Raw genomic sequence first — 420,400 nt, 5'->3', positions numbered from 1 at the left:
GAGGCGACTGGTTCGAGGCTTCCCCGCCCTCTGAAGCCTCCGGCGGCCTCAGTTTCCCTGTCCTTGGTGCTGAGGACGCAGGGGCCCAGAGGCTCCCGGCCGGCGGGACCGCATCCCGCCACGGGGCCGCCACCGCCACGCGGAACCCTGACCAAAGGTGAATGACATGCGACCGCTGGCTCTGTGGGCGCGCCCCACCCGCCCCCGCGCAGGAGGCAGCCCCGTGACCGTGACTAACACACCTTTGCCCACCGAGGGGGACGACCGCCCGGCTCCCATTGGCCACACAGTCCGGTGTCCCTCACTCCTCTTTGACCCCGCCTTCCCGATCCTTTCTGGAAGTGGGTTACAGATTAGTATAAAAATCACAGATCCTATTTTATGGGACATGAGCTGGGACAAGAGGTTTCCCGGACTGCTTAGGAAATTAAGCGCCTGGATTACAGAAAATGGCTTCTGTGCGGGATTTCCGTCTGCCCACAGCAAAAATCTCTTTTTTAGACAGTGTGTACTTGGCTGAACTTGCTCCGGGGGGGGGGGGGGGAAATGGGCTTATTGGACAAAAGCGTTATAATGAAAGGGGGCTTTCGACAAGACAGCTGTTGGGGGGAGGGGGAGGCCTTACTGGAGTAGCGCAGGCTTTAGGAGGAAGGCAGGGTGGGAGTGCCATTGGATGTTTGAAGAGCTAAAAAGTCAAGGTCTCCAGTCATGCCATTTAGATAAGGTAGTCAAGGCCTTTGTCTAAAAATAACCCTGGTAAGGAGGTGGAGCCACGTCCATGGGCTGCCCAGGTGACAGATCTTTTGTCCCACTATCCCCTGGCAGCCACCTAGTCATCTCAGGAATGCCAGAAACCTGGCGAGGAGAAAAGGTGCTAGAAGGAAGAGTTGGGTCTCTGGCCTTTGAAATAACTCTGGCATCCGCTGGTTTGGGCTGTTAGAACCCACAGACGCCTTTATGGGATGGCAGTTCCCTGCGGGAGGAAAAGGGTGCTTTATTAAAGGTGTTGGAGAAGTTTTATATATTATCGTTTCCATTTATAGATGTGAAGACTGAGTCCTGCAGAGACTGCCTGCCGCAGCTGAGGTCCCATGGCTCAGATGAGAGACAAGGACAGGCATCCTGGCTCCTTTGTGTGAAGGGATGGCTTCCCAGAGGACAGAACACTTCCCTCCCCAGCAACCAAACTAAGTCCTGAATGTAGCTCTAATTAGCTCATCCTTGGCTTGGCCACTCAGAGCCCACCCTTAGTGCTCTAGCAAGGCCACCAGGCAGAGACTGAAGAAGCTTGGCAGGTCATGATGCTAACATAAGTTTTACATAAAAAAGGACCAATTCTGCCATAGAAGTAGGGAAGCCTCGCCAGGGGCTGTTTGAGCAAGGCTTAGAAAGGTTGAGAAGGCATTTACTGCGCAGTCCACTTTCCAGAGTGATCTGTGAGAATGTGTAATGAAAATGGGGCCCGGCATGCGGTAGGTGCTTAGGAAAAGTACAGGACCTATCACTGTCCACAGGGAGAACCCCAGAGTGGTAAATACGCCCATGACCCTTGAGCTGGCAACCCCAGTCCCAAGACCTTCTCCCAAGAAGTCATCAAAGCAAAAAGCCCCATGCGTCATACTGAGCACTGCCTCGCCGTCTGTGGCTGGAGAAAGCTGGAATGTTCGTCTAGCACCCAGACCAGGCTATAAAAGATGCTGGGTCCCATGTTGGTGTGTCAGACAAGAGTTAAACATGACCAGCTTGAAGGCAGTAGGAAGGGTTCATTTTCCACATATTTATCGAGTAACTTCAATGTGTCAATCATTGGCAGCTCCAGACAGCGAGGAGAACAGCTCTGCCTGGCTCTGATTCCAATCCAGAGTAGCAACACTGCCCACCCCACTGCCACCCGGTCCCTCTCCCCTCATCCCTGTTTGTTTATTGTGTATTGTCCTTCTGCTCACCCCATGGAAATTCCAGGAGAGCTGGGGCTCGAATATCGCTCTCTACCCGGTGACCAGCAGGCCCTGATGTCTGTGGACACTCAGATGCTTGCCGACTGCACCCAAGTCCTAGCTCAGCACTTACTGACCATATGTCTTTGGACTGAGCCTCAGTTTCTTCAGCTGTAAAATGGGGATGACAGGCAAACCTCCAAAATATCATAGGTCCAATGCCAGACCACCACAATAAGGCAAAGATCACCATAAAGTCAGGCAAATAAATGTTTCGGTTTCCCAGTGCAGAGAAAGTTATGTTTCCACGACACCATAGTTCATTAAGTGCACAATAGCAGGTCTTAAAAAAGAAACAAGGGGCGCCTGGGTGGCCCAGTTGGTTAAGCATCTGCCTTCAGCTCAGGGCATGATCCCAGGGTCCTGGGATCAAGCCCCAAATCAGGCTCCTTGCTTGGCGAGGAGCCTGCTTCTCTCTCTCCCTCTGCTGCTGCTCTGCCTGCTTGTGCTCTCTCTTTCTGTAAAATAAATCTTTAAAAAAAAAAACACACAGGTTTTATATATAGATATATATATCTTAATTTAAAAATACTTTATTGCAGGATAGCTGGTAGAGCATGCAATTCATGATCTTGGAATTAGTTCCAGCCCCACATGGGGTATAGAGATTACCTAAAAATTTAAAAAAAAATTCTTTAGAAAAAAAATACTTTATTGGGGCACCTGGGTGGCTCAGTCGGTTAAGCCTCTGCCTTCAGTGTGGGTCATGATCCCAGGGTCTTGGGATGGAGCCCCACATTGGGCTCCCTGCTCAACGGGGAGCCTGCTTCTCCCTCTCTCTCTGCAGTAACTTCTGTTATTTTCTTTCTCTCTGTCAAACAAGTAAAATCTTTTTAAAAATGCTGTATTGCTAATAAATGCTAAACATCACCTGGGCTTTCAATGAGTTGTCATCATAGATCACCATAACAAGTACAATAGTTATTAAAAAAAAAAGTTTGAGCTATTGCAAGAATTACTAAATGTGCCCCAGAGACAAGAAGGGAGCAAATGCTGTTGGAAAAAATGTCTCCAACGGACTTGCTCGGCGCAGGGTCGCCACAAAGCTTCCACCTGCTACACAACGCAGTCTCTGCAAAGCGCAGTGAAGTGGGGCACGGGAAAAGGAAGGGTGCTGTGTGACCCCCCGAGGCACAGAGGTGCTGTGAGCGCTGAAGGAGAGGGTGCGCGGGGAGCCCACAGCAAGCCGGAGGGCCCACGTGATTATTCCGTGGCCCAGCGTCTCCGCCTGCGGCCAGCGTTCCATAGTGTATAATGTACACACTTGTCCACTCAGCCCAGGAAGACAATGCCGTGTCCGCACATGATTTGTTTGTGGATGGAAGGTACATTCTCTGATCAAAATGTCCACATTTGGGCGCTAGTGGCCAGGGTTTAAAGGGCGAGTGCTGGGGCTGGGGAGAGGGGGTTCCAATTACAAAGACTTCCTTCTGGGACTTAAGAAAATACTTTCCAAAAGCACTAGTTGATGCTGAATTCTGAGAGCAGACACAGAGGGTGTGGGGGATGGGCCTTAGGAGCAATGGGTGGGGGGGAGGGCAGGGGGAGTAGGGGATTAGGGGTTGGGAGGTCTCTGTCCAGTCCTGCCATTCCTGCTGACTCATTCCTGGTCTTTCTGGTCTGGCCTGAGGGACGAGGTAGGTGACCCTTCAGGGCCACTGGGCAGACCAGGGTCCCATGGGCCACAGCCCTGCCACCAACTCCAACGACAAAGCCTATTCAAAGGAAGGCTTACTGAGTCTGTCTTCCCGAGATGGAAGAGACCAACCCAGGTCTTCCTGAAATACAGGGGAGACTTTCATCCAAAGCACCTTCAGTCCAGAAATCTCCAGGAGGCTTGGTGCAGCGGGGGGTTCCTAGAGGCCTAGAGGAGTAGAGTCTGGGCTGGGCTGGGCTTGCCCCCACCACAGGCTGCACCCAAGACCAGGCTCCCTACTTCATTTCGGAGCCTTCAAATATTGATGTGAGGGCTCAGAGCCAACAGGCTGAAATCCTACACGCTCGCGATTGGGTTTCAGCACCCCCCCAGGACTGTAACGAGGAGCTGGGCGAACTAGAGCCTGAGCAGGCCTAGCAGCTTCCTGGAGGCCGCTGAGCCCAAGTGTGGTCTTACTTCGTGGCCTCCTACCATGTCCCGAGCCTCAGCGAATTCAGGCCACAGGCAGGGTGTAGAGCCCAGCAGGTTTAAAGAAGCAGGTGACTTGAATGCCTATGCGTCTGGTGGATGGGACAGGCCCTCCCGCCATCCCTCATTTTGCAGGGATCCTGAGGATAGCGTCAAGGGTAGAAACCTGTCTTTGGATCTTGTACCTCTACCGATGGTGTGGCCTTGGATAAGTCACCTGCCTCTCTAAACCAGATGAAGATAACTGTTCCTACCCTGCAGCATTGCTGTGGCCAGTCTCTGACGTGAGCTGAGAAAGGGCGGGCCAGAGTCAGGGCCCCACAAAGGGTAGCTGTGCCTTTCTACGGATTGCCCCCTGGATTCCCAGAGGCTGGAAGACAGGAACCATGACCTGTTGTCAGGAAGGGCACACTTGCAAGCCATGCATCCCAGGTGCCACCGGGAGAGCAAAGCCTACAGGGACTCTGGCAATGTGGGGCCTCCCAGAGGTCTAAGAGGGTAGGGGCGGGAGGGCCTTTTCTTTTCTTTCTTTCTTTTTTTTTTTTTTTTTTAAAGATTTTACTTATTTATTTGACAGAGAGAGAGAGTGGCATCACAAGTAGGCAGAGCATCAGGCAGAGAGAGAGGGGGAAGCAGGCTCCCTGCTGAGCAGAGAGCCCAATGTGGGACTCGATCCCAGGACCCTGAGATCATGACTTGAGCCGAAGGCAGAGGCTTAACCCACTAAGCCACTCAGGCGCCCTGGGAGGGCCTTTTCTAATGAGGGAGCAGAAGGCCCGGGAGTTGGGGGGGAAGACCTCAAGTGACATCCTGCAACCTTCCCGCCCCCCACTCCTGGGTGGGACACCTGTGAGATTCTTCCAGGAATCTCCTAACTATCTTAATGTTAACACCTTGCTAGAGGGGGAGGAAAAAGCCTTAACTTGACAATGGCAAGGGTATCTTGGACGTGCTTTTTAGCAAACGAAAGTTTTAAAACCTCCCTTTTCCTTACATTCCCCCAACCCCACCGCGTACAATCGGCCACTTCTCACAACCCTGGGGCAGCAGCTCTTTCTACCCACGGGTCCTGTTCTCGTGCTTTAATAAGCCACCATTTTGCAACAAAAACATCTCAAGAATTCTTTCTTGGCCGTCGACTTCAAACCCTAACGTCATCTTCCCTATATCATTTTCCATTTTTTTGAGGAAAAAGGCCTTTTTCCACTTTCAAAAAACAAAGAAATACTTCAATATGATTATTAAAACCGGGTCGTATTTTAAATACTCATACGAACAAATTGGTTTTTTTATCACACATGCGAAAGGTCCCAGACAAGTTAATTTTACTGTACACAAGCTGAGAGCGGGAAGGGGTACAGTATGAAGGATAGCTTTCAAGCCTGATCACGTTATCTCTGTGACAATCTGATTGTCCTTACATAGAGATTACAACCAAAATCTACGTCCGTGGCCCAGCTGCGTTCCCGGTGGTAGACCCCGGGGCAGAGGCCATCCATCTACTGGAAGTGATCCCCAGGGCCCCCCAAAGGGCATCCTGTCTCCCCCGGATCTGTGTTTTAAAGCACAGCTTTCAAACTCCCTTTCTAAATTGGGTGAACACTTGTCCTGTGGTTCCGGCCTTACATGCATTATTTGTGGAACACAATAAGTGGATTTCTAAAAAAGATTTTATTTATTTACCTGAGAGATAGAGAGGGAGTGTGAAGAACGCAAGGAGAGGGCCAAGCAGACTCCACGCTGAGCACAGGCCCTGACACGGGGCTGGATCCCACCACCCAAGATCACGGCCTGAGCCAAAATCCAGAGTGGGACGCCAAACCGCCTGAGTCCCCCAGGAGCCCCCCAATAAATGCATTTTTAAAAGATCCTGGATGTGCGGAAAGCCATACCGAGGGGATGAGACTTCCCAGTTAGAAGTCCCCAAGCCGTGAGCCAGGCGCTGCAGCCCGAGTGGCCTCAGTCAGGCCGGGCTCCGCAGCCTGGACTTGGGCCAGATGGCCTTGGCGCAGAGCTCCTTACTGTGGGAAACAACCAGCAGGGAACCAGAGACGCCCTGTGCAGATGGGTGAGCTGAGATCCAAGGGCACAGGCAGGAGGCCATGGGCACCGCGGGGCCAAGCCCACTTCCTCTCTCCCAGCCCAGGGTCTGGCTTCTGCCGGCTGGGAGGGTCTCTCCTCTTAGGGATACTTGCCATCCCTAGCCTGGACGGCGCTAGCCCTGTCCCCACGCCCTTTTACTAACTGACTTGGAACGCTCCGACCCCTGGGTGCGGGAAGAAGCTACTCAGAGGTCGACGGAACCCCGCTGGCGACCCTCCCCGAGATCCTGGCGGGTCCCAGAGCCTCCGGGACGCCCTGTAACGGCGCAGAGCGAGAGCAGGACGGCGAGCGCGGAGGGCGACCTTGGAAGATCTTCTGGGGCCGGGGAGGCTGCGGCTGGACCCTCCTACCAGCCCCGCTGTCTGGGCCGAATTCCAGGCCCAGCTGCTGTCCTTGGGGTGAGGAATCCGGCCCGACGGGATTCCTGCGGCACTTCCCTCTCGGGGAGCGAGGGTGCTGGGCCCCCGGCAGGTGCGGGGGCCGGAGGCGGAGGGGGCGGGGCCTGCGCGGAGACGTGCCCCTCCCCCCGCGCCCCAGGCGAACCTCTGCCGCCCCGCCCCCCCCAAGTCCCCCAGCCCCGCCGGGACCCGCCCGAGTCGCACCCCGAGTTCAGCCCGCCCACCGCCGTCCCCCTCGCTCCGACTGGCTTCACGAAGCTGCCGGTGCCGCGACAGCGACAGCGACAGGGACAGGGACACGGCACGGCCCGGGGCCGCGGCGCCAGCGTGTGACCCCGCGAAGGGTCCGGCCCCGGAGCCGGTTCTAATCCGGGCGGCGACCAAGGCCGGGGGCCCGCGCAGCCCTCCGCCGAGCCGCGCGCGCCCTGGGGGCTCGGGCCTGGGACCCCCGCCCTCTCCCGGCCCCCCCACCACTGCCGGGCGCGCGCGGGTCAGGTGCTCGGGACGGTTCCCTGAAAGGTGCGGAGCCCCGCGCGCCACGGGGCCCGAGTTCCCATCCCGGGTCCACCCGAGTCGCAGTCTGGCGCCTCTGTTCCTTGCCTGTGAAATGGGGGCAACGGGGAGCCCTGCCTCCTAGGGCTGTTAAAAGGATGAAATGAGGGAATCGTTAAAAGAGCAGAGGACAGAACCTGGCTCGTGGCCAGGGCGTGAACCTGGAAAGAACACGGTGTTCACTTCTACCTGCCTGACCCCGGCAACCCCGGCCTCTGGGCTCTTGAACCCTGGCCTACACCCTCTTTTATTATTTTATTTTTTTAAGGTTTTTTATTTATTTGACAGAGACACGGAGGGAACACAAGCAGGGGGAGTGGAAGAGGGAGAAGCAGGCTCCCCACTGAGCAGGGAGCCGGGTGCCCAGCTCAATCTCAGGACCCTGGGATCATGACCTGAGCCGAAGGCAGATGCTCAACCGACTGAGCCACCCAGGGTGCCCCCCCCCTTTAAAACATGTCTTTAAAACTGAAGCGAAGTTAAGCACAGTCATGTGAGTTTCAGGTGTCCAACATAGTGATTCAACAGTTCTGCACCCTGAGCGGCGGTCACCACGGGCCGTGTAGTCACCATCTGTCACCATGCAATGTTGTTGCAATATCATTGACTATTCGCTGTGCTGTACTTTTCCTCCCCGTGACTTATTTGTTTTATAACTGGAAGTCTGCCTTCTGTTCTGTTCTTACACAGGTGCCAGCCTCCAGGCCCTGCCCTCGCACCACCAGAGACGCATCCAGAAATTTGCTCTGGAGCAGCCCGCTTTGGGTCCACCAGCTCCAGCTTTGCGCCCAGAGCTCTCCACGAGGACCCTCCCTGGCCACAATTTTCGGACCCTTTTCAACCCTCCCTTCATGGCCTTACCACGATCTGCCCTCCAGCCAGCCTCACGCTGGATTCCATCCCTCAGGACACACACTCCGATCTTTTTTTTTTTTTTTAAAGATTTTATTTATTCATTTGGCAGAGAGAGAGATCACAAGTAGGCAGAGAGGCAGGCAGAGAGAGGAGGAAGCAGGCTCCCTGCGGAGCAGAGAGCCGGATGCGGGCTGGGCTTGATCCCAGGACCCTGAGATCATGACCTGAGCCGAAGGCAGCGGCTTAATCCACTGAGCCACCCAGGCGCCCCACACTCCGATCTTTTGACAGAGACAGTACTCAGTGTTCCGTAGCGTTAAATAAATTCACAATGGGGCAGCCTGCGTGGCTCAGTGGGTTAAGTGTCCTTTTTCAGCTCAGGTCATGACCCCAGGGTCTTGGGTTCGAGCCCCACCTGCTTCTCCATCTCCCTCTGCTGGAGGCTCCCCCTGCGTGTGCTCTCTCTCTCTGTGTCTGTCAAATAAATAAATAAATAAAATCTTTAAAAAAAAAGAAAAGAGGGGTACCTGGGTGTCTCAGTGGGTTAAAGCCTCTGCTTTCGGCTCAGGTCGTGATCCCAGGGTCCTGGGATCAAGCCCTGCATCGGGCTCTCTGCTCAGCAGGAGGCCTGCTTCTCTTCCTCTCTCTCTCTCTGCCTGCCTCTCTGCCTACTTGTGATCTCTGTCTGTCAAATAAATAAGTAAAATCTTAAAAAGAAAAGAAAAAGAAATAAACACTGATACAGAATACACCATCCTGGTCTCTTCCTCTAGAACCTTCTGCTAGGGCACCTGGATGGCTCAGTGGGTTAAAGCCTCTGCCTTTGGCTCGGGTCATGAACCTAGGCTCCTGGGACTGAGCTCTGCATCGGGCTCTCAACTCAGCGTGGGGCCCTCTGAGCCCTTTGCTCACACCTCTCAGGATCGGTGGGGGGGGGTTGCTTCTGTTCTTCTTCCTTGGTCCCTCCCACCTTTGCTTCCTCCAGGAGACCTTAAGCCCCAACCTACCAGACAGAGATCACTGTGGCCACTGGGGGGTTGCTGAATGTCTTCCCAATCTCTCAGAGTCTATGGCTTTGGGATAATTTTGTGTCCTGCCCTTTTTTTCCCCCCTTAAAATTGTATTGCTGCCTCAGGAACAATAGATAGATCCATGGATGGACAGAGGAATGGGCAGACGGATAGAGATACGACACGACCCCTGCGGTAGACCGTTAGTTACTGCGTCTAGGTGAAGAGTGTGTTGAGTTCACCGAACAAGTCTTTCACATTTTCTGTAGGTTTGACATTTTTCATAACGAAGTGAGAACCGGTAAGGGCACTCCCGGATATAGGTCCGTACCTGATAGAAATGACTGCTTATGTCCAGCAACAGGCGTGTGTGGACGATGCCCACCATCGATGCCACAGCACCGCTCATAATAGCCCCGAATAGCCCCACGTGAATGCCCAGCAGGGGTAGAATATATAAACAAATCGTGGTATATTCCCGCAGCTGAGGACCACAGTGATGAAGAGCACAGGCCAGGGGGCGCCTGGGTGGCTCAGTGGGTTAAGCGTCTGCCTTTGGCTCAGGTCGTGATCTCAAGGTCCTGGGATCGAGCCCCGCATCGGGCTCCCTGCTCCGCGGGGAGTCTGCCTCTCCCTCTGCCGCCGACCCCGCTCTTGTGCTCTCTCTCAAATAAATAAGCTCTTTAAAAAAAGAAAAAGAAAAAAAGAGCACATGCCACACCGTGAAGGAATCTCATGGACATGACGGCGAGCACAGATAGACAAAAGCGGACCCACGGGTCCCATTTATATGAAGTTCTAGAGCAGCAGACGCAGTCCATGGAGTTAGAAGTCAGGGGAATGGTCTCCTTTTAGGCAGTGTTGCTTGAGAAGGGGCACCTGGAGCCTTTGGGAGCCTTCCGAGGGCTGGAAATGTCCTGTATCTTGAGCTGAGTGCTGGTTACACAGGTGTGTGTATCATGTCCAAAATGATGGAGTTGTATATTAGAACCTGTGGACTTAGGGCACCTGGGTGTCTCAGTGCCTCTGTCTTTGGTTCGGGTCATTATTCCAGGGTCCTGGGATCGAGTCCCGTGTCGGGCTCCCCGCTCAGAGAGGAGTCTGCGTCTCCCTCTCCCTCTGCACCTCTCCCTGCGTGTGCTCACTCTCTCTTTGGCTCTTTCTCTCTCAAATAAGTAACTAAAATCTTAAAAACAAACAAAGCAACGTGTGGACTTTGTGTAAATTGTTCTTCAACTGCAGCATCTGTCAGGAGCATTTTCCCAAGTCCTTAGAGGAAAATAATTCGGGCAGCCTGGCTGGCTCAGTCTGCAGAGCGCGCGACTCTAGATCTCGAGGTCGTGAGTTCGAGCCACACATCGGATGTAGAGAGTACTTACCAAACAAAAAGAAGAAGAAGAAGAAGAAGAAGAAGGAAAATAATTTATTGGGAGGCTCTCGAGGAAAGCCCTTCCCCGATCCCCCTGGGAAGGGGAGGAAACCTGCTTTGGAAAGAAAGAGAAGCTTCCAGGAACAGGCTGGTCTAGGAGCCACTGAGGCCACCACTGATGACACCAGGGACGGAGTCACTGTGGGATCCTGCAGCCACAGCTGCCAGAAAGATCTCCCGGGGAAGCAATGGTGGTGGTAGCGGTTTTGCCAGCTGTGACCCTTGGCCAGTGATCTCTGGGGGGGTCTTCCCACGCCTCACCCCCTCAGGCACAGGGTCAGGCGATTCCAGCATGTCCTGATTTCCAAACAGCCTGGGTCAGGCGGACGGCCCGCCCGTGGCTCTCCCGGCTCCTGCAGAGGAAGCCCCCCCATGCCCGCCTTCCGTGTCTCTCTGCAGGCCTCTGGCTTGAGACAGGACCTGGTAAGAACAATGTTCAAGGAAGGGGTTGGGGTCTCTCGATTTTGAACCGAAAAAAAGGGTCCTAAGCCAGTTTTGCGGGTCTGTGGGGTTTGTGGCTTTTTAAAGACTTAATTTATTTATTTGACAGACAGAGATCACAAGTAGGCAGAGAGACAGGCAGAGAGAGAGGAGGAAGCAGGCTCCCTGCTGAGCAGAGAGCCCGATGTGGGGCTCGATCCCACCTGGGATCATGACCTGAGCCGAAGGCAGAGGCTTTAACCCACTGAGCCACCCAGGCACCCCAGGTTTGTGGCTTTTTAAAGATTTTTTTTGTTTGAGAGAGAGCGAGCACAAGCAGGGGGAGGGGCAGTGTGGGAAGAAGGAAGCAGGCTCCCCACTGAGCAGAGAGCCTGGCACGGGGCTCAATCCCAGGACCCTGAGGTCATGACCTGAGCCAAGGGCAGACGCTTAACTGCCTGAGCCACTCAGGCACCCCAGGTTGTGGTTTTGAGACGAGTCTTAGTCTCATCTTCCTCTGGGTCCTTATTTAGAACACAGAGTGGTGAGGTCTGCCTCACAGCCTTGCCGGGAGAAATCAAGATAACGCGTGGAAAATCCAAGCCCGCCCTGTGCCTACACTTAGGGGACAGCTGACAGTTGTTGTAACGGTCATCCTCCCCACTTGGCAGGTGAGAAAGGTGAGCTCAAGGTGCTGGCGGCGTTTGCCGTGGATGACCCAGCCGGGCGGTGGCAGGGCGTGGGTCCAAACGCAGGAGGGAGAGGGCCCCGCAGCTCACCCAGCTCTCGCTGAGCCTCAGGCCCTGAAACAAGCCTGCTGTGGCCCCGGTCCCGAGGACAGGGCAGCAGGATGAAGAGAGGGGGGCCGCCAACGTGTCTTCACTTTCCTGAGGCTGCCACGTGGAACAGTGAGTGGCCGTGGCCCAGGCCTGTCGCCTTGTCTCACCGGGGACCCTGCCAGTCTGGGCACATTACAAGGCAGGAGCCAAAGCCTATTGTTGACAGAAACTCCGAGAAGGGCAGGGCCCAAAACCAAGTTCCACAACACCTCCTCCAGGAAGCCTTCCCTGCTGTGCTGGCCAGCCTTCCAGGAGGCCTCCCCCGGGTCCCCTCCTCTGTGTTCCCCAACTGAAGTGCGTCTCCCTGTCAGACTATGGACCCCCCCACACACACACACAAGGGTGGGCAGCGGGGATTCCCTGGTGGCCAGTGTGTGCCCGGTATAGATCATGGCGCAGAGTGGGTGCTCAGCAAACAGCCATGGAATGAATGAGTGAGGAAATGAGCGAATGCGTGGAGGCCCCGACCGCACTGGGAGGCGAGGGGGCGCAGCTTCAGAACGGGGGAGCACTGGGCTCAAGCCTTCCTTGGGCAGCTAGGCCGGCCGGTGGGGGCAGGGCTGCCCCCAGGGTCCCTTGTCTCCAGCTGGGCACCCCGCAACCTCCCCTCCACCCCATCTCTGCCTCGTTCGTTCTCGCCGTGGCCCGTTAACGCTCGGGCCTCCAGCTTTGGTCCCTGTCAGAACATGCCTTCCCTCCTTGCCCGCAGGGAAAGCGGTCTGGCTCGAGGAGACATTTAGGGCTGTGCCTGCTCTGCGCCTGCCCAGCACACACCCTGGCTGGACCAGTGGGACCCCCTGGAAGCAGCGGGGTCTGTCCCGCCAGGTGGGCTGGAGATGCCAGCCTGGGGACAGTGCGTTCCTTCCTGGCTGGTCCACCCCCCTCCCCTGGCACGAAGGCTGTGACGGAGGCAGCTGCCTGCACCCATGGGTCCCTTGGCCACCAGCCCGCCCCATCTCAGACCTTGGGCCATGTCCCCGGACCCAACGTGGAGCAAGAGTTCTGCTTCCCCCTCCGGGCCCTTCCTCCGCTGGGAGTCCTGGGATAGGATGAAGGCTCCTGGGGCTCAGGTCAGGCACAGCCGTTTTGCCTAGTGTGGCTTCCTGGGCTCCCCAAGTCACTGCGGGGGAGGAGAGGGTGGCCCAGGGTGGCCTAAGGCTCTGGCTTTTTGGGATGACCTGAACCCTGCCCAGCTGACCAAAGGGGACGAGAACCTGGAGCGCATTTGGGTTTCTTTCTCCAGGGAGGAAGCCCCTTCCCCATCAGCCTGTGGCTTGCCCGGGCCTTCCTGGGCTGACACTGTCAGGCCCCAAGGACTCCATGGGGCTAGAGGAATCAGAACTGAGCCGAGAGGAGATCGGGGGGCAGTGGGGCCTCCGGGAGGCTTCAGGAGCTGACGTCTGCCAGAGGTCCTGGGGCTCAGAAGTTGCCGCTCAGGTGAAGGTGGGACCAAGCGAGGGTCCAGACGGAGGGAACAGCAAAGACTTCCTAACCCAGGTGAGCCATAACCCACCAGACCTTCCCAGGGGTCCCTAGGAACTAGCCCAGTGTGGCAGAGTCCTGGGGACTGACTCTGTGACGTTGGTGACACTGTCCTGCTCAGGGCCTCGGGCTCCTCCTCCCTCCCAGGAACAGCAGTGAGGATCCCAGCCTGCCAACCCCCGGTGCTCCCAAAGATGCAAAAGACACACTCGCCGCCTTCCCCTGGCGCTGTCCAGGGCAAGGATGGACTCATGTCCCTCTCTGCGGGGAGGAAGGGCAGACAGGTGGCGGTCCCGTCCTGGCCAGGGTCTTTCTTATTGCTGGCTCCCTGCCGGCAGCTCCGGGGGCTGGAGGGAGTTGAACATGAACCTCTTTGGTGAGAGCCTCCAGCGGTCAGACGGCAGCAACCTCCTGGGCCTGGCTGCCAGGCTATTAATTTATTAATTTATATTTTTGGAAATCATAAGCAAGTCAAAGTAACTATCACTGAAGCCTCTGTACAGAGGTGCTCCAGCAGAACTGCCCCAGTTTTCAGATGAAACAGTGTTGCACTTTAAGACGAACTAACTTGCAGGATCCTCTCCAAAGACAAAAAAATATATATGTATATTTACATATTGCTTCCATCTGCCTTTTCGGGGGCTAAAAGCATATGTAGCAAAGCTGTGTTTTATTTATTGATTTTTTAAGATTTTATTGATTTGACACAGAGAGAGAGATCACAAGTAGACAGAGAGGCAGGCAGAGAGAGAGGAGGAAGCAGGTTCCCCGCGGAGCAGAGAGCACGATGCGGGGCTCGATCCCAGGACCCTGAGATCATGACCTGAGCCGAAGGCAGAGGCTTAACCCACTGGGCCACCCAGGCGCCCCACAAAGCTCTACTTTAGAAATGAACCGTGCAGGGCACAGTATCATGGTCAAGTACCTGTGTTTGTTTTTATTTTGTCCTTCGGCCAGACTGTCGAGAAGGTCTTGGGTGTGGGCGACCTCCAGCCGCACCTGAGAACGGGACTCGTCCCTGTCTCGGGTCCAGGGCAAAGGACCAAAGGTGACAGTTCTGGGATGAGCAGGGCGGGTCTCTCGGAGGCGGTGGCTGTGATCCGATGGTGATGGGTGTTCGAGATCCAGTGGGTGAAGTCCAGACAGGAGGCATGTCATCCGATGGCTTGTCCCTGTGTCCCCCGCCCCTGGCCTCCCTTGCCTCCGCTCTGCAGCTTCCATGGGTGCGGCCGCGAGCAGCCTTCTTGCTCCCCCTGCGTTCTTCTCTCCTGCTTCGACCTGTTGTGCATTGGTTCCGTCCTCCCCCGGCCTGGCTCTCCTGGGGCGGAGGTTGCTAAGAAGAGGCCTGAGCGGCACCTGCCTGTGCTGGAATCCAGGCAGGATGCCTGCCACCGCCCACAGGGGGGCTCAGGCTGTCCCTGCTGCCCGGGGTTCCGTCCCCCTCTCTGTCCCTCTGGCTTCTGGACTGGGATGACTGAGTCACTGCTGGGGCGGGAGGACGATTGGGGAGCCCGGTTGGGGGGGGCTCACTGGGCGAAGCCAGAGGAATAGCACGGCCTCTGGAATTAGATCCCAGAAACTGAAAGTGACCCATGGTGGCTGACCACCCTCCGTGGGCCACACCGGTGCCCAGACAGCCTTTTGCTGTTTCATCTACTCCTCAGTGCGGTGGGCACGTACCATTGTTTCCATTTCACAGAACAGGGAGCCAAGGCGGCCCAGTTAGGAAGTGGTGTGGACTGAGCTTCCCCTGAGGGTGCCTGACCCTTCCTCCTAACCCAGTGAGTCCCCGTCTCCCTCCCATCCTCACCCAAGGGCCTCAGGGCCACCTGGGCCCCTCCAGCCCCTTTAAACCTTCTGGACTGGCCACTCTAAACTTCTCGGCATCCTTCCAGGGTACATCCTGTCCTTCCTTGTCTCCAGGACTCCTACGGTCTGCTGCCTTCCGCCCCCTGGGCTTATAAACTCCTATTCATACCAGTGTCTCTGGACCCTTCTTCGTCTCTCCTCCTCTCCCCCTCCACACTGGACCCTGCCTGCCTCGACTCCCCAGCAGCCATGGCACCTCCTGGGCACTCCCTTAGGACTTCTCACTTCCTCCCATCCAGGCCCGTGTCCCGCTTCCTGCCAATCTATGTACCTGCCACTCGTGGCTCCGGGAGAGGCAGTCCCGGGACCCCGTGCCTTTTGAGTGCCCTGGGGGAGAAGGTCGGCAAGGGAGCAGACACATCCAGAAAGGCCCCTGTGGAGGGAGGGGAGGCATGGGGACGGAGGAGCGCGCTCCGGGAGCGGAGGAGGCCCAGCGTGGCGGACAGAGGCATTGGCCAGAGGAAGAAAGAACTGGAAACCTTGATGTTCATCCACCATGTCCCAGTGGAGACTGGTTCCAGGGGCCCAGCGGTTTGACGCTGGAATGGAAAAGGCTGTGATGGAAGGCTGTTGGAGCAGGTGTTAACCGGAGAGGGTAAAGGTCAGAGGCCTGGAGGAAGCCCGCAAGGGCACAGATGGCATTCAGCCCTGGCGACACGGGGACGGGGCCCAGGCAGGGGCTCACGGCTCCTGTCACTCCTGAACAACTCTGTGGTCAGTGCTAGGGTAAGCCCTGCTGGGCAGGTGAGACCAGAGAGGAACCGCAGGGGAGGGCAGCAGGACCCACAGCCCTGGGCCCCCAGGGACTGGGGCTGAGAGCTTCCCGGAGCAGCTCTGGGCCACTTGGAGGCTGCTCAGGCCTTCCGTCCGTCACTCCCCCTTCCTACCCCAAGAAAAATGTGGTTTCACTGGCAGGAGGAGGAAATAAATGTCTTTGTGTTTGGTCTGTGGGAGTGTGACCTTCTCCAACCTGCCAGGGGCTGGGGCAGAGATTAACAGGCACTTCCCATCAGCGTCTGCCTCCCCGCCCACCCCCACCGGGAGGTGTAAGAAATCACAACACCCAGCCAGTGGGGCTGGGCGGTTATCGGGTGCAGGAGTGTTCTCGCTCCCCGGACTTGTCACTCTAGCTTCCAAAGTGTGTCCCCGCCTCCGGTCGTGGCGTGAGGTCATTGTCGAGAAGGAGTCAGCATCTCACCAGGCTGGAAGAAACCTTGGACTTTTTCCTGGCGGTCTCCGGGCCTCCTCTGGCTCGACTCACTCCGCTAAAGGCCAGTCCACGAGGCACCTTATTTACACACTTCTCAAGCCCCGGAGTCTGTTTGACTAATGGGGTTAGGTCACCGTGCTTATCTGCGTGATAACCTTCGGACAAAGTTCTCCTGGCCCCATATAACTGCATGGAAAGGAGGGTAAAAGGCAGTGATTGCCATTTGTCATCCACGCAACTTTCCAGAATTAACCTGGGAAGGTGGTTCCTTGCAAGACGGGCTGGCCCCAGTGACCCTTGGCTCTGGAACTCTTGCTAGTGCTCTCGAGGCTCCAAAAGCACCCAGGACCTTGGAGCTGGGGATGGTCCTGCGACTTGCCACGACCTGTGTGGCCTCAGGCAGGCTGATTCATTCATTGAAACAAAATTTCTGAGCATTTGCTCACCTCTCCTTCAGCAAGGTGCCCCCACCCCCCCCAGTAGGGTACCTCCCCGTGTTTATCCCCTACAGGCTGTTTCCGGCTAGTGTTGGCGTGGTTCCCAGGACTCACAGGAAAGTGTGTCAGCTGTCATCTGGAGTGACCTTGGTTCTGCCCAATGTCTTGGTCTCCCAGAACCAGGACATTCTCTCCCAGGTCCCATCAGTGTCTTTGCCATCATTTAAAGGCGGTCCTTCCAAAGCTCCAGGGCCCGCTCTGGCCACAATCTCCTGTCCTCCCACTTGCTTGTCCGTTCTCTGACCACAGGTGCATCTCCAGGCCTCGGGTGACGGTACTGTCCCCGGCTAGGGGCCCACTCAGGCTGTGGACTCTTCTTCTCTTAACTGGAACACTGTCCGGGACTCTTCATTCAAGCCCTCTCCTGCCCCCTGCCCCAGCCCTCCATCCTGCCGTCTTCTACCCGACCCCCCCCACACCTGGGTGAGAGTCTCACACCGGGGCTGCGAAGTGCCGTGCCCCTGTGCCTTGGCTCCAGGGGTGTCTAGAACACAGTCCAGTACCTAGAAGGTAATTGGTAAAGGTTTCCGTAATGAATTATGCTGCGTTTGAAGAGTTGGTTTGCTTTTCCTTTCTCGACTTTGGATCTCCTTCTTGCTCCTGAAGCTCTGGGGGACCTGGCCTCCTGTTTACAGACAAAACAGAAACTTTCATTGCTCCAACTGCCCACCCCCCCCCCACGGCTCTGCCTCTTTCCTCTTGTCACCAAGGAAGACCGACCCAGACTAAGGCCAGCCCGCCTCCCCCAGACTCTATTCAGAGTCCCCCACCTTCCCTATTGGGAACTCATCCCCTGTGGAAGTTTCTCATCTCACCATGCTTGTCCCTCATTAGCCACACAAACGCCCGCCTTAAGGCCACCTCCCCTCCCAGCTGCTTCCGCTCTCCCCACCGGCCTGGCTCCTCCTGGAAGCCCCTGCTGCCCTCTTCCAGGTCCTGGTCGGGGGGAGGGGCTGGGTGCTCTGTCTGGCCCCCTCCCCTAGGTCACCTCTCCTGCTCCCAGGGCTTTAATTACACCTCTTGCCTCCCCCGCCCCCCGCACTAATACAGACCAGGTATTCAACGAGGATTAAAGAAATGCAGCCTTGCTAGAGGTCACTTGGGATCGCGCCGTTCAGGGTCTCAGACTGGCTAGCCACGTGCACTCGCCCTGCCGGCCTTCTGGTGTGTGAGCGGCCCCACGGTGGAGCAGACTCAGTTGGGGGGGGAAGAGTACCCCCAAAAGAGGGAAGTCTTGATCGATTGAACTTAGTAGAAAAACACACATCCGACACGAGAAACCGGGATCTGGGCACAGACAGTCTTTCAAAGACCACGACCCAAGTCATCACAGGAGGCTGCAGGCGGTCCTCGGTGCCCCAGATCGGAAGCTTTGCAACAATTTCCATGAACACAAATCTGATGCCCTGGGAGGTGCAGTAACGGGGCGGGGGGAGGGGGGCGGCCCTGGCGGGAGGCCCCCTTCCCAACCCTGCCCGTCCACACACCCTGCCCCTTCCGAAGCACTCAAAATCGCTTTTCCTCCGGGCCTCCCCACTAGTGAACGCAAGCAATGCCCACGCTCTTGACCTCGGGGAGGGAGACTCTGGAGACTGCGTCACCCTCGCAGGCCAGGGCCTTGCTTACTGGAACCCTGGGGTGACCAAAGTGCCTCTGGGCTTGGAAGCAAGCGTGACTGGGTGCACGCCAGCGTCAGAGCGGGCACTCGAGGGACGGAATCACACAGGGCTCCGGCAGCATGCTGCAAGCTAGCTGCCACCGGGTTGTGGGCGGGAATGAAGCCGGCGGAGGCGGCAGTTTCAAGGGGGGACATCAGCGCTCTCCGTCCTAAGCTGCGTCACCCACCCTACCTGCCTCGGGCATCCACGCGGACTTCAGGGTGCTGCGGAGAGGCGATTGGGGGGTGGCTGGCAGCTCGCCCAGGGCCCCTCAGATGCAGAGGGCTGGGCAAACTCCTGCCCCTTGAAGCCAGGCCCATGTCTCCCCTCAGTCGGGTTTTGCTACAGTAACTAGGAGGACAGAGGACCCACGCCAGCCCGATAGGCCGATTTTGTCCATTCAGAGAGGTCAGAAACCCAGCCCTTGGGAGTTGCGCAGTGTGGGGTCGGAGGGCCGGGGGCTTGGAGAGGAGCCTCCCCAGGAGACAAGGACTGCTTTCCCGTGTTTTCAACAAAAGGAGCGGCAGCGGAAGCAAATGGGAGGCCGGGCACAGGCTACGGCTAAGTTCGGCTAATTCGCAGATGCTGGAAAGCTTGCGAACCTTCGATTTTACAAATCCTACTTGAAATGGAAGCCTTGTGCTGAAAGGCACCCCTTTGATCCTTTCTTCTCAGATACAGCGAACACTGGCCAGATTGTTTCAATTTCCGAATTTATTAAAATGATTAACCTCAATACTGCAAGTGCATGTACAAAATATTTGTAAAAAATGTTTTTAATGAAACGTTAAAGAACTTACCTCAAATGCTGAAAAAGTCCTTTTTTTTTTTTCATTCTTTCAGTACAAGGAATACATTGTATCTCAAAGGTATTACAACTCAGCAAAACAATTTAAAACAGTAATTTGAAAAATGATTGAAAATCGAACACTTTACATGTATTTTTATGATCACCTCCTAATTCTTACAATGCCAAAATCTTTACGAATCATTGCGCAAGCTCAAGCTCGAAGTTGTATGGAACGCAGCCTCTTCCAAGTGGTCGCCGTGTCACCGTGTGTGGCTCTCGCCATCCCACACGGGGAAGTTCCACGGGGGAGCCCAAGCAGCTCCGAGGCCCCCACCTGGAAAAACGGAAATCAGGTTTCCCTGAAAGGTCTGTGCACCCCGCCCCCCGGGGCACCGCTGCTGGGGCCCATGGGGAAGGTCAGCCTCGAAAAGCCGAGGCCACAATCAAGTTAAACAAACGTAAATAAGTTACTAAAATTAAGCTTCAAAACGGAGAAATGTGGGAAATGTGGTATTTTGTGACTTTTTCCTTTAGGGGGCAATTCCTGAAATGGCTGTCGTTGGTATTCCGGGAGACAGGCTGAGACTTAAGTCTCTGAACCTCTTTGACACGCTCCACACTAAGGCAGGAGTGAAAGGGGTGGCCCACGGCTTTCTGGTACTTTCCAGACACAGAGTCTAAGCTCGACCTTCCTCAGTGGCTGGAGTCTCACGCTTCTACCCCGAGGGACAACGTGAGGACCGGATGTGGTTCACAACCGCTCTGAGGGCCTCGGGACAGAACCCCAGGGGCACTGTTCTGCTTCGCAGGGGGGGACGGAGCACACGCAGAGCAGGGGCGGTGGGGGGGAGTGCAGCAGGGAAGCGGGTCTGCACCTGCCCTCCACGCTACTACCTGAGGGGTGACCTGCATGGGACAGACGGGAATGAGGCGACGTTAAGACCACACGAGTAACTCTTTAAAGAACATGAGGAGAAACAAAAACTCTATATTGCAAACACTTTTATGAATATTATTAATTTCTACACGGAACCCCTATTGGCAATCGTTTTATGGGACTCAGTTTAAAGGGTGTTCCCCAGAACCTGGCAACTAGCAGGAATCACCTAGAAGTAAGAGTAAGCATTGAGGTTTTCTCCACTGGACTTTTCGTTATGGGCAGATTCCTTTTAATATCTTAAGACATGGGCTACTTTTCTACAGACACTACACGAATCCCCTAAATCGGTCTTACTCAGGAACACTGTATATCTGAAAGTACACGTACACATTTCCCAGAAATAAGGAGACCCACTGGCGTCAAACACCTGCTACAGCTTTATATTCCCAAATTCTTTGTCCAATGATTTGTAAAATAACCCAGAGAAATGAAAGGTTGGTATTGAACATAAAGTAGTAATCAAAAATCTGCTCATTAAGTTACTTAAAATTAATTTCTCTTCTCAAAGTGCTTAAAAAAAAAACAAATTAAATCTGACTCCTCTTTTCGTTTAACTGATAATATAGTCAAAAAATCTTTGATATTTTCATACATAAACTAACAGAAGCCGAGAACTCCCACTGATGCAGTGCTTAAAACTATATATTTTATACTCTCCTATTTTATTGGCATGAATATTTCTAAACTTAAAAACCTTCCTGGTAAGTTCTTTTAATTTCTTATGACAAAAATTTCTCACAACACACAAATATTTACAACATATACATTGTTCTCAGTTCTTTACATTGAATTTCAAAGACAAACATCTTTATAGGTTACCACAGAACAAAAGCTGTGACTCATGTCTTTATTTCATAAACTATTATAAGTTAAAGTGAATAGAGTTTTTAATATTCCTTGTAGCATTTTACAAGTGCAACAGAAACCTTGAAGACCAAACGAAGAGAGCTGTAGTTCATCAGGTCAATGTCGCCTGTTGTCCTCACATTGTTCACAGCAAAGTTTTGAAAAAATAAGCACCAATCATTCTTGCAAAGAACAATTTTATCTAAAAGGATCGAAAAGTGTTAAATACAAGGTCTTTAATTTACATGACAAGCAATAAATACAGACTCGGAACTCGTCCCCCACACTGCCACTCTCCTACAGAAAATGTACTGGCGAGTAAGCGGTCACGCGTGTCACTGTACTTTTTTTTTTTTTTTAAAGAAACCAATTCGACTCCTGACCGATGGCTTGCTCTTTTGAGCAAGGCCCCGCACAGTACACCTGGGCCAGCGAACAGTGTGAAACTGACAAACTCCGAGGGGGTGGGGGGAGAACATCTAGCAGATAAATCAAAAAGCCGAAGATCATTGCTGGTGATATTAGCATATACTAGAAAACCTTAATATGCTGCTACTATGATTTGTTTTAAATTATTGTTTAGTCATATATTAAAGAGCCAGTTGATGCTCTTGGTTAAAAAAAAAAGAAGAAGAAAAAAAAGAAGAGGGAAAAAAAAAGGAAAAAGAAAATTGTGTAACCACATTATTGTTTTCAACGTCCCGTATGGAAAGTCGCTATCACTGTACAATTTCGCTTGAGCCTTTATTTTACAACTGGGCTTTCCCTCTACCTCAGAATTGCACGTAGGAAGGCTATTTAAAAAGTACAATAAAAATTTGCACAAATCAGACTTAGGGAGGGTCAGCGGGCTGTACACTTTCTACAGTATGACGCTGCTACGTGGAGAGAGGAGGGAAGCGCGGCCGCTAGAACGGTCTCGGGTGAGGGATCACTGGCGGGAAGTTGTTTTTATTTCTTTAAAGTAGGTCTCCCAGGCCAAACCGAGGCCGCGAGCTCACGCGTTGAGCCGCAAAGACTGGTCTTCTCTCCTCCGCGAGGAGATGTCAATGTCGATGGAGTCCTTGCCCACGATCAGCCGCAGGCGCTTGGCCGGAGGGAGGGGAATGAAGTCATCCTCGAAGTCCTCCTCGTAGTCCTCGTCCTCCTCGTCGCCGTCCGAGGAGGAGGGCTCGTCTGTGCTCTCCTCCCCGTACCGGCCGTAGTCGTCCACTTCCATGCGGGACTCCAGCAGCGAGAGAGGGTCGCCGCAGCACACCCCGTTCTCGTGAAGGCCCTCGGGGTGCGGCCCCCGACCCTCCTCGTCGCGCTTCAGCTGGATCTTCAGTTTCGTGGCGCTGCTGCCCGACCCTGAGTTAAACCCGTTGTTGAGCTTGGCTACATACAGGTTGTTATCGTTCTCGTGGTCTTTGCTTAGCTTGATGCTTATTTTTGAGGAATTCATGCCGTCGCTCTCCGGGTCGCTGGTCTTGCTGCTGCTGTCGTGGCGCCTCCGAAGAGTCAATTTGGGGATCCCAGAGTTATTCTCCAGGATCAGCTGTGCGTCATACCTGGTGATTCGCCTCTTCTTTTTACTTTTTGCAGTTCTGAAGCCGTCCTTCGTCTTGAAGCTGTCGGACGTGACGACTGGCCCGCCGCCGGGTGAAGGCGCCCAGTCCGGGTAGGCCCCGGGCGCAGGTTCCGGGGTGCCGCGCTCGGCCGGCTCGCAGGGGGCCCCCAGCACCTCGGGCGCCACGCCGGCTTCTCCGGGGGAGTCCGGCCCGTCGGCAGGCTCCTCGGCTTTCGCCAACGGTTTCCCGAGTTTCCCTTGCCGTGATTTCTTCTTCGACAGGCCGCTGTCACTCCTCGGACACTTGGCTTCCCCGCTGGGCGCCGCCCCAGGGGTCAGGTCCCCGTCCTGTGCCCGGGCAGCCGGCTGCTCGCCGCCACCGCCGTCCGGGCCTGCTGCTGGCGAGCCGCTCTTATAGCCGTCCGACGGGCTGGGATCCAGCGGGAGGTCAGAGGGCTCCTTCGGGGTCGTCCTCGTCCGTGCAGACCGCCTGGTGGTGTAGGCGCAGGGGGCGCCATGCCCCAGCGGCGGGGCACCTCGCCCGGAGCCCGCCCGGTGCTCCCGCGCCGCGTGTCTAGTTAAGCACCCACCGGCCGCCGCGGCCGGAGCCGGTCCTTCGGGCTCCTTCTCTTTCTTAATGGGTAAGTTTTTATACAGAACTACTTTGGGCTCTTTGAGTACTAAGTTTCCCATCTCGAGTTTTCTTGAAGCGTTCTTTTGCTCCAGCCGTTTGCAATGATTTCTTAATTTTATCTTTGAAAGTAAAGGCTTTGCAGGCTTTTTCAGTTTCTTTGGTTCCCTGGAATTGTTTCCATGAGTTAGCTTAGATGAGGTAGAGTCGGAAGAAGCTGGAATTCTTGACATAGACTGCCTTGTTAACGTTCTGTTCTTGCTGTTCTTTTTCACACCGACGGAAGATTTTCGGTTAGGAGCTGCAAGTTAAGAAGAAGAAAAAGGATGAAAACCAGCCCGGGGAACACAGGTGCACTCAACACGACGCCCAAACCTGCGGGCTACGAGAGGGTCGGATCACAGCAGCGCGTGAGGGGACCCCGCTGGTCTCGGCCGACACACGGGCAACCCCAGCCGCCTTCCTGTAATTTCCCAACCGCTGCCTCCGGTTTACGGAGCACCTCGGTGTCTCCCGCAGCGAGGACCTGCGCTCCACCCGAAGCTCGTCCATAACCCACTGTGATACTTGTCCGAAGTAAGTATTTCTTTTCCTGGGCTATTTCCTTGAGTCTTTGTAAACTTGAGGAAAAATCAGATTTTCTTTCACAAATTCTCAACATCATTTAAGATAGGTTTCTAAGACCCGTGACTCATCGACTCCAAGGAAGGATATTACTTGACCGGTGATACAGAACAGAAATACGTCATCACTGAGCTCTAACAGACACTCTACCACAGTGGTTTCAAACAAGCAAGACAGACCCTAAGAATTATACACCGTTAATCCCACAACGAGCCGCACCTCACAAAGTTCTTGCTCCAACCCCGTGAGGGCCACAGCAGACTTCCAGGGGCGGCAGAACGTTCTTGGCCGCGTCCCTCCAGGGACCGCCTGCTGCCAACCACCGAACTGAGGCGGGAAGAAGCCTGCGACTAGAATTACACTCTTGGGACAAAGGGGGATCCAACTTCCTCTGAACAAGCACACGGAAAGGCTGCGAGGACCCTACTGGGAATCCCCAACCCGAGGACCCCGATCGGATTTGCAAAATGCTTATAGGTGACTCAAGTTTAAGCTGCTTCCGCAGTGAGCTTGACCTTACCAGGGACTTTCTGCTGTCTTTTTCTCTCCGTTGACAGTATGGACCTGTGTGCACAGCATTTTACAGGAGTCCATTTCTCATTTCCTTATGGTCCCCGCCGGCCCCCACCCGAAACCCCTTCCTCATCAAGCTACTCCTTTGGGTCATCCACTAAGGAAGCTGAGATGACGGAAGTAAGAATCCCCACTTCTCACCAGAAAACAGGGAGAGAAAAAGTGGCTATGGGTAAACCAAACACACTGCCCAGCAGAGACTTGTCGCCGTGGACTTGGCCAAACGTTGCCAGGGCGACGGCTGTTCCCTCTGCATGGCTCAGCAAGTAAGTGACCACTAGTTAGCTTCTACTGAGAGAGAGAACAAGAATGCGCTACAAGCACTCCCAACATATCAAACCACCGAGAGAAGGCTCTGGACTCAAGGGGGTCTTGTAAGAGGCTCTGGGGTACCCAAACCAGCACAGCTCCCAGGAGCGAGCGCCCGGACTGGACCCAGAAGGCGCTTCTCCGTATGGGCTCCCCACCCCAAGGCAGCCACTCATTCTTAAAACAGCCGGAGTTGTGGTTTGGGCGCCATTCGACCGGAGAACCGATGTTGCATGAACCAGAATCCTACAAACTTGCCGGAAATGATTTTTGAAAACACGAGCCTATACAGGGCCTTCTTTTGTTACGGGATTTCTTTATGCTCACGAGGCTTCCTCCGAGGTCCACTGGACAGGTGCTTGCTGGCGTAGGTGCAGGCCGGCGTCCGGCGTCCGGCACTTGGCCTTCTCAACCGTGGCTGTGAAGTCCCCCGGCTCAGCCCAGACTCCTCGAGGACCACTCCAGGACCAAACTTGGTGGCTGCCGGCCTCCCTGTTCCTTTTGCCGCCCGTTCCCGCGCCGCACCCACCACCCCTTCAGCACACACACACCCCATGTGCTGGACCGCAAGCCCGCTGCAACCTGGATCCAGCTCATCCCTCTAATGAGACAGCCTTTGGCAACCCTGGAAAACCTCATCACGCCATCCGGCGGCCACTCTCCAGCCCTGCCTTCCTCTTCCTTTCTCTGCAGAATGGGACACTACTCACCGGTTTTCTTCCTGAAAACTCCCATCCCACTGGCTGCCCACAGGGGCATACTCTCGCGTGCCCTGCCCTCTGCCCCCCGCAACTGCGCTCCTCAGGCCTCTGCTGTCCTAGACCCTCTGGAAACCACATGCCTTCTCTGTGTGACAGGCACCCACCCCCGCCCCCTGCACGGCTCTTACCACTGGTGCACTGGTACTTTCCCTAGCCTCCCTCCTAGATTACAGATCGGGAACGCCAAACACCCGCCGGCATCTAGACGGTCCCGAGGATGGACCCCTTATCACAGTCAACATACCCCCGAACTGAACTCAGCGTCAAGCTTCATGGCTGCTCTCCCTCTAAATTCTCCATCCTGCTCAGGAGCACCACCATCCACACAGACAGCTGCCCAAGCGGGCGGCGGGAGGTCACCCCGCCCTCCTGCTTTCCCTAACTGCCTTCCCCAGTCAGCCACCATGTCCCGTGGAGCCCCCTCCTGCGGTGTCCCTGCGGCCATCTACTTCTCTCGCCTCATAGTCCCCCGCCTGAACCGCCGCGACTCCCTCCCCTACTTTTTCTCATCTCTCCCATTGCTTCCCAGCAGCCTGTTCTCTACCCTGTGGCCGGAGTGACTTTCCTAGTACGTGTCACTGCCGGGCTTTAAGACTTTCAGTAACCGAATGCACTCAGAATCAATCCAAAAATGCCAACAATGGTCATATCCCTCCTTCCTACCCCCTACTCCAGCCATGATCTACTTTCCTTATTCGGGTCCTACACTCATCCCCGTGTCTCCATTTATGAATTCCCTCCGCCCTGAAGACACTTTACTTGGCCAGTCCCCTCCCCCCTTTAAGACTTCAATTAAGAAATGCTTCGCTCGGGGAGACCTTCAGGACTTTCTACAAATGACCCTTTCTGTTTTCAGAGCACCTGAGATCCTCCTTAGTCCGGCTCCTTTCTTATCCCATTAGGTGAGTCTCATTTTCTGGTGATTCTGCATTCGCCCTTGCTTCCAAAGGACTCCCTGCCAGCCGACCGCGGGACCCACCGACAAGGCGCTCGTGTTTGTGTTCTACACCACACAGAACGGACTGCGCCAGATGCTGTGGATTTGTTGATACGGAGATCTCACGCGTGTTCGTGTACTGGTCAGTCTAGCCTTTCGTTTTAAAAAGTTTCTCAACAAAACCCAGCAGAGGTATGATCATCAAGTCCAAGGTCAGAAGAGACCCAGAGAAGCTGGGCAAGGCCGACGTGAGCAATGTGACGAAGATGGGAGCCCCGTGGGCGCCAAGGGCTCCTCCTCCCGGACGGGTCTACGCCGCCCTGGTTCGGGAGGACAGGGATGGTAGGCTAGAGGAGGACAGCATCAATGCTGCCGAGTGGGAGTCGGTCCAGGGACTGACGACTCTGACTCGGGGGAGATCGGGCACCCCTGCGGCTGCTCTGGCCTTGGCGCAGCCACACCACGGGGCGACTCTGCGGCCTGGCGGCGGGGACAGATCCCCAGTGCACAAACCTAAGACAGTCATTCTAGGTGCGGAGACACGTTCTTAGCAATTATTATATGCCGATGCTGTGCGAAATGGCCCAATCAGTATGATCTCAATCCTAACACGCCTTCTTCGTAGTGCTAAGTCCACGGGGCAACCGAGCGCGTCCGGCTGAGCGTGCCTCAGATGGCCCACCTGCCGGGGGAGAGCCGGCATCTGGACAGAGTGGCGTGTGTGACTCAAGAGCTACCGTACTAAGTATGCCGCAGAGTTACAGTGGCGGTCCCTGCTCCTGGGGACAGGACCCGCACGGCACGGCCCTCACTGCCACCTCACGGTGCCCTCCAAATCACAAGGCAGCCCCGTGTGCGCATCGAGAATGACAGCCAGACACGAGCAGCGAAATGACATCAAAGCTCCCCGCGCGCCCGGACTGGCTTCGGTACTGGCAAGGCCCCAGAAATGCACACTGTCCCCGTGAACCAAGGGAACACGAGGGCCGGCCACAGCCTGCCATCTTCAGAACTTGAAGATCCAGAAAACCCTGAGCGAGACTGTAGAGCTCAGTTCGAGTCTATCAGGCACAACAAGCATCTTCCATCAGACACGACCAGCGGAGACCGGCAGGAGCAGCCTGCAAGTGGCTGTCGGAAAGGACCGAGCAGTAGCCTACCGGCTCAGCATCAAGGAGGGTTCAGATCGGCAGTGAGGTCTGTGGCAGCTGACAGTGAGCAGCGGGTGGCCCAGTCCACTATCTCTAGGACGGGCGCTCCGGAGTTAAGACCAACTCCTTCCACCGGCCGTGTCTTCCAGGCCTCACAGCAACCCGTGGCCCTGGCACGACTCAGCCGGTTCGCGGCACTACGGGGGGGGCCTAGCCGTCGAGCCACGAGAGGCCTGAGACAGCACGCTCTTCTAACAATGGCCTTAAAATTCAGGCTTGTGGACTGAATTTGTGAAAATGGATTTCTCGTCATCTCCTCTTTCCAGACGCTAAAGCCAACAGTCTACGTGTGGCTCTCGAGACACCTTTCAAAAAAGAGATCTGTGCAGAAGAAAGAATTTTTCTCCCGACTAGGCAGAGGTGTCTCTCTAAAAAAGAACACACAAGCTGTTCACCGCCTCCTCTGGGAGACGCTCGGGCGGCCCTGGCTTTGCTCCCAGCTGCGATCTCAAAAAGTCTTTCTTTCGAACAGGTAGGAGGTTACGGTCGAGACGCAGACACCAAAAGCAATCCCTTCTGAAAGAAAACCCGTGGGGACCTGACGGGACACTGCCGTGACGGTGGCCCAGTGGAGGGCGGGCTGCGAGGGCTGCTGCGAAGTCTCTCGCTCCCCCGGAGTGCGGGACCGCGGACCGCGCCCGTCAACTCCCAGCGCCCGGCCCTCCACGTCGGCTCCGTCCACCCTCCCAGTCCCGACAACCGTAATCCTGCAGAAAGGTGATCTGAACCTTCAGCCCCCCCCTCCATCGGCAATCACTAGGGAGCGCTGCATCGCCCTTCGGTGAGGCTGAGACCCCGGGTCAGAGGGACCCCGGCTCACTCTGTGCTTGCGCCCTGGCGCTCGCAGCCTGCTGGGCTTGACGACCTGGGTGCTTGCCGCGCCCTGAGGGATGGGCCTGAGTCTCAGACATTTCCGCAGCTCTTCAGCAACTAGGAGGCTTCTGAGGATTTGGCTTACTAAGAAATACTCCCCAGACGGCCACACTTTCAGAGGCTGCCTACGTTAGGCTCTTTTCGACTCCGTGGTGACCCGAGTTCAGTATGTATACAGTAGGAATAGAGCTAATGCCCCCCGTGTCACAGAGCCGTCCGGCGTGCGCAGCGTGGTGGCCGTGTCCGCGCTCTGTAGTGTTTCATGCATATATTTCTAAACCGGGCTTCACAAGTCTCCAGTTTCGCCAAGGAACCAGACTCCGAAAACAAACGTTGCTTATGTTCCATTTATTGTGAGAACCAACAGTCAACAGCGAATGGCAGGCTAACTGCGCTTTCTGCTCACTCGGGGCATGGACACTGGGCTAGGAACACGGTACCGCTCTTCCGCTACGGGGTGACACCTGGCCCCTGACCTCCAGCGGCAGGTGGACGCAGGAACTCACGGCATGACATTCCCCATCGCGGGAGAGGCCTCCCCTTCTGGCCAGGGTTTTCTGCAGGGGAGGGGTGCACCGCGCTGGGCTGCAAACAGCTGAAGGTGGGGGAGGCCCTCAAGCAGCGCGACTTCCAGAGGCGTCAAGGCGCTACCAAGGACCTATGGCCCCCTGGCGTGGCAAAACAGGTGTCCCTAGAGATCACTGAGTCAAAACTCTGAAACTTTATTCCTGTCGGAAACAAGTCAGACTAGCGAGCCTACAGCTTTAGTGGCAATGAGAGGAAACTGGTGTTACCCAGAGGAAACCGGCAGCCATGAGCATGGTCCCAGGACTTCAAAGTTCCACCAACAGGACGCTCTTCCCTTTGCCCGGCTACGCTGGCTCCACTTTCTTTCCTCTTTATGCTCCGTTCTCTCTGTTTCCAGTTTCCATTCGGTCTTGCCCCCACGCACAACCGGTATCTTAATGCTGGCTTCTTCGTGGCACCTCTCTTGCTGCTTTCCGTGGTGGCTAAGGCACCACGTGCGAGTACCAGCGACCTTCCGAACGTTCCGCTATCGCAACTCTGGCCTGGGAGCTGGTGGTCTGGTGGACGGGCTCAGTTCAGTTGGAAAAGGGCAAGCAAGCGACAAAAAGGTGGAAGCCTTGAGGCCAGAGCTAGGAGCCGCCCAGGCTGGCATCGCGCGTGCTAAGGGACTGGCTCGGCGCGGGGACACGGATGTGCCTCCACACCTCTACCCAGTCCTCCGTCTTCCTGCAGGACCTACCACCATCGCCACAGTCAAACTAACACCTTGAAAATGTTTCTCTCAAACACAGGACGACCCTGGAACACATGATGAAGAATGGAGTATCCAGTTACCAGGAATTCAAGAAAAGCAGACAGTTCAGTCTAGAGGACAGGACTGAATCTGGAGGCGGGAGACAGACGCTTTTGTGCTCGGACCGTTTCTAGAACCTTGCGGTGCTGCTGAAGCATGTGAGTCCCAGAGCTTCTCTCAATATTTAAAAGATCGAAACTACTGAAGTGAAGCATACTTTAGAAAGACAACTGTGTGAAAATACTTTAAAAAATAGTAATAAAAAAAGAAGATAGATGCTCATCAATCTCCCTTACTTACTTGCATTGTTTTTTTCCTGAGTGGTGTCTGCATCAGTGTTAGAGCTGACAGACTGACTGTCTGAGTTTTTGCTGCTGTCACCTAACTTTTTAAGCCTATTTAAGCGTTTATCTGTCTCTCTGAGTCCGTATTTGCTATTGATAACAGGAGCAGGTGCCGGCAGTCCCACTCTGGATTTAAAAGCACCGGTTCCCCGTCTGAAAGAGAAAACAGCACAGGTTAAACAGTGTTCCCACTCTAAGGTCACGTGCTGAGGGCTCACGGCCACATCAGGTCAACAGATGTGGCGCGCTGATGAGGCCTCAATAACCACTGGAAATCTGCCAAGTCTAGGACTCGCCAAAGAATTAAAAATGTACAGAAAACTAATGCAAAAAACCCTCTAGATTTTAAACAACAAATTATTGTGACTATTATCAACTGATTATTCACTGCCCATGAGAAACTCCTAGACCCTGAAGTCCAGGTGTAGATGGAAATAACTAATCCTTCCATTTCAAAGCTGGTGAGTCCAATCAGGTCTACATTGTGGCTGAATTAACCCACCTGTTAATTGTATTTCAGCTCTGCTCTACGCAATTTACCTCTACAACACTGCATATTAAGAATTAATGAATTAAAAAGAAACCAGAGAATTTCCACAAATTAATTCATTACTTAGAGCTCGATGTTACATACAAATATTAACTAAAAAATCTATGCAAGATGGCTACACTGTATCAGTGAAAATCTGACTTCCAGAACAATAAAAACTGTTTAATTTCTTTCAAGTTATTAAGATAAACATGAACGACCATAATTAACACAATGTTACTTAATAAAGGGCATTAAAAGACTTGCTTTTATCACAGGACAAGAATCGTTTGTAGCTTACTCTAATAATTTCTATTTTTTAAAATAATTTCTATTTTTATATAAATTCTTCCGAAGTGAAAGTGCTCAGGAAAGGCTCTCGTCGACCTTACTGAACCTCGCTTTGCAGACATTAACTTTATTCAGTGAGTACTGGTGATTTTCTACTCAGCTCAACTTGAGAGTGTAACTTAGGTTAAAAAAAAGGTGTTACATATTACAATTAAAAAAATGAAAAAATCCCTTTGGTCAAAATTGCCTTCACTGACTTGCTTCTGTCTTCAGCTAGTCAACGAAAAGCTGTACAATAGCCTTTGAACACATAGTAAGGCTGAGGGCGCCCTCCAGTCTGGGGGCAGGACTGGCCTCCGCAGGGGCCCACACAGTTCCCTCTTTTCAGGATGTGGTTGAAGACACAGTGACTTCCCCAAGTGACCACAGTGCTCCAGTTTCAGCGAAGGGACAACAAAACTTTCGATTCCCCTTCCTACAATCTGACCTCTTAGAGCTTAGGGGCCACACACCTAAACCCATCACCAAAACCATTTCTGGTAAGTAGGGTGAGCATTCTTGCTTTCTATACTTTTCCAGAACAGATCTGGTATTCCACTTTTACCACCATTTCTGCAAAAAAATCACAACAAACTGGGAGCCTGAGTAGCTCAGCTGGCTAAGCATTTGCTTTCTGCCCAGGTCATGATCTCAGGGTCCTAGGATGGGAGTCCCGCATGGGGTGGGGGGGGGGGCGGGGGGGGGGGGTCCCTGCTCAGCGGGGAGCCTGCTTCCCCCTTGGCCTCTGCCCCTCCCCTGCTTGCATGTGCGCTTCTCTCTCAAATAAAGAAAATCTTAAAAAAAAAAAAATCACAACAAACTTATTGTGTGGCTGCCTCAGTTCTGGTCTTGGCAAGTGTGTTAGAAGTCATGGGGGGGGCGCACCTGGGTGGCTCAGTGGGTTAAAGCCTCTGCCTTTGCCTCAGGTCATGATCCCAGGGTTCTGGGATAGAGTCCAATCGGGCTCTCCGCTCAGCAGGGAGCCTGCTTCCTCCTCTCTCTCTCTGCCTGACTCTCTGCCTACTTGTGATCTCTGCCTGTCAAATAAATAAATAAAATCTTTAAAAAAAAAAAAAAAGTCACAGTAAAACGTCCAAGTAATCGTTACCCAGACGGGCAAGCAGTTCCCACTCCACACGAAAACATGTGCAGACAGAGAATGCAGAAATGTCAAAGGCAATTTTATCTGACAGGGCTCAAGAGAGTAATATAGTATTTTGAGATATTCCAGGTCTTTCCCCCTTAACCTACAACATTTCTGGTTCATTTCTTGAAAAATTGGCCACACTTAAATTACGCTTAAATACAAATAATCATGGTGGAATTATTTTTTCTGGAACTTAGAGGGTGTTTTGGTTTTAGGTAAAACTCTACTATTCCTCCGCTTCTCTACTCCCTGCTTTTCTCTTTCTAACGTATGCAAGGGAGGCGCGCTCCAGCTTGCGCAAGGAGCACAACAATCCCAGATCTAAGCCAGGAAGCACCAGAGGCCCGTCAGCCGCCTGCACGCCCTGAGCCCCGGGTACCAGCGTTAACCGCCTGCCCGGGTACCATCCCCTGCTCCTCTGCCACGGACCACGCACCCGTCTATGCTGGTAGTTCTTTTTAAGCAAACAAAACCAAAAACACAACCAAAACGTATGGTAACACTCAGCAATCAGCTTTATCGTCATGCGATGGACGAACACATCTAAACTGAACACAGGTTTTGGAAACTGTATTTTTTACCCTGCATGAACAAACACGCCATGATGCAGTCAATCATTCCACATTGGTGGTCAGTGAAACTTGCAGGGGTTTGTTTTTGTCCGCCACCGTGAACACTGCCCTTGCAAACCGACTCCTGACTAGCGAGGGCTTTTTCCACAGGAGAGACTGTTCCATGGGGGACTGACCCCCGGCAGAAGCACACTTACTCTGAACGACGCTGTCACACGACGCACGGCCCTACTAACAGGTGAGTGCCCGCTTCTCCATACCCTCACCACCGCTACAGACTGTCTCTCTCACATTTTGCCAATCGGACAGTGATAACGAACACCTGATTACTGTCCTAACTGCCTCGTTTATGGCCATGGTTTTCTGTGCGGTATCCTCCTTACCCTTCTCTTCCAGAGTCTGTCTTTTGAGCTTCTAGGACTTTCTGTTGTTCGGATTATTAACTTTGCCATCTGCGTACTGTTTTCCCTTTGGTTCATCAGTCGTCTTTGATTTTACTTTTGACATTTCAAACATTTTTGTATTCACTGTTTTTTATCTTCCTTCTTTCAAAACATCTCTACTACGCCTTTTTCTAACAATTTTGCATTGTATTTTTAAATTTTCATCTTTAACCCATCTTGAACTCAGCTTGGTCTTCTTCCGGATGCAGAGCGAATGATACTAACATCATTCATTAGACAAATCCTCATCTCCCCGTGTGGGCTATCAGATCTCACACACATTCGCCTCTCTTTCAGGCCTCTCTGTTCGTGTCCTTTTATCCGTTTGTTCACTTCTGGGCCAAAGGCATCCAGTGTTGATCACAACAGGTTCCTGGCTACTTCTGATACCAATGCAAATCTCCTCTAACTCTACTTTAATAAGAGTAAGAAAGTAACTTTACTTTCTTGGCTATCATCATATTTCCACATAAACTTAAAAATAATCTAATCCTTCATATTTTTTGGTACCTCATTAGAGTTTATTTCTCACATTTTCTGCAGTAAAACCCACAGCACTTACCCAGGAGCCCATCAGATCCCAAAAGCGATCGTCAGGATGGTGGCAGCCACAAAGGAGCTTCAAACGCTCCTGGACGCACCCTGGACGCTCACCGATGGTCTCAGAGCCTTTGTAAGCCTCGGCTCGCCCGCCTCTCCCATCCTGCAGCCCCTGGCAGAGCGCATGTGTGCATGTCCCTGTCACTGCTGCCCTCACAGCGGGCATCGCACTAGGTCTGTCCACCTGGCACGTACCAGACCTTACCCAAGTCAACTGCTCAGTTAACCGCTGACCAGTAACTGGGTGAGTCCGACTCGTCTCTCTTGGGTGTTCCTAAGACTTTCAAGAATATTTACGATCAATTTAAATCGATGTGCTCAAACAGTGTGAAAAGAGCCTTGGCTACTGCCGGGAGTGAGCCTTTCCACCACAAACAGATCTGCTCGTGTGTCTACTTACTCCTCACACTAACCCTGTGGGGAGCTGGGCTCACCCCCACCTGGCCAGTGAGAAACCGAGGCTCACAGCGCCCAGAAGTGCCTGAGGAGCAGGACACACGCGATTCCAGGAAAAGAGCAGCTTCAGGCCGGGTTCGGAATCCCGAGTACGCGGTTACGTTTCTCCGAGCCGCCTCCAAAAGCTGATTCGGCACACCGTTTGCTGTGTTCGTTCATTCGGTGACCGAATATTTATCAAGAACCCACTAGTTAGTGCCAGGCACTGTTCCGGAGGCTGGGGATACAGCAGCAAGCGAAAAGGCTGAGAAATCTCTGCCTCCAGAGAGCTTCCATTCCAGGGGGCAAATGACCAGAAGCCACAGAGTAATCTGACAGCTAACATCTGAGAACTGACTGTGCTGTTCTGTGACCTTCGCGGGAAGTAACAAACTTAACCCTCACAGTGACCCCGCGAGCTCGCTTCTAGTGTTATCCCCACTTTACAGATGGGGTAAGTGAGGCACAGAAAGCACCTAAGCTGCTCAAGCTCTCGCAGCTGACGAAGTGCGGCCACAGTGTCTCAGCTCCGGCAGTCGGCACTCGGCTCAGGCACATCGGTGAGGCATTACTCAAGTATAATTAAACCACTTCGTGGACTAGAGCTCTTTTTGTGAGCTGCTCTAAGATTTAACCAACATTCAAACCACTTTTTATGTAGAAAATAAATTTTTTACACCCATTCCCCCCGCCCCCCCAAAAAAGGGAGGGGGCAAAAACTCAGCGGCACCACGAACAGGTTTTCTGCCATTCCTTGTGGCAAGGACTACGGTGACGGGAGAGAAATGGCTGGGACAGCACCAGGACTCCAGGTTTCTGCTCTCTTGGGACACAGGGCGATACTTCAAGCTACCTGGAAGGAGGGGAAGTGAGGCCTCTGGGGCATTCCCTCTCTCCGCAGGCTGGCTGGCTGCCGGCTGGGTGTTTCTAGAGGGAGGAGCAGCAAAAGCAGTATGAAGTGGACAGGACGAGGGCTCTGAAGTTTGGCTGCCCGGGGTTCAGACACTCCCGTTTTTGTCCTTGCCATGTGGACCTGTCACTGGTACTCTCTCTCAGGATGGCCGTGAAGGCCGAACGAGTCAGGGTTCGTAAAGCGCCTAGCACAGCACAAGGTAAGAAAAACGGACCCACGAAATCCAGGTTTGCTCTGCTGAGTGGCCTGTGCCAACATGGACTGCCTCGTGACAGAGTACTTCCCGCAGCACTAAGCCGGACAAGCCCGTGAGGCCACCTCTGGGAGCTCTTCTATGCAGAAGCCGGTGCAACGAGTGAGTGGGAACCAGCAGTCCCACCACGTCCGATCTGGGGGATTTCTACACGCACTCCAGAATCCTGATGGGTCGCAAGAGATTCCTTATTAAAGAAGAGACAGAACTCGGGAATTACGAAAAGCATGGGCATCATGCTTTTGGTGAGCACAGCAGAACGTGAACACAGGCCGAATCGCTATGCCGCACACCTGAAACTGACGTGCTGTGGTGTGTCAACTACACTCGGATAAAAAAATTAAAACCAACCAACCATAAAAATTCCAGAAGCCACAGTTTGGTAATACCCAAGACAACTTCAGGCTTTTTAACCAAATTATCAGTGGTGGATGTCACGTGCCATTTTTTGGGCAACCCCACTCTGCACTCTGTGTGTGTGTGTGTGTGTGTGTGTGTGTGTGTGTTATTTCCCATTCTCTCCTTAGGCACACTGGCACCCTGAGCTCCTCAGCAGCAGCAGCAGCAGAAGAAGAACATTTCACAGGCCGAAGTGCCAACTCCCTGAGGAGCTCTGCATCTTCGGCTGCTCACGCGCGCTGTGCCAGGTGCAAGGCTACGGAACACAGACGACCGCCCTGCGTGGAGGAAGTGACATCAGCCGTGCCCACCACCGCCTTACTTGATACGCTACCTTTCGCAAGTGTAACACTCGCAGAACTCATTATTTTCTCCAAAAAACCCGTCTCCGTAATAACAAGAAATCTCTTCTCCAGGCTCAATGTCTCTCAGGGCCTTCACACACGCCGTATCTCGACCGGTTGACACAAACTGAAATACAAAGGGCTCATTAAGAAACTCACACGTGAGGCAGGAACAAAACACAGGAAATAAAGAAAGGTCTCCGCTTACCTTGCAGTTAGGTCTGCAATCTGAAAAATGTCCAAAAGATAAAGTCAATTAACTGTAGATAAGATCTGAAACACGAACAATTACAGAAATCTGAAATAAGCTTTCCACATAATTTTACAACTTTCGACAGAAGTTTACGTCTCAAGCTCAACCACATCATTATTTATTTACTAAGCTGGTGGGGGAAGATAGAGATGACCCATCGCCCACCTCCTCTGCAGGGAGACGAGGTTTTAGGCGGTCTGACGCGGCCACTCCAAGTCTTAGCAGTCTGCCCGCCACTCGCGCCCGCCCGACAAGCGCAGCTTACCATGGTTTATAAAGGCGGCGGGGCCAAGCCAGAGCTGAGCACAGTTTTTCCTCGTGGAATACATGACACTGAAGTCGTTCTCTCCGTGTCTAAGTAGCATGTTCTCCTCAATTTCTGAAAGTTCGGCAATACAACCCACCAGTAATTCTATTTTGTCATTTCGTTTCCTATTTAAAATATGTCATGTTAAAAATTACTAGTAATTATAAATAACAAGGCTTCTTGTTAATAAAATAAGCCTGTCCAATCAACAGCAGGAATTGAGAATGCCTAGTTGTGTGTCTATCAGCGGAGCCCCTGGGACCTCCACCGGGCTCCGCCCTCGCCCACCCCGGCAGCCCCCTCCCGCCTTGCCCCCCGGCTGCCTGCGCAGCTGCCTGGTTGCTCTGGGAGCCCGGGAGGCACTGCAGGCCGGAAGCCAGGCCAGCCCCCTGTCTGCGTCCCCTGCAGCACGCACTGTCGTGTTCTGTAGGCGGGAAGGACTCCAAGGCCCGCGGCCCTGAACACAACCTGCTGACAGCGGATGAGGGAGACAGAGACCAGCAGGAGGAAAGGCCTTGGGGACCCAGCTCTGGGATGCCACCCTCCAGAGCAGCACCATCCAAGAGAAACGTGATGGAAGCTGAACACGGAATCCTCCGCGTTCTAGCAGCCACATTAAGAAAGGAAAGACCAGGGCGCCTGGGTGGCTCAGTGGGTTAAGTCTCTGCCTTCGGCTCAGGTCATGATCCCAGGGTCCTGGGACTGAATCCCACATGGGGCTCTCTGCTCAGTAGGGAGCCTGCTTCTCCAACACCACCACCCCCATCTGTCTTTCTGCCTGCTTGTGATCTCTCTGTCAAATAAATAGTCTTAAAAAAAAAGAAGAAAAGAAAGACCAGGTGGAATTACTTTTAGTTGTGTATTTTAACCCAATATACCCCAATCCTATTCCAGCAGGTCATCAATGGAAGAAGTATTAATGAGAACTACAGTTTATTAATGTACCGTCTGGCACAGAGAGCACACGGACAGCTCACACTGAGCCACAAGTGGCTGGTGCCCACCGCACTGAACAGCGCGGTTCTAGAAGACAAGACCTCAAAGCTCGACATCCGCCGACAACACAGGGAGCCTGCGGAGCAGGGGACCGGGCTCCATATGCTCCCACGTCCGCTCACGTGCACACGCCTATCCCAGAGGCCTGGGCGCGCTGCTCTCTGGCCATCCTATTCTCAGGTACCCGGCTCTAACGTTTTTGATATAAAAAACACTGAGGGGATTGACGGCAGCTTATGAGAGGGGCCACACGTTCCTTCTCCTGGGAGAGTACTTAAGAACAGGCATCAGAGGAAACACGTAATCCCATATTCTCTCTTTTCTGAATGGCTTTCCTCCCTACTGGGCTCAACTTCACCACCCGACTTGCACGGGCACAAATGTCTATGTGGATATTTAGGCAGGCAATGCAGTAGAACATTCCCACCCGTGAAACTCCTAGGATCATTAAGACTTCACACCCCACCTTACTCTAGGCCAGCAGGAGATGGACTCTTGAAGCCAGGGGCTCCAGCCCTGGTGCCCACAGGCTTTCAGTAGTCTCGTCGCCAAGCCGCGCTCAGGCTCAGTAAAAGGAAGACAAGCCGTACGGTGGCTTAGGGACAGGGTCTGGTTCAACTGAGATTTCTAATTTTGCTGTCCTGACCCAGGTCACTGGGCCAAGGCATTGGCACTACCCTGACTTCTCTCCGGTGAGCTCTGGCTTCACTCCTCCCCACAAGCTTCTCGGCACTCTGCAGTTACTGCCGAGAGCCCTCTCACTGAAATGGCGCTATGGGCTTATACTAGTGTAATAGTTACCACTCTTTAGTTGCAACTATTTTGGCTCCATTTTGTTCGGACGAGTATCTATTACAAGGCAGTATTTCAAATCCACTGTCAGTTGCAAACATTCGCAAGTAAATAAACACCTAAAACAGAAAAAAGAGGTATTAACTCTGTATCAAATTGTTTGTCCTATTAGACTTGCTCAGTTATAAAAGCAAACCATCACCAAGAATGTAAAACATTTAAGACAATTAAGTAACAAACTCTGTTGTTTCAGCGTTCACTAAAATTTAAGCTTTCGTTTCCTCTTATCCAAACAGAAAAACAGTATTAATCTTATCAATAAACCTACATGTTCCTTGAATAATTTCTCCTGCATTTTGTTCTTGTTGAGAAAATAATGCCGTGCCCATTCGCCTGAAGTCAAACATTTGAAGGCTTTCTCCAAGTGTTCATCTTTCTTAAAACGTTCAATGACTTCCTTTAGTTCCTCTTGCCTTCCCTTAATAGGCCGAAATCTGAACAAAATCAAAACATTCACTTTAGTTATCTGTCATCATCCCTGGGACACTGCTGTGAGCTCCTAAGAGATAATGACCTAAAAACGCCAGACTTGAAAAAGACAGTCATCAATAATCCTGATTATTATTGGAACTAGAACTTCTCTTTCTTCAGCTGTATGTCAGTATTTTTATTTACTGCTACATTTAACTGAGAAATGACGAGAGGACTCAGATGAAAGCTGTCTGATTCAGGCTCACGCTAGCCACCTACTCTGGATGGTACAAAGAATCTAGAACAAAACGTGTCTACCTGAGAGAATGACAAGATTTTTTTTAAAACATGCAGAACCAAACCAGAAGAGTGCAAGGCAATGAGCTTCAGAGGAATGAAGCAAACAACGTCAGGCCATAAGCAACATTCTCCACGTGCACAGTTAGAAAAATCCCAAACCAACTAGTATCCCAGAAGGTCCCGAAACACATCTTAATGGTCTAACACCCACGTGAAATCAATCTTTGATAAATGCATTCAGACAGCGAAGGAGAATTTTGCAAAAAGCACAACTCCAGCGGGGATACTGCCGAACTGGTGATCTCAAAGGGAAAAACCGCTGGGGTAGACTCCTGAAGGGCTTCTACGTAAAACCAGCCATGCCTTCAGAATACTGCACCATCGTGGCCCAAGAAAGACTCTGTAAAGCTCCGTATTCTAAAGCTGTGTTCTCTCAGCAATACGTGTACTTGCATCTTAATTTCAAAATTTCTTCTCATGTCAATTTCCTTTGGTTTATTTTCCCGAATAAAGTTCTTTTGTTTTGTTTTTGGAATGTCCAACAATAGAACAGGAGCTGGACCGCAATTCAAATAAACTGTGAAGAAGAAACCATTAGTGGTGGAGAAGACAACGTATCTGAACTACACGACTTACTCCAACCATTAAAACTGCGCGTCTCGTGAACCCTGCGCGCACGAACGCGGAAGGAAGACTCCGGCACGGGGAACCCAAGCAGAACTTCTTTCCAGGTAAGCCCACACGGGTCCTCCTCACATGTCAGCGAGATTTCAAGCCACAGCACCTCACCAAGCATTCTTTACTAGGAGCTGCGTACACAGCTGGTGTGGAAAAAAATATGAGAGAAGACACGATCGCTGCTCTTGAATGGAAAAACCCTCTGGGACTGAGAGACACACACGTGCACCCAGCCGCTAAGCAGGGCACGGCTCCGCTACTGCAAGGGAACAGGGTACAAACCACCCCCGACAGCGCTTCCAAGCGTGGCGACTGTAACTGAGGGTAAGGTCTGTTTGGGAAGGGGTTCTGGCGCTGAGTGACGTGAGCGGCGAGGAAAGAAGCGGCAGGCAGAGTGAGGGGAAGTCGAAGCAGAAGATCTTAACGCGGGTGGATTCAAAGAGTTGGACGGGGCTGAGGGATTCTGCTTGGCCAGCAACACTGAGGGAAAGTGCTAGAACAAGGAAGAGGGTAGACGTGAGCCCCTGAGTGGGGGGAGTGCTGTTTACCGGACGGGACCCCTAGAGGACCTCCACTCTAGAAATGCAAGCTGACCTCCGCCGGGAACCAACAAGCCACAGCTCAGGTGTCAGCGAGCCTCCCACAGCCGGTGAGCAGAACTATGAGAGAGACTCCAGGCGCATCCCAGAGAGATCATACGACCAAGGGGACAATGCCCTATATTATTTTCCATTTCAATCAGCACACCAGCCCTCACAGGCAAGCGAGTGCAAGTCCTTTAAACAATTCAGAAGGTCTCTAACTAGGCTGTCGGGACAGGGTTTCGGGGAACCACTGCTAAAACGATCTACAAAATCCCCTGCAGAGTTATGGGAACATCCACACTTCCACACCGACAGAATATTAAACCACTCACTCGCAGCCACCACAAGAGATCTCGTCCAGATTGGCTTTCTTAGAAAACCGGAACCCTCCTCGCCCCAGCGCTGCACTGGGAAGCTCCCTGCAGAGAAAGGACACACAAAACGCCCTGGCAGCTGTCGGCTCCACACAGCTCCTCGAGCACGACAAACTATGAAATGGCGGGAAAGAGAGGACCCACGTTTTGAGAAGGAGGCAGAAAAGCAAGCGTTCACTAAGAGCGGATGGGAGCAGTCACCTGCGATGTCGGCGGCAGGGAGCTGAGCCGTCTTCCTGCGTTTCACGCTTTAAACTGACCCGACGATGAGAGACGCCTTAGAAAGCAAGCCCAAGTCAGGGCTAAATCCACCTAAAGAACCATCAGAAGTAAGCTACAGACCTGAAACGGAGAAACGGAGGCTGGCTCCTCCCGATAGGCTTTCTGTGCGCTCCCCGCTGCGGGACACCCGCCCTTCCTCTCTGAAAACGCCTGCCAGCTCTCCTTGGTTCTGCTTCCTCTTTGTCCACGATGCCAAGTAACTCACACGCTGAAACTGACCCGAGACTACCGGCCGTCGGTCCGGGGGCAATCTGTCTTGGGTCTCCCGCGCCCACTTCGTTTCTGCGTTCCCGACTTCTACTGCTTCCAGCACAAACAAAACCCCCACACCTGTCCCCTGCTGCTAGATGAGGACCTGGCAAGGACTTCCATTTCACTTTAGATGGAATTTCCTGTCCAAACCCACTGTCTCAGCTGGCTGCCACAGGCGTGAAAGGACAGTGGGGCAGAGGAGGAAGAGACGGTTCTGGGTGCAGACAGAAGGGGACGGAACAGGTTTTCGATGACCCTATGGGGTACATCAAAACCACCTGGCTCACGGCTCAAGTCAAAGCTCATTACAACAGATACTGCGGGGAGATAAATTACTGAATGACATAATTGTTACAACTAATAGGGCCAGAGCAAAAGGCACTGAAAACCCTAGAAAAAAGTGAACTATTTTTTCTGTGACTGAGGAGAAAAATACCCTTTGTCCTCTCCCTAACCCCAATCGTTCTAAACCTACCACGCAAACTGTACAAAACTACCCTCACACCACGGTTCTTAGAGCTGGAAGAATATTTAGGTAATGTGAAACAGAGCTCTTGTTCCATCAATGAGGAAAACAAGGCCTAGTGAGGGCTGTTAGTGGAGGGACTGTTACTCCCAAGGCCTTGTGCCGAGTCCCACTCTCTGACGCAGACTCTGAGGGCCTCTGCTGTTTCATGATCAGAGGAGGATTTGACCTGCGTTCGCCACTGAGCACAGCAGAGCCCAGCCAGAGACTGGGGGTGGACTCAAACCTCTGCTTTTGAATTCGGTATCTGAGGAGCTGGCAAATGGCAGGGCAGGGCAGACGAGAGACAGGTCTTGGCGTTTCCAAACCAGTATGTCCCTCTTCCCTCTCTTAATACACACTTTACAACCTCAGATGAACCCTTTTCCTCTCCCCACACGTCTGATCAATGGCTGGTATAAGAAATACAAAAATATGTCATTGAAATCATTTATTATTAAAAAGGGCAGAAAGAAACATGAATTCACACTCCCACACACCTGTTCCCCACTCTCTCCAGAGACTGACTTCCCAGGTTTTCTTGCTATTTGGTTTTCCTGTTTCCAAACCCAAGGGACCACTGTGGCAATGCAGGGAAGCGGCAGGTGTGTGTTAGCTGTGCTACTGTGCCCTTCCATTAGCATGTACACCCAAGAGCGTACTGGAGGGAGGGGGAAGAGGAGGGGGACAGAAAAAAGGGGGCAAGGGAAGGAGGGAGGAAGAGAGAGAAAATGCTCAAATATTTAAGGTATAAAATAAGAAGACCGTGAGGCAACACTGCGAACACATTTCCCCCTCTGAAGAACACTCGACTGCACACGGACAGTTGGCAGACGCTGAGGAATCATGCTAGAACCACAGCTCCTCATTCCTTCTGGACCTGAAAGGAAACGACCACCAGAGACATACCTGGCTGAGTCCTGTAATCAGTGCTCAGCTAGTCCCAGGGGGTGACTCCTGATCTTTTGATGAATGCTTTCTCTTAAAATTACCCTGTTGTGGAGTACAAGTGGTTTTTAAATGCAGCTACTACTAACATCAGACTACTTTCAACGGTTTGCAAAATGCTCTAAAAATCGTGTTTATGCTGACCCCTCCAACTAACACAAAGGAACACGTCACGGACTGACACAGGTTAGCTGGTATCTTCTTACTGTTCGCAATGCGCTCTACCTACCTCACAGGGTTGTTGTGAGGAAAACTGTCAGATTTTGAAAAATGCCTTGAGCTCCTCGAAGGAAAGGCGCTATATAAATGCAAAAACAAACAACAATGATAAAAACTATTTGTATAAGTTGTATTATAACTTCTAAACAGACTTACAATAGTTGTCGTCCCACAAGTCCTTACCACACTGTGACACCCAGGAGCTCTGGGAAGCCGTGGGCAGACTCAGCACAGTAACAAAGGCCGAGATGCCCAAATTCTCCTTCCCACACGACATCCTCTCCCCTTCGATCACATGAAGTTAGAATGCCTAAAAATGTTTTCTAATCAAGCACTTGATTTTAAAGTCACATTTAAAGTGATTTATAAATTCTCACCCCACAATAGATATTAAAATCAAATACATAAACAAAATCAGATGGTCACAGCAGTCAAAGGGTAAGACAAGCCCAAGTATAAATTGGGTTAGAAAAACAGAGGAAAGTTCCAAAATTCCTGGGAAGATTCTCCCCATTTCCTCATTGTGTTGTTTCCTGCCCAGCGTGCCCCACTCCCCAGAAATGGAAACCTCCAGGTCATACCACCTACGACAAGGGCTATTAGGAAGGTGTCTACCCCTGCTGTAAACTATCACCTCTCCATGGGTCTTTTTTTTTTTTTTTAAGATTTATTAATTTGTCAGAGAGAGAGAGACTGACACAGAGCATAAGCAGAGGAGCCTGATGTGGGGACTTGATCCCAGGACCCCGGGATTGGGACCTGAGCCAAAGGCAGATGCTTAACCAACTGAGCCACTCAGGTGTCCCTCTCCATGCGCTTTTTAAAAAATTAGAGACAATTAAAAAAAAAAAAAAAATCAGAGGCATGACTAGCAACTCTGCTCTCTGGTTAAAAGGAAGAATTTCATATTCATAATTAACAGAAGTCAACTAAATCTAAATATTTCCTAATAAATTGAAATTACCACTTTGTTTACACCATTTCTAGATAATCATGGTATAACCATGACTTACTTGTCCATAAATGTAGGGATCTATCAAGATTAAAACATAAACATTCATAAGAGAGCCAGCTAGGGAATTATTTTTTTTAAAGATTTTATTTATTTATTTGACAGACAGAGAGAGATCACAAGTAGGCAGAGAGGCCGGCGGAGAGAGAGAGAGAAGCAGGGGGAGAGGGAGAGAGTCTCAAGCTGACTCCTGGCTGAGTGAGGAGACCGAAGTGGGGCTCAATCCCACGACTCTGAGATCACACCCTGAGCTGAAACCAAGAGCTGGACACTCAACTCACTATGCCACCCGGGTGCCCCAGATCGCATGTTTTTACATGAGCCTAGGAAATTCCCGATAAGGAACTTTTTATCCACTGATGACATCACGACAAACCTCAGTAGGTCAGATGGCCTAGAACCTTGCTATTCCAAGCACAGGCGGAAGCTTGTTACAAGTGGAGCGTCTCAGGCCCCAGCCCACAGCTCCTGAATCAGAAACTGCGCCTTCACAAGACTCCCCAAGTGACTCACGTGTAAACTAAGTGTGGGAAGCAGTCGTCAAGGAGGACTTTTATTTAAAAGTCGGAGTCATCTCCTACCGCAGAAGCTCGTCGTTGGAACAAAGGGCTGGGGAGAGGGAACTGAATGCGCAGGAATTCTTTCCTAAACCACTGAGAATGATTTAATTTTGATGCAATGCTTTCTAAGACAGCTTACGTTTCCGTGTTCCAGTATACAAGGCATGATGAATGTCATGTTCATTCTTTCTTCCCGTTCTTGACGACTCTGGGCCCAAATTATGGGCCTTTGCAGTAATACCCAGAGTATCTCTCAGACTGTTATGTGAAACGAGTCACGTTTCTGAAATATTATCAGGACCTTCTAGGAGAATGGGCGCTGGCCCCACTGGGAAAGAAGGGAAATGGACTCAAAACAATCCAAATCAGATTCTAACTGGATCTAGGGCATCCAGTCCTGTTGACTTTCTAGACAACAGCCATCCACCTGCCTACTTAGAAAATCTAGGTCTCTGCCCCTCTGATGGCCAGGGCTGTTCTAGTAAGTCCTCAAATCCATGGCAACTCGTCACTTCATTTTAGCAAGGAAAGGAAAGATCTATGATGACAGGAAATCACAAGAAAATACCAAAGGACTGGGGCCTCTGGGTGCCTCAGTCGGTTAAGCATCTGCCTTCAGCTCAGGTCATGATCCTGGGGTTGAGCCCCACGTCAGGCTCTCTGCTCAGCAGAGAGTCTGCCTCTCCCTCTCCCCCATTCACTCCCTCTCTCTCTCAAATAAAATCTTAAGGAAAAAAAAAGAAAATACCAAAGGCTCATTTTTATCTGAATTACTTCTTTCTCGATTTAGAATATAATTGATAAATGAATCTTATGGTCTCTTGTTTTAAATTCTAGCAAGGGACAGAATTAAAACAGGAAAAATGGCACAAGATTTCCTCTAATCACCTTTACACACCAGTTCCTCCCTCACCCCACTAATAGCGACTAGTCACCTGGTGACCAGGTCCCTCCAGGGCTGTCACTGGCCCTTGAGCTACAAAAATCAGCGCAAGCGCTAGCGCAAGCGTAAGGAGGATGGGAGGGGTCAAGGCCTAGAACTGCCTTGACATTCTCAGTCCCTGCTGTTAACACTCTTCCACCAGCCTTGAAAACCCTTTGCCAACTCAAGTCAAGAGGTAAAGGAAAGTCGTGAAGTTCAAACTTACTGTCTGGTGGCAATTATGAAATTTTCTAATGGTCTTTTCTGGGGGAAAGACGATGTTTAAGAGAATGTAACAGATTTCACAAGCAATGTAATATTACCTCGTACAGAGGGCGTTTGTACAGAGTGCTACTGAGCACTTGCGCATCTCTCATCCTCATGCTGCACAGAAGCATGTCTTTAAAAATAGTCACTCCTACGGTGATTAGCTGAACCTCAAAGATTAAGCATGATGGCAAAATTTTCTACATACGGTTGCAATTACTTAAAAGAAGAAAAGTCTATGATAAAATCATGGGAAAAAACCCCCTGATGTAACCTACTTTGAGCAGAAAAAAATCACATACATTTTCAAGGTTTCAGAAGATTTTTCTTTCAGCTGAGATAATTATCATGAACATGTAAAACAGAACATGAGATGCTCCTCCAGCTTTGTATTTTAATAGAAACAGCCTGAGATAAAATAAGAACTCGGAATTCAAACTGACAAGACCCTTAGAAGCTTTTTTGTTGCTTTTCTTGGCTCACACATAGAAAATCGCCTTTAATGTCATTTTAAATTCTGACTAGAAGTAAAATTAGCATCTCTTTTCTTAAATTCAACATCATCACCTGCCCCACGTCAGGATAAAGACTCACAATTACCTAGTATTCATTTTGTGTGTCTGAAAACCTAAATAAGGGTCAAGAACCAAACTGGTGGCCAGGTCGTCGTTCTCACAGAGCTCCTTGGCAGACATCCCTGAAGACGGTACATACCGGCTCTGCCCTTCAAAGCCCGAATTACCATTACCTGTGAAGAGGAAAGAAAGAAAAGTTAACTCAAGTTGACGACGACTTCTATTTACCCGTAAAACCTCTAGCTTCACTGCCCTCTCAAGCTAGTAATTAAGAACTGAAAGCTCTTGTTTCAATTTGTTTAAGTAAGAACTGAGTACCTTTTGCATAAACAGGGAACCAAATACGGTAAATTACAGAGTCCTGGGGCTAGATGACAGGATCAGGTTTCCCAAGAACAGGGTCTGACCAGGTGAAGAATCTTGGGCTCACAGGCTACGTCGGCCCTTCCCGGAAGACAGGAACAGGGATGAGCGGATGCTCGTCACCACAGCAAGACAGCGTCAAGGGCCAGTGCGGCTGCGGGGAGGGGCGAGGACCCAGGAAGAGCACAGGGCGGGCTCCGCAGCAAGTGCCAGCAGGGTGGCTCTCCAGGAGCAAAAGGAGTCCGGAGGACATTCCTTCACCTTCCCGCTTCGGGGCAGGTAGAGGAGAACGATCCCCGCTTGGCCGACGGCGGAGGCCCACCGGTTAGGAAGCGCGCCTGCGACTTAAGGAGTTAAGTGGCCGGAGCGGGGGAAACAGTACAGAGATGCAGGCCGTTTTCCGCCCTATTTGAAACAGACTTTGAACGGACGGATACCAGCAGGGAAGTGCCCGAGATACCTAACGGAGCTAACTGGGTCTGGTGGCGGAAGAAACACAGCGCCGACAGGGAACGGGAAGGCCACCCTTGTCTGGGTGAAGTTTCATCCGTGCTGACTGGCGTTGGCTCCGTAGGTCAGGGACAGTCTTTTCGGCCACATAGTCATGCCCGCAGCGTGACTTTAAACCTCTCACAAGCAAGGCATGGAAGAATGAAGGACCCAGTGAGAGGAAACCTTTTCTACACTCTCTCAAAAATCCAAATTCAACACTAAACATACAGAAGCCCCTATGGAAAGGCAGGTGTATATTTTGGAATCAAACCACTTGCACGTAGGTATGTAAAAGGTATCCAAGTTGTTGCATTTTCTACTTTACTGAAATGTAACTCACATACCATAGGATTCACCCATTTAAAGCACACAGTTTAATGGTTTTTAATGTATTCACAGAACTGCGAACAATCAATTCCACATGTTCGTTATTCCCAAAACAAACCCCATACCCATGAGCAGCAGTCACTTGACTTTCCCTTCCCTCAGCCACGGCAACCACTGATCTACTCTGTCTCTACAGATTTGCCTGCTCTGCAAATTGCCTATCGATGAAATCATCCAATATGAGGTCTTCTGTGATTGGCTTCTTTCAATCAGCATAATGTTTTCAGGGTTCATCCGTGTGGTACCACACAGCAGTACTTCGCTCCTTATTATAGGCCAAATAATATTCCATTGTGTGGACAGATTGTCTTTTGTTAGTTCATTCATCAGCTGATGGACACTGGGCTGTTTCCACTTTCGGGCTGTTATGAATAATGTTTCTATGAACCTTCACGTAAAAGTCTCTGTGTAGACCTCTATTTTCCATTCTCTTAGGCACACACCCAGGAGTGAAAGTGCTAGGTCATATGGTAACCCTGTGTTTAACCTTCTGAGAAACTGCCAGACTTTTCCAAAGTGGCTGCACCATTTTACATTCCACCAGCCGTGTATGACGGTTCCTAAATTCTCCACATCATCACCAACATCCGTTACTATCTGTCCTTTTAGTGTGACACATTCTGGCGGCTGTGAAGTGGTATCTTGTGGTTTTGATTTGCATTTCTCGGATGACTAATGATTTCAAGCATCTTTTCAGTACTGGCCATTTGTGTATCTTTGGAGAAATATCTATGCAGATTCCCTTGCTCATTCTGAATTGGAGTTTGTCTTTTCCTGCTGACTTGTAAGAGTTCTTTGTATATTCTAAATGCCAGTCCTTTATCAGATACATGATATGAAAAGAAAATTTCTTTCCCTCCCATCCTGTGAGTTGTCTTTTCATGGTCTTGAGCTTATCCCTTAGAGCACAAAAGTCTGTAACGTTAATGCATTTCCATTTATCTTTATTTTTCCTTTTGTTCCCTGTGCTTTTAGTGTCCTAAGAAACCCCTGCCTAGTCCAAAGTCATGAAAATATGTGCTTATGTTCTCTAGGAATTTTATACTTGGGTCTTCGATCCATTTGGATTAATTTCTCACACACAGTGTGAATTCGGGTCCAGCTTCATCATTTTGCATGTAGACACCCAGTTTTTCAGCATCATTTATTGAAAGACTATTCTTTCTTCAATTAATTTTCTTGGTATGCTTGTTGAAAATCAATGGATTGCTAACGTGAGGGTTTATTTCCAGATTCTGGATTCTACTCCATGGATATATGTCTAGCCCCATACCAATACGACACTGCAGTTCTGCAGGAAGTTCTGAAAATGAGAAGCACAGGTGTGTTCTTTTTCAAGAAGTTCTGGCTACTCTGGGTTCCCGAACTTCCACGAAGATTTCAGGATTGGCTTGCCGATTTCTCGCAAAGGAGCCAACCGAGATTTTGGCAGGGACTGTGTTCAATCCGTAGATCACTTGGGGAGTACTGCCATCGTAACAATATCAAGTTCTCTAATCAATGAACATGGGATGTCTTTCCATTTAGTTAGGTCTTTATAAACTTCTCTCAACAATGACTAGTAGTTTTCAGAATATAAATTTTATACTTTTATAAAAGTATATGTCTGCATCCTGATCTATCCTGCTAAACTCATTTATCAGTTCCAATAGTTTTTAAGTGGATTCCTTAGAATTTTTTATACACACAATCATGTCATCTGCAAACAGATTATTTTACTTCTTCCTTTCCAATCTGGATGCCTTTTAATTTTCTTGCCTAAGTGCTGTGGTTAGAACCTCTAGCACAATGCTGAGCAGAAGTGGCGAGAACAGATATTCTTGTCTTAGCCCCGATCTTAAGGGAAAAGCATTTAATCCTTCACCATTAAACAGGACATCAGCTGTGGGGTTTTGTAGACATTCTTTATCGGGTTGAATTATTCTATCCCTGGTTTGTCGAGTGTTTTTACCCTGGAAGGGTGTGGCTGAATTCTGTCAAATGCTTTTTCTGTATCTACTGGAATGATCATACGGTTTTTGTCCTTCACATTACTGATATGGTCGTATTACATTAATTTTCAGATATTAAGTCAACTTTGCATTCCTGGGATAATTCCCACTCGCTGTGCTATAGAATGCTTCCCACTTCTTGCTGGATTTGGTTTGTTACTATTTTAGTGAGGATTTTGTATCCACATTTATTAGAGATCAGTCGGTCTGCAGTTTTCCTGGTATTTTCTCTTGTGATATCTTTGGTCTTGGCGGCAGAATAATAGTGATCTCATTGAATGAGGAAGTGCTCCCTTCCCTTCTATATTTCGGAACAGTGTGTGAAGAACTGGGGTTAATTCTTCTTTAAATATCTGCCAGTATTCACCAACAGAGCCATCCAGGCCTGCAATTTTCTTAGTAGTGTTTTTTACAAATTATGGATTCAACCTCTTTACTTGCTACAGGTTTATTCAGATTTTGTATTTCTTCTTCAATCAGTTTGGTAGTTTGTTACTTTCTATGTTCATTTCCTCTGAGTCATCTCCTGTGTTGGTATCCAGGTGTTCAGAATACCGAGTTGTGACCTTTTTTATTCCTGTGAGTTGGTGGTAATGCCACCACGGTCTTTCTCCAGTCTTCTCTTTTTCTTGGTTAGTCTTGGGTAAGGGTTTGCTAATTTTGGTGATCCTCTTCTCTTTTCAAAGACTCAACTTTTAGCTTTGCTGATTTTCTGCTATTTCCCTACTTTGTAAATTTCTACTCTATTATAATCTCCTTCCTCCTGCTTGCTTTGGGTTTAGTTTTCTCTGCTTTTTCTGCTGTTTTAAGTAAGAAGTTAGGTGACCGACGAAGAGTTATCTTTCTTCTTTTTTAATACAGGTGTTCACAACTACAAATACCCCTCTAGACACTGCCTTAGCTGCATCCTGTAAGTTTTAGTATGTTGTATCCTCATTTTCAATCATCTTGAAGTACTTTCTCACTTCTCTTAGGATTTCCTCTTTAATTCATTGTTTATTTAGGAGTGTGTTGTTTAACTTCTCAAACTGTGGTGATTTTCTCAAATTTCTGCTATTCATTTCTAACTTTACTCCACTGTAATCAGAGAACATACACTGTATGATTCCAACCCTCCAACATTTATTGAGGCTTGTTGCACGGCCCAACCTGTGGCCGACTCTGAAGAACGTCCCATGTGCACCGAAGAAGGACGTGTGTCCTGCTGTCCCCGGGTGGTGCGTGATACAGCTGTCTGCCGGGAAGAACTAGTTTAGGGACTGTTTCCGTCTTCCTTCCCCGCTGGCCGTCGGCCTGGCTGTTCAACTCACTGCTGACAGCTGAAGTCAGACTCCTGCTGAATTCTCTACTTCTCCCTCAGTTCTGGCTGCGGCTGCGTCATGTACCTTGCGGCCCCGCTGTCCGGTGAAGTCGCTGTAGTTACTGAGGACGGCGCGGCTCCGTTTTTCTTCACTCTAGGCTCTCGCTTTGTACCACTCTGTGCAGTCACGTTCAGCGTGACGCTGTCCATTTCCACACTCGCTGGGGTTTCCCAGTCTGTCCTCAGAACCGGCCTGCACTTGGCAGAGTGTAGCGTATGTAACGATCGTTTTCTGTGTCGTTATGTGCCTCCAACAATGAAACTAATGAGGCCAACAGCCATTTGAAAAAGCAAAACAAAGAAAAGTAACCAAACAAAAGCTGCCTCATCGACTGACCAGAGGCAGTACCACGAGCTAGGGCCACGACATCTCTCACTTTCTCCAGGTTCCCGTCACGTGCTCCAGGGTGAGCAGGTGTCCACGAGGAGAATCTATCCAGTTTTGGGCTCTCCCTCTAACTCCTATCCCAAGCGGGGCTCTCTGCCTCGTTTTCACAGCAGCAGTGACCTGCGCTGCTACGGAAGCACTGGGGGCAGCCCGGGCCCAGTGCAGCGCGTGAGCGTCTGGACGGCAGGGAGGGCACCATCAGAACGGGTGCAATGTGTCCGAAACTGCTCCAGGTCCCAGGCAAACCCAGCGCGCCTCCGGGCAGGCCAGCGGCAACGCAAACTAGGCTCTCCTAGAGGGCGGCTAACGTAACCTCGGGAGAAGCCGGCACAGAGAAAGCTGTCCTCCTTAGCATGGCTGTACCCCCTCGGATACCTTCATCCAGCTGCCTACTGAGATGCACACTTATGCTGGGGCACTTTCCTGCTCTCAGAACTCTCGGCAGTAAGCCAGGAGGGAGCGAGGTACGTAAGTCGCTCGTCATCACCAGCGCTCCCACGTCAGGATAAACGACTGTTCACCCCATATAAATGGAAGCAACGGCGACAGTTTGGGACGGTGCCCTGAAGTCCACCTGCCCTGCACAGAGGACTTGATAACATACTGCTACGCTTTCAAAGAAAGACATACTTACCCTTACATCAGATGTAAAAAACACAGTTAGAGCTTGCAGGAAACCCACTGGCAGCACTTGAGTATTTTTTACAGAACCGACTGAGCACTCAGGTATACACTCTACAGAACGTAACTTGGGTCATGGATCTAGGAGCGTAACTACAGCGATCATATTAAGCGCTACACGAGAGGTGCGCACATCAGACGCTAGTAAGAACAGTTTTAACTTTGAAAGGGTAAAAACACGCCACTTTAACTGTGCGAACACGAACAAGGGTTCGGGAAAGTCAGAATACGCGTTGCAAGCTGCAAGGAATGGCTGCCCAGACGACCGCGGAAAGAAGGACAGCTGTGCTGTGTACATACATCTGCTTGACCTCCTCTCAACCGCGTGTCTGCCGGCCTTCGTGGCCTCCTTGCCCGCGTGCTGCAATTTTGCCGGACTCTGCTGATGGTCATTAGACAACTTGCCTCCACTCCTCCTGCCATTCACCACCATGTTCTTGGATTCTCCCAACCACTTCATGCCCACAGACCGCCTGACCCAGGTGCATTGAGTCGCTCTCTTCGGATAGCTCAGAGAATAATTCCAACGTTCTCTCCTGACAGAGACAAAAGATGGAAAACAGAACCAGGAGGTAAATACACAGATGACCACACTACCCGGACCCTCGAGAAAGCGACGAGGCATGACGGCTTCGGTGCCGGGAGCCGCCGAGGAGCAGCAGCCAACCCTGCCCGCCCGTGGCCTTGAGGGTGGGGGGTGCTCCGCTGGGGCTGCGAGGAGGGAAGGACGGGAGCAGCCAGTCTCAGCCACCGCGGGCGCCCCACCGGGCACGGCGAGTCCACGCGGACGTGATCCAAGGCGTGCCACGGGACCGCTCGCGTCTCCGAGAACAAGCGCCCCCTCGAGTTCATCGAGGAACGGGTGGGGACACACATCCGTGCCAAGAGGAAGAGAGAGGAGCCCTCAGACGCGGGGGCAGCCACGAGGAAGGCGGCAGCCAAGGGCTGAACTGCACACCTCTCTGCGTAGAATAAAGCCTTTTTTTCGGGGGGAGGTAATTTAGTAACTAAAGTTTCCACTCTTTAAAGACCACTTGGCGCCCCAAGCCGTCCACTGCCGGGCTGAGGACTGCAGCACCCTGACTCCGCGGGCGGGAAGCTCACTGCCCTGCACATCGCCTGCGCTGTGCTCGGAGACCAGTGAACGGTAAACGCTCCGAGTACTCCCCTCTCAGCCACCAGGAAGGTTCGTTTTGCACCTTGTTATGCTGGGACTTAGGTACAGCTCAGCAATCTGCCCTTTGGTAATACGCTTTGGTAAGAGTATATTAACTGTGCGAGAACTACAGAAAGTTCTCTCTTCTGTTCTGAGAGCTTAAGAAAAAGTATCTAAGTTCAGTTTTGTCCACAACAGCTTTGTCTTTTGTTGTTAATTTGAAGCTGACCATCAAGGTGTTTCAGGGACTGATACTCAAATAGCAAAGCACTGCCCGTCATGAAATGTCTGCCTTTACAACAGCAACAGAAATTGAGAAACGATATTTGCTAAAATAGAGGTATCCTTCACCATCTGAATTTTAATTAGCTCAAATTGGGAACTGAATGATTTCGATAGTGAGGGATGCTTGTAACTTATAAGGACCGTTGGAAGTAAGGGTGTAACAGATTACATTTTGTTGGTTAATGGAATGAGAACAGGGATGTCCATGGCATGGCCTCATTATGGAATTACGTTTTATTGTAAATCAGACTAAAAGAGCTCCAGGATAAGAAAGCGCAAACACACAGAACTTCAGAGCTAAAAGGGCTTTAAGATCCCAGTACAACTCCTTCGATTTGCAGGCAGAACGGACACCGCAGAGGTGGAGAGGTCCCACGTCCCGGCCACACCATCCGCCGCGGCAGAATGAGGAGAGCCCAGCACTGCTGCCTGAGGGTCTCTTCCTACCCCAAAGGCCAATTTCCCTTATTTTTTTCAAACACAAAAAACACAAATGATACATTATCTTGAAGTGCTTCTAGAAATGTACACCTGGTCATACCTTTAATGACACCAAACAAAAATACAAAATATTCATTTTTTTAAAATCTTCATTTATTTTAGAAAGCATGTGCACGTGTACAAGTGGGGGGAGGGATGGGGAGGGGATCCAAAGCAGACTCCCTGCTGAGCACAGGGCTCAACTCGGGGCTCATTCCCATGACCCTGAGCTCATGACCTGAGCTGAAACCAAGAACAGAAACTTAACCGACTGAGCCACACAGGCCCCCGGAACTCATTTCTGCATTGTTTTAAACTGTAAAACACTAAAGTTAAAACCTGACCTCTTCAGTCCTCTTCTTTCTCAAGACGCCTCTCTCTTAAAGGCAGCAAGCAACCCCCCCCCCACACACACACCAGGCATAGACACGGCAGGAATGGCAGCCGCTGTGGACAACAACCTCCCCACGACCTGCCCCTTCCACCTGCTGCTTCACCCCGCAGTTCCACACCTTCAGAGGAAAAGAACAAGAAGGAGAAGGTAAAGCGCTTTCGGTCCTGGAAGAAGACCATCTCAGGAACGCCCTCCTAGGACACAGAGTTTATGGGGCATGACGGAAGAGCGTGTTTTCAGGACTCAGGAGTCCTAGCACCCTTCAGCGGTGAGACATAAAATGGAACCACGTGGGAGAGAAAGGAGCAATGTGGCTTCAGAGAGAATTACGAGAGAAAAGAAAGAGCAAGTCATCATCTCTCCTCGGAGAATCTTGAATCCCAACCACGATCCTCACTCAGAGATCAAAAGCAGAAAACCGGGACGAAACCCAGCAGCTTGTCCTTAAGGCAGCGCCGCTCGCGGTCCTGATGTGAGCTCCCGCGGGAGAGCTGCTGGTCTCTGTTGCTCACTCGTTCACTCCATCATCTGTCAGGGTAAAGGGCTGATGCCAAAATTTTAAGCTGAGGAAATTATACCTATTGACCTATTTTTTTCCCCGAGAATTAGGAAAAGTTTGCCAATTGCAGCACACTTCAGCCCAGTTCATGCAACAGAGCCTGAGATCCACTCTAATTTACACACAGTGTCAACTAAACTGAGGATTAACGATCTACCCAAACTGGAGCAAATTCATTACCTTTCGTGGCATCTGTACTGCAGTCAACTGATACTGTTTTGTTGGAACTTAAATTCTAAGGTGTCAGCCCGTCAATCAGAGAAGGCGGCTGAATGTCACTGGAGGAGCGCGCCGTGTTCATCTTAGGGGAGGCTCCCACACCCTCCGCTTGCTCAGTGACAGCGGCTGTCATTAAGGCAAAAAACTTGACTTACGTTCACAAATGAATTTTCCTGTAAAACCAGTTCTAGTGAACTATCGGAAATCTGGGAGCGGCTCATACATTTCTAGCTCAAGGGGCACCCAGGTGGCTCAGTCGGTTAAGTGTCTGCCTTCGGCTCAGGTCATGATCGCAGAGCCCTGGGATCAAGCCCCTTCTTGGGTTCAGTGGGGAGGCTGCTTCTATCTCTCTCTGCCCCTCTTCCTGCTTGTGTTCTCTCAAATAAATAAAATCTTAAAAAACAATTTCGAGCTCAAAATGAACATATATCCTACTAACTGGGCACCGATCGCTCTGCCCGCCCGAGTGCGGCAGCTGCTGGTCGGCATGGCTCTCCGGAAAGCGCGCACACCAAAAAGGACGCGTCCGCACTGAAGTTGGAGACAGAGTTTCAAATGCTGCCACAGCCCATGCTGGAACAGATCGCAGCGAAGCAGAAACTGAGGACACTTGGTGGCTAGCAAGACCGAAAGGCTTCCCGATGCCCATGGAGGTCCCGCTCCCGACAGAAGCCAGGGCGCAGTCTCTTTGGCCGGGACCAGACGGCTTGCAGAGAAACACCACCATGGTCTTGACTTGGCTGACAGTGTCTGAGCTAAGCGGCCACTAACTATGTTTATGAGCAAAAATTACCTGGAATTTATCCCAAAATTGGCAGAAAAAAATTTCAAGAAAGGAGTACTGGCCACTCTTTAAATGGCATCAACTACAAATCTCTCTCTGTTCTGATTTCCCAGTACAACTGACCCTTAACAACATGGGTTTGAACTCTGTGGGTTCACTTCTTTATGAAATTTTTTTAAATAAACACAGTACAGCACTATATGTGTATTTTCTCTTCCTTATGATTTTTTTTTAAAAAGATTTTATTTATTTATTTGACACATCGCAAGCAGACAGAGAGGCAGGACCCTGGGATCATGACCTGAGCTGAAGGCAGATGTTTAACCAACTGAGCCACCCAGGTGTCCCTATAAGGATCTTTCTTAAGAAAAAAAGTTTTCTCAAATAAAATAAAATCTTAAAAAAAAAAAAAAGCGTTTTTTAAAAGAATCGTTTTCTACCAGAGTGGTAAGACCATCTACGTGTAACAGGGTGGAGATCCTGAGGGCGCCGCCAAGGCTCTGCTCCCTTTCCTTCAGAGCGGCCACAAGAATGATGCAAGCGGGCTCTGAGGACACCCGGCCGCGCCAGCGCCCTGGGACAGGCTGCGCCAGTCCCCTGAGGCTCCCCCACTCTGAAGTCAGCAGGAAAGGAGGATTCACCTCACGTGGGGAAGGAAGCACCTACTTCAGATTCTACTTTCAAATATAAATTTTAAAAAGGCAGGCAATTTGTGATAACACAAAACGTACTTGAAAACCACTAAACTGGGGCGCCTGGTGGTTCAGTTGTTGAGCGTCTGCCTTCAGCTCAGGTCATGCTCCCAGAGTCCTGGGATCGAGCCCCGAATCGGGCTGCCTGCTGGGCGGGAAGCCTGCTTCTCCCTCTCTCACTCCCCTTGTGTGTTCCCTCTCTTGCTGTTGTTGTGTCTCCCTCTGTCAAATAAAATCTTAAAAGAAAAGAAAACCTCTAAACTAAGAGTTGCACTTAAAGAAAGTATTTAAATAGGAAACTTCTGGGGGCACCTGGCTGGCTCAATCAGTGGAGCATGAGTTCGAACCCCACATCAGGTGCAGAGATTACGTAAAAATAAAAAAATCTTTAAAAAAGAGGAAACTTTTTCTATAATAATAGCACTAAGGTAGGAGATGCGCGTGCGCACCCCCCTCCCATTCCAAATCAGCAACAGCATTCCTTGTCTTTGGGGGAACAGGATTAATTCAAAAATTCCCACCCCTAAAATTTACTCTTTGTAAATTAGGGGAAAAAAACCACCAAAGAAAAACCTGCTGACACTTTCTCAAAGGAAAGCACAGAGTTGTTTCAGAGAAACTGTGCTTGGTTCCTGTCAAGTGCCTGCACGTCTCCAGCAGTGACAGATCCTCGACAAATGTCAACGAACTTCTCTCCTTTCACCGCCCCTTTGTGACACATGGGGGATTAGAAACTGTTCAGTTACCTTCGACTTAACTGCTCATGCCCAATTCGAAAACTCTGGTTCCAGTCCTTTCCTAGTTGTAGCTTTTGGACATTTCTTGCTGAATGTCTTAAACACAAACCAGGCTTTTAAAACTGTATCCAAAAAATGAAAACATGGATTCTGAAAGAATCAAGAATTTTAATAATTCCTGTGATATAACCAAGAATTCTCTAACGGCTTACATCTTGAACTTGTCTCAGTTTATCTTAGAGAGGTTATCCAGTGGCAAAGAAATAAGTCCCAAGGGGTTGAGAAGGTAACACACACTGTTCACTAAAGCAGGCTTTAGCTTGCTGGAGGACTTGGAAAAACTTTACTGAGAAAAAGCAGAGCAAACACTTTGCAAGTGATTCGGCTACAATATGCTGAGAAAATGATTCGAAACACCAAATGGTTAACAGTATTATCTCTAAAGAATGAAATCATGAGTAATTTTTTTTACAAGGTTCAACTTTCCAAAATGAACCTGTATTACTTTTATAAGAAAAATTTAAAAGAAAAATAAAACAGCACAAAAATCCTTCCACATCATTCTTATGTATATCAGTTAAAGCTAATTTCTACAAACCTTAAATACAGTAATTCAAACATCAGGGAAGTCACATGTCACTGAAATAGGTCCCCACATCTCCGATGCTCGTGGATGGATGCTGATGCTCAAGGGCCGCGGTCCCAGACCCCCCGGAGCGTTGTATTTAAACGCAAGGAAGGCGAACACGAAGAGCATATCATGAAAGCCAGCACTACCCAAAGAGGAGACAAAAGACAAACACAGACGCCGCAAAGGAGCAGAAACACCCACACTGGTCCAGCAGTGAGCGCGCAGGCTAGGGTCGGTGCCAACGGTGTCCCACCGGCCAAGTGAAAATCTAGTTTCCATTCTAGGCTCACACTCCTGGCCTACATGCGATAGTGCAAACAGAAGTATTTGGAAATTGTTACAAACTACCATTAACAGAACTTACCTTGCCGGTGCCTAGAAGGAGCCTGCAGGACGCAGCCCCGGCCCCCCCACCCCCGGCTCCCGGCCTGCGAGTGTGCCAGGCGTGTTCCCTCCAGGGCCTTTGTGCTGGGATGCCGGCAAGCTGCCCTCGCGCGCGCCCCCCAACCCCAGTCCCTCATCCTGCAGACTGCCTTGTACGCTCTTTCACGGCACTTATCACAACTGGACTTCTTCGTGCGATTACGTGGTAACGTTTGGCTTCCACACTGCTGCGAGTGCTGGCTAAGGCACACTTCCGCATCCCTGGAACCCAGCACGAGGCCCAACACAGCGCAGGTCCATTCGTATCACATCCCCCTTCGGGTCGCAAACCGAGCCGCTACATGTACGCGCAACTGGTGACTAGCTCTTTCTCGTAAATCCGAAGTTACAAATGGCTCTACAATAACGTATCAGGGAATTACAAATCAGTCTTTACCAATGGTCATTCCAAACTCATCTGTAGTCAACACATATCCAAGGCTCCATGGGACCCTCAAACAGGAATTCACGCTATCAGGCCAAGACGAGCAGCCCGTGAAGCTACCAGAAACACCTGTGGTCAACATCCCGCGTCACAACACAGTAGGGCTGTGACGCCCTCCGACAAGGCAGCTCCGCGCTCACCATCTGTCAGAGACGACCATGAGTCCACGGTCACACCTACGACCTGACACCCAGCTCCTACAATTACTGTCAGAAAGAAGTGTTACTCAAGAAGTTAGACGACTATATTTCTGCTTTCTTTTCCAGCTTTGATAGAGTCAAACTCAGCAAGCGCTTTGCTTCCGCCAGTCCGACAGCCTCCCCAGGCGGCCGCAGGTGGTAAGGCCCCACCCGACCCGACCCCACACAAGCGGCCATCTGGCTCAGAGCAGCTTCCCCCAGCGCGGAGGAACGTTTGGCGGGATAAAAATCCAAGCTGACAGGACGGCGAGAGCCCGCGCCGCTAGTCATGCTGGGCTGGGTGTGCTCACGGCTCCCCAGGAGAACGCAGTCGCTGAACATCGGTCCTCAAGGATATCAGGTGCTAATCTGGAACCTGCGACTATCAGCTTGTAAGGAAAAGGGTCTTTGGGGCGGTGATTTAAATTACGGATTTTGAGACGACGCAGGTTATCTGAGTGGGCTCTAAATGCTATCACAAGCGGCCTTACGAGAGCCGCAGAGGGAGCTTTGACACCACTACCCCAGAGGAGAGGGAGGACTGCAGTGACACCGCAAAAGACCGCCGCAGCAGAGGCTGGCAGAGGCAAGGAACGGATTCTCTCCTATGGCCTCCAGGGGGAGCCCTACCACACCTTGACTTTAGCCAAGCGCAACAGGCGGTGACCCCGGAGCCTGCCCAACCGAGAATCCATCTCTGCCGTGTGAGGCCGCCGACTTCACGGTAGCTTGTGAGAGCAGCCACAGGCAACTAATACAGAGACCATGACAGAGTACACCAAAGTGAAAATGCTCTACAGTCCCCAGACCCCCCCAAACACATTAAACTCCAACATAGCACAGGAAAAACTCTTAAACACCTCTGAAAAGTTGTTTTAAATATACTTTTTAAAAACATTTTTCCCCTTCACCCGCACGTGTGAACCACAGCCACAGAGAGAGCTATATGGATTCTGAGGGAAAAGCCAGCACCTCAATCACCCATTTACCTGCTTTAACCCCACATAACCAAGACCTTCTGTAGAAGTGTTATGACTGTATGTTTTCATATTAACGTAAAAATTTTACAGTAGCAATGAAAACTAAAACTCTCAGCTAGGATTTTTCACTTAGCACAACATCTGAAACAGCAAAACGTGCACTACGGGTTAAGTCCACGATCAGACAGTACAACACACAGGCCTGCTCATCCACAACGGGGCATGTAATCGACTCCCCCCTCCAAATGCCTCAGGACAGAAACTTCTGATTCACCGAATTCCTTATTTATCCAGTAATATCCAATTTTCATCCAATACGTCTCACGACGAAGGATTTGATATACGAAAGATTTGTTTTCAATTGTCTTGGTAGGCATTTCCAAACTAAAGTTTCTAGCTGATGTGGTTTTGGGGACAAATTCTGCAAAAACAAAACAAAACAACCTGCTTCCCATCTCACCACATCGGATCCACGCGCTCAGCTAGTAGCGCCAGTAAACAAAGTCAAGCACGCTTCTTTTGTTACTCCTCCCCCAGACCCACACAGCATTTCACTTTTCTTTTTATTTATTTATTTATTTATTTATTTATTTATTTGATAGACAGAGATTGTAACTAGTCAGAGAGGCAGGCAGGGAGAGAGAGGAGGAAGCAGGCTCCCCGCTGAGCAGAGAGCCCGATGCGGGGCTCGATCCCAGGACCCTGGGATCGTGACCTGAGCCGAAGGCAGAGGCTTTAACCCACTGAGCCACCCAGGCACCCCAGCATTTCACTTTTCTATAAACAGACGCCACCTAGTGTCCAAAGTCTGTAAGGACAGCCTACAGTTCCTCAGAAGCCGCTAGGTAAGCAGAACAAAGAAGAATCCATTCTTACTGGGCAAAGACTCGGTGAGGAGAAGTTTCCAAAAGGTTAATTCTTGGGCTGGTCTTAGAGGCCAAGACTAAGTGTGGCAGGAGGCAGAGCACACGGGGTTCAGCATGGGGCTCGGGACGGAGTCCACGCACCTACAGGCTCCACTCCGACCGCATTCATTACTCTCTAGCACTGCAGCCAGGGGCAAGTCACTTAACCTCACAAATGCCTCCCAAGTAAAACGAAAATACCGCCTACCTCCTCGTTTGGCACACGGATCAAACGGGCATAAAGAGCTCATAAAGATCTCCAACTGGCCCCTTTTCAAGCGATGAAGGTAGAAACAGAAGGTCAGATAGGCTGACACATTGTTCACAAAACTTAAATCAAGTAGAAACTTCCCCTCCATTCCTCATCCTACCACAACTCCCCCAAGAAAACCACATCACCATTTCCACCAAAGAGTTTCGAGAGAATAACAAGACTGAGGTGCCAATTTATGAGACCCGAGACCAGCTGTGCTTTTCTGACTGCTCCTGACGAGCAGGAATGTGGCTTCGGGCAACAACGTAGAATTAAAAATCCTCCCAAACTACACCTCACATACCGACATCCAGGGAGATTACAGATTTTGTTACAGTGGAAGTTAGCCCACTGTGTTTCTGGCAAAACCTATTTTTTCTTAGTGCAACTTCACTTTTTTTTCATTTTAAGGCATCCCCGCACTCCGCGTCAAGCTCGCACTCACAACCCTGGGATCAAGAGTCTCCCGCTCCACCGCCTGCACCGGCTGGGCGCCCCACTGTAACTCCACTTATAAGACAACAACACATAATGGTTCCTCCATTCTTTACCATTTAATTCTCAAATCCTGTAACGTACGTACTTTTTTCTCTCGATTATCCAGACGGAAGGAGGCAGAATGTGTTCACTTGTACTCTCGAAAGAATCCTACTGGTGAAAAAGCTTGCGGCTGGAGGTGGCGAGCAGCTCAAATGCAACAGTAGCAGCTCGGAGGGCTGAGGAGGGAGGAAAGCTGGGGAGAGCTCTGGTGTTTCAAAGAGAAGCTGGCAAGACTTGGTAACAAATTAGACACAGGTGGTGAGGGACAGAAAGGAATTTAATTCAGATGGGCCAGAAGCCTCCAGCTGGGCAGACTACAACGCTGCCACAAACTGAGCGACGGAAAGAACAGGTTTGCCGGAAAGATGAGAGAGAGCCAATGTGCTGAATTTGGGGGGGGGGTTCCACAACCCTGGCGTAGACCTCAGAGCTCAGGAAAAAGTGGGGGCCGTGAAGAGAGCAGCACCAACAGAAGAACTTTACAGTTTACCAAGCGCTTCCACGTCATCTCAGTTCAGAGAATCACAGAACAGGCAGAGCAAAGAGCCTTAAATTAAAAAAACAAAAAACAAACAAACGAACAAAAAAAACAGGCTCAGGAATCCCTGGCCTGCCCAAAGTAATTCACTCCTCCTGACAAGATAACAGGCTACCAAGACACGAACCCAAAGGGAAAAAATGGGCTTTCTCACAGGCAGTTAGCGGAAGGAAAGGGGAGAGGGAAGAGAGAAGGAACCACATCGGGCAAGAGGCAGGCATGCGGAGAGAGAGGCGGAGGTCCTGCGGACAGGTAAGTGCTGTGAAGTCCAACACGCAGCTAAGGAAACATCTGCTCAAGGCGGGAGTGGAGAACTGGGTACGGCAGGGGCAGCCTGGCAGTCCCGGAAACGACAGAGAAAAGCTCTGAGCTCCGGGTCCCAGGCAGCATCTTCACGCTATGGCTCTCGCCGGCATCCCAAACTGCACCAACACCTGTACGTGCACCCTGCCATTTACCCCCGTCACAGCCCCTTAATCATACACTGCCCATTCGACTACGTCTTAACATGAAACAAAAACACGGAGTTCTCTCACGTGTACAGTAACATACACGGTATCACCCCCATTTTACAAACGAGAGCAAGCCTTAGAGAATTAGAAACAAATTAAGCCGAGGCTGAGTGGAGAGCCTGTACACTCCTGACACTCTGAAGAAAGCCACACAAACAAAATTTTAAACATACTTTGATCCATCTATGAAGAGTAAGGCCCTAGAACAAAAGTTGCTTGGTTCCTAATTTCTTGGATCTCAGAGGAGAGCACGGGAAAAGAAACAACCCAATAGGTATGAAACGGCAAATTCTGCTAAGAACTTTAAAGGAAACAAATAGAATGTTAGAGAGAACCAGACGGGAACAGACTTTACACTGGATGACCAGGGAAAAGAAATAAAAGCACAAATATAGAAAAAAAACCTCGCCCCTCTCTTTTTTGGAGGGGGAGGTGTCAAAAACACTCCTGGTATCTATATCAAACAAGTATTTTCTGAGGCAAGTGGCTTTGTCTAAATCCTCTTGGACCCTGAGTGAGGTCTGTTTTTGTTTCTCTTTTGAAGGAGACAAGAGGTTTCCATATGGCCTCTCTAGCCCCAGACTCCACTGGTTCACTGGCTAAAGGATCAGTCCCCCCTTTACTCCTCAGTGGGGGGAACTCATCTTCTAACAGCAGGTTGGTTTTCTTGCTAAGAACATACATCCCTCCACGTCATGCAACACAGGCATTTCCTTGAAAATAAAAATACTCCCTAGAGAGCGTTACACTGTATCAGCCACTGCAACCTTGTTCCACAGATCAGACAGATGAAATGAATCATTCTGCTGACCTAGAATGCAACATTCATCAAGAACCTACCCCGAGCCCCCGGGCACTGTTCGTGGTGCTGGAATATTGTTGCGTCCACAGAACGCTAGAGGGCGCCGGTGAGCTTCAGCTTTTAGGAAAACCGGGCATGGCTACTAGAGTGGGAGACCTCGCGTGTCTGCAGCGAAGCCTGTGAAGACCGGCTTTCTGAAGAAGAGGGCAGAAGGAAGCAGAGTAGAAAGCAGGATGACTCTTCAGGGAAGGGACCTTCTGCCTGAGACCTGAGAGGCAATGCCCGAGCCGTCGGAGATCTGCCCGGCAGGAGTTCTGATAAAGATGCTCAAGTTGAAAACACAGGTGTTTGTTTCACCCTGACACACCCTTGAGGGTCCATCTGCGTGGCAACCCTTCGAGGTTGGGGAGACAGGCGCGATCACGACACGTGAGATGGCTACGGCTCAGGAATAAAGTTGCTTTCCTGAAGTCAAACTGCTATTCAGCGGTAAGGCCGGGTCTAAAACCCAGTGTTCAAACTCAAGTCTGGGGTTTACTCCAACACCTGAGCCACTTGATACATGCATCACCCATAAATAAAAAAGCTTCTCACCAGGGAATGCTCCCTACGTCTATCTACTTCTTCCTTAGCGCCCCTTATTAACACAGAAAACAGAGACACCTAGTAGAGGAGCAAGTGGTGAACAGGAGCCATCCAGGAGGAGCCCTCAAGCTTTGGGGCCATGAATATACTCTGTCCTCTCGATTCTAAAACCCAACTGACTGTAAGCTACAGCAGCAACTCAGAAAAAGGGAAAAAGACTACATAAGATACGTAGATGAATCATGTATACCAATTAGAGGAATGTCAAAATATTAAAATAGTTCTTAAAAGTAAGAAAACAGGGCAGCGATTAAGTGTAAATGATAAAATAAAATTCAGAATTGGAAGTGATCTCAGCGATTAAAGTTCAGTTGTAGAAGCTGAGGCTTGGCCCCATGTCTTATATAAATAATAACAGCGGACTGAAACCCAGCTATTGATTCTTACTCCAATGGTCCTTCATCAAACTCCAGAATTATAGGTTAAGTAGTCATAATTGCATATAACCCTGTGCGGTTTAAGTTTGTCTCACACAGACATCAGACAGCCCCAGATCTGGCTGCCAGAGGTGGGAGCCAGAGGCAGTGAGTGACTGAACTGGTCCTTGGAACCCTTTGGCGTGATGGATGCACAAAAAAGTAATTTTGAGCATCGATGGCTATGGAAATCAGTGACTTCTTTTCTTCTTTTGTGAGGATATTTTAGAATGCAAATGGTTCCTCGTTCCATCACCAGCTCTATAAAGATAATACATCCACTCTAACTGTCTCCAATCGGGGTGTCAAAAGAAAAAGCTTTTTATTTTGTTTTGTTTTTTAAACCTAACATTAGACATTAATATGGCTTTACAAAAATAAGATTATGGGTCTTTCCTGTACAGATGGATTCTTACCATAGCATTCCTTTAAAATAGTAAAATCCTATAATGCAAATAAATTAAGATATGCAAGACTAAATTTTAGGAATACATCTGTTGAATCAAAATATGTTTGTAAATGACAGATGCTTTCTTTTATTTGAGTAGGACAAAAAGAAACTCAGATCACATTAATAAATTCTGGGGTAGATACCAGTCAGGCATGTCCTTTCCTCTCAGCCAACACTTCTAGGAAATGACAAATTACGGAGGAGAGAAGGGTCTACAGTAATAACTAAAGTAAAAACAGATTTGTAGAGATTGGGGGTGGGGGATGATGTAGACTTGGTAGAAAGAATTTAAAGAAAGCTGTTAACTTTTCCCTCATTATAAATCCTTTAGACAAAGACCTAGGGTACTTGTTCCCTACTGTTCGCTAGGACCCCTTCCTCGTATAGCATGTTCAATGGAACTCAGCCATTAAAACTTCAGGGCTTAACTCATATTTCAAACTTAAGAGCTCCAAACAGAAAGTAGTTTTATGAGTTCAAAGTTGGCAGTCTATCCAAGAAATTACTTTTCAAATCACTGTGTTCTAATGCTTAGGACACCCTAATGATTACAATTTAAAGTGCATTAGCTAGTTTTAATTTTATTTTGTAATAATTTGAGCTTGTGCTTCTTATAGCAATTAGACCCATTTCCTACACCAAGACATGTCAGTTAAATAAGTTTTTGCCCCTCAAATAAAGAGTAACTAAAAATCAGACTGAAAAAACTCAGTTACATCCTATACAGAAAACATCTTTCTACTGCATACGGCTGTATCTGAGCTAGAACTTCGCCATCTACTTAGGGTGTCTGTGTAACCAGTACTGCGTCACGGTAGAGCAAGGACATAGGATCCCGGTGTGGAAAACTCAACAATTACAGTGTTGTAGGGCTAACATATAACAAAGTCCTGCCAACTCCTCCTCCACGGAGAAGAATTCCGGTGAGCGGAGAAAAAGGAAAGCTAATATATGGTAGGCAAGAGTATAAAACAATGGAAACCACATGGTTTATCGGAAAGGATTTGCTCTCCCAAGCCATGGGAAGGACATTCCTGGAGACAAGGAGCTGTTCAGCCGGCACACATGTCTTTGCAACACAACTGGGCCACATACTCATGTCCTACGTAGAGAAAAGTCAGAATCGATCCCAGATTTATATGACCCAAGGGAAAAGTGATACATCAACATCTCCACCCACAAAACTCTATGCTCAAACACACAAACAACCTGTGACCACTTCCTTCACATCACAGTCTGCTAGAAACCCCAAACTTCCACCCCCACCCCCCCAGTATGCCCACCGGTATCTGGTTCAAGGACAGAAAGCAGTTCAGTATGTGTCTGATGAGACAGATGAACATACCAGCAAGAGAGCACTTGGAAATGACTTTGAAAGAGTCTGATTTCAAAGTTCACGGTACAAAATCGAGCCCTCCTCTCTGGAAGACGAAGTATCCATAATATTCCTTTCACTCTCAAACTCAGTTGCTTTGTGAATACCAACAATGTTTTAAAATAACATCAGAAAGGACATATTTCAAAAAACTAAATACAAGCTTTGAAGCTCTATAACCTGGAGATTAACACTTCCACCAAATGCCTACTATGCGCCTACTCGGCACCTGCGCAAGGCAGAGGAAGTAACAACCCAACCGTTAGTTCACAAGAAGGCTGAAGGGACAGGCAAATCACCAAATAAAATGCCAAGTAACCACTGTTCAGGGAACGCAGAGGAAGTGTGGTCCTCCAGAGTGGGCCAGTCTGTGCAGAGAACTTTCTCACTGGACCTTTCTGACGGATGGGGGGGGGGGGGGGGGTGGGCAGGGGGCAGAGCCGGGCTAGGAATGTGGACCAAACGGCGCCAGGCATGGGAAGCTCGGGAAGCTCGTTGCGTTACAGCCTGGGAAAGGGAGAGTAGAACGTATTAAAGAGTACGAACTGGAAAATGGGCCGGGAGTTTCCCCACATGCTGGGATTAAAGCGTTTGTGGACTTTACTCTGCGAATATAGGGAGCTCCGACCGGGGACGGGGCCACACCTGTGTTTCAAGCTGCCGGACGTTCGGCTACAAAGTAAACTTGGACCCACAGCAAGTCACTCTTCAGGCTCGTGTGATTTCAATATACACAAGTTACCCGCGATTATTTCAGACAAAAATGATTCCCCCCGCCCTTCCCGAAATACTTATGCTTTTACAACTAATCACCAGAAGTTACAGCCGTGTTCTCCGTGTCAAAAACGACAGGAAAGAGCTCCAGCTGGCAAGGGCTTCCTCTGACGGTCCTACAGCCGGCTTCCGACCACGTCTAAGCATACTTTGAGAAAGTTTCAAGTAGCTGAGGTGTGGAACGGTCCTGATGCAAAGTCACAATCACGACCGGCCAATTCATCTGCCCGCTACTCTACGTAAGACCTCCCCGCGAGACCGAGTTCCACTTTTCTAAAAATCCTCTGTAAGGAACACAGGTCCACCTCCTTAGTAATCCTACTTTCGCACTCGCGGGATCGGAAGCGACAGCTCCTGAACGGGGTCAAAGGAGCCGGGCGAGAGAAAGAGCCGACTCCTCCGGTCCAGCGCGCTTCTACACCACTCTCGCAGGCTGGATCCCGCGGTCGCCACGAAAACACGGTCCCCACGCCCCGCAGGTGGGAGCGACGCCGACCCCCATCACCTCTGGGCGTGCAGACGGACGACCGCCACCCTGCGAGGACGGCCGGGGACCGCGGAGACCCGGGGCGAGGGAGGCGAGCCGCGGCCCGAGGCCGGCGCCGCTGTCAGGGGAGGGACGGGGAGGGTCGGGGACGGGCCCCGGAGGAGACCTGGAACGAGGCTCGAGCCCAAACAAAAACAAGCCGAAGCGGAGCGCGGCAGAGGTAGCAGATTGGGCGAGCCCGATCACGGCTGCCCATTGGAGAAGAGGGAAAACAGAGTCCCCCAATCGCAAGCGGCGGGGCTGCTCCCCTCGTGCGGCCGCGGGCCGCCCCGGCGCTTCCCGGCCCCGCGCTGCCCGGTGGCCGCTACCGCTCCCTTCCGGCGGCGGCGCCCACTGCAAGGCCCGCGCCCCCGCCCGGCGCCGCCGCCGCCCGCCGCCGCCGCGCCGCGCCCCTCCCCCGGCCGCCGCCCCCCACCCCCCCGCGCCCCGGCCCCGGCCCCCGCCCGGCCCGGCGCCCCTGCTCCCGCCGGCCCGCCCCCAGGCCGGCACCGCCGCCGCCGCCGCCGCCGCCCGGCGCCCCCGCACGCCCGCGCCGCGCCCGCCCCCCGCTCACCGCCGGGCGCCGCCCGCTGCTCCTCGGGGCGCAACGCGGCCCCGCGGCCCGGCCGCTGCGCTGGGGGGTCCGCGCTGCCGGGCGGCACTTCCCCGGCCCCCCAAAAAATTAATCACCAAAAAATAATTCCCGAGAAAAATGGAGAGTAAAATCCAAGATGGCGGCGCCGGCCGCAGCACCGCCCGCTCCATCCGCTGTCGGGAAATAAGTCCCAGCCGCGGCCGGAGCCCCCCGCCCCCACCGCGCCGCGCCCCCGCGTCCCCGCGCCCGGCCTCACCTCGCCTCTCGCGCGGCCGCGGCGTCCCCAAGGCCGCCTTCGCCGGGGGTCCGCGTCCTGCGTCCTGGCGCCGCGCGCGCCGCCTCCGGTGTCCGAGCGCCCTCACCTCATAGCCCCGGAGCCTCGCCTCCCGCGCCGCAGACGCGTCGCCGCCCCCGGTGAGCCGTCCGGACGCCGCCCGGGAACGGTGGAAGGACACGAAAAGGAGTGCCCTCGGCCGGGCGGAGGGACACCAGCCGACTCGCGCCACCCCTGCCGCCTCTGTTGCTTTTACGGGACGCGCGGAAGGGGGGGGGCGGGGGAGGCGGAGAAACACGGTAAAGAAACGAGTTCCTCGCTGGGTGCTCGCGGCGGCGGAGGGACAAAAAGCGAATTTAAGGAGCGCCGAGAAGAGCCGTGAGGGGCCGTCGCCTGGCGTCGGCCGCGGCGGAGGGATCCGTGCTGAGGTTCGGCAGGGATCCCTCCGCCCCTCGCTGCCCTTTAAATCGCGGCTGGAGGCGGCGTCGCCGCGCGCCCCTCGGGCGCCTCCCCGGCTCCGGTGGGCTCCTGGCGCAGCTGCACCCGCGGGGGACGGCTCCCGACCCTGGACTAGGGGCAGCGCCGGGGGGCGCGCGGGCCCCTGGGCCGCTGCGTGTGCCGGCGGCCCCGAGGGGAGACGGCTCCCACGGAGGCGAGCGTCTTTGTTGTGGGAGTGGGTGTCGTCGGGCGCGGATCCACCCTTACCGTGCGGGCCGCCCGCCCGGGGCGTGGAGGGAGGGGGCAGGGAGCGCGCACTCACCGGGCCCCTGGCTTCCCGGTGTCAGCCGGCCGTCCCCTGAGCACCTACTGTGTGCCCGCCGGGCTCTCCGAGAAGCAGGGCTACTTCCGCTTCCCTCCCTCGTTGGGCAGTGCCCGCGCCGGAGCGGCAGCCGCACCCCCGTCCCGGACCCGGGGCAGGTGCGGAAGATGCCCAGGGTCTGTCTGGCTGTGGGAAGAGGGCGAAGCGTGCGAAGCGCCGCCCTTTGGGTCCTGCAGCCGGATAATAATGGCTACAAAGTAACAGGGATGAGAGCAGCATGTAGACAGTCTTTATTGGACGGTGGGCGCCGTTCTCAGCTCTCATCGACTCTTCACAACCACCCCCGGGAGGTGGGGGCCGTTGTGGTTCTTCCTCGCACGTAGGGAAACTGAGACAGGTTAGGTGACCCCGAGGACAGCGAGTCAGGACTTGAGCCAGAGCCCTCATCCAGTTCCCCGGGTGAGAAATGAAGACCAGCGGAGCCGGCAGAGGCACCGAGCTGGTGCCTGGAGGTGTCCCTTTGGGCAGTGGAGACAGGAAGGGGGGGTTGCAGTATGTTAGGGAAAAGGGGTGGTTAGGAAATGTGGAACCAGTAAGTGCAAAGTGCGGTGGGAAGGGGAGAGGAGGATCGGGGAGGGGGGAGCCTGGAAAAGGCTCCTGCGGGCTAGGGGGCCTCGTGGATAGATGGATTCCAGGAAGATCCCTGTTCTGCCTTGGTTTCTCCTTATCCCCAGGGCCTGGCACAGAGTAGGCACACCATAAAGGATGATTCAGGGGAGATGGGGAGATTGTGGGTGATCACAAGGACTGTGGTCCAACTAACCCCAACACACGTGCTTACCTCATTTGCCCTCCTTGACCTTGGGTAGGAGACATGGTGCTTATTCCTTTCATATATGGGGAAACTGAGGCACAGTGATTTGCCAAGAGCGTGTGTGTGTAACAGGCAGACGAGGGGGGGCGGTGTTTAGATCTTCCAAACCAAAGCTCCTCCCACTGTGGGCACCTGCTTTCCCCACTTCCCCCTCTGGAAGCCAATTGGGGTCGGAGGGGGAGAGTGTGGGCAGAGTCTCACCACCCCCAGATAAAGCAGACCCAGGCACACAGGCTGGGTCTGGATCCGAACTCGCCTTGCCCTGTCCCTCTTGCAGACACAACTAGCAAATGATTGCTTCGGTTTTGTTAGTTTCTGATTTATCACTAAACGTTCTTTCCCAGATTTTTATAGCGCTTGGCTCCAAATACTCCAATTACATCCCAGAAACACTGAAATTGCCTTTGCCACCCCCTCCCCCGCTGGATGTCCACAGGAGACATGCAGTGGGAAATGCAAAGGAAAATGAGGGAAACCCATCTGCTTGCAAAGGGCAGCCTCAGCTTTGTGTGGGTCTTGAAGCCCGGGCCTCAAGACCAGCCATGCCTGAGCAGCCCTGCACAGCCCCGAGCGCCAGTGTCCTCCCCATTCCAAGCTTTCCAGAGTTCACCCTGACACAGATCCCTGGGACTGACACCCTAGTCCCCACTCCGGTAAAGCCCCCAGGCTCCCCAGATCCGGGCACACTCCACTTATTCATGGCTCCAGGTCAGGCCAGGTGTTCTGGGCAGTGACTTTCAAGGGAGCAGGCCAGGCCTACAGCCCAGCAGGGAAGAGAGTAGATCCCAGCACAGCATCCTCTCAGGCTCCCCAGTTCCGGATCTGCCTCTCCCCTAGCTCCCTGCATTGCTGGCTACTCAGGGTGGGCCTGAGCTCTTGGCACAGCTGAGTCGGGGCTCAGGACGTTGATAAAGCCCGGATTAAGGTGGCTAGGGCTAAGCTGGGCAGAGGGCACAGCCCAGAGCCATCCTCCTGGGGGAGACTGGAAATTTGACTTCCCCACTGTGAGCATGGCTAGCTGGAGGCCTCCTGCTGCCAACTGGCAGGGGAGGGGTGGATGGAGGACAGGAAGTCCTGTGGCCAGGCACCTGCCCAGCCCCCATGTGACAGGAGCCATTGGCATTTACACTGTGAAGCCTCTGGATGCCCCAAAGTGGAAGTGCTAAGCCACAGAGGCAGTGGGGCCCCCACCAGGCCTGGACAGATGGAAAGATATTAAAGAGGCTAAAGAAAGACTAAGTTGGCGGAAGGGGCCTGGCCAGCCTGGAGCCGTCCTGGGAGCCGCGCCCTTGCCAGGGCACTGGCCGAGGCTACCCAGCCTGTTCCGGTCCTCCCAACAGGACCCAGGGGCACGCCACAGAGACCTAGCCTGGTCCCACTGACCCGCGTCACTCTCTAATTTCCCTTCTTCAAATGCCGGGTTCACCCAGGGACTGGCTGGAAGGGATTTGCTTGATGGAATCTCGTTCCCACAGAGAGGGCCCGCAGGTCACCCTGACCCCAGAATTCTGGGCTGGGTGGTGGTGGCTTCTTGTAAATTGCTATCTTGACTTGTGGACTCCGCCCATGTGTCTCACTGGCCCCCGCCCCTGCCCAGAAGACAGGTCTGTTCCAATGAGAGCAGGTGTCCAGGACTACTGGGAGAAGGGCAGAGGGCAAACCCAGGACCATGCCAGTGACCTGTCTGAGCCAGCTGCCTGAGCACCACGAGGCTCCCTGCACCATCCTTGCCTTCCCTGCCCTCACACTGTTCCCCTCTCCTTTGATAGATGAGGACACCCAGCCTCTGGAAGCTCAGGTGATCTGCCCAAGGCCACAGAGTCAACAGCAGCAAAAACTTTATGGCTGCTTCCAACAGGGGCACCGGTCTGCCCCGGGTTTGAATCCCAGGTCCAGAACCTCCCAGCCATGTGATCTGGGGCCAGTGACGGGGCCTGTCTACACACCACCGCTTCCACTGTGAAACGTGGCAGTCCTCGGATCTGCCCAGAACTCATTCGTGTCTTTCTAGCCGTTCATCTAGTTGACACCCAAATTCTGATCTCCAGCCTGCCCCCTCCTCTGAACTCTGACTCCACCCCTTAGGTACTTCACAGGCATCTCATAGATGGCGTGGCTAAAACTGAGCGCACACACATGCACGCATGCGCGCATGCACACTCACGCCTCTCAGATCTTCTCCCATTGCTAGTTTTCATTCTCCATCACCAGCCTTTGTGGCTTTCTCTCCGTAGCACCCATCTTACTTATTCATCCTGTCTGCTGGCCGTCTGTCCCTTCCAGGCTATACGCACCTTGAGGGCAGGAGACTTTGTCTGCCTTGTTCACGCTGGGCTGCATCTCCAGCATCCAGAATGGTGCCTCGGGTTGCTGACCTGCCAGGCTCAAAACACGAAGGGCTAACTTTTAGCAGTTGACCTGGTCCCCAGCACCGCCAAAAAGAAGCCCAACTCTGGTGACCTCTGTCCTTACACATGCTTAGGAGTGAACACAGAAAGGACCGATGGCAGCTGAAAAACGGGTTTCCTCAAGGGCAGCTTAATCATATTATTTTTTTTTTAAAGATTTTATTTATTTATTTGACAGAGAGAAATCACAAGCAGGCAGAGAGGCAAGCAGAGAGAGCGAGAGGGAAGCAGGCTTCCTGCCGAGCAGAGAGCCCGATGCGGGACTCGATCCCAGGACCCCGAGACCACGACCCGAGCCGAAGGCAGCGGCCCAAACCACCGAGCCACCCAGGCGCCCTAATCATATTATTTTTTTGTTAATAATTTCAAATTTATAGGAAGTTTCCACGTATAATGCAAAGAAGTATCCTTCCTGAGCGATCTGCCTGTAGATCGCCACCCGGATGCTCCATGACTCGAGAGCACATCAGGGTGTATTCCCTTCCAACTGATATCCTGCTAGGAAACCAGACCCCGGGGATCAAAGTCAAGAAATCACATCCAGGGGAGCCTGGGTGGCTCAGTGTTTAAGTGTCTGCCTCCAGCTCAAGTCATGATCCCAAGGTCCTGGGATCGAGCCCCACATCAGGCTCTCTGCTCAGCGGGGGAGCTTGCTTCTCCTTCTCCAGCTCCCCCATGGCTTGTGTTCCCTTTCTCATCATCTGTGTCATAAATGAATTTTTTTAAAAATCTTCAAAAAAAATCACATCCATAGGTGGTTTTCATTTGATCTGGGGATCCCATTCAGATCTTCCCAGTGGCAATAATAACGTCCTTTATAGCAAGGGAACCCATCCAGACTCTGAGTTTTCTTGGTTGTTAAGTCTTTTCAACTTCCTTCTGGAACATTCCTCCCTCTTTCTTGACTTGCATACCCTGGGCACTCCTGAAGGTTACAGACCAGTCATTTGTAGTAGGTCCTTCCATCGCAGTTTTTCGGATGTTTCTTTTTTTATTTGATTTTTTTTTTAATTTATAGTTTTTTGGATGTTTCTTATGGTTCCATTAAGGTCAGGGGTCATTGAGAGGAATGTCGCGGGAGCGAGGCTGAGATCTCATCGCATCCTATTGGGTTGGCCTCATAACTGATGATGTTCACTTGGGTCACCTGACGAAGGGATGTCTGCCAAGTCTCTCCGCTGGAGAGTCACTAGTTTTCCTTTTGGACTCTGTGGGAAGTGTGTAAGGGGATGCAAACACCACACTCCTCATCAAACTTGCAATGTGTTTATATATCTATGTCAGTATGACTCATGGGTTCTGATTTTTTTCAGTAGGTTATAATCTGATCCTCTCTCCCTTTCCTTCCTCTCCCTTTCTTCGAGATTTTTGGGGCAGCTTCACTTATAGTAGCCCAAAACTGATCACAACGCAAATGCCAACCAGCAAACGAATAGGTAGGCAAAGTGGGGTCCCTCCCCGCCCTGAAATCCTGCAGAAATAAGGGCAAATGAGTTGCAACACGGACGAATTTCAAAAGCATTAATGTTGAGGGAAGAGATGCCAGAAACCATAAAGTACAGACCGATTTCAAATATTTGGTGTCCTAGGGCGCCTGGGTGGCTCAATGGGTTGAGCCGCTCCCTTCGGCTCAGGTCATGGTCTCGGGTTCCTGGGATTGAGCCCCGCATTGGGCTCTCTGCTCAGCAGGGAGCCTGCTTCCCTTCCTCTCTCTCTGCCTGCCTCTCTGCCTACTTGTGATCTCTTTCTGTCAAATAAATAAATAAAATATTTAAAAAAATATGTAGTGTCCTAGAACAGAAAAAAACAAACCTATAGGGATAGAAATCTGGAGTCATTTGCCTCCGGGCAGGTGGGAGAAACTTCCGGTGCAACGGCAACATTCTGTATCAGGGGGTGGTTACCTGGGGATGTGGGCTTGGGGAGGCTCTTGGGCCGGATGTCTGAGTTCTGTTCCAATTACTGCATGTGAATTATACACTCAAAAGAGGAGGGAGGGGACACCAAGGTGGCTCACACCTGTCTACAGGTCCCTTAAGCCTCTGCCTTCCGCTCAGGTCGTGATTCCAGGATCCTAGAATCGAGGCCCCGCATGGGTCTCTCTGCTCAGCGGGGAGCCTGCTTCTCCCTTTCCCTCTACTGCTCCCCCTGCTTATGCTCTCTCTTTCTCTCTCAAATAAATAAATAAAATCTTAAAAAAAAAAAAAAGACAGGAGGGGGGAAATCTCAAGGGAAAAAGAGAATTTTACCCGGCGACTGTAGAATGCCTCTCCGGTGTTTATGTGACTTGTCTCTCGACTGAGTACATTTTGCAAAATAGCTTTTTTTTTTGCATGTTTCCCAGACACTGCTCCTGGGAATGACCCAGGTTCAACGGGAGGCTCACAGTCCAAAGCGCAGGGGAGGGAGAGGAAGATTCTCGCTCCTCCCTTCCTCGTGCTGTCAGCGCGGTCTGCGGCTGAGTGAGGGGAAAGGGAAGGAAAAAGTGCTCCCGCCTCTGATGGACAGTGATGCAAGCTTCTCCCAGCAGATGAGCCTCCCCGCGCCCCCACCCCCCCACCCCGCAAGCCTTTGGGGCCCCTCCCAGCTGCCTGTCTGGACTGGAATCCTGCAGCCAATTTTCAGTTGACCTTGGTTGTCTCTGGCCAGGAGATCTCGTGTGATGAGGGTTTGCCCTATCTCATTACCCTTAATTCCCTTGTCATACCTCACCCATACACTGTGGGCTATTGGCTTGTTCCCTGGTAAATTCCTAGGAGTGGTGTTTCCTGAGTCAAAAGTAGAGATGGCCCAGGAGAGAAGGCAAAATAGGGCCAAGGCTCTGGCAATTGGTGCGAAGGCTCCAGCTTCAGAGTTGGGGGGCTTAGGGGTCAGTTCCAGAAGGCTTAGGGTTGGAGAGGGAGCTAGCTCACCAACAGGGAAAGGAGGGGTTTTGACTATCTCTCCATGAGATCATTGTTTTAAATTTTTCTTTTTCCTTTAAGTAATCTCGACACCCAACGTGGGGCTCGAACTCACAACCCTGAGATCAAGAGTCGCACGTTCTCTCCACTGAGGCAGCCAGGCACCCCCGTAAGATCATTCTTGCTCTTTAATCAAAGAGTCAAAGAAACGGGGCAGCACCCCCCTTCCCTTGAGCCCACCAAAATGATGAGCAACAAAGAATCAGAAACTTTCTTTGTCCCCTCCATCCACAAGCACCAAATCTCCTCCCCAGCCCTCAGGCGTTGCCCACTGCCCTGCCCAGGCCCTGGCGGGGACCCTCAGGAGACTAGACCCTCGGCAGCTGCGGCCCAGACTAGAGCTCAGTTTGGGGCTGCAAGGTGCCTCTGAGCCAGCTGGGGGAGGGAGGGAGAACTTGCTGGAGAGATGGAGGCGGGGCCGACATACCGGGCAGGTGGGCTGGGGGGGATGGGTTCCCAGGGTGTGGGAGCAGCTCGCAGTGGCTCACAGGTCCCTCCCACACCCCCAGTACCACAGGTGGCCACAGCCACTGGCCCGTCCCAGCCCCTGGCATCCTGCAGCTGAGCTCTGAAGGCAGAACTGGTTGTACAGGATCTCGTTCCAGCCGGATCCCCGACGCAGACTCTGCGTAGGGTAGATCTCTGCACCACGGGCTTTGACCCGAGCAGAGGAGCATGCTTCCATCTGGACAGGGCTCAGCTCAGAGGGAGTGGACGGTCTCCTCGTTTGTAGTTGTTTCCTGTGGCTTCAAACAACAGAAGATGATTCTGTCACAGGTCTGGAGGCCCCAAGTCGCAAAGCAAGGTGTTGACAGGGGGCTCCCTCCGGAAGCTTCGGGGAGGGTGCCTCCCAGCCTCTTCCGGCTGCTGGGGGCCCCGGGCGCTCCCGGGCTCGCCGCGACGTCCCCCCGGACTCTGCCTCTGTCTTCACCTGGCCCGTCCTCTGTGAGGCACTCTGTGTCAAATCCCCCTTACCTTTCTCTTATGACACCTGTCGCTGGATTCCGGGCCCACCAGGAGAATCCAGAATGGTCTTGTCTGGAGAGCAGTAACTTAAAATTCCAAATTAAGTCACATTTGCAGGTTCTGAGGATAAGGACATGGACATACCTTTTGTTGGTGGGGAGGGGACACCCCATTCATCGGACTCCAGCACTGTTCATTTTGATGCCCACATTGTCCCGGATTCACACTGGCCTCTGTCCCCTTTTATATGCCTCCGTGGTTCTCTGGCCCTCAGCCCCAGGAACAGTTGCTTCTCCAAGGAGCTCTTGTTCCTGTCTGGGCAGCCAAGCTTTGGGTTCCAGGCATTTCCCAGGGCCATTGTCGTGCTGCTGCTCTCTGGCCTCTCAGTGGACCAAGCCAGAGAATGTGTATGTCTGTGAGTCTCCATGCACACACATACATAACATGCAAACATTTGTGTGTGTGTGTGTGTAAAATATATATATATATTTATGCACACATTTATACCTATTTATTTTTTAAAATACTTTATTTATTTATTTTAGGGAGAGAGAGTGTGTGTGCATGAGCGAGGGGGAGGGACAGAGAGGGAGGGAGAGGGAGAGAGAATCGTGAGCAGACTCCAGGCTGAGCTAGGAGCCCAACCTGGGGCTCGATCTCATGACCCTGAGATCATGACCTGAGCTTGAAATCAAGAGTCGCACGCTTAACCAACTGAGTCACCCAGGTGCCTCTACACTTATATTTCTTTTTTTTTTTAAGATTTTATTTATTTGAGAGAGAGAGAGCGCACGCGAGAGCGAGCATGGGTGGGGGAGGAGCAGAGGGAGAGGGAGAAGCAGACTCCCTGATGAGCAGGGAGCGTGTCATGGGGCTCCATCCCAGGACCCCTGAGCCAAAACAGACGCTTAACCGACTGAGCCACCTGGGCGCCTGTCTACATGTCTATTTCTACATCTAGGTGTATAGGGGGCATCTGGGGGGTGCATTTGGTGAAGTGTCCAACTCTTTTTTTTTTAAGATTTATTTATTTATTTATTTGACAGAGAGAGAGAGATCACAAGCAGGCAGAGAGGCAGGCAGAGAGAGAGGGAAAAGCAGGCTTCCTGCTGAGCAGAGAGCCCGATGCGGGTCTCGATCCCAGGACCCTGAGATCATGACCTGAGCTGAAAGCAGCGGCTTAACCCACTGAGCCACCCTGGCGTCCCAAGCGTCCAACTCTTGATCTCAGATCTTGATCTGAGGGTTGTGAGTTCAAACCCTGTGTTGGGCTACACTTAAAAAAATAACCATCAAAATAAGAAAATAAGTAAGTAAACAAATAAATACACAAAAACACCAATTTCAGCCTAATTGCAATACAGCATTCCGGCTTCATTTTCCTATTCTCCCTTCACCAACACTTAAAACCCATGACTAAGATCTTTGTTTGAGCTGTTACAATACCACAGACCGGGTGGCTTACACAACAGACATTTCTTTCTCCGGATTCCAGAGGCTGGGAAGCCCAAATCAAGGTCCCCGCAGATTGCGTGTCTGGTGAGGACCTCCTTCCTAGTTCACCGACGTCCTGTCCTGTCCTCTTCTTGCTGTGACCTCTCATGGCAGAAGGGGCGAGGGAGCTCTCTGCTCTCTCCTTTGTGAGGACACTGATTCCATTCATGAGGGTTCCTCCCCTGTGTCCTAATCACCTCCCCAAAGCCCTGCCCCCCAATACCGACACACTGGAGATTAGGTTTCTGTACATGAATTTGGTGGGGGGAGACACGAACATTTGGTCTATGGGGCTACCATTACTGACTCTGATTGCCCCAGGCTTGGCCAGTGGAATCCCCTTCAAGCTGGCCCCTGTCCCCTTGGACATGTTCCTGTCATTCTTAGAATACTTCCTTACTTTGTGAAGTCACAAGAAATCCTAGAATCAACTTGTACTTTCCCCGCCCCAGCTCTGAACCAGTCATTTCGCTAAGAAGGGTCGCTTCCTGTTAGTGGAGAGTAGATTTGAAAGCAGGATTCTGATGCCAACCAGAGATTTGAAAGCAGGATACTGATGCCAAGCGAGCGCGTCTCCACCCTCGGATCATGGCTCCTCGGCTGTCCTAGCAGACGCGGCCGACACGTGTGCCATCGAGGCAGCTCACACACCTACACACAAGTATCTCGAATACAACTGTTGCTGTCTCTATGTCATCCGTCAGTCAAAAACAAGGAGTTCGGTTCTATGTTCTTAACTCCCTTCCCCACCAGGGAGAGACCCGACTCCCACTAACCTCGACAGAGGTTCTTATTTGCTCAAGTCTAAAATACACAGAAGGTTGGGGATGTAATTTGCATTTCTCTGATGACTAAGGATGTTGAGCGTTTTTTTTTTGTTTGTTTGTTTTGTTTTGTTTTTTGGACGAGCTCATTGTCCATTGTGTATCTTTCTTTGGCAAAGCCTCTGTTCAGATCTTTGGCCAACTTTTTTAATTGGACTTTTTGTCTTGTTATGGGTGAGTTATAAACATTCTTTATTTGGATACAGGATGATATGTGTTTTATATATATATGTATGTGTATGTATATATATAACCAATATATACCACTTTCTAATATTCTAATATTAGAATAAATATTCTAATAAATTTGACAAGTTAGATAAGATGGGCATATTTCTTGAAAGACAAAAAAAAAATACCATGAATAACCAAAGAAGAAATATAAAAATCTAAATAGCCCTATACCTATATCTATCAAAGTAATCGAATTCATTATGAAAAAATTACTCTCTCTCTCATTCTCATTTTCTCACACGCAAGTGCACGCACACACACACACACACACACACACACACACACACACACAGAGTCCAGGCCCAGATGTCTTCACTGGTCAATTCTAGTTTTATTTAAGGAAGAAATAATGTAAGTCTTACAGAACCTCCTTCAGAAAAAGAAGAGAAAGAAACCCTTTCCAACTCATTCTACAAAGCTAGCTCGAGTCCAGGACCATAGCTGGAAAAGACATTTCAAGAAAATAAAGTCGCAAAACAACATCCCTCACGACACACATGCAGATATATTTTTTTTTTCAAATTAGAAAATGACTTTATTGCGATATAAGACCAAAGAGTTCTTTAGAGAACATAGACAGGAAAATGTGTGACATACTTGGGGGGGGGGGGTCCTTCAGTGGAAATAGCCCTGCCATCACTGACGTTTGGAGCCAGACGCCAGGAATTCCACTGCCGTGGTCCCCCTCCCCCAGCCCAGTGATGGTGGGGAACGGAGGTGAGGACACAGTGTGGATGAGCGTGGGGAAAGCGTCCTGGCTTCAAACCCATCGCCCTCCAGTCACTCCAGTAGGTAAGAGACATGCCTGTGCATTCACTCGCTCATTCCACAAATGTTTATGGACTGTCTCCTTTCTGCCAGAAACCCATGCTAAGTGCTAGGGATAAAAGAAAAAAGGTGCCTAATTCTTGCTATCATGGTGCTTCCAGGCTCCCAGAGCCAAAGCAAACTGACCCATCTGGAGAAGGGACAAGGCAGGGCGCTGCTGAGGAGGGTGGGGTTGCCGAGGCTGACCTGTTTCAGAAGCAGCCACAGCCCTATATGGGGCTCCCAGGACCTCGGGGAGCACAGCGGCCAGGCCCTCCCTGGCCAGTCCTGGCTGTTCGCCCTGCAGGGCTGGCCTACTCCTTCTTCAAGAAGTGGTTCTCCTTCCCTTTCCCAGAGTCCAGAGCTGGTGCTGAAGAAACACCTGGTCAACAGAGCCCTGCAGGGACCAGGGAAAGGAGGCTCCAGGCAGAAGGCAGGAGGCAGGTGTTAGGAAGAGGGACTGGCTTCCTTCCCCTCGGTTCTGGGTGCCAGAGTGCTCAGCAGACAAGAAGGGCTGCAGGGAGGCGGGGCAAGCTCATCTCATGGCCTGGAGGGAGAGCTCCTCCATGCAAGGATTCTTACTAATAATATATTAGCAAAATAAACCCAGCAATACGTATGAAAGATAAAAGTACGGAATGATAAAGTAGGGTTTAGTCCATGAATGCAAAGCTAACTTAGTACTGACAAAAATCAATATAATTCACTGTATTTACATACTGAAACAGACACCAATTAACTAAAATTAAAGGGAAAACCCATGTGACATTTTAATAGACATATTTAATAAGCATTTTACAGATTTCAGTACTTTGATGATTTAAAAGGAGAAGGAGGGGAAAGAAAACTGTCAGCCAATTAGGATTAGAAGAGAACTTGTTCAATCTTAAAAAGGCCGTCCTCAAAAAACCCACAGCTGACATCACGCTTCATGGTTAAAAAGCATTAGGTTCTCTCTCTAGATCAGAAGCAAAGCTGTCCCAACTAGTAGACAGCATGATTGTTTACACAGAATATCACATAACAACAACGCATTAGTAGAACTGATATATGAATTTAGGGAAGTCACAGAATTCCAGGTCGATGTAAAAAAAATCAAGCATATTTCTCTAAACTGACTACAAATTGGAAAAAGAAAACTTAAAAAAATTCATTTACAATAACATTAAATACTTTGGGCTAAGTTTAACAAATGGTACACTAGACCTGTATATTGGAAATTTCCAATATACAGTAAGAGAAATTAAAGAGAGTCTAAGGAAATGGAGAGAGATATCATATCATAATGGAGGAGAAGCAACAGCTCTGTTTAGGAAATGGGCGACAGATCTGAACAGACACCTCACCAAAGCAGATATATAGATGGCAAATCAGCATTTGGAAATCTGGTTAACATAATGTGTCTTTTGGGAACTGCACACTGAAACAACAATGAGTGACTGCTACCCACCTCTTAGAATGGCTAAAATCCAAAAAGTTGACAATAGTAAATGTTGACGAGGATGTGGAGCAACAGGAACTCTGAGTCATTGCTGGCGGGAGTAAAGAGTGATACTGCCACTTTGCTAGATGCTGGGCAGTTTCTTACAAAATCAAACATCGGGGGCACCTGGGTGGCTCCGTGGGTTAAGCCTCTGCCTCGGCTCAGATCATGATCTCAGGGTCCTGGGATCGAGCCCCGCATCGGGCTCTCTGCTCAGGGGGGAGCCTGCTTCCCCCACTCTCTCTGCCTGCCTCTCTGTCTACCTGTGATCTCTCTCTCTGTCAAATAAACAAATAAAATGTTTAAAAAAATCCCAAAACCAAACATCATTTTACCATACAATCCAGCAGTCACATGCCTTGGTATTTACCGGATTGAGTTGAAAACTTATGTCCACACAAAAACCTGCACAGGAATGCAGCTTTATTCAATCTCCAAAATCAGAAACAACCAAGCTGTCATGCAACAGGTGTTAAGGAGGAAGAGACTGTGGTAGGTCCATAGAATGGAGTGTCACTTAGCGATCAAAAGAAATGAGCTATTAGGTTACAAAAGTCAAGGGAGACCCTTAAGTGCATACTGCTAGTGAAAGAAACCAATGGGAAAAGGCCACATACTGTGTGATTTCAACTGTAAGACATTCTAGGAAAGATTAAACTGTAAACAGTAATAAGATTCGTTGTTTCCAGGGATTTGGGGGAGCGGGGAAGGAGGGAGGGGCCACAAGAGAACTCTGAGAGCATGCAACCGTTCTGTGTATCGCTGCGACTGTGGATACAGAGAATGTACAATACCAAGAGTGCAGCTTTCCAAAGGTCACTTGCTGCTTTCCAACGGTGCACGGGAGAAGAATGAGCCACAAACGAGTCAGCTTCAAGAGGGAGCAAGGGTCTGCAGTTGAGAAGACTGCTGCCCAGACCCACTCCGCAGTCCTGTATTTATTAGATACAGATAACAATCAACAAAGGAGTGGAGGGAGGTTATAGTTAAGGAAGATAAGTCTGATCAAGCAGTATAGGATTTGTGGTTGAGTAAACACATTTAAAGGAATCATCTAATTAGCTACAGGTGATCTCTGGAGGAGGGGAGATAACAGAAAAAAAGCAGCAGGCCACGATCCACCCTGAGCAGGCGGGCGTTCCCAGCTGCTGGCTTCAGGGACGTTTATCATCCTCTTGCCCAGAGGCCTGTTGCTGGTACGTGTTCAAGCCTGTTTGGTCAGTACATTGTTCTGAGGGACGGTTACACAAGGGGGAACCTTTATGTAAAGTATATGGTTCACTTAATGATAATGTATCAATGTTGATTGATTGAATGCAAAAAATGTGCTACACTAACACAGGATGTTAGTGACAGGGGACACACTGGAGTGGTGTGGGATGGGGTGTATACCGGAACTTTCGGTTCTATCGCTCAATTTTTCCGTAGATCTAAAGCCATTCTAAAAGAAATAAATTCGACTGGGCACCAGGGTGGCTTAGTTTGTTAAGCTTCTGATTCTTGGTTTCAGCTCAAGTCATGATCTCAGGGTTGTAGGATGGAGCCCAAAGTCAGTCTCCACACTCAGCGGGGAGTCTGCTTGCGATTCTCTCTCTCCCTCTGCCCCTCCCCCTTAAATAAAGAAATAAATAAATCTCTAGGAAGGAAGGAAGAGAAGGAAAGAAAGAAAGAAAAAGAAAGAGAGAGAGAAAGAAAGAGAAAGAGTCGATTAATTTAAAAAACCAACTGAACAAAGGATTTGAGTTTACAGATCAGAAATGTCATTTGTACCCAGCTGGTCTCCTGAATAAGGGTCACGTAAGCTCTGCAGTCCTCAGCTGGCTCCCTCATGCTGTGCTCCAGGGCACACAGAGCTAGCTGGTCTACCAAGAGAAGAGAGCAGTTCTGCAAGGAAAGGAAGAGAGCCAAGACTGGGGAAGGGGGGTGTCCCAGACAGAGCTTGAAGAACAGCCTCTTTTGTTGCTTTGTCTGTCTGGTTTCCTGTTCCCAACTCTGGGGCAGGATAGCAGCCCTTTCCACCTGTGGGTTCCCTATGACATCCCCGGAATGGGACGGTATGGTATCTACCTCAAAGAATGACAGTGAGATTGGGGGCATTCGTGCAGGGGCTCAGTGAATGTCAGCTCTCACTCAACTGTCAATGTCTCACCTTCAAGTTCTTCTAATGAAGTCCCGCCTCGGGCCCTACCTGTTTTGATTTTTTTTTTAATTTATTTCTTTTTAAAGATTTTATTTATTTATTTCACAGAGATCACAAACAGGGGTCTGGGTCAGGCTGAAATGGGTTCAGCTGGGGTCTCGGCAAGCTCGAGGACGGGCTCTCAATCTTGACTCTCTTGACATCTGAGGCCAAACGATTCTGTGTCATGGAGGCTGTTCTGCATACTGTCGGACGGTAAGCAGTATCCTAGCCACACCAGGCCCAGTCAGGAAAACAATGTCTCCAGACATGGACCAAAAAATGCCCTCTGGGGACAAGGTCACTCCCAGTGAAGAGCCACTGGTTTAGAGAGTGGTTGCTTTGAGTTACGAGCTAATTTGGGGGCAGAGTAATTCCTGGTGGCAGGAAGACCTGGGCGGGGCCATGGGAGTGGGTGACGCCAAGGGAGGCAGGAAGAGGCCCCAAGAGATAAAGGGGTCAAAGTATCAGGAAGTTGCCCAGCTCTGGCAAGAAGGTGGCTTAAGATAACCTGAAAGCTCGTCTGCTCACAAACACCCAGAAATGCTGAATAAAACATATTCAAAATCATTTCTGATGTACCACTGAGGTTTTTTAATTGATCGATCGATTTTATCTGGTTTGGTTTTGGTATATGCTTCCATGAGATTTCACGGAAATCTTTGCGTCGTTGCGTAGATCTCGGCAAACACCACCACCACAGTGAGGACTGGAACAGCCCCATCACCCCCAAAGGCCTTATTGACCTTTGTAGTCAATCCGTCCCCTAAACTCTGGCAGTCCCTGCTCTGTCCCCGTCCTTCTCTAGAACGTCCTGTACATGGAGTTCTTCAGTAAGTAACGTCTTGAGACTGGCTTGTCTCACTGAGCATCGTGCTTTTGAGAGGTTTTCATGATGTCAGTGTACCAAGAGTGGGTTCTTTTAGGCTGTAAACTAGTATTCCAGTGTGTGGCTGTTTCTCTGTTTGCCTGTCTGCTCTCCTGTCAAGGACATTTGGGTTGTTTCCGGTTTTTCATGACCACGAATAACGCTGCTATAAACATTCATGGACAGATTTTGGTATGAACGGAATTTTTTGTTCCCCTCGGGTAAGCAACCAGAAATGGCATTGCCGGGCCCAACAGTGTATGTTTTATTTTATAAGAAACTGCCCAACCACTTTCCAGAAGCCGCACCATGTGGTACCCCAGCCAAGGGTGAGGCCTAGCTCCTCACCTCCTTGTTCACACTTGGTTTGGTCATTTTTTTTTAAATTTTAGCCATTCTACTGGGTCTGGAATGCAGTGTCATTTGGGTTTCTTTTGTGTTTCTCTAGGGACTAATGGGGGTGAGCATTTTTTTTTTAAGGCTTATTCGCCATGCTTGTATCTCCTTTGATGAAGTGTCTGCACAAACATTTTACCGATTTTTAGATTGGGTTCTTTGTGAGGCACCTGACTGGGTCAGTCGTCCGAACATGGGAGTCGACCTTGGGATCATGAGTCTGAGCCCCATATTGGGGGTAGAGATTATGTAAATAAATAAATAAATAAATAAATATTAAAAAATAAATCGGATTACTTGTTTTCTTATTTTTTATTTATTTAAGTTTTTTTTTTTAAGAGAGGGAGGAGGGGAGGGGTGGAGAAGAGGGAGAGAGAGAGAGAGAATCTTGATCAGGCTCCACATTCCGCAAGGAGCCTGATCTCACCACCCTGAGATGACCTGAGTCAAAATCAAGAATCGGATGTTTAACCAATTGAGCTACCCAGGCACCCCTCTTATTGCTTAATTTTGAGAGTTCTTTATAATATACCATGAATATAAGTCCTTTTTGGATAGGTGATTTGTAAATATTTTTCTGGTCTATGTCTTTTTCTTTTTTAAGACTATTTATTTCAGTGAGAGAGAGAGTGAGAAGGGAGAGGGGCAGAAGAAGAGGGAGAGAGAAACTCCAGCAGACTCTCCGTTGAGCACAGAGCTGAGGTGGGGCTCAAATTCACCACTCTGAGATCAGACCTGAGCTGAAACCAAGACTCAGAAGTTTAACCAACTGTACCACCCAGGTGCCCCCAATCTGTGTCTTATATCTCATTCTCTTGTTTTTTTGTTTTTTTGTTTTGTTTTTTGTTTTTTTTAAAGTAAGCTCTGTGCGCAACATGAGGCTTGAACTCAAGACTCTGCAATCAAGAATGCACATGAGGTGGGGCGCCTGGGTGGCTCAGTGGGTTAAAGCCTCTGCCTTCAGCTCAGGTCATGATCTCAGGGTCCTGGGATCGGGCCCCGCATCAGGCTCCCTGCTCAGTGGGTAGCCTGCTTCCTCCTCTCTCTCTGCCTGCCTCTCTACCTACTTGTGATCTCCATCTGTCAAATAAATAAATAAATAATCTTAAAAAAAAAAAAAAAGAAGGCACGTGAGGGAAATGCTCAGGACAGGGAAAGAAACACTCAAAAGGATCAGCGGGAACAATCAGAATAGCTTAAATAGGGCCAGGACTAAATTTCCTGCTCCCACTAGCCAGAGGGGGAAAACCTACAGAGCTTTGGATAGGTAAAGTACTCAAAAACTTGCAGCCTGTGTAGTGGGGAAAATTAGCCCTAGACTAAACACTGCTCTGATCTTGCTGCAAAAAACAAGACTAGGCAGAATCAAGCTCTGTCTGAGGATCATAACTGTGTCCCAGAACCAAGTTCAAGAATATTTATGTGAACACAAGATAGCACAAAACAAAGTAACATTATTTTTAAAACTAGTGCAAATGGTGTATGGCATCCAAAAGAAAGTTGCCAGGTATGCAAAGAAGCAAGAAACTATGAGCCATAATGAGAAGAAAATTCAATTAATTGGACTGAACCAGAAATAACACGGAGGATAGAATGAGTACAGAATGACATTAAAGTAGTTATTATAACTGTGTCCCATATGCTGGAAACTAAAGCAAAGATTACGAATGTTTAGTAGAGACATGGAAAATATTTGTTAAAATACCCATAAACTTGCAGATATTAAAACTACAATGGCTGAGACAAAACATACATTAGACAGGATTCACAGCAGATTAGGCAGAAGCAAAGATTAAGGAACTAACATGTCAAAGGAAGTCCTTCAGGCAGAAGGAAAATGATACCTTGGGGAAACCAGAGTGGAATGAAGAGCTTTGGAAATGGTAACCAAGCATAAGATGTTTTCTTATTATTTAGCTCTCATTAGGAGGTGACTAACTGTTTATACAAAAATATTAACAATCTGTAGTGGGATTTACATCGAAGTAAACTGTATGGTAACAACATCAAAAGACTATGAGGGAAGAAATGGAAGCACAGTATTGTAAGTTTCTTACAATATGCATGAAGTAATGTATAGTACTTGAAGGTAGAACTGTGATAAGTTAAAGATGTATACTACAAAGCAACCACTAAAATACAAAACCAAAAAGTTTTAGCTAATAAGCCAACAGAGGAGATAAAAGATAAACTGGAATTCTAAAAAATACCCAACTAGTACAATAGAAGGCAGAACAAGTATAAAAGGGGAACAAAAAAGAGATGGGATGAATAAAACACAAATAACAAGATGACAGATTTAAGCCTAACCATAGCCATAATCACATTATACTTAAATTGTCAAAATTCCCCAATTAAAAGGCAGAGATAGTTAAATTGTATTTTTAAAAATACCCTCCGATATACCACCTCCAAGAAATCAACTTTTTTTAAAAAAGATTTTATGTATTTGTTTGACAGGCAGAGATCACAAGTAGGCAGAGAGGCAGGCAGAGAGAGAGGAGGAAGCAGGCTCCCCGCTGAGCAGAGAGCCCGATGTGGGGCTTGATCCCAGGACCCTGAGATCATGACCTGAGCCGAAGGCAGAGGCTTTAACCCACTGAGCCACCCAGGCGTCTCAAGAAATCAACTTTAAATATAAAGGCACAACTAAGTTAAAGGCAAAAAGAGAGAGAGAGATAGGGAGGGAGAGAGGGAAAGATATATCAGGTTAACACTGGTAAAAAGAAATCTGTGGAGGTTATGTAAGTATCAAAGTGGGGTTTTGAGGTGCCTGGGTGGCTCAGTCAGTTAAGCATCTGACTTTGGCTCAGGTCATGATCTTAGGGTCCTGGGATAGAGCCCCTGTGGGGTTCTGTGCTTGGCGGAGGGTCTGCTTGTCCCTCTCCCGCTCCCCCTACTCATTCTCTCTCTCTATCCCTTCAAATAAATAAAATCTTTTTTAATAAATAGGTTTTAGGGTAAAGAATATTACTAGATATCAATAATTTTATTTCACTGTGAAAAGTAGGTCAGTTCATTGAGGGGACACAACAATCCTAAATGTTTATGCATCTAATAACAAAACTTCAAAATACATGAAGCAAGAAGTGAAAGAAATATAAGAAGGAATGCACAAGGGGTGCCTGGGTGGCTCAGTGGGTTAAAGCCTCTGCCTTCGGCTCTGGTCATGATCTCAGGGTCCTGGGATAGAGCACCGCATTGGGCTCTCTGCTCAGCGGGGAGCCTGCTTCCTCTTCTCTCTGCTTGCCTCTCTGCCTACTTGTGATCTCTGTCTGTCAAATAAATAAATAAAATCTTTTAAAAAAAAAGGAATGCACAAATCCACAATTTTAGCTGGAGATTTAATACCTCATTCACAGTAGTTGATAGAACATGTCAATGGAAAGTCAATATTATCACACAGCTTGACTCTATTGACATTTATAGAACACAGCATCCAATAACAGCAGAATATGTTCTTTTCAAGCTCACATGCTAGACCATCTTCTGAGCCATAAAACAAGTCTCAATAAATTAAAAAAGATTCAATTTATACAAAGTATGCTCTCTGATTTCAATGGAATTGAATTAGAAATGAATAACAGAAATAGCTTTAGAAATTCTCCAAATATTTGGAAACTAAACAACACATGTATACATAATAAAAGGATCAAAAACTCAGAATGGAAATTAGAAACTGTTTTTAACTCAATGAAAATGAAGCACAACATACCAAACTGTGTACTTGAAGAAGTATCTAAGAGGAGATAAAAAGCACTAAACATGTATATTAAGAAAAGAAGAAAGGTCTCAGAGACGTCAGCTTCCACTTTAAGAAACCAGTAAAAGAAGATTAAATTAAACCCAAAGTAAGCAAAAGAGAGGAAACAATGAAGATAAAACTGGAAATCAATGAAATAGAGGGCAGAAGCAATAGAGAAAAATGAACTAATCCAAAAGTGGTTTTATGATATCAATCAGATTTATAAATCTCTAGCTATATGGATCAAAAATAAAGGAGAGAAACAAATTACCAGTCTCGGGCATGAAAGTGGTAACTCAGTATAGGATTCATATATATATTAAAAGAGTAATGAGCAAGAATTACAAACAACATCCTAAAAATTCAACAACTAGACAAAGCAGACAAATTCCTTGAATGACAAGTTACTAAAACTCATTGAAGAAAAAATAGACAACCCAAGTAGCCATATAGCTATTAGATAAATTTAATTTGCACTTAAAATTCTTCCTGCAAATTAAATTCTGGGCCCAGATGCCTTCACTAGTGAATTTTAACAAATATTTAGGGAGATAAAAAAACACCACTTTTATGCAAAATCTTCCAGAAAATTGAAGGGGTGAAAATATTTCTTAACTCATTCTTTGAGGCCAGAATTATTCTGATCCTGAGACAAAGACATCACAGGGAAAAACAAACAAATGATGAAAAACGCTGCAGACCACTATCTTCATGAACAGCAGCAAATCGAATCCAGTGAAATGTTGAAAAGAAAACACATCACGACCAAGTTGTGTTATTGTAGGAAAGTAAGATTGGTTTAACAGTAAGAACTATAAGAAAATCAATGTAATTCAGGGGCATCTGAGTGGCTCAGTTGTTAAGCATCTGACTTCTGCTCAGGTCATGATCCCAGAGATCTGGGACTGAGTTCCACATCAGGCTCCTTGCTCAGCAGGAAGCCTGCCTCTCCCTCTCCCACTACCCCCTGCTTATATTAGCTCTCTTGCTGTCTTTCTCTGTCAAATAAATAAATAAAATCTTTTTAAAAAGAAAATTAATGCAATTCACCATATTAACAAACCAAATAAGAAAAGCTATATAAAATCCAACATCCATGGGCACCTTGGGGGCTCAGTTGGTTGAGCGTCTGCCTTGGGCTCAGGTCATGATCCCAGGGTCCTGGGATTGAGCCCCAAGTTGGGCTCCATCCTCAGCAGGTAGTCTGTTTCTCCCTCTCCCTCTGCCCCTGCTCATGTTCTCTCTCTCTCTCAAATGAGCAAATAAAATCTTTTAAAAAATCCAACATCCATCCATCTTTTTCTTTTTAAAGATTTCAAATATTTGACAGACAGATCACAAGTAGGCAGAGAGGCAGGCAGAGAAAGGAAGGGAGCTTGTTTGGAGGTTCTAGCAGGGGAGCGCAGCTACTCGTATACCCTTGACCGAAGAACGGTCCTCTCCTCTATCGGGGAAGGTCGTCCTCTTCGACCGAGCGCGCAGCTTCGGGAGGGACGCACATGGAGTGGTGAGGGAGGAAGGGGACACCCGCCTAGCCAGCCAGATCAGCCGAATCAACCCTGGCGATCAATGGGGTGACAGACGTCGCAGCCAGATCGCCCTCACATCCCAGAGAAAGGAAGGGAAGCAGGCTCCCCACTGAGCAGAGAGCCTGACACAGGGCTTGATCCCAGGACCCTGGGATCATGCCCTGAGCTGAAGGCAGAGGCCTTAACACACTGAGCCACCCAGGCACCCTTCCATCCATCTTGATAAAAACAGTAAGAAAACTATGAATACAAGGAAACTTTCTCAACCTGATAAGGACATCTATGAAAATCCTACAGCTAACATTATATGTAATATACTGATCCAAAATTGTCCTGGAGTTACAGGCCAGTGTAATCAGCAAGAAAAAGGAATTAATGACATCAGATTGGAGAGGAGGCAGTAAAACTATCTTTATTCACAGATGACATAATTGTCCATGTTAAGAATCCAATGAGATCTACAAAAAAGCTATTAATAAAAGTGTGTAGTAAGATTGCAAGATACAAAAACTGATTGTGTTTTTACCTACTAGTAACAAATAATGCTAGATATAATAGCTTCAAAAATAAAACACTTAGGGAAAAAGAGACAAAAGATGTGTAAGACTCATATATCAAAAATTACAAAATATTATTGAGAGAAACAAAAGAATACCTAAATAAGTAGAGACACATATCTGGTTAGTGGAAATTTTAATATTGCTCAGATGTCAATTTTCCCTTATTGATCTATAGGTTCAACACGATTTCAATCAAAATCTTAGTAGACTATTTTGTAAAAAATTGACAAGCTGATTCTAAAATTTGCACGGTAATTCAAAGGCCTAGAATGGCCAAAATAGCTTTCATAAAGAACAAAAAAGTTGGAGGACTAACATTGCCTGATTTCAAGACTTAATATAAAACCTCAGTAACAAAATAGCGTGAACATGAAGACAGACAAATAAAGCCATAGAACAGAATAGAGATTTCAAAAGTCCGTAAATACATGTACAATTCATTTTGACAAACGTATAAAAGCAAATCAGTGAGGAAAGGATAGTCTTTTCAATGAACGGAGTTGAAACAGTTGCATGTGTGCCTCCAAGAGCAAATTTCAATCCATACTTCTCAACATATACAAAAATTATCTCAAAATAGATCAGAGACCTACATGTAAAACAGCAAGCTTCTAGAAAAAAATAGGAGAAAATCTTTGTGACCTTGGGTTAGGCAGAACTTTCTTAGATATAACACCAAAAACATGATCCATTAATTTATAAATTTGACTTCACTGGGGCATCTGGGTTGCTCAGTTGGTTGAGCACCCAACTCTTGATCTCAGCTCAAGTCATGAGCTGAGGTGGTGGGATTGAGGCCCAAGTGGAGCTCTGCACTCAGGGCAGAGTCTGCTTGAGATTCTCTCTCCCTCTCCCTCTGCCCCTACCCCGTTTGCACTCTATCTCTCTCTAAAATAAAAAAAAAGAGGGGCGCCTGGGTGGCTCAGTGGTTTAAAGCCTCTGCCTTTGGTTCAGGTCATGACCCCAGGGTCCTGGGATCGAGCCCCGCATCAGGCTCTCTGCTCAGTGGGGAGCCTGCTCCCTCCTCTCTCTCTGCCTGCCTCTCTGCCTAGTGGTGATCTCTGTCTGTCAAATAAATAAATAAAATCTTTTAAAAAATAAATTAAATTAAATTTAAAAAAGAAAATATTTAAATAAATAAATAAATAAATTTGACTTCACCAAAATAAAAAAATCTGTGCTACTCAAAAGACATCATTAGAAGGATGAAAACATAAGCTATATACTGGGGGGAAATCTTTGCAAATCATATCTCATAAAGGACTTGCATTTAGAGTTTATGTGTGAAAATATATATATATATATATATATATATATATATATATATATATGTCTTGAAACTCAGCAATTAGAAAATAAGCCAATTAAAAATAGTCAAAAGATTTGAATAGATAATTCACCAAAGAAGATACATGCATAACAGATGAGCACAGAAAGTATGCTTAAAGCATTAGACTTTCGATAAATGCAAATTAAAACCACAATGAGATACCTCTCATACCTATTAAAATGGCTAAAAGTAAAAAGACTGAAAGTATCAAATGTTGGCGAGGACTTGGAATGACTAGAATGCTCATACACTGATGGTGAGAATTTAAAATGGTACAAACATGGGTGCCTGGGTGGCTCAGGTCATGATCCCGCTCAGGTCTTGATCCCAGGGATCAAGCCCCTCATGCAGCTCCCTGATCAGCGGGGAGCCTGCTTCTTCCTCTCCCTCTGCCCTTCCCCCTGCTTGTGCTCTCTTTCTCTCTCTCTCTCTCCCTCAAATAAATAAATGATCTCTTAAAAAAATAAAATGGTACAGACACGCTAGAAAATAGTTTGCCAGTTTACTAAAAGGTTCAAGACAGGGGCATCTGGGTGGCTCTGTTGGTTAAGCATCTGTCTTCGGCTCAGGTCATGATCTTAGGGTCCTGGGTTTGAGCCTTGAGTTGGGCTCCCTCCTCAACAGGGGGTCTGCTTCTCCCTCTCCCTCTGTCCTTCTCCACCAGCCTCCACTCGTGCTCATGCTTTCTCTCTTCCTCTCCCTCTCGCTCATTCTCTCAAATGAATAGATCTTTAAAAACAAGTTGACATCAACCATAGGATCCAGCCATTGTAATCCTAGTTATTTACCTTAGAGAAACAAAAGCAAATGCCCATACAAAGACATGTGCACAAACATTGATAGAGCTCCAGCTGGGAAAAACACAATACCTACCAATAGAGGAAGGAACAAAGAAATTGTGGTATATTCATACGATGTAATACTACTCATAAATAAAAAGGAATGAAGCGTTAACACGCTTGATATGCTAGTGAAAGAAGCCACACAAAAAGAAAACACATACTGTACTGTTCCAATTATATAAAGCTTTGTAAAATCTGAATTAATCAATAATTGCAGAAGGTAATTGAGCAGAAAAATGGACAACATGAAGGAACAGATCAGGAATTCCAACAGAGGATGGAAACCAAAAGAAGGCACTAAATAGAAACATATTAACATTTTTTAAAGTCTCAGTTATGAAGATATCCTTCAACGGGTTCATCAGAAGACTTGATATGGCCAAGGGATCAATCAGTAAACCTCAATTATGACCAAGGAATTGCCGAAACTGAAATACAAAATGAAAGAGTAGGGAAAAAAAAAACTGAATGGAGTATCAAAAAGCTGTGGGATAATAACAAAATTTTAAAATAATGTTATTGGAGTCCCAAAAGAAGGAAGAATGGAGTAGAACAAATATTTAAAGAATGTCTCTAAGAATTTTACAAAAGCAACGGAAGTTCACAAACTCCAGATTCAAGGATCTCAGAGAACCCTAAGCTCAACAACCCCCCCCTCACACACACCCTAGATGCATCATAGTCAAACCACTGACAAGCCAGTAGAAGAGAAAAGGATGAACAGAGCTATGGGGGAAGTACATTACTTACAGAAGACCATAGATAAGACTTACAGCCAAGTTCCCATCAGAAAACACGCAAACTGAAAATAGAGTGACAGCTTTTAAACACTGAAAGAAAAATCTGTCAATCCAGAATTCTTTGTACAGGGAGAATATCTTTTAAAAATGAGGGTGAAGGGATGCCTGGGTGGCTCAGTCAGTGAAGCATCTGCCTTTTGCTCAGATCATGAATTTGGGGTCCTGAGATCAAGTCCCACGTGTCCCATGTTGAGCTCCTTGCTCAGTGGGGAGCCTTATTCTCCCTCTGCCTGTCACTCCCCCCGCTTCTGCTCTCTCTCTCTCTGACAAATAAATAAAATACAATCTTTAAAAAAATTTTTTTTAAATGAGGATGAAGTAAAGACTTCTAAAGAAAAACCTAAAATCTGAGAAAATGAATTGCTTGCAGACCTATGCTGCAAAAACTGTAAAGGAAGTTCTTTAGGAAGAAACCTGATATAAGGAATATGGTACCAAACAGAAACTTTGGCCAACACACAAAAATGAACTGTGGAAAAGGTTACATTGAAGGTAAATAGTAAAAGACTCAAACATTTCTCCTGATCGCTCTAAAACATAACCATCTAAAGCAAAAATAATAACAATGTATATAATTTTTCGAAGATTTAATTATTTACTTTAGAGAGCAAGAGAGACCTAGGGAGTGGGGGGAGGGGTAGAGGGGGAAGAAGAGGGAGAGAATCCCTAGCTGACTCCTTGCTGAACGTGGAACCCGACGCCGGGCTGAGATCATGGCTTGAGCCAAAACCAAGAGCCAGACACTTAACCAACTGAGCCCCCCAGATGCCCCAACAATGTGTAGTTTATAGAATATGTAAAAGTAAGCTGTGTGACAAAAATTTAGCACAAAGGATGAAATGCAGTAACCGGAAGTTTATTGAAAATTGTGATGTTAGGGCGCCTGGGTGGCATCTGCCTTCAGCTCGGGTCATGATCTCCAGGTTCTGGGATCGAGCCCTGCATTGGGCTCCCTGCTCAGGATGAGTCTGCTTCTCTCTCTCTCCCTCTCTCACAAATGAATATATAAAATCTAAAAAAGAAAATTGTGATGTCATAACAGTTTGTCCAATACCCATCCACCACCATAGGTTCTGTTCTAGATTTCTCCCTTCTCCAGCTATGAGAAACATGTCTCTTTAAATCCTTAATTTCTTTACTTAATCAATTTCTTTCAATGTAACCAACTCTGCCACTGACGTTTCCAGATTCCAACACCCCCATCAACACACTCAGACTCTGACGACTTAGGCCAGGATGCACATAGCCACTTGGAAACTCTTCTCAACATCCCTGGGTTCTCGAAATCTGCACTAGTTGTCCCACCTTCGTGAACATTCTCTTCACTGTACTTGGGGTCCAACCCCTTGCACCTGGCCACTACTGTGTGGGTGTCCTCTTTATCCAGCTAAGGCTCTAACACTCTGTGCCAAGGTACCTCCTATGCGGACACTGTCCTCCCTCAGGCTCTGAAACCCCGGGCTGAGCTGTCACGCACGTGGACACCTCTTGGACTCTGGGTCAGTTTCTGACACCCCACATCAGGCCATACCCACTCATGAATGCCTTCTTGAAATAAGAGTGCTGTGCTGAGTCATATTGAAGCTTGAAGCAAAAGAACAACTCAGTAATACTGATTCTTTGTTTAATATTTCTGTTATTTTGTTCATTCTGGATTTTTTTGCATTAATTTTGCCTTTTTAAAGTAATACATTAAAATGTGACTTGTCTTAATTAATGCATTTTTGAACACCCTTTTAACATTTTCAGCCAAGGTGAGTTCCTCCTTCTCCTTACCCTAGCCCTGGCCCTGCCTCTTCACCTCGCTCTAGGAGATCAAACTCTGTCTCCACCTACAAGAATGCCTTCCATTTTCTGCCCTCCCTAATGGCTTATGGGCTGAATTGTTCAGAATGGGAAGAGAAAAAAAAAGAGAAACTGGAAGAGACTCCTAACATCCAAGTACTTAGCACAATTTCAGGGCTCCCATTTGTATTCTTGGACCAGACCCCGCAAATGTTTGGGGCAAAGGGAATCAGTGGACATTCTTAAATTAATAGATGTTTCTTTCTTCTTGAAGAACTCCAGACTCAGCTCAAGTACTAATGTTTATCTCTTCTCTGAGGGAGATATTTACAATCCTTTAACCATTTTTTGGGATAATATTTAAATATATTTTCTTTCAAAAAAGCAACACTTGACCTCCTTACTTTTCTGCATGCTCTGCTAACCATCCTTGTCCCTTGACTTCTCTTATGTAAGAATTCAGTGCATCTTTTTCCAGAACTTTCCCCATTCTTTCATATACTTGTGTGTATTTGTTTATTTAGAAATAACATAACACAAAAGCAGTAGGGAGGATGGACCGAGGTAGCCTCCACGGTCCCAGCCTCCTGGTGTTCATAACCTTGTGTAAGCCCCTCCCCTTGAGTGTGGGAAGGACCTGCGACTTGCTTCTCGTAACCAGTAGAATGCAGCAAAGGTGACAGAATGTCTGTGATTACGGGTAAGTGATTATACTACATACGATGTCACACAAAAGGGTACAGTAGGAAGCTCTAGGAGCTAACACCTGAAGCAATGACGGAGTAGTAAAGAGGGAACCAGTCACCTTGGAGCTCTGAAACCTGACTGGATACTTACGACACTCAGAGGAATGTTTAATGAAGGGAGAAGCCACTATTCTTTGGTAAGAGAGAAGTGTGCACTAACCATCTACTATTCCCTGTTCCTCAATCTTGCCACAGCTGTGGGGGTAGGGAGCCCATGTTGCTGGAGTGACTGGTTTGTGCCAGGGTGGGCGGTAGGGTCCTCGTTCATCAAATATTTTGGGGTTGTTTATTTTGCTGGGTTGGTCTGGCAGTGTTTCTGTGGGGCCACTGCAGATGCTTGTCTTGGTTTCAGATCCCTCTGCGGCAGCAGCAGAAATTCACTGGCGGGATATATGGGGAGATTTAAAGAGACAAAAAGAGACAATTTTTTCCCCCAGACATTTAAGGAAATCTTTGTCAGGTCACTGGCTGACTACAGATTAAATGGAACAGACACTTCCTTGGCCATGCACAACAAAGAACATACACATTGCAAGAACAGTTTGGCAAAGTCACAAATGGACAGTTGCAACCCTCAACAAGAAAAACCAGCAATCCCTGAGGAATGGGAGCATCAGATTGACAGAGTGACTTCATTATGAAATTTATAACATCCGGTTCTCAACTAAGATGACAAGACATACAAATAAAATGGAAGGAATGGCCCATTCACAGGAAAACAAACAAATTTGACAGGATACATTCTTGAGGATGCCTAGATATTGGCATTGCTGGTCAAGAACATGAAATCAATTCTTAAATATGCTCGATGAGCTAAAGGGAACCAGGGACAAAGAACTTCAAGAAATCAGGAAAATGATGCTTGAAGAAAATGAGAATATCAGCTAAAAGACAGAGACACAAAAAGGAGTTAAATAAAAAATCTGGAGCTGAAAAGTATAACTGAAATGAAAAAATCCAGTAGAGAGTTTCAACATCAGATTTGAGCAGGCAGAAGAAAGGATCAGTAAACTTAAAGATAAGGTGATTGAAATTATACAATCTGAAGGACAGAAAGAAAAAAGAATAAATAAAAATGAGCAGAACATAAGGGACCTGTAAGACACTACCAAGCATATTGACAAATGCATTATAGGAGTCTGAGGAGAAGAGAGAGAGAGGGGAAGGGGAAGAAAAGTATTTGAAGATACAAAGGCCGAAAACTTCCCCAATCAGGAAAACAAACAAACAAACAAACTAAATCATGAATATACATATCCAAGAAGCTCAACAGATCTCAAGCAAGACGAACTCAAAGAGATCCACACTGAGACACATTATAGTGAAATTGCCAAAATCCAAAGACAGAGGGAATTTTGAAAGTAGCAAGAGTGCAGTAATTTATCACATACAAGGAATCCTCAAAAGATAACTACCTGATTTTTTCCATGGAGGCCAGAAGGCAGTGGGGTGAGATATGTGAAGTCCTGGGGAAAAAAATACTCAACCAAGGATTCTATATCCAGCAAAACTGTCCTCCAAGAGTGAAGGCAAAATTAAGATATTTCCAGATAAACAAAATCTGACAGAGTTTATTACCAGTAGACCTTCCCTACAAGATATGCTAAAGGGAGTCCTTCAGGTTTAATTGAAAGGACACCAGACTGTAACTTAAAGCCATAAAGAACATTGGTAAATGTGACCACATAAGTAAATATAGAGGCCAGTATTATTGTAGTTCTCATTCATAACCAATCTTCTTTTCATATATGATTTAAAAGATGAGTGCATAACACAATAATTATAAATCTATGTTAATGGACAGTAAATATGTAATCTGTGGCAAAAACAACATAAAGGGGGAATGTACAGGGATTTACAGAGGTGGAACGTTGATATACTAGTGAAACAAAGTTGGTATTACTCAAACCAGGTTGCTACGAGGCTGAGAGGTTAATTGTAATGCCCAAAGTAACCACTAAGAAAATAACTAAAAAATATTGAGGAAAGATCGGGGGCACACCTGGGTGGCTTACTCTTGATTTACTCTTACTCTTGATTTCAGCAAAGGTCATGATCTCAGAGTTGTGAGATCAAGCCCCATGCTGGATTCTGCACTGGGCATGGAACCTGCTTAGGATTCTCTCTTTCCCTTTCTCTCTGCCCCTCCCCTCTCCCCTGCTTGTGTGTGCGCTCTCTCTCTCAAAAATAAAAGTAAAGAAAGGGAAAGAAAAGGAAAGAAGAAGGAAATCAAAATAGATTTCTACCAAAAAAAATCAACTATAATCAAATGCAAAAAGAGGCAGTAATGGAGGAAATTGATGATCAGAAAAATACAAAACAGAAAACAAATCACTAAATGGCACAGTAAATCCTTCCTTATCAGTAATTACTTTAAATGTAAAGGCTTAAATTCTCAATTAAAAGACAGAGATGGGAAGACTGGGCATAAAAACATGATCTGGCTATATGCTATCTATGAGAGATTCACTTCAGGGGCACCTGGGTGGCTCAGTGGGTTAAAGCCTCTGCCTTCAGCTCAGGTCATGATCTCAGGGTCCTAGGATTGAGTCCCTCATCAGGCTCTCCGCTCAGTGGGGAGCCTGCTTCCTCCTCTCTCTCTGCCTGCCTCTCTGCCTACTTGTGATCTTTGTCTATCAAATAAATAAATAAATCTTAATATATATATATATATATGAGATTCACTTCAAATGCAAAGACACAGAGAAGTCAAAGTAAAAGGATGGAAAAAGATATTCAACACAGGGGCACCTGGGTGGCTCAGTGGGTTAAGCGTCTACCTTCAGCTCAGGTTATGATCGCAGGGTCTTGGGATCAAGCCATGCATTGTCCCTCTCCCACTCCTCCTGCTTGTGTTCCTTCTTTTGCTGTGCTCTCTCTGTCAAATACATAAATAAAATTGTTTAAAAAAAGATATTCAACACAAATAGTAACCAAAAGAGAGCTGACTACATTATTTTCAGACAAAACAGATTTTAGGCCAAAAAGGTTACAAGAGATAATAAGGACATTATATATTGAACATATTGATAAAAGATACAATCCAGCAAGAAAATATAACAGTTGTAAATCTAAACCTACCTAACAAAGGCAACCTAAAATATGTATGAAGCAAGGACTTACAGAATTGGAAGGAGAAAGAGACACTTCTACCATAACAGTTGGAGATATTAATACCTCAACTTTTCTTTTTCTTTTTTTTTTTTTTTAGATTTTACCCATATTTTTTTTTTTTTGGACAGAGACAGAGCGAGAATGGGAACAAAGCAGGGGGAGCAGCAGAGGGAGAAGGAGAAGCAGGCTTCCCACTGAGCAGGGAACGCCATGCAGAACCCGATCCCAGGACCCTGGGATTATGACCTGAGTCGAAGCCAGATGCCTAACAACTGAGCCACCCAGGCACCCCAATACCTCACTTTCAGTAAGGGATAGAACTATGAAACAGAAGACCAATAAGAAAATAGAGCACTTGGGGGGCCTGGTTGGCTCAGTTGGAAGAATGCATGATTCCTTTTTTTTTTTTTTTTTAAGATTTTTTTTTTTTTAGAATGTATGATTCTTGATCTTGGGGTTGTGAGTTCAAGCCCCGTGTTGGGTGTAGAGATTACTTACATAAATAGAACTTTTTAATGTTTTAATTGATTTTTTAAAGGTTTATATATTTATTCATGAGAGACAGAGAGAGAGAGAGAGGCAGAGGCAGAGGGAGAGGGAGAAGCAGGTTCCCCGATGAGCAGGGAGCCTGATACAGGACTTGATTCTAGGACCCTGGTATCATGACCTGAGCTGAAGGCAGACGCTTAACTGACTAAGTCGCCCAGGCACCCATAAATAAAATTTTTTTAAAAGAGAACAAAAATAGAAGACTTAAACAGTATTGTAAATTGGTTGGAACTAGCAGAGATATACAGAACACTGCCTAAAAACGGGTGAATACATGTTCTTCTCAAGTACACATGGAACATTCTCCAGGACAGATCACATGTTAGGCCACAAAACAAGTCTTAAGAAGTCATAAGAGGGGCGCCTGGGTGGCTCAGTGGGTTAAGCCGCTGCCTTCAGCTCAGGTCATTATCTCAGGGTCCTGGGATCGAGTCCCACATTGGGCTCTCTGCTCAACGGAGAGCCTGCTTCCCTTCCTCTCTCTCTGCCTGCCTCTCTTGTGATTTCTCTCTGTCAAATAAATAAATAAAATCTTTAAAAAAAAAAGAAGTCATAAGAGACTGAAATGATACAAAGTATCTTCTCTGATCACAAGGGAATGAAACTAAAATTCAACGAGGAAGGAAAACTGGAAAGTTCATAAATATGCGGAATTCAAGCAACACACTCTTCTTTTTTTCTTTTTCAAATTTTTATTTAAATTCTCTTTAGGTAACATACAGTATAATACTGATTTCTGGAGTAGAATTTAGTGACTTATCACTTGCATGTAACACCCAGGGCTCATCACAACAGGTGCCCTCCTTAACACCCATCACCCATCTAGCCCATTCCCTACCCACCTCCTCCCATCAACCCTCAGGGTTTTGTTTGTTCTTTTTAAGATTTTATTTATTTATTTATTTATTTACTTGACAGGGATAGAGAATGAGAGAACACAAACAGGGGGAGGGCAGAGAGAGAGGGGGAAGCAGGCTTCCCACTGAGTAGGGAGCCCGATGAGGGCTCGATCCCAGGACCCTGAGACCATGACCTGAGCTGAAGGCAGATGCTTAACCAACTGAGCCACCAGGCGCCCCAAACCCTCACTTTGTTCTTTATCATCAAGAGTCTCTTATAGTTTGCTTCCCCTTCTCTCTTGTTCCCCTCCCATATGTTCATCTGTTTTGTTTCTTAAATTCCACATACGAGTGAAATCATATGGTATTTTTCTTTCTCTGGCTGACTTATTTTGCTTAGCATAATACACGCTAGTTGTACCCATGTTGCTGTAAATGGTAAGATATCATTCTTTTGATGGCTGCGTAGTATTCCACTGTATACATACATCATGTCTTCTTTATCCATTCATCAGCTGATGGACACTCAGGCTCTTCCTGTACTCTGGCTGTTGTTGATAATGCCGCTATAAACTTGAGGTACATAGACCCCTTCAAATCTGTAATCTTATATCCTTTGGGTAAAAACCCGGCAGTGCGGTTGCTGGGTTGTAGGGTAGCTCTATTTTCAACTTTTTTTTTTTAAGATTTTATTTATTTATTTGACAGACAGAGATCACAAGCAGGCAGAGAGGCAGGCAGAGAGAGAGAGGGAGGGAAGCAGGCTCCCTGCTGAGCAGAAAGCTTGATGTGGGGCTCGATCCCAGGACCCTGGGATCATGACCTGAGCCGAAGGCAGAGGCTTTAACCCACTGAGCCACCCAGGCTCCCCTATTTTCAACGTTTTGAGGAACCTCCATGCTGCTTTCCAGAGTGGCTGCACCAGCTTGCCTTCCCACCAGCACTGTAGGAGGGTTCCCCTTTCTCCGCATCCTCGCCAGCATCTGTTTCCTGAGTTGAAAATTTTATCCATTCTGACAGGTGTGAGGTGATATCTCATGGTGGTTTCAATCTGTATTTCTCTGATGATAAGTGATGTCGAGCATCTTTTCATGTGTCTCTTAGCCATCTGGATGTTTCCTTTGGAAAAATAACTATTCATGTCTTCTGGCCATTTGTTAACTGGATTATGTGTTTTTTGGGTGTTGAGTTTGATAAGTTCTTTTTTTAAAAGATTTTATTTGTTTATTTATTTGACCAAGCAGGAAGGAGAGACCACAAGCAGGAGGAACAGGAGAGGGAGAAGCAGACTCCCCTTTGAACAAGGAGCCTGAGGGAGGGCTCGATCCCAGGACCCTGGGACCATGACCTGAGCCAAAGGCAGCTGTTTAACCAGCTGAACCACCCAGGTGCCCCTGATAAGTTCTTTGTAGACTTTGGACACTAACCCTTTATCAGATATGTCATTTACAAATATCCTCCCCATTCTATAGGCTGCCTTTTAATTTTGTTGATTCTTTCCTTTACGGTGCAGAGAAGTTTCTTCTTTATCTTAATGAGGTCCCAGTATTTCATGAAACAACACACTCTCAAACAACCAAAGAAGCAATCACAAGCGAGATCGGATGACGCCCTGGGATGGATGAAGATGAAGACAGAGCTCACCAAAACCGACAGGATGCACAGAAAGGAGAACTCGGGGCATCTGGAGCTGCGGATGTCTGTATTAAAAAGGAAGAAAGATCTCAAATCAATAACCTAACCATATACCTTAAAGAACTAGAAAAAGAAGCGCAAACCAAGCCCAAAGCCAGGAGAAGGAAGGAGAACAGGAAGGGCTAGAGTGGAGGCAACCATGATAGAGGAGAAAAAAAATCGAGAAAATCAATGACACCAAAAGTGGGTTCTTTGAAAAGCTCTACAGAATTCACCAGCCTTTGGCTAGATCAACTAAGGCAAAGGCAGAAAGAAAGGAAGAAAGAAAGAACACTCAAATGACTAAACTCAGTAAGGGAAGGGCAAATAGGTTCTCCTTACAATTCCGCTGTACCTGGAACAGCCATCGTTCATAGAGACAGAGTCTGGTAGAGATTCCGGGCTGGGGGAGGGGAGCGGAGCCTTGTTGCTTAATGGGTACAGAGTTTCTGTTTGGGATGATGAAAAAGTTCTGGAAACAGATAGTGGTGATGGTTACACAACCCTGTGAATGTACTTGATGCCCCTGAACTTGTACACTTTTAAATGGCTTAAAAAGCAAATTTTATGTTACATAAAAGATTTGCATTAGGTAAAGTAAAGGACTTTATGTCTGTCTTGCTTGGAGACTCCCTTGTGGGCTTTGAAGAAGCAGCCTGCCAAGTTGCTAGGTCTGGAGACTGGCAAGGAGCGGAGTCCTGCCAGCGCCATGTGGGCGTATAAACAGCTCCTTCCCCAGATGAGCTCCAGATGAGAACACAGCTCGGGCCAACTCCTTGATTCAATCTCTGTGAGCCCGTGAAGCACAAGACGCAGCAAAGCCATGCCCGATTCCTGACTCACAAAAAACTGGGAAACTCCTAGATTTGTGGAGAAATAGGTAACTGGAAAATGCAAGTAGTATGGTAACTGTACTATCAATAACTGCTCAAAAATATGTCTAGGGAAACTATGGATTCTGTCACAGATGGTTCTAGCGCTTTCTTCTACACTGCTTTCCACGTTTTGCGGTACTCCTGGAGACTACTGAGAGCGTTTGCAATTTTTGTGCTTACAAGGAAGGCAGTCAACGATGTTCCAATCTGGGCCTCCTCTGTGCTTCTGTAGGGCAGGAACAGAGGCCTGTGATTACATCTGTGTTTTAATGCCCCATATCATTTGCCCTACAGAGGGTCTGTGCCGTGCTCTGTGCTGTGCTCTGAAGCAGAGCCCAGGGTCCTCCGTGCCTCCTTCAAGTCTTGTTTAGGCCTCACCATCCCAGTCTGAATGTCCCACCAGCCTGCAACTCCTTGAGAGCAAGAAACTCATCCTTTGAGTTGTTGTGCCCCAGAGCTCAGGCCAGGACCTGGCACATGGCATGGAAACCCACCAAGATGTGGGCATCCTTTCTTCTCTGTCTGCACTCTCTTCTTCTTCTTCTTCTTTTTTAAGATTTTATTTATTTATTTGAGAGAGAGAGTAAGAGAGAGCATGAGAGGGGAGAAAGTCAGAGGGAGAAGCAGACTCCCCGTGGAGCTGGGAGCCCGATGCGGGAGTCGATCCCAGGACTCTGGGATCATGACCTGAGCTGAAGGCAGTCGCCTAACCAACTGAGCCACCCAGGCACCCTCTGCACTCTCTTCTTAACATCTGGGCTGCACCTTCAGTCCTCTAGGGACAGCCTCCTGGCCACGGTGGACAGACAACAGGTGACCCTGGGATGGGACAATGCAGCTTAAACGGGCCACTGCTGATGCCAAGATTACAACCAGAGCCCCCTGGGGAAAGCAGACCCTACGACTTACAAAGGCAGGGGCTCTGCCCAAAGGAGGAGGGAGCTACGCAGAGAGGAGAGCCAGCACAGCTCCCAGGAGCCCGGGCTCTTCTTCCATCTCTGTGACAAACAGTCTCCCTTTGGGAAGGCCCAAGGTTTCTGTTCCTTGCTATTCGAGGTGGCCTGAGACAAAGAGCTGCTCAGAGCTTACGGGATAAAATGGACTTGTTCTCTGGGGCTCTCCAGATGCTCCACTGGGCGTCCCCCAAAGGTTCGGGAGAAAGGCCAAGGGGAGCACGGGGTCTTCCTCTTTCATGCCCTTCCATTTCCAGGGCCCCAGGATCTCCCCATCTTGGTGTTCCCTCGTGCTTCTTCTCTGCTTCCCAGATTCCTTTCTACCGGCTTCCCTGGAGCAGGGCCCTAACACCGGGTGGTTCCACAGTCGGCAAGGTGGGGCCAAGCCCTGGTCGTGTACCCTGCTCATGGGACCCGGTAAGCTTGCACACTGAGAATACCAAACTGGCCAACAGGCCGTGGCAGCCCCAACGGGGGACACCTAGTGCTCTAGTCAGTTCGGCAGAGCGAATGTGTGACCCGGAGTCAGATGGACCCGACACAGCGCCTGGCTCAGCCCTTACCTTTGGCCTTGGGCAAGTCATCTAACCTTCTGCCCTCAGTTTTCCCATCTGGAAATGGACACAATAATGATTCCTCCTGTGCTGGGAGGCAGTAAAGCACTCACTGTTTAGTGCTCTAGGATATTTGTTCTTGAACTAATCCTTCTTGCGGGGGTGGCTGAATGGCTCAGTTGATCCGACGTCTGGCTCTTGATTTCAGCTTGGGTCACAATCTCAGGGTCATGAAGTCAAGCCCCACCTGGGCTCCGTGCTGGGCCCAGAAATGGACCCTCAACTCCATGGTCAACTAACCTTCGACAAAGCAGGAAAGAATATCTAATGGAAAAAAGACAGTCTCTTCAACAAATGGTGCTGGGGTAATTGGACAACCACATGCAGAAAAATGAAACCGGACTATTTTCTTACACCACACACACAAATAGACTCAAAATGGATGAAGGACCTAAATGTGAGACAGGAATCCATCCAAGTCCTAGAGGAGAAGACAGGCAGCAACCCTTTCGACCTTGGACGCAGCAACTTTTTGCTGGACACGTCTTCAAAGGCAAGGGAAACAAAGGCAAAAATGAACTATCGGGATTTCATCATGATAAAAAGTGGGTTTTTTAAAAGATTTTATTTATTTATTTGACAGAGAAAGACACAGCAAGAGCGGGGACACCAGCAGGGGGAGGAGGAGAGGGAGAAGCAGGCTCCCCTCTGAGCAGGGAGCCCAGTGCTGGGCTCAATCCCAAGACCCTGGGATCATGACCTGAACCGAAGGCAGATGCTTCACTGACTGAGCCACCCAGGCACCCCAAGATAAAAAGTTTTTGCACAGCAAATGAAACAGTCAAGAAAACCAAAAGACAGCCTACAGAATGGGAGAAGACATTTTGCAAGTGTCTTATCAAATAAAGGGCTAGTATCCAAAATCTACAAAGAACTTATCAAACGCAACACCCAAAGAACAAATAATCCAATCAAGAAATGGGCAGAGGACATGAACAGACATTTCTCCAAAGAAGACATCCAGATGGCCGACAGACACATGAAAAAGTGCTCCACATCATTCGGCATCAGGGAAATACAAATCAAAACCACAATGAGATACCACCTCACACCAGTCAGAATGGCTAAAATGAACGAGTCAGGGAATGACAGATGCTGGCGAGGATGCGGAGAAAGGGGAACCCTCCTACACTGTTGGTGGGAATGCAAGCTGGTGCGGCCACTCTGGAGAACATTTTCTCAGAAAGTTGAAAATAGAGCTACCCCACGACCCAGTAATCACACTACTGGGTATTTACCCCAAAGATACAAATGGAATGATCCAAAGGGGCACGTGCATCCCAGTGTTTATAGCAGCGATGGCCACTATGGTCTAACTATGGAAAGAGCCCAGATGTCCATCGACAGATGAATGGTTAAGGAAGGTGTCGTACGTATATGCAATGGAATATTACTCAGCCATCAGAAAATGAAATCTTGCTATTTGCAACGACGTGGATGGAACTAGAGGGTGTTAGGCTAAGCGAAATAAGTCAGAGAAAGACAATTACATGATTTCAGTCATATGTGGAATTTAAGAAACAAAACAGAGGAGCATAGGGGAAGGGAGGGAAAAAGAAAACAAGATGAGATTAGAGGAACAAACCATAGAGACTCTCAATAACAGGAAACAAACTGAGGGTTGCTGGAGGGAAGGGAGTGAGGGAATGGGGTACTGGGGGCTGGGCATGAAGGAGGCACGTGATGTCATGAGCATGGAGTGTTACGTGCAACTGATGAATCACTGACCTCCACCTCTGAAACTAATAACATGCTATATGTTAATCAATAGAATTTAAATAAAAATTTCTCTGTCTCCCTCTACCTCTCCTTCCCCACCATCACCCCCCACCCCTGTTCATGTGTGTGCTCTCTTTAAAAAAAAAAAAATCCTTCTTGGGCATGAAGAGCACTTACCATGATGAGCACTGAGAAACGTACCAAGGTATTAAATCACTAGATTGTACACCCGAAACTAATACAACACTGTACGTTAACTATACTGAAATTTGAAAATATCCTTCCTGGTTCCCTGAAAATATTCTATTCACCACCACCTGCTGTCCTGTCCCCCGACCCCATCCCCACACGGAGCAAAACCTCTCCAGATTGTTGCCCAAGGTCACTGCCCTCTTGCTCACCTGCCTTCCTTCTTCATCCTCCACGTGGACTTCCGGAAGGATCTCTCTGTGGGGGGGCCTTCTGGGCCCAGAGACTCGTATCCCACATCCTACTGACACCTAATGGACATCTCAGCCTTAACATCTCCCCAGTCTCTGGATTCCCTGCCCAAAGCCCCGCAACCCGCCAGCAGGAGGCAGCAGAGCCCAGTGGCAGAAGCAGGGAACTGGGGCGTGGTCCTAGGATGTGACTCTGGGCTCTGCCCCTACCTCTGGATGACGTCGGGCAGGTTCATTAATTCTCCAGCCTCAGTTTCCCCTCTGTGGGCTGGGGGTGATGATGATAATGGTATTTCGGCCTCATAGGGTTGTCACAGTGAATTCATGCGCAACATGCTGAGAAGAGGGGCACCTGCTTCCCACCTCCTGGAAATGACATCACGACCGTCCCAGTTCTTCAAGCCCCAGCCGGAGAGGCCCTCCTGGCTCCTGGTGTGTGTGGGGAGGGGGAGGGGGCGGTGTGGAGAGAAACAGTGGAAGTCCCGTTGACTGCGATTCCAAAACATGGCCCCATCTTCACGTGCGTGTTTTCCCCGGAGCACTCCCCAGTCCAAGTCGCGTCACCGTCACTGCCGCCTGGGACAATGGAGCAGCCCCCCCACCCCCACCGAACCAGTCCTTCTGTGCAACCCCCAGCCTGCCTCCCTGACGCCACCAGAGCCATCATGGACTTGAGAGATTTAAGTGGCAACTCAACCTCTCCCTCCCTTTCTCTTCTTTCAACTTGTCATCACGGATTTTCTAGACGCGCCCAGAGAGGGAGTAGGTAGTGGACCCTGCCGCGCCCTCCAGCCGCATCTGATGGCAGTGGCTGGCTGTCTTGTGGCATCTTCCCCCCATCACCTTCCTCTCATGCTGAGGTGAATCCTAGGGTGCCTGGCGGGATCCGCATGAGACTCTGGATCTCGAGTCGTGAGTTCAAGCCCCACGTTCGCTAGGCATGGAGCCTACTTAAAAAAAAAAAAAAAGGTGACTCCCAGACAGCACACCGCTTCACCTGTAGAGACTTCAGTGCAACAAAATAATGTCTAAGCCCCAAATCAGATGACATGCTTCTGCAGAGCACCCTCCTGGGCCTCCGCCTGCAGTCAGAAGCCACCGGGGGACCTAGTGGGGGGTGGGGATCATGAGCGTGGACAGGGGTGGCTCGCTCCGCACAGCCCAGCCGGTTGCTCCTGGCAGGGACCGAGGGGGTGCGCGTGGCCGGGTGCTGCGCTCCACCCCAACTCCGGCCGTCCTTCTGCTGGAGCGCCGGTGACAGAATTCCACGGAGAACAGTCGTCCCACGGGAAGAGAACCCAGTCTGGGAGCACGCAGGGGCGAGTCTTTAGTGTGGGTTTGCAGGGATTCCAGGAGAGCTGAGCTGGAGGGATGCCCTGGGGTGGGAGAGCCGGGGTGCCTGGCGCAGCCGGCCGAGCAGCCGGGGTGAGGGAGGGAGGCTTGGCCACCAGGGGGAGCCCTTGGACTTCCCTGGCTTGGGGACCCCGGGCTGTCCCCAGAGGAAATAGGCCCGGCTCCGTTCCTTGGGTGTCCCAGCTGCCTGTGTCCCTAGATCTTGTCCTGCCATTTGCGGGAAGGGTGGTCTTGGGCAAGCCCCTTGGCCTACCCACACCTTGGTCTCACTCACTGGAGGGAAGAGAGACCCTTTGGAGGCCGAGCCCCGAATCTGGCCTTCCATTCAGACTCTCAAACAGGGAGCCTGCTGCTCCGGGCACTGAGCCAGCCAAGCCCCTTGCCCTGGCAGGAAAACGCTGGGAAGAAGCGCTCTGAGCCCCCTCCGCCAGGCAGCCTTCCCTGACCTTCCCAGGAGGGTCAGGTGCCTCCTCTGTGTACACACCACCTCTTGCCTCCTTCCTCACATCCCACCGGCCCATGTGAGCTCCTGTGGGTTAGGCGGGTGGATTCCTCTCTGAATCCCTGACTGTTTAGCACACCGCTCTGCACGTATCCGACAAGCTCACGCTGGACAGGTCTTCCGAGCAGGCCAGGAATGGCTGCCTGCTCACCGCAGTCTCGGGGCCTCCAAGGCAGGGGAGTCGTTGGGGGCTCAAACCTGTGGCCCCCCTAGATTTGGACATCCCCAGTCTCCAGCACCTGAGATCTCTCTAGAGCCTGGCTCTTTCCCTTGCGCTCTGCTTGGCCAGGACCCACTAATGAATGGGGTTTGTCTCGGTCTGGAATGCCAGGCAGAGCAGCTTGGCCCTTCTCTTAGGAGGAAGGATTAGCAGGGAATGGTGCGCTCATGTCTGTGTTTTGAAGGGCCCCTGGCTTCCAGGGGGAGGATGGCTGGGTTGGGGCTGGCCATTGGCGGCGGGGCCCCAGGCAGCCCCAGCAGCTGCGGCAGGGGCCTGTTCCTAAGAACACGGGGAAGGGGTGCCCAGCCGGCTCCGTGGGGGAGCAGGCGACCCCTGGTCTCAGGGTTGTGAGTTTGAGTCCCATGCTGGATGCGGAGATTACTTCAAAATCTCTAAAAAAAAATTCCAAAGGCCCAACACATTCCAGGGGCCAGTGCTGAGCTTGGCCTTGGACGCCATGAGTTGAGGCACCTGTGGCCCGCACGGGGAGCCACGACGACTAGATGATTGGGAACATGAGCCCCCAAGGAGGGAGGGATGGACACTGCGACCAGTGCTCAGGGGATGAAAGGGCAGGAAGTCCCAGGCTGGGGCAGGGGAGACAGGCAGGCCCTGACATCCCAAGTCTCCAATCCTTGTGAGTAGGGTGTCGGGCAGAGGCCCCCGGTCGCAAGCTGAAGACGAAAGTCATCCCCATGGGTTGCCCCTCATCCTACCTGCCCGGAAGGGAACAAAGCACCCAGTTTGTGGGGACAGCCTCCAAGCTCTGGGTCCCGTGTGAGACTCAATCAGCCAGGGCGTGAAACCCACCTTTGTAGGCAGGTAGGTCCCAGCCCGGGCTGCCAGGTGGCAGCTGGTGGAAGAAAGGGCACCCTCCGAAGCCCCGTTCCTCACGCTGCCGTGCAAAGCTGCTGTCGGGGGACAGTGGTTCAGGCTGGCGGCCGCCCAGGCCAGGAGCTGGAACAGGCACTTTCAAGCTATGGGGAGGTTCTGATGCCCTGCTCCCCGCTCTGTTTCTCCGTCCTCGGCTCTTCCGGGATTTCTAGGTGATTCTAGGTCTCCCCATTCCACAGATGAAGAAGCGGAGTTCCAGAACATGCCACACTCGCTCCAAGTCACCCTTGGTCTGGGAACGCAGCTTTACCGGCTGCCCATCAGCTCTCCAGCCTCAGGCAGGTAAGCGGAGCCAAGGCCACACCCCACCTGGGCAGGTTAGTCGGCAAAGAGGCAGGACTCCAGAAGGGGTTTAACCCCGATTCTGGCCCTCAGTGGGTACGTGCGTCTCCCCCTCCTGTGCCTCGGTGCCCCCACCTTTAGGATGGGGACCAAGTGCTTCTGTGCTGGGGTCAAGGAGGTTAGGTTAGTGCGTTAAGCACGAGGACAGCAGCTGGCACGGGACAGGCACTCTGTGTCAGCTCTGAGGGCTGGAACCTGGGAACCCAGGGACGTCGGGAGAGAGGGCCCTGGGTGCACTCAGGCCTGGGGCTCCCCTGCCTTCTGGGGTGACGCGGGGCAAGGTGCTAGTAGGGACGGTCCCACCACACCGGCTGACCGGGTTTCCACGAGGTGGGTTCACTGAGAATTCAGTCCAAGCAGGTCCAGGCTGAGCCGGCCATAATGGGCAGCTCACTGGGTTAGCGTGTGGGACTCAGCTCTCTTGTGCCCAAATCCGGCTCCAAGCTTGCACCAGCGAACAGTTCAGAAAAGGGACATCTGTGAGAAGGCCCTGTCTCCAGCGGGTGCCAGAGATACCCAGGGCCTGGGGTGCCCCTCCCCCCACCCACTGAGCACAGGCACGTTCGGAATTAACAGTGAGGCCCCAGGAAGGGTGCAGACACAGCAGACCCCAGACCCCGGCGTTACCGTAAGTGCTGATGAACATGAACCCCATCACACACGTCCCAGGAAGGCCCCCCGGACGCGATGGCAGACGGGACACGGCCTACACAAACGGGGGGACACGGGTCTGAATGGAAGGTGGTCATTGCTTTAATTCAGGTCAGGATCCACACGGGGGGTGGGGGGGCCGCCAGCCCCGCCCACGGTGCGATCGCTGCCCGTTGCATGGACATGATTGTTTACAAAAATAAATACGAAAAAGCAGCCGCTCTCAAGTGATCGTGGACTTAATCCGACAGCGAGGAAATGTGTGGAGACGTCCGGCCTACCTCCTAATTGCACCAAAAGGATCTGGAAGCACTTGGTTTGGTCTCAGAGGCAACACGGCAGGAGGGGCGGGCTGGGCGGCCCCGTCCGCTCACATTTCCGAGTCCGCGTACATCCCGTTGATGAGATAGTCCACCTGCGTGTACTCCTTCTTCCTGTAGCTCTCGTAGGCCTGCAGGGCGAGCAGAACCACGACGACGATGAAGAGGGCCACCCCGAGGAAGAGCGCCGCCAGCAGGAAACCCTTGTTCACCAGAGACGGGCTGAGGGGCCTGGTGGTGACCACCACGTACTGGCCTTGGGTGCTGAGCGGGCACAAGTCTGTGGCCGACACCTTCGTGCTCCCGGGAGCCCCGGGCGTCGGGGCGGAGGACGTCGTGCCAGGAGGGGTTTCAGGCGGCACTTGCTCGGGTGTCTGGGCTGTGCCTGGCCCCGCGGCCCCGTGCGTTGATGGAGCAGGGCTCGGCTGGGTCGTGGGGGACGTGGCCTCCCCCTTGGAGGTCGGGCTGGCGGGGGGCACGGGTGCTGGCGTTGTGCTGGTGGCCGGCTCCTGGGCATGGGCCGTGGTGGCGGTCGCTGCCGTGGTGGCCGCAGGAGTCACCGATGGGCGGGTGGGCTCTTGGGCTGTGCTGGAGAGGGTGGGTGTGGGCCCACTTGCCGTGCTGGCCGCGGGCCAGGCTGTCGATGCCTGGACGGCGGGGGCTTGTGTGGACACGTTAAGCACTTGGGGACCCGAGGTGGCCGTGGGACTGGCTGTGGAGTTGCCGGGGGTACGCTGGGAAGGGCTGTGTGTGCCCATCGGGGCGTGGGCAGTCATGAGAGTCCCAGTGGCAGGCCGAGCGCTGGTGGCCGGTGTCGTCAGAGCTGCTGTCCCTGGCAGTGGGCTGCCACTTGGCACCTGCGTGTGGGGGACACGGACGGCGGTGGAGGATGGGGTCTGTTGTGATGTCGCCGGGGCAGGGGGCTGGGGTGCCCCGGAGGCTCCTTGTTCAAGGGAACCTTCCGTCCCCGCGTCTGTCCTGAGTGTTCTCCCTGCTGTGACTGCAGGAGAGCTGGCGTTGGCCACCGGGGTCCCTGTGGCCAACGGGACAGGAGAAGGTGTCACTGCGGTCACTATTTCGGATATTCCATTAAGGACTCCGGTAACTGTCATCACAGATACACTTTTCTTGACCGAATTATCTGTCTGGTTGAGGACTAAGTGCCCTTAAAGTCAGAAAAGGGAGAAAAAGATACCGTCACTTTCCATCCTGTGCAGGGAGATGGCTCAGAGTGTCTTAGTTTGTGGCCTGTCAGTCTGGCCCGGGTGGCCTTTTGGCCTCAGCCCAGTGAGAACGAAAGAGGTGAACTGGGAACATGTTTCCCTCCTATCCTCCCCGTGAGCACACGGAGCCTGCTGCCCCGCAGAGGGCCACTCGGCACTTTGACGCAAGAGCTCCCTCGTCCTCGGAACCCGAGCCCGTGGAAGGCTCAAGAGCCTCACTCTTGGGTCCAATTCCCAAAACATCAATCAGAGGGAAAGTCTCACCTGAGAGGTGTGTCTCACCACTAAGAAAACCCATCACACACATGCGCTTTAGAAACCACATACATCATTGCCCAGTCACACCGTAAAACAATTCTTGGCTTTCTGGAAGGATCTGTGGCAGGAATTCCCGGAGATGATCAGTGTCTGGCACAGAGCAGGAGTGCATTGAGATATCTGATGTAGGAGCAGACGAGTTCCCCAGTGAAGATCGGTTTTATAGGAGAGATTGTGCAGGGCCAAGCAAGTGACCCTGGCAGGACTCAGAGCTCAGAGGCCCAGTCCCCCAGGAGCTTTCTCCCCAAGCTGGCCCTTGGCGGCTCTAGGGCTCGTGACTCGCTGGACTAGGCCTGCGCACGTCCCTCGGGCTCAGGGTGCTTCGGGATGACTGTGGGCCTGACCAGCAGTCACAGGGTTTTCTCACTTACGTGCATCCCGGGATGGCACTTGGCTCTCGGATAAGGACAAGGAGGAAATCCAAACGAGCAAGAGGGCTGTCCACATCTTGTGGGTGAGCTCAGAGCCAGGCTGGACGGTCCCTGGGGCTCCCAGCTGGCCGCTCCTCAGGCTGCTGGTGACTCCCTGCTGCTTGGCTGAAGGATCTGGTCAAGAAAGGTGTCTGGTCAGTAATGCACAGCCTCACCTGGGCCATGGGCATGGCGGGGTGCCTGCTGTGGAGGCTTCTAGAAGTTCCAGGCTGCAAAGAGAGCTGAGTATTTTGACCAGGGCCTGGCACCCAGAATAGTGTGATACCTCTCACCCACGGCGATCTAGTGACCTGCCCCACGCCTTCATTTGATGGGTTTAGAGGACTCCTCGACCCACTTTGATTCTGCATCTCAACCTTTCTAAGCGCCCACTTTCCCACCCAGAGTTCCTAGTGTGAAAGAGCAGGAGAGAAAGGGCCAAGACCTGACCATGCTCACAAGGCCAAGGCCTTTCGATAACCAAGATCGGCCAAGGTCACATATCAGGCCCCGGGTATTTGTGTACACCCCACGATAGCTCCAGCTAGCCCCCATTCATCTACGTGTGCACCATGTGTCATACATTCACCCAACCATTATCCACCCAGCTCTCCATCAGTGCACGCATCCAACATCCATCCACCATCCACCCACCCAACATCCATCCATCCATCCATCCATCCATCATCCATCCATCCATCCATCCACCCACTCAACATCCATCCACCCACCCAACATCCATCCACCATCCACCATCCACCCACCCAACATCCATCCATCCATCCATCCATCCACCCACCCAACATCCATCCATCCATCATCCATCCATCCATCCATCCACCCAACATCCATCCACCCACCCAACATCCATCCATCCATCCACCCAACATCCATCCATCCATCATCCATCCATCCATCCATCCACCCACCCAACATCCATCCACCCACCCAACATCCATCCACCATCAGCAATCCACCCACCCAACATCCATCCATCCATCCATCATCCATCCATCCATCCATCCACCCACCCAACATCCATCCAATATTCCCCGAGTGCCTGCTCTGTGCCGGGCAGCGCATGTAGAACAAAAAGACGAAAGCCACACAACTCTGTCCTCTAGGCAGCAGGCCATCCAGTAGGAAACACAGAAAAGAGGTCACTGCAAGCTTCTGCAAGCATAGAGGAGAGGCGTGACTCAGTGCCTGGAGCAGGCAGGGGATGGTGCACGGGAAGGCCTTGACATGTCAGTCGGAAGCTGGTCCTCTGTGTGGAGGCCCCAGAGGTGAGTGGGGCAGACAGGGTGCTGTGCGGCCTAGAGGAGGCACTGAATTCTGGTGGGTGGAGAGGCGTGGCCAGGGAGGGCTTCCTGGGAAGGCGACAGGTGGGCCATGTTCCGAAGGATGGATGGGATCCGCCCGGCGGGGAAGGTGTGGGGGAGGTGGGTGGGAGACGCAGCAGGTGACGGCCCTGGGGCCCGAGGCTGGGGAACAGTGTGCTGAGACCTGGGATCAGACCAGAGACTGGCGGGCCACCACTGGGCAGCCGGCGTTTGCGGGGGTGCTGAGGCCGGTGTGTCACCAGCACGGGAAGATGCTTGGGCAGGAGGGACCGATGAGGGGCAGGTGTGACAGGAGCCCAGCGAGGAGGTGTCAGGGGCAGCAACACAGGCAGAAGGGGACAAGTCCACAGGAGGCTGAAGGACTAGACCAGGGGGTGCCACTGCAAGAGACAGAGGTAGTAGCGAGGACCTGGTCACTAGCTGTTTGCGGAAACTTCCAGAAATGCCACAACGGCTGAGCCTCACCAAGAGGAGGACTGGGCCCAGCCAGACCTGGCTTCCCGAGCACACAGGGGTCTCCCCACCCTCACCCTGGGGCCCTCCAGTGTGCTGGTCGGCTGGTGTCCCTCACTGTAGGGGTGCACTGGGGGAGCAGAGGGGCCCACTGGCCTCAAGAGTCCCATCGCTTCACGCCCTCCTGGTCCTGGGTGGCCCCTAATCCTGTCCTGAGACCCACGTGGCTGCCTGCAAGGCCCAGGCCCTCTCCAGACAATGATGCAGTCACAAGCGGTCATGCTTGGTCCCATGACTAAACACCTGATTTGAAAACAGGCCTGCTGGGAGCGGAGGGCAGGCAATGACCCAGGGGCTCCCGAGGGCACCTGCCTGAAGACACTCAAGGCCTTTGGTCTTCCCAGTGGCCCTCACCAGGAAGCTCGTGCGTTGCACAGGACATCATTCAAGGCAGCGCTCGAGTCACACTAAGTGAAAACGTCCTGATCGGCAGCTCAGCCGGCATGAAGGCTACCCGCTACCCTCCGTGGCCCCGTACCTAGGCGGCCCCTGGTGATTGGGCCAGGCTCACCGTCTTTCCACAAGCACTGAGTCATGAATGAATCACCTTCATGCACCCCATCCTGGCCCTGATCCATATGCCACCACACAGCTCCCAGAAAGATCCCTGGAACCCACAAGGGTGATCCTGCCTCCACGGCTTAGACCCCACACAATCCCAGGATAACCCCAAAACTCATTAACACGGCCAAGGTGGCCTTCAAAATCTGGCCCGGCTACCTCGGCCCCACGGGCCCAGCCCCACGGGGCACGTGGAATTCCTGCAGTTTCCAGCCCTGCACCAGGCTTAGCCACCAGTGTGCCCCAACAAGCCCGTCTGGCCCTGCTAAGAGCTCCGCCAAGCAGCCCCTGCATAGCAGAGAGGGACGTGTAGACAGTGGCCACCCAGTGGCTTTCCGGCTCCTGTGATCAGAGGGGACGGTGGGAAAGTAGCCCCACGGCAGGAAAGCCCCTCGAGCACAAACTCTTCCGGAAAGCTGGCGCATTCCTTGGTGCTTCCCAGCCCTTTGCAAGAGTCCCCAGCTTTATTCTAGTTTCCAGTTGCGCCTTCCATCCAAAACTGTCTGCAAGGGCTCCTGGGAGCTTAGAGGTCTAGAGGACTCAGCCAGAAGCTACCAGTTCTGCGTCTTTTCTTTTCTTCTTTTTTTCTTCTTCTAGATTTTGTTTATTTATTTGACAGAGGGATAGAGCCAGAGAGGACAAGCAGGGGGAGGGGTGGAGGAAGAGGGAGAAGCAGTTCTCTCTGCTGAGCAGAGATCCCAGGACCCCGGGATCATGACCCGAGCCGAAAGCAGACGCCAAACCGACTGAGCCGCCCAGGCGCCCCCGCATCTGTTTTCTAGAGTGCAAAAGACATTCTCTGTTCTGACAGAAACAAGCGGGGGCAGGGTGGGGAGAGAAGACACAGACCAATGCCATAGGCCAAAGAACTGAAACTGAAAGGATTCGGGAACAAAGAACCCACACTCCCCACGAACTGAGGCAACGCAGCTGGTGCTCGGTGAATAAATGTATTTAAATGGCTCTTTCTTTGGCCACTCACGTCTACTGAATGGATTTAAAACGCTAGCACTGCCGGGCCCAACGTGCTCCCTGCACGGATCTGGGCTCTGCCGGGGGGTGGGGACGATGACGTGACCGGGGCTTCCTGCATGCACCCCGGGCATCAGTGCCTTCTGCTGCCCCCCTCGCTACAAATCTCCAGGCCAGAGTCAGCAAACTTTTTCTGTAAAGAGCTAGACAGCAAATGTTTTAGGTTTTATGGGCCATGCCGTCTCTGTCTCAGCTACACTTGTGAACGATGGGTGTGGCTGTGTCCCAATAAAACTTTATTTACAAAAACAGACAGGAGGCGGGACTCTGCCCATGGGCCATAGTTTGCCAACCTGCTCTAGCCCTGGAAGGAACTCCAGAGCTCCAGAGCGGATAACCGGGCTTAGGGAGAGAGGAACTGAGTCACTGTGCCAAGTGGATTTCCTCCTTTTCTTTCAGCTCCTCATGTGGAACAGACACGGACTGGACTGTCTTGCTGGTGGTCTGGGGACAGACTCTGGCCTCTCTCCTCCAGGAATGGCTGCTGCTAGATGGCTCCTCACCTCCAACCCCCAGCATCAGTGAGGGGCAAGCCTTGCGAGATCTCAACACCAGGCCCAGAGGAAACCTCCTGCAGTTTGGGAGTCTGTGTCAGCAGAACAGCAGAGGGCCACAGGGGACCACGTGCTCCCAGCCCCTCCTCTCTGTCCCTGCTCCTAGCCCCGCCCTCCTGGTCTACCTGGGAAGGGAAAACCACTGTCCGTGAAATGCCACAGAACAGGCCACTCTGGCCTCTGCTGTCTTGTCCTTTTCCCCCACTTTGCAGTGAAGCCCTCGCGGGGCCCTCTCAATAGTGAGCAGGTGGCCCTCTGCCTGCAGGGCCGTGGACACTCACCAGACGCAGCTGCTCAGGGCAAGCTCCCACGCTGGGCCCTCGTCCTCCCTGGAGCGTGGCGGGCTTGGCACCATGCGCTTGCGGGCGAGGTCTGGCTTTGCAGGAGGTGAGAGCAGCTTCGAGGAGCACTTGCAGGCCACGGCATGCTTTGTGGCCCACGTGGGACATGGGCAGATGCCCCGCTCTGGGAACAGACGCATCTATGGTTCAAAAAAGAGTAAATACTTCTTAGGTAAAGCAGAGTGGGGGGAAAGCCCGGGGAGGAAGGAGTCGCTGGCAGAACAGCCTTAAATAGACCATTGTGCTGGGAAACGGACAATGTCTGTTCGAACTTTCAATGTTGGGACGCCTGGGTGGCTCGGTGGGTTAAAGCCTCTGCCTTCGGCTCAGGTCATGATCTCGGGGTCCTGGGATGGAGCCCCACATCGGGCTCCCTTCTCAGGGGAGAGCCTGCTCCCCCCTCCCCGCCTGCCTCTCTGCCTGCTTGTGATCTCTCTCTGTCAAATAAATAAATAAAATCTTAAAAACAAACAAACACACAAAAAAAGAACTTTTAATGCCAAGACTTCGCAATGGAGCGCTTTCTACTGCTGGAATTTCCTCCAGGGACGCAAGTGGATGGATGTCTAAATATGGAGGTCTAAAAAGATGTTCATCATGGCGTTATTTATAACAGCAAAACAACTGCAGTGGTTACAGAAGATATGGCCCCACCACATATCAAATACTATGGCAGTTGTTCAAAAAATATACAACTTCCGGCTGCCGGGTGGCTTGGTCAGTGGAGCGTGTGGCTCTCGGTCTCAGGTTGTGAGTTCGAGCCCTGCACCAGGTGCAGAGATTGCTTCAAAATAAAGTCTTAAAAAATATATAGCTTTCTCTTTATTGACATGGGCCATATGTACCAATAGATGAAAAAAAGCAGGTCACACAACAGTATATATACCAGGATTCTCTTTTTATTTAAGTAGACTTTTGTTGGGGCGCTGGCTGGCTTAGTCAGTTAAGTGTCTGCCTTTGGTTCAGGTCACGATCCCGGGGTCCTGGGATCGAGCCCCATGTCGGGCTCCCTGCTCAGCAGAGAGCCTGCTTCTCCCTCTCCCACTCCCCATGCTTGTGTTCCCTCTCTCGTTGTCCCTCTCGCTGTCAATTAAATAAAGAAAATCTTTTTTTTTTTAAGATTTCATTTTATTTTTAAAAAGATTTTATTTATTTATTTGTCAGAGAGAGAGAGAGAGAGAGAGAGTGCACAGGCCGACAGACTGGCAGAGGGAGAAGCAGGCTCCCTGCTGAGCAGGGAGCCCGATGCGGGACTCGATCCCAGGATGCTGGGATCATGACCTGAGCCGAAGGCAGCTGCTCAACTAATTGAGCCACCCAGGCATCCCAATAAAGAAAATCTTTAAAAAAAAAAATAGACATTTGTTAAGGGATCTGGAGAGATTTACACCAGAGCGTTAATGATAGTTATGCCTGGGGAACGAAATTACTGGTGACTTTCATTTTCCACCATAGATATATAGATATATATATATATACACACACATACATACACACACACACAAATATATATATATATTTTTTTTTTCTTGCACAAGCATTTTGGAAAACATTTCGACCCATGAAGGAAAACGATGTCTGATTTTCTCCAGGTATTTTGAGCTGCGGGGGCAGAAAGGCACAGAGTTACCCTGCGAGATATAGTTTCACATGTGGATTTTAATGATTTAGAGAAACTCCATAATTTACGTATCAGGAACTTTATTCTTCTAGGAACCAGCCACAACTTCAGAGGAACCAGGAGGACAGTGGCAATGCAAAGACAGTAACCAGCACAAATGATTCTCTCCCTGCCGACTATTTAATGAAACTTGGGAGATTAAGAAATAGCTCCTCACCTCCTTAGGAGGTGGGACGTGTGAGGACCCCCATGGGCTCACTCTCTAGTACAAACACCCACAGGTGCACACACAGACACACACACACGCACATGTGCAATTGCACACACAGTTACAAACACGTGTGAGTGCACAGACAGAGCCCGTTTCTAAGACCATGTCTTAGAAACTCCACAAGTTTCTCCGGAAACTTCTACTGGACACCGTCGCCGCTTATGCACTCCCAGCCCCTGGCGCTGGTGGTCCCTCCCACAGAGATGGGAATTGGCCGCCCAGAGAGTCCAGAACAGGCCCTCGTTGGGCCATGACTTCATCTGTCTGGAAGGTTCCGCCTCCACTTTCCAAACGCACATTCTAAATGTCAAGACTCAAGTGTGAGGACGTGTGCTGATCTTTGTAAGCTGACTCGCAATGGACAAGCCATGAGCAAGATTTGAAATGATACTCTGTCCTGCAAAGGCTTCCCCGAGCTTTCAGCGAGGGGCCGGCCAGTCATTCTCGTTATTAGTGTGCAGGGAGACTAGGTAGCTCGAGGCCTCAGACTATAATAGATGGAAAGAAAAGAGACCCCCGGCACAAGAAGGGAATCAACAAGAAAGAAAGAAGTCATTATTAAATGGAAGACCCGCAGGTGGAGAGACAGGGGTTAGGCTGCTGCAGGGATCCCCTCTTTTTCAGCGGTCAGCTCCCCCACAAGTTCCGCTGGGACGGAGCACCCCCTGAGCCAGGTGACCCTCCATCAGAAAGGCACCCCTGGACTGTGGCCCTAGGTGTCAACTTCCTGATCCTTTTCTGGTCCATGATCTCGTGATACCTTCCAATACCCCTTGTCTCTGAATTATTATGTTCCCAACCTTGGCTTGATTTTTTTTTTTTTTTAAGATTTTCTTTATTTATTTGAGAGAGAGAGAGAGCGCACGCGTGCATGAGCAGGGAGAGCTGCAGAGACAGATGGAGAAGCAGGCTTCCCACTGAGCAGGGAGCCCAACATGGGGCTTGATCCCAGGACCCTGAGATCACTACTCAAGCGGAAAGCTCAACCAACTGAGCCACCCAGTTGCCCCTTGGCTTGATTTTTACAAAAACTCTTTTAGGAACCTGTTACATGCCGAATGCTATGTGCTGATTACATGGCTGCAGACTCCGAATGGCTGGCTTCCTTCTCCTGGCCTAGACTGGTTCCCTGGATCTTATACACGTAACCCTTAGGCTTGGTAAGGGATTATAGGTGTCACCCCCACATTCCATCAGTCCAGTAAGATCTAAATCAGCAGCAGCATGGCCTGGGCCCCTACTCCAAGCTGGACAAGGTTTGTACAGCAAGGAGCAGGAAGTGCAGAAAACAAACACAGGGCAAACCCTAGATACCTAATCCCAGCATGTCACCTGGCTGAACTTTGGCAGCAGGACCCAAGGAACACAGGTGTGTGGTTTTGCATAAATAGACATTGCCCTGTGGTCTAAAGGATGTGTCTTCGTGGCAGATGGGAACTGAAGTGGATATCATCCTAATTACCCTGCTTGCTTCTGTAAATTTAAGTTCTGTAAGTTTCTGCACCTTTTGGTATCACGGCTAAATGCTCATCAAAGGCTAGTTTTTGCTGGCACTGTGGGCAAATCTGGCGTTCCCTTGTCCATGAAGCAAGTCCTGCCGATAGGTGGAAAATTCGTATTTTAGATACTTTCCTCACCGATTTCGGGGAAATTTTTAAAGATGCTTCCTCCAGGCGGTAAAAATAACTGCATGTTGGGATAGGCAGATTTCTAAGCATGATGTTTATGTCTTATGGCAAACCATGTAGATGCTGATTCCGCCTCTCAGCCCGATCGATCGTGAGCTGCACACAGTAAGCAGCCACCGGGCTCCCACGGGGGAGGGAGGCAGGCGAATGGAAAGGCACAACCCCTCCCAGGTGGAGAGCCTGGGGAAGGCCTGGGTCACCTAAAAAGCCAATTCCTTCTTGGAGGGCAGCACTCTGGGGCCCAGCCTTGCCCCGGGAAAACCTTTCAGTTCCGCGCGCATTTGGGAGTGTCCCGACTGTCCCACCCTCCGCTCCCAAACTCCAAGGAGCCGGGCCTCTCCCCCGGTTTGGGATACCCCCTGCAGCCCTCCTCCTCCCTCCGGCCTCGGCCTCTGGGTCCCCCATCGGTGCCCCACCTGACTCCCTCCGTTCCTTCCTCCCTCCTGGCCTCCTCGTCTTGCACCTGTGCCCCCACGGATCTTTGCCAGGTCGCCCTCTGCCTCTTGTGCCCCCATTCAAGCCTCCTCCTGCCCCCACCTCCCTCCTTCGCTCGCAAGCCGGTTCAGGGAGCCGTGACAACAGCTCCCCGGACGGCGGCGCGGGCCCCTTACCCGGGCGCGGCAGGCCTGCGGCGGCCGGGCGGCCGTCGGACGGCGGGGAAGTACCCGCGGCCCGGCGTGGAGACGTGGCCGGCAGCGGAGCACAGCACCGGAGCCAAGACTGCTCAAGGCAGCCGCCCCAGCTCGGGCCCCGCCCGGACCGCCCCGGAACTGACGTCACTGGAGGCAGGCCCCTAGTGGGCGGGGCAGCTCCGCCCGGAGCAGGGAGGGGCCCGCGGTGCCAGGAGTCGCCGAAAGGGAGCCGGAAGCGAGGGGCGTGGCCGTCCTCAGGCTCCGCCCTCCGCGGGGCGGCTCGGACGCCGTCGAGCTCGTGGCCGGAAGCGGCCCGGAACTGCCGTTTCGGACGGGCGGGCGCGGAAGTGGTGGTGCTCGGTGTCCGCCGCAGCCTGTGGCAGCTCGGACGTACCCCGACAGCGCGCAGGGGCCCGAGCCCTGGGGGTGGCCCACAGTGCCGCCCTCCTCCCTCCCACTGGGCCCAGCCCCTAGGGGGTCCAGTCGGTAAGGAATCGTGGGGGTGGTGGCCCCGCGCGGGGTTCCGTGTCTGCCCTGCAGGTTCAGTGCGACCGCTCTGTAGGGGCTTTGTGCCTCTTGCACAGGGGCAGAAGCGGAGACTCAGTGTCCAGTAACTGGGAGGCGCTGGGTGACAACGGGGCCGCGTGGAGCGCAAGGGAACGTGTGCGGGACTTGACCTGGAAGTAGGCTTTGCGAATGACTAGTCGTGTGACCGAACCCCGCTCTGTGTAAAGCTCCCTCGGGACCCCAAGTCCGAAGGAAGCCTGTCTGCGGAGGATGGTCTCCTGGGAATAATCCAAAGGCTTATTCCTTTTCGCCGTGTAGCCTGTCCTGGGGCCCCGGGCTGAGAAACGAAGCCAGACGGTGTGCGAAGAGGAGGTCACCTCCCTGCTCTGAGCTCTGGGAGCGCCTGAAAGGCAGTTGAGAGCTGCCATCCCCCGTTGGACCTCCTCGTTTCAAGTTGTGTAGAACCACACTGCGCACGCGAGTCTGCCGGGACCCAGGCCGGCTGGGAGGGTTTGCGAAGACAAGATCCTTTTGCTTTGGGTTTGCTCTGATTTCCCCAACTCGCTCCGATCCAACAAGGGCAGCATCTGGGCAGAAAATATACCCAGTGGCCAGTTGTAGTTCTGTGCCTGACTTCCTCAAAAATCACCTTCTGTGGCTGTTTTCCTCTTCCGGAAAATCAAGACAGTTTTTACTGCTTGAGGCCGAAATTAAAAAGATAAAGACACGCGCCTCCTAAGACCTCCTAGTCTAGGGAACGGTCTGTTGGCCCTCTGTCTGCTCTTGTAAGTAAAGTTTTATTGGGACACGGTTACACCTTTTATACATTGTCTAGGCTTTGGCACTGCAAGGACAGGGTTGAATAATTGCAGTAAAAACTGTGTGACTCACGACACCTGAAATGCTTACTGTCTGGTCCTTTACAGAAAATATTTGCAAGCCCCCAGCCTAAGGGGTTACTAGAAAATGGTTTTCAGAGGACAGTGGTACTGTCGCCACGGTGGTCCAGAGTACAGGGAAATTCATTCTCTTGTAGAGGACTCTTGCACCTTTCCAGTGGATTGGGGGTTACCTGGAACTTTGCATCGAGCATAGCTCTGGGAACTGCGTAGCTGCTTCTGCAGAGCGTTATGAAGAGTAGAGCAGGGCTCTGCGCTGCTGTTGATGGCAGTGGATTACGTGAAGTGAAGGCTTTTGTCTCTGGGTACAGATTATCTCAGGTGCTTTCTATGCAAAAGAGCTAATAATAAACTCAGAATTAGGTTATTATTTGAATATACTCCATGCTCTGGAGTAACCCTGCCTGGCTTCAAGTTCCAGCTCCACTTTTTAGCTGAGTGATAGTGAGCGAGTTTTATCATCAAACTGTGCCTCAGTTTTATCATTATTCATGGTAGTTCTGTTCCGCCAGTTCTCCATGAAGACCGACTTAGTGAACCCTCATTCTGAACCCTCATTCCTAGGAGAAAAAACGTGGGCAAAAATTTCCCTTCGTGCTCAGCCCTTCATTGTCATTATTAACAACAGAAGCTTCCTTTTTACTCCATAAACAGAAAATTAAGGACATAAAAATTATGAGAATTTGTAGGGAAAAGATCGATAATGATGACGATAGAAATATAATTATGTTTGCATTATTGGGCTGCTGTTTCTGACCTGTCACTTATAGTGTTAAGAAATATAAAGTTTGGGGGCATCTGTGTGGCTCAGTGGGTTAAGCCTCTGCCTTCAACTCAGGTCATGATCTCAGGGTCCTGGGATCAAGCCCCACATGGGGCTCTCTGCTCGGCCGGGAGCTTGCTTCTCCCTCTCTCTCTGCCTGCCTCTCTGCCTTCTTGTAATCTCTCTCTCTCTGTGTCAAATAAATAAATAAAATCTTTTAAAAATATATTAAGTTTGGCAATCTCCTAGCTAATTACCCAAAGGAAGTGAAAACATATGCACCCACAAACACCTGCATGAAAATGTCTACAGCAGCTTTATTCCATTGCCAAAAGCTGGAAACACTCAAATGACAATCAGTGGGCGAGAGGATGTAACATTTCAGTACATCTATATAATGGACTACTACTCAGCCGTAGAAAGCAGAATTACTGATAGCAGTCACCAACACTGAAGAATCTCAAAAGCATTATGCTAAGAGAAACCAACCAGACAAAAGAAACTATTGTTGAGGAAGGTCATTGAGAGGACGTGACCTCCGGCTGAACTGTGAGCTGGAGCCGGGCACTCAGAGGCTACTCAGCTTCTCCCCTGTCCTTGGAATGTGGGTTCTGCTTGCCTTTCCCTCTCCCAGAGGCTGCTGCAAGGATATAGGCTTGAGATAGTGACGTGATGTTGAGAACACCTGCACGTTGTATGGTCCTGAACCTGGTTAAGGTCTCTCTCTCTCTCAACTTCCAAGATTCGACAGCTGTTCTAAGGATTCACTCACATTGTGACCACTCCAGACAAGCCTCATACGTAAGTTCCCTTCACTTATTAAAACTGCCACCTACCAACCCAGAGTGGCCTTTCTCTTTCTTTGGTCTCTTCCTCCCCTCTGTATTTTGGGGCCAATTTCAGATTATACATGGGAAGCTCCCAAAGAAGTTACAAACCAACATCTACATACAGTGATTCCACGTATATGACATTCTTGAAAATACAAGTATAGAGACAGGAATCGGTAGTCACCAGGGGATGGGAGGGGGGACAGGAATTGGCTTTGACTTGCCAAATAAAGCATAGGCTGCCAGCTAGATTTGCTAAATCTGGCAACCCTAGATTGACCAGGAAGGAGCCTAAGAGAATTTGGGGGGATGACGGCGGTATTCTGTGTCTTGATTGTGGTGACAGTGGCGGGACTGAATACATTTCTTACAAGTCATGAAAATGTGAATTTTACTGAATGTAAACTATGCCTCAATACATTTAACTGAAAAACAAATGCTCTCTGCTGTAAAGAAAGGCGAATATTAAAGGATAGTTACATGAACGTGTGTGTGTGTATAAGGAGAACTAAACACTTACAATGGATGCATTTTGTTGCATATAAATTACCCCAATAAGTTTGTTTTTTAAACAGTTACCCTAGGGATAAAAAGAGTGTCACTTCATGGGTGCCTGGGTAGCTCGGTTGGTGAAACATCTGCCTTCAGCTCAGGTCATGATATTAGGGTCCTGGGAATGAGCCCTGCTTGGACTCCCTGCTCAGTGGGGAGCCTGCTTCTCTCTCTCCCTCTGCCCTTCCCCCCTGCTTGTGTGCTCTTTCTCTCAAATACCCATAATCTTAAAAAAAAAAAAAAAGTGTCACTTCAAAAAAATTTTTTTAAAGATTTTATGTATTTATTTGACAGAGAAAGAGAGAGACAGCGAGAGAGGGAACACAGGCAGGGTGAGTGGGAGAGGGAGACGTAGTTTTCCCACTGAGCAGGGAGCCTGATGTGGGGCTTGATCCCAGACCCTGGGATCATGACCTGAGCCAAAGACAGACACTTAACCTACTGAGCCACCCAGCTCCCCCATAAGGTTTTTTTCTTTTTTAAGACAAGCTTTCATTATTTACATGAGATATAATTAACTACCTCTAATGTCTAAAAGAGTCAACTTAAAAGTCAATTAAAAGGGGCGCCTGGGTGGCTCAGTGGGTTAAGCCTCTGCCTTCGGCTCGGGTCATGATCTTGGGGTCCTGGGATGGAGCCCCACATCGGGCTCTCTGCTCAGTGGGGAGCCTGCTTCCCTTCCTCTCTCTCTGCCTATTTGTGATCTCTGTCAGATAAATAAGTAAAATCTTTAAAAAAAAAAAAAGTCAATTAAAAGTTGTAAGAACAAAAGAAAAATTTGTAAGAACAAGTCAATCATGTGTCTGGATGCAAAATAAATACACGTCAGTAGGTTTCTTGTATACCAACAGTAACAAGCTAAAATATTTTAATTAATTAATTAAAATTAATTAAAATTAATTAATTAATTAAAAGTAGGCTCCACACCCAACGGTGGGGCTTGAACTCACGACCCCAAAATTAAGAGTCATTTGCTTTACCCACTGAGCCAGCCAGGCGCCGTTAAAAAAATTTTAACATCAGTGACTCTGATAATAAAATTATAAAATACCTAGGGATACATTAGTAGAAACGTTCAGGACTTACATAGGCTTTCTGATTTCCTTTATACAGAGAACTTAAAAAGAAACTTGAATAAATGAAGAGGTACATCATGTTTCTGGACTGAAAAATGAAATCTCATAAGATGTCAATATTCCCAAGTTAATCCGCAGGTTTAATGCAATTTTTTAAACAGATTATTTATTTATTTGCCAGAGAGAGAGAGAGACAGAGGTCACAAGTAGGCAGAGAGGCAGGCAGAGGGAGAGGGGGAAGCAGGCTCCCTGCCGAGCAGAGAGCCCGATGTGGGGCTTGATCCCAGGACCCTGAGACCATGACCTGAGCCGAAGGAAGAGGCTTAACCCACTGAGCCGCCCAGGTTTAAGACAATCCTTAAAAAAAACAAAAACAAACAAACCCAAAAAATCCTCATTTTGTTTTCTTTTGGAACTTGAGAAAATAATCCTAACGTCTGGGCAGCCTGCTGGCTCAGTCAGTAGAGCACGTGGCTCTAGATGTCAGGGTCGTGAGTTCAAGCCCCGTGTTGGACGTAGAGGCTACCTAAAAAGGCCCCCTGCCTTGAAAAATGCACATGAAGGTGTTTCTCTTCCTCAGCATCAGGGAAGATGAGCCACTCTCTACCGCTCCTGGGCACTGCCTTCCACCAACCTCCCCATCCCACCTCTGATGGCATCAGGCCACTGTCATCCCCCATCCTTCCTTTGATATCATCAAGGGGGCCTCCATGGTTTGTGCGCTCTGACTCAGAGTCCTATGTGAATTATTGCTTGGGTCCATTTCTTACTTGAAGCACAATGTCAGGACCCTGTCCTCATTCATGTGCAGAGGCTCCCCGCTCTTGAGCCATCCTTCCAGCTATCCGACCTCATTCCTCCCACTGTACCTGCCCGTGAGCCTCACCCTACCTGTGGCTTGTTCCCCTCTCTGCTTTCTCGCCCTTTGCCCTGCCGTCCTCCAGCTGGGATTCTGCGATCCAACAAGCAAGTCACTCTAATGCAACAACTTCAACTTCTGTGTTCTTCAGCATACCCTTATGGCAACACCATGTCCCTGGATGCATCCAGCGGTCTGCCTCTTTCCTGCCTACACCTGGGTGCTGAAGAAGATCCGTGGTGCCCGGCCTTGGCAGGGGCCTCTGGGCTGCCAGAAACCCCACACTTTCCTGGGACGCCCTTTGCTTCTACTTCCTTCCACCCTCTTCAAAGCCCCATACTCACTCTCTCTGCCTGCACACGGGCAGGCCTGGCCCACAGCCACCCTTTCCTTCTCCCTTCCTATTAAGATGGAAGAGGAGTTCTCTCCTGTGGAAGCTGATCTCCTCACCTGATCTCCAGCGTTTTCTGTAGAACTCAGGACCGCCAACCAACAGTTCCCCTTCCGTCTAATGCACCTGTCCCTCTCTACCGGTGTCTTCCCATTAACGCTCCAACACGTGGGTTCTCATCTAACTTCCCGAGTTGGATATTTATTCCATTAATGCTCCACCTTTTTTCCCAAGATATGTGTATGAGACTAAAAATGCCCACTCTGTGCGGCTTTCACTGTACCCCACAGTTTCGGGACATAGTATTCTTATTATTTTTTTCATTCAAAGTATTTCTCAATTCCTGTCTGAATTATTGCTTGGATCCATTTGTTACGTGAATGTGTGTTTCTTCATTTCTCAGCAAATAGGGATTTTCCGACTTTTTGTTTCGTTTTGGTTTCTAGATGAATTGTGCTGCGGTTAGAGAGAATGTGCTGTAGTATTTCATCCCTCGAGATTTCCTGGAACTGCTTTATGGGCCAGGATATGGTCACTTTGGTTTGCACAAATGTTCTGAGTGTGCCTGAAAAAAATGTGTGATCTTCAGTGCTCTATACCCATAAATCGAGCTGTTCGCTATTTATGTTTTCCAAATCTCCTCTATCCTTACCGATTTTTTGTCTACTTGTTCTGTCAATTAGTGAGAGAGAAGGGTTAAACTGTCCTGTGAATTACAGCTTTTCCATTTCTCCTTGGTGTTCTATCCATTTTTGCTTTACATACTAAAAGACTACGTTATTAGGTGCATATCGGTTTATTTTTTTTAAGTTTGTATTTATTTATTTATTTGAGAGAGAGAGAGTGAAAGCATGAGGAGGAGAAGGGGCAGAAGGGGAGGGAGGAAGACTGTACAGGTGACTCCATACCAAGCCAGAACCCGGTGCAGGGCTCAAACCGGTGACAGTGAGATCGTGACCCAGGAAAGGAGCCTGCTCTAAGTCAGACTTGCGGGCAGCCACACTGAGATCTCTAGCAACAATGCAGGAAGGTAGACATCGCTCTCGTAACAACCAGCCCGGTATGGCCAGGATTTTATTAACCACTGCCCATCTCCGTAATTTTTGTCCCTGCTTTCACTGAAGGCCAAGCACGGGAAGCCAAGTATGCTCCCCTCTCCAGTCACATAGGACGCCCCACTTCTAGGCAGTCCGCCTACAACTTCCCAGGCCAGCAGCCTCCAATCAGGACACACCTGGAGCCTTCCCTTCCCTGCAATCGAACTTTCCCGCCCTTCGGCCAGCCTGAGTTTCTGCTAACCACTAGCGACGGTGGTTGACTTCTTTGCTGTAGCAAGCTTGACTCAGTAGCCTCGGCTTGTTTCGTTTGGACGGTCTTCGTTTATTTCCATGCTTACCGTGCATCTCTTTCCCTATAGCAGAAGTGACCCTCTTTGGGGGCTGGAGAGTGTTCCTGTCCACCACACGGGCCCCTCAGTTTGTAGCTGGGAAAAGACAGCGTCCTGCCCAGCACAGCTCTGCGGAGGGCCTGGCTTGCTGAGTGCTTTGCAGCCAGGCCCCTCGAACAAAGGCGCCCTTGTTGTCCACTACGTGTGGGCTTTCTGCTGCCCAAGAGGCACGTTTGCAGTTAGGCTCCCTGGAAGTCAGACTCGGAGATGCCTGGGTTCGAGTGCAAGAGGTTTTTTACGCCGGTTTTCGGGATGGACACCCATAGGGAAATGCAGGATGCAGAAATAGACAAAAGAGGCCTCTGGACTGAGATGGGGCCAGAGCACAGCCTCAGGTCATCCTACAGGGCTCTCTGCAGGGGGATGAGGGGCCTGAGCCTTTATGCCCCACATCAGCCAGTCATTGAATGCAGCTGCCCCAGGAAGGGGCCATGACCTTGGGACAGGCAGCTTCCATTGTCCAAGATCAAGTTCAGAAGAGGGACTCCACTGAGAGCAACTGGCCGCCCGCACTCCAAGCTGCCAGGGAACGAGTGCGTCAGTCCCAGGGCAGGAAGGGTGTGTGTGGGGGTGTCTGTCAGGATGCACTGCAGAACCCTAAAGCCTGCCCTATCAGAAGCCAGAGGAACCTGCACATTTGCACTGGCGAAGAAATCAATGGCAGTCGGCTCGTGGACTTCAGGGGCTCCAGAGAGTGAGGCCAAGCCAAACAAGGGGGCTCCCACAGAGTCAGAGCTCACAGAAGAGCCAGGGAGAGTCTAACGGGAGCCTCACAGTGGGCGCACATAGGCCATGGACAGTTTCCCCAAACCAAAAAGACATCACTTCCAACGTTAACAATTCAAAAGAGGAAATAGAAAAAACAATAGTCACAGGTGAGAACCTTCTGAAAGATCAGATGGAAAAGCCGAGAACAGAAAGCAAAACTATAGTGAAAATGGAAACTGACACGAAAGAGAGCAGAGATCTGCAAGTCGGATCTGGAAGGCCCCTGCCGTGAAGGATGGAACTTCCAGAAGGGAAAGGGGGTTAGAAATGGGGTAGGGATGGCAGCGCGGGCCCCGCCAGCCTGCAAGAACTACGAAGAGTATGGGGAGGTGCTCGGGACATAGTATCAGAAACGAGAATGAGTATCATAGTATGAGAAAAAAAACCAACAAGATAAAAGCTGCATAGAAAATGCAATTACTCTTTTGTATCTCATGAATTCCATGTGACTGTATTTCCAGTTGAAAAATGTAAAGAACAAAATAAAAGACGCAGTTAAAAGAAGAATGAAAGGGCGCCTGGGTGGCTCAGTGGGTTAAGCCGCTGCCTTCGGCTCAGGTCATGATCTCAGGGTCCTGGGATCGAGCCCCGCATCGGGCTCTCTGCTCAGCGGGGAGCCTGCTTCCCTCTCTCTCTCTCTGCCAACTTGTGATCTCTGTCTGTCAAATAATTAAATAAGATCTTAAAAAAAAAAGAAGAAGAATGAAAAAATATGTATAAATGTCGGGGAAAAGTAGTTAAATCATCCTCTTTCTCTCTCTCTCTCTCTCTCTCTCTCTCTTTTTAGCCGAAATGATTAAACAGCTAGAAAGCCCAAGAAAATCAACATCAAAAAAAAAAAAAAGAAAAGAAAAGATGCAGCTTGCCCTTGATCTTGGTTTCTAAATACCATTCTTTTCTTTTTTTTTTTTCTTTTAAGTAGGCTCCACACGCAGCATGGAGCCCAACACAGAGTCTGAACTCATGACCCTGACTGAGATCAAGACCAGAACTGAGATCAAGAGTGAGATGCTTAAAAAAAAAAAAAAAAAAGAGTGAGATGCTTAACCCATTGAGCCACCCAGGTGCCCCTAAAGACCACTCTTTGTAAAAGGAACAAGGTTCCCTGGAGAACTGGTGAAGTGATTGACTCTAGGGCTGGGCAGAGAATCCGCCAGACAATCCGGAAGGACCTCTAAAGTCAACAAGTAGGGAAATGCTGAAAAGAATACAAATAATTATACAGCGCCCCTAATGGAGGGTGTTTGTCAAAGGAGCGCAGGAGCCCACTGAAGGGGTTTCCAGTGACTGCAGCTGAAGAAATTTGAGCAAGAAAACAAGTAAAATAGTATTGAACTAAGCCCTGAGTATAAAATAAATACCCACGAGTGATATATGTAAATGGTTGGTAGGTACATAGGAGCGGGCCATGGGGGTGCGGAGAGTTCAGTGTCCCATGCAGAAGAATTCTTTTTTTTTTTTAAATTATTATTAAAATAATATTTATTTATTTATTTATTTATTTATTTGACAGAGATCACAAGTAGGCAGAGAGGCAGGCGGTGGGGGTGAACAGGTTCCCCGCTGAGCAGAGAGCCTGATGTCGGGCTCGATCCCAGGACCCTGAGATCATGACCTGAGCCGAAGGCAGCGGCTTAACCCACCGAGCCACGCAGGCGCCCCCCAGAATTCTAAATAACTTGTACAGATGGCCCACCGATGGGGAAGGTGGAGAACCTCGTCCTACCTTTTCTGTGGGCTGCCCCGAGGGACTTCCTTCCAAAAAGCACAGTGTGGAAACGGGGAGTGAGTAACTTTGCCGTGGGGAAATCTCACACACACCTCAGCCAAGCTGTCAAGGTCAGCATGAAGAGTGGTGAGCCCGTCCTGTTGCCGTTCCCTTCGTGTGACGTGATGAACCTCTGTGGCCTTCCTCCCCCAGCCCCTAAAGCCTGTCCAATCATGGGGAGAAAGACTCTGAAGGAGAGACGGTCTACGTACAGACTCGTGACCAGTGCTCCTGGGAACCGTCCAGGTGAGCCACAGCAAGGACAGTCCGAGAGACTGTTCCAGCCCAGATAAGCCTACGAAGACAGGGTTAGTTGTGAGGTGACATCCCACGGGGGCTCCTGGAACAGAAAAGGAACAGTAGGTAGAACTACGGAAATCTGGGGGCGCCTGGGTGGCTCAGTCGGTTAGGTACCTGACTTTTTTTTTTTTTTAAGATTTTATTTATTTGTCAGAGAGAGAAAGAGCGCAAGTAGGGGGAGCGGCAGGCAGAGGGAGAAGCAGGCTCCTCAATGAGCAAGGAGCCCAATGCAGGACTTGATCCCGGGTACTTGGGATCATGACCTGAGCCAAAGGCAGATGCTTAGGAAGTAATACACAGGCATATTGGAAAAGAAGGGGTAAAACTCTCTTTCTCGGGGCGCCTGGATGGCTCAGTGGGTTAAACCATTGCCTTCGGCTCAGGTCATGGTCTCGGCGTCGGCGTCCTGGGATCGAGCCCCGAATCGGGCTCTCTGCTCGGTGGGGGGCCTGCTTCCCCCCCCTTCTCTCTGCCTGCCTTTCTGCCTACTTGTGATCTCGCTCTCTGTCAAATAAAAAAATAAAATCTTAAAAAAAAAACCTCTCTTTCTCTCTTTGGTAGCTAATATGATTAAACAGATAGAAATCCCAAGGTAGAAAATTTTTAAATAATTAAAATACAGGGGTGCCTGGTAGTTCAGCTTGTTAAACATCGGACTCTTGATTTTGACCCAGGTCACGATCTCAGAGTCGTGAGATCGAGCCCCCTGTCGGGCTCCATGCTGGGCGTGGAGTCTGCTTGGGATTCTTTCTCTCTCCCCCACTCTCTCTGCCCCTTCCCACCCATCAGGTGGGAAGTAAATGAGTAAATAAATTAAAAATTAAAGTAAAAAGCAATATGAAACAGGACAGACTTAGTACTCAGATCTTGGTTTCTAAATACTGTTCTCTCATCCAAAGAGCCAGGGCTCCTGGGAGAACCGATGATTTTAGCTCTGGGGCAGGGAAAATTGAAGATGGTCTCGGAATGTTTATGGAGCCAGACATTAGGGAAGCACGGGGGACGGGTCACGTTCGTTACAGGGACAGGAGCCAAGTACAGAGCTCCCATGACCAGCACTGCAACAGCTGGGCTCACAAAATAAAGAAGGGCAGTACGCGATTCACCCGATACCCGTGGGTCCACACTCATCTACACAACTGAGGAAAACGAAGAAACCCACAAGGCTGTCCTACAGTGTCTCAGGCTCACGTGGCTTCCTCCCCCACACACAGCGGACATTACCACTACTGCGTACATTTATTTTGTTTTAACCAAATGTTTCCCACTTTTGTTGCCTCCCTTTCCCCTAAGAACGTGTTCAAGCAGCGTCTCTTCTGAGGGTGTGTGGGCAAACTCTCCTCGTTCTGTCTGAAAGCGGTTTTCCTTGGCCCCGAGCTCTAGGACGGTTGTGCTGGGTCTGGGATGCGCCGTGCAGGTGTTTCCGCTCTGAGGTCCTCCCCCGCGGCTGCCCCCCACCCCGCTGCCGGGCTGGCGGGCACTGGCTGGAGTGCATTCTGCCTTCCCTCTGGCCACCTTTGGGAGCTCTTTCTTCTGTCCTACAGTCTCGCTGTTGGGCAGGCGGCAGATGACCCACTGCTTGTCCTGCTTCTGCGTGTTCCTGCCCCGCCCCCCTGGGCAGCTTCCTCCAGGAGGGCCACCAGCCGGACACCTCGCCACGACAGGCTTCCCCGGCACTTGAGGGTGGATTTCCAGGGAGTGCTGCTGGTACCACACCTCGGTGACCTCTGGGCTGGATCTCCGCCCGGGAATCATCTTTGCTGGGCCCTTGGTCTCAGTCCTTGTATCTGCTGCTCCTGTGTTCTTTGGAACCTCTTGCCCCCCCATCCCCCTCACTCCCTTCCCTGTTATTTTGTTCTTTAGCGTAACTTTCCTTGTTCAATGACTCTGTAATTTCTGTCTCTTGACTGGGCCGGAATGTATCCCTATGTGTTTAGGTGTGGATTTCTTTTTTTCTTTTCCTTTCTTTTTTAAAAGAAATCCTGTTTGCTGGGCACCTGGGTGGCTCAGTCAGTTAAGCATCCGCCTTCGGTTCAGGTCATGATCCTGGGGTCCCGGGATCGAGCCCTGCATCAGGCTCCCTGCTCAGCGGGGAGTCTGCTTCCCCATCTGCTTCTCTCCCCGCTCATGCTCTCTCATTCCCTCTCACATAACCCAATCATAAATAAATAAAATCTTAAACATGCAGGAAACAATTTCTTAAATTGTTAAATCCCAGGGGCCCTGGAATCGAGCCCCACCTCAGGCTCTTTGCACAGTGGGAAACCTGCGTCTCCCTCTGCTTGCTGCTCCCCCTGCACGTGCTCTCTCTCTCTCTGGCAAATAAATAAATAAAACCTGAAAAAATAAAATAAAATTCCTGCTTGGGATTCCCTGGGTTTTCTGAGTCTGAGGACTTCGGGTCCGTGATCACTCCTTTAAACTTCTCCAAACTCTGAACCATTAGCCCAATGAGTAGAGCCTCTGCCCCTCTGTGGCTTTCCCTTCTTCAGGCTGGTGCTCTGCGAGGTCTTCTTGCCTGTCCCCCCAGCCCCGTGTCCCTTCCTCTCCTTTACACAAATCTTTGCTGAGCTATAATTCACATACCACACAGGTCACCTATTTCAAGCAAAGAATACGATAGTTTTTCGTACGTTCACAGGGTTGTGCAACCATCCCTTCAACTGACGCTAGAACATTTCATCACCCTGAGAAGAAACCCCACGGCCATCAGCAGCCGCTCTCCATCCTCCCATGCCCCGGCTCTCGGCAACTTTTAACCTGCTTTGTGTCTGCGGATTTGCCTCTCCCGGCTGCTTCAAATACACGGAATCATGCAACATGTGGTCTTTTGTGCCTGGCTTCTTTCCTTCAGCATAACGGTTTCGAGATTCCTCCCTGTTTCATTGCCAAATAATATCCCCTTGTATCAATAAATCGCATTCTGGATTTATTGATACAGTATTGATACTTAATCAATATTGTATCATTTGTGTTGCTTCTGCTTTGGGGCTATCAGGAATAACCCCGCTGCAAAATTTCATGTGCACGTTTTCATGTGGATTTTTCCCTTCATTTCTCTTGAGTAGATGCCTGGGAACGTGGTGGTGCTGGGCATAACCTTTGGAGGATCTTCCAGAGTGTTTTCTGGTAGAAACAGCATAGAACACCCCATTGCACGTTCCCACCAGAAACGTGGATCTAACTTCCTTTTTACCTGTTTGTCTCTCTGACGTCACTCCGGGCAATCTCTCCCATCTGTCTCCACAACACTCACTGCTCCTGTTACATCCTTAACCTGGCCACTCGGTTCCCAGCTGCAATGACCATTTTTATTTCTGGAATTCCTCTTTAGTCCTCTTCTGTAATTCCTCTGAAAATGTGATGGTTTCTTGCTTCTTTGTCACACTTTCAATATCCTGTTTTATTTCCTTTTTTAAAAGATTTTATTTACTTATTGAGAGACAGGAGCACACAAGCAGGGGGAGGGGCAGAGGGAGAGAGAGACTCTGAAGCAGTCTCCCCACTCAGCACAGAGCCCTGCGTGGGGCTTGATCTCACGACCCTGAGATCATGACCTGAGCTAAAATCAAGAGTTGGATGCTTAACTGACTGAGCCACCCAGGCGCCCCCTATTTTATTTTTTCAAACATTCGAAGAAACTTTTTTTTTTTTTAATGGTTCGCGACCAAACTTCCTCTGGAACTTGAGGGTCTGTGGCCCTCACGGCTCTGGACCACAGTTTGCTCTTCTTGCTGGCGCTTGCTCATGGTGGCTCATTTCCCAACGAGCTCCGGGCGCTCCTTTGCTTCATTGGCGGGAAGCCTCTGTGGACTTGGTCTGAAGCGCATTTGCTCCCGAGTTTCCTTTGCTTTGCCAGGCTCTGTGGAGCAATACCAATGGGGACCGCTTTAGATCACACCCTCGACTTCACACGTGATGTGGCTTCTCGCTCCAAGCCCCAGTGAGAACAGTGTCATGCTGAGACATTCTCAGGGAGATTTCTCTCTTCCCTCTTTTCCTGCTCGACTCAGAGCCAAGGTGAACGTACTCTCTCTCACCCCCAAAGCTGCAGTCCTCCATGACTGTTTGCATCTAATGAAGAAATTCAAATATACATAAACATACAAAGAATAATACTATGATTCCAGTGAACTAATGACACAGCCAACTTTGAAGCCCGTCTGCCCTCAGTATGGTTAGGTTGTTTTTTTTTTTCAAGATTTTATTTATTTATTTGACCGACAGAGATCACAAGTAGGCAGAGAGGCAGGCAGAGAGAGGAAGAATCAGGCTCCCTGCTGAGCAGAGAGCCCAATGTGGGGCTTGATCCCAGGACCCTGGGATCATGACCTGAGCAGAAGGCAGAGGCTTAACCCACTGAGCCACCCAGATGCCCCTCTCAGCATGGTTTTGAAGCAAATTCTAGACACTAGGCTCTTCCATCTGAATACTTGGGTATGAGTCTCCAAACAATGACAGCTCTTTAAAAAATAGAGCTGCGACCTCTGTATTCACACACCAAAAATTTGGAATAATAATTCCCTAATATCATCAATATTTACATTCCTGCTATAATCAGGGTCAACTTGCCCATTGTCTCAAAAATACGAATATGGCTTTCTTTTTACGTCTGGCCTGGAAGATGTCCCCTACTGTCCTGCCAACTCCCCCATGCCTTAAAAAAGTTTTTAAAAACTACTATCATTTCAGTATTTTTACATGTTCTGTATCAAGAGGTGTCCTCTGGATATCTAGCCTGTCATTCTGCCAGAAACAGAAGCTTCTGACCACAATTTTGCAGTAAAAATGTCATCTCGGGGGCACCGGACTGGCTCAGTCGGATGAGCCTGTGACTCGAGCTGGAGCCCCGTGTTGGGTGTAGAGATCATGTAAAAACAGAACCTTTTAAAAAAATGTCTTCTCTGAGGCCCCGGGGTGGCTTGGTTGGTTGGGCAGCAGACTTCGGCTCGGGTCGTGATCCTGGGATCCCAGGATCAAGTCCTGCATTGGGCTCCTTGCTCAGCGGGGAGTCTGCTTCTCCCTCTGACCCACCCCCTGTGTTCTCGCTCTCTCTCTCTCAAATACAGTAATAAAAATCTTAAAAAAAAAATAAACTCATCTCTACATGTATGCTTAGAAAAAAAAAGACTGGAAGGAAATAAAGAACAACGCTAACAGTACTGAGAGCTCTGTCCGAAGACTCTGTATGACTTTTGTTATCCTCTTTATCCTTTCCCATCTGGAATGAGCTTGAATGAATTCTATGATCAGAATACAGAATAAATCCCATTAACCTAATGAAAACCATAGGACTGCGTCCGAAACTGGGCTCCTCTCTCTCTGACTTTTAGCCTCATGGACACTAGCCTTACTGTAATGATCATAGGGCTGCCCCAGGCCATTTGCACATTCCTCAGTGTATTGGGGCTGCAAAGGGATTGGGGGGGGATCCCGAATGCATCCCTCCCCCTCCTGCCCATTGTCTTGCCCTTGGCTGAGGGTCCTGAGCCAGCAGGGAGGGGGCAGGGCAGGCTGATAGTGGAGCCGTCTAGAGTTTTTCCTAGGAGATCTGGCAAACGTGCCCGGGGGGGCAGACATGACGAAGGACAACCCTCCAAGTGTCGGTGGGCAGCTGCTCACCTTGATTGAGGGGATCTGGAAGGATATTAGCCTCCCTGGCCCTGTAGAGGTCACTTGGACAGCCTTTAGTGAAAGTTTGTGTGGGACTTGGGGGGTGCTGCCCCCAGCCCCATAAATCCCCTCTTCTGGGATCCTTGGCTGAGGCCGGCTGGGCTCCAGAGGGGGTGCTCAGCCTCTCTGAGCCTGTTGTCTTATCACAGGATGGAGATACCAGAGTCCACCTTGGGGGGGGGTGATATGGAGGCTCAGTGGCTGTTACGGGTCTCCAGATGTATCAGTCCCCGGCGTGGGCCGAGGAACAAGGTGCCCTGCTTGTGAAGGTCATGGGCAGACCAGGGAGACTTGGAGTGGTTCTGCCCCGAAGGGCACCTACTCAGGTGTTAGGAGACTCCATCCAGCCTGAGCGCCCAGGACCCCTCCTCCCGGCACATGCTGGACCTGGTCCTTGTTGCTGACCTCTCCCAGGGGCCCTCTGAACCCAAGGGGTAACATCTTATGTGTGCTAACTGGTTATTATTATTATTTTTTTCCTCCTCTGCTCGCTCTCTGTCTCTCTCTCTCTCTTTTTTTTCCTGGAGCATTCTTTCTGCCACACCCCTTTAGTAACTAATGGGAACCTTAGGCTTCAGGCAAGATTTTTCCAGATCTGGCTATCTGGTGATCTCAGTCCCCAACACGGCCCAGCCAGCGGCTACGATTACCCCCATGAACACGGACTAGAAAACTGAGGACCCCAGGGAGGGGGGTTCAGCAGCCTGCCCCAGCGGGCATTCCAGCAGCGTCCACCGATCAGCGAGCCCGCCTTCTTCCCTCGGATCAGGACAGCTTCTGGTGCGCGGCGGCTTCTTCGGTGGGGGGCGGGCCGTCTTCGCAAGAGCAGTTTCGCTGCTTCCCCCAGCGCGGGGAAGAGCCGGGCCGGGCAGGAGGCTGCTGCCCCCTCCTGGCCGCATGGCTGACTGCAGGCCGGGGGACCCGGAGCGCCCAGAGCCCGGGGATGCTTCCGTCAGCCCTCCCAGGTCCAAGCTGCTTCTGGCCAGAAACGACGCAGAGCCTTGTGGAGAGAAGAAATAACGGAGTCTGCAGTCCCATCCCTTGGTCACTGAAGAACCTCAGTCAAGTCACCCACCTTGGCCCTGGCCTCAGTTTTCCCCTCTGCAAAATGGGCATAAATAAGTGAGACCTTCCTTGAAAGGCTGTTAGGAGGCTGTTAGGAGCTCCGCGGGGCTCCTGGAGAGCTCACCCTGCAGCGTCTGGCACAGGGAGATCAGCGAGAAAGCCTGAGGTCCGCATCCTCCTCGCAAGGAGAAAACAGGACCGTACAAAGTCTGCAGCGCTTTGTTGACTGAAAGCCAGGGGCTGCCGATCAAAGGTGCCCGGTGCCCTTGTCCACTGCCCGCTGTGATCTTTGGTCAGAGAATCACAGGAAAACAGGAAGGACATGTGATCCTGGCCCGGGAGGGGACACTGGCAGGAGGCACGTCCCCCATGGCCAGGTACCCCCAAGCATCAGGCTCTCAGCTTCGCCTCCTGCACCCGATAAGGGCTGAGGGCCAAGGCCCAGGGAGGCGCAATCAAGCCCAGGGTCTCCCTCACCAGCTTCGTGAGGGTTCCGCGTCCTGGCCACCCCGATGCTCCAGCAATGCTAGGCCCGGCTCTCCTGCTGACCTGCTGAGGCCACTCCCACCAGAGCCTAGGGGCTGCTGTTCTGAGACCTCAGCAGGGGGTGGAGGGGACTTTCTGGGACTAGCAGGGACACAAGACCCCCTGGGTGTGCCCTCAGCCCCGAGACTCACGCCCTCCTCCACATGGTCCAGGCAAAGCCTCCTGCGCTGAGTGCCTTCCATGACTTCCCTGTCGCAGCTCCCAGGGTGTCCATATCCCAGGATTCTACTGGGAGGGAGTGTGTCCTGCAGGAAGGGAGGGCCTGAGCCCCTGACTGGGCTCCTGGAGCGCCCCGAAGGGACAATGCACAGTCTTCCAGCAATGCAAAGCCCTTATCAGGGGGATCCTCTGTCTGGGTCCCTGCCCCTACAGCCTGCCTACCTACAGATCCCCTTCCCCTCCGCACCCCAGAAATCAGCTGCGCCTGCCCCAGACCTGAGAGTCAGCATTCCAAGCACACACCCTGTCTCCTACCAGGGGCACCCCGCCTCTCCAGGGCTGCCTGTCCCAGCTGACCCTCGGTGACGGCAAAGATCACCCGGTTCACCCTCAGTGATGGCTGGTGGGGGCCTCTCCCCCCCGCGGAGTTTCTGCAGAACCTACTTTCTCTTTGCCCCTCCCCTGTCCCTGTCTGAGCCTGTTGGCCTCACCCAGTGACTATCACACTGGCAAAAGGACAGCCACTAGACCCAGAGAGCCAGGGCCTGGGAGGACTGTGACCAGCCTGGAGAATCTGTGTCTTGCTGGCAGGGAGGGGATGGGTGCCAGCAGGGGCAGATGCTCCAGACCTGGGACCGGGCAGAAGCCGGAGTCCTGGGGCACTGGGGAGCCATAGAGGGTTGATGTGCAGGGAGGCCACGGTCAGATGGGCCTTTCAGGACCATCAGGCTGGTGATGCTGATGGCCAGACGGTGGTGGGGAGAGCCTGGGAGCTGTAGCTAGCAGTGGAGATGGAGAAAAGTTGCAGGGTGGGGGGCCAGGCCTGCAGCGGGGGAGGGCGTGGGCAGGAGGGGCTGGGACTGGGAGAGGGGGGCCACTGAAGGGGCGTTGGGGGGGACTCAAGGAAGCACAGGAGGGAGGCCTGGGGTGGAGGAAGTCGCAGAATCTAGAAGCAAGAGACAGTAGGACTGGCCTTTGGGGTTGGCGATGGGAAGAGCACGGCAAGGACAGGACTGAGTCTTGCTACCAATAACTCCCTCGAATCCAGACGATTCTATGCGGCACTGCCTTCCTGATGTTAGGAAGGACAGAACTGGCGTCCCGGAAGACAGAATATTCCGTGTTCCATAGTCTCATTTATAGCTTTTTTTTTTTTTTGGGGGGTGACCACCCAGAATTTTACTACCCAGATTCTAAATTTGCTAAGGTTTTGTTGCCGCATTTGCCAAAAATATAAATATTGAGGACATATGGTGTTTCTCCACTGAATAGTTTGGAAGAGGTCTCCTAGGAAAATTCTCCTACAAACACAGTTTGTCACAACTAAAAAAATGTTTATGGGGTGCCTGGGTGGCTCGGTTGGTCATGCGTCCCACTCTTGGTTCCGCTCACATTGGGCTGCTGGCTCAGCGGGGCGTCTGCTTCTCCCTCGGCCCCTCCCCCTGCTCGTGCACCCTCTCTCGCTCGCTCGCTCTGTCTCTCTCTCAATTAAGTAAATAAAATCTCTAAAAGATGCTCATAATTTTTAATATCATCAAAATTATTTCTTTAAGCAGGATACATCAGCCGGGATATCTCTTTTGTCTCTTTTTATTTAGGAAAATCCCTCTATTAAAAAAAAAAAAATCCAACATCGATGTGTTCAAGAGGGATTTTCAACTTTTAGGTGGCAGGCACAGTGAAGGACCTGCTTTGTGCTTTTGCCCCGGGTCCCCATGGTCTTGCTCTGTGCCTGGTGAATTAAAGGTCAAGGCAGCTGTACCTGCCTGGCCAGCCACAGAACTGGGCAAAGTCATATGTCCAGGAGTCAGACGGCATCTGAGAAATAGCCAAGGTGTCCACAAAGACCCCAAGAGGGAAAGAATCGACATTTTTGAATCCCCAAACCTACAGGCGCCCAGCTGGGTCACAGGGGATGCCTGTCCATCCCTCGCTTCCCCCCTCCCCCAACTCCTGCCCCAGCCCTTTCCCTCCCCCATGTTCCTCCCTCCCCTGCTTCAGCCTTGAGAAGGAGACCAGAGGCCAGCTGGCCCTCTCACGCTGGGACTCCCCTGCCCCCAGCCCAGTCCAGCTGGAGGAAGGGAGAAGAAATGACTTTGAATAAACTTTAGTTTTGATCGTTAAGCCACCGCTGGAATTGCAGCTGCTAACCAATGCTGTTTTGGGGACCAGAAATGACCCAAGGACCTTACTGCACCTGAGAGTGCCAGAGAGGTGCGGCAGCTGCCTCAGTTTGCACCGAGGTGCCCGGGTCCAGGTGCTTTCTGCCCCCACCAGGGAGTCCTCAGTGTCCAACTAAGTGTGCGCGGCACGCCTGGCGCTGGGGAAAAGCCAGGTGTACGTGAGCTGCTGCGTGTTTCCAAGTGGCTCCTCAAGGTCACAGACACCCACCCATCTGCTGAGTCCAGGGTGCGAGTCTCCATCCCCAGGCTGCTCATCTGGGCAGCAGCCAGACTTGGCCCTGGCCCTCCACTCACTTTCTCCCCGGCTTCTGGGAGCCCCTCTGTCCTGGTCCCCACACCTCTGAGCTTGGAGGCCCCCATGAGCCACCTGGGACCTTTTTCGGCTTGGATGCTTCTCCAGGATCCTGGCCTTAACCCTGATGATTCCCGCGTTGCTATGCCCACCCAGCCCCCCTCCCTGAATCCCAGACCCTTCCATTCTGCTCCTCCTCTGGGAAGTCAATAGCTAGTTCTCAGCAGGACACCACACCCAGAGCCTCGGGTCTCTTGCCTTTCATTCAGCGACACCATCTCAATGAATGGCCGCCAGGCTTCCAGGGGCTCGGGCCAAATGCTTCGACAGCATCCTTGATCCTCTCAGCCTTGATATTGCTCTTCATGTCCTCTCTCCCCCCAGAGAGACCCGGGATCCAACAAGTTCTCACCGTCTCCGATGCTGCCATCCTAGTCCCCACCACCTTGAACTCGGACCCCTGCAGGGGCCCCTCCACTGGCCTGCCTGGGTGCTCTCCAGTCCCTGCTGCCTACTTCCCACACAGTAACGGAGAGATTCCCTAACATGGAAATCAGATCCTATGCTCCCTCTGCTCCTGGCCCTCCGGGGAGCCCCCTCAGAGGGGTGAAGGCTTCCAAGACCCTGCAGAGCTAGCCCACTCCTCTCTGACCTTGGCTCTCCCTGCTTGGCTCCTCTGGCCCCTCACTGTGCCTCTGGGCCTTTGCACCAGCCTTCCCTGCTGGCTGCAAGGCTCACTCCCTCCCTCTCCCAATCCACAGATGTTGCCAACGGATGTTGCCTTTGGTATCCCTTGAGCCTCTTAACGTTGCTTTATTTTTCCAGAACAGGCATTACCATATGACCCCCCAGAGCACGGGTGGGAAACGTGTTTTTAAGCGAGCAGACAGCAAGCAGCTTAGGCTTTGCAGGCATCTCTTTTGCAACTCCTTGACCTTACCCTGATGGTCTGAAGACAGTTCGGCGATGGTACCCTGGACAAACCCTTACCTTTCTGACCTCAGTTTCCTTCCCTGTAAAATGGGTTTGAGAAAATTAGGATCCACACTACTGGCCTGTGTCTGCTGTAGCAAACCATAGGCTGGAGGTCTTAAAACAGCAGAAATGTATTCTCTCGCACCCTGGAGGCCAGAAGTCCGAGACGCAGGTGTTAGCAGGTGGCGTTCCCTTCTGAGGCTCTAGGGGAGGAGGTTCCCGCCTCTTCTGCTTTCTGGGGGCTCCAGGTGCTCCTGGGCTCGTGGCCGCATCCTCCCACCTCTGCCTCTGTGGTCACACAGGGTGCTCCTTCTCTTTCTCCCCTTCTTCTGTCTCAAGTCACCCTCTGTCTTTCTGGTATAAGGACAACTGTCACTGGGCTTAGGGTCCGCCCAGATAATCCAGAATGATCTCCTCATTTTGTGATCCTTAACTTAATGATACCCGCGAAGACCTTTTGTGCAAGTAAGCTAACGTGCCCAGGTTCCTGGGACTAGGGTGTGGATATGTCTTTTTGGGGGTTGGGGGGGCCACCATTCAACCCACTACAGGTATCTTTAAAGTGCCTTAAAAGGAAAACAGCTTCTTAATCTGCAGTGAAAAGAAAACGACGGGGACCAGAACCCGGTGGCCTCGGTCCAGAACCCGGTGGCCTCGGTCAAGAACACGGTCCCCGAGGACGCAGCTCACACGGCTGCCGAGCCATCAGGAGGGCTGGAGCTCAGGGCTGCAGAAGGTCAGGGCTGGCGACAACTATCCGAGGGAGCAGGCGAGGTGGGGAGGGGAGACTGAGTGGGTGGCCGGCACGTCCACTGTCCTGCCCTGTCTGGGGCCCGTGTTAATCACAGTCCACATTTAGGCTGGGTTTTAAAGCCTAAATAGCATTTTTTCTGTGTCTCCTCTTACTAGAGGTTCACGCCAGCACCGACAGAGAAGACGTCGATCAGACAGCGCCAGTCCCATCGTATGAATGCGACACACAGAGGCTCAGAGAGGTGAAGTTCAGCTGTTTCCATGCCACCATGCCCGCTGCCGCCTAAGCCTTCCACTGTCCACCCCCACTCAGCAGCGGCCAGCATCCCTCGCCTGCCCCGGCGCAGGTGGCTGGGAATCAGCAGTGCAGGGGAGAGGCTGGCGGGGCTCAGTGACATTCCCACCGCACGGCTCTACCGAGCAGCCCTCAGGAGGATGATTGTGGCTGGGAAAGCCTGGGAACACTGGGACCCCAGGCACACCTCTGGTCACAGTGGCCAGGCCCGCCGGTCAGGAGGGCGCTCGTGCCCAGAATAACTCTCCCCAGAGTCAGCATGTTCCAGCTTGGGAGGGAAACCAAAAAGGCACTTTCCCCCAAGTGTCCCGGGGCTGAGATGTCATCCTCTGATGGGCCCTAAATGGACCCCAGTTGAGCCCCTGTCCCCGGAAACGATCAGATCCAACAGGTGCCAAGCCCGTTACCTCACTGGGACGGAACTTGGATCCGAGGGACGAACGGAGAGCCAACGCTTCCACACGGGAGGCCTGAGGAAAGGTCGGCGGGGTGGCGAGCTGTGACGGGCCGTCTTCGGGGGAAGTGGGAGCTTAGCACGTTCTCCGGTTGCTTCTTACATGAGTGAGGAGTCTAAAAATTACTGCCCTCGTGACGATGGAATCCTACAGAATCACACAGGGATTCATTCTCCTGTGTTCTCTGCAAATGACTTTTCTAAAGTTCTGATAGGAGTCAGGCAACCTAGGATCTTGCTCTGATGTTTTGAGACCCGGGGCTCGGTCCTTCCCTTCTTGGGAGGGGGGCGGTCTCTGCTGGCTCCTCACCTTCCGCATCTCAGGGTCGCACAGGAAACCGTGGGGCGCGCCCGCAGCCCCGGCCCTGCCATCCCCTCCCCAGCACGGCGTCTTCTGTGTTGACTGAATTCTCTCATTTGGAGAGTCAAGCTTTCCATCTCCCTCTTTGAGAACCAAGAATCTCAATGTCTGTCTGTGTGTCCTTTTACTCTGGTTCATTTTCCTTTTAATCATTCTTTAACTGGGTACTCTATTCCCCTCGATTCCTTCTCAGACCTAGAACCGTGATTCGAACTTTGGACCGGCTGCTGTTGGAGGCGACTCTTAGCAGAGGCCCGGGGCTCTTCCCCGGCGCCTTTAGTGAATCTCATTAGCTTTTCCTAATGCACGCCGAACCCAGTTCCCTTTCGCCATTCGGGAGCCCCCTGCCCCCCAACCCTGTCCGCCCAAGCCACTATCTCTCCTGGCTGCTGCCATGCGACCCATATGCCGACCCGTCTCCCTTTCCCCCTCTTCTCTCCTGTCCTGTCCCCACTCAGCAGCCAGTGCTCCTTCTATGAACATAAGTCAGAGCTTTTCATTTCATTCTGTCATTCAACAAACATTTATTGAGCACCTACTGTCTCCCGGTCTAGACTCGGGATACACAGGGAACAAAACAAATGAAAATCTCTGTTCTCTAGAGATTCTATTCTAGTGAAGGGCAGAAAAGTGAGTCAACAGTATGTCAGATGTTGGTAAGAGCCAGGAGAAAAGTAAAACAAAACAAAACAAAAAGGAGCAGGAAGTATCTGCCAGGCTGGGTGAGGGAGGGGGTGTGGTTTACTATTTTCAAAAGAGAGTCAGGGGAGGCCTGGATGAGGTGACGAAGATATAAGGGAATAAATCAGGTGGAAAACTGGGGTGAAAGCACCAGCAGTGAGAAGAGCAGGTGCAAAGGCCCTGAGGTGGGGGTGTGTCTGGTATGTTTGAGGACCAGTAAGGGGATGTCCGTGGCTGGAGCAGGGTGAGGAAGAGGAAGGACAGTGCATTAGGAAGGTGGAGCCGTAAAGGGACAGATATGGCCGGATCAGGCCCTTAGGTGCCATAAGGCCTTCGGCTCTCTTCTGAGATGGGAGCCATAGTAGATTCTTGAGCAGAAGAGGGAACGTGATCTGTCTTGTTTCAACAGGCTCACTCTGGAGGCTGGGAGAGGAGGATAAGGGGGGTCATGGCAGGAAGTGGGAGACCCATCAGGGTGGAGAGGTGTTGGTAGTGGAGAGGCTACAAGCACCAGGAGTCTGCATCTGGCCCCAGGAGAGGCAGCAGGACGGGCTCCTGGACCCATGCGTGGGGCCTGTGTGAGGAACAGCAAGGAAACAGGTTTTGCTACTTAAACCCCTATAATGGTTTCCTGTTGCTCTTGTGATAAGTTCTGGGCAGGTTTTCCAGGCCCGTCCGCTTCTCCTACAGCAGCACTGCCCCCTTCCCACCCTGACCTGCAGCTTCTGCGGCCTTGGCCTTTGGGCTTCCTCCCGCGAGGCCAGCATCCAGGCGGGTCCCTGCCCAGGGCCGTCACCCTTGATGCTGTCTCTGCTCCAACTGCCCTCCGCACGGCGTGCCACGTCCCAAGTTGCGGCCTGCATGTCCCCCCCTCCATAAGTCACAATGTCCCAAGACTTCCAGCCTAACACCATCTGTTTTTCATGGCCTCTCTTGTCGTCTGTTCATGGTGTTTTTGTTTTTCTGTCTTAAATTTATCTATCTCTTGTATTTTATTTTATTTTATTATTTTTGTCTCCCTCTCTAGAACAGAAGCCCCAGGAGGACAGAGACTTCCGCCCGACTCTAGCTTTGTAAAGCTGTCCCCAGTACACGAAGAGTCAAGTGGGCGTCAAGTGCATATCCCGGAGTATGGGGTTGCTCGTGGGAGTTACAGATGGCTCTCTGGCACCTGCGAGGCAGGCATGGCTATACCTATTTTGTAAGGGAGGAAAGACTACCCCAGAGGTTACATCTGCCCAAGGGCACACCCGGTTCTAGGAAGCAGCAGCGGCAGGGTTTGACCTTGGGCCCACCGGTTCCACAGCCAGCGCTTTGCCCCCTCCCAGGCCCTCCTGTGTCCTGAGGGTTCAGAGCAGAGCTGCCTCTTCGGTTGGGCATAGAGCCGGGAGGAAGGGGGGCGCTGGGTTCCATGCTTGCTTGATGCGCCAGAGGTGCATGCTCCAGGGGCTCTCTGCCTCAGCCGGTCTAGAAGCACGTTTGGAAGAACAGCGTGTCTACTGCTCAGGGCTCATGTACTGCAACTAGCCCAGGAGGTATATATTTAGTTAGAAAAATTAACCTCAAGCTCACCCCCACTCTCAGCCTGGCAGCTCCCGTCTCTGTTCATCATCCGCTTCGGTCCCTGCCCCTGACCGACTCGCGGTCACCCTCCTATGCCCTCCTGGGCGCCCTCACCGGTGAGAGCAGGTGTCTTGGGGCCGCCCCGAGCGACCGGACCCTGCCAGGGTGGCTGCGGTCGCGGGAAAGCGCACACACCTGGCTCCGGGCTCCTGGCTTCCCACCGAGGAATTGCGCCGCGGTGTGCCGCCCCCTTCCCACGCCCCGCCCCCTGTGCCTCAGTTTCCCCGCCCGCAAAGGCCGGGTCCTTGCCGCTCTACAGGTGACACACCTGCTTCCGGGACTCGATCGGCCCCGGAGCCCCCCTCCCCCGCGGGCCGTCAAGCCAGCGCCGACCCCGCGCCCCCGCCTCCCCGGGGAGCCCCCCAGGGGAGGCGGGGGCTCGGGGAGGGCCGCGGGCCGGCTCCGGGGGGCGCCCGCGGGAGGGCGCGGCGGCGCGGGGGGCGGAGACGCGGCGCGGCTTCCGCTCCCGCGCCTCCTCCCTCCTCCCCCGCCGTCCTGGTCCGCGGCGCCCGAGGAGGGGAGGCGGCAGGCGCCGGGAGCCGCGCGAGGAGCCGCCGCCGCCGCCGCCGCGCCATGGAGCCCGAGTGAGCGCGCGCGGGCCCGCCCGGCCCCGGACAACATGGAGGCGGCGCCGCCGCGGCTGCTGCTGCTCGCGCTCTGCTGCAGCCTGGCCCCCGCCGCGGGTAGGTGGGCGCCGGCCGCGGGGACAATGGCCCGGCGGCCAAGTGCGCGGCGCGCGGAAGCGACTTTGCAAGTTGGGGGCGAGTTGGGGCGCGCGCCGCGGGTGCCCGCCGCCGTCCCGGGGTGGGGGGGTGACCGCGCGCGGGCCCTTTGTCTCGCCCGCCCGGGCCCCTCCCGGGAAGGCCGGGCCCCGTCCCGCGTCCCGGGCCGGCGAGGAGAGCGCGCGGGCGGCGCCGACCCCGCCAGGTGCGGCGCGGGCGGGTCCTCACCTGCCCGCGGCCCGGGGCGCGCTTCGGAGTGCGGCCGCGTGTGGCCGGCCGGGAGAGGCCGCGCCGCGACCGTGGGGACCCCGGGCCGCGGGCCGGCGCAGAGCGGGGACTTTCGGCCCAGAGACAGGCCTCGCCGCCCTGCGTCGGGGACTCCTCCTCGAGCCCGTTTCCGATGGCCGCGCGGCCGGCCTGCCAGCCCCGAGAACCGATTGAAGTTGCGGAGAAAGTTCTCAGATCGGGCGCCGGCGGCCTGGCCTGTTGCGCGGCCCCCTGCCAGCTGCGAGGCTGTCGGCTTCCCAGCGGACCGACACCTGCCAGGTGCCGGCCGGACCCGTCTGGCCGCCGGGCCCCCCGCCCCCACCCAGCACCCCGCAGTGGCACCGGGCCGGTGTCCACGCCAGGGGGGGCCTCGTGGGGCCGCCGCGCGGGGTGACGTGGTCGCAGAGCGCGGCGTGGTCGAGAGGCGCGCTGGTGCCCTCCCCTGCGCACGCCCTGCGGGAGATCGAGGGCTGGGGACCTTTCTCTCCAACTTTTGGTGTGTCCCGAGGGGTGGAGTTGAGGTCGGGAGGACTCAGGAAACCTAAGCGCGCTGTGAAACGCTACACATGTTCTTTTAATTTGGAGATTGCCATGTGGTTTTGAAGCAGATCTCTTGCTACCTAAATCATTCTCTTGGGACGTGAGTGTTTTGTTTTTCTGGAGTGTGGCTGGCCAAACCGGACAGGGCCACAGAGCCCTGGGCTCCCCCATCTGCTGTTCTGCTGCTGGGAGCAGAATTTTGGAGGTGGTGCTGGTGGTGACGGTGGTGGGTGGTTCAGGTCCCTTTGTCTGGGCCTCTTTAAGGCAAACAGCTGTCTCTCTGAACATTTCCAGTGTGGGACATTGCCGGGAGGTGTCCTGGCCAGGCGCTGTGGTCACATTCCCAGTGCTGCGGCCTCTTCATTGAATTTGAGGGGGGGGCATCGAGGGGATAGTTTCCCCAAGTCCCTTTGCCTCCCAGTCCAAGCCTCCAGAATGCTGGCGGGTTCACCCCAAATTTATCTCCCTGGGGAGCGTGTTTACATCTCTCGGCCATGTCTGATACTAGCAAAACAAGGTGACGACCAAACAGTGTCTGGGTAGTTCAGGCCAATGCTGCTGCTTTTCTTTCCGGAAATGCCTGGATCACGGAGGCAAAAGGTTTTTTTTTTTTTTTTTTTTGGAAGATGTTTGTTTTAAAGGTGGGGTTTCTCCGCGGGCTGTGTTGCTTTTCACTTCGCTGCTGTTTTGGATTTCCTGTACCTTTTGGGGTGACGTTGCTGGAGCCGAATGCCTGTCGTTTCATGGTTCGAGGCCCTAAGGAGAAGGAATCCCATCTGTGGAGTTCAGTCGTGTAGGAGGCAAAAATAGAGCTGATTATTTTAACATTAGGAAGCATGTCAACGGCACGGGCCAATGTGGCAACCCAGTCCTAAAATGGAAGGAGAAGGAGGATTCCTTCTGCACAACTGCTTCGACTGTGCTTGCTGGTGCCCCTGATTTCTGTGTCAGATTTACGCCTTGGTCCGGAGTGGAGCCAGTAAGCTGGTAGCTAATTATTTTTCCTGATTGCTTCCTGTTGCAATTTAAAGCTGTGAGCCCACGGAAATGCCTTTGTTTTAGTGGTCCCGGTGCTGGGAATGGCCTTTCCCAGCTCCTCAGGCACAGGCCTCTCCCATCTCCCTGGCCCCACAGCACTTGCTACGGGACCACCTGTCCAGGACCACCCCCCACCCTGGCCCCCCTACCGGGGGCGGTTCCTGCAGATGCCCCCCTGGAAGGGCCCAGCAGGTGGGTGCTGAGGTCATGACTGAATGCTGTGTGGAGTCCACTGAGAGGTCCCCCCCCCACCGTTTTTCAAAGCAGGGCCCACGTGCTTTTAACCCTCCCTGTTCAAATCCAAGAATTTACCCCGTCAGCCCCTATGATCCCACATTTGCTGTGGAGATCCTGTCGCATTTGGAACCCATTTAATTTCAGCCGCACTGTATCACCGCTCAGGCATTTAGCAGAATTTGCACACTGCTGTGGGGGGAGGGGCGGGGGGTGCGGTCAGGTGAGGAGGACTCAGCATGGCTGCTTGCCCCCACGGCCTGGGCTGAGGATGGCGATCCTGGGGTCAGCCCAGCCTGAGTTTCCCTACTCGGGAGCTATTTGACTTTGGCTGACTTACTTAGCCGTTCCGTGCCCAGTGCGTTGAGGTCCAAAAGTGCTTTTTACACAATCTGGATTTTTCTTCTGCACACGACCTTGGATATCTAGTCCAGTGTCCTGACTCACTGATTGCTGCAACCCTGGTGGGGGCTCCTGAGGTCATGAGCAGCGGGGACAGAGCCCGAGTACCAGGGGCTGACGTCAGTCGGGGTGCTTGCCGCGTGGAGGAGCTCCGCCGACCCAGCCCACCTTGTGGGCTTCAGTTTTTCTCTTCTGCGAAATGGGTCAATAGTAGTTCCTACCACTCACTCAGTGAGTTAACGCCTGCCTGGCACTCCGTCAGCTCTTGTCCTTGCTGCTGTGACTCTTTGGCCCCCGATGCCATATGAGGCGCGGGGACAGGATGGCGGTGGCGGACAAGGCTGTCAGGGCGTTCTGTGTCGATGCGAAGACAGGCACACAAAAGCCGCTCGTGCAGCTGTGGGAGCAGTAGGTCCCGGGGTCTCTCCCTCACAGTCCCAGAGTCCTGGCCTGAACGACCGGGTGGTCTCCGCCACTGAAAGAGGCCAGATCGCCTTGCAGAGTCATGATGGGTTCCAGAAGGCAATGGAAGCTTCTGGAAGGATTCAGCCAGGACTAGGAAACAGGATAGGAAATGTAGACTGGAGTCGTCAGGCCCGTCCTAGGTGAAAGGTGTTGAACTGACTTTTTTAAATTGAGGTGAAAATCACATAATATAAAATGAACCTTTCGAAAGGATACAGTTTGCCGGCCTTGAGGGCTTTCACCGTACTGTGTCGCCACCCACTCAATCTAGTGACAGACATTTCTGTCTCCCCCAAATAAAACCCCACACCCACTGAACAAGAGCTTCCCGTTCCCCTGCCAGCAGCCCGCTTTCTGGCTCAGCGGGGTTCGCTGTTCCGGACATTTCTATATGTGCGGTCACATGAGACGTAGACTGCTGGTGTCTGGTGACTTCCGTCACCGAGCCTCTGTGTTTTCGAGGTTCGTCCACGCTGCAGTACATGTCCCCGCTCCACTGTGTGCTGAGCAGTACTCGTCGTCTGGTCAGAGTGCCTTTCGCTGATGCGCTCACCCTGTCGGTGGCTCGGCCTCGGCTGGGGCCCGCTCCGCAGGCACGAGCTGCGGGCCCTGCTGTCCGAGTGGGGTTTGCAAGGGTGGAACTGTTGGAAGCTGGGCCGGGAGCGAACAGATCTCTCCTTAGATCTGCATCTTGGTTCGGAGACTTGAGAGCTGGTGGCCGAGGCTGGGGACAAGCCGAGGGCCGGTGCTGGCCTCCAGGAGGAAGGATGCTGGGAGGTGGGCTTCGCTCCGTGTTCAGTATTGCCACAGCCCCGAGACACTGCGCAGTTGTGGCCGTTTCTTGGACCGTCGCTTAAGACGCGCTCAGTGCAGGGAGGCTCTGATGGGAGCGAGGGGCTGCGTCCCTGGCTTGCCGACACATTCAGGCCCGCTGGGGGCTGTCCTGGGGACAGCGTGGGTCCCAGCGCTGACCTGTTGAGGCAGCTGCCCATCTGGCCAGGAGCCGACCCCCCGGGTCCCACCTGCGGCTCCGATCTGGTCTCTGCTTTCTCGGGGGAGCGGTTTGCTAGCCCCTGGCCTCAGGTTTGTCATCCACAAAAGTGGGGTGTGGGGTCTCGCTTGTGGGGTTCAGTGGGAGGGACACCCAAGGGGTCCTGCCCTAGGTGTCCAGGTTGTCTTTTCAGCGTGCTGGAGGGCACAGTCAGGGTCAAGTTGGAGAATGTCTTCCCCAGTGGGGGGCCAGGAGTGCTGAGACCTCTTGGTCCCTGAGGGGTGCCTGGTAGCCCTGAACCTGTCTAGAGCTCCAACCGGGAACAGACCTGGCTGCTGACCCTTCCCTGGTGAGGAAGGGTGTCCCGCTCCCCGAAGACACGCGGCGGCCTCGTGCACATCCGTTCCGCCCCTCCCGAGCCCTGAGCGGCCCTGGCTCCTGTGTGGCTCCCAGGCCAGCCTTGCCCACCTGGCTGGGGCCGGTTAGCCCTCTACGGGCCCCACCCTTGGCCTGCCAGGGGAGTGCCCCCCCACAGTGGCTGTGTGTGCTGGAACCTCAGATTCAGCTGGAGTTCATGCCCAGAGTCATGTCCACTGTGTCCTTCTTGCTTGGGGTCTCTCTTGTGGTGGAGCCCCCGCCCCGGGGGGGAGGTTATCGTGGTGATACACATCTGAGCCCTGTTGCCGGGGTGGGGCGTCCTGCACTCTCTGGGTATTTTCTTATTTGCTTTATTGGTTGGTGTTTACTTCAGTGCTTTCAGTTTGCCTCGTTGCAGTTTTCTAGTGCTTAAAGGCAAGCAAGATGCGCTCAGGGAGGAAAGTCGTTTTTAGCCTTTTTGGGGTCTCATGCGCCCCCTGAGAATCTGGGAAGGCTCCTCCTCCGCTGGAAGGAGCCAGTGCGAGCGGCGCACGCACGCTGGGCCCTGACGGCCTCCCCGTGGGGTCCGGGATGCACTTCTCTTCCACGAACCTCAGTTTCCTTCTTTGTTTGTTTGTTTGTTTAAAGATTTAATTTATTTGACACAGAGAATGAGAGGAAGCACTAGAAGAGGGAATGGCCGGCAGAGGGGAGGGACAGAGGGAGAAGCAGACTCCCCGCTGAGCAGGGGGCCCCCCCGCAGGCTGGATCCCAGGACCCCGGGATCATACCCTGAGCCGAAGGGAGACGCTTAGCTGACTGAGCCACCCAGGCGTCCCTATTTCCACAATTTTTTTTATTGCCTGAAACAGAAACTGTGTCCCTGAGCCGTCATGCCCCCGTCGTCGCTCTCTGCAGCTCCGGCTCACCCCTGTCCTGCTTTCCCGTGGCTGTGAATCTGCCCGTTCTCCCTGCCTCCTCTTCGTGGAGTCGTCCGGCGTTTGTCCTTCGGTGGCCGGCTGATCTCATCTAGCCCAGTGTTTCCGGTTCATCCGAGCCGTAGCGTGTGGCAGAACTCCATTCCCTCTTGTGGCCGAATCCTGTCTCCCGTATGGACAGCGCACGTTTCGTTCGCTTATGCACCTGCTGGTGGACCCGGGGCTCTTACCCCTCTGGCTGCTGCTGAGAACCTGGGTGTGCGAGCATCTCTCTGGGTCCCTGCTGCCTTCACTTTGGAGCACGTGCCTGGGAGTGGGACTGCTGGACCACATGGTGGTTCTGTGTGGGATTTTTTTTTTTGAGGATCCATCAGTCTGTGCTGTTCAGCGGCTGCCCTGTGTAAGTGGCCAGCAGCCGGGGAGTTCCAGTCTCTCCACATCCTGCTCAATGCTTCTTTGCTTTGCCTTTTTTTTTTTTTTTTTTTTTATGTACTTGTTGGCCATTTGCTTCTACGAATAGGTAGAAATACTTAAATGCTTGAATGTTTAAGTGCTCTTACAATCATGGCATGTGGCAGTGAACCCCTTGTTCACTCACATCTGTGCGTTTGTGCACGGGCATATCTGTAGGATATGTTCCTTGTCCCAGAGTGTATCCACTTGGAAGCTGGGAACGATACTGACCAGTTCCTCCCGAGAGGCCACAGCGGTTCAAAGCCTGCTGGGCATCTGTGAAGGTACGTGCTTTCCCGTGCCCTTGCTGCAGCTGGCAATGACCAGATTCCATTTTTCTTAAATCAGTTTGTTTAAAAACTACGACACATTTTGATTGGCACATCCCTCGTGACTGGCTTCTTGACCATTTAAGTATTTGTTTGTTTGTTTTTTTTTAAAGATTTATTTATTTATTTATTTGACAGACAGAGATCACAAGTAGGCAGAGAGGCAGGCAGAGAGAGAGGAGGAAACAGGCTCCCCGCGGAGCAGAGAGCCTGATGTGGGGCTCAATCCCAGGACTCCGGATCATGACCTGAGCCGCAGGCAGAGGCTCTAACCCACTGAGCCACCCAGGCGCCCCTCATTTAAGCATTTGTATGCATTTTTCTGTCAATTGCCTACTGTTGTCCCGAGCCCGTTTCTCTGTCGAGTTGACTATCTTTTCCTTATAGATTTGTAGGAGCTGTTTCTTTGGCACGGACAGGGACTCTGAGAAATGTGTTCCACATTCTTCTTCTGATCTGAAGTTGGTCTTTCACCCTTATTTCTGGTAGTTTATTATCATAAAGGCATGAAAAAGTCTCATGTAATCAAAACCACATCTGTTCCCTTGCGGTTTCTGGGTTTTCTGCTTTATTTCTTCCCCGCCAGATTATAAACATCTCTTCCTTTATTTTCTTCCAGGGCTGTTAGTGTTTTGTGCTCTATATTCAGACATTATTTTCACTGATTTAGGGGAGGTCTACGGTGTGAGGTAGGGATCTGATCTGTCCCTGATGTGTGTCTCCCCCCGCCGCCCCGCCCCGTCAAGAGATAAGGAATTGTCCCAGCACCTTGACGGAAAGGCCCATCCTAACCCCCATTCATGTAAACCACCACTCACTATTTCGTGCGCAGTGTTCACGGATGGCGTGGCTCCATGTCCTGGCGCCTTCCGTTTTGCTCCGTGGACCTGTGGGCGTCTGTCTTCACCAGGATGCGGTTTGAACCTCGGTAGCATCGTGGTGAATTTTGAGACCGAGTGTGTCACTCCCCCTTTGTTGTCTTCAAAAAATTGCGTCGACTGTTCTTGAACCTTTATTCTTTCGTGATAAACTTCTCAGTGAGCGGATCAGGTTCCATCCTTTGATCTCCTGATCCGGAGACCGTAAATGGCCACATTCAACAGGTGTCAGAGGGCCAGACTTCAGACGTGCTCTCCGGCAAGCAAGCTGGCCTCTGGCTCTGGACGTAAATTCATCTTCCGCCACAAAGGAGCCAGTCTTTGTATTTTTGCCTTCTCTTGCGTGGAGTGGTTTAGAGGTGACTGGTGGGCTGGATCGCCCACCTGCGCCCAGCGTTTGCTGGGGTGACGAGCTCTGCTGCAACTAATTCCAGCGTAAGCCCGAAGGCGAATATAATTACCGCGTAAATTACCGCTCCCCTCCCTGAGTTCATTCCAGAACAAAATGTGACTGACTTTAATTTCTTACCTGGCTTGCACCCCCTTATTAGCCCAGTGGGGAGGTGGTACCCGCCTAGAGTAGAAGTCTTAGTGAATTGCTCAACCGGGCATTAAAGGCCGCCCGAGCGCTTGGCCCTGGCCAGAACATGTCAGCCGGGGGCCTGGGTGCCTTCCAGCCCGTCCGCGCGTAGCAGCTGCCACCCCGGAGCGGGCCCTGGGAGGAGCTGGCCTTCTCCACGGTGGGAGCATGGGGGTGGCCGGACTGCAAGATGGTTTCAGAGCAAGCTGTGTTCGCAAGCTGCTTTTTGGGGGGAAGGCCATTTCTCTGAACTTTCTCCAGAACATCAGTTCCAGAAAGAGCCTGATGGAGCGTGCACTGTCTACCCTCCTCCTCCAGATTCCTCTTCACTGAGGCTGGAGCACAGGGCCGACCCTGACCCGTTCTGCCTCTGCCCTGCGATGCAGGCCTGGGCTCTGTTCCCTCCTGCGCGTTGGACAGCCCGGGTGCTGCTTTCCTTCCCACCCCTTCCCCCACTTCTCCGGCTCCGGGGCCTCACCTGTCAGTTCTCACCCTTGCAGTGGGAGACTCCAGCAGCTGGTCTTCTAGAACCGGCCCCCCACGCCCGCCCGTTTACCTTTCACTCTGGCCAGATGACATTTTCCCAAAACTCGTTTCATCATGTCCTTCCCCTTCACAGAAAATGACAGCAGTTTCCCAGCATCTGAAGTGGGAACTTTTGAGCCTGGCATTCCGTGCGGCCCCCGGGCTGGCTTTAGCCCTCTCCTGTGCTCCCTGGGCTGAGCACTTCTCCAGACAGGTCCGTCTCCTCTAGAGTCTAGAACCTTCCATGGCCCACCCAGGCTGAGAGGGCCTTGGGGACGGAGGCTGCCTTCATGCTTGTCCTCCCGCCTGCTGTCTGGCGTGGGGGAGATGCTCGGTGGCTGTCCCGAGGCTTCCCAAGGCCTCATCTGTCCAGGGAGCAGATCTTACACATGCTTAGATCCACAGAGTGGTAAACTCCCACCCGCATCGTGGCATCCAGTGGGGCGTGTTCCCCGGATTATAGAACACCAGTCCGACACGGCAGAAGCCTTGTGAGGCTGAGTGGGGCTGAGTGTGGGACCTGCTCTCTGCCACCAGAAACCTGTGTTCCTTTTTTTCCCCCAAATTTTATTTATTTGACAGAGATCACAAGCAGGCAGAGAGGCAGGCAGAGAGAGGAGGAAGCAGGCTCCCCACTGAGCAGAGAGCCCGATGCTGGGCTTGATCCCAGGACCCTGAGATCATGACCTGAGCCGAAGGCAGAGGCTTAACCCCCCTGAACCCCCCAGGCACCCCAGAAACCCGTATCCCTGAGGCACAGCTTCTGAAAGGACCCACTACAAATTAGCTGTTTTACTTCAAGAAACCTCGTGTGTCCTGGACACACTTAATCATGGAGTCCCATGTCCATGAACTACTACCCACTGTGGGGGTGTCGTGCTGGCTGTCCCCGTGTCATCTGTGTTTGCCCAGAGTTCTCCTGTCCCATGGGCGGGTTAAGTATTGGCTCACGAGGGCCGCAGGGCTGGTTCCCCAGCCCTGCCAGGGAGCTGCCCCGGCACCAGGGACCTGTGTGGGCACCACCGGCCCGATAGGAGTGTGGCCTGGTCGTCTTGGTGCCGGCTGTGGCCCCAGCCTTGCCTTTCCCCATACAGCAGGTGACCACCTGGCTTTGCCTCTGTTGAGCAGAACAGCCCCAAAGCGTGTCACCCTTTGCCCGGGCCCCCAACCTGCTGGGCTGGGCACAGAGCACCCCGTCCCTGGGGAGGATGCAGGGTGAACCCCCCTGCAGCTCGGGGAGGTCCCTGCCTTTGTTGCCCCCAGGTGGCCGCAGCAGAGGGAGCGGAAGGGCCCCCGGAGGCTCTGGTCACTTTCCTATAATCCCCACCTTCTTCTGGGGAGCGTGTGGGGACCCCTTAAAGCGAAAGAGCAGTTTTCGTCCGCTGGGCTACCATTTCTAGTCTCGAAAACATTTTCCCTTTGTTTGGAAAGATTGTCTTCCTTCAGGGAAAGGGCCCTTGTTAAGTATTAACCTTTTCTGCTTGTTGATTTGGCCACGCACGCGGCCCGTGCAGCCGGTCGGAGCTCCGCAAGGTCCTCCCCGAGCTCGGGCACCAGAAACAGCCTCGGGTTCCCTTTGCCCTCACAGAGGGTCTTCGTTCAGCTTTTTCTGTACCAGAAGCGCCTCTGTGGTCCCTTGGGCCGCAGACCGGGGCCGGGAGTAAGCGATTTGGTGGGTGAAGTGGAAACATTCCAGGATCCAGGCAGGTCTGGCCACGAGGTGGGCGCTGGGCCCCAGCAGTCCCCTTGCTCTGCTCTACCTGGGAGGATCCAGAAGGACCTGCTCCGAAACGCCCCCTTCCCCACCACCGTAAAGCATCCCTCCAGCTGGGCTCCTGCATCCCTGCAGGGCCCGGTTCTTGAGATGTCTCCACGGAGCAAGGACTTGCTGGGGCCCCAGCCCCATCGGGATGGAACGGGACCAGAGGCGGGGCTCCCATCACGCAGGCCCAGGGATCCTGTTAGGGTCCTGCCTGACCGTGGGCCTGCGAGACAGAGTGCCCAGGGTCTCTGGGCCTGGCGTCCCTGATCTGTCACCACAGTAAGGGAGGACGGTCTCTCCCAGATGGCTGGGATCTGGGCACGGGAGAGGTTCGGGGTTTTCCTGGCTGCGCTAAGTCGTGTCAGCAGAGCAGGACGCAGAAGCAGATGGGAAGGCAGAGTTAGGAACGCGCTCCCGTCCCCGGCCCGCGAGGTCCTCATTTTAACATTTGGTTAAAGTGCCCCCCTTCTGCTCTTTGCGGGTGTGAAGAACACAGGTGGGCCTCGTTTCTTCTTGCCTGCCTGCAGTCCCAAAGGCCAGCTGGGTCACCAGTGAGTACTCGGGAAGGGCACCCCACTGTCGCACACGAGGCATGGTGGGCGTTCGCGTCCAGCAGCTGCACTCAGGGGCTGGCCCCCCAGCGGAGTCTTGGGTACCCCTGGACTGAGGACATGCTGCACCCCAGCCTCCTTCCCTGCCACTTCCCCTGGGTTCACTGTGAGCAGCTGAGCGGGCTGCCAGAGGGATCCCAGCAGGGAGCACGGGGGGGGGGGGCCCTGGGGAGCCTGGAACCCCAGGCGGTGCAGGCCTCCGCCACCTGTTCCGGCCCGGCCCACGTTCCTGGCTCTGCTCTCAGCTCTGTGGCCTTGGGCAAGTGAGTCGGCTCCTCTGGGCCTCAGTTTCCTCACGTGTCAGGGGGCTAGTAATCGTCGCCCGAGGATGCAGCGAGGCTACAGAGTGCTTAACACGGGGCTGGCTGCCGGTGAGTGCTCAATAATTATTAGCTATTAGGGTTATTATTACAGTCATAATTGTTGTTCTCCGGGGAGAGGGCCTTCGGGGGATTCGGGAGTCAGGTTCAACCCCAGCTGAGTGGTGGCTGGGCTGGAACCAGCTGAGCTCAGACTCAGGGGAAGGGGGGGCGCTGGGCCGCGTGAACGGCCGCGTCGAGCCTGGTCCCTCTGCACTGAATTTGCCTCCTCGTCTTGGTGCGGCCCGGCGGGCGTGGGCTGTGGACCGGGCCTGGGAGAGCCGGTTGGTGCGTGTTGGTCGGGGATGGGGATGCTTCCTGGGATCTTTGCTCTGTCCGAGGCGTGGCTGGGGGTGCTTTGGGCTTCATGCCTTCATCTGGGTTTGCTGGCATTGATTTTTAGGGTGTTGCCAGCATGTCCCCTGCCTGTCCCACCTCGGAGGAAGTTGTTCGGGACCCCGCTTTCTTTGCCCTGTTGTCTGTGTTCGTCCTGGGCTGGGGCAGGGTGTCCTCCGCAGCGGCTCGGCCACCTGGCTGGCCCGCAGTTGTCCCTGGTCCTCGTGTCTTGGTCAGCGTTCCCGCCCCATCCGTTCCCCGCTGAAGGCAGAGGAGGGAGCCCGGGCACCACGTCTTCACCCTCGGGCGAGCTCTCTGCTCTACCCGACTTCCCCGCCCTGGGATGTGGATGGTCAGTGCCTTGGCTCCGGGTGGCTGACAGGGGCCCTGTGCCAGGAGGCACTCCGTAATTGGTGAGAAAGGCTGCTTCCAGCCCGTCTGCCAGACCGGGTCTCCCACTACCTCAGCCCGCAGGAGGGGCGCAGGCCCCGCGGCGCTGAGCTCCTGCCCCTAGCTCTGCACCTGCCCTCTGGCCCAGAGCCCAGATGGGACCTGCCCGTCCCCTCTGCAGCCGGGGCTGGCTTTCCTGACTTCCTGTTGCCTCTAGCCCGAGAGTAATCTAAGCCCCTAGCAGGTGCTCCTGTGTGCCTGACCCACAAATAGGCCCCTGGAACAGGATGAACACAGGCAGGCCGCGGCCCTTTCCTTATGGCCAGCCCAGGCCGGGCCAGGGACGGGACTAGAACGCTCCGACCCTCGGCCAGCGGGGACTGCCCTGGAGGAGAGGCCGTGAGGGGAGGGCACCCCCCCACCCTGTGCCGTCTGGACCCCGGCTTCCTCGGCATGGCTCACGCCCTCTCGGGAGAGCACGGTGGCCTCTCTCCCTGCGGTGTTTCTCGTCTGCTGCCTGGCGGGCCAGTTTCCACGGCTGCGACCTTCACAGTAGCCCTGGAGGCAGGGAGGCTGGCCACGTCTCCGTGGTCCCCGGAGAGGCTCAGGGTGCTGACCTGGGTTTGGAGAGTGAGCCCGTGGGGTGGGGGCAGGAGCTCCCTTCCCCGACCCCGGCACTCCCCACTCCGTGTGCAACAGGAGTGTTGGGCCCTGTCATGAGTGAGACGTGGCGCTCCACGCTTAGGGCCCCCGGGTCCCCGTGAGGGGTCCTCATGGAGTGTGGATTCCCACTCCCGGGTTGCTGTGTGGTTCTAACCACACACTCTGCGTGTCCCCACCCCCTTCCTACAGATGGGAACGGTGACTCAGGAGAACGCGGACCCTGTACAGGGTTGTGCCGGGACGAGGGGTGGTGGGTGAGGGCTGGGGTAGGCGCCGCAGGATGAGCCGAGGGGCTGCTGCTCCCCCCGTCTGACCTGGGTCCCCCCTCTAAAACCACAGTCTTCTGGGACCTGCTCTCTCTGCCTGAGGAGGAGCTGTGTGGAGCCCCAGGCTGCAGGGGCCCCTCTCTCTTCTGTTTCCTCTTCTCCTTGGGGACGCCGGGCTTGTCCTGGAAACCAGGACCCGGATATGCGGTCAGGTGGTGGGAGGCCACTGTCCCTCGGGACAGAGGCTGAGGGACGGGGCCTCCTCCTTGGAGTGTGGCAGGGTCACTGCCATGCCTTGGGGGTCCCCATGAGGGACCTTGTCTGTCCTGTCTCTCTGACCCTTCTGCAGAGAGATCTCGGGGTCATTTTATCACCCCATTAGGCAGAACGAATGAACTTCAAGTGCTTCGGCAAGAACCTGCGCTCTTTGCTCTCCCATGTTGCTCACTAGTGGAGGGTGACTTTGGGCAGGATACCCGGTCCCGTCATGCCTCTGTCCCCCGGTCCGCATCCCGGTCCCGTTGTGCCTCAGTCCCCTGGTCCGCATCCCGGTCCCGTTGTGCCTCAGTCCCCCGGTCCGCATCCCCGCGCCCACACACCGACAGAGCTCGGCTTCTCCACGTTCTCATGAAACTCCAGACCTGACCCCTGGCTTGTTCCCAGGGTAATCAGAGCTGGCGCCCAGTGCTGATTCTATAGGCAGCCTCCAGCCCTGCGTTCGGGACCCAGGAGATCCCGCCCTTCAAGGCATGTTAGTGCTCAGAGAGGCTGTAGCGGGGACCAAGAGGCGAGAGGTTGAAGCAGACCACGGGGAGGATGGTTTGTCTGTCCACCTTGCCCTGCCTGGAACAGAGGTGTCGCGAGCCTGAGGTCTTCCGTTTGGCTCCTGGCCACAGCCTTGAGGCCTCCGCGCTCAGCGGGCTGCTTTTTTCAGGAACAGCAGATCATTTGAAAGCAGAGCCTCCCAGTTTTGCCCCATAAAAAAGATTTTGTAGAGTGATGGTAAATTTTGGCACGCCTTTATTATTATTATTATTTTTTTTGCACCACTTAAAGAAAATAAAAGCTGGTACAAAGGTATGTTTGTTTCTGAAATGCGTTTCCTCTCCCAGATGTTCTTTTCTGCCAATTCCAAAACGCGTTCTGAGCTCAGTTATTTCCTCTCTGCCGAGAACAATGAGATCTCTGTGACCACACGGGGAAAGCGCCGTCTTCCTCGCCAGCGGGGCTGGGGGGAGGGCCACAGAAGTCCCACCTTCTCTCTTCAGTGGAAATGACCCGTCGGTGCCAGCCCGGAGAGAGACCCCCGCTGACCGTTGCGGATTTGGCAGCCGGCTTGCTTGCCCGTGGTGGGAGCTTGCACGGGGTTGGGGAGGCGCTCAGAGGCACGGGGCGCTCTGCACCTTTTTTTCTGAATCTTGAATTTGCTGTGTGGCCTTGGGCTAAATTCTTGGATGTGCACTGCCTTCGTGCTCCCTGGGATGTGGGATTGTCTGGGATCCCTGGAGCTGATCTGGCCCCTTCTTTCTTGCATCTGATATTGGTCCCTGGCCAAAGGGCAGGTAGCCAGGACCCAGCGCACGGGCCGAGCTGGCTGGAAAGCCAGGTGGAGCTGGGTGGGCGTTACCAGGGTCAGCAGAGCCTCAGGCCTTCCCCGGCTGGTGGACCTGTCCCCTTTTCCACTTGAGACGAAGGGTGCGTGTGCTCCTTGGGAGCAGTGAACCGCACACTCTGCCCGCGCTCGCCCATAATCCACACGCGCGTGCACCCACGTGCAGTATCCTTAGAACCTTCTTGGGTGGTTTCCACCGACTGTGAAGAGACCCATTAACAGCTCGACTCAAGATGGTTTTGATACTGGTCTCCATCAAGAACGTTCTCTACAGGGCGTGCATTTCATGTGATCTTTTTGGCCGATGCCTCCCGCCTTAGAATACCCACAACGCAGCTCTAGTCCCCACACGTTTATGGGGTTCCGAGCAGGTTGTAAGGGGTGTCTAGTGGCCTCGTTCAATCCCTGCAGGCGCTCTGGGGACCACACGAATAGACCAAGGTTAGAGCCTGCAAATTGGCCAGCTAAGGCCCCACTGCCTACCCCTTCGTTGCCATTTGAATCATAAAAGTGTTTTCTTTGATCTAAGAAGGAAATAGGCTGCTGAGCCCCCAGTACATTTCAACAAGCGACTTTCATTATGGGGGGGTGGAAAGGGAACTGAGGCCAGAGGGTGCTCCTGGGTGGCCCCACCTTCTGTGGGAGCCCGAGCGGCCCTGTGGTGCCTGCTTGCATGGGGCAGGATGCCAGGTGGAAGCTACTGCCCCCAACCCCTTTGCTGGACTGGGCCAGCGGGTCAGGCCCCCAGGGCCCCCGAGTCAGTCTCTGCCATGGCCTTGGGCCACTTCCGGGAGCAGGGAGCCGTTGAACCGAAATGGTATGTAATCAGAATGCTATATTTTGTCGAAAATAAGAATGTTAGTAACGGGCTGGTTTCTGGCAAGTCAAACTGGGACTCTGAAATACATATTTTTCCCTGCTCTGCCCTAAACCTTCTAATTAGTGAAAAACGCACATTTGCAAACATAAATCAAATGTCATCTTTCCCACCAACTTGTCCTAGGTATCCCCGAGTTGGTAGCATTCCACAGGGGCTAAATTAGGGCTTGCAGAGTGCCTGTGCGCGTGTGCGAGAGAGCAGGGGGGTGGGAGGGAGACACCGGGCAGCCTGCGGGAGAGCCCTGGCCGCCCGCTTCCTTCCCTCGAAGGTGCGCGGGCCTGCGCTCCGGCCCGTCACCTGTCGGCACCTGCACGGTCGCTGCAGCAAAATGGATAATCCGCCCAATTAGAACATGGTTGGTAGTGGAAGTGGCTTCCGGGAGAAGCACTTTCCCTCCCAGGGAAATCTCTGCGGTGCTTGTAACCAGACCCTGACAGCCACCGCCAGTGGCCTCTGTTCATGGGCTCCTTTTCGGGAAGGGCGACTCGTCTCTGGGAACCGGCCCTGCTGTGGGCCGTGTCCTCCCTCACGGGCACTGGGACCAGCTCTGGGGGCCCTGTGCACTTCTGGGGCTGGGTTCAAGGACGTGGCCTTGGGGTCCCAGGCAGGTGGGGTCATTTCGGGTTCCGTGCTATGTTGGCAGGTAGGATGCTTTCTTGCCCGTGTGGACCGGTGTCGTGGAGCTCGTTGGGTCACTTGTGTCTGGGGTGGTTTGTTGTAGATGATTCCCCAGTAGCCAGATGCAGAAAGCCTCTTTGATAGGACTGACATCCTCTGGTCGGAAGACCATGTGTCCCCAGAAAGTCCCCAGCCTTGGACACCATTCTTCCTGTTCACGCAAAGGGGAGGAGGTCGCTGAGGGGTGGGAAGCGAGTGTGCCGAGCTGGTCGTGGCCGGCACTCTGGGGTCTGTGGTGCCTCTGGCCAGTCTCTCCTGATGGCTCCTGTTCAGTTTTGCTTTGTGTTTTCTGTTTCACTTCACCTTCAGGCCAGTATTTTTCAAAATGTGTCCCCTCGGTCAAAACTACATGGTGCTCGGGGCGCCTGGGTGACTCAGTGGGTTAAATAAAGCCTCTGCCTTTGGCTCAGGTCATGATCTCAGGGTCCTGGGATCGAGCCCCACATCGGGCTCTTTGCTCCGCGGGGAGCCTGCTTCCTCCTCTCTCTCTGCCTGCCTCTCTGCCTATTTGTGATTTCTCTCTGTCAAATAAATAAAATATTAAAAAAAAAAAAACTACATGGTGCTCTTTCATCAGATACACTCGGGAAATCCTGGGTGTAGGACGTGAAACAGGTTTCCTCACTGCGGGACTTCTCAGAGCCTTTAAAATGGCAATTTCATGCTAGACTATGTTCCCCTCTCCCTAGGCTCACTTTACAGGTTGGTGGTTACCAGTGTGTGAGCTGGGCTGTGCCCAGACTGACATGGGACGTCACCTGCACTGTTCTTTCCTGTCACCTGCTTTGGTGTGGTTCTTCACACTCGTCGTCTCTGGGCAGTGGTCTCACTCTGCCGACTGTTCGGAGTGGCCTAGCTTCATGTCTGAGTCCAAGGTCAGAAGAAGCTCCTACCCACTCCTGTCAAGAGACTGGGTGAGACTCGTCAACTTTGAGATTCCGCGAGGTGGTTTGTTGGTTGCTTCTGGGATTTGTCCCCTCAAATAGACTCGGGTGAGATGGGGGGATGGTGGGAGGCAGTGGATGAAAGAGCCAGATTAGGATCGGGGGTTCCAACCCTCAGCCCCCCCCCCCCCCCCCCCGCCATTGCCTGCTCTGTGACCTCCGTGAGCTGCTGGAGAGATTCATCATCTCCAAAAAAATAAAATAAAATAAAATAAAAATAAAACTGCTCCTCCGTCAGGCCGGGTCAGGAGGTGTTTTGAGATTGAGTTGGGATAAGGTGGAGGGTGATGCGCTATAGGCCCACGGCAGATGCCAGTTCCTTCCTCTCCCTGCCCATCCCTCTGGGGTCCGCTGACCTGTGTGGGACTTGGGCTGGGGGCTTGGTGCTGGGGTCTGGCTTCAGTTGAGAAGTGGTTTCTGGGACTTGCATGGTGGGAGGCTTGCTGACCATCTGACGGTCATCCTTGGACATGTCCTGGGTTAGGGGTGAGCCTATGCTGGGTGGGAATTAGGGCCACACAGTCACCCCTGGAAGGGGCCCATGTCACTCGGGCCAGGGTTGGGAACCTCACAGTGGACCCTGGCGGTAGTGGGCTACCCAGACTGATACTCAGGGGTCCCTCTGGCAGGTCTCGATGGGTCCGTGCCAGGTCCTGGGCCTTTGCTTGTCTCCCAGGACTTTGCGGAGTACCCGAGCCCAGGCTCTTCCTCAGCACGGGGCCGGAGTGTCCTCATGCCTGCCCCAGGGCACAGCTCCCCCACAAGTAGGGGGACAGTGGGGACCCCCCACCAGCCCTTTTCCCTGTTTAATGAAAAGCCTAATTAAGGGCTTTCCTCTAAGCTTCTTTGTGCTCTGAGGTGTCTGAAACTTCATTTTCTTTGTATCTTTTGCAACTGATTTCTTCTTTCCTGCTCCACCCCCTAAACCTGCCCCTGTCGTTTCCTGTCTGTCTGCGTCCCTGACCTTTGCAATGTGGTCCCTGCTCTGGAAACTTGCCTGGGCCTCAGAGTTAATTACCCTGTGTGTGTGTGTGTGTTTGTGTGTATGTGTGTCTGTGCGCACGCGCGTGCACGCTAGGGGTAGGAAGCCTAGCGTGGCAGTTGGGGACAGCAGAAATGGGGTGACCAAGCCAGAGGAAGCGGGTGGCTCTGAGCGGCGCTGTGAGCCCAGGCTGGCAAGCCTGTGGACGGAGGAGCAGTGGGCAGACACTGGGAGCCCGGCAGGTGCGAGGCAAGCCTGAGGGCCTGGCACCGGCCTCTGTGACTGGCTGGGACACGGGAGGTGCGACGGGAGGTGGCGGCCTCGCTTCTGTGTCCAGCAATGCGCATAGACCTCAGCAGAGACATTCGCCAATGAATGTCCACAGTTTGGCGTCATAGTCCAGGTCAAGAGTAGACCTTCTGGTGTTCCGGAAGATTCCTCGAGCTTCTTTCTAACTGTTCCCTGCCCACCTCGTCCCGGGAGGCACCACTCAAGTTTTGTCTGTTCTGAACTCCCCACACTTGGGGTTGTAATGGAAGCTCTTGCTTTTTATCCCAAGCGGCCTTGGTGTGGGCGTGGGTAGAGAAGCAGTCCTTTGTAATGGCTTATCGTCTTATGCCAGCCTTGGCTGTATCTGCTTTGGATCTGAAGCAAAAATGTATTTGTAATTTTTGTGCAACCGTCAGCATACCTGATCGATGGCTGGGTGGCTATGGGGACAGCGCCTGGAACAGGAAGGGCAGAAGGAGGGCGCTCTGCCAGAAGACCCACGTGCCAGGCCCAGCCTTGGAGGGGTGCCCCCCCCCCGCAGGCAGCTGGACCCTGTTGTGCCCTGGGCCCGTGGGTGGCAGCGGCCATCCCTGCCCCGAGGAGACGACGCCAGCTGGGCGGTCTCATGGAGGACCCCGCTTTCACCCGGGCCGGGTGTGGGACCAGGGAGGGCCCGGTCTCCTTGGTCTTCTCTGGGGGGAGTGGGGGCCTGCGGGAACCCTGGGGGCTGGGACCAGGTTGAGGGTGTGAGAGGCATTTGGGCAGATCCTCGGGGACTGGGTCCGGGATGGACAGCTGAGGGGGGGAGGCTCTGGGGGCTGTGACAGGGCAGGTGCGGGGAGAGCGGGGAGCAGCATCTTCCCCGGACTTTGGGGAGAGGTTCTCGAGGTTTCCGCTCTGGCTTGGCCCATTCAGGCCGACCACTTGGACTTTCCTGAGCTTTCCATAAAAGGCAGAACATCTGTTCAGTTAAAGGAAACCCAACATATATTATTGTTGTAAATGTCAAGTCGCGCCTTTGGAGCGTTGTGGGACTGCAGGACGTGTTGTGGGGGGGAGCCTCTCTTCGTTGAGTGGGAAGCCCCAGATGGAAGATGAGACCGTTGCTGGGATGGCAGTCACCGCGGCCTCTGGCCCCAGTGACAGGGCGCCCCCCTTGCTCCGGGCATCGGGGTACAGAGGCCCGCATTGGGGACGTTCCCGACTTTGAGAAACTGCCCACATAAAGGGTTGTCTGGGCGTTTAATATGACCGTAGTCTGGAAGCTGCCGTGAGAAGCTGCCCTGGGGTTTTGCGGAGATCGGTGCTCACAGTCAAGCCACAGACATTTTCCAGCCATTTTAACATCCCTGCGTTCAGCGCTAAGCAGTCAAGGTTAGGCTCCTTGTACTTGGCGACGAGTTCACTCACACTTTTGGGAACCGCACCGATTTCTCCTTGATCCCCCTCATTTTAGACAGATCAGCGCCTTTCCTGCATTTCCTCTCAAAGGGGAAATAGAACTTTCCCGCCCGGGGGGGAGGGGGGCAAGAGGCTTCCACAGCTCCTTCAACGAGCCCCCGCGCCAGCCCAAGTGCCGTTGAGGTCTGCTTTATCAGAGCCGTTAAGGGAATTCTGCAGTTTCTCTCTGTTGGATTCCTGTGACTTTTTTTTAAAAATGATAGTTTGAACGAGGATTCCATCTAAGTACTAATGTACAAGACTGTTTGGAAAAATGATACAGTTTTATAGAAGGACCCTAAGCAAGATTTAAATCCATGTGCACGGATAGGAACACCCTATCCTGGAGAGGCAACTTTCTCCCACGTTGGTCTGTGGATTCAGCACGACTCCACGGTGTCCTGCCTTCCTCCGGGCCCAGATGCTGGCCCCTGGCTCGTGAGGAAACCGGGTGGTGACGGGGTGCGGCGTGGGGGTGCTGGTAGTGACGTGGCCTGGGGCGCCGGGCCGCCGAGAAGCAAGGAGGGGTGCGGTGAGGACACCGGCTTGCCGTGTGAGCGGAAACGCTGTGGCAAGAGTGTCGTCTCGGTCCCTCTCGGTGGGACACGCTGGTCGGGCGATGGCTCTTTCCACCTGCGTGTGCGTGTCCAAGGGACGACCACGGACGCTCTACGGGTGACTTGGGGGCTCTGATAAAACGTGGTGAGTGGCCCGCCCAGACACGGGCTGTGTGCGGATGATGGGGCTGGCCCGTGCTTGTGTTCCCTAGCTCTGTCTCCCGACAGCCCCGGAGACGGTGACTTCCCAGGGACAGTGAGCACAGCTGTGGCCAGGTCCGGGCTTCCAAAACTCACTTTCCCCGGAGACGAGCCAGAACTCGTCAGAGGAGAGGCCGGTGCCAGGCCTGCGGGAGGGAAAGGGGCACCTGTGTCAGGAGCGTGTAATTGGGCCAGAAAGTAAAGAAATCCTTGGGGGGCCGTGGGGAGGTGCTAAGAGGAACCAGGGCCAACGTGCAGGGAGTCTCGCTGTCGGCGCGCAGGGAGGAATGGACATCAGAGCTAACGGGAACGTCGTAACCCGTTTAATGAGCTAGTGAGTCTACACTGGCTCAAATACACGGATATGGAGCACACTGCGACACGCTTTAATGAGAGCTCAACGTTTAAACAGACCCCGAATGCGGGCTCTACCGGGAGTCCCAAGTCGTTCTCTTCAGTAGGTGGTAACGTTCTGTAATGTTACTGCACCATCCGTTTTGGTTTATGTTGTGTTAAAACACACAGCACATAAAATTTAGCGTCTTCACCGCGTACAAGCGTCCGGCCCCGTGGCATGGAGTACGGTCACACAGTCGTGCAAGCGTCCCCTCCACCCGCCTCCCACGGCGACATCGATGTGCTCCCAAAGCCAGGCCTTCGCTCTGAGACAGCAGTGCGGTAAGCATCCTTGTGGGTCTTTCTTCCCACCGGCTGCGTGGTGACTTTTCTTGCCTTTTCATACTGAGAAGCCTGTAAGATTTCATGAAACCTCCCAGCAGAGCCCGTGCAACTCAGGGAGCCCGTTGTAAAAGCGTGTAGCGGGCCTCAGCGGCCCGAGACAGCCAGGACGTGCTGCGGAGGAATCCGGAGGGGCTGGCTCTGCCCCGTGTGGGGCGCGTGGGTCTGGTTCAGGGCTGGACAGGAAGATGAGAGCAGAGCAGAGGGAAGGCGGGAGTGGACCCAGGTGTAGCTGGAGCTGTGGCACGAGCAGGGGAGTCTTGCTGGAGCTCCTGCCGCTGGGGATGGGGTGTGCAGGCGGGTCGTGTCCGTATCCAGTTCGAGAAACTACTAGAAGGCCCCCAGAGCTGTCAGGCAAGTTGCCTGTGAGCCGTCGTGAGTAAAATTACCTTGAGTGCAAGGATGGATCTTGGTCTTGAGCCTGGGCACGCTCGGCATTCACAGTCTTATTCATCCTTCAAGGCTCTGGTCTCACTTCCTCCAGGAAGCCCACCAGGACCAGCCGGAGGTTCGCTGTCCTTCAGGCTCCGGGTACTTCCCGTCTGGCACTCACCTGCCATTTCTTCTTGCTCAAGTTAACTATGTGCGGAGCACGTGTCCTGTCCAACTGACACAGGCTCCTTGAATGTGGCCCCACGTAGTTTTCCCTCCCTCGAGGGCTGGTGTGGGACGAAAGCCCCCCGCCCCCGCCACAGCTGGTGCCCAGGCCTCGCTGCTCCGGTGAGCGATACAGTGCTCGCCGGGTATCAGGCAGGCAAGGACTAAAACTGTTGCCTCTTTGGTGGAGTCACAGAGGATTGGGTTACCTTGAGCGGGCTGTGTTCGGTGTAGCCATGTGAACGGTGTAAAATACAGCCATTGGAATGACAGCCAGACATCTGCTATGAATTCTATATATAAATACTGGATATGCTTACATGGGGTAGTGTGCGGTGGCCGGCGCTGGGTTTTCAGACTCCTGATCCTACTGCGGTGGGGACTGGGAATTGGTCACAGGTCCTGGTCCCCAAGGGAGGAGGGAGAAGGAGCCGGCCTTTGTCCGGCGCTGCTCCGCAGAGGGGGGCTGGGAACATCCGATCGCCTGCAAGCAGGTGGGAGGGCCTGCTCCCAGTCCCCCACCAGGGAGGTGCAGAGAACCCACAGGACTCGTGGGTCGTGGCAAGAAGGGGTTGTGGACATCCAGGGTCACAGAAAGGGTCATCGGCGGCTGGTTAAACCGAGGGAGAATTTCGCAGGGGGATTCAGGCTGCTCGGGGCCCGGAGGTGCCTTTTAAGCGTGGATCTTGTTTCCTGCCTCTGAAGTTTTGCCTCCAGTCTCATGGCGAGAGGCCAGGCCCCCGAGTCCGCATCCACGCACATTCCTGTGAAGCAGGGCCGGCCCGGGACTGGACGGAGGATGTATTACCGGCCCCGGCCACTGTCCACTGAACATTTCAGATGTGCCGCTTCTGGGCCGGACCTTTGGGTGAATCGCCCGGGTCACGCCCCACAGTCTCTGAAGTGGAGGTACCACGATCGCCCTCATTTCAGACCAGATGTTGCCATCCGAGAGGCAGGTCTGGGCGGTCGCCCCAGGCTGGCTCCGGGGGTGTGAGTGTGGACGCGGTCTGTTGGCCCTTCTCTTTTGGGTCCTGAAAAATATATTGGCGCAGATAACGTCGTAGCAACATAAACGGAATTCAGCGAACACAGGACAAGTCTGTCCACCCAGAGACCCGGCAAGGTCGCCTTCCCCGGCGTCCCGTTCAGTCCTCGTGCCCGCCCAGCGCGTTGGCATTAACTGTGCGAGTACAGATCGCGGCTTGAAGTCAGGCTGGTGGGTGCGTCGTGACCCAACACGTGATCGTGCCCTTCTCCGATGTCCCTGCAGCCACTTTCCTACGCTTCTGTGGGTGTGATTTTATGCTGAGAGGACAGTCTGGTTACCCCCGCCTTTGGAGATATTTTGTTCGTTTTTGGTTCTAAAAAGGGGAGCAGCCGGTACCGCAGTCAGGACTGTCCTCCTCCCTCTGGCTCCGGGGGGTGATTCCTGCGAGGGTGCCCCGCGGGGGGAGGGTTTAGGTGTTTTCGTGGTCCTTGATACCAGTTGCTACTGTGTTTTCCGACAGGGTTTTCCTGGCGTCTGCGGCCTCCCGGTGACAGTGTGTTCTTTCCCGGTGACCCGTGCGGGTGTCGGAGCTAGGAGGTGGCCTCGCCCGGTGGCTCCTGCTCTCGTCCATCCTCCCCCCACTCTTCCCTCTCGCGTTGCGCTCTTTCTTCCCGTGATTCCTTCTCACTGCCCAGAAGCTCAGGTTCTGAGTCAACAAATCGTCCCCAGGCAGAGTGACCTGGGGTAGGTCAGGTTCCCTTTCCCGGAGCTGTAGTTACCTCATCCCAGGGAGCTGAGAGGGTCTTGGGCATATGGGCGCACAGGGAAGGAGCACATAGGACCGGCATCTGTTCCTCCCACATGCTTCACCCCAGGACCTTTGCACTGGCCATTCCCTCTGCTGGTGACGCTTTCCCTTCCACCTTTCCTTCACCCCTTCATGTCTTTGCCCCACTGTCACTTTCTTAGGGCAACTGTCCTGACCATCTTACGTGAAGAGACAGCCCCCCCCCCCCCCCCCCCCACTCAGACCCCTTACCCTGCTCTGTTTTCCCAAACCACCCATTGAAGTCTCAGGGGACTAACTTGGCCTATCTACTGTATTTATTGCTTATTGTCTGTTTCCCTGTTGTGATGGTGGACATGGAGGTGGGTTCCGCATATTGCCGATGGTGCGTCACGGCCCTCTGCCCCCACTCTCCTGGCCGGCTCTGTCCCAGTCTCCGTGCAGGGCACCATCCGGCTCTGTCCCAGTCTCCGTGCAGGGCACCATTCTCCTGACTGCTGTCTTGAGAGCTTCCTCTCCCTTCTGCTCTGCTCTCTTCTGCTCCGTCCGGCCCTGTTCCCACCATCATCCGCGTGGCAGGCTGGCTCCTGGCCATCCTGCCCTGGGTCTCTCCACCGGTGGGAGAGGAACGGCCCCCAGGATGCCGTGTCTCCCAGTGGGAGGGCCACGTTGGCCCGCGTTCCCCAGGCCCTGCGCCGACCACCAGGAGGGTGGGTGCTCCCTGTGTCAGCTGGGGAAACCCGCCTTGCTGTGAGTTCCCGTGGGGACAGGGGTGAGGCGGGTGCCTCTGGGGACTCGGGAGTGGAGTGTGCCATGCTTTCTAAACATCCCAGAAGCAGGAGCGGCTCCTTCTGGAAAAGGCCTGCCGGGTGGGGCCACGCCCACCGGGCTGCACGGAACCTCGTCCGCCGCCCACCCACCCACCCCTGGCTCTCCAGGGTGGCTCCCCTCCCCGAGAGCCTCACTTTGGGAAAAGCACAAGAAATTGAACACCCCCCCTTCTGTGGCCTTTGAAGGGTGCACCTGAACTGCCCAGAGTATAAACCGTGATGAAAATGTGGTCTTTCCAGTTTGGGGAGAAAGTACAGAGCAGAGCTAGGATTTCTTGTGCCTGGGGCAGCTTCTAGGAGCTCCCTTCCTCCCCCCGCCTTCTCCCCAGCCTAGGCTCCTCTCCTGCGGGGCAGGGTGTTTTGGGTTTCTGGCCACTTGCTGCCCACCCCCGGGGTACCTCTTCCGTCGTGCTTCCCCTGCGGCTGCTCCAGCCGATGGGAGGCTGCTTGTCTGTGGGGCCGGCCCCCTGATGATGCTCACACCTGGTGCGTCTCCCCTGCAGCCCCTCCCCTGTAGTCCCCTACTAGTGCTTGAATACCTGTGGCCACGGGGAGCTTGCTCCCTCCTGGGACAGATGCTAACTTCCAGAAGTTAGCAGCTACCCCCGGCCTCTGCTTGCTTTAGCAACGGGTCGTCGGGCTGGAGCTGGGTCCTCCCTGGTAGGAGGACGTCATGAGGTCTTGGTGGCCGCACTGTGTGTGCACCCGTGTGGGGTCTGTGTCTGGGGAGAGGATCCGTTTATCAGAGAGCCTTGTGGCCCTCAGAAGGTAGAGAATCACAGTGTGGAATTTCAGCTCCGCCTATCCGGTCATGCCTTGCTTGGGTGAGTGGGGACGAGCCAGGGGACTTGGCCGTGGGAACCTCAGGGGTCTGGGCGCCGTAAACCTCACTGGCAGAACGGGATGGCTGGTGATCCTTGCTCTGGGTGACCGGGAACAGCACGACAGTGATGAATGGGAATGTGCTCCAGGCCTGCCCCGTCACCCTGGGTGTGCTGTGGGGTGTCTCTGTTGGTGGTGGCTTTGCCTGCCTGCGTCGCTGTGTCGTCCAGACCCCACCCACCCTGTTTGCAGTGAAGGCCTACCTGCCTCTGGTCCTGGTGGGCTCTTCCTCTGAAGGTTCTGGACCCTCCCCAGTCTGGGCATCCTCTCCCTTCCCCCACTGTGCTCTAGAGCTGGCCGGCTCCCGCGTCGCAGATGGCGCCCGGCCTCTGGCCAGGCCGTCGGCGGTGGGCGTCCCTCTTCACTCCCTGGGGCCTCTAGCTGGGGGTGGGGACCGACACCCTTCTGGACAGTCCCCCTCTTCCTTCCCACCTCTCCCAGGGCAGAGGTAACGGACCTCCTTAAAGCTGGGGTGCGGGAGGCGGGTGGGGCGCCGGGACCGGATGTGCAGGGCCCCTGCTGTGTGCCGGCCCCGGGCAGGGCCAGGAGCGCTGTAAGCCGGGCAGGTGGACCCGCAGCGTGCTGGGAGTGAGTCCGGTAAGAAGCTGGGAAAACAGGAAAAGTCCCATTTCTTAACGATTAAAAACTTTTTAGTGAAGTCAGTATACACAGAAAAGTGACGTATGTTTGCAGACCAAACGCACCCATGCGCCCAGCGCACAAGTGGTCCGGTGCGCGGAGGCCGCGAGTGTGCTGTTGAACTTGGCTGTGCGGGCACCCCTCCGGGTCTCCTCTTCCCCGTCCGCAGAGTGGGCGCGACGCCCTCCACAGCCCACGCCCTTCACGGGGTCCCCAGGACGCTTGCAGGGGAGCCTGCACGGCTCTGCGTGGCACGGGTGATCTGCAGGGACCTGGCGGCCTGTGATGATGAAGGTTCTTTCCTCTCTGTCTGTGTCTGCTTGGGGCAGGGAGGTCCGGGACAGACACCCTTTGTGGCCATCTCCTCGCAGGAGGTCGGGATGCCCGGCTCACATGGAGCTGCGCCGCCCCGTCGGATCTTTACAAGCGTCCCTCCCTGCCTTGTGACGCCGTGATGCCGGGCGCTGGCGGCAGTGGTGGGGCCCCAAGGGGGTCCTGACCTCCAGCCCTCCTCGTGTCCCCCATGTCCTCAGGGGCGTGGCCCGGGTTGGAGCCCGGCGCTGGCCGTGGCAGCCTCTCAGCCCTGCTGTGGCATAGGGTGCTGTTGAAGGGGTATGGGCTGAGGGGTGGCACCCCGGAGAGGGAAACTGAGGACAGTGCCAGGAAGGGTCCTGGGCTGGGACAACGGGTCTGGGAACGGTAAGGGAATCCCGAGGCCCGGCCAGGACTGTGCCCCCACGTCCCCTTCTCTTGCATCAGGCTACTGTGACTTCTCTGTAGCCCCTAGAGGTGCCAGGTGGCCTGGCCGTGGCATCCTGGTGTGAGCGGCAGGCGTGGCAGGAAGAGTCCCCTGGGACTGCCTGCCTGCGCCCAGGGGAGCGGGAGGAAGGAGCAGAGGGGCCGGGTGCGGGTGCGGGGGCCAGGAGCTCTCGGGGCTTGTGGCCCCCTGTGCCGGGGCATGGGACCCCCGACTCAGATCCGGTCCTCACCGATCGCTTCCCCCCTGCCCCCGCAGCCTCGCCTCTCCTGCTGTTCGCCAACCGCCGGGACGTGCGGCTGGTGGACGCCGGCGGAGTCAAGCTGGAGTCCACCATCGTGGTCAGTGGCCTGGAGGACGCGGCCGCCGTGGACTTCCAGTTCTCCAAGGGAGCCGTGTACTGGACGGATGTGAGCGAGGAGGCCATCAAGCAGACCTACCTGAACCAGACGGGGGTCGCCGTGCAGAACGTGGTCATCTCCGGCCTGGTGTCACCCGACGGCCTGGCCTGCGACTGGGTCGGCAAGAAGCTGTACTGGACGGACTCGGAGACCAACCGCATCGAGGTGGCCGACCTCAACGGTACGTCACGGAAGGTCCTATTCTGGCAGGACCTCGACCAGCCACGGGCCATCGCCTTGGATCCCGCTCATGGGTAAGCCCAGCTCCTTCCTCCTTGGCGGGGGGGCCCGGGGGACCCTAGTTTCCCTCTTGAATTGACTTGAGCCCAAGCAGCTTTTTCAGGGCAAACCTGGCCATCTTAAAAGGAGTTTGCCTTTTGGAACCTGGTGTTGGGAACCATTTCCCCCTGAAAGGCCATGCTTCGGTTTCTGTTTGAAACCTGCTGCGTCCAAGGCTCCCGATATGCATCACGAGGTCTCTGCTGTGTGTGTGATGGCGTCCGAGGCGGTGCAGATCCTCCCGCAGGCTGAATCTCTGCCTTCCACACCTTTCTAACGGCATTCGCTGAAAACGGTATAAAAGGTGAAGGTCCTTGTCCAGAAGTGGAACTGGCCGGGCGGATTGTCTCTCTGGCCTCTTCCGGAAGCCCTCTGCTCTCCTCTGCTCCCCCGTCTAGCTGAGCTCACCGTGACCCATGAAGGCTCAGGGCCCAGCCCTGAGTTCCAGGAGGGACGGTGGGAGCGGCAATGAAGCTAGGAACATCCTGGGGTTTGAAGGCTGGGAGGGACAGATCATGGGGAGGTGGCCGAGTGGCACAGCCCAGCCCGGCCGGGCCCATTCTAGACTTTTCCGAGTAGGAGCAGTTTGCCCTGTCACCCCTCTGCCCTCGGTCCCCTCCTCCCACAGCCTGGGAGTGACACAGCCTTACCTGGGTGGCAGGTGTCTGGCTGCCTGGTGGCGGCAGCCGACCCACGGCTGTGTGTGTCTGGTTTTCTGCTGGTTCGGTGGTCGGAGGTGGGTCGCTCCCTGACATCTTGAACAGGAACACAGTAGGACCCCCGGGTTCTGCTCCCAATGCTGCCTGCTTGCCCTGGTCCTGGCGGTGCCTTCTCTTCCTGGTCAGCCCGCCCCAGGTGGCTGGAACAGGGGCCAGGAGGTGGAGGCCTGTCTCGCCGAGGCTGGTGTTTGGATGGCTGGGGAACAGGGTGCAGGGGTGCTGTGGTGGGCGAGCACCCTGCCTGACCGTGTGCTAACTTAGCAAACGCACCCCCCGGCTCTCGTGCCCTCCGTGAACACACCACATGAGGTCAGGGATGGTCTGGGGTTTATCGCCCGGGAGTCAGACCAGACAGGCCTGGTGTGTCTACCCCAGCGGAGCCCCTCAGCCCCAGCCTCCTGGGGGCCAAACGTGACATTGACTTCCCTGTGGCCCCTCTTGCCCCCCCTTCCAAGCAGGCTGAGCTGCCAGGGGCCAGGCTGACCCAGGACTCCTGGAATCCAACCAGCCTTTAGGAGGTGGTGGCTGGCATGGGCTGAGTCTCCCCGGCTAAGAGGGGACATTGTCAGTGATGGGCGAGGCTAAGGGGTGCCGCCTCGAGGCCCTTGCAATGCACTGGAGGGAGAAGACCATAAGCAGACAGTATGTCCCAGAGGGATGTGTGCCATGGAGGAGAATAACATGGGGCCTGAAGACAAAGAGGGTGAGGCAAGGGGCTTCCTGTCTTAGGTTAGGAGACTAGGAACATCTGTGGGTGATATTTGAGCAGAGACCTGAAGCAGATGAGAGTGAGAGCCATGTGGCCATCCGGGGGATGAATATTCTAGGCAGCGTTAAGGGACCAGTGCAAAGGCCCTGGGGTAGAAGGAGGCTTGGCCTGTTGGTGGGGCTGTAGTGAAGTGAAGGGGAAATGGAGGACACAGAGCAGGGGAAAGGGTAGGTCGTGTTTAGAGTGGAAGAGTTGCTGGGGGGTCCCTCTGGCCGTTGGAGTGAGGGTGGACTTTGGGGTGGGAGCGGGGGGTCGTATGCAGTTATCACCAGGATCTGGTGATAGAAGGTGGGGGCGTGGATCAGGAAGCTAGTGGGCTGTGGGTGAGAAGTGGCCAGATTCGGGATCAGAACCACACAGGTTTGCTGGTTCTTTGCATGTGGGTTAGAGACAAAGGCAAGAAGCAAGGGCCGCACACCGCTGTTCTGTGCCTCAGTGTCCCCATCTGTTCAGGGTGGGACCATGTCCCAGGTCATGCAGAAAACGCCAAGAACAGTTAGCGGCTTCAGTGAGTCTTAGTCCTTGAAACACTAAAGATGCCGCTCGCTCACCACCCCAAATACAGTCTCCATGTCCGTGCCCATGTGTCTTCTTTCTTCCTTGTGACCTTTCTTCCTCATGACCTCTCCCTTGTGACCAAACATTGGTTGGTTGGGAGGGGCTTGTGCTCCGCGGGGAGGCTCTGGGTTCCTGGTTGGGAAGGTGCTCGGGGCTTGGTGGGAGGTGCTTGGCGCTTGGTGGGGAGCGGTCTTCTCCATGTTCATGTCCAGGCTGGCCTTGCTTGTACCATCACTGGGAGTCAGTCATTCTCTAGCTCGGGCTTTTCTTACTAAATGTTTGAAATCCTTTCTGATCTTGCCTCTGAATTCTTTCCAATACCCCCAGCCCCTGGGGCAAAGTTGACTGGTGTTGATGCCCTGGGAAGGACTTCCGAACTGGCCTTCCCCCAACACTTCCCCTATGGTGAAGCTTTGAGATGCCTGTTCCGTCCTCTTGGGCCCAGGTAGCAAAGTAAGCATCCAGACAGGGTTAAGGGAAGCCATCACCCTCCTTAGGGTCAAGGGCCCCCCGGGGTGGCAGAGCCAGCCCTGGGGAGGGCCCTCTGGCCCCAAGTACCTGGAACCTAGTACCGGGAGCCGGAGAGACACCAGCCCAGCGCTTTGAGGGGAGGCCCAGGCCGGCATTAGCCAGCGAGGGGCTGCAGTCGCTCCCGGACTCAAGTTAAAGCCAGGCTGAAACCCAACCCCTTCTTTAAAATGCAGAATGGTCCTTCCCTAAAATAACACACAGCCACGACCCACGACCGCCCGAAGACCAGGCAGCCGTGCTTTCCTTCGGAAGTGGATTCCACCTCCCCCAGGGAACCGGGCTGGGCCTGCGGCAGCCTCAGGACTTAACAAAAGCACATCCACGCCAGCGAGTCTCTGGGAACGGAGTGGCTCCCAAAGTCCCCATTTAAGGAAACCAGCGGGCCTCTGTTAGGAAAGCCCGGGGAAGGAATTTGAATTATGCTCCTTGCACAGGTCCAAAGCCTTCACATTTTCCGGCCTTTCTTGCCGGCCGCAGGACAGCTAGGGAGGTTACGAGCGATGGCTCTGAGATCGATTCTCCTGATACCTTCTCGGTGGATGGCGGGAGGGCTGGCTCCTTCCAGGCTGCTGGGGGGCGGGACAGGCACTGGGAAGGAGGGTGTCTGCAGCAGGTGGGCGGGAGCCTTTGCTGAGCAGGCCGACAGCACCTGCCCGCCCGGCGCTACTGGGAAAAGCACGCCAATGCTCTGGGCCTCCTGGCCCAGGGGACAGTCCCCCGACGGCCAGGCCCTGGCCTCACTCAGAGAGCCATGCGGTGCTTCCGGAGCCGCTGGCACGTGCCTGGGGCAGGTCCGCCTTCCGGAGCCTCAGTTTTCCCATCTGTCCAGTGGGGAGAGCGATTCCTGCTCCCCTGTGTCAGCCAAGTGCTCACTAGCTGCAGAGGAGAGAGTGCAAGAGAGGCCCCTGGGAGAGGAGTTCTGTGTGCGGGCGCTTTCTCCTCCTGTCTGTCCCCACTTGGGTTGGAGAGCAGGGGAGCTCGGTGACAGGAACCTCGCGGCCACGTGGGCAGGAGGCTGCCTTTGGCGTGGCTCAGGGACCTGTCACAGCTCCTCCAGCAGATCGTCCTGGCATCGGCTCAGAATGACACCCCCGCTAGGAAGGCTGTATGGCCTCACCCGTGGGGTGGCCCTGCAGCACCCACCCCTCCCATGGCCGCAGGGGGCCCACTGGACGAGCACCCCTGAGAGGCAGGGTGGGGCTTGTTGTCCCCATGCCCCTGGTCCACATCAGCAGCTCAGAATTTGCTGAGAGGGGAAGAGATCCCACCTGGGAAGAAGCGGAGCCCAGAGCGGTGGGGGACTTGCCAAGTTGGAAGAAGCAGCTCGAAGCAAAGAGAGGGTCTGTGGGCCCGGAACTAGGATGCCAGAGAAGGGACAGTGCACGGTCTCCCCCCGCTGGATTTGCACTACCCGCGGGCCTCCCACGGTGGCGCAGGTGGGGCGGGGGTCCAGGCAGACTCCCGGTGGCCCGGCATCCCTGAGGCCAAGGGTTATGGGATTTGCTGATTAGCCATGACCCACCCATGCCCACCCACGCTGGGAGGAGGGCAGTTGAGGGGAGACTGCACCATGGGGAAAGACCACTCGTGGCAGTAGGGCTTCTCCAAGGGAACCTGGACGCTGTCCTCCTTGTCAGCAGGGAGACACGGGCGGACCACCCGCGTGTCCCATGGCACGTCCATGTCCGACCGGAACCCAAGGGGCCCGTGTCCTCCAGGCAGGTGTCATTCCTCTGAGCTGCCCCCAGGAACCCCAGCCCGGCTTCAAGGAGCACGCTGGGTTTTCGCCTCCCCGGAGAGCTAGATGTGTTCTCTGGGTGCCGGTGGGGTTTGAACCTGTCACCCCAGATGCCTGGTGTCACCGCACATCGTGTCCACTTCCTTGGTGGGCTATCACATCAGGAAGCCTTTGGTGGGGGGGGTGGCTTCTCGTGGGTGTGAGGGGCCTGCCCCTTCCTGGAGGCTGGAGGGTGTGGAAGGGCAGTGATGAATCACCCACAAACCCCTCCGGGCAGAACTGCAGTCACGCCCACCTTGTGGGTTTTTTTTAATAGACTATTTTTGTTGCTGTTAAACAGAACCCCCGGGCAGCCCCTCATCTTTTTCTAGTCTCTGTAGTTCTGCTTTTTCCAGAATGTCCTGTGGTTGGAGTCACACCGTATATAACCCTTCCAGACTGGCTCTTTCTCTTAGTAATAAACATCTAAGATTCCTCCCTGGCTTAATGGTTCATTTTTTTAATGTGCCAAACACTATTCCACCCTACATATTTTTAATGGGCTTTAGCAGTTCATTTGCAGCATTTTCGTAGTAGCAAAAAAAATCAGAAAGAACTCAAACGTCGGACGTGGCGTCACGTAACTAATTTACGATATCCTATCGCCATTAAGAGAACAAGGAGGTTTTCTATTAGTAGAAAGAGAGGGTACTCAGAGGGGATCGCCGAGGACAAGTTGGAATAGCATATTTTGGTTTGCCAACTTGGTTTAAGAATTAATATGTTCCTGGGGCGCCTGGGTGGCTCAGTGGGTTGAAGCCTCTGCCTTCGGCTCAGGTCACGATCCCAGGGTCCTGGGATTGAGCCCCGCATCGCGCTCTCTGCTCAGCAGGGAGCCTGCTTCCTCCTTTCTCTCTGCCTGCCTCTCTGCCTAGTTGTGATTTCTCTCTGTCAAATAAATAAAATATTAAAAAAAAAAAGAATTAATATGTTCCTGACTACTTAGGACACAAATTGGAAGAGAGACTAGTCCAGCTCCTAAGCACTTGTTACCTCTAGTGGGCGAGATTCAGGGACGAATTCTCAGTCTCCGTCTTACACGTTTGCACTCGTGTAGACAAAAGACAGACACAAAGAAGCCCCGGACTAGCCTTCCCTGCTCGTGCTCTGCCCCCTCGTTAGGTACATGTACTGGACAGACTGGGGCGAGACACCTCGAATCGAGCGGGCAGGCATGGACGGCAGTACCCGGAAAATCATCGTGGACTCTGACATCTACTGGCCCAACGGGCTGACCATCGACTTGGAGGAGCAGAAGCTGTACTGGGCCGACGCCAAGCTCAGCTTCATCCACCGTGCCAATCTGGATGGCTCGTTCCGGTAAGCGCCCACCCGCGCGGGGGTCCCTACCTTTCCCTGTGCTCCCCAGCCCCCCGCCAAGGTCCAGGCTGGGTGTTGGCAGGTGACCCTTCTTAACTCAGACCCGGGGCCTCGTATCTGAAACCCTGGGGGCCCGAGGAGTTCTAGACTCCTCAGAACTTGACACAGTGGTCGAGTGCACCCAGGGCGTCAGACTCCACCCCGAGCGAGGTCTGGGGGGGCACCTGCCATCCGCCATGTGACTGTGTCCGTGGCAAAACACAGAATAGTCATTCTGAGCGGGGTTGGAAGAGGAGAAATTGCCCCGCATCCACACACGGATTTTGCCCCAAATGAGTCACAGAAGTCTTGCCATTTTCAAAGTTGTTTTGGGTTTCAGAGCGGTGGAGAAGGGATTGTGGACCTAAAGCCCAGGGGTCCGACAGGGATGTAAAGAGTAGACCGTATCCCCTTCCTCCCGTCACCAAGTACGCATCCTGAGGGCAGGAGTAGGGCTGGTCTTGGGGTTCACTGCATTCTGCAGTCTTGCCAGAGGGCCTCACACCCAATACTTGCTCCGTAAATTAAGTTAAATGAGTGAGCTATGAAGGTTTATCACTTGTTAGGTAATTGCTCGTAGAGCTTTCTGGTCAGCTTAGCTTAACAGCCCCCTACATCGTCATGCTGTAACCACAGGGACATCCCTTCTGTGCACAGGGCTTTGTTTATTTTCATTTATTGAATCTGTGCCGGGTCTTGGGGAATCCTCCTGGGAGGACAGACCCTGCTCCTGCCCGGTGGAGCTCCTGAACCAGGCAGGGAGTTAGTGGGTGCCGGTGTCGTGGGCTGCAGTCGTGTGGCATGGGGAGGACTCGGCTGGGTCTCTGCACACACAGGCAGATGACGAGGCTGACAGATCTGAGGGGGTTCGCAGGTTTGCCACGTTTTATCCAGGCCTGCGTACTAGTTTATCTGTTGCTGTGTAACAAAACACCCCCAAGCTGGGCCACCTAAATCAGCAAACAGGGTTGTTTTTTTTCTTGTGGGGAAAGGGTGTCAGGAATTAGGAGTGCTTTAGCTGACTTAGCTCAGAGTGTGCCCTGTGGTTATAGTCAAGCTCCTGGCCGGGGCTGCGGTCATCTGAAGGCTTGACCGAGGCGGAGAACCACTCTGATGGCCGTTGGCAGGAGGCCTCAGTTCCTCCTTGACCTCCTCTGACCATGCCCAGCTGGTTTGAAACATTCTATCCCATTGTCTCTGTGAGCACAGACTGGCCTGGGCCTGCGTGGAGACTTGGAAAGTGTGGCAGCCTGGGGAGATGTGGTCCTTGGGAAGCGGAGTGATCCTGGCCGTTGTGAAGGGAGTGTTGGAGGCTGGAAAGTCTGCAGTCTGGGGGTGCCTGGTGGAGGGATCGTGGCAGGACAGCAAGGATGGTGGTGGCACTGAAGACATGATGATGGCGGTGGTGGTGATGGCGGTGATGGTGATGGTGACGATGGTGGTGATGATGGTGATGATGATGATGGTGTTGATGGTGATGATGATGGTGATGGTGGTGATGATGATGATGGTGATGATGATGATGATGATGATGGTGATGATGATGATGATGATGATGATGGTGTTGGTGATGATGATGATGATGGTGATGATGATGGTGATGGCGGTGATGGTGATGATGACGCTGATGGGATGGCGGTGATGATGGTGTTGATGATGATGATGATGGTGTTGATGATGATGATGATGGTGATGATGATGATGGTGATGATGGTGATGATGATGGTGATGATGATGATGATGGTGTTGATGATGATGATGATGGTGATGATGGTGATGATGATTGTGATGATGGTGATGATGGTGTTGGTGATGATGATGGTGATGGTGACTGTGGTGACACGAATGGTGATGGTGACGATCGTGATGGTGATGGTGACTATGGCGATGATGACAGTGGTGATGGTGATGATGGTGGTGGTGACGATGATGGTGACGATGGTGATGATGGTGATGGTGGTGACGGTGATGATTCTGGTGACATTGATGGTGACGGTGACAGTGGTGATGGTGGTGGTGACGATGATGGTGACAATGGTGGTGATGATGGTGGTGACGTTGATGGTGACGATGGTGATGATGGTGATGGTGGTGACGGTGATGATGGTGACATTGATGGTGACGGTGACAGTGGTGGTGGTGACGGTGACAGTGATGATGGTGATGGTGGTGGTGACGATGGTGACGAAGGTGATGGTGGTGACAACGATGGTGACGTGATGGTGACAGCAATAGTGGGGCGGGCTGGAGGGGAAATGCGGGGTACCAGCTGAGTGGGCTCGGGGTTCTCCTGAGGATGATGGGAGGGTTGGGAAGTAGATGGAGGCTGTGGGTGAATAACATTCTAAGCCTGCTGCGTAGCACGGGATTATTCCCTTAACAAAATGGTTAATTCTGATGCTCGCTTCGGCAGCACGTATACAAAATGGTTAATTCTGTGTTACGGGCGTTTGCCTCAATAGTTTATTTTAAACAGTAACATCAAGGGGACGCCTGGGTGGTTCAGTCAGTTAAGTGTCTGCCTTTGGCTCAGGTCATGGAGTCCTGGAGTCCCGGAATCGAGTCCCACATGGGGCTCCCTGCTCAGCGGGGAGCCGGCTTCCTCCTCTTCCTGCTGCTCCTCCTGCTTGTGTTCTCTCTCTGACAAATACATAAAAATCTTAAAAGGTGGGCGCCTGGGTCGCTCAGTTGGTTGGGTCGCTGCCTTCGGCTCGGGTCATGATCCTGGAGTCCTGGGATCGAGTCCCACATTGGGCTCCCGGCTCCATGGGGAGTCTGCTTCTCCCTCTCACCTTCTCCCCTCTTGTGCTCTCTCTCACTGTCTCTCTCTCAAATAAATAAAATCTTGAAAAGAAAGGTCTTAAAAGGTGATGTCAAGAAGACAAAAAAGGGGGCAGCATTGGGTCAGATCGGGGAAGAGCAGGGAATGTGGCTTTAAGTTGTTTAGTAACACCTTGTACGTGTTGCTGTCTCCACGGTGCGGTGCAGGGGGGCTGGGGATGTGCTGGGGACCAGCCCCCTGCAGCCCTTCCCCCCACCAAGGAGCCTGGAGGCAGGGAAGGTCATTAAACCGGATAATCACCCACGCGGCCAGGCGTCAAATTCTGAATCATTACCAGCATCCATCATCTCGTTAAAAACTAGTTCTCGTTCGCTGAACATTATAAGTACATAGAAGAGAGCCGCTTTCCCTTGCATTGTTATCAAATTCAGTGTGGCCTGATCCTGTAAATTAGGGGCCTTACAGCAACGAGCAGGCACATTTGGTCCAATTTGTAAGCTGTCGAAACATCAGCTCGTTGCCCAGTCAGCTGTGGCTTCCCCGCCTTTGCCATTTTTCTTCCTCCTTTTTTCCCTGGGGAGCACTTTGCCCCCAGCCACTGTTCTAGAAACAGGTCGGGAGGCGAGGCCGTGTCTCTGGGAGGGACGACAGGGGGCTGGCAGCGTCTGGGAAGTGCCCCACATGCACCGGGATGGGTTCCCAGGATGCCTGCCCCACTCTTGTCCTACGGCCCTGTGTGATGCGAGCGGGTCCACAGGGACCAGGGAGGGTGTTTCGAAGCTGGGAGTGTGCAGGGCTGTGGGGAGTCTGCTGATGGCTCCTCGCCCTGCCCGCACGCCCCTGCAGGCAGAAGGTCGTGGAGGGCAGCCTGACGCACCCCTTTGCCCTGACGCTCTCCGGGGACACTCTGTACTGGACGGACTGGCAGACCCGCTCCATCCACGCCTGTAACAAGAGGACGGGAGAGAAGAGGAAGGAGATCCTTAGCGCTCTCTACTCGCCCATGGACATTCAAGTGCTCAGCCCGGAGCGGCAGCCTTACTGTAAGTGCGGGATAGGCTGGGGGTGGCTGGCGGCTTGCCTCGGCTGAAGAGTGCAGGGCCAGGCTGGGGGGCAGCGGCGGGTGGGAACCCCCACTGCAGCTGTCCTCTCTGTGCAGGTGGCCAAGGGACTCCCAAGGAAGGTTGCTTTTTTCCAGAAGTTACATAGTCAGCGATGAATGATCTGCTGTAAATTGAGGCTCTCAGCCCGGGGTCCCCAGAGGGTGGTGGCTGGGGTCCTTGTTGGTGACGAGTGGGCTCAGGGCTCCGGTGACAGGCAGCCAGCAGGGTCCTTGGGGACCAGGGTGCTGTACAAGTTTCTCGCTTTGAACTTAACAGTGCAGGGCCCAACGGGGGCAACCATGTCAGTGCCGAAGGCAAGGTGGGGTTCTCGGCAGTTGTGTTTTGGTGAGAACATCTTGGTCCTTACATGCATCCACGCTTGGGGCAGCCCACACCTGGAAGGCAGCATGAGGGAGAGGAGAGACACCACCTCAGAAATCTCCAGTTGACGGGGGTGGTTCATAGGCTGCATTTTGGGGTACTGCCCCCCAGCCTGCCCCGGGCAGAGTGAAATGCCGGCAGTGTTCAGGTCGGCTGGTGTTGGATGTGGACGGGCTTGGGAGAGTGCAAAGGGTTGTCGGCAGCACCAGCAGCGTCCAGGCCTGGCCACCAAGTGCTTGTGCCAATCCCGTGGGGTCCAAGCACGTCACCGAGATTAGACCGGCCTCCGGTCCAGGAGCCTCCAGTCCGTACTGCACTGGCAGGTCCCGAGATCCTGTTGGGGAAGGCTGAGGGTGGCTCATGGAGGAGGTGTTGTCTGAGGGCCTAAGGAAGAGTGGGTTTCTGACTGTGGGGGCGGGAGGGGCAGGCAGGATGCCCCACCAGGACTGGTGTGTGGGCCGGGAGTGGGGTCAAGGGCCCCATGGCTCGAGCCCTCCCTCACTCTGCCCTGTCTTCCCCAGTCCACACGCGGTGTGCAGAGGACAACGGCGGCTGCTCCCACCTGTGCCTGCTGTCCCCGAGGGAGCCTTTCTACACGTGCGCCTGCCCCACGGGTGTGCAGCTCCACGACAATGGCAAGACGTGCAAGGCAGGTGAGACGGGGCGCCGGATGGGGGCTGGCCTGGTGGGGGGCGGGGGGCATCGGGGGTGGCCACCGGGGCAGCGCCCCATCCTGCCCGCAGCGAGGGTTTCACGCGTTCTGGGCTCCCATCCGCCAGGACGGGGGTCTGATCTGGGTTCTGCCCGGCGGGCCTGTCACCGGGCTCGGGGACTCCGGTTCTGGTCCGTCGGGTGAGCTTGCAGGGGGCCGCCTGCACGCCGTGACGGTGGCCCAGATGCTCGCCATTGTGAACTGCCACACAGAAACCGTGGGGACGAGAAGAATGACGTCGTGGGGGAGGACCCCGTGAGCTGGGAGACGCCCTGCGATCCGGCGCCCGACACTGTAGTTTCGTCTGCATTGATATGGGATTTATGACTCGTTTTTATTCTTGCATCCCATCTCGATGGGGTCTTCACGCCCCATAGCCCGCCCCCTGGAAACTGGGGCTGCAGGCACGTGCTCGATGGGAGAAAGCTTCGGGCAGCCGCCGGCCCGCCCCATGCACCGGGTTTTCCTTTGCTTCACGTGTTCGTCCGCCTCTTTGTTCCCCTCCCGAGGTCTCAGCCCTGGCTCTTCGAGGACGCTCGTACGATTCTGTTTTCATGAGGCGTCACCCCCTCGTCTGGGGCGCTGTCTGCGGCTCTCTGTTGCCGGGTGCCGCTTCCGAGCGTGCTCGTCTGGAAAGGACTGCGGCTAGGACGCAGCCGTCACTGGGGATGTCCCGGGCCCAGGGCAGCGGGCTGGCCCCGGAGGGGGCCCCGCACTGGCCGGCGAGGGCTAGTGAGAGGCGTCAGGGAGCGGCCACCCCTGGGCCAGCCACCGTTTGTGGGAAGGGAAGGAAAGGGAGGCCAGAGCTTCCCTGGGGACCTGGGGGCAGCAGGGGAGGGAGTGTTACCAGAACTTGAGCACAGGTTTATTTATTTACTTATTTTAACCTTTTTTTTTTTTTTTAAAGATTTTATTTATTTGACAGACAGAAATTGTAAGTAGGCAGAGAGGCAGGTAGAGAGAAAGAGGGGGAAGCAGGCTCCTCGCTGAGCAGAGAGCCCGATGTGGGGCTCGATCCCAGGACCCTGGGATCATGACCTGAGCTGAAGGCAGAGGCTTTAACCCACTGAGCCACCCAGGCGCCCCTATTTTAACCTTTTTAAAAAAAGATATTATTTATTGATTTGAGAGAGAGCACGCGAGCGTGCACAGGCCGTGGTGAGGGAGAAGCGGGCTGCCCACTGAGCGAGGAGCCCGCTGCGGGCTCCATCCTGGCATCCTGGGATCACGACCCCAGCGGAAGGCAGCCGCCCAGTGGATGGAGCCTTCCAGGGGCCCCGTGAGCGCGGGTCTAAAACAGAATGTTCGGGGGCACTGGTGGCTCAGTGGGCGGAGCCCCCAGCTCTTGGTTTCGGCTCAGGTCAGGATCTCAGGGTGGTGGGATCGAGCCCCGCGTCGGGCTCTGCGCTCACTGTGGTATCTACTTGAGATATTCTCTTTCTCTGTCTCGCCTCCCCGCCAGTTGTGCTCTCCCTCTCAGTCTCTCTCTCTCTCACATAAATAGATGTTAAAAAAAACAACAAACCAAAAACCAAAAAGTTCATCCTGGCAAACCTGAAAAATGTGAAGTCTACCGAGTTCCACGGATCCACGGGGAATGACCCCGGTCTGGTTAGGGGCTGGGCAGGGGCTGGGCGTGGAGAGTAAAGCAGTCAGTGACACTGGCCTGTGGCTGCCCTCCCGCTGCAGCCCTTCTTAAAGCAACTGTGCAGGAGCGGGTGGGGCTGACAGGAAGCCGCCAGCACATGAGTGAATGAAGCCCATTCAGACTGGGTCAGGGTGAGAACCCCACAAAGGAGGGACTCCGATGGGGGTGGGGGGGCGCCAGGATGAAACGTCAGAGAAGGGCCTTCCCAGGAGACACCGCTCCGGCTGAGACTGGAGGATTAACAGGGAGGAAGGGCAAGGACTGGTGAGAAGGAACAGCATGTGTGGCGGCCCTGAGGCAAGAGTCAGGCGGTGTCAGGATCAACCTCACAGGGGTCCAGTCTGCACCGTCACTCAGGGCCCCGAGTTCACAAGAGCCCTGTGCTTGGTCTAAGGCTCTGTTGTTGCTGACTTGCTGACTTGAAATGCTTAATCACTTGTGGATGGGGGCCCCACCGTTTTGCTTGGTGGTGGCCTTGCAAATTTTGCAGCCAGCCCTGCTTTGTGTGTAGGAGAAACCCAAGGGCAGTCTGGAGGCCATCTTCATATTTTCGTGGGTCTTTTTTTTCCGCTGCTTTCCACATGTGTCTGTGCATTTTACTGGACATTATTTGTAATTACAGGAGGTTATATGCTTCCAAAACACGAGTTTTAGTGTCTGAAAGTTGTTTGTCCACTGAACTGTCTTTCCCCTGTTGGGCATTTCTGTTTCATCTGTGTCTTTGCTATTTCCCAGTCGGGCTGCCTTGGGAGAGCCGGCCTGGGGCCTGGCCTCCAGGCTGGAGGGAGCAGAACCTGGTGTCTGTCGCTGCCGTCTGTGGGTGAGCCCTGCCGAGCCGGGGTGCTGGCTGGGGAGGCGAGGTCAGCTCTGGGAGGAGGGCAGGTGTGGCGAACGCAGGCGCGGCTGCCGTCTCTGCCAGCTTGGGGTGTCTGGAGCCAGGGTGCACGTGACATTTGGGGAAAGAGTGAGGGGTGGGCACAACTTCCCCCGCCCCCCCGGCAAGCTAGGTCACACAGAAGTGCCCGCCTTATTGGGGAGCTTGCCCGGGACTGCCTTTGGTTGCCGGGGGTGGACGGTGTCTGGGTCCTGGTCACTCCATGCCTCTCTTCCTCATCGGTGCGATGGGGGTCACGGGCCACGCCGTCCCCGGGGAGGCGGGGGAAGGACACGGCATATTGACGGGACTCAGAAGCGCTGTGCTGGGCGCCAGGTGTGATCGGACCAGAGCGTGGGTGTGATCGGGGCAGAGCCTGGTAGCCCCTTCTGCTGTTCACACCCTTGGCGTCCATCTGTCTGCACGTTGGTCCAGAGGAAGCAGGGCGGGTCTGAGGCCTAAGTTTGCCTCCCCCACCCCGCCACCGTCTTAGGGTCCGCCCACCCCCTGGAGGAGGGCCGATTTCTTTGCCAGGCAGAGGAGCAGGGACGATCTGACTCCCTGTTGGGGCCTCTGCTCTCTGGGCTCCACTGCCTACGGTCCCTTTGGAGGACATTCGGTTCCTCCCGCAAACATCCGCGGAGGGGGGTCATCCAGAGGGCGGAGGAGGGGAGATGCCCTGGGGTAAGAGGGCTTCCTGGAGGCGGCTGCCCAGGGGGGAAGGGGCTGGAAGCTATGGCGAAGAGGACCTGGTGGATTAGCAGCCCAGCCTGTCGCTGTGGGAAGCTGCTGGCAGGGGGCCGGTCCGCAAACTCCTGGCTTGCAGAGTCCCCTGGCACTCAGAAGCCCAGGGCCACTGTCCCTGGTCTTGTGAGAGCTGTCTCCGCCTCCCAGCTGGAAAGGGCACTTTCATAAGTCACTCAGTTGGAGAGCGCCAAGCGTGAGGAAGAAAGCAGTCCTTGTTGGCTCGGGTGGGTGTGGGCGTGGGCCCGGGAGTCAGTCACATGGCGCGGCTCGGGGGACCCAGGGGCTGAGGTTGTGTTCTGCTTTTGCTCCAGGTGTCCTGTGTGTGCACCTGGTTTTCCCAATTACATGGGACGGGCTAAAAACAGCAGCAGTCTGCAGGGAGCAGGAAGCTTCCAGAGGACACAGAAGGGATGGGCTGGGGCTCTTGCTCTGTGTGCAAGGGTGACCGCCGGGTTCCATGTTTCTCTAAGAGTGGTTCCCACCCCGCGTGCTTCCTGCTCATTGACTGACTGGTTCTGGGGCCTGCGTGGAGGCTTCTGTGGCTTCCTTCCCCAGAGCCACTAGAAGCTGGGGTGCGAAAGGACAGAGTTTCCTAGAAGTTTTGGGTTGAGTTGAGAAGAAATCCAGGAGCTTCTGAGAACATTGCAAGGGTTTGCCACCAAGGTGGCTTTCTGGAAATTTGGGGTGGAAATGTGGGGGTGTTTGTGCTTGTTTCTTAATCCAGAGGGATCAGGGCGTGAGCGAGGAATGGGTTCTCCTTCAGGGGCTTTCCTTCTGTTTGGGCGACAGTCACCGTCAGAGACGGCCGCGAGTGGGGGCCTAGGTATTGGGATTTTACAGCACGTGACAACTCCGCCTGTAGATGGGGTTTAGAGTGCGGATCTCCTGCCCTCCAGGTTTTATCCTGGCCTCCGAATGTCACATTGAAGGAAAATGTTTGACGAAGACACTGTGGGTGTTTTCCTTTCCTCTCCTGGCCCTCCAGGCCGCCCCGCGTGCATGGGCGTGCGTAGTTGTGCCTGTCGGCGGGTGTAAATTACACGCGGAGTGTGGATTTTGACCGCTGACGTTGGGCAGGCTGTTGTGAAAGTGGCCTGGAGAGCGTAGCTAGCAACACAAGGGTAAGACGGAGGAAGCAGATACTGAGTCCTGCTGATTGCCCATGCTGAGCGGAGCTCAGAGGCCCCAGCGTGCGGGAACCCGGTGCAGGGCCCCTCGCTGGCCGGAACTGAGCAGAACGTGTGGACGCTGCCGGCAATGGGGAGGGGCTTCCTGGCAGCCACGGGGAGGATGGGATGCAGGGTCGGCCCAGGAGGACCTTCCCTGGGCCACGGAACGGGTGTGTTCTGGGCCTGTAGGGGTGAATCCTGATGCCCCACGCTGAGGGCCAGGAGGTCCTGGTCTAGAGGAAAGACATTTGGAAGAGAGAAATGGAGGGTCCCAACTTCCACTGTTCTGAAAGGGGAGGCGTCAGAGGCAACCTACGTGGCATCGAACGTGGCTTTGATTCATACCTGAGTCCGCTGGAGAGTTTTGGGGGTGGTAAGGAAATTCAGTCTCAGGGAGACCCAGAATTTAGAGCAATTTCCAGTCAGGTGATGGCTTTGTATGTCTAGTTACTGTTTTATGATAGCGGCACTCACATCCTGGCTGTGTGATCTTGGGAAAAAAACCCAGCCTCTCTGTGCTTCCAGTCGCTTCACCTGTAAAAAGTACCTGATTCTCGGGAGGACGGCCTGGCTGCCCAGCAAATAGGAGCCGTGCTTCTGTTTGAACTTGAACTTGGAGCCAGCCAGGCAGTCTGATTTGGTGTCAGAAGAGTTCTTCCCCGAATGCTTGAAATCAGAAGCAGCTGATGAGGCTGGGTGGTGGCAAGAGGAGGTTTGAGGGGGCGTAGGCGGGGTGGGGAGCCCTCCTCACACAGCCGGTGGGAAGCGGGCAGTGAGGTGTGTGTCCTGACTGCACTGGGCACGTGGCTCCTTTCCAGGCCAGTATCGGGCCCGGCGGGACTGGGGTCTGAGGCAGGGGTCTGGATGTGTCAGAATCACTCGGAGCCTGACGTCACATCCAGGTTGCCCAGCCCCAGCAAATCAGAGCATCCAGGACAAGAGGCAGGCGTGGAAGGCAGAGGGCTGAGTCTGCCCTTGACGCCTGCCCAAGGCAGGCTGATGTGTTGCAGTTGGGGGAACCCTCCGCACGACGGTTTGCATCTCAGGACCCGAAGCCGTGGCCTCAGGCATGACTTGTGGGTTCCTGGGGCTTTCACCCTGGGCCTCTGACCATTTATGCTGTGGAGTTAAATCGGAAGAAATTTTCATGATATGCACGGGCCCTATTTTTGCCTGCTTTTGAGCAGATGAAAGCCTGCCCTGTGCAGGGAGTTGGTGCCTTCCCCCAAGGAAGGGGCTGCAGTGGCCGTGATGCTCAGACCCCAGTGACCGGGGGATGTGACAGCCCAGGGCCGGCACACTGCCTGGTAGAAGCAAGGACCGCACCGGCGCAGAGTGTGGCCTTCTCACCTGTGAGACGCACGAGCAGGCAGACTTCCTTCCCCGCGGCTGGGGAGTCCGATGAGAGGCTGCTTCCAGTGCCTGGGTGGGGGCCACACAGACAGGACCGCAGATCTGGACTCCCTTGCTTTGAATCAGCAGTGTCTTGTGTCCTCTGACCCTGTGGGCGGGGGACAGCCACTTGCCGCAGGGTGCAGTGTCCATGGTCCGCCAGACCCTCCTGCTGTGGCCCCCGGGGGTCCCGTAGGCTCTGAAACTGGGAAGGATGGCAGAGCACGTGACCCCCTCCTGGGCCCCAGCTCTGGGGGTCGGCAGGGGGGGGGGGGCACTTGGTGAGACCCTGGGAGCCTGAGTGACTCTTGTCCCCAGAGCCAGTGGGGGAGGGTGCCTGGGCCAGGCTGCCATCCCACGCACCATGTGACCTCCAGCGCGGGCCTCCCCAGCCCTCCCCCAGCCCTCCCCAGCAGCCTGGCCAGTGGAGGCGCCCAGCTGGCTTTGGTTTTCCCCATGTTTTTCCAATTATGTGGGATGGGCTAAGAACAGCAGTAGCGGGGCCTTATTTGGGAGTTCCCACCGTCACCGTCACCCGAGCGAGCCCGCGGCTCCCCTCGCTCCAGCAGCGGCTCCTTGTGGAACGAGCCCCTGTTGTGACTTTCGTTCCTGCGCGGTTCCTCCCCGCGGGGGCTTCTGGGCGGTGTGTGCCCTGCTCGGGGCTGGATGACCTGGGCAGGTGACTGGCTGGGGCTGTGTCCAGGGCACTTGGCTTCACTGCCCCGGGGGGAGGGGACGGGGCAGGCTGCCATCCCGTTTTGTGCCCTCCACTGTGGCCTTCCCCGCAGAGGCCGTGGCTGCGTGTTGGGGCGGGTGGGAGGCTCGAGCTTCGCGATTTACGGGTCCGCCCGCCGCACCTCGCCAAGAAGTAGTTTTAACAGATGTTCGCGGGGACAGGAAACAAAAGGACGAGGGGATGTGGGAGCCGAGGTCGGGGGCAGGGGGTGGGGGAACAGAGACGTCCCTTTCGGGTCTGACGGGCAGACTGACAACTGGGCCGATGTCTCAAAGCCCCTCGCGTCCATCCGTCTCTCTGGGTGGATTAGCCGAGGCTCGGGGCCGAGGAATAAGGGGCGCGTTTGTTCCCAGTCTGGCTGTCTTGTCACTTATCAGGGAAGTAGGTCAAAGGGAAAAGAAAGGAGGCCCTTGTGGCCGGGGCCGCTGCCGCCCCGGCCGTGACTGGCGTTGACTCTGCAAACAGAAGGCAGCTGCTGTTCTCAGCCACGGACCGTGAGTCTTTAACAGCAAGGAAATCAGATTGCACAGTCCCAGGAAAAGTGTCACAAGTCCAGGCACTAACTTTTTTTTTGTTTTCTTCGGGAAACGGAGGTGTAACTTGCAGACAGTAAAACGCAGAGTCTAAGTGTCTGCTGTGATTCGCTTTGACAGTCATGTACGTCTGCCTCGCTCCCACCCCCGTCCGGATGCAGAACGCTTCCAGCTCCCAGAACGTTCCCGGGGGCCCGCTGCAGGCTTCCCCCCCCCCCCCCCGCACCGCCAGGGCAGCCCCGGCCTGACTTCCGTCACCGTGGATTAGCTTGGCTGTTCTGCAGCGCCCCAGAAACGGAAGGGCACGGCGTGTGCTCCTTTGTGTCTGAGCCCGAAGACTCCCTTCTAAATCTAATAAAAGAGGAGAGGGGAGCATGCCCTATTCTTAGAAAGAGAAAACTGTAATCCTGGGGCAGGTCCCCAGGGCGTGCTCAGTGCCACTGGGAGGGGGACCTGTGCTGGGGCTGTGGCCTTGGGCTCAGAGGCTCACTGACTGTCACAGGACCTCCCAGCCTCCCTGGGGAGCCTTAGCCACTCCTGATTCTTACCTGTGAGGAGACAGAGGTCAAGTTGCTCACCGCAGGTGGCTCAGTGAGGACATAGGGCTGGGGGCTGCAGTTGGGTGTGACCTTCGGGCTGGGTGGGGAGCGGTCCCTGAGGGGCACGGGGAAGGGCAGGTGGCAGAGGACCATGGCTGGCCCCTGGCTCTGGGAGAACAAGGGAGTCACCAGGCTGGCCCTGACCTTGCTTTCCCGGCTGCCCCAGGCCTCAAGGCAGAGGAGTGACTCCCCCATTTTCTTGCTGTGCAGATGGAGGCCCGGACTCCGGGCCGAGGCGATAGTCTCCCATGGGCTCATAGGAGGCCCCGGGGGGTGGGTGGCGCAGACAGACAGCTGCTAGGGCCCCTGGTTTCCAATGGAGCCAGTGCCTGGCCCAGCCACTTCCCCTGTGGTCACTCGGCACGGCCTTCTGGGCCAGGGCGCCGGGCTGTGGTCTCAGCGCCTGTCCAACAGCTTACCCCAGGGGGCCGTGGGGAAATTTAATCAATTGCTGAAAAACAAAAATAAGTTGGCTGCCGACCAGCTGTGAAGCTGTTTATGGCCTCAGAGACGGTAGCGTGGAGGCCTGGCTACGCTGGGACCTGGCTCTGCCCGTGCAAAGTCCGGGGCGGGAGGGGGGTTGGGGCCAACGGGGGGCGCGAGGCTCCACATCCAGAGTCCGGCATGAGGAAAAGAAGTCGGTAGAAGGACCGAATGGGGTGGTGTGAGCCTCTGGGTGGGGGCCTCTCCTCTCCTGGAGATGCAGTTGGTTCAGTGGGGACAGTCGTGAGGTCTGCTCTGCCTGCCGGAAAGGCCAGGCCCCGATGCTGGGTGCCGGGGTCGGGGGAACGCGGGGCTTGGGGCCGCCGCCGCCTCTTTCCTCTGTTGATTTGGTCAGTGCACATCCTGGAACATGTGGTTTTGCTCATCGTGAAAAATCCTTTCCCATGTTGGGGAGCAGAGGGCATGAACCGTAAGATCTTTCAGGTTTCCCTGCCCGGACGACCCGGCAGGGGGCTCTCCTCCTCCTGGGCTACAGGGGAGGGACGGCAGCTCCTTCTGCCCCCGAACCTCCTCCTGGTTCTTCCCTCCCACTTGGCTCAGGCCAAATAGCTCAGCCCTGTGTGGCCACTCCATTCCCGCCAGTCGTCTGGTCAGACAGCCTCGTTGTCCCCAGAGCCCAGCCCCTCCCCCCATCGCCGGAACCACGAGGCCTCTCCGCATCAGCCCGGGCACCGTGTTTTAAAGTCTTGATGTTTTCTGGTTGAAAAGTAACATTCGTGATCACCCTCGAAAGGACGACACCCCACAAAATAACAGTAAATAAAATCCACCAGCGATGTGGCCGCCCAGAGGTGACCACGCTCTCCTGTCCCCTCTGCTTGCGTTCAGATCTGGGTTGGCACGACTCCTTCATCGCGCGGGGGCCCTGCTGCGCCTGACCTCCACCGCCTGCCAGGCGTTTCCGCCCCCAGCCCTGCCCCAGAGCCCGGTGCCCTCGCGGGCCCTTTTCGCTGTTCTCGGGTTGTGGTACGGACGGTGCCGCAGGCCCTTTTCTGCGGGTTTGGGTTTTGCTGTGATCGCGGGGCCTCCGTGACCCTCCCCAGCCAGGAATCCGCCTGTGTGTCCAGCGGCTGCTTCGGGCTGAGCTTGCAGAGGGGAAACTGGCGGGTCACGGGGTCCCCGAGCCACACTGCCATCCAGGAAGCGCGGGCCGGGCACAGTCCTCCCGGAGGCGGGGGCCTTGCTGCAGCCGCGCTGAGCGGCCAGCCTTCTCCCCTCTGGAATCTTCTTCAGGTCACCCGTCTCTCCCGGTTGTTGCCGAGGTCTGGGTGTTTTTTTTTTTCTTGACTTAGATGCCTTTCAGTGAACTTAAATGAGGCATAGCCTTTGCCTTGTATGGCTGTTTTAGGTTTCGGGAAAATCAAGCAGGGGCTCCCGAGCGTTCCTGTGACTCTGCTTGCCCTCCTGACACGGCTTCCGCTGTGATTAGGACGGGCCGTCTCCTGTTGTGAAAGGCACACGGGAGGGCCGGGGACCCACAGCCTTGCTCGCCCACTTGGCTCACCACCTGCTTTTGTGTGACTGTTTTTGCAGGGTTGAAAAGAGACTCACAAGAAGAATGTTCTGTGACATGGGAAAAGGATAGGGAATTCGAATTTTGGTGTCCCTACATGAAGCCTGGCCCACAGAGGCGGGTCCCTTAGAGCACACGTGTGCAGACCCCGCCGGAGACCAGAAGGAAGACTGGGAATGGGCCAAAGATAGCCGCTGGGGACATCTGCGTGTGTTTCCTGCCAGGCTTTTGTTCGGGGAGGCTCTTGTTTGTCTTGTGGCTGGGCCCCTGCTGCACGGAGAGCGTGCTCTTTGCACGAGGCTGCCCCGTAGACGGCGACGGGCTCCGCGCTGTCCCAGCGTCCAGTGTGCACGGCGCACGTGGGCCAGCCTCATTCCCGTCCATCCCGGCTGCAGCAGTGACCCTGTGCGCTCTGGAGGTCCCCCTGGCCCTTGGACCAGCCTGTCCTTCCACAGAACCTTTCCTCTCACCTCTGCTCCCCACTGCTTGTGGGGTGCATCGTGTCCCCGAAAAAGACATGTTGAGGCCCCGGAACCTGTGAATGGGCCCTAACTTGGAAACAGGGTCTCTGCCGGTATAACCGGGTTAAGATAAGGTCCTGGAGTCGGGTGGGCCCTGAGTCCAATGACTAGTGACCTTTATAAGAAGGAAATGGAGACCCAGAGACGCAGGAGAGGAGGCTGTATGAAGACAGGCAGGGGTTGGAGTGGTGAAACCACAGGCCAAGAAACATCTGGGGCTTGCTGGCAACCACCAGAAGCTGAAAGAGCCAAGGACATCTCCGGAGCCTTCAGGGGGAGCGTGGGCCTGCCAGCACCTGGGGCTTTTACTTCTGGCCTCCAGAACCGTGGAGTCCATTTCCGCCATTACGAGGCCCTCCCCAACCCCCATTTGCTCTGATGTGTTCCGGCAACTTTCTCCTGCATCTCGCCTGCTCTCTGAACCCACGGGACGGTGCGATGGAGGCCAGCTTGGTCCGGAGGGACGTGGGCAGGCAGGGAGGGTGTTGAACTTGCCATGCCTGTGACATTGGGCCATCCCTCAGGTCTGCTCTTGTGTTCTGAGAACGCCCGCTGCCAGGAAGGCTGTGCCCTGGCCTGGCCTGTGGTCCATGCCCCGCGCTTGGCCCCAGGACAGGGGCGCTGCCCTTCTTTCCTGTGCTGGTGTGTGCAGGGAGGAGAGGGAGAGGTCAGGAGTCCGCCCGAAGGAGGCTCCAGGGACGGCTGCCCAGCCGGCGAGGGGAAGGTTTCACTTTCCTTGGCAGTCCTGTGGGGCAGGCTGTTTGTTTGAACAACCCCAAAGAAAGCCATTTGGCCCAACTGCTAGTTTCTAACCAATTTACTTCCCTGGTGTTTAAACAAACCCCTACCCAGAATCCGCGTCTGGTCCCAGGGAAGGGGGTGGCCTCCCCTCTCCTGGCCCGGCCCAGTGCCTGACACCCGCCCAGGGGGCCCGAGGCCAGGGCTGCCGCTTAGACCTGGCTGCAGACAGCCCTGGAGGTCCCCGGGGAGCGGGAGCCTCGGCGGAGCCCAGGCAGGGGGTTCTCTCCCTGCAGCTGCCCCCCCGCGGCCCGGTCCTGGACAGAGAGCTCCTGCCCACTGTGCATCAGGCGGCAGCTGGGCTGGGGCTCTCACCCGCGGTCCCCGTCTTCCAGGCCAAGCTCAAATAAAACTTCAAAGGCTCTGCGGCTGAAGGGGTGTCAGACAGCCCCCCCGGAGTCAATTATCACCTACAGATTTATCCCAGCATCTAATTACTGCCTTAGTCACAGAGACTTAGAGACGCTGATAATGGGGTTCCCTGGCCGTGGGGTGTGCTGGAGGCTTTGTATTGACCTGGATAATGGAGGGCGGGGGTCCCTGATGGCTCTGTGCCCCTCGGGGATGCTCCGTCGGAGTCTAGTACACGGTCACAGCCGCACAAATCTGAGGTTCTTGGAGCCGGAGGCCAGGATCCCCCCCGTCTCAGCGGGTCCCTTTACAGGCCCACCTGTAACCCCAAGTCTCCTTCCCAGCACCCGTTCGTGGACTCTCTTCCTCCCCAAGGGGCTCTGCCCTGTGTGTGTGGGACCCCAGGAGCACCGGCGGGGCCGGGGGCATCCTGTGCCTGTCCACCCCCGCCCCCAGCTACTGGTCTAAAGTATGCCACAGAGAGACCTGGTCGGGGGCCGAGCCAGTCGCCCGGCGGCGCGCCAGCCCCAGGCCTCCTGCGTGTGCCATCTGGCGGGAGCCGAGTGTTTGCGGGACCTTTTTTCTCCACTTGCTCCTGTGGGCCCTTGCGTGGGGAGCTTGACCTCTCTGTGCCTTGAGTTCCTCATCAGTAAAGTGGGGCGTAGTCGTACCTCTGGGATGGCGTGAGGCTCACACTATTTTAGGTGATTATGTCTGGAGGAGCCCAGGAACAGGGATGGGGAAACAGGTGCTAGACGTGTTTTGTGGGGCACCCGGGGGGCTCGGTCATTCAGGCGTCCGACTCTTGATTTTGGCTCAGGTCATGATCTCAGGGTCGTGAGACTGAGCCCCACGTCAGGCCCTGTGCTTAGCAAGCAGTCTGCTTGGAATTCCCTCTCCCTCTCCCTCTGCCCCTCCCTCCCGCTTGTGCTCTTTCTCTCTCAAATTAAAAAAAAAAAAAAAAATCTTAAAAAAAAATGTGTCTTAGGGCAGAGCATTGGTTCCCCTCGGGGACCGGTGTTTTCTCTGGGGAGGAAGTACTGCTTGAGGTCCAGTTTGACACACTCCCTTCTGCTTTGCACGGTGAGCTGCCCCGGCCTCCGCTCGGGAGCCTGACATCTTCGGATGGGTCTGTAGACGCCCCCCTGGGACGGGGCTCTTCCCGGCCGTGCCCTGGAGGGGCAGCCCCCGTCCCTCCATCATGGGAGATGAAGCCAGAGCCTTTCCCGGAGTTTGGCTTTATGGTTCCCTTGATTTCAGAGCCAGACAGAAACTCACACACCAGCAGGTTGGGCTGATTCTTCACTCTAAATGGGGAGACTAGAGCCTGGAGAGGGTTGGAGACCTGTCCAGAGTCACACAGAGGCTTCTGCCCTGCGTTCTCCCTGCTTGTCTAAGGATGTGAGCACCTGCCCTGGGTGTGGCCCCGGGGTCTGCAGAGAGCCGAGGGGGCATGTGCACAGACGCATCCCAGTGAAACGTTAAGTGTGGTGCCCATGCAGAGAGAGAGAGAGAGAGAGAGAGAGTGTGTGTGTGTGTGTGTGTGTGTGTGTGTGGCCAGCCCATCTGCTGGGGTAAGGGTGGTAGGAAGGCTTCCTGGAGGAGGAGGGAGAGGTGTGGGACCTGGGCCTTGAAGGACAGGTGGGATGTCAACCGAACATTTTGGGAATGGAGCCCCGAGGAAGACAATTTGTTAAAATTCAGAGTTCCCCTCCTCTCCTTCCAATGCACACCATATCAGGGCCAAATCTGAATTTGGGTCTTGGAGTTTCCAAAGCAGTCAGGACTTGGGGTGCCTTCTGGGCCCTGCCTGCCTCAGTTTCCCAGCCCTGGGCTCAGAAAACTATTGCTGTAGTGTGTCGCCCTCTGGTGGAGGAACTGGGTGATGAGCACCTCGCAGCGGGACAGTGAGGATCCACGTCCCACCCTTACCTGAAATGCAGGGCAGGGGACCCCAGGTGGACTCTGCAAGGCACCGGGCTCCGAGGGCTCTGCCGCTGTGGCAAGAAGTTGGCACCAGGCGCTGGAGGGAGTCTGCTGTCTGAAGGCTGTGACTTGACCAGGCAGCGGCTGTGGAGCTGGGCCTGGGGGTCCGAGGTTGACGGATGTGCCTGGCTGGTTCTGTCCCTGTCCCCACCCTGTGTTGCTACATAACGTGAGGCCGGTCCTTCCCTATTCTGGGCCTTTCATCAGACAGGGCAGGTGGACCCAAAGTTCCAGAAGGGGTCTCTGGGCCTAAACTTGGTTCTACGGGTCCTTGAGACCAGAAGGGGCCAGAATGAATGAGGGGACAAGGACCCAGCTCTGGGGAAGGACACACAGCCTCCAGGGGCGTCCCGGTCAGGGTTGGGGGGTGCCGTGAGGCTCCCTGTGCTGTTAGCCCTGGAAGTTCCTACAAATCCCAGCAGGGAGGGTCCAGGGCGGAGTCGAGATGTTAACCCTGCTGGGACAGCAGAGGGAGCCCTGGGCACCCCCCCCCGCCCCCCGCCACTCGCCCTTGTCAGTGAGAGAGTCACGTGGGAAGGAATCGGACCGGACCGTGCAGTGACCCGTGCTGTTAGGTGGCATGAAGCTTCCTTGGAGGGGTGAGCGGGGCCCGGGGGGGCGCCTCATGGAGAAGCGGCATCTGAGCTGAGCCGTGAAGGGGGAGCACAAGGAAGGTGCGGCCCAGTGGGGGCTTTGAGAGGTGTGGCTGCCGGTGGCGGTCTGGAGCCCGGTGCTTCAGTGGGACCCTCATCTGGAACTGGTTTGTGGCCGGGAGAGGAGCTTGCAGGGGCGAAGGGACAGAGTGTGAATGAAGCAGCTCTTCCGTGGTGGTGGAGGTCAGGTGGCTGTGTGGCTTTCCGCTGGTTGCTTGACCTCTCTGTGCCTACATGCTCTCCTCGATACTATGATGATACAAACAGTGCCGGTCTCCTAGAGCCCTCACGGGGATGAGCTAGTGACCACGGAGGAGGGTCATGGCGAGTGTTACCTACGGTCACCCGTGGCTGCACGGAAGCTCTGACCCCGGGGGCCGGCTGAGCCCCTCCCTGCCATGCCCAGCGCAGGCCTGGTCCGCTGTCCTGCTGCCGGCCTCTGACCCCACCCATGTGCTCCCACAGGGGCCGAGGAGGTGCTGCTGCTGGCCCGGCGGACGGACCTGCGGAGGATCTCGCTGGACACGCCGGACTTCACTGACATCGTGCTGCAGGTTGATGACATCCGACATGCCATAGCCATCGACTACGACCCGCTGGAGGGCTACGTCTACTGGACGGACGACGAGGTGCGCGCCATCCGCAGGGCGTACCTGGACGGGTCAGGGGCACAGACGCTGGTCAACACCGAGATCAACGACCCCGACGGCATCGCGGTCGACTGGGTGGCCCGCAACCTCTACTGGACGGACACGGGCACCGACCGCATCGAGGTGACGCGTCTCAATGGCACCTCCCGCAAGATCCTGGTGTCCGAGGACCTGGACGAGCCCCGGGCCATTGTGCTGCACCCCGTGATGGGGTAAGTGGTCGGGGGGTGGACCTCCTCCCTGGTGGGGGGGGGCTGGGAGCCAGGGCACCAGAAGTGAGAGATACTAGCGGTTCTGGAACTTTCGCCGGCATCAGAATGCCCCGGCGGAGGCTTGTTAAGGTGCAGGTGGCTGGACCCCTTCCCGGAGTTCTGATTCAGGAGGTCTGGGGCGGGGCCTGGGAACATGAATTTCTCACAAGCTCCCCGCAGTGATGCTGCTGCTGGTCCAGGGCCCAGACTTTGCGAAGCTATGACATCGTGTACGTGTGTACAGGGCCTGGAGAGCTGGGGGGAGTCATTGCTTTCCATGGGCCTCACCCTTCTCACCTGTGAAATGGAATGGTTCACCAGGGTGGTTTCTAGGCTGATGACGGGATGTACTTAATGACGTACCGGCCGGGCCTTTTCTGAGCATCACACACGGTGAATCTTTACCTGCTCCTCTCTCCCCCGGAGGTGGGTACAGTTGTACAGGAGAGGAAGCTGAAGCCCAGAGAGGTTAAGGGACTCACCTAAGGTCACACAGCAGGTTGCTGGGATCAGACCAGGCAGTGTGGCTCCTACTTTCCATTTTGGGATTCGGTGAAAACGGCTTGTCCGTCGATGTAGGAGCCTTTCTGAGAACCTCTGCGGCTCAGAGCGGGGTCGCAGCCCCCTTCCTGGGGGCTCATGACCAACAACGGGAAAGTGGCGGGAGCGGGGAGGAAGAGTTGGAGCTCTTGGCGGTGGAGCCGGGGCTGCAGGGGGAGCCTCTGGCCCTCCGTGTGGGATGCCGCGTGGTATCCCGGAGACAGCCTGGAAGGGAGACCTGGGAGCTGTGCCTTGTGGGGACTAGCAGAGCCACAGTGGTTTTCACCGTGGTCCCTGGCAGGGGCTGTCAGGTGCTGCTCAGAGGCGCTGAACCCACGGTGACCCGCTCAAGGTGCCTGCTGGCTGCACTTTGTGCCCAGGAGCCCTTCGGCGCTTTGAGGAACGTTCCGCTCCACATGGGCCCCTGCCCGGTGCTCGGCCCATGGGTCTCCCAGCACATCGGCCGTCCACCCACCTGCAGGACAGGAGAGGGGTCCCACGTGCCTCCTTTAAGTCCCAGGACGCCGGGTCGTGAAGCCCTTGCTGTGGGCACCCATGCTGTGGCGCCCCTGGTCCCGTGGTGGGGGGGCTTGGTGCTCACGTGGGCAGGGAGCCAGCACTGTGTGAGCGCGCTGCAGGATGGGGAGGGCGTGGTCCTCAGCCCTGGGCGTGCGGCGGGGACGGGACGGACAGCGTCAAGGATGTGTGCTTCCTCTCCAGCCTCATGTACTGGACAGACTGGGGGGAGAACCCCAAAATCGAGCGCGCCAACCTGGATGGGCAGGAGCGGCACGTCCTGGTGAACACGTCCCTCGGGTGGCCCAACGGCTTGGCCCTGGACCTGCAGGAGGGAAAGCTGTACTGGGGAGATGCCAAGACGGACAAAATCGAGGTGAGTCCTCCCCGCCGGTGAGCGCTGGTTCCCGAAGCTGTTTGATGAAGGTTGTGCTGCTTGGTACAGCCCGGCGGGCCCAGAGCCCCTGGAGCCCGTGACGTGTACCAGGCAGGCAGCGGACGGATGCCTGTGCTCTGCTGGGGATTTTTTAAGATTTTATTTTTTTAGAGAGAGAGAGAGCGTGTGCACTCCTGTGTGTGTGTGTGTGTGTGTGTGTGTGTGTGTGTGTGTATGTGTGCGCGTGTGAGCCAGGGGGTGGGCAGAGGGAGAGAGAGAATCCCAACAGGCCCCACACTGAGTGCAGAGCCCGATGCGGGGCTTGGTCTCATGACCCTGAGATCGTGACCTGAGCCAAAATCAGGAGTCGGACGCTTGACCGACTGAGCCCCTGTGCTCTGCTGTTTGGCCAAGTAGGATCCTTGAAAAAATAATCTATTATGATACGTTTCCGACGTGCAAGAGGCCCGTAAGGAGCCGTGTGGCCGAGTGAACGCCGTCACAGGGCACTGCGCTCGTGTGAGAGGTTGTCAGGGGCAGCTGGATGAAGGACACACGGGAGCTTCTCGAGTGACTTCTTGTGTGCCTTCTACTATTTCAAAATGCAAAATCTCTGTTTTTAAATTGATTTCTTTATTTGAGAGAGCGTGCGTGCTCGCCGGCTAGCAGGGGCTGGGGGAGGGGCAGAGGGAAGGGGGGGGAGAGAATCCCAGGCAGACTCCCTGCTGAGCACGGAAGCCCACGCAGGGCTCGATCTCACGACCCTGAGATCATGACCTGAGCCAAAATCAAGAGTGTCGGTTGCTTAACCAACGGAGCTACCCAGGTGTCCCTTGAAACACAAAATCTTAGTGAAAACTCACATGCACGTGCCCTCCATGCAGCGTAAGACAGAAAATCTTACCAACATGGTTGCAGCCAGAGGTGACCACCCTTCTGAATCTGGTGACGTGTTCCCAAGGCGGTTCCTCTTGCCAGGTGGACGACTCCCGGAACGGCGCGTCATCCTGTTCGGCGTGATTGCGTGTGATTAATTTAAGCGATGTCCAGTTGTGTTCTTTGGCAACTTGCTCTTGGCCCATGGGTGCACTTTCTGGAGGTGCTCTCGAGACCGTCGTTCAGTTTGTCCTCATAGCAGGGAAGTCCCCGACGTATGTGCCCGTCCTCGGTGTGGACGCCTCCCCTCAGTGCTGGTCACATCACTACTTATGGACAACCCCAGCTGGGGGTAAACGTCGCTCCTCTCTTGGCTTCGGGGGGAGCCCCCACCAGGCAGCTCGCCGGGGGAGGGCGGGAGCAAGGAGACCGGCGCGCATCTGGGTTGCCGGGTTTCATGCCATGCTCCTGTAAGGGGACTCCGGGCTGGCAGGTGCCTCTCCTGCCCAAGTCGCTGTCCGAGTGGCCAGTTCCTGCTGGATTCCCTACAGACAACCCTATTGCTAAAGGGAGTTTCTCTCGAGCCTCTGAGCCTAAAGGCACGACCCTTGTTTCCCGTGGGGTCAGCCAAGAAGGCTTCGCCCATGGACCCCACCCGCCCATGGGAGCAGCCAGAGGGCTGGGGACCTGTGTGTCGGCTGATGCTGCCGGACGTGTAACAGGCGTGGCCCCGGGTACTCCCATGGTGAGGTGCTGGGCCCTTTACTGTGGGAACACACACATGACCCACGATGGCCGTTTTCACCATTTTAAAGTGTGCCATTCAGCGGCCTCGCCCACATTCACAGAGCTGAAGCACGGCAGCAACCACCGCTGCCCGTTCCAGAACGTTTTCGTCACCCGAGACCCCGTGCCCATTAAGCAGCCAGTCCTGGTCTCCTCTCCCCCCACCAGCCCCCAGCACCCACGGATCTTCTGTGGTCCCTGTGGGGTTGGCTGTCCCGGAGGTTTCGTGCGAGCGTGGTCCTTCGGCACGCAGCCCCCTGTGCCTGGCTTCTTCACGCGGCGTGGTGTTTTTGGAATTTATCCACACGGTTGCACCTGTCCTCGTTTTGTTTTTATGGCCGAGTGACGCTGGTTGTACGGAAAGACCGCACACTGTCCACCCGTCTGTTGATGGGCATTTGCGTTGTTCCCCACTCTTGGCTGCCGTGAGCGAGGCTGTCAAGGGCACCATGTGCAGGTTTTGTCTGTGCACCTGTCGTTAGTTCTCCGGGGCGCACACGGAGGCGTGGAACTGCTGGGCCACGTGGGGGTTTTACGCGTGGTTCACGGACGCGCTGTCAGAGGGGTCCGGTGTGCCCCGCTCCACGCTCTCTGTCCCTGGCAGTGCGCGTGTTCTCTCTGCACAGCCTTGGCCGCTGTAACGTTCCACGCCCTTTATCCTGACCGTAGCCGTCCTGCCGGGCGCTCTGGGGTGTCCCTGGCTTTGACTGGCATTTTCCTGATGATGGGCGAAAGGTTATTTGTCCCCCAAGGGTATTTGGAGGTATGTGGCATGGTCCCCATTCGTGGATGAGAAGCGGAGGTCCGGGGGGGCGGTACCTTGCTCGAGGTCATGTGGCAAGTGGGTGGGTTTTGATTTTCCACTTTTAGAACCAATCCTCGGACAAAGCCCTAAGACAGCATCAGGTTTCCAGACAGAATCTAAACGTGATTCTCTTGGTAACCACTAAGTGGAAGGGACAGAAGTCGGGAGGCGCGAGGCTGGGGAGAGGCAGGAGCGCGGTTTCAAGGGTAACCGACCGAGGAAGACGGTCCGTCACGGTCGCGTGAGGGGAGGGAGGGCCCGGAGTCAGGGACGGAGTCTTCACCTGCCCAGGGCCACGCAGGCAGACCAGGAACGCACGCGCGGAGTGTCTTATCTGTTTGGAGCGAATCCCCAGAAAGTGTGAAGAGAAACGCTGCAGAATTTGGGAATCTTTGATCAGGCCGACTTGGGAAACACAGTTGTCGGTGTTCTCAAACGACCTGCCTGAGGGTCCCTTTCTTTCCCCGCCTTGGCTCTGGTGGCACACACTTTGGGAATGCCGACCCCGGCGGAGCCCGTTGCTGACACATCCAGGGCTGACCCTAGCTGCGGGGTTTGTGCGGGGCACCCCTGAGCCCTGCCCCGGGGGCGGGGGGCAACGCTGCGGACATGCACGGACGTGGAGACCATCCTCCACGTAAGCTCAACGTGTCTTCTCCCCGCAGTGGGGACGCCCCAGGCGAGTGTCGTGCTGGCTTCTTGGACTCTAGCATTCTTTTCAGTGGGGACATACTCCAGACACAGGTGTGAACATTTGGGAAGTGGCCCAAGCGCGCTAGGGGCCTTGTCTCCAAGTCCCTGCTGTGGCCTCTCGGCCCTCGCTCTCGGGCCCCGGAGTTTGCTGCCGTGCACCTGCGGAGCGCCAGCTCTGGTCCAGGTTCCTGGGCCAGCTCGGTACGTGTGCCCAACAGCTGTTCCCTGCTGTGCCCCTCAGGACCACGCTTTGGATCAGGCCACAGGCTTCGTGCTGACGGTCTTGGAGGATCCCCGGGGCTTCCAGGGGAACGGCTGAGGGCCCAGGGGCTGTGTTTACTTTCCAGGTTCCAGGTGGGAGGGGTGGTCCGGGGAGGTAGAAACCAGGCTAGGGCAGCAACGGGACATGCTCCTTCCAGTGGAGACGTTTCCCAGAAGTCATGCCCAGGGACAACGGAACGGCCAGGCCCAGTGCTAAGGAGCCCGAGCGCTGGCCTCGGGCCTGCCTCGCGCAGTTGCCTTTGATGCGGAGGAAGGGTTTCGTGCAGCCTGGCAATGCGCACGGCCTGGCTCTGGACGCAGAGGGAAGGCTCTGGAAGAAAGGAACTGCAGACAGTGATAAAGTGGCTGTTCCTTTGAAGAGGTAACCGGGCTCCCGTGTCACGCCCACCAGGCCCCCGAGGAGGACTTTATAGGGCAGCTGAGGCTAATCCCTGGATGACCCGGGAGAACAAAGGTCTGGAAGGGCCGGACTGGTGACACGGGGCTTCGTCTGGACGGCATTAGCGGCACGTAGATGCGACTTACGGGACAGGCCAAATTGCGGGCGAGTCTGGGCTGCCCAGCAGGTGGGCCCTCCTGCCGGCCTTGTCTGTGACAGCTGTCCTGCACATCAGGGTCAGCCCAGCCCCTCGGCTGGCCCGCTGGCTGCCACCATGACCGTTGGGAGTTGCGGGGTGGCTCCCGCCGGGGGGGTTGGCTCAGGCTGCTCCCTCCGGGCTCACTCTGGAGGCGCCCCGACTTCCCTCCTGCGGGCTGGAGCCACGTGGGGTGCGTGGGGGCTGAGGTCCATGGACACAGCCCCCGATTCCCCTCTGTGTCCCCACAGCTGCCTCGGCTGTACGTCCCACCCTCCTGGGCTAGGAATTCCCTGGGACACCTCCTAACTCATCCTCCCGACTCTACAGCCCTGGGGCCCAGCCCTTCCCAGGACCCCAGCCGCGCCCTCAGGACCGACCTCTGGGGTCCCCACGGCCACCATTGGTTGTGTATCCCCCCCCGACCCTGCAGGGCTCCCCACCCCAAAAACACTTGCCCTCCTCTCCGACCTGCTGCACACTTTAGGTCTCGGGTCACAGGGGTCAGCCGGATTCGTAAAAGCCCCTAGGACTTGCTATCTCCCTGAGCTGTCTCTAACCAGTGGCCGCTGGGGCCCCGCACTTCTCTGTCCACTCTTGGCAGGCGCCGGGCCCTTCTTGCCTCTGTCCCTGCTGCTTGGCAGACACCAGGCTCGTGACGGCCCAGCGTGGGCCCCCCTTGTCCCCCCATCCCGGGCAGCTCCTTCCCTCCCGAGTGCCCTCCGAGCCCCTCCCTCCGAAGCCCAGAGTTCCCCTTGCCACATGCCCCAGTCTCCTGCATGGGGACGACTCGCCTTCTCCAGAACGCTGACATCCCGGTTCCCCCCTGGAGGCCACATCTCCCGGCCGGAAGCCGCAGCGCCTTCGAGACCCGGCCAGTGCTCATGCTCCGGATGGGCCGCCAGGTCCCCAGCACCATTACCGTTACCATCTCACTCATTTGTCCGTCGGTCTCATCTCCCAGAGCAGACAGCAGTTCTCTCTCGGGTCCGGCTTGGGGTCAGAGGTCTCCGTGCTGCCGGTGGCCGGGGACTCAGGCCACACCAGGTCTGTATGGAGAGCACCGGCTCCCACACTCTCTCTGTGGCTCCCACACTCTCGCTGTGGCTCCCACTGGCCCCTTTCCCACGGCTGCTCAGCAGGTCTCTGGACAGAGCTCCCATCACGGCCTCCCAGCCCCTTCTGCACCCCCCAGCGAGCACCTGTCCCTTCCAGGCGTCCACGGACGCCACCCCATCTGGAAGAGCAGCAAGGGACAGACCTGTGGCCCGACGGGGTGGATGTTCAGGAGGGGAGATAGACACGGGGGGACGGGACAGTGGCAGCACGTTGGAGGGACGTTGAGGAGAGAGGATGGGGTGTGGGGGGTGGGACGGCATCCTAGCTCCCCGGACAGCGCCTGAGCTGATTTTCTAGCCGCGTGTGTCCCGAAGCCCTGCCTTCGCGGACTTGTTGTGCAGATCCTGTTGCCTTCTGCTTCCAGAGTAGAGGGAGGAATCGTGCCCCTTAGCAGTGCTGACAGGGACAAAGCGTTTAGACAGCCGGGCACACACATCGTGACGCCTGTCCCTGGAGGGCGGTTTCAGCCGACGCTGAGTTGAAGCGGGGACTGGTCCTGCCCCTTTGAAGTCCTGAGCTCTTTGTGAAGCTTCGTCCTTGGCTGTTTCCCTCCGGGATGCTTGGACTTGTGGATGGACCAAGCCGAGGTCTCACAGGCCAATCCGGGCTCTTTAGCCTGTCCCTCTGGCAGGGGGACTTGCTGCTGCCGCCCCCCCCCCCCCCCCCCCCCCCCCCGCCCCTGAACATCTGGGCTCTCTGGGGCCCCCTGCTGTCTCACTCTGGCCAGGGCAATGGAAGCTGGTGGGTCCTGCCCCTGACACCTGCCGTCGGGGCAGAGTACCCGGTCCACACCGTGTGTGGGGACAGGGTGGACTGAGAAGTTACGTATATATCTGTCTCCTTGCCCCGGACACGGACTGGGTTGGCGGAGGGGACTTCTGGCACAGCCAAGATAAATAGTCGGCACGAGAGTGATGGCTGTCAGGCCGGGTGACTGGGTGTCCCTCGTCCCCAGGGGCTTCCGGGCAACTGAGCGGTGTGTGTGTGCCCCCAAGTGCGTGTTTAAGATCTCGTTTATTACGTGGAACAAAATAACCAGGGCGGGGCGCCTGGGTGGCTCAGTGGGTTAAGCCTCTGCCTTTGGCTCGGGTCATGATCTCAGGGTCCTGGGATCGAGCCCCGCATCGGGCTCTCTGCTCAGCGGGGAGCCTGCTTCTTCCTCGCTCTGCCTGCCTCTCTGCCTGCTTGTGATCTCTGTCTGTCAAATAAATAAGTACAATATTAAAAAAAATAATAACCAGGGCAGCTCTAATTTGGGGGGTTACGTCTGACCAGGGCTTACGCAGGCCGGTTTTCAGACTTTTAAATGATTAGGGAGAAGAATCGAAAGAAAAACGTTATTCCGTGATGCGTGAAGATGACACGAAAGCCAAATTTCGGTGTCCACGGAGTTGTTTTTGTTCCTTGCATGCACGCACACACAGCCTTGCTCGCTTGCTTACACGCTCCGACAGCATGTGTTCCTGAGGGTTCCGTCTTCCTCTTCTCCCAACCTCACCTGTTCGGCCACGAGCCCAGGATGAGACCCCACCCATGGGCAAGTTTTGTGCGGAGCGTCCTCTGAGGGCCGGTGCCCAAACCGTTTGGAAGGCTTAGTCCATCCCCTGCCACTTGCCGCTAACCAGCGGGGCCAGCCTGGTGCCCCGGAGATGAGCGCAGCGATCGGTACAACCTGAGCTCCTCCCTCCAGGTGAGGCGGGCAGCGCCCCCGCTCTGGGTACAAGGGTGTCCCCCAGTCTCGCGTTCTGGCCTGGGGGCGCCTTGGAACCCCAGCGGGGAGCTGCTTCCAGGATCCATAGAGGGCCGGCGCCTCCCACTTCCGTGTGAATTGCCCCAGATTGGGGGTCCAGGTGCGTCTTTGGTTAAGTTGCCTGGATGACGTCAGCTGCTCCCCTCAGTTGCAGGTGGAGAAACTGAGGTCCCCGGGGCACGGGGGCTTGCTGGGCCCCTCCTGGGTGACCCGGCAGTTTTGTCCTGTGCTGTCCTATGGCACCATAGACGGACCCAAGTCTCTTCTGTTCAGCGTGAATCTGATCTGTTTTCTGTTCTCACCACCTGCAAAACCGAGTGTCGCTTTTCTGCGGAGCTGGAAACACCGTCTGGCTGCAGGGGGTCTGCTGGGACTTGTGCCGCTTTCATCCTGGCCCGAGAGCCGGAGAAGCTCCATGTTGTGTTTTATCGAGTCTCGCTTTCAGCACCAGCGGCTTCAGGATCATCTGTCATCGGAATCCCGTCGTACCCCGTGTGTGTGTTTCCGTCGGTGACGGCGTTTTTATGTCTGACAGCAGTTTTTCCTTTGTGGCTTTTGTGGTTAATGCTTTTCATCAGCACCGGTCCTTCAAGAGAAAGAGCTAGCTTTCACATCTCAGAGTAAAGGGCCGCTAGTGTGGGGGCGTCGAAAAGCATCTGAGAGTTACGGGCTCAGACTCAGGGCCAGAAGGGCCCTCCGAGGTCATCTGGGCCTGACCAAGCAAGGCATCGGTCCACAGACCAGGGCGCGGTCTTGCCCAGGGGCCCCGGGCGTCTGCGTCGAGCCTGTGATCTGACACCTTCCTGGCCGGCAGACGTTGCTAGAGAGCCTGCCCCCGTCTGAGCTCTGCACCTCGGTCCTGCTCATCGATTGGCAGCAGAAGGCAGAGTACAGCTGTCTGCCTTGCCTGGCCCTCTCAGTGCCGTGTCCGTACCCAGGTCGGGGAGGCTGGGGGGAGAGCCCTGAGCCAGCCCCACCACTGAAAATGTCGTTCGTCCAGCTCTGCCGGGAGCCACGGTCCCTGGCGTCATGGCATGGCCTCGCGGGGTGCAGGCAGAACGGAGCCTCCTAGGCATTGGGCCTGTCCCCGTTCCGGCTGCTCAGGCCCGTGGCCGGTTCATACCTGTGTCTGCCATCCCGCAGGTAATCAACGTTGACGGGACAAAGAGGCGGACACTCCTGGAGGACAAGCTCCCCCACATTTTCGGGTTCACACTGCTGGGCGACTTCATCTACTGGACCGACTGGCAGCGTCGCAGCATCGAGCGCGTGCATAAGGTCAAGGCCAGCCGGGACGTCATCATCGACCAGCTGCCCGACCTGATGGGGCTGAAGGCCGTGAATGTGGCCAAGGCTGTCGGTGAGTCTGCTCAGCCTCCAGCCGCCAGTGAGCCACGCGAGCGGCACCAGGAAGAAGCAGTGGGCTCGTGGCTGCCCTTCAGCCCAGTCCACGGGCGCCCACCCTGGGGATGGGCAGGGCGGGGTACGGTGAGATCTGGCGGAGGACAGCTGGGAACGGGCGTGGTGTCTCCGCCGGGGATATTGACGAGGTCGTGGTTGTGGACTGGGTGCTGCTGGCCGCAGTTGTCCCGGTCACGGCTGACGTTTGCCACGTGTCTGCTGTGCGCTCGGCTCTGGCTAGGTGCCGTGATGCCCGGAGCAACCCCATACACTAAAAACAGTATTCCCTCCTTTGCCCTGGGAAGGAGGAGGGACGCGTGGCCACGTTGCTGGTATGGCCGAGCTCGGGACTCACCATGGGTCTGCCTCAACCTCGTCACCGGGCTGGGCTGTGATGGCTGTCCAGTGTGGCCAGGCTGGACCTTCAGATGCTCACCTTGTTTTTTGTTTTTTTTTTTTTTAAGATTTTATTTATTCATTTGAGAGAGAGCATGAGGGGAGGGAGGGGCAGAGAAAGAGGGAGAGGGACAGGCAGACTCCCCGCTGAGCAGGGAGCCCGATGTGGGGCTGGATCCCACGACCCCCAGATCAGGACCAGAGCTGAAGTCACATCCTTAACTGACAGAGCAACGCAGGCGCCCCAAATACACAGCTTTTCTCTGAAAACCAGGATCTGCAAAAAGCAAGATTTCTCTCTTTCTGAAAACGATTCCAAATGCAGGTCATTAGGCTACGCAGGAGAGAGAGAGAGTAGCGTCCAGGTGTGGTGGGGGCGGGGCTGTGTGCCCAGCGGAGGGGCCTCTGCACCTGCAGCACCTGCACGTCGGAGGGGCTCTATAGACCTCTGCTAGAGGAACGAATGAATGAATGAATGAGTGAACAGGCAGCGAAGATCCTGGGCTTGGCCTCAGGTAGCTCCCAGCCTCCCCGTCTAGCCGCTGAGACCCTCCTTAGCGCTATGCCGGGCAGTGGCTGTAGCTGGGGTGGTGGGGATGCCTGGCTTTAACACACAGGGGAGGTCACTTGAACTTGGAATTGAGGGGGCAGGTGGGGGCAGGGTGGGCCAGGCCGAGGGGCAGCTGGGCAAAGACCCGGAGGTGAGGCCTTAGCCGTCCAGTGACTCGGGTTCCTGACAAAGAGGTGACAGGACCGGGAAGCTCCGTTTTGCCGTCACCTTTGAGAACCCGCGGATTATCTACCATGGTGGTGAGCCCCTGCGTGAGCGATGGTTTAGGTACACAAGAGAGAACCCAGCGGGTCGGAACAAAGACGTGTCCATGGGGCGTGTGCTTTCCAGTTGAGAGATTGGGTTCATCTCTCTGTCTCGTCTCAGGACTTACTGAGAGAGATGGGGAGAAGGATTCTCCTTTTAGCTAAAATACTTAACTCTACGTTAAAGCCACGTTCAACAGCGCCTCAGTAGCTAACGGAGAGGACCGGGGGGCCAAAACAAACGAACACCCTAAGTTTTCTGCTTCAGTGAGGAGGAGACCCCTTCCGTGCTCCTGGGCGAGTCTGAGTGTGTGAGCCGTCGGTGTCCGGGGGGCCACCGGGTGGTCAGTCCGGCCAGCAGGCCCGGAGTCCAGGCCCGGGTGCACGTGTGCATGCGTGTGTGTGTGTGTGTGTGCGCGCGCGCATGTCCGTTACCTCACATGGCATTCATACACCTGTGCCCCTCCCTGCCCGTGTCAGCTTCACCAGCCTCTCTGGGCTTCACTTCCCGTGACTAGAAAACGGGGGGGGCGGCTCCTGCCTCCCCGGCTGCTGGTCGGACGGACAGACTAAGTTCAAAGGCCCTGGGTCAGCCCGGGCGCAGAGCCAGCCACGTTGACATCTTTAGTGTCCCTTCCCCGTAGCAGGGGAGGACGACGTCCGTGTTGGTCATCCCCGCCCCCCCGCCCCGCCCGGTGTCCCCACGCGCTGTCTGTCTGGGACACAGCCCCGTGTGACCGCGGAGCCACGCACGCCTCTGTTGCGGGGCTGCCGAGCGCCAGAGCGGCTGTGCTCGTTCCAGGAACCAACGCATGTGCGGACAGGAACGGCGGCTGCAGTCACCTGTGCTTCTTCACGCCCCGCGCCACCAAGTGCGGCTGCCCCGTCGGCCTGGAGCTGCTGAGCGACCTGAAGACCTGCATCGTCCCCGAGGCCTTCCTGGTGTTCACCAACCGCGCCGCCATCCACAGGATCTCCCTGGAGACCAACAACAACGACGTGGCCATCCCGCTGACGGGCGTCAAGGAGGCCTCGGCGCTGGACTTCGACGTGTCCAACAATCACATCTACTGGACGGATGTGAGCCTGAAGGTACGGTCCGCGAGGTGGCCTCCGCCGGCGCCGTCTTGAAGGCTTTCATGGTCTTTTCAAAAGAGCTGTAATATTTAGGGGCGCCTGGGTGGCTCAGTCGGTCAGCTGTCCAACTCTCGATCTCAGCTCAGGTCTTTTTTTTTTTTTTTTTTTTAAAGATTTTATTTATTTATTTGACAGAGAGAAATCACAAGTAGGCTGAGAGGCAGGCAGAGAGAGAGGAGGAAGCAGGCTCCCTGCTGAGCAGAGAGCCCGATGTGGGGCTTGATCCCAGGACCCTGGGATCATGACCTGAGCTGAAGGCAGAGGCTTTAACCCACTGAGCCACCCAGGCACCCCTCAGCTCAGATCTTAATCTTAGGGTCGTGAGTTCAAGCCCCGCATTGGGCTCCGTGCTGGGCGTGGAGCCTACTTAAAAAAAAAGCTGTAATATTTATGGTAACGTGATCTACAACCTTAAAGTCTGAGCAAACTGTTTTAATAAACGAACATGAACGATTATCACGAGCAGATCCCCTAGACACAGATGGGCTTTGCTGGAGCGTTTGCGGATCTGTGAGACGTTCTGTTGTAAGTTGACATCGTCTTTGGCTTCGCTCCCTCAGCAGGGCCCACCTGCTTAGCAAATGCTGTCCCTATGCACCGCACGAATACACGGGGATACACAGAAGAGCCTTTGCTTCTTGTAAAGCAGGATTCTGCAAACCAGCTCATGGGCTGACCCCCTGGTTGTGTAAATAAAATTTTATTGGAGCATAGTGATGCCCATTTGTCTATGGGTTGTCCGCGCCTGCATTTGTGCAGTGACCCCAGAGCTGTGTGGCCCTCGGAGCCTGCGTGTTTACCCTGTGCCCCTTTATGGGAAAGCGTGCCAGGCCCTGTTCTGTCCCGGATGACCGAACTCGTTGATCTCATTCTCCCGATGGTGTTACACATGTCTTTGAGATTTTTCTGGTTCTGGAAGTCATGTGAGCTCACTGAAGAAAGAGGACAGGAGACAGAAAAGGATAAAGAAAAAAGTAAAAATAAACAAAAATCCCTCATCTCCCCTCAGCTGACGTTTCCAGGGAGCTCCCCATGTCAGTGCTGCTCATGGTCCCCGTCAGGCGCGCTAGAGGGTTCTGTGTCCTGGTGTCTTTCACTTAACAGTATAAGAGCTTGGGCCACCTGGGTGGCTCAGTCGTTGAACGTCTGCCTTTGGCTCAGGTCATGATCTCTGTGTCCTGGGATCAAGCCCCCTATCGGGCCCTCTGCTTGGCAGGAAGTCTGCTTCTCCCTCTCCCACTCCCTCTGCTTGTGTTCCCTCTCTCACTGTCTCTCTCTCTCTGTCAAATAAATAAAATCTTTAAAAAAAAAACATGTATGAGGTAACTGATACGCTCCTAGGAACTCTTTAGATGAGGGACGTAGTCTTCATAGATACTCCCTATTTTACGTAACCTGTTTCCTTCTTTTAAAAACGTGTTCGCTTCCAGCCTCTGTGTGGTTTCCATGACTCCTCATCTTTTGTACTTTTTATTAGTTTCCTGGGACAAAACTTCATGAAACTTAAATACTATCAAATCTTTTTTTTCCCTAAAAATGTTGTATTTTGCTACATTTCAAGCATTTATTGAAAAAACCCTTGCACATTGGCGATCAGGCGCGCGATGCGGTCAGTAGCTGCTCAGGGTGGCCGGGCGTCCGTCTCGTGGTCCGAGGTCTGCGGGAAGGCCGGTTCCTAACCCGTGGCCCTTGCCTCTTCCCCTGCTGCAGACCATCAGCCGAGCATTCATGAACGGGAGCTCCGTGGAGCACGTGATCGAGTTTGGCCTCGACTACCCGGAAGGCATGGCCGTCGACTGGGTGGGCAAGAACCTCTACTGGGCAGACACTGGGACCAACAGGATCGAAGTGGCCCGGTTGGACGGACAGTTCCGGCAGGTCCTTGTGTGGAGGGACCTGGACAACCCGAGGTCACTGGCTCTGGACCCCACCAAAGGGTAAGAGCCATTTTGCCCACCGTGTGTGTCCCCATCGCTCCGCCACTTCCGTACATCAGCCTGCGCGCGTGACAACCGTCGTCCTTGGGGGTGGCTGCCCAGCGGGCCCTCGCGTTAACAGCAGTCCCAGCCGCTGCCGGCTTTGAGGCGGCTGAGGCCAGCGGGACCCGTGGAGGTCTCTAGTTTATTTCACAGAGGGGAAACTGAGGCCCAGAGCAGCAGGGAGGAAGGGGGGGATGCTTGTCTCAGTGCAGCATCTGGGGGGGGTGGGGGACCTCCAAGGGGCAAGTGTCTCTGTCCCTGAATTTCCAGAGGAGGAAACGGAGCCGCAGAGAAGCTGAGTGACTCACCGAGCATCCTGTAAGCAGGGAGGGCAGAGCTGGGCTCCTTCCCTCGGCCCGTGTTGCTGGCTCTGAGGGCCCTGGACCCCGGCGAGCTCAGAAGGGGCTCCTTGCTGGACCTCCCAGGCAGGGTCCCACCTGCCTCACCAGGCACCTGCTCTTTTTGACCTGGCAGGAGCCTGGGGGCCCTGGGCATGGGGGCCGCGGGGGCCAGGGTTGAGGCTCCCTGTGCACCAGTCTTCTGTGCTGCAGACCCGGTGCCCGCCCCCCGGTGTATCAGAGCTGTGTACGCCGTACCCCAAGCGCTGCCTGTCGCACGCGGTCAGGGAAGGAGAGATTGCAGGATGGCAGAGCAGAGAGAAGGGCCCGGTTGTAACCAAAGGGCGAGTAAAACGCACACGGTTTGGGAACGGGGGCTCCTTCTGCGGAGCTGCTGAAGAAGAAGGGAGGCGGACCCTTTGGAGGCAGGAAAGCCGAGTAGGGATCCTGGCTCCGTAGAGCCTGCTGGCCTCCGATTCTTGTCCTCTGTCCCTTTTAAGTAAGGGGACAGTGTGTCCTGGCTTCCCCGGTCACCCTGGCGTCCTGTCCAGCTTGATTAGCGTTCGTGTCTGACAAGAGTGCCTCCCTGGAGTTCTCGTACAAGGTCACCGCATCTGTGCCCCCAGTCTGGGTCTGTAAACGGCTGTGTTTGCCCTTACCCTGCAGGTGAGCGCTGTGGGAGTTCAGGAGGCAGGAGGCAGCCCGGTGACGGCACCTGGAGGACGTGGGGTCGTAGGTGGCTCCCAGGGCGTGTCCCTTCTCCCGCTTCCTGGAGGGACGTCACCGATGTGGTTTCTCCAGAATGGAGAGGGCCACGCCGAGGGGACGGTGGTGGTTGTGTCCCCCTGCCCTGCCGTGAAGGTGGACGCGCCTGAGCCCGCCCTGCCCTCCCTGTGTCTTGCAGCTACATCTACTGGACTGAGTGGGGGGGGAAGCCCAGGATCGTGCGGGCCTTCATGGACGGGACCAACTGCATGACGCTGGTGGACAAGGTGGGCCGCGCCAACGACCTCACCATCGACTACGCTGACCAGCGGCTCTACTGGACCGACCTGGACACCAACATGATCGAGTCGTCCGACATGCTGGGTGAGGGCCGGGGGGGTCCTGCTGGGCGGGGGCATCCCTGGGCTGGGGGCCGGCTCCCTCTCCACCGCACTGTTCCTTCTGGCCTGCGAGCCCTGAAGCCCCACCGGAGGTGTGGACCCCCGCCGCCCCCCCGGCTGCTACTTCAGCTTTGTCTTCCTCTGGGGCTTGCCCTTTCCTCCCTGGTGCTGCTGTAGGCATGTCTACAGAGGCCCTGGGGACAGCGGTTTCCTGCACACCTACTAAGAACCAGGGCCCAGCAAAGCTTTGTGCTGGGACTCTAACATGGCGTAGGTTTTCACTGATGGGGAAACTGAGGCCCAGGGAGGTGCCAGGATTTCCCTGAGGTCGCAGAGTGCTGCCCAGATTCCACCGCCATCTGACCCGGGGCACCTACCCTCTGTAGGCCATTACTCTCGGATTCACTCATAGGTCACAAACGAGAGGCCACTCATAGGCCCCACATCCTAGGATCAGGTGAAAAAAAAATACCTCATTCCAGGTACCCCACCAGTGGGGGCAGGACACGCAAATCTAGGCTCTGTACCGCTAGAGGGAGTGGTTATCTCAGCTCTCTTACGTAACCAAGAGATAAGGCTGCCCCCTGCGATGGAGAGAACTTGATTCTCTGATCATGGCTGCCCCCTGTGATGGGCGTGGTTGTACCCATTTTACGGGTAAGAAAACAGAGGCATGGGCCGGCTGGATGGCTTGTCCCAGGTACCGTGTGAGCAGAGCCCGAGCTGGAACCCCGGTGTCCTGGCTTCTGCTCGGGGCAGGCCGTACCCGCCCTGCACGCTGCCTGTCTGGGTTTCTGAGTCCGCTGGCAAGGTTGGAACGTGTCTTCGAGTGAGCCATGCCAGCCCCCCGCAGTAGAATTACGAGAGGCCGGTGCCTGAGGAGGAAGCCATCCCTGAATGGCATAGTTGCAGGAAGTAATGACGCTCACCGACGGCCCCAGAGGGAAGATGCACTGGGGGGAAGTCAGTGCCAGAAACTTCCACGGCCCTGCTGTGTGCAGGTGGCCACGTTCCGTGGGCCTGGCTGTCACGCTGCCCTAGCACGCTCTCCGTTTAATGCCTTAGACATTCACGCACCGGGGGCCTCCCTCTGACGGCGCGGCCTCAGCCACGTTCCTTAACCCTCCTGGGCACTCGGCTCCCCAACACGGACGGCACCGCCTCCCGCAGCTGCCGTGGGGAGACTTGGGTGAGAGCTCTCCTCACCCAGGGTGGCCGGTGGGAGCCCGGGGCCCAGGGGCGCGTGCGTGAGCCTGTGTTTCATGGAAGCACTCGGGAGCGTCTTTATGTAATAACGGGCTTGTTTGTCATGGCAAAATAATGAACATGGGGCATTTCTGAAAACACAGAAACACAGGGAGAGAAAGTAATTGTTCATAATTTTCACCACCACATGATAGTCAATATTGATGTGTGAGCATGTTTTTTTCCTAGTCTCAGAATTTGTAATTTCTTTTAAGGTTTTAAATAATCTCTACCCCCAGTAGGGGGCTCAAACTCATGACCTGCAAGAGTTGCATGCTCCAAGGACAAAGCTAGAGGGCCCCGCCTTTAATTAATTTTTTTAAAAAAGTTTTTTAAAAGATTTATTGATTTATTCGAGAGCGAGAGAATGCACGTGCTCGAGCTTGGGGAGGGGCAGAGGGAGGGGGAGATTCTCAAGCAGACATCCCGCTGAGCACGGAGCCCAACACGGGGCTCGATCCCAGGACTCCAGGATCATGACCTGAGCTGAAGGCAGAGACTCCACCAACTGAGCCCCCAGGTGCCCCGTCCACTCTACCAGTGATGGGCACCCGAGTTGTTTCCCAGTTGCGGCTTTGCACACGTTGTACTCTGCTGGGGGGACACGCCTGGGCCCAGGGTAGGTGGCCTCTGGCTGCCGTTGCCCCTGCTTCTTTCCAAAGTGGGGGAACGCAGGTTCCCGGGCAGCCTTGAACCGGTCGGCCCCGCACAGAGGCCCGGCCGTACGTCGCTGATGCCGTAGGCGTGTGTCCACGCAGGTCAGGAGCGCGTTGTGATCGCGGACGACCTCCCGCACCCCTTTGGCCTGACGCAGTACAGCGATTACATCTACTGGACCGACTGGAACCTGCACAGCATCGAGAGGGCCGACAAGACCAGCGGCCGGAACCGCACCCTCATCCAGGGCCACCTGGACTTCGTGATGGACATCCTTGTGTTCCACTCCTCCCGCCAGGACGGCCTCAACGATTGCAGGCACAACAACGGGCAGTGCGGGCAGCTGTGCCTCGCCGTCCCCGGCGGCCACCGCTGTGGCTGTGCCTCACACTACACCCTGGACCCCAGCAGCCGCAACTGCAGCCGTGAGTGCATCACTGTGCCCCCGCACCCCCACCCCGTGGTAGGTCAGGCTGGCTCCGGGGGTGGAGGTACAAAGGAGCCTCTTCTCTGGAGGTACTTTGGTGTCCATGGATGGTTGAGTGGGCTGTGCACTGCGTAAGCTGCTTGGCTTCTGGAGGCCTAGGCCTGGCTCTGTGAGCGAGTGCTCTCCCCAGTGACTGGATTTTTATATCCAGAGATCCTCCTATGGACTGTCCCAGCTGAGGGCTTGGCCCGTGCATTCGTGTCTTGACGAGGCAACAGGTCCTCTGCCCGGCCCGGGCCTCCCTACTCTTGTGCTCCCTTTGGTCCTGCAGTCCCTGCCCCCTGGGGGCCATCACCTTGAAGGGTCAAAGAAAGGTGCAGGTAACCCACTGGTGGGGATGCCTGTGACTTGAGTCTTTGCCCTTGGGGCTGGCAGACCTGGGGCCATGATTTAGTTTCAAATCACCCAACTGTAATTCTCAGACAGTGGCTTGAACTGTCGGCCTCCTACACATTCTCAGCTTTGCCGTTCCTGCACGTAGGCTATGTGGCTCACTGACACGCCCATCAAGTGTCTCCTCCCGTGTCAAGGTCACTGCGTACAGTTTGAGGGGTTCCCACGAGCGCATGTAGGCACGAGGCAAATGATAGAGCTATCCAAGCGTTAAGTACATTTATGGAGGGAGTTTGATACTTGCCATCCTTACCCTTCTTCTGTCTTGAGTCTTGACAATTTAAAAATGCGATCCGTTTCAAAATAGCTCCTGCGTTTAGGAAATACTGAAACAGCAGAGACGCATATAACGTGGAAAGTAGAATTTGCCATAGTCCCCCACCTCCCCCAGGAAGCCACTTTCCGTCCTTCCGTCCTTCCAGTGCTCTCCCCGTCCTTCCAGTGCTCTCCCCACGGCTAATCTAATCGTAGGCGCATATGCAAACCTGCCCCTCACGAGAGCAGAATGCTGTCCCTCCCTGCCGACCCTGTCTTCGGCTCCAGACGCTGATGCGCAGCCCCCTCGTCTGTCTGCCCCATTCTAGCGCCCACCACCTTCCTGCTGTTCAGCCAGAAATGTGCCATCAGCCGTATGATCCCCGACGACCAGCACAGCCCAGATCTCATCCTGCCCCTGCACGGGCTGAGGAACGTCAAGGCCATCGACTATGACCCCCTGGACAAGTTCATCTACTGGGTGGATGGACGCCAGAACATCAAGCGAGCCAAGGACGATGGGACCCAGGCAAGTGTACCTGTTGGGGGGACATGGGGGTCACTTCCGCAAGGAGCTCCCCAGGATGGTTTCCAGGCTGCCACCCTGTTTTGGTTAGCAGAGGGGTGCCAGGAGAGCACGGCTTGCACCAACAACCATCCGAGCTCTAATTATGTCATCCGGGGTATATCCTGAGCAGCGAGATTATGATTATATGTAGAAATGGGAATTTTTTTTTTCTTTCTATAGGGATTTTGTGCCAGGCTGGTTGGTATTGATTATTCTGGATTTATTCTTAGTTCATAGGACTCGTGGAGTCCGTTTCGCTGTCATGTAACGCGTGTGTTCCCAAACCTCATGATGCCGTGCAGAATCACACAGCAAAGCCACAGGGCTGTGGGAGGAGGGCAAGGTGCACGGCCCTCAAAACTCTTACCAGGGACGCGGGAGGATAAGGACCTCATAAGTACAGATGCCGGAGGGTTTGCGGGGACCCACGGGAGGTGGCCCGTCCGAGCGTGCCCAGGCGTGGCTCGCAGCCCGCGGGAGGCGGAGGGCGCTGCTGGCGTGTGCTCGTGTGTGTGCATGCGGCTCGCTCGGGCCCGCAGCCATCTCGAGGTCACCCAGCATTTTCTCACAGATGACATCGTGCTTTGGCAAACGCAAACTCCGTGTGGGGCTCAGATGGGCCCCGGTGAATCGCGAGGTCAGAGCCCGCACGCATTTTCAAAGTACTTCTCTTAGCGGAGCTGGCGGCTCTCGCGTTCGCTGTCGGGGGCCTGTTCCATGAAGGACGGTCCCACGGCGGCTTCGGGGCCCACGCGGGGTCTCCGTGTGCCCGGCGGCGCTGGCCTTCTGCTGGTGTGGCGCTCGGCGTCCAGGAGCTGCTGGGCCCAGTGCTCCTGTCTCTGCGGCACCGTCAGGGCCGGACCCCCGTCCTCACGGGGAAGTCTTGGTGCTGTTACAAGACGACGCAGAGAAATGCTGCTGGTGGAAACTTCCAGACAATTTCCGTGTCTGTGAAGGTCCCTTGGCTGTTCTCCACCCTGACCTGGGTCACAGCGCTGTGCGTCCGGGCTGGGCCTCGCTCTGGACAGAGTGCCCCGTGGCCAGCGCGGTGCCGACGAGCCGTCCCCTGCGTTCTGTGTCCCTGGTGGGTGATAAAAGTCGCAGCTGAGCCCGGGCAGCCATGGTGTCATCTCTGCGGTCGGCGGGGCCGGGCAGAATGGTGGGAACGTGTTCCTCTCGTCCGTCCGGTGCAGGTGACGGCCGCGTGCAGTCCTCTGCGGGATGTGAAGTGTGAATTGATGGCCCGTGGCTTCCCTGCAGAGGAGGGTACTGGGTGCACATTGCCTTAACGTTGCACCAGGAGGTCTTCTCGCCTGGTGTCTGACAAAAGCAGCGAGGGACTTTGAAGGAAAAGCCCTTTAGGGACACCTTCTGGCTTTCTGCTTGATTTGGGAAACGTCTGTTTCCCTCCCTGGAGTCTTGCTGGGCTTCACCGTTTGGTGGCTCTGATTCTTTGTCGGGGGCGCCCTTTGCCTCCAAGGATGATGTTTTATTTTATTTACTTATTTATTTTTTTAGAGATTTTTATTTATTTGAGAGAGAGACTGTGTAAGAGCACAAGCAGGGGGACGCGCAGAGGGAGAGAGAGAAGCTCCCCACTGGGCGGCGATCCCAGGACCCTGAGATCATGACCTGAGCCAGCTGAAGGCAGATACTTAATGGACCGAGTTACCCAGGTGTGCCCCCCACACCCCAAGGATGATGTTTTAAATCATCTACTTGACTGAACTGTTTTTCCAGTAAGCTGTTTTTAAAGATTTTGTTTGTTTGTTTATTTGACAGAGAGAGATCACAAGCAGGCAGAGAGGCAGGCAGAGAGAGAGGAGGAAGCAGGCTCCCCGCGGAGCAGAGAGCCCGATGCGGGGCTTGATCCCAGGACCCTGAGATCATGACCTGAGCCAAATGCAGAGGCTTTAAGCCACTGAGGCACCCAGGCGCCCCATGTAAACTATTTTTATTGTACAAAATATATATAACAAAAGGACGCCTGGGTGGCTCAGTAGGTCGAGCATTTGCCTTCGGCTCAGGTCATGACCCCAGGGTCCTGGGATCGAGTCCCGCATCAGGCTCTCTGCTTGGCAGGGAGCCTGCTTCTCCCTCTGCCGGCTGTTCCCCCTGCTTGTGCGTGAGCACTCTCTTCTCTCTCTGGCAAACAAATAAAATTTTTAAAAAATCTTTAACAAGTATACATAACCTCAAATTTACCATTTTATTTTATTTTTTAAAGATTTTATTTATTTATTTGACAGGCAGAGATCACAAGCAGGCAGAGAGGCAGGCAGAGAGAGAAGGGGAAGCGGGCTCCCCGCTGAGCAGAGAGCCCGATGCGGGGCTCGATCCCAGGTCACTGGGACCATGACCTGAGCCGAAGGCAGAGGCTTTAACCCACTGAGCCACCCAGGCGCCCCAGATTTACCGTGTTAACCATTTCGAAGTATATAGCTCAGCCTTACCAAGGACACTCGTATTGTCCTGCCACCGTTACCACTGTCTCCAGAACTCCGTCACCTCCCCAAACTGAAAGTCTGTCTCCACTAAACACTCGCTCCTCCACCCGCTCCGGCAGCCCCTGGCAACCTCCTTTCTACTTCCGGCCTCTGTGAATTTGATTTTTCCAAGTGTGTCATGCAGGCGGGGTCCCGCAGTACCGGTCTCTTTGTGTCTGGCCTCTCCCACTCACCGTGATGTCCTAAAGGTTCATGTGCATCATAGCAGGTGTCGGAATGTCCTTCCTCTTCAGGCGGAGGATACCCCACGGTGCGGATGACCCCAGCTTCTCGGTCCGTCCACCGACAGCCGCTGGGTCTTCTACATGGCTAGCTGATGCCCAGGACCGGCGAGAGGCAGGGGGTTGATTTGTGGCGTCCGATAGGATTCTATTAAGGAATTTTGCGTTTGCGTCAGTATCGTTACTGACACCGAAGCCGGAGTTCGGGTTTTCTAACTGGCCGGTCGTTACCGCCCGTCGGCCAGAGGATAGGTGTGGGTGCCCCACGCATTTCGCAGCTGGTTGTTCCATAACTGGTGCCCCAAAGGCTGGTTTTACAGCCGGCCTCGCAGATCCACCCTCCCTGGGGAACCTGATTCCTACTGGGGCCGACTGGAATCGCGCTGCACTCCTGGCCCGGCAAGTGCTCTGGGCTCTGGTCTTCGGCCAGAGGTTGTGGGTTTGAGGAAAGGAATGTGGCCAGTTGGAGCTGAGGCTTGGCTCCCAGAGCCCCCAACTCTTGGGCATGTGGATGTTGGTACCTGCGGAGACACACAGTCCTTTAAAGTGGTGCTTTGCATTCAGGCATGAGTCACACACTTCTAGCTGCCCAGTGTTTTTGGACCAGGGGCTGCTGTGAGTGGGGGAGGGTGGTGTTCCTTTCTAGCTGGGTTCGAGAGGCTGGGTGTGGTGAAGGGGCTTCCTTTTGGCTGCAGGCTGCTTCTTGCACCAGGAGACTTTGTTTCGACTGCAAACAGGACATGGACAACGTTTACAATGACCTCTTAGCTAATGATGCCTTCTCAGAGGAAGTGACTTTTCATCCAGACCGTTGGTGGTAGCTCTGGGAAGCCCACTTGGCACCAGGTCATATCACCTGAGAACTTGAACACAGTCTTTCCGGGTAACCCAGGGGGCCCAGAGCCCCTATAGGAGTCAGGCTTCTGGCCATAAGGGAGACGAGGACGAGGGTGTCGCTGGGCTCTCCCCTCCTCCCGCGGCATTTCGTGAAACAGGGCGTTCTCTGCTGGTAGCTCCGAAAGCCAGGGCTCGACCCCGAGATGCAGCGGATGGCAGAGAGTCAGGCAGAGCTCCGCAGAGAGCCTCCCCGGGCAGAGACACAGGGTGGCCGCACTGCCGGGCTCCCCTTAGGGAACAGGGTCGCGAGGGGCAGACCTCTGTTCTTTGCACCTGTCGTCCTGGCGCCCTACGTTTGAAAAAAATAACAAGGTTGGAAGGTCTCCTTCCTCCAGCATGAGTCCAAGACACTAAGCAGGAGAGAGCAGATGTTTTGAGAAGGCAGCTGTGAGCCTGGGCTCTTGTGGAGCGACCAGGCGGCCCTTCTATGGGGCAGGAACAGGACGAGGAGGGGCTGGGAGCTGACGGCCCACTGCGAATTTGCGGATGGGTGGGCTGGAGACCCGAGCTAGCGGCCGAGAGCCCGGCTACAAGCTGCTGCTTGCTCAGTTTCCCGCTCAAGCGGGCGTGCGGTGCGCGCTGACCTGACAGGAGGGGACCCCAGACCGGGTTGGAGTCCCACCTTGCAGTCTAGACGCAGGCACCGAGGCCTCTGCCCTCCGGCGATGTCCGTAGCCAAGGCTCGTCTCTTCCTTGTTACAGCCCTTCGTTTTGACGTCCCCGAGCCCGAGCCAGAACCCGGACAGGCAGCCCCACGACCTCAGCATCGACGTCTACAGCCGGACGCTCTTCTGGACGTGTGAGGCCACCAACACCATCAACGTCCATCGGCTGAACGGAGACGCCATGGGTGTGGTGCTCCGTGGGGACCGCGACAAGCCACGGGCCATCGTCGTCAACGCCGAGCGGGGGTGCGAGGCCGAGGGGCGGGCGGGCACGGCAGTGCGGGGTTCTGCATCCCAGCGGGGAGACGCGGGGAGGATAGAAGTTTTGGTTCCGAGGTTTTACACCGTCCCCCTCAAATCTGAACCCAAAACAAAAATCCCTTCCAGAGCATCCCAGCTGAGGGCTGGTCATTTGCTTGCATACGTTCCATCCTGGGGAGCTCACTATCTCAACTCTGGGGAGCTGACTCAGAGAGTTCCAACAGGATTAACCAGGGGGAGGGGGACACTGAAAGCTGCGTGACATAAAGCTCAGGAATAAAGCTAGGCACGTGAAGGTCTGCGGGCGGGCGGCGGGCACACGACTGCCACCTTCAGGTACCTACAGCGCTGCCACCAGGCGGGGCTCAGACTTGTGGAGGGACCGCTTGATGGGGCTTAGGCCTGGGGACGACCCGTTTGAACACTGCCTGGTGGGCCGGGCAGACCCAAAGTCGAAACCTGACCCCATCACTTGCTGCCCGTGGGACCCCAGGCAGGGGACGTCAGCTCAGGGCCTCGGCGTCTCCGTATGGGGGAGACACGTCCGTCCGAGGATGGTGGTGATGTCAGCCCCCGCAGCACACGAGGGCTCAGGGGCACAAGCCTAGTTTTGGGGGGCTCGCTAGCAACCTAACGGGCCTCCCTTGAGGCTGGCCTCCACAGAGGCAGGGACTTCTCAGCCAGAGCACGTGCCAGTCCTCGAGGCTGTCACAGCAAGGGACTATCAGCGGGGGGTTACAGGAACAGATGCTTGTCCTTTCACTGTGCCAGGGGCCAGAAGTCTGAAGTCAGGGGTCAGCGGGGCTGTCCTCCTCGGGAGGCTCTGTGGGGACCCTTCCTTGTCTCTCTTCCAGCTTCAGGGTGGGGGCCTCCAGCTGTCGATCAGATGGCCTCACCTTGATTCTTTTTTTTTTTTTTTTTAAAGATTTTATTTATTTATTTGACAGAGATCACAAGCAGGCAGAGGGGCAGGCAGAGAGAGAGAGAGGAGGAAGCAGGCCCCCCTGCTGAGCAGAGAGCCCGATGAGGGGCTTGATCCCAGGACCCTGGGATCATGACCAGAGCTAAAGGCAGAGGCTTTAACCCACCGAGCCACCCAGGCGCCCCGGCCTTACCTTGATTCTTAATGGCATCTACAAAGACTCACTTTTCCAATTAAGGTCACATTCTGAGCTCTGGGTAGATAGGACTTCTTGGGGGGCCAGCCCTGCCGGGTCTGGGGCTGCCCTGTGCGGTGCTTTGCGTGCTCGATCCTGGCTGCAGAGGTGGCGGGCCGCGACCCTCGTCCTTCACCCGCCCCCCTCCTCCCTGCAGGTACCTGTACTTCACCAACATGCAGGACCGCGCGGCCAAGATCGAGCGAGCGGCCTTGGACGGCACCGAGCGTGAGGTCCTATTCACCACGGGCCTCATCCGGCCCGTGGCCCTCGTGGTGGACAACAGGCTGGGCAAGCTTTTCTGGGTGGACGCGGACCTGAAGCGCATCGAAAGCTGTGACCTGTCAGGTATGTGCCCGGGGGCTGTCCCGGGGATTGGGTCCCTCAGCAACCCATAGGTCTGACCTTCCCCGGAACAGCCCGCCCGCCCCCCTCGTCATCCGTCATGGGGGAACCAGCCGCCGCGGTCGTCAGGGCTCTGTTCCGGGTGGGCCTCGTTCTGGGGCTTGGTGTCTGCCACAGACAGTCCCGGCCGAGTGTTCCAGACGTAGGTCCTGAATGATCCCCACGTGCTGAGGCAGAAGAGAGTCTCAGAGAGGGTGGGTGACCTGCCCAGGGTCCCCCAGCGCAGGCGGGGCCAGGAGTCGGACCCCTCCGCCTCTAGCACCGCACTTACAGCCGCCACGAGTCGCTTCCGAGTGAGGCTGCTGCCAGGGAAGCCGCACTAGCTCCCGGCCCCGGGCCAGAGCACCGAATCCCCCCGGGGTCCCTGGCCCTCTGTTCCGAGCCTCGCCTGGACTGAGCTCTGGGGGTCGGCCGCCCCTCGGGGGGCCCTTGTCCCACTCGCAGGGGCCAACCGCCTGACCCTGGAGGACGCCAACATCGTGCAGCCGATGGGCCTGACCGTGCTGGGCAGACACCTCTACTGGATTGACCGGCAGCAGCAGATGATCGAGCGTGTGGAGAAGACCACCGGCGACAAGCGGACGCGGGTCCAGGGCCGCGTCGCACACCTGACCGGCATCCACGCCGTGGAGGAGATCAGCCTGGAGGAGTTCTGTACGTGTTGGGGGGCGGGGGCGAGTGTTGTGGGCAGGAGCCCGCCGGGAGGGTGGGCATGGGTGCCGAGTTCTGAACCGACCCCTCGGAGCGAGCAGGAGACTGGCTGGGGTGAGGGGCTGCGGGACGGGCCGTTGACCAGGGCCGCTCTGGGGCCCTCCACCCGCTGCCCCTCCGTCGGAGCCTGACCCCCTCCTCTGCTACCAGCTGGCATGATGGCTTGTCACCGCCACCGTGCAGGCGAGCAGGCCGGGAGGCAGAATTTAGGATTCTACCTGCAACAGTCTGGGCTGTGCCCAAAGGCTGGGAGGGAGGGACTCCTACCCTTGGGACCTCTCGTTCCTCCACCCCCTCTGTATTCGGCTAGAGATGGGTATAGGAGCGTGTGTGTCTGTCTGTCTGTCTGTCTGCCCAGGCTGTATTCAGTAACTAGACCTTGGCTGCCGGCCGGATGCTTGCTGCTGGGACAGAGCGGTGAGCAGGGCCATCACTGTCCCTGTCCTGTCCAGCTACCTTCAAGCTGCCCATCTTCCAGGCCCTGGGGGCCACCCCACCTCCCCCGCGGCCCCTCACCCTCCCACTGGCTTACGTCTCCCTGGAGTCCCCGTCTCTGATTGCCTTTTCCGTCCTGCTCTGAGGGACTCCTGCTCATTCCTTGGCTCCCTCTTGACTCAGGTGCCCTGCTCTTAGCAGATAAGCTTCTCTCTTGAGCTGGGAACGTCACCCCCGATGAACTGAATGGTGGCTTCTGTGTTGACTGCTGGGTGGCTGGTTTCTGGCCTGGTGGGTTCTTGTCTGGGTGCGGGATAAGTGAAGTTGCCAGGTAAGTGGCTTCTCGATCACTTGGGTGTCTGATGGACAGGGGTCCGAGTGTCCGAGTTTCCCTTCTCAGCCAAGCCACGGACTCCTGGGCGTCACAGCCTTGAGAACTGCTGGCCCGTGGTCAGCATGGTGAACTTTTGAGCCCACGAACGCACAGTCCTCCGGGTGTTGGCACAAAGCCCAGCACACCGACCGGCAGATCCTTGGACCTGAGGGGATGGGAGCACCAGAAAGTGTTTAACAAACAGGGCTGAGGCTGGAAACTGGGGCGTCCCTGTGAGTGCAAACGTGCAATGTCTGGGGTGACACGGAGAGGCTCCTCGTTTTGGGGGAGAGTGGGAGATCCTTGAGTGAGCTCTCCCGTGTTGATTTGGGATGTGGGGCACCCAACCTACTTCCTCAGGAAATTCGGCAGCTCAGCTCTAAACCACAGGTGGCGCTCCCCGGCCCCTGGGCCCCATCTGGGATTTTGTAAATAAAGTTTTATTGGCACACGGCCACGCCCATTGTTTTCTGTGCCACACATGGCCACCCTTGTGTGAGAGCTGGCAGGTTTGTGACGGACGATGTGGCCCGTCAAGCCAAAACGATTGACTTTCTTGTTTGTAGAAACCGTTTGCTGAGCCCCGCTCTAACCGTGACTGCTGGCACTCTAGGCACTTGATCCCAGGGGCTGAGGTCGGGCACTGGTTTTTCTGTGAGGCTGGGGGTCGTGCTTTCTCTCACATCCTCTCACCGGAGGGAGGGCAGCCACTCTCCCAGGCTTCTTCCTGTCGGCCGGGTGTTGGTTAAGTTGGTTCAGTGACCTGAAACCTGCGAGTTCCCTGGGGATTCGCTGTCCTGCCCTTTGCCCCGCGTGGGTCAGCTTCCTGGGGCTGCCGTACCAAACCGCCGCCAGGTGACCCAACGCAATGGCAGCGTGTTCTCCTTCAGGCTGGAGGCCAGACGTCCGAGGTCAAGGAGGCCGCGGGGCCTGTACCCCTCCTGGGGGCTGTGGGTAGGGATGGCTCTTTGCCTCTTCTAGACTGTGGTGGTGGCAGGTGCTCCTCGCGTCCCCGGGGCTCCAGTCTCCGCCTCTCTCATCGCACAAACTTCGCCCCTGTGTCTGCATCTCTGCCTCCCCTGGGGTCTCTTACAGGGACACCTGTCGTTGGATTTATGGCCCCCCAAAAATCCAGGATGATCTCCCCGGATCCTTAACTTGATTACATCTGTGAAGACCCTTTTTCTCAATAAAGTCTAGGCATTAGGATGTGGATGTGTGGGGGCCTCTGCCCAATCCGCTACACCGTGAAAGACTGGCAGTATAGACCGGTGGTTGTGAACGTGGTGGGAGTGGGTGTAGATGGGCCAGGGTAGGATGTGAGCACTTTTGGCTTCCGCTTCCCTGTCTGTAAGATGCGTGGCAGAGGAAGCTGCCCTGGGAACTCAGCAGGGCAATGTGTAGCCCTGGCCCACGGGAGCACCCATTCTTGTGAGTTCTGGCCTGGCCCTGGTTTCCAGCACCCTCCAGGCTGCAGTCCTACCGTGAGAGCCAGAGCCTGACCCACTCCCTTTTTGTGTCTCCACAGCGGCCCACCCATGCGCCCGGGACAATGGCGGCTGCTCCCACATCTGCATCGCCAAGGGCGACGGGACCCCACGGTGCTCCTGCCCAGTCCACCTCGTGCTCCTGCAGAACCTGCTGACCTGTGGGGGTAGGTGTGACTTCGGCGGTTACTCCTGGGACACTGGGTTCCCCGCCTGCCACGTCCCTGCTTCACAGCCTTTTAAAATCACAGTCACTGTGGCATCCAGTCTCCAGAGCCAACTGTCCCTCCTCTTCCAGTGAATGCATTCAGGGCTGCGAATTTCCCTCGCAGTACTGCTTTTGCTGCATCCTACAAATTTCGATAAGTTCTATTTTCTTCCCTTAGTTTAAGTTTTAGAAGTTCTCCTAAGATCGTCTCTTTGGCCCCTGAGTTATTTAGAAGTGTGTTGTTTTAATATTGAAATAATTGGGGATTTCCTAGCTTTCTCTCTATGACTTGTTTTTAGTTTAAAGACCTATTTAGTTTTATTTGAGAAAGAGAGAGTGCGAGTGGGGGAGACAGAGGGGGAGAGAGAGAATCTCAAGCAGACTCCCTCCTGAGCACAGAGCCTGATGCGGGGCTGGATCCCAGGACTCTGAGATCGTGACCTGAGCCAAAAGCATGAGTTGGATGCTAAACCAGCTGAACCACCCAGGAGCCACAGATTTCTCCTTTAATTTCACTGTGGTCGGAGAACATACTTTGTCTGACTGCTGTCTGTCTAGCTTTGTTCAGGTGTATGTGACGACCAGGATGTGGTCTTTCTTGGTGAGCATTCTGTGTCCGCTTGAGAAGGACGAGTCATCTGCTCGTGTCGGGGAAGGTATTCTGTAGAAGTCAGTTAGAGCCAGTGGACGCGTGGTAGTGTTCAGGCCACCTGCGAGCTCTGCTTGCCTGTTTCTCTTTGTAATTTTGTCTGTTCTCCCTTCGTCCACCCTGGACCCCCTTCTTCCCCTAAAGCTGAGTGGGGAGGGGTCAAGAATGTAAGCTTGGGGTCAGGCATACCTGGCTCAGATCCTGGCTCTACCACTTCCCAGCTGAGCCGTCCTGGGCTGATCACCTGCCCTCTCCGAGCCCTCGCTTTCTCTTCCGCGGAATAGAGAGGTCGAGAGTACCTGCCTTGGAGTTGTGGTGGTGTTACGTCACGAGCACTTTGCATGGTCCCTGGGATGTGGCTCACAAGAATGCCAGCTTGCTCTTGGTGGTGGGACGCTGGGCAGTCCCAGTAAAAAGTGGACGTTGTTATCCTTCCTGCGATGAAGCCCACATCCCAGGGCTTCCTCTCTCCTGCCCCCAGAACTCAGGCTAGTTTTAATTCTGTCCCTTTTCTGCTTATCCTCGCCCCTTAGGGCTCCCAAACTGTGTCCTACACACAGAAAATCCCCTTTCTCAGCTCGCCTTGCCCCTGGAGCTCAGGGGGTAGGACCACAGGGCCTGTCCTTTTGGAACTTTCTCCTGCCTTGCCTTACACTGTGAACCTCAGAGATCTTTGCCTAGAGCAGAGGGGACATTTTGTGGCTATCCCTGATGGGGGCCACCTTGACCTTCCTGAGCTTCTTTATGGCTTTTTTCCAAGTTCCAGCCTCAGGGCTCACATGGTTTTGTGGCCTGAGTGGCTCTGACCCCTGTAGATGTCCGGGCTGCTCTGGCAAAGAGGGGACTGCCCAGAGCGCTCAGCTGTCCCTTGGAGCCCAACCCTGGGCCTCTATCTGAACGAGGTACCCCCTCGGCCCCTCTCCTAGCCCTCGGTTTGGCCCTTCGGACTTGTGGATGCCTGGCTACTTCTCTGGGGGGAGCGCAGAGTATAAGAGCTCGGAGGAGTTCTCGGGGGTGATGAGGACCCTTGTGCCTTCCGAGGTGGCAGGAGCCAGACGGCGGACGGGGCAGCCAGCCACAAGCTTCGGCTTTCTCGGGTACTGCCGCTGAAGCCGGTTGAGCCCTTCCTGAGCCAGAGGCAGCCACACACACCCACGCTCGCCTTGCCATCCTGTGAGGAGCGTGGGACGCAGTGTGGCTGCTTCTGTTTTGGGATGAGGGAACGGAGGCTCTGGGAGGTTGGGGCGTTCGTCTGGTTGTACAGATTTGCCGAGGGGCGCCGAGGTTCAACCCCAGACCTGTCCTACTCCCACCCGGTCCCAACCTGCTCCCCAGCTGAGTCCTGGCCGGCACCTGGCCTGCGCTGGGGAAGGTGGATGTGAGGAGTGGAGCGACTTGCCATGGTCACCTGGGAGGAGGTGGCCCCAGGTCTCCAGTCTCCTGCTCACCCGGTCCCCCACCTCCGGGGGACTCCCTCCACTGGGAGCCTTCCTCCTCCCCCTTGCACCCTCCTACCGTGGCATCCTCGCTCTCCTGCCTCTCCTTAGCCTGCTCCCCACCCCCCAGCTGTGTCCGGGGCTGTGCCGACCACCCGCAGAGTCCCAGCCCACTGCTCCGGCTGCTCCAGACCTGTGACAGGTGCAGGTCCCGAGCACCTGCTTTCTGACTCCCCATCTCCCGGGGGCTGTGTGCGTTGTGTGTGTGTATATATGTGCACGCCACGGACGCTGGGGTGTGGCCAGGCGGGCATGCGTGCGGACTCTACACGAGACGGACAGCCCAGCTGGGGACCCCAGGCAGGCAAAGGTAGGGCCCCAGTTGGGGCTCCGGTGGGCATCCCTAGAGGCCTGGCCCAGTGCCTGAGGTGCGTGTGAGGAGATGGAGAGCCACAAGAAGGTGGGTCTGGCCTGGCTTCTCAGTGATCAGAGTGGAGTTTCTAGCTAAGAGCATTTTCCGCTCAACTTGGTGTTCACCTGCTGCTTAAAGCTCAGGGTTCCATTCAGCCCCTTTCCCTACAGTTCCAAAAAGCAACAAAGGAGATTCGTGTCTCCTTTCAGCAAACGTTTTATGACCCCCATCTTCATCTCACACTGGGACTAGAGGCGGGACCGGGACCCGTCACACTGCCCTGGCGCCCGGGGCGGTACAGAACCCTGATCGAGCTGAAGAACCCTCTCCTTTTTTTTTTTTTTTTAAATTTTAAAAATTAATTTTCAGCGTAACAGTACTCATTGTTTTTGCACCACACCCAGTGCTCCATGCAGTACGTGCCCTCTCTATTACCCTCCACCTGGTTCCCCAGCCCCCCCCCCCCCCCGCCCCTTCAAAACCCTCAGGTTGTTTTTCAGAGTCCACAGTCTCTCATGGTTCATCTCCCCTTCCAGTTTCCCGCAACTCCCTTCTCCTCTCCATCTCCCCGTGTCCTCCATGAGAACGCTCTCCCTCCTGGAAGCGCAGCAGCGCCTGGCCCCGGGGGGCGGTGGGTGATGGTGTTCGCCGTGTTCCGCGCAGAGCCTCCCACCTGCTCCCCGGACCAGTTCGCCTGTGCCACTGGGGAGATTGACTGCATCCCCGGGGCCTGGCGCTGCGACGGCTTCCCCGAGTGTGACGACCAGAGCGACGAGGAGGGCTGCCCGGTGTGCTCAGCCGCCCAGTTCCCCTGTGCGCGGGGCCAGTGCGTGGACCTGCGCCTGCGATGCGACGGCGAGGCCGACTGCCAGGACCGCTCGGACGAGGCCGACTGCGATGGTGAGGCCCGAGGGCTCCCTGCTGGCCTCGCCCCTCCCGGCCCCGCCCCCTCCCAGCCCCTCCCTCGCCTCCGCTAGACCCTCCCAGAACTGCTCCCACCTCTGCCCACCCGCTCCCTTGCCGGCCCTGGCCCGGTCCCCACCTCCCCCGACCCCTGGGCCTGCTCCATCCCGGCTGCCTCCCCAGACGCCAGCCACTGGCCCTGCCCTCCTGGAGCTCGGGCTCAGTCTGGCCGCCTAAGAGCAGGTTTGCCGCAGAACCTTGGCCAGGGTCAAACTGCCGGACGCTCCTCGCTTTGGGAGAGGAAAAGGTTAAAGCGAGAGGAAAAGGTTACTTTTAGGCCCACTGAGGAAAACCTTGTCATCCACCCCGCCCGTCCGGTCAGCCTGCCCTCACCTGTCGAGGCTCGCCAGAACCCAAGGCAGATCCAGGAGTGGGCTGGACCTGCGTGGTGCGCTCGGATCCATCCGGCCCGCACAGGCGGCGCCGCCCTCCGCCGAGGGGTACGGGGTAGCGCTGGCGCCCGGGTGCTTTTAGCACCCCCTGGGCCAAGGGCACGGAAAGGTTTCCTGAGTCACCCCCAGTCCACTCTGACCAGCAGGATTTCCACATCCATCTGTGCCTCTGAGTTTCCCTTTTATGAACGATGCGCCGGGTGGTCTCCTGCACACCGTCAGCGCCGTGCCCCACGGCTGAGCTGGGGGGCTCCGCTGTCTCCCCCAGCTGGCGGTGTGTTCTTAGATGACTCACGTGCTCGTTGGTCACCGTCCACTGTCCCCCTGCGTGGTGAGCAGCCATCTCGCGGGAGATGAGGGCCTGGGGGTGGGGTGCGGCTCGGAAGTCTTGCCGGCTTAGGGACCCTTTGAGAATTTGAGGGCCGTGGCAGACCAGGGATTAGCCGATGCAGCCCCAGCGCCAGATCCCCAGATGCCCCACATCCCAACTGCCACCTGCCAGGTTCCTTTGTTTACGTGTTGTCTATTGACATACGTTTACACACATATGCATGCGTAATTACACACTGATCGTGCCTGGGGACAGCAGAGTTCCGTCCTACCACAGAGACCTGCGGCCCTCAAAGCTTGAACACCTATTGCCTGGCGCCCTACAGGAGGGTTTGCGGAGTCCCACCGTACACCCTCGCCCTAGCGCAGGTGTTTGGTGACAGTCTGGAGGGGGGGGCAGGAGCCCGGACTAGGAACCATGCCCCACTTCTTCCCCCGTGAATGTCGATCCTGGTGCAAAGCTCAGCCCTGACAGCGAGCCCTGTTCGGGCTCTGGGCTCTCCCTTCTCTTTCAGAAGCCTCCTCCCGGCTTTGTTGCCTCAGATTGTCCCTCCCGCTGCAAGGACAGGGTCCCCTCATCTCTGGTTCCCAAGGAGGGGCCCTCGGGGCAGGGCAGGTGGGGAGATTAAATAGCAGGCTCTGGGGGTGGACGATGGCTGAGTGCCCCACGCGCCCCCCCCCCCCCGCCAGTGCCTTCCTTGGAGAGCGGTGGCTCCTTCCAGGTCCACATTCTGGAGCACGGAGGGAGAGAGACGGCGGGCAATACGCAGGCTTCTTCCTCCTGGTCCAGCAGGCTGTGAGCTGCCTTTGCCTTCCTGGCTGAGCTCTGCTCCACCTTCCTGCTCCGCCGCCCTGGGAACTCTGCTGAGAAAGCACCTGTCCCCTGCCCCACCCATTCTAGGTCATTCCTCTTGTTGGCTCTTGCCTCCCCGTCACGCAGGCGAGCCCTGGGGCAGAGGCTGTGTTAGTCCCGGCCCTGTCTGGGCCTGACCCGTGGTAGGAGCCTGATAAATACCTCCCAGGGGTCACTGAGGTCTCTCCCCTGCCGGCCCTACCCCAGCATCACACAGGCCTCGGAACCGGGGGTCATCGCGGGGAGGGTAGAGGCTGGGTTTGCTGTGACCGCTCCCTGACCCCATCCTAGAAAGGGTCCCGTTGCTCTGCTCTGCATCTGGAACCCGGACCTTCTTGCTGGGTCTTTGTGGCGGGGAGCCCTGGCTGTTGGCCCTCCACTTCGCGCACCAGGCCGCATCAGAGCCCATGTCCTCTCTGAACGCGCGACTCCTCCTTGCAGCCATCTGCCTGCCCAACCAGTTCCGCTGCGCCAGCGGCCAGTGCGTCCTCATCAAGCAGCAGTGCGACTCCTTCCCCGACTGCATCGACGGCTCTGATGAGCTCATGTGCGGTGAGCCAGCTTCCCGTGGAGGGGTCGCCTGCACGAGTGTGGGGTCTTAGAGGGAGGAAATAGGCTGGGGGCCGAACCAGGAGGCTAGAAGGTTAGGAGTACTTGGCCTTGGAGGCCGGGGTGGGGGAGGGAGGCTGGCGGGGAAGCCTTCCGGGAAGGAGAAGCGGTTGGTGAGGCTGAGCTGGCGGGGGGTGGGGGTGGGGGGTGGGTGTGTGTGTGTGTGTGTGTGTGTGTGTGTGTGTTAGCCCTGGGGTGTTTCTGGCTGTGGCAGTGACAAGCCCCCTGTGGGGTAGATGCAGGGGGCCGGGGCTGCAGCTGACTGTGCCTGAGGAGGCGTGCTTCTGCCCACGAGGACCTCACCCCGGGGCATCTGTCAGGCAGCGAGACTGCTCTGATGGGGTCGGGGCGGTCCTTTCCCCGTCAGCCTGTTCTCTGGGTGAGGAGGTGCGTGTCTACACACACACACGCGCTCTGTGCCTCTTGAGTGACGCGGCCTGTATAGTCAGAGACGGGGGCCACAGGGTGTGAGGCCCGGGCAGTCAGGGAAGTCTTCCTGGAGGTGGTGGCTCTCGAAAGGCTGTTTTCGTTTCAGACAGGAAGGGAGCTAGAGCCCCAGGCAGGAAGTGGGAATGTACACGTGTGTTTGGGACCGCGGGCTCTCCGTTTACCGTCGAGGTACCTGGGCTGAGAGAGGTCTTGCGAGCGGGGAAGGGGGAGGGGCCCCCAAACAGTTTTGTACCTTCATGTGAAGCCAGGTGAGGCACCTCGGTTACCATCTCAAGCAAGTGAGTAACCTGAGGCCAGAGGACAGAGATGGGTGCCACCCGGGGTCTGAGCCCCCCGCCCCTTTGCTGGGCTGGTGCCAGTCGGACAGTGATTCAGGTGTCGGGGTGACATTTATCCGTAGTCTGGTGCTGTCACCCGAGCCAGCACGTTCCTCCTTCCCCTTGGGTTTTGGCAGGCAGGAGGGGACATAGTGGAATGCCCTTGAACTCCTCGGGCCAGCCTGATGGGAAACCCAGCGTCCTTTTGTGAAAGTTGAGTTTTGAGCCTCGGGGCTCCCTCCCTATCCCCCGAAGCTTTGACGGTGGAGCCAGCCTGAGGAGTCCCCCCACCTGGCCCTCGCACTGGCGGGGCCCCCAGAAGGACTCCCGGGCTCCTTGCAGCCCTGAGCGGGCTCCGGCTTTGCAGGTTTGGCGGAACCCCCGCGCCCAGGCTCTGTCACATGGCGCCCTGCGTGCTGCCCTCATGTTGGGCCTCCGTGCGAGGCAGGCGCGTGGGGCATAGGGCAGGCCTCCCGGCCTGGGTGCACTGTCGGTCCAGCCAGCCCCTGCACGTGGGTGATGTCCCCTGCTAGACAGGCTCGCAGCCCCGGAGCTGCTTACCTGCCCCACAGCTGAATCCAGCTCCAGGGGCCTTCAGGCCCAGCTGTCTGGGGGCCGTGACTCCCAGACCCCCTGACTCAGAGAGCCCCGAGACATGGGGCTGAATCTGAGGCTGCCGTCGGGGAGTCGCTGTTGAGGGGTTGTTGGGAAGTAGGTAAACTCAGCCAGCCAGGAGGGGATGGGGGATGAAGGGGAAGGGGGCGGGCGAGGAGGAGGGAGGAGGGCGCTCCAGGCAGACAGGGTTGGGGGACAGTGTGTCAGCGGGACTGAGGTCAGCCTGGCGCCCCAGCACCCCGGCATCTCCCTCTCCCCCACACCACCACCCACGGGAGCTGGGCCTGAACCAGTCCCTCCGGGTCACGCGGGGTCCACCCCCACAGGGGAGCCTGTGCCTTCGCACAACGCCCGCCGTCCCTCCCTGTCCGTTCTCCGGCAGAGATCACCAAGCCGCCGTCCGACGACAGCCCGGCCCACAGCAGCGCCATCGGTCCCGTCATCGGCATCATCCTGTCCCTGTTTGTCATGGGCGGGGTCTACTTCGTGTGCCAGCGCGTGCTGGGCCAGCGCTACGCCGGCGCCAACGGGCCCTTCCCACATGAGTACGTCAGTGGGACCCCCCACGTTCCCCTCAATTTCATAGCCCCCGGCAGCTCCCAGCATGGCCCCTTCACAGGTAAGATGTTGGCGCTGCGCGCAGGGCCCTGGGCAGAGGTGGGGCGAGTGGCCGGGGCAGGGTGTGGGGCGAGCGGCCGAGACTCACGCCGGTGGGTGAGCAGAGGGGCCGTCGGGGACAGGGACAGGACAGGGCTCACCCACCTGAGCCTGGGTCTTAGGGGGCAGCAGGAGCCAAGGAGCATGTGCTGTGTCTTGAGGGGGCGCCTGGCCCCTGACCCACCTTGTCCCCCTCCCCGCCGGCAGGCATCTCCTGTGGCAAGTCCATGATGAGCTCCGTGAGCCTGATGGGGGGCCGCGGTGGAGTGCCCCTCTATGACCGGAACCACGTCACCGGGGCCTCGTCCAGCAGCTCGTCCAGCACCAAGGCCACCCTGTACCCGCCGGTGAGTGGGGTGGGAGCAGGCCTGGCCGTCCGGGGACCCTCCACCATCTGTGGCTGGCCGGGGGATACTTGGTGTGACCTCAGGATTCCCAGAACTATTAGCTGTCCTGCCAGCACAGAGAAGGGCGGGAGCGTTTGCCTTCTTCTCTGTGCGCCTCTTTCCGTTTTTCTCTCGGGACGTTTTCTGCTTAGGAGGGGAACCCTCCCCCTCCCCAGAGAGCAAGGGCAGAGTCTCCCCCATAACCCCACCTCCTAGCATTGCCGCTGGAAATTTCAGTGTCCTTGTGACCAGCTTCGTTCCTCATAGGCCCGCCCCGTCCATGACCGTCTCTTGTAGGGCCAGTCTGGACGGGGCGCTCCCAACGGTGCCTGTGTGACCTCCTTAGCGTCCCTGCTAAGAGCACCCTCTTTTCCCTCCTAAGGCCCTGCTGAGTCCCAGAAAACAGCAGGATTGTTTTCCAAAGCCCTGGCACTCACAGGTGACTTTTGTCACGGAAACGGTCCCTGGAGGCCGCGTGGGCTGAGGGCGGGTCCTCGCCAAGCCACACGCTACAGAGAAATGACCGTACAGAGGGCAGAACACTGAAGGTTCCTACCAGGGGACCTCTCCCGAGGCTGGCTGGGTGGGGGGCTCTTCCAAGACACCACCCAGGGACCTGGGTGAGCTCGACGCATGAGCTCAGTGTGTGTAGACAATCATCAGGGTCTGGTGTTAACCTGGTTCTGCACTTTTTAATCCTTAAAAACCCAACTTCCTGCAACAGGATGCTCTTCTGAGCTGAACACTGTCTCTGAGCTTTCTCGGGGAGGGGGGGTGCTCCAGGGAGCCTCCCCACCAGGGCTAGGTGTTTCTGCTTTCCTGGCGTCTCATGTCCGGGCTCTCTGCTCCTGATCCCATCTAGCACTGGCAGCCCTGGGAGGAAGGGCGGCGAGGGTCACTCCCTGGGCTTTGCCCGCCGGGAACTGCGTCTCCGTCTCCTGGAGGCTGTCGGCCTGGGCTGTGTCTAGGGGCAGCTTGTGGCTCTTTGCCGCAAGCCTGGAGTTGAGAACACTCCCCACCACCCTTCTGGTCCTCTCTGCCGCCGCCATCCTCTGACTCTCACGTGCGCCCCGGGACCCGCTAGAAATACCAGCTCACCCCGGGACCACCCCCTGTGCCTGCCCATGCAGACCCCAGGAGGCTCAGCGCCCTGGCTTCCCTGTCCCCTGGCTCCGCTGGGAGCTGGGGCGGGGCGGTGGGGATTCTTATTAGCAGCGAGAGATGATACTATTACCAGCCCAGCTTGGTTTGTACGCGGCTCTGTCGAGCTACAACTTGCGTTCCGTACAGTTCACCCACTTAAGGGGTAGAGTTCGGCGGTGGTTAGTATAGTCCCAGGTGTGTGCGACCGTCGCCGCCATTCTAGAACATTTCCGTCTTGCCAGGAAGAAACCCCTGTGAAGCCAGCTGTTTTCAAATTAACTGCACTCTTTCACATCAGTAAGAGAGGCTCGTGGTACAAAATTCAAAAGGAACAACAGAGGGGCGCCTGGGTGGCTCAGTGGATTAAGCCGCTGCCTTCGGCTCAGGTCATGATCTCAGGGTCCTGGGATCGAGCCCCGCGTCGGGCTCTCTGCTCCGCGGGGAGCCTGCTTCCTCCTCTCTCTCTGCCTGCCTCTCTGCCTACTTGTGATCTCTCTCTCTGTCAAATAAATAAATAAAAAATCTAAAAAAAAAAAAAAAAAAAAGGAACAACAGAATGCACAGCAGAAAGAGGGTCGATGACCCCCTCACTCCCAGCAAGAACCCCGCCTCCCAGAGCCACACCCTGGCGAGTGTCTCGGATGTCCTCCAGGGTCGTCTGTGCACAGCAAGTACCCCGGAGGCTGGACTTAGTTTTCCCAGCCGAGAGGGTAACTATTTTTACTTTGTATTTTGAGGGCATTGTCAACTCACACAGGCTGTTACGAACACAGAGACAGCTCACGTACGCTTCACCCAGATCCCCCCAAAAGCAGCATCTCGCATCACCCGCGTCTTGGTCCTCCCGGGCCGCTCTGCCGAAATGATCACCGGCGGGCTGGGGCTTTACAGCTGTTTTTCACAGTTTGGGAGGCTGCGAAGTCCAAGATCAAGGCGCTGACAGGTTTGGGGTCTGGTGGGGGCCCCGTTCCTGGTTCACAGAAGGCGGCCTCATCCTCCTCACAGGACACGACGGGGTCTGTTATCCGGGTCCACCTCCTCATGCCATCACATTGGGAGTTAGGATTCAGCCCAGGACTCTGGGGGGGACACAAGTATTCAGTCTAGGGCAGTAGCGCGACATAAGTGGAAAGGCACTGAGAGGACATTTTTTTTTTTAAAGATTTTATTTATTTATTTGACAGAGATCACAAGTAGGCAGAGAGGCAGGCAGAGAGAGAGGGGAGGAAGCAGGCTCCCTGCAGAGCAGAGAGCCCGATGCGGGGCTCGATCCCAGGACCCTGGGATCATGACCTGAGCTGAAGGCAGAGGCTTAACCCACTGAGCCACCCAGGCGCCCCTGATAGGATATTTTTGGTTCTGTTCAGTCTGTTCAGATTTTGCCAGTTTTACAAATGTGCTTTTTTTGTTTTTAAGACTCTTGCTTGGGACGCCCAGGTGGCTCAGCCGGTTGGGCGGCTGCCTCCGGTTCAGGGCATGATCCTAAGGTCCTGGGATCCAGTCCCACGTTGGGCTCCCGGCTCAGCAGGGGGCCTGCTTCTCCCTCTGTCCTCTGCTCCCCCTGCTTGTGTGCTCTCTCTCTCTGATTTAAAAAAAAAAAAAAAAAGCTGTTTCTTAAGGGCAGTTTAGGTTCATAGCCAAATGGAGAGGAAGGTGCGGAAATTTCCCACATGCCTCCTGCCCCCCACGCGGACGGCTCCCGTCGTTGTCACCGTCCTGCACCAGAGTGACACACTAACGGTCGAGCCCGCGTGGACACCTCAGAATCACACCAAGGCCACTGCCGGCAGGACAGCTCACTCTCGGTGTGGCGTGTTCTGTGGGCTCGGACCAGCGTGCGCGGACACGGGTGTGCCGTTCCAGGATCAGAGAGTGGGTTCATACGTGCTCTCTGGAACCCACAGGACAGCATCTGAAGGCAGGGATAGCCGCTCTCCCCGCTCGGCCCTTGGCTGCTAAAGTAAAAGCTGACCTTTTCCGGCGGGTCTGCTGCTCCCCGCCAACCACCCCGCTCTGCGCGCTCCATCAACCCGACCAGAAGGGGGCGCTCTCCTGAGCCCTCCGCGCAGAGGGGCCGCCCCCTGAACTTGGGAAGAGCCCCCCAGGACAGTGCTGGGCGAGGCAGCACCCACCCCCGCAGAGGAAGGGGTGTGGGCAGAATCCCAAAGCTTACCTCGGAGGGGGCGGGGAGGCGAAACCAGAGCCAGTCAGATTCATGGGCAGAAGAGGAAGCAGGACCCCAAGGGCTCAGGGTCAGGGGCGGATCTAGGAGGCCCTTTCTGCTGGGCTTCCCTGCGGGTTCCTGTTCCCCCCTCTGAATGACACCCCCTCAGTATCGCGCGCTCCCAACTCTGGGGACAAATCCCGAGGAATCCCCAGGCTGGCTCTTTGGGCCAGAGAGGAGCTTCCCCAGGATAAGGAGTGGGGGGGCTCTTGCTACTCCCCAAACGGCACTTTTTTTTTTTTTTTTTTTTGGTCAAAGAGTGAGATAGAGCACAAGCTGGGGGAGCGTCAGGCAGATGGAGAATTAGGCTCCCCGCCGAGCAAGGAGCCTGAGGACCCTGGGATCATGATCCGAGGCAAAGGCAGACGCTTAACCGACTGAGCCACCCAGGCGTCCCACAAAGGGCGCTTCTTATGGGTTACTCAGCACGTGTCACCAGGGGCCGCACCGCAGCTGGGAAGTGGTTGATCCGGACCCATACCCATCTGCCTGTCGGGAAAGGCTGTGCCCTTTCTGCTGCCCTCCAGTCCCTCAGGACACGTGGTGACAGCCGTGTTCCCATTCAGCTGTGGGAGCCCCAGAGGCCGGTTCCGGCTGTGACCCCATAACAGCCTGCGTGCTCAGAAGGGCCGTGTGATGGGTGGGGTGTTATCGGTGGCAGCTGCTGGGGAAGGCACACATGGGGTGTGTCACTGGGCGCCTCAGGTCCCTCTGTCCCTCTGTGGGGCCCGTCATGGGCTGCCCGGCTCTGGAGGGTGCGTCGTGTCCATCATCGCAGTTTGGGGCAGTACATCCCAGGAAAGGAGCACCTTTCCCCGACTTGCGTGGTGGGGCCGGGGCCCGTCAGCAGGGCGGCCCCTGCACCGGGTCAGGGTTCCAGCCAGAACTCGGAGCCACCTCGGCGTTAGGAATAAGGAAGTTCTTGCAGGAATTCATCTTCGCACCATGTGGAGAGAGGTGCGGAAGTCAGAGTCCCAAAGGGGAGTGGGAGAAGTCCCAGAGGGGCCTCGTGAGGCGCCGCTGGCACCGGGGGACACCGCAGGGCCTGCGGGGACATCGGCTGGGTGTGGCCCGGGGTCCCCGGGTCACGGGGTCTACAGGCCGTATTTGGGCCACAGGCAGTGCCGTGACGGCCTTCAGGGCTGAGGGCACCGCTGTTGACTCCCCATGGCGTGGGGCTCATGCCAAGTAGGCCCCGTGCAGACCTGCTGCGGGGCGGGGGCCACCACCTGAAGCCCGTAACCCTTGCCTGGCTCTTCTCAGATCCTGAACCCGCCGCCGTCCCCCGCCACGGACCCCTCCTTGTACAACGTGGACATGTTCTACTCTTCAAACATTCCCACCACCGCGAGACCCTACAGGTACGAGGTCCCTGCCACCACCCTGCACCCCACTGGCCAGCTGGGCCTCCCGCCAAGCCTGTGATACAGGAGGGGCCTTGTCCCCATTTCTAGGGTGAGAAACCCTGGCAGAGAGGTCTAGGGTGCTGGTGGGCTTTCCTGGGCCCTCAGACCATCCCTGGCTTGCCTCCCCATGGAGTGAACCGGGCCTACCTGTCGAGTTCCAGAAACCAACCAAATCCCGTGTTCCGACCAGGCTCTGGAATCCAGAAGTAGCTCTGGGGGTTATTCTGTTCCGTGGGGACACGCCCAGACAGGCGAGGCCTTGAATGACGCCACCAGGGGCTGCCCACCGTGGCCTGGCCGGGCCCCCACTGCCCACGGAGGCCAGTACCGAGGGACGAAGGTTTCCCTGTACTGAAGCGGACGCGGCGGTGAAGGTGCCACCACCTGCTGGCGCTGTCCCCGAAGGATCAGATCCAAGTCACGTAACTGCTGTCGTGGCCCCTGCCACTGCGGGCCCTCAGCGGGACCATCCTCTCTCGCGACCCACTACCGGGAGCCCCGCAGGTCTGCTCGCCCCCCAGGTTGTCCAGCTGGGGCTGCATTCCCCACCTCCCCGGGTTGGGGGGACACTTGAGAACGCTGAGAAGAAGGATCTGGGTGTGCTGCTGGCCTGTGTCCAGGGGCCAGGTCAGGGCCTGAGGTGGCCTTCCGCACGGGTGGCCTGGACCCCTCACCAGGGGAGCTACCTGAAGGGGCAGGTGGAGGCAGAGGCTTGGGAGTGGAGACCCCTACCCCCTCTCCCCTTCCTCCCTCCCCTCCCCCCCTTCTCCCCCTCCTCCTTCTCCGCATCCTCCTCCCCTCCTCCCCTCCTCCCCCTCCTCCTCTACATTCTCTCCCTCCTCTCCCTCTCCTTCTCGCCATCCTCCTCCCCTTCTCTCCATTCTCCCCTCCTTCCCCTCCACCTCCCCACTGGAGTGGCCAGTGTGGAGACTCTGAGCGCGGCTTCGCCTGCCACCTGGTGGCCGTTTCAGGAACTCTGGGGCCTGAAGAGGAGCAGGGCCCCTTGTTACTGGGTCAAGGCTCTGGTCAGGGACCTGCAGTGGTTCCACCCCCTCTCCCCTGCCCCTCGTGCCTCAGCGCCCTCGTGTGTCCCCAGGCTGTCACATACACCCTCGCCAGACCCCTCAGCTCTGGCCCACCCCCGGCTTGACTCCTTACATTGATTTTTGTGCCGCTTCTTCCCCGCCCCTGCCTGTCACGGTCCCTTCCTGTCCCTCCCGGGTCCTCCCCCTGCACCTTCTCAGCGCCACATGCCCTGCGCGGGCCCCAAGGTGCTGGCTGCACCTCCTCGCCCTCGATGAGCCCCCTGGGGCTCTGAAACACACCCCAGTCCCCACCCCCAGCTCGGGCCCTGCAGCCGCCCCACCTAGAACCCGAGGGCGCAGGGGGCGCAGGAGACGTCTGTCTGGGAGGCACCTCCCGGGCTGGAGTGCCTTAACTCAACGGGGGCCCCTTCCAGCCCCGGTGGTATTTATGGGAATGATATAATGGGGAACGGTGGTCAAGCACTCCCCGGTGTCCAGCACTATTTCTAGCACTTTCCATGCAGAATCTCATCGACCCTTAAACAAGCCCCTTTGGAACCGGGCTCGTTTCATCCCTATTTTACGACGGTGAAACTGAAGCCCAGAGGAGTTAAGTCACCCAAGGCCAGCCAGGCAGGCTCTGGAAGCCCTTCTCCAGAAAGGCAGCCTTGGTCTGGGGTGGCTGTCCTTGCCAGGGCCTCCCCCCACTCCCTTCCTCGCTGCAGGCACGCCCACTTTAGAGGTGGGGACTCTCGGCTCAGAGACCACACCCAAAGGAGGGGCCCCCCCCGTGTCTCTTCCCTGAGCCAAGGGCCCACTCCCCTGTGTCTCCTTTAGGCCCTACATTATCCGAGGCACGGCCCCCCCCACGACGCCCTGCAGCACGGATGTGTGCGACAGCGACTACAGCGCCAGCCGCTGGAAGGCCAGCAAGTACTACCTGGATTTGAACTCGGACTCAGACCCCTACCCCCCGCCGCCCACGCCCCACAGCCAGTACCTGTCGGCGGAGGACAGCTGCCCCCCTTCCCCCGCCACCGAGAGGAGCTATTTCCACCTCTTCCCGCCCCCTCCGTCCCCCTGCACGGACTCCTCCTGACCCCCGCGAGGCGCCCCTGCCTCTCTGCCCCCTTGTAAATAGTTTTAAATATGAACAAAGAAAAAAATATATTTTATGATTTAAAAAAATAAATATAGTGGGGATTTTAAAAACACGAGGAATGTGAACAGTGACGGGGGCGGGAGGGCTGGGAAAACTTTGTACAGTGGAGAAAATATTTATAAACTTAATTTTTTTAAAACGTCACCGCCATTCTTTTGTGCCTCGTGTAATTTTGAGTCGAGTGTCCTCACAGAGGTGATCCTAGCCTCCGCCCTCCCCTGGACAGCTGTCAGAGTTGCGCACTCCTCCTCCTGAGCACCGTGTCTCTGTCAGGCCCCACAAGGTGGGCAGAACCCCGGGGTGCAGGCAGGAGGCCTGGATTGTGCCATCACGAAGGGCCTGTACCGTGTGTGCTCCGCTGTTGCCCGTGATGAAATTCGGAATCGTTTTCAACATTTTTTTAAAGATTTTATTTATTTATTTGTGTGACAGAGATCACAAGTGGGCAGAGAGGCAGCCCCGACGCGGGGCTCGATCCCAGGACTCTGGGATCATGACCTGAGCCGAAGGCAGAGGCTTTAACCCACTGAGCCACCCAGGCGCCCCTCAGAATCGTTTTTAAGAGGCCCTGCATTTTCATTTTGCACTGGGCTCTGCAGATTACCTACCTGGGCTTTGGGCTATTTCTTGGCCAGTCTCTGCTTCCATCTGATCTCTGTGTGTGGCCGCCCCGGCTTCTGCCGGCCAGGGGATCCCTCCTGGCCCCATCGTGTGGACCCGAGTGGTTGGGGCTGCCCGGCCGCTCTGGCCCAGGGTGGGGCGGGAACCTCCAAGCTCTCCTGCCTTCCCTGGTTGCCGCCCTGTCCTTTCCAGCAGACAGGCCCCAGAGAGCCTGGTTGTCACAGAGACAGTCAATAAACACGGCCCCAGGCCTGTCCTGTTACCCACGGAGGGGGTGGGGCATGGTGGTGCGGGAGGAAACCCGAGGGATGCGGCCTGCTGCCTGCCCCTGGGTGGGGTTGGGTGGGGGGGTCTCCGGGCTGCAGGAGACTGAGAAGTCACAAAGTCATGAGTCATGAGGAGGCCTGGCTGCCCCCCCCACCCCGGGCGTGCCAGGCAGAAAGGGCCTACCCGCGATCCGAATGTCACAGGGAGGTCAGAGAAGAGTCACCACTGGGAGTCCCAGGCACACGTTGCAGTTAAGAATCAACACAAAGAGGGGCACCTGGGTGGCTCAGTGGGTTAAAGCCTCTGCCTTCGGCTCAGGTCATGATCCCAGGGTCCTGGGATCGAGCCCCACATCGGGCTCTCTGCTCCGCAGGGAGCCTGCTTCCTCCTCTCTCTCTCTGCCTGCCTCTCTGCCTAGTTGTGATTTCTCTCTGTCAAATAAATAAAAAAAAAAAAAAAAAAAAGAATCAACACAAAGATCTAGAAGAAGGGCTTCCCAGCAGGACTGGGGATCAAACCTGGGCCAACCCCCAGGGCTTGGAATGTGAAGGTGAATTCCTTCGGGAATGGGGAAACCCCAGGACAGAGATGCTGGGGCCCCAGGGCCGGGGAGGCAGGCTGGGAAAGGTGGTGTCACTCGGGGCTCCCAAGACCGCCCGACCAGGGGACGAGCTGGCGACATCAGGCACGGAAGTCTGCCGGGCACAGAAGTCCGCTAGGCCTGGTTTCCTTAGGCTTCCCGGGAGCTGCCACCCCCCGCCCCCAACCGCTCCCTGATTGCCCAGGAGTTCCCTGCGGTCCCGGTTAGCGTGGGTGGTGAAGCCCCGGGACCAAGTGCGTACACTGCAGACGAGGGGAGGTGACCCGCCATTACTGCGAGCCAAGAGCGAGCCCAGAAGTCCAGGCCCAAGTGCGGCCCTAGGGCTGCTGTGCCAGCCGGTGGGGACCTACACTAAAGGACCCTTCGCAGACACGAGGGATCGGGTTTGCCCGGAAGGAAGGCCGGCTTCGCCTCTTGCTCGTCTCACCCTGCTGGCCGCTCCCACCCGTTAAGGAAGAGCGGTGTCACCCGCGCGGAGGACTGTCATGGGCTTCCGTGAGCTAATGCCGATCGGGAGAGAAGCCTGGCCCGGCAAGCGCTTGGCAGGTAGTACCCCCTTGGTAAGCGAAAGCTATGACCTATTGAAGCCCAGAGAGGTGACAGGCTTGCCCAAGGTCACACAGCCTCAAGAGAGCACCCCGAGCGCTCAGGCCCATGGCGGGGCCCTCCAGGCCAGGGAGCTGCTTGCAGGGGCTGGGGGGTTCCTGTTCTTCCAGGTCGGGCCACGAGCCCTGAGGTGCGAAGGACAGCACGCTTGCCACCGGGGGCGGGGGGGGGGTGGGGAGGGCTGGGGGACGTGGCTGACGCCGAAGCAGGAGCTGCGTCGTGGGGGTCCTTCCTCTCCCTAGGGCCCCCCAGGGATCAGGCCTGGAGTGAAGAAGGAGTAGGCAGGGCTGCTGACCCCCCGGCGACCGCCAGCATGGGCTGAGAGGCCGGTGGAGACACGCTGCGGCCTTCCTCTCCCTGCCCCCGGCATCCCAGGCCTATCTCCAGACGCCGTGCTGCTGCTGGACCCTTTCCTGCCCTGAGGTCAGCTGGGAGGAATGGGGGCCGACCTGCTCTGCCTGCTCTCGCCCAAGCGAATCTGTCGGCACCCACTGTGTGCAGACCCCTGCGCTTAAATCCCATGCTGGGGGACCCAGAGATGAGCCCGATGGGGGCCCGTCTCTTGAGGGTGCTGCAGACAGTTTCACGGGGACCCAGAGAGAATATCCTCCTCAGATGGGAGGGCAAGGAGGGCTTCCCGGAGGAGGCGCTATCTGAGCTGTGTCTTTTTTTTTTTAAGATTTTATTTATTTGACACAGAGAGAGACACAGCAAGAGAGGGAACACAAGCAGAGGGAGTCGGAAAGGGAGAAGCAGACTTTCCGCCGAGCAGGGAGCCCGATGCGGGGCTCCATCCCAGGACCCTGGGATCTGACCTGAGCTGAAGGCAGACGCTTAAGCGACTGAGCTACCCAGGCGCCCCTGAGCTGTGTCTTAAATGAGAGGGTGAAGTTAACTTGGCTTATTTCATTTAAACTTCAAAACAGCCCAGCTAAGTGGATGGTGTCCCCAGTTCGTAGTTGAGGAGACCACGGTCTGGGGGAAAAGAATTAAACCAGAATTTTTTTCACTCATTTGTTCAACCACTCCTCTACACAAGGAATAGTGCCGACATCTGGGCACTGCTCAAACCTTTCCCCCTTCCCTCCAAACCTCCTCCCCCCTGCAGTGACACCCACTACTCCCCAAGTCTCTGTCGCCCGTCTCTGGAGTCCTGCGGGGTCTCACTCCCCATTGGCCCTATCAGTTGCTCGGCTCAGCCCTCCAGGCGTCTTCCAGAACGTGTGTGGAGCTCCTCCTTGCCCGGGGCCCAGCAGCCGCCTTGGGTCTTCCGCCAACCTGCACGGCCGAACAAAACCCACACGGCCAGATCTCGGTCATGTCCGCTGCCAGGCAGGACGCTGGGGAACGGGGATGTGGCAGGTGTGGAAAGTTCTGTCCCTGAGAAACCTGGGGCTGGGGGAGTTGGGTGGGATGTGGCTCCTGCGGTGTTCTTTTTTGAGAATCACCTGACTCTTCACGACACTGGGCCCCCCTCATTGGACCTCACCCTCAGCTCACAGGCGACTTGGCCCAGGACCTGCCCACCTCCGCCAGGGCGGCCTCACTCTAGCCCTCAGACCGGGTCTGAGCACCGGAACAGGACAGCAGGAATGATAATGGGTGGCTGGTTTCCCCAAGCTGAGCTTATTCCATTTAAAGCTTTTTTCTATCTGGGTGTATGGATGTGTTAAAATGTCCTTTCTTTTATGAAATGATGGTAATAGTACAAGGCGTTTTTTTTGGGAAAAAAATCATGACTTAACATTTTTTAAAAAAGTCATTACTTGATAGAATTAAAATTTGGCAGCTCTGTGTCTGTTCCCAAAAGTTAAGGGGTGAGACGTGGGTGGTGGGTACGCGGGCATTCATTAAACTTTTCTCTCTACTGTTGAATAGATGTGAAAGTATTCATGTGATTTTCTTAAGTCTAGATGCATTGAAAATTTATTTTATTTTCCTTTTTAAAGAGATTTTATTTATTTGACAGAGAGAGAGCGCGCGAGCGCATAAGCAGGAGGAGCAGCCAAAGGAGAGGGGGAAGCAGGCTCCCCACTGAGCAGGGACCTGGATCTGATGTAGGACTCGATCCCAGGACCCTGGGATCATGAGCAGAGCCAAAGGCAGTCACTTATCTGACTGAGCCACCCAGGAGCCCCTGAAATATTAAACATTAAAAATTAACCCATAGGGGCGCTTGGGTGGCTCAGTGGGTTAAAGCCTCTGCCTTCGGCTCAGTTCATGATCTCAGGGTCCTGGGATCGAGCCCCGCATCATCTCTCTGCCCAGCAGGGAGCCTGCTTCTCCCTCCCTCTCTGCCTGCCTCTCTGCCTACTTGTGATCTCTCTCTCTCTCTCTGCCAAAAAATAAATAAAAATCTTGAATTAAAACAAAAAATTAACCCATGAAAGGATCGTGGAAAAGGGAAGGTGGAGTTGCAAGAACTCGGAAAGTTTTAGGCTGCTGAGGCCAATGCCAAAGTTCAAAGACACCCTCCTGCTTAAAGCCTGTCAATGATTCTCTAGGGCTCCCAGGGAGATAGGCTGAGCTCAGACACCTCCTCTTCCCCCAGGAAGTCCTCCCTGACTTCAACCCTTCCAGTTAGGTTAGCTCATCATAATTGGAGACTTTGGGGGCCCACTTATATTGGGCGAGGTACTGCATTATTTCATTTAATTATAGAGCACACGTCCCTGTGACCATCCTCAGAGTCTGGGATGGAAGAGCCTGAAGCGTGTACTGGCAAGTTCTCTGACAATGAAGGAGTAAAGCGATCTGTGTGTGTGGCTGGGCTCTTCCCAAGCTCTCAGGAGGGCAGATCCCAGCCCTCGCCCAGCCTCCCCGACAGGCACGCCCCCACCCCAAGGGTTTTCTGCAGCCTCTCCCCGGCTCCTTGGTCTAGCTCCTGGGACCTGCCCCTCTCCCCTGCCCTGTGCTACTCCGCCTCGCTGCCCTTGCTCTAATCTCTCTTTTCCAAACCCTGGCTAGCCCTGAACACGCCCCTGTGTTACTCAGAGGTTCTTCCTGGCCCACTTTCTCCCCACCCCGGAACGTCTGCGTATTTGTCCTTCCCTTAACCCTCCGCACCAGCACACCTCTGGAGCTGGTTTCTGTCTTGACTGTGTCCCTCACTTGCCCGGTGGCCTTGGGCAAGGCTCCTAGCCGCTCTGGGCCGCAGGATGGATGCAAATAGCATCTGTTCTTGGGTGCTGCCTCCTGAGAGGTCCAGCACCCTTCGGGGCTCAGACACAGGTCAGTAGATATTACCAGCGCTCTGCAGATAAGCCCTGGAGAGTCTGGCTGGTTAGATTACCCAGCCAAGCTTACTCAGCGAATGTGGGCCACACCTGGTGTCTGAACGGTGCCTGGGTTTGTGGGAACTAATCTGTGAAATGGGGATGATAATACTTTACTGTCTGGAGTACTAGCCAGAGTCTTTCTAGAGAGTCTGCCTCAGGCTCTGCTGCAGGGGTGAGCTGGGGGAGGGGCACGTCCACTCCAGAGGCCCAGCTTCCAGTGCACTGGGGCTGACCCAGCTCCATTAGGTCTCATTCTCTCTGCTGTTTGGCCTGGGGACTCAGAGGGCCTGAGCCACCCGCTGGGGCTGGTACAAAGAATGGAGGTGCGGGTACAGAAAGATGCTGAGCTCCGGGAGGCAAGCAGGTGGCCAGCTCCACTGGTTCTGCTCTGCCTACTCCCAGGGCCCAAGCTCTGTCGCTTTTCTCAGGAAGCAGCTTGGGGAAGCTGCAAGGTAGCCATGCCCTGCCTTCCTTGAGCTGGAGTGGCCATCTCTGGCCAAGCCGGCCCCCTGGAGGGAGCTGCCCTAAAGAGGTCAAGACACCACCAACCTCCCTGCACGGAGCCCCCACGATGACTCCAGGCCAGGAGGCCAAGGGCAATCCTCTGGGCCTTGAGGATGTTGGTTTCTCCTGGGCATGGCGGCACCGTCCCCAAAGCCCCGCACCATGCAGCCAGCGCCACTCCCTGCCCTGTCCGTCTCTCGCCACAACCCAACCACCCCTACCTCCCCAGTGCTCCAAAGCTCGGTCTTGGCGTCTCTGGTCTGTCTCCCCGCCACCCGGACCCAGGAGCCACGGCTCTGTGCTCCCTGTTCGTGGTCGAAATGCCACCTGCCCAGGAGGGGCCCCCACCACTCTGCGGCCTGCGTTACTTCCCGGGGTGTCCGACCGCCCCCCGCAGACCGTCCGAGCCAGGACTCTGCTCCCACGCACCCGCGCGGGCGGGCACAGACCAAGAGCTCAGCGGAGCGCGGCCCACGAGCGGCCAGCGCCCCCGGGGGACCCGCATTGCCGAGCCTCCCCGCGCGCACGCGCACTCGCGGGCGAGCCGGGCCGCGTCCCGCCGAACTCGGGCTGGTTCCCCGGGACCCGCGCCCGCCCGCGCCTCTCCGCCTCGCGGCCGACTTCCGCCCTCGGGACTCGGGACTGCGCTTCGCTCCAACTCAGAGGCCAGACGGGTTTCTGGAGAGTAAGTGCCCGGGATGGGGCAAGGTGGGCTACTCCTCTGGGTCCCGGCCCGGCCCTCCCGGGGAGCCCGGCGGGGCATGGGGGCCCTGGGCGAGCATGTCGGAAGAGGCTCCGGGGTAAAAGCTTCTGGAACACAAAAGGGACGCCGCTGGCCGCGCACTTCCCCCCGCCGGGGGCGCCGCCCCCTGGCCCGGGCCGGCCCCCAGTCTGGACGCACAGCGGTCCCCACCTCGACCCCGACTCCTGGCACAGCCACCACCCGCGGGTGAAGGAACCAGCACGGACGACCCAGCCCCCTATAAAATTCGGCTGTGGAGAATGCGGGCATCGATCCCGCTACCTCTCACATGCTAAGCGAGCGCTCTACCACTTGAGCTAATTCCCCAGCTCGGGCCGGCCTCGGCCGCCGGAATGTACTGTGGCTCACGTCATCGCGGGTCTCCTCCGCTCCACCGCCAGGATTGGCTTGGCTCCCTTTGGTTTTAAAAAGCATCGGCTTCCGGATTGGTGGTCCAAAGCGTCCGTCAAACGGAGGCCCTGCTGTTGCTACGGCGTAGGGGGAACCAGCCAGGTTTCTCCGGGTTTCTGATTTGTTTCTCCAGACTCCGGGGTCCTAGAGGTTCCGGATCCGTCGAGTCCATGGGAAAAGAACGCTCCCCTCGCGCTTGACTGACGGGGCCTGTGAACCAATCGGAGTGGGCGCAACCTGGCCTCTGGGCGACCCAATAGGTTGCAGGGGGCGGGAGAGGAAGGCCAATGAGCGCGGGCCTGGGGGCGGAGATAGAGCCGCGATTGGCTGCGAGGCGGCCGGAGGGAGGGCGGGGGGAACTCAAGGCCTGCTTGATACGTCCGCCATTTTGGGCGCTTCGCTGATGGTGTCGGTGAGCGCGTTTCCCGCCTGAGCGCAACTAGCGGCGGGTCGCGGGCACCTCCAGGTAATGGGGTGGGGGAGGCGGCGGAGCGGGCCGCGGCGCGGGGTGCGCGGAGCGCGCGGCGCGCGGGCGGCGGCGGGGAGACCCCCTCCGCCCGGCCTCGGCGGCGCGGGGAGGGAGCGTCCCGGCCCCCTCCCCTCCCCCCCGGAATTCGCCGCTCGGCGGCCGGGGAGGCGCGGCGCCCGGGCTCCCCGGGCCGTCCCCGCCCGCGCCTGTCAGCCGCCTGCCCGCGCGCCGCGGGTCGTGGGGGGCTTCGCCGGGCCGGGCGCCGGAGCGGGCCGCGGGCCGGCGGCGAACTTTGCGCCCGGGTTGACGTCCGCGGCCTTGCGCGGCGGCGGCGGGCGGGGCGCGCCCCTCACCCGGACGGGCCCCGCTCCGCTGCGGCCGCGCCGCCCGCCCCGAGCGCCGCCCGGGCCGCCCGCCCGGGAGAACTGCCCCCCGGGCGCGGGCCGGGCAGCGTGTCAAGTTGGGGCGGCAGGTCGCCGTGGACTGGCGAAGGCCATTGTTGGGACTCCGTCGCGGAAACAAGTTCTGTGGGTTCGTGCTCTTCGGCCGCGGAGTCATCGGCGAGCGCGAGCCCGGCGCGGAGTGTCGAAGTGGCCTTGCGAGCGGCGCCTCAACTCCGGGGCTGTGACTCGACCGGAGACCCGGTCGCGAACGCCTCCCGGGCGAGTCTAAGCCAGGGGGGTGGTCCTTGGAGCGGCCGGGAGGACCTCCCTCTTAAAGAAGCCGGTTCGCGGCCAAGTTGGAGGGGTTTCCTGCTCGGTCCCGCGCGCCCTGGTCGCAGCCCGGACTTGCGGTTGGGGATGCGCGGACTGAGCCCTCGGACGTGTCGGTGTGTCCTGGCGTTTGCGCCTCGGGCTCCGTGTGGTTTTCCCGGTGCTTCACGTTTTCTCCGCGGGTCGGCTGGAGCTTTGTTTATGTTCTGCCTTGGTGGGAGGGGCGCCTGGCGATCGTTTTCCTTCCGTCCCACAGCGCTTGTTACTGTGGGTATTGTCCCACCGTGTGACTATGGGAAGTTTACTTGGCTTGTGCCCTCAAGGTCATGGGGCAGGTGGGCGGCAAGTGGGGAAGGGACTCCGGGTTTCCAGCCACTGGCGTGAGTGCCGCCTAAGCGGTGGTGGTGTTTCCGCCTTGTCTCCTGCGAAGTCGGAGCGCCGGGTTTCAGGTCTTGGCTTCGGCACTCTCCAGCTCTGTGACCTTGGACAAGTTACTACACTTCTCTGCCTCCCCTGTACTGTGGCAGTGATAACAGTGACTGCCTCGGAAGTGTGTCGCGGGTGAATGGGCTGGAAGCCGTGTCCGGCACGTCGGATCAGCTCAGTGCAATTGGTGGCTGTTACTACTAACTTCAGTTTGATTTCTAAACGTTTCCATTACTGTTCGGAAGTCCAGTGAGTGTCGAGGTGACTCGGTGGCTGTCTTCAGAACGCTCTGTGTGTTTACCAGTTCTGCTGAGAAAATGAGCTGGAAGTTATTTTAAGGTTTTCAGGAGGGGGGTGGTTGAAGGTTCGTTAAATTTCACACATTTCGGGGAGCAGTGCGTTAGTGGTGGTACCTCGGAATGTTCCCTCTGAGAGGCGGTTAAATGAGGAAAAGCCCATCCAGAGCTGGGGTCAGATTGCGTTCCTGCTTCCCTCGGGCTGCTAGGAGGGTGGGTCCCGGTACCAGCTCTAAGGTGTCTCCGCGCACTCCGGGGTTAGGGTTCTTGAGGATTGAAAGGTTGGTGTGTATTGAGACGCACTTCAGTGAACCCAGCTTGGGAGATAGCTGTCGTCCTGCGGGGACGCTTCGGAAGCTGTTGCCTTTCAGCGCGTCTGACTGGGGAGTCTAGAGTATCCAGCAAAATACCGTCCACTCAGTCACACATAGTCACAGTCTTTGAATTCCTGCCCTGGGCTCTTTTCCCTGGTACTTCAAACCGTGCTTGCCTGTCCCTTGGAATTACTGCTTGGGACCTGCCTGGCTTTAATTGCACTGGGGAAATGTTTTTACACAGTTTTAAGTAGGGGGGACCGTCTTGCTGGTGTAACTTAAGGAGAGGGAGAAGATTGTTTGGGATAAGAAAACTTTAGCTTTTGTGTATAGCAAGACAAAACAAAAACTTGCTAGTTTGAATTAACTGCTTGAGAATCAGACCATAGCTGGATGGAAAATGAATGGTAGTAAAATTAAGATTTGACAGGGTGCGGTTCACTTCAGGATAATTTTTGTATGGATTTGGTACAAAGGTAATGTGCTTATTACAGGCAACCCCCCCCCCCCCGTTTTGTATTTAAATTCCAGTTAGTTACCACACAAGAATCTCTCCTTAAAACAGCATTTGTCAGGGTTGGTGGTTAGTTTATTTCTGTCACGAATTTGTGTCTTGCACTTTCATGTTTTGTGTATTTGAGAGGCAGCATGAGTGTATATTGGTCTGAAATTCTACAGTGTTTTAATACCCCTGTGAGTACATGGTAGTGAAGTTCTTCTAATCATCTGCTCACCTGAAACTCAGCATTGAGTCTGTTTCATAAAAAGCACAAGAAGCTATGGTCTGGTCCTCATAAGTCCAGATCTGAGCCCCTATGTGGGCTGAGTAGCTTGTTAGCTACTTTCTTAGGTGAGCTGGACTGAAAAAAATAGGCCTGGGCTTTTGGCTTTTTTTTTCTTTTCTTCTTCTTCTTTTTTTTTTTTTTTTTTTTTTAAAGATTTTATTCATTTGTTTGACAGACAGAAATCACAAGTAGGCAGGGGGCGGGGTGGTGGGGAGGCAGGCTCCCCGCCGAGCAGAGAGCCCGATGCAGGCAATGTGGGGAGATCCCAGGACCCTGAGATCATGACCTGAGCTGAAGGCAGAGGCCCTAACCCACTGAGCCACCCCTCTTTTTTTTTTTTTTTTTTTTAAGGTTTTATTTATTTGACAGAGGGAGAGAAGAGCACAAAAGCAGGGGGAGCAGCAGAGGGAGAAGCAGGCTCTCTGCTGAGCAGGGAGCCCGATATGGGGCTCGATTCCAGGTTGCTGGGATCATGACCAGAGCCCAAGGCAGCTGATTAATTGACTGAGGCACCCAGAAGCCCCTGGGCTCTTGGCTTTAAGCAGCTTTTTAATTTTTTTTTTTTCCTCAAGAGAACCTCAAGTAATTGTTTTTTGTTTTTTTAAATTTACTCTAGGTAAATGTTTCTCAATTGGGGGGTGATTTGCCTTCAAAGAAACATTTGGCAATGTGTGGAGACATTTTTGCTTGTCATAGCTGTAGGGGTGGGAATATGCACCCTGGCTTCTAGAGAGGGTAGAGACAGGGATGCTGCTGAGCGTCCTGTAATGCACAGGACTGCATCCTAAAATTACCCAGCCCCAAATACTAATAGTGCAGAAATTGAGAAACCCTGTTCTAGATGGATGCCACACTGGCATGCATCAGAATCGTTCAGGACATCTTTTAAGACCAGGGATGATAGACCCTCACCTCTGGAAATCTGTGGTGGTGTTGAGAATATATGTGTAGAAAGCTACCCAGGTAATACTGAAGTGCAGCCAGGTTTTGGAACCACTGTTCAAGACCACGGTTATTAGTGACTTCCTGTGGGTCGAGGAATCCTTTAGGTGATGTGAGTTCTGTCTCTGTGGTCCCGAGATGTAGTGGGGAGAGACTGTGTACATACATTATTCTCAGGTTCCTGAAGACTGAACTTTAAAAGAAATTTTATTTTTATTTATTTTTAAAGATTCCATTTATTTATTTGACAGAGAGAGATCACAAGCAGGCAGAGAGGCAGGCAGAGAGAGAAGAAGGGAAGTAGGTTCCCTGCTGAGCAGAGAGCCCGATGCAGGGCTTGATCCCAGGAGACCTGAGCCGAAGACAGAGGCCTCAACCCACCGAGCCACACAGGCACCCCTTAAAAGAAATTTTATTTATTTATTTATTATTATTTCTTAGATTTTATTTATTTATTTGACAGAGAGCACAAGTAGGCAGAGAGGCAGGCAGAGAGAGAGAGGAGGAAGCAGGCTCCCTGTTGAGCAGAGAGCCCGATGCGGGGCTCGATCCCAGGACCCTGGGATCATGACCTGAGCCAAAGGCAGAGGCTTAACCCACTGAGCCACCCAGGCGCCCCCCGTTAAAAGAAATTTTAAATGAATTTATTTTATAATATAATTTAGAAACTCTTTTTTTGCCTCTACCTCATAAAACACTGGAACTTTGCACTCTCGGGTGTTTAGGGTTGGTTGCTCCTATGTTCAATAACTTCATACTGTGATTTTTGAGTTTCATAGCCTTTGCTGTCATCCTGTGAGTGAGTCAGCTGTCAGTTGTCCTTCTCGGTGCCATCAGCTTTCTTCCCTTTGTAGTGAAGACCTGTTTCCAGAGAGTTAGCCCTGGAGCCGCGCAAGTTCTGCCTTTTGAAGGCAAGACAGACGTACTCCATGCCCCACGTGTCACACAGTGACCCGTGCCTGCTAGTAAAAGGGGGTTCCTCTGGGCCCTGGACTCTGGCCCAAATGGGTGAGTGTTTTTTCCTCCTTGGGGGAGGGAGGATGAGGTTCAGTAATAGAAGGGCAAAGGTCCTTTTCTCACACATACTTAAAATTTAGACCATCTAGTTTATTGAATGAAGGAATATTAGTTTAAAAACGATACACATTTCCAGCAACGGAATGTTAGGATCTGGATATCTATAAAAGGAGAAGACTGTGGAGGCACTTTCTAATCTTTCATCCTGAAAATCAGCTTATGGCTGTTGTTGAGAATGACAAGTGACCCCTCCCCCACCATTCTTCTAATCTTCATTTATTTGATCCTCAAATATAGTAATTGAATCCTACTCTGCCAGGAGCCCTATTAGGGACTCACTCATGAACAGGCACTTAAGGACTTGCAGTCTAGAGGGAGAGGTAGCAGTTATAAAAGGGATGCAGTTTTGGCTGGGAGGCCAGGTAACAAAGCTTGTAAGAATTGTAGATGGTGTAAGTAGGCTTCTTAGGGAGGCCCTACAGGCCTGGGAGGAAAGCGTTTAGGTTTGCTCCTTTGCTGGTTGAATTTGCCAGAAGTCTCTTGCCAAACAATAAGGTAGTTACACCTTTGTTTCTTGCGTGTATTAAGCAGTTACTTTGACTTGCCCCTTGGTTTGGTGTGTTTTAGAAACCAATGTCATTGCTCCTGTGCTGGTGAAGCTGTGTTGTAATGACAGATAGCATTGGTCTGTAGTGTTCCTTGCTCCGTAGATGTTGGTTGTCAGTCAGTCGGACTGGGAACACTGACGGGTTCTGTACTATCAGAGGCTCGATGTAAGTTCGTGTCAGATGTCTTGAGCATCCTTGAAATTGATTGTGCCACTGGTGGGGTTGGACCTAGGTGGACTGGAGATTTGTTTTTTTTGGCCATTTGACTTTGGCTTAGATTTAGTTTCCACGGACGCCCCTTTTCTTCCTCTCTCTCTCCTTATTTATTTACTTATTTTTTTGCTTGGAGAGGGGAGATAGTTACTAGTTGGATCAATACCCAGTTTGTTTCCGGGTTTGAATGATTATGCACTGACTTCTGGATACCAGGCATATGGGCTAGTGAAGAAGCAAGTAAAAGGAAAGGGGACCTTGGCCGTTGTTGAAGGGCTTCTCCCCTTAACAGGGACATTTTCATGTCGCGGACTCGGCAGAGGTCTGAGCTTACTCTTAGCAGAGGTGTTCTACTGCCTGTCGCTCACAGCTGCCGTTGACCTGAGTGTAAGTGTTAGTGAAGACTGCGCAGTCAACTGTGGATTTATGCAAATGAAGTTTGGTACGTTCTGAACATCTTTTTACTGATGGGAAGAGGCTCTGATTTCGTACTTCTTGGTGACTCTGGAGAAAAGTAGGGTCATATTTCTTCCAAAATTTCTTACAGTGTGACTGTATATTGACTTGGAATGGGTTGTGTGCCCCAGAGGTTGATGCCACAAAATCTGATGACCTAAAGGAAAGATGGATTAAAGATTGTTATTTTGGGACATTAAAGAGAAGAACAAAAAGGCTGCAGAAATAGGAGTCTGACTGAATGTTAGATTTGGAGAGAGCTGTTTGGATTGCTGGTTGGGGTCTTGAGTTCCTGTGCTGGAATATGAATCGGAGCAGCGGTGCTGGTGTCAGAGACCCACTTCGGCAAGAAGAGAAGGGAAAGGTTATGTGAGAAGGCGAGGCTCCCTGAAACCCTATCAGGGCAAGTAAAGCAGGTGTGTGACCTGCCCACTAGGCCATGCTCTGTGGTGGCCAGGTATGGTTCATAGAGATCGGCTGGGCCTTGGTGAGGTCCGGGCTCACGGTCCATAGATGGGGGCAGTGGCAGGAAGAACACTGAGAAGTACTGAGTTGTTTGGCTGTTCAGGGCTTCCTTTTTTTTTTTTTTAAAGATTTTATTTATTTGACAGAGATCACAAGTAGGTAGAGAGGCAGGCAGAGAGAGAGGGAGAAGCAGGCTCCCCGCTGAGCAGAGAGCCCGATGCGATCCCAGGACTCTGAGATCATGACCTGAGCTCAAGGCAGAGGCTTAACCCACTGAGCCACCCAGGTGCCCCTCAGGGCTTCCTTTTTGAGAGTCATGGTCTTGGAGCTGGAACAGACCTGAGAGGTCATCGATTCTTAGAGAAAAATATAGGCCATGCTGGAGAAGCTGACAATCTCAGTTCCTGGGTGATTCCTTAGGATCTTGGTGGCCCTACTAGACCTCAGTTTCTCATGTCATTTACTTCAAGAGTGACATCACAGCTGGATGTCAAGAGAGTTGAGATTAAATGCTTAACTTCTGAATTGCTTCTTTTTGGTGGTAGTACTTCCGAGTTTTCTGTCATTGTGGTAGACCAGCGGATAGGGTCTCCAGTTTTCTTTTGTTGACCTGAAGATACACAGGGTTTCTGTTGCCTCTGGGCAGTGGGCATGGCACATCCGCCTTTGTTGCCTGCAGGCAAGACCCTGCCCCTTCTGATCACGGAATGCTCTTTCTACTGTGGAGCGCGCAACCTCAGTTTCTACACCCTTACGGGGGATCAGCAACTGTGCATTTGGCACCTATCGTAGACGTGGTATTGTATTTTATTATTCTTTATAAATATTTATTTGACAGAGATCACAAGTAGGCAGAGAGGCAGGCAGAGAGAGAGAGAGAAGCAGGCTCCCCGCTGAGCAGAGAACCGGATGCAGGGTTCAATCCCAGGACCCTGAGGTCATGACCTGAGGCGAAGGCGGAGGCCTAACCCACTGAGCCCCCCCAGGCTCCCCAAGACATAGTATTTTAAACTAAGGGAGTTTTCACCGATTAATACTGTTCTCTTTCCCCAGTTCAGAGTATATTGTGGAGGTCTGGAGTACATAAGGATCTAAAATGACTGGCCTTGAGTTCTGGTTCTCACGGTCTTCCCGCTGCGTAACCCTAATGCTGGCTCACATCGTTGTTCCTTAGTTTCATTATCTGTGACGTCAGTATTAAATGTAAACTGATGAGCACAGTGCCTAGTGTAGGGCGGTGTTTTTATTACTATTATTGCTGTTACCATTCTTCTTCCTAATAACGACAGAAGTAAGTTCAGAAATGACTCCCATGTAAGACGCCGTGAAAGTCCTAAGGAAGTGAAGTGGCACGTTGAGGGCACCTGGAGAACTTTGAGGTCTGACTAGCTGCTCTGAGGAGGTCCTGGGTGATGAGGATGCAGGTTAAAAGAGGTTATGGAATTAGTGTTTGCATGCCGGTGCTTTCTGTCTTTCCCTATTTGGATCATATTATATGTGCTTTACTTAGGGAAGTGTGATAATAGTTTCTTTGATGAAAGTAGAGATAATAAATTTGAGATTTTGCATTTTGCTTTCCAGCAGTCTTTAAAATCTCTCTTTCTGGCACTTATGACATTATAAAAGGAACTCCATTCGCTCTAGAGTCTCCCCTATTACACAGAGCCATAGTTTTCAGTGTGCTGTGTTCTTGAAGAAAATTACGTATGTCTTGAAGGATCAAAGCATTTTAACAAATGATTGGGTCTTTTTTATTTTGCATTTAATTTCTTTATAGATTCCACACATAACCAGACAGCATTTTTTTCTCTCTTTTTTTTTTCTTTAAAAGATTTTATTTATTTATTTGAGAGAGAACAAGTATGAGCTGGCAGGTGGGGGGGGGTGGCAGAGGGAGAGGGAGAAGCAGGGAGCCTGACATGGGGCTTAATCCCAGGTTCCCAAAATCATGATCTGAGCCAAAGGCAGACCGACCGAGGCACCCAGGTGTGCCCCTGGACAACGCTTTTCTGTAGAGGGCCAGTTAGTAAATATTTTAGGCTTTGCAGGCTGTGTGATCTCTATAACTACTCAACTCTGTCGTTAGGATATGAAAGCAGTCATAGACGACGTAAACAGGTGAAGGTGGCTGTTGGGGCGCCTGGGTATCTCAGTGGGTTAAGTGACTGACTCTTGCCTTGGATTCGGGTCATGATCTCAGGGTTGCGAGATCTAGCTCCGCCTCAAGCTTCGCACTGCCTGGAGCCTGCTTAAGATTCTCTTCCTCTGCCCCCCCCAACCTTTCTCTCTCCCCCTTTCTAGAAGAAAAAAGCAGCCCGTAATACAGAAAAAAAAAAAAAAAAAGAATGTGGCTGCCTTCTAGTAAAATTTTATTTACAAAAACAGGGTGAGCATATAAATATCAAATAACCAAGTTGTACATTTCAAATGAATATGAAGTCGTCAATTATAAGTCAGTGGAAAAATACTAAAACTTCTAAAAAACAAGACCACACACACACACACACACACACACACACACACACGCAGGTAGTGGGCTGGATTTGGTCTGTTTTTCTCTAACCTAGTTTTCTATTTTAATTTTTGATGAGATCCTGTATTCAGAGAGTATGTAGCCACATGCGTGAGTAGTAATGTTAAAACCAGCCGCTGTGTGCCCCAACCAGCCTGAGAACTGGAACGCGCCGCTGCCTCTGGCTGCAGGTCTTGCCCTGACCACCTCTTCTCCCTCCATCTCCCGAAGGCAGCACTGCCCTGCACCTATCCTTTCCTTGCTTCCTGGTTTTGCCATATGTGATTGTGTCCTTTTATGATGTGACTTAATTCCCTGCAAGTCTTTAAACTCTACAGGTAGAATCATTTTACTCTATGACTTCCCCCCTGCCCTACATTGTTTTTGAAATTCCTTCATTCACATGTTTGTAGGTCTTAGGCACTGATACTTACCTTGGTGCTGGGTATGTCAGCAGGAGCAGAGCACTCAAGGGTCTGCCCTCCTGGGGCTGGCATTGCCGTGGGGGAAGGCGGCTAACAGGCTAACAGGTCGGTGGGAGATGAAGCCGTCACAGCGTGGGTGACAGAGCGGGGAGAAAAGTGTCGCAGGGAAGTGGGCCGGCAGAGGCTGTGTGGAGATGGGAAGGTGGTCAGGGTGGGCCTCCAGAGAAAGGGCGGAGGGGGCCTGTGGCTGCGGGTGGGGGTGGGGCGGAGGTGTGGGAGGAGCCGGTCCGGCCCAGCCCTGCAGGAGGTCTGCGATGTTGAGGGGCCGCTGGAGGGGGCGCCGGCTGGAGGGGCGAGCCCGAGGGAGACAGGCAGGAGATTGTGTGTGGGGGGGGTAGCGGTGGTCCTGGGGGGCCAGTCACACAGGCCAGTGTTAGGATGTTACCTTCTTCTCGGTGTGAGATGGGAAGTCACTGTTCAGCAGAAGTGTGACATGAGATCCAACTTGTGTTTTCAGAAGGACCCCCTGAAGCTGTCAGGGTAGCTGTCCCCGGAGCCCGGGAGCGAGCAAGCCGCGATGGCGGCTCAGGCTGAGGGGACACAGGGTGGTCCTGAGCCGAGGTTGGGTTCTGGATACATCTCAAGGGTGGAGCGGACAGGATCTGGGGGCTTCGCGGGCAGTGGGAGTTGTCATCTGTGAAGAGAGGGATGACTGCGGGCGGTGTGGGTCGTGGGCGTCACATCCAGAGTTGGGTCAGGCTTGGACATGGGAAGTTCGTGGAGCTTTTGGAGACCAAGGGAGACACTTGCAGGATTAGGGGTGTGGAGTTGAGGGGAGAGCTCTAGGCTGAAGCCAGAAGTGTCTGAGGCTTGTGTTTGCATGACACTTGAGCGCCCTGAGGTGGGATGGGGGCACTGAGGAGTGAGGGCCGAGCAGGGGCGACAGGGAGGGGCTCCTCTGAGGCAGAGGACGATGGGGCTAACGTGTGTGAAGCCAGGGAGAGTGTCCCAGAGGAGGGGGGGAACCTGGGCCCGCGCCTGCTGCGCTGTTGCTTCAAGTAAAAAGAGGGCCAGGGGGGCGCCTGGGTGGCTCAGTGGGTTAAAGCCTCTGCCTTCGACCCAGGTTATGATCCCAGGGTCCTGGGATCGAGCCCCGCATCGGGCTCTGTGCTTAGAGGTGAGCCTGCTTCCCCCTCTCACTCTCTGCCTGCCTCTCTGCCTACTTGTGATCTCTGTCTGTCAACTAAATAAATAAAATCTTAAAAAAAAAAAAAAAAAGAGGGCCAGGGCTCGCCGGGCGGCTTTGGCAGCGGAGAAGCTGCTGGCAGCCTTGACCGGAGCCCTTCCCGCTGGCCGCCGGGGGAGCCTGGGAGGGAGGTTCACGGAGGACGTGAGAGGAGGAGGCGGTGAGGTTCTGTCGCTGCGGGAGGTGCAGGTGCGGGACCCTGGCCCGGTTTGTTGAGATGCGGGAAATCACAGCGTTTTGGCAACTGTGCTGGGAGATGGTTCTTTCCAGAGTGAGCCACCCAGTGAGGCGGGAGGCGGACACTCACCGGAGGGCTCTCCGGGAGGCCGTGGGGGATGGCTGGTGGTCGCTGAGAGGCAGGACGGGGGTGGGGTGGGGGGGGTGGGGCTGCTGGAGCAGCGAGTGTGTGCGCCGGCTCCTCTTTTTTCCTCCGGGGAAACAGGGAGACGGTCTCAGCAGTCGCGGAGAGGGCAGGCCCGGAAGTCCGTGGGAAAGTAGCACTGAATGGGTCTCCCCACAGAGAGGCCAACCTGGGGGAGCGATCCTGAGTTCAAAGTGCAGACAGACGGCGCTCGCCTTCGTTTTACCGGAAGCGGAGCAGGCAGTGCTGCCACGGTGTTGGGCTTGTGGTTTTCCTGCCGCCCAAGGGGCAAAGCCAGGCAGGGTCAGGGAGTGATTGTAATGGGCGGGGGGGGGGGGGGGGGGGGGGGGGGGGGACGTGGAATTGCCGCTGGGGGCTGGGGAGGGAGGGAAGTGACGGCTTGTAGATGGGGGAGGTGTGACCGTGCAGGTGCTCGGAGCTGTGCTTGCTCCTCTGCACCGCTGTGTCTGTTTCAGATGCGTGGGTCTTCCTCGATCTGTGTCCAGTCACTGGGGGATACGGTTGTCCAGTAAAGAAACGGTGCTGCTCTGAACAGACGCCGACGGGGCACCTGGGGGACTCAGTGGGTTAAGCCTCTCTGCCTTCAGCTCAGGTCATGGTCTCAGGGTCCTGGGATCGAGCCCCACATCAGGCTCTCTGCTCAGCAGGGAGCCTGCTTCCCCTCTCTCTCTCTCTGCCTCTCTGCTCAGCTTACTTGTGGTCTCTGCCAGTCAAATAAAGTCTTTAAAACAACAACAACAAAAACAAATGCAGAAACACTTCTCCAGGGTATAGACTTTGGAGAGAATTGCAGGGTAGTGGGACCAGTACATTTTCAACTTTTGTAAATGATGCAAATTGTATTCTAGGATGGTTGGACCCGCTCACCCTCCTGCCAGCACTGTTGTTCCACGTCCTTGCCAACAGTGATGATGTTAGATTTTTTTTTATATTTGCCAATTTGGTGGGTATTTTACTTTTTAACTTTTTCGTATTTTATATATTATTTTATATATATATAAAATCTTTTATTTTTAAAAACATATAAAATATCCTTTATATTTTTATTTTATTTTTTTTTAATAATAAAGAGTTTAGGGCTGCTTTGGTGGCTCAGTTGGTTAAACATCTGACTCTTGGTTCTGGCTTGGGTCATGATCTCACGGCCGTGGGATTGAACCCTGCATCCTCCTCCTCGCTCAGTGTGAAGTCTGCTTTGGATTCTTTCTCTGCCCCCCTCTGCCCCTCCACGCTTGCTCTCTCCCTCTCTCTCAAATAAATAAAAAATCTTAAAAACCCACAAAAAAATAAAGTGTAGCATTTAATAGGCTTTAGTATGTTCACAGAACTGTGTAATGAGCACCACAGTCTAATTTTGGAACATTTTCATCACCCGCAGAAGAAACCTTGTCCCCTTTAGCAGTCATTCCCCATTTCTGCCTAACCCCTAGGCAGCCACTTACAGACTTTCTCCTTCTGTCGATTGCCCGTTTTGTGTGACTGGAATCACACGCGTCTGGCGTCTTTCACTCAGCATCAGGCTCAGGGCTCCTGCCTGTCGCAGCAGGTGTCAGAATCACTACTTCATGGCTGCTTCTTGTCGAGTCGCGGCTGTTGAATGGATGTGCCACACGGTACGGGTTTGTCAGGTGATGGTCATGTGAATTGTTCCTACTTTTTGACTCTCATGAGTAATTCTGCTGTGAGCATTTGTGTACAGGTCTTTGGGTGGACATACGTTTTTATTTTTCTTGGTGTATGCTCAGGAGTGGAATTGTTGGGTATCGTGGTAGCTCTGTGTTTAGTATTTTCAGGAATTATCAAACTGGTTTTCAAAGTGTCTGCACCATATCACATTCTTACCAGCACTGTATCAGGGTTCCAGTTTCTCCATGGCCTTACCAACATTTATTATTTATTATTTAAAAAAATTCATAGCCATCTCATGGGTGTGAAGTGTGGAATCTCATTGTGGCTTTGATTTGCATTTTCTTAACGGCTAGTGCTGTTGGACATCTTTTCATGTGCTCATTGGCTGTTTGTATGTCTTCAGAGGAAGCCTGTTCAAATTCTTTGCCCATTTTTATTAATTTATTTTTATTTATTTTTGCATAGTTATAAAGTTCTTTTCTCTAATTACTAATGAAGTTAAGCATCTTTCTGGCTACTTGGATTTCAGCTTCTCTGAAATGCTGCCTTGTGGCAACCACCCCCCGGCCCTGTGGAGTTGTTTGGTTTTTCTTATTTGTAGGAATTCGGGGGTTTTATTCCTAATTTTTTTTTCTTTAAACTGTATGCCCAATTTGGGGGTTGAACTCATGACCTTGAAATCAAGAGTCGCATGTTTCATGCCCTGAGCCAGCCAGGTATCCTTGTAGGAAGTCTTGTGTATCTGATTAGTAATCTTTTATTAATTATCTGTGCGAAAAACACTTTTCCTGATATATGACTTGTCTATTTTTCCCGTGTTTATGGGACTTTTTATAAAGTGTTTATTGAAAGCATGGAATAAAAGGGTGTAAGTGGGTCTCCGTGTCCCGTGACCTGATCATCTTGCCATACTGGCCGGGTAGAAGAGGAAAATGACTCTCAGTTTATAGGAAGTTGTCTTTTAAAAAGTTTTATGGTTTTTCTCTTTACAAGTCTTACACGTCTTCTGTGAGATTTATTCTTTGGGTACTTAATAGTTTTTGGTGCTGTTGGTAATGATTTTTTTTTTTTAGCTTTCTATTGGCTGCTAAATGGCAGTGCAGTAGAATGGAGCTCTTTTTTTTTTTTTAATAAATTTTTTAAAACATCTTATTTCTTTATTTGAGACGGAGAGAGAGAGAACACATGAGTGGGGGTATGGGCCCAGGGAGAGGGAGAGGTGGGCTTCTTGCTGAGCAGGGAGCACAATACAGGTCTTGATCCCAGGACCCCAGGATCATGACCAGAGCCAAAGGTTGGTGCTTAACTGACTGAGCCACCCGGGCGCCCCTGTATGCAGCTCTTCTTTGTGGGAACTTCTCTAACTTAATAATTTGCCTGCGGACTCCTGAGGTTTTTTTTTTTTTAAGATTTTATTTATTTATTTGACAGAGAACACAAGTAGGCAGAGAGGCAGGCAGAGAGAGAGAGAGGGAAGCAGGCTCCCTGCCGAGCAGAGATCCCGATGCGGGGCTCAATCCCAGGATGCTGAGACCATGACCTGAGCCAAAGGCAGAGGCTTTAACCCACTGAGCCACCCAGGCGCCCCCTCCTGAGGTTTTTATATAGATAATCACCTCATCTTTGAATAATGGCAGTTCATTTCTTTCCAGTACTTTTACTTTTTATATCTTACTTTAGTCTTACTGCACTGCTTCAGGACAACCGTTGCATTGGAGCCTGTAACTGGTGACGGCAGGCATCATTGTTGTGTTCCTGGTTTTAAAGGAAATGCTTTTATCTTTCACCATTAGATGTATGGTACTTCCCCTTTAACAGGTTGAGGAAGATTCCTTCAGTATTAGTTTATGGAGAATTAGAAAAAAAAATCACAAGTAGGTATTAAGCTCAATTGAATCCTTTTTTTGCATCTACTGAGATAATGATAATATGATTTTTCATCTTTAATCTGGTGATGTGAAAAAATTACGGTAGTTTTGAAATTAAGGTAAGACTGACATTAACCTTACATTTCTGGGATAAATCCATCTTGATCATGATATATTTTTATTATTATTATTTTTTAAAGATTTTATTTATTTATTTGACAGAGATCACAAGTAGGCAGAGAGAGAGAGAGAGAGGAGGAAGCAGGCTCTCCACTGAGCAGAGAGCCCTATGTGGGGCTTGTTCCCAGGACCCTGGAATCATGACCTGAGCCGAAGGCAGATGTTTAATGACTGAGCCACTCAGGCGCCCCTATATATTGTTATTCTTGAAAGGCAGCTTTTTGCCTAGTACTCAATTCTAGGTTGATGATTATTTTCCCTTAGCACTTTGACAGTATTTCCTGTTTTTTTCCCCAATTGTTGCTGTTGTGATTAGTTGGAAGTTAGCTGTCAGCTGTTCCTTATCCAGAAATTAGAGGTGTTCTGTATCGAAAGCACTTGTTACGTTGGTCAGTCAGCGGATATGTTTAGTCTCTTTTATTTTTAGGTTGGTGGCATTATCTGTTATTTTGGATTATACTTTGTGTTTTGTTACCTCTGAATAACCGCGTACCTAGCAGATCACCCACCAGATCACCTACCAGATCTGTTTCGCACAAGTGTCAATCAGTACTCAAAGGAGGAGAGAAGTTACAAGTGATACAGAGGGTGGGCGTTTTGTTAAGAACTGGCAACTATGAATTTTTTTTCTCTGTTGTTGTGGAGTGGTCCTGTGTCAGTAAGGAATTTCTTAGAGATTTTCTACTTCTTTACATTAGTTAGCTCATTTTTATATCCAGAAATGGGAAAGAGTTCAAAGATAATTACCTTTTTAAAATGCGATCATTTGATTGCTAGAAAATGTTTATGTGGACCTCACATGTGAGTAGCCAAGTACAGAAGACCGAAGACAGTCAGGAAAGGGGATGTGGATCAAAACAGATTTTGAGCCAACAGGAAAGGGAGAGAGTGCATTTCAGCATTTATAACACGTGGCCTATTCTGAGGGAGAGGAGGGGGGACTGTTCTGTACTTATTTCTTTATATTAAATCTTTCCTTATGGTGACTAAAAAATGAAGGAGGGACGGTTAGAAACAGAAGAGGTATCCAAGAGACCTAAGGGTATGTGGGCTGGGGCAGGGCTGGAACTTTGTGGCCCCGTGGTCCTGCCTCTGCCACAGCCTCCTTGGACAGGGTCCGGTGCGGTGCCAGCGTGCTGATACGGGGAGCGAAGACTTGATAGCTGCTTCTAGTCCCACCCCAGTGGTTCTCCGTGAGGACAAAGAGTTTGTAATGCATAGACAATGTTTAACTGTTGTTTCCATTAAAATTCAAAAAATAAAGCTGGATAATCTTCTGGGGGCACTGAGGAAAGAATGAGAAAGAATTATAGGGGACATGGAGTGAAGAGAGAGCTGGTTTAGCAGAATTGTGAGGATTAAAAGTAAACATTGCTGGGCATGTTTGTCTGTTTTTTTCCAGAAAAATGTACAGGACATCCGTTCGTGCCATTCACCGTATTGTCCAGTCGGGTTTTCAGTTCTTGGTATCAGTTACTACTGAATTGCCCCTGATTAGTGTACACCTTCAGCAGCCTGGTGGCATTATCTGCTGTTTTGGTTACTCTTTGTGTCTTGTTACCTCTGAATAACCATGTACTGGATATTTGTTTTACGTAAGTGTCAGTCAGCATTCAGAAGACCTGGGAAATTACAGGTCTGCGTGCCTACATGCCCTACCCTGGTGGGCGTAAATTGTGTCTCTCTGGTTTCCCTGTGCCTGTTACTACAGTTATCACTTGTATTTGATTCATTACATGCATGATTTTTAACTTTTTTCCTTCAAGGTGAGTGCGGGATGTTCATCTTTCATATCAAGAAGGAGGCTCTTGGGAGGGAGGGAGGCAGTCTGGCCAGAGGGGTTTAGAGGAAGGTTGGATTTAAGTTCATGAGAACAGATTGAAGCCTTGGTTGGACCAGATTAGCTGTCTGCCAGACACGTTGTTTCACCTTTCTGAGCCTGTTTCTTCACATGTAAAATGGAGATGTTAATGTTCTCCTCCTTTTTCCATAGAAAATAACTTTAGGTAATTTGAATTTATGGGTGTTTATTTTTTGCAATGTAGAAGTCATAGACTTTCACAGCACAGGTGGTTCAGGCCAAACTGACTTTCTTAATGAGTAATAGCTTATTTGATGAACTTTTACTGGCTTTAGTTTTGAAATTTTGTCTAGAGGTGTAGGATATTGTGAATTTTTCTTTTTTATTCTATTGCCAGTTTTCTGTTTGGAATGAAAACTTTTAAGTTTTTTTAATTACTCAGATATGTGATTATATTTGTTTTGAAAAAAAGTGAAGTCACAGATAATACCAAACTCTCTTCTGATTACCTCCCGATCCTTTCCACATTCTGTTGTTAATAGTTCTGCGTCTGCCACCTCGATTTTTTTCTGTATTTGTGTACTTCCGCCTGTGCTTCCGGAAAGTTCTGCAGTGTTGAGAATGTGCGCGTTTTTACCGTTCGTCACTGCTCACTGTGTCCTGCCGGCCTGGAGAGCGCTCTTCTTCCCTTCGGTTGCTACGTGGAGAGTGTCCACGGCAGCCGTTAGCCACATTGGTGGGCTTTTGAGGTGTTTTTTTGTTTTTGTTTTTTTTTTCAATCGCTAGTAATTCAGCTTGCTTAGTTTGCTGTAATAACGTACTTTGTTCTTAGAAGGTTTTACAGTGTTTGCTGCAGAAATAGGTAAATGCTCTATTATAAGCTGGATTCTTCTGTTCTTTTTTTGTATGTAAAGTACAATAATTAAGCAGTGAAACATACCTTCTTTCAGAAAGCTTTTCATTTATCTCCTTTTCAGACGGTGTATAACATATGACGTTTTTAAGCTCCATTAAAAATGAAGTTATTTATCAAATCTTTTTAATTGTCAAGTACAAATAAAACTTGTTAATTTTTTTAATTTTTAAAAAAGCAAATCTTATTTCATGGAGCAGTTTTAGGTTCACAGCAAAATTGAGGCCAAAGGGAAGAAGTTCCCATATACTCCCTTCCCCATTATCCACCCCGTGGACATCAGCACCAGAATGGTACATCCGTTATAGTCCATGAACCTTCACTGGCATATCATTATCCACTCCAAATCCACAGTTTACTTTAGGGTTCACTCTTGATGTCTGTTCTGTGGATTTTCACAAATGTGTAATAACATATGTCCACCATTATAAGATCCTACAGAATAGTTTCACTGCCTTTGAAATTCTCTGTGCTCTGCCTGTTCATTCCTGCCTCCCACCTTACCCCCCAACAACCACTAATCTTTTTATTGTCTTTATGGTTTTGTCTTCTCTAAAATGTCATATAGTTAGAATCACTATAGGTCTATATATCTAGATTAATTTTTTTGCATGTGATGGTATATACCATTTTTGGACTGGTTTCCTTCACTTAGTAATACACATTTAAGGTGCTTTCATGTTTTCTCGTGACTGGAGAGCTCCTTTCCTTTTAGTGCTGAATAAATATTCTGTATTCTACATTGAGTAGATAACAAAGAAAGCAGTTACTGGATTGTATGGTGAGGGTATGTTTTCCTTTGTAAGAAACTGCCGACTGTCTTCCAAAGTGGCTGTGTCATGTTGTGTTCCCACCAGCAGTGAATGAGAGTTCCTTTTGCTCCATGATCTTGTCGGCATTTGGTGGTGTCAGTGTTTTGGATTTTGGCCATGCTTATAGGTATGTAGTGGTATATTTGTTTATTTAGTCGTTTAGATTATTTCTGTGCATGAGAGAGACACCCACCAAGTAGGGGGAGGAGAGGAAGGGAGAATGTCAGCACACTCCCTGCTGAATGTGGAGCCTGATGCAGGGCTCAGTCTCACAACACTGGGATCACGACCTAGGCAGTTGAGCCACCCTGGCACCCCCCCCCCCTTTTTTGTATCTCATTGTTTTATTTTATTTTATGATTTTATTTATTTATTTGATGGAGAGAGACACAGAGAGAGAGGGAGCACAAGCAGGGCGAGTGGGAGAGGGAGAAGCAGGCTTACTGCCAAGCAGGGAGCCCGATCTGAGGGCTTGATCCCCAGACTGTGGGATTCTGACCTGAGCTGAAGGCGGATGCTTAAGCCACCCAGGCGCCCCTGTATCTCATTGTTTTAAATTGCAGTTCCCTAATGACATAGGATATTAAGCATCTATTCATATGCTTGTTTGCCATCTGTGTATCTTTCTTTTTCCTTTTTTTTTTGACAGAGAGATCACAAGTAGGCAGAGAGGCAGGCAGAGAGAGAGAGAGAGAGGAGGAAGTAGGCTCCCTGCTGAGCAGAAAGCCCGACGTGGGGCTCGATCCTAGGACCCTGGGATCATGACCTGAGCCGAAGGCAGAGGCTTTAACCCGCTGAGCCACCCAGGCGCCCCTCTTTCTTTTTTTTTTAAAGTAGACTCCTTGCCCAGGGTGGAGCCTAGTGTGGGGCCTAAACACGTGACCCTGAGATAAGACCAAAGCTTAGATTAAGAGGCAGATAGACAATCAACTGAGCCACGCAGGAGTCCATGTGTATCTTTTTTAGTGAGGTCTCTGTTCAGGGTTTTGGTGTCGTATCTAAAATGTCATTGCCATAGCCCAAGGTTTCTTAGTTTGGACTGGTATAACAGAATTCCAAGACTGGGTGGCTAATCAGCAACTGAAATTTATTTCGCACAGTTCTGGAGGCTAGATGGCTGAGATGAGGGCACAAGTATAATCAGATTCTAGTGAGGACTCTAATTTATAGTTGTAGACGATGTTTTTCTCATCGTATCTTTATATGGCCAAAAGAGGGCAAGAGACCTCTCTGGGGTCCCTTTTATAATGGTACTAATCCTGTTTTTGAGGGCTGTACCCTCATGATCTGATTATCTTCCAAAGGCCTCACCTTCTAATATTGTCACCTTGTGGGTTAGGATTTCTACATATGAATTTTGAGGGGACAAAAGTACTGAGTTTATTACCCAAGATCATCTAGGTTTTATACTGTGTTATCTTCTGGGAGGTTTGTGGTTTTGCATTTTATGTTTAGGGCTATGATCTGTTTGGGGTTAATTTTTGTGAAGAGTACAAGGCCTGTGTCTAGATTAATTTTCTTGCATGTGATGTTCCAGAACTTTTGTTGGGAAGATTGTCTTTTCTCCATTGTCACAGATCAGTTGACTGGTGTATGTGCATCTGTTCCTGGGCAGTTTGTCCTCTTCTGTTGATGTTTGTCTGCCCCTTGGTCAACACCACACTCTTGATTACTGCAGCTTTGTGTAAGTCTTGAAGTTGAGTAGAGCTAGTCCTCCAGCTTTGTTCTTTTCAATATGGGTTTCAGGTTTTGGGTCTTCTGACACTCCATGTGAACTGAAATCGGTTTGTCAGTATCCACAAAATAACTTGCTGGGATTTCGATTGTATCTAATTGGAGTTGTTCCTGATCTCAGTTGGAAGGCTTTGAATTTCTCCCCTTTAAGTATGATGTTTGGTGTAGGTTTTTTGTGGATGTTCTTTATAAGGTTGAGAAGCTCCCCATTATTCCTAGTTTGCTGGGAGTTTTTAGTCACAAATGAGTGTTGGATTTTGTCAAATGCTTTTTCTGCATTTTTGGATATGATTTTGTGTGTGTGTGTGTGTGTGTTTCTTTCTTTAGCCAGTTGACTTGAATTTTAATCGATTTTTGAATGTTAAACCAGTCTTGCGTACCTGGGATAAAACCTATTTGGTTTATAATTCTTTATATATGTTATTGGATTTGATTTGCATTTCTGTTGGAGGATTTTTGCCTCTCTCTTTAAGAAAAATACTGAACTGTAGTTTCCATGTAAGGTCTTTGTCTGGTTTGGGTTCTAGAGTAATGCTTGTCTCAGAGAATGAATTAGGAAGTATTCTTCTTCTGTTTTCTGGAAGGGATTGTAGAGAATTACTATCATTTCTTCCTTTAATATTTGGTAGAATTCATGAGTAAACCCATCCGGGCATTGTATGTTTTGTTTTTGGCAGATTATTAATCACTGATACATCTTCTTTAATAGATACAGACCTAGTCAGATTATCTATTTCTTCTTGTGTGAGTTGTGACAGATGGTATCTTTTTTTTTTTTTTTTTTTTGACAGATGGTATCTTTCAAGGAATTGATTCATTTTATCTTGGTTATTAAATTAGTGGTCAGAGTTGTTCATCCTTCTTTTTTTTTTTTTTTAAAGATTTTATTTTTAAGCAATCTCTGTGCTCAACGTGTGGCTTGAACTCATAATCCCAAGATCAGGAGTTGCACACTCCTCTGATTCATCCATCCAGGTGCCTCTGTTATCCTTTTATTCACCATGAAATCTGGAGGGATATCCCCTCTCATTTCTGATAGTAGCAATTTGGGTCTTTTTTCTTTTTTTTTTTTTTTTAAAGATTTTGTCTATTGGAGAGAGAGAGCACAGGTCGGGGGAGAGGGAGAAGCAGTTCCCCCGCTGAGAAGGGAGCCCAGTAGTATAGGGCTGGATCTCAGGACCTTGGGGGTCATGACTTGAGCTGAAGGCAGATGCAGGCACCCCGGGTCTTTTTCTTTATCCTAGAGGAAGGGTTATACTTTTTATTGATAGATTTTTTCCCCTTTGAAAGAGCCAGCTTTGGATTTGTTGATTTTCTCTATTGATTTCTTGTTTTTCAGTTCACCAAATTCTCTGTTTTTCATTATTTCATTTTTCTGCTTGCTTTGGAATTAATTTGCTCTTTATCTAGATTCTTGAGGTGAAAGTTTAGGTTATTGACTTTCAAAATCTTTTTTTTTTTTTTTTTTTTTTTAAGATTTTATTTATTTATTTATTTGACAGACAGAGATCACAAGTAGGCTGAGAGGCAGGCAGAGAGAGAGGAGGAAGCAGGCTCCCTGCTGACCAGAGAGCCTGATGCGGGGCTCCATCCATCCCGGAACCCTGAGATCATGACCTGAGCCCATGACCTGAGCCGAAGGCAAGGCTTTAACCCACTGAGCCACCCAGGCGCCCAAAATCTTTTTTTTAATACATGTTTTCAGTGCTATAAATTTTCCTGTAAGTACAGCTTCTGCTGCATCCCCCAAATTTTGAGAAGTTGTATATCTTCATTTTTGTGTTCAAAAATTTTTTAAAGTTCTCTTGAGATTTTTGTTTTTTTGATTCATGTGTTCTTTACAGGTGTGTTGTTTAATTTTTAAGTACTTTGGGGATTTTTCAGATCTCTGCTACTGATTTCTAGTTTAATTGCATTGTGGTCTGAGAATGGACATCGTATGATTTCTCTTTTAAATTTGTTAAGGTGTGTTTTATGTGTGGTCTGTCTTGGTGAGTGTTCCATGTGAATTTAAGAAAAAATGTAATTGCTGGTGTTGGGTGTAGTCTTCTGCGTGTCAGCTATGCACCGTTGGTTCTGTTGTGCTGAGTTTGGTTACACCTTCGCTGATCTTCTGCCGCTGCTTCTGTCCGTTTCTGGGAGTGGTGTTGACGTCCCCTGCTGCAGTGGGGATTCATCTGTTTATCTTTGCAGTTCTGTTTTTGGTTCATGTATTTTAGATGCTCTATTTTTAGGGTGTGTAACGTTAGGGATTGTTATGTCTTCTTAGAGTTTTTTTTTTCCTTAGAGTATTGACTGTTTTTTCATTTTGTCATGCCCCTCTTTATCCCTGATAACTTTTCCTTTTCTGAAGTCTGCCCTGTCTGTAATTTTTTTAAAATTTATTTATTTTCAGCGTAACAGTATTCATTGTTTTTGCACCACAGCCAGTGCTCCATGCCATGAGTGCCCTCCCTATTACCCACTACCTGGTTCCCCAACCTCCCACCCCCCGCCCCTTCAAAACCCTCAGGTTGTTTTTCAGAGTTGCCCTGTCTGTAATTAAAATAGCTACTCTCACTTTGTTTCAGTTAGCCGAAATGTGCTATATATCTCTCCATTTTTGTTTGTATGTGTCTTTATATTTAAAATGGTAGGCGACCTGTGATAATGTATTGATGTAGTGTTTTTGGGCTTTTGTATTTCACATTTATCCTGCTTGGTGTGCTGTGAGATGCCCGGATCTGTGGTTTGGTGTCTGATGTTAATTTGGGGACATTCTCAGTCATCACTGCTTCACATATCACTTCTGTTCCTTTCCTTCCGGTTTCCCTATTACATGTGTGTTACATCTTCTGTTATTGTCCCACAGTTCTTGGATATTCTGTCCCCCCTCCCCCATCTTTTTTCTCTGTGCTTTTCTGTTTTGGGTTTTTTGTGTCATATCTTCAAGCTCAGAGGTTTTTTCCCTCAGCCATGTCTAGGCTGCTAATGAGCCTCTCAGAGGCACCTTTATTAACAATATTTTTGATCTCTTGCATTTCGTTTTGATTCTTTGTCAAAGTTTCTGTCTCTGCTTACATCATCCACCTGTTACTGCATGATGTCTGCCTTTCCGTTAAAGCTCTCAGCATGTCAGTCCTAGCCTTTCCAAATTCCTGCCTGATAATTCCAACATCCGTGTCATTTCTGACTCTGGTTCTGATGCTCGTTTGGTCTCTTCGGACTGTTTTTTGCCTTTCAGTATGCTTTGTAATCTTCTTTTGAAAGGGGGACGTGATGCACTGGGTAGAAGGAACTGCATTGAAGGTGGGGAAGCGTCAGGGAGGGGAGGCCATGGTGCAGTCCCGTGGTGACGTCTCAGTCTTTTGGTGAGCCCGTGCCCCTCGACTGAGTTTGAGTGCTTCTCCACTTTCTCTCTCCCTAGATGGGACAGGATGGTTAGAGGGGCCTGGACTTGCGCATTTCCCTTCCTCCAGGTGGGGTAGGCTCTCGCAAAACCTGCGAGGTTAGGCTCTGGTAACATGGTTTCTGCTGAGGGCAGGCCTTGTTAAGGACAGAAAGCTCTGGCATGTTTTAGAATTGTTCTCCGCCCACCGCCCCCAAGAAGCAGGAGATTTTTCTCCTATATTCACTCTCAGGGCCTGGTAGAACTCCTGAGCGTAAAACTCACAATCCTCCTGCGTTCGTTAGTCCACGAGCTGTTCCCGCTGAGCCGCCAGCAGTCTGTCAGTTCCAGTTCCGCTTTTCCTGCCCTGGCAGTCGTTCCGTGGAAGTGTTTTGTTCACAGCTTTCTGCTGTGGTCAGTTGTGATTCTCTGTATTTGCCTTTCTTTCTCCACAGTTTTGGGGGCAGCAGTTTGCCTTATGACCTCGTTTCTCTGATGAATCTAAAAAGACCTCTTGATTCTTTAGTTCAGCTTTTACGGTTTGCTGGCACAGAGTGGCAGCTTCGAAGCTCCTTATGTGCGGGACGAGAAACTGGAAGTTCATGTACTTGTCCAGCTCGTGGGCCTCGAGTACGTTCCCGCTGTTGTGTAACCTTCACCTCTGTCCATCTTCAGACGGAAACTCCGTACCCATTAACTAAATGACTCTCCGTTCCTTCCTCCCGCAGCCTCTGGCAGCCAGCCTTCTCCTTTGTGTCTCTACGAATTTGACTGTTCTTGAGTACTTCATAGACGGGCAGCCAGATTTGTCCTTTTGTTGAGGGAGCTCAAGCATGAAGTCCTCAAGGTCCGGCTGTGTGGTAATACAGATGAGAACTTCCTGCGCTTCTGAGGCTGAGTTCTGTTGCATTGTGTCTGCGTACGGTTGTGCGTGGTGTGTCGGTGGACACCTGCCTCCGCCTTCTCGCTGTGGAGAGTTCCGTACTGCACACGCCGGTCTCAGACAGCACTCACTCTGGCCAGGGCGCTCGCAGTTCTTCTGGGGGGCGCACCGGAAGTGGAACTGCTGGAGCACAAGCTGATTCTGTGTTTACTGTTGTTCTGTTTTGTTTTTGCAGAACTGCCCGACGGTTTTCCATGAAAGCTTTACATTCCCAGCAACAGTGCGCAAGAGGTCCCGTTTTTCCCCGTAAGCACATCTTTTTGAGTGCTTACCTACGAGCTATGGAGAGGTGTTTAAAACACTGTTTGCTGTTTAAATCTTACTGGCAGCAAAGCCAGGGAAGAGTTTTCTCTGTAGAATTTACAAGTTCTCTGACACGGTATTTTCTGGGCTTTCTTCTTAACCATTCTTGGCCCCCTTTTTAATTTTCTTGCATGCTAGTTTCACATTTTGTTCTTCAGCCTTTATTTCCCACACTATCGCTTGTGCAGTCTCTGCTTTCGTGGCTAAATTGATCATGTATGTGCTAATGGTGCTCAGATCTGTCTCCAGCCCTGATTTCCTGTTGGATTCCAGCTGCCTGCAGAGCGTTCTCGTTCATAATCTTTCTGTCCTGAACTCAGTTGTGAACCTCGTAGGCTAGGGATTAAATCCTAGGACCTTGAGTCCCATCACTGCCAAATCCTAGTCGTGTGTGCTCTGAGCTTTGGTTTCCTCTCTTGTACAATAGCAGTGATGTATTTATGAAGATTAAACGATAGATCATGTAATATCCACATTACAGCACACACGAGTTTTAGATAGTAAGTATAACCGGTTACTGTTATCCTTTGTACAAATAATTCTCTCCCCTTTTTGGTAAACTTTTTAAATTTTCATGAGATTACCTAATTAAAAGGTATTTTATTTTTTTTTTTTAAAGATTTTTATTTTTTATTTTATTTTTATTTTTTATTTTTTTTTAAAAGATTTTATTTATTGATTTGAGAGAGAGCTCGAGTGAGCATGAGTGGTCGGGGTTGGGGTGGGGAAGAAGGGACAGTGGGAGAAGCAGACTCCCTCCACTGAGCAGGGAGCCTTATCCGGGGCTCCGTCCTAGGACCCTGAGATCATGGCTGAGCTGAAGGCAGATGTTTAATTGTCTGAGCCACCCAGGTGCCCCGGTACTGTTATTCTCTCTTTTTATTTTTTTTTTTAGATTTTATTTATTTGACAGAGAGAGAGAGATCACAAGTAGGCAGAGAAGCAGGCAGGGAGAGAGGGGGAAGCAGGCTCCCTGGTGAGCAGAGCGCTTGGGGCTCCATTCCAGGACCCTGAGGCTGAAGGCAGAGGCTTAACCCACTGAGCCACCCAGGCGCCCCTAGTACTGTCATTCGTATTAATCTTGTATGTCACCATAATTCTTCTTTAAAAAGCTTGTACCCATTTACAGTATATTAGTGATAGAGGAATATCCTTGTTTCCCCATATTCTCCCACCAATTTTAATTAGTTCTGATTATTTTTTGTTTGCTGATTCATGGGATATAAAAGAATACCTCATGGAATTTTTTCTTTCAAAAATTAGCCATGCTAAATGTTTTTCACATGTTGGTTTATGTTTTGATTTTATTTTATTTATTTCTTTTTCGGTGAATGAGTCCTCTGTTCAGATGTTTTGACCATTAGGTTTCGATTTCTTGGTTCCCCACTAGGCATTGTATAAGCTTAAAAATTATCCTCTGATGTTTTCAGTTTACTCCCATCCACATTTTGGAAGGACTTCCTGTTTCTTTTTAATTCCTGTGCTTTCTGTCGTTGTTCCTCTCTAGGCTCTGTTCTGTGACCATCCCGCCTCTGTAGTTGAGAAATATGCTTATAATAGGCCCCCCAAAACACATTTATATCCGATAAGTTTACTACAGTGTAATCATGGTTGGGTTACTTAATTTCTTCATGTTAGTACTTTCCATTATAAATGGAGTTTCGAGAAATGAATATGATTTATTCACCAAAATTTTGGTGTGCCTGCGAAGTGCCCTGCATGAAGGTGTGTAAGAACCGCTTGGCTCCCGTTAGACTGTCCGCAAGTGCGGTAGTTCCATGTGTGGCCTAAGCTTCACTAGCAGCGGTCCGGGAGGGGGCACGATGGGGGGAACCACGGGTGTTTCCAAGTCCCAGGTCTAGCCGCTTCCTCAGTCTGTGGCCTCAGTCAGCCACTCACTGGCTTGCACCTCACATCGCCTGCTTGTAGACGGTGGTGCGGCTTCTCGTGTGAGGTCGTTAGGAGGTTCAGATGAGAACGCGCGTGAATACACTTGATAAAGTGGAGACTGTGCCGTTTTTAAAACCAAACTTTCCTTTCACCTTTCTTTGCAGATACATATTGTATCTTATAACCACTTTATTGAGACATAACACACACATACAGTTCACACGCTTCAGCATACTGTTGATTTTTTTAGTATATCACAATGTGTGTAGCTATCATCACTACAGTCCTGCCCCGACTATTTTCAGTACTTGAAGAAGAAACCCCATACTTTTTATTTAAGAAATATTGATCCCAGGGTGGCTCAGTGGGTTAAGCCTCTGCCTTCTGCTCCGGTCATGGTCTCAGGGTCCTGGGATCAAGGCCCGCATAGGGCTCTGCTCAGCAGGGAGCCTGCTTCCCGCTTCTGCCTGTCTCTCTGCCTACTTGTGATCGCTCTCTGTCAAATAAATAAATAAGATCTTGAAAAATAAATATTAATCCCTCGTCTGACGTGGTTTAGGGCTGGCCTGGGAGACCTTGAGATGACCACATTGATCGGCAAAGAAACCCCATGCTTGTCAGCAGTCCCTTCCATTTCTCTCCCATCCCCTTAGCCCCTGCGACCACTGATCTACTTTTGTCTCTACCGGTTGGTCTGTTCTGGACATTTCACATAAATGGAATCATAGAATAGATATTGGTCTTTTGTGTCCAGCCTGTTTCCTTTGGCTGCGCTTTCAAAGTTCATGTGTGTTGTAGCCTGTACCGTTACTTTTGATTTTTGTTTTGCGAAGTATTATTCTGTTGTATGGAAATACCACCTTATATTAGTTCGTGAATCAGTTGATGAATATTTGAGTGTTTCTACTTTTTGACTGATGAATAATGTTTCTGTGGACATTTTGTGTACAATTTTCTGTGGACACACACTTTTCGTTTCTCTTGGGTATATACCTTGGAGCAGACTTGCTGGGATTATAGGGTCATTCTGTGTTTAAGAGAAAACTTTGGAAAAACTGCAGATATAATCTCCACTGTGACTGTATCGTTGTACACTCCCGGCACTGTGTGACAATGTCAGTTTTTCCACAGCTGTGTCAACTCTTGTTACTGTGTGTCTTGGTTGTAGCCATGTTAGTGTGGGTGTTTGGTGGCAGTTCATGGTTCTGACTTGAATTTCCCTGATGAATGATGACACGGAGTGTTTTTTTAGTGTGCCTGTTAGCCATTTGTCGATCTTCTTTGGAAATGTGTCTTTTGGAATTATTTGCCAATTTTTAAGTTGGTTGCTTGGCTTCTTGTTACTGAGTTGTGTTTCCCATATATTATAAGTCCTTACTGGATGTACGACTCGGCACATCCTTTCTTCCATTCTAGATTGTCTTTGCATGTTCTTTGTAGTGTCATTGAAGCGCAGACGTTTTTACTGCGATGAAGCCCGGTTTATCTATTTTTTCTTTTGTTTCTTACATTTTTGGTATCATTTAAGAAGGCTTTTCCCAATCTAATGTCACAAAAATTTGCTCGTATTTTCTCTAAGAGTTTTCTTTACATCATTTTAAAGACTTTTTTAGAGCGTTTTAAGGTCACAACAAAACTGAGGGAGGAGGTCAGGGATTTCCCATATACGTCTGCCCCCCCCCCCCCCAGTACTACACACTGCCTCTCCCATTTGTCAGCATCGCAGAGTAGTACCTTTGTTACAACTGATGATCTCATTTACTCAGAAGTCTGTAGTTTACATTACGGGCTCTCGGTGTCGCACATTCTGTTTGGTTAAATGAATGCATGGCATGTATCCATTATTATGGATCATACAGAGTGTTTTCACTGCCCTTAAAATCCTCTGCTCATTCTCCCTGGTCCTGCAGCCACTAAACTTTTAACTGTCTCGTGCTTTTGCCTTTTCCAGAATGTCCCGTGGTTGGAATCACAGTCTGTAACCTTTTTAGATTAGCTTCTTTCTCTTAGTAATATACATTTAATGTTCCTCCATGAATTTTCATGGCTCGCTACCTCATTCTTCTATTTATTTGTCAGAGAGAGAGCACAAGCAGGGGGAATGGCAGGCAGAGGGAGAAACAGGCTCTTCGCTGAGCAAGGAGCCCGATGTAGGACTCGATCCCAGGACCCTGGGATCAGGACCTGAGAACCAAGACAGACCCTTAACTTGCTGAGCCACCCAGGTGTCCCGTCCTTCTTTTTAGTACCAATAATTTCCTGTTGTCTGGATGGACCACAGTTTTTTTAATCCACTCACCTATTGAAGGACATCTTGGTTGCTTCCGAGTTTTGGGGATTATGGATAAATTTGCTATAAACATTTGTGTGCATGCTTTTGTGTAGACATAAGTTTTCACCTCCTTTGGATAAATACTAAGGAACACAATTGCTAGGCGATACGGTATTGTAGTTTTGTAAGAAACTGCCGTATTGTCTTCCAAAGCGGCTGCACCATCTTGCACCCCCACGAGCACTGAGCGAGGGTTCCTGGTGCTCCGCAGAGTCACCAGCATTTGGGTTTGGGCTGATCTAATAGGCATGTGGTATGTCTCACTGTTGTTTTAATTTGCATTTCCCTCATGACTGGGTAACGTGGAGCATCTTTTTAGATGATAATATCATTTTTAATGACTGTATTTCTTTTTTTTGTTTTTGTTTATAAGATTTTATTATTTGAGAGGGAATGGGCGAGAGAGAGCACAGGTTGGGGAAGAGGCAGAGGGAGGAGCAGAGTGGAACCCTCCACAGGGCTCAACCCCAGGACCCTGGGATCATGACCCGAGCTGAAGGCAGACGCTTAACTGACTGAGCCACCCAGGCCCCTAATGACTGTATTTTGTTGGATGGATAAAAGAACCGTGGTGCAGATTAAATCATTGTTATTTATTAGTGGGTGTTCAGGTGCGGAGTGTTTGTGAATGACCTGGCTTATCTGTCCTATGATAGTCCCCACAGTGTCCTGTGTTCTCTATATTTAGACATTTCTTTTTCTTGTTGTTTTAAAAGTTTTGGACATTGTTATATATAAGACTATTTGCTCAGGATAAACACCTTAGGAAAAAGTCATAGAATTTGACTAATTGGGTCAAAGAATGTGAAGAATTCAACACCTTTTGAGATCTCGGATCAGAACAATTATGCAAGCTTATACTTTAACAGAAGTTCCAGCCAGTTTCTTATTAATAGATTTAAAAATCTTTCCATTTATTTGAGAGAGAGAGCAAAGAGAGAGCGTGAACAAGGAGAAGGAGAGGAAGAAGCAGGTTCCCAGCTGAGCACGGAGGCTGACTGCTAGATATGACTTGAGCCAAAGGCAGACGCTTAACTGACTGAGCCACCCAGGTGCCCCTAAAACTCTTTTTTATTCAGGGAAAATTTTAACATTCACAAACAAGCACAGAATCGTGTAATGACCCTTCATTTATGGAGCTCGACTCAACCACGTACTGGAGGACACTGCCGTCTCGCTCCCACCCCCGTTCTCTTCTCTCTGTATTGTTACTAGTTTGAAACTCTGTTGAGTTATAACAGAAATACAGAAAAGACTCAGACTGTAAAAAGTTTCATGAGCTGAAATCCACCCGGATACCCCCCTTTGTCTGCTTCCCTTTCATACCCTCCCAGTATCTTGAACATCTACCTGAACTGCTGAGTTTGCCCAGTTTGTTCCTGAAATAGGTGGGCTCTTAGAGGATGTTAGCTTGTGTGAGTTCTTTCTCTCCACATCATGCGTGGGATTATCCGTCCTCGAGTGCAGTTGTCTGGTCCTGTCGCCGTGTGCAACTTTGTTGTATGAGGTTACTCTGTGGGTGTGGAAAAGGCAGTTTGCGGCTGTCACAAATAGGGCTGATTTGAAATGTGGTTTTTTGGTGGACATACGTATGTATCGCTGTTGGGAATATATCTGCGAGTAAAATCGCTAGATCCTAGAGGCAGGCACTCACTTGGTTTTGGAAACTGGCTGTGCGTCCTGAAGTCGTTCCACCAGCAGAGCGTTGGACTTCGCTCGCTCCGTGTGGTCTCCGGTCGCTTGTGTTTCCCATCCTTTTCGTCGAAGCCGCACTCCCAGCTGCGTAGCGGTACCTTATGATGGTTTTAACTTGCGCTAGTGAAGTCAAGCACTGTTTCAGGCTTTTTTATTTTTATTTCTTTTCAGATTTTCTTTATTTATGTGACAGAGACACAGTGAGAGAACACAAGCAGGGGGAGTGGGAGAGGGAGAAGCAGTCTTCCCGCCGAGCAGGGAGCCCGATGTGGGGCTCGATCCCAGGACCCTGAGATCATGACCAGAGCCAAAGGCGACGCTTAACGACTGAGTCACCCAGGTGCCCCCTTTTCATTTTTTTATTGGTCATTTGGGTACCCTTTTTCCCTTTTTTCTGAAGAGTATATTTTAAAGTCTTCCGTTCTTTTTTCTATTGTGTGACTTATTTTTCTATCCTGTTAGCTCTCTGTTGTTGCATAACGAATTATCCCTAAACATGTAGTGGTTTGTAACAACAAAAACCCTTTTCTACCGCAGCTTCTGTGGGAGGCCTTCTCGGAAGGGTTGACTGCAGTGGGAGGACCCTTCCCAAGGCGGCTCACATGCACGGCAGCTTAGTCCTGGCTGCTGGTGGCAGGCCACAGTTCCTTTTCCTGTGGGCCTTTGTTGGGGATCCTCCACGTCCTGTCCTCAGGATGTATTTTCAAACATGACGCTTGGTAAGATTTCTTTCATTTTGGATATGAGGTTTTCAGGAGCTCTAAGTGTGCTGAATGTCTCCACCTGCTCCGTGGGTTTCCATTGTGGTGTTTGAAGAGAAGTCGTTAGGAATGCAGTCTAGTGTAGTACTTTCCCCTTTCTGGTTAGCTCTTCCCATATTACTTCTAAGGAAATCCCAAAATAATTATTTTGTTCTGTACGAATGTCAGTATACACACACACAGTCTTTTCAGAGATTAACTTCTGTTGTTGTTTAACCATGACGTAACCACAAAACTCTTGTATCTTAAAAACGACAAAACCCACACAGCACTTGCTTAGTATTATCCAGTACCCAATCAGAGTGAAATTTCCAATTCTCTCAAATATTACAACTTTTTGGTACAGTTTTCTATAAAAGAATCGATAGATTCCCCACTCATCACTCTTTTCCCCTCTTGCGCTCTGTCTTTGGAAGACCTGGGTTGTTTCGTGGTGTCCCACTGTTTTCCCTGTCCTGTTAGCAGGTAGCTGTACATTTCTCAGTGGGAGGGGTAAACTGTGTCGTCCTCTCACTGCTCTTGTTTCTTTGGTTACGATCTGTGTCGAGGCTGAATGAAGACCTGTATTGAAATTTTTCAAGGGCTTCCAGCCTAAATCATACTGAAATTCATTCAGGTTAGAGCTGTTTTATATTTAAAATGTAATGGTTATTTTGGAGTGTGCATTCTGCTCCTTCACTATCTGTGTTCACGAGGTCATGTGAGAGTGCATTTTCTGGGTGTGCCGTGGAGTGACCACATGCTGACTGCACGCCTTGTCATCTTGAGCGTCTGTCACACCCTTTCGGGTTGTTAATTAATGTTGCGGGGCGTCCCGAAACGAGGTCCAGCTCTCATTATGTAGACTTTCCGTGTTTATTCTGTACTTGCTTTTTCTCTTTGTACTGTCCACTAACTTTCCTTCTCTTGTGACTGATTTTTTTGAGTTGTAATGACCAACGTTCTAAGAGTTGATGAGTCAGAATCTTAAGTTATTTTTAGGCAAATTTGAATTTCCAGTCTTCCCCAGTCTCCGTCTTTCTCTTCTGACCGAAATTTTGGCCGTGAGAAATGAAAGAAATGAACGGCAGTGTGATTAGAATGAACATTAAAGAAGGTTATTTAAGATGCATGTGTGTCTACAGTTTAAACATAGAAAACTTTCTTCATACCAGATGTATTGTAAAAGTGTCATCCAGCTTTGAGAAAGAATTACATTTTTAGTGTTTTGGGTTTTTTTTTTTTAAGATTTTATTTATTTACTTGACAGAGAGAGAGAGAGATCACAAGTAGGCAGAGAGAGGGGGAAGCAGGCTCCCCACCGAGCAGAGAATCGGATGTGGGGCTCGATCCCAGGACCCTGAGATCATGACCCGAGCTGAAGGCAGAGGCTTCACCCACTGAGCCACCCAGGCGCCCCTCGTGTTTTGTTTTTACGTGAGCACATGCTGATGATGCTGATTCTTGATCGTAATTCATTCAGCAGTTATGTCGGTGCCAGCCCCATGCCAGGCCCAGCACTTTCCATGCTTTAGTCGTATGTGGTTAAAACAGATGGTCAAAGGGGCACCTGGGTGGTTCAGTTGGTTAAGCGTCCGACTCCCGATCTCAGCTCAGGTCTTGATCTGAGCATCCTGAATGAGATCTCAAGCCCATGTTGGGTGTGGAGACTACTTAAAAAAAAAAAAAGGCCATGGTGCTGGTGCTCTCGGTGAAACGCCCAGGATAGTGTCTCAATAAGGGGTATAATCAGGCTACATACGTAATCTTAAATTTTTCTACATGTCATCAATATAAAAATTACTACTTTTTGAAAAGACCATTTAATAGAGAGCAGGCACGTGCAAGTGGGTTTGTGGGGGTGGCAGGCCAAGGGAGAGAATCCTCAAGCTGGATTCCTGCCAAGCGTAGATCCCGTTGCGGGGTTTGATCCTGCCACCCTGAGATCATGACCTGAGCCGCAATCAAGAGTCGGACGCCCAGCTGGTGAACCACTCAGGTGTGCTATACAAATTTTAGTGAGTTTTTCACTTCTGTTATTTTCACTTCTGCTTTTTGTACTAAGCCTTTGAAATCAAGTGTGTATTTTCCACTTAACGGCACACGTCAGTTCGAATTATCTACATTTCAAGTGCTCAGAAGCCTTATGTGGCTGCTGTAGTGGACCAAATCGATCAGAATTATTGTCATCATAGCTCACATGGAGTAGCAGGGGACACTGACTAGGAACCCAAGTAAACAGTGACTTAGAGGGCAAGAGGAGACACACAGAGATGAGCTCGGAAGATGTTTCTGCTCTCTGGGTGGTGGCAGAAAATGCAGGAGGGGAGACACTCAGGTGGAACTGGACGAATTGCATTGGGAGGGAAAGGAAGAGCCAGGGCAGTTTCTAAGCTCCATCTTCCACAACTGGGGTGCGCCTTTTCTGAGACCGGGAGCAGTTGGTTGGTGGTCAGTGTTGGTGTTTGATGGACGGAGAAAAGCCTTGTTTTGGAGATACTCAATTTGATGCGCTTGTGGCACATTCAAGGGGAAAGGTCTGCTAGCAGTTGGGTGCCTGTGTTTGAAGTGCAGAGATGGTCTTTTGGTTTTATAAATTTGTATCTCAACTGTATTTATAGAGGGTTTTTTTTTTTTTTTAATTTATTTGACAGACAGAGATCACAAGTAGGCAGAGAGGCAGGCAGAGAGAGAGAGGGAGCAGGGTAGAAGCAGGCTCCCCGCTAAGCAGAGAGCCCGATGCGGGACTTGATCCCAGGACCCTGGGATCATGACCCGAGCCGAAGGCAGCGGCTTAACACACTGAGCCACCCAGGCGCCCTAGAGGTTTTTTTTTAAGATTTTATTTATTTATTTGACAGAGAGAGAGATCACAAGTAGGCAGAGCAGCAGGCAGAGAAGGGGGGGGAGGGAAGCAGGCTCCCCACTGAGCAGAGAGCCCAATGTGGGGCTCGATCCCAGGACCCTGAGATCATGACCTGAGCCGAAGGCAGAGGCTTAACCCACTGAGCCACCCAGGAGCCCCTATAGAGCTATTTTTTTTTTTTTAAGATTTTATTTATTTATTTAACAGACAGAGATCACAAGTAGGTGGGGGGAAGCAGGCTCCCTGCTGAGCAGAGAGCCCGATGTGGGGCTCGATTCCAGGACCCTGGGATCATGACCTGAGCCGAAGGCAGAGGCTTTAACCCACTGAGCCACCCAGTTGCCCCTGGAGCTATTTTTAAGACCCACTGAAATGGTTCCATTTATTCAACAGAAGTTTCTTTTATTAAGTCTCCTGGGTTTGTTTCTGTTGCTGGGGCAGTAGCGTGAATGAAACAAGTGTGAGTTGACACCCCAGCCAATGTGGTCAGCTCTGCAGATTGTACTAGGTAGTACACAGTCTGAACCCTGCATCAGCCTCTACCTTAATTGGGGTGCAGTAGGGGAGAAAGGAGAGGAGGAAACCTCCAGTGGAGGAGACTAAAGTAGCCAGTGAGGAAACAGGGGCCTATGATACCAAAGAAGCCAAGTGAGAAGAATGTTCTAATAAGGAGGGTCTGCTGGTCAGCTGTATTAAAAGCTGCTGAGTGTGAGGGTAAGATGAGGACAGAAAGAGTTCCATCTGGCTTTGGCCCCATCTGGAGGTCACTGGTGACTTGAAAGAGCAGTTTCAGTTGAGTGGTGCAGATAGACACCAGATTGGAATGAGTTGAAGAGGGAATGCTTTCAGACAAAGGGCTCATTTTCTTACTTTGAAATAACCACTACAAATCATTGAGAAGACCAGCCCAGTAGAAAAATGGACAAAGGATATAAATGATAGTCGGCAGAAAAGTGAAGTGTTAAATGGCTCTCACACCCGGGAACAGAGCTCAGAAGAGAAAACCTTTAAGGACATGGGTGTGGAGCAGCGTTTCCTTGTTGCTTGTGGGAGTCTGGGTAGGTACAGCCTCCATAGAGAGCCATTTGTCTGCCAGTATGTTCTTTTTTTTTTCTTTTTTTAAGATATTATTTATTTATTTGACAGACAGATCACAAGTAGGCAGAGAGACAGGCAGAGAGAGAGATGAAGGGAAGCAGGCTCCCTGCTGAGCAGAGAGCCTGATGCGGGCCTCAATCCCAGGACCCTGGGATCATGACCTGAGCTGAAGACAGAGGCTCTAACCCACTGAGCCACTCAGGCGCCCCCTGCCAGAATGTTCTAATTAGAAATGCACACTTGATCCGGCAGTTCCGCTCCAAGGAAATCTGGCATTTGTTTGTAAGGGTAAAAAATGAAAACTAACTGGTCATCAGTGGAGGCCTAGTTAAATCAGCTGTAATGCAAAGGAAAGTCTGTGTCAGGTAAAACATTTCATTCTGCAAGAAAGCTGAATTTGTTTTTGTTTTTTTCCTACCATGCTGTAAATCAGTCAAACTCTCTGAAAATGATTTTCTCTGTGTTTAAAGATGGACAAAAGTGTTAGGTCTGGTATGGGCCCCAGAAGGTATTTGTAATGTGTCTTTGAATAACTATGTTAAGCTTTTCATTCTGCCTTGATCTTCTGCCTCTTAACACATTTCACATAAGTTGTTAATCTAAATTCCGTTCTCTGGATACCTGTTAGGATTCTTTTCCAAGGACCCTGTCCTGTTTTATATATGTACCCCTGGGAAAGGTGGGTGTGGTGTCTGTCACAAGCTTTGGGAATGAATTCACCCTCCAGTTTACAGCACCCGAAAATAACCACAGCTGCGGTCAAAGGGCATTGTACTTGTACTTGGTGTGGGTCATTGACAAAGCAAGCACATGATAATGTTTGAGAGCCCTGAATGTAGCAGTGGGGATTACACAGTCCGATGGAGGAGGAAGGCTTTCTTGGAGGAAAGAGATGGTACAAACCTTTGTGATCTCTGTGTTCCACTGACCTCCCTGCGCTTTGTCCTTCTTTCGAGACTGTGTTCACATGCGGACTGAAAGCAAAAATGGAGGGCGCCTGGGAGGCTCATTTGTTAACCCTCTGCCTTCAGTTCAGGTCATGATGCCGGGGTCTTGGGATCGAGCCCTACATCGGGCTCCCTGCGATGGGAAGCCTGCTTCTCCCTCTCTGGCTTCCCCTGCTTGTGTTCCTTCTCTCACTGTCTCTCTCTCTCTGTCAAATAAATAAATAAAATCTTAAAAAAAAAAATAAAGCAAAATGAAAACCAGGCACACCTGAAGAGACAAATCAGTTTCCTAGCAGAATACGTGGATATTGCACGGGACTCTATACTGTAAGATCTTGGTTAAATTTACTTAATTTCTTAAGAGTTTGAGACTGTGGTTATTCATCGATATCTTTTTCTTCATCTCTCTGAGTATCCTGGTTTCACTTGTATTTTATGTTCCAAGAAATTTAGAATTTGAAGCATGTTAAGTGGTAGTGCAATAATTAAGTGGTAATTTAATCTAATCCTCTCATTTTACAGATAAGAGAATGAGTTTAGAGAGATGAAAGTTTAGAGAGAGGAATTAATTACTTGCTCAGAGGTTGACTAAACCGAATCGGTGTTCTCTTGAAGTCTTCGCCCTCAAGCTAGGTGGTGTGCAGGGGGCCGTGTGGCAGCGTGCCTCCTCTGGTGGAAGTAAAACTGCTGTAATTTTGAGGGAGGTGTGGTTGTCATTACGGTGCCACAGTTCTAATGAAGATGGTTCATATGCCACCTAAATTGTTCACAGTCACAGAGACAATCTAGCTGAACTTTTTTTCTTTTTAACATTTATTTTGTTGTTGTTGAGCAAGTTGCCCGGAGATGAGAACTTACTCATGTGAGATTATAGACCATAAAGATTTATTCTGTACTTCAAATCTAAGGTGAGTCAGAGCAGTGATGTCCGGCAGAGCTTTGTATAATACTCGTTATCCATCCTCAGTGTGGCTATTTAAATTAAAACAAAATTGAAAATTTGGTTTCTTATTGTTACAAGCCACATTCCACGTACTTAATAGCTATGTGTGACTGGAAGCTACTGTATTGGACAGCACAGTTCTGGGGCACTTACCTTTTTTTTTTTTAAGTAGGCTCCACCCCCAGCCTGGAGCCCAGAGCGGGACTTGAACTCAAGACCCTGAGATCAAGATACGAGCTGAGATTAAGCATCAGATGCTTAATTGGACTGAGCCATCCAGGCGCCTTGCACTTAACCTTTTGTTTTGAGAACTGCAGAAGCATCATGGTAGAAACCAAGACTTATGAGTAGGATTAGAATGGCCAACTAGAAATTAGGCTTGTGTTCAAAGCTAGGAGGAGAAATGTACTCTTGGAGCTCTTGGCAGGGTTACAGCTGGTTGTGGCATGGGCCTTTTCTTGGTTCATACTAAGTTCATTCTTTAGGAAAGTAATCAAGAACCTTTTTGAAGATCTTTTCGTTATTATTTCTTCTGTCTCTTGTTTTGCCAGTGAAAATCCCATTCTTGGGTTGAGTTTTCAGTGGACAAATTCTTTCACTTTCAGGGTGCTTAGCCCACTTTTCAGTCTCTGAACTTTTCTTTCATTTACTAATCACTTGGTTACCAGGGTTCCCTACAGAAAGTTTTGATGTCTTTCTTGCAGTTATACTCTGGATTATGGAAATTTCAGCTTTGGCCTCAAATGTAACTTGATCGTTTATCATGGCTGAGCCAGTTAAACACAGCCGGCCGCTGGGGTCGCGCGCTCTTCGCACCACTGCTCTGCGTCTCCGCACACCGCTCTGACAGGCCGAGTTGGTTCTCTGGGCTCTACTTTGGGTGCTGATTTACTAATTTATAACTTGGCTTCATTTTAATAGCAAGTTAGATTGGGTTGGCTTCATGCATGACTGCAGTGATTTAGGTGCCCATTAGGGCGCATAGCCAGACGATGGTGTACTCCAGTCAGGGGCCAAAGTTTTTACCTAAAGTACTTTTCATGTATGATTTTTGTTTTTAAAAAGTGGTACTATGGATTTACCTTGGATGCTTTATACTTTAATAAAGTCTTTTTTTTTTTTTTGCATTCTTGGTATAGTTTTTTTTTTTTTTTTTTTAAAGATTATTTGTCAGAGAGAGCGCGCGCAGGCACAAGAGAGCACGCCAAGCAGGGGGAGGAAGTAGCAGGCTCCCTGCTGCTCAAGGAACCTGGTGTACTTGATCCCAGGGTCCTGGGATCATGGCCTGAGCTGAGGCAGACGCTTAACCAACTGAACCACCCAGGTGTCCCGGTATAGTGATTTTTTTTTTCCGGTATAGTGATTTTTGATTAACGATTTAGAAGTCTTGGCGTTCTTGCCATGGCTTGTATTAAAATGATTGGTGTTTCTGAAGTCAGCTGAGTTATGTGTGTGGGTATGTGTATTTAAATATAAATATTTACATGCAAATATGTGTTTAAATTTTTGTTGAAAGATGCCCTGAAGTCATCCAAAGTATTTATTTTTTTTCCTCCCAATTAAGAGTTATTTGTGCGCTCATTTTGGATAATCTTTGTATTCAAATTTTTGTGGACTTTATAAATTACTGCTTACAGTGTGCTAGGCGATGAGGATAAAATGGTGAATAAGACGTCAGAGAGATGGATTGATTTCCCATCTCTTTATAGTCCATCTCTTTGGACGTGGATGTTTGGGAGAACATGAATGAGTACGCTTGCAGAAACGGGGTCAGGATCTGTGTTAAATGCTGCTCTGATTGAGGGGTCTACCTGCGGGCTTCCTGATGTTAGAAGTAGAGTTCCTTGCTTTTATGTGTTCAGGCTTTGGGCTGTATCACCTGTTTGTAATTGAGAAGATGTTTATTGTTCGTGCTTGGTGTGTGATACAGGAGAACATGCTTTCTTGCATGTTCTGTAAGAGCTATGGCTTCCTCTTGTGGATTTGCCTCAGTGAGGAATAAGTATCTTGGAATCTACATTACAGCACAGAGAGATTTTCATTGCCTTTTTTCCTAAGGTGAGTTAAAAAAACAACATCACCTAGTTCACATAAGGTTTATGTGGAGTAAGTTCTTTCTTACTATCTTCAACAATAAAATGGGAATTAATACCTACGAGGACTGAAAGCTCTTGTATAACTAGCACAAAGGATTTGTAAGGGTAGATGTTCATTCTTGCTGTTCTCAAATTCTTTGACTAAGCAAGTGCATATTCAGATACTGTGGAGTTGAGAATCTGTTTTTTCACTGTTTTGGGCTAACCAGTCCTCATTTCTGACGGATATTTTTATAGTCACATTGTTCTTGCATTTTCCTTATTGACCAAGCTTGGTCAGAGTATTGAAAGTGGAGATGCTTTGTGATAGGGTTGGGTTGTATGGCTATTGAAGAAAATGTAACTCCTTTAAGGAATTGTTGGCAAAAATAAATATAAAAGTGTGTAAAAATATAAAACATAAAAATGTGTAAAAAAATTAAAAAATATAAAACTCTTTTTAAAATTTCGATTTCCTTTTTTGAAGGGGCCCCACTGGATCCATTTCCTCGGAGGGAATAATCTAATGATGCCAACTCTCGCAGGCTGAACGTTTGTGTCCCCCTCAAGATTTGTCATGTTGAAAAGGAATCTCCACACCTCATCAGTGTGGCGGTGTTGGTGGGGATGACCTTTGGGAGGTGATGAGACCATGAGGCTGGCACCTTTGTGAATGGGATATAAAAGAGACCCTAGAGATTTGCTGTCCCCTTCCTGTCCCGTGAGTACACAGCAGAAAGACAGTTGTCGGTGAACTAGGAAGCAGGTCCTTGCCACACACTGAATCTGCAAATGCTGTGATCTTGGACTTTTCCAGTCTCTAGAACTGTGAGAAATTTCTCTTGTTTACAAGCCGCCGGCACAGTATTCTGTTACAGTGGCCTGAATGGACTGGGACCTCACCTGCTAGAGTTCACGTGACATTATTGACTAGCAGATCCCCGCTTTTCCTCCTTTAGCTCCACACGCCATGCTGGCTCTCCCGCTCTTGTAATACTCTGCTCTCTGGCCAGGCCCTTCTCTTATTACGTGAAATTCAGGGTTTCCTACAAGTTAACTACCTGGGGAGGGCCCCCCCTTTTGAGGGAAGCACCGTTCCTCATCCTCATGGATTCCGCCATCATCTGTATTTTTTTTTTTAAAGATTTTATTTATTTATTTGACAGAGAGAGATCACAAGTAGACAGAGAGGCAGGCAGAGAGAGAGAGAGAGGGAAGTAGGCTCGCTGCTGAGCAGAGAGCCCGATGCGGGACTCGATCCCAGGACCCTGAGATCATGACCTGAGCCGAAGGCAGCGGCTTAACCCACTGAGCCACCCAGGCGCCCCTCATCTGTATGTTTTAACTTGCAAAGGAAAAACGTCTCTTAGGCGTACTTGGCTTTTTCCCCCATGGTCTCGTGTCACGCTTGTTTGCATACTGTCGGTATTAAATTCTTTCCAGGCTGGGATCAGGAACTCTTATCTTCATTCCCTAAACAGTGCAGGTCTCACTCCTCCCTCACCGTCAGCAGCCGCTCTGTACCCCGGGGCTTTAAGCACCCCCCCATTTTACTCCTCTCCCCATTTATTTCACCCAGTCCTGCTTACTTTCTGTGATTTCATCAACTCATGCCTGTAGCCACTGGCACTGATTTTAAGGCCTAGATTACTTTGTTTTTATGTTAGAGTCGTAAATTACTGAGCAGGAAGACTCTTTAGAGTGAAGTAGCCTAACTCTATGTCATCGATGAGGAAATAGCTGGGCACTCAGGCTGGAGGACTCGGGTCCGAGCTAGTGCGTTGCTGTTGCGGCCGTCTGGTCTCAACGCGTAATTCCTTTACCCAGTTGAGCATTCTTCTCAAGAGTTTCTTAAAGAAATCTTTCTGTCAGAGTGTTTCCCATTTATACTTAAGAGTAAGCTGGTTCTAGCAGGTAGGCTGGTATAAACAGCCTCCCTTAGCGCCCCCATCCTCTTTTCCCAAAGGTTCCTGTAATTCTTTTAACTCTGTTAGCCAGTTAAATAATACATATATTTACCTCCCTGTATGTGAAGAGCGTGTGTTTTTTTTTTAAAGATATTTATTTATTTGAGAGAGAGAGAGAGCTGAGAAGTGGGAGGGGCAGAGGGAGACGCAGACTCCCCACAGAGCAGGGAGCCGGATTTGGGACTGGATCCCGGGACTCCAGGATCATGACCTGAGCCATCTAACCAACTGAGCCCCCAGGCCTCCCTGAAGAGCGTGTTTGAAGAGTTCGTGCTTGAAGAGTTCGTGCGTGCTTGCGTGCTCATTATTTATTTATTTGTTTGTGTATTTGAAGTTTCAAGCGTATCTACTGATTTCCTGTTGTGAAAAGATGTAGAAGGTAGGGATTAGCTCTCTGTTCTCCCCTCTCACATTCTCACTTCCCCATCCTTCCAAGATAATTTCACTGCAGTTGCGGTTAAATCAATATTTAGTTTTATCATTATGACCCTGTATGCTATTTATATGTTAAGTGGTGAATTACAGATACTTTTCCTAAACAACTTGATTTTCCCTGGAAGTATATTACTTTTCACAGAAATTTTATGTATTTGTTGGAGTCATCTCTAGACCCAACGTGGGGCTCGAACTCTCACCCTGAGATCAGGCGTCACAGGTTCCCCTGACTGAGCCAGCTATGTGCCTGCCCCATCACTTTAAAAAAAACATTAACCACTTTAGCCTCAGACTTCCAGCGAGTTACATGTCTAGGTATTCTGGTGTTCTCTCAGCCTTATCTTTTGAAGAATTCTTTCCCCGCTCCAGTCTGGCCTGTTGGCCTTCCCTGGTGGGAGCATGGTTGTCTCCTTGGATCCCAGGGGTTCTTCTTGCCTCTCTTCTGTTCCCTTGTTCTCTGTTGTGTGCTTTGCAGTTCTCCCTCTGTGGCAGTGCAGCGCAGCCTCTCTCCGCAGCGTCTTCTCTGAAGAAGTTGCGTAGGAGGTAAACCTTTCCTCCAGTTTGTACTTTTCTGTTTGTTTTGCCCTTGACTTTTTATGATAGTGGCTTTCCTAAGATACCTGGTGATCTTTGGTTTTCCTTCATATTTAAAAGTCAGGGATATGTACCCACAGCACATAGAGTTGAATTGTATGAAATTAACATCTCTCCCAGCTTTCTCTGCTGTGCGTGGACGTCCTTGGCTCTTAGATCTTCATTTCTACATCACATTCTCCACTGAAAGAACTGGGGCTCTTTGGAGAAATGGATGATTTCAGAGCTGGGGCAGAGAATGTTCAGGATGAATCTGGAGCATGTTTTTATGCCAGGAAATAAGGAAGTGCTCAAAAAGTATGAAAAGCACTGGGAGTCTGCTTGAAGGGACTGTCGCTAGCCGAATGTGGGACAGCTTGAGCATCAGAGTAGATAATGGTATTAATAAGAATCTGAGTCCATACTGTTAAGGAATTAAAGGATGAGTGGGAAGAAAGTGGGCATACCTTACTAAAATTAGAATGTCATCTAATGGAGGAAGGAACTGTAGACTTACACACAAAAAAATCACTTTATAACCATCAGAGAACATTTGATTCAAAGATTGTCAGTGGGTAGTAAAACTACCGAGTGAATGTTTTAAAAAACATAATCTCAAAATATCTTCCCATAGGTTATTTACTCATTGATTAATTACTCAGGGAAAAAAGTTATTTTATGGTGGAGAAACACAGCACATACCATCTTAACCTGGTGATCAGAACGCTCACCAGTAATAGGACACATGCTGTCCTCTTAATGTTACAGTCTAGGAACAACGAAACCTCATTTATTCCTACCAGAAATGCATACCCAGTATTCCTCAAAAATGTCAGTGCAATGAAAGACAAAGAAATGATGCAGAACTTTTTTAGATAGAAGGAAATAAAGGAGATAGGGCATAGGATCCTGAATGAAGGTGAGGGAGGAGTGCCACGAAGGACATTACAGAACATTTGGCAGAATTGGAATACGAAGTATTTAATCCAACAAGTGCTGTGTTAAATCCTGACTTTGATAGGTGTGCTGTGGCTGTGTGAATTAGTGTCCTTGTTTTTAGGACATATGCACTGGACTGTTTGGCAGAAAGGTCAGTGATCTGCAGTAGCTCTCACAGCGTTTGGGGTGTTGGTGGAGAGGGGGGTACCCAGGCCAAAGTGACACAGTGATTTGTTGCGAGCTGAGGGGAGGCCCAGTGGGAGCTTCTTGTATTACTCTTGTAGCTGCTGAGCAAAGTTGTGATGAAAAGTTTCTTTTTTTAAATACTAGTTTTTCGTAGTGGTAGATGAGAGACTCCTGTCATGGGAGGGGCTCCTTGGCTCTGAATTTTCCAGCACGGTGACTAGCAGTGCTCCTTTGGTTGGGAAGTCCCCGGGGTCAGTATTTTCAGGTTCTTTTTCCTAAAGGTCATTTAGCTCACTCTAAAGACATTCCTGTCTTCTGCCTGGCCGGGAACTCAGAGCTCCCGGTAGGAGAGTCCGTCTGGAGCTGGGCGGGCAGCGGGGTGTGCCTGTCTCAGCGCTTACCCTGCAGTCACACAGCCCCTCCGTTGGGGTGGCAGGCTGTCCCCAGCTGTGCTGGCCGGGCCCTCCCAGTGCGCTTTCACCAGAAGCGGGCCTGGCATGGGCTGGGCCGGCTCAGGGCGAGAGAATGGGGATACTAAGGAGCTGAGCGTCAGTGAGTAACTTTTCCAGCCAGTTCTCCTTTGCTCCCTTGTAGCCCCTCCAGTTTGTTGCCTTCTCCTGTCCTTGTGGACTACGTCTTTAAAAACAAGGCAAAACACCCGAGTAGTCTTTTCACTGTAGACCTGGAGGTTTTCAGGGGGTATTCGGTATACACTGACTCAGGAGTCCCACTACTGCACTTGGACACTGTTGCATTCTGTGTTCCTTTGTTTGTTCTTGTTTCTTATATTCTCACACTTTAGAATTACCGTATTTTTCACAATCGGTATTGTAGGTCCCACTCTTTTCCCTTGGTAGTCTAAATGAATAAAGTACGAGCAATTACACAGAGTCCCTGCTCCAGCAAAGTGGATTAAGTCTCGGCACACTTGTTACTGTGTGATAAGCGGCCAGATTCATAACGCTATGAGCACATTTGATAACTTTCTTCTTTTGGCTTCGCTGGATGGGAGTGTGCGGCATGGTGAGGCAGGCAGGTTGCTCCAACTCTGCTGGGAGCCTGTGACCTACCTATAAGTGGGGGCAGTGGGTGGTCTTGGCTATTAGAAGAAGCAATTCCAGATTGTCCCTGACGGTCCTCCAACCACTCAACTTTAAATGCCGAATTTTGTGTATGTGCGAGCATGTGAATGTGCTTTTTGAGGAGCAGGTAAAGTCGTCAGATTCTTAAAAGGCTCTGGAACCCTGAGCGCACAGAACAGTTGGGATGGGGCTAAAGTTACCTACAGCATCTAGTGATGTACTTTTTGCCATGACATGTCAACCCAGTCGTGTCTGAGGACCGTAGTATCACACAGTGGTGGCACATGGTCTCTTGTAATTTAAAGCAAAAATTGAGGGGCGCCTGGGTGGCTCAGTGGGTTAAGCCGCTGCCTTCGGCTCAGGTCATGATCTCAGGGTCCTGGGATCGAGCCCCGCATCAGGCTCTCTGCTCCACAGGGAGCCTGCTTCCTCCTCTCTCTCTGCCTGCCTCTCTGCCTACTTGTGATCTCTCTCTGTCAAATAAATAAATAAAAATCTTAAAAAAAATAAAAAAAAAAAAAAGCAAAAATTGAGATGACCAATTACGTTTTCTAAATGTATGTTCAGAAAGCATTTGACTGGTAAAGTGTTTAGAATTAAATAATCTTTTCTTGACCTGGGTTTGTTACTGTTTTGGTTGGTTCATTTTATTGTTTTAACAAGTAGTCAGCAGTCAGCATTGTTTCTATTTATTACCTTATTTGTTGGAAAACATTGACTTGAGCGTGGTGAGTTTTGTGGAAGAAACGCATCCCATATGCAGCATATGTTCTGAGATGCATCGTAGGCTGCATTCTTGCAGGATTTTTAATTAGCTCTTGTCTGTAGTTCGGGGTTTTGTTGTTGTTGCTTTCAGTGCAGTGTTATCAGTGAAGTGCCTTGAAGATGCCCTTTCATGTGCAGCGTTTGATTAATTAACATTAGAGACAATTTATTGTATTTTATTTTATAGATCGGGAGAGGGAGCCCATAGCAGGGGGAGGGGCAGACGGAGAGGGAGAAGCAGACTGCCCACTGAGCAGGGAGCTCCACAGGAGGCTCAGTCCCAGGACCCTGGGATCATGACCCAAGCCGAAGGCAGCCGCTTAACCCAGTGAGCCACACAGGCGTCCGTAGAGACAAAGTTTAGCTGTCGTTAGTACTTCAGTGACCTCAATATTCTGCTTATATTTCCTGGTGAAATTTATGGTGTTTAGAGGTATTACATGGAACTACTCGGCTACTTTTAAAATTTGGTTTAGGGCGCCTGGGTGGCTCAGTGGGTTAAACCGCTGCCTTCGGCTCAGGTCATGATCTCAGGGTCCTGGGATCGAGTCCCACATCGGGCTCTCTGCTCTCTGCTCGGCAGGGAGCCTGCTTCCCTCTCTCTTTCTGCCTGCCTCTCTGCCTACTTGTGATCTCTCTCTCTCTCTCGCTGTCAAATAAATAAATAAAAATCTAAAAAAAAAAAAAAATTTTTGTTTAGCATTTTAAAGTGTGGTGCCAGGACGCCTGGGTGGCTCAGTTGGTTGAGTGGCTGCCTTTGGCTCAGGTCATGATCCTGGTGTCCTGGGGATCGAGTCCCGCATCGGGCTCCTTGCTCAGCAGGGAGCCTGCTTCTCCCTCTGCCTCTGCCTGCCACTCTGTCTGCCTGTGCTCACTCACTCTCTCTGACAAATAAATAAAATCTTTAAAAAAAAAGTAAAGTTTGGTGTCATTACAGTCAGCCCTTTCTTGATTAAGAATATCATTGATGGGGCATCTGGGTGGCTCAGTGGGTTAAGCCTCTGCCTTTGGCTCAGGCCATGATCCTGGGGTCCTGGGATCGAGTCCCGCATCGGGCTCTCTGCTCAGCGGGGAGCCTGCTTCCCTTTCTCTCTCTGCCTGCCTCTCTGCCTGCTTGTGATCTCTTTCGGTGTCAAATAAGTAAATAAAATCTTCTAAAAAATAGAATATCATTCATATTTTTATAAGATAAAGATAAGAACATGTATGTTTTTCTTACTTGTTCAGTGATAATGCCATTATGATGTCTCTATTTCTGGGTTATTGTTTAGTGTAGGATAAAAGCTGAGATAGAGGGATGACAGTGCTGACTAGAACTTTCCAATTTTCTGAGGTGCATTCTATGTGAAATCAGGACCCTCAACCAGTATCTTTTTTTTTTAAAGATTTTTTTTATTTATTTATTTGACAGAGAGAGAGGTCACAAGTAGGCAGAGAGGCAGGCAGAGAGAGAGGAGGAAGCAGGCTCCCTGCGGAGCAGAGAGCCCGATGCGGGGCTCGATCCCAGGACCCTGAGATCATGACCTAAGCCGAAGGCAGCGGCTTAATCCACTGAGCCACCCAGGCGCCCCCTTCAACCAGTATCTTTAATGACTGCTGTCATCAGACCAAAACCGCATGCCGTGAACATATGCTCTTTTTTCCTTACAGGAGAGCTGCTGTTTCCCTTCCACATCCCCCTTCACTCCGGCTGATCTGCTAATGCAGTGAATTGGAAGACACCTGGTACCAGGATAACCTGTAATGGGCAAGGAGCCACAGAGAAGAAAACATTTCTTTTAATTTTTAAACTTGGTTGAAAGGTAAGACCATTAAGATGATCAGGAGTTTCCTTCATAGTTGCCTCAAGGAAAGCAGTGTTCTGTTGGAGACCCTGGGGTCTAGGTCGACCAGGGCTAGACCAGGCAGCGTGTGGTTCCGGGGCCCTGTGGTATTTTTAGGAAGTTCAGTAGCAGCCTCCGCAGTTGGCTCTGGCTCGTTTTGGAATCTGCAGCACCCGATCCGGGGGGTTCCTCTTTTCCTTGGGGCGCTTGATCTGGGTGCTGAGGATAAGCCCGGCCTGGCAAGCGGAGGGAGCCGGTGGAGAGAGACTGCTCGTGGGGACTCCGCTGCTGCTTCTAGGCTCCCTGCAAGTGTGTGCACAGGCGCGTGCGCGGGATCGAGCCGGAGGTTGCTTTGTTTCCTCGGCCGCCGGCCGCAGGCCACCGCCGGCGTTTAGCCAGCCTTGGGACTCCTCTCAGGTCCTCGCTGCTCTCCTTTGAGACCTCTTCACTGAAACTTTCTGTTAGAGACCAGAGGTTGACTTCGCGTATTTGACAGTTGGCCCTGCAGAAAGTGGCCATGGTGCTGGTGCTCTCAGTGAAGGGCTCAGTACAGCATCTCAGGAGGTGAACAGGACACATTTTTAATCCATCTTCATCTGCTCCATTGTGTCTTGAGCAGACAGTGGGCATGAACCGCTTAATGGTGTGCGGTTCAGGCTTCCTTATCTCGGCAGACACTCTAGTTACGCGCTGTAGCAGGTTCCTGCTTCTCCTGGCAGGGTAGTTCTCCCGTCGGTCCCGCAGGAATGACTCTCCTCCACCTTGCGGCCTCCCTTCGGGCTTCCAGTGAAGCTCCACCTCCTGGGCCAGATAGTCAGGATTCTTTTATAGATCTTCTGACTTCTCCAGCGTTTTCTCTGTATTAGTCTGTAAAAATCTCGAGGGGGAAAATTCTTCCCCAAGTATTCATTCATCTCTTGGCACCTTGTCTGGTAAGGCTTTGTTGTTGTTGTTGTTGTCGTTTCGGTTTTTGGTCCTGCCATTGTTCCTTCTCTTTCTCTGTCAGGGCTACCTTCTAGCCCTATGGGTAAAGCCTCTTCTGTTTCCCACCTGCCTGGCTGTGTGGAGAAGTCAGCCCAAGTTGAGGGTTTAGGTGTGAGAAGGTCAAGACCATGTGCTTAGAACTGTGGTCTGACCATCAGGACCGCTAACCGCAAAGAAGGAGGTTTGTGATGCACTTTTGCCTTTTTCATCAGCGGCTTCAGAACCGGGGGTGATGGCAAGAGGAGGCCCTAGTTTCAGGGCCCACAGAGACCTCGAGCTTGAATTCAGCTGGTTATTTTACAGGTTGGACATCTGTTTTACGTTTTTTTTAAACTGTTCTCTGCAAATTGTAAGTTACTCCTTTTCTGTTGTGACTCTAGAGTTCAAAAAATGATTTATTTTTATTTTTTAAAGATCTTATGTAGTTATTTGACAGATCACAAGTAGGCAGAGAGGCAGGCAGAGAGAGAGGGGGAAGCAGGCTCCCCGCTGAGCAGAGAGCCCGATAAGGGGCTTGATCCCAGGACCCTGAGATCATGACCTGAGCAGAAGGCAGAGGCTTAACCCACTGAGCCACCCAGGTGCCCCTATTTTTATTTTTATAAATTTTTAAAGATTTTTATTTATTTATTTGTCAGAGAAAGAGTGAGAGAGCACAAGCAGAGGGAGCAGCAGAGGGAGCAGCAGGCTTCCCACTGAACAAGGAACCCGGTTCATGACCTGAGCCAAAGGCAGACGCTGAGTGGCTGAGCCACCAGCCACCCAGCTGACTCTCCAAGAATGATTTCTAAAGCTGTTCGATAATACCACTCATAGCCTGTAAAAATTGAGATATAATTAACATATGACGTGAGTTTCAGGCAGACAACGTAGTGAATTCGATATTTGTATTTATTTTGAAATGATCATCACAGTAGGTCAAGTCAATGTTCAGCATCACTAGTTAACATTTTTTTTCTTGTAATGAGAACCTTTTTTTTTGTTTGTTTGTTTTAAAGAGGGCGGTGGGAAGAGATAAAGGGAGAGGGAGAGAGAGAATCTTAAGTAGTCTCCATGCCCATTATGGAGCCTAACAAGAGGGCTTGATGTCATAACCCTGAGATCATGACCTGAGCCAAAATCAAGAAGCAGGGTAGCATCCAACTCTTGGTTTCGGCTTGGGTCATGCTCTAGGGGTTGTGGGATCAGACCCTGTATGGGGCTCTGTGCTCAGTGGGAGGTCTGCTTGGGATTCTCCTTCTCCTTCTCCCTCTGTCCCACCCTCTACCACCCCGCTCACGCACATGTCAGCACACGCACTCTCTCTCAAATAAATAAATGAAATCTTAAAAAGTAAAACAAAAAACAAAAGAGTCAGATGCTTACCTGGCTGAGCTATCCAGGCTCCCCTATAATGGGAACTTTTAAGATCTCTTGTAGCAGCTTTCAAATATATAATTCAGTATTATTAACCACAGTCACAGTGCTGTACATTGCATTTTTCTTTCTTTCTTTTTCTTTTTTTAAAAGATTTTATTTATTTATTTGAGAGAGAGAGCGAGAGTACCATCAGGGGCAACAGCAGAAGCAGAAGCAGGCTCCACGCTGAGCAGGGAGCCCGGCTTGGAGCTCAGTCCCAGGACCCCGGGATCTGACCTGAGCTAAAGGCAGACACTTTTTTTTTTTTTTTTTTAAAGATTTTATTTATTCATTTGACAGAGAGAGAGATCACAAGTAGGCAGAGAGGCAGGCAGAGAGAGAGGAAGGGAAGCAGGCTCCCTGCGGAGCAGAGAGCCCGATGCGGGGCTCGATCCCAGGACCCTGAGATCATGACCTGAGCCCAAGGCAGCGGCTTAATCCACTGAGCCACCCAGGCACCCCTAAAGGCAGACACTTAAGCAACAAGCCACCCAGGTGCCCCCGTACATTACATTTCATGCCTTATTTTATGACTTGAATTCTGTACCTTTTTACCCCCTTCACCCATTTTGTCCACCTCCCATCTTAGGATTTTATTATTGTTATGTGCATTTGATTCCTCTTTTACTAGGCCTCAGCTCTCTTTCTACTTATTTTGTCAGACCTTTCTGTATTGTTCCAGTTCCTCTGTGGCCACTCTTTTGTGAACTCTTAGCATATCTCATTAAATTATTTTAGGATTATTTTTTCTCTTTGAGTAGATTTAAGTATTCCAGGAACAAGGAGTTTTGACTTCTCCTTTCTATCTCCCCTTGCCCAAGATTTTATTTCTTTATTTGACAGAGAGAGAGAGAGAGAGAGAGAGTACAAGCAGGGGGAACAGCAAGCAGAGGGAGAGGGAGAAGCTGGCTCCCTGTAGAGCAGGGAGCCCAACATGGGACTCAATCTCAGGACCCTGGGGTCATGACCTGAGCTAAAGGCAGATGCTTTACTGACTGAGCCACCCAGGCGCCCCCTACTTTATATCTTTAGTATTTTTTGCATACTAGGTATCAGTTGTTTAGTGGTAGGGCTAAAATTTCAGAAACATTTCTCAGGATAACAGTTTTAGGACTTTCTCCCTTTCTTTCTCTCTCTTTTTAAATTTTATTTTGTTTTTTTTTTGCTGACAAAGACTCTTAGCTGTGGCAAACTGTGAAACCGTTCCTTACCATTAGCTGTATTCTTTCTGTTTTTTTTTTTTTCTTTCTTTCTTTTTTTTATTTTTTCATTTCCTCTGCTTGTCAGATGCTGTCTGATGCCAGGTGAACTCTTCTGTTAAGAAGTTACCCATTGGGGAGCCTGGGTGGCTCAGTGGGTTAAGCCTCTGCCTTCAGCTTTGGTCATGATCCCAGGGTCCTGGGATCGAGCCCCACATCAGGCTCTCTGCTCCGCGGGGAACCTGCTTCCTCCTCTCTCTCTGCCTGCCTCTCTGCCTACTTGTGAGCTCTGTCAAATAAATAAATAAAATCTTTAAAAAAAAAAAGAAGTTACCCATTAGTCTCCAGGAGTCCTAGAATCAGTGGAGAAGGATTCCCAGAAAGGAGCATCATTTTAAATATAGGGTCCTTTCAACCAGAGGTTGTCACAGCCCAGATAGGAAATATTTTAGGTTTTGAGAACAAGAAGCAAAAGAGAGGGTATTATATAGGTATTTATAAAATAAGAGAGCAGGGTGCCTGGGTGGCTCAGTTGATTAAGCAACTGCCTTCGGCTCAGGTCATGATCCTGGAGTCCTGGGATCGAGTCCCACAATGGGCTCCCAGCTCCACGGGGAGTCTGCTTCTCCCCCTAACCTTCTCCCCTCTCATGCTCTCTCTCACTGTTTCTCTCTCAAATAAATAAATAAAATCTTTAAAAAAAAAAATAAAACATAAAACGAGAGCAAATTTTCACAGATTTTATTGATGAAATTAAAAATATAAAAAATACTTGAGTTCAGTATTTTGTAATACAGATCCACTAAGGGGAAGAATGGAGTTCTTTTTCTGGGGGATAACATTTCACCTAAATGGTGTTCGTAGCCAGAGCTCCCCCTCTCAAATTCTGCTACAGATGTTCATCTAATCTACTAATGGTGACCTGTAATGCGATTCTACATATTTCATCTTTGAAAATGTCTTTTTACACAAACAGGTGCTGCCACATTCTGGTATCAGTCTCCAAGCACGTACACTTATCACCGGGAAGGCATTTCTAGAATTCTTTTAGATGCTCCTCTTGCTGTTGCCTTTTAGCAGGTTGTTACATTACAGGTTAATTACTTCCGGAGGACGGTTAGGAAAATCCTCATTTGTATAGCTGTATGAATTTTGGAATAGGAAACTTTCCTTTACATTTGCATTAAGTTCTGGAAAATGCTTTTTAACTGTAGTTTGAGCTCAGAAAATGTCACCACTGCAAATCTGTATGGGGACAGAGATGTCACTTCAATTTGAAGTTCTGACAGCGTGGGAAGTGTATGAGGCAGCTTGAATTTATGATCCTAACAGAGTCAGTACTGAAATGACCTCACCACAGCAGAAGGTTTTGGCAGATCGGTGCTGGTCAGCCGTGCAGTTTTAGGTTGAATTCACCAAGAAACATCAAGATGTCAGCCAAAGCCAATTTCCAGAGCCATTCAGCATTTAGTGATAGCGGTTGAGCGTTGTTCTGCTTATTCAGCAAAATTTCAGTCTTAGCCCTGGGCTCAAAAAGTTGTAAAAAACATGAACCCTTGAGAAGCCATTACGCAGCTTGCCGGGTGATAGAGAGTCTGCCAGAGTAAATGAAGTTCACTGTCGACGTTACCGGTTCAGTAGCAGGTGAGGACGTTTTAAAAACCTCTCGAAGGAGCTGTTGATGAAAATACAAAGAACTATAAGCTTTGAACAGTACATTTTCACAAGTTTTGTAAATTTGTCCAGTTAAGCCGTTTTTTTTTGCTCTACACATAATTTTCCCACTGTCAGCTGTCACCCATCACAGCAGACGCGCCTGCACGCTGTAGCGACGTTGTCTTCCCCCCGCTTCTCTCGGAACGCTCGGCCTGCGGCTCTCTCCTGCCAGCTGTGCGTGCAGCCTCGTCTGTCCGCATTTCAGACTCCTCAGCGGGGCTACATCAGGCGCACAGACTCGAAGGAAAACTGTCCCTGGCTGCCCCGCTGCCTGGCTGACAAGCCACTGGGAGACCAGCTTCGCTTGAAGTTTCATCTTCATCTTCTGTTTTTGTGAAGTTGTCCCGTTAAGAGCTACTCCAGTGAAGATGTTTGGGTGTTTATGTGGGGACGTGCTGCGGCCACCACGGGGTGCAAGTGGCGGTGTGTGCGAGGGGGCTCCCCGCGCGGCAGATGCATCGTCTGAGTCCGTGCCACGGGAATCCCCACCCCACGCTTCTGACAGGCACAGCAGTCCAGGTCCAGTGGTTCTTTTCTTGTTTTGACACGTTGGGGATGCGAGGATGATAATAGAATGTCACAGTATAGCAAGTGGTCCTCAGGGCACCGTGGAGTTCTGACTGTGTCACTGTGACCTGGAAGGCGTCCGGTGGAGCAGCAGTGCGGAGTGATGGGTGTGTCGCATGTGGTCTCTGTCACCCTCAGCTCTCCCTCGGTCGTGTGACAGCCACCAGGGACTGGATGTAAATGAATGGTGTGGCTAGGTTTCAGGAAAACTTTGTGAATCTCAAAGAATTTTCGCAAGTCATGGAATATCGTTCTTCCGATCGAACAGTTAAAAATAGGAAGATCAGTCTTTATTCAGGGGCCGGATAAAAAGGGGTGGCAGACCGGATTTGGCAGCTTTATTCCTGTTCCCCTGGGTGTCCCAGGGCTCGAGTTGGCTCACATGCTGGTGGTAGAAAGAACAGGGTGAGAAAGGGAACCTAAGCGTGAGGAGGTACCATTGTTTGCTGCCGGCTGGTTGATGGGCTTCTTTTTTTTTTCTTTGCTGCTTTTTTGCACACAGACTCTTAAGTATATGTAGCTGTTGCCTGTCTTTCCACATGACCAGTCAGGTTAGCTCATCTCTCACGGTATCTTGATTTCAGACTGAGCAGACTTATCAAGTGTGCCGGGGATGGAACTCAGCGCTCGTTTGCTCTCCTTCCCCGCGGTGTTCTTCCCGTGCTTGGGTCCACAGTGTGTGCAGGCGCGAACAGCACCACAAGGTTTCCAGCAAGGAATAAGTCATCTGCTGCATCTTCCTTACCCTTTCTCGTCCTCATCCCTTAGTTACTTACTAGGGGCCAGTACCTTTATCTCCTCGTGTTTTCTCATGTTTGTTTCCTGCCAACACTTTACGTTTGGCTTGCGTTCCTGCAGGTCGCTGTTCCTAATCTGGCTGACCTAACAGTGAAGGTGAAGGATTAGCTTCTACATACGCAGAACTTCCCCCCACCCCCATCTTCGGACACAGTTAAAGCACAACTTCGGTTAAAATCAGTGTAGAACTATGGGTATTTTGGTGAATTACTCCCTGGGTCTCTGATTTAATTAGTAAAATTCTTCTCAGCGTGGTCACATGTGTCTGGCACATAGATCTCCTGTGTGGACACATCCTTTTCAGAGCCCTCTGCGTCAGGCATGCCTCCCTCTGGGCAGATTCCTCTGGACTTTCTCTGTAGTGGCCAGTGTCCACCGCCGCCGCCTCCCCCCCCCCCCAGCTTTTCTCCTGACAGCTTCTGCTTCTCGGTGTGTGGGATCCCCGGTTCCATGTGTTCCATGTCCTCCTCTCGTGGCCTATTGCCATGCCTTTGTTTTCTTTTTTTTTTTTTTTTTAAAGACTTTTATTTTTAAGTACTTTTTACTCCCAGCATGGGCTTGACCCCACAACCCAGAGATCGAGAGTCACAGGCTCAACTGACTGAGCCAGCCAGGCGCCCCTGCCCCCTTACTGCCATGCCTCAGTGCAGCCCGTTTTCTGGTAGCTTTTTGAGAAAGTGTGAATAAATCCATGTCTGAAAATGCTCTTTTCTAGAATTGCTGTTGAGGAAGCTGATATTCTGATTTTCAGTCCTTTTTTGAGTATTTTTTTCTCACGAGAAAAGTTGAGATAAAATACAATGTTTTTGTTTTTTTCCTGATATTGTGGAATTTCACACCGTGCCGTGAAGGTCTGCTCCACCGCTCACTGTGATAGGATGTGGAGGTTCTGGCAGGTCAGAGTCCTGTTCTGTACACTCAGAGGAAAAGGTATTTTTTTTTTTTTAAAGATTTTTTTTTTTTTTATTTATTTGTTGACAGACAGAGATCACAAGTAGGCAGAGAGGCAGGCAGAGAGAGAGGGGGAAGCAGGCTCCCTGCCGAGCAGAGAGCCCGATGCGGGGCTCGATCCCAGGACCCTGAGATCATGACCTGAGCCGAAGGCAGAGGCTTAACCCACTGAGCCACCCAGGTATTTTTTGATGAGGCAGGTGGTTGTGGATCGTAATATGTTCTAAAACTTAGGTTACTTGGATGTTGGACTTTCTGAATTATTTCTGTTTTCTCTCTTTTCGTACATTTGTTGGCATTCTTCTTTTTCTTTGTCCTTTACTGCTATCTTGCTAGAGTTGCCAGAGGAGTGGAGAATTATGTTTATCCAGTAAACATCTGGAAGGTTGTATAACCCTTCCATCTTCCTGTTGAGGCTCCATGTCAGCCCAGATGAAGCCATGTGTTTTATATCAGAGGGACTTGAGAAGAGATTTATAAAGCAGCACGGCCGTCACTTAATATCACCTTCCTTTCCTGCATGGGTTCTCTCCGGCAAGGTCATCCGGGCTCTGGCCAGAGTTCTCCAACCTCAGGGCTTTGCGTGTGTTCATGGCTGTAACCTTTAGCTTGATCTTTAATGAGTTCATGCTTCTCCTGCTCGCACATCATCTGTATTTTCACTCGCTGGCTCTCACTTGATGTTTGGTGATACTACGGAAGCACTTTAAGACCAGCAAAGCTGGTTATTTTAGCCCCCAAGTGACGAGGCCTTTTGCCTGGTCATCTCTTTAGGAGCCGTGTGGCTGGCAGTCTCTTCGTCCCCAGAACAAGGTGTGGCGGTGCCTGGCAAAGGGGCATGTGCCCCAGAAGGCTGCAGCAGGATTAGATCTCCCGAGGTCCTAGACCGGACTCATCTCGGACTTCATTCTGAGGTGGCTTTGCTTATTGGTCCCACTGTAACATGACTTCGTGTGGCGCTCACTGCGGTCGCCTGCGTCTCTGGACCTGCTTCTCTCTACGCCGTAGCAGCTTGTTTGGGCTCAGGCCGCAGTTGGCCATGGCTCTCCGCAGCATGGTCACACGTGGCCACTGCTGTTCTGTGCCGAGCCAGCTCACTGCTGCCCCTTTTTGTCCATTTGTTTGTTTTCTGTAGTTTTATGGTTTTATGAACACAAATGCAGCTTGAACAGGAGCTGCCCATTCCTTTTCTTCGCTGCACAGCCTCGCACTGGGACCAGTGACTCTGAGGGCCAGCCGGGCTGCTGTTCGTACAGCGGCTCTGTGGTTCTCGGAGAGGACGTGAGCAGTCTGTGCGCCGTGAGGCTGGTTGCATGTCAGCAGCGCTTCCAGCTCACTGACGTGTGGACTGGGAACTTCTGGAAGCCGCTGGGCTGCATGTGCTTGGTCTTCCTGTTGCTCCCGTACCCAGCGTTGGGCATGAAAAGCTGTGACTCCTCCGTGCACCCTGTCAGTGCCTCTGGGTTTCTGCCCGTTGCACTTGATTTTGACATAGCAGTCTGACTGCTGCTGGGTGAACTTACTGGTCCTCCTTTTAATGCTCTTAGGCTTCCCAGAAGTTGGAGGGCAGCATCGGGGAAGAGAGCAACCATCCCTCTTGCTGTTCTCTGATGTTTGACTCGGATTTGCTGACTCTCCTACCTGGTTTCAGAGATTCAGAGAATCCTGGGGCTTGAGATGGAAAATCCACTCTCAGATCCCATAAGAATTCTCTGATGTGACTTTGGTTGTATCTCTTACCCTTGGCTTGTTTGTGTGTGCACTCTCTCCCCCATCCCTATTCCTCTCTCTCTCTCTCTCTCTCTCTCACACACACACACACACACACACACACACACACACAGCACCTGGATGCAGCTGGGTTTTCCTTGCCTTCATTCCTTTGATCTGTAACAAGGCTTCGGGCAAGAACTTGATTACCATTGTGTCCCCCTCATTACTTGTCTTTTTTCTCCCCAACCCCTCAGTCTCACTTTGAAAAGACCCACAAAACTTGTTCTTAGCAAAATATTATGCTTTACATATACTGAAGTTTTTGAAATTGTGGAAATTATGCATAGAAATTCCTACACATTTGTGTTTTCGTGATGACCGTGTGTATAGGCGCACAGTACTTGCTTTAATGCGGACCAGGAGACAGAAGTAAGACTGGGTTTTCTCAGGTTGGCAGTTGGCTTTTTTTTTTTTTTAAGATTTTATTTTATTTATTTGACAGAGATCACAAGTAGGCAGAGAGGCAGGCAGAGTCAGGGTGGGGGGTGGGAAGCAGGCTCCCTGCTGAGCAGAGAGCCCGATGGAGGGCTTGATCCCAGGACCCTGGGACCATGACCTGAGCTGAAGGCAGAGGCTTTAACCCACTGAGCCACCCAGGCGCCCCGGCAGCTTTTTTAATGCACGGGGGATGTGGGTGATCAGATTGCAGCCCGCTCCCGGCCCTTAGCATCTGAGGGTTGGGTTCGGAGTCAGTTCCAGTGTGGGGGTGACGTTTGCTTTCGGAGGCTTCTGTATTTCCTAGGCAGCTCAGAATGCCAGAGGCAAGCCATAAATTTTTGTCATCTGATACCACGTAGTATAGCCAGGACTAAAGAAAAATGAAAGTTGGGCTTTGAAGAGACAGAACCATAGTTGGCGCTGGGGGAGGAGTGGTAGTTGAGTGGGAAAGCTCTCGGGCACCGTGGTTTTCAGAGTGGAGGCTGTGCAGGGCCTCCCACCTTCTGTGTGTTCTGACACAGGCTTCTGGATGGGTTGCTCCCTTTTTAGGCTTCTCTCTCTCTGGTGTGTCCGTTGCATTGCGGGCAGTCCTGTATGCGCAGTACGCATCTGACCTTCTGCTCATTAGCCCTTTCTTTGTCTTCAGCACCCCCTCCCTGGCCCCATATTTCAGTGATGCCCACACTTGGCCGTACCCAGAGCAGGTCAGACCTCTCCCTCCCTTGGCCTTTGTAGGAGTCCCGCCTCTGTTGAAGATGACCTGCCACGGCTTAAATGTCATCTCTTCTGTGTCGCTTTCCTCTGCTTCTGCCCAGAATTGTTTCTTTCCATGTGTTATTTAAGTATGTGGCTTCACCATTACTGTAGATATTTTAAAGTATGTTTATCTCCGTTAAGCCCCGCTGGTTCTGTCTCTGCTGCTGCAGTGAGGCCGTGCTGCTCTGCACTGTATCCCTGCAGGGCCCTTCGAGACCAGGTCTCGATGCCTACCTAAGTTTATCCTTGCGCCTTCTGAACGGCTCTTCCTGTTATCGGGGCCTTCCCCCTGCCATGAATTTCCTGAAGCTCCTGGAAACCTCTCTCCTGTTCTCTGTGCTTGCAGAACTCTGTCTGCTGGCCCGGAGCACTTTTTGCTGAAGCATCACCTACTGAACCCTGCCTGTCTTTAGGGCTTTGTGTATAAGGAAGTCTTTCTGCTCAGGCTCCTCTCTCTGGAGCTCCCTTTCTACGGAACAGGCTTGGAGTCGATACCGTTCATTCTCTTTTTCTTTTTCTTGTTCTTTTCTCTTCGTTGTTTTCTTTTCTTTTCCCCGTTTTATTGTGTTTTTCAAGGGGTCGGGACCATTCATCGTAGTATTCCTGCATTCAGAGTACCTGCTGATTAATATAACACATAGTAAATGGAATTGACTCCTTTATTTATTACTCTAAAAGAAAATCTGACATACCAAAGAAATTACAAAGTAAAAATGATTCTGGAATGTCTGGGTGGTAGAAACATGATTGCCTTTGACACATTCTTTAGAAGAAGCAGTTACAGTGCTTCTTTACAAAGTTACAAAGCAAATACAGTGAAAGTGGCTCAGAGTTGCCTTTCCTCTAGAGAAATATGTATCTCTAATAGGCACTGTGATCTTTGATTTAATTAGTCCAGCCTTTGGGAGGGGCTGGAGGAGGGCCCCAGTAGGAAATGCGGAAGCAGCTACTGGGTGGGCCTGCCGGTCCTCTGTGATCTTCTCCCGTGGTGCTGAGCCAGAGCTGCCGTCAGAGTCCCTCTGTTACTCTTTGTGTTCCGTGTCTCTGCCCCTTCATGGGAAAGTTAGAACGTCGGCAAAGGCATTCAGCTTTGCTGTGAGGAGGAGGTTTATGTTCGCGAACGGCGCGGAAGTGACCTCGCTCCTGGTATCGGTGCTTTGCCCCCGCCCCCTTCTCGCGGCGGGCAGCTTTCGGGCAGTGTGCGCCGCCTTTCCCAGCTGGATTTGTCCAATATGTCCCCTTCCCGGCTTGCTTGTAAACTTGACCAGAGGCTGGAGTAACTATGCCTGCTGCTTCTGGAATAAGTAAGTTGTTTTCGATCTAAACGGGGACCGTGAAGGTTCAGTTTACTCCAAGATGATGGGGAGTCTAGTGTCTTTTTTTTGTTGTTTTCTTTTTTACATTGATGAAATATTGTTTCCCAACGTATTTGAGTGTCCTAGGCATTTTTTTCTTCTTTATAGATATATATATATATATATTTTTTTTTTTTAAAAGATTTTATTTATTTATTTGACAGAGAGAGAGATCACAAGTAGGCAGAGAGGCAGGCAGAGAGAGAGGAGGAAGCAGGCTCCCTGTGGAGCAGAGAACCCGATGTGGGGCTCGATCCCAGGACCCTGAGATCATGACCCGAGCCAAAAGCAGCGGCTTAATCCACTGAGCCACCCAGGTGCCCCTCTTCTTTATATTTTTAAAAAGATTTCTTTATTCATTTTAGAGAGGGGGCTGGGCAAAGTGTGGGGAGAAGGAGTCTTCAAGTAGACTCCTGGCTGAGCGCAGAGCCCAGTGTGACCTATGAGATCATGACCTGAGCTTAAAAGCAAGTTAGACGCCCATCCGACTGAGCCACCCAGGTGCCCCTATAGTATTTTTGAGTTAGTTTAGAAAGTGAAATTCCCAGAGACCTGCCCCTATTTTATAATTTGGCGGCGTGTATGGAAACCAGTAGTGAGCTGCCCGTGGCCCTCCTGATTCAAGCCCATTTAATTCCTACAAATATTTCTGGATCTTAGAGGCCAAAAAACAGTTCTAGTTTTCTTGTGACCTACTTTTTTAAGTTGAGGACTGTACAGATTGCTTTATATGTGTAAGAATAAACATGATTTCTCATGTATGTTTGCATTAGAAGAAAGGAAAAACGTGGCCCATAATCTCTCCTCACCAAACCCCACATTAGCCCTGTGTGGAAAAGGTGGTTAACTGGTGACTTTGGCTCTGGAAGGAGACTGGGGGGAGGGTGGTTATTTTGGTACCAGGGGAGAAACTGAATCATAATCGTAGTAATCCGTGAGTAGAACTCTCTTGTCCAGGACAGCAGCCGCCGGCCCCATAGGACTCTCGCGCCGAGAGTGTGGCTGGTCCAAGTGGAGATGAGCTGTAAGTGGAAGGTACACCCAGGTTTTGAAGATTTCGTGCCAGAAGGGTTACATGTTGAAATAATAATGTTGGGATGTGTGAGGTCAAACAGAATATACTGTCAACGTTAATGTAGTGTTTCCTTCACTTTTTTTGATGTGGCTGCTAGAACACTGAAACATACATGTGGCTCTCATCACGGCTCCCGTGCGGTGCTGTTCCTTGTCGGGCAGGGCCAGGCGAGCCTGTAGGTGGCGCCTGCTCTGTTCCGGCAGCCAGGAGCCGGGGCCTGGGGACGAGTGTATCCCGGGGCACAGGGTTCTGAACTCTTGACAATACGTGCTTGTGCACCTTTGAGAGTGTGAGAAATCTACTACGGATATTCCCTTCATCGCATACGTAAGTGGAAAAAATATTAAAAATCTGTAACATTCAGTGTAGAGATGAAGTCTTCCCTTTTGTGTTGTCTTGGACGTAAGCAGCTGCTCCTTCTCCCATTGTGGCTTGTACTCAGTATGTTGGAGGGGCTGCAGCTGAGAAACAGGAGGAGTCGACGTTAGCGGATACTCACTTAGGACATGGGATCTTGGCTGCCCCAGCGGGGCCGGTGATGACATGGCGTGGACAGGCTGTCTTCATGCATGTGCCGCTCATGTGGTCTCAGGGCCCCAGGACCAGAAGTGTTTGCTTTCATGCTCAGCTGTTCCTCATAAGCTCAGAAATTCTTAATAATCTTGGAATCTTTTGAATCTTTGAATGTTTTGCCTTGCGCCCAACCAGCCCTGCGTCCAGATGTTCCACGGTGAACAGTAGTGTGCGGTGGAGGTTTCAGGGGGAGAACATTGCTAACTTCAAGCACAGTTCTTAGGAATAGAAGAGTTTGAGTTTTAAATTCAATAACGCTCTTGTCATTCCCTCAGCTTGCTTCTGTCATTTGTAGGCAGGGCAATCCGCAGCATCTCCCTTCAGAGAGCTGCCGGTTTATCTTCCACGGCATTTGTCCTATCTTTCTTCTGGGCTCCTGTTAGAGAGTGATACAGTATGGTGCATTCTGCATCTGTCATGTCCAAAGAAAACCCTCTCGTATCAGCTTGGCCACAGGGAGTTTCTGAAATAAATAACATAGTCACATATTTGCATCATACGCTTTTCTCTGTGTCTCAGGGCTGTGTGATTAGTTTGAATGTGCTTGTTGGAATTTGTTGCAGATGATCAGCACAGTGGAGGCCTTCTGTGGCAAGCTGACAGGTCACTCCCCAGTGACCCGCCTGCCTGACCTTCAGTTCTTTTAGAGAAAACCCTGCTTGCAAGCCTCTTAATCCAACTTACAAAACAACTCTGAGGGGGCGCCTGGGTGGCTCAGTTGGTTGGGCATCTGACTCTTGGTTTTGGCTCAGGTCTGGATCTCAGGGTCGTGAGATCAAGCCCATGTCAGGGTCTACACCCAGTGTGGAGTCTACTTAAGACTCTCTGTCCCGCCCCACTGTGCGTGTGAGCGCCAGCTTGCTCTCTTTCTCTCTCTCTCTCAAATAGATAAGTAGGAACACCTGGGTGGCTCAGTCGGTTGAGTTTCTGCCTTTGGCTGGGGTCATGATTCCGGGGTCCTGGGATCGAGTCCGTGTCAGGCTCCCTGCTCACTGGGGAGTCTCTTTCTCCCTCTCCCTCTGCCTGCTGCTCCCCCTGCTTGTGCTCTCTGTGTCAAGTAAATAAAATCTTAAAAAAAAAGAAGAAAAGAAAAAGAAAAAGATTCAAATAGATAAGTAAAAAATCTAAAAACAACAGCAGCAAACAAACAAAACCCCAAACCCAAAGAAACAAAACAACTCAAGAATTTTGAAGAAAGATAGTTTGGGTTTCTTTACCATTTCCCTCTTGGTCTTGTTAATAGAAAAGCCAGTGATTTGGTAATTACTGTAAGAAATTCTATTCCTTTTTATCCCTAAACCCTATTGAGGTATAGCTAGGGTATGGACTTTACAGTGTATTTATAGTAAGTAAAAGCTAGTGGTTGAAGTGCTGGCCCCTTTCGGTTTTTCTGAGTATCTTAGTTTCTTAGTTTCTGTATATCTTAAAGGAACTCTATTTTACCCCAGGGCCCTGGTTGGACTTTGTAACTGTTAGTTCATACCTAGCTTGTTTACCTCAAAGGACAGGAGTAGAAGCTAGGGTAACTAATATTCTGGTGCTGTTCATTTCCGGTCAGTTTGCTGTTTGGCCAAAAGATAAAATACATGTTCGCTTAAGGAATCTACTGTGGTTTTATTTTATTTTTAAGTTTGTAACGTACCCAGTTTAAAGAAAATGCAGTGGAAATGCATATTTCCAAGTGTTCTGATTTTTAAAAGCTATTCTAATTCAAGATGGTGAAAAATGAAAGGACTTAGGCATTTTTAAATAGTTGCTAAAGAATTCCTGTTCTCATGCTTGAATAAGTATAATAAAACAGGAAGTCACAGGCTTGGGGTTCAGAGGAGCTGGCTGGTCCGGTAGGACACGCTGCACACTGCTGGAACACACAGACCGGCTATGTGATGGCTCATCGTAACACAGCAGGCCCTGAGGTTGGCAGGCAGCTTTCTTCCAGGTGGTGATTTGGGGATGTGGAAGCACCTTCCATTTTTTGGCTCTGCCGTCCCTTAGAGCTTTTTTTGTCTTGGACATCCAGCCAGATGCAGAGGAGAGTGCATGGAGGTTTTTATGGTTTATGGCACACTGGGGAAGACATTGTCATGTGGCAGTACCTTCTTGCCCAAGAAGTTGGGAATGTGGTCTGTGTAAGCTCCTAGGGAAAGGAGAATGGGTCTCTAGATATATGGCCAGCACCCTGTGACCGCACCCTACTGGGTGGGCTGCGAAGGCACTGGGCGGACACCATGTCGTCTCAGAGATAGGGGGGAGGGAAGAAAGTTAGAGTCAGTGGGAACCTGATTGCCCTCTGAGCCAGGAGCGCTCAGCTTCTGTAAAGGACCAGGTAGTAAGTATTTCAGACTCTGTGGGCCACATTCAGTCTCTGTCACACATTCTTCTCTTCTCTTTTCCTAAAACAACCCTTTAAAAGTATCTAAACCATTCTTAGTGTGCAAGCGGCTGTGGGCGGGATTTGGTCTGTGGGCTGCAGTTTGCCAATTCCTGCTCTTACATCGTCATGGCTAATTATCAGTCTTCTTATAAATCCGGTATTTAATGAGTTACTTTTATAAGGTTGAAATTCGGAGAGTCAGTTTTTACTTGTACTACATTGATGTGATTATACTCTGATCTGTAATTGAGGATTTATCTAGTTTGTGGACATTTGTAGTTTCCACTTGGTGGATGTGAGTGTTTATCTTGTTTATCGTTAAGGTCTTGGTAATTAACTTTGCTTTTGTGTAATTGATTTCTTAGTGTTCTTCATTACACTTTGCCTTTCTATATGGGATTACAAAAATAAAAAAGGCATACTACTTTATTTTTTAGGATTTATTTATTGATTTTAGAGAGAGCGCGCGCGCGAGTAGAGGGAGCATAGGGAGAAAGAGAGAAGCAGACTCCCAGCTGAGCACAGAGCCTGATGCTGGAAGGGGGGCTCAATCCTAGGACCCTAAGGTCATGACCTGAGACTAAGTCAAGAGACAGCCACTCAACGGCTGAGCCACTCAGGTGCCCCAAAAAGGCATACTATGTTTATTTATTAAAGATTTATTTATTTTAGAGAGCGTACACATGGGTGCAGGGGGAGGGTGCAGCAGGGGTGGGGAATGAGGAGAGGGACAAGCCAACTGGCGCTGAGCGGAACCAGGATGCCCGGCTGGATCTCAGATTCCTGAGATCATGACCTGATCTGAAACCAAGAGACATGTAACCAACTGCGCCACCCAGGTGCCCTTAAAAAAAGCGTACTGCTTTTTTTGTGACTATTTTTAAAAAAATACTACTAAATTATTAACTGTGTCCAGTTTTCTGAATTCAGGTGGAGAGACGGTTCTGTTAGATGAGCAGAAATTTGATTTACAGGCCAGAATAAGCACAGTGTGACCTGGTGTCAGCGGAGCATGGGAAGGCATTTGAACACCCCGGCAGCTTCGCAGGCAGTGACTTTGCTGCAGTATTCAGAGTCCGTGCGATCGGGACACCTGGGTGGCTAAGTCGGTTAAGTGTGTGCTTCGGCTCCGGTCATGGTCCCAGGGTCCTGGGTCCAGTACCACACCAGGCTCCTGCTCAGTGCGGAGCCTGCATCTCCCTCTGCCGCTCCCCCTGCTTGTGCTCTCTGTCTCTCTGTCTCTGACGGATAAGTAAAGTCTTTTTAAAAAAAAATAAAAAAAATAAGTAAAAGGAACTCTTCTGTCAATTTGTAGACATTCCAGGATCAGAATTTCCATGATTGACCTTGAAGACGAGGTGTGCGGACATGGATGGTGACGTTTTGGGGCTGCTCTAAGTGCTGTTGCTCCTCGAGCTGCGCTGGCGCGCCACTGTCTGCCCGGGCGCGCACATCTCCCTGTACAGGCAGTGCAGATTAGTGTGCGCGTGGAGTCCACATGTGGCCTGTGACTTGTGTGTTGAGTCTGTGCGTGAACACAGCTGGCTGCGTCCTCATACGCTTCGGTAGCAAGGAGGAGGCAGAGGGGTAGAACGTGCTGTTTTCAGGGTTTGTTTGCAGTTTTAAACTCCCAGATAAATGAGCCACGTTGCTCCAGCGGAAGCATTGGAGGCTGCGCTGACAGTGTCGCTCTGGAAAGCTGCTTTCTTTCCTCCTTTGGAGTTACCTTTGCCAGCTTTGTCTTTTTTCCCCTCCCGGGCTGATGAGGATAAAATGGCATAATAGCGTCTCTTTCGTTTGCTGGCCATTTTCCACAATCTGAAAACCAAAAGAGCGTTTATGGTTTTATTTCCACCATCTTCTTCCCTAAAGTTGCATTCTTGTTAGGAATAGACCACCTCTGCTCTTCTTGCCTTGGTAATTGCCTCAGAAGTAGGAGAGTAGGTTGCTCTTGTGTTTGAACTTGTGTTTGTCCTTCACTAACCAAAGTGTTTCGCTCCCAGGGAGCTGTCCGCCTGCTCCTGGTCTTGAAGGCAAGAGTCCTAGCATGTGGGCGGTTGCTGACCGTGCTGGGAGCTGTGACCCTGCTTTTTTAGCATGTTCTGTGATGTCTTTGGTACATAATTAATGGCCTGATCATTAAGAAGAGAGAGGTGGCTGTGCTGTGTACTCGTGTCATCTGCCGAGCTTTGTGGCAAGCCCGTCCGTGCGCAGGTTCCCTTGGAGTGCAGCACTGCCGGTCTGGGTTAGGTGAGTTGTCCCAGCAGCTGCTGACTGCTCACTGTGTCTTCCTGTCGCTGCCGACTTGATGTGAGCATGTAGCCTTGTGTGTCTTTTGAAACATTTGACTTTTTTTTTTTCTTTTTTTGGAGCAGGGAAACTTTTATAACACCACATTTCATAATCTTACCGAAAACTTGTTCCCTTAAGGGGTCCTTCTTTTTTTTTAAGATCCGTTAAAACTTTGCTTATATTTTAACTCTGCGGTTGTATATGCAGTAGTGAAGTCACGGGACGTGTGTACACTTCTGCACATCCTTGAGTCACCTGCCGTGGCGCGTGTCTGTCTTCTGTTCCCAGATCAATCGGTATGACTGGCTCTATACATAAAGTTTGCCCTCCACGATGTCTAATTTTTAAAAAAAAATTTTTTGGACAGATGTTCATGAAAATACTAAATCAGCGTATATTCCTACCTGATCTCCTAATATGGTGGATTTAGCAAAAGAGTATTTCTCAAAATGTATGTGTGCTCTCCGTAGGTTATGACCTGTACAGCCTCCTTCCTTCTACTTAGGCTCTCCCAACGCAGCATTTCACCTGGACGCGTGTAGGTTTTCACACGTGTTTTGGTGGTGATGGTACCAGGAGCCACTCTGCTGTGTGGACAGTAGGGCTGCAGTTGACCCGCGGGTTTGGGCGTTACATGAAGTGAGAATGTGTGTTACCAGACCCTGAGTCGGAGTGCCGCGGTGAGCATCTTTGGCAGATAGGAATGACTTGTGAGTGGTCCTGTCCCTCATCAGGACTTCTGTTCGAGGCTGTTGCTTTGCCCTGTGCCGCTCAAAAGTGGCGTTTGAGAGTGTCTTGTCATGGCCGCTGCAGATGACATAGTGACTCCTGTGCTTCCGGTTTCTTGTTATGACCGGTCAGGACCCTCTTAACTCTGTAACTTGAAGAAAGCAAACTTCCTGTTCTCACTGCTGAGGAAGGGTGGGAGGGAGAGGAAGGAAGAGTACGGATGTGGCCCTCCGTGTCCAGCGCTTTTCCTGATACCTGAGGATGCTGGTTTCCCTCGTTCGTCAACAATGAAGTCTTAGTTTAGTTTCTTTTTTAAGGATGGCACAGATTTTATCATTTTATGGCTTTCAGACTTTCACCTGTGAAAGTGTTCTTAGTGGCTGAAAGTGCTAGTTTGTGGTGGTGATTTATTTAATTAAGTGTTCTGACCAGTACTGGGCACGTAGGTCACAGTGCTTGTCCTTTGTTGCTTGAAGGTATTACTTATGTGTGAGAATGTGTTCTTCAACTGTAGGAAAGGGTTTACTTTTTTGCTTTCTCAGCGTTAATTTTTTTTTTTTTAAGTATGGGGCTCAAACTCATGACTGTGAGATCAAGACCTGAGCGGAGATGAAGAGTCAGACACTTACCGACTGAGCCACGCAGGCGCCCCTCCCAGCAATAAATTCTGAACAAAAGTGTGGATGGGTTAATTTTGTAGGTTAAAATCATCCCAAGTTTAAGCATTTAAGTCAGAATTTTTTTTTAATCAGTAAAACTATTTTCTGAGAAAGAAAAATCCTGCTGATCTTACTTATTTAGAAAGTATTTTATAGGTTCAATATGACACTTATTTTACTTATGTGACTCAGGTTGGCATTTTAGATTGTAAAACTCAACTGAAATTTGAAAAATTAATATGTGAAATTTTATTTGAAATACTCTCTGCATTTTGTTTAGACCAGCATGTTTTGGAAATTTGATCTTCATTCATCATCCCACATAGACACACTTCTAGAAAGAGAAGATGTAACACTGAAGGAGTTAATGGATGAGGAAGATGTTTTACAGGAATGTAAAGCTCAGAACCGCAAACTTATAGAGTTTCTGTTAAAAGCAGAATGTCTCGAAGATTTAGTCTCATTCATTATAGAAGAACCACCTCAAGACATGGATGAAAAGATCAGATACAAGTAAGAAAATTCAATCTTCTCTTGAGGGTGGGGTGAAGTGAAGTGGGGTAGAATATTGTGCTTGTTTTCCGGCAATCCCCCAGGGCTGTCGTAGACCGTGTCGAGTGTTAAGATGGTCCCGAGTGACAGACTCAGTGCGGCATTTAATCCCTTCTAGAACCGAGTCCATTGAAATCACAAGGTTTTTTTAAAATGAGCGTTCTAAATTGCAGTTAGAAGGCTTTGTGGAAGGGCAAAGTGCTTTATAAACAGTGATGACGTTTCTGAAAATAGTAAGACGATTCAAGTAAGTATTTTCTCTTCTTTGCAAATAGGAAGATAGAGATGGTGTTCCTGCCCCAGATCACCTGGCAAATCTAAGCCAGAGCCTGGGTTATAAAGAGCGTCACTGCTACAAGAAATTCGGGCTTTTGTTAAGATAAGGGAGTGGGTCTTGGTGAACGTCAGTGGAAGTAAATTTAGGCGGCTAGCACCTTGATCACCGTAGAGGGTGTATGTCCTCCTCACTAGTTTCTCCTGCTCACCGCTGAGCAGTAGTGCGGGCGGGGGGCGGGTGGTTAGGGGGCTTCATCACCGTCTCTTACGACCCTTGGACCGCACGTGGTTGGAAACACGTTGTGAGCACTCGACGCGCATGTCAGGTACTGCGGGGTCCGTGGACCATCTCCCCTCTGCGTTGGGCTCTTTCCCTCCTCCGCAGAAAATGGGAGAGATGCAGGAACAGAAAGTCATTAATATTATGCATTAAATAAACTTAATGGAATAGGAAGAATTAAAGCTTTTGGTAGATTTTTCTTTGCCCTTTCTCCCCCAGTCTCTTCCTCTTTTCAGATACTTTTTTCTTTCTTTATGGGGAGAATTTTGCTGTCAGGGAAATAAAACTTCCTCCAATGCTTTCAGGTTCCTGGTAGCTTGGGCTTTCAGATAGGCGAGGTTGTGTTCTCTGCTGGCCATTAAGGTGGACAGCGAGCATTAGCGACAGCCTCCACTCAAATCAGTGACCGAAAACAGAGGAGGAAAGGAATGCGGCAGCAGGGAGACCAGCATACTCCCATCGCCCAGAAGACAGACACTTGGCTTTTCTGGGATTCCCTTCCCAGTGAACCAGGACGTGTGGGTGTGGCTTGTCCTGGGGCTTATCCTGGTAGGAGCCAGGGTGCTGTGGGCTCTTGTGTCCAGCCTACCTGAAGGGGTGTCGCGGTCCCCTCTTAGAGAATTTGAGCAAAGGGGTTACCCTTCCAGGGTTGGTTTCCTCAGCGGTTGAATGAAGCTAATACCTCTTTAAGAAGAATAGGCACACCGCACCTTAGGGAAGGTGCTTATTTCACCAAAAAGTGGTCATGGCTTTTGTAGTATTGCCTTGGCCCGCGCTATTTTTGCGCTACCTTTGAGGCTGCGAGGGCAGGCGGGCCTCCCTGGACACACAGCCTTGTGGGTGGCCCCATTTTGAGGGTCCGTACTTGCGCTGGGCAGATGAGCTCTGCCGCGCTTCCGGCCGGGTCGGAGCCCCCCGCTGGGCGTGAGATACGCGCTTCACACGGCTGGATCCACAGAGGGTTCTAGCAGGTGGGATCTGAAAGCTTTCCAGGGCTTTCACCCTGGGAAATTTCACCTCGGGAAATTTAGACTAGTGCTTATAGCCTGGGGATAGAGTGATTGCTGTGTTTTGTGAGTCTCATAACTTTATATTAGTTACACGTGGGCTGAACTCATCGCTGTCCTAAGTGATCATATACAAGGTATTAAACGTTTGTCATTTTGCACTCACCTTTTTAATCTTAATGACAGATACCTCAGTTCTAAATAATTCAGCAGAAATTTGAACTAACAGAACTTTGAGAATAGGTCCTTGTAGTATAGTAAATCCTAAGGCTATGATGCTGTTGGTTGGGTCCAGGTTCCTATAGAGGGACTGCAGGAGGCTGCCGCCCCGAAAGCTGAGGGAAGCCAGGCTTCGGGAAGGAGAGCCGGGACAGGCGGGTCGGGGGCGCTCTTGACAGAGCAGTGGCCCGTCACTGTAGTTCTCTGGAGTGCTGGAGGCGAGAGCCTGGCTGGAATGCCTCTGAGGAAGAACCGGCCACAGAGCAGAGACCGTTCTTTCCAGAGTCTCCCGGAAAAGCAGCAGAGAGAGAAAGTGGGTGCTGCAGGCAGGTGCGAGTCGGGAGAGGTGCGGTGGTGGCTTTATCCCTGGTGGGAGAACTAGCGGGACGTTTGTGCTGCTGAGAGCCGTGCAGTGCGGAGGGAGCTGCGGGCCAGAGGGAGGGCTGTCCAGGGATGTGCTGTGCCGGAGCAGCCGGAGGCCGTCTCATCAAAAGGACGGTGGAGGGCGGCTTTCGGAGCGGTGGGCTCTGTGGGTAGGGAGGAGGGCGGCGCCCAGATGCAGTGGGGGCGCACTTCTCTTCGGATTGCTTCGTGTTGTCACTCCAAAGGAGGTGGGGTCCGAGCATGCAGCGGGGGAGGCGGAGAGGCAGAGTGAAATGGGGAGGGCGTCTCTGGGTGTGTTAGGAGTTTGTTTAATAAGTTCCGGACAGAGGAGCGCCAGCCTGTCCGGAGCCAGGACTTTGAGCCCTACGTATAGTACCTAGGCCCCATATGCGTGCTTCACTGTCTAGGTCATGTGTCTCAGTCACTGGAAAAATACCTGAAGAATCCGTGAAAAAGATGCCTTAAATGCCCACGTCCGTTGCGGACCTTGTGGGTCAGGATTTGGAGAATATACCCTACGCACGTGGTTTACCGGCGCTTTATTTGCCAGCAGTTCCAGATGGGGGCAGTTGAGACATGCACCCCCCAGCCCCCAAAGCAGCATCTTTTTTATAAAGTTGTTTTTTTTTATGAGGTGGAAAATAAAGAGGAATAAAAACAGCAAGCTTTCCTTCTTCTCAGGCCTCCTCAGTATTTTGTATTATCCTTCCCCATGAGGTAAAGGCTACTGTGTTGATTTTACAGACTTGGAAACTGAGGCCGGGGAGGTTAAGTAACTTGTTCAAGGTGATGCGGCTTGTAAGTGGAAGAGGCAGTCTGGACCTAGGTGGTGAGGGGCCAGAAGCCACACCCGCAGCTGCTGCGTTAGCCCGCCCCTGGCATCGTGGCGGCCTCCTCGAGCCCATGTGTTCCGTAAAGTAAGAGAGACGGACTTTAATTTGAGCCACAGAAGAAAGCTAGTTGATAAATACGTTCTTCGTGCCCACACACCTGCCAGTTCTGTTCGTTCTTTTCTGTTCGCTTCCTCCCTGCCGAGGTTCACGTGGGACGTTCTCGTACTGCTCCATCTTCCGACTCACAGCAGAACCCCTCGGCGGCTGCGGCCTTCTGGTTTGTGGCCGGTGGCCTCTTGAGCCAGGAGCCTCACGGCAGGCCGCCCTTGTTTGTCTTGGATGCCTCGAGGGGTATTGTCTGGGTTCCAGGCAACAGTCCTCGCCTCTCTCCTGTCAGATAGCAACTTGTCGCTGTTTTGTCACGTCCCTGTCCGGCCAGCCTTGACTTGCCACTCCAGATGACTAGTTGGTCCTGGATCCTGGCTGCTTGACAGGGAGGAGTAAAGAGCAGGGACGGGATCTTGGGGGTGGCGGAGAGCACCGGGTGGACCGGCCTTGGAGTCTGCACTTGCTGCTGTTGAAAACAGAAGAGAAAATGTGGCAAGAGGAGTGAGCGGAGGAGGCGGATTAGCTGTCTGGTTGTCAGAGAGAGTGCTCTGGGGGTCAAGGGCAAGCATGCCTTTAGGGCTGCAGCTATCTCCCGGGCTATGCGGTCTGCGGAAGAGGTCTGTGTCCCACGGCAGTGAGACCTGACGGCGGGTGGATCCCTGGGAGACCTGGGAAGGCCGGCGTGGGGAGCTGGTGTTTTGTGTGCGGCTCTCCTACTTGGGTGACTCAGGCTGATGTCTTGTTCTCCGCTTCCCTACATTACAGCAGCGATTCTCTTAAGGTGTAGTACAGATCCACCACTTGGTAGACCCTCCAAAACTCGCAGCCTTGTGAGGACAGAGGTGGCAGGTCTTGGAACCAGAATGGGTCTTGACTACTTACAGGTGCTGTGTGTAGCGCAGTTTCCTGGAAACCCCGTTGTCCTGCAGGCGCTGGTTGTCCTACAAGCTCGGCCGCTGACGGCTGTGGCCAGAGGCGGCCCGTGCCCTGCCCGCGGTGTGGCCTCCCCGGGCTCCCGAGCCCTGGGTGTGCTCTAGTTTTGTTAGGGGAAGTGTATCCTGTACAAGCTTGCTTTAGAAGTAGGTTTTTAGTTACAGTAGAAAATTCACTTTAATCTAGAGGTTGGACTGAGCGGATTGAACCGATTTTCTAATTCTCAGAGGTGATTGTTATTTTTCACAAAATTTTAGGAAACATTTCTGATTCGTGTTCTACTTTCTGTAATGGAACGTTAACATGGATGATGACACGAGTGTCCTGTTCTTCTAGGTACCCAAATATATCTTGTGAGTTGCTCACTTCCGATGTCTCCCAGATGAACGATAGGCTGGGGGAAGACGAGTCCCTGCTCGTGAGGTTATATAGCTTCCTCCTAAACGACTCCCCCTTGAACCCGCTACTTGCCAGCTTCTTCAGCAAGGTGCTCAGTATTCTTATCAGCAGAAAACCAGAACAGGTAAATACCATTTTCCAGAAGGTAAGTATTAGGGCAGATCGCCCCCCGAGACGATCCCTGTAATTGTGTTCTGAGTGTGCCTTCAGTCCAGGTTCTGCAGCGGAGTGTCTTTGAATACACGGGCTCAGCACTGACCTCCGCATCCCCAACTGTGTCCTATAGCTTCGTGTGTTCTCTTCGGAGCGCCTCACGGCCCAGCACGGCAGTGTACTTTGGTCTCCTGTCTTGACCAGTAACTGCAAGCACGAGAGCGTGGGCTGTCCGTTGGCGAAGGCAGCGCCATGCCTCATACTGAGTGGCCGAAGATGTGAGTGGCGTTGTGGTGACTCTGGCGAAGCGACAGCTGTTGTTGGTTTTTTTTCTTTCCCGTAATGATGAGCACGACAGAAATGAGGCTGTAAATCAAAAGGCTTTTCGGTAAATGTAATTGATGATTCGTTTATACAAATGACGATTTTGTTTTGATTCCACTCAAAAACTTAAGTGTTTAGCTTGAGACGTCTCTGTTTATTTTATTATTTTAAGGTTTTATTTATTTATTTGAGGGAGCGAGGGAGAGAGAGAGAGAGAGAGAGAGAGCATGAGCTGGGGGAGGGGCACAGGGAGAGGCAGACGCCCTGCTGAGCATGGAGCCCAAGTGGGGCTCGATCCCAACGACCCTGAGATCATGACCAGAGCCAGAGTCAGACACTCAACCGGCTGAGCCACCCCGGCGCCTCGAGACGTCTCTATTTAGACTGCCTTTCCTGTCCAGTAGTGCTGGGCAGAAAACCCTACTCACTGTGGAGGGAACTATTCCCCTCTCTCGCCTCCCCGTCTCCCCCCCAACCCCTCACATGTGTTTTGTTCCTGAACAGCGCAGACGCACTTGGGAAATTGATTTTCCAAGGATCTGCCGTATGTCTAGTGGTTCTCAGAGCACGGTTTCTTGACCAGCCGCGTGAGTACCACCGGAGAATCGGACAGAAATGCAAGGTGGTCAGCCCCACCTCACACCTCAAGAGTCAGACAGTCCGAGGGTGGGGCCCAGGCGATCTGGGAGTTCTAGGAAGTCTTCCAGATCACTCTGATGCACGCTGAGACTTGAGAGTCCCAGCTCTAGTGCATACCGGTGTGAAGAAGGGCGTGCTTGCGGGGAGATTCTGCTCCACTCCTAGAAACAGGCACCCGACGAGCAGTGAGAGCCTCCGACGCTCAGGCACGCACAGACGCGCCAGGGTGCGATGCCAGGGCTGCGGTTGGTCGAACCAGCCGGGCCTGGCTCCTCCCTGATGGGCACCAGGCTCCGTGACCCGTCCTTTGCCGTCAGCTGACATGGAGGGATGGAACTATTTTAGGCGCAGTGTGTCCAGCCTTTGCCAAGGCAGAGTGGATGTGTGTTTTATTTTAGACAAGATGGTACTTTCATGGTCTTAATTAGGTGGGATTATGCCCCGAGATGTATTGGAATCGAGGTTCGTTTTTCTTAGAGGGTCATCCCCAAACCCCGGTTCCTGTCGTGCAGGCTGGCTTTCCCTCTTCTGCCCTCCGGCGAGAACGGATGGGGCTGCTGAGCGTTCTGGCGGATTTCGCACGCCGTCCCCAGCCCGAGTCCTGGTCCTTTCAGGTGGCTGCAGCTGTGATGGACACAGGCCTTCCGCCGGCTTCGCGGTTTTTCTCTTTGCTCCGTGCTAGGGGAGCCCAGACTGAGGGGCTCCGGTTCTCACTGTACCTTTGATACAAGCGAGAACATTCAAGGCCTCCTGGGACTCTGAGGGTTGGCGCTGCCCTTCTGGGTCCCGCGTGTCGTGCCTGGTTGCTGGCGTCTGCCGATGCAGGGCTCATAGCGGGGCCTGTCACTCGGCGGTGGCGCCGCGTGCTTCTTGGCTTACGGCTCTCGGAAGGAGAAGGAGAGGATTCGGTCACCGTCGCTCTTCTAGCGCCCCTCTCGGTTGGAGGACTAAGGGTGGAAATGGTTTCCGTCCCGTGAGATGCGAGCGAGGCCTCGTGCGGCTGCGGGGAGCGAGGTTACCGGGGGCCCGGCCTGGCTCCCCTGACGCAGTCGTTCAGCTCACGGGCCAGGACGGCCAGCTGCGGGGTCCCTTCAGTGTTGGGAGGGGTAGTATCTCTGCGGCGTCATCCTCCATCGGGGACCCCTTGCCGTCCTTGTGCTGCTGTCCGCGGCCCTGGCCCCAGTTCGTGCCTTTGGCCTCCTGAGCCGGTGCTTTCGCCACAGAACCACGTGGTATCTTGGCCACGTCTGACTTTTTCCTCTTTTCTCCTCCGCTGTACTTGAACAACTACTGTGGGACTCAGTTATGATGGATTAATTGTGTCTCACTTCTCGAAGGCTTATGTCGCCACATTTTACCTCCCTGTTCGGAGGAGTGGCAGGTCACAGGTGCTCCTCTGTTTGCACCTGGGGGTGTAAAGCGATTTTTGTCATCTCTGGCTCATAGACGTCGTCCCTGGGATGACGGCAGGATTTGTGGCTTTTGTGGCACGCCGATCTGAGCTGAAACTTCAGCGCAGCCACCGTTGGGCTCTGGTGAGACACTTCACTGGCCTGTGCCTTGGTTTCCCTGTCTGCCACGCCGAGTGGGGCAGCTCCACCTCGAGGGCATCGAGAGGGTTCACTGAGACTTAGCTGCTGCCACACTGGCCACACTGCTTCCGCGACATTCGGAGAGACACTGGTTGCAGACGGCAGAAGGCCCATAGGGGTGTGCAGGACAGAACTCTCTGTCTCTTCTTGCAGAGAAGAGAGACCCGGGTGGCAGTAGTAACGTCTCGGGTCCCTTCTGCGTAGCTGCCCGTCTCCTCCACGCTCACCCTCCTGGTGTTCTCGTCAGCGAGTAGCTGACGTCGGGCCGCACGTGATGTCGTGTAGCAGCTGAGCTCGCCGCCAGGACGGACTTAAAAACACTTGGTGTTTTGAATGGTGTTTTCCTACTTAGTAGGGACTAATGAGGATTTTGAGTATTTACTCTGCGGTTTAGTGCAGTCTGAGGGACTTGCTTTATGTCCGTAAACTGCTGAATGGTATGTTCTTGGGTTCTCCGTAGGGCATTAAATTATTTATCCTGATTCTCTGACAGTTAATAATGAAAATGAACAGGAATAAAAGACTTCGTTATGGTGTATTTATGTGAGGAAACGTGTGATAATTTTAGTTTTTTCCCAAGGGGTTTTGCGTACGCTGACAGCAGGCTCCCTGGTCTCCCGTCTGGTTCCAGCCCAGCGTCTGCCGTTCCTCCACTCAGGGTGGCAGTGGGTTTTGAGAGGGGCAGTTCGGGGGGTCAGGATGGAATACGCCGTAAACGTGGTGGTTCCCCGGTTACGTGTCGTTCAGTTTTGGTTTGTTCTTCTCTAGATTGTGGATTTCTTGAAGAAGAAACGTGATTTCGTAGACCTTATCATAAAGCACATAGGAACTTCGGCCATCATGGACTTGTTGCTCAGGCTCCTGACGTGCATCGAGCCTCCGCAGCCCAGGCAAGATGTGCTGAACGTGAGTAGAATCAGGACCCCGGCACCGCGGCGGGGAGCAGCCCCAGAGCCTGCAGGGCTGCTGGGTGCTGGGAGGGATTCCAGGGGCTTGGGAGAGGAAGGTTGTGTGGGAAACGGGGCAGGGGTGGCGCTTTCAGGGACGAGGGCAGGTTGGGGAAGGAAGGGGGTTCAATGGTAGGACGGGATTATGATTTTGCAGGGTTTTGCAGGGTTCGTGTTCAAGATGTGTGCATCTGGAGGGGCCTGCGGTGTTTCTTTGTGAGGGTTCTTTGCTCCCTGCTGGTTTGGTTTTCGGTGGGAGTGGGGCAGTGGAATGGGCTGAAAATGCATTTAAAGCTTGTCTCGTGGAAAGAGTAGGAGATGGGAGCTGCACGTCTGGTCTGGGGATTCCACGAGGCACTGCTCTTGAGAGCGCGACCGCACCGCAGGGTCAGGGCTGCAAGGGCGGGTGTTCTAGGAAGTGAGCCGTCAGGGTAGTGTTCCTCTGGCGGGTAGTTAGGATCAGAGGAGAAGAGAATGGGGCTTACTTCCAAAAGCACACATATTTTAAAATTTTGGTGGATGGTTATTTTAGGATGCGTGTGCCTCTTGAAGAGCTGTCTTAAGTGGAACTTGGGTGGGCAGAGGGAGAGTGTGAGTGACTGAACAGGCTCTTGTCTTTGCCCCTTCTTCTGGTCTTCTGTCTCCTCCGCTCTGATTCTCTTCACTCCCTTCTTCCAGAACCTTCCCCAACCCGTTCCATCCCAAACCCTAGCACCTATTCATTTCTTTGAAATTCGTTTTATTGGAAATGCTGATTTTCATAAAGACTGGAAGAACCAGAGGAGAGGCAGGAGGGCCTGTCAGATGGTATTCCAGGAAAGGCATGTTCTGCTGAGGTGAGCAGGCGTGCCTGGGCACGTGTTTGTGTGAGGGGGATGGGGTCAGGGCTGGCTCTGTAGAACCAGGCAGAAGTCTCCTGAGAACCGTGGTCATCGTGAGGACACCAGCTGAGGATACCTAGTGGATGTCCTGGAGTTGCCTGTAGGAAGGGACCCAAAATTGGGGTGTTGGTTCTTTTTAGATGTGTTTTTGTGGCTATCTTTTCTCAGAAGATGTTGAAGATTCCAGGAAAGATGGTTGAGGGCAGGGGGTGGGGTCACCTTTGGATTGCTCTAGGGAGTAGTGATTAAGTATAGTTTTTTAGAATTCTTTTGTCACTTCTGATTCTGGAGCTATATGGCGATAGGCAGTTAATAAAGGCTTAGGTTAGGGGAAGGGTGGTTAGAAACTTAGATTTGGGTGCCCGCCGTGGGGGCATACGTTCTTATTAATGGCTGTGGAGACAGTAGGACTGTGGGGCTGATCCTTTCATAGTGCACAAAGTTTCCTTCCTGCTCCCCTGGTGGTCAGGCCCCCTCCCCACCCCCCCACCCCATTGCGGCTAAAGTGTGGCCCAACTGTCACCTGGGGACTCAGGTCTCACCTCTGCCCTACTGAATCAGAGTGTGCATTTTGGCAAGATCCCCAGGAGGGTGACTGATAGGCCCATTTTGAAACCGATCTTACAATATAAAGTTGGACCTCTAGCTTTTACCCTCTTGTAGCTTTGTTTTCATCTTGGTTCTCTTTAAGGAGCAGGCAGTTGTGCCCTTGGCAAATCGTGTTTGATTTCTTGCCACCCAGCCCGGTGTCTCCCTGTTTCCCCCAGTTTCCCTTTAACCTTTGGGTTTTGTTTTGAGGTTGTTGTTTTTTTTTGTCCTTTTTTGACTGTAAGTGCCTTGTTTATTATGTTGCTTCTCTTCCTGCCTGACATTCTACGAGCTGATATTTATTTTCCCTGTTCTCCTCTTCTTATTTTCATTCACGGCGGTACTTCACAGGTAGATGAGAAAGAGATCGTCCCCGGCGGGATACTGGTTCTTCACTAACTCGTGACAGGGCAGATGAACTCTACTGCTGTGGTGCCCTGCCCCCATGTTTCCTGTGGCTGTTTTGGTTTTGGAGCCTGAAAGTTTATCATATGTTTTAACCCAGAGGCTTGAAACTAAATACTCCTTTTCTTAGTCTTTCTGAAGCTGCCCTCCCTTTTTAAGATTGATTTGTTTACTTGAGAGCGTATACGGGCATGGGAGTGGGCAGGGGCAGATGGGGAGAGAGGATCTCAAGCAGACTCTTCTGAGGGCAGAGACTGACCCTGAGATCCCAGCCAGTGCTCTGATCTAGACTCCTAACTGACTGAGCCACCCAGGTGCCCCTCTGATGCTGTCTTAGGGTGAATACTGTCTTACAGAGAATGTATGAATCACACACACACCCCAAACAAAATACAGACCTTTTTAGTGCTTAGTGTTTGAGAACTACCCTGTGGCCAAGAAGCTGATATTAGAATTTTTTATGTGGGAATTGTAATTTGGGGCATAGTTGGTAATGTTGGCTGCTGTCTAAATAACATATTCACTGGCATTTTCCTTGGGGGACTTTTAATTTCCTGTAGTGTTCAAAGTCCAGAGAAACCTGTAACATTCTACTTAAAATGTGATGGATATTTCCAAGTATGTTAATCTTCATTGGGGTTTGAACAAGAGCCACGCATTGCTATGATTACCTCTACAATGTGTTTTACAGTGGTTAAACGAGGAGCAGATTATCCAGAGACTTGTGGAAATAGTTCATCCATCGCAAGAAGAAGATGTAAGTTATCTTGTGTGACTGTAAACTTGATTTTTTTTGAAAAAGTGGAACTGTGTTTATTTGGGCATAGAGCATAATTGTAGGAGGCGTGAAGGTAGAGGACAGGTAAAATCTGGCATTCTTAAAATCGACAATTTTCTAATCACTAAAGGCTTTTAAAACGTATTATCTTTTGCTGATGCCCAGAACATTTTTCAGAAACGTGGACAGCCCCAGGCCCTGGCTCTAGCACCATCTTCTGGAGCTTGGAGCTGATCTGCTTGCTTTGGTTAGAGACCTCCTCCGTCCTCCTCCTCTTCCTTCTGTACACGCCGCTAGCCCAAGTGGTGTGGCCGCAGCTGCCCTTGTGTTTTCTGCTCTGGCCGCGCTGCGCAGGGCACATCAGAGGCTTTGCCACCGTTGAAGCCGTGGGGTGCGGGGCCCTTGGCACTCGTACTTCTTGGCCTTGCTTGGCCAGAGGCACTGACAGGTTTGGCTTTGTCCCGGGAGCTGAGGGTTGACTTGGCAATAGGATTGAGGCTGCTCTGCAGTTTGCAGACCGAGCGCTGTGCTGAAGGGATGCCTGTTTGGGCGGGGTCTCCTGGACTAGCCATTGGCCCCAGTGGAGGAGGCCCCCAGCTCTGCTGCTCCTTTTTTTTTTTTTTTTTTAAGATTTTATTTATCTATTTGAGAGCGAGCGAGCATGAGAGGGGAGAAGGTCAGAGGGAGAAGCAGACCCCCCCATGGAGCTGGGACTCCTGGGATCATGACCTGAGCCAAAGGCAGTCGCTTAACCCACTGAGCCACTCAGGCGCCCCCTGCCTCTTCTGCTCTTGCTGCCGCCTTCCTTCGCAGCCCGAGCCCTGTGGGATCGCCCATGTTTAGCCCTTTCTGCCTGCGGACATGACAGCTCTGCGGCTCAGCCTCCTCTCCGGGAAGGGGGTGATTGTAGTAGATGTGTGGGCTGTGTCGTGGAGAGGTCAGGGGACCTTCCTGTGTGCCTTAAGTTGCCAGTTAGATTGAAGAGTAAGACGGTGGAGGAGGACGACGAAGGGGGAAATGTACCCAGAGAATATTCCCACTCAGAAAGCTTGATTTCTGATTTACACCTTCTCCTTGGGTGTATTCAGATACTTTGATACCTGGAATTTATCTAAAACAGCCCGCCCCCCCAATAAAAAGTTAACCATTAAAGGTGCTGTTGGTTCCCAATCTTCCCTTTGGGACAGTGTATCTGCGGTGTTCTGTTAAATTCAGAACACAGCCCGGTGCGCGCCTGTGGTTGCCCGTGTCGGCTGCTGCGGTGGGAGCAGCCCTGTGCAGCGGGGGCCTGCGGGCTGGTCGGGCTGGTAGCGCCTCCTGTGGCTGGGGAGGGGGCTGGCTGCTTCCAGAGCGCTGCTCCCGTGTGATTGGGGTGCGGCCGGTGCGGGCCGTGGAGAGTGATGAGGGGAGCGTGGCCTGTCCCCTTTAGAGGGCATACATGTCCGTGGACAAGGCTTGCCTGTTGCTAGGTTTGCACATTCTCAGACCGAAGAGCTGATTGCTCAACAGGAAATCATGCCAGTCTGCAGGGCTCAGGGGAAGCCCGTCCGCAGCTCTTCTTTTCTTTTCTAGAGGACAGAGCACTGGAGCATTAGCAGCTTCTTTGCCTGACTCGCCAGAAAGTTAATTTTGCCTCTGGACAGTCCCGTTGATACTTCTGTTTTGTATTAAATGATAAGTCACATGCTGAAGTCATACGGACCAGCTGATCCTTATTAAGGAGCGGTTAGACTCCTGATTCTAGTCAGTGGACTTGATACCCTGGTGTGTGTCGTCGTCTGTGCTGGACACCACTGCCTGCCTGTCCCGGGCTCCGGTGCTCTGTCTGCGGGTGCTGCCGAGGGCCACGCACCACAGAACAGAATGCATCTGGGCGCTAAGACTTTAGACTTTCCTGTCAGGTAAACACACTGTACACTGGGAGAAGATGCAGTGTTTCTTGCCCTTTGGTATATTCCAGGAAGCTCGGATGGTTTGCCTTTTTTTTTTAATCAGTGCTGATTTAAAAGGTGATTTATCAGCTTCTATGCTGATAAAAATATATACAGTTGACCTTTGAACAACATAGGGGTTGAGGTGCCACCCCCCCACGAAATTGAAAATCCATGTAAAGCTTTTGACTCCATAAAACTTAACTGGTAATAGGCTGCTGTTGGCCATAAGCCTTACCAATAAGGCAACCCATCAGTTAACACATAGTTTGTATATGTATTACATCCCATGTTCTTACAGTAAAGCAAGTTAGAGAAAAGAAAATGTTACCAAGAAAATCCTAAGAGAAAATACATTTAAATAAGTACTATACGTATTACGAGAATCTGCGTGGAAGTGAACTTGTGTGGTTTAAACCCATGTTGTTCAAAGGTCAGCTGTATTTTGGGGGGTGTATTATTTTCAAGTTCTCAGTTGTGGAAATTTTTCCTTGCCAGAACTTTTTTTTTTTAAGATTTTATTTATTTATTAGACAGAGATCACAAGCAGGCAGAGAGAGAGAGAGGAGGAAGCAGGCTCCCTGCTGAGCAGAGAGGTCCATGTGGGGCTCAATCCCAGGACACTGGGATCATGATCTGAGCCGAAGGCAGAGGCTTTAACCCACTGAGCCACCCAGGTGTCCCTCCTTGCCAGAACTTTGATGCCATGTCCCTACACATAGTGATCTGTGCTCTGTGGTATTGCTGTGTGAAGCTCGTTGGCCTGGCAGGATCAGGTAGTCGTGTTTACCTGTGTTCCTTCTTTTTTTTTAACCTACATTCCTTCTTCTGAGCTTGACTTTTTACTCACTGCAGCTTCTTACGGCCAGTGTTAATTTGTGTTATTTCTTAAGCAATTTACTTGCTAACGTTTTGTTATAAACTTGACATTTGACATGTTTTATAGTTAAAATTGTACTTTTTTCCTTTAGCGGCATTCAAATGCTTCACAGTCACTTTGTGAAATTGTCCGCCTGAGCAGAGACCAGATGTTACAAATTCAGAACAGTACAGAACCAGATCCCCTGCTTGCCACTCTAGAAAAGTATGTTTCAAACTGTTCTTGCTTTTTTTTTAAAAAATTGATGCTATTTGTTGTGTTACCAGTGTGAGTGATTGGTAAGTCTTCCATCTGTGGGAATCATGACCCTGCAAGTTAACCCCTGGGTGGGGGAGGACCGGCTTATCCAATCTCAGCCATTTGTGATGCCCAGTGGACACCCGCAGGGTAAGAATGTAAAGAAATGACATTTATGTGTAGACTTGGAACTTTAGCGTAGACTTGGAACTAGCTATCAACGAGAATTCCGTTAAGCTGTCGTAAGATGGGGTAGGGCGTGCTGACTGTGGGTTACTGCTCTGCAGGTCTTTGGTGAGGAATAATTTCATACGCAAACTAATTTGACCCATTGTAGTCAAGGATTTTACCAGAAGCTCTTCTTAGGATTTACTGTGCCTTTGCAGCTGACTGGGGGCGACCTGATCAGACCTGACTCGAAGGGTTACAAGCCTTGGGTGTTTTTTGTCTTGTACTGCTCTGTCCTTGTTTTGAGACGATTCCTTGTGAGCGGCCGTCTCATGTTTGGGTGGAGAATAGGTGGGGGATGGTGTGCTGTTCTGAAATTTGGGAACGGCCAGCCCGTGGACACTAGCTTCTCTAGATTCTCACATTTTCGGAAGGAATACTTGCCGTTGCACGCGGGCACACATTTGGCCTGCGTGCACCCAGTGAGATGAGCAAGGAGCAAATTAGAGACGTGGTATCATTTGTAAAGTCTGTCATCTGAGAAGTAGAATTGTATTTTCCCAGGAAAGGATTTGACTGATTCTCTGAAGTAAGCGAAACTTAAATGATCAGCTTCTAAGTAAAATGTCAGTTTCCTTCCCCGCTTCTGTTATTCTTGGCACTATGGCGCATGTACTCTTTCTGTAAATATAAGACATTCCACATTCAAATACTAGGAATTATAGTAGTGTTAGGTTCAACCATGTGAAAGTGCCCTTTGGGTAGGTTAAAAAAAGGTTGAACACCAGCAGTCTCATGGTTCATGACAGCATTGTTCAATAGAAAGAAAAGTTAGATGTCATTTTAAATGATCTAGTAGCCACATTCAAGTAAAAAAAAGAGGTGAAATTAATTTTAATAATATATTACATTTAATTGTTAAAAATATTTGAACAGATGCTCATTTTAAAAAAAAATCACTGAGGTACTATACATTCTTTTCTTTGCCAGAGGTTCGGAAAGCCAGCGTGTATTTCACACTTAGGACAGGTCGGTTCACACTCGTTGCAGTTGGAGTGCAGCGCCATCTGGTTTAGCAGGTTCCCCCCAGATGCAGGACCGGCAGCAGTGCGTGCTGCGTTTCAGCGCCCTGGAGCCTCCTCCTGGGGAGTGTGGCCCCGGAGCCTGGGTAGGGCCCAGCTGCTACAGTTCAGACTGCGTCTTTAGTCGCAGTGATCAGGCAGCTCTAAACGGAACCATACATGCCCAGAATTGGCATTATTAAATATTCGTGGGAGTAAATGTCTTCAGATTCATGGTCATGATGAGTTAGGGGTCTGATGCGGTCCCCGCAGTTGGCAATGGGGAGACTCGCTCTGTAGCACGGCCTCCTGCATCCTCCTTGAGAATGAGAACCAGCCCCTTTAGTGTGAGCAGACATGCCCCCGTGTCAGGGTGATTCTTTCAGTAGCTGTCGATCAAATACGCAGTGACCAAAGGCTTCTGCGGGTTTGGTAAACTTATTAATCATAATAGCATTTGTATCTGGCTGATATATTATTAGGTGATAATGTACAATATTTGATAAACTGAAAAGTATAGCAATATTGTATTATTAGGCCAGTCTGCTGGCCATACATAGTATACTGATGACCCAGCCCTTTAGCACACAGCGGTGTGTATAAACACTTACGTGTATGTATGGTGTAGCATGTAAGGAAAAGTTCAGAACGAGCTCAGGTTAGAGAGGATGATCAAGGTGGGTCGACGTACCAGAAGGTCTCTGAGGAAATGGGTGAAGTGTTAGGCAGCGAGTAGCTTGGGTAGCATTCAGGGCTTAAATTGAGTATATGCAGTTTAGTGACTCTGGAACTCTTCAGAAGTTTAAAATTCCTTTAAAACCAGTTGTGGTAGAGAAGGTCGGACTGTGCTGCTTTTGATTCTTGATACGAAGGGGCTTAGAATGAGTTGGAGTTTGATCTCAGTCGGGCCAGGTTGCGCTCCTCTGACTACCCGTGTGGAAAGCACAAGTGTGCCGGAGTCTCAAGGCTGGTAAAGTCCTTGCAGGGCTTCGTGCGTAGAGCAGCTCCTGTGGGGGGTTTACTAATGCTGATCCGAGAACTCTGGGTTTTTTTAATGTGAAAGAAAATCCGTTTCTCGGACGTGTAAATAAATGCCTTTACTGTTGAAGGAATACGAAAGCGCTCGTTTTACCCTGTCTGAGCAGCTTGGTCCTTCGGTTCGTGATTCCTTCTGTAGCGGCTGATGTTCTTGTGTTTAGATAAGACTCGTAATACAGTTCAGCTGTACGTTAACATCTTGACCGTCAGAGTTTTGCTGGGTATCGTATCATTTTGTCCGCTAGTAGGACGCTTTCATGGTTGTAGGCGACTGATGAAGCCGGGAGCCCCTCCGTCAGGCGTCAGCATCTGTGAGCCTGTGCTGAACTTGGATAAGGAAGAACGTTCCGCTTGCACCAGAAGGTGGGCGTCCGCACTTGGATGCGGGGTCCGTACTCTCCTGTGGCGTGGGGCTGCTCTTTGAAAAACAGATGTGTTTACTATGAAAAAGCTGCCTGTTTTCCAGAGCCCAGTCTCAAACCTAGTATTTGTTCTGTAGACTGGCTGTGTGCTGAGTGATTTTTATAGTGCTGTTTTGGGTGAAGGTCTCACCATTTTAGTGCCGGTCTGGGTAGTTGAAAGCTCCTTCCACCAAGGCAGGGGGCAGGGCGGGGGAGGGGATGCTCTGAAGTTAGCTTAGATACCAGTTTTATTTGCTTTCCCCGGATAAAAAGGAGATTCTGTCCTACTTGCTGCCCTAGCCTGGCAAGGGGACTGGTGTTGGGACGCAGTGAACACAGCTGTACTGCGGGGTGGCTGGCGTCCCTGCTGGGTGGGCGGCAGGGCAGCCCAGCTGTGTGTCCCGTTGTGAGGGCAGTCCCAGGTTTCCAGCCACTTGGGTTCTGAAGATTACCGGGATCTTGAGACACTGCGACCTTCCTTGAGAACGTCCGTATAAATTTACCTGACAAGTTACCTTTGTGTTTTACGTTCACTGCGGCCTTGAGTGTATAATGGGAGGAGCCTGTAGAGAATACTTTTCGGGCTCTAGTTCCGGCAGCTCCGCTTCCTGCCACCATGTTACTTTGATTGACCAAATTTTAATTGTGGGGTAAAATGCAACAATTGATCTTTTACGTGTTTTAAATCTTAGTTAATTATACATTAATGCTTTTGTGGGAAGACATTTATGGGTTTAATTAGCCTTTTTGAAAAATTCTTCTCATTTTGTGGGGTGAGGAGGTCCAGATCTTCTTACCACCCACAGCCACCACCACCAGACCCTGATCGGAGTGGGAGGTGACTTCCAGTCTGGAAATACTTGTTGGCTCTCAACAAGATTGGCGACGGCAAGCAGGGCCCAGGTGACTCTGCTGAGGGGAGGGAGTAGGAGAATACATGTGGGAGAGTTAGATTTTGGAATAAGCAGGGTCACTTGTCTGGTTTAATAAATGTATTAAAAATAAAATGTTGTTACGTGCAACAGATATGTCCAACTGGGGTCGAGCTTTTGTAGAGTACTTGCCTTACTGCTGCCATGCTCTTTTTCTCTGACGTTACTGTTCATGATGTTACAGTTTAGCACCTGACTGTTGATTCCTTTCCCCAGGCAAGAAATTATAGAGCAGCTTCTATCAAATATTTTCCACAAGGAGAAAAATGAGTCAGCCATAGTCAGCGCAATCCAGATACTGCTGACTTTGCTGGAGACGCGGCGGCCCACGTAAGCTTTCTTTTTGTCTTTCAAACGCTGGGCCATTTTTGTTTTGCTTTTAGATTTTCTAGAAACTAATAAAAGTTGTTGGTTGATAAGCTACGGTCTATTGCCCTTGAACTGCAGGTGCTGAGTCTGTCTCCACCGTAGGAACTCTGACTTGGTTTCATCCGAGGTGGGCTGTAGGGATACGGTTGAAGACAGTGTTCGGTGAGCACTGGGCACTGGCAGTGCGGGGTATCTGCAGTAGCTACGAGAAGGCAGCTACGACGAGGGGTGTCATGAACAAAATGTGTAACACAAGAGACTCGTGCTCTCCCGTCCAGGTGGCCGTTCAGGGATGCTTTCTGTCTTGGGATTCTTTTCTGCACATGCTGACTTGAGTCTTCAGATGGGCTCTTCAGGGATTTCACATGTAAGGGCCCTGCGGTTCATGAGGCTGCTTTAAATAGGGTGGGCAGATGGCTTGCGACCTTGCAGGAGAAATTTGGGCCAAGTGTTTCAGAATCAGAAATACAGTCTGCTTTTCCCACGTATGTGCCCTGGACCAGCCAGACGATGTTGGTCATGTTACTCTTTGCAGTTTATGTCCAGTGCTAAGTCACTTACAGACTGTCAGAATTTTCTGATTGTTCCCTGGAGCACGAGGATTTGAAGAGGTGGGTGTGTGTGAGCGCCCCAAGAATATGTGGTTTAGAGATTAGAGTTTGTATTTTCTCACTCACTGTTAGATGTGTCCAGCGAACCAGAGGGCGTGAAGAGGACAGAGGAGGCTGCTGTCCGCATATGAAAATCCCGGCCACCCAAGGTTTCTGGATGTACTTTTCATGGTGTCATATTGGTTTCTGGCAAAGTAGTGAACACAGTCGTCCCGTTTCCCAAATTCCTGACCTCTGTTCCCGGTTTGGTTAATCTTTGGTCAGCGGCAATGGAAGGCAGTTTGGGAGCAGTGCTTCGAAGATCTTGTACTTTGGGGATTGTGTCTGCAGTTATGACCGTGTCTGCGTCTTCTCCTGCAAATTCTATTGTAAAGAATGTTACCAGTGGCTCTTAAGGTCTTAATCAGGCGGTACAGGCCTGTCTTCCTGCTCCTCATGCTTCACGGCGGTGGTACCCTCTCCTCGGGTGGTTTGAAAGCCCCTGAAATGGTGCTGTGAGGCTCTGTCAACTCCCCTGACTTGAGAAGGGAATAAATCTGAGAAAAAAGGTACATCTTCACAAATGGAGGAAAGAAAACACAGAATCAGTTGTACAATCTAGAGCGGAGAAGATACAACAGTAAGAGAAACAGTAGAAGGACATTTCTGACCAGAAAGAACTTGTCTTCAGATCAGAAAGTGACGAAATGCTACAAGCAAGATTAAATTTAAACGAGGGTGGGGGGCAGTGATCAGATTTTAGGCTTTTCCCGATGAGATTTATGAATCCCGAGAAGAAAGGACAGATCTTTGCAGTATCTGGATAAGAAAAAATGGGTTAACCACAAAGCAAATCAGATTACCAGGCATCTTGAATGTGAAGCTAAATAAAGACGGAAAGTAGAGGGCAGGACCGTGCCCCGGCGTACTGCTGCTGACTGCTGGGACACGTGCGGGCAGAACAGGCCTTCCCCGGACTCTGTGACCTCAGCGACCTCGGCGTTCCATCTGGCTTCTGTCCCGGCGGGAAGTACCTGAAGATGGACTTGACCAAAACCAAACAAAGTATTAAAGAACTTATAGGAGTAATATTTATAAAAGTGGTGATAAATGAAATGGATAGGGTTTGGAAATTACTCATATGAATGTGAAGGTTAAATGTTCAGAATGAATAATTGAATAAGTTACGTGTTGGAAAAAAACAATACATTTTAGATTATTTTAATAAAACTCAAGAAATAAGGAAATGGTATTAGCTCTTGCCTTACACCAAGGAGCTGGGGTACTTTCATAGTTTCATTTTTCATCTTAGTGAAATTAGGAGTTCAGGTATGTTTTCTGTAAATGCAGAACAGTAGTAGGCTAGGCCACTCCCAGAGTTCCCTAGGGGACAAGGAGGGCAAAGACACCTGAGAGTTCTAGATGCCGGGGGAATTTGCACACACCTGTAAGCTGTTCTCGGGGAAGCGGTGGTGGCAGGACAGGCTGAGAGATCAGAGAAAGTGTCACTTGCAAAATGGGCCTCAGGAAACAGCAGTCTTCAGGGGAAATGCACATGTCCCCACCATAATCCTTCTCCTAGCACCTATAGAACGAAGCTCTTGGGCCACTAAGCAGATCCTGTAGTCCTAAAGACACAGGTGAAGACCATTTGCAGTGGGAAGAAGGGTTCAGAAGAAAATCCTCTAGGCCATGAGAGAGGCAGGGATACATTCTGGGCCCCAACGATTGGAGATCCCCTACCACTGAAGGAGGGTCAGTGAGACTTAGGGACCCTTTAGCTGCCTAAGACAAGCTAACCCAGAACAACACATTTCCCCCTGCTGTAACAGCAGCAGTCAGCTGACGGAGGAAAGGCTTTGTCGGCCTCAGGAGCAAGCTTAAAGGGAAGAGCGTCAGCTAAGAGTAAGCTAAAGTGTGACTTGGAGAGAAACTTGGCAAACCAGCCCTAACTATAAATACAAAGTAACTTGAGACACATTTGAAGTCTGTAACCCACCGAGGGGTAATCAGTCCTAGCAGACCTAGCTCAGCTACTGACCTCAGATTGATTTAAACCCTGTGCTGAAGGTCTAGAGAAAAAGAGATGTGTTCGTTCCAGAAATAATGTTTACGTTGGCTTATACTGCCCGACACAACTTGCCCACCTTTCAGTCAAAAACAACCAAAAAGATAAACAAGATAAAAAGAATCCCAAAAAACTATGAGTGCGAGTAGTCAGTAGAACTCGATTTAAAAATGCTGGAACTGTCTGACAGGAATGTAAAATAACTGATTAGTATGTTAAAAGAGTGCAGGGAAAGGAACAATGTGTAGACAGGTGGGGGCTTTAAGCAGAGAGAGGGAAGATCATACAGAAATGCTAGAACTAAAAACCACAGCAGAAATGGAGAACGCCTGTGAGCTTATTGGTGAACCTGGACCGACTTGAGGAAAGAATCGGTAATGGGACGTTAGAGATTATCTACACTGAACCATGAGGAGTTAAACCAAAAACACTTGGTTTGTGGGCTACAAGGGTCTAGAAGTAACCATACGCCACTGGAAAAGAGGGTGAGTGCCCAGATCTTGGTTTCTCCCACCATTCTCCAGGGAAAGGAACCAGAGCTCCTTGGAGAAATGGCCATTCCTGTGATGGGGGCAAGAGGAGCCTAGAGCATCGTGTGGTACAAAACTAAGGAAGTATTAAAAACCCTACAAAACCGCGCAATGTAAATGGCAGCGGTGATGTCAGAGGAACAGAGGAGCCGGCTGAAAGAGCTTTCATCGGCCAAAGCTGATTCGCACAATCAGTAACGACAGCATAATGATTGTACAATAAAGTGCAGCTGTGTTGTCTGAGTGCCCGAAGTACAGAATATGCACCGGCTCGTACTGTTACAAAGAAATGGAGAAGAATTTCAGATGGTTCATGTAGATGCTTCCTCCTCAAGGGGGAAGAACTAAACTGCCCTCTTCTCCGTGTAGTCCGCGCGCCGTGACTCCTTCCAAAGAGTTCTGTGTGGAAAGGCAACAAAAAGAGCACCTTGACAGTGACCCTGGCAAACACTCCCTCGGCCGGATAATCCGAGTGACGAGCCCGCGCTAAGTGGTGTTGACAGTTTGTGTAGTGAAAATGGCATCTTACCTGTGGTCTCCGCCTCAGAGACCCTGTGATCATGAGGAAAACATAAGACGAGTTCCCGTGAGGGGGACATTCTGCAGAATACCTCACCAGTGAAGCCTGAGTAACTGTCAGAGCCAAGAGGAGGGGAAGGAGACATGACAACCAAATACAATGTGATGTCTTAGGTGGGACTCCGAAATGAAGAAAGGCCTGCAGGTGGAAACTGAGGAAATCTGAAAAAGGTGTGGATTTTATGTATCACCCGTGGTTTACTGTGACTTGTGTCACACGAGCGTACAGTAGTAGTAACGGGAAACTGGGTGTGGGTCATGTGGGAATGCTCTGTACCACCTTCGCAGGTTTTCTGTCAGTCGGGAACGGTTCTCAGAGAAATGAAGGGAGCACCTGCAGAGAAACCCGGCGAGAGTGCAGAAGCAGGAACAGCAGTGGCAGCTGGCCTGACCCGAGTGACCCTTGCAGAGCCTTGCCCTGGCCACATCACGGTGCACAGTCTTTTCGAATGCATATGGGACTTTTATCAGGGTAGACCAGAGTCTCAGCTGTGACACAAACCATAATGAGTTAAAATAATATACACAGTATTAATTCCGACCATAATGGGTTTAAACTAGAAATCAATAAAAAAAGATTGCTGGAATGAAGCAACACACTTTATAAATAACCCCAGGGTTGAAGAGGAAATGAAGAGAAATGAGAAAATATTTTGAACTAACTGATATGGAAATGGGGCACATCAGGATTTGTGGAATAAAGAGAAAGTAGTAGAAGGAAAGTTCTAGCATTAAATGTTTGTATATTTTTTTAAAAAGATTTTTATTTATTTAACAGAGAGAGATCACAAGTAGGCAGAGAGGCAGGCAGAGAGAGAGAGGAGGAAGCAGGCTCCCCGCCGAGCAGAGAGCCCGATGCGGGGCTCGATCCCAGGACCCTGGGATCACGACCCGAGCCGAAGGCAGAGGCTTAACCCGCTGAGCCACCCAGGTGCCCCATTAAATATTTACATTAAGAAAGGAAGACCGGGGGCGCCTGGGTGTCTCAGCGGGTTAAGCCTCTGCCTTCGGCTCGGGTCGTGATCCCAGGGTCCTGGGATCGAGCCCCGCATCGGGCTCTCTGCTCGGCGGGGAGCCTGCTTCCTCCTCTCTCTCTGCCTGCCTCTCTGCCTACTTGTGATCTCTCTCTGTTAAATAAATAAATAAAAATCTAAAAAAAAAAGAAAAGGGAAGACGGGGAAAAAAACGGAAGACAAAGTTTTGTGTCCGCGATCTAACCTACCACCTTAAGAAACTAGTGAAGAAAGAGCAGATGAACCCATAGCAAGGAGAAGGGAGGAATTAATAAAGATAAGAGCAGAAAGAAATCAAAGAGATTGAGAAGGGAAAAATAATACAGAAAATCAGTGAGACTTAAAAGCTGTTTCTTTGAAAGAATCAATAAAATGAATCTTTGGCCAGATTCATGAAGAAAATGTGGAAAAGATACACATTACAAGTCGCAGGATTGGAGGAGGAGACACAACTGCATTCCCACAGACATTAAAAGAGAAATAAGAGAAAACTGTAAACAACTCAGGTGACAGTTTCAGTGGTTTAGGGGGGACGGGTAGCTTCCTTAAAGGAGGAGTACGCCAGAGCTCACTGCGGAAAGTAATTGGTGGCATAAACAGCCGTAGACCTATCAGCAACATGTAATTCCCTTTAAAAGCTTCCAACAAAGAAAACTCTTGGCCCAGATTGACTTCATTGGTGAATTCCGCCGAGGATCCAAGGAACTTCAAGAACATGGAAGAGAGGACGTTTTCCAGCTCATCTTATGAGGCCATCATTACTTGGAAACTAGACCAAAATATTACAGGAAAGAAAACTACCACAATTCCGCAGGAGCCTAGATGCAGAATTCCTCAAGAAAGTATTAGCAAATTAAACCCAGCAATGTATTAAAAAGACAATATATCATGACCAACTGTGCTTTATCTTGGGAATGCGAGGCTCATTCATCCTTTCCAGATCAGTCAATGAGAATGATCAAAATCCAGAAGATGGACACCACCAGAGGCAGGTGAAATTGTTGATGAACAGGAACTCTTACTTGTGGCTGGTGGGGACGCAGAATAGTACAGCCACTATAGAAGACAGTTTGACAGCTTTTCACAAAACTAAATATAATCCATCTCCTTGGTATTCACCGAAAGGAGTTGAAACTGATGTTCACACAAAAACCTGCACGTGGGTGTTTATGGCAGTTTTATTCACACTTGTCAAAACTTGGAAGCAACCAAGGTGTCCTTCAGTAGGTGAGTAGGTAAATAAATCGTGGTATATCCAAACAAATACTACTCATTGCCAAAAAGAATGAGCTGTCAAGACTTCCAAAGACACGAAAGAACCTTGAATGTCGATTACTAAGGGAAAGAAGCCAGTGCAAAGACTACAAACTATATGATTCCAAATACCTGACCTTCAGGATAAGGGAGGACTGTGGAGACCATGAAAAGATGAGGGGTTGGCAGTGGGGAGATGAATAGGCAGAGCATAGAGGACTTGTAGGGCCATGAAAATAGTGTGATGCCTCATACATTTGTGTAAATCCCTGGAATGTTCAACACCAAGAATGAACCGTGATGGTTGACTGTAGACTTTGGGTGATTATGTTGTGTCATCGGTGGGTTCATTGATTGAAACAGACCGCTCTGGGGGCGAGGTGTAGGCGGTGTTGGTAATAGGGGAGACTGTGCACATGTGGGGCAATCTCTGTACCCCTCACTTTACTGTGAACTTAAAACTGCTCTTTTAAAATAAAGTCTCAGGGAGAAAAATCAGTCCGTGTAACTCATATTAACAGATTAAAGAAGAAAGACCAGTCCTTTCAGTAAATTCCTTTATCATGAAAACCTCTTAGTAAATTAGTAATGGATGGGATCTTAGAAACTGATGAGGCCTCCGTTAAGAACAAGTCCATCGCTGACAGCGCTCTTAATGATCGGAGACTGAAATGATACCCCTAAAATCAAGAAACATGGCAATGATCTTCACCATTGCCAGTCCCAGCCAGCATAGTAAGGCAGGAGAGGAAGATAGAAAACTGAATCTGTTCGCAGAGGTCAGGATTGTCTTCATAGAAAATCCTAAAAAATATACAAAAACCTCGTAGAACTAACAAGTAAAGATAGCAAAATTACAAGATATAATAAGGTCAGTCAAACAACTGGAATTTGGAATTTTTATGACATACCGTTTACTGTAGCACAGGGAAAACAAAACAGCTGCATGTGCGTCTGTTTACAGATACACCGCTCAGTTTCGATGAGCTCGAAGAGCGCCCGATAGTTGGAGAGAGCTGCTGCGTTCACGGATTAGAAAGTTCAGTATTGGTGGGAGGCCACTTCTCCCCAGGCTGATCTGGAGTGTCTGTGTAATTCCAGTCCAGATCAGAGCAGGAGTTTCTGTGGAAATTAGCAAGCTCATTCTAAAACTTACATGGAAATTCAGAGGAAATGCAGTAGCCAGAATAGTTTTGAAAGAGAAAAGCAGAATTGGAGTACTGGTGCTCTCTTATCTAAGGCTGCGGTCGTCAGGACCAAACGAAAGGATAGACACACAGATCACTGAACAAAACAGTCCAGGAGCAGGCCCTCTCGGTATGTGGTCAGTTGGTTTTTAACAGAGATGTGGAGACAGTTCCGTGTAGAGCTGCCTTTTCCACACATGGTGCTAGAACGTCCATCTGCAGAAAAAAGGGTGAGGGGCCACAGTATGTACCTTGCCCATTACGCAGAAGCTACCTCAAAATGAATCCTAGGACTAAATGTAAGTCCCAGGACTCGATGTTCTAGGAGAAGGTCCATGGCCAATGTTAGGCAGAGAGTTCGTAGATGTTTATCACCAAAGCCCGACCCATAAAAGAAAAGTTGATAACACGGGCTCCATAAAATGCTCTTTAAAAAAAAAAAAAGATCGATTTATTTATTTATTTATCTCAGAGAGAGAGAGAGAGAGAGAGAGAGCACGCTCGAGCAAGCGTGTGCACACGCGCACACACGAGCAGGCAGAGCTGTAGGCAGAGGCAGAGAGAGAAGCAGGCTCCCCACTGAGCAAGGAGCCTGACTTGGGACTTGATCCCAGGACCCTAGGATCATGACCTGAGCTAAAGGCAGCGGCTTAACTGACTGAGCCGCCCAAGCATCCCCATCAAATGCTCTTTGAAAGACTCTGTTGTGGGGCGCCTGGGCGGCTCAGTTGGTTGAGCATCCGGCTCTTGATTTCGGTTCTGGCTGTGGTCTCAGGATCCAGGGATTAAGCCCTGTGTCCTCCAGCTCTGTGCTCAATGGGGAGTCTGCTTGAGGATTTCTCTCCCTCTGCCCCTCCTCCCGCTGGAACTCTCCTGTTCACTCGCACACACGCACTCTCTCTAAAATAAATAAATTTAAAAAAAAACACTTGTGAAAGGAATATTTTCAAATCATGTGTCTGAGAAAGGACTTAAGAACACTCAAAACTGTAATAACAGGGGCGCCTGGGTGGCTCAGTGGATTAAAGCCTCTGCCTTCAGCTCAGGTCATGGTCCCAGGGTTCTGGGATCGAGCCCCGCATCGGGCTCTCTGCTCGGCGGGGAGCCTGCTTCCTCCTCTCTGTCTCTGCCTGCCTCTCTGCCTGCTTGTGATCTCTGTCAAATAAATAAATAAAATCTTAAAAAAAAAACAAAACTGTAATAACAAGGAAGAGTCCAGTTTTTAAGGTCAAAAGATTTGAGCACTTAGTGAATAAAATGTATTTGTATAGCAGAGAAATACATGACAAATGGCTGTCATTTGTCATTACTGAAACTGAAGTTAAACACCCCGTTGCAGTGCTGCGCTGCACCTTTTGAACTTGTATTTGTTCCCTGTAACAAGTCACGGCAGTCGGTGGCTTAAAGCAGCAGAGGCTCCTCTCTCACTGTGAGCGCTGGGGGCCCAGGTCAGGGTGTCAGCTGTGCCTCCTGCGTCCGGGGACGCGAGCGGACTTTGATCCTCGGCCTCTTCCAGCTTCGGTGGCTGTTGGCATTTTTTGACTTGCGGCCACCTCTCTCCATCTTTACATCACCTTCTGTCTGTGTGTCTGTCTCTCCTCTCTCTCGAGGACATTCGGGATGTCACTTAGGGGCCATCTGGATAATCCAGGATAATCTCATCGCAAGATCCTTAATTAATGACATCTTCAGTCAAGGTAACATTCACAAGCTCTGCGGATTAGCGTGGACATCTTGGGCGGGGCGGGGGCACCGTTCTGCCCACTGCACAATGAAGCCAGACAAGCCCGACAGGGAGTACCCAGTGCTAGGGACCGCGGAGAACGGCTGGAGTCTCGCACGTTCCTGCTGGGGATGCAGAGTCATATGACCACTTTCTCCAAGTGTTCCGCAGTTCTTACCGAGTTACGTAGACGTCATTGTATTATCCAGCAGTTTCTTAGGTATTGTCACAAGGAAAACATATCAAGACTGTGAGTGAATGTTTATGTCCCCTGTCCCATAATCACACAAAACCGTAAACAAGCCAGAGTGTCCTTAAACTGGCACCCGCGCGAAGACGGCCCTCCAGCTGCGGAAAGGAGCGGACTCTGATACGAAAAACATTCAGCATTTCTCGTGCCTTTCCACATTTAACGCAGTCTGAATTGGACACAGTTCTGCGTGGAAACATCAACATGGTTTTCGTTTTGGAGTCGGCGTATTCTTACACGCATCTGGAGGAGTGAAAGTGTGAGACCAGCCAGGAGATGCCGAGCGTACCGGTGATTAAGCGGCCTCCTGCACGCTACGCTCGCGTCATTGTTCGAATGACCGTGGCGGTGAGGCAGCCATGTAAGTCTCGTTCCACACTGCGGATATTGGCTAGCGCCTGAGTCAGAGCTGGTGTAGAAAATGATGCTCACGATGTAGTTATTAAATGAACAAATAAAGTACATTTGAGTGCTTAAGGAATTCTAGTGTATGGTTTTGTATGCTTTTTCATATAAGGTGGGAAATGTGGATTTTTTATAAATGCGGTTTAGAAAGTGTCTCACCATTTGAGAAGTACCGTATCTGTACCTGTTCTGTGTGAAAAATAAGTTCCAGATGAATTAAAATAGTAGAGGAAAAGCGTATAAATACTGTTAGAATGATGGGCTTGTAAAGAACTTTTGAGCATGGCTCCCTGGATAGAAACTATGATAAAAGCTGTATTGGGCCATATCAGTTATTTTCTAAGACCCCTAAACATTAAATAACACCAACGCAAAAGTCCTTTCTATTCCCCTTTTCCATTCCATTGAATTTCTGAATGCCGTTACGTGCAGCTCTGAGTTAGAAGTGGCTACACGTGTGGAATGCTTTCAGAAATGGTCTTAATAGCTGCTCTCCAGCTTTGCATGAGCACACGCCTCGCAGTGGGCCTGGGAGAGACCATGTAGACGCTCCCGGTATCCATAGTGAAACGCACAGTTGGTGAGTAGGGCTCCAGGGCCAGGGCTCTGCAGCTGCATCCTGGGCTACTGGTTTGCCCTGATTCCCAGCTCACATGCCACGCCCACATTCTTAGGACACCCCCCCCCCCCTTCTGAGGTCCTTCCTCCCACTTCGAGACCCCTTGGCGCATGTGGTCATTAAGGCCTGTTGGGATTGCGCGTCTCATTGTACTGCTAATGGGTTTCCTGTCGGGAGTAGATGAAAATGAGTGCAGAGTGGGCTTCATGTGGAAGAGGGATTTATGCTTTTTAAGTAGGAAACAGTGCTGGTTACCCAAGGAAAACTGTATGGAACAGACACAGGCCTGTTGATTATCAGCATCCCAAATGGCACACAGTGTGGTATGCCCTCCCAGTCAGGGATCTGATCCCCTTTGCTTTCCACGTTTCCTGGTAGAGACCTGCTGTTAGTATCATGGGTACAAAGAGCTTGGAAGGTTTGGGAGGATGGGAAGAAATCCCATGTAACTTCTCCCCTGACACTGTAGGCCTGTGGGTCGCAGGTCCTGTGGCTGCTCCTCAGCAAGCTTGTGTTACACCCTCTTCCTATCTCTCCAAAAATGTTGATCTAATCATATTTATGTAGCTTTTATGGATCTACCTGCGTGCAGATAGGGAGCACCTTAATTTGTTTCGAAATTATAATAAAATTAACTTGCTTTGTTTCAAGATTTGAAGGCCATATAGAGATCTGCCCACCAGGCATGAGTCATTCGGCTTGTTCAGTCAACAAGAGTGTTCTGGAAGCTATCCGAGGAAGACTTGGATCTTTTCACGAACTCCTGCTTGAGCCACCCAAGGTAGGGCAGCTGCCTTAAGCATGGCCGGGTCATGGCTGGCCAGGTCAGTAATTTGGTTCACACATTTGTTAGAAAGTAGGTGACCTTGTGGGGAACAGAACTGGTTATGACCACCAGCTTGTACAGACCGGCCCTTCCAGCTGTTACTGCCTTTGAGCTAGTTTTTAGTTGGCTTTTATCTGTGTGTAGTGTCCATTGATGAATAGGGTAGAATTAAAATTAAGCAAAATATTTATCTATTTAGGAAACAAAACTTTTCTTTCTTTCTATAAATTCTGGGTGCTTTTACGCCAATAAAATAAACAGTCCTCATAGAGTGTTATTTTCACTTTTGAGGTTAAGTTCATCTTTAAGGAACTGATCTTTGAGACTGAGTTGCCTTATTCGGAGTTGAAGGGGTGGGTCAGTCTGATGGACAGATACCTGGTTTAGGGACTAGTCGGCGGAGCGTGACTCGGAGTGCTAGTGTTTCCTTGGGGAGCACCGGCTTGCTAATCCGCGGCGACTTTAATCAGGGGGCCTGCCGAGAGCACGGTGGCAGGCCCCGTGAGGCAGCGCTGTCCGCAGGCCCCAAGTGCTGTCTGCTGCTGCTCCCCAGCCCCCAGGGGCGGTGCGGAGATTGAGGTCAGGGTCAGGAGCCCTTCCTGTGAGACTCTGTGGAAGACGCAGATCCGGGAGAGGTCCCCTGCTGGCCCCAGTTCTGACACTTCCTTCTTCTCCTGCCCTGTGTCATCGCCGGCAGTGGCCTCGCTGCTGTAGTGTGCGTCTCTGAGGCAACTACTTTGCAGGGGGTTGGGAATTTAAGATCGTAGTTTGTCCCTTCTGCGTTAGATGCTTTCTCTGTGGTTTGGCATTTGTGGAGGGGGAACACAGACTCCTTTGGGTGCTTGCTGCAGGGAGTCGAGTTGAGCTTCCAGATGATCTCTGCAGGCGGCCGGTGCCACCAGTGTCCGGTTGTCTGTTCAGCCGGCGCTGGGCGCGGGCCGGAGCGCTTGCCGTTCGCGCTCGGGGACGGTGCCTCTGCCGGTGGGTGATGGTTGTGGTCGGTGGCATCCTTCCTGGCAGACGTGAGAAGCAGCATAGCAGAGTAAGGAAGGAGAAGGATTTATTTCGGAGAAGTGGAGAGAGTATCCCAGGTGGCAGCTAGAGGTGGGAGAAGGAGGCAGGAGAGAAGAGGATGTGTGAGGAGGTTCTCCAGCCGGTGTCTTGGTCCGCCTGCCTGTCGCCTTTCTGGGCGGACAAAAGGCAGCAGCCGGTGTGGATCCTTACACGGTGTTCTTGGTTCTGAGTCAAAAGCAAGGCAGTTTCTCGTTTGGGCTTCCTCTCTCTTAATGCTGGGAGTCCGTGAGTTCAGTTCGTGTGTGGTTTTACTACATGGCATGTACGAGTAGATTCCTGAAGCTTTCTCACGCGTCTCTTCGTTGGAGCTGCCTTGCATGGAGTCCAAGTGAGAACCTCCCGACTCCATTTGGCCTTGAGAGGAGCGGGCGGGGGAGTCAGGAAAAGGGGAGCCTCGATGCTGGGTTAGAACTCGCCACCCTTTTCCTGTCACACCTGTGAGATTTTCAAGTGTCCTGGGTCTGTCTGCTGTGACCGAAGTACAGAGATTCCCTTTCACGGCCAGTAGCAGGTTAGAAGTTGGTCCAGCGTCAGGGCCGTGTGACCGAAGTACAGAGATTAGCAGGTTGGAGGTTGGTCCAGCGTCAGGGCTGTGATCCAGAAGCAACCTCTGAGTTTACATTTTTCTCACAGATTGCGCGAAGATTGCGGATCGCGTTTTCGCAAACCACTTTAACGTGTCTGTGCAGTTTCTGGTCGCGTTTGGAGTATTGATTGCACTTTCACCCCCACAAACTTCTGCAGCTTTTTGCTTTCTTCCTGTGGCGTTTGAAATGTTGAAGGAGGGGACGCCCGATCTCCTGTGGAATTTCTGGTCCAGGGGAATTACTTGATTCCCCCCTCGCCTTGGTTATTTCATCCTATTTTGAAGATCTCAAAATCAGCTTTGGCTTTTCCTTCAGATGTGGACCTCAAGCCATGCAGTCTGCAGGGTCCGTGTGCCTCGTGTTTCGAATTAGCACACCCTCTCCCCCTCTTGTTTGTTTACCGAACTGGATTTAATTGGAAAGCTGCTTCTTCCTCAGAAAAGCGTGATGAAGACCACGTGGGGTGTGCTGGACCCTCCGGTGGGGAATACCCGGTTGAATGTGATCAGGTTGATCTCCAGCCTCCTTCAGACAAACACCAGCAGCATCAACGAGGACCTCATGGAGCTGAATAGCATTGGGGTCATATTGGTAAGATTGCCTCCGAAAGATAAGATAATTTGCCCGTGATGGTTTATGGATATGCAGCTCGTTAAAACCTCACAGATTGGCAGTATGTGTCCGTGACTCTTCTTGTTCTGAGCATGAATGGTCTTTATACAGTTCTTGTCTGGAGTTCATTGTCAGTTTCTAATGCTCTTGAGTTTTCAGTATTTGTTAGCGCTGTGTGTAAAGAAGTGCACCAGAAAATTTCAGAGATGACTCAGATGTGGACTTCTCCCCCAGGCAGCGCAGCCTGGCTCGGGTGATTGCGTGTAGTCCCCTTCCCCAGGGGATTGTGTCAGCGATAAATGACCGCTGGATACAGCATCGTCCTCTTGTCCTCATTAGCAGAGGGACAAGTGTTTATCGTCTTTGCACTGACACAGATCTGTATCACGTGTCAGTGTGTGGTCTTTTGATTTGAGTTCAGATTCTTCCTTAACACACACAGCTATTAGACTGCTTGTTAGTGGAGGCAGAAACGGAGAGCTCAGGAATTACCTGGATTTCCCTCACCCCTGAGTTTCCCAGTTCCCAGGTTTGTGCTTAGAATCCACAGACTTAGCCCTGGTAGCTGCGCTTGCTTTGTCTGTCCTGCCGCCTGCCAGCGCAGAAGGCACAAGGGCTAACGCTCAGCAGGTGTCGTGAGACAGCTGGTCAAAGCGTACATCGGAGGGAGTTGGGGCTGTTTGCACACTACACGAAAGGCATGGTAATGTGCATTTATACACCTCTCTTGCGTGATGCTGGGTGTAGATGCTTGTGTGCGAGAGAGGATCTGTTTTTTGCAGATTATGGCCAGAGAGGGGACGTACTCTGTGGCTGGTAAGTGGTGGAGCCAAGATTTGAATTCACATTCAGTTTGAAACGAGTGCCGCTTTTATCAACCAAACCGTGTGCCACCGGCTATCATTAGATGCTTTTAGTTAGATTTCAGCTTTGGGTTAAATGATGGCAGTATAGGGATAGAGAACAGGAACGTGTTGGAGCAAGACGAAACATTTAAGGACACAGTCTCTTTGGTGAACTTCACTGTTACCCCTGGGGACAGTTTTTGCCCTGCCCTCTGACTGGTGTATAAAACTCGAGGCATATAACTTTCTTCTCCTGTCCCTGAAGTCATGGATTAGTAGCCTCTAATCTGCTGATAGTAAGTGTGCATCTGTTGTTAACTCACTCTGCTGTTAATCTTTAGAGCTACCTTTGAGTGACAGCAGATTTGACACAGCTGCCTCCTGGGTCATTAATCACTTCCTTTTTATTTTGAGTTTAGATAAGCGGACTCAAAGAATGTCCTGAATAGATACTTCATGCAGTTTGTGCTGTTAGAGATTGTCTTTCCTTTTTGTGGCACTGTCGGCTTTTCGAGCAATCTGGAAAACCCGTGTACCTTGAGGAGGTCCACGTGTCCCCCTTCTCAGACCTGTCTTCTCTTGCTCCGTTCACTGATAGTCCCATGAGTTCCAAAGGCCTGAGTGGTTAGAACCAAGTGCTTATTCACACTCAGGGTGTGCGTACCTTGAAATTGGAGACTGTCTTTCTGTCTGTCTGTCTCCCATATTGCACCTAACCCCATGTCTTGCACACATTTGTTGAGTCAAAATAAAACTCGGAAATTTCTTCAAAAAGTATTGGAAGTTAACTAAACTTAATACCTGTTATTATGGAAAATGTAGAAAAATACTATGTCTTTGAGGAACTAACTATTGTCTTCCCTAGTTCATTGTTGTTTTCTGCTGGATTCTCTGCAAATGCTGGCGTGTTGAATGAGCAGATGTCGTGCTCTTTAGTCTGTGTAGGGGCTTTCCAGACCCCATTTAAAGTAAACGTGTGTTCCTTTTAATGAGTCCTATTGGACTAAGAACATAACCATGTTTATTTTATTAAACCACTGTTTGGGAAAGGTATTAGAGTAATGGCTTTAAACATGGAGGTAACTGAATAAAAGAAAGCCTTGTTTTTCTTTTTTGTAGGACATGTTCTTCAAGTACACGTGGAATAACTTCTTACACACACAAGTGGAAATCTGTATTGCACTGATCCTTGCAAGCCCTTTTGAAAATACAGAAAACAGCACAGTTACTGACCAGGACTCCACTGGTGACTGTTTGTTACTGAAACACGTAAGCTTACCGGGGTCTCTTTGCTGCTGCTCCTGGTTAGAGCATTTTCCCACTCGAGTGGTGTGGAATGAATCGGAGTTCAAGGTCAGGGAGTTTAACGCCTGTATTCGTCACACTGTTGGCCCCTGATTCTGTGAGTCATCTCCTGGACAAACAGCCATTAGATGAACTTTAGAAAAAACATCTAAGTGGTCTCCTTATTTGCTAAAAAGAATCGACTTGAAGATTTAGACATCTTCTGGAGATTAAAAGAACCATAAAAATTTAACGAGTGCAGAAGGCGTTTGAAGGGTTGTTTGGCGTGCCCGTTGTAGCTCGTGGGCTGAGCACAGGACGTGAGCATGGCAGAAGCGGGCTTCGTGCCGCACTGAGCCTCTTCTGTGGGTCTGTTTCCTTTTGTCAAACACAAGGGGATTTCACTGAGTCAGCCTTCTCATTGCTTCTTGTTCCGAAGTTGTTCGATTGTGTGGCTTCCTGCCGAACCTGGGAGCCGGGAGAGGCTAGTCCACGCCGCGCGCATTCCCAGGCCATTGCAGGGCACTGGAGTTCACCCGGAGCACAGTGAGGGCCGCGCGCGCCACAGCAGGCGCCGCTCCCGGTCCAGAAGGTTGAGGGTTGCTCGGATTCCCAGACGGAGACCGGCCAGACCGGCCGGGGCCTCATCATCTTGATTCCTTTTGCATTTTGGTCAGGCTCTGTATTGCTGAGCTCACTTTTCACAGCTAATAAAAACCTGGCTCTGCTTTAGGTCCGCTGTTCACCTGAGGCGGTACTTGCAGTGTTGCTTCCCAGGCCACGCTGCAGAAGGCGTGGGTCCGGTCTCGAGTCCCTGTGGTGTCCTGGCGGCCTCGAGTACATTTATTAGCGCACTGCGTATGCTAAAGCCAGTAATTCGCAGCTAGTTTAAGCTTGCTGGGTAATACATGCCACTGTTCTATTCGAACAGAGTTCCGTCGCGCTGTAAAATTTTGCCACTTGGACATTGGTATATGTGTTAACTGGAATTTTCCTTTTATTCAGCTTTTTCAAAAATGTCAGCTAATAGAACGGATACTGGATGCCTGGGAAATGAATGAGAAGAAACAGTAAGTAAATTGTTCTCCATAGAAAATCCAGTGTGATTTTTTACTTTGAAGAAAAGAGCTGCCTTGCCTTAGAGAACAGTGAAAATAATTAACGTGGTACCAGCCCACTTTATAGTTACAAATGGTTCTCTTGAGACGTCTGGATTATTTATCATAGCAGATCTTTTTCTGACTATTTTGAGAGTGCCCTGTCTTTCTGCCTCTCTTGAGGGGAATCCGGGGGGGCTGGCTGCCTTTGAAACTTCTGGTCCTTCTTGAATAGCTGTTTTTCTGGCAGGAACACTACGGAGGCTAAAGGCAAGAGTCATAAAGCCAAGTCCTCTTTGTGGATGCTTTGACTTAGCAGGATCGTCCTGCTTACCCCATGGGCTCACTGTAGAGAGAGTCACTTCATGCACGGGAGAAGGGGGTGGGGATTTGACCTAGTATTTTTGTTTAGAAAATTTCTGTTCGCTGGGACACCTGGGTGGCTCAGTCGGTTAAGCATCTGCCCTCAGCTCAGGTCATGATGCCGGGGTTTTGGGATTGAGTTCCACGTCAGGATTCGTGCTCAGCGGGGAGCCTGCTTCTCCCTCTGCCTCTGTTGTTCCCTGCTTGTGCTTCCTCTCTCTCCGGCTCTCTCTCAAATAAATAAATAAAATCTTTAAAAAAAAAGAAAAAAAGAAAGAAAGCTGATTGGCAAGATTACTTGAGTATTGATACGGGTAGGTAGCTTTCCACATGGATCTTTCCCTCTCGCGTGCCCTGGGGGCTTTTATAGCGGCCCGTAGACTCTGAGGCCGGTGGCACCGTGTGTGTTTGGGCACGCTTCCTGCGTTTGTTTTGTAAGTCAGCTTTCTTGAGGTGTGGTGCTGGAAGCTCACCCTTCTTCGGTGCACGTTTCTAGGAGCTCGGGCGAATGCGTGAAGTAGTGTAAGCACTGTGGTCGGGCTCAGGGCGTTGCTTCGGCCCAAAAGCTCATCTCGTGTGCCTTCATAATTGAACCTGTGCCGGGAGTTTTCTTGTGCGGACTTCTCTTGTGGCCGCTGGAAGAGCTAGGAGCTAAAGGGAGGTGTCAGCTTTATCAGCCTGTTAGGGTTGGTCTTTAAAGAGTGCCTGCTGGCACCGACGGGACCCTGCCCTGACTCTCGGGGACCTGCGTTTAGTTCGAGTGCGGCCAGGGGCTCATCTCAGAGGACTTCAGGTACACTCTTCCAAATGGAGTTCCCTTGGGGGTGCTGTGTGTGGCCAGATCATCAACATCTCTGGTTTTGTGTTTGACCCCATGTTCGCCTCCTCGTGCTCTCCCTGACCTCCCTTGCTCTCCGTATGCTCTGTTTCCCCTTGCTCCATCCTCCGGAGGCTTGACTATTAACAGACCCCCGGGTTGGGAGGGGGAGGGTCCTGAAAGAGTTTTTCTAGTGTTTCCTTGTCCCAGAAGCCTAAAGGACGTTGAGAGCCTTGGGGCAAAACCCTGGCAGGTGGGCCTTCGGGCCTTCGTTTTCAGTTGCGGGAGCAGGGGCGCAGCATCTGACTGAAAAGTTCCTGCCAGGAACGCTGGGGGCCTGAGACCTTGTGAAACCAGAAGAGGTTCTTAGCTGCTCTGTTGAGATCAGTTCTGTGCCTCTGACCCTTAGCTGTCCCCAGATCTTCTAAGATTATTAGCAGATACTCTGTTTTTCAGGCAAGCCTTCAAGCATAGTACAGCTGTTTTAGCGGCTCCTGAAAGATTCTCCTTTTAAACAGAAATCTCTTCAGTTTGTTCCCTCCTGTCTGCTAAGCAAAGTCTTTTGGGTCAAGTAGAGAATTCACAGCGATGTGAACAGTCGTCTGAATAGGTGGGTTTGGAGGGCGCCTGGGGCGCAGTTCGTTGAGCATCTGACTCGGTTTCCGCTCAGGTCATGATCTCGGGATCATAGGATCGAACCCTCTGTCAGGCTCCGCAGTCGGTGCAGAGTCTGCATGGGACTCTCCCCCCCAGCCCCAAATAAATCTTAAAAAAATAAAATGAATGGGTAGACTTGGGACACTTGAGTGGCTCAGTCAGTTAAATGTCCTGCTCTTGGTTACAGCTCAAGTCATGATCTCGGGGCTGGGAAATCAGGTCTCCGTGCTCGGTGTGGAGCCTGTTTGAGATTCTTTCTCTCCCGCTATCCCTCTCCCTGCAAGTAGAGAAAGAGAGGGAGAGACATAGGTGGGTGGGTGGGTGGGTGGATTTAGTAAAGATGGGTCCTGGTCAGGAAGGGTAAACCCTAAATGGGGGAAAGGGGTGGGGAGTAACTGATGTACAGATGTTCCAGGTGTGGTGCAGGCCCAAGACCAGCTGAGTACCCCTCGCCTCGCCTTGGCCAAATCCTCAAAACCAGCCACTATTTTTACTTGAGAAATGCCACTGGTAGGCAATTATGTGTGTTAATTGAACTGAGATTATGAAGATTTGATATCTTTTAGCAAAATTCTCACCTTACGTTCCTACAGTCTTTTTAAATTCTGAAAATAGTTTCATAAAAAGATACAAAGGAAATCGGGAACCTGGGTGGCTTAGTGGGTTAAGCCTCTGCCTTTGGCTCAGGTCATGATCTCAGGTCCTGGGATCTAGCCCGGAATCGGGCTCTCTGCTCAGCAGGGAGCCAGCTTCGCCCCCTCTCTCTGCCTACTTGTGATCTCTGTCTGTCAAATAAATAAAATCTTAAAAAAGATACAAAGGAAAGTCACAGAAACATTAGGCATCAGTGAATGCTTGGGCTGTTTTTTAAAGGTAAGATTAAGATTGAAGATTAATAATGGGTTCGTATATGGAATAAACCTCGCCCGGCGGGGCCGCCATGTCATCCCGGAGCAGAGCATTTTTGCCGCTTCCAGCCCTGCCTGACCAGGTGACTCCGGCTCCTCCTCTTCTCTCCATTCTCATCTTTAGGGCCTCCGTTTTTAGCCTGACTGCTGTAGCCCACTGTTTACTAAGCTGCTTCATGACCCCGTGTGACCAGAAGTCTGACTCTGTCCTCTCCCCCCACCAGGGCCGAGGGAGGCCGCCGGCACGGCTACATGGGCCACCTGACGAGGATAGCCAACTGCATCGTGCACAGCACTGAGAAGGGCCCCAACAGTGCGTTAGTCCAGCAGCTGCTCAAAGGTGCGTGTGCGTCGTGAAAGTTCGTTGTATTTCTGTTGGATTGGGGTAAGGATTGAAGGGTAAAGTGGAATTATTCATAGTGTTTTTAATAGCAGTCTGTGGAGTTTCTTTATACTTCGCAAATTATCTGAAGGTCTGAATGTTCTTGAGAGTGTGTATGAACAGTGTAGTTCGTTCTTTCTTTCATGCCTGCAGTCCTTTTAGTGCGTATTGGCAGGCTTGGCCGTGCTGCCCTTTAGCAGTTAGGGAGCCTGCTCCGTGCGCTGCTCGGGTGTGCATGGGGTCCCCACGGGCTGGCGGTCGACTCACTTGAGCTGGGATATGAACGCACGGATCCGTATGTCTGCCAGCTCTCTCCCACTGAGGCGAGGGATGGTGGACGCTGAAGGATGGTTTCGGTACCAGCGTTTACATGTCACCAGCCCGAGGTTCCTGGGAAGAAATTGCAGGAGCCTCTCACGCAGGCCCAGGCTGTGAGTCTCTCTAAATCGAGAGCCCTGAGAGCTCCATGGGCTCCAGGACTTGGGGCCGTCCTGTGACTACTCCCAATGTGAAGGCCTTTAACCCCTGTGCTGCCGCACTCGTCCCAACTCCACCTGCTGAAACTGGACGTTGTTTCCCGGTCTAGTGTTCTCTGTGTCTTTAAAGGATGTGCGTGTGTTTGAGAGGCTTTTGCCTGTGGAGCACGAACTGAAAGAGTTGCTCCCAGGGAGGGGGCAGCTGGGGCTTGCCCCGCTGTTATTTGGCTTCTCGAGAGCGGAACAAGCCAGACCATCGCAACTGATGTTCTTTCCGTGGAGAAATGATCCTGTGCGTTGGGTTGTCCCAAAGTTGTTCTGCAGGTGGCGTGGGAGGGACACAGGCACGCATGTGGAAACCACACTTGTCAGAAGACAGCTCTCCCAAGGCCTCCAAGACTATAGCCAGTTTCTTTTTCTCAGAAAAAGTACTTGTGTATCTTTTTTTTTTTCTTGTAACTTCTCTGGAGGGGCGCCTGGTAGCTCAGTTGTTGAAGCATCTGCCTTCGGCTCAGATGGCATCTCCGAGTCTCAGTTGTCAAGCCCCACGTCAGGCTCCCTGCTGGGCAGGGAGTCTGCTTCTCTGTCTTTCTGTCAAATAAATAAAATCTTTAAAAATAAATAAATATAATTTTTGTAGTGGGTAGGGTTTCACTGTTGCATATGTATCTACATGTTGGCCTGTGGGCACAGACATTTAGGAAACAGCCAGACTGGTTCCGTGGAGCATTCGCTGGCCAGATGCCAGTCACAGCATCTGACGAGTGCGCAGGACCTTGCACCGGCAGCATTTCCCTGAACTTGAGTGACCGTGGGAGACACGGCTTTCCCTCCCACCCTAGAGACCTGCTGCTTCCTCAGAAGTTTGTTGGAAACACATTTTCCAGGGTTAGTTTTTATCAAAAGATTTGTAAAAGCTTGTTAAATTTGCAGAGCTGCTTAACGCCCTTGGCATCAAACATGGGCCATTTTGGGGGCAATTCTGGTTCTTGAAATTCCTGGGGCTTAGGCTATAGGGCATTATAAACTCTGTTTGTCCACGGGTGCTCAGATGATGGGACATGTTTGCCTTTGATGGACCGAGTGGGCGGCACTCTCCTGGATGTCCCATTTTTCTTATGTGTCTGTCATTGCTTCTTAAATGTCTCTTTCTTACTGGAGCTCACTGGGGTGACGATGCCTTTTTCTCTTTCTCCTTCTGCAGATCTTCCAGACGCGGTCAGGGAGCGGTGGGAGGCGTTCTGCGCAAGCTCCTTGGGAGAAACTAACAAGAGGAACACGGTAGATCTAGTAGGTTTTACCAGGTCACGTTTCTGTGAGCCCAGTGCTCTCAGCCTTTGCCCGTTTATTCCGAGATACGGAGTCTTTCGTTTGTCTTGGTAATTTGGGGCCAAGAATAAGTTTATGTTTCTTTACCAGGAAGAGAGGTCAGTGTTCTCCATATTGTCGATAACTTGTCTAGTCAACTCCTGGTTTCTTCCTGGGATGATCGGAGGGTACAGAGAGGCCACTGAGTTCTACACTCCTCGCCCCACTCTTTCCCTCAGCGCCCCCTTCCCTTAGCACCTCTGTTCTTGTTGTGTTTCTTGCCGTACGCCACAGCTAAGCCTGGGCGGTTAGAAGCCACAGGATTCCTTTGGATATTTTCTAACGTTACTCAGTGAAGTTTACCCACATTTTAGATTGTTCCCAGGGTGGGGGTGTGGGGTGGGATTTTTAGGTGACTTTGAAACCCCATCTTTAACAGATGAGTACTTTCAGCCAGGGAATAATGGCATTGATAATATTTTTAAAAATTATATTGGACTTTGGAATGTATTTTTGTTTTTTTAAACACACTAAGATTTAAGGTAAGTATTGCTTTTGCCTTTGCTTTTAAAGATAGGGAAAAGCATTTCCTTTCATGAGCACATACCAGCTGATGGCGGTGGTGGCCGTGGTGGCCGTCACTCTCCGTGGAAGTAGGTGTGTCAGGCACTTACTTCTGTGATTGAAAACGCAGCAGCCGCAGTCTGAGTTGCTAATACATGTGGATGCCTGCTGGTTAGGCACTCGGGTTCGGCAGCCTTACCAGTTCAGCGCGGAGTTTGGACGCAGAAAGGCTCTGAGGGCTACAGGGGTCACCAGGACTTCTGTGTCACACCCCCCAGAGGGCCGTTGCCTCCCACTTGGTAGATTAACACATTTGGTTGTCTTCTTCCAGACTCTTCACGGATTGGTTGGGCCGTGGCTTGGTGAGGATGGGGCTAATGATAGACTCGGGGAGTTGGAAGAGTTACAAAGTTAAGAGGTGACTATAAGGGGAGCTGCATGAGGCCATTTAATTAAAATATGTCTGATGGCCCTCTGTGTCTCAGTGCACCATAGCCCTCAGAGCAGCTGGCGTCCACTTGGAACAGCCCTGAGTCGTCAAGGAAGAGTTAAGTAATTTTTGATGAACGTATTATCCACAGTGGATTGCTTTTTTCCCCAATCAAATTGGTTAAAAATCTGGATAATCAGGGTCTTACTGTAAGGTGAACCATTTAATTTAGAAGCCTCATATTGATTCTCTGTTAAGGATTCAGGCAGCGTGGTCTCCTTTAAGGGTTTTGGTCTTATTTCTTATTTGTAAAGGAATATTTAGGAACATTAATTCTGATTTTGTTTGGGAAACTCCTTTAAAAATTGTCCTTCACAGGAAGGATTGGCTTCAGAAGTAGACTTCAAAAATGTACAGTTAAACTCGTTATCAGAAGTTTTCAAAAATTTATCTTCGGTAATTCAAACTCATTTCTCTTGTGAGCAGTTTTGTGTAAGGAGAGACCTCATTGCAATTCAGCTAACACTCAGCTAGTTTGCACGTTGCTGGCAGTGATCTGGCTGTGACTGTGAACGTGATGTGTGCCTGCGTCCCGGAACGGGAGCACGCGGTGCAGAGTTAGCGTGCAGCAGACGCATCTGCCATCTGGACTGCTGGACGTGTGTTGAAGGGAAGGTTGTCCCGGGCCTGCCGGTCCCTAGTGGCAGCTTAGTTCTCTTTTGCTAAAAGCAGTCCGACTTCTCGAGCCCTGTTGACACCGCTCATGTCGCATGTTGAGTTAGCCCCACTCTGTAATTTTATTGTCTGTCGGGACTTCCAGGTTGATGTCTCAAGACTTGTTCAGTTCCTCAGTCCTGGTGCCCGGTACTTAAATACCACTTCCCTTTAGTTTAAAGACCTTCCAGGAGGGAATTTGCTCTGGTTCGTGTTTTCAGGGGTTCACAGGTTCCAGGTTTTTGTGGGTGCTTACGCCTCTTGGGCCACGAGGGAGATTGTCACTGCAGCCTTCAGGCTTTCCGTTGTGGTGCCCAGATTGTTTTCAGGTTATATCCTAGTGGAGGCTGGGTGCCGTGTTCCAGGGAATGTTACCATAAACCCAGCTTGGTAGATGCAGTGGGTCTTGCCGTTGCAAACACGTGCTGTAGGAAGGGTCCTCGTCCACATGACGGAGCAGAAAGTCTAAAAAAAGCGTTTCAGACACATTCGTTCTAAAACTGGCGGTTGAGTAATAGACTGCTTAGTCCCCGCCCCCTCCCCAGACAGATCAGATAGATCCCCGTCTTGCTGCCTTGATTTACGACTTGGTTTTATCATGGCCGTGATCCCACTCTTCCACTGTATTTGTAGGACTCGAGTCGGTCTGTAGTTAGCACCAAACGCTTGGGTTTTGCCTTGTCACATGGGCCTGGCCTGGTCTTCTGTTCTGGCCGCAGCAAGGATGCGTTCGTTAATGCACCAGATGCTTACCTGTGCTGCGGGCTGTGGGCCTGAGGTCTGCTCACCGGGGGAGGAAAAGCTGTGCCAGTCCCAAGCTCTTACCTCTTCTGGGGCAGCATTTTAATGACCCCCTCTCGGGGTCTTTGAAGCCCTTTAGTCTGTTGAGCTCATCACATCAGCGGTAGCTCCTAGATTGTTGCGTTTTTCTGTTGGGGGTTTTATTGTGAATGGAGTTCGGTGTGTCACTTCCACTCAGAGACCTCTCTGTGGGTCCATTGGTAAAAGTTGGTGAAGATTCAGACAGTATGTCTAGGTAACCATAGGAGATGTGTTGGTACTGACTTTGGAAGGCTGAGTTCGCTCCGTTCTCTGTCTTCCTCTCGTGGGAGAGAATGTGTTTTCTTGTAAAGTATGGATGCTTCTTTCTCATCACTGATGAGCTCGTCTAGGGAGGTTGTGGAGAACGATACACGTGTGCAGTTGTGAATTGCCTACCGATCGGGCAGGTTGGGATGGAGTGGCCCAGAGATTGTGTTTCTAGCCAGCTCTGGTCACGTAGGTGCCAGGGGTCCACAGCAGGACCCACCGTAGCCAAGAGGAAGAGTCCGACTTCCACATTTCACTTAGCCGAATGTTCAGTCATGTTTCTGATCTGCTTAGTAAAGCCGATCAACCGAGATGAAGAAAACACTTGCTTTTCCTGCAACAACAGTTAATAAAACTGAAGTTCCATTATGAGAGAAGAGAACATCTCAAAAACTTTTACTCACTGAAGCATCAAGAGTATACTTAGATCACATCTGACTTGGCCAGAGTGTTCCTATGTACTTGTTACTTTTTTGAAAGTTATGACTCTGTTCTCATTCAGTGATGTGTTGGTATTCATTCATTCCGTAAATATTTGAGTGGCTGCTGTGTGCCATGCACTGAAGCGGTTGTAGTACACTTGGTGGATGAAAACCCCTGCCTCAGCGGAGATGGACGGACAGATGGATGGATAGACTCCAGGGGCGGGAGCTGGGGTTCGTTTTGGGTGGAAGTGCAATTTAGGATTAGGTAGTCTGGGAAAACCTCATCGAGAAGTTCACGTTTGTGTAGAAGCTTGAGGGAAGTGAGCAGGGAAGAACTAGTGCAGAAGCTGGGGGGGGGGGGGTGACCGGAGCGGGAGAACAGGATGTGAGCTGCAAGGGGCTCTCCTGCAGGCCAGATCTCCTCCTGGGCCCCTGGGTTGTGACCTTAGTGAGATGAAAAGCCATTAGGTATGGAATTAAGAAAGGACATAATTTGATGGACATTTTAGAAGGTTGTTGTGGCTGCTGGGTTGAAAGTAGACTGTGGTGGGGCAGAGAGACTGGTTGGCTGCCAGTGACAGTGATAATCCAGACCGGAGATGGTGGCCGCTTGCACTGGAGAGAGGTGATGAGAGCTATGAGAAGCGATGGGCTTTTAGGTGCTGTTTTGACAGTGGAGTGACTAGATGCGGGTGGGACAGAAGAAACCAAAAGGCCCAGATTTTAGCTGAGGAAGGAGAGAGAACAGAGGGCATCTGCCGAGATGAAGATGCCTCGGAAGAGGTGTGTTTGGAAGTTGTGGCCGGGGACTCTGGTGGCTGCATTTGTGTGATGGACTAGGTGGGAGGGTGTGGTGGATTCAGTCATCTTTGTGGCCTGTTTTATTAATAACAGTTTCAGACCAGGTGTGGTGTGGGTAGAAGCAGAATCACCGCATCCTTCAGTACAAGAATGCAAAAATGTGCATGCATTGTGGTATTAATAACTATCTAAAACTTTCTTTTTGGAGAAAAAACTATTTTAAATACCTCTCAGAATTGCTTTGAGGATACAAGTTATGGAGACTATGTAAAAAGAGGTCAGAATGTGTGGCACAGAGTAGTTGCTCAACAAAAACTAGTTTCTTTCTCACCTTTCTTTAATGAACGTGCTCATTTTGTAGCAAAAGAGTGAAACGATCAATGAGGAAACATGCATCCTGTTTGAACTTGGACAACAGGACATGCTGGGAGTAGCCAAGGCTTCGTTGTTCCCTCTTGTTCAGTCGACCTAGCTTGCTCTATGAGTTGTTCTGTAATTGTGCACGCTACCATGAAGTTCGCAGTCCTAAAACATACACTGGGTAACCGATTCCTGCACTAACTTGCCCCCTGAGGAGCCCGGAGTTCCTCTGAATCCACTGTAGTAGAAGTGGACTTGACCTGCTCTTGACGGCATCCTCCTGTACGATGCCAGCTGCCATGACCAAGCAGTACTGCTCCTCCTCCCCTCCGCACTCTGGCCAGGCTCTCCGGGAACGTCCCGCCCCCACCCAGTCTGCAGTCCCCACAGCTTTCCCCGCCAACTTGCTAAAGCTACGGCTGAGCCGAGAAGTCTCTCTTCCTTGATCACAGATTCTGCCTCGGACTTCGTTGCCAGGTTCGGAATCAGAGTCGAAGCTCTCTCTGCCTCAGGGCAGAAGGAGAAGGAATTAACTGGAAACAGTGGGTTAATCCTTTGGCATAGCATCTTTACCAAAGATGGTCAAAGGAAAAAGAGGTTGATTTTATTCAGACAGTGATGTATTCAGAATTTCATCAGCCATACCACTACAGGCCTATTTGGATTTGCCGCTGGGTTTCTTGAACCGATGCTGGAACATCGCAGAGCAAACCAGGCCAAAGTTGTGTAGCTGCCGGCTCTTAGGCACAGCTCCAAGGGTTGGCAGGTCCCGGCCACTCACATCTTCCCCCGATGACAGTGCTCTCTGCCAGTTACACTTCTGTGAAAAGTGAAGGGTGAATCACTCAGGAAATAAACAGTGTAAGTTGCCCTCAGACGTGCAGTTGCTGTTTGAGAATTTTACCGACTGTTCCTGTTTGTCATTGGCGATACAGCAGTGGCTCTTACTTGTCCTCTGCCTAGTTGTTTGTATGTCTTCGTTCCTAATCGTTAATACATTCCCCGACACTGGGTGTCATTTCCGAATGAATAAAAAATCACCGCTGTGAATTGGTGAGCAGCTCATGTTTGCATTCGTGTTTAGTTACTGTGCGTTGGTTGTCATCTTGAGGGCAGGGCTACATTTTAAGGGTTGGAAGATTTGGGGTCTTCTTACGAGCGGGTCACTACTGGTTCAGAGGCACATTTAGTGCTTACGGACCGTGTTTTTCTTAGAGTGGACAGGCATCGTGAGAAGGTAAAGTGAAATGCTGTATTTAACCTGACCTTTGGTGGCTTATTTAACCCCCGGGGACTGCAGTTTTACCAAACTTCAAGCTGGGTGCTTAACAAAGTATGTTTTATCAGAGCCATTCCTTCTGCCTTCCCTTTGTAAACATTAATAATTAGAGAATGGTTAAAATCATTTAAATGGAGTAACTAACCTCTTGCCTGTTTTCTGGTGGTATCAGTAATGAGACAAATTAAAATACAGATGGGCAGCGAAAGGACAGGTAACCTGATCATCTGACGGAGTGAGGTGGGCCTTTGAATTGTTCGGGAGGGTTTTGCAACTTAACTGTTACTTACTTTTGTTCTTGCTGTTGTTACGCACTGAGAGACAAACTAAATGTGATTTTTCCTTTTAAATGCTGATACAAATGTCCAAAACTTTTCTCTATTAAATAGTTTTTTACATTTTTATGCATATAGGTTACAACCTGCCATATTCATTCATCCAGTGATGATGAAATTGACTTTAAAGAAACGGGTTTCTCACAGGACTCTTCTTTGCAGCAAGTGAGTCATGCCTAAAGCTTTGCTTTTTGTTTTTATTGTAAATGCTTGGTCTAGTTGCCGTCTCTGGGCTCCGGAGGCAGATTATGCACTAGGATCTGATTTGGGGTTCCTTACTAATTAGGCAAAAGCGTTTAAAATAGCAGATGTTGGGTGTGTGAAAGGAGGGTTTGCACTGATTTTATTTCCAGGAAATGTACCTGATAACAACAATGCCAAGTCGGGTAAATTCTCAGATTTGAATGAGCTGAGCGGCTCTGCGAGTGTCTCAGACACGCTCCTGTTGCAGACCCGTGCGGGGTCGTGTTGTCGGCCCAGGGGTGCTGTAGTAGAGGCCAGTGGGTGAGAGTAATGGGAGGAACGCTCTTAACGTCAGTAAAAGTAACTGTCAAAGAAATCTCTAAAACTAAGTGGCTTACGTGTTTCTAGTATCTTTGAGGACTTTTTAAGGACTCCCCAAGTAAGTTTTCCTTGAAGTGGTTCATGGCCACCCCACCCTCCTGCCCACATTCATCTCCATTTGTCAGACATTGACACTCTTTGTGGAGGAGAAAACCAGATACAGAAACACATGCACTGATTGATCCATCACTCACGGGTGGTTCTTGGGGAGGCGACCAGTGATCTCGCTGTCCTGACTGCGGCTCGGCTTCGTAGAAGCCCCTCGTTCAGGTCACCAGCTCGTCATGTGGAGAAATCGTCCTCAGTCAGGACCAGGCCTCGGCATGTCACTTGCTCGGGTGTGGCAGTGTCACTGATGGAGTCCCCTGCCCACCAGGCACCGAGCATTTGCTTGGCCTCTTTTTTTCTCAGTCTCTAAGGCCCGTCTCTAACCCGGGCCGGGGTGAAGCGGCGGCCGCTCTGCCGACCCTGTCGTGTGGCATCCAGCTACGCTGTCGCATCTGGTAAAGCTGGTGCTAAGCGGCTGCTTGGTTTTCCCACTCACGTACTCAGGCTGGGTCTGAAGTGGTGTCCCAGTGCGCCGCTGGCTTCTCCCGTGATGCTTGACGCTGCTGCCCGTCGGAAGCCAGCGGCTCAGGGCAGGGGCCAGTGAGCCCGGAGAGGGAGCCATGGAGCACAGCAGCCCCTCGCTGCCGCCCTCTTGCCTTGGCTTGCCGTCAGCCAGCCCTGGCCACCCAGGTGCCCACCTGCCTCATTGTGGGTCGTCGTGCCACCGGCACCTCTTTCTTGACCCCAGAGTTCTCAGGTTTTAGCCTGGGAAGCCCTTGGACCCTAACCTTTCTCCCCCACTGAAGCCCCTGGCCCGGCCTGGCAGGAGCTCCAGCGCTGGCGCTGCCCCGCCTCTGGGCTGAAGCTCGGGGGTCTGAGCTGGCAGTTATCGAGGTGATCCTTGATAACTGAACCTGAGGACACAGCTTTAAGAAAAGAATGCCCTGACACCCATTTGTAAATAAGCCAAAACCTTGGAACCCTGGGCGGCTGATTTCATCGAGGAACGGTTGCTTTTAGTTACCTGGAGAGTGGGTTCCCTTCTCATGAAATCTGATTCCATGGCTGTTGTGGAGAGACACTTTTCTGGCGTTTTGGGGGGTTGACTGACTGCTGAGATGCACTTGTGGCTGTCCCCGTCCCAGAAGTGCCCTCAAGCAGCCTGCCATCCCGTGGCGGTCATCACTTCGTGGGACCCTCCAAAGTAGTAAAAGTCAGTCCTTTCTGCTGGACGGGCCTCTAGTAAAGCTAGAGTAAATCCGTCATGGATCATTCTGCAAATAAGAAATGTGTTTCCAAACCACTTCTATTTTTAATTTGAGAAGACAAGTTTTAAGTTAACTTAAGAATTTTATTCTGGTCTCCATTATAATTAGAATATTAGTTTATATATATCCATTACAGTTTCTCATTCACATTTGAAATTAGGTCTCATGTGGGTAAAAGCCTGAGTGTGGAGACTTAGGGCAGGTCATTTAACAAGGACACCTGACCGTGTCCCCTGTGGGGCTCTACTTGGCTCTGGGAATGCCTCACGGCTCTTGTGGCCCCCTGCCCCAACCCATTTGGTTTTGTCTTCTGTCCCCTCTGGTTTCCTCACCTCGAGTGTTTGACCCTTCCTTCCGATTCGGGTTGAAAGGGTTGTGGAGGGTGAGGAGGTCTTCCTCTTCCTGGGTCTGGAGAGTTAGGGCTGACTGCTGCAGATGGGCTCTAGAGGCCTGATTCCCCCCCACCTCCCCCCTCCTTGCTCCCCCTCCCCCTTCCCCCCTCCCAGTCCAAGCAGGCTTGTTCACAGGCGGTCACAGAGATGGGGCACACCAGGACTCTCTGTTGCTTGAGTGGAACCTCCAAAAAGACTTGCTTAATAAAGCGGTAGGCTCACTTGTCAGGGACTTGAACAGCCCCTGGCTTTGACCAGGGCAATAGTTCTAGGAAGTGTGGGTTTTAGGGTTTTTTTCTTAATAATTAAGTTTTTAATAATTACACGGCCATATAAGTACTTTCCAGACTTAAATTTCTCCATGTCCACAGTAGTTTTTCTATAACTTTAAATACAATATAGTAACAGTCTTCATGAATGTGGCTCTTGGAAGGTCTGATTGCTTTTTTAATAAGAACTGTATTTCGAAACCTCAAGTTCTTTGCTAGCTTGTATCTTCCTAGAAGCCATAATAGACTTATGAGGACTACAGTTTGTTGGTTTTCCTTTGCCTGTGTTACTGCATGGAAGTTACTTGGGCCTGCCGGTGGCTATACATCTCCCTGGGTAGATGACTGAGTAGATGGGGAGACAGCCAGTGTATGTATGTGTGTACATATGTATGGGTACTCACGTATACATTTATAATGGATTTAGTATTTGCGTGCTCTTTATGGAGCATTTAAAGAAACACTTTCGGGAACATTTCTGTCCTCTTGTACCCAAGATTCATAACACAAACACCAGTGTCGCAGAAAAGTTACAAGGGAAAAAAGAATCAGACAGAACCCCTGGGGAGGGACCTGTCCCCTTGTGTCACCGTTTCTTACCTGTAAATAAACTCAGAGCCCGGCTTACGCTACTTGCTCAGAAGAAAGATTTCCTGGTTCTTGACCATATATATCTTCGAAGGCAGCACACATCCCGCTCTACCTTATAAAAGATAAAGATGCAATTCAGGGGTATTGGCTTCTTTCTTTCTTTTTATTTTATTTTATTTTATTGAATTGGCTTCTTTCTTGTTGGTTTTTATGAATATGAGTGCTACATGTCCGATTTTTCATTCATATGTCCAAGACTCAGCCCTGCCTGACAGAACTTGTCCCTGCCCTTCTCCATTCAGCCATACTCCCATGGCTTAGCCTTGGTGCGCATGTGCCTTACCGAGTGCTCTCCTGTGAGGGTGGCCCCCCGGCCCCCGTGTGCAGACAGTTGTCACCTCTGTGGGCAGGAAAGGGGATGGCATGGAAGTGTGCGAGTGGGCAGATAGGGCGGTGGGGCTCTTGCGTTAGAAAACAGTGAGGTTTTAGGTTCTTGGTAAACTAGATGCTGCTTTTTTCAGACCTAAGGAGGAGATGCCTTCCAAAGCCAAATATAAGGTTTATTTTTTAATCATCTTCAGCTTGGATTATCCATGCCATAATTCCCTGCCACCAGAGTGAGTCATCAGGAATGAACGTAGAGGCGTTTTTACAGCAGACGTCTGCAGGTGGGATCTGTGGGCTCTGCGCCAAAGGAGAAGCAGGGAGGCTTCGGTTTCACTCAGTCGTAGCTGCCTCCGTCCCAGCGAGTGGCCTCGGGTGTGATGTCTTTAGTTCAGCCGCAGCTACTGCTCGTACCCCTTGTGTGGGGCTCGCCTGCAGGAAAGAGCTTTCCCGTCCGTCCAGAGCGTTCTCCACAAGACAGCTCGCACACTGGTATTGATTTGCCTCTGTTCTTAGTGCTTGGGGTCGAGTGAGGAGTGGCACCTGCGTACCGTCACTGTCCTTCGCCCCTGACTGTACGACACTGTGCACAACACACTCGGAGGTTCTCTTGCTCTGCTGGGCCTGCTTGTTGGAGATCAGAAGCTCAACGTTTTTGCGAAGTCCGTTCTGACATTCCCCCATTTCTCACCCAAGAAAACCCAAGTGCGCCTGGCGCTCTCTAGAAATGGTGTAGGAGACAGAACGGGTTCCTCTATGGATCTTAACAGTTGTAGGCTTTTCAGAGTGATGTCGGATCAGTGTTAAAACTTTGTCCTCTCTCTCTAAGGTAGGTAGGCTAGAAGCTGCATTGCTACTGTCCGAGCCTCTGAGATGGAAGTCTTCTTTTAAGAAATGAAGTGTCTCTGAACGTTGTGTTGTAGGGCGGTGATTGTGATTATTAGCTGTTCGATCACTGGCGCGATGTTCCTCTGGCGGATCAGGGGTGGGAGATGTGGAGGGAGGTCGGGCGGTCACCACTTACTGCATCTTAGCTTAAGGTTGGTTGTGTCCAGAGGTGATGACGCGTCTTACAATTTCAGACTGCCACATGTCACTGGATCACCTCTTCCAACAAGACTTAACCCAGACCTCGCTCTGAAGATGATTCACAGTAGAGGACAGAGTGGTCACTTAACATTGCTTACAGTGACATGGGCATTAGAATGACTTGTGGGCCAAATTCCAAACATTGCCTTTTTTGGGAGAATTGTGTCTGAAATCATTTGATTTTTTTTCCTTAGAAAAACACACCAACTTTTTAAGCCCTAAGGCTGTAATAAGTAAGATGGTTTCTGAAACACAAATGGGCAAATACTATGTAGAATGTCATTAGAATCATTATATCACTGTCACTGGTCCTGGGGTTGCCAGGCCTTTTCTGATTATCAGATGCAACAAATGACGTCCAATTTTATTGACCAGTTTGGCTTCAACGATGAGAAGTTTGCAGATCAAGATGACATTGGCAAGTGAGTATATGTTCCTGTTTCCCTGTCTCATGCACTCCTCGTTGTCATTCTCCCGGGCCCTGGGGACTCTTCCACATCCGTGTGTTGGAGGAGCCTGTCCTCCCGAGCTGTCCCTGTCGTTTGGCCTGGCAGGCCAGGAAGCACCCAGAGGACAAGCAGGGATGAGAGTGTCCCTCCCGCCGAGAGGGGCTGCCGCTGGGCTGGCCTCTCTCACAGAAGCTTGTTCGTAGTCAGACTGAGCTTCTCTTGGGAACTGGAGCTGTTCATCCCCTTTCCGCTGTCACGCTGGGAGCGAGTCCCTGCTGTAGTCGGCGGGTGGGAGCGGGCACGGTCCCTTCACGTCAGCAGCTGGCATCCTGTTGTGGCAGGAGCAGCTCCCCGTGTGTGCTTGCCCTGGTTGACTCACCGTAAGGGGCGCTTGGGTGTTGGGAAGGCAGGCAGACGCTCGTTCTGGGGCGGGGCAGGAGGAGCAGGGAGACGGGACTGAGCGCTGCCGTACCCAGTCAGTGAGTAAGAAATGTGTGGGAGACCCACGCAAATGAAAACAAGTGGCCGAGCAGCTGGCCTCAGGAGAGGAGAGGTGTTTATAAATGAAGTATTTACACGAGAGGGTATTCTAGCTCACTGAGAACAGAGCTGACTGTCAGACGGCTTCCCTCCCGGGGCACTGCCTGGTGGCGCACGTCTGCTCCCGGCGTCTGCGTGGCTCCTGGCTCACAGTTGGGTCCTCGTGGGTTGATGCCGGCCGGCGGTGCTGTCTGCTGTCACCAGCGACAGTTTCTAGCATGTGAGAAGCCCTGATGATACCGTGCGACATGCTGTGTGAGTGCCGTGGATAGAGACCTCACTGGGTTAAAGGCTGCCAGCTGCCCTAAGAATCCGCTCATTTCCATCCAAAAAGAGCAAGAACTGTCCACGTACTGTTTGTGTCTGTACCCAGCGGCGCTCACCCCAGAGCCCGCAGGCTCCCCTGTCTCCACTCTCAGTAAATGTCACTAGTTAAGAATCCATCTCTTTAAAATTTTTATATTGGGTGCTTGGAATAATGATTGATTAGAACAGATCTTGTGAGAATTCTCCTTACTCAGAAAGTTACATTTCATGAGCTAGGAGTTTTTTCCCTCCTTTCTCCCTGATTATGCCATCTTACAGGATTGGGGGCATGTCTGTTCTGTGTATGAATTTGGGCATCCCTGGAGAAAGCTCTGACTGACAGCTCTTGGGTACTTTTCCATGTTTTGGCTTGTTTCTTCTTTACAAATAGCCTATTTCATGGCCAAGTAAGTAAGGCCCAGAGAGCCATGGTCATTGCCATGGATGTTGAAAATCTTTTATGGGTGGGCTTTAGGGGTGTGTTTGTTCTCTTACAAGGCCTCCCTGCCTGCTGCCTTTCCACCCGGTATGAGTTCCTTAATACCAAGGGAAAAGGCATCATTTAATGCAAGCAGGGTTTGGTTTTTGTTTTGCCTGTGGTGGTTTTAATGATAGTGCGAACATTTTAAATTTGAAAAGTTTCGTGAATAGTTGCTGTCAGTTTACAAGTAATTATTCGTGTACTTCTGTTTTGTTTACAGTGTTTCTTTCGATCGGGTATCAGACATCAACTTTACTCTGAATACAAATGAAAGTGTAAGTATTAATGTTTCATCTCACGAGCACCAAGGTGCCTAAGGGGTGGCCCGGGGGGAGCTGGTATCCGGCAGGGTGTGCACGGATGCCGCACGCGCCGGGCCCCTCTCCGCTCCAGGGAGGCTGGTGTTACCTCACCCACTCACACGGCCTGTCTGCTTCCTGAGCAGCCGTGGTTTAAGATGTGGCAGGGCTGAGAACACTGGGGTCCCTTGTGATTGCGGTGTAGACGTGTAGCTTCTAAAGATCGCTGTTTGGGTCTAGCCAGCCGCCTTTTCCTTCAGCTGTATGTGAGCCAGAGAGAAACTTGGGCTGGATCAGTCCCCGCTTGGCGTGCCCAGGCAGGGCTCGGATAGCAGGTCAGCAGGTGGCGTGGGATTAGTGTCATTTGAGTGGGCACAGTCTCGATGTTTGTGCCGGTTAGCGTGAGAGACCCCGGTTTATCGGCCGAGGTGCGAAGGCGGGAGCTCCTGCTCCGACGCGTGGCGCTCCCCACTACTGAGCCGGACTGGTGAAAGCGGAGGAAGCCGGGGTTGCTCTCCTGTGAGGGCTGGTGCGGGACCGCGTCTCCGGTGGTGGGGCAGGGGAGCTCTCGGAAGCCGCCCGGTGCTTCGCGGGATGAGAGGGAGTCCGTGAGGACAGTGTAGGCTCCTATGGGCCTCTTGAATCCAGTCTTTCGGGGGAACTTCTTAAAGTTTTGAATCCATTCTTTTTGGGAGAACTGTCTGTTGTTCCACAGAAGCTGACGTTAGATGCTTTTACATTTTTATTTGGTGTATATGGTAGGCGCTGTCTTTGAAAGGAAATGAAGGGGACACTTGGGGGACTTGGGCAGTCAAGCATCTGACTTGATGATTTCAGCTCAGGTCGTGATCTCAGGGTTGTGAGATGCAGCCCTGCACTGGGCCCTGCTCAGTGGCGAGCTGGCTGGAGATTCTCTCCCTCTCCCCCTTCCCTGCTCGTGCGTGAGCACGCGCACGCTCTTTCTCTCTTTCAAATAAATCTTCAAAAAGAATGAAAAATGCGATTTCTGTTGGTAACTTCTGGAGAAAATAACTTGATTTTGAAGTTTGTTTTGTCCTTTTTCTCTCGTTTTTATTTAGGGAAATATTGCCTTGTTTGAAGCGTGTTGTAAGGAGAGAATACAGCAGTTCGATGATGGTGGCTCTGATGAGGAGGACATCTGGGAGGAAAAGCACATCGCCTTTGCGCCAGAATCCCAAAGACGGTCCAGGTGGGTCTGTTGCCGGTAGCAGTAACAGCCAGTGCACGCGGTAGGTGGCGGCGAGGAGACCTGACACCGTCCTGTGCGAGTGTGCCTGCGTGATCTAGGGACCGCTGCTTTTGTCGTGATCAAGCATGGCCTTGTGGGGGCACCTGGGCGGCTCAGTCCGTGGTGCGCTCTTGATCTCAGCTCAGGTCTTGATCCCACACTCGTGAGTTCGAGCCCCACATTGGGCTCTGCACTGGGCGTGGAGCCGACTTGAAAAGAAAGAGAAAGAAATGCCCTTGTGAGCTGATGGGAGGTGGTACCCGTGCTCCTGTCTGCAGTGTGGCAGTGGATGAGTCAGGTGGCGAACTTGAGGATCCTGAGGTGCTAAGACACAGTCCTAAAGCGCCATGACACGGCCTCTTCCGAGCGGGAGGCGCTGCTGAGGCGCTGCTGAGCCGCGCGCGCACAGCGCTCTGAGTAGAGGGTCCCGTCCCGGGAGCAGTGCAGCGGCTGCGTCATGTGTGGTTTCCTGAAAGACTAAAAGCTTCCCCGGGAGAGAGACAAGTTACTCTAACTTGGGGAGACAGCATCCTCTCCTTGGGGATCCTTCAGGATTAGTCCGGTTGGGTGTTTTTCCTCCTCTCATTTGTTGAAGTGACTCCGGCCGGCGCACCTGAGACACCTGCCGCGGCACACGGGGAGTGCTCGTTCTCTGAGTGTCCGTCACCACGTTCTTCGTGCTCGGGCGAACAGCGGCTGCCCCCTCGCTTGCATGTCATTTGTTCTTGACGAGTAGTGCTTCCGCACGGCATACCAGTCGGAGAGCACAGAGCGTAAGGGGAAAAGTCAACCCGCCTCCCAGCCCCTGTCCCCTGGCGGTTTATTCTTGCTGAACAGAGCACGCCGCCGCCGCCTGCCTGTTCTCCGTGTGACCAGCGCTCACGTCGTGTCTCAGGAAGGCTGCCGCTGTGGGTTATAGGAGCCCCGGCTGGTTCACACGGGAGAAATACTTGTCTCGTGACCCACAGCTGTTGGAGGTCATTAACGCTAGCTGCTCTCCTCACGCCCACTGCCATCTTCTGCGTGTTGGCTCAAGGCAGCTGCAGCTCCGGACCAGGAAGCAAGAGACAACCCTTCACGGTGAACTTTTTTTTTTTTTTTAAAGACAGAGCCCTCGTCAAACTTGTCTGTCCCCATTTGCTGTGAAATATCGGTCTTCATGTGAGTGAATTCACTAAATGGCCATTGCCCACTGCCATCCAGGCTCTGGGGGCGGACCGCCCGCACGCGTTGTTCTAGCGGTGCGGCGCTGTTGCAGAGTGTGGAGAGGTGAGGTGAAGACAGTATCTGGAGGACGTGCGGAAGGAACACAGGATGATGAGAAAAGGCAACTTTTTATTATTTTTTAACAGCTCTGTTGAGGGATAATTGAGTATAATGAATTTCATTTATTTAAATTACATAGTGCAGTAAGTTTGGACCTATGAATATACCCACGAATACATCCATGAAACCATCCTCTCAGTCAAGATCATGGACTTGCCCATCACACGCAGAGGTTTCCTCCTGCCCTTTTATATTGCCTTTCCCCCGTCTGCTTTTTGTTCCTTTAGAATGATTAGTGTTTTCTAAAGTCGTATATAAATCAGATTGCACGTTATCTACGTAATGTTGCCTCTTCCACTCAACATTGAGAGTCATTTGTGTTGGGTGATGTATCATTCTTTTTTATGGTTGAGTGGTGGTCTGTTGAGTGAGTGTACTACCCACCGAATGGGTGACTTTGTTTATTCCTTTGCCTGCCGATGGACATTTGGGTTTCTAGTTTTGGGGTATGATTCACTTGAGAATAGACTGTGGTAAGTTATGGACGTATGTTGTGCGCCCTAAAGGAACCAACCACTCAGCAACAAAACAAGAAATTATAGTGAATAAGCCAGCAGAGGAAATAAAATTATAAAAAGTATCTAAAAGAGGGCAAAAAAATAAAAGGCAGCTGGGACACGACCAGCAGGATGATAGCATTAAACCTAGGCAGCCCCATCAGGAATCATTGAATACTGTTAAGTAAGTGATCCCCAAGCCCCAGTTGAAGTGAAGAGATTGTCAGATTGGATAAAAAATCAGGTCTAACATAGCTGCCTACAAGAACCGAAACATAAGGACACAAATTGGTTAGAAGAAAAGGTAAAACATCTGTATACTTAATAATAAGGCGGATTTCAGAGGAAAGGGGTGAAGGAAGGGTCATAACAGGGTCAGGTCTTTAGGAAGACGTAACACTTCAAAATTTCTACGTACCTAACAACAGAGCTTCAAAATAAATTCACGGACCAGAAGCTGATGAAACTGCAGAAGGAGCAGACAAATCACAGTTCTGGGCCCATGATCGCACGCCGCTTCTCCGGTGATGGACAGTGGGCAGGAATCAGCAGAGACACAGAACATGTAACACTGTCAGCTGTCGTGGTGCTGTTGGACGTTTGCAAAACACCGCACCCAACAGCAGCAGGACAGGCCCTGTTTCCAAACGTACACGAGCTGCTCATGCCAGGAGAGATCGTGTTTGGGCCATAAAGCCAATCTCAGTAAACTCCAAAAGTTCAAGTCCATCATGTTCTCTGACCCCGATGGAATTAAATTAGAAATCAGTAACAGACCTCTAGAAAACCTCCCAAGTATGTGGAAACTAAATAGCACGTGAGTTACAAAAGAAATCAGAGGGGGTATTCAGAAGATCATTTTTTTTACTGCTAATATGAAAAAAGTAGAAACCTCTCCAACCAATGACCTTAGCTTCCACCTCGAGAAACCAGAATGTAGGGCAAACGGAAAAGCAGTGGAGGAAATGGTTGCAGTCAGAAGCTGTTCTTTGAGAAGATTGAGGAAGTTGGTGCACCCCTGGGCAGCAGAGTGGTCAGGAGAAGAAGGAATGGCTCGTACCAGGAATGAGCCAGGCAACATCACTGCTGGTACTAACAGAGTAAAAAGGGAATATTGTAAACAGCTCTGTGCCAGTAACGCTGGATCTTTGAAAGGCACACAGGCTGCCAAAGCTCAGGTACCAAAAAAAAAAAAAAAAAAAAAAAAAAAAAAAAAAAAGCTAATCCAGATAGTCTGTGTCTGCTAAATAAGTTGAATTTTTAGCTTAAAACGCCCCACATACACACGAAAACTTCAAGCTCAGATGGCTTCTCGGGTGAATTCTACCAAACATTTCAGGAATTAGACCAGTTTTATAAAAGCTTCTGGAAAATGGAAAAGGAGGGACTAGTGCACATGTTATTCTCCAAGGCCACATCAGGGTGACCTGATAACCAATGCTGACATGACAAGAAAAGTGACTCAGTTATTCTCATAATATGGACGCAGAAACTCTCATAATGTGGTTTTAGCAAATAAATGCAAAATACTACATCACGACAGAAATACTGAGTTGGTTTGACATTTGGGAAAATGAAGCAGTAAGCATGTGGCTGAATCCAACATCTAACCCTGTTAAGAGTTCTTAGCAAACTGGAGACGGAAGAGAATTTCTTGAACCTGATTAAAGCTTCTGCATAAACCTACAGCCGGCAGCGCGGTAAAAACAGGATGACCCCCCCGTGGTCAGAAGCGAGACAGATGTGTGCTCTCACCACAGCTTTTCAGGATTGTTGCTAGGGCTTCTCACCAGTGCTGTAAGTCAGGAATAAGAGAAGCCATCTAGATTGGAAAGGAAAGGGTAAAAATGATCTTTATTCACAGATAGCAGTTATTGTCAGTGTAGAAAACTTGTTGAAATCCACGAAAAGATGATTAGAACAATTAAGTAGGTTTGACATGATTGCATGGGACTAGGTCTGTATACTTGTAGTTCTCCACAGTTCCAGCAAACAGTTGGGGTTGAAGTTACCAAGTTACCCTGTTCATAGTAGCATCAAGATATCAAACATGTAAGGATAGGTCTGGCAAGATGTGTAAGACTTGGCTGCTGAAAATTACAAGGCAGCTGAGAAAAATCAAGAATTGATAAATGTTTATGGTTTGGAACTCAATATTGTTAACGGGCCGGTTCTCCCCAGATTGATCTGGAATTGGTGCAATCGCAAGTAAAATGATAATAGGTTTTTTTAGTAACTGTCGACAAGCTGGCACTTGAGATGAAAATGCAGAGGAGTTAGAAGAGCCAGAACAGCTTTCACGAAGAACGGAATCAGAAGACAGCAGTCCCTGATTTCAAAGTACAGTAATTGAGACCGTGTGATGAGTAAGACACAGTAGTTCCGGGCACGGAAAAGAGTATAAACAAGTAGGTGTAGAGCGAGCTGACTTGTGACGGAGGGCAAAGGCAGTTCTGTGGAGACAGGATAGGCTTTTGAACAGACATTCCCAGAACAGGTGAACATCTGTATGAAAATAAGTGAGCTCAGTCCCTACTTCTTACCATATATACACATGGATTCCAAATGGATCTTAAAGTGTCAGACGATAAAACTTCACTAGAAAATCCCTGTGACCTTGGGTTAGGGAGAGATTTCTGAGCTGGGACGCCGGAAGCGCTGTGTATGACAGGAACTTTTCATAAGCTCAGCTTTGTCAAAATGAAGCACTTCTGTTCGGCTAGTGACGCTAGTAAGAAGGGAGGGACAGTGCACAGACTCGGGGAGGACATTTGCAGATCACGTGCCTGACACAGGGCTCCTCTGGAAGGTGCACGAAGGCCCCTCAGGGCTCTGAAAGAATTAAACCAGGAACCTGTTTTTTGACCGGTGCTAGAGATGAGCGCCTTCAGGAGAGGCGTGTGGGTGTCGGTCAGAGCTGAGAAGCAGCTCAGCGTCTTGGCCATGAGGGAAATGCCACTGAGCACCACAGTGCGACACCTCCAGACCCTGTTAGAAGGCCTAGGAGGTTTGTGGACGCGTCCCACGTGTTTGTGCAAAGCCAGGGGCTGGTGGCGACAGCCGAGGGCAGAGTTAGGCGGCACAAAAGGCGGGAATGAGCCACTTGACCTGCATCCGGGTTTCTCTTATTGGATGACCAGCGAGTGTCATGGATTCAGCTGGTGGCGGATAGGCAGCTTTAACTGTTTTGCTCTCCCCCCCACCCCCCGCAGCTCGGGGAGCACAGACAGTGAAGAAAGTACGGACTCTGAAGAAGAAGACGGAGCGAAACAAGACTTGTTTGAACCCAGCAGTACCAGTGCGGAGGATAAAATGGAGGTAGACTTGAATGAACGTAAGTCATCTTCTCTTCATCTGTATCAGTCGCCGTGTTAGGAATGTGTTTTTAAACGAGGCGCAGGATGGGAGTTAGGTTGAAACACGGTCTTCTGAGACCCCTTGGAGGTGTAAGTGTCAGGACGGGGCCTGAAGGAAGGAGCAAGTTGTCCCTCTGAGGATGGGGTGTCTCTGGCAGTGTGGACACCCCCCAGTGTGGGTCTGGCTAGACGCACAGCACACGGGGCTGGGGGGGAAGGGCCTGGGTGCCTGGCAGCAGGGGAGAGACCAGAGATACGGAAGACAAGGAAGGGCTGTGCTTGTGGAATCAGGAATGCACTGAACCAGAGGAAACCGCTTCCAGCTGAAACCATGTGAAGCAGGTTCTTCAGAGTGGGTTATGGAGCCCCTAACCCTGAAACGTATCTGGCCTCGGTGCTTACTTGCGTCCTGCTACTCCCTAAGAACTTACGTTTGCTGGCCTTTAACAAATACCTGTTAACTCCCTGAAAGCTCAAATACGTTTTTCTGTGGGTTGATACTGGGGCTTTCCTCAGGGCTGACGGTGCTTCCTGCTCCCCAGGAAGGCCTTCACGGACTCCGTCCTGGAGGCTGAAAGCCAGCTCTGGGCACCGGGTGGGCCTCATCACCCCGGAGCTGGCCAGGGACCGCAGCAGGAACTCCGCCAGCCCCCAGGACAGACGGGAAAATGAGAGCCGTGGGGGAAAGGGGTTCGGCCTCTCTTCTCTCATTGCTTCCCCAGCCCACTGTCTTCAGGAGGAAGAAATGGGCTCTTCTCGCTGTAATTCAGTTCAAGTCTACACGCCTTTGTCACGCTCGGGCTGTGTACTGGGTGTGGCGCACAGACCCTGCGTCCAGGGGTCTAGAGTCTCCTAAGGAAACGGAGAGATCGCGGTAGCCTCTGGGGCGCTCCTCTGGGAAGCTCATCTCTGTGTAGCCCAGCATGGGGTGCGGTGACAGCCCGTGAGCAGACACCTGAGTTCACCTGCAGGGACACATCTCTGAGGAGGTGACACGTCAACAGACCCACGGGTTAGATCCAGCCTCAGCCGGCGGCCAGGGCGGTGAGGCTTCAAGGCTAGAAGTGAGCAGCCACATGAAGGGAGAGATAGAGACGTGGGCGGAAAGGGTCCCAAGCCCAGGATCTCTTGTGCCCACGGAGCTTGGGATGTCCCCGCTGTTCACCAGCCCAGAAGCTCTGGACCGCTGAGGTTAGAGTTGCTTACGGAGTCTTCGTTGGTAGGCACGTTTGGTTAAGTTGGGGCCATCTGTGATTCCCTTCACTTCCTGCCTCTTCCTCCTAGGAGGGTGGGCTGTGCGGTTGGGCTGAACGTTCCAGCCCTCTGACCACAGGCTGCTTCCCCTGGCCACCAGCCCTGTCCTGAACCCCATCCTGAGGCCACCAGTCGTCTCTTCGGCGCACTACTCGTACCGCGGAGGCTCTGGGGGTTTGGGCGTGGTGGTGGTTGGACCCCGAATGTGTTATTTCTTCTCACGTCACCGGGAGCCTTCCTGTTGTGCTGACTGCCCTGGGCTGCAGGGAGGCCACTAAGTATGAAATGGGGCTGTGTCTGGATTGGGAAGCGTTTACAGTGTCTAGTTGATTGCAGTTGGATATCCAACATTCTGCTTTTTCTTTTTAACTTTTTATTTTGGAGCAACTTTGGATTTACAGAAGAGTTGCAGACGTTGATTGTCTAGGGAGCGGCTGTGCACCCTGCCTTCACCCTCTTCCTCCCCGTGTTAGTAGAGTCTTGGTACATTTGTCATTGTGGGAAATCAGCGCGTTCCTTTCTATGTAGCTTTGCGTCCTCGTGTGATTTATCTACCGGGGAGAAAAAATCTTAGAAATGGAAATGAAGGGATTAAAGGAAATGTACCATTTTATAAGATGATAGATGTTATGTTATCACGTTATCCTCCCAAGTGATTGTGCTGTTTGTTTCTGCCAGTGGTGTGTTAGGGTGCCCTGTCCCCCCCCCCCCCCCCCCGGTCATCTCGAGTCTACTTCTGGAAAATGTCTTGGAGTCCCCTGAACTTCTGAAGTATTCTCAAAAGGAGGTTTCTCCCCTTGTTTTAGCGCCCAACTGGTCAGCCAACTTTGATGTCCCCATGGAGACGACCCATGGTGCTCCCTTAGACTCTGTGGGGTCTGATGTCTGGAGCACGGAGGAGCCCATGCCAGCTAAGGAGACGGGCTGGGCGGCTTTCTCAGAGTTCACGGCTTCCCTGAGGTGAGTGCACGCTGGCCAGCTCCCTCCCTTTCCCCAGGAGAACCGGGGCTGGGGTGGCGCCTTGATTTACTCCCGCTAAGGTGGCGCCGTACACAGGGTCCCAGGTCGGCACGGGGGAGCTCGCAGCCCAGCTACGAATTACAAGGAAAGCGGTCTCTGTCCTCCTTCCTTTCATCCAGGATGAGCTGGGGCGCGCAGGAGGCTGGGCACAAGTAGCCCGGGGAGGTGTGGCCCCGGGTGGGGAGTGCTGACTCCTGGGGCTTCTCCAGCCCCACCGAGGTGAAACAGGACTGAGGGGGATTAGGAATGAGGTGGAGCCAAGAACTCCCGACAGGCACCTCTCTGCGGAGCGCTGAAAATGCAGAGTGTTCCATGAATTTGACAGATAACGTGGACTTGTATTTCACTGGGAGCTAGTCTGGCGCCGGAAGGTAAGGGGCCAGACGGGGATATCCGGCTGTCGGTGTGTGGTTTGTAGTATTCTTGGTAACAGCAACCTGGCATTTCATAATTTTCCTGAATAACATTGCCACCATTTGAGTATTAACCGTGGGTTTTAGGTGTTCCTAGGTTCAGTTTGATTTGCTAAACATTGTTTCGTTTGTCTCCACCACCCCATTTGAAAGAGTTTGTTGCTTTCCCTGCTCTGACGAAGCAGTGCTTTTAACTCCTCACCGGTCACGGGCCAGCCAGGGCACAGACGTGAGGGGCCCGTGGTTGCCGTCTCCAGCAAACCCGAGAGCAGAAGTGAGATTTGTGGGAAATGTCTCCCAACGATTGCAGATGATCTCACGGACTTGGCTCTGGCACCGGACGGTCGAGTTTCCACCTCTCGCTCTCTTCTGTCTTTTGTAACTAGGGGATGCGAGCCCTTGGTTCCTGGGAAGGAACCCAGGTTGAAGCAGCCCGCTTCCCTTTACCTGTGCACGGGCCATGTTTCCTCGTTAAGTATCATCAGGCCCTTAGGCAGTTTGGCTCCACATCAGTAGGGATTTTCCTGAAATCGCCGCTGCGAATACACTTGTCGACTCCTGCTGTCCCGGTCCCGGGAACCTGGTCGCGGAGGAGGATGAGAGACTGGTGCCTTTGGAACCTTCCTGCAGACCTCTGTGAAATCCCCGTGCTCCTGCCCTACTGATTTCGCAAGAGATTGACCCGTGCTCACGTGCACCTCGATCTGTCTGTGTCTCTCTCACCGACTGCCCGTGTCGCACCAGCGGGACCAGAGCTGCTTCTCAAATGGTTTTTGTGAATCACGGTAACTGAGGGCTGTTTGCCGTTGCTAACATCTGAATTTTCTCTTTTTCAAAAGTACAAAAGATTCTTTAAGGAGTAATTCTCCGGTGGAAATGGAAACCAGCACTGAGCCGATGGGCCCTCTGACTCCCAGTGTCGCCACGCTGGCCGCGCAGCCGGAAGGTGGGTGTGGCGGGCAGGGCACCGGCTGACACGGGCTGCTGACTGCTCGCTGAGGTTGCTCGTGCTGGGACTGTCTGTGTAGTTTTCTAGATCTAAAGATTTGTTGTCCACATAACAGTTTACTCAGCCAGTCTCGACTCGCAGGCTCAAGGGCTCAGAGGAGTTAGGGAGTTGAGATGGTAGGCCTGTGTTCGCGGGGCAGCTGATGGAAAGAAATTGTGTATTGATTCCAGAACCAGGCATGGTGATTCTGGAAGGCATAAGGGATCTGTTACCAGTTGTTCAGTCCTGTCAGTGTAGAAAAGTGGGACCAGGCCCAGCAAAGAAGACTGTCTTAGCCTGCATGCCTGGTGTGACTGAAATCAGAATTAGATGTGTGTATTTTGCAGCCCGCCTGGTGCCCAGTTTTCTGTCACTTGGGGTCTGCTTTGCTGGAGCACACGTGTGTGTCTTTTAGGATGTAAGACTGTTTATTTTCTTCTTACCTTTATGAACAGCTGAGATGGTCGAGGGTATCCATGACGAGGGTTGTCACGTTCAGACCGCACACGCTGTTCCTTGCCGAGGCTCTGAGCTCTTTTTAACCTGATGCATGGGGCTTGGGAGGTGGAGGCAGGGGAAAGAGAGGCCGGTGAAGGGGGGTGAGGAGTCAGTATGTGGAGGGGAGAAAGAAGGAAATCCTTACAAGAAGAATGGGGCCGGGGTAAGGGGGCCAAGACAAGAACCAAAGGGCCGGAAAGGTAATAAAACCAGTACCTAACGGTTTATCATTCTTCTAAGCATTTTATGTAGATGAGCCCATTTTCTCTCTCAGTTCTTCAGGTGGGTTTAGTTAGCTTCATTTTATGGATAAGAAAACTTGCTCTAGAGTGGAATAGCCAGTGAGTGGTAGCCTGGGGTCTACAGTCAGGGTGCGTGCCTTCAGAGCCCAGGCTTCTGACCGGTCCAGCATATGGCTCCCTATTACAGAACAAAGAAATAATCCACAAGGACCCATAAGAAAGTAATTAAAAAAAAAGAGGACCCAAGTGGGACCGAACTGAAAGGAAAAGGACGAATGAGAATAGGACCCCGAATGCACTGTAAGCGCAGTACTTGTGGGGTGAAGTGGGGGCTAGAACACATCCGCCTGCCCGCTGCGCCCTGGGCTGGGGCCTGGAACCCCAGAATGGGAAGACCGGCTGGGAGCAGTCGGAGTGTGGGTAGACTCCGAGCTGGGAAGGCTGGAGGGGCCCCCTGGTCCTGTGCGGAAGAAAACCTGTGGCAAGTGGGCATTTTTAAGAAGCCCGTGCCCATTAAGAAGTGGCCGAGGCGGCACCCAGCGAGCCGTCTCTCTCCCCTTCAAGCAGGAGGTGGAACGCCGGGTGGATGGGTCCGCGCGGAAAGGGAGGCACAGTTCTTGTCGGTTCTGGTCCGTGTCACCGTCCGCCCTGTGTCCTGTTGCAGCGCCAGCCAGTGTGGCCATGGAAGCCAGCTCTGACGGCGAGGAGGATGCGGAGAGCACAGACAAGGTAACTGAGACAGTGATGAATGGCGGCATGAAGGAAACTCTCAGCCTCACTGTCGATGCCAAGACAGAAACCGCAGTCTTCAAAAGGTAACCAGGGCCAGATCCTGCTGGCGGCTTCAGGTGTTTGGTGGGGGTGGGGGTGGGGGTGGGGGGAGGGGAGCCTCGAGTATTAACGTCTTTAATTTGATTCCGATGTGGGTTCAGGCATTAGCCTGACATCGTTCAGCGTCTCCGTTCAGCCCCATGGATCTGAATGAAGACAGGGAGAGTTTGGGGTCCCCGAGTGCCTTTCCCCTCTTTCTAGCACTCAGACTGTAGATTAAGTCTAGTGAGTTCAAACTGCAGGAGAATTCAAAACGGACACGTCTGCAGCCGCGTGAAAACTGGCCCATTGAAAGCAGGGTCACTGCCCAGACGTGATGCAGTTAGTAGAGCTCAGCAGCAGAAAGAGAGCCTGAGCAGTCTGCTGGGAAGTTAACCTCACTTCTAAATGCATGGCTCGAAGAAGGACTCCCGCTGGCAACTAGGAACATAGCCCCGAAGGAGCAGCGACAGCACTTTTGGCGGAGTTGGGGCTGCGGCAGGGTCGGCAGAGCCCTGTGGGGCAGGGGAGGTCGCGGCCCAGCCTGCGGGGAGGCCCTGGCGAAACACAGCCAGCACGGGAGCATGGATTCCCCGTGGGGGGGCGCAGAGGCATGAGACTCCAAAGTTAAAAGCTAGCAAACCGAGTCCAGCAGGGTGCCCTGGAGCCGCGCGGAGGACGAGCGCGGTGCAGGTGAGGGTTAGGTGACCCGGGGAAGTGTGCCGAGGCTGAGTCACAGACCTGGCAGGATGAAAATCATGTGGACCTTGGGTAGATGGAATATTTGATTTGGACCCAGGTGACCTGGGGAAACACGTGCTGAGGGTGAGTCACAGACCCGGCAGGAAAAAATCATTTGGACATTGGGTTGATGGAATATTTGGGTAGAGGAACATTTGATGAAAATGAAAGCCATTTGCGACTTTTTGGCCGTCGAGGAATAGAAAGGAGCTCTTTGAAACTCTCAAGGTGTGTTCTGAAAACCTGTAGTGGACTTGATTCTCCTCAGCGAAGCACGAGAATTACGCCCCTCCAAGATGAGCCCCAGACAGTGGGGCGCGCCTGTAGCCCCTGCGCTTCGGCCCTGGCAGCCGTTCCAGCCCGCACTGCCGCAGTGAAACTGAGTCAGAGGCATAGAGATTTGAAAGACTAAAATGGTTCTTGCTTGTTTGTAGATTAGGATTTTCTACACAAAGAATTCAGACAGATTCATGAACAAGTACCCGAATTACTAGGGAGGTTTAGCAGTATAAACCGATAAGACAGGGACTAGATGCCCCCCCCAAACTAAAATGTTAAGCCTCATCTGTAAAATTGAAAAGCATGGTAAAGACCTAAATAAGAGAAATGTGCCATCTTTGTTAATGAGAAGATATCTGTGGCATTAAAAAAAAAAGATTTTATTTATTTACTTATTTAACAGAGATCACAAGTAGGCAGAGAGGCAGAAGGGGGTGGTGGAGAAGCAGGCCCCCCGCTGAGCAGAGAGCCTGATGCAGGGCTCGATCCCAGGACCCTGGGATCATGACCTGAGCCGAAGGCAAAGGCTTTAACCCACTGAGCCATCCAGGTGCCTCACTTGCCATTTTTTAAACAAATTAATGATAAAATGAATACATTGTAATCAGAATCCCAGTGGAGCTTTTCATGATGAAGAGGTTGATGGTGAGATTCATGAAGAAGACCATAGAGCCAGAAATAACCAGGGTCATTTTGAAGAAGGAAGGGAGGGAGGCATCACCAGGTGAGATTTCACGGGCATGGTGTGCGGGTAGACCCCACATTTACAGGAACTCGGTGCTAGAATGGTGTTACAGTAAGAGGACAGACTGAGAAATAGTGATTACCCGTGTCAGAGAAAAACAAAACTACATCTGTCTCAACATAAATGTGAAAGGCAAAACTACCACTTCGAGAAGAAAACATGAGAGCGTATCTTTATAATTTGGGGGCTAGAGGGGTTTTTTAACCATAAAAAAGCCAAACCGTAAAGGGAAAGTTTGATGAATTTTCTTTAATTCCTGGTCTTCTAAATGAAAAAATGGAAAGACCCACCATTACCTTCAAAGGAAGATTCAGGAACAGAATATAGGAAGAACCTAATATCAAGAAGAAAAAGACAAGCTAATAGTAAGTTTTAAATGGACAAAGGACACAAGCCATTATATGTGGCAGAAAACAAGGAGCAGGCCTGCTCCAGAGCGGGCCAGCCTTGTAAGTAAACGGGGTGTGCCGTTCGCGGTAATGAGTCCGTGCTGTTCGGCTCACAGTCGTCTGCTCATTCCTACCTCAGTTGTTGCAGAAAGTAGAGAAAGTGCACAACCTGCTAGATCTTTCTATGAGGGCGTGCAGTCTTGATTCCAGATCTTTCTATGAGGGCGTGCAGTCTTGATTCCAGAACCAGGTAAGATGATTACGGAAACCGGTCAGCTCATACCACGTACGAGCAAACTAAATGAAGAAATCCTGTAAAAAATACTTGCTCACCAGGTGCAGTAGCATATTAAAATCAATTCACAGCAAGTTAGGGTTTTCCCTGGACTGTCAGGAAAAACGTCATTTATGATGTGTTAACAGACTGAGGAGAAATCCTACGAGGTTTTTGAAGACACTTTTGATAATGTTCCATACCCATATATGGTTGAAACTGAGCAAAACAGGGGCAGCTGGGTGGCTCAGTGAGTTAAGGGTCCAACTCTTGGTTTCGGCTCAGGTCATGATCTCTCAGATAATTAAAATCTTAAACACACACACAAAGCTGAGTGAAACAGGAACAGAAATGAATTTCCTTAACTTGGCGAAAGTTAAATACGAAAATACTAAAGCAGAACCTCTACGTAATGAGGAAGTCGCCGGCGCCGGCACGTTCAGGTAAGGAACAAGTCAGACGGTCCGTTGTAGCTGGTACCGTGTTGTCCTGGACGGTGTCTGAGGAGAGAAGAACAGGGCAGGTGAAGATTCGAGAGGAAGGGATAATAATGATCACCTGCCAGCAAGTCAGTAGCAACTTCTGTTCAGAAGAGTTCAGCGGAGCTGCTGGGGGACAGACCCATTTGAAGCACCAGTAGCCTTTCTCCTGTTGGTCACGAGCGACTAGGATGTATGACGAAAGGCAGAGGACCAGTCATAAAGGACCTCAAACTTAAGAAAATGCCTAAATAATTAAACCCACATATCGAGAGAGAAAACGTGAAAGTGCTAATCAAAGCAGTCCCAGAAGAAGAGTAGTCACGGCGCGTGGGCCGCTCAGTTCGGCGTCTGCCCACGGCTCAGGTCAGCAGAGCAGGGAGCCTGCTTCTCCCTCTCCCTCTGCCTGCCGCTCCCCGTTCGTGCTTTCTCTTTCTCTTCTGTCAAATAAATAGAAAATGTTTAAAGCTTTAAAGCAGAGTAGTCCCATGGAGGCCATAGTGGCAGGAGCGGCGGCTCTGTGCAGAGGGCCGTCCTAAGGTGGAGTTGGGAGGCTCACGACATGGGGCGCTGTGCCATCGACACCAGAAACATGGATCTGAGTTACAGAGATAAGTCCTATGACGTGTGCAATTCAGAGCCGTTCCTGTCCCTCGGAATACACATACATCATGACTGTCCATTTTCATTTTCTAAGAATGAAAGTAACACGTAGGAAGCACGTAGTTGCTTTCAGGGAGAGGGCGTGGAGAGCGGGGATAAAGAATAAGGAAACAGGTGACTTGGGTTGTCAGCAGATCTTTTTTCTCCTTATAAATTGCCTAGACCCATCGGAAAGCCACCCAGAAATCATCCTGCAGTTAGGTTTTTCATAAGCAAATCCAGGACAGGGCTCCGCTTTCAGAAGGATGGCCCTTCCCGGAGGGAGCCTCCAGCTGCCCTTGAGCTGGTCCTCGTGCTGCCTTGATTGTGTCAGAATGGGAAGTGCAGACAGGGTAGAGGACGGTCTGCCCTTACAGCCCACAGCCAACAATCCAAAACGTTTGCTGCTTGTCTTTCTCTGCCGGGGGCCACCAGAGGGCAGATAACCCTTCCTACACCTTGCTTGCCCCCTTGGGATCCTGCCTGCCACCGTTCTCGGCTCTCTTCCTGCTCGTGCCGTACTTCCCACCGCTGTCAGAGGGCAGCTCAGGGAGGAGCTCGGTCCTGGTGCAGGCCCCGGTTCCCTGCCCCTGCGGCGGGAACAGCAAGCCTGATGGGGTCACTCCTGCTGACTTTGGATGCTGGGCTGGGCCCGCGGGCAAGAAGCCGTGACTAAAGACTCGTTCCTTCAAACAGGTTCCTTTGCCATCTCCTCCGAGTCTGCAGTTCTGCGTATGCGCAGTCGCGGGCGTAGTAGCCCCCACATCCCTCATTTGTAGGAGTATTCTGAAACTCTTGTACATTTCTTTTTCTGTTTTGCACACTTGGCTTCAGAGTGTTGAAATCCTATCGGTATGTACAGTGATGCGGGCCGCTCTTCATCAGACACCAGCTGCATTACATCGTCCCTCTGGTTCCCTCTCGTGTGTGACCCTTGCCTTTCGTGATTTCCCCGTCACTGTCTGTGGTCCCTGTGGCCCCTCCCCTGCGCATGCTCGGCCCCAGGGCTTTACTCCATGGCCGCCATGACTTCCAGGGTCATTTGCATGCGCCTTCATCCTCCACGGGTGCCGCCCCCCCGGGGTGTCTGACGCTCCCTGTCCCCCTCTTTACTGCAGTGAGGAAGGAAAACTGTCTACCTCTCAAGATGCTGCTTGTAAAGATGTCGAGGAGAGCCCTGAGACGGCAGAGGCGAAGTCTGTGGGCCCCCGGCCCCCCAGCAGTACCCCAGAGCAGAGGTAACTCGCCAGATGTGCCCAGGCCCTACTCCGCCTGTGGCTTGTCTCCCGGGAGCTGGGAGGGAAGTCTGCACCGGGGCGGGGGAGCAGGGGAGCTGGGAGGGGGTCGTCCCCCGTGTCCTTGGCGATCACTTCCTCAGCACAGGCCACGTCTAGGCAAGGTGCCTGAGCCAAGAGCTCACCCCAGTTTACCTCCTTACTCCAAAGCCAAAAACTGGGTTTTGGAGATTCGGCAACATCGCTGGCTCTTTAAGAAGCTACTCAGAGCGGAGGGAAGGCCCTGCGGCGCCGGCGCACCTGCCCCCACACACACAGGCTCTGAAGAGGGGCTAAGTTGAGGCCGGTGTTGAGCCGCCCAGGATGGGGGCCCCCAGCCTGCAACAGCCACCGTCTCACGGGGCCCCCGAGGTCACCAGCCGCCGGCCACAAACAACGCCTGGTACCCCTTTTCCCACGCGCACATGCGTCATGCGCACGTGACACACGGGGAGAGCTTTCCCAGAGACCCTTTTATAGATGGAGCCGGCTGGTCTCAACTCGCAGGCGGTCCCCTGTGGTTTCTTGTGTGCAGAGTTTGTCTTGGTTAAGTGTGAGGGCCGCACTGCCAGAGCCGAGTGATTAGGAACGTGGTGTTTGCTCTCTGGCCGCCTGTTGCTTAGACTGAGCCGGTGGTCCGAAGGGATAAGCCAAGCCGGAGCCTCTGCCCCGAGGGCTGGCACCCCAGCCCGTGGGCACGGCCTCGCAGGTAGAGCAAGGGCGGCACCATCGCTCCGGAGCTCGCGCCTGAAGATGAGGATTTGCCCTTGGACCACAAGGAACTGTGCTCAGCACTTCCCAGAGTTTCCTTTTTTGTTCTGTATATGTCTAAGTTGGTGCATTCCTTCTGTAAGGAATAAAGTAACCTGTAAAGCCATTTCAGAGAAGTTACACTTTCCCTCTCAGCAGACCCCCACCCCCAAATCTTTCCCTTTGGGGGGCGGCGACGTAACCAGTGGGAACCAGCAGGGGGTGCCCTCTGTTCACCGGTCGGCCGACCTCAAACCCTGCTTCTGTTTCTCGTGGCAATTACAGCCAGAATGAAGGGTTTGCTTCTGTGATTTTAAAAAAAAAAAAAAAACCTTCTTGGCGTGTAAAGCAAATTAATGATAAGAGCTGTTTGAGCATGTTGGCTCTGGTGAGGGCTCCGGGAGGAGGAGTCATGGGGACACCCCAGCCTTGAGGGCTCCAGCCCCGGCTGTGCTTCGGAGTGTTCTGGGCAAGTCACCTTTCGCCCGGGGTTGTCAGTGGATGTTTTTTCAAAGGTATCTTGTAGGATCTTACTCCCAGTTACGTCATCTCCTAACTTCCGCCTACGAATTCCCTTTGTATTGAGAACTGCTTCGAAGGCAGGACTGTCAGGTCTGTTCCAAGTTGGAGTTGCTGCACGAGTCTCTGCATTTCTCGGGCGTGAGCGATACAGGAGGCTCTGGAACCATTTCCTTGGCTCTCTAGAGGGCAGAATTCCGCACTTCGGGGCAGCCTGCTGGCTCCTCTACCCGCCTGGAGACACTGGCACGAAGAGCCCTGCCTCTCGGTCTGCTGGACTGAGGTGGGGGGGCGGGGGGATGGACACAGCCGGGGACAAAGACGAGGGCATCGCTTGTGTCCACACATTCCTCGTCTGTCCTTCCTCCCCCCGACACGCGGGAGTGTGGCAGCCGTGGTGGAGGCCCACGGGGGGGAGCAGTTGCCGACACCCTCACACGGTGGAGGGCGTGTAGAAAGGCGCTGCTGAGGAGTCGGGGAGCCTCACGGGCGATCGGGAGTCCCGCTTAGACGGGCCGGCGGCGGCGGCGGGCTGCTCGGATGGTGCACTGAGCTGCCGGGGTGGCGGGGAGAAGGTAAGTGGTCCGGCATGTCCCGTCTGTCCTAAGAGCGATGTTCGGGAGGCAGAGAGAGCCATTGGGACTTGGCAGACACACTCTTCCCCGCATGGTTCCCGTCACAGCCAGGCTGTCATGAGCCCTTGGGGTAGCAGACGCGCAGTGCTGTACTGAGTGACTGTCACGGCCACGGACTTTAACGTTCTACTGCCACGCGCCGAGCACGTGCGGTACCTGTGCTGGCCGGTGTGCCGGGCCCTCGGCACCAGTCACGCACTCGGCCACTTTCAGTGGGGCTTGTTGTCCCCCGTGCAGAGGCGGAGGCGCTGCGCTGGGGGAGGGGAGAAAGTGCTCTTGAGACCGGCAGCTTGTGGGCAGTGATGGTGGCATCTGTACCCGGTGTGTCTGCTGGCAGAGCCCCGGTCCCCCTGGCTCTCAGACACCGTGATTGGAAGCAGAGAGCGTTGCCGTGGAGCCAGCTTTCTGGCAGGTGTCTGAAGCCTCGGGCTTGTGAGTTGCGAGCCAGTCCAGAAGCATCTCTAAGCGCCCTTTCCCGAGCCTGCTTTGTAAACTCTGGAAAAGCTGCCAAGACTGTCTTCCGTGTTTCGGCTGGAAGGTCGAATTTGTTTAGCTGCCACCGTACTGCTCATCTAGCGTTTCCTCTTTCTTTCGAGGGCGAGGGAGGGAGGGAGGGAGAGCACACACTGGGGTGGGAGCAGAGGGGGAGGGAGAATCTTAAGCTCCTGACACAGGGCTCGATCTCAGGACCCTGAGATCATGACCTGAGTCAAAATGGGGAGTCGAAGGCTTAACCGACTGAGCCCCCCAGGCACCCCTACCGTGCCCTCCTCTGTGCTCCCTGCGTCGGCCCTAATAACACTTGCCTGGTGGGAGCACGTCGTTCACACCTGGTTTCAGGAGCTGGCCCTGTTCCCAAGCCTTTTGTTGTCCTCTACAGTAGAAGAATCCTGCTTATTCGAGTGAATTTTTATGTGGATTCCAATACACGGAACAAATAAAAAGCTCTTTGAAGGAGGGATTGAGCACGTGGCGCGTGACAGGTCTGGGAGCAGCCGTCTAAAAACCGCTGACCCGCCTGCATCCGTGCTTCTAAGGCGCCAAGGGGTCGTTTCCCGGAGCCCGGCTCTGCCGCAGCCTCGCTAACTCGCCGAGTGCCTGCGCCGCAGCCAGCCGAAGCTCGGAAGCCGGTAGAGCTCCTGGCGTTTCCTGGAGGTTTCCGGTCCTCGGATTTGTGAGGCCTCCCGGGAAGTGGCTCCTGAGGGCCAGGCTTTGGGCTGGACTTTGGAGAACAATATTAAAATGAACGTTCCTGCCCTCAGGGACCTAAACCACGTTCGTTTCTCCTTTAAGTGCCTCAAATGTGTGTCTCTTCCTCCGCAGGACTGACCAGCCAAGCGTGCCAGGCGACACGTCCGTCAACGGCCCTGTATGATGAGTGACCCCTGCTTGCTGCTGACTGAGGACCGCAGGCCGCCCCCGCTCGGGGCCTCTGGAGACCTCCCCGGAGCCCGCCAGGCCTACACTGCTGCACTCACTCTGCGAGGGATCAGGACCAGCAAACCTTTCTGTTCCGGACCCTGGGACACTGTACAGAGAAGTCCAGAAGTGTAGAAATACTGCACATTGACAGATGCCGAGAATTTTTGCGTATGTTTATATTGTATTGTTCTAAATAATGGGTAGCCTGTGAAATCAGAACGTGCTGCCCATGTAATAATAGTCGTAATACTAGAGTTAAAATGGCTGTAAGAATAGTTTTATAAAAGTGAATACACAGATCTATTGTATTTGAAACATAACTATTTGACAATTATTAGTGTGACCAAAGTATTAGGCAGTTTTCATACATTTTTCACCTTGTACAAAATTCTGAATTCATTTCTCTTCCAGGCCGGCAAGGAGTTATAGGGTTGAAATGCCCTCTAAGTGTTATTTTGGTTGTTCTAACTTACAAACGTGATTTTGAATAAGAAATATTTGGTGTTCTTTTTATAACCAGTTTTTGATTGGTAACTGTTTTCTGTATTGTTTTAAACGGATCAAAAAATGTAAGTCTGTTGGTAGAGATTAAGTATTTATTGCTACAACTTAGTTGATAAAGTGATGTTCTTGTGAAGCCATATGTTCTGTTAAAGTCTTGTTTGCTTGAAATGGTTATTCCTGCAGGTGAAACACTAGACTATTGGAGTGTACATGGCTGGTGGTTTGAGTTATTTTGTTTTTCGTTTTTCGTTTTTGTTTTTTGTTTTGTTTGGGTAGTTCCTTTGCCTTTTAACCCATTCACCAAAATTTACCTTGTTAACAAGCATCACCAATGAGCATTTCTGAGCAGTTTGCATATTTAACAGCCTACACCGACCAGGCAGGCCAGTGGAGGGATGCTCGTGCTGCGGGCGTGCGTTTCCACCTCGAAATCCGAACCTGGCGCCCAAGCATGGGGATTGTCTCCTGTACCTTGTGAGGTTTCCACGCATAAACCCTAAACCAGTGTATTTTTTTAGAACTGGTTTGTGTATATATATAGTGATTATGGATACTAATTCAATGTAATTTATAATTTTCTATGTCAATATAAAAATACATCGCCGCCTTCCCAAACAGCCGAAGCAATATAGCGTATATTGCCATATCGTCCGGGGAAAGGGTTCAATTTCTTCACCTCTTGCATTTTTAGATGCAGATCAGGTTTTCATTTCTGTAATAGAAGACTATTCACGTATTTTTACATCATTTGTTTGTCCTGACCAGTATTTAAAACCAAAAGGATATTCTGAATAATGGCCAACGATTTTTTTAGAACTAGCATCCCAAGCAGCGTGCCTAAACATTACATTGCATATGGAAATAAAAAAAGAATCAAATGTTTAATGCCTTATTTCTTATTTACTTTTCCATTGTAAATGGTGTAGAAGTTGTGTGAGGGCCTCCCGAGGCTGACCTAGCCCTCCAGGACGGTGGAGTCAGCGGTGCGCCCTGGGACGGACGGCACGGGCGCCTCACTTGGCCTTTGCGCGCCTCCTCAGGAACCCTTTCTGTTGGGAGCTCCTCCCAGAAGAGACTGTCCTCGTTGCATCCTCCTCTAGAACCTAGCGCTACCTGCGGACAGGGCTCCTTTCGCTGGCCTCAAGGATGCGGACTCTGTGACACGGGACCTCGGGGACCACCGATGGCAGATACACTCTTGTCTCGCCTGGTGGAGAGCCTTGCTGGCCCCCGCCGGGGATGGCACCCGCTGCCTCGGCGCCGGTCGGATTTCGCTGGCTTCTCCACCACCCCCCCCCCCCCCGGGTAACACAGCGTCCTGTGTCATCCCAGGCACCTGAGGTCTGTCTTTGGAGCAGTGTTTTATTTAGCTCGTCTTCTGGGGCGGGGAAAGGTCACAAGGGTGCAAAGAAGAAAGTCGGCGGTGGGTGTCCAGCCAGGGGCCAAGAGCACGTATACGCGCATTTAGTCTCGACTTCCGTTTCCGTGTGTCGGTCATACAGAACCGCGAGACCGGCCCACGTCTACAGTGCAGCACCTGTATTAAAAGTAACTACAGCGAAAATAAAGCCTGATTCGTTGTTTCTAGAAATCTTCTCTTGTACCTTGCGTGGGCTTTCATGACCAGACAAGGTATGTGGGGGCACCACTGATTTTCTTTTTTTTTTTTCACTTTTTTTTTTTTTTAATTCAATGTAATAAATCTACAGTGTATTACTAGTTCCGGAAGTGGAGCTCAGTGACTTATCAGTAGCGTACGACATCCAGTGCTCATGACATCACGTGCCCGCCTTCCTGCCCATCACCCAGTCACACCAGCCCCACCCGACTCCCCTCCAGCGGCCCTCAGTTTGTTTCCTAGAGTTGAGTCTCTTATGGTTTGTCTCTCTGATTTCATCTTGCTTTATTTTTCCCTCTCTTCTCCTATGCTCCTCTGTTTTGTTTCTTAAATTCCACAGATGACTGAGATCCTACGATCGTTAGTCTTTCTCTGACTTACTGCACGTAGCGTAACACCCTCTGGTTCCCTGCACGATGATGACCGAGCAGAGTCCGTGGTACACACGTGCCACATCTTTGCCTTCATCTGTCAGTGGACCCGCCGGCTCGTTTCCGTGGGTGCCTGTGGTGGGCGTTGCTGCTGCCGTGCGCTGTCCTTAGGGGTCAGGGCTTCCTGACAGAAGCTGTCGGGCTGCGTTCAGGGGATGCCCTCCGTAGGGGCAAGGACCCGTCTTGCCCGCAGCTGCTGTCCTCCGATCACCCGGAACTGTCCGGGTCTGACACCCAGCTGCTCCGTGAGTTCGCTTCTGACCTGCAGCTGCTGCTCGCGCGTGTCTCCCGGTGGTCGGTCTGTCCCTCTGGCTGCTAACCTGCTCCTTCGTCGCTCTTCTCCAGGCCGTGTTTCTCGGCCTCGGGTGACTTCGGTGGCGCGATTTCTCAGGTGTTGCAGAACGGTGTTTCATGGGAGGTGCTGCTCCACAGCTGCCTGGTTTTCCCGCTCCTTCCCCCGTTCACATAACCGAGTGTGGTTCCTGCTCCCCAGAGCCCCCCGCCACCGGGGCCACCCGTGCAGCTGCGGGCACCTGCCTCCGCACCCCGCTGCCGCACGCCTCGCAGAGGGTGATGGGGGGCAGGGCTCCCGGCCGGGGCTCGTGTTCGCATCCCACCTCGCCCTCTCCTCAGGGCTAACTTCTCCGTTTCAGCTGCTTTTCCTGCCCCAGGGGACTTGATAAGAACAAGTTTTTAGGCCTAAAAGTAGATAGAACAGTTCTCGCCTGTGCTCTGTGCTTTATAAGTGATAGAAGTCACTTCTCGGCTCCGCAGTCACGGGCGAACCTTTCAGATCCTGGCTTCGAGCCTGTTTGACCTAGAACCGCCGCCTCCTGAAAACTCCAGCAGCTGCCGTCCGGTCAGACGGCTGCGAGGTCTGCTCCGGGCCACGTGCCCACCGGGTGCCCCCCGCCCCCTGTGTTCACGAGCCGTGCTGACCTCTGTGTGCGTGTGTGCGTGTGCGCGCCGTGCACGGCCGCTTCCGCGCGATGGGCAGAACTGGCGAGTCCCACTGCTGGACTCCTTTACCGCCCCGAGGTCCTTCTTCCCCTTGATGGGCTTTCTTCTCCCGATCCTTCTCCCACCCGTATTCATCCCCTTTCAGTCATCGCGGGATTCAGCGCGTGCTCGCCGCGTTCGTCCTCGCCATCTCCACCGGCTCTGGGTACTTAACCCCGGCAGGCGGCAGGTGCTGCTTGGCGCTTACCCCGCCCCCCCGTGTTCCGTGTGCGTGGAAGGTGAGGACCGCCGTGCCCGGCAGGACCCCGCGCTCCCTTTGGTGAGGCACCTGGTGTGCTATGGTCTGGGTTCTCCTGTAGGATTCTCTGCTTGTTCACAGAAATGGGGTTCTTACTCTGTTCTAAGAGCTTTATACGCGTTCGCTTCACTTCATGCCGATTTTATGAGCTAGACGGTGGCCGTCGTCGGATACGCACACAAGGGGGGCTCAGGGAGGGAACTGATTTTTTCCAAGGACGCCTGGCCGGCAAGTGACCGTCATGAAGACTAAGTGTGACGCGTTTCAGCATAGAATGCAGCTTGACCGTACGTGCATGCCTGGTGGTAGCTGTCCCCACAGTACACTCCTGGTCAGAGACTGCTGGTGGGCTTTTTTCCCTTAGAATTTGACAGTTGAACGTCAGAGTAGCGTGAGTGGAAAGGGGATGCATGGGACATTCGGTAGCCAGTCAAACGGTAGGAACGTCAGTTGACAAGACCAAGGAGTAGCACTCAGAACAGTTCCCACGCAGCTGGGCGTGCGGGGACAATTAAACTTGGACTCCGCCAATAGGAGTAGAGACCTTTGGGCAACTGCTAAGACTGTACCCACTTGATCCCGGCCGTGACCCCCGACGGCTGTTGGGATCCGCCGGAAGAGTGGAGTTGTTGGCACAGAGACCATGCGGCCTGCAAAGCCCGGGACACTGTTGGCCCTTTGCGGAGAAAGGTTTCCGGGCCCTGGAACAGATCAAGAAGATGGAACACAATCTGCGAATGCACAGTCCGTCGGCTCTCAGCAGCTCTGCCACAGCAGCGACGGGAGGACAGTCTGTTCAGCCCAGAACTAACGACGGTATTTGTATGGAAGGAATGAATGTTGACTCCTGTCCGCCTTATACAAACACTAATCTGAGATGGGTTACAGACCTAAACAGGAGCCCTTCAGCTTCTAAAAACTAAGAGCGAAACCACTTCGGAACGGGCAAGGTTTTCTTGGGACGCAGAAGCACAAGTCACCGAAGGAAACTCAGTGGGCTTCACCACAGTGGAGTTTTTCCGCTCCTCAGAGTGAACCAGTTGGCCCTGGACGGCTGTGAGGAGAGTGTACCCTGACAGGGGACTCCTGCCCTGAAGATAGAGAAATGCAAACTCAGAATAAGATGGAAAACCCAGTTTAACAAACGGGCAAGAGACCCGAACAGATCATCACAAAGACCGTACACAAGTGGCCAAGAAGAACATGGAAAGTTGTTCAGTGTCCCTGGTCATCCAGGAATGCAAATGAAAACCACAAAAAGATACCATGTCCCATCTGAGAGAACGGCCAAGATTTAAAAGAAAAAAAAAAAAAAAACTCAAAAAACCTGACAATACCAAGTGTGATAATAAGGTAGAGCCACTAGGCCTCACTGCTGTCTAAAATAACGCACCCAGTGTGATGCTGTGTCGGGCAAGTGTCCGGTGTTTTAAACTGGGGCTACTTCTGCCTTAGGGCGCTGCAATTCTACTAGACATTCACGCAGGAGAAGTCTATGTCCAAAGATATGCAAGCGTGTTTGTTGTTGCTTTATTCATAATGACCGAAGATTAGAAAAGCCAGGAAAATGGATAAGCAGGTTACGGCGTATTAATAGAACAGAATATCACTCAGCAATAGCGAGAATGAACGATGATAAATGCAACGGATAACGCCCCAAGTCAGAGCTCCGTTTGCTCCTGAAGGGGAAGGGAGGGGTTGGCTGTAAAGCGGCGCGGGGAGACTTTCCGGATGATGGAAACCAGCACCTCGTGCCGGGGAGGTTGCAGGAGGGCAAGCATTTGTCGAAACTCCCTGAACTCAACACCTAAAGCCTGTGCACTTTAGTACCCGTCATTTATACCTTGAACTTCTGAGATCAGGAAGAGGAGCAGAAGGTAAAGCAAACCCAAGGTTGTCTGGGAGGACACGTGACCCGTGTCACATGGTGACCAGGGAATTGCCTTTCCTCCCCAGCCAAGAAGGAGAGGCCAGGTCTCGGGGGATTTGGGAAGGGATCTGAGGGCAGCTTAGGTTAGCATTCTCCGGAAGCCCGCCGTGGTACGTTCTAGACTGCCCCCCTCCATGCAGTCGGCCTTCTGACCTTGGGCAGGGAGAGGTTTGCCTTTGTTCCCGGCTGCCTGGTGCCAGGCGGCTAAGTGTGTCTGGCTCAAGGGTCAAGTGCTGGGAAACCGTGTCCCTCAAAACAGGTACCTTAATAAAAGGAATGTTTTGAATCTCTGCGTTTGCTGTGTCTTCTCTCCAGAGGGACCAACAATCGGGCAATATTCGGGGTAATTACTGTTTCTCCTGACCTTGTATTTCTCTGTGGGATATTACAGCCACACTGACACTCTGGCCTCTCTCTAATCTCACTCGCAGGGAGTGAATGATTTCATTCACATGAATCAGGGACTGATTCACTGCATTTGGGAAAGAGGCGCATTTTTGGTTCAGTGCAGTTTCTCACAGTTGCTGGCCCTCCGAGGAGTCTGTTCTAGTCTGTGTAGCTGCGCGTCAGCTGTCCCTCTGGACCAGACCTGGGCTGTCCTGTTCTGCAAGCCGTCAGCGAAGTAATTCTACGTCAGAACTGAAGTATTTACACCCATGTGGCCACACGTCTCAAGCTGGACTTTTTCTTTTTTCTTTTTTCTTTTTTTAAAGATTTTATTTATTTATTTGACAGAGACTACAAGTAGTCAGAGAGGCAGGGAGGGAGAGAGAGAGGAGGAAGCAGGCTCCCTGGTGAGCAGAGAGCCCCATGCGGGGCTTGATCCCAGGACCCTGAGATCATGACCTGAGTCCGAGGCAGCCGTTTAACCAGCAAGCACCAGGCGCCCCTCAGACTGAACTTTCTAACCAGGTGTTCTTCCGTTCTAATTCTCACCTATTTCTGACTTGCAGGCAGAGAGAGATCGCTTCCCCTAGTCCTCCTCCCAACCAAAATGAAGAAAAGGATATGAGTTGCTACATCAAATCTAGATTCTCTTTTTAAAAGATGGTCAGACTCGGGTAGAAAATAAAACCAGCAATATGTTCTTTCTAGGAAAGTCATAAAAGTGACAAAAGCTGAAAACAAAGTAGAGGGAAATGCAAACAAAAGACAGTATCAAGGAAAGTGGGATTTAAAGTTAAAGCTGCTGGGTAGGGCTGAGGAGCGTTGCCTCAAACCATAAATACAGCAGCTGAACAATTATTAGACATACAAGGAAAGGGACTTCGGTTTTCAGCTATAGGAGTGATTTTTATCAGTTTAAACATCCTGGAGACAACAACAAAACCTCTCAAAATCGCGCTGTTTGAAGGCAGTGAGTGGAGAGCAGACAGGCCGCGCGTGCTCCGAGAGCAGGGTCCTAGAGGAAGAAGACCCACGTCTCAGTGAACCCGACATCCGCGCCGCTTTCCAGTTCCGCGTTTGCTGGTTAAGCAGCACGAGGCACGGCAGAGAGCAGAGGCTCGCAGCCGTCAGCACGTGGAGAGCTGGAAGACAAACCGGAGGGAAGAGCATGGGGGAGGCCACGACTGAAGGCACAAGGCTGGAGAAAAGAAACAGAAGAGAGCCTGACATTCATTCCTTACCTCTCAAGGCCTTCGGTGATTCCTAAGCTGTGCAGGGGGGGATGCTAAGAAGCCAAGTAGAAAACAACAGCCGAGAAATGAGGAGGCTAAGAAGAGTCCAGGCAGCTCGGTGTCGGGGAGGCAGAAATCAGAGTGTAGGGACTTCAAGGGATGGGGGACCCACGAGCGTGCTGAAATCACCGGAGAACAACACTTGAAGAGGAAAGGGACAGCAGAGACGGAGCAGTCTCATCTACCGGGAGAAGGAGATCTCTTCCCAAGGACGACCGGACCATCCAAAGAGCCGCTACCATTTTCCGTAGAGTGTTGGCGTCGAATAAAAACTTGGACGTGCTGCACGGCAACATGATCATGTTCAGTTCTCCGACTGAACATTGGAGAAAGGTGAGCCAGATCTTGGAGATTGTAGATTTTAAACTATTCATATATTCAAGATAATAGGGGCCCAATTGGAGAATTTTACCAAAGAAATTATCTATTACAAAAAAATCAAATGGAAATTCTAGGTATACTAATTGGAATTAGAACCGCATGAATTTAAACGCAGATTGGACAAAGCAGAAGATAAGATTTAGGAATTTATGGTAGGTCTGTAGAAAACATGGAGACAAGTGTGGAGAGGAAAAGGATAGGAAATGCAGAAAAGCACTTAAGAGAGATAGAGGACAGAGCAAAAATGTAACACATGTTCTTGGAGTCCCAGAAAGCAGAGGGGGAAAGAGTAGGATGGAAGAAACACCAACAAGAATTTTCCAGAATTAACCAAAAGACATAAAGCTTTACATTCAACAAACTCCCCGGATGTCAAGGAAGGTAAATGCAGAGAGAACCACAACCAGCAACGTCATGGAGACACTACAAAACCCCAGAGAGAAAGACATCGCCTTCAGTAGACACGTTGCTTTTTAATAGAACTGAAGCAAGAAGCTGTGGAGGGACGTCGTGCGTTGAGAGGAGCGCCGACCCGGAGCTCTGTGCTTTACAAATTACCCCCCAAATGAAAGCAAAATAAAAACATTTTCAGAAAAGCAAAACTTAAGACACTTCAGCAACAGCAGAGCCGCATTCAAGGGAGGGTTCCCTCCCGGGGGGAATTGAGAACATCAGGACGGGACGTAAGTGGTAAAAAGAAAGGAATGTGCCTGCGTCTTGGCGGTTGAAAATACTCTTGGGTTAATACAGTGTTGGGACAAGCGGATATCCACCGGCAAGAATGAAACTGGACCGTCGCTTTACATCACGCACAAAAGTAAACTCGAAAATAGATGCAAGATTTAAATGTAAGACCTGCAACCGCTGAAGTCCTAGAAGAAAACACAGGGTAGAGTTGGTGACGCTGGTTTGGGCGATGATTTTTGTGGGTAGGACACCAGAAGTACAGGCAACAGGGACAATAATCACAAGGGGGTTACATCAAACTAAAAAGCTTCTGCAAAGGAACAAATGAAAAGACATCTACGAACGGAAGGAAGCGTTTGCAAACCATGTATCTGACAAGGGGTTACTCCCCGAAACGTATAAGGAACTCCCACAACTGAGTAAAGAGAGCTAGTAACCTGCTTAAGACATAGGCAAAGAACTTGAATAAACATTTCTCCAAAGATGACGTGCGAATAGGTTTATGAAAAAAAGAAAAAAAGCTGACCATCACTCATCCTCAGGGAAATGCCAGTCAAAACCACAGTGAGATACCAGCTCGTACTGTCAAGATGACTCTTAAAAAAAACAACAACAACTAAATCAAAGGACGACGGTTGGAGAAGTTGTGGAGAAATTGGAACCTTCCTCCCACACTGCTTGTGGGAGTGCAAAATGGTGCAGCCACTCTGGAAAACCAGATGGAGCTTGTTCAAAAACAAAGAAACTAGAGCTATCCCATCATCCAGCAAAGCCGTGTCCGGGTATTTATTAAAAAAAAAAAAATAAATGGAAACCAGGATCTCACAGTGATACTAACGCTGTCCTGTTCTCGGCAGCATTACTCACGGTGGCCAGTCAGTGGAAGGAAAAAATGTCCCTTGGCAGGGGAACAGATAACGAAGCTATGGCATATGCGTACCATGGATTCTATTCAACCTCTTAAAGCAAGGAAATTCTGCCATCTAGGACAGCGTGGATGAACCTCGAGGACACCACCCTAAATGAAATAAGCCGGTCCCATGAAGTTACCTATCGGCGGATGCTCTCAGAGAAGGCGGTGAAAATTGTCGGATTTATAGCAGCAAAGCGTGGGATGGTTGCCGGGGGCTGCAGGAGGTACTTGCCGGTGGGCGTGTTTCCGCTGAGCAAGACGGACAAGCTCTAGAGGTCCGCGCAGCCCTGGGCCGTCGGGCCGCAGGAGTGCTCTGCTCGTGAAGGCGTGTGAGGAGAGCAGCTCTCATAGCAAGTGTTCTTGCCGCACGTCCAAAGCTGTTTCCAAGCAGGTCGATGTCTAAAGAACGTCACATTTTTTAAAAAAGAGATGGATGACTGCGACACCGAAGGCAGGAGAAGGTACACAGTTCGCTTTGCAACGTCCTGGCATTCTCTGTTTAGTGTTGAAAGTACTCGTTATCCTCTGATAAAGTTACGGGCTGCACTCTCTAGGGTCACCACCAAAAAAACCAAACCAAAACCAAACCCAAACCAAAACAAAACAAAAAACAAGTGTCTAGGGCACCTGGGCAGCTCAGTTGGTTGGGCAACAGCCTTCACTCGGGTCATGACCCTGGAGTCCCAGGATTCTGTCCCGCATCGGGCTCCCAGCTCCATGGGGGGGTCTGCTTCTCCCTCTGACCTTCTCCTCTCTCATGCTCTCTCTCTCAAATAAATAAATAAAATCTTAAAAAAACAAAAAACGAGTGTCTATAACTAGAAGTTACTAGAAGAGAGGCAGCTGGGTGGCTCAGTTGATTAAGCATCAGCCTTTGACACAGGTCATGATCTCTGGGTCCTGGGATCAAGCCCCGATCAGGCCCCCCTGCTCAGCAGGGGGTCTGCTTCTCCTCCCTCTGCCTCTCCCCCTGCTTGTGCGTTCTCTCGCTCTCAAATAAATGAATAAAATCTTATTTTTTAAAGTTACTAGAGTAAAACAGAATTACACTGGGCTAAGGCAGGCGCAGAGACACTCTGCTTGGCTCCCCTCTGAAAGGACTCGATGTTCATCTTTAGGGAGCAGGACTGGATGACGACCTGCGGCAAACAGCTCCCTCACAGCCGGCCCCACCTCCTCTCCTCAGCGCTGCTCGACTGGCCCTCAGCCCGGTGGTGGCACCAGATCCCAGCCTTCTCTGCCGAAGGTGGGACCTTGTCCCAGGGCTCCGGCTCCCACCGGACGGGAAGAGAACCCATCCAACCCACTCCGTCCTTCTTCCTTTCCTGGTCAGTAGGCCCTTCGTGTTCCTACCTCCGCCTCGGTGTCCGCTTCCTGGAGAGCCTGACAGTCAGCAGCAGGCGTGGTCCAGGAGTGCAGGTGGTGAGATGGAGTTTAAGGCCCGGCTCACCCCTGGCCTGGCTGGGGCGGAGCAGGGGCCAGTGGGGCCTTGAAAGAACGAGCGGGTGCGGGGCATGCGCTCGCAGAGTGATGGCGCTGGAAATGTGCGGGGCGGTGGGAGGGGGAGCTCTCAGGACCGCGGAAACAGGCGGATGTTATGAAGCTGCACTGTGACCCCTCAACTAGGTCATGAAAAGTGGGGTCCCTGAACAAGGTAGGCGTGAGAGCCAGAAGGTCTGAGTGGCTTCCACAGCGGGAGGTCAGCCAAAGCCAAGTTCAGAACAGCTACACTTGAGATGGCTGAACGTTGGTGGAGGCAGATCTTTCGGGCCGATATCAGGGCCCTGGTTGGGAAGATCTGAGATCCTGATGCATGAGTGGGACACCTTGGAGGATCCCTACGGAGACTCTGACCCCGCAAACTTTTCTAAGTCTGTAGAAGTGGCCTGGCCACATCTCCTCTCCTGGGTGCCAAGGCTCCGGCCGGGGTTAAGGTGCAGCATAACCCACTCCGGGCCACGCTGGGCCTGATGGTCCAGGAGGCCGACAGAGACCGGGGACTGTCCCTGGGACTGGATGCTGGGGGTCATGTGAGGGAATCAGAACAGAATGCTAGAGAAGGGAGCACTTATCGGCTTGAGGGCATTCCTTTGGGATCCAAAATCTCACACCCTGTCAAGGGGTGTGAATTTCACGTCCCTGCAGAGGGTGTAAGCTTTTTAGAATCTGTTGGAAGCAAGGACCCATGCTGAGAAACGGGCTTGAACTGGAACGCCCGAGTTGCCAGGCGCGTGGCAGAGAGTGGCTTGCGGACGAGGGCGTGCTGGCGCCTACGTGGTTCCAGGAAGGCCCAGAGATCCCCATTCAGCACGGCCAGGAAGGTAGTGGCTGATGACAGTAACTTGGCCCCACGATGGCCCCGAGCTGCGATGGCCCCAAAGCGATGGAGGCCGGTGGCAGCTCTTAGCCACGGGAAGGCAGGGGATTACGGTTACAACAGCAGCCGGGAAGGTCAAGGGATGGCCTTGGAAGACAACAGCAAGGGAAACCTTCCCAGCGGGGTGGCGCTGCTCATTTACTTTGTGTGGAAGATACGGCCCGGGGTTAGAAGAGGCGTGGACTCGTGGTCGATGCCAAGTGGCCTGGCTGGCTGGTTCAGGACCTAGAAGGAGGAAAACTGAGCGATCAGAGAGAAGAAGGTGCGGAGTAGAGGCACGCGACAGGCTTTTGGGGGTGCACACAGAGAGATCTCTGGACGGCTGGGTACTGCCCAGCGTCTTCAGGGGAAGAGGCACTGAACAACCAAACGGACACAATAACTCAACTAGCCATGTTAGCCATCAGCAGCCACACCAACACCAAACACGGGAATGAAGAGGCCACAGCAGCAGGGATGGGGACATGTTGGACCCAGCAGCGTGGACTCCTACGTCCCAAGGCTGACCTAGCTACTACTCCATTCGCACGTCCAACCTGCCAACGACGGGAGACCGCCCCGAGCCAGCAGTACGACACCGTTCCTGACGGAGCCCAACCAGCCCCTGCGTGGCAACGTGACAACATCGGGCCAGTGTGGTGTGCACAAAACCCAGAAGACACCTCTTCTGGGTTCTGGGTTTGACTTTCTTGGCTCCGGAGCCTCAGCCAGAGCCACTCTCCAAAGGCTCGTGGCATGTCTGACCTAGAGGCCTAGATTCTCACAACATGGCTTCTGACCAGGGAACACGCTCTATAGTGAAGGAGATGTGCGAATGGACCCTTGTCCATGAGACCCACCGGTCGTATCTTCCATCCAGGAGCTAGCAGATGGGTAGAACGCTGGACTAGCCTTCTGAATGGACAACCGAAGCACCAACTTGGAGGCAGGAGCCCATCGGGATGGGACACCACGACCCGGGACATGGCATACACATTGAATCCAAGATCTTCATCCAGCAGCGTATCCTCAAGAGGAAGAGTACGCTGTTCTGGGAACCAGGAGGTGGGAGCAGGAGTGGCTCATCCAACATCACTCCCGGTGACCCACAGGCAACTTTGTGCTTTTCATCTTCACGACTCTTGGCTCTACAGCTTCTAGGCCCCAAAGGGTGGTGTTTGCTTGCCAGGGGATAGACTACGTGTCCCTCTAAATGAGAAGCTACTGCTTCTGTCTAGGCACTTTGGGGTGCTTCTGACCCAGGGCCAGCGGGCTATAGAGGCAGTCACCACCGAGACGGATGAATCACTCTGACTAGCAGGAGGAGGTGGGGCCACTGTTGTGGGCGTGGGAGAAATACTTGCGGGATTCCGGTACCCCACGAGAGCTCTTCTCGGGGCTTCCTCTTCCCATTCGGACTGTGAACAGTGGGCACAGCAATCCTAGCCCAAGAAGGGCATGGCTACCAGGGACTCACAGTCCTCAGGAAACGGGGTTTGGACCAGGCCACCAGAGAAGCTTGAGGCCAACACGTGGTAGTTGAGTGTAGGGAATTTAGCATGGAGAATGGAGGAGGGAGAGGCTAGGAACCATGGCGGCCCCAAGACCACTGCAATGGTTGGTCTATAATTCATCCTACTAACTTCCCTCTTGTAAGTTTCCCCACACAAAGAGGCCCTCAAGGGGTTGCTTCCTACCCATGTATGAAAAAGTGGGTCCATGCAGCACAAGGAGTGGTCAGTGGCAGAAACAGAGCTGAGTCAGCTCCCTCTTTGAGAAAGTATGATCTGCTGACCAGCAGTAGGAAATGGGGTTGGGTGCGTGGCAGCCCTCAGCTTAAGATGGGGCCAATGATTGAGCAAGGGTCACGTTTTTATTCATGTGCTCCCCTACCCTCAGTGATGATGAGACAGTGCTGTGTGAGCTCAGCCACTTCAGTCCAACGTGAAATTGTTCTATGGGGCAATGTTAAAAATTTTTTTTATTAAGGTATGATTGATATGTTATGTTTGGTTTTGGGTATGCAGTGTAGTCCTTCAATATTTGTAATATTGGGCAATCTTTGCTCTGAAATGCCTAGTTGGGCTGGGTGGGGGGATTTTATCAGATCTGAATCACGGTCCACTGGTCCCGTTCCTCTCCCAGAGTTAGTCCAACAACCTCTGTTACTGCAACTTCATCACAGCCCTCTGCTTCTCCTCAAAGAGAACTGATGCCCTGGAGAGCGAAAACAAGAACAAAAACCAGAGAAGAACAAGTAAAGAACAAAGGAGACACAGTGGATGGCAGATTTAAATCCAGACATGCTTAATTTAATTGAATGGACCCAGTGCCCCCAGTGAAAAAACAAATATTGTTTGATTGGATAAAAAATACTAAATTCAAATGCAATGCTACTTACAAGGACACCCGGGGAGCACTGGATGCTACGGTGTTTTAGGTAGCTTTAAAAAATTATTGGAACATCTAGTCAAGTTAAAGAGTATGTTTGACACAAGATAAACTCAGTACCCCAGACAGAGTTGAGAGGCTGAAAACGAGACACTGAAAGGCATTGCTGGACCCAAAAGAAAGGCAAACATCTCCCAAGACCAGAAACAGAGCAAATGGGAATCGGACAGAGGGGCCGTGGCCCCAGGATGTCCAGAGCTGCTATACGGGCAGAGCTCCGTGCAGAGGGGAGGCTGACGCCAGAGCTGGAGCAGACTCACTCACTCAGGAACCAAGCGGGAAAGGGACGTCGGCCTCTGCTTAGGGCTCTGGCTTTCACAGAGCAGCTGCCATCAGAGACCAGAAGGCATACGCTGGAGACCTGGAAGGAGACCAATCTGATCCACCCCTGGAGGTGACATCCAGAATCTTCCAGGGTCCCCTAGACAGGGCAGGCACTAACCCATCATAGGAGTTGGTGGGAGCTGGAAGAGACAACCACAAAACCGTCGGAACAGGGAACACAGGCGGGAGAGAGAAAAAACCATGCCACTTACAAACCAAATTTCAAAAGACATGCAGAATTCTCATGTTAACACAGTTATCGAACTCAACGTTTAGAATCCATTTCAGGTGAGACTGATTTTGTAGAACAGCCTGGAAAGACTGAGGTAAGTATGCCTGGGAGACTCAGGGACAGAAACAAACATACTCCTCCTCCCCCCACCCCTCAAAGAAACTGATTTACAAACAAAACCAGCAGAAGAGGAGGCAGATAAGGAGCTAATTAGAAATCGTGGAAATGAAAACTATGTTGTTTGACATTTTAAAAACCCTCGATAGGATAAACGGCAGACTCTAGGGAGGGGGAACGCTGATGAATTGAAAGATGGTACCAAGAAACTCAGCCGGTGCCTTGCATGAAGAGAAAAGCACTTTGAGAGCTGCCAGGAGGCTCGGAGGATGCCCCATCAGGCTATAGTGCAATCTACGGAGAGTTCTAGAAGGCTGCAGAGAAGTGGTACCTGAAGAAATATTAGCAAACACCCACTGGCAATTTTCCAGGGTTAGAAAAGACACAGTTCCTTAGATTGATTGTGTTTTGGAGGCTACACAGGATAAAGGACAATCCCACTGCCTTTGCTCAGTTGACTCGAAGGGATGACTACAGGATCTCATTGAGACAAAACGGTATTTTCTAGAAAGTATACAAAATATGGCCTCATAAAAGAAAATGTGAGTGACCAAAGACAAACATATATGCAATGATTATATGACTGTGGGAGCACGGGGGAGTCACACCAGGATACACACCAGATATGATTTACCACATTAAGAGAACAAAGGGTAAAAATCATATGATCTTAGATGCAGAAAAAGCATTTGATAAAACTCAACATTTTTCATGCCTCTCAATAGGGGCGTCTGGGTGGCTCAGTCAGTGAAGCGTCCAATTCTTGATTTCAGTTCAGGTCATGATCTCAGGGTTGTGGGATCAAGCCCTGCATTGGGCTCCGTGCTGGATGTGGAGCCTGCTTGAGATTCTCTCTCTCCCTCTCCTTCTGCCCCTTCCACTCCCCCATCTGTCTCTGTCTCTCTCAAAAAACCCACCAAAAACCTAAACCCCAAAACTCAATAAATTGGGCATAGAAGGAATGTACCCCAACATAATAATGGCCATCTATGACAAGATAGGGTTTTCATTTTCTTTGAATAAATTCACCCAGAAGTGGGATTACTAGATCATAGGGTAGTTTTGTGTTTAATTTTTGAGGAACCTCCATACTGTTCTCTGGAGTGGTGCACCAGTGTGCGTTCCCATCCACGGCGCAAGAGGGCCCCCCTTCCTCCACCTGCTCACCAACACTTACGATCTCTTGTCCACTTGGCGACAGCCATCAGAACAGGGGCAAGTGACCTCTCACCGTGGATTTGGTTTGCATTTCCCTGATGATGAGTCATGCGGAACACATTTTCACGTCCTTCTTGGCCAGTTGTATGTCTTTGGAAAAACATCTATTCAAGTCCTTTGCACACTAAGTGGGTTTTTAATTATTTTATTTTTGCTACTGAGTTATAGGAGTTCCTTAAATGTGCTGGAGAGTAACCCCTTCTCAGATATATGGGTTTGCAAATATTTTCTCCCATTTGTCAGTTGTCTTTTCATTCTGTTGGTTGTTTCCTTGGCTGGACAGAAGCTTTTTAGTTGCATGTAGCCGGTTTTTTATATTTTCTTTTGTCGTTGATGCTTCTGGTGTCCTATCAAAAAATTCTTGCCGAAACCAATGTCAAGGAGCTTTTTTTCTGTTCTCTTCTAAGAGTTTAACACTCGAGTCTTACATTTAAATCTTTATTTCTAGGTGTGGCAGAGACACTTAAGACCCTCTGAATGTTCATGTGCTCTCCCCCTGCATTTCTAGCCCTTTGGCAAAAGGTAAGACCATGTAACTTGCATCTAAGTTGTCATGTGCATGTCCGGTTAATTTCTGTGAGCAGCATGAGGTAGGGACCCAACTCCGTTGTTTTACATGTGAATATCCGGGTTTCCCAACCCTGTTCATGAGGGTTCTTGGTTCCCTTGTCAAATATTTGTTGACTGTCTATGCATGAATTTCCACCATTGTTTTCAATCTATTTATGTTTTTATATTTCAAATACATCTTTTGTGTGTAGAATATTGTCACTTCTTTTTTTTTATTATTTTTTAAAGATTTGTTTTTGGGAGAGAGAGAGAGCACACACAGAGGGAGAGGGGCAGAGGGAGAAGGAGACTTCCCACTGAGCTGAGAGTCCCATGTGGGACTCAATCCCAGAACCCCAGGACCATGAGCTGAGCCGAAGGCAGACGCTTAACCAACTGGGCCACCCAGACACCCTATTGTTGTTTAAAAAAATCTCATCCGGCAATGTCTGCCTTTCGATTAGAGCGTTTAGTCCAGGAGATGGCTAATTTCCTGTATTGGTTAACATTTCAGGATCGTTGGGCCAGTTTCTATCATAACCACTTAACGTTGCCTCTGGGACATGAAATCAGCCACAGACAGTAAACGAATAAATGTGTGTGGCCGCGCTCCCATAATGCTTTATTTATAAAGATGGGCAGCAGGCAGGATGTGGCCTCCTGGCCACAGCTGGGGGACCTTTGGTTTCGTCCATTTACGTTGGACGTCATTACCGGTAGGATTAGATTTATTAACGTTATTCCTTTTGTCTCCCCTGGTTTTTTTTTTTTGTTGGTGGTGTTCCTCTAACCCTTCTCCAAAGATCTGAGCAGAGGCTCACCCCCCTGCAGCTCCCTCGTTGGGGAGGTCGATGCTTCATTTCCCGGCTGCTCTGCCCGTCCCATACTCCGTCCCCCCGACACCCCAAGCCCGCAAGGCTTCAGCCCTCTGCCACCCAGGCTGTGCATTGTTGGGAGAATGCGTAGACCCAAAAGAGTAGAAAGCCCACGCCCAGCGCCCAGCGCCGGTGTGTCTTTCAAGGGCAGGCTGTTCTCTCCCGCCCGCCTGCCCCAGGTCTCCTGCCGACGCTTGCCGGTGCCGTTTGGTTGATCACCCAGGGATTCGGGCCAAGCTTCCATCCAGACTCTGGGCCTCACTCCTTCTGCAGCGATCTTGTTTCCAGAATTTCTCTCCCGACACTTCCAGGTCCTCTGCCAGCGCCAGGCTCTGGACTCTGCCCGCCCTGAGCTGGGCAGATCCAGGCTTTCCAGCACCATAGCAGTGGGGCTGGGGAGAGTCCCAAGTCCGGGGCTGGGCTTTTATGCCTGTACCAGTCTGTTCCCACCAGCTGAGGGCACTTCTCCAGGACAGGGGCCTCCTCGAGAGGTAAGCCACCAGCCGCTGGGGCCACCAGCCTGGCAGAGGGCAGGCGGCAGGCACTTCGGGGAAGCACCCACGAGAGGCGCTGCGCTCTCCCTCGGCCTGGGAGGTGGGTTGGGGCCGGTCTTCCAGGAATTCGATTCCTCCAAAGAACCCCTGCTCTGCGCACCCCATCGCCCTCCTTTCCGCTTGTCTCTCAGCAAATTCTTCTCGACCCCGGAGCAAGCCCATGATTTCTCTCTGCAAACGCTCCTGGGATTTCAGGCGCCGGGCGGCAAGGACCGCCATGGGAAGATTCATTACAGAGGCTCTGACTTGCCAGCCTCATCTGTCCCCAGTGTTTACCAACGTCCTTTCTCAGGAAGGAAATCAAGTGCCAAGCTTTTGCTCCGCAGGACCCGGCCAGAGCCTCGCACTGTCCCCAGGCCTTCTCCGTGCGGGGGGCGGGGGCGCGGGGGAATAGCCCATGCCAGGCTTCCTTGAAGGGGATTTTGGCTTTCATAGAATTTCTGATGGTACGAAAATATATATTGATTGTTTTGCTTCCTTTAAAACACATACTAGAGGGGCGCCTGGGTGGCTCAGTCCCTTAAGTGTCTGCCTTTGGCTCAGGTCATGATCTCGGGGTCTGGGGATCGGGTCCCATGTCAGGCTCCCTGCTCAGCGAGGAGTCTGCTTCTCCCTCTCCCTCTGCCCGCCCCCCTGCTTGTGATCTCTCTCTCTCTCTCAAATAAATAAAATCTTTTTAAAAAAATTAGATTTTAGGGGGCGCCTGGGTGGCTCAGTAGGTTAAAGCCTCTGCCTTTGGCTCGGGTTATGATCCCAGGGTCCTGGGGTCGAGCCCCACATCGGGCTCTCTGCTCCGCAGGGAGCCTGCTTCTCCCTCTCTCTCTGCCTGCCTCTCTGCCTACTTGTGATCTGTCAAATAAATAAAATCTTTAAAAAAAATTAGATTTTAGGATCTTTTTCTATCATATTTCTTGGGTGAATCTTGCCTCCCAGTTTGGAGCCGCCGGCTCACCCCTGACATCAGAGAATGTTCGTGTTCACGATCTCCACATCTTAGAATGTGCTGGTGACTTTGCAGCCGACACTCTTTATTTTAAAAACTAGCCGAATGGACTGTTCGAGCCCAACACTCTGTTCTCCACCTTTGAAAAAGAGAACGTGGTTATTGAATACCAGGCAAATAGGGGATCCTTTGGAGAGACAAGGACAGCCCAGAGTCCAAATCCTGAAAGCAGACAGACTGAAAAGAGATGTAAAAGCCCCTTTCATGGAGAAAATGACAGGCCCCAGCGGTGCTATTAGACGCCCGTGACTAATCACGGCTGGTGCTGGCTGCTGTCAATTAGCCTGATCAGCCGGTGGGGGGGGCGGGGGGGACGGCCTGCCTGCCAGCAGTTGTATGTTTGCAAAGGGGGCGGAATTTCTGAAATGTTACACTCTCCAGAACTGAGTCCTAACCTATACATTGTGGGACGTTTAGGAAAACGGGGCAAAAAACCCATAAGCAAGCGGAGAAAAACACAAGGGCGATGAACGTCGTACCGTGATTTTTACAGTTATTTTTCTGTTTTCTCCACTCGGTCCGAAGAGGACCGTTGTATGGTTTTTCCCCTGAAATCTGTGAGTGGGAGGCAGGATTACTCACATTAGATTTCAGCCAAGACATTAAGTCCATTAGGGAGCCGGTGCAGCTCGTCTCAGCAGCTCAGGAGAGGGGCCAGCCGGCCCGACCTGCCCTGGGGCCCTGGGCCACCGCTTCCCTGTGGGGCTCCCTGTCTGAGAGCTCCGGGGCTCTAGGGACTGGTCCACAGGCCTCTCCGGTGTGGACGGGGGTCCCTGCCGCAGAGCTGGAGGGGAACGGCAGGGGCTCACACACCCCCCGACCCTCCCCTGGAGCCCGGAGGGGAGAGAGCCAGGTCCTCCCCAGGGAGCTGCTAAGGGCCCAGAGTGCTCTGCAAACAGGGCTGACTCAGACGGCCTGCCCGGCAGGGAGCGGGCTCCTGCCTCCTCCGCCCCCACCACAAAGCTCGATGCTGAACCCTCTTTGCTCACTCGGGCCCCATTTCCCGTCTCCCACCAGGGCCCATTAGGGGCCATTTCTGGGCCCCGAGCGTTGACCCGGCTCCCTCGCCACGTGTCTGCCCTCCGAGGCAGGTGCCCCACAGCTGGATCCTGCATTTCCTCCGGGCACTTCTCTTGGGAGTGGCCTCGGGGATAAACATGGGGTTGGCGGTGCCTGGCTACCTTTGACCTCACACCCCCAGCGGGGGTCCGGCTGGGATCTCGCAGCAGGCCCTGGGGAACCCCATGATCCTCGAGGCCCTGCAGATGACTCTGTGCACGGGGTGTTGGGTTGGAACACACAGAAGTCAGCATGAAAACGCCGTGGGCTTTGTCATCGGCTTGGAACCACAGACCCGAATATTTGCAGCATAACCTAGAAACAGCGAGGCTGCATTTTGTGAGAACCCCCTCCACACTCCCGCGCCCCCATGGGGCCACACCCAGAGCACCTGAGCTTCCCTTCCAGCCCACAGCCCTCCGGAGGGTAAACTGAGGCGGGGAGGATGGGAAGGGGTGCGCCCTGCTCACTCCCCTCGGGCTCATCCGCCACCCCCGCGGCTGCGTGCGGTTCTCGTTCACGGTTTTCTGTGCCCCCGCGGTATTCCGTGAACGAAGGACCACAGTTTATGTGGCGTTTGATGGATATTTGTGTCGCAGAAACAAAAAATTGCCGCTTCCATACCGCGTACTTAGCCGGCTTCAGGATGCTGCGGTCTGACGTAAGGGTCCCTGAGGAAGACCCCCTTGATTTGGAGCCCCGGAGTCCCAGCCCACAGAGCTCTCCCTCCCCCTGCTCGGCAGATCTCCACGCCTCCCTCCCGCTCCCTGTTCGGGTCCCATGTCCCAGGCCGGCTGTTCGGTCGGGTGGCGGGGGGGCGGGGGGGTGGTGCCCTGCGAGGCGGGGAGCGGGGAGACACGGTCCCCTGGGCACACTGACTGTCGTCCCCACTTGCATTTATCCTGCGAGTGACATTTGAGGGCCCAGACACAATTTTTATCCAGCAAATGTCATCGTGCTAGACAGGAGTTCTGTGGTCTCCTGCCACGTCCCTGCTGGGGACGCCGAGTCCCAGAACAACTTGCTCTGTTCCTTCTGCTGTCTCACGTCGCGGACCGATCTCGGGAGAGGCTGCTCTGGAGACAGAGCTTAGTGGGGAGGCGCTGGGAGGGATTTCGGGGGACAGTCCCTGCCCCTGCCACTGGGGCGGACTCAGCATGTCTGCACCCTGTGCCTGCGGACCCCAAACCAGAGCTGCCCAGGACCTCGGCAGCCCCGGTCACCGAGGGGCCTCTGCCCACCGACCTGTGACCTCTGACCTGGCCTGAGGTGTGTGTCCCCCAAGGCAGGAGCAGGCGACACTGACCCCTCTCCCGGGAGGAAGTCCCCAGGCCGGGCCCTGAGGGCAGCGGGTCCGCCGACCCTCCAGGGCCTGTGGTCTCTGCCGAGGGTGTGGAGCTGCGTGGCAGCCCCTCCCGTCTCCAGGCCCAGCAGCAGGTGCGGTGACCGCAACATGTCCCCGCAGGGGACCCGCGAGCCTGCGGTGTGAGTGCCGGTTCCGTGCTCTGGCTTCAGGCTCCACGCCTCCGCCCCGCTCCCGTGTGCCCCCCGCGCCTCTGGGGCCGGGGACCCCATCACCCCATCTCGGCCGGGCTGCGGCTGCAGAGTCGCTCCTGCATGGTGACGGCTGTGGGCGCAGGGACACCTGTGGGCATTTGCACGGCCGTGCCCCCCCCCCCCCCCACCCCGGAGAGGTTCAAGCCCCGCAACCCCGCAGGACTGTGTCCTGCCCGAGGCCTGAGTGAAGTTGCAGCCGCGGCCCCTCGCGGCTGAGCCTGCATTTTGATCGCAGCCCGCGGGCCAGAGTTCCATAAAGTTTTACTGGCACGCGGCGGCGCCTCTCCGGGCACACTGGCGTCAGGCTTGCGTGATTGCGGCCGACCCTGGGCGCCCCACAACCCCAGAAACAGACCCTCCCTGACCCCACCAGAAGTGCTGGTGTGGGCTGGGCTTGGCTCCCCGGGATTGGAGCCTGTGACCCCTCAGTGCCCTGAGCCCCCCCCCCCCCCCCGTGTGCACAAAATCGCGTCAGAGCCTCCCAGCCCAGCTCTCCTCCCGCGAGCTAGCCCTCGCTCCGAAGGGTCAGTTCTCCAGAATGTTCTCAGCTCAAGTTCTTAATTCTGGCAAATGGTCTTGAAATGTGTTTCTAATAGCTTCAGATGGAACTCAGATCTTGTTAGGTGACGTCAGAGCAGATTCGAATATAAATCTCCGCTTGCCTTAAATGTTTTCAAATATTAAAGTCACCAACAGAGGGGCAAGTAAAGGAATAAAAATGCAAACGATCGCGAGAGACTCACTCCCAGGCGGTGGCGGGGGCCCTTCCCCCGAGTCTGGCCCCCGCGGCTCACCGGGCCCGAGGGGAAGCATCCCGGCTCTCTGCCCGAAGGAGCTCGAAGCTCAGCTGCAAACACATTAAAGGAAGAAAAAGCCAAAATATAACCATGGAAACAGCTACCCGGAAGAGCTCATCTTTAGTCTGCGTTCAGGAAAAGAAGTCATCTGCCCGTGAGCTGCGATGGCCCAAATTGCTGATAATTTCAGCATAAATTAGGCCATTATGTGCCGCCACAACTGCTCTCTTCCTTGTTGATGAAAAGTGGGGGCTGAGTCTTGTTCTCCTTTCCAGGCATGAGGGTGTGGGCTGGGGAGGGGGTGTTCCTGGCCGGGGCCCCCCAGCTCCTTCTTTACTCCCCTGGTGAGACCCTGGGCAGACACCCCCGGTGGGCCCCAGGGGCCAGTTCTGAGACGACTTCGAGGGACGACAGAGCAGCTGGAGAGAGGCTCTGAGCCCTGACGGGACGTATGGAGCCCGTGGTGGGGCCCCTGTCTTGTAGGGGCCTCTGGGGTGCGGGCCCCAACACACAGATCAGGCATCCGCTCGGGCCGCCTGGGCTTCTGGGGCAGGAAGGGCGAGGCTTGTAAAGGGGTGCCACGGGCCGAATCTGAGTATCCCCCAAAACATGGGTCAAAGCCCTAACCCGCCCCCCCACAACCACGTGACAGTGTTCGGAGGCAGGCCTCTGGGAGGTGGTTAGGGTCAGTCGAGGTCGTGGGGTTGGGGCTGGGCTGGGATCAGTGTCCTTGGGGGAAGGGACCCCCGTAGCTTGCCGGTGCTCTCTCCGGGCTGGTCTCCGGCAAACACATAGCGGGAGAAGAGGGCTCTGGCTGGACCCGTCCTGCTGCCCCCTTTCTCGGGGACTTCCAGCCTTGGGGACATGGGGACATAACTGTCATTGCGGCTGCCCGGGCTGACCTGGGCACCAAGCCTCAGGCCAGTCACTGGAAGGGCATCACCAGGAAGGAACGGCATGAGCAAAGGCAGGCACGGCAGGATGTGGGAAGCCCGGGTGCAAAGGCGGCCTCGGTGGGGGGTGGGGGATTGTGGGGTCCTGAAGGCCAGGCTAAGGGGCTCAGCTTTTAGTTTCTGGGTGGTGGTCAGCACCGAGCCGTTTTTGGAAGGAACACGCAGGGGCCGGCGGTGCTGTAAGCAACGGACTCCAGTGCCCCGTGAATTCCTTCTCGTCGCCTGCCTCTCCCACGGCCGTTTCCACCCGCGTCTGGCATGTCGGCGGCAGGTACACTCCTGAGCCTGGGCAGGCTGCCCAACCACAGCCCGGCGGACGTGGGGGCCGCTTCTGGTCCCTGCTTGACGGAGATCGGCTCATCCTCTCCACGACAGCCCAGGGAGCTGGGGACCTGCTCACCCGTATACAGCTGTGCTGGGCGAGTGGGGTGAGGGCACCTGCTGGCCGCCCCGGGGAAGAGCCCAGAGTCCGAGGCCCAACTTGGCCAACCAGGAGACAGAGGCTAGAGCGCCCGGAGGCCGAGTGGGGGGCAGCTGTCCCGAGGACTGTCCCGAGAGCCCACCTGGCCCGTCGAGGGTCCCCAGGTGGCCAGACTAGGCCGAACCCTCCCGCGTGTGCGTGCGTGTCTGTGTGTCTGTGTGTCTGTGTGTGTTTGCCCGCAGAGGTGCCGGCTGTGGGCTGCCAGGAAGAGGTGCTCGGCCGCGTGGCTGCCCTGTGGTTCCGCCTCTGGCTTCCCTTCCCCTGTTTCCCAAACTGGGGTTCAGGGTGACAGCTTGAGCTGACGGGGAGAGGTTCTCATTAGCCACTCCCCTTGCTCGCTGCGGTGGCTGTCCCCGACCAGCAGCCCCGCCGGCCACCACGGCCGAGAAACGCCCCAGACATGTCCAGCCTTGAGTCGGGGGTGAGTGGGGCCCCTCCTGCCAGGAGAGCTGGCCCTTCGCAGCGCGATGTGCTCGAGCCACAGAGGGTCCTGCTGCTCTGAATGACCAAGACCGTGACCAGGGAGCAGCCCCCGGTGGCCTGCCGGGCCCTGATGTGGGGGGCGGTCTTCCCCGCTGAGGAAGGGGCTTGACCAGCAAGAAGAGAAGGCAGGCAGGAGGCTGTCCCCACTTCAGAACACTTTCTCGGGATTGGTTTGTTTTTTAAAGAAAAGTTCATTTACTGTACATTATTCGATTAGGAAACCTGCCAGGCACGTTGAGGTTTTTTAGAAACGCCAAAAATAACCCAATTAAGTCAAACTCGATGGGCAAACTAGAGTCTGTATGACTTCCAGAGCGGACGCCGGCGCGGCTGACATCAGGAGCAGGGACAGAAAGGCGGGGCAGGGCGTCGTGAGCGAGGGAGGGCCTGGAGCAGGGGGCGTGAGGCTGAGGCGGGGACAGGGCTCCAGGCAGGGTGGGCAGATGCCCCCGGGCTGGGCAGGGACAGGAGAGGTGAGCCCTGTGTCACCGGCTGGGGAGAGGACAAGAGCCACTCAGGGCGGCAGCCCCGTCCCTCCCTCGGCAGGTCCCTGCTCGGGGGCTGGAGCTCAGGAGGCCGACGGCCCGGCCGGGGACACCTGCTTCCTTGCGGTGAGGACAGCCAGGGTCTGTCGCCCGGAGGCAGCAGAGGGACGTCTGACAGCCAGGGGGAGGCAACCGTGACCCAGGGGTCAGGTCATGCTCAGAGACGTGTGCACACTCAGACACGCACACTCGCAGGTTGGGCGCTCACACCCGCGTCCGTAGCCGTCGCTGCGACGGTGTGTCTGTGTGCACGCTGGCACGCACAGCCGGCACGTGCTGGCTTCGTCCGAAATGACCCGCTCGCTGAGCAGACGCCTGGCACCTGTCGCCGGGTTTTACCGGGCGGGCGCTGCTGGGGCTTCAAACACACACGTTCCCTGAAGCGATGGGGGCTGCTCCTCCCCGCGGTCGGCCTGGAGGCCGCCTGGAGCGCGGCGGTGGGAGGACTCCCGGGCGCTCCCGGTGAGGAGGTGGGGCGGGGGGTTGGGCTGAGGGAGAGGCAGTTGCACGCCGAGTCCGGTGACCCCCCAACCGGGGCTGCTTCAGACCTCTGTGTCCCCGGGCCAGGGCTGGGGCCGGCCTCCGCTTGCCCACCTGTGACGCAGCCTCCTGCAGGCTCCCGGGGCCCCTGCAGCCGGGAACGGTCTAGAAGTTGGAGCAGAGGTTCCTCCCACACTGGGGGCTGCGGTGCCCCATGTCGGTAAAGTGTCTGACACCGGTTCTGGGAACGTCGGGTCCAAATCAGTGGCTGTTCCCAGAGGGAACAGAGGCTGCAGAGACTGTCACGTCCCCTGTGGCTCTGGCTTCTGGGGCGGGGGGGGGGAGGGGGGGTGCAGGCCGCCTGGGCTGAAGCAATGGCTCTGCGCAGGTGGGAGGTCAGCCTTGTCCCTGGGCCAAGAGGAGGTGAGGAGCAGGGCTGGGGGGTGCAGACCCCGAGGGCGAGAGCGGGGGGCGGGGGGAATGCTATGGGGGGAGGGGGTCACCCTGGTCTGTTCCCAGGGGCCCAGCTGTCCTCGTGCTTGAGGGCCCATCTCTGGAGTCCAGTGGACCCGGCTTCGATCCTGGCTCCGCCCTTTCTGGCTGGAGGACTTACCCTTCTCTGAGGCTCTATTTCCCCCTGGTTGAAGGAGGTTAACGATTTCAGCTCCGAGAAACTCAAGACTTTTTGGTTAATGTAATGGAAATCAACTTGAGATGAGCTAAAAAGGAGAATCCATCCAGGGGCAAGAGAGCCGCTGGGCCTCGGGTAGCCCTGCTACGTGGGCTGAGGACTAGCTGCCCTCACTCTGTCCCTGGCCTCTTGCTTTCCTCCTTGTGGCTCCCCTTCTGCTCTCTCCTCCTGGCCTCCTGAAGGGCAGGAAGCCACATTCCTAGTAGGAAGCTTTCATTCTTCAGCCCTCAAGAGTACTCTTTCTTTGTCCCGAATTCTGAGGGAGGAGGTCTGACTGACCTAATCTGAGTCAGGTGCCTGAGATACCCAGACTGGTCCCATAGTTCTTGGGGGGACCTCCTGGTACAAAAAGGCTGCCAGGTACCGGCCCAGGCAGATAAGGAGGGAGGATACAGTTGCGGTGAGCTGGTGGGTGGCTCGCACAAATTGATAAGATTCAGGACTTGAGCCCAGGTCTGAGTAACTCTAAGCCCTTGGTTTTAAACTCCTGCCCGAGGTTGGGTTCCCTTCAGCAGAGCCTGAGACGGGATTGTTACATAAGTGGATTATTGAGGGAGTAACCTCAGAAGGTGTCTTTAAGGAAGTGAGGGAAGCAGGACGGGGCCAGAGAGGGAGCTAGGAGAGTGCCAGCGTGGTCCTGTGGAGCCCTGGGGCGCTTCTGGCCTGAGCTGGGCAGGTCCCAGGGCAGAGGGCAATCCTGCAGGACAGGGGTAGTGGGGAACCCTGAGCTCTTGGAAGGGGCTCTGGGCACAGCACAAGGACATCCGCTCGGCTCGCTCTGCTCCCCGATCTGGGTGCTGCAGACAGTGGGTGATGGACAAGGGCCCGAGTATGGTCAGGGACTCAGGCACAGATGGGTCAGTGCCTGAGCAGGAAGGCGAGAAGAGGGGAGGGGGTCCCCCACACTCATGTGTGCCAGCCCCCCAATTCAACATGCTCCCCAAATCCCTAGGGAGAGTGATCCCAGGGGGAATGACTCGTAACTGAGCCCACGAGGGCGGAGAACCCCAGAAAACCACAACCCACACCCCACGCTGCGCGCCGTCCGTATACAGCCGGATTTCTGACGCGCGAGAGGCACGCGTTCCAGTCTATCTAAACTGTGGTCTTCATTCACGAGCCCTTCTGTTCCATCACGATGACCCAGAAATGCGTCTCCCAGAGTGGGGATAATGCCATCTAAAGGGTCACGCCGCCCTCATAATGCTCTTGACAGACACAAATTTACGTAATAATCAGAAAGCATTTTCGACATTAAGGGGCCCAGCAGCCCAGCCGCAGACGTCTGGGCTGGCCACGCCATTAGTCACACCCGCCAGCCTGTCACCTTGTCACCGAGGCTTCCAGCCTCCCCGGGAACACAGCCCAGTCGGGAAGCTAGCTGGTGAAAAAGCGTCTCCCAAATTACTCCTTCTCGGGCGAGTTTATAAGGAATTACATTACTTTGAGGATAATCATTGCCTCTGGCCATTTTTTTTTTCCCACATTTAAAGCTGGTGGTGAAAGGTACCTAACGTAACTTTTGCCATTTTCTACGATCAGTGTGCAAGTCATCGGCGTATTTCTACGTATTTCAAAGCCACGACGCATTTCTAGAAGTTTTTCCTCTTCCCAAACAGAAACTCCGTCCGCTGTTAAACACCGACTCCCTGCCCTTCCCCCCGCCCCTGGTGGCCTCAGTCCTGCTTTCTGCATCAATGGATCCGACCCACGTGCGTGGAATTGCACAGTATTTGTGCTTTTGCGACTGGCGTCTTTCACTCAGCCTCGTGTCCTCAAGGCCACGCACGTGGCAGCAGGTATCAGAATGTTCTTCCTTGTTAAGGCTGGAGGATATTCCGCGGCACGGAGAGGCCGCAGCTACTCATCCTTTCATCCACTGATGGACACGTGCATTGCCTGTTGTGAAGACTCCTGCCGTGGTCACAAGCGCACACACCCGCACATTCTGGCAATAGAAAGTACTAGAACGAAGTCAGGGGGGGCCCTTGCCCCTACAATGGCTCAGCTCTGTAGGCCTGTGTCTCCAGGCGGAGCCCCAGGAAGAGGCAGGCTTCACGGAGCTTTGCACCACGAGATGAAGAGCCACATGAGTTAGGACACGAGTCACAGATTTCGAGAGTCTTAACAATACTCAGACTGTCTGATGGTGATTCTGTTAGGAATTTGTGCCGGGAGAATCAGGATGGACTCCGAGAGGTGGCTTGGAGATTATTGCAAGCAGAGGTACTAGGGACATGAGTTAAGAGACAAAAAGAATTTCTTCTCTGCAAACCAAGCTGGGGGGTGAATTCAATTTCCTCCCCACCGCGTCTGTAATGACACGATTTAGATCTTTCCTAATCTGACCTCTGTAAATCAAGTAAGAGAAAAGCATCAGCTAAAACCGATAAGCCTGAGGGAGAAGACGGGAGGGTGAAAGCCATTTGGGGAGGGAACGGTCAGATTCGGGGAGCCCACCCTGTGCCTGCGTCCGGCTCCTCTCCGCCCTCGCCCCCCTTGCCCCCCACTCTGGCGTGTGCGCCCTGCAGCTGGGGCCATAGCCCAGCCTTCTGCTCTGAACTCCGGTGAGTCAAGACCACCTCCCTAGGGGCTCGTCTTCATGGACCCCCACCTACCAGCACCCGTCTCTCACCTGGAGTCCCCCCCCCATCCCGGAAGGGGACTGCCCACCCTCTCTCCCCACCTGGACGCACTCTGTCAACTGAAAAGAAACATCTCTCCAAAGCACTCCAAATAGGAACCCCATTTCTTGAAGATCTGCACGCTCACGTCCCTCGGGATTGGGAAGGCGGCCCCCGCCCATGAACGCTCCCTGCTGGCCCGCAGGCTCCGGGCCTCCGTGTCCTCCCCCGGCGCCCCCGGCCCCCCAGCCCCACTCCACGGGGCAGGGCCAGCCAGCAGGGCCATGGAGCAGGCTCAGAATCAGAAAGCAAGCCCCAGATGAAAGTCCCTGTAATGGACCCTGTCATGCTCCACGGAGGCGGGGAAAGTGACCAAAGGAAGCAAATTACTGTACTTCAGACACAGACACAGGCAAGAAGCGGTCTCTAATGGGACTCGGGCAACGGCCCCCCGAGCTGGAAGTGGGTCAGCCCTTCCGACTTCAAGCAGTACAGTGGCTTTCATCTGTCTCCAGGCTCAACTGTTCGCCTGGGAACTGCTGCTCTCCTAATGGGCCCCTCCAGGCCCCCCTCCCCCTCCTGTCCCTACCGCCACCACCGCCGCCCCCGGCCCCCAGCCCTCGGAGGCTGCTGGCCGCCTTGGGAGGCGACAAGTCTCACTGGGTGCTCATTGCCATTCGTCTGCTTTTAAGAACTTTCCTTTCTGGACATTTTATTCTCAGTGAAAGTACGTCTTTATTTCTCTATCCTGTTCCTTGGGAAGGGAACATTTTAAGACAGTTTCCAAATACCTTCTCAGTGAACTGCCTGTAACACAAACAGTCATTTTCCTGGAGGAACGAGTTTCAAAAGGAAAGAATGAAGCTGTTTTCTCCCTTGTCACAGCATGAGACTTGGTGACTGTCTTCGTTAATCAAAACCAATCACCATCTTTATGACGTGTCCTTTCACTGATAAACACCATAAAAGGTGAGCGTAGCGACCCCTGGTGCCATGAATCTCATCACTTTTGGACCGGATGAGCGCTCCGGAGCCGGCTGGGGCTGGGGGCTTCCGGGGGCCCTGCCACTCCTGGGGCCCGTCCTCCCAGGCCTGGCTACGTGGTCCCTCCTGTTCCACCCTCAGTGGCCCTGATCTGGGTGACACTGTGAGCTCCCCCACAGCAGGTGCTGAGCCTGAAGAGCTCACATGCCGCACTGGGGGTGGCATCACCTTGCCAGGCGTCCGGAGGAGCCCAGCAGCACCAGCCCGATGGGAGTGGGGTCAAAGGGAGTTAGGAGCAAGCCTGGGTCCCCTTGCCGTGCCTTGACCCACATCAGCCCTCCAAACTGCTCAGGGCTGAGAGTGTGACATGTCACCCCTGCCCTGCCCACGTGGCTCCACGGGATCAGCCCTGTACCTGTGTGTTGGGGGTTTGGGGATGACGGGGGGTTTCGCCGAAGGTTCACCATGTGACAGTCCAGATACACTCGTGAATTCGGGAGCTTGTGTGGTGATTCCTAAACAGATGGTACACGAGGGACCACGGGAAGAGACCGGGGAAAGCCCTGGGTGTTTCTGCACTTAAGGTAAGGGCATCTCATCCCCCGGGCCTCAAGGCAAAGAATGATTCCTTCCCTGAACCAACAGATGAAAACAAACGCAATCAACAACATAAACCGGGACAAAACCAAATGCCGCACAGTGAGAATCTTCAGCAGGGGATGCGGTATTTATTAATGTGTAAAACCGTACAACTTCACGCCTTTAAGCAACAACCAGATAGAAAAGTTTACAGGAGACGACCCCGTCACTAATGGGAGCAGAGGAGGCGGAACAGTCAGGATCACACGCAGCAAGAAATGGGTAAAACCGTGTGGGGAAAACAGGCAAGTCCACACGGACGTTCCCGCCAC

General features: G+C 52.2%; 4 protein-coding genes, 1 long non-coding RNA gene and 1 other non-coding gene across 28 annotated transcripts; 3 read left to right on the top strand and 3 right to left on the bottom strand.

The window, feature by feature from the left end:
* Positions 1-20,558: 20,558 nt before the first annotated feature.
* KMT5B (lysine methyltransferase 5B) lies at positions 20,559-69,478 on the bottom strand. 8 transcript variants are annotated; one of them, XM_046015710.1, is made up of 11 exons: positions 69,408-69,478; positions 52,378-52,613; positions 46,441-46,588; positions 43,090-43,158; positions 38,795-38,960; positions 38,476-38,585; positions 36,637-36,803; positions 36,327-36,346; positions 36,109-36,245; positions 30,110-30,306; positions 20,559-23,501 (listed from the first exon to the last, which is right to left on the bottom strand). In XM_046015710.1, exons 2-11 carry the CDS (start codon positions 52,535-52,537, stop codon positions 22,018-22,020), a joined length of 2,658 nt encoding a protein of 885 aa, XP_045871666.1. In that variant the 5' UTR covers positions 52,538-52,613; positions 69,408-69,478; the 3' UTR covers positions 20,559-22,017. The 8 variants fall into 8 exon arrangements, with proteins under 8 accessions (XP_045871666.1, XP_045871664.1, XP_045871662.1 ...); XM_046015708.1 differs by lacking the exon at positions 69,408-69,478 and adding an exon at positions 68,630-68,763; XM_046015706.1 differs by lacking the exon at positions 69,408-69,478 and adding an exon at positions 68,353-68,535 and having other exon boundaries at positions 52,483-52,613.
* A 41,581-nt stretch (positions 69,479-111,059) lies between these two features.
* On the bottom strand, positions 111,060-121,936 carry C8H11orf24 (chromosome 8 C11orf24 homolog). Its single transcript, XM_046017202.1, has 4 exons — positions 121,786-121,936; positions 117,535-117,734; positions 113,212-113,385; positions 111,060-112,464 (listed from the first exon to the last, which is right to left on the bottom strand). Exons 3-4 carry the CDS (start codon positions 113,285-113,287, stop codon positions 111,350-111,352), a joined length of 1,191 nt encoding a protein of 396 aa, XP_045873158.1. The 5' UTR covers positions 113,288-113,385; positions 117,535-117,734; positions 121,786-121,936; the 3' UTR covers positions 111,060-111,349.
* Positions 121,937-122,153: 217 nt separating this feature from the next.
* On the top strand, positions 122,154-123,206 carry LOC123949645. Its single transcript, XR_006820060.1, has 2 exons — positions 122,154-122,292; positions 122,632-123,206. It is a non-coding gene; the product is annotated as an uncharacterized LOC123949645 (long non-coding RNA).
* A 24,221-nt stretch (positions 123,207-147,427) lies between these two features.
* LRP5 (LDL receptor related protein 5) lies at positions 147,428-243,651 on the top strand. The gene is made up of 23 exons (XM_046014149.1): positions 147,428-147,709; positions 174,176-174,572; positions 180,074-180,271; positions 183,939-184,135; positions 185,098-185,229; positions 199,778-200,174; positions 201,474-201,645; positions 209,675-209,891; positions 211,947-212,236; positions 213,992-214,218; positions 215,503-215,687; positions 217,708-218,031; positions 219,071-219,270; positions 223,637-223,845; positions 225,175-225,365; positions 225,867-226,076; positions 228,470-228,595; positions 231,797-232,033; positions 234,113-234,223; positions 236,045-236,281; positions 236,527-236,666; positions 241,336-241,433; positions 243,341-243,651. Exons 1-23 carry the CDS (start codon positions 147,646-147,648, stop codon positions 243,600-243,602), a joined length of 4,821 nt encoding a protein of 1,606 aa, XP_045870105.1. The 5' UTR covers positions 147,428-147,645; the 3' UTR covers positions 243,603-243,651.
* A 6,887-nt stretch (positions 243,652-250,538) lies between these two features.
* Positions 250,539-250,611, bottom strand: TRNAA-AGC. Its single transcript has one exon. It is a non-coding gene; the product is annotated as a tRNA-Ala (tRNA).
* Positions 250,612-251,054: 443 nt separating this feature from the next.
* Positions 251,055-391,141, top strand: PPP6R3 (protein phosphatase 6 regulatory subunit 3). 16 transcript variants are annotated; one of them, XM_046014883.1, is made up of 25 exons: positions 251,055-251,161; positions 297,698-297,849; positions 317,788-318,020; positions 322,436-322,622; positions 325,975-326,112; positions 328,719-328,784; positions 331,708-331,820; positions 335,670-335,783; positions 346,692-346,821; positions 348,966-349,118; positions 351,104-351,253; positions 352,274-352,338; positions 355,335-355,450; positions 357,173-357,258; positions 363,352-363,438; positions 368,203-368,300; positions 369,875-369,929; positions 371,033-371,163; positions 376,238-376,359; positions 378,442-378,595; positions 379,908-380,014; positions 381,461-381,611; positions 385,990-386,007; positions 386,274-386,393; positions 389,657-391,141. In XM_046014883.1, the coding sequence occupies exons 3-25, from the start codon at positions 317,794-317,796 to the stop codon at positions 389,706-389,708; spliced, it is 2,640 nt and encodes an 879-aa protein (XP_045870839.1). In that variant the 5' UTR covers positions 251,055-251,161; positions 297,698-297,849; positions 317,788-317,793; the 3' UTR covers positions 389,709-391,141. The 16 variants fall into 16 exon arrangements, with proteins under 16 accessions (XP_045870839.1, XP_045870840.1, XP_045870841.1 ...); XM_046014884.1 differs by lacking the exon at positions 251,055-251,161 and adding an exon at positions 281,712-281,771; XM_046014885.1 differs by lacking the exon at positions 251,055-251,161 and adding an exon at positions 282,010-282,150.
* Positions 391,142-420,400: the final 29,259 nt, after the last annotated feature.

The sequence above is a fragment of the Meles meles genome, chromosome 8 (genome assembly GCF_922984935.1).
Source record: "Meles meles chromosome 8, mMelMel3.1 paternal haplotype, whole genome shotgun sequence".
In the NCBI taxonomy this organism is placed as follows: domain Eukaryota; kingdom Metazoa; phylum Chordata; class Mammalia; order Carnivora; family Mustelidae; genus Meles; species Meles meles.
The sequence above is the reverse complement of the archived record's forward strand: the minus strand, read 5'-3'. Positions and strand labels throughout refer to the sequence as shown.

Coding starts and splice junctions, on each gene's coding strand:
- KMT5B (XM_046015710.1), bottom strand. CDS start 52,537: ATGAAGTGGTTGGGAGAATCCAAGAACATGGTGGTGAATGGCAGGAGG. Junction 43,159..46,440: donor ACACACAAAATGAATACTAG/GTAATTGTGAGT, acceptor GCATTTATATAG/CGCCTTTCCTTCGAGGAGCT. Junction 36,804..38,475: donor ATAGTTGCAACTAAAGAGTG/GTAACTATTACA, acceptor TATTTTAAATAG/GAAACGAAATGACAAAATAG.
- C8H11orf24 (XM_046017202.1), bottom strand. CDS start 113,287: ATGTGGACAGCCCTCTTGCTCGTTTGGATTTCCTCCTTGTCCTTATCC. Junction 112,465..113,211: donor AGTGCCATCCCGGGATGCAC/GTAAGTGAGAAA, acceptor TCTGACTTTAAG/GGCACTTAGTCCTCAACCAG.
- LRP5 (XM_046014149.1), top strand. CDS start 147,646: ATGGAGGCGGCGCCGCCGCGGCTGCTGCTGCTCGCGCTCTGCTGCAGC. Junction 215,688..217,707: donor CGAGTCGTCCGACATGCTGG/GTGAGGGCCGGG, acceptor GTGTCCACGCAG/GTCAGGAGCGCGTTGTGATC. Junction 228,596..231,796: donor GAACCTGCTGACCTGTGGGG/GTAGGTGTGACT, acceptor TGTTCCGCGCAG/AGCCTCCCACCTGCTCCCCG.
- PPP6R3 (XM_046014883.1), top strand. CDS start 317,794: ATGTTTTGGAAATTTGATCTTCATTCATCATCCCACATAGACACACTT. Junction 357,259..363,351: donor AGAGGAACACGGTAGATCTA/GTAGGTTTTACC, acceptor TTATGCATATAG/GTTACAACCTGCCATATTCA. Junction 378,596..379,907: donor GAGTTCACGGCTTCCCTGAG/GTGAGTGCACGC, acceptor CTTTTTCAAAAG/TACAAAAGATTCTTTAAGGA.